The sequence below is a fragment of the Lemur catta genome, chromosome 8 (genome assembly GCF_020740605.2).
Source record: "Lemur catta isolate mLemCat1 chromosome 8, mLemCat1.pri, whole genome shotgun sequence".
Lineage (NCBI taxonomy): Eukaryota > Metazoa > Chordata > Mammalia > Primates > Lemuridae > Lemur > Lemur catta.
The window spans coordinates 59,708,269-60,284,984 of record NC_059135.1 but is presented as its reverse complement, the minus strand read 5'-3'; the positions used below and the strand labels follow the sequence as shown (position 1 = coordinate 60,284,984).

Sequence of the window (576,716 nt, the reverse complement as noted above, 5' to 3'; positions counted from 1 at the left end):
TGACATGGGTGCATCAAACCCTAGAAGGATTGGGTTTATGTTATGGTTTTTAAATATCATCTTAAAGCAGTTTTCTATTATAGCTTAGGCGTACATTTTAGATTTGAACATGATAGAGTTTCTTGAGCTTCCTTTAATACTACCTCAGTGTGATTCCTCTATCCATGCACAAACACTAACTAAGCACTCTGTAGATATATTTCCTGCTCTAGAAAAGTTCTCTTGAACTTTTCAAACCTGCTAACTCACTCTTCTTCCTCAATATTCTTGTTTAATCTTATAAGTACTCATTTCTATTTATTTTATGTTTGGCAAATTTGACCACATTTCCTAATATATTGCAGAGTTTTTGAACACACAGATTTCAACTTCTTTTGTCATGTTATAAAGCTCTCTGCAAATCCAAACCAATGCCTGATATTGGAACTATGATATGAGAATATAGAGAGTCATGGATTAGTCATTACTCCCCAGACAGCTAATTGAGTCAAAAGTGTTTCTAGGCATGATCTGACCTTGTTCCTTAAATTCCTTTTAGCCAATGACTAAGCTCCTATCTGCTACCTCCAGTTCCCACAAAAAAGAAATTTCCTGTCTTCAAACACCAGTTTTATTGTGAGGAATATTTGACTTCAAGGCTTTGTTCAGAGTTGCTCTTCCATGTTGGTTTTACTGCAGTATTACCAAGGATACTGCTCCTCAAATGCTTTTTCTTTTGTATCAGAATTAAAAAGCAAGATGAGGAATCTGTGACTAGATCTAGAATTAGACAAGCATTCATAAGACATAATGCCAGAGTTGGACATAATATTCTGGACCTGGAAAATGAAGGTGAATATTGAAGACTATCTAAGACAAAGATTTCTGATTTAGAATGTTTTAGAATGGTTTCAATTTGTATGTGCTAAGCTAAAGATTTTCATTATACTCAAGTAAAAGAATAGCTTTATTTAATGGGTGATCAGTTTAAAAAACTGTCCTAGATTTATAATTTAAAACCACTGAGAAGCTACTTTAATGAATATCAAACTGTATTAATAAGATGAAACACAGAACATAAAGAATATGATATTACTTCATCTAAAAAAGGGTCAATTAAAAAGACACGAGAGTAGCTGTAATAGGTGGAGAAAGTGACTATGCATAGGTGAGTAGTGATCATCTTTCTTCAGACTTCCCCACAAATAGAATAAAAATAAATTATCTTGAAATATATTGTAACAGTTTCACAATTAAGGAGAACAGCAGACATTTAGCATTATGATGGTTATTAAACAGAGCTAGAAACAGTTTTAAAAGTCTCTAAATAAACGATATAAGTAATATTCCCTAAAGTATTTGAAATATACTACTACCTTGCCTCTATTTCACATTTTATAACTTTGAATGCTCATTGATATATTTGATCATCATAAAATTTTTTGATCAGCACAAAATCCTTGAGAAATGGAAAGGCAAATGGGTCCTGATTTGTCCGAAACAGCCCTAGTTTTAGCCTATTATGAAGGAGAAATAGACATTTTATTTTTTAGCATTCCTCAAAATGCCCCAGGTTAGACTAAATTATACAGATACCATAGGCATAAATCCCCATTTTCCAACTGACTAAATCAAGATGCTTAGCTGGAATTATAAAAGTAATAAATAATAGAATTGATATTGAATAGGAAGCCTCTGATTCTTCAACGTTAAAGGAATGTTCTTCCAAGTAACAGGACTAGATAATCTTTAGGGTATATTTTAATCATTAAAGAGAAAGGTTTTTTCCTAACAAAATGACTACTAATTGGCAACCAAGTTTCAAGACTTCTAGATTTTTCCAAACATTTACTACAAGAAAAATTTACTCATACATGGAGTCAGTTAGTTGTAGTTTATTGGAAATGAAAATAGAAATAGAAATAGAAGATGTGGCAGATTAAAGATGACCAAAATATCTGTGAGTCTTTTCCCATGAAGAGTTGGCTCTGTTATCACTGATCTTGAATCTTAGTGGACTCTGTCACTGGTCTGATTAATACAATATATTGGAAGTACACCCAAGTCAGTTTTCAGTCCAAGGCCTTAGAAGACCTCATCTTGAACTCCTTGTCTCTTGGAACACATTTTGGAAGCTTTGGACTGCTGCTATATAGAGTCCATCTAGTCTGAGACTTCCATGCTAAAAAGGTCAGATATAGGTGCTGTGTTCAAAAATTCCATGAGTTAAGCCATCCAATCACTCCTGCTTAGGCACCAGACGAGTGTGTAAACCCATTTTGAACTTCCATACCATCCATCCACTAGTTGAATCCTACCAAACGATATCATTCAACATCATATAAAACAGAAGAATGGGTTAGCTAAGACATGCCCAAATAAATTACTGACTTACAAAATCATGATAGGTTATAAACCATTTCTTGCTTTAAATTTCTAAGTTCTAGAGTAATTTATTACATATCAACAGATAACTGGGACAGAATTTGGTACCTGGAAGTGTAGTGCCATGATAACAAAAAATATAAACCTTATAGCTTCAGCTGGTACTGGGTGGTGGGCAGAAGCCAGAAGGAACTGCTGGTGAAAACTTGAATGGCCTCAGGAAGACTATTAGGGCTTCAAGGACAATAAGAAAAATGTTATTGGAGGCCATTGGAAGCCAATGAAAAGGGAAGCTGAGTTACATACAGACAGAATAGTTAGCAAAACAGTTGCCTGTAGCAATATGAAAAATAAGAAAGCAACCTAAAGATCTCAGAAATCTTGCTAAGAAATTTGCAGGCACAAATTCTTCTGGTTACCTATGGCAAAAGGAAAGATGGGAGAAACAAACTAAAGAAGAAATCCTTCAGTTTTCTAGCATGATGTATAGGAAATACTAAGAGTTCAGGACAGTCTTTCCAAGCCTACAAAAACTGCTGAAAGTAACAATTAGCCTTGGAGAAAAGAAAAAAATTCAGGTCCCTCTTAGTAAAGCAAACTCTGAGGGTAAAGATGAAGTAAAGAATGAAAGTGGAAAACCTTTTTTTAAGACCTCAGAGAGATGTAAGGTGTTGTGTCATGTTCCCTTTCAGCTAGGAAAAACGACTTCTAAGGATAGAAAACCTTCTTAGGCAAACTCTGTAGACTTTCTTTTTTAAAATGTTCGGCTTCAGAGAATCTTGAGGGCATTGTGTTAGTCTCACAGAGTGCCCTAGTTAGAGAAGAACCTATTTTGAAGATATTTTTGGGTGTGCTTCTATCTAATGAAATGCATTGTAAATTGATATACATGAATTCTACGAAGCTTTGAAAAGAATTCTATTGGTTGAAAAAGATATGATATTACAGAATAAAAAAGGCATTTGTGTCCTTAATTGTCTGCAAGCAAAAAAAGAAATCAGAGAAAACTATTAAGCTACTAACATAGGCTATAACTTATAGAAAGGAAAGACGAGTTCAATGTCAGAATGGAAAACCCAAAGGAAGAAACCAATAGGCACAGAGAATCATTTCCATGGAATAGTACTGAGCTCTAATTTTTACAAATGGCAACATATATTTGACCAGATTTCAAAATTGCTATGGACCAGAGATTGCCATATGCCTTCTGTTTTTTTTCCTTGTGGAACAGGATAGTCTATTGCTGTTATCCTATGCTTACCTCACCGTTGTATATTGTATGTGGAAAACAAATAACTGATGTCTTGGTCTCAGGTTAATATCAAAACAAACTATACAAGAAAGAGCCTAATATACACCTGAACTTTATTTAGAGGAATGAGATCTTGGACTTTGTGATAATGCTGTAATAGGATAAGAGTTTGTGGGATTTGGAGGAAGTCAGTATATTTTCCATGTGGAAGAAATATAAACAATTTATGGCTCAAGGCAAATCTATGGTACAAAGGAAACCACAATTAATTAAAGATGGCTTTGAAGATATTCTTTGAAATTTCTCTCATTGAGAGTAGGCCTTTTATTTATCTCTTTGAATTAAGTGGGCTCTACTATAGCTTTAACCTAAAGAATTCAACAGAAATGATATCAGGCATATATCAACTCACTAAACATCTTCAATCCGAAAAAGAACTTCTACAAAAAGCAGAGAGAATCCTCATATCTATTGGTGAAATACTAGATACCTTCCCTCTCAGATTTGGAACAAGGCAGTGATGTCCTATCTTACCACTCCTATTCGACATCATACTGAAAATTCTAACTAGTACAATAAGATAAGGAAAAAAAAAGGTATACAGATTTGAAAGAAGAAATGAAATGGTGACATGACTTCTATATAGAAACCCCAATAAACCTTCAAAAAAAACTTGGATCTAATAAATAAGTATACCAAGTTCTCAGGATATAAGGACAATACACTGAGCAATTACTTTCTTATATACCAAGAATGAACAATTGGAACTATAAATTATAAAACAATACAGTTTATTTTATTACTCTTTTTAAGAGATGGGGTCTTGTTCTGTGTTCTAGGCTGGAGTACAGCAGTACAATCATAGCTCACTGCAGCCTTGAGCACCTGGGCTCACATGATCCTCCTACTTCAGCCTCCCAAGTAGCTGGGGCTACAGGTGCACACCACCACAGCCAGGTAAAAATTTTGTATTATTTTTTGTAGAGATGGGGTCACACTTGTTGCCAAGGCTTGTCTTGAACTCTGTCTTCAAGTGATCCTCCTGCCTCTGCCTTCCAAATTGCTAGGATTATAGATATGAACCATGCCCAGCCAACAATACCATGTATTATAGCACCAAAAAGTCAATACTTAGGCACAAATTTTAAAACTGTAACAGGATTTGTATGTAGAAACTACAAAATGCTGATGAAATAAATCAAAAGATGTCAAAAAAGTGGAAAAAATATTCCATATTCAAGGGCTAGAAGACAATATTGTTAAGATGTCAACTCTTCCAAACTTGATCTATAGGTTCATCGAAATCTCCATCAAAATCTCAGCAAGATATTTTGTAGATATCAACAAACTGATTTTAAATTTTATATGTAAATACAAAAGACCTAGAATAGCCAATAAAATGCTTCAGAAGTAAAAAAAAGACTGACACTAATTTCAATATTTACCGTAAAGCTAAAATAATCAATACAGTGTGATATTGGCAAAATTATAAACATATGGAGTAACGTAACAGAATATAGGACCTAGAAATAGATCATCACAAATACAGTCAACTTATTTTTTATAAAGGCTCAAAGGCAATTCAATGAGGAAAAGATAGACTTTTCAACAAATAGTACTGAAAAAATTAGACATTCATATGCATATAAAATAAATTTAGACACAGATCTTGCATCTTACACTAAAGTTAGCTCAAAATGGACTTTAAACCTAAATGTAGAATGAAAAACTAACAACCAACCAAAAGTATCAAAAATCCACAGGAAGAAAGCATGTGAGAAAATTTATTGTGTGACCTTCCTTCAGTTCGGTGATGAGTTTATAGATATAATGATAAAATTATAATACATGAAAGAAAAATATTGATAAATTAGACTTAATTAAATTCAAATTTCTGCTCTGCAAAGACACTGTTAAGAGAGGAAAAAAAGACAAGCCATAGACTGGGAAAAATATTTGTAAAACATATATCTGATAAGGGAATTGTATCCAAAATAGTCAAAGAACTCTTAAAACTCAACAATTTGAAAACAAACAGCCCAATTAAAAGTGAGCAAGATATTTGACAGATACTTGCCAAAGGAGATACATAGATGGCAAAGAAGCATAGAATAGATGCTCAACAAGATTTGTATTTAGGAAAATGCAAATTAAAACAACCATCAGATACCACTGCACATTTAGTAGAATAACTAAAATCCAACAATTTGAAAATACCAATTGCTGATTATGATACAGACCTACAGGAACTTCTATTTATTGTTGGTGGGAATGCAAAGTGGCACAACCACTTTGGAAAACAGTTCAAGTTTCTGACAAGCTAAACATAGTCTTATCACTTGATTCAGAAATTGCTCTCCTAGGTATTTACCTGACTAATGTGAAAACTTAGGTCCATACAAAAATATGCACATAAACATTTATAGCAAGTTTATTAAAAACCACCAACTGGAAGCAACCAAGACGATCTTCAATAGGGGAATAGATAAGCAATTTTGGTACATCCATACAAGTGAATACTATTGCTATGGTCTGAATGTTTGTGTCACCCTAAAATTCATATGTTGAAATCCTAACCCTTATGTGATAGTGTTAGGAGGTAGGGCCTTTGGGAAATGATTAGGTCATGAGGGTGGAGTCCTTATGAATGGGACTGGTGCCTTTAAAAAGAGGCCCAAGAGAGCTCCCTGCTCTTTTCACCATTGAGGTTGCAGTGAAAATAGGTCATCTAGGAAACAGGCACTCATAAGACATTGAATCTGCTGGTGCTTTGATCTTGAAATTTCCAGCCTCCCAAACTGTAAGAAATACATTTCTGTTGTTTTTAAGTCACCCATTCTATGACACTTTGTTATAGCAGCCCTAACAGACCAAGAAAATTATCCAGTGATGAAAAGGAATGAGCTCTCAAGTCATTCAAAGACATGGATGAATCTTAAATGTATGTTGCTAACGTAAATTAAAAATAAAATCCTAAGCCTCTGCCAACTGAACGGATCCCCTCTTGGCCAAGGGGACCCCAGAAAAACCTTAAAACTGAGTTCCCAGCAATAAAAGGAGAGGAGATGAGACATGTCTTGTTAGAATCCCTCTCTTTTGGAGTTTAGACACAACAATTGACTGGCATTGATGTTAAAACAGAGACCGTAAGACTGACAAAACAGACTCTTTGTGACAATAAGATACTAAATTATTAATAGGACCTAAAGCCATGTAAGGCAAAGTTTAAGTCACACCTGCAGGCCATCAATTTGCTTAACACATCACTTTGAGTCACTATTGTGACTTGCTCTCTCTTTAAAAGACCTCCTTATCTTAATTCAAGCATTTTAGACAAAGCTTTATTTTTTTAACCAATTATAAATCAAAGAATCTTTGAATCCACCTATAACCTATAAGCCCCCACTTGGAGAAGTCCCACCTTTTCATGCTAAACCAATATACACCTTTCATGTACTGATTTATGATTTTACCTGCAATTCCTGTCTCCCAAAATGTATAAAACCAAATTGTAACTCTGCCACCTGGTGAGCATTTTCTCCGGACCTCTTGATACTATGTTCCCTTTGCCATGAGTTACTCATATCTGGCTCAGAATCAACTCTTTTGAACTATTTTTCAGAGTTTGATTTTTTCCATAAGCACTGAGTGAAAGAAGCCAGATTGAAAAAGCTATATACTATATGATTTCAACTATATAACATCTGGTAAAGACAAAACTGTAAGGTAGAAAACTGATCCACTGATCAACTAGGGGTTAGGGAGAGAGGGTTTAAATAGGTGAAGCTCTGGGGATTTTTTAGGGTAGTGAACCTATTCTGCATGATACTGTATTGGTGGATACATGACACGATGTAATTGTCAAAACCAATAGAACTTTATGGCACATAGAGTGAAGCTTAACATATGCAATTTTTTTTAAAAAATAAAAGGTCACAGGGCTCCAGGATGGAATGCAGAATGTGACAAAACAATCTAATTGAATTGCACATGTATGAAACAAACTCACTGAAGGGGATAAGGGACAAAAGTTTTGACCTCAGTAACTTTAGAAATGAGTGGAATCTCTAAGACCAATGGCAGAAGGAACTGTGCATAAGCACTATACATTAGTTGACAAAGCTATTTCCCTATGGGTACAGGTTAACAATTCTAAAACCAGTATATATTTATACAGAAATTGAACACAAAAGTAAATGGATGGCAGACAATGGTAACCAGTTTTCTCATTGTTGGAATGGGAGATTACAGATAGCAAGGGGAGGGGGCTAGGATGAATTGTATGGAAATGAATTAGAGTTGAAGACATCAGTATATGAACTCATGTTTAGTTTAACAAAGATACAGATGGTTACATATGAAGATATTTATAAACATGTGTATACACATATGTATCTCCCTGCTCTATGAGTGAGAGGTCCTGGAAGCAATAATGCTACTACAGCAATAAACACGCTTAGCACCCATGTGTTGATTTCAATATGATTCTCTACTAAGGAACCTGGGCTCCTTAATGAAATGGCTAATTTTAGGACTGGGAAGTAAATATCCAAGAGGAGTCTGGGATATCCTGTAGCAAAAGAAAGTAAGGAAGTGCTCAAAACAAATAAACAAGAGGATCCCACAATAATGAGTTATGTCAAAAGGTACAGAAGCCAAATGAAAGATTTCCCAATGGCCACACAGTTGGAACGATTTGAGCAACAAAAATAAACAGTATTTGATTATTAATCAAAGTATAAAACAAATATCCATGAGTCCATATTGATATAAATAAATAATTTTACACGTAAGTAATTGAGGGAGAACATCCTATACAGAAAAATTCCAAATCATTTATGTAAACACGTTGCTTTTAAGGAGGTAGAGCATAACTTATGCCAGGAAATCAAGGTTAACATAAATAGTAGTAAAGTCATATTATATCACAGTATGTACTCTTGATAAACATAAAGATACATACAGTATGTGCAATATCCTATAGCCTGGATGTGAAGAAAATGGTACTTTACCTCTCAGTTTTCCTACTAAAAACACATTTCTTCAATCTAATCATGAGAAAAACATCAGACAAATCTCAGTCAAGACATATTCTACAAAACACCTGATGAGTACTCCTCAAAACTGTCAAGGTCATTGAAAAAAGGAAAGTCTGAGAAACTTGTCATTTATAGCCAAGAGGAATCTAAGGAGATATGACTACTAAACGTTATGTGGTTTCCTGCATGGAATCTTGTAACAGGAAAACAAAAAAAGACACTAAGGGAAAACTTAACAAATCCGAATAAAATATGTACTTTTTTTAATAACAAGTTATCAATGTTATTTCATTAATTGTGGCAATATTGTCAGATATTAATAATGGGAAAACTGAGTGTGGAGTATATAAGAACTCTCTGTACTATCTTCTCAATAATTCTGTAAATCTAAAACTACTTTAAAATAAAAATTTTATTTTAAAAAAGAGCAAATTGAGAACTTAAAGTATGCAAATTTAAGTTAACGTAGACTATAGAGCTATATTAATCAAGACAGTATGGTACCGGAATTAAGATAAACACATAGAACAAGAGAATAAAATAGTCTAGAAATATACTCACACTAATATAGTTGATTGATTTTTCAGCAAAGGTGATAAGGTAATTCAATGAGAAGAGAGTCTTTCAACAAATGGTGATAGAAAAATTGAATATCCATATGCACAAAATGAACCTTGACCCTCACCTCACACCCTGCACAAAAGTTAACTTAAAAATGGATCAGAGACCTAAACATTCAAACTCAAACATTATTAAAATCCTGAGATATAATACAGAAAAAATATTTTAACTGTATATAGAAAAGTAGATTGATATTAGTATTCATAAATACCTTCATGTAGAGAGAGATTTAGAAAGAAATCAAATGTTTCAAAGTGTTAGCAATTGAATTAATATGAAGGGTATATAGGTGGTTCCTTTCACTATTCTTGAAACTTTCTGTAGGTCTGAAAGTTTTAAAAATTAAACTTGGGGAGAGAAGATAATAATAGAGTCAGATAGAAACAGAAAATGGGCAACAATGCATTATAAGACTGCTTCAAATGCCTTAAAATAATTAGTCCATATTAAATACTCTACCTATGCCAATGAATGTTTTTAAAATAAAACAAAAGGTGGCAAATAGTGGCAAAAACATAAGAGATTAGAGTAAAATGAAGAAAATAAGAATTCATTGTATTTTGCAATGTGAAGGTCATTTATGACTTAAATGAAAGTAGTATCAATGGAGTTGTGGGAGTGGAAATCAGATTTAAGTAGTGTGAGGTGTAAATAAGCATTGAAGAAATAAAAACAGCCTTGTAATAAACTCTTTTGAGAAAATAGAGGGAACAGCTTCCTCTTTAATAGGACAGAAATAGGAGGAAGAGGTGCAGAAGTAGAGTTTTAGATTGTGGAGGGAAAATGACAGATTTTGCATTTATTGGTTTCTATTTTTTCAGTGAATAACGAAGTTAAGGTCTTCATCTGAAATTTAGTCTGGGAAAATTGAGAGACTTGAAAAGTTGGAAAGTTAGCTTCTTAGAGCATCATAGTAGGATTTCTGTGCTATTGTGGAGGTCCATTTAAGAATGAATTTGTATTCATACAATATTCATGGCTATACATAGATTATTGTTAATTAGGTGACAGCACTGCATTCTTTGCATTTATCCAAGAGAAATTAAAACTATGTTCACTCAAAAAAACCGTACAGAAATCATTACAGCAGCTTTATTCCTAATTACTAAAACTTGGAAACAATTCAAATGTCCTTCAACTGATCATTGGGTGAGATACATCTATATGATGGAACACTACTTAACAACAAAGAGAAAGAAACACACTACTGATACATGCAGCAACATGGAATCTCAAATGCATTATGTTAAGTGGAAGAAACCAGATTCAAAAGGATGCATAAGGTATGATTCCATTTATGTGATCTTCTGGAAAAGGCAAATCTATAGGGTACAGAAAATAAGACCAGTAGTTGCCTAGGGGGAGAGGGACTACAAAGGGGTACAGGGAGATTTCTTATGTTGACAGAATTGTTCTATATCTTGACTGTGGTGGTGGTTACATGACTCTAGGTGTTTGTCAAACCTCATAAAGCTATACACTAAAAAGGAAGAATTTTAATGTACATAAATGTAAAAAAAAAATTAGTTGACAGATAAGTGTGGAGGCTTGGAATTCTGACTTTGAGGTAAACATTTACTTTCTGAAGCATGATGAAATTGGTCTTGATGGTCTCTCAAAGTAGATATTCCCAAATGGTCTGCCAAGAATAAGTTACAGGTGTACCAGGGATGCTGATCTCTTTTAGTTCCAAAAGCAGCTGGGCAACCCTGGTTCCCAAAGTTCCTGAACTAGGCGTTTCACCTGAAGGCAGCCTCAACTGTTACCCCATTAGGCCGTACACATATTATTATTGTCTATGTTTGCCATGACATGAGGAAATATGGGAGCATTGTCTTAGCAGGAGATGGGCCCCTCTTAGAAGGAGCTAGGGCTCTAGTTACGACTACTTCTCTCAGCCACACGAGAGCTGCTAAGAGAGTAGTATCTCAGGGATTAGAAGTGCTTCCTGCTGCAGGCTACTTATGGAAAGCTGGTCCGGGTAGCAGAAGAAAGCAAAACTGCTACTACAGACTATGTATAAAATAACATGAGAAAAGCTACATGGAACATAAAGACTGCAGTCAAGTCTGTGGTTAAAGAAAATTAATAATCCTAATCCTAAAATACTCTTGTTATTTAATAAGGAAGAATAAAATTCGATAAATTTAGCACTTTATTCAAGTTGGGGTGGGAGGTTGGGAAACAAAATAAATTTATTTTTAAAAATAAATGAATGAAAGTAATAAAGGCAGAAAGTAATACATTTTTAAAAAGAAAACTTGATATTGAAGATCCTGTAAACACACATAAATATGCAAATATAAAAAATATTCCAAAGAAAAAATCAGAAAATAAATTAATTATGGTTATAGCGATAAGTAAATACATAAAATTTTCAATAAAAAGAATGGGCTTTTAAGAAGGTAAAAAAAAATTATTGAAATCAATCCAGAACTAGAAAACCTGAATAAACCAGTAACCCTTAAAGAAATGAGAAAAGGTATCAAAAATTAAACTTAATTTTCCCATGCTATATAAATTTTCCAAGAATATAAAAACATTCTATCAGGGTTATCTAGTGATAAATGATAATTTTCTTTCTCTTTTCTGTATTTCCCAAATATTATGGTCAATATGCATTGGTTTTGTAATCAGAAACAAAACACTAAATTTTACTTTTAAAACAAATAGTCACAACCAAGCTTCTGTTACAATTATTAATTATTTTTGCATGTGGACTTTGCAATCCTGCCACCTCAGTAAACTAAAACAAAAACCCAAGTTTTAAGTAATTATCTTCATTCTTCCAAAAAATTTTGCATCTTCTCAGTGAATATATTTGACAATCTGTTAAAGGAAGTATACTTGCTTGGGAGTAGGGAACTAGCTTAAGAACATTTTAAATTAATCAAGTTTCCAGAGGCCTGAATGATCATATGTGAACATGAACCACAGGAATTGTCAAATGAATCTATTCAAAGAACTTGCCTCCAAGTTCTCCCTCATCACTTAACTGTTCTATGAAAAGAAAAAATGTCAGATGACTTGAAGTGTTGAAATATAAACTCCTTCTGAAATCTAAGTTTTATTTTTGTCAGATTTAAATAGTTCCCAAGTTTCTGACAAAGTAATGGGAAATTTATTTTTTCTCTAAATATAATGAAAGTGTGAAGGAAAGATACTGCTACATTTGCCCTATTTACGTTGACAGACAGGCCTCTAGTTGTCATCAATGGAGGACATGGGAAAAACATGACAGAAAAAATACTCTTGTGAGGGGCTGTACAGTGATTGCTAAGGAACAATGAGGGAGATGAGAAGTCACTTTCTTAAAGAAAAAAAAAAGCCATGAAGAAAAATACAATAGCATGACAAGAAAATGCTGGAATCACCTAAAAGCATCCTCATGTTTTTATTTCCTTTCTTCTCTATTAAAAATTTTAAAACTGAAGGATAGGTCTCAAAATTACCTAAGACAACAAACACATTCAATTAAAGGTGGACTCTAAAGATGGGTTAAGGTATTGAAATAGTGAAAATGAGAACCACAGCAAAGTAAGTGAGGAAATAATACCAAGAGAACTCCTTACATCATTAGAAATACAAAGAAAGGGAGAAACACCTACTAAAAGAATGAAGTTTCAGGTGCATGTGGGACTTCAGCACGTATATGCCACTCACAGACTAAGTACTCACCATATCCTCTTTATATAAACTAAGTTCCTTTCCTATGATGGAAAAGTGTGCCATGGAGAAGAGGATCAACTCATGGCTTCCCACTTTTCAGACAGCTCTGGAGTTCCTGAGAGTTAGGGTAGGGATTTGGGGAATTAGTAAAAGAAAAAATATCTAAGCTTATTCCCTGATATCATGATGAGTAAACTGACATGGATTAATAGTTATGGAATTTGATTTTTATCATATATTATGTTAAATTATGTGCCCCATATGCATTGCTTTAAAAACATTAAAAGGAAAATATGTTAGAATACCATGGAGAAAACAAAAACAACAGAATAGCCAGCCATTACACATAGGAGGAACCATTTAAAAATGGGTTTGGTCACCAATTTTCAAATAATTCCTGTATTGGATGGGATTTAGCCATAGCCTACGTCAGGATGATGGTAAGATAAGCAGATGTGTGTTATAACCACTGTGACAAAAATATGAGAAATAGAAGGCAAAGAAGTATCAAATACTGAATATAGGCAGGATTCTAATTTTTAAATCAGGGAAGATATGGGTTTATTCACTCACCAAATATTTATTCAGCACATAATACATATTGCTTCCTATGATAGATGTGGCAAAAAAAAAAAAAAAGAAAGAAAGAAGGAGTTTATTCCATAATGGATTTGACAGACTATGCCAGTAAGGACCATGGGAGAGGGAAGAAATAAGAAAATTCACTAGGGTTACAAATAAAATATTAGAATTTCTCATAGTACTTTTATCCTAGAAATAAGTAAGATATGAAGCTATACTAATATTTAATATACAAATTGGCAAGGACGTCCTCATTGAGCCCAAATGTGAGACCGTCAAATGTGCCGTGTGGTTTATCGAAGCATCCTAACGGAACAGTGGGAGTTCAATAAGACAGGTGGCCTTTGCTCGTATTTGAACTATTGTAATTTAAGCGCACCAGTTAAGTAGATTTACAGATTACATTGTCTAGTTTTAATGAAATTCACCCTCACAAAATGAACAAGAAATTTTAAAAGACTCCTGCACAGAAGCCACAGATCAAAGGCAATTCTATTAACACACATACAATTGAACAATTAGAAAATGGCAGTACTATTCTTCCTTGGGCTAATTTCTCATCAGACACTTATGAGTTAAAAGCCAATGATAGTCTCATCAGATCTAATACAGTCATGTCACTTTCACTAGGATATTAAATATATAAACAGTAATAATATTGACTAAAATATAATTATTAAAATCTAATGAGAAATAAGGTTTTTACACTGAAAAAATAATTTTGCATTCAAATCTCTTTATTGTTTTCCAATTTATACAATTGCCCAAGTTTTATAATACATCTAACTTATGTGTATTTGATTATATTTATATATCATATTTTATATTATATTTTAATAGAAGTACATATTTTATATATAATTACATATATATTGGGATGCCAATTCCTAAAAATATGTTAATGTAAGGGATGCACCATCAAAAACATTTGGAAACCATTGATCTGGAGGACATGAATTCTCTGAGTAACAGTTCTATGAGTGTAATCTCAAGAATCAGGAACATGCTGAAAGATATTTTATGAACATTTGTAAAGAAATGTAAATATAATTTTTTTAATGTAGTGATCATTAAAAACCAAAATGGCTTTTTAAAAAATAAGGCACACACTGGACTTCATTTTTCTTTCATTAATAAACGATGTAGTTCTGACATTAAGAGAATGGAGTAAATACTACTATCTTGACTTGAGTAAAGTACTTAGAAAAAAATCAAGATGTGAATAAAATAGTAAATTTAGATGACACACTCTAGGAAGAGTAGCTAGTATGATAAATAACCAGAACAATCTTTCCAGCTCACTTCTTTTAGTACCACAAGTTCAAAGTCCTTTGGTCACTCTGAGAATGAGTCTTACAATCCATCGATACTCCCACCCTTCACTGACCCCCGCACCCTGATGCCTTCAATACCCTCTTTAGCCAGTTTAGATTCCATGGTTCACTCATTACAGTCATTCTTTTCCATAAGCCCTTAGCTCCCTTGCCTCTCCTTGGCTTTCTTTATTAAACTTCTACCCTCTACATCTAAATCTACGCTTGAATCTAAACATGACTGCAACTAAACTAGTCACAAGCATGCTATCTAGTATCACTTTAAATTCATGAACAAGTAACCCTTAATACCACCAAGTATTATATTTCCCTGGTCTGTTCACACCCTCACTGTCCTAAACAATTGTTTCACATATTTGTGTCTTTTCAAAACATCAACGCTTTCTCTTCCATTCTCACTATGTCCTAATGATCTTACATCCAAGCACTGTGATTGAACCTGTAGCAGCCAACCACCTGCATCTATGCCCATAAACCCTACCTCTCCTTCTCTTAACATGGAGAATGGCCCAGGTTCCTAGCTGTGACCTATAAGGAATTATGAAGGGTCTGAGATTTTACTTAACTTTCAACCTAAAAAGTTAGCTTACCATGGTTTCATGGATAATACCAAAAGCCATGAGAGGCCTGAGTTGTACACAAAGGACAATTTTTAACTCATAGAAATTGCAGTAGCTAGAGTATGGTCATCTTGTGATGGTAAATTTCATGTGTCAACTTGGCCAGGCCACAAAGTGTCCAGATATTGGGTCAAACGTTATTCCTCAGTGTATCTGTGAGGATGTTTCTGAAGGAGATTAACATTGGAATCTGTAGACTGCAGAAAAAAAGCAGATTGCCCTCCCCATTGTAGGTAAGACTTATTTAGTCCATTGAAAGCCTGTGTATGAGGAGAATAAAAAGCTGATTAAGAAAGAAATCTCTCTCCCTCTGCCTTTGAACTGAGACATCGGTCTTCTCCTGCCTTTGGACTAGAACTATGCCATTAGCTCTCCTGAATCTCTAGGTTGGCAACTGCAGAGCCTGGACATCTTAGCCTCCATAATTCTGTAAGCCAATGCCTTATAATAAATCTCTTTATATATCATCTATAACATAACATTATATATACATACATATATATGAGGGGTGTCCAGAGAGCATCCAGCCATTGTTAATACAACCAGAACAGTTACATGGCTGGATACTTTCCGGACAGCCCTTGTGTAAACTCCTAGATTCTATTAGACAGATGGATAATTTTTTTAGAATTACCCTCAATTTATTTAAGACAGAAAAGCTCAATTTTATTTTTTCTTAAATCAAGCAAAAACATATACTTCAGGTTTTTGAAATTGTAATTTTTAAATGTATTACTCAGCCAAAAAGCCAGACTATAATACTTTTAGAATAAGTGTTCAGTATGTGAATTGCAGTACCACAATCATTTATTATTTTTCATTAAATCTTCCTCATTGCCCTTCATCTCCAGAAAGATAACATTATATACGAATTTCCATCTGTCAAGAGACCTGTCCTCCTCTGATTTTAAAGGATTTTGACATAATCTAAAATCATTCAAATTCCAGAAAGCACATTTAGTTTATTGGCTAAATTTTTTGGCCTTTTTATTATGCAAAAGTACAATTCCTTGTTTCTTTTCATATAAAATAGATCAAGCTACTTCTGTGTATCAGTCACTATTAGCAAGAAATGCACAAAAATGTGCCATAACTATAAGTTGCCAGCACAATAAGTATCCTCTGAGGAGCCACTTTTGAAGTCCAGAAACCTGCAGATACTGAGAAAATGTTCCTTAAAAGTACATGATTTATGATTTCAAATTCCACTGGCTATGTTTGTGATAAAACCATATATTAATCTACTAAGATACTTGCATCACACTGATAATATATTTTCTTTGTTAATGTCACAGTAGAAATAAAGATGGTGACAGTGAAAATAAAGATTTTGAAACTGATATCTATACATATTATTATTCAGTTAATCAAAATCTCCCAAGATATATAGACAATTATTTGAGGAAATTAGTATAGGAAATTTGACTTAGCCTCAATAATTTTGTATTATTGAGATACATGGAAATGAACTAGAAAACATATTTTACTGCAAGATATCAATATATATTTTATAAATAATATATACATATAATTCTCATAATCAGTAAAAGCTGTGTACTGTCAAGGACACACACATGATGTTCCTCAGCTTTCCCTTGTTTGTTTTGAGGGAAAAAGAAAACTCTTTAGAAAGCAGATAGCAATTTCCAAGAAAATAAAAATGGTAACCTATTGTTAGACATCTTAATCTTTGTTATGTTAGCCCTTGGCCTCTGAAAGACAGATGAAGAAAGAAATGAATGTACATCAAAAAGTTTCCTCATAACAGATAACTTCCTACTAAAATGTTCAATGGTTGCCATAAACACTTAATCACTTTCCTAAATGGAATCAACTATCCATGGGACCAGTCAGGTTGAAGCACATTGCAGATATTGTCAAGACAATACTAAACCCACCAGACAAAGGCTTCATATCCTGAACCTGAAGGAGCCAGCTCTACAACAGATCCACTGCTGGCCAGTACCTACATGGCTAGATTTGCTTTAATGATACAAATTACCAAATATTCTAGAGCACCTCCAAAGATTATTTCAAAGAAATCTTGCCACGATCCATCCATTCTATGAAGTTACAGCTTCATATTCAGAATCATGTCCAATCCATAGGCCTGTGTTAGACATTTTAGAGGCCCTGCACATCCACAAGAGACGGAGGGAAGAAAAAAGAGACAGAGGTGGGAAGGAAATGGCTGACAAGAATCTTCCAACACTTCTGTGTGCCTGTCTAGAACAATCATATACATGAGCAGGAATCTTGTATTCCTAAGCTGAAATGTAATTAACAAACTAGAGAGCATGATCATGTAAGTAAGGTCTTCATATGGAAAATGCAACTTAGGAAAGTGTCCTTCCTGTAAGCTTATGTGTATGTATGTGTATGTACACAAAATAGTAAATATACATATATAATATTTAAATATGTACGTATATTAAAATATCAAGTTTAGAAAACATACATACCACAAGTCTTTCAAAACCTTATGAGAAATTCAATGTGCTTGCCTATTTAAAAAGTAATTGTGTTCAAAATTTTTTGAGCTTAAAAACCTTCTTCCCAAAATTTTCACTGACCACAGAACATGAGTAAACCATGTACACAATACAAATTATATGGAAGTAGGTATATGGCAATATCATATAATTCACAAAAACATAATGTACATACCTTTCAATTCCTCAGGTAACCACAGAAAAGGAATCTAGATTACCAAAGTGATATTTTTATGTTGTTTGTGTCTCAATAATGATTAAGGAAAGTAGGAAAGACATGACTCATTCCTTGGATGTTTAAATCCACCAAAACATTCTATTCTCATGATGCATTGTGGCACAAGTGAGGCTATATCCTTAGCTTCTTACATGTTTTGCTAATTTCCATAGGTTCTTTTCTTTCTGTTTTTTTCTGACACTTCCTTTGCACTTGCTCCCTCTCCCACTCCCTCTCCCTCGCCCTCCTTCTCCCTTTCCCTCTCTTCTAATTAGGCCACTTCTTTCTTCCTATCCTTCTTGCTCTAAATATACTTGCTAAGTCTATCGCTGCTATTGCCTCTTTTCCACGTTATCTTTTTTTAGGCACAATGCCAGTGCCATTTTTCTTGTGATTTGTGAAAGTCTTTCTTTCCTCTGTCCCTGCCCAGGCCTCCTACCCCCTGCCTAAGCTTTTCCTTTTTCCTCTATTATCTAGTATGCTCTCTGTTATATTTCTAGCCCTTAAAGTTCACAGGGCTTGTGAGAAAAGAAAACTACAGCTGTGGTGAAACAACAGAGGTTTGTCCAAAAACTACCCTTGGTTATTTGGATCTAGTTTACCATGTTGATTCAAAATTATAGCTTAATTGCATGAGTCTTGAAAAAACCTGCAAAAATCAAGCAAAATCCCTAGAGGAAGCAATTGTTGTAATCTGTTTGCTCTCAAGTTTTAGGGCCCTCCAATTTGCCCCCAAGTCTGCATCTAGGTGATGAAATAAAATATATTCATTTTTTCCGCGTTTACAGGGGAATTGGAACAAAAAAGCTTCTCATCACCCAATTACAATCAACTCTCAATAGTGATACAACACAGAATACATGTCATCTTAAACTGTAGGTGATAAGTGTAAGAAAAATACATTTAATGTGGACGGGATATTTGCAGTCTTACCCAGAACACTGGGAAAGGTGATTAAGTATCTGGTGCCTTAACTCTTAATGACATTTAGAGAATCTCATGGGCTGAAGAAATTCCCAGAGGAGGATTCTGTAATATAACAGCCAGTTTGAGTTTCTCACCTGAATCACTTGTTTGCTTAAATATGCAATGATTTTGAAGTCATTCGTCATACCAGTATTGTTATGTGTTTTGTTTTTCTATAACATCTTTTTATGTTTATTTTTATGGCTTGTTTAATTGCCTAAAAGCTTTCCCCTATTCTATAGGCACAAGATGCAAGGTGAATTTGCCTGAGTACTAATCAGCATTTTTATTTTCATTTCACAGGTAAATACTTTTTTTACATGCTTTTAAGAAAGAATAAACATATTTAAAATAGGGAAATTGATCATTATAGACATAATTGGATCCCTCGCCTTTCTTTTTTTACGCTACATGCATCTGCAGTAGTCTACTGAGCTGCTGACCTGCAGAGAAACAGTAAACATTAAAAAAATTCTATATTTGCAAATTCAAAACTACCAAAAATGATAGTACTGGGAATAGCAAATTAAGTTCTCTGTAAGTTACCGACAGAAGTAAACAGTACAAGGATAGTTAATGGAACTGAACTTCTAAGCAAAACCTTTCACAAAAGCATACCTGAATTAGTCTTATGGGAAAGAAGGAAAGTAGAAAATACATCAATTCTATATAGATCATTAGGAAATTAAAGATGAACAGAATAGACAAAAAATAGGGGAAAAAAGCAAAACCAGGGGTGGTGCTATATATAGTTAACACTGAAGTATAACCATGAATACAGCATACATAGAAATTCATACTCTAAGAATCTTTTAAAGAGAAATACTGCTGTGATAAGAGAAAAGAGAGCATTAACACTGACAAGCTTTTGAGCAGTGATATTTTGCCCTATGAAGTTCTGTGAAAATTGCACTGTACCAGTAATATTTAATTGTAGCATAAAAATTAAACACCATTTACTTGATATAAAATAGGGATAGTATGTAAATTAAGTAAGTTTCAATTCATGTCTTCTTACTCACATCTGTTGGCAGTTTAAATAGTTTTAGTGTCATTAATTGTTATAAAAGTGCAAGATTTGCTGTATGCTTGCCACTTAGGACCAAAGGCACAAAAGTCTAATTGAACTAAGTAATTAGTAATTTGTCATTTCCTATTGTCAGCAATTACTTTCCATTAGAAATCCTCACTGAAAATTCTAATTTGAAGTGAGGTTTGCATTTTATTGCTGTCCATCCAAATTAGTTTAAAATTGACAGCTACATTTTCATTTAAAAATTTAAAGATATTAAATATGCTTGAAGAAACTGGAGCATGCCCAGCTCCACGTAAGTACATGGGCTGCGAATGCACACACACACACACACACACACGAGCACACGCATGCAAAAGAAAAGACAGCTAACACCGAAGGAGGTGCCTTTTATTTCCCCAAAAGGGAGTTGCTGTGCAAATATCACATCGTCGTTGTGTCTATAAAATTCCAGGTTTCTGATTTTTACATTTTCACACAGACCCCTACAGTGGTCCTCTCACCTGCACGCAGATGGACAAGGAAACAGCACACTTAGACTTCTTTATGGGGTTCCAAGCTCCCTCTGGGATATGGCTGTTGGATGGTTTTTCATTTGTTATTTCTCCATGCTCCACTAGCCAATCAACACTTTCCTTTCCCCAAGTTCTGATCATTGTGTTAAGCTAAAGGGGAACTTACATCAGCCCTCGAAAATAAAACTAAGAAGGTGATTTATAATTAGCATGGATCCACTGATCTACTTTAAAATAAGGGCAACTAGGTAAGTCTAGCTTATACTTAGTTTCCTTTGTAAAAATCGGAGCACCACATGTTTTCCTAACTAGATATTCTTTCTCTTTTAAAACTTAGCAAGTCTGTTTGCCTTAAAGAATAGCTAGGTTTCTTTAACAAATAAACTAGCTTTCCAACTGTCAAAATTAAAAATAGAGAAATGACCTTCCCATATTTATATTTTTCTCTCTATCTCATTGTTAAAATCCTAAAACTATACAACAATTCTTTAGCTAAAAGGCTTGAGGTAGTGTATGTGTACACAAAAGCCCAGTGTCTTAGATGAGACTAACAAAAGTTGCTTGGGGAAAGGCTTGTTCATATACTTACTAGGATAAAGCTGGAAATGTCCATAAAGAACAGATTTGATTCATTAACCTAGAGTGAGAATTACATTAAAGGGCTAAAGACAGTGAAATTTCACAATTACATGTCCAATAATTCAATAACTAATACGGGTGGTGTTGAATGCATCTCTATATTAATTTAAATGATATGGTTTACTGATTTCTTTTTTCCTGAGTTATCTAACTGCTAACATTGTCTGCAACACTGGAAATGGTAATGAATTTCTCTTATTTTTTAAAATAACATTCTAATCATTACTCTAAATTCATATACTTTCACAGAACAAATTTTCTACGGTTACCCCTTTGGTAACTAACTAGATATATCACACATCTGTAACACCTAAGTGAACATTAATTAGTGCTAATTTATAATCAAATTTTAATGGAGAAGCAAATTATGCTTTCTTGAACATCAAAAGTCTTTATCACAACCATTATGATGAAGAATGCCAGAACGTCCTAATTATTTCTGCTTATAAATAACATTTTCTGCAAACCTTCAAAATTCACAGACTCTGGAAAACAAAAAAATAAAATACTAGTTTCATTATAATTTGGTTTTAACTTTAACTAATCCAGTTCATTTCATCAAATCTTATTCTCTCTTTTCTTCACTATAATATAAAAAAGATCACCTGAAAATTCAAGACCAAATTTTTCCATTGAGTATATTGTTTGAGATCTATTGAAATAGATATAAGAATTTTATTACACTGGTGTAATATTTTGCTACATAAATCCAGGATTATCCATAATATCTGTTTTATGTGAACCAAAAATTATTTAAATTGTATAATAGTTCCCTCCTTACATGTGTCATATTTCAGTAGATTCACAGAGTTCTAAAGTAACATGCTTCACAGAAGAAAAATAGGTAACAGACACTTACAAATTCTTATTTGGCTCATTGTAAAATTGTGTATAATTGCCAATAAGGCACTGAAGAGAAGAGAGAATTAAATTAAAAATTCAATAAACACTGATCAATATGCTTGTAAATACCAAGTCTATAAAATGATCTTCCCTTTAAATGTAGTTATACCACAGGTACATGTTCTGTATCTTGGAATTTGGCTGATCATTTTTAAATCTAGTTAAATTTGTTTCTAATAAAAACACGTAAGAAATCTAGGAAGACTGCCAGAGAGGATTTTTTTTTATTAAAAAAAAAAAAAAAGAGAGAAAGAAAGAAAACAGCAGCCTGAATTCTCAAGCTATCACTGTCTCCTGGTTTAGCATTAGCTCACAATCAGCTGAATAAAGAAGTCATCTCTGTCTAAGATGTAAATAAATCACAAGCCTCAGTTACTTTACCACTAGCTGTTTGTCATTCAGGAAAATAATGGTTAATCAATGTCTAATCAATGAAGATGTGTAACATATTAGTTTGCAGTCCTTCATCATCCTATTTTCTTCAATTGCCTGGGGGTTTGTGTTCAGTACTTACAGAATCGATTACAATTGAGAATGATCATTCAGCTCATGTTGAGAGCTGTCAGCTGGGCTTTCCATGAGGCAGCTTTACTCTTGTGTTTAATATGAGATGCTAATATTTAGCTGCATCTGACAAACTAGGTTCCACGGCGGAACATTTTATGAGAAGTGCTTAAGTAACTAATTGTATCACTACATGTCACTTGATGAAACTAAACTTTTCCTGACTTCACAATAATCATAAGCATTACTGGCTTGCTGTGGAAAATTAAAGGAAAATAGCTGCCTGCTTGAGTCTGACCATGCCTGCAGGGAAGGTCTAAGAAAGGCAACTACCAATAACGTCTTTATAGATAACCACGGGATGGGGGGGCGATGATTCTACGATTTTCATGTAAAACAACATTTATGAGGATGGTGTATCCTCATGTGCAAGCATCTGTGAATGCCCACAATGTCTCACAAACACCAGGAGAAAAGTTGGACCCATACCCTCTTGACACATTTCCTTTTAGAAACAATCTTCTGTGACTACACGTTTAAATTCCAAAGAAAATGTTAATCGCCTGACATATCTGTTTTCTTTGTCATTTATTAAAATGTATACATCCTGAAGAAAGAATGGGAAAATACTTAAAAGGGTAGGAGAGGAATAGAATCTTGATTTCAACAACAAATAATTGTTAAGTTATGGAGCTCTTTGCTTTAATTACTGTTTTTGTGATTTGTTTTGTTTTGCAAGTTGTGCTGATGACAGTCACAGAGCCCAGTGTTAAAAACTAATAACGATATAGTGTTTTACTCGAAACATTTTTGGATCTTGATAGTATTGATTTAAAGAACAAGTTTAGCTGTTTCATTGTTAGTACCAGTTCCAAGAGCGCCCTCTAGTGTCCACAGTTTTGAAGCACTTGTGGAAAGCGGAAAAGTCATTTGTACGCAATTCAAGCCCATTGACACTTGCTTTAATAGGCCAATATTAAGAAACTTTAAAAAGTATATCTATCATCACAAGTGACCTAAATGTGCTCTTAAACTTAAAAATGTTTTAATATCACTCTATGATCAAACATACTGTATAAATGTAAAATGATCTAAGATTTTTTTTAAGTTATAATAGTGCATTAACTTCATTAAAGTATTGCTTCAGTGATACATTGTCAAATTTTATGGATATTTCAGGATATATGTTAATTATTTAAATTGCTGGGATAACTGATAAAACCTTAACTAAAACACCTTAAAGAGAAAGGTTTTTTCATGCTCACTGCCATAATGTACAATGAAATACTGAATTTACATTGTTTCCAGTAACAGTAGGAAGAAAAAAAACTTTATCTCTGAATCCAAATTTTTTGAATCTAGCTTGTTTTAATAAATAATCAATTGTAAAAGTGAGAAAAAAAGGAGCTCATAAAATAATTAAATGATCACTTTTGTTTTCTCTTAGTGTTAACTCCATTTCACAAACAAATCCCATCATAGTGTTGGGTCCATTGGATTAAAATGGGGCTGCTTAAAAAATGAAAGGACAGCTGTAAAACACTATTGATTTACCTTTTGAAATAGAATTTTATGGTCAGAAATAGCATAAAATGCTTGATGGTGTTTTCGTTTTTTAATACCCAAATTTGTTACGGAGAAACAGTTCATACATTTACATTCTGAGGTGGTTCAGCAAACTTTACTAGATTATTTCCTATATATCTTTCTAGTGACAATTAGAATATTTCAAAACAAAAAAGCGAACATTTATGCAATGCCTCCTATGTAGCAGACTCCAGGCTGGGTATTAACATATGTGTTATCTCACACAGAATCAGATCAAGCTCTGTAAATAAACTTGGTCAACATTTTCTAGAAGTTACTCTTTTTTTTTTTAATCACTTGCATTACTCAGAATATGGGAAACCCTGTTAGCTGGCTCTCTCATAAGCTGGGCTCACATATCTGTGCAAATATTTATAGTCTTCTTAAATTACCTTTCACCATCGGCGGTTCCTAAATCAAGCACATACACTATAAAAGGCGAACTAACAAAGAAGTATGTAAAAGATCTTCGTCTACCTCTGCACGGCTACCGGGGGAGGTGAGCTAGCCCCACGAATGTCTATACTTTGATACCAGAGCTGTGATAATGATGAAAAGTTAATGGATTTCTATCTCTATCAACCTGATGATCATAGACCTTGTTATTTTTATTATTTTTAAGAAGGGGATTGGTGCTGCATGAATATGAAGGCATATATTCACAGAATTTCTTAGATTTGTAGGTACAGGGGCTACAAAGCCTTCTCTCCCTTCTGAGGTAGATAAATTGAGTTCCATGCAGTTTACTATGTAGGGGTCTTTCAAATGAGACCACGAAATCTCAAACCCTTCCTCTCCTGTGTGGACATTAAAGATCCCATAGCAGTTTTCATAAGAGTAGGGGCTTGTCACCATGCCACTGGTCAAATTCCTAGGACTTACCTTAAAAGTCTAGGAGCCAGCTTCTCTCCACAGGACATTTAGTGTATTACATACCCTGAAAACTTCAGTATATTTACTCGATTTATTTAAAATGTTCTCTTAATGGTTCTGAAATATCTTTTTTTTTTTTCTAAGCAAAAAGGAACCAAAGGTCTCTTTAGGTGAAGTTACAGAAATGTTTGTTACATGAAATGAAACTCCCTTCCAAAATATTTGATTAGTCCCTTTTGAACACAAATGCCTACAGTATTAATTTTATTTAAAAAACAAAAACAACCAATATATAATAAAAAAATCTTATAATCCATGATCCATGCTTTCTGATACAGGTAATGTAAAATAAATGATATAATCTACAAAACAATGACAAATGAAAGACTTGGAAAAGGTTATGGTTTGACAAGGTAACATTTTTGAAATCTAGACACCAATCAAATTGATGTAACTATTGGTGATGCAACACTCTCTGACACTAAAGTCTTTACCACTGTCTAAAACATATAGAAGAGCCTATTGTGATTGCTTAACGTCAGCTTTTGTTCATAAGCTCTTTCATAAAACTGAAACCAGGAAAATGATTTAAAGCAGTTCAATTTGTCTATTTACCTTAATCTTTAACTATTCCCATATGTCTGGCTACATGATGTATGACTCTTTATAAACCAATTTTTCAAAGATATACACGACAGAAAAAAGTCAGGCTCCTAACCTTTTATGCGCTGAACTTTTATAGAGCTCTAGAAAACAAAATGCTTTTAGATTTCAGAAAAGGAGGGAAAAAAGACAGAAAGGTAATCTTCTTTTTCTCTCTTCGTAGTAATTATTTGCATCAGTGAAAGTAGAGCACACATTCATTTCTAAATATGTGAAAAGTCCTCCCAGAGGTCCCACCCACACACATCAACAGTAAAGGTCTTTGTTTAAAAAAAAAGAATTACTTAAAAAATGAAGATCCATAAATTAAGATCATTAAACTTGTATAGGTTCTACAGTTGAGGTAGGAATATTGTGCTAGGTATAATACCTCTCAGCAAGGGCCTGTATAAAAGAAGAAATGCAGATTAGGGATTCCTCAGTATAAGGGGCCTGAATCATGATCATAATGGAACTCCTTTTCTTAGAAAAAAACAGTAATTGGATAATTTAGTTGGTATTGAAATAGAATGTTTTGATTATATTAACAATATCACAAAATTATTAAATTAATTTTTAATTAATAGACATGTCTTTATAAAGATAAAAATAAAGAAAAATTAGAGCATTTTTTCCAACCAATATTTACTGGACACCTATTGTGTGCTTGGAGCTTGATAAACAACTATGAACAGGACAAATTCACAGCCCTGTCCTCTTGGAGCCTATTTAGTTTTAAACTGGAAAACCACCTGCAGGACAATTACCATCAGGTTATGATTATGAGCCAATGTAGAAGTGAAATTTTTCTGGTACTTTTAGTCCTTAAACCCCCACTTCAGCTCAGTCTTTATGCAAACTGTGTTCGGTAGCCTGTGTTATTTTCAAGGTATACTATAATTTCCCAGCTGGTTTGCCCAAATTAGAATATGTAGTCTTCTCTCATAAAAAGGCACAAAACATGAGAATTCTTGTGATGCATATAGAATGCAGAACACACAGAGAGAGAGAGCATTTGTTATACATCTATGTGCCTAGCCCAATTCCAGGCACTTTGCATATGTTACATACAGACGTCTTCATCGTATGTAAGCATTAACATTTTTACCACAAACTTCTACATCTTTCATAAGCAGATGAAGATCAGCTAAATCATTTGAGAGAATAGCATAGTCTTTATCTTAAAATAGAAGAAAATCAAATAGAAACACCAATGAATTATTAAAATTAACCCTTACTTCAGTGTGTAGATTAGTTAACTCATGTTATACCACCATTTCTCCATTTGTAACAAGATAAACAGCACTTTATGCAGATTTTGTGAAAAGGCCTTAATGAACTATTCTATTAATTATTAAGCCATCAGATTTAATGCAACCTCCCAAAGAAGTAGCTTATATACTGAAAAAAGGTAAACCTGTCAACCAATGTGGACAAAATTAATATTCAAATTAGTATCATCAACAAACACTGTTGAAATCTAATGTATAAAAAATTGCGTGACAAAAATCAACAGGATACTGTCTAAAGCTTATCAGAGAATTTTTTTCTCAGCAACATTATAGGATGATTCCATGGTTTGTCCATGTCATTTGACCAAATAACCATACATCCCAAACTAAGATTTTAGTACTACCTTCTAAAGTGCATGGAATTTACGTTTCATTTATTCATTTACTATCATCCATGTGAAACACTAACAGTATATCTTTATACATATTATGTATACACAGATATTATATACTTACATATATTTACCACAATACATTTAAGTATACTTGCAGTTCTTAAAATGTAAATGTAGCTATCGTTATAACTTTGAAAATGAGAAACGCGAAATTTACAAAATAGGTGCTACGATTTACCTGATGTGATATTTCAATGTATATAATTTATTAAAGCTCTGCAAAGGAACTCTGTAAGTGTATAAGGATCATAAGAAATGTTCATATTCCCAAGTTAAGTATAGTCCAATGTATGTTTTTTTTTCTATTAGTAGTGATTCTCATTTCTGATGTTATTACAACTTCAGACGAACAAAGTTGTCATCTTAAAGCAATTTGGAATAACTACACAAATGAAAGCACCTAATAATTAGAGAATGTAAAATTGTATTGTGTTTTAACAAAAATATGCTGGTAATTCTCAGATTGTAGGAAAAAGCTAACACATTTGTGTGACATTTGGTAAATGGTGCTAATCTGTTTACTTAGAATCTTACCACTTACCTTGTTCTTAATCCACTGATAAAATAAAGAAGAAAATAATGTAATAGAAATCAGACAGACATCACAAGATGTTTATTTATATGTGACTATTGTTTGATAATCAAGAGATTTTAGAATGGTGAAATACATATACATTTAACTATACTTACACAGACAGAAATATTGGTATGTAACTTTAAATTTTTTGTAATTATTTTAAAACTTTAAAATATTTTATGAATTTATTTTTAAAGTAAAATAAAATAATCTTAGCTATTTTAACCTAAAATACAAATGATTAGATTTTGCCATTTAACTCATCTGAACTAATGCATTTAAAATTATTTCACCAAAAAAAACTGTTTAAAATAGATTTTTTTAAAAATTCCTGGCTTTTTTTTAATGGCTCTTTTTAAAACTTCAAGTACACTTGAGAAACTGACTGTGGATCATGTATACAATGTAGGGTCAATGCTGTATTGAATTTCCAGACCATTTTCAGACTACCTTCTGGCAATGGAAGCATTTTGACCACTGACACTCCCTATGGGTATATCTGACTATCCTGGTACAATGCACCATTCCCCATTATTGAATCTACAACAAACTGCTGTAGGTTATTCATTGATTGAGTGTTTAAGTATATTCTTTAGGAGCAAATAGAGAACTAATCTGTAAACAATCACATAAAATAAAAAAATCAGCAGTATTCCTGCTTCAAAGATGCTTCGAGCTATAGCACTTAATTGTGTGCATTCTTTGATTATATTGTGTCACATTCAATAAAGATGTATAGGAATTCTATTTCTTTATATCACTGTAGATTCTTCTCAGAACTTCATTGCACTGTGCGAGAAAATTAAGAAAGCACCTGCCTAACCAACCACACTAAGTTAAAGCACATCTACTTCCTTTTTATGTTATTTTTTTTTCTTGGCCTAGATTAATCACAAAATTCACCAGAATGTTTATTTAACCAATAAGGATACAGATAAAGATTCTATATTTTCCAATACATGTAAAACTAAATATCAGGTAAACTATTTCAGCCTGAAGACAAACATGTCTGTAGGCACATGAGTGTGCATTCATCTAACTAGACTGTATTTTAAGAATAAGCTTAAGGACTCCTTGCCCAGTCGTCTTCAACAATGCAGAGACTGAGAGTGAGTGTGGTGGCATGTGCGAGAGAGCAGACAGCCCTGCATCCCTGCACAGGGTCCCTCTGTCAGTGTGTATTTAGGACAGCTTTCTAACATGAAATCGGCTCAGCTGCAGTGTCGATTTCAGGGGGTTCTGAGAGAGACAGAGGGAGAATACTTCAACTCCTTAAAATGCATTTGCTATTCCTGTTTTCTGAAAGCCTGAATGTATTTTCTGATTTCACAAAGAAATGACTTTTTTGAGGATATGTCTGCCATACCAAACTGATTTCTTTTGGTTTGAATTAGCTTGGTAGGTTTTGAATATTTTAACAAATAAACATTTAGAAATGTTTAAGAACAGAGAAAGGTTATTTAAAAGATAAGTGCTTTCAAAAAATATAGAAAAATATGCATATAATACCCAGTTTTAAAAAAAAGAAAGTAGGAAGAAAATGAGGTGGAAATATTTTTATAATCATATATCATATAAAGTTTCATTATGTTCTTTTGTAAGGTATATTTTTGGTTGGCTTGGTCTTATTTGTTCTGTTCTATTCTGTCATCAGCAAAGCTCTCATTGAAGCCACCATCTGCATAACAGAGGAAAGAGAAACTCAAAGTATTAATATCAACAGACATTTTTAAAAATCACAGTTTTGTCTAAATTCTCTTTCTGAAATGCAACTGCAGCACTGCTTTGATATTGATGTTTTTTATTTATTTGACCATTTTCACTTTAATGGCAGCATAGAAGGCATGTGGAAGAAGCTATCACTGTTGCCTTACTAATGTAAGAGTTCAGTAAAACCTAGAGTTTACTCCAACTAATGAAATGCTTGAGTATTTTGAGGAATTACTAAATGTGAAAGTAGTTTATATCTAATAGAACATTTCAGTAATATTGCTTTTCAGGTGGAAAATAACCAGGGAATAGAAAACAATTTTAAAATGCAAGCAAACAAACAACCAAAAAAGAAAATGTCATGGTCAATGTCACATTATTACTCACCTCTCTGATCAAGTTTATAGAGTTCCTCAAGTGTAACAATTAACGATCCAGGTCAGTTAATCTACGTGATTATGCTGCAGGGACCTGAACGTGTAAAAGAATGTTGGTTCATTCACAAAGGACTGGCACTATGGAACAAGAACATAGAAATGGAAGTCAGTTGCTTATAAAATAGTGAAAAAAAAATACACTTATGGTGTGGGAGGTTAAGAAAAATGATTGCATACTTCTAGCTAGAGATGTTCTCTGTAACTTATGAGCAATTTTAAAGGGCTTTTTTTCTAAAAAGTGGGGAGTAAATACAGTGCAAATATTTTTTATAATTTCTTTTACAATATCATGTAAAATTTTATTTTATTCTTTAGTAAATTATACTTTTGGTTGGTTAAGTTTTGCAATGATACTGACAACACTTTCCAACTTGAGTTTAAGCTATAACTTTCACATATAATACTTTTATTTTAAGGAACTTATTATTTCATGTTTTATCTTCTTAAAATGCATATATTTAAGCAAGATACTCAGAAAGGCACTGGGGAACTCTCCAATAATTTTTAATGGAATCATTTTGATTCTTCCAAAGAAATGTCTCTCTTCAATTTAAGAAAGACTCTCGCACTGCTAAAGGTTAACACATAAGGAAATACCCATATCAAACAAAATTTTAAAAATTCAAGCCACCAATGAATCCCAACATTGTCCTGCTGGCATTTTTTGTTAACATTGTACTTATACACTTATCTCATTGGCGTATTATCTTATTTGTATATATAGAGTCCTTCTTAAACTATAAAGTTTTTAAAGAATTAAGTCGTATTTCATTTAGAATCTAATCTAGATAGAAGCATATAGCAAATGTGCAACCACTATTTATGGAAGGAGAAAATGGAAGGAAAGAAAGCAAAGGAATAAAGGAAGGATGGACAAACCTGAATATGGGAGCTAAATAGCAGGAAAAACCAAAAGAAAAGTAATAGTATAAAATATACAGCAATATTAAGTTAAACAGCCCTTGTTATCAGACATGGAACAGCATTAATCTCTCGGTAATACAGATGTAAATATGATTGCTGAGCTGATGATTTATCCATTATTAAGAATTTCAACATGGGGTTTTTTGTTCTATAAACTCACCTTACTTCATTATAATTCCCCAAGGACACATTTTATGAAGGTAAGTTTATGTTTTTGTTTTAAATCAAGAGATTGCATTTCACTTGTCTCTACCTAGTTTCTGAATCACATTGTCATGACTCAGATTTCCTCCATGACAGATTCATAAGAACACCCAAGCGTGTTCTTATTGTAGGGACCAAAGCCCTTGGCCCACTAATGGCTCAATGAAACGTCACTGACATGAAGCAGATTGATTAGTAAGAGAGAAGGCATACAAATTTATTGAACGTGTATACACGAGAGCCTTCATAATGAAGACCCAAAGATACAGGGGAAATTGTCCACTTTTATGTTTATGTTCAACAAAGTATGAACAGCTGTATAGAAATATGGTGGACAAAAAGGATATGATCTAATGCTAATAGACTGAGTAGGCAAACCCAGTGAGACCTGTCTGTCTAGATTCTTCTTGGCTTCTCTGAGCATGCATTCCTTCCTTCTGGTTGTGGGGCAAGAACCTCTCTGGTATGGGGGTCTTATGACCCCCAGTCAAATAAGGTAGGTCAGATAATATTTTTTTATGGCCAGTTCTTACACAGAATAATTTTAGGTTACAATTACAGCTGACTTTTGGGAAACGGGGTTCTGGCTTTTATGACCTGCCTTCGGGAAAAGGGATTCTAGTTTCTACGGCTAACCTCAGGGGAGAATGGGACTGCGAGACAAGAGGACAGGAAAAGGTTAGAGGAAAACTTTTGTTTCTGAGTTTACTTCTGAGGCCTTCATTTGGGGGGTACTGTTTTCTGATTGCCAACATTATGAACCATAAACAAATGATCCCCTGGGAAAGCCCTGGACAACAGCAGCAGCCAGCAGCACACCTGGGCTCAGAGTTCTGCCACATGGGAAGACTCTACTAGCAAAAGTCTTTAACTCACTTCAAGTCTAACAGAGAGAGTTGCAAACATTAGTTTCTGCTAACAGAGGCCACAACACAAGAACAATCTTCACATATGTACACTATGGAAAGGATTACTCCGTGGTTGCTTCAATGAATACAGTCTTTTTTGTGCAGTCACTTATAAACTGCAAAGAAAGGCAGAGTCTTCCTAAAGTACTTTTGAAATTTAAAAATTCTTAAATTTAATTTAGTCAAAAATTGAATTTCTATGGGCTACACATTTCTGGTAATAAGCAATACGTTTTCTTCTCAAAGCTCATATGGATTTTAATTCTGCCAACCACAGGATGTGGTTTACATTATGGCCAAGAGTAGCTATTTTTCATTTGGCATAGGGTCTGAATGCATTGCCTAAACTTGCATGATGTATCTCTCCTGAGCTTTAAAAGTTAATAAAAATAAATTCCAGTATCCTGTTATATAGCCAATCTATCTTTACAGTAGACAATAAGGATACTACAATTACAGAAAATAAATTAAAGGCTTGCAAAACAATTTTGGGATAATCTTACAAACTCAGAGAGAAAAAAGAACAGATACCTAACATGCTTAATTCTGTGAAAACAAGAGCAGAGTTTAATTGTGTGTCTGAGATGAGAGGAGGGATATATTTAATTTCTTTTGAGTCTGCCTAGTTTTAGTAATTTTTAGATGGATTGGATAATGTATAATATAAAATCATTTATTAAACTCTATTGTTTATGTAGGTCAATTATATCTGTCTTGAGAACTGGGCGTGCTTTTTCTTTCTCACTTTCAGGGCCACATATACGCAATATATCTTGCTGAATTTGTTGAATTTATTTGAATTGAAGGAGATGTGTAGCTTTTATCTAGTTCACAGATCATGACAATGCAAGCTAAAAACAATGAACAAGATTTTGAGAATTTGTTCGTGAAAGAGAGAGATTGAAAGGAAATGATTAGCTAGATAAGCTTTAAGCTTAGCTGAGAGAACATCACTAAAAGATTTCATGAAGGTTTATTTGGTATTGACGTATACGTGTATTTCCCTCTCAGCTGGAATGACTCCAAAAGGGTTGTCATGGTTGGTCGAGTAAATAATACATGCTTTAAAAACAATTATAAATCTGTATTCACCTGATGGACTTTGTATTCATTCCAGTCAATTGGGCATATAATACTCGTTTAAAAAATAAGTACATATAATGCATTAAAAACTGCTTAAACGCCCATTTAACCGGAGGGGCCAAAACAGCTCTAAAATGGAGCATGTGATTAACACTAATGGAAGTTATGCATATGTAATGAAAGGAGAACCCCAAACCCTTTTAAAGAGGGCTATGACAGGAGAATGACAGCTGGGAAACACTGCGATTTAAGGCTTCTATTGCTTTCTAAAGCAGTCTCTGCCCTCATAGCAACCAATAACTCCCAGAGTGGTGAGTCTTGGGGTCCAAGGCAATAAATGTACTGATATTTAAGATAAAACAATGCTAAGGGGAATGGCAGTAACAGCCCTATGATAAATAATGCAGCTCTATAATTGGATTGCCTCTCTGTACTTAAACAGCTATTCACTGATGATGGCTCTCGTCCCACTCAAAGGTCTTACCCAAGATTCCTTCTTTATAATGTCAAACACAAGAAAACCTATATTTTAAGTTCTTAATGAGCATAAATTAGAAATAATCTCACAACATTTTAGATTCACAATATTTTCTTTTTAAAGAGGACGAAGGGCATAGTCAACAGTTGGCAGAAAAACAGATCGGATTCTGACTTATTTCTCTTTTGGTCAGTCTCAAGAGAGTATTTCCCAACTGGCCACATAGGTGATGAGATTTGGGAAGAAAATAAAAGTCCACCAGTCGACCAAATTGCTTCTCCATTAGCCTGAGAAAAAAGTTCAAAATTATCAATAGAGGTGCTTTGTAACGGGGGTTAGTTAGGATGACAGAAACTCCCTGTTGAAATGCAAACACATTACCTGGACATAATGTGTATTAATTCATGAGTACTCCCCAGCCCATAAATTAACTTCCCAGATAAACTATTCATGACCTAGGGAAGCAGAATGGTTCTGTACAACGATGGTGTGAGAGCAAAGGTACAAGGAATGTATAGTGTAGTCAAGGTAACACAAAAGAGAAGGCTGTGAGCAGTCAATGGGCAGAATGAAAGCATGAGGCTGGCTCAAGGAGCCCTGAAAACTGACCTCAATATCTTTATTCGTTACTTTGCTGACCACTTTCAAAGTAATATTATGCTCCTAACTACTAGAATTCCACCCTGGTCTCAGTTTCTTTTCCATTTCCAGTATTAATTGCAGTAGTTTGAATGTTGCTACAATGTATCTTGAGGGTAGGGACTATTATGTATGTAGTATCTAGGTATTATTATTAGTATCAAGAAGAGTATCTAAAATGTAGGACATGCTTAATAAATATCTGTTGAATTAATTACTTGTATGAATAAATGAGTAAATATAGTAAAGCTGTGCAGAAGTACAGGATCAGAAATTAATTTCAAAGTCAAAGGATGAGCTGCTTTCACCTGTAAATAGATACTTTGAATAAGTAAAAACTTTCATAAAGAAAAAGGGAAGTACAGGGTAGGGAGGTAAACAAGCTAGCAGCAAGAGAATAGGAAAGACCAAAAACAAACAAACAAAAAACCTTGTAAATGTCTTAGAGTGCCATTAACAGAACACACAAATGAAGGTCCATAAATCAGTTAGAGACCCTTGAGTCTAGATCTAGTCTCTGCAAAGACTGGTGTATTATGTTTACTAGTTTTGTATTCCCATGAGATAAATGCTGCCTTCCTAACTGCCAGGTGTAGCCTTACAATAAACCCCTATGACCTGACCCTGGCAAGCTCAAGGTCCCAATCCACAGCGAATCACAAAATATTGGGTCCCATGCAGAGGGCTGAGGATTTCCTTTCAAACTCTGTGCCTACTGTTTCACCTTGTACAGTGCAGCTCTGAAGAGTCCCACCACTTCTGCCTCTTTATAGTCACCTAAATCTAATCCCAGCAATGTGAATTGGCAGTGGGTTTAGAAAGTTGATTCCACTTCCCATCCTCCTCTATCCTTCCTACATCATGCACCAAATCTCTCTTCTGCCAGTGAGAAAATAAAGCTCCCGAAGAAAAGGAAACAAACCAACACTAGGGCAGTGGATGATGAGGGGGAATACAGTAACCTAAACTAAGGATCCTGCCAAAAAGTCTTAGTACACAGGTATTATCTCATGTAGTCCTCACCACCTCCCTATGACATTATCCTCATATTTGACATGTGGAAACTGAAGTAACCTGATAGAATAAGTAACTTTCCCAGGAAGAATGTATTGAGCACCTGCCATGCACTAGAAGCCCAAGGTTCAACTGACATGGCCCTTGCCCTCATGAAGCATATAGAGTGGTGGAGACAAAAAATGAGCATGAAATTAAATTAAATATGCTATACAAGCATCTAAGAGAGCTTCTAACTCAGACCTGGAGAATTAGAGAAAGTATTGTCTACATTAAGATGTCAAAATGAATTGGATCTAGCCAAGCAAAAAGGTAGTGAAGAGTCCATATAGAAGAAACAATATATACAAAAGACCAGAAATAAGAGGAGCAAAATCCCAAAGGTAGGAAGTTGCAAAAAAACATTAGAGACCGGTTCGTGCAGGACCTTGTAGATCACAGCAAGGAATTTAGACCTTATCTTCGCGACCATGGAAAACCATTAAAGGGTGTTAACAAGGTTGAAATATTATCAGATTTGTGTTTGGGGAAGATTTCCCAGACTACAGTGTGAAATAAATAAATTTGAAGGAAAGAAAGGAAAATAATTTAGGATGAATTAAATGACTTCTCAAGACATGAGTATTTTTGTCTGACAAAAATGCCAATTTCATATGGTTCAGCTAAATAGCTACATAGCTGTTATTTTCACTAAAGCAATGGTAAGGAGAACAGAAGGATGTAGAAGGTTTCCATGCTTTCTGCAGCCATCTATAAGAAGACACAGCACCTAAAGATTGATATGGCTAAGGGAGGGAAAAGGAGGCACAAAGGATGACCCTCCCCAAAAGTTTCTAAATAGAGCAACTGGGTAGAAACTATTTCCACTATTTATTTGGAAAGGGGGTGAAAGAAAGAATCAGGAGGAGAACATGAAGAAACAGACCCGTTGGAGGAGGGTACTTATTCCAAGAACTCTCCCTTCCAAGAGTAGAGAAAATGCCTTAAGATGAAAATTCTGATTCAACAAAATAAAAATGAGTTTAAAATGGATGATATTGTTTACACATCTAGCAACTCTTATATTTATAAATAAAACTCTTAAGCTAAATTGTCGATTGCCCTCCTTCCGTAAAATAGGCGTCCCTTTCAACTCATGAAAAATAGGCTTTTATTTTTGCATAGATTCACAATTGGACCTTGTCTAGGTTGCCAAAGCCTAAGAAGTAGCTTCAAGACTATAGATTAACCTTTATAGGGTGTACTTGACATGAATTTTTAAGAGACATAGTGTCTTCAAATAAATGATCCCAACACAGATTTAAGATTCAATCAGCATTAATGGTGGTATTAGAAATGATAACTTCAATTATAAGCATAATGCATTTTCCTTTGGGAGATTAATTTATGTAGAGTAGGTACTTGGAATTTGCCCTGGTACAGCCATACTTCAAACCTGCTTGTGACCAAGAAAAGGCATTTGTGCTGGTTTGATTTTAAATAATAGGAAATGTTTTAAACAATTAATGTTATGTAACTCATTTTCCAGAAAGTTATTTTTTCTAATCAGCTGAGAAAGGGAGTATAGGCTGATATTAAAGCAACTAAGATGTGGACTTAATCAAAGAAATCTACAATTTGGTCCTCGTGAATTTTATATTCTTTCAATCTACAGTTTTAAAAGAAATAGCTATAAGAATAATGTCCTGCATAAGAATAAAATAAGCAATTTATATCACTATTCTTTTTCCTCATTTCACTTTTTGAAAGAAAAACATTCTTTAAGGAGATATATGACTAAAACTATAAAGTAATGTTTAAGGATATCAACAGCTATTTTTAAAATAAGGAACATGGAGTTCTGAAAATGAAAGCAAAAGTATCTATAACATCAAAATTATCTAAACTGAAAACTCAGAAGAAAAATTTTCTTCTCTAGGTCATTTAGAAAAAAATATGGTTAAAAGAAATGTCCCTGGGGACCTGGTCAAGGTAGAGTAGAAAAATATGCATTTCTTGAAGTATACTATAAAAGTATAGTATAATATAAAGTATATTGTAAAATAGATATTATATATGGAAATTATATCCATATATAATTAATATCCATATATAATATCTATAAAACATTAAATTAACATAATTAAAAGCTATTTTAAAACATTAAAGCCCTAGAGTGTTAATAATTATAAGTAACATTTATTAATACTAACAATTTTTATATGCCATGCAAAATATATCAGATGCATTAGGTACTTTGATGTAGGTACAATTATCAGTTCCATCTTACAGATGAATAAACATAGCGTGGGGTTTGGCAAAGCCAGACCTTGATCCCCATTGGCACACCTCTAAAGCATGAATTTAACTCCAGCGTGCTATATACTGCCCCTCCAGGAAAGTGTAGAGTGACCACATGTCATTATATTTATTTTAGTGTGCTTTTCCATTGGCAATATTTAATTAAAGGAGGAGGAGTTAGCACTCAGAGGTGAAAATGAAGAGGAGGGATATCAGGTTCACTCAGGCTTGATCGCTGGGTTTATACGAACTGCATCATTTATCCATTCAGTTTTTCATCTGCAAAATGAGAATTAGACTGGATTAAATAAGGGGACCATACTAAGTGGCATTTCTGATGTTGTCATTGGTCATCATATAATTTTAAGCATTTAAGTAAAAAGCTCTTTATAAAAACTTACTATAAAATAGTTCAATATAATATTCATTAATTTATCCAACATATACTTGTTATATTTTCAAAACGCCTTGGGAGGTACTTTGAGAAAAATAAAAGTTAAATACAGTCTATATGTTCTATGATACCACAAGCTACCTGGAAATATACAAAACATACTCAATCAGTGCTCAGCAATATACAAACTAGTACAACAGAAAGTAGTAAAAGATATTCACATAAGCAATGAGGGGCTATAGAATAAAAGCATAATTAACACTCACAGGTGTGGCTAGAAAAGAGGGTTGGAATGACAGGTTTTAATCCAAAACATGAAGAAAGTGATGAAAATGGATATCCAAAGACAAAAGGTAGGGAAGCATGAAAATTTATATTTGGGCTAATAAAGGTGTAGAGGAAAGAAGAGCTGGAAAGGTGAGGAAGACAAATTGACAGATGGCCTTAAAGATCATACAGAACAGATTTCAATTAAATAAAGACAACTTTGTTTTGATTTGGTTCTTCAAATTGCTTTTAAATTTGGAAAATAAAAATTCTAATTTAATATACCATTTGCCCAAAGTGCTTGCCTAAAGTATCTGTCAAATCAATGTTTTATAACTTATTCTATGAGTTTTATTCTAAACAAATTAAATGAGAGAACCACATATTTCCAATGCAAGTTGAAAGCTGGTTCTTCTTAGCCCAAAGCTTTCTTTAAAAATATATGCATATATGTGTACATATGTATAAATGTATCTTTAGATTTTTAGAACTTAAAATATACATTTTCCTGTACCTCTCTTTAATGTTGTCTTAATGGCAGTTGTCTTTTGTTTCAATTTCATCTCCCTTGTGTAACTTTTAATGCTTTCTGCAAAATCCAACAATTCAATCTGGAGCCAAAGAAATTAAACCTTGATGACTCTTAAAGAGTTTAAGATTAGTGCCAGAAGAAATTACCTTGGTTAGTAATGCCTATTCTTATTAGTATCCTGAAGTTTGCTTTTGCTGAAAAAGTGGTGGGAGTTTGATGTGAAGCTAGGACTCAGTGGATCATGTTGTGCAGTTTGTTTTTTGATCACTGAATTCATGAAGCTAGAATTGCATTTTGAATGACTATATTATTGTACATACTGTTGAATAATAGCAAAAAAGATAGGACATTAATGTGCATGATAAAGAGAAATGAATAACATCCTTCCCAGTCAGATTATGTCAACAAAACAAGTGAATATTCTATGGTTCAGAAACAATATAAGCAAATTTTTAATGGAAGCCCACATGTAACTGTCATGAATGTTTTTCTAAATAAGGATATTGTGGGCAACATCAAGACATCTATTACATTGGGGAACTTGTAATTGTTCTCCCAGAATATGCTATGAACACTGCAGTGTTTAATCAATTAATCATGCAGTTACTGTTCTGCAAACCCTGTACCAGGTGAGCTGTGGGTGTATCTTCATAGTGCACATGAACTGAGAATGAGAACACAAAAAATTGTCTTTTTTTTTTTTTTTAAACCTGCTTTCTCTTGTTCAACGCAAAAGGCAACAGGGCCAGTTGAAAGTCTGAATTAAAAATATTCACACGTGGACTAACAGAGTGATTGGCATCCCCTAGTATCTGCCTTATTTAATATCTAATAAAGATACTGCTCACATTTTTATCATGGGTAAAAATATCTAATATCTATTGAGCAATTATTATATGTCAGATACTATGCTGAGTGCTTTACCTAGAACCTCAATATTCCTTCCATAACACTACTGAACTGGTTCTCAACTGGGACCATTTTGCCCTCAGGGGACATTTGGCAATGTCTGGAGTCATCAGAACATGGGGGGAGTGTTTGTGCTACTGGCATCTAAGAAGTAGAGGCCAGCAATGCTGCTAAACATCCTTCAATGTTCAGGACAGCCCCTACAATCAAGAATTATCCAACCTAACATGTCAATAGTGTGGAGGTTGAAAACCCGTGCCCTATTTTATCTTCATTTAACAGATGAGAAAAATGAGACTTAAAGAGGTTAAGGTCACTGAGCTGATACATAGTCGAGCTGGGACTCAAACTCACCACTGTCTGACTACTAAAGCCCACAGGCTCTCCATCACATCACACTCTTGCTGCACCTCATTGCAAAATCAGTTGTCTCGCAGCACACAATTTTATAATGTGGCAAACCTTGTGCTTTCAATTAGAGGTCCTCTGTTTTGGTGTAAGGAGGGCTGCTCTCTATCCCCTTGATCCTCACAAGTTATTCAGAATTCTTAGTAATCTGAGGGCCTACAGCTAGAGCTTTCCTAATTGTTTCTCCTAACTTTCTATGATGCTAACCCTGAGCCTTCTGGAAAAGTCACCTGATTGTCTCTCCATTCCTCCACTGGGTGTTAGGTTAGGCCTCCCTAAGATTGCCCCCTCTTTCTTTTCCCTGCTTCTCAGCAAGCAGCAGAGGATTCCCTGGAGCCGCCTCCTGCTGACTTTTCCGTCTTTTCTGAGGAGTAGAATCCTGCCTTCAGGGATGCCAGGGATGACTTTCCCACCCCCAGCAAACAACTCAAACACCACTGCGGAAGTAAGGAGGATTTGGAACTGCCCGTTCCCTCCAACTGTCTGTGGACTATCCGATATTCTATAGGGAAGCCACTAAAAGTTGACTCTCTCCTACTCTGAAGTAGTAAAGATTCCTTGGGGAGAGGATCCACTGCCTGACCTCCAAACCAAATAGCTGAAGACCCAATGTATGCTGCTCAATTACCTGCATGTACCCCAGGGACCAATCTAAAATAGCCCAACCAAAGCCAGCAGTCAGCATGGCTATATTCTCATGCCCCCAAAATAACCATTCTGCTAAACCACAGCATCAGGAATTATAATTTGTCTCTAAATAAAATTCTTGAAATAAAAGAAACAATAATTCCTATTGCCTGCCCTTTTAAGGGACAAGATTTGTTTCTGTAGAAAATGGGATAGGGAAGAACATACAAGAATGCACTAAGGTATCAGTCAAGTAGAACCAAGCCCATCAATAAGGATTCTGTTCCACAGCATTTACAGATTTTATTGCCAGTAGGATTTTTGGCTCTTGACACCTTCCTATGTGATTCAGAGGTGACGGGTCTTTTTGCCCCAATTAAAACATACTACTCTCACACAGATTCTAGTTACATAACTAACAGTAGATTGGTAGAACACGGACTAGTAATCATAACCAGGTAATTGAAACTCACATCAGAATCTAGACTTTAACAAATAGTTTCTTCTTAAACTTCCTCATTAAGTAATCTCTCAGATGTGCCCACAAAAATCAAAATTACCCAGTGTCGACTACATTTCCCTTATCTCCACCGTACCAGCTACTCCCTGGTGATGGTTCTGATAATGATTAAATTCCAAGTAGCAGAATACAGGGGAAACAGGAACTCTACAATATCCAGAAAGTTGAAATTTCCTGTGAATAAGTGCAAATGAGCTGCATCCTAATTACTCATGCCATGAAATCTCTCTTACTGACTCCTACCTTCATCTGTGCTCCTTTACCAAATTCTTCCAGGCTTGGCACAGTTTCTGATTCAATCCCTTCTGAGGGAAGCCGGGGAAGGCGCGTTGGAAAGGTCAGCACAGTTCAGAAACACAGGCATACTCCTTATTAGAAAAACAATCAAAGATGATAAAATAATAAGAACGTCATCTCTGGCCATGTTGCTTACAGCACTTGAAACGGTCAAGTTCTTTGCACCCCACAGACTCAGTGGCAGTCAGTGCTGAGTGTAGTACTACTGGTTAGACTCAAAGTGGCCTTCCCATCGTCTGAAAGCACATCAAAGGCCTTAGAAATAAATCACAGTTCTTTTCTACTCTTTGAGCTTCGAACACTGCAGAAATGGAATCAGCTGCTTTTAATGGAGATTTAGGCTAATTTGATTCTAAATCATTCACTGTTTTCTGGCCACCCTTGTCCAACATCCCACCTGAACACATGCACACGTGCACTTTTTATTCCACGTATTTCCAAATATTGAAGCGGGATGAAAGTGAGCAGGCTAAGCCAGGCCGGAGCGAGGGCAGCTGAAGCTGTCACGGAGCTCTCTCCCCCTGACACGTCAGTCTGCCAAATTGCCACAGCCAACTAGCAATCATTTGTCTTTTCCCTCATCTCCTCAGAGCAGAAGCTGATGTTCAGGGTGGTTTTAGAATATGGACAGGGGGTCTCCACAGCCAGGAAAAGACATCTGAGGCCTGCCCCTCCCTCCCCCAAACCCTGCTCAGCGGTTGCGACTCCTCGAAGGCTTGGACGCAGGTCTCCAGAGGTGAAAGGAGCGAGGATTAGCCCACTGTGCTGCCTTGCCCACAGCATAGTATAATATTAATTAGTCACCTTCCTTATTATTCAGTCAAAATATGCCAGACTGAAATAAATTACATTCTTAGCACATATTTCACACCCCTGGATCAAGTCTTGCAAGGTTTTTCTTTTATTATTTATAAGATCATGTGCTGTCTTCCTGTGGAAAATGAGATGGTCCGCATGAGGAAAAAGGTAAAAGAAATGCAGAGAAATGAAACAATCAGATATTCCCTAATGATATTTAAAAATAGAAAATTTGCTACTGTTACATACAGCATGTTCCATCTTTTGAGATTTAATGGCTCTCTTGTGGTTTAATGGAGAATTACTTTCAGTAATTGATTATTAAAATTTAAAATTGCTAACCATCTTCATTATTAGATGAGCGAACATGTTATCCTTGTAATTAAAAAAGCCTGAGCCTCACTTTCATCCTGTTGACAGAGCGGGCAGACTGTCTCCACATTCAGACTTGATGGTTTCAGGCTTCTTGTTTGACAAAAATAGCCAGCCAGTCATTTGATGATGAAAATGCAGAACATCCACAGAGACTGAGCAGAAAATATAATGAACAAAAAATAAAATAATAAAAAGCCCTACAAGCTAATTAAAGTTTTCAGTCCCGACTCATTAAATGCTATGCATCACTTATGTGATATTTCAATGTGCTGTGCTCAGGTAACACAAGGCGCTGTGAGCTTTTTCCTCAGCCTCACTCAACGTGCCCTCAGAAAGCAGCACAATCCGTCCTCCTCCACCTGCGACAGAGCTTTCCCTTTGACATTTCACCTCGGATGTTTGCCATTACAAATTGTTGGTTTCAGCAACATACTACACAAAGTGGGCACTGGAAAAATCTAATGTGATTCCTTGTTCTTGCGAATGTGTATAGAATGTCTCTAGGTTCTTGCATGGAGAGCTCCAAGGCTTAAGCCCACCCCCCCCACCCCGCCCCCATTCCCGGCTGAGTCAAAACAGTGAGACCTCAATCCCTTAGGAAGTCCACATCCTGAGAAACAAAGCTTTATCCGTCAGTTACCCACACACTGGGGGGGCGGGATTTGTCTGTATGGGATCTTGGATTTGAAAGTTTTCATCGTATTAGAAGTTTTCATCTTGTGAAGGCAGCACTCGGTGATTTCCAAAAGGAAATTTTGTAACTGTCAATGAAAAGAGCCTATCAAAAGGGACATTTTTCACAACTCAAGTATTAGACAGATGTCAGCTTTCGGGAAAAGAAAATCCAGCAGACTTGAGAAGCACAAATATGAGTGAAGCAAAGATTCTTGTACCTAGAGGTTTATTCTGAAAATCAAGGAAGCCATCTATCAGCAGTCCCATAAAGTCTCACTTGTTTAGCTCATAAAATCCCTGCTCAAATGTCAATTTTAAAAATTGACTAATCAATGACTTGCCAATATTTTCCTGAGATCCAGACCCTCAAGGATGTCCGCTCTGAGTCAGCCCAGCCAACCTTGACTTTTCCTTAATGCAAATCAGCACCCTACCCTTTGTCCATGTACAAAGACTATGCTATCACTGGGCAGTATTTAGATTGTACTGTAAAGCTGTTCTCATGCATTTGTCCTTGAGTTTGTCTTCCCAATTAGATTATATGACTCTCAATAGTAAGAGCAATTCCTTTCATTTCTTTTATGATTTTCACTTACCTACGGCCTCTTACCTGATGTCATGCTCAACAGACATCAGGCCTGCCACTGTAATATTTGCTCACTGGGTTAGATATGGAGGTTTGACAAGGAGCTGAACTCTTCTATTTTAATTAAATATAACCTTGAATTTAGGTGATATATAAATTACCTTGAATTCAGGACCTGTGCAGACTAGATCACCCTTTCTCAATCATGGAACAGTTTTTTCAATTCCCTCAAGAATGGTACGTAACTATTTCCATTCTATATGGATAAGAGATAAGTAAATGTGTTACATACAGTGAGCATTAGGGTTTAATTCTCTGAATTTCTTGAGAAAGGCTGGTCTAGATTATTCTTTCAAATTACTGTCATCGAAGTCACAAAGTCAGTAACAAATAAGAAAATGCCTTTCCTCCTCCATGGTCTTTCTGGCTTGGTTGATGTGACAACCTTCATCTTGGAATACAAAGTGTCAACCCATTTTTAAGGCCACCTCACATGGCACCCCAACACCCATAATCACTTTCCTATACCCAGATATCATGGCACATTATCTGTTCCAGTGAATCACATTTCCACCCTCTATCAGATACTACTATTAAATTCTATGTGTGCTAAAAGCATAATTCACATGTGAACATTTTTTTACCTCTCCCAGACCTAGTAGAGTGCTTTTAATGTATAAGAGATTTAAGTGCATATTAAGTAAATTAATGAATATATAAATGAAATAAATAGAATGGCTTAGTCCTGGATTTGTTTCCATTTCTCAATTTTCTTTCTTAAATTTACATATTAATGAAAATAATTACTCAATACAGGCATACCGACTAAGAGTGTAAAAAACATTTCTTTGTCAAATGGCCATCAAAAATACATCTGAAAACAAATTCTTGATCTTCCCATCTCAGTCGATGGCCATTTCGTAGTTTCAATTTCTCAGGCCATAACCTCTGAGTAATTCCTATATTTTTCTCTTTCTCTCATATTCCTTATCCAATTCATCAACAATTTATGTCAGCTCCTCTGTCAAAATAGATCCAGACCATTTGTCACCACCTCTGCCATTACCACTTTGTTCTAAGATACCATCATCCATCCCCTGGATTATCCTAGTTGTTTCTTAACCACACTCCTCATTTATTGCCAGAAATGTCCTGTTACAGCATCACTTTGAAGTTATTCTTTTGTCCAAATCTTCCAATGATTCCCCATTTCGTTACAGTGGCCTACAAACTCCTACAAAATCTGCCTATTCCTTCTCATCTTTGACATCATCCTCTGCTACTTTTTCCCTCTTTTACTGACACCAGGCATACAGGCCTCTTGCCTATTCCTCCATCCAGGCACTCTGCTCCCTCAAGAAATGTCTCCAGGCTTTTACACTTGCTCTTCCCCCAGCCTTGCTGCTCTTCCCCAACATAGATGGGGATAGACACTTGCCTCCTCAATTTTATTCAGATTACTCTTAAAATTTTGCCTTATTATTAAGACCTTCAGAGATGTATAAGTTTGTTCTACAACTAGTTTAATGTCTCAAGACAGTTTTAAAATGGAGAAATTAGGAAAATTGTAAGCTGTTGACCATATCAGAGGAAAATCCAAACATCCACATAGCTGGGGCGCATTGTACAGAAACATCATTTGGAAATGCTCTGCCTTCCTACGTGACTGCTGAAAATGCATTTCCCACTGTAGTTTCTTTCTGTCCCATCTTTTTCAACATCTACATAGGATGAAAATTAATGCCTAAGAAGGGCTCTCAGAAAGTTATTGGCAACCAATGTAAATGGTTTATATCACTCCAAATTAGCTTCTGTATTGATTCAATTGATCCTATTTTTCTCCACAGAACAAGGCTCATGAGGTAAGGTGGGAAGGAAGAGGGGAAAATTTAAAAGAAAGAAAAACAGCTTTCATTTACCACTTCTTTGTGGTCAGATCAATCAGGCTGAAAAAAAAAAAATTCATCGAGCAGTAAAAGATTTCCCCCTAACCTTTAGGTTTTATTTATGTTCTTATTTTTTACTGGTCGTTCTCATACATTATAATGCCTGGTAGCAACATAGCTGATTATAGCCTGTTGGCATAAAAACAATTTCTAAAAAATATTTTAATTTTCCCAAATTCTGACAACCTAACATATTATGGGGGCTGAACCAAAACTAATTTTTGTGGGTGAAGCAAAGACTTCATAGAAGGAACTTTCCCTGATAAGAGATTTCATATATTTAAAAAAAATTCAAAAATCTCTGAAAATTGCAGCTGGATGTAATATAGCCTGATTCACCTTCTCATTTTACAGATGAGGACTCAAAGACCCAGGGAGATTAAATGATTTGCCCAAGGCACTTGGATTGTTACCAGCAGAGCTGGGGATAAAATTCAAGCTCCTTGGCTCCCAATTCACTGTTCCTTATGATTTGCTGTGTTATGTGCCCTGTTCATGACTGTGTTATTTAACTGCTCACAGTGAAAATCCAACTAACATCAGCCCTACTCCCTGGGAAGTTGGAATCCAAAACATGAAACCAAATGGATAACAGGAAAATACTCATAGTCATGATTATGATGAAATACATCTTCCACTTTCCAACTGACAATCCTTAAGGTATTTTACTACCAACTCATTTTACCTTCAAAAGGATGCTTTAAAAACTATACAATAGAAAACATTGCATAAATATTAATAGATAACATTTAAATAATCCAGTGGGCTCTCTGGGGGATGATCAGGAGAACAGTCACCATGGATTCTTACATGTAGGAATAAGGTGGTGCTCTCACTGCCTATGCTGGATTCCACTAAATTGTTGTGATAGATCAACCTTCACATGAGTATATATGTGTTTACACATATATAGGTAATTTTATATATATACGTACACACACATATATTTATATATAACTTCTCTTCTTTGTTCTTGTATTCATATTTGGAATCCACTAATGTTCTCTACTATATTCCATGTGTCAGCACAGACGAAAGCCATCTCAGGGCTCTGGAAATGGCAGAGAGTGAATAATTAAGATCAGGCATCAAGACATTGACATGTCATTCACTGATAACACGGAGGGACAGGATGCCAATAGTGCTCTCTAAATATGCCACCAAGGGAGGGATTCCTAGATCCTTAATAAAATTGGCCCCCATACATAATGGATACTACCGGTTGGTACCTGCTTTCCCCCCGTGTAGCTTATGTCAAAATTATGAAGGGAGAAAAGAATAAAAGGACATTGTGCATTTGCTTATGGAGTAGACAACTGTCTATTTTGTGAAATTTGAACAGACTCAGGCAGGGCCTCTAACCAAAAGTATATTTCTCAATACCTGTCACACTGCCTGAAATCCCGCCATTATTGACTCAGTCCTTTGTGTCTTGACTCTTTTTAGGCCTTCACCCATTAAAATGAATATGCTCTTAGAAGAGACACAATCTTCTCACAAATCAGGCCCTTAGTTAAGGGGACTCAGGAAAAATCAGGGATAAGGAGAGTGATAATAGAGGGGTGCATTTAAAATAATATAAACAAATGTATTTCCATACATGGAAAATTTGCCTACGACCATCATATATATCAGAATGTTGAGTGGAACTTTTCTGGTTGCCTCTGAATGGGCACCAGGGTCTGCGGTTGAAAGTAAGAGACCAAAAAAAAGCCTAAATTTGAGAGAGAATCACCCGTAATTGTGGCCAGGCAGCATATTCTAGGACTTCAGAAGTTTGGCATCCTTGACAACTAAATGGAGCCTGACTTTTGGAAGGCGGCCCAGAGCAAATCCTTTCTAGAACACTGAAGCTAGTTTACCCTTGCTGGTTAAGGGTAGGTTCCGGGTTTTCTTCCCTATCTGAGTCCCTGTCTGAAATCCTGCATATCCACCAACAAGTTTTAAGAGCCAATTGTACAATTATATACACCCCTAATTTTTTTCTCATAAAAGTTAAATGTTATGAAAGGCTCACTGTCCTGTCTCTATCTGTCCCATTATCTTTAATGCTCAGATTCCTAAAATTTATTAGGTCTAACTAATGTGAGAGCTTAGATGATGGTTAAATCATTTAGTGTGAGATTAAGAGCATAAGGTGGAAAAAGAAGCACTGTGAAAAAACTCTCTGAGGAGGACGTGACAGCAAAGGGATCACGAGAACCGCTGCGACCCGCAGCCGTCCCACACTACCACACCAACGCCACGTGCCTCCCGAGGCCACGGTCTAGGGGGTTTGTGCAAGAGGACTGCAGAAGACAGGGGACACCAGCAGCCTACTGTTCACACCATGACAGAGCCAAGAATGAATTACCCTACAGTTCATTGCATCTGTTCATTTGACCCCTCCTATGTGGGGAGGGAAAAGTTGCTCCACACCTTCCACAGGAAACTCTATCTACAATTGGATAAAGGCTTGGCTTGGGTTTGAGAACTCAACAGTACTGCAGAGAAAGAGGGAAAAGGTAGTGAAAATACAAAATACGATGAAGCCTGATATATGCTCTTTCTGGCCAGACCTCCTCAGTCATACCAAACTGGGATGCATCCCAGGAAGTAGCAGCTCATTTGGAAAAAAGATGTTCTGGGACCCCCTAGGGGACAAGCGCTGACACCAGGGACAGATTCTACAAACCTTACAGGCAGAGTGAGGAAAGGCTCTATTCACTCACTGGAATTTCCTGGCACGTCCATAAATGTCAATAAACACTAGTCCAAGGGGCGTATTATGTTCCAATATATTTTGATATAAAAGTTGTAACCAGAAGAGTCTTGAAATAAAAGTACGGGAGGGAAACGTGTGAGTCTGTTGAAGAAGGCTAAGCCTTTCTCAAAGGCAGCGTATGACTGCAGAGGGTGGGGGGGCCTCCAGTCCCCCGAAGCCAATTGAATAATCTGTTTCATTGACACAATTATTGAATCATTGATTAGTGTGCTGAGTGGTCTGTATCGGTTGTCTTTATTACAGGTGAATTGTAGCCATTGCCAGCTGTTTCTGTGGCAAGTTCTTCAGCTGCAGAAAAGCTGGCGCTGTGCCCGGATGCAGCCTGGGAGCCCCACTGCTTCAAAGTGCTTTTTCTTTCCCCCAGTGAGTGCTTCTCCCTGTCATTACATGGTTTCCCTGTGCTCTCTTCATTACAACAATAGAATCCATAAAACCAAACGCAGAAACAAAGGGATAACTTATTGGCAACTAATGAAACACAGAAAGATTGTTCAAGTGGTGTAAATGCGAAAGGGCTTTGAACCAGTTTAAACAATCTCCTTGTATTCCATCGCCCCATTGTTAACACAGGCATGAAGGCCAGTGTCTCAGCTCCATAAAAATTACACCATCTTTGCCTTAAAGGTCTGCTCTCTTGTTGCTTCAACCTCTCGAATTCTTTTTGGAGAGCTGGTTTGTTTTCTGTCCACTTGTTCAAATTCCACCCATCAGTCAAGGCTGGCTCATCTTCCAGGTTTTCTAAGAAATTTCCTTTAAATACTGCAGACTCTACTGAGCTTTCCTTTCTTTTCATTTCTCCAATAATTTAGAAGAAATGAAAATTTAGCCAGCAGGAGCCAGGCCAAGGAAAGGCAATTTAGAGAATTCATGCCACATCAAAAATGGACCAAGGCACTTCCCTCAGATCCCAGAGGTGCTCTGAGAAACTTTCTCAATCAACACTCCAATCATAGCTCCATCGATGACTCAGCATTGGCAGAGGAGAAGCAGCATGTTTGCTATCTCTGGTGCTGAGGGAATGGGACAGGTCTTGATGTCAGATCAACCAGTATTCAAACTCCAGCTCAAAAGCTTATTAGTTGTGTCACCACAGTGTTTGCTTTTGCTTTTTTAATCCCCTGACACTCAGAGTTTTAATCTACAGAGCAAGAATGATGCCACCTTCCTCACAGTGTAAGATTTGTCCTGTTCCTGGTACACAGTAAGCACCTAATATATAAACATTTCTTATCCCTGGGGCCCATACTAAGGACACTTACTGTCATGCACTCCCTACCAGGTCTTATTTTCCAAGTAGATTGTAAGTTTCTTGAGGAGCGGGCTACAGAAGTTTCTCTATGCTAAGGATAAAACAACATACATATAATGTAAAGTTTTTAACCTTTTTCCTGAAACAATTGGTACAGACTAAAAGAAACTTAGTTGATTTTATGGATGAAAATAAAGGATTAATGAGCTGACACTTTCAGGTAGTTGATTCCAGCAATATGATCATTCTCTATAGATGATATGTTATAAAAAGTTATAGAATAAAACTTCACCCATTTGTGGCCCAGATATATTATAGCATCAGTAATCTCAGAGAATTGTGATCCATTCTTTTAATGTCTCTATAGAGTCTACTCAAGTCTGGAGATGAATGGCCTGATTTGAACAGGTACAGCTTTGACAAATGGCAAGTGAGAACCACAACTACCATATTAGCTTGATGTGTTCGTGCCAAATTACATTTGAGAACCATTTTGAAAGAAGATTAGAGTTAGCACAAATATCAGGTTATTCTCCTTGAGAGAAGAACTAACTGACCATGAATATAAAATTGCACCTCTAACCAGGGCCAGAGGGACTTTTCAAAGCCTTCATGCTCCCCACCACCCTCTCAATGTGCCACTAAATGTGCAGGTCAGTATATGTGGTCCAAAATATAGTAGAGATCAATTTCTTCAATTCAAACATCTTCACTTCATCTCTCTTTTGAAATCAAGCTTGTGATACTAATAAAATTTCAAATTTTCCAAGTTAGGTTTCCTTTGTTTCCTTTCTACATATAGAAAATGCAAAATCTCCAGTCGTAAGAAATAGATTAAGTAATCATAGAATCATAGAATTCTATGCTGGAAGGGACCTTAGAGATCATCTAGTCCAACCCCCTCATTTTAAGAGACGAGGAGGCTGATGTCAGCGGAGGATTATAGCCTCAGGGGTACACCAGAGTTCATTAGCTCATCTTAGAAAGGACCTGTTTTGTTGTTAGAATAAATGATTAAGTGATTCCAATTTCATGCCATCTCCTTTATTCAGAAAGTTTACCATTCACCTTCTCCTCTTGTCCACGTAACCATGACAATAGTGGGGAATAATATAGCTATCAGTATATAAAAGCTCATTAGCATCAATAAAGAGCTCGCCAATCAGCTTGGACCTATTAAAGGGCTGATAACTACCTTCCCTGCCTTCCAGTTAGCAACACACACACTCTCCTGACTCCTCCCTGAGGCTGGCACTTTCCTCTTCTGAAGCTATGTATGTCCCTCACAGTTTGACAGCTGGGATTTACAAGTGGAATCCTACCTGAGAAAGCCCTGCTCTCAAGCAGGCTCAACTGGATCTTGCCCTGGGATTTCTGGCCTGCCTTTGCTTTCAAGAACCCCTGATACCATGTCCAAAGCACAAGTGAACATTTTTCCCTCTGTGTATATGGCAAAGAACAGAGAAAATTACGTATAATTTAGAATTGGACACATTCACTAGAAGGAATCTTTTAGAGAGAATTTAGTGTTTATTTGGGGTTCCTTTGAGTTTTCCACTGCCACTCCCACCCCACCAGAAACAATTTGATGATTTAGCTAATTTCTATAGGTTTATATGCAATAGAAAACAGTTTCTCAAGGTATTTCTATTAAATCTTCATCCCCCACCTCCCCCTGAAAAATCACAAAACAATTAAAACTGAAAACTGGGAAACAGAATTGGCAAAAGGTAAAGAGACCAATCGGCTTTAGATTCATTTTGAATCATTGGCTAAATTCATATTGTCTAAATTTCACTAAGAGAAAATTCAACAGAGTTTCCCAGAGGAGCTACATGAAATGAGGGGGAGAATGATGAAATAACACTCAATAAACTGCCTCGAGACTTTCAAGTTTTCAAAATATATCATGACCCTAAACATAGACAAATAGAATAATGGAGCAGGATGGAGAGCAGTCCAGAAATAGACCCACACATATATGATCAACTGATTTCTGACAAAGATGCAAAGGCAATTCAATGCAGAAAGGACACTGTTTTCAGCAAGTGGCACTGGGGCAACTAAATATCCATATTTTAAAAAATGAACATTGATTCATGCTTTTCACCATATAAAAAATTTTACTCAAAATGGATCATAGATCCAAATGTAAAACCTAAATTTACAAAACTTCTCAAAGGAAACATAGAAGAAAATTTTGTAATCTTGAGTTAGGAAAAGATCGGTAAAAGATAAAATTTATAAATTGAACTTCACCAAAATTAACAACTTCTTTTTAAAAGAAGCAATGAACAGATTGAAAACACAGCCACCAAAAGGGAGAAAATATTTGCAAATCATATTTCTGATAAAGGATTTGTATCCAAAGTGTATAAATAATACTCAAAATTCAATAATAAGAAAACAAAGAATTCCAATTAAAAAGGAGAGCAAAATATTTGAATGACCATTTTACTAAAGAGGATATAAGGATGAGAAAGAAGCACATGATAGTCACTAGGGAAATTAAAAATAAAATCACAATGAGATACTACTATATCACTCTTAAAATTGCTGAAATTAAAAAGACCAACCACACCCGGTGTTGGTAAGGATGTGGAGCAACCGGAACTCTCAAACACTGATGGAGAGAATGTAAAGTGGCATAATCACTTTAGAAAACAATTTATCAATTACTTAAAAAGTTAAACATATACTTACCATATGATCTAGTCATTCCACTCCTGGGTTTTTCTCCAAAAGAAATGAAAACATATGTCCAAAAAAAGACTCCTATTTGAATGCCCATAGCAAATTTATTTGTAACAGCCTCAAACTGAAAACAATCTGAATGCACATTGACAGGTGAATGAATAAATAAGTAGTGGTATATCTATACAATGAACTACTTCTCATCAAGGAAAATGAATAAATTATTGATACATGCAACAAAATGGATGCTGCTCAGGTAGAAATGATACCTTACTCAGGTCAAAACCTTTACCCTCAAAATAATTATGCTGAGTGAAAGAAGTCAGAGCAAACTGACAACAACAAAAAGAACACCTACTGTGTGATTCCATTTATATATAATTCTAAAAAATGGCAAACTAATCTCTAGTGACAGAAGGCAGATCAGTAGCTGTCTTGGGATGGGGAAGGAGCGGTGAGGGTAGAGGGTAGAAAAGAAAAGGGAGGGGTAACAAAATAGCTAAGGAAACATTTGGGGGTGATGGATACATTTATTATTTTGATGGTGTTGAAAGGTTTATGAGTGTCAAATATATATCAAAACTTATCCAATTTTATAGTTATTAAAAAAGAGAGAAGAAATAAAAATAACTATAACATTTACTCATTTATTGATATGATTGATTCCCTTTGATGATTAGAGAGTGCCACTTTTGAGGATGTGGGTCAAAGAGAAACAAAGTATGAGGGAAGCCTGAGTGAAGAGTATATAGCAAAGGGGTCATACAATATTGCCAGTTCAGGTGTCTGATGTCCCTTATTTCAGCTTAATTTGGGAATCATTTTCTAAAGTACAGCTGCTGAAAGCAGCACTTTTTAAAATTGTTTGTTTCTTTAATTTATCCTCACCACTTCAGGCATTACCTTTCCCTGAGCGTTTACTTTGTGCCTAGCATTTTACCAGGCATTTTATGTGCATTTTCTCATTTACTCCTCCCAGCAAGTGTTATTATACCCATTTTACAGATGATAAAAACTAAGGCTTAAAGACATTAAATAATATGCACAAAATCATACAATTAGTAAGTGTCAGGCAGAACCAAGACTCACAAACAGCTCTGACTGCAAAACCCCATGCCCTAAAATGTAAAGTTCTTGCTGTTTATTCAGAAAACAGGAGCAATATATATTACATGTGAAAATAACAGCAAATTTTTTTAACTTCATGAATCTCTATTCCCTGAAGGGGCTGCCCTGTTCAGGTACGTGATCACTCCTTCATGCATTTCAACAAAAGGCATTCCTACTCCAAAGTCTTTAGCAAGGTTTACTCTTTGGGGTATGGGTACCCTGGGAAAAGCTTGCTTCTCCCTAATAATCAAATGTAAAGACCTATGAAATCATGGATGAAAATAAGTAGAGATAAGTAAATATGGATAAGATGGAGCCATGGGATATAGAGCCACTATCACATGCCATGTATAGCTGTTCAATCTGCTCATTGTACAAAGGCAAGGGACTAAAGGACCAAGTGGGTTTTGTATCCTGACTCCATTTACCACCCCTGGGCTTGTACCCTCTCCCAGAGCTTTACCAACAGAGAAAAGGACACTTAAAAAAAACATACACATAAAGTTCCAATGCAAGCTAGGGGTGGCCTTGGTGAGCAGATTTCCTTTGTTTGTCTTTTGTTCTTTTACTATCTTCCAAACTCATGGCATTACATTACCACTCTGAGTTCTGCCTTATTCATGTTAAATAATCTGCTAAATAATGTGTCCTAGAAGGCACAGTCTGAACCAAGGTAGCTCACATAAAAAAGAAAAAAATAATGGCATAAATGATAAATGAAATAAAGATTTTTGAAGAAATTTTATGGTATTTAATTAATCTACCAGTTTTACTAAGTTGCTTTCAAGTGAAATGGCTCTTTACCAGCGCCTTTTGAAAAGGTTAGAAGTGAATTCCCTGAGCTACAATCATTAGCATATAGATGTCTCTAAGTGTTAATTTCTGTTTTCACTGAATGAATGTAATTTAAAATGAGGCCCTTTCAAATCAGTTAACTTCGGCCATTTGAGAAAGATAAGAAAAATGGACTCAAGCATGAACCCCCAGCAGAACCTGCTTCTTCGGGATAAGTGCTACATGGCACAGCCACGCACTACTTTGGGAAATTACAGATCTGTTCTGAAAGAGAAAGAGGGTTTGAGGTGAGCAGGTTAAAAGGACCCCAAACATTTGCTTTCGATTTAGCTAATCATGAAAAGGAAATTGAAAATGAATGAAGAAATCAATTTTGAAAAGTATGGCAGTTCTGTCCCTGCAGAGAAAGCCAAGAATATTGTTGATGAAATCCAGCAGTACCAACTTTCTATTTGTGCACAGTGCTTGGCACATAGAGGTGACTCAATACCTCTGTAATACCTTTGTTGAGTTGTATCTAATAGTGATCACAAGGATCGTTAAGATTTTACCCCTACTCCCTTTATAACCTGTCTTAGTCTGTTTGTGCTGCTTTAATAAAATACTTGAGACTGGGTAATCTATAAAGAACAAAAATTTATTTCTTATGGTTCTGGAGGCTGGGAAGTCCAAGATCAAGACACCAATAGGTTCAGTGTTTACTGAAGGTGCTTTCCCTGTAGATGGTGCCATCAATGTGTCCTCACCTGGCGAAAGGGTGGGAAAGGGCAAAAGGGAAGGAATGCTGTGTCCTCACATAGCAGAAGAGTGGAGGAGCAAAAAAGGGCCTTGGCAAGTCCCTCCAGCTCTTTTATAAGGTACTAATCCATTCATGAACCTCACAACTTAATCACTTCCAAAATGACCCCACTTCTTAATACCACCATAAGGGGGGCTAAAGTTTCAACACGTGAATCTGGGGGATACATTCAGACCATAGCACAACCCCTTCTCTTTTCCTTTAAAATAACCCCCTTTAAAAACACAAATCAGATCCTGTCAATCCTATGCTTACAATACTTCAACAATTTCTTCCTGCTCTTTCTTAGGATGAAACTGAAACTCCTAAGCTTAGCCATAGGTCCTATGCGGTCTGCCTCTTTGGCCTCTCACTCCCATCCCCCCAGGAATGGGAGCTCAGCTACACAGGCTTCCCTCTGTCTTGCACACACAGCTCTGCCCTGCCTCAGCCATTAATTTGCTCCTCCCTAAATGGGAGGCTCTTCCTCCAGCTCTTCCACAGGCAGCTCATACTCAGCCCTCAAGCCTCCAATCAGACGTCACCTTTCTTAGGAAAGCCTCTCCTCATCAGCCCACCTAAAGTGCCCCCCACCATGCCAGTGGTTCTGTATCTCACCACTCTCTTTCTATCATAATACTTATCAAAATCTGCCATTATCATTCTTATTTAACATCTGTCTTTCTTATGAATGTAAAGGCATTGGGAGAGCAGAGAACTCATCTCTCTTGTTCACAGCAATATCCTTGGTGCCTAGCACAATGGGCAAAGTACCCGATCCTTTGTAGATCGAAAAATATTTTCTGACCTAATCAATGGGTGAATGGCAAGCACATGGATATGTCAGCCCCATTCTAGATTTTTGTAATGGCATATAGTCCTAAGGATACATAAAGTCCATTGTTTATATGGAATAGATTAAATTAGATGGAGTATAAAATCATTACCTTCAAAATGCTAGTTTAAAAAGCCAAGTAGTATCTGTGTTCCCCCACAGCATAACAAATAGTAGCACAATAGCACTTAGTGCACAGTGCTGACCTGTCTACCACCCTCATACTGTACTTACCTGCAATACCCTAAATTGCAAGATGTATCAGGAAATTGCATCTTGTTCAACTTTGTATCCCCCAGAGTCCTTTGCACATAACAAATACACGTTAAATATTTAATTAGTCCGCCTCATGAGAATTCAGACACACTGTCATTTGAAGTCCTTCTCAAAATTGGCTTCTCACTCACTATTCTGCCATAAGAAAGAGAAACAGACAGAGCCATTAATTGATGGACACTCATAAACATAACAAACCATTCTATTGTCTTGGGGTTCTAATCCATGTGACTGATTTATTTCCTAGTTTTCTTAGAGAGTAGAGTAGTACTATCAACGCATTTATTCACTCATTCTTCATTCAACAAATGCTATTGAACATCTACCTACACCCTGTGTTCTAGGCAGTAAGCCAAGTGTTGGCTATATAGTGATAAACAAGACAGATTAGGGTCCCTCTGAGAGCTCACAGCCTACTAGAGAAGAAATACCATAAACAAACTAACAAAAACCCACAATTTAAATCGCAAAGTGTTTTAATAACAACCTGAGTAGAGCTAATGACAAAGAATAGGATATACAGGGGTGAGGTGGCCAGGAAATGAGATGAGATGATGTTTAAAAAGGAGACCTTAAGGATGAGAAGGAACAATTCATGCAGGAATCTGAGGGAAGTGTTCTATGTAGAGGGAACAGCATGTGTGGCACCCTGCGCTGGGAAGACTCCGGGTGCACAGAGAGACGTTAAGAGGCCCCTGGGTCCGGGAGCTTGCTTAGAAAGGAAGGGAACAGACAGCAATGCAAAGGGAAACAGAGCCTGGTCATAGAGAATCTTCTAGGTTGTAGTAATAACTTTCCATTGCATTCACAGTGCAACGGAAATCCACTGAAGGGATTTAAACAAAGGCATTGACAGGCTGTATTCTCATTTTAAAAAATTATTCTGGCCTGATATGTGGAGAATGGATTGGTGATGGGGCTTTACAAGTGTCTCTCACATGCTGACATTTTGTTGTGCATGGCAAAATTTTCTTTAACTGAGGAGACTTCCTCCAATGTGCTCAGAAAACTCCGCCAAGGTGCCTCAATTACCTGTGTATCTGATCACACTGCCATGCTCATCCTACTCACTTATCTGGGTATCTGATCACACCACCAAGCTCATCATACCTTCTGAGTGCTCGGGGCCATTGATGCTGGGGATACCGGTGACTCCCTGGTCTTTTGACACTGGATCTACAATGGATTTCCGAGTAAAGGGCTTCATTCTTTTGAGAGGAGGTCATTTCTTTTTTGCTTGGTTGCTTCACGTTTATTTGTTTGTCTACATGGGTTCCAATTTTATAACTGTTAGATCATATTTTTAAAGGCAGAAACTTCAGACACTGTGATGTTCCCTCCCACTGTAGCCCTCAGCCAGCTCTCGCAATCACTACCAACAAAGGTGACGTGGGGATCGCACTTCTGTACACACAGACACACACACATACACACAAGGGCAATGGATGAAGGAAACCAGGAGTTTTGTTGTTTTGCTTTCCTTTTTTCAAGGGCAAAACTAGAATAAAACCTTGAAGGTCATGCGGCAACTCGATGGCTGAGATCACCACTCGACAATAGCTCCTTCCATCTGCTCGAGAAGCTATTTAAAGGACTCAGTTCTCTCAATGTCCATCCTTTCTTCAGTTCAGAAAATTCCAGTGCATAAAAAACATATTCATTCCCTGTGCCCTAAATAATATACTAGGTAGCCTGAATTGATGTGTCAACTAAGATGACAAATGTATTACTAAGGGGGACCCTAAGCTGCAAGATAACATAGCTAAAGGAGGAAAGGAATACTTCTCTGTACTGGAGGTTAAGTTTCAGAGTTTATAAACAAATGTGTCACTAGTTGGTAAATTCAAAATACAATCTGGTTAATCTGTACCCTTCATAGCCCAATTTATGCAGTAAATATGCATCTACCAATATGCATCTAATACAATGGTACTAAACTTAAAGGATAAAGATAATAATTATTATAAGAGCTGATTTACATTGAGCAATTGCATTTTTACGCACATAAATCTTCTAATATAACATTACAATGAAGCAACAATTACAACCCCCATTTTACAAATGAGAAAAGCTGAGCTCAAATAGGTTAAGCAATTTGCTGAGGTCTCATTTTGAATAAGTGACAGACCCAGGATTCAAATCTAGGTCTGTTCAATCCCAGGGCCAAACTCTTAATCCTATGTAATGCTGCTTATTGTCTTAAAGATGTTTACAGTAGGAGAAATAATACTGAAACCTATTAATATTCACCATGAATACATGAAGGTGCTATGTATAGTGGTCTCAGAGAAGAGTGAGGGCTCAAAAAAGAGACTCCTTGGGTAGAAGAGTTGCAAGAACAAGTCAAGTTTGAGCTGAATCCTTTGCTGCCCGTATAACAGAGATGTTAAAATAGCCTTCCCGGAGATATACTGTCTCTAGGTTTTAACCTAATCTGGCTTTGTCTTCTTGAACAAATTATTTAATATTTCAGTGTTTCAATTTCCTCATCAATCAAATGGGGATGATAATAATATGTACTTCATCAGATCATTATGAAGATTGAATGAGTTAAGTCACGTCGAGTACTTTAGAACAGTGCTTAACATATAGTAAGCATGCAATAAATGTCACAAATTCTTACTTTTAGCAAAGAAAATGTAGGAGGTTATCAGGGTGGATCAGGTAGTGGGGGAAATGGCATTCTAAGCTGATGGAACATTTACAAAAGCCTATAAGCAAGAGAGTGTGACCAAATCAAAGAATTTTGAGACATTGTGTAGGTTGGAGTTTTAGGGTTTCCATGTGTAGAGGAAGGAGGTATCATTACGTGACAGGAGACAGAGGTAGCACATTGAAATTAAAATGATCTTGTATGTGATCTTTGAATTAGAGAAGCATTTGTACTTGGTGTTCTCATCAATAAAATGGCAGAATTTGACAAGAGACAATATAACCCCTTGTATTATAGCTCTAATAATTACCAAAGTCTACAATTCCTATCTTCTCTATTATAAAGTTCTTGTGCAATTTATTCTTGGATATTTTTAACCTAACTGGCAACTTGGCATTCTTATTACAGAATCCTTAGTTGAGGTAAATAGCTGACTTATTAATACATTAATGTTATCAAGTTTTTAATAGTGATCATATCTCTGTAAATGGACAATATTGAAATTTTGGTGATTTTTGTATTTTGGTCACATAGCTGGTAATTAAACTTTTTCTCACTGAAATATTATCAATCTTGTCATGGCATCTTTTCTCTTTTAAACAAGTCTACGAAAAAAATATGTGTTCTTCAGAAATAATAATAAAGAGAAACACGAGGGAACATAAAATACTAACATTAGTTAATGCTTAATAGTAATGTTTATCTAACAAATATGTGCAATGTGCTTGACATTTCCCCTGATATCAATGCATTTTATTTAGTTGTTTTTTTTCCACTTATGGCAGCACAAATGAATTTAAATAGTAAATTTGCTTTATACCAAAAATGTTCACATTCATCATAAAGTCACATACATCTTGTTTTAATACCTTGATGACACATTTATTAGAGATTGAATCAGCACCCCATATCCACCCCAAAGGCCTGCTATTAGGGAAATTGTTTGTTTCCAGCCAGTCTGGTCACTGCAAAAATAGGAATTGCCATTGTGCTATAGATACCACATTATGTTATTTATAAAGTGCTGCAGTGGAACACAGTAATGCCATTCATCAGTATCTAATCAGCAATGAAGTTGGCAGAGGGAAGTCGGGTATACAAGAATGCGTTGGCACAGACCATTTAAACCGGCAGATTCTAGAGCTTGAACTTGGCGATAGTTTTTGAAACTAATTTATTTGTTATTTGCGGGAAAGGGTTACCACTTTGAAACACATTTGAAAAGTTTCCAATTTCAGGACGTTGAAAAGTCAAAAATGCAACTAGCATTCATGTGTGATTTCCTCCCAGCAGCCCCCTTTCCCCATCCACATACCTGATAAGATGTCATTTCATTCTGTGCCATGGTTACGTTTTTTTGCTCATTCCCTATTTCTGTTTTTAAAATTGAATCCTCTCCAAATTCTTTTCCATTTTTAAACACCACCTGCTCTTCTTTCTAAAGTACCTCCAACACAGGTTCACATTTCTTGAGAGTCCCATCAGATTTGGAAGTGATGCATACATGCTATTTGTTGCTTAGCATTAATGGCTAGAGTATGTATATGTTCTTTATTCAACTATATTAGTATTATGTAGACAAGTCAAAATGCCATAGGCATCTATAAATTCATTGAAATTTCAGTCCAAAGCACAATAGGATTTTTCATACACCTTGACAAACTGATTCGTAACTCCATATAGGATAACAAAGCTCTAAGAGTAGCCAGACATGTTTTTAAAAAGAACAAGGAACAAAGAGATCTTGCTCCACTAGCGATGAAGATTTTTATATAAAGCCATAGTAATCAATACAATGTGGTTATAGAATAGAAAAAGACAAACTGATCAATGTAACTGAATAAGAATCCCAGAAACAGAACTATATATATAGTGAACTTGTTAAATTACAAAAGAAGCATTAAAAACATGTTATCAACAAACTATTAAAAAATGGTATTGGGACATTAGTTTCCCATAATAATCAATAACAATAAAAATAAAATTGAACTCAAACAATATACACATATATAAGTCCAAGAAGATTAAAACTTACATATAAGAAACAAAAATACACAATGTCTGTGGTCTTAGAATATCAAACAATTAGGAGTCATAAAAGAATGGATGAGTTAATTTGGCCAGATCAAATTTAAAACCTCTCTGTACTAACTAAATGATAAAGTATAAGGACAATCCACCTACTGGGAGAAAACATTTGAAACATATATCACAAGGAATTAGAATCAAAAAATATTTTAAACTCCTACGTGTGATACAAAAACAACCAAACAGTAAAATGAGCAAAGGATTTGAAAAAATACCAGAAGAGGAAACTTGAATTTCCAATTAACACTATCCCATAAAAGGAAATTCATATACATTAGTGTTATTAAAATACTATTTTATTCCAATCCAACTGGCCAAAAAATGTATATATATAAGTCTGTAACACTTAAGTGTTGATGAGGATTTAGGTAATTCTCATACACTGCTAATAGGGGTATACAGTGTTAGGATCAATCACAAAAGCATTATGGCAGTACCTTATAATATAGAAAATGTATAAAATCTACAATCCATGAATTCAACTCCTAGGTAGATAGTCTAACCACAACAAAAACAAAACAACATAAACAAAACTCTCATAAGATACAACTTAGAATATTTTTGCAGAATAATTTGTAATAGCAAAAACCTAATAAAAATGCAAATAAATATCATAAAGGAAATGCATAAACTTTGATATAATCTTCAAAAGCAGCAAAACTTAAATACAAACACACATAGCTAGATAGAATAATAGAACAATAGGTAGATAACATGAATAGATCTCAAAAATACATTTAGTTTGTTTTCTTTTAAAAAGCAAGTCTTAGAACAACATTTACAGGGTGATAGCGTTGCATGATTTTTTTCAAACACACAGAAAACAATATATATCATTTATAGATAGTTACATACATAGTAGAAGTATAAAAACTACACGTGAAATTTGTGAATGTGGTTACCTTTGAGGAGGAAAAGAAAAAGAAGGCCATAATGATATACTTCTTTAAAAAACAACATGAAATAAATATGACAAAATGCTATCTTATTAATTTTCAAAAGTGTATAAAATGTCCACCATGGAAAATAAAACTGAGGGAAGGAAGTATGCAGTATTTCTGCTTCTTACACACTCAAGGAGTTAACCTCATATTTTATTTCTCACTTGTTTTATCTTCCTGAACTAGAGCTATGGTTATTTTTCACATTAACACTTGAATAAATTTTACTTTAAAAAACTTAAAATATCTGCCCTTTAAGAAACAACTGACTTCCGAGCTTACACAGACAAAATCTAATGGGCAGAGTTTAGGTGTTCAGGAAGTGCTAGCATTTTATTAGAAACACAGACAGAAATAAGGAAGGGCTCTCTTCTGAACTACCTTCTCCTACTCGTCAGCCATACAGCTATGATATTCCACCAGCAATTATTTCCATGGGTAACAGTATTGTTACTTCTAATCACCCTTGTCGCTGTCTTCTCATTGCCTTCTTTCCTACCACCAAAGAGTAGCTGTATCTATTAATATTTTCATATACATGAGATTTTTAAAACACCTTTCTAATCAAATGGGACAGCCAGCTAAGATGTAGACAGTTTTGACAGGAAGAGTAGGAGTGGGAAATACCCTGTGTCAGGGCATTTATTAATTAGGTTAGACTAGGTTTTGCTTTGTGGAGAAGAACCCTAAAACAATCCAAACATCCAATTAGTTTAACATAAAACTGTTTCTTTCTCACTCATGATATATGTACAAAGCAGACTGGTGGAGGGCTCTTTTTCGTCCAGGAACCCAGGTGAGAGAGGCTTCACTATCCTATAGCTGTACCATCTAGAAGATGTAACCTTCTCAGTATCTCTGTCAGATCAAGAGCAAGTAGAAAAAGGCACACAGAGTTTTCGCCATACTTTCTCTTTTGGCCAGAAGTTCCAGGGCTCACTCACCCCAGGGATCTGTCTTCCATGTGCCTGGCAGGGGAGGAAATTGACTGTTGGTGACCACTAGTAATATCTACCAAGGTGTAGACCTGGAGTGCAGCAGGGTGGCTAGAGAGGACACCCAGAGAAGACAGCAAGCGTAAGGCTGATAAGAGGATTGACAGGTACAGAAGGAGCAAACACCAAAGCTCTGCCTAGAAGAACCCCTTAATAGATTAATATATTTGATCGACATACAGAAATTGGAGGAAAAAAATAACTTCAGTCAAATGCTTTTAGTGTAGAACGTCAGTGTAATATGTACAAGATATCCTGAATCAGAAATACTGACCATGCATTTTGAGGGCTTTTTTTCCCCACGCAATTCAAGCCAGATATCTTTTATGTTGCTGTTGACTATAATTGGCAAAGATCTTCTAGGTCTTCTGTACTTGAATATGTTTATGAGAAAACACAAAAATCAAAAAAGGAAACTTCATTCTCATGCTTTCACTTCTTTTTATTGGATCCAGTAAAAGAAAATAAAAACTCGTTGAAGTCCCAGAAACACTTTGTACAGACTTTTAAAAAAATCTTTTAAGAGGATTATATTGTTTACCTTCAATGATACCAGGGTTTGTGCAATTATATCTAAAATTAATCTCATTAGGATGAGTCTCTTACCAAATTCATTTGTTATGACTATAGCTTCCATAATATATTTGATTCTCTTCTGGCTTAGCTAAATTGTAATCATCTAGGCTGGCAGTTCTCTATGTGAAGTCGCATTTAGGTATTCTTAAATCCAATGCAATTTAATGCCAAAATGTATCCATGTTCTGTAACAAGACATACTAAACAAATCTAACAGAGCTTGTCTGCTTCTTTTATCTTTTGTAAAAAACTATTGGTAGTTGCAAAATAACATAATCTGTCCTGAAGCATAATATCTAATTATTGACTCATAATTTTATTAAGTTCAGTGCAACAACTATAATGAGTTTGTGTTCAATTCTGCATTCAGAGTCAAGCTCTAGGGATTAAGTAATCTTCTTATATTCCTATTTGTACCTAAAATCCAAAAGCACTATATCAATTTGATATGATGTAAAACCTCAAGAAAAGTGCTGTGGTCAGCTAAATCTATAGTTTTAATTTTGAAAGTAGACATAATTTGGTAAACTTCAGTAGGAATTTTTTTTTTTTTTTTTGCCTTACAGTTCACTTAGACCTACTGCATTCATTTTCAGGCATATCTCTGACAGCAAACTCAGAAATTTCCCCCCTCCCCTTTTCTCTTTTTTAATAAAGAAAGAAAACAGAGTCAGGAAGGAATCTTTTCCCTAGAACATGAGCAACAGGGCCTTTTAAAGGATCTTCATTATTTTATGTGGTAAATGTTCACAGCTCTCAAATTTATCGGTACAGCTGTCAACATGTATATTCAGTTTGATAATATTCCAGCTTAACGAGGCCTCTTGGAATTATTTATTATTAAATTTCATTACTTTCTGCAAATATGCATGCTGATGAAGCCCACCCTTTCAGGCTCTACCACATTCAGACCAATCACAGTGTGATGAGATGGTGAAATTTAAGCCAACTTGCTTTCCATGGGACCTGTCTTGTCAAATCTTTCAATATGATTTAATGAAATGTCTGTTGATGTAACAATGGTAAGTGGAAAAACTCATTTATAAAATCAACTAACCATACCTGAAGTACATTTGCACTCTTTGACATGACAAGAATTTCTTAACATTTTGGACCGCCTTTGTGTGGAAAGAATTGCCACGTGTGGTATTTGTGAAATATTCTGCCCATTGTACTCTGCAATGAACATGGCACATCATTCATGGAAAACATTGCTCCCAAGACTCAGATATCTATTAAAATACCCTGAAAACTATCAAGCGGTATAGAAATATAATACCTTATTATTTTGTGGATAATTTTAGTAAGAATAAAATGTCCACATTCTTCATGATTTTGCAAGGTAATAAGAGCATGTAATATAAATATGCTATCAATATGGCCAGATGAAGAAATCTATAGATTAACTTCATGCATAGAATGGAAAAGGCCTGATAATGGAATATATATACACAAATGTACATGTGTATATACATATGTGCACACACATGTATTCAACATGGAATATGAAAGTGCTAAAATTTTCTGAACTCAGAAAGAAAGAAAAGTGTGGAAATAAGGTAAAGGGTATAGGTCCACTAAATCAAAATCTTCATGGGCAAGTTACGGGATAAGAACATCTTGTTTTGAAAATAAAGGCAGCCAAAAGCAGGTTAATTTGCCCATTCTGGGTGCTCCCATTCTACCTGTGAGTTCTATCACTGCACTAACCGTATTTTTCTACTTGTCTGTTAATGGGTTTGTCTTCCTCATTTTTTATGAGTTCTTTGAAGACAAGTACTTTATCTTTTTTAAGTTTCATTTCCTTAGCACCTAGAATACTTCCTAAACCATAACAGGAGATAAATATATGTTAGATAGATGAATTGGAGGCAAATTCATCTATTCAACTATGGCCAAAAAACAACTTTGGAAATTTCCTTATATGCAAACTTGTTTAACATTACTTTCATATTCCTCAAAAAAAAAAAAAAAAAACAAAAACAAAAAAACCACACACACACAAACACACACGCACAAAAAAAAAGAATAGTGGTAAAGATGAAGAGAAAAAATAGCATTCTTTCTTTCTGCTATGGTTTTGTTGGAAGTGTATCTATTATTCAAATCAGCATATATTTGAATGCCTATCTTTCTAGGTAGCATAGAGAGGGTAGACAGAAACATAAGAAATACAGTCCCTACACAAGAGGACCTTATAGTCTGTTTCAAACACATGCTAATTTGACAAAACCCACTTCAACATATCCTCAGAAATGTAAAATTTTGAGAGCACTGTTTGCCATGTGAATCTAATTTTTTTCTCTTGGAAGGTTTTATGGAAAAGATATATTTTAAGATATGCTTTGAAGAACAGTAAGATTGTGAATAAGTGAAAGTGGCCTGGGGTTAGAAAAACGTCTACTTTTAGGAGAGTAGATATGAAAAGGGGGGCATGAGAGCCTTCACAAACAAAGGTCGTCATCAGCAATAGGAGAAGCCAGATAGGTTTTGGAGACAACAGGCTCATGTTTAAAACAAGTTAGAAGGTAAAGCACTGAAAGATTGTGATAAGGATGGAAATGATAATCAATGAATGGATTTGAAAGGTGATTATATCGTAGTGGTCATTTATACTTTTGACCAAAATTTATTGAATGATTATTATGTTCACAAAGAAAAAGGGGAAAGGAAAGGATCTTAAAAATAATATTTTGTTCCAGGTACCGGGCATTGTGCTTTTCACATATTATATCAATCCTTATGACAATTCACTTTGTAAAAGGAAACTGAAGTACAGAGAAGTTATTTGTCCCCAAGTCACAGAGCTGGTAAGTGGGCTTGAATGCCCAGTCTTTCTCTTCCTAAAACATAGGATCTTTTCAGTTCCCCCTCTCCAAAACCATAGTGTTTCTCATGGTTTCAACTGAAACATCCAGTGAATCTATATTTTTAAAATGATAGATAAATATATAAATATCTATAGGTATCACCATTAAATAATTGAAAAACAGCACGCGTAAGCAACTGCAAAATGAAGTAGCTTTATCAAAATCTTAGAAACAAACAAACCCTAAAATATGAAGGAATAGAAAACAAGTTATGCCACCAACATATTTATTCTACAAATCCAGAACCATAGTTTCCTAATCATTTAACCTATTTTAAATTATTTCACAATTGCCATTTTATTCATCCACAATGTTTGCCCACAGATATAATTGTGTCAGGCTGAGTTTGGGAACGCGCTAGAGCACAGAGTTAATGATAAACCAGCAAAAACTGTAGTTAAGAAAGCAGTCTTCAGAAAAATTTCTCCAACAGAAGTAGGATTGAGAGTCAGCCTACAACATGTGGTATGTAGGGCCTAGTATGAGAAGAATTGGTCAGTCTCAGAGTCAAGTCCAGACTCTTGAACTGGCCTCGAGACTATTATTTATATTTACCGTGGTTTCTCCATCTCCAGATTAAGATTGAAATGATCTTCTTCAGTTTCCTGTCTTCTATGACAATGCTTCAAAACTTAACCCATAAACATTAAGGTACTACATGACTCTGACCCATAGTCTCCAAAGTGTAAGTAACTAGATTCAGTCCTAGTAACTAGATGCAGTCTTCGAAGAGCACCAGAAGAGGCTTGACAGATACTTCCAGGAGCATACTTTGACCTCGATGGCACTCACATTGAGGCAAATATTGCCAGCCCTTGGTCAATGTACTGCCTGTGGAGTATATTCAGTGCCATGCCTGGGCCTTAGAAAGCATGGCAGCAGCATTATCTACTGAAAAGAGCCCTTTTAAAAGATATCTTGGGTGTTTGAGTGAGACATCCCATGATTTGAATGCAAAATTCAGCACTTTACTTCTCTGTTTTCTGTTATATCAGAATAGCACAACTTCCCTTATAGAATTTTTTTTCAACAATTAAATGAGGTAAACTGTGCAAAGAGCCTATGGTAGTGTCTGACATTTAGTAGAGCCCCAGAACAATAGTTATTTCTGGTATCATTTGATTTGCACAGCAAAGAAAACAGAAGCATAAAGACTTTAAATGTCTTTTCTGCTATCACACAGTGTAAAGAGCTGGACTCCAGACTCATGTTCCTAGCAGAGAAGAATCCATGATCTTGAGAAAAGAGCATTTTAAAATTTTGAATTTGGGGATCAGAGTTGCTTAGGGCAATTTCATAATTTTATAATTAACTAAAAATAGCTTTATTGTAAGCCAAGGGATCTCAACAGAAGTCCCAATTTGATCTGAAAATCTATGCTTCACTGCTTATACTTCACAACAAACCTTCAAATTGCAAAATTCACTGAAGTAATTAAAATTTTTAATTGGAGCAAAATGTATATAATTCGCAAAATGTATTTAATTAGCCCTTGGACCACTCACTGGTCCAACATGTAATTTCCAAAACAACCGTAGAATTCTATAACGTGGAATTTGCTAAAAAGGAACCATAGTTTTAAAACAAAGCAGCTGTAACTATCTCATAGGGTAAATGTTTCCTAATCGAACGATAATCTTACTTCTTGGCATTTAACCTGATTCCTTTTAATGTCTCACTTCTTCCTTAAATGTTTTAAAGCTTGTTTTTTATTAATTATACAAATCATTAGTATTAAAAGGCAATATAATAGTTTCAAGAAGTAGCTTCACAGACTATCTGCATATTTAATCAATTGCCTCTAAATTTTTAATCATTTGAGTCCAGGTTCTTGTCTTGAAGCTTAACTTGATAACAAACCTACCAACTGGTAGAACTAATTGGTACAGAGTCAGTCAATAATTTATAAGGAAAGGAAAAAAATATTGGATGTTACGAAGGTATAAGACTACCAGCCCGTTATTCCTGAGATGTAACAGCAAAAACAATGCTTGATTCTACAAATCAATGGCGCACTGGTGACATCCACTGGCCGACCCTTAGCATTGTTCTGACTCTAGATTTTTAGTGCAAGACTTGTAAAAAAGAATCAGTAGGTTTTATATATTTATGCCTTTCCTTAATATTAAATTTAGTTGCATTAACCTATATGCCCATTACATTTAGTTCATCATGTGTCCAACATTTAAAACTTTGAAATTAACTAATATATAAGAATCATTTTGTGTATTCAGAGTTAGAATGGGTCCGATAAGGCTCCTCACCATTGTGAGTTTTAGAGAAAACAAAGTGAAATATAGTGAGAAAAGAAAGCATCTTCATGGGCTATATGATCAGAAAAAATTAATATTTTCATTTTATACTAATTGGAATTTGGTGAACTGCCCTGCTACTATAATTTTGAAAAAAGTGAAGCATTTGGAAAAGACTAGTACTAGGCAGGAATACTTAGGTGCACTAAGACAGTGGTTCTCAAAGTTTAGTATGCATCACAATCATCTGGAATGCTTACTACAAATGCAGATTTCTGGGCCCCTTTGCAGAGAGTTACACCAGGATCTTTGAGAGCAGTTTTTGATGCATTTGGCTCACAAACCACACTTTGAGGAACCCTGCACTAAGATGGAATCTTTTATCTCTTATCCAATCTTGGAATTTCATACCAAATACAGAACACATACTGTTTTGGACTGCTCATTGGAGGCAACATGGGGAAGAGGTTCAACTTTATCAGTGGGATAAATTCTTCAGGAATAATGTCTTTTGTATCATCCCACTCCCCAAAATAACATCACATCAATCAAATCTTATTTATAAAAAGAAAAACATTTCCCCACATCTTCCAAGCAGTGCATATAAGGCAGGAATAATTAATGACTGTTTATAAATAAAAGTCAGATGCCCAGAAAAAAATGGTATTAACTGGATGAAGAATAACTAACGGTAAATGTTCAAAGACAATGCATAATTTATTCTCACTACACATATTGATGCATTAGCAATATTGTATTATTTGCAAGTGGTAAAACTACAGGTGATTTTTTTTTGCTAATGTTACTTAATGTTTCTGCAATGAAGATGTGCTATTTATGTAATTTTTAAAGTTTGAATAAACATACCCTACAAGTTCTGGGGAAAGTGTGGTTGTGCAGAGAGCACTCAGTGGTGCATTCAGCAGTCTTGCTAATATTTAACCAATTGTCATCATTGTCATTACCATTATCATCATCATCCTATCTAAATCCTACAACTAAGCTTTCAATCAACCAGAAGCTTCATGGATGATTTGAGTTGCTACACAAAGAGTTTGGGTATTTACTTGGAAGCTAAAATTTAATAACTTCAAGTTAATAATTGTGACATGGAGTAAAGGACAATTTTGAAAAGCACCAAGAAGGCAAGAGACACAAGGGCAAGAAAGCACAAAGGATAAGCTATTTTCTGAGAAACCAAGGAAACAGTGTCACAGGGTTGCGGTTATAAAATGGTAAGAGCAGGAGAGATAGCACCTAGAACTTGGGGAGGAGGGAACTATTATTTTCCATTTCCTAGAGGGACTGAAAATTAACCAGGTAGTTTACAATTACAAGTAAGTTATTTCCTTTTGCTATAGTGAAATGTTACAATATTTCACTGTCTGGCAACAAGAAAGTAATATCCTTTCAGAAAATATGCTCAGTCTTCAGACTCCCAAGGACCGGTGTTGGATTCATGTACGTCTAGAATAATGCCATTGGAAGAAGACTGGGGAGTTTGATGCTGAAGCCACTTTGTGATCTTTACCAGTCCTTCAGAATGAAAAGCTGGGAGCTAGCCTAGCCTCAGAAGATAAAAACAGATCTCTTTTATTGAAAATTCTCTAGTCCCTTTGAGTTACAAAGATCACAGCCTAGGGAGAAAGCCTAAATTTAGACTTCTCTTCTTTCCTTAAGGAATGGGCAGACATCTGCCAAGATGCGTGTTCATTGTCCATTGAGAATTAATGGGAAATAATTAATCCCTGTGTTTTGACAGAAGTAACATGCTCAGATTAGATAGACAAGACACCCAATAATCCAAATGCGTAATTCACTAGAAAAGAATAACAGTTCACGATAAGAAATGACAAACAAATGAAGTCAAATGTAGGAAAGTAGTGAGTATAAAATGACTTAAATAATTCTTCCGTCTGTCTTTTTTAAATCTCAGATGTCTCTTTTTTAAATATCAGATGTCTCTTTTTTCCCTAAAATAAAAAGAGATTTATTTTTTCCTGATTATAAAAAGTATACCCATTCATAAAAAGCTATATAGAAAAAAGATAAAGAAAAATATAAACTCACTTTAACTCCCCACTAATGTTATATTATAGGGAGAGAAAAGTCAACTACTTTTATCATTTTGTGAATATACTGCTAGCATGTGTGTGTACACACAGAGATATACTTTTTCTCAAAAATTATAGAAATTTTTCCATATCTGTGTATACAGATATAATATCATCCATGATGATTATGACCAATACCCTATTGATAAGTATTATTTTTTCTAATTTTTCACTGCTATCAATGATGCTGCACAAAACATCGATTCTTGCCCATTTTCAACCTATTATCCACAAAGCTTCAAAGTGAACCCGTCCAAATATAAATCCTGTGTTATCTTTTTTTGTTTCTTTGTGTAAAAGCCATTGGTGGCTCTCCACTACCCTTAGAATAAAACCCAAACTCCTTTCCATGTCCTAAAAGGGCCTGCATGGTTTGAATGTCATCATATTTTCACTATCGCCTGTACCACTGCCTCTGTACTCACCAGGCCCAATCATTCTAGTCTTCCTTGTGTTCCTCAAATACATTCTGTAACTTTTTACCTTGTGGCCTTTGCACATGCTTTTCCCACTGCTTAGAAAACTCTTCACCCTCATGGCTCAGAGATGGCTAGATTCTTTTAAGTGTGTCTCCTCTTAAATGGCACCTCTCTAGAGAGGTCTTCTCTGGACATCTTGTCTAATATACATTACCCATTCTCTTATTTTTGTTAGTACTTCCTTACAAGTAATTTTTAACTATTTTAAAATTTGTTTTCCTGGTTATGGTCTATATCCTTTACCAGAATATCAGGCCCATAAGATCAATGATTGTATCTTGCATGTACATTAATTTTCTCATAAACATAGTGGGCACTAGCAAAATATTTGCTAGATGAATGAATAAGAGAACAAATGGACAAATGAATTAAGGAATACATCTTCATGCACTATGGGACTACTTTTTTTCTTAGAATAAATTTTTAGAAATAGAAATTTCTACTTCTGGCTAGTGGAGAATTCACATTATCTATTTTATGTAAATATTGCCTCACTGTTCTACCCAAAGCATGTTGCACTTGAAATTCTAATCAATAACATTGTGGGAATGTATAATTTTCCCCCTACATCATTGACAATACTTAGTACCAATCTATTACGCAAAATAGCTGATCAAAATTTAAATTTTAGTTGCTGAATACTAATAAGGCTGAACATCTTTTTATATTTTTACTGGCTATAATTATTTGTTTTAAAATTACCAGTTCATTTCTTTGCTTTTTTTTTTTTACTGCAATGCATATCTTGCTTACTGATCTGTAAGGCATTTGCATAAAAAAATTGTTAATTTTATTTCTTGTTAATAATGGTTATAAATATTTCATTGAATTTTTCTTTTGTCATTAAGCCATATTCTGATGGTATTCTTTTTTGTATACATTTTAATTTTGTATATTTCAATGCTTATCTTATTTCTAGCTTTAATATCATGATTAAATGAGATGACAATTTTGCAAAAATATGCACCCATAATTTTCCTGATTCTTTGTAACTTTATATTCTATGGTTATGTTTTTGAACTATGGCATAAAGAGTAGGGAGCTATGAAATGCTAGTTGTCCCATCAAAACTTAAAAATCAAATGTTTCCTTATTGATTTCTAATTCCATGCAAGTTCTTGGTTCTTTTTCTGGTTTCTCCTTTTTTTTTCCATTTTAAAGAGATATGAGTTTACTCAATGATGCTTGAATGCAACAAAGTTCACCTTTATAGCAATCCAAGGCACGGTCCCAGACAGTGAAAGCTGAGACTTAATCTTCCACTTTGGCAATCAGCACCACTTGATCTTTTCACTAAAACTGATGTCAAATGGGTCTTCTGCCATTATGTCACCCTTAGTGCTGTGAGCAGTCTACTTCTGACTACAAATTCTGCCACAGAAGGCCTTGTCTCTGCCCTCAAATCTAAAATGCTTAGAATCTAGTCTTCTGGGCATCTTCCAATCATCTGCTCAACCACAGAGCTGTGTACAAGAGGGACACAGATTTCGGATCTGTAAGAAGAGCTCCAAACAACCATCCATGTCTCAATTTCAGCTGAATTATATTTCTCTCTACTTTGGTTAGTCCATTTCCATTTCTTGCCGCGTAGTAATACCTTTTCTCCTCTTTGGATGACCTAGCCTTCAATACCCTTCAATTATCCTAAATGACAAGACTTTGCACCTCTTCTGAGGTTGGTAGGAGACAAATGTGTAAAGGGAGCTCAGATATTTACAGTCACAATGTTGGTCTCTGCTTCCTGAAGTCAGGAAAAGAAGGAAGGTTTTTCTTCTCTGGAGAGTCCTCAGCCATAACAACAAAAATAAGTCCAGTCACTTAATTAAACAGTGATCACATCAGTCTCTCTACTTAAAGTCGTTTTAATCACTCTTATTTCATAATGCTTGTAATATCTATTGTAGTAACTCCCCCATCATTTTCTAAGTGTTCTTGGCTATTCTTGCATGTCTATTCTTCTAGACAAAGGTGGAACCATTACATCAAGGGGAAAAAAATCCACTAGAAATTTAATATGGGTTGTATTGAATTTATAGGTTTGGTGAGTATTGGGACTCCAGAAATTTTTAAAAGAATTGGAGAGATACAGTGCCATTGGCCCAAGAAAACATAATGAGAATTCTCAAATGGTTTCTACCAAATACAATGTGAAAGCAATTTTAAATGAATTTTATTTAGTTAAATATAAATTTCCAATAAAGGAAAATAAAGTAAAGAGGGAGAAGAACCAAAATCATCATCATCATGATTAGGTAAATGACTACAGGGTACAGTCATTCCCCTAATCTGTGGTGGGTATGTATCCCAGTGGATACCTGAAACTAGGGAGAGTACCTAACCCTACATACACTATGTTTTATCCTATACATACTTACCTATGATAAAGTTTAATTTATAAATTATGCACAGTAAGAGATTAACAATGATAAATAATTAATAAAATAGAACAGTTATAACAATATACTGTACTAAAGTTATGTGAATGTGGTCTTTCTCTCTCAAAATATCTTATTGTATTATATTCACCCTTCTTCTTGTGATAATGTAAGATGATAAAATGCCTATTTGATGAGATGAAGTGAAGTGAATCACATAGGCACTGTGATATAAATGAAAAATTCCAGAAATCAATAATTCCTGTTTTAAATTGCACACTGTTCTGAGTAGCATGATGAAACCCTGTGCCATCCTGCTCCAACCCACCTAGGACATGAATCACCCCATTTTCCAGCTTCTCCACACTGTACATGTGCTACCCACTCATTAGTTACTTAATAGCTGTCTAAGTTATCAGATCAACTGTCATGGAATCTCAGTGTTAGTGTTCAAGTAGCTCTCACTTTATTTAATAATGGCCACAAAGTGTAAGATTGTGATGTAATATTTTTGGACCACGGTTGGCCATGAGTAACTGAAATGAAAGAAAGAAAAATCATCAATAACAGGGGACTACTATATATTTGAATTCTGATTCCAATTCTAATACACAGCATGGTTATATATTTATTCCTTTTTGTTAAGCTTCCAATCCACATTTCCAAAAGCCTAGAGTCATTTCCTCATTTATTGATTTATTTAATAAATCTTTAGTAAGCACTTAATATCAACTTTAGGCACCTTACTAAATTCTGAGGCTACAACTGTGAACTAGATACTCTGTCCTTGACAGGAGCTTACACTTAGTAGGGAATACAAAAATTAGCAAATAATTCAATAGAATGTGATGAGTTCTCTTCTTCACAGAAAAGCTGAAAGAATATATTGTAGGACAAGCCAATCTATTCTGTAGTCAAGGAAATCATCTCAAAGAAAGTAGTGCGTTACATGAGCTTTAAAAGGGGAAAAGAGTTAACAGAATTAATAAGAATGGTAGAGGAATATGTTTGAGATAAAAGGAACAGTATGTGCTAAGGCCCAAAGTTAAAGAGAATTCCAGGAAATAGACTGGCTGGAAAATAGAATTCACAGGAGAGTGGCTAAAGATGATGCTGGAAATACAAAGGCCAAAACATGAAAACCTCATAGAAGTGTCAGGAAGAATAGACTTTATCTAAAGGCAATGGGAAGCCATTGAAGTTTTTAGGTAGGCGAGTACCATGATCAAATGAGTATTTGGAGAGATCACCCTGTCTTAGAGTGGAGAGGGAAGGTAGGTGTGCAGAAAGACCAGAGCAAGAAAGACCATCGAAGAGTCTTCTGTAGTAGTTTAGGAAAGAAAGTGACCCAGATTTGTGCAATGGCAATGGAGATGGAGAGCAGTACACAGATATAACAATGATTTTTACAGAACATGGTGTTATTTGAAAGGTGATAGTCTCTTGATACCTTCTAAGTTTCTGTTTGGGAAATTGAATGGTACTACTGTGCTTGCTGAAGCTCTTACTGAAGGTTTTAAAGGGAAGATAAAGAGATCTGTGAAAATATGGAGTTTGATGTAACTAAAAGATGTACAAATGAAGATTTTGAAAGATAGCTGAATACATGGGTCTGAAGTTCAGGAAGGAGGTGCAGGTTTAAAAGCCACTTAGTAGGTGAAGCCATGAGATAAAGGAAAGAATCTATAGGGATGGAGCAAATTAAGAAGAGAATGGAACTAAGCCTAGGACCTAGGTACGCATAGCAACATTTAATGGATGAGTTGAGGAAGTTAAATCTTTAAAGACCAAGAAGAGGTACCTAGAAGGATAAGAGGAATATAAACATTTTGACATGGAAATCAAGGAAATAGAGTAGTTCAAGGAGGGAGTGATTAACAGCGGAAAGGTCTGAAGTTTCTTTACATGTAGCCTCATAGTTTAAGTGAGGTTGAGGAGCCGGCAGAGATTTTAAGTAGTGGAAAGTGAAGAAATGGTGATGTGCAAAAAGATAGATTATGAATGAGAATGCCAGGGAGTGAGGTGGAGTTTTTACTAAGGCAACCAAGGGCTGATTTTTTTAATGAGTGATTATTATAAAAAGTACAACTTATATGTCAGCTGAGGGCAGTCTACTTTTGGGTTTTGTAAAACAAAATTATATCCACTTGGAAAGCCAACAATGTCCAATTCAAAATTTCTGACACATGGTCCTGTGGTTTGGATTTCCTACATCTGCTGAGCTTTTGGTTGCTTGTGTTCCACCTTGACATGCCACCTCAACCTTGATGTAGAGCATAGCCCTTTCCCTGCACTTTCTGGGACACCACTCCTACAAGTCATTTGTATGTGTGGGGAATTCATTTCAGGTTTGGGAATATGGAGAGTGGTTAGATTGTAGAAAATATCATTTTAAAATGTGTGCTCAGTATCCAAGTTCTTAAGAGTCTTTTTGCCACCAGGCCTCTTTACTTCTCAATGGCCATCTTTCTCCTCAGGTCTCAGCCTTCTGCTTCCTTATTAGACCCTTGTTTATTCTCCAATTGCCTCCTTCTTCACTTCTGTGCCTTAATTCTTAACTTTCTGTACAAAATAAAGTTCTCTGTATTTAACTATTTTCTTTAGCATCAAGCCTTCAGAATTCACCTCCCTATATAAAAGTGTTCTGAATAGAGATCATTCTTCCTCTAAGAATATTGATAATCAGTTAAAATCATCAATTTTTAACCACCATAAATATCAATGCTTCTATCCTCTGTGCCTCTAAATACTAATCATTTTCGACTCTTCCCTTTCCTTATCCCTCATCCCTCTCATCCAATTGCTTATATCACTGATTATTCACTCTCCACAAAATCCCTTTGTCATACTCATGGTTCTAGAACAGGCTCTCCTGATTATTGCTAAGACTATTGCAATAGCTCTTGGCTGAGTCATCCTCCTTTGGTTCCTTTCTCCATCCTTATTCATCTTACTCACAGTTGCTCTTGCAACTCCAAACATCACCAGGCTACTTCTACCCTTTAGATAGAAGTAGAATGAATTTCTAATGTGCAGGGCAGAGATAAAAAGATGAATACAGCACATCCACAATCTCAACCAGGTGAAAATTTAATGGGGTAAAATATCGAAGTACCTGGCTATGCTGTCCCTTAACTAAAATATAACTGCTTTGCCTAGCATTGAAGCTCTCCCTAATGCAGCAAGAGCTTGCTTCTCTGGTCCTATTTGCCATGACTTTATGTTATAATGCTCTGTACAATCCACTTGCAATGAAGCTCTCATTTGCTGAAAAACTCTTAAATTCAATCTATGCCCTTTCCATGCTGCCTGGCATTGCCCCTCTCCCTTGATGACACTGTACAGTCCTTTCTCCAAGGCTTTGTAAATTGAACTCCAGGAACATATCTTATTCCTTCCAACTTTCAGCAAATGTAACCATTGTCTCTTTCCCATCGTACATACAGTATAACACTTACCCAGCCTGCCTTCTACGATAGATACTTGTATACCTATACCCTATTATTCAATTTTGCATCTCTAAAAGTACCTTTTGCCTAATGGGCACTCAATACATCCTGGAGTGGACTTAACAAGCACACAAGACAAGAACATCATTTTCAGCTCCTAATCACATTGCTAACAATAAAAGGGCTTCTGAGATGAGCACGATCCACTGAGTGTATAATCAGCCAGAGAAGAAACACATTCACTCAGCAAAAGTATATTAATTTCTTGGAGATGCACTAATCACCTGGAAGTAGTTTTTTTCACCTTCCCATACCCACCTATGCATTATCCCATGTCCCACACTGTCCAATCAGGGACTCTGAAGCAGGTTTCCAATCATCTCTGTTTCCCATCCTATCAATCACTGCAATTTGGGGGAAGGAGACTAGATCAATGTGAGATTCCCAAATCACACATTATCTTTTTAATCAGCAGGTGAACAAAAAGCATGAGAGTCTGTGTGATCTGGCACAGGTGGGCACAGTATACTTGTCCACACAGTCCCTACAGTTGTACTGGGCAGCACTCCGTCCATGACTACTCCCATAAAAGCATCCTTATGGAAGGACTGGAACAGGGGCAGAGGCAAATATGTAATGTACAGTATATCATTTCTGGCAGGAAGAACAAGAGATAGCAACTCAAAAGCACTTGGTGGAAAGGGCAATGTTCCTGGGAGGTGGAGGACCTAAATGAACAATCTCTAATGTAATACAAATACATATCTTAAAGTCCGGTAAAGTGACACTTCCAAACTTGTTCTTTTTGCTTAAGGTTGCTTTGGCTATTTGGGCTCTTTTCTGGTTCCAAATGAAGCATAGAATTATTTTTTCTAGATCTACAAAAAATGATGTTGGTGTTTTGATGGGGATTGCATTGAATCTGTAAATCACTTTAGGTAGGATGGACATTTTAACAATGTTGATTTTTCCTTGATTAAATATATTCCTAGGTATTTTATTTTCTTTGTAGCTATTGTGAAAGGTATTGAGTCTTTGATTTGATTCTCAGCTTGACTATTGTTGGTGTATAGGAATGCCACGGATCTGTGTACATTGATTTTGTAGCCTGAGACTTTGCTGAATTTAGTTATCAATTTACACACACACACACATAGACAGTGGCAAGACCCTTTTTTAGAAATAATCAAAAAAACAAAATAATGATTTCCCTCTGTCAACCTTTCCTCAATAATTTTTCTTGATTCATGCTTTAAGATCAAACTAGGCATTACATAAAAAATCTGCACCCCAGAATAATAAATTTAAATTATGAATGAAGTTAGAGACACAAATAACAAAGACAAACACAAATTGGTCAATTTATGAGACCTTAGTGCTTATTTTTCCTTGACTTTTTTTATTATTTCAGAATATTACGGGATAACAAATACTTTGGTTACATATATTGCCTTTGCACCATCCGAGTCAGAGCTACAAGCCTGCCTAACACCCAGACAGCACACACTGTACCCCTTGGGTGTGAATTTATCCATCCCCTGTTCCCCTCTCCCACCTGCCTGACACCTGATGAATGTTACTTTCGTATGTGCACGTAAGTGTCGATCAATTAGTACCAATTTAATGGTGAGTATATGTAGTGCTTGTTTTTCCATTCTTGTGATACTTCACTTAGAAGGATGGGCTCCAGCTCTATCCAGGATAATACAAGAAGTGCTAGATCACCAGTGTTTTTTGTGGCTGCATAGTACTTGATGGTATACATACACCACATTTTATTAATCCACTCCTGTATTGATGGGTGCTTGGATTGTTTCCACATCTTTGCAATTGTGAATTGTCCTGCTATGAACATTTGAGTACAGATGCTTCTGCACAGTCAAGGAAACTATCAGTAGAATGAAGAGACAACCTACAAAATGGGAGAAAATATTCACATGCTACATATCCAATAAAGGGCTGATTAACTAGAATCTATATAGAACTCAGGAAAACCAGCAAGAAAAAATTAAACAACACCATTAGAAAGTAGAGAAAGGACATGAACAGAAACTTTTCAAAAGAAGACAGACTAATGGCCAACAAACATATGAAAAAATGCTCAACATCTCTAATCATCAGGGAAATGCAAATCAAAACGACAATGAGATATCACTTAACTCCAGTGGCTTTTATCAAAAAGTCCCAAAACAACAAATGTTGGCATGGATGTGGAGAGACAGGAACACTCATACACTGCTGATGGGACTGCAAACTAGTACAACCTCTGCAGAAAGTAGTATGGAGAGACTTCAGAGAACTCCCATTTGATCCAGCAATTCCTACTACTGGGTATTTACCCAAAGGAAAAAAGGACATTCTATAAAAAAGAGAGTTTAGTATTTAAAATACTACATTTTTGATATTGTCTGTTTGAACTAGGTACAAAATGAGAAAATATATTCCAATTCAAAATGCAAAATCTTTTCATAAATGAGAAATAGTTAGGGCCATTCTAAAAGGTTGAAAGGGGCAAGTGTCCCCCAGTGACCCCCGCTGCTCCACTTAAGAAGTCCATGTGTCCTCCAAGCCTTAGTGGCATTTTAGAACATCAGATTAATGCTCTAAGTTTCAGTGTTTTAGGAATTAGGTTTTCACTGGTGAAAAGTAAATTGCATATTTTAAAATTCAGCAAATAATTCTTTTTCAGTGATAATTTATTTTATTAGTATTCCATGAATGTTTTCATACACTGTTACCAAAAAAATACAGCTTTTATTTAAAACTAAAATACGCATTTTTGAAATACTGTATTAAAAAAAAATCTAACTTTCCCACAATCTTGTCATAAAGGTCAATTAGAGAAGATGAACAATGTTTTGTATTATTTTAATGTTTATTTGATGTTTTGTTTCTCTTATTTTAAAAAAAAAAATGTCATTCCCACAAAAAGTGGAAACGACAGAATCACGGAATCCAAAAAAGAAAAATTCCCAGATGGTCTCAGAGAGGTGATAAGGGAGGTTAACGTCTCTCAAATTTTCAAAATCTTTGGCACTCATACTGATATTACCATGGTAAGAAACTAAAAAGGGGTAGGCAAAGAGAAGAATAAGTATTTACCTGTTAGGATCCTTATAGATTTTGGATCTTTGCTTTCATTTATTCTGATTTGGTTAAAGATCTATTAGTGAAAAAAATCTAACGAGTGTACTGAAAGTTAAAGCATGGTGCTAATGTGAAATATTAAGGTGACAATGTCATAGATTATATGCCATGAGAAGATGTGTGCAAACTACACAAATTTCTTCTATATTTTGATCATTTTTTAAAACATTAATAGTTCTAGCCAATCATTAAATGAATGAAAAAAATGCAATGAATATGCCACCGAGTATAATACCAGTATAAATTTTATAGTATAATTAATAATTCAGTAACATAATAAAAGTTATCCAGAAAAAATTCAACATATTTCAAAATACTTTAAAGATGCTACCTCAAAGTATGATTTCACTTTAAGGTTATAATAAAACCAGAAAATACATAATTCAAAATAATTTTAGTTTTAGTAACAAGTGTGGGTAGTTTTCTTAAATTAATAACTCAAGTTTTTATATTTCTTAATATTAAAAAAGTATAATTGAAATTTAGTCTACAAGTAATTCATTCTGAATCCCCTACATTTTTTTCATATTTTGTGTTTGAAAATTCTAATGCTGCTATATAGTAAATAAGGACAGACAGATGTTTAAACTATGCACATTAGAAGAAAATACAGTAATGTAAAATCACACGAACACACCGTCATTTTTTTCTAAGGTTTAATTTTAACTAATGAATTTTAAATGATGAACATAATGTCAATCCAAGTCTTTGCTTATTTGCCAAGCACAAACTATTTTTTGTAACTTAAAGGTGAAATACATTCTTTTCATCGTGGTAACACTTTTACCCTTATGTATGCTCTTTCTTTTCTTTTTTTTTTTTTTCTTGAGTCCTTTGTCTTCAATAGTTTAACAAGTCACTTCTGGTTTGGCTAAAGAGCAATCTTAGCACAATAATGTTTCAACTTGCAAGGAAGAACACCCTTATTAAGCTGATAGAACTCCACCAGCTGGATTAGATCAGTAAATCTTGTGTGGCCGTCATCCAGTGTATGGAACATTGCACCGTCATCTTCAATCTGTAGAAGGAAAAGCAACAAACTAGGAGAGGGAAAATTACCCAGAAGCATAATCATATTCCATTGTAAACTGTCTCCACATGCCAGAATTGACAAGTTTATAAAACTAAAAGACAATCAAAGGAACATTATAGCATGTCCATTTCTTCTTCATAACAGCACTTGTATTTAAAAGAAACATCATCTGATCCTTAGGTAAGCAGCGTGGCTCTACTTTTTCTACTTCTAATTCTCCCAATGTTTTCTTAGTTAGAGTACTACGACTATTTTGAATCAATGAACAGTCAGAAATCTACAACATCTAGTGTAAAAGTAAACAGAAGATTTTAATGTTCCCACTTATAGAAATTAATTTCCATTTCTAAATGTTGTCCACTTAGCCTCAAAAATGAATATTCACATAATTCGTATCAGTAAGTGGATTCCGAAACAGAAAAAAATTATGCTAATGAAATATCAGTTGTCTTTTCTCTTTTTTTTGTCAGTGAAGTCTTCTGGAATTAAACAATTCACACTTGCTGCTGGGGACACTGCTCACATAATCAAAGAACTAGAGAGGGTACTTTATATGGCCTTTGGATAACTCTTAAAAAATGCAGTTCAAAAGGCAGCTCTAGCAATTTAAAGATCTTACGGAATACCTTCCTGAAAGTAGACTGAATTTCTATTCTATACTACTTGGTTCCAATATACACATCACATACACGCACGCATGCACACACACAAACACACAGCAACAGAAGCAACAGAAATCCCAGGGCAAATTGTGCCACCCAAAAACAGAATCACAAAAAATTTTTAAATGTGTGCAGAATAGTTTAAGTGTTCACCAGTTCCACAGCACCTGTGTTTCTACCCACAAGCATTACAAACAAAACCAAAAAAACTAAAAAAGTGTTTTTGAGACAAGAGAAGAGAAAGGACTTTAAAATAATGGTTTTTAAAGAACTGTTGTTAGAGCTCAGGAGAAAGAACCTTTAGTGGCTTTTTAACAATAGGTGGCATGGGGTCTTTACAATATTACTAAATCATATTTCATGGAAAAAGGAAAATTTAATTTTTACAATTCCTGTATTTCTTCTATTAATTCAGGCTCACAAAACCATTTCTGCCAAACTTAACTCTAGTCAAAGCACAAGCTCCCAAATTATATTTAATAAAAGGACCAAAAGAAAACCAAAGTTTCCAAAAGCTTATGCATTAAGATCATTTCTAATATACAAATATGAAATCACAAATTACTTACTGGTATAATTTGAAAGTGCTTTATTTTTTGTCCATGACTCATTGACAGTACGAAAGTTTTGGGGTTACTCTGACTATCCCGAACCAAGAAAACTCTAAAGAGAGAGAAGGAATTTCAATATGTTTCTACATTTACTCATGGATTTCATAGAACTATAGTGTGTAACAAATCCAGGAAGCGTTTTCATAAATGTTGTCGCTGGGGGCTCCTTCACTGTGCATGGAATCGGTGAGATTATCCAACTTGGTAAACAATATGGTATAATATGATCTTATACTATAAAACTGTCATCAGTGCTAATGTAATTTTTTTTTTTTTTTTTTGAGACAGAATCTCACTCTGTGGCCCAGGCTAGAGTGCAGTAACATGATCATAGCTCACTGCAACCTTGAAGTCCTGAGCTGAAGTGATCCTCCTAATTCAACCTTTCAAGTAGATAGGACTACAAGTGCACACCACCACACCCAGCTAATTTTTTATTTTTTTTCTTTAGAGACGAGGTCTCATTATGTTGTCCAGGCTGGTTTCAAACTCCTGGCCTTAGACAATCCTCCCACCTCAGCCTCCCAAAGTGCTGTGATTATAGGCGTGAACCACTGTGCCCAGCCCCAATTTTAATAGGAGAAAATGCAGCTCATTTGTCAGATTGTTTGCTCACAATAACCAATATACTGTTATGTTGGCAGCAACAATTAGTGCTATGTCCTTTTTCCACTGGGAAATTGGGTATTCACATGTAACTGTTTTGCACAAAGAACAGAGCATTAGCATACTGTTATTTTACCTTCTGGGTCATGTTAGGCCCTGAATAGAGATAATAATTTAGAATGAAATCACTTTTTTACCCCTTTGCTACAGTGGATCCCCTTTCTTTTGATTCTGGTTTCTACTGTTACACACACAACAGCAAGTAAGAAATAAATATATTCTAAGAAATCAATCTTCAAGTCATTTATTAAATGTTTAAGCAATATGTTTTAAGTAAAAGAAACAACCAAGCAACATGTACTTTAATCTTGAAGAATGTAGCAGAAAAGCCTCTATAATGTCAGGCTAGAAAAACAAGACATGGCCTAATGGCTTGAGAGAAAAATGCTGCCAGGCATGAATTTTTATTTACCGGCAATGCAGTGCAAAACCAGTTTTGTGTTAATTGTTGCCAAACACACTGTGTACATGGTCCCCACTGGCAAATCCAATACTAGTCTCACTGTGCCTGGCCAAAGAGGCAGCCAAATGAAAGGTTCCACAGATGTCTGACAAGATTATCCATTTCATTTGTGTTGCGTGAGATACTGACATTACATCACTGGGAGATGGGACAAAAGGGCGTTTCACTGGTAAATCAAGCTCCAATTCTCTCCTCATCCCCAAAGAGATCACCACTACCACCTAGTGGGCCGCTTGGCACCATCACATCTTTCCAAAGGAATACCAAAAAAAATTAAAAGTAAAGATATTATCATTCTTTACACAATTATTCAAGTTACAAAAACTGGGCTCAGAAAGAAAGGAAATTACAATCCTCCAAAACATTTTAATAATTTTTTTGGTGATTTATTTCTTTTCTTGGTCTCATCAGATTGTAATTCTGCTGATTACTCAAATTTATATCCAAAAAGACTGTGTTCCATGCAGAGAAGCATATTAAAATCTTCTCTTATTTACAGGCTGGTGAAATGCTGACTCGCTACTAATAATCTTCCATGTGAAGGTGCGTTTTTATCCAAATGTCAGCATTAAATCACCTCAAAACCTTGTCATCATCTTGGCCAACTACTGAAGATAAAGGATCCCATCACCATTTGTTTCCATTGATACTGGTTTCATTTCTCTTCCAATCCTCAATACAAACTCCCTCATTTGTATTGTGTTTGGGAAGGGAATTTAGCCAGTATCATAAAAAGTATCTGAAACACTAATTTGAGAAAAGGAAAATTCTTCAGGTTATAAATCTTTCATAATACATTTTATATTTCTCTCTTTTCATAGGTTTATATTACTTAAAGCTGTTAAAATTTAGAAAAGAAACCAACAGGGATATAAGCAGACAGGAAAAGAAAATAAAACAAGTGTTCAAAATATGTAAGAAACAGCTTTAGATAATGTCATGATATAAACCATACTTTGGAATCATATTGATCATATGTTCAAATAAAAATATTGACACCCAAAAACAAGTTCAGTCTCCCCCATCTGAGATGCTAGAATTGACACAGAATGGGTAATATTAGTGGTCACTGGTTAAGAACAAAGCATCCTACTCTGTTATAGGTTCATTTATGCACACCCAGCACATGCTGCATACCAGGTATCCTACGGATATTGTCAGAATATGATGTCAACCACCTTTATGAAACAAAGTCACTTCTCTTTCATGATAATCCCAAATCAAAAACTCATTGTCTGTGTTAAATAAATAATTATTACTTATAGGAGAAATCCAAATCCCTGCTACTCAAAATTAAAAATATCAAGCTTACCCATCCACAGGTCCTTGCTGACTAATTAATCGCTGGGCCTCATCTCTAGAAATCTTGTGGTGAAACCACGGCTGAGCCTGGTGGATAGCTAAAGACACAAAATGGATTGAAAACAAAGCTTTCTTTGAAATGATCACAGTTTCATTACATGAATTTCCACCATATCCACCCAGTGATTACATCTAAAGACACATCTCTCCATCCAGTCAGTGACAATGACTACGAATACACATACCCATGTTTGCAGCAGAGCTCTGTGAAGAAGCAGTGGGGCTTCCATGTGTGCCCAGGCGCAAGCATCCTTTTTTCTGAGCAAGGAAGGGGGAAACAAATCTCACCTTTTGGAGTGAAACAAACTCAGATCATAAATATTTTGAAGCAAGTAAAGCTATTTATACCCTCCAAGCAAGTCCTTCTTCAACTGCAACTGAAAGGGCTTCAGTGGGATTTTCTATAACTCTGCCTTTCTGGCCTGAGAAGTCCATTGCTACCAGGGAATTCTCTGATATACTTCTCTGGGGGGAAAAAAAAAACCCACATTTGAGCCATGAAAATATCTTTGAAAGTTACCAAGTTATCTTTCAGTGATTTGCTGGCAATACATTTCCATTCCAGAAGGGGTTCCAGAAGTGGCTAGCAGGAAATTAAAAAGTTAAAATATATATTCAAGATAAAATGGTGCTATAAAATATTTTGGTTAAATAAGTTACACAGTTATTCCTTAAGGTAACTAAATTAAGAGCTGAGTAAAGAGATTAAAATCTGTCAAAGTAAGCATGCCTTTCTTCTAAAACAACCCTCTTCATATTCCTTCGTATGATAAAATGGGAAAACTATTTAGAAAGGAATAACCCTTCCTGTGGTTAAAAAGATCCATTACTTCTGAATTCATCTCTCTATTAAGCTTTGAGATTCATCAATCATCAATTAAATGCCAAATCCACCTACCTATGAAGCAGCTGTTTTGTAAAATTAAAGATATACAAAAGCTGTAAGATTGACATACAACATCACTTTAGAAATAATACTCATGTTTTATAATGGAACAAACTAGAATATGCATTTTGAAAGTTTATCACATCAACTTTCCTCTCATTTAGAAACTAAAATTTAGTGAAATAATAAGTCAGGAAATTTCATAACATTAAAATTTCCATGATTTAATACATGAACACTTTCATCTTGTGAGACTACCCATGGCCGCATGAGGGGTACAAAACTAAGCCTGAATGATGAAAGAACCCAGACAAAAAGAACACACCATTAAACATAATTTAAACAAGTAATGAAGTAATTGTTTTTGGAAATTCTTATATTCATACTGTCTGAGGTGAAAGTAAAATATCCAAAACCTAGATCTTATTTTTCATTTTTTGTTTGGGGCTCTACTTTAAAACCATCTTTTAAAAAGTATGTCATCCCATAACAAGTCATGAATTCTAAAAAAAGAGACAACTGTCAAAATCTCTAGTCAAGAGGATCACTTGGTTTACACAGTATAAACAAGGAATTAAAACTCTCCAAAAGAAAAAAAATTCAAAAAAAGACCCACGTGAAAAATATTTAACAGTTCTTCTCCACTAATTAATAGAAAAGCAAAATCAAACATGGAGTTATAATGGTAGATCATGAGCCAATCTACATCAGATGTAGATTTTCTGTGGCTTAAAACCATTTTTTTCTGTATAGTATTTTTTTCCAGTATACTTAGGGTGTACAAGTGCACTTTTGTTAGGTGAATATATTGTATAACAGTGAGGTCTGAGCTTTTAGTGTACCCATCACCCAAATAGTGAACACTGTACCCAAGAGTCATTTTTATATCTCCGTATATGGATTCAGCCCTGGCTAGCCTAGTTAACAGACAATAGTCAAATGAGGGCTTCAGACAAAATCTTATCTACACAAAAAAATTTTAGGGCTCCTTTATGACTGCATCACACATCCATCCCACTTTATTAGCATTTATTTTCTCTTCAAACCATGCGATAGAGGCCCCAATCTTATTATGGTTCATCTTTATTTCTAGAGATCCGGCATGCAATCTTTCATTTGTTACAGAAGCCTTTATAACTGACAGCTGCTCTTTCCAGACAGATGCTGTCTCTGTAATCTCTATTTGCTGTCACACCTTAGTTGCCCTTTTCACCCCGTGATCTTCTGTGCCGGGCTGTGGACCAGTCGGATATACTTTTGCTTTGCTGACATTAATGAAAAGCGTCCACCTGCCCAAACCACAGAGTAACTAGCCTCAATCGTAATAGCTTTATCCTTATAATATCTCTCCCCTCACAGGCCAAGATGGGTTCTGTAATCTCAAGTTCCTGGTAACATAAAAATACCGTTAGGAAAGAAAAATAAACATAATCAGGTTTTCTTCCCCCTTTAGTAAGGCAGGCCAGACTATAAAACAAGACCCCATGTTCCGTAATTACTTGACATACGTAAGGAGACCACCATATAAATAAGGAACTTTTTCATTTGCTACCTTAACTACACTAAGGGAAAACAGGAATATACAGCAAATGTTTTCTACTGAATGGCAGGTGGTGGATGAAAAATTAATAGTTTCCCTTCAGTGGACAAAGAAACAGAAGTAACGCATAGTCTGACAAACTCAAAAGGTCATTTTCAGCTCAATTTCTTTCACATAGGACAGCAATGTCGATAACATTCAGAATCAGTTGTATTTCTCAAATATTTGCCCCCTTTTCTAGCTCTTTCTTCTCAGGAGATGAGAAGGCCCTAAGAAAAGGGGCCAATGATTTTAGTGGCATGGCTTGCTTTCTAAGAAAGAAGAGGCCCTAATATACCCTGGATTATCCAAGCCACACTTTGAGATGGGACCTACTCACTTAGTGAGGTTTGCATATAAAATACTTTGCAGGTAGTTTAGCTAGGTGACAACCAGTAGCCACATACTCTCTGTCATTCCATTTGAAGGATCTAGATGAACTTGCAGTGCAGTCATTTAGCAAGAGGGCACAGGACATTAGATATGTAACGGATTCTAGGCACTGTGCAACCATCACTGTTATTTTATACTGCAGGACACCAGTGACTTGACCAAGGTCACACAGATGGCTTATGGCCACACAGATGGCTTAGAAGCAGTAACAGATATGTCCTGTCTAGGGTTCTTTTATGTAGCACACAGTGGGAGGTACGGGGAAGAAACTGCAGTTTAGGATGCCCATTCCAGGGTCAAAAGTGAAGAATAAAAAGGACTTGAGTAGACTCTACCTTCCCCAAATCCCCCAGCCCCTCACTCCAGCCAGGGCCATATTAACAGATGCTCCTTTAAATGAATGCTTTGTTTGTCCTAAAAAGGACCAAATATTTAGCTTCCTGAAATGTCTGTTGCTGATTCTCATTTCAAAGGCCAACACGGGTGGCTGTCATGTGCTACAAATAGCCATGACGTTTACTACGGTAAGAAAACTTTTTTTTCACCTTTTCCTTCTCAAAATGTGTACCTGGAAAAGTTAAGAAAAGAACATTGTTTCTTTAAAAATGTAACCAAAATATATTAACTTTTCTGTGTCACTCACAGAAAACAGCCCCTGGATGAAAAGCAACAAGGCCAGGGAGGGGCACCTATTAGGTCACTGATTCTTCCTTAACAATCTAGAACAGCACGATTCTGTAGAGATGCCAAAGTCAACATGAGGACCTCCCAAAACTTCTAAGTTTCCTTCACAGAAATTAAGAATAGTGGAGCTATAATTCTCACATGCGACTCTGTCTGATCACGACAACTGCCACACAGGACAGGTCTTTACCACACACTTCCTTACCTGAACCTCTTCCCCCTACAAGCCCTGTTCCCAACAGTTTCTCTCAGGGACTGTCTCTTCCTATACCTGGTGTTGATTGAGCAGTAAAGCCACACTAACCAAACTGTCATACGCATCTTGATCAACAGCAGGCTCACTTTCAATGGAAAAAGGCAAGAATAATAACATACTTATATGCTAACGACAGGTGACAAGAACAGGAAGTACTTTGTTTATAACAATTTTTCCCTATGATTAAGAGGACACTAAACAATAATTGCCTCCAAATACCTGACTGCTATTAACATGCTCATCCCAATAACTCTGGACTCCAAAAGAAATTTGGAGGGATTTAGGAAAGGATTAAGATAATAAAATTCATTATTCCTTTTATATACATGTGGATTGAAAGATAAGTGTAAGCCGACAAATGGTAAAAATATTCACCTTAAGTGATTGCTTTTATAAAAATTCATTGCATTCCTTAGTTTCTTATTTTAGGGCTTAAGAGTAATATGAGACAAAGGTGAAAAGTTATTCTTCCATAACTTAAAGCAACATAACTACAAAATTGAAGTTCTTTTTCTATATAGTCTATCAGGCTTCCTAATCAACATTATTTCATGCCTCATTCCTAGAACTGAGCATTTCATCTGCTACGTTACATGGGGGGTAAATGCACCTTCCTTGGTCACAGCCATGAAGAGCATATTTTTAACCTAAGTGGAAAGAAACATAGGTTTCAAAAATGCACATTAACTGATTTTTAACACAGGTGCATACATCTGAATTCCTAATATACTCAATATTAAGGAGAACAGTGAAAATAGCAGAACATAAACTTTAAGTTCAGAAATAAGTTTCTTGTGTTAACGCACAGGAAATTAAAATGAGATCCTAAAGAAGGGAAAAGATGTGTCTGTGTATGTCTGCAAATAAATATCCAAGTTACAATTAGTATAAACTGCGGAGCAGTGCTAGAATTAATGTAATGCATGACCTATATTTTGACTTGCAGTTTTTGGGTTTCCTGGAAAGCAGTTTGATTTTTACAAACCTGGAACTTAAAAAAAGAGTTACCGTTAGAAAGTCAGAATGCAAGAAAGCTCACATGTGTATACTGCAGCTTTTAAAATTCCAAATCATTAGCATCTTTATGCTAGACTATGACAATCACAGAATCAGTATTAAAATAAATAAATAAACCCATAACCAAAACCAGTAATTAAAACATAATCTATAATCCAAGGAAAATGTTCTGTAAATTATCAAGATCTAATCCTCAAATGTCATAATGACACAGAATGACTCATAAAATTCTTTCAAATATCTCAACATTTTCTTTAACATATAACATTATGTATTTTAACTGAATACTTCATATACACTACTGTGATTTTATCACATAGGGTGCAAACAAATAAAATCCAAGAATTAAAAATGTAATGTAACAATACATTAGAATGGTGCCAAAGATTTATTTGACTTGACCAACAGGAAATAATGTAAATGTATGGTAACATATTTGTAATATAATATAATATAATAATAAATTAACATAATGTAAATAGAAAATAAAATGCAGGTTAAAAAATTTGATCCTTACCATGGGTGATATACTCTGAGAACTGCAGCCACTTCTACCTTGATACGGATGCATATAATTCTGGTACAGCTGCATTCCATACTGCAAAATATATAAATAAAAACACGTTTCCACCACTTTTACTACACTGATAATTTATGAAAATCAACACTTTCGTTAATTAGACAATAACAATATAAAAAAGAAGTATAAGTTTTCTTTAAAACAAACAAGTAAAGCAAACTAAACTCAGACTTGGGGGGATGGGGGGGTATTGGCAATATATATAACCTGAACTTTTTTGTACCCCCATAATGAGCTGAAATAAAAAAAAATTTTTTTTTGAAAGATAAACTTTTAGTGCCGTGCAGTATTACATTTAAAAAGTCAAAGGATTTTTTTTTTGACCCACAATTTCAGGTCTAGCTCACCAGTATAAAGTTCTGGAGCTGACATTTCTACTCACTATTCTTAGCACCACACTGTACCACAACCATTTGGAGTGGTACACTGTCTCAAGACAAGAAAGCTCCCTTGGGAAGGTGGCTGGGCTTTCTGGTACAAAGATTCTGAAAACCTCCCACACATCCTAAGCAACACTGTGTAAAATTCATTGTAACTCTCTGATAACTGACTGATGAAGTACATTGTCTCTTTGGTAAATCCATAAACATGACCCTATATTGAAGATTCCTGACAATGTATCATACTTGTATCAATACTCTCATGTTTAAATTTTGCTTCAAATTCAGGGAAACCAGAGTAGTGGGAATCAAGCTGATTTCCAACAAAGGGTTTCAAAATACAATGTAAACAGAAGGTAAGAACTGCAGTGTCCTCACTTTCAGGATACAGAATCATACAGATTGGGCTGGCAGGTCATAATTGGAAACTCGGTCTGGGTTATAATTGAATTATTAGTTTGAGAAACATTAGGAATGCCAACTGCCATGATCCAATGTGTCTAAGATGTGTCCCCATCTGAAGCTGCCCACCTTCAGTTTATGCCAGATAAAAAAAAAAAGAAAGAAAAGAAAGAAAGAAAGCAAAGAAAGAAAGCGAGCAAGAAAGAAAGAAAGAAGAGAAAGAAAGCAAGCAATGGTATAAACAGCTTTTCTTTCTTTTTTCTTTTTTGCTACACTCTATAATTCTCTGCATTTCATGGAGTAATAATGAACTTAAAAGTTAGATCCTATATAAAAAAGATGAAATAGACACCATGGAATCAACTCTTACCTGTAGGATAAATTCCATTTAAACATTCCAACAGAGCTGTTTCTCTACTAAAGACTATTTCCTTAAAAGCAATTCCAGCAAAATGGATGTATTTGGTAATTAGGCAAAAAAATCAGAGGGGGTCTAGGAGAGTCACTGTTTTTAAGATTTTGCTTTTAACATGAATATAAACCCACAGTCATTTAAAATTCTCTGTGTTGACTTCTTTATCCAATTATTTTCCAACTTCTAAAAATTATTTTTTAATTTAAGGTTTGACTGACATTAATGGTGCTTAATGAAATTTATTTAAAATCAACTCTAAGCCTACTCGAAAAAGAAGGCAGAGGAGCTTAATTCCTGGTCAAGTTCATTTTGGAGAATATATAATAATCTCAAACCAACACTTTCACAAGGAACATGCTGCTTCGCCACCTTTTATTTATCTGCATTGAAAAGCCTGCTAACTACTGTTTTCTTCAAAGATATATTGTCCCTGATACGGGCAGTGTTTAGGTAGTTGCCTCTGTGCTGCTGGAGGTCTTTAGCAGGCATTTAACTCTGGCAGAGGGGCAGGGTGTGGGTCACCTTAACATTGCCCTAGCCTATGGAAGGGCAGATAAGGAACCAAAAAATATTAGAGAAGACCTAGCAGAGTTACAGTTGAAGGCAAGGGAGAGAGACAGCAGGTAACTAGAACACTATACATGAGCAAATCTCCCGTTTTCTAAATCTCATATTTTCTACAATTCTATATGTAACTAGAATTTCTCCAAAGAGAATAAGGGTATACTCATATAATCTATATAAAGAGTTTATATGTATATATGAAAAAGAAAAGGAAATAAGAATAAAATAAGCAGTCAAATTTTTGGTGGGAGGCTCTATCTAATAAGCAATATGTCACGAAAACAAGAGGGCACTTCCAGTCCAGTCAACATAATACCTCCCTGGTCATTACTAAGTACAGTGATAAACTCTGGAAATAATACAATAGACAACCAAAGGAGGCAAACAAAAGAGTGTTAGAGACATTTCTATAATAATACCAAGGAGGCCAGCTGTACCAGCCAAGGGGATCAAAGAGCCCCACTGACAACAAGTTGCCAAGGGAAGCCCACACACTCCTCTAATTACTAACAGAACATCACAAATGTAGCTGTGTTGTGAGACCTGGCCAAGCCCTGGCTTCCTGTGATCTGGATACTTGAAAGCGTAAAACAGATCACATTACTTTTCTGTTTAGTTTTCTCATTGCCTCCAGGATAAAGGTATTCACTGACACCTCCCTCCCTCTAGTCTCATTGGAAAAAGCTCTGCCATTATTGAAATGAACAGGGAACATGGTTGCAATGGAGAGAATAATGGTCCCCCAAAGATGTTCACATCGTAATCTCCTGGAGGCAGTGAGTATGTTAGGCTACATGGCAAAAGGGAATTAAGGTTGCTCATCAGCTGACTGTCAGGCGGAGTGAGGCTCCCGGATTATCCAGGTGGGCCCAATGTAATCACAAGGGGTTTCATCAGTGGGAGGGGGAGACAGAACCAACAGAACTGGGGACATAGTGATGTGAGAAGGACTAGGTGTGACATTGGTGGCTTTGAAGATGGAGAAATGGCCCCCAGACATGAAGTCTGGGCTGCCTCTAAAGGCTGAAAAGAACAAGAGCAATGGATTCTCCTCCAGGGCCTCTAGGAGGGAACACAGCCCGGCTGACACCTGGATTTTAACCCAATAAGACTCGTTTCAGGCTTCTGAACTAAAGAAATGTAGGATAATAAATCTGTATTGTTCTAAGCCACTACATTGGTGGTAGTTTGTTACAGCAGCCATAGAAAACTAACAGAATGGAGCATCTTTGAACTGGGAATCAGTGACTTGGAAGAGGCTTTGAGAACACTAAGATGAGAAAACAAAGTGAGAAGGGAACAATCTTCCAGAAACTAAGCACACTGGAAATGAATTAAAGAAAGCTTCTAGTGTATTTCATTGATTCTTAGACATGCATTTCAAAATTTAACATTCATAAATTTGACTACATCCTATAATCTATAACATGTATATTCACTGTGGACCAATTGACTCGTCATTGCCTGAAACTCTCGGTGGGATCAAGAAACCACTATCATCAAACTTGCAGAAGGGATGTCAGTGGCTAGAAAGACAGCCCCACAGACCACAGCAGAGCGCTCATCTGAGAAGTTCTACCTCCCCAAAGCTGTTGATAGCACAGAACAGATACCCTGCGGAGAATACACATATCCACAACTCTGACATGAAAATGATTCAGAAAAGCCAGACTTACAATAGAATATTGATAAGTTTTAAAAACATCTCAACTTATTTATTCTACATATATATATATATATATATATATATATATATATATATATATGAGAGTTCCAATTTCTCCATATCCTTGTTAACATTTATTTTCCTTTTTTTTTTTTTTTTGTTAATTATAGTCATCCTAGTGGATACGAAGTGGTACTGGAAGACAATTTTTAAAAATGGTAGGATGTAAAATGGTTCAGCCACTGTGGAAAACATTTTGGTAATTCCTCAAAAAGTTAAACACAGAAAAATACCCTATGATCAGTGATTCCATCCCTACATATATACTCCCCAAATTGAAAACTTGTATTTAAATATATGCACATGTGTTCACAGTGGTACTATTCACATGAGTCAAAAGAGAGAAACAAGCTAAATGTCCATCAATGGATAAATGGATAAACAAATTGTTTATCAAACATACTGTACATGCAATGGAATATTATACAGCCATAAAAAGGATGGGAAGGCTGATACAAGCTACAATGTGGGTGAACCACAAAACATCATGCTAAGTAAAAGTCAGGTATAAAAAGTCACATATTGTATGGTTCCATTTATATAAAATATTCAGAATAAGTAAATCCATAGAGAAAGAATGTAGATTGGTGGTTGCCTTGACCTGAAAGTTTAAGGGGTATAGAAATTCCTTTTGAGATGATGAAAATGTTTCAGAATTAGATGGAGGTGGTGGTTGTACAATATTTTGAATGCACTAAATACCACTAAATTGTTCACATTAAAAGTAGTTTGGTTAATTTTTATTTTGTGAATTTGACCTTGATTTTAAAAATTGTAGGAATATAAAATAAAGCTTTCTTCTAAACCTGGTATGATAACAATTCTGTGATTATTCTGTGATTATTCTGCCCTTGTTTACCCTGAGCTCTCTCTTAAAATGAATGGTAGTAAAGGTTAACAGATCACAGAAGAGGTAAAAATGTCAATGACAGAAGAAAAATAGTGGACCTGGAAAATACACAAACTACACATCAGTTAAAAAGTTTACTGCATCCCTTTATTCAGGCTAAATGAAATGGAGGAGCCCAAAGACTTCACAAGGCCCCAGTTGTTTTGATTTTCATTTCTAAATATATCAAAAAGATAGTTTTAGTACATATATTGTTAATAATCTGAATCTTCCTATAATACATGGACCATATATATAATACACATAATCTACATATTGTCAAATTATATTAGTGCCCAGGCATTAATTATTAATATAAAGAGTATCTTGGGAAATATTAAAGCTCCCATTTTAAACCAAAAATTTAACAGCAATGATAAATTATCTATTTGGTTGATTTTTGCAGCAATTATACTGACTAAAGTGAACAGGCACATTCTTTGGATTGTATCTGTTCAACAACAACAAAAAAATTTGTAATTTCTTTCCCCAGTTGTGCCTAACAAAGCAGTTATCTTCAAAAAGGAATGGTTGAGAATTCTTGTAATTATAAATTTAAAGTTGTATTAGATTTACTGGCATATAGGTTTCAAAAATAAATATGTGTTTTTTATACATTCTGGAAGAAATCAGTTCTACCTATGTCTTTTGTACATGCACCTACCTTTAGAATATTCTTACGTGTCTCAAAATGCTCACCAATAAATTATGCTTATGGAAGTTATAATTTCTACTTAGCACAGAAGTAGATGTTTTAAAAATATATTCATAGTAAAATTTATACAATAATTTGAGTCATATTTATCAAACTAGAAAGCAATTTACAAAACCCTTAAATGGAACACAAAACAGGTATTCAGGTAGGCACATTTTAAAATACACTTTACATTAACTTGCTGGCAACATTTTCAAAAGGCAAACTAAGTCATGTATAGGATTCATTTCATTTGGATATATTGGCTATGTAGGTAATACTTTTACAAAAAAAAAAATCAGAACGTTTCTAGAAATGGAATACTTACTCTACACACTAAAGATAAATGTATTAGGTTATTCCATTCTGCAAATGTTTATCTTTTAGATTTAAAAAAAAATACACACATTTGGTGGTGGTGATTTTTCTCCTTTCTCATATAGCCACAAAGATTCCTAGTGAGTCTTCACAGTTTGAAATACAGATATTTTCAAACTTTTATGGTACTCACAGCATTTAATAGAAATTCATGCCTCCAGTGAGATTACCTTAAGCAATCTAATCGCGGTCACCCAGCACGTCCTACTCTGCTCTTCTTCCGCACAGAGCATTTTCAGGTCTCGGGGCCCTCCCGCTTTGTTAGGCTAGAAGGCCACAGCACATTGTTTATCGTTAATGCATATCTTGAAGGTAACACCTGTTGAAATAAAAGTCACTAAAATTCTCCTATATATAAGAGAAAGCTGTCTCTTTTTAAAAGAAGTTAAAAGAAACTCAGGCTTACCTAAAAGACTGAGGCTTGCTTTATTCATCTAGCAAAATATTAAGCCTGTACCTTAAAGCAGAATCCATAGTTAGTCGGTGCTCCATGTTTTTTTTTGCCTGCCAGTGACACATAAATATCACTATTGCCAAATTCGCTGAAAAACTGCAAATGCCGTGGTTCCTGAAAACAACATACGTGTGAGTGTCAAAATGGATACGTGTTTTTGCACTCTTTTTCTATTACCATTATATCATTTATACCTTAGGCAAAAAAATTATTAGAAACAGAATTCCAGTAGGATGTTACAAAAATTACAGGAAAGAAAAAATAACTCACTATATCCTTAAATAACCAGGAACTGGATATAATTTTAGTTAATTTGGGAAATGGCAGTTTGTTTATAATTTAACTTCCAATAATATAAATATATAAATTCCTATTTTAAACTTCCTATTCTCTTTAACCACTATTTCAAGGAATCTGAGAGAGAGAAACGGTAGCAAAGAAAGGCTTTGGGAAATGTTTTCCTCATCCACATCTCAAATAATGATAGTTCGACAAAGGGAGGAAGGTTAGTTCGAACTTCTGTAGCAGTTACAGAAGGAAAAGGAGAAAGAGAAGATGATTTCTGCTTCATTTAGACACAGTATCATCCCTCACATTTTATGTACTGCAGAACACACCACAGGAAGTACCAAGATAGGCTGCAGGACTCTCTGGCTTTACAAAAAGAAGGAAGCCTGTACAGATAAGTTCAAGGGAAATTAGTTGACAGTGGAATGTTTCTGATTTTCAAGGCAAAGTGGAAACACGAACAGCTATTTCTTCTCTGGGAAATCCATGAGATTTCAAGCTGGTCATGGGAAATCACTGGGTCATATTATTCTGTGATAGGTTAATAACTTGGAGAAGTGCTTAATTCTGAGGTTGAAGGTATAATCAAAACTGACCAAAATACGTTTGTTCTCTGAAACCTTACTATTAGTAGTGTGGTCTCAGATCAGCAACATCTGCATCACCCAGGAGCTTGTTAGAAATGCAAAATCTCAGGGCCCACCCCAGAGCTACTGAATCAGTAACTGCATTTTAACAAGATCCCAGGTGATTTATATGCACTAAAATTTGGGAAGCAGTGCTCTAAAAAACAAAAACAAACAAACAAAAGCAACCCACAGAACATTCAGCAAAATGAGCAACTCTATTCAAATCCAAGATAATTTCATTGTCATTTACCAGTAAGCTATTCCATCTCTGATGACAGACAGAGCAAGAGTTTCTCTATATGTCATTGTTTTTAAGCATTTTAATCTCATAAATAACTGTGGTTTCTAACTCCACTGGAGGATAAGGCAGAAAAGAAAAGTTTAAAAAAACAAACAAACAAAAAACCCAATCTTGGACAAGGGAAGAGGAAGGAGAAAGGTACTCTTATTGCCATGGCTTTTAAAACCATATTTCTTGATAGAAACTAATTTGCTAGTCAAAATGTCTGATTTCTATGATGATGGAATAAAACCCTCCCTGTCCACTGATGCTGTAGAAGTCCATATAGCTGAGTCATTCAAATGTGAGTACCAGGCAGCTCAAGAAACACTGGAAGGCAATAAAAAATATGAAGAATTTTTTCTCTTGATTGATTTTTGTTCCACTACTACAGCCATATCAGGCTTACGGCACTGTGAGACTACAGGGCTGAGTTGGCACAGTTAGTAAAATCTAAACATGCACGTGTGTATAGAAGAGGAAGATGGAGAGAAAGGTACTTAGAGGTTTCTCTGTAAATATAATTCCTAGCCACATTTCCAAGGCTTGCAGCAGTGGTTAACTAACTCCCCTACAGCCTTTACATCTTTATATCTTTAGAAAGTAAAATCAATCAAGACCTCCTCAGAGAAGAGGACAGGAAATAGCTTCCTTATCAGGTAGAAATACCATATTAGACATTAGATCATCTACATAATTTGTATCAAGGTCATAATCATTGACAATATCTAAATTTTTTCTTGGAAGGGGAATCTTAAAATCATTTTCATGTATACACTATGGATCATGAGCTCCTTAGGCACAGGCTAGAGAACAGGAATATTATGTATTCATGAATAGCAAAGTCAGACTCTATGTGGAGGAGAACTGAGGTCTGGCCTGAGAAAAGAGGTCTGATGCTTACAATTTTGCCTGGCCCAGGGGAAGGCCATTGCAAGGATGAGAGCACTGATCCAGTCCAAGAGAGAAGGGCTGTTTTGTTACATAATGTGGGAGGGGGAGGAGGTGAAGGATGAAGTAAAAATATAATGGGCAGTGGATTTTAATGAGAAACGTGTTTAAAACGTAAGAATTTGGAAGTGAAAGAGACATTATCATATCTTCCAGTGAAGAATCACTAGAATGAGATAAACATGATTTATTAGGTTTAGAAGCCATTTTTCTCTGATGTTAAAAGTAAAAAGATGTTCCAGTAAGCATTTGATTAAAAAACACTTCGTATGTTAGTTATTTCATACATTAGGAACACTAGCAGAAGAGCAACCTCATTAAAATGGTTCAGAACAAGTCTGAAACCTTAATGGCAAAAATGAATTAATATTCATTGTAACACTACTTATAACAAAAAAATTTGAAAACTGGTTTAAATGTTGAAAAAAGATTAGTTAAAACCATGTGCATGACAGATTACTAGTAGCCAAATAGTATACACTCAAAAATAAAAAGAACTCCATAAGGGGTTGCATTTCTAAATTAGTAGAGCCCCATTCCATGAAGCGTTACACTGCAAGAAAATACACACATATAAGCAACAAAGAAAAACTGTATGTGAGGGAAAGGAGGAAGCTATACAAGAATAGTTGGGGAAAATACGGGAAAGGGTCAAGTATGACTCCTTTGCAGCTCCATATCTCCTGCCAGGATCATTAGCCAAATATCTGGTCTCCATCATTAGCTGTGTTCTGGGCATTTCCATTTGGCTGCTTCATCCTCAATACAACATATCTAGAACTAAGATCATTATTTGGCTTCCAAGAGAATAACCTTCCAGCAAACCTCTTATTTTTGTTTATTTTGTATACCATTTGCTACACATTTTCTTTTATCTTTCTCTAAGAACATTTTTTTTTCAGAATATTACAGGGGTACAAACACTTTGGTTACATATATTGCCTTTGCACTGCCCAAGTCAGAGCTACAAGCCTGCCCATCCCCCAGAAAGTGTGCACTGCACCCATTAGGTGTGAATTTACCCATCCCCTCCTCCCCTCCCACCTGCCCGACACCCTATGAATGTTACTTCCATATGTGCACATAAGTGTTGATCAATTAGTACTAATTTAATGGTGAGTACATGTGGTGCTTGTTTTTCCACTCTTGCGATAGTAAGAACATTTTTAATTGCTCCCTCTTCTCTCATATCAGTCACCAAAATCTGGCCGTAAGCCATTTAATCTTGCAGCCATTCTTTTCTTCTGTCCTCCACTGCTCATCCTAGGTTAGACCCCATCACCTCTACCTGGATTACTGAAATGATCATCTAATTAGCACCTGTGCCTATAATCAGTTTTTCTCCCTCCGTGCCTCCCTCTCTTTCTCTCCTTCTCTCTTTGTGTCTCCCTCTCTCTCACTATTCTCTCTCTGCCTCCCTTGCTCTCTTCCCTTCAATCTCTTTTTCTTTCTCTCCTTTGCATTCCAAGCCCCCTATGGCCCCTATGGCCACACTAATCTTCTTAAGACACTCTTTTGATCATTTCACTCCCTTGTTCAAAAATTTTCAGTGGCTTTCTGTTGTAGGTTGAATGGTAGCTCTCCAAAAGATATGCACATGCACTAACCCCTGGAAACTTCAAATGTAACCTTCTTCAGAAAAAGGGTCACTGCAGATATAATTAAGGATCTCAAGATGAGATCATCCTAGATTTTCCAGGTGAGCCTTAAATCCATTGACAAGTGTCCTTATAAGAGACACACAGAGAGAAAGAGGAAAAGGCCAGGTGAAGACAAAGGCAGAGATTTGTTAGTCAAGCCAAGGGACATCTGGAGCCATGACTAATCAAGACAGAAAATCCTACGGAAAATTTTAAAAATAAAATAATGAGAATGGAAAGGAAATAGTCAAATAAATAATGGATGAGCATTTCTAGTATAAAAGAAAAACATGAGTTTGCAGATTGAATATGTGTGCTGAGAATCAAACAAGATTTAGCAGACTATATTTCAACACACCTAGAAATATGGCAGGGAAACTACTGCATACCAATGATTATAAGAATATTTGAAAAATAGCTAGAGAGATATGACAGTTACCCATAATGAAACAACAGCATTATCACTGATCATAGATGCATGAAAATAGAATAACAATAACCTCCCATAAAAACTCACTAAAGTATTTTTACTTTAAAGATATCAATGCATTGCATAAAATGTCAACACTTTTAAACCACAGATTATACGGCATAACGGACATAGACTAGACATAGAGAAACAAAGACTACACAGTGCTGAGCATTGTGGAATACACAGTGTATTCCAAGTGATTATGGACGTGCATATGGACTTCAGCACGTACTGTAGACCTAGGGAACTGTGTGCATAAGTATACATACAAAGTGTGCAGATAAACACATCCATCCATCCCTGATCAAAACATCATAACTTCCTCTAGGAATTTATAATCTAAGTAAGGAGACAAAATAACACACACACACACACAGACACACACACACACACAAAGCCTAAAGAACAATAAAGGATTCAGCTGAGTGTTACTAACTGTTCTGTTGATGTTGATCAACAAGGGGGCAAGATCAGTCATATGACCTGGGATAAAAAGAAAAGGCGTAAACTATGTTGGGCCTCAAAATCTGCAGCCCAGGATGAAGAAAAAGAAGTAAATTCTTGGTGGGGAAAAATGAGCAATATATGTGGTACTGAAATAAGAGCATGTAGATTCCATCAAAGATGTATGTTAAAACTAGTGTGCAGTAAAGCTGAATAGTGTTTAAACAGACTATGGCAAATGTTTGGGATCCAAAAAAAAAAGACCAACACTTGACATCGAGTAATAAAGAAATAATACAACAAAGCAAAGCATGTTTTAACTTACAGCTAATGTATCATACATAACACATCATTGATACTTCAATTTACCTTTGATGTCCCTTTAGTAGAAAAATATAAACCAGATCTTCTTAGAAGGAAGTAAATTTTTTTCCAAGACTTTTTTCCCTGTTCTTTTGCATGTAAGAAGCCATGAATTTCAGGATATGTGCTTGAACTCAGAAACATCTGGAAGAAATAGGTACTCTCATACCATTATCGAATCAATGATATTGTAGCTTTATACTAATCATGTTAAGATTTCAAACATAAAGACATAAAATCAAACAGCATCAATACCATTTATATACCATTACAGAAATCACAATATATATACACAACAGGAAATAAATCAGAGTCTTTCAAAAACTTGAGACAGGTTAAAAATGAAAATATGTTCACAAAATATATATTCTAAGTGATCAGCACTTAACCAAATACCAAAATTATAATATAAGCCATTAGCTTGTCATCTATAGAGTTAAGTCCGGACATACTTTCATCCTTTTCCATGGGTTCCCTGAGGATACAGGTTTACTATCAACTTCCTTATGGTGTAAGACCACAATCCTCACTTCAGTTGTGAAGTAGGAAGCTGAGCCAAGTTCACCTCCTTGATGAGGGTAAAGCAAACAATCCCTTCTTTGTCGTCTGTGCCTCTCAGTTGTGGGTGAATATGGCAGGTCATGTTTTCCAAAGAGAACCGCAACAAAATCTTCCATCCCACATGCTCCTCTGCAACGTGATCTTGCCACCGAAACATGAAGAGGTGGAGTCTGTTTCTCCACCTCTTTGAATCTGGGCAAGCCTCTCGCTGCTTTGAACCATAGAATACGGTGGAAGTGACACTCTGCCAGTTCTAGGTGTAGTCCTTAACTAGCCTGGCACCTTCTGCCACTTGACTCTTGGAAGCCAGTTGTCAAGTAAGAAATGTGACTACCCTGAGACCAGCATAGGTGAGAAGCCCAGTGCAACTGGAAAAGCCCTAGAGGATGACACACTACGTGGAGACAGAGAGAAAGAGGCTCCAAGGAGTATCAAGGCACATGTAGCAGTGGAAACGCCATCTTAGAAGGAGATCCTTAGTGCCCAGCCACTGAGCCAGTGTGCCTCAGAGATGACCCACCCAGCTAAACCCTTCTCAAATTCCTGCCCCACAAAATTGTTGGAAAAATATGAGTGTCCATTTTAAGCCACGAAGGTATGGAACAGTTTGTTACACAGTAATAACTGAGACAGTGGGATGTGTTGGCCAAGAAAATGAGAATGAAAAGGAATAGGTCTCTCTCCCTGAGTGGTTGTGCTCAGCGCCCTTAATACAACAGTGGAAATGCATTAGTGTACCATTAAAAGAAGAAACCAGAAATCTTTATGAACAAACAAATGCAAAAGGGAAAACTGAAAGTAAGAGAAATTATTAATTAAAACAACATAACATTTTAAAAGGCTACGAAGGCTGAGAGTAGATATTTATGTTTTTTAAAATAGATTACGAAAAACTTCTTAATTTAATGAGCCACAGATAATAATTAATTGACATGCAAAACAGGCAAGTAGGTTTTTTAGTTTGAGTGCTTTCCAAGTTATTAAACCAAACCAATTAAATTTTAAAAAGGGAGTCACAGAGGTCACACTAGAAAAGGAAGAAACCTTTTAAAAAGTGGAAACATTGCCTCAGTGGAGAGAAGAGGTCAGGAGCACATGCAGGACTATCTGATGCCGGAGCCTATGATTTTTCTTGTTTTTATAATTTTACATTAAAGCAATATAACTATGTTACAGGAGGACTCGTGAGAGGAGGCAGAAGAAAAACTCCATCCCCCACTGTGTTGTATTATGGTGGCGAAGCATCCAGACGGCTGAGATCTGGGAGTCCTGGGGTACAGCTGCTGCCGCCACTTACCCCAAGATTCTGACGGGGTGTCTCTGTGAAAACCCGGCAGCATAGAAGCAGCTTTTTAAAAAGTCTCTTGGGACTAATAATCATACTTCCAAAACATTATGAAGCACACAAATGAAATACAACCTATTAAAAAGCCCACAGAAAATAACTCTGTGATAGATATACCTACCTAACATATATTAATATAAGGTCACAGCTATATGGGAATTATTAAAAGTCGTCTTCATTAAAGATCGGAGAATACGGAGAGGGTTTGGGATGCCTGGGGCTTAGGGCAATCCACCATCTTTATAAAGACATTGCTCTACATTAACCTGTGAAAAACAACTGCAGAGCTTTTCATATAGAATCTATTACTCTATCAAAAATTAAATAAAATAACTAAAACTGTTCACTTATTGTAATGACAATGTCTTAGAAAATGACCATCTCAGGGTACTGACCATGTGGAAAAAATGAGCCCACTAGACATAAAACTAAGGAGATTTTTAATTAGATAAGTAATACTCCTAATACAGTTAAGAATATTTCACAATTCTGTGCAAGGATTTCTACCACAGCTATTACAAATGTTAGTGTATGAAATAGACACATTCTATGTTTTTTCTTCTTTCATTTAATTGCTAAATATTTTATTGCGAGTAGGATTAAGGGTGTTTATTATGAAAGCTAATACCGAATATCTGTTGGTAAAATAGAAGCATTTTACTGGGAATTTTGATTTTTTCAAAAGACTAATCTTTTCACACATCACGGAGCAAAACTCTGCAAGTTTCTTTCAAGATACACATTTTTAAATGTTTAAAATCCTTTGACAATTGGCCAAAACTGAAAAAAAGAATATTGTTAGGGGGTTTTGTTGATTTAGGGCCCACTCTTTACCTGGGTTTTTTTTTCTTTTTAGTTTGACCTCCAGCAAAAAATAATCATCCAAGGCATAACATTTCAAAATCTGGGTATGCATAAAAAAAGACCTCAAAGTTTCCTTTTATTATGCTATTACTTATGTATTTTAATGAAAATATATTTTACCTGCAAAATCTGTGTAGGGGATATTTCACCATTTGTTTCAGTTGCAAAAGATACCATATGCTCTGGAAAAAAATACTGACAAGAAGATACAGGTTAAATTATTCCAAAACCCACGCTAGAAAAGATTCAGTCATGACCAATAAAGTAATCTAAAACAAAAGCTCCTTAAACCAGCATGTCTAAAATTCACCCAAAGTGCTTTTGAAAATGCTAGTCCATAGACTCTGCCCTCAGGCATCTTAATGAGAATGTCTGGATCTGGGTCTAAAGATTAGCAAACATCTCCAGATGATGCTGATGCAGTGAGATCCATGTATCTAGAGTTATAAATTACTGCCCTCGAGTTGACAATTTGCCCCCACATCTCTTCCCTGAGTCCTGCAACCATGCTCCCAGGTACTAAAACACTACGGACAAAGTATAGGCTCACAGAAGTAAAGAGGTTAGGGTATGACCAAGGTCAAAGCCCACAACAAAGAGGAGCCAGAATTTAAAGTGGGCTGAGGAGCTAAAAGTCCAGTCCTTTCCACCTATTATTTTTGCGTTTTTTTTTTTTTTAAGAGATAAGGTCTTGCTCTGTCACCCAGGTTGGAGTACAATGTGCCTGATCATAGCTCACTACAACCTCAAACTCCTGGGCTCAAGCGATCCTCCCACTTAAGCCTCCTGCATAGCTAGGATTACAGGTGTATGCCACCATGCCTGGCCAATTATTTTCTTTTAGTAGAGACGGGGTCTCGCTATGTTGCCCAGACTGGTCTTGAACTCCTCACCTCAGCCTCCCAAAGCGTCAGGATTTCAGGCATGAGCCACTGTGCCTGGCCCCAGCTACTGTTTTTCCAAGTTTTTTAATCATAAAATTCACCCAGGGCAGTTGTTTAAAATAGGAATTCCTAGGCTGCATTCCTGGAGTTTCTAATTCAGTAGTCTGGGCAGGTCCTGGATCCTGTGTTTTTAATAACCACTCTCCCCTAGGTAAATTTTGTGATCAGACAAGTTTGGGAAAATATATTCTACTATATTTCCTCTGGGGCGAGTTTTTCAACAGCAGTTCTACTAACATTTTGGTCTAATAATTCTGTGTTGGAGGGAACTGTCTTGTGCATTGTAGGATGCTTAGCATCATTCTAGCCTCTACTCACTAGTAGCTTTCCTGCACCCCCCAGTTGTGACAACCAAAAATGTCTCCAGACATCATCAAATCACCCCCCAGTTGAGAAGCACTGCTCTAGGTCTACAAAACGAATGTCCAGCCTTGTTTAAATAAAAAATAAGTAAAACCAAAAACGAGTACTAAACAATATTTCTTACATATAACTTTTAAATTCTTGCTTTTAATAAAGATTCACAGCAAGAAAACACTTTCCCTTCACATTCTGATTCTATTTAATTTTTATTAGAACTCTTATTTTCTTTGTCAAAGATCAGCCCATTATGTTTCTATTAATAGGTTAAAATAAAAAGAGAATGTAAGAGGTCTTTCAGGGTTTGAAAATATTCTATAATAGTGTGTATCATATATTTTTCATAAAGGATCATTTCGATCCAATTATCCAAAACTTAGTGTAAAAATATGCTACAGCTGCAGAGACAAAAACAATTCAAAATAATGAGCCCAGAGGCGATTCTGACTTCTCTGCGTCCCTAGTCTTCATTAGAATGTGACATACATTTATTTTCTTTTAAAGAGAACTATAATGAAAGTAGTATTTACTAGATAATGCACTGGTCTTTAGCCTGTTTCTACTTAGCTCAGAAATTACTGCACTGAAAACAAAATAATTTGGAACAGCAAGAATCATGTCAATCTTAAATTTCTGGCTAAGCTCCAACACTCCCAATAGTCATCACTCTGTTTTTACTTTAGAAAGTCTCTTATTTAAATTTCCTAAATCTTGTGAAAAGTATTCAACCATAATATATTGAAATCTGCTTGAGGATCTATAAAAATTCATTTCCCAATCAAATGTGTAATTGTTTTTTTTTTTTCCTAAAAGACAAAAAAAGCAGCAATGGTTCCCCAAAACTAGGTTTCTTAGTACTTTTAAATTAAATAACCAAAATTCACCTCAATTCAGAGTTTCCCAATATGGCCAAAAATTATTATTTCAACCATGTATCTGAACTTCTGTGTATGATGTTGACTAATCACTGTTAGAATAAGAAATGTGAGTATAATTGTAAAGCACCAGAATCTTGACCTACAATTTACCAAATAGGACTGTACTTTATTTCTAGTGACTCTCTTCTTCACATAAAATTTAACTGATTCATTTATTTTCCATAACTATTAATGGAGATTTCACTTACCATCGGGTTTTTAAAGAATTCATATTTGGCATAATTTTTTCTAAAATATAGCTTATTTTCTTCTTCCATTCCCCAGTTAGATAGCACTTCAATCAAGAGTTCGTGATCTTCTATTATTCTTTCTGTAAAGAAGGTTTCAGTGAGTATGTCGACAGATAACTTAATAGACAGACAAATATATATACACACAGGCACATACATACCCATATAAACATACAAAATATATTATGTATCTTTATTAAACAAAGCAAATTTCAACTTAATTATGAAATAGCTGATTGATAAAAAATTTCTCATCAATGTTGAATTAGTAATGTTAATTTTTATACCAAAGCAGACTGTCATCTGAAAAGAAAAATTACATAAAATATCACAATACACTTTTGGCTAAATTTCCTTTTATTGCTATGTAAATTGTAATATAAGTTTGATAACAAATCTACATTAAGTATATGGGAGCTATTCTTTTTCTCCAACTCATCATGGTGCCAAAATTAAAATATTTGTTTCAAGGTTGAACAATTCACCTCATTAAGAGATGAAGAATTCTGACAGGTTCAATGTGCATTTAAGACACATAATCTGGATAGCTGAGAAAAAATACATGCTTTAAAAGGAAAATTTTAATGCAAGTAGATACAGTGTTTTTTAAGAAACCCAATTCCTTGTGGCACTTCATGCTTTCAAAACTAATACGAAAGAAAATATATTTTGTATTAATAATGAAGATAATTAGGTATGGTGGGAAGGCACTTAGTAAAAAAGGCATTTAAATGAAGTAAGCAATGGCAACTTTAAAGAGGTGAACATAGCATGCACAATTCCTATTTTAATAAGAAACTTTGATGATGTTCATTGCAGTACTATTCATAATAGTCCCAAACTCGAAACTACCCAAATGCCTACTGACATGAGAATGAATAAATTGTATGAAAGCACACAGTGAAATATATACTATAACAACCCACTACAGTATGGATAAATTTCACAAACACAGTATTAAATAAAAGAAGTGAGACACAGATACTAATAGTACATATTACATGATTCTATTTACATAAGGTTCCAAACAGGGAAAATTAATCTATGGTGCTAGAAATCAGGGTAATGGAGATACTGAGTAAATGGGGGCAGGAAGGGAATCACTGGGGTGAGTGCAATATTCTATTACTTGATCTTGGCATTGGTTACTCAGATGCATATAATAAAATATCCGAGAATTCATCCAGTTGTCCACATATGGTTTGTACACTTTTCTTAATGTAAGTCATACTTCAATTAAAGGCTGAGGGGAAAAAAAGGAACTGCGAAATTACCAAGGCAAAACAGGAAATGGAGAATAACCAAATAAGGAATATAAAAGTTCTCTGCTTTTTTTACTGTTTCTAGGACCTTTTGAAAAGTATCTGTGTCTCAGAAATTCAACGCTTGGTAGTGATCTGTGACCTACAACACCCGAACCCTTGAAAGTAATGTCATACTTAAATAGAAGCTTATTCATCTGAAAGGAAGTTCTCCTAAGAGTGCTCAATGAATATGGATGAGTTTGAGCTAAGTGTGTATCAACACTCAGGGTTCTATGCCTAATGATAGCTCCTTTTCAGTCTCATTGACTGGCTCCCCTACCTCCTGCTCCCTCCTATGACTCAGCCCTTGGTTCAACTCTTTGCTTTCTCCCTCTCCAAATGAATTCACTCTCCCCTCTTCAACCATCACATCTGTCAGGTTCTTTGAAGTGCAATCTCTGGCTACAGATGCTCTCACTCATGCTCCCATCCTAACTGCACTAGACTCTCCACCTGAAACACAATTCATCTAAAACCAAAGTCAGTATAGCAGTTCCTCACAATATTAAATGCAGAATTACTACCTGACCAGCAACTCCACTTCTGGCTATCTACCCAAAAGAAGTAAAAGCAGGAGCTTGAACAGATATTTGTACACCAATGCTCATAGCAGCAGCATCCATAATAGCCGAAAGGCAAAAACAAGATGTCCGTCAATGGATGAACAGATGAACAAATGTGGTTGATGCAGTACACACAATGGAATATTCAGCTTTAAAAAAGAATGAAATTCTGACACATGCTACAACATGGTGAACTTTGAGGATATTATGCTAAGCAAAATAAGATAGACACATAGGACAAATACTGTATGATTCCACTCATACAAGGTACCTAAAATAGGCAAATTCATAGACAGAAAGTAGAATGGTGGTTGCCAAGGGCTGGCAGGAGAGGGAAATGAGGAGTTATTGTTTAATGGGTACAGTTTCAGTCCAGGAAGCTACAAATGTTCTAGAGATAGACAGTGGGTCATGCTGGCTATACAACAATGTGAATACAAATACTGCCACTGAACTGAAATATATACAAAAAGGATAAAATGGTAAGTTTTATGTTATGTACATTTTCCAAAAAACTTAAAACTAAAACAAAGTCATCTTCCATTTTCCCTCTCAACCACCTTTTTCTTCCTAAATTCTCCTATCTCCATTACCATCAATGTCATTTTTACCACGTTCTTTCAAAGAAATGTAGAATTAAAACTCACTTGGCATCTTTCCCTACCTCCACTCCAATATCCTCTACTCCTGACAGCCCCGGTTAGCAGGTATTCTTCCCCGAGTGTCTCATACATCCAGCACCATCCAGGTCCCATTGTTACCGACTCAATTTAGACCTTCACCTTTTCCTGTACAGCCTCTTAACTAATCTCCAAACCTCTACTTTCTCATTCTTCCCATTCAGCCTGGACACTGATAGCAAATCTCCTAAAACATGAGTATGAATGTGAACCCTGCTCAAAAAGCTTGTCTACTTCTGCTTGTTGAGATAATATCATATAGTCTGGCATTCAACAAATATTTACTGAAGATCTACACTGTGTCAAGCACTCATCTTAAGGCTGGGAATTTTATAGTGGACAAGACAGTAAAAACTAACTGCCTTCATGGAGGTTTCATTCTAATGGAAAGACAAAGACAATAAATAAAATATAAATCTTTTTTAAAAGGTGGTGACAAACCCTATAGAGGTTTGTTAGAACGTGATGAGGACATAGGAGAAAGGAATCCATCTCTAACAGTTTGTCAGGAAGGCCTCATTGAGAAGGCAACATTTGAACAAAGACCCAAAGGAGAAGAGGATATGACCTCATGACCCAAGCAGCTATTTAGAGGAAGAGCAAGAACAAGGCCCATGAGGCAGAACAAGGTTGTTATGTTTGAAACACAGCAAGGAGGTTAACTTGTCTAAAGCTGAATGAGCAAGAGGGGCACACCAAGAGAAGAGGTTAAACAAGTGACAGTGACAAGATGGGGGTGAGGGGTGGCTGGAGAAAGCCTTGCCATCCATAGTAAGTATTTGGCTTTTCCTCTGAGCTAGATGAGAAGTCATTTTAAACAAAGTAATAACATGAACTAACAAGTTTTAATGGGATACACTCACTGTTGAGTAGGAAACTGACTTTTCAAAAGAACACAAAGAACATTTGGTAGGCTATTTCAACTAACCCAGGAGAAATGATGTGGCTTGGATAAGCATGGTAGCAGTTGATGTGGTTAAAAAAAAAAAAACAGGCAGAATCTACATCTATTTTAAAGGTAGGGCCAACAGGATGTGCTGGCAAATTAGATATGCAGTGAAAAAGAAAGTACTCAAAGGAGGACAACAAGGATCTCAGCCCAAGCACTTGAAGGGACAGTGTCACCATTGATGAGCTAGGAAGACTGTAAGAGAAGCAAGTTGGGGGCACATCCAGTGATCACTGAGATATCGAGTGGGAATGTGCATCCTTAACAATCTTCTGCCCTTACTTCTGTCTACTTCTCACACAAACCCAGCTGGCATTTTCAAGATTATGACACACAGGTACACGTTATCAAACATACTATGTGCTAAACACTGTATCTATATTCTTTGCAACTGCAGTGGGAGAAAATTGCAAGGTATTAATCAAGAAGCTTGCTTGCTTTGCCAATCTGTGTTTCTTTGTACCCATTACCTTTCTCTACCATTAAAGAGACAGCGTATGTTCTGCTTTCATGATATACTACACAGATAGAAAAAATGACAGAGGCATTTTCTTGGTTTTTGAGCTTCAAAGTAGACTTTATCAATCTTTAACGAATATGACTGCTTAAGGAGAAGCATGCCTAGCCAATCTTCCATCGACTCATCTAGGCACCCACCCTCTGCCCTCCAGAAAAGGAGGCAGAGTTGAGGGGTTAGTGGCAAAAACTGGTGGAGTGGAGACTGCCAGAGAGTTAAATTGTAACTGGGCAGTGTGGGTGCCAAGTGACCCCATATCCTGCCCCCTTTCTGAACCAGAACCCTTGTGGTAAGACCCCCTGATAAGTTTAATGATGGTGGGTAGCCAAAACCACAGCATAGCCTTAGGAAACCTTGAACCTCAAGTAGAGGTCCTATATCTAGCATGAGAAAGAAGCAATAGCTGAACATAATGTCAAGTCCATAGCATCCCAGTATGGGGCAGAAGCACTGTAGTACCTAGTTCCCAAGAAAGAACATGGAAGGGCTAACAGAAGACCATAAATTTAAGGGGCTTTATGATAATAGGCAATAAGCTTGAAGGAAGCAAGTTTCCAAAAAAGAAAGAGACAGTTGGATAAGAGACAAATATCCCTCTTGGGACTTAAATGCTCCACCAGAGTGCTGGAGGAGTGACAGTAGGTCCTACCCTTCAACTGAGAACATTTTAAACCTGTATTCGACTCACTGTTACAACCTGAATTGGTTATTTACCCCAAAAAGATGAAGAACAATCCAGGGAACAAGCATATAATATAAAAATAAACTGAGTCTCCTGCAGTTAAGATGGCAGGAGACTCAGAGTCAGAAACTAACTCAAGTTACAGAAAAAAAGGAAGTTACACCTCTGCATGTCTCAATCCTTGAGCTGTTTCATTATTGTATTTGATTCTTATAATTCCTGTAGTAGGCTGAATAATGGCCCTAAAGATATCAGGTCCTAATCCCTGGAACCTACAAATGTTACCTTATATGGCAAAGCCTTTGCAGACATCATTAAATTAAAACTATTGAGATAGGGAGACTATTCTGGATTAACCAGGTGAGCTCTAAATCTAATCACAAGCACCTTTTTAAGAGACAGGCAGAAGATTTGACAGAGACAGAAGAAAAGCAATGTGATCAGGAAAGCAGAGATTCAGGTGGAGCCACCACAAGCCAAGGAATGCTAACAGCTGCCAGAAGCTGGACGGGGCAAGGAGCAGACTCCCCCTCGGGCTCCCAGAAGGAACATGACCCTCTAGAACTGTGAAAGAACCCACTTCTGTTATTTATGCCACCAAGTTTGTGGTAATTTATTACAGCAGCCTTAGGAAATTACTCTAATAATCTAATGAGCAAGTTATATTTCCATTTTACAGATAGAAACTGAGGTTCAGAAGAGCCAATCTGCCCAGGTTGAATGGCAGCCACGGGTCAAGTCCACACTCTTTCCCCTGCATGGGGCTGCCTCAGCCTTCACGGAAGTTCCCACCCAAGGGGCACTCCCTGCCACCTCTGCTCGGTCTATTTATATCCTGCTCATCCTTTCTGTATCAGCTAAAATTGCTCTCTCATGTTCCTGCAGTTCTCAGGTTTCAGCTGCCTCAATTTCTTTTATTTTGAAATATGTTCAATACATATTTGCTAATTAACTAAAAATAAATAACCACATTTTTGAGCGTAAGGGAAGAGATAGTAATGGGTAAGATTTCAGATTACATCAATGTTAACCTTCCATAAAAGTAACAAATCACTTGAATTTGGATTTTGGCAAAAAAGGAAATTAAACAAAAAACAGTTGAAAAATCAAGTGACATTAGAACAGCTATAACAAATGTGTCACTAAAGAATTAGTGTCATATGTATGATTACCAAGAAGTGGGATCTAGTGAGGGGTTTTGTTGACTACATGCAAATAAAAGCCAGAATCCCAATCTAGAATAAAAAAATAACAGATAAAATATTTGCAGAAAATGTGACAGAACCATAATACCGAATGTTTTATTAATGCGATTACTGGCACAAGGAAAATATTCTGGTAATCTTAAGGAAAAAAGTCTTCAAAAAAGCCATCATAAACTAAAGAGTATGTGAGAAAGTCAAAGATATATTTTCTATTCCTTCAAAAAAGAGTTCTAGTTCTGTTCTATTGAAAATTCAGATAACATATTGAGAAAGCAAATGAAAGTCCAGAGGATTGAACACAGCTGCATTTTGTTTTTTACCTTATATATTGGCCTGGTAATGAGAGATAAAATTCACTTATTATAGAATCTAATGTTTTTAAATTATATTACATATCCTTTTAAAATTTATACATCACCATCCCAATTAGGATGCCTTGCCACAAACCTTCCCCCAACCAGTCTCATTATGTTAAAGAATTAAGGCTACAATAATCCAAATAACCCTGGGAGGCATAATTGATTATCAGTTAATCACATCTTACGGAAAACTAGTATTTCTTTTTTTAATACAGGTAACTAATAAAATATACACTCTAATAGACAGAAAGTTCACCATGAAGATACAAGATGTCTAGATGCATTACTTTGAAAGGAAAAGAAAAATGCTGGCCAGGCACGGTGGCTCACACCTGTAATCCTAGCACTCTGGAGGCCAAGGTAGGAGGATCACTTGAGGTCAGGAGTTCAAGACCAGCCTGAGCAAGAGCAAGACCCCGTCTCTACTAAAAATAAAAAGAAATTAGCCAGAAAAGAAAAATGCTGAAAGGGGAGGTGAAAAGTTGCTAAAGACCGACTTTCTTTTGCCTAGGCCCAACCACAAAACATTATTACCAAGACCTAAGAAAAGGGAAACAAAACAAAACAGTAGACTGGATGGCCTCCAATAAACTTCCTGTTGACTCTTCTCAGACCAAGCAAATTTTAACCAACTAAGTAATCCTACTAAGTAATTTATAATATATTTTAAAATACCAAAAGAGGCAAATCAATACAAATTAGGGCTCTTAACTGCAATGTTCAAAACCCAGAAAGAACTCAGATACTTTTTGAGTTACCATTTAAGAAATGACCCCAGGTAGCTTTCACATGATGAATTAATTCATCATTATTATTTCAAAGACCATATTTTTAAAACTTCATAAAATCCATCTAAAATACTATATTAAAATATATTGTTAAAAGTTCAGAGATGTAAGTCTATTTTAAAAAAACTTCCTGAGGTTATTTTTCAGGCATTGAAAAGGGAATTACAATTGTCAAATACCACTCTTATGTAGGTAGAAAAATAAGAGGGAAGCCCTCTTCAATTATTTCAAAATAGAAACCAAGAAGAGGAAAAAGAAAAGCTTCAAAAAGAGGTATAAAAGCTTTTTAAAAACAAAACAAAAACCTCATATTGCTTTAAGTTTTATTTTTATTTCTGACAGATCAGTGAGGTCTTATGGTAAATAGAAATACCACCAAATAATAATAACTATGTGTAATCCTGTTTTCTAATTTTCAGAAACTTTTTCTTTAAAAAAAAGAAGAAGAAGAAAGAAAGAAGTTTCTTCTGAAACTGTTGATTTAACTTCAAAGTCTTTCAAAAAACCACAATCCTCCAAGAATGGAAAGTGCTCACCTGTGACCTTTTGCCTGGATTTCTTCGCTGCATCTACTGAAAGTACAGCATGGAGCTCAGATAGAAACCTGAGTCTCTACTCTTCTCATCACTTGATAAGAGAAGAAACAAAAGTGGCTTTTACCTCTAATTCTCCCAGAAAACAATTCTTTGTATACCTTTGTTACAGGAAACTCCAGGAGACAAATGGTCCTTGTACTTCTCTGTGCTGGGTAGAAACTACATACTTTTTGTCAATCTTATTTTCAGATAAAAATGAACAGCCTCTGACCAAGCAAAACAAAAACTGGAGAAGTGAAGAATAAAACAGAGTTCAATTTCTAAAAGGTCCCTTAACCTAAGAATACTACTTAATACCAGCAGGATCCCCCAGAAAATTGCCATCGCCTGATTCAACTCCCCAAGTGCTATAATAGGAAAAGTGTGACACTCCAGCTTGACGGCCATAAAGGACTCGTCACAGTTCATTCTTCAACAAATCGAAATCATTTTCAATTAACTCAGATCCAACAATTGCAACTTATGTTCACAGAGAGCCTTATTTTTTCCCAAAATGCTTGCATATATATTATCTCAGGCTGACTGAATAAATATCTGAAGAGCTTAGAAACAGCTTCCATAAATTAGAAGTTACCCAATGTATCCTTTCAGGACTCTGAGTAAATTTCCATCTGGGCATGGCATATGACTTTGCTGGCTATTTTCCAAGCCTCTTTTTTCTATTTACTTTGTAATCCATCCTTTGAATTATTTGATATAAATACCTTGCAGTTTAATACAACTTTGTTCAAAGACATTTGTTTGTTTTAGACCGTGGGTTACATCGATGTATGTGTACATAAAGTCCCGGCTTTTATGGATTTACTGTCCAATTTTAATATTAATAATATGATCACTATTAAGATAGTTGTAGAAAATTTTATGGCAGCAAAGAAGATGGGTACTTTGCCCAACTTGGGGCTTTAGGAAGATGTCTGAGCTAAGTCTTTAAAAATCTCTAAAAGTTTTAAAAATTGTGTTTGTTTTTTTCTGATTACTAAAATGATATATTTCCATTAGAGAAAATTTTACAAACACAGACAGGTGACAATCACAATCTATCTTTAAACCTTTCAGTACCTTCCCTTCTTGCCTTTTTCTTTGGGTCTACGTAAGTGTATGTAAATATATTTTTCATAAAAATAGGAGACATTGTACATATTTATACACTGCTTTATTCAATCATCATCGTAATCTTACATTTGCCCACATGAGTCTTCAGAGGAAGAACAAAAACATGATCAAAAGCTGCATAACATTACATCCTATGGATATACCATAATTTATAACATTCTCCTATTATAAGATTAGGTTTTACTTTTCTAGTTAATTGATATTGTAAATAATCTGCTTTGAACAGCTTTATATCCAAATCTTGTCCATACTGCTTGCATCCCACACACGCATACAGCATGACCTGTAGGAGCATCATCTCCCGGGACACAATTCATCACTAACACTCCCAGTTCCTCCTGCACCTCTCTGTTATTTTCAGGATTTGTCATTTCCTAAGGGAGGTACAGGAACAGGTAGTGCCAGCAAGTATCCTGATCATCTCAGGGGACAGCTGCAGAGCAGCAGCGGTAGTCAGGCATGCGGAAGAGGCAGATGTGTCTCTCCACTTGCACTCAAATGGAAAGGCTGACTCTACTTCACAATGCGGAGCGTGGGGTGCCTCCAACTGATTTTCTCTCTCCATTCTCCCTGGATTGTGGCACTAAGCTGTCAGTCATCTTGGACAGCTGAGAGTTTTCATTTTTACTTTGTTTTCATAGGTATTTTTAAGAAAGGGCTAGGGGTTATACTTTCCTGCCATTTTTAACTAAAATAACTATAACATGGAAGGTGCATAGCAGTGAGCAGGTAAAGACAGGCAGGAAAGGGCTTCCTGAAAACCTTAACGGCACAAGTAAGGAAACTAAGTAGAAACTGTGGTGTACTCAAGAATCTGCAGACGGTTCTCTAATGCATAAACTACGAGGAAGGAGGGGTGAGACACAAGGCTGCATATGAGGCGTAGACAGGTCACCAGATGCCATAAGCCCCACGAAGGACCCTGGACCCAAATACAAGGAGAATCAGGTCTGCACTGAGATGGACCTTGGTAAGGCCAAAGGCAAGAGGAGCAGCTGTGAGGCTAACATAATACCTGAGGACAGAGATGACGGGACCTGAACTTACGTAGCCGAGGCTGTGAGAATACGTAGAAGGAAAAATCAGCTACTCCAGAGGCAGATTTTGTTACAGGCACTTCCCACTCCTAGTTAGTTAAATATTTCCCATTTCTGGCCTGTGTGTACCACCAGGACACCAAGTCTTCTCAAAGCTCAGGAGGTCAGAGCACTTGATTCTCCGTAGAGAAGGAAACACAGTGCCACGTGTCCCGAAGGCCTCACCGTCACCTCTGCCAGTGATGAGGGTGGTCACAACTCTGATGGCTCGGACTAATAGGCTGTACACGGTGCAGAAAGCACAACTACATACCAGCTCCAGACAACAAGAAAAACACTTGTACCTCCTTTGTTGTTGTTGTTGTTTTAAAAAAAAAAAAGGAAAAGTAGCGAAGGAGCAGCTTCAAAGCAGGCAGTTGTGAACACCCCTTCACTGCCACTGTGCATTGCTTCTGTCTTAAAGAGATCGTGTCTAGCTGCACACATAAAAATGGTTTCATTAAAAGCCTCCAGCCATTCATTTTGCTTATTAAAGCCACTCCACAGTGATATTCACAATGGAAATCTCAGCTGTTCCTAGCAATGATACTAAAACACATTTGATTCCTCTTCCCAAAGCATCTATAGGTATGAACTTGAGGTATTGTGTTAATGGCCACTGCTTCATAGCATGGCTTCAGTCAGGAATCAAAATGGGAGCGACACAAACATGGATCCCATTAAGTTCCTGAGGACTCGAAGCTGAAGTTCCCAGCCGCGTACTCTCTTCTTAAACTGATCATAAAAGCAGAGGACTCCATCTGGGGAGCTATACTGACATCCAGTGGCTATGAAGGAAAGCACACCGGTTACGAAACCCGGTTTACTACACCATGAAAAGAAGAAATATTTGTTGATAGGCTGACATTTTAAATTCAATGTCTATCAAACGGTGTGTACAACTAGAACCATATCATAATATGATCCCAAATCAGGCAATTCAGAGATTCATAACAAAATCAGGATATTTAGCTGCCTTCAATGATTTCCTCTGCCTATTAAAATTCTCAACAGCATATATTAATAATTACAGGCAAAGGATATGAAATATTGACATTGTATTCAAAGTTCCAAACATAATATTACCATTCATGGTTCTATACAAATTTCAAGAACAAGTAACTTCCAACATGATCCTCTTGTTCAGCCAAAATAAATATCTGTCTCAGCTATAAAAGTGAACCAGGTTGGCTCAGTACAATCTTAGTAATTTCAATATTACCTGGGTAAGGAAAGTTCATCTGAAAATGTTCTTGGGTTCAAAACTTAAATTGTAGCATGCCTGAGAGACAGATGCAAAGTGTGACAGAGACAAACCAACCACAGAATCCCAGAAACATTTACTTGAACCATCAGGGTGAGAAGAAACCAGATTGCTTCAGTGGAAAATGCATAGACTTTCAAATCTGACAGAATTTAGATCTGTGCAATGTTTGACACTGGATGAGGTATTTCATCACTGAGTCTGCGTATTTCTGCATGTAAAATGGATATTATAATACTTATCATATGAACATTAATAGAAACTATCACATATACATGCATTCATATTAAAAAGTACTAATAAGATTGAAGTTTCCTCTGCCACAGAAAATGTCACTCTGAAAATGGACTTTGGGTTCCACGAACCTATCACATTTTGAATGTCAAGTATTCCCCCTTCTGACTTCAGTAACTGGCGATGTGGTTTCATGGACCAGAAGCAACAATAGTAGCAGATCTATCAACAACAGAATGTCTCTGAAAACGTCCTAAATGTGCCTTGGTCATTAAAGTGGATTAAAGTGAGGAAAACTCTCAACTCTCATCTATCCTTTAAGTCAAACTGTTCTTGCCTCAAAGGCCTTGGAATCCCACAAACATTAAATCTGATAAATACGCAGCACACTACATGTGACAAGACACAAGGCAGCTAGGCACAACTAGCCAAAATGAGAGCTTGGCAAGGATCATTCCAGGGAGCCACAGGTAGTTTGATGTAAAATCAAAATAAGTTATTTGGCCTTCAAAAGGTCAAAACTTGAACTCTTGGTCTCTTTAGTAGTATACTTTTAAACCATATCTTCCTGCTCTTGAACTCAAAAACCTCCCATTGCTTTTTCTCTCACTCTGTAAACGCCAAGCCCACTCCCTGGCCAATGAGAACCTATATGATCTGGCCCTGGGCAGCTCTGTGTCTGCTACCGTTCCCTTCCACCTTACTGACTCCACCCTCTGGGCTGTGTCCTGAACACAAACGTATGGCCACATCAGGGCCTTTCCACTAGCTGTTCCCTCTGTCCAGAAAAATCTTCCATTTAGCTGCATGACCTGCTGGCTGTGTGCTTCAGGTCCCTACTCAAACCCACCCAATCAGGAACGCCTTCCCTGATGCCTCTCTTTAAAGCACACCTGCCATCTGCTGCCAGATTTTGCTGTCTTTCCGCATTCCTTCCCTCCCCAGGGCCTATGAGATAACCAATATTAGTCCTTTGTTTCTTCTCTTTCTCTCCCCACTGCAATGCAAACTCACAAGGGCAACGCATTTTGTCTGCTTTGTTCATACTGTATCCCCAGGATCTACCCCAGAGAATAGGCCTGGTACAAAATTGTCAATAAATATTTGCTAAACTGTTTGGGGAAGGCAGGAGGAGTTCCTACTACTTGTGAAATCTATAAAGTGAAAAGTAAAAAACTAAAAACACTCAAGATGTATTCTTAAGTGCACAAAAGGAAGAAAAAAGAAAGTAGTCTACAAAAGTTGATACATAGATTATGTTAAAATGGAGAAACTGATTAGAGAATTTTTAAAATGCCAACAGAAGTTCAGTGGTGTGAAATTATGAATAATTTTGTTTACTTAACACATTTATTTCTTATTTATTTATAATGAGCTGAATTACTTTTGTGTTTAAAAATATTTTTAAAAATAATAGACACCACTCTTTTCTTTTAGATTTCTGTTCACTGAAAATTCATCATTTTGGGCAAAAAGAGGTCAAGAATGTCTCCTGAACAATATGCAGAACTGACTAGCTGGTCACCAAAGTTTTGGCAAATGGTTTGTCTTTTGGTTCTTTGTATAAATAGCACTCACAAAAGATTTACAGGTAAAGGTGTCAGTGGTCCATTCTATTGACAAAGGGCATCTACAGCTGCGTATCATGTTTGAGAAGGAAAAAAACCCACTCTAGTTCCTTTCATTCATTTTAATATGTAAATGGGAAAAATGTTACTTAATACCACTATTAAATTAAACAGTTATTGTAAGAGTATTTACAAGCTATGTATAAAACAATACAAAACAAACACAAAAAACATTTTAAAGACATATCTGCTTACATTTGATGCTGAGGAAGACCATAGCACCTCAATAGTAGTTATTGTCCTGTTATATCGTTAAAGAACTGGAAGCTGTTAAATCTAATACATATTAGTATTTGGGTACAGTTAATGTTTTCAATTATTCTGTTTAAATATATAATCTCAGCAAAAAAACAAAAAGAAAAAGAATACAATAAAGCTCTGGAACTAAAATTCTTTCTCATAAGCTTTGGTCTAATGCACGGTTGATGAAGCCATGAAAATATGTTCACATCTTTGATTTTATTTCAGCAGTTTCCAGAAAACACAATAATGGAGAAATACACTTATTTTATATTTGAGGCCTGAAAGTTTAAATTTATTATGTAGATCAAATTAATTCTCAATGTTCCATTTTAAGCTTTTACATTAAAGACTTGTATTAATATATTTTATTCCTTAATATAAATAATTTGTAGTGTTCTCAGTGAAAACTGCTACTTGATTTACAGAGTAGATTTTTATTACTGAACTTCAAAGCTATTTGTTGGAGATATTAATAAATTGTAGTAACCATTACAAAAAATATTTTTAAAGCCTCTCCCAAAAGAAAAATTTAAGAGCATAAAATACTGTTATGATATATTATGCTAATTAAGAGCTATATTTCTACCAGCTTAAGTAAATGAGATATTTTGTAATATGGCAGATAATCTACTGAGAATTAACACCATACTTCTGGGAGATTATCACAAGTACAAGTTAAATTAGTCACAAATGGCAGTGAAGAAAATATATGATGAGCTTTTTCTGCCCTAGAAGGTGAGATAGCAAGTTGTACTGGCAAGTCTCATGTACCTTCAGAATCAGGCTTTCTTGGCAGGTTTATAATGATCTATGCTGAGCTGTCAAGATCAGCTGGCACTATTGTAGCTCATCACTTCTTAACTGGGAGATGGTCAGGTTCAGAATCCCTATGGAAATTGCAGAACAACTCCAGCTTCTTTTCCACAGGCTTCTTTCTGTCCCCTTCCTGAGGTTTAGACATGTCCTAGGACAGTAGTCATCAAATTGGAAGTACCAACACCTTCTACACAGTTCAGGGAATGCAGGTGGTGTTAAGCAAAACCACTTTCCAGAATCTTTTAAAAATGAATCTTCTTAAGAACACATCTTGTCTGACAACATCATTTTTTAACTCCCTTTCATAAGAGAAAGGCAAACCTCTCATTCAAACAGAACCTGACTTTGGCACATAGCTCTCAAATGCACCAAATAAAGGGACAATTTTATATATCAGCAGGTATGCCAGAAAGTGAATGACTCTAATGACTATATATAAAAGTCTCACAATTCTTTAAACCTATTAAAGGGACTAATTAAACTATCACTGAAAAATTATTGTAAATGATTTTGATGATTTATTACTAAAGATTTTTTTAACATATAATACAAAAAAATTTGTGGCAGGTTAAATATTTATAGCCCCTAACAGATAATCACATCTTAATTCCTAGAACTTGTGAATGTCATTATGTGGCAAAAGGGCAAAAAAAGACTTTGCAGATGTGATTTAACTAAGGATATTGAAATGAGATTATCCTGGATTATCTGAGTGTGCCCTAAACGTTACTCTTCTTGTAAGAAAGAGGAAGACTTGACACATACAAGAGAAGAAAGCAGTGTGACTACAGAGGCAGAGATGAGGTGATGCAGCCACAAGCCAAGGAATGCTGGCAAGCCACCAGAGCTGGAAGAGGCAAGGAACATATTCTCCCCTTGAGCTTCCAAAGGAAGTGTATTCCTGCTGACATCTTAATTTCAATACTGATTTCAGACTTAAGCCACCAAGTTTGTGGTTGTCATAGCAACCACAGGACTCTTACACAGAGCTCAAAGAATCAAATGGCATTGCCATAACAAACTCCTTCCTTTCTCACCTACTTATACGTAAACATGATTTTTAATATCAAATCTATAAAAGTAAGAAAGCAGGGAACAAAATTGTTGCCAAATCCTGTCTTACTCTAGCAGAAAAGTGAATTTTTTATAACTTATTAAAATAATTTTTTTAAAAACCCCCACAGTTTATAATACAAAGATGCATTTCCGATTAAAAAATTTTTTAAAGGTTACTCTTCATGTTTATGTCTTTAAAATGAAGGAGTTACTTATTTCTTCAAGAAAAATGTAGGTTATACACTCCCATAAAGATAACCACCACTATGGATACTTGCACTTGTCTTCGCTCTAATCAACTCAAAATGCAGTCTGAACAATTTTGCATTGTGCTACTAAAGATTATTAAGAAATTTATCTTTCCATCAATTTGAACTCTATGTTTCAGTTCCAAAATTCCCATGGAATATTATTTAAACAAAGAGAGGTGGTAAATTTACAATACTTTAATTCTTGTTTCCATTTTGTGCTGCTTTCTTTGTCTCTCGACCATCAACCAAAAATAGAAAGAGTTAAAAGGACAATTCATAATTCCTTTCTATTTTTATACATCTGAAGAAAATCTTTGCCATATGATCTCTACTATAACAAACAGAAAAGCAATGATGTGAGACAACACTTTCATACCCTTACCTACACCTGTGTGAGGCAGGTGCTCAAAAAGGGTCCAGCTGTGGTCATCAATGTAATGGTTCTTCAGGATCAACAGCTGACAAACATCTCGGGCCGTTATGTCACTGGGTACATCTAAAGCCCTGCTGGTCTCATCTTCACTATATACTTTAATGACCTGTGTACGTAGAAACAAAAAAAAGAGCTAAAATAGTCTTGTTTTTGTTTTTTTATAAGTTTTATTGTACATAAAGTAAACAACATGATGTCAGGAGATATCTATAGGCAGTAAAATAGTTAATATAATGATGCAAATTAATATATCTGTCATGTCACATAGTTACACATGTTTTTTGTGCAGCGAGAGCAGCTAAAATCTACTCATTTAGCAAAAATCCCAAGTATAATACAGTATTATTAACCATAATCCTCATGTTGAACATTAGATCTCCAGACTTGTTCATCCTACATATCTGCTATTTTGTATCCTTTGATTTGCATCTCCCCATTGCCCTCCACTTCCACCCCTATCTCTGGTAACCACGGTTTTATTCTCTATCTCTGTATATTTGACTTTTTTTTTAACTTCCACATATAAGTGAGATCATGCAATATTTTTCTTTCTGTGTCTGGCTTATTTCACTTACCATAACGTCCATGTTGTGGCAAATGACAAGATCTCCTTTTTTAAGGCTGAATACTATTCCATTATATATGTATATAATTTAAATATACAATGTACACTTATACACACACATACACACAATGTACATATATCACAATTTCTTTAACCATTCACCCATCAATGGAATGGGACATCTAGGTTGTTTCCACATTTGGGCTATTGTAAATAATGGTGGGAGGAGTGCAGATGTCTCTATGACATACTGATTTCAATTCCTTTAGGAATCCCCAAAAGAGGAATTGTGGGTCATATGGTAGTTCTATTTTTAATTTCTTTAGGAAATTCCATACTGTTTTCCAGAATGCTACACCAATCTACATTCCCACCAACAGGGGAGAAAGGTTCCCTTTTCTCTATATCCTCACCAATATTTATCTCATTTTTTTGTTGATAGTCATCTTAATGGGTGTGAAGTGATATCTCATAGTGGTTCTGATTTGCATCTCCCTGATGATTAGAGATGTTTAAGTACCTTTTCATACACCTGTTGGCCATTTTTATGTATTCTTTGGGAAAATGTCTATTCGGAGCCTTTATCCATTTTTAATTGGGTTATTTGTTTTTCTGCTATTGAGTTGTATGAGTTCTTTATAGATTTTGAATACTAACCCTTATAATTATATATGGTTTGCAAATATTTTTTGCAATCCATAGGTAGCCTTTTCATTGAAATGTTCTATTAAAAATATCACTCTAATAAGTCAACAAACTTATTGGTTGAATTGGTTATAAATTCCCTATATAGTGTTTCACACATTGAATTTTATTATATATTGAATGAATGTTACCTAATCAAGACATGTTTACATGTCAAAGTCACTTTGTCCAACAACTTCCACTCTATTCTCATCAGTGTCTAAAAGCTATTCAGTAACTATTTAATATCATTTCCCACCACTCTGATCTATGAAAAGCTATGTATTTCTTATTCATAATTTAAATTTTATATTCCCTATTTAAATCCCCTAAATAATTCAAGTAACATGAGTAATTTATTCCCAGATATACTCAAGTAGTAAACCTAGGGAATAGAATTAGACTTTATGAAGATATTTCTCCTTTTCAGGTACGGAAATGTGGGTGAAAACTAGCTAAATGTTCAAGAAATCCTTTTTCTTTTCTCTCTTGCAATTAGTTGGGGCTATTGGATTGAGTTTTAGTCAATGGAATGCAAGCACAGCGAATGTTGCACTTCCAAGCCCATAAAAAACTCCCACATATTGTCTTCCATTCTCTTTTGCCACCCTTCCACTGAATGGAATGGCTACCAGGCCCTGGAGGAAAGAAAAACCATAGGACAGGCCGGGCATGGTGGCTCACGCCTGTAATCCTAGCACTCTGGGAGGCAGAGGCAGGTGGATTGCTCGAGGTCAGGAGTTCGAGACCAGCCTGAGCAAGAGCGAGACCCTGTCTCTAGTAAAAATAGAAAGAAATTATCTGGCCAACTAAAATATATATAGAAAAAATTAGCCGGGCATGGTGGTGCATGCCTGTAGTCCCAGCTACTCAGGAGGCTGAGGCAGTAGGATCGCTTAAGCCCAGGAGTTTGAGGTTGCTGTGAGCTAGGCTGATGCCATGGCACTCACTCTAGCCAGGGCAACAAAGCGACACATTGTCTCAAAAACAAACAAACAAACAAACAAAAAGAAACCACAGGACAGAATAAGCCTTTGTCCCTAAGTGACCACACAGAAGATGCCTAACTAAGAATACCCATATGGGACTCTGACATGAGCAAGAAATAAACTTCTATTGTGTTAATTCACTGTGAATTAGGACTTATCTATTAGAGCAGCTAATGTTACCCTAAATTATACATAATTAGAGTTTCATATAAAACATTCTCCTCAACATTTACCAAGCTGTGCTCTGTGCTAGAATTTCCATTATTAATTGTTACATTAGATATTAATTAAATTAATTACAGGATAAATACCTACGACAATAGTAGAGTAAGATCAACAAACACATCCACAAAAGTGGAAAATGACTAGAAAATTAAAAGAATATATCCATTCTGTCCTATCTTTTTTAAAGTTACACTTACTGACAGTGCAATGAAACAGTTGCCCTCTTACAATGACAGAGGTGATATAAAGTGGTAAAACTATTTTGTACATCTATTGGATGGCTTTGGCTACCAGGCACCTACCATCTACTCTCCTCTTTGGACAGTATTCTGATTTCCTTTTAGAGCACCATCATCTCCCTCACCAGCAGCCTTTGTTCCCTGGCAGCTCCATGCTCAGCTCAGTGATAATGTGTTGGAGCTGCTGGAACTGGCTTCCAAGAGCTGACTATTAAACATGCAGGAGCTGTGCAAGCCAGGCAGCTTAAAATCAGCCATGGAAACCGGTAAATGCTACAAATAAGGTCTTTTTTAAATTTTTATTTTTAGAGTCTGGTTATCAGTGCACCAACTGCCTCAGATCTAAGGTGGAAGATGTTGTCTAGATTGACCCATCAGCCTAGAATCCCCCAGACAACGGTGATTGTTTCACAGATGGGCACGTGACCTAATCAGAGCCAGTCAGAACCAATCTATATTATCTGTTCACATAACCATGGAATGGGCTGTCTTTTCTACTGAACCTACACCCGTGAAGATATAAGCTGGAGCTGCTACTGTTCACAAAGAGAGCAACTGAGGGCAAACGGGGCCCATGTGGAGTAAGCCATGCTGCAATGGACTGAATGTTTGTGCCCTCCAAAATTAATGTGTTGAAACCCTTATCCCAAAATGATGATATCTGAAGGTGGGGCCTTTGGGGGGTAATTAGGTCATGGGGGTAAACCCCTCATGAATGGGATTAGTGTTCTATGGCACAGATCACTCTGTGATTCTATCCAAATAAGACAAGCACTTACAAACCACTCTTCATTAGTTGCATGATTGGTTCCCTCTACCTAGAAGATGCTTCAATGCTCCACCCACAACAACATGCTTTCTTTGGCAAATTTCTATTTATGTTTGCCCAGTTCCAATGCAACCACTCCAGAAAGTCTTCTCTGACAGCCCAAGGCTTTGTAATATGCCTCCTTTATGTGCTCTTATTTTGTTATTTTCTATTTGCATGTCTTTCTCCACAACAATGCTAGCAAGCTCTTTCAAGGAAAATCTTTGTTTATTCCCATTTATCACCATTTACCATTGTATCACAGGCACCCATCCCAGGGTGATGCATGACTTAATAAAAATCTGAGGAGTAAAGGAACTCTGAACCAACTGCAAAACCTGTCACAGTGTTTTATACATAGTAGGCACTCAAAACCTATTTGAAAATTTAATTTAAAAATATTTTCTGCCATGAAAATATTTATGCTCAGGAAATTAAAATTCTTCTCAATGAGGAACAGACATACAATTTTTCATCACAAAAATTCCTAGGTAAAAACTGATTCAATACGGCAATTCTGAGTTTTTAAGTCATCGAGAAAGGTCATAAAAACACATCGTCAAAATCAGATGCATTGTCTCTAAATTTTCACTTCATTTATTTTTTGGTTAACACATGTAGTTCATGTATTAATCAAAGATACCCAGATCTATCTGGAGTCTCAGTGTTTCTAATGTTTGCCTCTAGGTAGGCTATTATTCTTAAGGATGTGTCTTCAGTATTTGTATCTGTGGTGGAATTCTGAGGGATGTTGCTCTGGTTATAGCTGACTGGACCAATCACTGGTGGGCATTCCTGCTGAAAGCAATGTGAAGATGACCACTCCTGAGAGGACCAGAGGATCTGACTCTGGAACTGCTCCTTCATGCAGAGCAATGATGAGTCACCATTTCAGTTCCCTGCTACACATTCCACACCAGGAAAGGGGGAGTTGAGGGAGATTGAAGAATGACCTGGTGGCTGCTGAAAAGGTTCTCTGCACCTCCTAACTACCCCTATGTGTTTTCTTACAGTAAACTCTCATCACCTGGGGTAACAGAAGCGTGCCTCTTATTTTGCATGCTCTCTTATTTCACAGAAGCTAAGAAAGTGAAAAACTAGAGACATTCTAAAGCCTAAGCCAAATTCAAAAAGAGGGCAAGAATAGAGCAAGAGGTAAAGCTGGGGAAAATAAAAATGACAACTACACAATCAGGAAATGCCACTATTTTTTCAGAATGTGTCACAGGCAAATTTAGAAATAAGTTGCCAAGAATTGAAGCACACAAATTTAGAGGATCTAGGATGACTTAAATTTCTGCAATAGATGCATGTATTCATTTTTAAAATGAATAACACCTGCTGAGAGCAAAACTTAATGTTTTTGTTTGAAATCCATTTCAAGGCCTTATTTTTTTAAATCCTATTTAATGCTGACACTTGTCCAAAACACACATTCATCTATGAATGATAAAATTATGTTTAGGTTGATATTCCACAGCAGTAAATCCCTGTCATCTCATCTCATATCTATTCAGTAATTATGAATGTTCCTTATACTACCAATGGCATGCCCTTGTTTAAAAGTTTTATTTTATTTCCCCTTAAAATATGTGAGAAAGAAAAGGACAATAGAAGCCTTAACTCTCTAGTGGAGTTGAACACACCTCCTGCCAAAAGTATTACTACACTAAAACTTCCTATTTAAGAAAAAAGTCAATTCATCACAAATACTACATGACTGGTATGGGTTAAACTAAGTTAATGACTTTTGTGATCAAGTAAAAACCAAAGAGCAGAGCTGTTCTTAAGAACCATTAGAGCAAAATATTGGTATCCTGCTGTTTCCTCTACTACTGAGAGATAAAAAAAAAAAAAGTTGAAGTTCATATAATCATGTTATTTAATAAAGGGCTATTATGCATTTTCAGTTCAGTACACCCAAATTCCCATCTTGCTTTATAAAGTGAAAAAACAGGGTGAGTAGAATATTATTCACATTGCTTTACCTACAAGATTATTTGAAATTGTACACCAAAAGGAAGAAATCCTGCCTGGACCCTAAAGAAGAATACAAACAAACTTTGTGTCATCAATGGATTGAAAGTTAACTAGCAAGAGAAACACGGCACTGCTAAGGTCTACGTGTAACATCCCACTGGCACAAACATAGCGCCCATGGAAGGCCAAAATAGTACATACCAGCTGAGTTGGAAAGTTGGAAAGCCCTTCTGTGTCACTGTAATCCTCACAATCAGAACAACCTTGGCCTTTGGAGCAGCTTACAGCTTCAAAAACTGCTCTAGGAGCATATGGCATCTAGCAATGAAAATTTATAATAATACATGGTCACAGTAGCCCTTGAAGGGACATGCTGGAATGTGGGTGGAGCACATCTCTGTTTTGGCTGGCATGGTATCAAGGCACGTTTATACACATTATACATCAACTCCTCCCCTAGACTGCTCTCCATAAAAACTAAGTGGAGGAAAGAGATTAAAAAATTAACATAAGCCATTTTTAAAGCAGTAGACAAAACAATGTTAAAAATACAAGAAGAAATGGGTACCTTTTAGGAAAAAGCTTGAAGCCCCAGCCTCTAGACTAAAAGAGACAAAATACTTAAAATGTTATACAGCAAGTACTATTTCTAAAATAAATGAATAAATACACAAACAAAATAAAGAGAATTTGAAAGTCAATTTAATATGTATCACTTTGCCCCCAAAGTACACTTAGTGTTTCTCTGCAACAATCACCTGAAATTCTGATTCTACGAACACATTATTTGGAAAGCCCTAAAAAAAACTGGCCAAAGGCTAAGAAGTCAGCCATTCTCCTCCTCCCTTTGACTCCAAGCAATGGGATGGCATGGAGTAGCCAGTTCCTTTTTCAGTCTGGATTTACTCTATTTGAAATGAAATCAGGGTTGTTGACTGGTCATTTGACAATGGTCACTTTACACCTTCCATGATTAGAAAGTAATTAATCACACCATAGGTTTGCCCCACTTTTCCTTTAATTTTCAGAGGAGAGAGGAAAGAAGAGGGATTGTCATTCAGCAGGCAAAAAAAAAGAGCATGGATTAAGCATATATAAATGAGTAGAAATCCATAGGATAAAGTGAGAGAAAATTAAAAAAAAAAAAAAAAAGAAAAGAAAGAAAGAGAAAAAGTGAAAAAAAAAATGGGGCCCTGGTTATTCACGGTTACCTTCTGCATCTAAGTTTCTATTTTAGGAAAATTTTAATTTAATTTTCAAACTAATTGAAAACTACCCATTTGACAAGGGATTAATAAACAGAATTTATAAGGAGCTCAAACAACTCAATAGGAAAACATCAAATAATCTGATTTAAAAACAGGCAAAAGATCTGAGTAAACATTTCTCAAAAGAAGAGACATACAAATGACCAACAGGTATATGAAAAAATGCCCAACATCACTAGTCATCAGAGAAATGCAAGTCAAAACCACAATAGGACATCATCTCACCCCAGTTAAAAGGGTTTTTCTACAAAAGACAGGCAATAATAGATATTGATGAGGATGTGGAGAAAACGGAAACCTCATATACTGTTGGTAAGAATGTAAATTATTACAGCCACTATGAAGAACAGTATGGAAGTTCCTCAAAAAACTAAAAATAGAACTACTATATGATCCAGCGATCCCACCACTGAGCATGTAACCAAAAGAAAGGATATCAGCATATCAAATAGATATCTGCACTCCCATGTTTACTGCAGCCCTATTCACAATAACCAAGATATGGAATCAATGTTAGTGTCCATCAACAGATTAATGGATTCAGAAAATGTAACACAGTGGAATATTATTCAGCTATAAAAAAGAATAAAATCCTGTCATTAATGACAACATGTATGAAACTGGAAGACATTATGTTAAATGAAATAAGCAAGGTGCAGAAAGACAAATTTTGCATGCTCTCACTCATCTACGGGAGCTAAAAGCTTAAAAAATTGAATGTACAGAGATAGAGAGTAGAATGATGGTTACCAGAGGGTGGGAAGGATAACAGGGAGAAGAGGACAAAGTGGTTAATGAGTGCAAAAATACATTTAGATAGAATGAATAAGATCTAGTATTCAGTAGCACAACAGGGTGACTATAGTTAACAATAATTATTATATATTTTAAAATAAATAGTGGATTTGAAATGTTCCTAACACAAAGATGTGATAAATACTTGAAGTGATGGATACCCCAGTTACCTTGATTTGATCATTAAACATTGTATGCCTATATCAAAACATCACATGTAGCCCATAACTATCATGTATCCATAATAATTAAAAATAAAATATTTTTAAATAAACTAAATGAATCCTAATTAATATTTAGTTTTTAAAAATTTAGATACCATATTTATTTTTAAATACTATATTTAAATAGGATCTTACTATGATGAAAAGCATATAATTTTTTTAAAATATATAAATTCATTAATATATATCTATTAATTATACATGTCATTAATATATAGTTAAAAGAAAATAAAAATTAAGAAACAAGGCCCACAGCAGTCTGCTCTGAACTATGTCTCAAAGTGGAGTTATTTCTATAGTGCTTTAAAAGTTTATCATTCAACTGCAGTAAAATTACAAAGCATCTTCTAATGTTTCAAGATTTTTTTATTTATTATTTTTAATAGATAGGCAATGTATCTAAATCATGTGAAATAACTTTTATACCAAGGTCAGAGTAGCCCTGGACTTTTACATTCTTCTAAATAAGGAACGCAGTGCCCTAAGATAACAGGAGACAGTCCTAGATATTTTGAATTAAGCAACTCAGTGTGTTCCCTTGAAGGGAATGGGAAGCAATATGGTCATTATCACTTATTCTAAGTTTCTAACAGTGTTTTAAATTCTTTCAAAAGACCCTAACAGCTCAAGAATACCTACTACTTTCTTATTGCCGTCCTGTATTATTTTGCTAGCTCTCAAATATTTACTAAAAGCAGTACAGTAGATAGTTTAGAGATACCGGGCAGCAAGAAAAGTCTTCAATTCTCTCCATCAAGAGAGATATTCAACAACACATTTTACATGAGCATGAACAGTACATGTTTAATTAGTTGTAAGATAACTCAAAACATATTGTCATCAATATCAGAATTACAAGAACTGATTGACACAAACAGGTCCATTCCTTATATTACCTGTGCCTCCTTTCAACTTTACTCTCCACAATCTTTTCCTGACTCTAACCACATTTTTTTCTCAGTTTCTTGAAAGAGCCTTGCTCCTTCCCAACACAGGGCCTTTGCACACACTGCTACTCCTCCTTCAAACACCTTCTACTTCTTCTCCTCCCTGAGATCTCAGATAAACCATTATTTGTGTGGGGAAGCTCCCAGTTTAGGCCCAGGCCCTTTGCTGAATATATGCATGTGTGCAACTATATACTTACTACCCACCGCCCTCCACTACCCAGAACACCGCATGCCACCAGGGACTACCACAGTGTTTGCTTCCTCCCACATCCCCAGCACAGTGGGGGGGCACACAGTGACAGCCAAAACTATCCTTTCAGTGATGAATGAAACCATCATGAATAACCCTGTGTGAGACAGTATTCGAGGTTCCCAAATACTAGTGCTGAAACCCCATGGAGTTTGAAAAGCACTAGGAGAGAAAGGACACACATGGACCAAAGAGAAAACACAGGCAAGTTTTCATAAAATCTGTGAAGTGAACAAAGGTGGATTAGGTGACTTCTGTGGCCCATTTCATGTCTGGGATCCCGTGAGAATTAGAAAAGAAGGTAGGAAAACATCTGGGTGGGACAAATATTATGACCAAAAATACCAGGGAAGAAAGTGAAAAATAGTCAGGAAACAGTAAACAGATAGGTCACTTTGCTGAGATCAGAAGGACTAAGTTGTAAGGACAGGTGAGGAAACACAGTGCCAGGTGGCCTGTGGAAGGGTCACCTTTGCCCAGGACTGCTGAACACTGATTTCCATCAGGGCAAACTACCAAGGAGACCACCACGACAGGCAATACTTTTTAAGATAAACAAATGACAGGGTACCTTTTCAAAAACGTTGTCAATATATTATAGAAATCCTAAAGAATTACCTTTTAATAATTAAAAAATGACAGTTTAACATGAGGATTACAAAATGCTAAGAGAATAAGGATAAATAGCCACATGTTGACTTATTCATTTAGGAAAGGGTTCAGCTACAAGTAACAGAAGATCTGCCCCACAATGGGTTAACCAGATTGAGGTTTATTACTTTCCCCCATTTCAAACCAGGGGTTTGGTGAGGCAGTTCCACTGAGTCCCCACTGACCAGTGCTCTTTCTCTGCTTCCACAATCTTTTGAGTCGTGGCTCTTATCCTTAAGGTCACAAGATGAATCATCCCCACGCCACCTCTGTAAAAACTCTGCCCTGGGATAGATTTGTATGTGATTACATTTCTACCGGAAAACTACAGGGCATGCCTGGATAGAGATGAACAGATTCGGAATTAGAGGACCTGTGTTAGCGGGGACCCATAGAGAGCTTCCAGAAGTTCTGGATATGCATTCAAAAAGCAAGGATGAAGTTTTATGTTATATTAGTTTCCCATCCAGCATGAGGCTAAAGAGGGTCTAATGTGGCCTCACTACTAGAAATGCCCTCAACTGGGCATGAAAAGGGAGTTAGCATTGTCACACCAGACAGCCTAGGGCAGTGATACTGCAGAACCAACCCATATCTAGGCTTCCAACACAGACAAGAAAGACAGCCTGCAGGCCCGAGGAGGCTCCACCGGGAACATCTCCTTAAAGCCCCTCTATTCAGCTTTATTCTCCTACTCTGTTCTTTACCCTTTCTGCTCTCCTTGTGTCAAGAAGCTAAGAGCCATGGGACTGTTCCTTCCTTGGGCTTCCTTTCTTCCTGCAGTGTAGAAAGAAAGACCCTAACTAAAGTGAGGGTTCAATTTTACAAAGGGAGAAAATGGAAGCCCTTTTGGTTTGCTCTATCATGTGGCAGAAAAAGGGTAAAAGAAACTGCTCCAATTTCATTATTAAAGAAGGCAAGCATTAAAAACTAAGTTTAAAAATATCCTAATCTCTCTCTCTCTCTCTCTCTCTCTCTCTCTCTCTCTCTCTCTCTCACACACACACACACACACACACACACACACACAAAGTTATTTTAAAGACTAAATCCAATATGAATAATAAAGAGAGGGTCAAATCACAAATTCCACACTAATGTTTCCAATGACTTTATCAAAGCAGTGTTCTCTGAAGCTTCAGCGTTCTTAAAACTCATGCAACTCCTGCTAAGATGCCAGCGCTAATTCATCTTTGAAATGAAAAAACCTTCACAAGTGCTAATGCTTACTCATATTTAAAGCAGAAAACCACTGGCCATGCTTATTTTGGACACGATGTTATACCAGTATCTCCTTTCAGTCTTTAAGCAATAGTTTGTTCCCAGAATAGCCATAAGACATGTCTAAGTGAAAAAGTTAAAAACTGGCTCACAAAGTGAGAAAAATGAATAAGTTGGGAGGGGTGGAAGAAGTGTTTAAAAGAGAAAAAGGGAAAACATGAGGGAAGGAAAGATACATTTATCAGAGTCCAAGACACACCAGACTTATCACAACTATGTAGAGCCGTCTGGCATTACTTGAAGCACTTTCAGAAACTTCCTTATTTCACCAATTTTTAAAAGCACACTTTTTCACATTTAACTTCTCAAAAATTTGTATGTAACTTACCATCAATAGTATATTATAGCTTAATTGTAAGTATACCAAATAATGATGCTTCTTGTAATTTAGAGTGCTATACAATCAATGAAACATACTATTTAATATGTTCAATCTTTCTGGGACATTGGGGGTATTCTTTTACAAACTTATAATGGCATATAAAACATTACTTTCTAGATCCTAACATTCCCATGCTGTGACAACATTAGGAACAATTGATTTATAACCATTTTGTAATTTTACTTTTCCTTCATCTTTCTAAATATTTATTTTATATCAGTTTAAAACATGTATAGTATGTAGTCCTATAAAAGAAATAGAATCAATACTATTAGAATCATAAAATACTAAAGGTTAGAAGTGTTCTTGAAGAACATCCACTGAAATCCTCCCATTTTACAAATGAAGACACTGAGGCTGGGATCTGCGTTGCTCAGGGACTTCCGGCTGGTCACTGGCCAAGCCAGCTATGAACCTGTCTCTGTTTCTTACCTGATGCTGTGTTCTTTCTTCTCTGCTCATCCAACTTTTCTACATGACATTTGGATAAAAGTACTAGATAACTAAACACTAGAACATAAATATATGTATATGTCCCAAGGCACCTAGCTTTTTGAATGTCAAAAAAAGCTGTTTCCTTTTTTCACTTTTCTCAGCATCTTGCCAGAAAAATTGTAAATACTGAAATAGCCAGCAGAGGGAGTCTTCATTTATCAGTTGGTGCAAATAGAGAAAGAAAATACCACGTTTTGAAAACTACAACCTTAACATTGTTGACCCTATGGAGTTTCTGCTAGATACAAGCTTGTAACAAAGTTTTAACTTATTTTTTAAAATTCTTAACTATTTGAATTTTTAAAATAATGATTTCTACATCTTAAACTTCAATAAGAAGGATTTTGTTTTGGTATGTATGTATATAGACACATACATACACACACACACACACATACACACACATACACACACACATCACCTCATGAGGAATCTTTCTTGGGACTCAAGCTCAAAGTTCTCTCTGGGATTTAGCATAGTGATGTCAAAATTTTTCTTCATATCTTGATAGAACTACCTAACCTAATTTAACTTCTGAAACTATAAAATAATATTACTGATATTTTCCCAAACACAACTGAATGAATGTATATGCTCAAATATGCATGTCTGATTAGGAGGCTTAATCACTTTCTGACAGTGCTGTTCTTGCCAAAACAAATTCTGAATTCCTCTTTTAGAACTGTCTTAAGAGCAAGCATTTTTAATATCCTACAGGGATGGAAAATCTTTATCCTTTCTGGGGTTAGTATTTGAAATTACCAAAAGTCTTGCTTCCTTTTTCTGCCAAAAAGAGATTCTTATTTTCACGATTGGGCTTAGGGTACTGGGGCATGGCCAGGAGAGCCAGCCCTACAGAGTGCCCCAAGCAGGAGTCTGAGACTGTTCATTAGCCCAGCTATTTTTAATCAGCCTTCCCTGCCAAACGTGGACCAGGCATCATAGTGTATGAAATAATATGAGGCCCAATGCCTGTTCTCACGGAGGTTCAGTCCAGGTGCTCATGGAGGATGGGGGACTCTGGGGTCCGCTCTGTGATCAGATCCTAGACCACCAGCTCACTATCAGTTACATGTTTTAGATTCCTCATACTGTAAAATGGGTAAAATGCTGGCAAACTGATAGCACTCAATTAATGTTAAGGAATGTTATTATAAATTTTTGAAAGCAACATAAGGCATTTGTAAGTAAGTTCCCAGAGACCCCTACAGTCCTATGTAGATCTAAGAAACTGACCTGTTGGTTTAGTCACTATGTCTTACAGGCAAGACTGAGCACACAGCAAGGAAAAATAACTAGGAAGGCAAAAGGCAGATAGGCAGAAAAGGTAAGATTTGTCCCAGGAGTAGATAATGGGTGAGGGTACAAAGCAGTGCAGCTGCACTGTGGGGACGGGCTCCGTGGCGCGTGAGCCCCGGCGATTCTGAGAAGCAGCCGCGCGCCGGGTGGAAGAGGCCTGCATCTCAGCCTCGCCTGTCATTTATGCGTGGGTGCTTTGGGAAAGACGCTTGCCTTCTCCAAGCCTACTTTCCTCATCCAGAAATGGGTTTGGCCACCCATCTTGCAGAGTTCTTCTGAAGATTAAAGAGAATTATAATCAGTGCTGAACACACCATAGCTGTCTGTGCGGAGGGCAGTGAGTACACCAAACTGCCCACAGCAGCAAGTCAGAGATGCATAAGGGTAAAAAACAGGCCTGACTGGATGGTTTTTCACCCCAAAAGATAAAATTCAGCAAAAATAAAGCAAAAGCAACAGAGAAACAAGTGTTAAGAAGGAAGTGTCAATATCGGTCAGTATCTAAAGAGCTCAATCTTGTTTTCACAAAAATTGTGTTTATCCAACTAATGGTAAGTACATGCCAACTCTGTGCCTTCTCTGTACTGGGCATTGGGTCCAGCAATAATCAGAAGTGACAAGTCCCTGCCATCATCTAGCTAACATTCTGGTAATACCTCTTGTCTACTGAAACAAAGTCTTAATGCTAGGTCCTCTTTTATCTCTTTCAAATACACAACCCAGAAGTCTGCACCTAACACTACCTAGGATATTGAAAGGAGGAGTCATTAACCACCTATCTTATTGTATTTAAATCTACGTTCCCAGATTTTTAAAAAATCATCAGCATATAATAATTGAATCAATTCTTTAAAATTCAAATTAGAGTCCTTCTAAAATTACAGAAAGGGGCTGGGCACAGTGGCTCACACCTGTAATCCTAGTACTTTGGGAGGCTGAGGCAGGAGGATCATTTGAGGCCAGGAGTTCAAGACCAGCCCGGGCAACATAGAGAGACCTCATCTCTACAAAACAACAAAAAAAATTGTAGTCTCAGCTACTCAGGAGGGTGAGCCAGGAAGATCACTTGAGCCCAGGACTTTGAGGTTGCAGTGAGCTATACTTGTGCCACTTCTCTCAGCCCCCGCAAGAGAGTGAAACTCTGTCTCAGAATAAAATAAAGTTACAGAAGGGGAGCAGTGGGAACAAGGTGTATCATCTTTCTCCTCCTGTACAGATTATATGACAGAAAACCACTTTTTGTTTGACTCATTTGCTATAAGGAAATTTTTAGATAACCACTTTATTAGGATAGGGTACAGAAAATTCAAATTCTTAGTAAAAGGGAGATTTTAAACTGTTTATGGACTAGTAAACATGCCATTTCACAGGTAGGGAAAAAAAAGGAATTCATATTTACTGGGTTTTACTATGTGTCAAGTACTTCTAAATATTTATCCTGTTAAATCCTCATAACTACTCTGTGAGAGAGCATCATTATCACCAAGACAGAGAAACTGATTCTCAGAAAGGTTTAAAAGAATGCACCCAAAGTCACACCACTGCTTAATGACAGAGCTGACCTCAAACTAAGGGATTCCTGGCTCTAAAACACACAAATAATCTCTACCATATCACATTTCCTAAAAACATACTTCTCAGGAAAGGAAGCATTTTGTGAAAATACAGAACCTATTCACTTGTATGACACTCTTCCTCATTGACTGTGCAACTAGGTTACCCTGTATAAAAATGAAAAAGGCAGAATACACATCAAGGTTTAGCAAGAATGAGAACTCTGGGTAAAAAGCAGTAACAATACCTACTAACACTTCCCCATCACCTTCCATGCAAGTCCACCGTCCTAACTCAGGCCACCATCAGCAGACTTCCATTACTCACTCTCTCACCAAGGAAATCTGCTCTCTCCCCACATACCACATCTACTATCCCCTCACAAGTAATAGAATAACTTTGCTCAAAAAGCATAACCATATTCCATATCTGGCATCACAATCATAAAAATCCAAGAAACAAATATTCACTGAATGCCTAATTCATTTGAGGCACTTATGGAGAATGCCAGTTGCCCACCAACAGCCACCCTTCCCCTCTTCCTTCATGATGAATCCTGATTCTGGTGAGAAGGGAAGTATGCTGAGCTCGAGGCCTGCATTTCCTGACTTCTCTTGTATCCAGAGTTGGCCACATTTCAGTTAGCCAGCAAGATGCAAGCAGAAGCTCCTAGTTATTCCAGAATGGCATGTTAACGTGGGATAAAACTAGCCAGCCTGCCCTTGGTCCTTCCCATTCTCTAAGCCAAGATTGTGAACAGGAAGATTAGATATTTATACTTACTTTCCATACAAGGAAAAAGATCCACACTAGTACAGATAGAATAAAAAACAAGGAGTTTGGTTGTCTGAGGACATTGTAGGGCTGCTATGTTAGCTTTGGACTGATCCTTCTTTCAAAGTAAAAGAAAAATAAATCTCTTCCCTCTTTAAACCACTATCCTTTGAGTTTTCTGGTTACATGAAATTAAATTCTGCCTATAACTAACAAAGCACTTTATCAAAAGATCTGTTCCCTTAAAACATTAACATCTAGTTGTTGGCTGGGCGCAGTGGCTCATGCCTGAAATACCAGCACTCTTGGAGGCCGAGGCAGGAGGATCACTTGAGCCCAGGAGTTTGAGGTTGCAACGAGCTATGATGACATCACTGCGCTCTACCCAAGGCAACAGAGCAAGACTGTCTCAAAAAAAAAAAAAAATTTAGTTGTAAGACCAAAAATAGACAAATTTTGAAAACCAAATGGTACAAGATATACAAAAATTTTAAAAAGATATAAAGAGAAGATTAAAAGCCATATTTGAAAAACCAAGAAGCATATTAGCTTTGAATAGCTAATAAGACTGAAATATTATAAAAGGTAATAATAAAATGGATGTCACAGGGCTGTAGTTAAGGAATTGATAAATGAGTAACAAAGGCATATCCACAGATACTTAATCGAGACACTGTGAAGATAAATGTGAAAAGAAAGGGTCTTAGAAGGCTTCTAGGATGAGAACACACAGAGCCTGAGCTGAGCCTTGGACAATCGACAGCATTTGGGAAAGCAAACATGAGCTCAGGGTTGTCTGTAGGCCACAGAACACAAAGATACAAACCTTAGATGCTGTGGGAAGCACGAAGAGGAAAACTGCCGGAGCAGGGCATTCAGGTGCAAGCCGAGAGGCAGCAGGCCCTGAAGCATAGTGAGTGCTGATAAGTTTGGATTGATTTTGTACATGTTTAAATGTTTCTGGGGAAAATAGTGATATGTTGATATGAGACTAAGTTAATTTCAAGAATACATATGCGATATGTATTCTTTCCTCCACAAAATTGTTTTTAGAAAATCAGAGCAATGATTCTAATTGTACTGAGTAGAGAGGGTTATAACATAAAATATTCTCTTACACGTATGGAGAATTAGATCTTCACATAAATGGCATTGCTCCATATTATACTTATGAATTTATAATTTCCGAAAGGATTTGAATCTTAAGAAAAATATATCATAAACATAGAGAGACCCCCCTTTTCTCTCAGATTTCAGAAGACACTTCAGGATCTTTTGTGCTTATGAAAACCTCTTGCAGTTATAGTATAGGTAAAGAATGAAAAACTGCTTGCAAACAAAATTTAAAAACAATGTTAATCTGAGGGAGGGATGAAACATGCCTACCCACAGAATCAGGACAAGAACATTTGGCCTTCTGATCTTGCAGCCTTCTATAAAAGAATATGAACTTTATATTGTACTTAATTTATACTTTACAGTGATTGAATCTTTTGTTAACTCTCTGGGACCTTAAAATGTTTTCTCGATGTAATGTGACAATCCAGAGTTCCAGGTATAAAGTGTCTTTCCATCTCACTCCCTCACACACATGCGCAGCTGCCTACAACTGCTTTCGCTCCTGAATAAAATGTTTTCTGCACTAGCGCATTTGGGAGTTGGTAGAGGTGCAGAGGAAGATGAAACAATTTGCCTAGGCTAATTCCGGACTTGAAGCTGAATCGCAACTATACACACCAAAAGGCAATTTCATTACCATATGAATTTCAGGAGGTAACACATATCCAGGAGAAACATACTGGAAGTCACAAGATCTAGATTCTATTTCTAGCTTTGCCATTGACCTTCTGGGTGACCTTGCATAAGTCACTCAACACCCAAGAGACTCAGTCTTCTCATTTGGAAAAAAAAAAAAAAGGCATGACCTAGTGTTTATCTGAGGAAAATGCTGTGAAGTAAAAGATTCCTTCAGAATGTTTACTAAGGATGTGATCATTTCTGAGGGTTATGATGAAACCGTCTTTGCTGGAACCTTGATTCACTAAAATCAGGGAAATGAGATCCTAATAGAATGAGAGGAAGTCAAAAATTTATTTTCCATTTACTTGATAGAGAAGCTACCAAAATATTAATACCTTGTTTCTCAAAGATCAACGTGTACTTGCTCTGCTACAAAATAGAGCTACACCACATTAAGGACCATGTTTAAAACTCAAGTTCCTAATCATTCCTAAGAGGGTCTTATAGCCATTTGTATTATACACACTAGCTGATAAGAAAATTACCCCCTAGTGCTATTGAGCATTTTCACAAATGTTCTCGGCCTTTCAAGTGATTAGGATTCCAGTTGGTAAATTATCTTGCAAGAGACACTCATTCAGGATGAGCAAACTTTATGCCAAATCTGTGGAAAAAGCACCTACCTTCTTGGGAAAATGAGAAGTTGCCCCCAATATACTCTGAGAAATGCTTGTACTGATTTAAAAGATTGTTTTAAATTATGGCATATGCAGAAAATAAGTTAATTTCAAGTGTGGAATAATTTCCTATCTTGAAAGAAAAAAATTAGCCATGGTATGGCAAGAGCAGATGGATGTTTTTCAGTCAGAAAATACTCAATTCTTAAAAGATATGAAGATTTTCAAAACAATCCAATAGACAAATGGGTCTTTTGGGGCTTAAAATGTCAGAAGAAAGAAACAGCATAAGTACTTTCAGCAAATAGTGATGTGCTAAATTATACAAATTTTTAATATGTGTACTCACTGAAAAGGAATAACCATGGATTTGGGTTTAGGGAATTTTGACTTACATAATTATTATCATAGGAACCTAATAAGAGGCTTATTATTAAAAAAATCAAGAGAAATCACAGTGATGTGCCCATTGGCAGCTCAGATCTAACATCAATAATAATCACAGCTTTTCAGAGTAATCTTGTTTTGCTACTTAACAGTCAGTGCTAGAAGTTATTTTCTAGCCAAGTTTTACTCATAACCAATCTCCCCTAGATTAACTGCTCAAAGTCCTTGAAAATGATAGCAACCTTTCCTAATGTTGTACACTCTGTCTAAAAAAATAAGAAATGGTTTAAATATTTTACTGTTACCATGAAAATATAAAATATATTATTTGATTCACAGAATTATAGATACAAATAAGATGAAAGAGATCATTTACTGAAAACTCTTCAGCTATTATTGCGTAGGTGATGAAATAAAGATTCCGAGAGTTTTAGTGATTTGTCCAAGGTCACACAGCCAGTAAACAGAAAGTCCAGATGGTACGCTTTCCGTCATACCAACATGTCATCAAAAACAACCCGCTTGACAAAAGTTTATTCGTCAATCTAAACTGCAATATTAACTGGATAAAGAACTCAAACATGAGAACACAGATTTGATATCTTAATATATCTTTTCACATCTCCAGTGAGTCAGAGAGCCCATGTTATTATTAATGCAATGCTAAGTCCAATTCAAAATATTCAAGCTCAAAGCAAAATATTTTTAATTAAATTTGCTTAAGATGAGAGAAAGGCCTCAGGAAAGATAAAGAACACACATTAGCAAAATTACCATATAGCTATTCCAATGCCAAGTGAAATGCCCCTAGTAAACAAACGGTCACCGGATAAGAAAATAAACTGAAACCTAAAAGCTAAACACAATAAAGAGAGAGACATTCGTTTAAAAATTAAACACCTCAATTGTTAGATTTGTCATGTTTCAAATAAATTAAAACATGAACTTTGACTTAATGGAATACACTGTTAGTTAACAGTTAACTATTAAAAGTTGACTACGGAAATAAACATTAGTTCCTGATGTCACCAAAATCATTTGGAAAGCACATTGTCAAAAACCTGGTTTAGTGCTGTCCTTCCCAGTGCAACCCGTTTGGCTCTTTCAGGAGTTCCACATGATGTTCCCATTTGGTGTATTTACAAGGTAAGTTTAGCACGGCTACTTTACATGGTGTATATATCACCTTATAAGATGAATGCTGCAAGTATAAAATGTGAAAATAATCTTTACAAAAAACTATTTTTGTAAAAAATAAAATATTTTCATACACAGGATTCACTGCATTAATAATTAACAGAAAGCACTTTCAGAGGGGAATTTAATGGAAAGTTTTTCTTAAGCAAATAGCCAGAAACTCAATAGAAATGGGTAGAAACTTGAGGATAATAAACAGGTGCCACATGTTTAAACAGTAAAACAATTATATAGTCCATTCAACAATGAATAGATGGATATATTATGAATTATCGTGCAACAAAGAAACTGTTCCTTAGTAAACAAATATAAAAACATAATAGGTAGCAGATTTCCTATTCAACTAAAGGCAGAGACCTGAAGTTACAGTAGAAGGAAAAAAAAAAAAGAAAAAGCTTTAATATATTCTCTAAATCACAATGACCTGAAATCAAGACCAAACTGCTTTTACATGGAGGTTTTTTACCATAGCGATGTTCTAGCGCAGCATTTTTTTTTTCCTAGTTTGGTTCCAATAATATGTCCTTTAATTACCTGTAGCCTGAATGAATTATAGTCTCTCTCAAGGATATGTAAATAAAGCTTCTAACATATTAATAAACACACAGTAACAGGAAAAAAAGCAGCAAGAAAAATTAAAGAAAAAAAGGGAAAAGAAGTCACATACCCTTTTCTGTAGAACTATTGGCGTTATTGCAGGCAGAGTGACTCTTCTTGCACTCAAACTCATGCCTGCTCTTCTTAGTATGATCCTCTCTCGTAGATCATGGACAAAACGAAAGAAATCTTTTACACTTACTCCTTGGGAATCTCAGGGCTCAGTGCAAAGAAAAAGGGAGGAAAAATAATAAATGTCACCCTGCTTATGTGATTCCAATCTACCCAAAGCCAATTAAGGATGGCTGTGGGACAGGGCAAAGCAGCAACCAATCAAAGGCCAGAAAACCCTGCCTTTGTCCTTGGAAACACATTCTGATACTTTTGTTTATGATATTTAAAGAACCAGATTAACAGGCATCTAGTTCACTTAACTTTTTTTTCCAAAACAGTGCAATTCAATGCCATCTTTGTTGACTAGGCAGTTATGTCTTTACTAAAGCATTTCAACATATGGCAGATAAGAAACTGTTTATATTGGTCTTTTTTAAAGCATATAAATATGTAAATGAACTAAATTTACTTATGCTATTTATAAAATTGATGAATTGGTCAAATGCAACATATTATATAAAATAACAAAAAATAATCTTGACATTTGAATTGGTACAAAGTGTTAACTTATGTTATAATAAAAGATTTTTAATACACATTGATATATTTCATCTCCTAAACAGCTAAAATTTTTAAATTTTTAAATTATGGACCTTCCAGCTAACTTTGAGGTCACACACTGTTAAATACTACCTGTTAAATATTGTCTTAACAATCACCCTAAATAATAATTTTAATTATAAAGGGGGCATTAAACTACAAAAGCAAAACACTTATGCTTTTAAAAAGCACAGATCTGTATAATTTAGCATATTTACATTCAATTAAAAGCATTTAAAAAATAGCCACTGCTCAAAGCTATCTCAAAATTTTAACAACCATTTTACATTTTTTTCTTACAATAACTAAAATTTGATTCTAATATTTTGGGGGGTTGGAGGAGGTTTACATTGATCATAATATTGAAAATATTGATCGCTAACAAGAAAATTTTTCAATAAAGTCTAAATAAAAGAAACACTCAAAAACAACAAAAAGTATTGCAAAGTTAAAACTCAAATCTGAGTTTCTACAATTGTAAAATCCCTTCTGGACTGACACCTGGACAAGCTTTACTGAACCTACTCAGTGCTTCCAACCGTGACCCACTAAAATGACCCACTGCCTTCTGCAGGAGAAGAATCCTTCATAATTTCTAGATTACAACGTGATTGTTGCAGTAACAAGGCAAAATAGAAGATTCTCGGCAATCCAGACACAAACTTTCCATTTCATTATCTAGACTGCTACTAGGCAGGGTTCACTTTACTTCTTTACACGAGTGTGTTTTATATGCATGGGTGAGCTCATATTCCTCAAAAGAAAGAGAGACACCACAACTCCAAGGTTCCCTACTTTGAATTTCAAAACCAACAACCTCTCAGAATGGTAGTTGGTGGAGGAGGGTAGTACACTTAATATGAAATGTCACAGGCAGATCTATTTTGGGGGCATTAATTTGATCTTTATCCCATTAGCTTAAAAGCTACCAAAAAAACTATTAATACAGGGGTGGGGGTGGTTACCATTTGTGAAGTAAAATATTCTGGTCTAACCTTGAGCCACATTTTGGCAAGCCAACAGTAACAAAGCCCACGATAACGATACAATTTCAAGAATATGATCCATAATATTTGGCTTTTTCAGTCTTCTTTTGTCAATTTAGTCTTTGAAGATTACAAAGTGTTATCTCTTTGGTCTCAAAACTCTTATTGGGGTTTCACCATAATCAAAGCAATTCATTTCACTAAATTATTAAGTAACATATTCAATATTTGCCAAGCACTGTGTTAGGCAGTAGGAACACACTATTGAATAAGATAAGGTCACTATCTCATGGTAGAATAGAGAAACTTGTTTTTAAATTAAAATATCACACTCAGTAGTGGGCTGAGACTAATAGTGATTAAATGCCAAGTATCAAGGGTACACGAAGGTAGAAGAAACTACACATTATTGGTGAGATCATGGCAGGCTTCAAGGAGGAAATGACATTTGCTTTGAAAAGTGATTAGGAGAAAAAAATAAGCAGAGCTTGAAAATTGATGTGGGTATAGAGTGAAGGTCTCAGAGTTGACCCCAAGGTTTGAAGTCGAAGTCATTGGGAATCCAGAAATGCTGTTTTGTATCACACTACAGAGCCTGTTAAACACTAAAATGAGCCTTGAAGTCAAAACAGTGTCCGGGTCCTGTATTTATTATAGTGCAATATACCTTCCCTCTAACGGCTTAGAAACAATTAATAGACTATAGCAAACAATAATTTATGATATATTTTAAAATAACTAAGAGAGTGAAATTGGAATGTTCCTAACACAAAAAAAGTGATCAATGTTTGAAGTGATAGATATCCCAATTACCCTGATTTGATCACTACACTTTGTCTGCCTGTATCACTGCATCACATGTACCCCATAAATATGTAACTATTATGTACCCATAATAATTAAAACTTTAAAAAATTTTTAAAAACACTTAATAGACAACTAACTGCTTAAGTATGATAGGTCATCTCTCTGGAACACTGGAACACTGAAGTTCCTAAATTTTCAGTGAAAACTATGAAGAATAAAATTTGGCATTTATCCTACCAAAAAGGCAACTGTCTTTGAAAAATGAAACTTACATATACTTTTCATAGTCAAAAGACTGAAAGACTAATTAGATAGTATGCATACTCAAGACAGGTGGAGTCTCATTTCAGTAATCCCTTGCAGGTGTTCATATTGACTGTGCTTTATCCTACTTTCTAGTTATTTTAGACACTGGCTCAAAATGTAACTTTACCCTATCTTTTTTATCATTGTCAGTTAGAAATGACTTTGCAACTCACTAACTTTGCTTCATCTGCAAAATGGGGATAAAAACCTATGGCCAACTCTCTTTCAGAATTGCTGTGAGGATCAAAGAAATCAAGTTTGTATAAGGCCTGGAAGAGTCCAAGGCAGGTCCTGAAAAAACACTCCTTAAATTCTTGCTGCAGAGAATTTCTTTTAGCTCCAAAAATTAAATTTTGACATAAAAAGCATTTTCTTAATAAAACAGGGTCAATAGTGACATATTATGGAATAGCACTGTACAGTATTTATATTTTTGCTCAATATTTTGGTAGAACAAGAGTAAATTTTATCACTCAAAATATATGCATGTCAACATTTCAATTAAGAATAATAAAAATAACTATTATCATGATTATTAATAATATTTATGTGAGCACCGAATATGTGCCAGGCACTGGGCTAGTTTTCATTTAACCCTCACAACTCTATGGGGTAGGTACTAGTTATTCAATAGATGAGGCAATTAAGGCCAGAAGAGCAGACAGCTAAGAAATGGTTCTCAGATTTTAGCACATATTGAAAAAGAACTTGCCCAAGTTCACAAAGTCCATAGCCAAGAAGCCAGAGAGGAAACTGCATCTGGCCCTCTCCAAGGCACTTCACTATTCCAGTCTACAATATGTGCTCCCACACTGTACTACATAATTTGATGTAACATTATCAGAAAATGTCCATCTTCATACAGCCCTTGTTTCTGATGTACCTAAGCATTTGTTTGTCTTATTAATCTGGTTAACAAATATGTACTGAAGGCTCTACTATGTATAAAGTACTATGCTATTTGCTATAGGGACTTCAAAGTTAATCAACTCCTGATCCCTGTTTAGCTTTATACAGAAAAAAAAGTGAGAGATCAGATATAAGGTAGAAGAATGCTTCTTGATTACCAAGTCATACAAATACTTTTTTATCCAACCAATCTCCTGCACGACACAACTTGCTATGGCCTTTCATCGACCCTTGGACATGCTACTGTGCTACCCATTTGGGGTAACTCATTGACTATCCAGGTTTATTACCTCTCTCAAAGACTCAGATCAAAACTCATTCCACCAGGAAGTCATCCTTCCAACGAAATTATATTCTTAATTTGTAGATTTTTAAGACTTAAACTTTTTCATCTCTCATGTCTTGCCCTATACTTACAATGCATTGCTTTGATAATTTATAAATCCTTTTGCAGGCGCTAGTTTTTCTGCCTAGCAAAAATATAATCCTTAAGGGTAGAAGCCAGACTCTTATTTCCTCTGCTTCTCCCAGAATATTTAGCAGAGTGCTCTCTCTACACAGTAGGCATTATGTTTACGTACAATGTGGAAGGACTAGTCACTCCAGTTACATAGTTACATAGTGGACAAGCCTTCTTTCTCATCTTAACAATTGTTAGCCTTATGATTTATTCTGAACAAAAGCACACAGTCTTCTTTACGGGAACATTTAGATATTCTTCCACTATCTGACATAGTTCTAAGTGTAGTCTTGAGAAAACCAGTTTCAGAAAAAAATCTCAAAATAGATTGTTATAGTCATTAATATATAGTCAAGATATTTAGATATAAACTCAGAACCACTAGTTTTACAAGATCATCTTATTCTACAAAGAACCTGCACTTCCCTAAATAGGTAACATTGTGTCAGTCTTCACACTTGATGAGCTTGGTCTGATCCACCACTATCCTATTTTTCCCTCCACTCCAACAGACATTCCCTTCCATCAAGAATGTCTAAGACTTCTCATCAACTTAAACTCTAATAGAATGTTTCCTCTTTCAAAGAAATTACCAAATGATTTATAAGCTCTAGTGGTAACAAACATTACCAATCATCAGTTCATTCAAGTATTTAAAAATGCCCATCTATCCAATACCTGAAATTGTTTTCTAGGCACATTATCCCTACCTACTAAGGAACTACTGTGTAGAGGAGGGCAGATGGGCACTTAAAAAATACAACAGTGCATTAAATTCTGGAACTGACTATACATTAATTGCTGTAACTATAAAAGAGAAAGAGCTTAACTTCACCATGAGATATCAGGCAAATCTCCTAAAGGACAAAGGATTCAGAAATGAAGGTAATTCCAGGTTAAAATCAAGCAAAAAAACAATCCTATAAACAAAGACGAGTTCTACAAAAACACAGAGGGAGGGGCCAGACAAGAACGGTCATTGTACATCATGCTGAGGAGTTTAACTCTCATCCTCAAGGGTGGAGATATTTGATAAGATATGAATTTCATTTCAGTGTGGAAGATGAACAACGTTGTTTCTAGGAATGCTGAATAGAAGCAAGAAGAACCATTAGAAACACAAAAAGAGTCTAAGTGAAGTATGAAAATTACCAGTTTAGGAAAAAGGCAAAATTTCAGAGATGTCAGGGAGGTAAAAACAGCAGGATCAATCAAGTGGCCAAATATATGTAAAAGTCCTCAAATTTTTTCCTATGTATGAGCTTACAACATAAATTGTAATTCATGAAGGTATAAGCCAGAACAATATAGAGGTCTTAACTGTACAATGGTCAAATTTCATATACTTTATGGGTGTTCCTAAAAAAATATAATAGTCTGAAATTTTAGAGGGATTAGACAAAAAACAGAGAAAATACGTGCTTACCTTTCTTCATGCTTCAAAAAACCCAACATGACAAGAAGAAAAAGACAAAGGAAGAGGAGAAGAAAAAGAAGAAAAAATAATTTCCTTGCTAAGAAAGAATATATCTCTTCTTTTTTTACTGGACTGGAATAAGAAAAGTACTTGCAGTAGACCGTAAATTAAAAGAATTTCTAGAAGCTAGAAAGTCATTGAGATCAGGTTAATAAAAATACATGAAATTACAGCCAGAACTTTTATACAAGAGAAACGATGATGAGGCCAGATTCAGAAGAACTGCATGAGAGACAGAAAACTGCATGAGAAAGAGGAAAGCAGAGAGGTGGAAGGTGGTAAGTTCTCCAATCCTTTCCTGTCCCTAGGATAAAAGTCCTTGAACCACACTCTCAAAATACTCATAGTATGCCTTATATAAAAACACAATAAGAGTAATGCAGAAGCTAAGGCAACCCAGAACCTCCAAAAGAAACCCTGTCTTCACCCTTCCCCCCCAAAAGACCTAAATAAGTAGTCTCACACTGGTAAAATAATAGACAATAAAAGAAGAAACATCAGCTTGAAGAGTGCAAGAGATTTAATTGCTAGATGCTGGATTCTATAGTGAAGTCGCAGTTAAAGTAAATAGATAACAGAAATATAAAAAGCAACTGAAGTGAGAAGAAAAATGGTTTTACATTTAAGAAGCATTAGACAAAAACCGAAAAATCTAAAGCCAAGTAAAGGAGATCTATAAACATGTAACTGGAATCCTCACAGAAGAAAACCAAAACAACAGAAAGGAATAAATAAATAAAATAAAATATAAGGAAAACTTTTGTAATAAAAGACTTACTGAAAGTCACATAACTCCCTAGAGAAACAGTCAACACTTAGACACTTCCTAGTAAAGTTACTGGAACCCTGCGGACAGCAAGGCAAAAACATTCTAGTAGCTTGTAGGGGAGAATCAGTATGTTGTTGAATTTCCCCACAGCAAGATTCGACAACAGGATTCAGTGGACACCACTGTCTTCTAGTTACTCCACTCGATAGAATAATGTGCATGAAATTCTTGAAGAAAGAAAATATGAATGAGATTTTTAAATCCAGCCAAACTTCTTAATTATAAGACAATGTTCAAAATTTTGAACATATAGAAACATATAAAATTTTGATGAATTTACTGGAAGATAAACTGCAGTCATCTAAGAGATGGCAGGAAAAACCAGAATGAAAGAACTGGAATAAACACCAAAACTAATTGTGGTACCAAATTCCAATCAAGTATATGATTATGTTGCTACAATAAAATATAAGTAATATAAGCCATGACAATATAGAAATAATAAAACTTTTTTCAAGAAGACAAAAGTTGAAATAGGAAGAACATGGTATGTATTAATAGAATATTATATATAAGCTGACTGCCTTGGTAACTAAGATCAAAAGATATTTAAAACTGATAAATCACAGGAGAATTTTAAGAAATTTATTTTATAATGCTAAAATTATCTGGTGAAAAAAGGGGATGAAAAGGAAAATAGTTTTATTATTGCTTCTAAGAAAGGAATAATATAGAAAACTTTCAAAGAAATAAGAGGATCAAGTGTTTTCCTACAGTTACACTTAATAACGATAATGGAAAGATAAACTTTTCTAATAAAAAGAAAGCAAACACAAATGTAAGAAAATACAAAACACCTTCCGAATTTTTTTCAAAATCTGTAACTGGAAAACAAAACAAAAGTACTAACACCAAATTTTTACGTTATCAGCAATGTTGCAGAGTTAAATTCACATATTGAAAGGAAACAAACTTTCAGCTGAATCATAAAGCAGACTTCACTCTAGTCTATGGGAAAGAGAACCCCTTATAACCAAGTGTTTCACAAAGTTTCAAAACAAAAGAATAGACAAAGGTATGCAGGGCAAATTAAAAAGGAAGGACAGAAGAAGGGAGGGAGACAGGCAGGAAGTGGTCATGGTTATTTTTAATGTATCTGTTTTCACTTTTACAATTTTTATAATTCACTTACTATTGGTGGGAAAATTAAACTCTAAAAAGCTATAACATTACTCAAGTTAAAGGGCAAGAACTTATAAAAGTAGAGTGCCATGAGCTCTGACTGCTCAAATATCGACAATGTCTTCTTCAGAATTCTTACTGTATTCATTCTTTACTCGTGTGCAGTTATCTCCAGCATTGGCATTTAATGTGTTCTGTGCTATAGTACCTAATTCTTTAAGGCATATTGTATCTAGGAAATATGCATTACTTATACAATCAGCAAATACTAAATTGTCTATGAGGTCATCTCATGTAACTCAGTACCCAGAAATACTTTATAAACTTCTCCAGTCAAATGGCACTTCCCATGCCTTGAAAACCCCCAGTGAGAGAAAGGTAATAACCACCCTCTATTGGATATGTTTGTATCGCTGTATCCCCTGGGCTCCTGACACACAGCAGGCTCTCCCATTGGCCAAATGCAGGCGTGCTCTAGCTGTTAGGATGGTACTTTCTTCTAAGGATCTACCTGCCCTTCCCTCAAAAAGTGACACAAACTCTATTTTAAAGAGGGAATAGGAAATACATTACATTTCCCCTACCAGACATACAAACCAAGCATATTTTGCACATTTTCTACCCTCTTTCTTTCCAATTACATTAGGAAATGTACCCTTATTTCCCTCTCCCTCCACCTGTGCTTGGTCTTTGTAGGAGGTTGAATAATCTCCCCTACCCTCCATGTCCTAATCCCTTAGAAGCTGTGAATATTTTATCTTACATGATAAAAGGGATTTTGCAGATGTGATTAAATTAAGGGTGCTGGTAAGGGAGGAATATCCTTATCCAGGTGGTCCCGATGTAATCACATGGGTCCTTAAAAGAGGGAGGAGGATGAGGGTAAGAGTCAGGGAAGGCAATGTGCCCATTGATACAGAGACAGAGAGGAAAAAGCAAAGTGGGATAAAGCGATTCAGGACCACGGGCCAAAGAATGCAGGCAAGAGCCAAGGATGCTGGAAAAGAAAAGAAAATGGATCTCCTCCCCATCCAAAGCCACCAGAAACAGTGAAGCCCTGCTGACACATCAATTTTAGCCCAGTGAACCGATTTCAAATTTCCATAAGATATAATAAATATGTGTTGTTTTATGCCACTAAGTTTGTTGCAATTTTTTACAGAAGGCATAGGAAACTAATACATCCCCCTTTCCTTTACAGCTTCTTAAAAGCTCTATTTTATGGTCTCTTCTCTTCCTTGCATGTTTTACCTTTTCTCTACCAGATTCCTCTCACTGGCTTTTAAACATTCTCAAGCCCCTCAATTTAAAAACAAAAGATATTAAAATTTCCCTCCAGCTACAATATCTCCATTTCCTTTCTTTTATCAACAAATTCCTCAATTTAAGACCTCTACTGTAAACTCAACCCTTTGACCAATGATCTCCTTAAAGCTAAGTAAAATGAGCGTTTTTCAAAATCTTCACTCTGTTTCCCCTTCAGCAACATGTTAACATGCTTGGCTAGCCTCTCTGTTGGCTCTCTTTTGTCCAGCTTATTCAGAACCAAGATTTTAATTACCACTTGATAGGCAGAAGCTCACAAATTTTTATCTCCTGCCCAAATATCTCTGTGAAGCAATAGATTCATATATTTATTTGGCTATTAGATATCCCCATTTGGATGGTTCAGAAGCAACTCAGACTCAAAAAGTCCAAAGCAAACTCATGGTGTCACCATTTGCCACCCAAACCTAGTCCTTTTCCAATGTTTCTAGCTCAGTCAACGGCACCACATCCACCTAGCTGCATAAGCCAGAAATCCAGGAGTCAATTTTGACATGTCCCACTGTCCGGGTCCCATATCCATATCCATTCTATCACCAAGTCCTGCTAATTTTACTTCCTAAGTATAATATCTCCTACATCAATCCATTTATTTTCATCTCTTATAGTTCATTCTAGGAATGAAGTGGAACCTTCAGATCTCCATAATCACACACCTCTCCTGCCCTCCATGCTGCCATTGAAATAGCTAAGAGGAGAAAAAAAACTTTGTGTGGTGGTAGAAAGATTTCCCTCCTTACAGTTTCACCATGATGTCTGTCTTGAGTTCCTCAAGACAATCTTTTTTTACGTTCCCCCGTTTATGTCAATCACCACAAGCCCAGGACTCCCAGGTCATCCATCCTCAGGCCCAGACTCTCTGCCTAAGAACAGTCCACCACATTTTCTTACTTCATCTCCACACTTCCTCAACTACTGAAATCCTTTTACTATGACTCTGAATCTCACAGTTAATTGTGAACAAAATCCCACAAAATCCAACCTCTTCTCTCAACTTTCCCTTCATTCTAACTTAACTTTATCACTGAAGATTGCTGTTTCTCCTATGGCCCTCTTAACATTATGGCTATAATCTCTCCCACACTTCTCATGGTCCTGGGCCCAGAGGTGGGCAGAGTTCCCTCTTGTTCCTCACTGCTATTTTATGACAGATCTCCCTCCCTCCTCCTTAAATTTGCCTAGTTTTTAATATTATGTCATTAAACTATACCACCCACTATTCTTCCTTGTAGCAGTCATCTTCAGTCATCTGAACTATTCTCATGAATGGATTGAGGTAATCCATCCAATCAGAGAACAGAGTGAATATTCTCAGGAGAAAGACGTCTTAATCTAGAACTTCCTCAACTTTTCATACACAATGTCCATCATTTGATTAAAAAAATCAACTGGTAAGCAAAGAAACAGGGGGAGGCAGGACATAGGAAAAAAATTCACAAAAGAGCTTAAATGTATGAAAATGAAAGAAATGGATATTCTAAAAATGAAAATTATAATAATGAAATGAAAAACTCAAAATATGGGCTTAATAGAAAACTGGATATAGTCAAAAAGAAGATTAGTGAACTGGAATACCTCAGTGAAAACATTCAAACTTATATAAGAAGAGCAAAGAGAAAGGATAAAAGAGCACAAGATATATATAATAAGGCAAGGAGAAAAGATCATAAGGGCAAAAGAGAAAGAATTAGGGAAAAAAAAAGTATTTTAAAAACTTTATTCATATGGCCAAGACACTCCAAAACTGAGGAAAGTGATCAAGTCAAAGAATTAAGAAGCACTATGCATTGTCAAGCAGACAAATATAAAGAAAATCATAACTAAGCTCAACTAAAGGCAAGGAGAAAATCTCAGAAGCAGTCTTGGGGTGGGGAGGAATTTCTTCCAAAATCCAGTAGGATGACTAATGGCTGATTTCTTAAAACAGAAATGACAGAAGTATGAAGACAATGAAAAAAACATCTATAAAATGCTATTAGAAAATAATGCCAACCTAGAAGTTTATGCCCCATGAAAATACCCTTCAAAATAAAGGCAAAATAATGTCCCCTGCTCCAGGACCACCAGGTTGCCTAAAGAGGGGAAAAGTGGCCCAAGTCAAAAGAATAGTAAAATTGTGTACAACCAAAGCTAATAGAGCAAAATAATTACATAATTTAAAAATATTTGATTAGTCCAGAAAAGGACAAGAAAAGAAAAATAAGGAGAATGAAACAGGTGGGACAAATAATAAAAGGATATATAATAAACCATTTGAAATTATAAAATCTTATGCTTATTCTTACATCAAAATAGTAATCATTTCTTCACTGATTTTCCAATTATAAACATTCTGGATAAGTTCAATGAAATGGAATTTTTCTTATTTGGGGGAGTTTTCTTTACTAATATTGTGATTTTAGGCTTAAAGCTTAATTTGTTACAGAACTTAAACATGCAAAAGCTTCATCAAAGAAATGAAACCACAGAATATCATGTCTCTGAGTTATACTGAGAGATGCTAAAGTTAGATGACCTGTATTTGAATCCCAGCTCTAACACTTAATGACAGTGTGATCTTGAGCTTAACTTCTCAACACCTCAGTGTCCTTATAGTAATAACATATATGGAAAACATATATGTTATATGCATGTATATATACGCACACACACATATTAGCTGCTAGTATCATTATTATTGTTGGTGTTAATATTGTTAGTATTAAGTCAGAAGACTTGAGTTTTGGTCCCACGTCCTCCACTAACTCTCAGGGTTTCTTTTCTTATCTGCAAAATGAGATCTTTATATAAAATTTAAGTATTTTTCCATTTACAGGGGAAAAATCATTAATGTAAACTTGAAAAGATACCCATTTCCTGAAAGAAATAACAATATTTGTATATTTATCAGGAAGAAGACTAGGAATAAGTCTCTACAGTTTAAAAGTCCTTTTCAAGAGGCTTAAGTACTGTTCTCCTAAATACCATCATCGTTGCAAATATGCAAAGGAATATGTTGACTTGCCACAAATCAGTGTCATCCTGCTGAGTGAAGACACAAAACTACAGCTGATCCTCTCCCAAATAGTATGAATCATATATAACAAACCTCCATACAATGTCTTGTGCTACTCTGCTTTACATCCATCAAGAAACTGCTAGCATCTTTATGAAAGTTAACATGCTTCCTTACAAGGAATGCTGCAACTTAAACATTGGATAGCTCAAGATCTTCAATTTCACCAGTGGAAAAGCAGAAGAGAGAATGCATTTTGAAATGGAACCTAAAAGTCAGCAGATTTATTACTGTCAATTCCAAGCCATAAGTCTTTTTATTTTCAAACAATTTCCAAAGGCAAAACAAGCTAAATGGTATAAGAAATTTCATTAAAATTAAAATATTTTCAGTCACAAGCAGCATTATGTTTGATTTTCAATTTTCTTTATATAAACTCTTGACGGGAAAAGGACTGAAAGCTGAGTAACTATTTCCCAAATATCTGACAGTATTCCTGTGTCATTAGCAAGTGTTTCTAGCTGTTGTAAAAATCAATACTTGAAATTTGCTAAGAGAGTACATCTTAAGGGTTGCCATAAGGGTTACTATAGTGTCTTACCATACCAACAAAATGGTTACTATGTAATGGGATTAACTTGATTGTGGTAATCATGTCACAATGTATACATATATCGAAACATCAAGTTTTATACCTTAAATACATACAATTTCTATTTGTCCATTATACTTCAGTAAAACTGGAAAAAGTAGGTAAATATCAATAAGTGATCATATAGATAATATAAAACCTTTCAAGTCAACATAGTCAACGAAGCACAATTTTGGTCACCAGTGAGCTCCATTAAAAAACAAGAACAAAACAAAAGAACTTCAAAATTTACCTTGCTCCATGTAAAACATTATAATGCAGCATGACTGCAATGCATCCGTTCACTTATTCATTCAACCATATTTATGGAGCACAGATTACAAGTAAGGCATAGTTAAACCCATATAGATCACAGAGGATTATGACATAGATCCTGCCTAAAGTCACTTGTGTGACTGCACAAATCATGTATTTTGGGGTATACAGAAAAATAGAACCTGGAGTTGCAGAGGCTGGAGAAGCCTTTGTAAATGAAGAAGCCATGGAGCTGGACCTTAAAAGAGAAGAATTTCATGGGTACAAGTGGGAAACAGGGAGAATTCCAGTCAAGGGAATAGCATGGGATAGACCTGAGAAGCACAGAGTAACATATTTGGATTAGAATGAAGAAATATATAGAGAATAGTGGGATACAAGATTGGTAAGTTTCACTGCAGCCAATCTTTTGGACAACTTGAAAATTATGCTAAGGCATCTGACATTGATTTTGAAGGCAATGCGAATCCAATGAAAAATTTTCAGTGTCACGTGACCAAAACTGTTCTGGGAAGAGTAATCTGGCAGCCATTCATCAGATGAACCCAGATGGAAATACTGTAGATACCAGTTTTCTTTTCCCTGATATTTAACATTGCATCTCCTACGTCTACATACACTTTGACTCCTTTCTATATGCTGACCTCTATATTTTCCATAAAACACAGTCTACAGTATCCAAAGAAGCTTTCAGATACCAGCTAGTGCTACCTTGAGGAAGACCAGAGTCATGCTCAATAACCTTCATGCTAAAAACAGCCTAGACATGACTTTAAGAGCCAAAAGTCTATATTTAGATTCAAGTGCTTTGATCAAAATGATAACCTTAGAGAAGCAAGCCATCTGAAGGAGAAAGAATAATTACCATATTGGGTACAGGCCTCCTGGGGATTATAATTTCCACTTTATAATAATGCAACTGATGATCAAAGATGTTAGAGGTTAACTTGCTCAAAACCACAAAGCTGACATAATGCTTGGCAAAATTTGGACCCAGAAGGGGAAAACAGAAGAGGGAAAATAATGAAACACAAAATGTTCTCTTAGCTAAATAAAAGACTGTAGGCATGAAATTAAATGAGCCTACCAGATACAGAGCAGGAAAGTTATATTTTAAAGATAATTTCTAACATAGTTTAGTGAAATGTCATAATCCCAAGAATAACAGCAAAACTGTAAAGCTTCCAGAGAAAAGAATAAAGACCACTAAACAAATCAAAACAAAAAGTTTACTTAACAAATAAACAGAAATCAAATGGACAACAGCTTTTTTATCTCCAAACCTTGATGCCAGAGGACAATGCATTAATACAGCCAAAGTTCTGTGACTAAAATTATTTTGAACTTAGAATTCTACACCCAGCCAAATTATTAAACAAAAGTGAGGATCCAGTGAAGACATCCTTTAATATAGAGCCCTTCAATAATGAACACCCTTTCTGTCTCAGGCCCTGTGCTGAGCATTCATTATCTCCAGTGGATTACTCTGTCCAAGTCGCTTTCTCTGCATGAGACCATTGTCTTTTAGCTAAAAAAAAAAAAAAAAAAAAAATGAATTTATGGAACACTGTATTCCCCAAACATGCTTAAATGCAATGTCTCTATAGTTTTTTTAATATAGGAGTTGTTTTCAATATAAGAATTAACACAGCTGGGTGCGGTGGCTCACGCCTGTAATCCTAGCACTCTAGGAGGCCAAGGCGGGAGTATCGCTCGAGGTCAGGAGTTTGAGACCAGCCTGAGCAAGAGCGAGACCCTGTCTCTACTAAAAATAGAAAGAAATTAGCCAAACAACTAAAAATATATAGAAAAAATTAGCCGGGCATGGTGGCACATGCCTGTAGTCCTAGCTACTCGGGAGACTGAGGCGGAAGGATTGCTCGAGCCCAGGAGTCTGAGGTTGCTGTGAGCTAGGCTGATGCCACGGCACTCTAGCCCAGGCAACAGAGTGAGCCTCTGTCTCAAAAAAAAAGAATTAACACAATAGTAACACATTGCTTATATGACAACTTTCATAGTACAGACTGACAAATCACATTACTGCCAATAAAGGAAGGGAAGGGAAGGAGGGATTCAGGCAGTCAATTAATTTAATCTCCAATAAAGAATTCAAGGCAAAGATTTTTCATTCATTTTTATTTTTCCCAATTCTTACCAATCAGAAACTGACATTTAAGATTATCCTCTAAATAAGTTTTTTTATTCTAGGTATCAGGGAAGAAAACTGCACTGGATATAAAACTTTTCTCACAGAGTAAAAACACTGCATGAGAGAGGAGGTGAAATGGAATCACTGCAACACCAGAAGGATCTTTTCAAAGGTGGTGTTTGTCATGGTAACTTCTGAAATTAACATGCAGTTCTACAGAGAACCCTGCATTCCTTTGGGACTTCCCAACTCATCCCCATCTTTCACATTATAACCAATGATGGTTACCAGAATATTTCTTAAGCCAAAGGAGATGGTAAAATCCTCACCAATTGTTAACAGATAAAATCTGTTTCCAGTCTTCTACAACTCTCCATAGGTAAAAGGATTTAAACCTTGAGACATCTCTTTTAAATATTAAGCCACATAGAAAAAACATTTGTATTATTTAAATGATTCATTTAATGGTTTTATAAAGATAAGAAAACTAACAACAATGCCCAGCAAGGCGTGGGCAAGAAATGCAGAAATGTTGCCAAGGTACCTCATCTTAACAGCAGCATCCTTATGTTCTCTCATTAGACTCTCCTGAGCAGATTGAGCAAAACTACTGAATTAAACAAGGGCCAGAGAATTCCTCTACTCAAATCAATAGACCATCTGCTCTGCTATGGTGTTTCTGCCACTGGTCACAGCAGAAACATCAAGAAAACAAATGTGGACATCATTACAGAGTTATACGTAGGGGGATAGAGAAAAATATTCTTAACTGTAATCATAGGAGAATATGCATTTTTTTTACCTTAAGTTCAAATATTTATGATGTGTGACTATGTGAAAATGACAACAATTTAACAAATATAACAGAACACATAGATGCAGCAAATGAGTGAAATCCTTCAAAAGTAACTGTCTCAAAAGTTATTTGGATAGATCTCACCATGTGGAGCTTCAATCTAAATTGTTTAAAATAAGCCCATATTTTTATTTTTAGCCACCTTCATCCATTTGACAGTTTATTAACAAAGGAGAGACCATTATTTCCTGGCAGAAGTAGGGAGGAGTTGCAAGCTATTTTAAGTAACGTGGTTCTAAAATCAATGCAATAGTTTTAAATACTCAGCTAGCTGTAGGGAAGGCTATTTTGAGAAAAAGATGCGATCTGCTTAAACCTTCAAGATACCTGTATTACAATTCACAATTCAGATAAATCATTCCAAAAACTTCTTTTGAATAACATTCGTTTAATGGTAGTTATGGTTATAAACCTAGCATATTAGTTGTAAGTCAAAATTGATGAGGCAGAATTATACTTTTTGTATGTTGAATATACACATCACAGTACTTAGAGGTCTCTCCTATAGTTAATGTGTACATTTACAGACATTTTATAGGAGTTAACATACAAGATTAATATTCAATTGCTACTTATAGAGACATATCAATGGTTATTATATTTTTGCTTTTAGGAAACCGTCCTGCTAGAACACATTTAGTTCCAATTACAACCATACTACTATATCCTTTGAAAAGTTACTATCCTAGCTAAAATGTTCCACTTTGCAGTTCCACAGAAGATGTCACAAGAAAAGTTTTTGACAACCTATATCCTCTGTCTTAATCTATTTGTGTTGCTATAAAGGAATACCTAAGACTGGATAATTTATAAAGAAAAAAGGCTTATTTGGCTCACAATTCTGCTGGATGGAAGATTGGGCATCTGGTGAAAGCCTCAGGATGCTGCCACTCGTGGCAGCAGGCAAACAGGAATGAGCATGTGCAGAGATCACAAGGCGAGAGGGGAAGCAAGAGAGAGAAGAGAGTAGAGCCAGGCTCTCTTTAAACTACCAGCTCAAACAAACAGAGAGCAAACTCACTCACCCCCCAACCAGCGAGAGTATTAATCTCTTCATGAGGGCTCCACCCATGACCCAAACACCTCCCATTAGGCCCCACTTCCAACACTGGGGATCAAATTTCAATATGAGGTTTGGAGTGGTCAACTATCCAAATTATAGCATTTCACCCCTGGCTCCCCAAAACTCATGTTCTTCTCATATTGCAAAATACAATCATCCCTTCCCAACAGTCCCAAGTCTTCACTCATTCCAGCATCATCTCAAAAGTCCAAAGTCTTATCTGACACTCAAGGCAAATTCCTTACAGCTGTGAGCCTATAAAATCAAAAACAACTTATTTATTTGCAAGATACAATGGTGGAACAGACATTGGGTAAACACTCCCATTCCAAAAGGGGGAGATGCAGCCTCCATGGCTCTTACATCCTGGGTGCCTGCAGGCTTATTATTGCTTGGACACCACCAAGGCTTATCACTTGCCCCCGTGAGCACAGTGCCCTGAGCAATATCTGGGGCCCTTTGAGGCCTGGCTGGAGCTGGAATAGCGGGGCTGTGAAGAGCAGCATCTCCAGGCAGTGCAAGGCAGCAGTGCCCCTGGCCTGTTCCCCTATACCACTTCTTGAACACTTTGCTGCTTAGAAACTTCTTCCACCAGATACCTAGTTTATCACTCTTAAGTTCAGCCTTCCACAGACCCCTAGGGCATGCACATAATGCAACTGGGTTCTTTACTATGGTGTAAAAAGGGTGACTTTTACTCCAGGCTTTCTTCAGAAGCAGATATTGGTGCCTGCAGAACTGTAAGCCACAGATCAACATTCAATTTATGCTTTATAGCACATAGCACCCTGACATTGGATAAACCCTACAAGGCTAAACATGTCTCTTCCACACTATTATTTTATCGAAACCGATGGCTGAAACTACTTTGATAGCACTTTGTAGAAGTAGGTTCACCTTTTTAAAATTTCACAAACAAGACACAATCGTGTTCTTCATTATATGAACAGAAAATATTAACTCCATTATTTTGATATTAAAGTGCTCTAAATATACAACTGTCCTGGTCCCACTATTTTCAGCCATATTTGCAAAGTTCCCACTTGATTTAGTTTGAAAATACCAAATCACATGTGCAATAACATGCCAATGTTGGCTTTAATCCTGTATCAATTATGCAGTTTGTTTACACAGCAAAGTTATTTGGCCTAATGAATGTCTATCAGCCCTATGAAATTACTTTCAGCCATAATATTAAGCTGATTGGAGATAATGCACAGAAATTTCTGTGTATTTAACTGAGAGTTCCTCTCAAACCCAGCAGTCAATCAGATAAATTGGCAGTTAAAAATACTCTTCCATATCAGTCTTCTGTGTAGAACATAAAGACTTTCTAAGACTTGGAATGGGGAAAGAGCACAGAAGAAGAATACACTAGCATTTGCTTCCATTGTTGTCGTACCACAGAAGTACCTTCCACTGTAGTTCATTAAGTAAAGGGTTTTCACGAAAACTTTACATTGAAAGTGTCTATTGAGTAACCTAAGTCTTCAAAGCCAAAAAGAAAAAAATCACCATTCTCCTCCCATCACCCCAACCAATAACACCTCATGCAAAGCCTCAGACCCAGGGTGCCTAAATAGTACTTATACTCTTCAGTAAGAGAGGTCAAGGGAGGCAGCTATTCTACTCAGGTCCAATTGCGTCCTGCAACACCATCTTGTTATCTTACCAATTCTCAGAGGACAAATCTAAGGAGACATGATCTTCTCCAGTCCCCAGGATTGTTGGTCTGGAGGCCCCTCATTTGCAAAGGCCTCATGGCAGTTTACTTCCCTATCCTTATTCTTCCTTCACTAATCCTCAGGAACTATTTTCTGAGCCCACTATTTTCTTCAAAGCAGTATCTATTGTTCTGGGAGGCTGAGCAGACACACTTGGTAATCTTGACCCAGAGCCTGCTTCATAGGCTACAGATCTTTGGGACCCAACCCTGAACAAGCCAGCTGTGACTTGGAGGCCCTGCCTCTTGGGTACCACCAGGCTGGGCTCCAAGCATGTGGCTAGCATCAGCCACTAGCCACACAATGTTCACACAGCCTTCCGCTTCCCAGTTTGGCATTGATGTGCATGCAACCTACTCATGATCTGGAAAACTAAAGGAAGAAGAGGACCTTCACTTAATGACACTGGAGAAAGACTCAGCTCTTTGCTTACTTTGTATGTGCTTCATGTGCAGTAAAGCACTATATTATACACATGATATTTTCTCAATGTGGAAATACTCCTCAGTTTATGAAAATTGGTCTACATACCCACCTCCATTTTTCTTATTTCCTTTTAGCATTGCCTTGCCTCCCTTAGTGCATCTCAACACTGCCTCCATGGCTTTACATATTGGACATGCTCTTCCCCTAATCTTTTTCAATTCCCCATGATAAGCCTTTTGTTTAATAAATGTGACTGCAAGTGTATAAGAATTAAATTATAAATTAATACAAATCACTATACGTCATACAGTGGTCTGTACTTTTTAAAGTGATTTTGTGTAAGGATATCAAGAAACTGTTAAGGCAAAAGGCAAAGTAAATAGAGTAAGCCTATAATAAATATATACCTGTAGTTATTAATATCTACATAAATAAATACATGGAGATGTATAAAAGACATTAATGAAAGTAAATCCTTGTAAGGATCAAGGGTGGTGTTGTGAGTTGATGGACACAGGAATGGGAGCAAGATTTTTTAATGAATAATCTCAATATATTTTTAATGCTGTGAACTGTATGTGTATTTACCTATTAAAAATAAAATTAAAAATAAAATAAATAAATGATGAATGTGTTTTCATTGGATTTAAAGTTTCAAAATGGCAGACTGAAATTTTGAATGAACTGGAATTCTTCACAACCCTACATAAATAAAAGATAATTTTAAAATGCCTTCAAAAGTATACATGATTAGAATTCTATACTGAGCAAAACTATTGCTGACTTGTAAGCTTAATACAAAGACAATTTTCAGACTGGTAAAGACTCAAAAAAATTACTCCTCTTTCCTCCAGCATAGTACACCACCATGAAAAGAGGAAAAGAAAGAAATCATGAGACCCAGGACACAGGGAATCCAATACAGGAGAAAGACAAAAGGAATTCCCAAAATAAAAGCAAAGCAAATCCCAAGGTGAGAGCAGCACTGTGGTAGTCCTGCAGAGCAACCTCTCTAGACAGAGCAGAACAGAAGCGGAAGAATGGAAAGTTCCAGGAGGGATGTCTAGGGGTGGGAAAGGAACTAATACACAACCTGCACAGTTGGGCACTTAGCAGGCTCTGTGAAGAGTCTTTTACCAGTTTCTTGGGAGAGGAAAATAGATTTGGTTACAGGATCAAAGAAAACAAAGCAAATGAAACAACAAGGCAGTTATTAACCTCAGGAAAAACAGAATGTTTTTACAATAAAAGAAATATAACCATGATCCATTATGTAGCAGTAAGTGATATTTACATAGTCATATCAAGGGAACTACCAAAAAATTGTGAGGCGACCATATTGTCAGGAAGGGAGAAGGAGAGAAGAGGCTGCCAAAGAACTAAAAATCTTCAACTTCAGTCAGTAGATAAATATCTAAAATATCTTCGTTTATAATCTCTCTAATAAAAAAGAATCTATCCTGTGCTGACTCACAAGACAGAAGGAGATCTATATTGATTAAAACACTCTGTTAAATAACAGTAAAATAGGGCTAACTCCTTTGGCAGTATTTGCCCCAGGGGTAGTAGACAAAAGAGGCTTTCTTTCATTTTTATAAGACTTATTTCTGGACTTTTTAAGTATGTATTATTTTGATACAAAATAATTTCATGTGTCCAAATGACTATTTTTTATTTAATCTTCCTTATATCATGTAAGCTAAATGGAAAGGGTATCATCTATATATTACTCATGAAAAACCATGTAACATGTCTGCTGACTTACCCAAAACCTACCCAGCTAACGAACATCAGAGGTGTGTGCAGAGCTAATTTTCTTGCTTCTTCTTCCAGGATGCTTTCCCCTGTATTATTTCTTGTAAACTATACAGGTTGTATGTAATTATTTACTTGGGGACTTTTAAATAATGCTCATTATGTACCACAGGTGCACAGAGAACTTCAGACTCATCCATAATTTGACAGTCTCCAGGGTGTTTATTGAAGTAGCTATGGTTAAGGGTAGAAAGAAGCATTCAATTTCTTCCCAAGTGATTCTACAGCTATACATTTTCTACCATATGTATCTTGTACATGTTTTAACTTACCAAGTATTTTCCTTTAAGCTTCTATAACAAAAGAAAATTGACAAAAAGTAAAAACAGAGTTTAGAGAAAAAGGATGAGAAGTGCACCTCTACTGTTCATCAATGTCTGACTTTACAGTAAACACCAAAATCAGTTCCTGCCAGGCCTCAGCTAAAGGTTCTTCATGAAAATGGTTTTACCCATCAAATCAGACAGTATCAGACCCATTAATGAGTCCATGTCTATTTCATTCACCAGAGCCCAGCTCAGTGTCTATGTATAAAGGGAACAAAAGAGATATTTATTAGAAAAATCAGTGAAAGAATAGGTCAAGCCCAGAGGTTACAATAACTTGAGAGCATGCAAGGGATTCTGTAATACATCAATGTTTGTGTAGTCAAATGGACATTAAGAATTTTCAGTTTGGTAAGCCAACTCATTCTTTTATCCAGTAAACTTTTTCAATCCTACTGATTTAAAGGGTTCTGTGCTAAGAACGAGCAAGACATAATCCTTATTCTCAACAGCCTAACGGTCTACTGGTTGAAAGGAGCAGATATAAAAACCATAAGGATGCAGATGCTTAGACACTATGAAAACAAATGCAATGGGTACAGTGCGATCTAAGAATGGGATCCGTTTTGCTTGAGGATATTAGGACATGCTCTTTAGGAAAGGTAACAATCCATTCTGAGATAGCAAGCTAAGCCTGAAGGGCAAAGTAAGATGTGGAGTAAGACGGGACAGCAGGTAAGGGGAAGGCTGTCAGGAGTCACATCACAGAGAGCCTTTTAAGCATCAGAAAAGAGCTTAGACTCCATGCAATAGGCAATGGGGAGCTATTCAAGAATTAACATGGACAAATGTCATGTTCAGATTTAGGTTTTAAAAGACTACTTTGGCAACAATACAGAAAAAGAAGAGAAAGGGGCCAAGCGTGGTGGCTGTAATCCTAGTACTCTGGGAGGCCGAGGCGGGAGCATTGCCTGAGCTCAGGAGTTTGAGACCAGCCTGAGCAAGAGCAAGACCCCTGTTGTATCTACTAAAAATAGAAAAAAAAGCCAGGTGTGGTGGTATGCACCTGTAGTCCCAGCTACTTGAGAGGCTGAGGCAAGAGGATCGCTTAATCCCAAGAGTTTGAAGTTACTGTGAGCTAAGCTGACACTATGGCACTCTAGCCCACATGACAGAGTGAGACTCTGTCTCAAAAAAAAAAAAAAAAAAAAGAGAAAGGTATGATCTGGGAGACTAGTTGATGGCACTTAGAGACTATTGCAATAGTGCAGAAGTAGGATCATGAGTCTAATTAAAATATGCTCAGTGGAAAATATAAACAAGGGTTGCACTCTGTATTTGTACCCAAATATGAACTTCAATTTATAATATACTGTAGGTATTCCAATCAATGCACAATTATAAATTAGTTGTTCCCAAATGTAAGTGATTAAACAGTGTTAGAAGGAACATAACAAGTTATTTTCTAGAAAATATACAACAGAAATGAGTCAAGTTTCAACAAAGCAAAAAGAGTTGTTTCATCTTTTGAAATATCAAGTTCCTAAAATATTTGTGCCCCAGTGAAAATCAGAACAATCTTGAAACTTAACATAGAAAAAAAGTAACTAATACCCCTCAGGTCATTAAAATGCCAACTTTCTCAAGAAAAGAGACCTAAAAGCCAAAATCCTTAACAAAAAGTTTACTTACATATTATTCCATGTTTCTCTTAAAATTACTACTTAGGATTCTCATATAGCTGTATTTTCCTTCTCGATGACTTGAGGAATTATTTAAAGTACATTTGGTCTAACAAGATAAAAATAGCAAATAGTTCAGAATGGCTAGAGCAAAAAACTGATAAATACACAAAGATAACATTTTGTGGAATAATATGTTCTTCAACTTGGAATTTCTTGGATTCTTATTTTTACACTTCAAATCAGGCTCAAGGAAACATAAAACTCAAACATTACCTTGAACTTTTTCAGCACAATTTTTGTCTTATCCTTGGGGAAAGCTGAAACTGTCACAGTGCACATTATTTTGTTTGAGTAAAGAACTGTAGTTCATTTATTATCAAAAAACCAACTAAAAAATTAGTGATCCCTAGATCTAGTTTTTAATCTTTGAAATAACCTACAAAACCTTTATTTATTTAATCTGACACTAAGGAATGGAAGTATTTAATGTCAGAATTCCCCTTATCACTAGTACTTGACCATATCAACCTATGGCATTGCACTGTTTGATGGTATCCTAACAAGAGAATCAAGCAGTACCAGCAGAACAGAAGTGAAAGTGAAAAATGAAGGTGAAAGAGAAAATCAAAGGCAAAATTTGACTTTCCAGCCTTATATACACCTGCTACCTACAATATACAGGCTAGAAACACCATCAGTGTGCAAGGATTTACAGGATGTTTAAGTAATTTTCAGTGCATTTTATTTACCCTTTTTCACAGCATAGATATATAGTCATAGAGAGGAGTTATAGCTATGCTCTTTAATTTTTGTTTATTTACATAATAAATATTCTAAGCCTTTCAAAATTATGTGATAGGGATTTTAAAGAAAAATTAGATGTAATCTCACCTTTCAAGGGTTTATAATCTAGTAGAAATACTCATAATTTGTCTTGCTTATATAAGCAGGAAAGATACAGAGCAACACCACTCACCTTCCCTAAATCTAAAAATAAACTGAGGAATTTAATTAACTATACTAGCTAACAATTCCCAAGGTGTAGAAGAAATTGGGTTGATTTTCAACAGAAACAAGGCAATGAGTGGAGGCAAAAGGAAAGGAAAGAAGGCAGGGAGAGAGGGAGGAAGGGACAGTGGGGAGGGAGGAAGGAAAGGAGAGAAGGAGGGAGGAAAGGAGGAGAAAAGGGGAGAAAGAGGGAAAAAGGAGAAAGAGGGAAAAGGGAGAAAGAGAAGGAGTGAGAGAGAGCAAGAAGGATGAGGAGGAGAAGGAGGGGGAGGAGACAAAAGAAGAGAAGAGAAAAACAAAGGAAAAGAAAGAGAAGAAAGAAAAAGAAAAGAAAAGAAAAACACTATCTTACTTTTAGAAATAGGAACATAAAGAAAAATGGAAAGACTTCATCCTGTTCTCTAGTGAGTTTAAAAATTGATACCTGGAGAGAGGAAGCTACTGAGGAGGATAGAAAGACAAGTAAACCAGTTTCTGGGATACTTAGAATACGGAGGTGAGGTTCCCCTGAGGGGAAGCTCCAGGACTTGATTCGGACTAAGAAATTTAGCCAATGAGAAGTCCTGAACCATGCGTACTCCCTTGCCTTCCCTCATCACCAAGTAGAGCACACTCTCCCACTGCATGGAGCCCCCAGAACCCTCTCTCCCCTCATCCTAAGGCCTAAGAAGACATCGACCACTAGCTGGTGCTAAGAACAAGGTACAGCGCTCTCTCTCCCATTGCTCAACAGATAGGAAGTTCCCCTGCCAAAGCCAAATGAAGGGAGAGGTTGGACTACTGAGTTCACAGGTACCAAGCTGGAATTCGGAAAGCATTTCCCTATAGAAAACTGATAAATATGATGATTATGTCAAGTACTATACTTTAGGTATATTATGTGTTAATTTGAATTTTGAGTATCATTGCTTCTATGGAAAAATGCATTCTGAGTTTCCAAATTTACCAAGAAATTTTTGGAATACAAATTGCATAAATGTTGTGATTGCCTATATACGATATAAGCATACATTTGTGTGCACGATTATTTTTCTAGTATCATTTACTATACTTGAGTGGAAACATACAATTATATTGGAATGTAACTTTTTATAATACTAGTTACATAGTACAAAACGGTTGGGCTAGGTATTCCTGGAACAGATTCTGTTTAGAGGTCCTTTTTGAGATTGTAAATGTTCTTTCTGTTATGGTAGTAGTTCTTTAGGTATTTCTAGGCTCTACCTATATGTATTTGTAGTTTACTAGTTGTAAACTGCAAAATTCAGTGATCTTATAGAGTGTGCTAGAGGCATGGGCAACAAAGTCAGATAAGAATTCTGACTGTGACCCTAACTATTTGGATGACCTTGAACATGTCACTTCACCTCTGTGGAATACAGTTTTCCATAAAAAAGGAAGTGGTTAAATAAGATGTTGCCACCATGTATGTTTCTCTCAAGAACTTAGCTTGTGTTACAGCTCTTCTGTTGCTGTATAACAAACTGCTCCAATACACACTGACTTAAAACAAGCCTTTTATTATATCTCACGATCTTGTGAAATAGGAGGACAGGGCTTATCTAGGCAATTCTTCTGTTCTACCTGTTGTCAGTGAAGGTCACCAGGCATGCAGCTGGAGGATGGGCTGGTCTGGACGATCCAAGATTGCTTCACTTTCATGTCTAAATCTTGGCAGGGATGGCTAAAAAGCTGGGCTCACCTGGGACTATTAATCAGAGACCCTACACATGGCTTCTCTAGCATGGTGTTCTCAATATAGTCAGACAGGGATCAGATAAGGCAGCTCAGGGTTCCCAAACAGAGTATTTGAAGACACAGGAAATGGAAGCTGCCAGTCTCTCAAAGCTTTGGACCAGAAACAGTCACACTGTTACTGCCACTGTATTCTATTGGTCAAATAATCAGAGCCCTCCAATCCAAGAGGATGAGACATAAGTTTCACCTCTCAATGGGAGGTGTAGCAAAGAATTCACAGCTCTCTTTATTCTACCATAACCTGTATCTAGGAATTAATACCAGTAGTGACACTCATTACACTGTCCAATGTTTCACAGTAGAAATTGAAAAGATAAAAAAGAATAAGGAACAGTCCCTACCTTCAAAAACTTGACAGTTTGACAAAAAGAATGACAAAGGATGTGCTCCTTCTCTGCTTAACCTAGCTCAAGTCGATTTATTCTATTGTAACTAATAGAGAATTAATTGATAAAAGCATATATGGAAAAATACTACACAAAAAAGAACACCAAGTTATAAACAAAGTATTTGCATATGCACTAAAGTCTAGAAGGAAAGAGGGAAAACAGCATAATATGGTCTGAATGATATGTATCTTCAATTTTAGGCAAAACACCACAAAATTTGATTTAATAAATAATCTGTAGGAGATATCTCTCACTTATAGTTTTATAATCAACTAGCCCTTTACCATATCAGCATCTTAATTCTTACAACAACAAAAAGCAAAAACCAATCTAGAAGGGATGCTAGCTGCTAGCTAGATCCCTTGTTTATAACATAATGTGAAAACATGAAAAAACCAGAATGATTTAAATACGATGTTTAAAATATTAACTTATAAGAACTTCTCACAGTCCTTTCATAAATGGATCATTTGTTCCAAAAAATGATACTTCTTTAATAGTCTAAATAAAATTAATTAACAATGCAATCTAGCATAATTCATGCTACAAAAATCAGGTCACAGGTTCCTTTGGTCATTTAAAGCATGCAGCCTCTCCTGTGTGTATTTGGAGCTATCCACAGACAAACACATTAAACAGCGCCCCCCTGTGTGATCTACTTCAGCAACCACTTTAGCAGCCATAGAGAAATGACAATTTCCATTGCCACTGAGGTTCTTTATTAAACAATAAATACACTATCATTTTAAAGGCAATGAAATTTAAAATTCAAGCAAAAGCTAATAACCTTTGAGATATGAGGTAAACAGATTTAGACAAGTGTTACCTTTTAGAGAACAATATTATAGAACTTCAAGTATATACAGAGCATGTGTGGATATATGAGTAATATCTCCTCCTGTAACAATGGCAAACTGACCAATCCTTTCTTCATTTCTGTAGGAGAAATGTTGTTCTTCCAAACTCTGATTCAATCAGTTTATAACAGGTTTTCTTCAAAAGTGACCTCCAAATAAGCTGTATCAGAATTATAAGAATCTCCTGGCAGGTGCTTGTTAAAAGCTCTAATTCCTCAGCCTATGGAAACAGATTGTCCAGGGATGAGATCCAGGAATTTGCATTTATATCCAATACTCTATTGGATATGTCCACTGAGGTTTGAGAGTTGCCACCCTAAAGCATTACATATATTAATAAAATAACTTTTTTAAGATTGAAGGACAATTGTATTGAAAAATAAAGAATTGCTCATTTCTTTTAAAAGTAGAATTTAATTCAATCTTTAAACACTTAAATCATTTTTTGATTCTATGCTTTAAAAACTAGTATTGTCTGCACTGATATTTATAGCTTCACATTTATTATAATGATGAGTATTTGACTTGCTAATGGTGACCACATAGTGGCAGGACCAGTCCACTGCCAAATCTCCACTGTCTCTCCAAGTGTCCTGGGTTCTGTCCAATGGAAAAAAAAGGTTGAGAAAATACATTCCTCTCCACTTCATTTATTTTGTCCAGTTGTTCTCTAGGCCACAGGGCAGGATTTTTTTTACTGACTTAAATCTCAATTAAATCCCAGACAAGGATCTGTCAATGAAAATTAATTTAACACCCCAGAGTATAGCTAAGCTCTTTCAGTTGAAATACATCAGGATCTTAGAATGATCCAATTTCCCTAGTAGTTTCTGAAAATCATTTAAGATCCTACAAATTAAAAAATAATACTAAAGATTTCTGACATTTCCTGAAACAATAATAAAAAAGTATTTTTCATATTTCTTGAAGGCAGTATACCAATGCCATAGGAAAAACATTATGAGGTAGAGGGAGATCAGAATATATTAAAAGTGGTTTAAAAGATGACTCTTTTTATTATTATCACAAACCATGTTTCACTATATAAACATCTGCAATATTGAAAGCAGAGAGAAGGTATTTTGTGTGTAGTTTTTACATAGAATTCTACCTATCCATTTTGTATCAGTTATTCCAGGCTGGGATTAAAATATGAAAATCTGGGTTCAGTTCTAGCTCTGTCAGGCATTATCTGCAAAATTTAATCCTTGATCTTTGACCCTATTTTTTTCCATCTGCAAAACTGGGATAAACTAAGTATTCAACTTACTACATTCAGGTGTTAGAAGGGTAAAGATGACAATATACTTGAATGTACATTGAAAACTGTGTCATCACTAATATAAAGGCATGCATAGCACCCATATTAACCAGTGAAAGAGAAAAGAAGTCACACTGCTTTACAGGGGCAAGACCCTTACCATTCAGGATACAGTCTCAAGAGTTTTGAAGAACTGTTTTTCTCAAAGAAGTAAAAAGCATTTTTATATTTAACTTCTATATAATTACTATAATTTTATATATCTAGAAATAAACTAATGATGTCCAAGCTGATGTTGAGTGAGACTTTGGATAAATCTAAAACTGGTTCTGTTCAATCAGGCACATTGGTTATACCGTGTAAGAGGGATGTCTCAGCAATGCCTACCTCTAGAATCCCACTCTGCAATATTATCTAAAGTATGGGCCTGGTCTATTTATTTTAAAAAACCATTTTCTGTTTGCTTTCAAAATGTTTTTTAAAATTAAAAAAGAGGAAGGAAGGGAAGACCATTAGGAGTCTGCAAACAGCATAATTTGGGGCGGTCTGAATTCATATGCTACCTCTGCCACTTCCTATCTGTGTAATTTTAATCAAATAATATAACCTTTCTTTTCATTATTGAATGAAGACACTAATATATCATCCTTACCTGTGTACACATGATGAAAAGCTGAGAGAGACAATTACTATAAAGAAAGAATAAAATTCAATAATACCTTGACACACCAGAATAAGGGGTCAAAAATAAAGATAAAAAATTAGGCAGAAAAATTTGCAATTAAATTTTTTTCTAACAATTATATACAACCTTGGCTTACACAAGCTAAATGAGCTCATTATCATTGAAAATGCTCAAGAGAAGACTATATGGATAATCATCTATCAGAAATTTTAGAAACAAATCCTCCTGTGGGCGAGAGTGTTATCTGAACCTTCTGTTCATTCAGCAAGCATTTACAGAGACTTAGTATGTACCATGCACCCATAAACAATTGATGCCCAAGACAGACAAGGTTCCTGCTATGCCCAGAGAGACTCCTGGATGGTGGAACACTGAGAAGTAAACAAAGTGATAATTCAATGTAATTTACCTGGTAGATTACCACTAAGCAGGGCAGCTAATGCACATGTCATAGGGGTAGAGAAGACTGTCTCAGCTAAGTCTTCAAAGAAACATATTTGAAGCTAGCTATTTAAAGATTAAGAAGACAAGACACAGAAGATCAAACATTTGTCTCCTGTAAAGACTTGATTCCTACTGGGTCAGGTAAGATAAAGAATGACATAGCAGAAAACTAAAAGAATTTCAGTGTAGCCAAAGCACAGAGTATAAGAAGCAAAGAGTTAGAGACAGGATTAGAGAGGGTGGTCCAGCTATAGATTAACATTACCTCAAGGGCCCTATTAAAATCAGCATTTTAAGAGTGATGGGGTATCCATGGAATGGTTTTAGGAAAAAACTGACATAACCAGATTTATCATTTAAAACTATTACTTCCACCTATAAAAATGGGAATTTAATATGATAAAAAAATGTTAAAAAGCTCTGGGAAAGGAAGAGGTGATTACTTTAATAAATGGTGCTACATTTGAAAAAAATATACATTTGAAAAAAAATTAGATTCCTATCATATATAAAAATACATTGTGCCATGTCAAAGACTCAAGTATGAGAAGTGAAACTTTAAAATGACTAGATGAAAATATATTCAAGACAGAGAGGGAAAATAATTCTTAAATAAGACACACCAAAGTACAAAACTAGATTTAACTAAATTAAAACAAAAATATTCTGAATCATAAGTGACACTGTCGACAAAGTTAAAGGAAATGTTTACAATTGCAAAAAGATTGCTATCAATACCATATAAAGGATTCTTACAAATCATTTTTAAAATACAAACAATGCAATAGAAAAATATAGATAATTCACAAATAAGAAATACGAATGGCCAAAAGAAAATGAAAAGATGTTCAACTTTACATATAATCAAAGTAATGCAAATTAACACAGTAATTAAATTTCTTTGCACTCACCACATTGGCAAAAACTTTAAATTCTGAAAATACCAGCTGTTGATGAGAAAGTGTGGAAATGGAGACATATAGTGCTGGTGGGCACAACCACTTTGGAAAGCAATTTGGCAAAATCTAGTAAAACTGAACATGCACCTACTCTACAGCCAAGCAAGTCCACTTCTGCATACATCAAGAGAGAAACCCTTGCACACAGGCATGAGAATGTACACTACTACAGTGTGTTTCGTAATGATGGAAGTTGAGAAGACTCTTAATTTTCTTCCATGGGGAAACAATAAATTATGATATATGCATACAATGAAATAAAATTAAACTAGATCTACATTAATATGGATTGATCAAAAATGTCAAATGAAAACAGCAAGTTGCAGAGACATATATACAATATATTTTTACATAAATCATCAGAACATGCTATATGTCGCAAAGGCATAAAAATGTGGAAGAAAAGGATACTCGCCAACCTTAGAACAGTAGCGACAATGTATAAACAATCTCTTAATTCTAAAAAGGAAAAAATAGTTACTTTTCTACATGATTAGAATTATTTCAAAGTGAGAAGAATAGTATAACATGGTATAACATAGATGAACTTCAAAAACAGGCTAAGGGAAAGAAATCAGACACAAAACATCACATACTGTATGATTCCATTTTTATGAAATATCCAGAATAAGTAAATCCATAGAGACAGAATGCAGATTTGTGGTTGCCAGGGGTTGGGAGGGAGGGAAGATGGGGAGTAACTATTTAATGGGTGCAGGGTTTCCTTTTGGGGTAATGAAAATGTTTTGAAACTAGACAAACGTGATGGTGGCACAACATTGTGAATATACTAAATGCAGTGAATTATATACTGGAAAATGGCTAATTTTATGTTTTATGCATTTTATCTCCTTAATTAAAAAATTCTAAAGCATATTACACTTCTAGGAATAGAAGATGACTAAAAATAGAGTAATCAGTGAGGGGAGTCTCAAAGTAATTATGAAAGAGAAGATTTGGCATGAACTATAGCAGAGAGATTATGAAAAGTGGATAAATCCAAGGGTTGTTTTTCCAAAAGGACTTGGTAACCAATTGGATGAGGACAGAGAAATAGAGAGGAGCCAAATATGTACCAAGATTTCTGATTATCCAGTATGGGTAGAGTGTATTCCATTCTCAATGAAGGGAAACACAGGAGAAGGAGCAAGTTTAAAAGAAAAAGTATTAATTTCATTCACAATCTGCTGAGTGTGAGATGTCTATGGGCTTTGTAAGTGAATCTATCCAACAGGTAGCCCAGGATAAAGATCTAGTCTAGACTTACATTTTTATTGCAATTGAGGCCATGGAAGTAGTTGGGATCACCCCTGCAGTAAAATGAAAACCAAATGAAAACAAAAAGTTCTAGGTCAAAACCCTAAGGAATATCAACACTCAAATCCTACAAGAGAGACTTATAAGACATAGAAGTCAAGAAAGTGTTTCAAGAAGGAAAGAGTTGTCAAAAATGTCCAAAACTGCTGAGATATCAAAATAAGAACCGAGAAGCAGGTCTTCAGAAATAAGGTGGTCTTCAGAGACTTTAGTGAAAGCAATGTCTTGCCATGCTGCAGGAAAGCAGAGTAGGAAAAAAAACAAACAAACAATGGTTCCAATGTTTAAAACCCAACAGTAGTGATACAGGTACCAACAAAATCAGAAAAGCTCTAGAAAGAACAAACTTTGGCTAGAAAACAGAGAGATGATAACCAACCCTCCTGGGGGTTACAAAGAGCCACTTCCCAAGGAACTGAAAACTACACTAGTACTTCTCAAATGTTTCCACCAGAAATAGTGAAAATGCAAAATAAAGTAATTGCACAGCCCTTGCCATCTCAGGATAGGCAATAAGGTATTTAATTTGTTCTAGAAAATTCATGGAAATTATGCATTCTACTCATAATAAATACAGGAGTGTTTATTTTAATATAAAATGTTTTCTCCATATTTTCAATTAAAATTAATGTTCCAAAAAGGTGTTCCATGTTTATCATGCAACTTCCCATATGGCCCTCCCACAGTCTTCACACACCCATATGCAAACACACAGCATATACTCTCACTTTCAGAAATATGGAGGAGGTTCTTCATTCCACTGGAGTGACCACCCCTGGAAATCTCTTTGGAAAGCATTTGCCAGAGCTCAAGAGCCATAAACTGCTACACAACCTGAAAATATTTCTTCCTTTCATTTTTCTTAAAACTACATCCTTCAACTTTCAAAGTATGTCTCAGATATCATGGAACTTGGTGGCTAAATCCGTGTTAAAGAGACTTTAATTATGCCTCCTCTTTATCTTTCTTGACCAAAGAGTCAAAATTTATTAAAGACTCTATACATGGAGGTTGACCCAATACCTTCAAATATTCAGTCATTTTTCTCTGAACCTCTCCCATATCTTTCCCAAGGTGCAGACATGGTTTTGTAAAGGGGCCCTTATGCCTCTGGGACAAAGGCAGGTTCAGCCTAAATGAGGTCATTAAAACAAAACATCAAGTTCCCAGTGCCCTAAGATTCTAAGCCAATGACCTACAGAGTGTTCCAGCTGATCTTAATTTCCTTGGCACAGCACAGTAAGAGTACTGTAATATAATGCAAAATAGCTCTAAAGAGAAACTAGATACTGGCCAGAGTCTTGCCAATACACAGTTAAATAATACCAAAGTAGCCCTTTCATCTGAATACTGTGCTTCACATGCATATGTCACCCTTCCCGAGAATGAAAGTAATCTTCCACTGTGAATGTGGGTTGGTTGAAAAGCTTTTACTGGACTCAGCCCCATAAAGTATGCGTGCTTTTTAACTGGCATACGTGTGCTAGTGAGACTGAAAATGCTTACAAGGGGACCAAAGAGACAAAGAACAGAACTCATTCTGAGCAAGGGTAATCCAAATTTAGAATGTGCTTATAGTGGTAAATCAATACTCAAACATTTATCTGGACCAGGCTCTCTTCTAACATCTAACAATATCAGACACGTCCCAGAAAATAAACTAAATTTCACTTTTCACCAGGCTCTCTTCTAACATCTAACAATATCAGACACGTCCCAGAAAATAAACTAAATTTCACTTTTCAAAGTTTCTTTACAAAGTCGTTATCATTTATATTAAAATATCAGTATGTTCCCAAATTTTCTCTCCTTCCTTCCCTTAGTAACAACCACTTCTCTGGTCCTTCTTCATTCACTTACTTATTCATTTATTCTTTCATTCAGCAAAAATTTGCTGAGGGCCTGTGAAGTGCCAGGCATTGTTTCACCTGCTGAGATTGATTAAACAAAACTTACCAGTTACACAAAGTTCCTGCCTTCACAGAGCTTATGTTCTACTGGGAAAAGGTAGAGAACAAACACATACATATGCAAATATATAACATGTCAGATAATAAGTTCTAGGGAGGAAAATTAAGCTCAGTAAGGAAGAAGAGGAAGGGTAGAAGTGGTGGAGGGCAATGTCAGTCTTTGCAATCCATCAAGCTAAAATCATCTTAAGTGACCCATCAATGGGTAAATCAACTAGGACCTCCTATAATATAACTAAAAACAATGAATTGGAAACTATCAGACTTGAAAAAGATTTGATACCTAATCAAGTTCATTCATTTTCTCAATTTCTGGATAATTTATCAACAAAGCTTTACCATTAATAATCTGTTATTCTTCCACTTAAATGCACTTTGTTCCAACTAATGCACCCAGAAAAACTGGGGGAAACATGTTAATTGTATCATATCTTGGCCAATCCAACACATTCATAAGGTATTTGCATGATTTCTTTCCAATGTTTTCTCATAAAAGGCTTTTGTCTTATAATGTGTTTTAATATATTTTCATCAAAAGTTTAAGACTTCACATTTAGTTTATTCAATTTAAGGAAAATGTCAACAATATAATTGGAAAGGTTAGTCCTCACTCTCAAATCAATCAACCAAATCAGACTTATAATTTATCACATAAAGTCCAACTTTACTTCTCAATTCAAATAGAGGTATCAATATACATTCTGGGGGGAAAAATAGTTTTTAAAACACTGAAAAATAAATTATGGATTATATCTTATAAGAGAAATAGCTGAAAGCAGCCAAAATTAAAGTAATATAGAACTAAGAGTTCTGAGGAGTATGATGATGTGCTAGGAAGTACACAGAATTCCTTTGGTAATTGTGTGAGTGTACATTTCCACCACTGGGTTTCAGCTGTTGGATGTAATTAAATAAAAACCAAGTATAAAATTAGAAATAGAACCATTAAATATAGTACTCATCATGATAAAAATTTCTTATGTTTTTTAATGAATGCAAATGGTACACACTAAAACAAATTAGTCCAGCAGCTAGTATATCATTTTATAGGAAGTAGAAAATATTAAAATATTTTATGATAAAATAGGATTGGAATTGACTGGAATTGGAATAGTCATAATATGATTTGCTAAAATACATTTAACCACAATATTGAATAACACACACAAAATTTGAAATAAATCATGTACAAGTTTTACCCTCGAGTTTTGCCCAATTTATCTTGAAAGCTTTGGTAGGCCCAGAAAAGATTCCTGTTAACATTTATAAGAAGCAGTCACTAGCTGTAGTAGATGCTGTGGCAAACCACCCAAACCTACCTCCTTCAAGGCTGAAGCACTCCATTGTCCCAGCTGTTAAGAGTATCAGCCACTAGGACCTGTGACTAACGCTCCCTGACGGCCATTGCACTATGTTGAAGGGAGCCGCCATGCCCAAAATCAGGCAATTCTTAGGCAGCCCAGCCCCTCTGCCCTAATTCTGAACAATTGTGCAGAGCCATCCCAACTCCAGAGTTCCTATGGGATTGGTTGAGGCCTTTGCTGTGGCTGCATTGCAGCTCAACTTCTCCCTGTGTCCTTTCCTACAGGTATTGTTTCTAAGAGCTCCTCCCAGGAAACTCCCTGCAGGAAAACCTAAGCTCCAAGTCGGCTTCCCAGGGAACCTCACCTGCAGCACTATCATATCACGTTTGTAGATGCATTTTCTTTCATCTACAGATGCATCCTATAAATACTTATTAAGAATAGTGGAAAATACATTTAGATACGTCACAAAAGGCCATTTTCAGCATTCAGTATTTCTCACTGATGCACTCTTTGCTTTGTTCTTAGGAAGCTGTCCCTCAAGGGTTGCATATTCTCTGACAATGGTCAGGACATGGAAGAACTAAAGTCAAAAATTGAAAAATAAAAAGTGAAAATTGTCATTACTCCTATCACACCATCATATATCTGAATTCAGAACATTTCAACACTAGCCAAAAATTCTCCTTTCTAACCATTATTCACCCTTAATGGTAATAGGTTTACAGCATAAAAAGACAGGAACCCTTTCTGATTTGCAGTGCTTTGATTAATCATTAAGAGAAGCTTTCCCTGTGTGTGATGCCCTGGAGGTTTACGTCCCCCAGGGTAATGCACCAGAAGTTTACTGTGATCACAGGTGGACTCTCAGGAAGGTAAGTTTTAGGAAAAAGTACATACAGAAAATGAGGATCTGAAAACTGATTCTCTTAAATCCATGAGTTTGTACATCCCTTGGAAAGTCTTCATGCATATTTAAGGGGCATATGTCTCCCCATTTCTACATTATGAGCACTGGCCTAAATAATTCACCAATGACATTAATATCTAATAATTAAAACATTTACTAGCATCTACCGTTTGCACTGAGACTCATATTATAAACCCAACTGATATTTCCACTTATTTTTTTCTAAGTGTACGGAGCTTGTGAACAGACAGTAAGTTGGAAGAAAGCTAGCAGTCCACTGAGCACTCTTCACTTACAATTACACAAAATTGGCATAAAATCAGAAATGTCTCCATTAATTTAATTACACATGATCAAAATTTCCTATGTGTTAAATGAGAGTAAAATATAAATAGTGCTAAAATCCAATTAATTCAGGAGCCTAGCACATATTTTTATTTTTGTAAATAGAATCTGTTAATAGAATTGGAAATATTCTTAAAAATGCAATGAGGAAGAGGAAGATGATTGATCATGATTAGAATAAATACAATATAAAACTTGATAAAATTGGTTTTAACTACTTATCTTCAATAATCCATGTACTCATTCTTTCAGTGAAAGAACCCAAGAACAATAACAAAGACAAGATAATTCATTTAAAGAGAAAAACAATAAATAATTACACCAAGTAGATAAATGAGACAATTAAGATTATGGCAAGTACGGCCAAGGAAATAAACTGGGAAATGTCATGGGGAAAAAATAAAAATAAAAAAGCAGGTTGTTTTAGGTAGGCTGGCCAAAAAAGGCCTCCATAACGAGATGATCTTATGCTGAGACCTGAAGAATACAAAGGAGTCAGCTGTGTCAAGAGCCAGGGAAAGAGACTCCAGGCACAGAAAACAGTCAAGGCAAAGGCTTTGACATAGAAAAAGAGTTTGCCAAGTTCACAGGACTGTGGCTGGAGTATAATGAACAAAGGGTAGAATGCAGATGAGGTTTAAGAGATAGGCAGAGACCAAACCACGCAGAGTCCTGTAGGCCAAAGTAAGAAATTTAGATTTTATTCTAAGCTATCAAGATTTTTTTGGCTGGGCACAGTGGCTCACGCCTGTAATCCTAGCACTCTGGGAGGCCGAGGCGGGAGGATAGCTTTAGGTCAGGAGTTCAAGGCCAGCCTGAGCAAGAGTGAGACCCCATCTCTACTAAAAATAGAAAGAAAAATTAGCCAGCCAATCAAAAATAGAAAAAATTAGCTGGGCATGGCGGTATATGCCTGTAGTCCCAGCTACTTGGGAGACTGAGACAGGAGGATCCCTTGAGCCAAGGAGTTTGAGGTTGCTGTGAGCTAGGCTGATGCCATGGCACTTTAGCCCAGGCAACAGAGCAAACCTCTGTCTCAAAAAGAAAAAAAAAAAATTTTCAACCAGGAAATGCCATGGTGTGATCTACATTTCTAAGAGTTCCCTGTAACAAGTGTATGGAGAATGGACCAAGACAGACTAACATAGAAGCAAGGAAGCCATTTATGGGGCTCCTGTAGGTGAGAAGATAGTGGTTTAAATTAGGATGGTAGCAGTGGAGATGGAGAGATATGTATAGACTCAGGTCTATTTTGATGAAAGATGTAGCAGTACCTAACAAGACAAGAAAGTGGTCTCCTTGTTTTTTGGCTTGAGCAACCAAATGGCTGATTTCAGGGTGGAGCAAGAAGAATTTAGAGAAGGACTTAGAGGCTATGACCACCTCATACCCCTTAAGCCAAGCAGAGCCAAAGATATATTGGAACTTGGCTAGCCTGAAATGTTCACATCTAATCTCATAGCATTATTTCTAAGTTTAAATACTTGGTTCCGTACTTCAGTTTTACCACTCAACCTGGCCCCTCCCATATGTGATACCTTTTGTGATTCTCTTCCTAATATTTGAACTTTGATGTAGAATTTCTAGTTTAACCAGACACTCCTCCCCTCATCATCCCTGTGAAGATGATTCCTGTGCTTCTTGCCCTGTGGTACCCAAACATGCTATCAGAAGAGGTGTGATGATGTGGGAAGATCTGAACAGAGGTGGAGAGGGGGCTTCTAAGGTCAGTGGAACCAAAGAAACCTCCCATGACTCCTATATCTACTGCATGCAGGAGTCATTACTGCTTTAAGAGCCATCAGAATCACTTGCTCTAGGAGAAGAGTAAAATTGTAGAGCTCTAAGGCCCCAACAGTGTGGGCAAGGGGCTGATATCACATCACTCATCAGCAGCAGGACCATATTAAAAGTTAGGTTTGCTCATTCCCAGTCTAATATCTTCCAATCACATCATACTGACTCACAACTTTCCATAGAAGCAATATTAAAAATGGTGCACAGGATGTTGTAAGTGTACTATTCTTCAGAGCTCTTAGGGGTTTAAAAACTGACTGGCCTGACAACCTAACCACCACATGCAATATTACATCTATGGAAAAATGTACATGAATACACAGCCAATTTATAATGATCTTTTGGAATAAAAGCATTTGTAAACTAATTAAGAATATTGAACATCCTGTTTGTGTTTATTTTCTCTGTGGCTTTGAAAAATATTAAATAAGCAGGCCAAAAGGAAAGACAATAAGTAAAGGATGCTCTCCCACTTCTCCCATTTCTCTTCTAAATTAATTATGAACCCTTTCCTTCTATTCCCTTGCCGTGACAAAGGCTTGTGGCCACTTTTCCGGGTCTCCCTTGAGCTGTCCTCTATCTGGAATGCCAAAAGGATAATTCCCAAGTCTGCTTATCCCTACTCAAATACATACATAAGTGTATATTTTTACAAGACAATTCATTACTATTCCATATAAGCTGACATTGTTCAAAGCAACATCCATAAGACTGCAGAAATTTTTTTTATATTAATTAAGATCTACATTTATGCTGAACCATGGATGACTCCAATTTTCCTTCTCTTAATAGAATATAATACATGCTCCTAGAGAAAAACAAACCTGAATTTGAGCTTTTGATAAAGTAAAAAAATAAAACGCAAATTATAGACAAAGGATGGATTACAGATGTATCCTGAGAATTAACCAAAAATTAGAGGCAATCTTCAAACTGGAAATAAAAACTTAACAAACAGGAGATCTGCTGGGGGCCAGTACCGGCAGCCTGTTAGGGACCGGGCTGCAGAGCTCTGCCGCCTTAGGAAGTGGAGTGGGGGGCACACAGCAGGAGGTGAGCAGTGGGTTAACTAGCAAATCTTCATCTGCATTTACAGCCGCTCCCCATCACTCGCATCAGTACCTGAGCTCCGCTCCGCCACCCCACCCCGATCTGTGGAAATTGTCTTCCATGAAACCAGTCCCTGGTGCCAAAAAGGTTGGGGACCGTTATGCTAAAGGATTTAAGTTTTAAAATAGAAAGAGACAACTGTCTTCTGCTACAAAGGAGGACAACCAGCATGAAGTGAGGAGGATCCTGAGTTGTATCTCCTGTCATCAAAGGCTAAGGGACCTCACTAAGATGTAAGCTCAGGACAACAGGCCAGGAAGCTGACCATCCCTGAAAGGTGGCATCAACTGAAACCACTGCCCAATAAATATGCATCATGTAAATTAAGTGAATTGAGGCAAAGAAACTGAACCCTATGAACCAAATAGGCTATGTCATGTAAACCAGTTGATGGATCACCATATATCATACATATATGATAAGAATTAGTTTTTGTGCCCTGTTTGAGATCTTTTTTCCCCTAGAACACTAGCTGTCCATTGTCCTTGCCTCCATATGTCATGTCTACTGAACCCGTACCTCCTTCTCACAGAATCTGTTCCCACACCCCTGCTGAGCAAGTGGTGGTCCAGGTCCCTCTGCCCCCTTGCCCACAGCTGATTGAATAAGAGCTGGACATACTGGCCTAATATCTCTCTCCAGATACAGACTCCAGTCAGTTACTAAGTAATCAGCCACTCAAAGGGGGAAAACTTGGGGGTGTCTATTCAAGGCCATAGATGCTACATAAAATCAGAGCAAGCAAGACTGTAGAGAAATGTCAGAAAATGGAGTCGATTTACAAAGAGAAGCAGAAACTGTGTGGTGTGCTTGTGGGAGAACAAAAGTGAGAAAACAGAGAAAATGTTTATCTTGATTTTTGCTGACTTTCCAGTCACCAGTTCCAATCTCTCATGAGACCAGTGACCTGTTGGCCTTCAGCTACTATAACATAACCTTTTAGGCTGGTTCATTTGAGGCTCTGTGTCCTCCAAACAATCAATACCTGGCGAAAATACCAGCTAAAGTTTATTTGTAATATTCCCACCTTTTCTCAACTAAATGGACCTGTCCCCAATTTTGAAAGGCCCAATTGCTCCAGTCTGAAAGTGGCAGAGAATAAGAGTTGCACTGATTTTGTATACACGTCAAAGAGAAAAAAATATTAAAAGTCAAAGTCCTATTTCCTTCCCCAGGATATTATTATTCAATGGGTCTTGCATGAGGTCCAAGTATCTATGCTTTTAACAAGCATCCCTGCTGATTCTGAGACAGGTAGTTTAGTGAGCACACTTGGAGAAGCCTGGCTCTAAAGCCTGCTTCAGCACTGCCACAAAGATCTGTACACTTTCAAATTCTTCTAAAAAAAAAGTGATATTCATCAAGTGTCAGCATACAAAAGTAGCAAACTGCTGTTGGAAAGATAGATTTGTCTGAAACCCTAATAAGAGCAAGTACTGTTTCTATTATTCTTTCTGCATATATATTTGTGTTTTGTTTCACACTAAATGGGATTCTGTAAAATAGCTCCGAGGGCCTAAATACAATTTATGATGTTGTTTCCATCTCAAAATGAATTCAGTCTCCAAAGACCTAATTTGTGGACTTTTGAAACATAACCAGTTTGTAATTTGAGGATTTCATGTGCCATTCCAACTGAGAAAATTTGATTATGAATGGTTTTAGATGATACCAAGAAATTATTATAATTTTTGTTAGGGAATAATGGCATTTCAGTTATAAAAGAAAATGCATTTTTCAGAGATGCATATAAAACTAGGACAGGATGTCTAAGACTTACTTCAAAATACTTCAGCAAAGAAAGCAAAACTTTTTTAAAAAGGAATAGATGAGGCAAAATATTGATAATTGCTGAGTCTGGAAAAAGAGAATATGTAGGTAGAGTTTCTTTTCTTCTACTTTTTGTGTATAATAAAAAAATGAGTATATGAGAGTTAAGTTAATGTAGCAGCAACACAAGATTCCTACAGGACCTCACGTACAAGTTTGTGATGTCCAAATTGGGATAATTACTGACATCACAAAGGAATGATACAAGAGACCCTTTAATTTGGGAAGAGATCTATATATCCTTTGAAAGTCCCTGACACACTAGACAAAAAAGAAATCAAAGGCAGAGCATATGGAAAACTTCTTAATTATTTGAGAGATACTGTTATTTTTCTGAGATATACAGAAAAGGCCTAATTCAATACATAATAGACTAGAAACAGTGTGGTAAGGGACACAGCACAGTGAGACATGATATTCTTTTTGATCTCCCTATATTTAAAATGTGAAAGCACAGGCAAATCATTTCCAGTTTTTGTTTTAGAACTTAAAATGCAGGTGACAGACCCAATTCCTGGTGTTCTCATGAAATAGTGTCCTGTAGACTGTAAACGACACACAAAAGCTGGTTATTAATAATACTAGTATTTAATAAATCATGTTTGATGATATAACCAAACATTTGATGGGTTTTTCATACCAATTTTAGGGAGATGATGGAGAAGAAAGAGAAAAAAACACAAAGAGTTGTAGTTCAGAAAGGGAAAACAAAGGGGAAGTCTAGGTCTTTAGATGAATATTAACAAATGACATTTTTCACCCCTGTTCTTCTTGTGTTATGGGCAGATTTGTAACTAACAACGCTGATATACATTTATCATTTGTACTACACTTACGGTCCTTGCTTTCTTTGGAAATTGCGACTTCCTTAAAAAATGACTGCGAAAGCCTCAAAAAGTCCAGATTTCAGGTCCTGGCTGTGCCACTCTCAGCCACATAGCACTTCTTAAACTCAATTTACGTATCTGTAAACAAAGAGCATTAGACTACACGCAAAAATCCCTCTCAATTCAAACTTTCCATGACACAGTTTTTCATAGGTTGCTTTTTTTTTAAAATCTGTAAAACCTTCAGAGGCTTTATTCTGAATTAGTTGTATTACATAGTCCTGGGAAGTAACCAGAGCTACCACACAAGCTGTGTCCAAGCCCAAAAATCAGCTAGGGGGCGACATACATGAGAAAGAACTGACTGCTGCAAGAGCTAAAAATCTCTTTTCCCTTTTTTCAAAAAAGAGGTGTTTAGGGTTCTTTGCTAACAGATGATTTCCTGGTAAATTTCAATCAGAAATTAGAAAAAAAGAGATTAACTTTATAATTTAAGTCACTTTCAATATAAATAACTTTTCTGGACCATACATATAAAGGAAGGCATGCTTTAAATATGTTTTATTGGTAAACACAAAGAAATATGCCTAGGAAGTATAGCTGGCTAGCATTATAAAAAGAAGGAAAAGGAATAAAGAATATGGATTCTCTCTCACTCTAGCTCTCATTTTAAAATAATAATATTGAAAGCCTACAGTATTGTATACTTTGGGACATCTTTGCAAAAAGAGATAAAGTATATCCTATTTGTGGCTTCAATGCACTTTACCACTCATGCATTATGTAGGCATCTCAAATTGTAAAAAAAATATTCATGACTTGTAAAATGATTTTTGATTGTGGTTTTGAAAAGCCAGATGAAATTTTAACATTTGTAGTCTGGATTCTCTCAAACTCTCTGGTCACTTACTTGTAAATAACAAATACAATTCTTCACTTTTTCTATGGGGAGAAAAGAATTGCTAAAATGACTGGAATGGTTAAACAAAACAAATGAGAGAGAATATAAAGAAAAGAGACATCTTCTCCTCCAATGTTTCAATCATAAATAACATACAGTAGAACCTATCACATACAGTCATTTACATCCTCTCAACTGAAAGTTAGAGATAAATTGGGCCAGAAATACCATTGTGGAAAAGGTAATGTGTGTCACAAAGATACTGAGCTTTAATTACTGACATAGAGTCTTCTATTCTCAAAACTGCCCTCATTCCAAAGAACTAAGAGTATACAAAGAAATAAAAACAAAAGGATCAGTTCTAAATGCAAAGTCTAGGTGGAGGAAAAAAGAAACATAAGAGAAAGTAAAAAGGAGCCTCCCTCTTCCCCAACTTTGGGACACCCTTGTGCTCATAGAGACCTCAACCCTTGGGCCAAGGAAGAGTTCAGCAAGAAGGGCACTTCCAAGTTGGGGACACCCCTCTGGGATTGGTCCTCAGAAGTCAGGTCAGGACTCTCTGCTCATGAAACAGCACAGCTGTCTATGTGAGTACAGTGCTCTTGAAGAAGGTCATTGTGGATATGACACAGGGCCAGAGCAGGAAACGTATTGGAGTTAATAATATATCATCTTTTTTCCATTTTCCAATTTGCTAAAGCTGATCTAAATAAATGTTGTCATTCCCTAAGATGTCTTACTCTAGTCTGATGACTATCCACACTAGGGCCCATCCCGTCCTGACCCTGACACCTTACCCGCTCTCTTTCTCTTTTTTCCCACTGCATTAACATAAGCATACTAACATCTATTCTGGCTTTCTATTCAAAACACACCCTGCCGCATCAACAAATCTCTCAGGCACAGGCACTCCACTGGTGTCCACTCACAACTTTAATGTGAAAGTCAGCCCAGACCTTTCTCCCTCTACTTCTCTTCCCCTGTTCAACCTCCACCCCCTAACACAATCCCAAATTTGGTAAACACCACTAGGACAGAATTTTTGTCTTATTACCTAGGATAGTGTGAGAAACAGCAGGCCCTTTATAATTCGGGAAATTACGTAGTAAATTTTCTCCCAGATAACTGTGTCATCATCGATTTCCTTCTCCCACTCTAGCTCATAGGGACAATCCAGAATCAATTTATTACACCACTATAGCACATAGTCTATTCCAATCTTCTATCCTAACCCAAAAGACAAGCCCTCAAAGGGCTTGGACGTTTCAGTAGGGCTCCTTGTTCCTTGGGATCTGACTTTAAACCTTACCCTGATAATAAAGCTCTCAAGAGAGTCTCCCCTTTGTCCATCTCCCCAGTCAAAGTGACAGTCCCGTTCATTTAAGGGCTTGCCTCCCCCTTCAGAGATGCCAATTTAGAACACAGCTCTGCTCCCGGAATATTTACTCCCACTTTTCCAATCCTTATCCAAAAACGCATGTACTAATTAGACTTCAAACCCCTCTCCCACCAAAAAAAAGTATGTATACCAGACTTCCATCAAAATATATTTCCTACTGTTTCTGTTATTGCTGTACGTTATCAAGAATTCATCTACTTCCTAGGGTATTTATTCTATTCCTAAAAGTATAAACACACATCATTGAACTCATCAGAGGTAATAAAGGTGCAGGAAAAGGAAAGAGAACAATAGATGGGAAAAATAACCAACTGTCCTCTCCTCCCTGTTCATTATCCCTCTCCTCACAGTAAGTATCTGGCTATTTAAATATATTGCTTCTACCGTTGTAGAACAAGGTGCATTTTGTCTAGTGAAGCTTCTCTTTGTTTAGCATGTTCAAAATTGGGAGGAAGTATGTGACAAGAGATGAATTATTCTAGGATGCACTAATTTTTTTTTCTCAAAATGTATAATCATGATGTATCTTCTCTCAGTTGCTTGGTCCTTAAAATCTAATTTGCTTAAGTAAGTCCCAAACTAGAAACTCAAAAAAAAAAATCATAAAAATAAAGTCCATCTTCTAATCATCACTTACAAGTCATTTGCAGCCACAGCCTCCAAACTGAGAAATTCACTGAAATCAAAAAGACATGAGGAGTCCTAAACCCCAATTAGCTTTTGCCACACAGTCACTATATCACTTTCCTTTAGTAAATGAGGTTGGCTTCAGTTGAAAATGTGAAAGATTAAAGAAGGTATTAAAGGAACCAATCAATCCCCTTCTCACCCCACTACCACTACCCCCGCCCATAATTCCTGACTTAAAATTGATACTCTATCATCACATATAACTCTCCCACCTACCTAGTGAATGATAATAGCTTCCAGGCACTGTACTTTATATATATTCTCTTTTTCAACCCATCCCAAGACCCTAAGAGGTAAGTTTTAACATTCCCACTATACAGCTGTGAAAAATGAGCCCCTAATAATGCCAAAGGACTATGTCAGTCAATAGAGTTATTTAACAGAGGCCATGTTAATTTTTACCTAATACTGTAAGTTACTGAAAATCTTAAGGACTGTATGGGTTTAGAACTCCTAAGATACTTGAATTAAAAAATTTAGAAATGCATACCTGTTTTTTCCTTGAATTTGCTTTGGGAAACAGGCCTGCTGACAACACAGATGTAAATGGAGAACAGCATAGCTCAGGAAAAGGGTTTGGAATAGATGGCATTTCCAGAACATCAAGATCTTTCTTTTTTCTCCTACATCAAGAGAACATAGGATGTAATTTACATAAAACAGAATGCAAAATATAATTGCTGTCAAGATTAAAAAGTGTGCTAAGGACAACAGGTACCACTCTATGACAACATTAATGTTATATAAAGTCTACAGGTAAGGTCTGTGATGTACTTTCTGTGGGTCAAAATAAAATATTAATTGATACAAATAAATCTCCTATAATATGCCTACTTTTTTTTGTCTTTAAAAAAAAATCACAGGCATGGAAATTCCAACACTTTTGATAATTTTCCTGAAGCAGGAATATGGACTATATAATTACTAATACAAAAAATCATCCTGAGGAGTTAGACATTGTTATGCATTTATTAACTTGATAAGGTGTCTAAGTTACATTTAGTGAATTCATTCCTATGATATTTTACTAATCACTTTTGAAAGTTATGATTTATTAATTATAGCTGTGGTTCACCTCACTTCAACTTTCATTCACAATGTTGCCCACACACAGTCTGTTGATTTTTCAAATGCTTATAGATGCTAAACAGCAAGGCAGTGTTTTTGAGGAGGTAAGTTAATAGAACTTGCTAGTATAAATGTACTCCAGTCCACTGGAGGGTAATTTTAACTTCACTGAAGTTGAAGCACTTTGATAATCAGAGGGAAAAAAGTACCATTTAAATGTATGAATATAAAGGACTACAGATTTTTCTAGTACTGTTGTAGCCTTTTTCCGTTCCTAAAGTATGTGCAACTCTAAAGGCACTTAGTGCTGAATGCTGTGGAGATTGGGAAACCGTTTAAAGCCTCTATTCTTTCCTGCTGAACAGCAAGACCGCTCAAATGTCAATCCAAGCTTTGCTTCTCCAGGGTCATGGTAAGACTCTATGTGGGAGGTGAATTCGTTCATGCTACGATTTTTTAAATATATAAAATTAAATGGATTGTTTACTTTTTTAAAAAATGCAGCGACACGCAGAAGGAGCAGGAGGTGGTCAACCTGGAGGTCGGCCTGATAGTTCACAGCGCCGGGCAGAGGCGAGGGAGACCGAGAGCTCTCAATGAAACGGTGATGCTATTTATAAGGCGCGGCGAGATCGCAATGTCCTGCTGACCCCGTAGGAGCCAGCTCCAAGGGACTCGTCTTCAGAGACTTTCACAAACTTGGCCCGGCGCTGGGCACATGGCTCACCCCCTAGGACCGCCCCCTCACCCCGTCGCCGGCTGCCAACCCAGGACACTGCTCCGCGCCCTCCGAGGGCTGCCTACCTGTCTGCGGCGACGCCGCGCGGCCCGTCCGGAGGGGGCGGCAGCGCCCGCGCGCGCAGCCAGCGGGCCGGCGCCAGGTCGTGGGCGTCGCCCGTCCCCTGGGCAGCGCCACACACCTGGGCGGCCAGCGGCGAGTCCCGGGCAGCCGCTCTGCCCGCGGCGCTCTGCCCATCTTGCAGGGAAGTGGTCATTGTCGCCGGCTGGGGGGCTCGGGCGTCCTGGGAGCCCCGGCGCGTGGGGAGAAGGGGGTCGGGTGGCGGGAGGCTGGGTGCCGGCTGGGCAGCCCGTGCGCTCTGCAGGTGCGGCGGCCTCGCAGCCTGCGCTCGGGGACCCGGCGGCTCAGACGCTCGGCCGCGCGGCGTGCGAGGCGCGGGGGAGGGGAGGGGGCGGAGGAGGAGGGTGGGGAGAGGGGAGGAGCGGCCGGGGGGGAGCGGCGGGGAGGGGAGGGCGCGCGCGTGGCCCGGGGCGCTCGGGGGCGCTGGCGGCCGTCCGGGGCCGTCCGCGCCGGGGCCTCGGCCACCGCCTCTCTGCACCCGGCCTCGCTGTCTCCCAGGTGGGCGCCAGGGCGCTGGGCTGAACCCAGGGTCAGGGCGGGCCCGGGAGGCGGGGACCGGCTGATCCGGTGGGCCCGCTGGGCTTGCCTGTTGGACTGCAGACGGGACGGGGCTCCAGGCAGCGCTGACCCTCAGACCCTTCCATTCTTCCTCCTGTGCTGTCTGAGATCACCTAAGCTGTCGCCGGGCCGCCATGACAGTCCCCACCGTGCCAGGAGGCCGGGGGGCCGTGGGGCTGGGCTTGCCCGTCCTTCCCCTCGTGCCTCCTCTTCCATCCACTGCGCAGCCAACGATGGGGGTGCAGCCAGGGAGTAGGAGTACAATTGTTCGAGAAAACTACTAAGATTTTGATAATCCTCAGTAAAGCATGAGTAACCCTGAAGGTGTCTGGAATTCGAAAGATTATTAATTTTATTTTAATGAGAACAGCTTTCATCTAATGAATCCCCACTTTGCCTTGTCCTCTTCCATCCTCACAACAGCTCCATAAATTATATGTTTACCTCATTTTACACATAAGGAAATTGGGGCTCGAAGCCGTCGAGTACCTTGCACAACACAGCACTAGTAACTGGTTCAGTCAAGATTCCAAGCCAGAAGCCTCCTTCTCAAAAACCCAGACTGTTGGAAACAGTAATTACATTATTCCCACCTTCTGAGATGCAGCAGCCCTACTCTGAAATTCTGGGAGATACTCTGTTTCTGCTGTGCTCCTAAGTGTCCCCATCCCCGTGCACAGTTGAGGATTTCCAAATGCTTTACACACTCTTTGTTCTTTGACCAAATTAGGTAACATCTGTCCCTGGCATCTGCTTCACCAGGTTTTCTTAATCTCCACAACCTCTGCCCAGGGAAAAGTAAACAATGCCTCCCAAAGAAACCTGCAACCCCCTCCCCAATCTCTGTGGGCCCTCCCCCACCATGGGACCAACCACTGGAGACACCCAGGGGTCGCTAACTCCCATCCTGAGAGGAAACCTGGGGTACTCCATAAAGGCATATAATCGTTGAGTCAAAGAGTTTATAGACTCCAAGTTCTTTATTTTCCTAATGTCAAAATTAAGGCCCAGAAAAGGTCTGAAGTAACCTGGGTCACACCATGGGTGTGGTCTCTGAGATGCTTTATACAATGCAACGGCCAAGCCAGGACAAAAGGGTAGTTCTCTTAGGAATAAATTAATAATACTAATCACGGTGATGGCTAACATTTATTGACACTGTGTGCCAGGCAAAGCCCTCATATCCAGCTCCCTGATATGGTCTGGAGTCCGTGCATGGGGTTTAAATAAGTTTAATGTAAAAGCACACAGATACATTGAGGTCATTCCAGCAAAATAAAAATGAGGTATGTATCTGCAGATAACTTGAACTAAAGAAGCATACACTCTAATCATCATCATTATCATCATCATCCCAATTTTATACAAAATTCGTTTGCAGGCAGCCATTTCTCCTTTCTAAGAATGTTAAAGTTTGAGCATTCTAACAGCTTGGTTAACCAGTGGCTGCAGTTTGCATCCTCCCCACTCCCAACAGCTCTCTCTCATACACACGCACATACAGCAGGCTTTCTAGTTTTTTATTGGAGAAAGGGATAGGTGGAAACTGCATATGTCTTTGGAATCACTCGAAATACTATCTCTCGATAGTGTATCCGGCTCCACTTCCCAACATAATTGCCACAATTTATTAACCTTAAGGAAGAGTATTCCTTCCTTGTTTGGAAAGAGATCTCGATTGTGTCCCACCTCTCTAGACATCCTCCTATTTAATGAAAATCCAGGGAGGGTCCATTTGCAGGCTTTATGCTCTTCCTCTAACCCCCATGGGAAGAAATTATAATCCTGCAGTTACCAGAGGCAAAAAGAAAAAGAACAGGTCTCCAAGAATGAGAACCTAAATAGTTTTGTAGATTGGCATTAAATATGGAATTTACTCCCAGTAATACCTTAAGGATCCGTACCAAGAATTAGAAGGATTAGCTCATTCACATTTTTGAAACACGCCAATAAAAGAATGACTTTTTGTATCCAAGAAGTTTACAAGAAATGATTCTAAATAAAGACAGTATAAAAGTTACAGAATACTGTCAGACCTACTGCAGCCTAAGAAAATAGAGACATATTTCTATAAAAGGGAAGTTTAAAAGGGAGATTTTTTCCTCCCGGTAACTGACAAAGATTTCTGAAACAATAAAGCAGATATGTTGGTACCAAAGAGTGACACCAGTCCCCAGGGTGGCTGTCCTTCCTTTGGACTGGAGCCTGTAAAATTGCAGACAGAGCAGCTCATCTCCTGGCCCCTCCCCCATGGTGGGCCTTGTCTGCTCTTTTGCACTTCCCTTTCCTGTCTCTCCTCAGGAATCTCAGCCTTTTCCCTCAAGGAAAATGTGATCTCCTTGCATTCCTCTCTCCCTGTGCTCATCAAATCAAAATTTTCAGCTGTTAATATTGGGAAAGATAAAACACATACTGAAAAGAAGTTCACAAACAAAAATGTAAGATGACTTATCCCAGTGAAAATACTGATGCTAGGTCATGAAATGGATTATTGTCAACCCGTCTGGAAGCTCTACTCTTGCCCCTCCCTCCAATCCACATTTTCATAGTAATCAAATTCTTCTTTTTATAGTTCAACCACTGAAGTGTCCATTCCTAAATATAATAGATTAGGTTTTCTGGGTTTGATCTTTATATAAATTGAATCATACAACAGTCTGATGGTGTGCTTGACTTGGTTCCCTTAACACTATGTTTGTAATACTTTTCCATGCTTTTTCAAGTAGCTGTAGTCCTTTCATTCTTCTATCACATACAAATACCACAATTTATTTATTCATTCTACTACAGATAGATACCTAGGCTGTTTCCAGCTTTGACTATTATTAATAGTAGAATGTACATTTGGTATATTTTCCTTGATGCACGTGTGCATGCATTTCTGGAAGGTATGTATGTAAGAGTAGCACTGTGATGTCATGGTATATGTATGTATGTTCTGCTTTAGTAAATACTGCCAGTTTCCCAAATTTATTGTACCAATTTTCACAACCACCACCAAAGCATAAGCATCCCCAATGCTTCACATCCATGACAATTAGTATATTTTTAGAATTTTCACAGTAGACATCCTGGTGAGTGCATAAGCAGTATCTCACTGTGGAATTTAACTTTTCTTTATGACTAATGAGGTTGAGCACTTTTTCTTGTTATTATTTACCATTTGGACATCCTCTTTTGATAAGTGCCAATTCAAATCTCTCCCCATTCTTATGATGGGTTGCCTTTTTCTTACTCATTTGTAGGAGTTTTTATATTCTGGTTACTATATTTTTCTTGGTTGTAAATTTTCTAAGTATCTTCCCCCATTCTGGGTCTTACAGTTTAGATCTTTTACTGGTATCTTAAGATAATCAGAAGTTCTTAAGTATAATATAGCCAAAGGTATCCATCTTTTTTATGATTATATTTTTAATATCCTGCTTAGAAAATTTTCACTATATATTGCAGAAACTTATTGTTTTGCCTTTCACATTTAAATATGTACTCCATCCAAGATTGATTTTTTTTTCTTATGGAGTGAAGTAGAGGATGTTTCATTTTTTTAGATATAAATAGGTAGTGTCACAGCATCATTCATACTAAGTATCATCCTTTACAACTTTTCAGTGCCTCATTTGTCATTATTCAATTGTCCATCTACGCATAGGTCTGTTCTGGGCTTTCTCTTTTATTCCATTGGTTTATTTACTAATATTATGCCAATATCACATTTCCCTAATTACTATGATTTATAACAAGTCTTAATATTTGATGGAGCAAAGCTTTTCATTCTGTTTTTCTTCTTCAAGTTTGTGATTCTTCAAGATCATCAATAGCACAGATCCTAGTCTTAGTTCTGATCTCAAATAGACATTCAATATGGTAGTCTCATATCTTTATCATAGATAGATACCCTTCATCAGATAAGGGAGAGGTGTTCCCTCATTTTCCTTGTTTACCAAGAATTTTTATCACAAATGGATATTGAATATTATTGAACCATTTTTCTGCCTCTACTGAGTTGACTCTATGGTTTTTTCTCTGTCATTCTTTTAAAGAATCATGTTGATTTTTTAGAATGGTAAACTAAACTTACATTCATGGGGTAAACCCAACTCATTTTTTTTTTATATATTTTTGGTAAGATTGCTGATATTTTGCTCATAAATTTTTGCACCTACGTTCATGAATGAGATTGGCCTTTAATTTTCCTTTCTCATAATATTCTTATGATTGTTGCCCTCTTAGAGCAGCCGGCAGTGCATCAGTCTCATATAATTATGAGATACTGGTATAGGGTAATGATGGCCTCATTAGAAATGGAGAGTGTTCCCTCTTTTTCTTTCCTTGAAGAGTTTATATAACATTGGTGTTGTTTCTTACTTAGTAGTTGATAAAATTTGCTTGTAGAGCCATCAGGCCCTTTAGTTGTCTTTGTGGAAATGTTTTTAATAAATTACTAAATATCTAATAGTTATAGGAGTATTCTGAATACTTATTTTTCCTATTGTCAATTTTGACAAGTAGTAGTTTCTAGAAATTTATCTCTTTCATCTAAATTTTAAATGTTTTAGCAGAAAATTATTAATGTTTTCCTCTTAACTTTTTATTATATGAAGAATTTATTGTGCTGCCCCATTCCTTATTCCTGACATTGGATACTTGTGCCTTCTCTATTTCTCAATTACATTCACCAGATTTTATCAGTATTTTAAGCTTTTCAAGAATGACCTCGTTTTCCATTTGTGGTCTGTTTTGTTCATTTTTTTTTTCTCTCTCCCTTTTTTTTTTTTTCCATTTCCTAAATTTTTGACATTGATGCTAACAGCTCATTGATGTTTATCTTTTCTTATTTTCTAATATATTCATTTAAAGGCATACATTCCCTTCCAGATATGACTTTAATTGTATCCTTCAATTTTTACTACATTGTTTTTTCATTATTATTCAGTTCAAAGTATTTTATATTTTCCATTGTGACAGAGAATGTTCTAGCTGTCATTTTTTGTTTTGTTCTTTTTGAATATATAATTTAATTACCCTGTTATCACAGAATGTATGCTATATAATTTCAGTCCTTTGAAACTTGTTGAAACTTGCTTTATGGACCAAAATATGGTCAATTTTTGTAATATTCTGTGTATGCTGGAAAACAAAGGGTTTTCTGCAGTTGTTTGATTTATCGTTGCACATGTAGGTCAGTTAGGTCAAATGTGTTAACTACGTTGTTTAAATTCTCCGTATTCTTACTGATTTTTTATTTGTTATATCATTTCCTGAGAAATGTTATATTGAAATTTTTAACTATGATTATGGATTTATTATTTTTCCTCTCTCTCTCTGTCTCTCTCTCTGTCTCTCTCTCTCTCTATATATATATATGTATATATATATATATATATATATATTTTTTTTTTTTTTTTTGAGACAGGCTCTCCCTCTGTCATCCAGGCTGGAGTACAGTGGTGCGATCATAGCTCACTGCAGCCTTGAACTCCTGGTCTCAAGCAATCTTCCTGCCTCAGTCTCCCGAAGTGCTGGGATGAACCACCACACCTGGCCTATATGTTCTATTTTTGCTTTATATATTTTGAGGCTATATCCTTAGGACTAAATATTAGCATATTATTATATAAATTTAGAAGTACTAGGTCTTCTCCTTGGTAAATTGAAGCATGTAACATTTCAAAGTTTCCTACTTTATCTCTAATAACTTTTTTGCCATGAAGTCTTTGCCTGACATTAGAACAATTTGGCTGATTTTTTTTTTTTTTTTTTTGGAGACAGAGTCTCACTCTGTTGCCCGGGCTAGAGTGAGTGCCATGGCATCAACCTAGCTCACAGCAACCTCAAACTCCAAACTCCTGGGCTTAAGCGATCCTACTGCCTCAGCCGCCCGAGTAGCTGGGACTACAGGCATGCGCCACCATGCCTGGATAATTTTTTCTATATATATTTTAGTTGACCAGATAATTTCTTTCTATTTTTAGTAGAGATGGGGTCTTGCTCTTGCTCAGGCTGATCTCGAACTCCTGACCTCGAGCGATCCACCCGCCTCGGCCTCCCAGAGTGCTAGGATTACAGGCGTGAGCCACCGTGCCCGGCCTAATTCACCATTTAAAATGTGCAATTCAATGCTTGTGTAACCAACATCACAATCAATTTGAGAACATTGTCATCAAACCAAAATGAAACCCATACCCATTAGCAATCACTCTCCATTTCACCCCAAACTATCCAGCCTTAGGTAACCACTAATCTGTTTCCTGTCTCTATAGATTTGCTTGTTCTGGACATTTAATATAAAAGGAATCATGTAATATGTGGTTTTTTATGACTGGCTTCTTTAACTTTGCAAAAGTTTGTAAGTCCATACATGTTGTAGCATATATCAGGACTTCATTATATTTTTAGTGCAGAATAATGTTCTAGTATATGAACATACATTTTGCTTACACATTCATCAGTTGATGGACATTTGGATTGTTTGCACTTTTTGAGTATTGTGAATAGTGCCACAATGAACATTTGTGTATAAATTTGTGTGTGGACATATGTTTTCATTTCTCTTTGGAATTGCTGGGTCATGTGATATCTCTATATTTAATCAGTTGAGGAACTGCCAGAATGTTTTTCAAAGTGTCTGCACCACTTTAATTTTCCATTAGCAATACATGAGGGTTCCAATTTTTCCAAGTCCTGACTAACACTTGTTACTGTCTGTCTTTCTGATTATAACCATTCGAGTGGATGCCAAGTTGTATATCATTATGGCTTTGATTTGCATTTCCTAGATGGCTAATGATGTTGAGCATTTTTTCATGTGCCTGTTGGCCATTTTTATATCTTCTTTGGAGAAATGTCTATTCAGATCCTTTGCCCATTTTTAAACTGAGTCATTTGTCTTTTTATTATTGATTTTAATTGTTCTCTACATATTCTAATATAAGATCTTACCATATTTACGGTTTGCAAATATTTTCTTTCATTTGGGGAGTGGTCTTTTCACTTTCTTGATATCTTTGAATCACAAAACCTTTTAATTTTGATAAAGTACAATAATATTTTTCTTTTGACACTTGGGATTTTGTTGTCATATCTAAGAAGGCTTTTCCTAAAACACCATCACAAAGATTTACTGCTATACTTTCTTCTAAGAGTTTTATAGTTTTAGCCCTTACATTTACATTATGATAAACTTTGAGTTAATATTTGTGTATAATGTGAGGAAAGAGTCCAAATTTTTCTTTTGCATGTGTATATCCAGTTGTCCCAGAATTATTTATTGAAAACACTATTTTTTTTCCATTGAATTCCCTTGGCACCCTTGTCAGAAATCAGTTGACTATAAATATGAGGACTTATTTCTGGCTCTCAATCCTGGTTCATCAATCTGTCTATTCTTATGCCATACCACACTATTTTTATTATTGTAGCTTTGTAGTAAGTTTTAAAATTTTGAAATCAGGAATCGTGAGCCCTCGAACTTTATTTTTCTATTTTAGGATTATTTAAGCCATTCTGGGTCCCTTGAATTTTGTAATGAATTTTCAGATTAGCTTGTCAGTTAATTCAAAGAGCTGGGATTTTAGTAGTGATTACATTGAATCTGTGGTTCTATTTAGGGAGTTTTGTCCTCTTAACAATATTAAATCTTCCAATCCATGAACATGGAATATCTTTCCATTTACTTATGTCTTCTTTAGTTTCTTTCAACAATGTTTTGTAATTTTCAGATTATAAATGTTGTGCTTCTTTTCTTAAATTTATTCCTAAGTATTTTGTTCTTTTTGATGTTGTTGTAAATGGAATTATTTTCTTAATTTCATTTTCAGATTGTTCATTCCTAGTTTTTATAGAAATAAAATTTATTTTATTTTATAGAAATAAAATTGATCTTGTGTCCTGCCTTACTCATTGATTCATTTTAATAGTTTGTTTTAATTTTGTTGCTTTATAGAGGATTCCTTAGGATTTTCTATGTATAAGATTATATCGTCTGCAAACAGAGACAATTTTCATTCTTCATTTCACTCTTGATGCTCTTCCTTTCTTTCTTTCTTCTTTCTTTTTCTAATTGCCCTGGCTATAATCTCTGGTACAATGTTGAATGCGGTGTTGAATGGGATTGTCAAAAACTGATATTCTTGTCTTTTTTCTGATTTTATGGAGAAACTATTCAATCTTTCAGCATAAATATTATGTTCACCATTTGGTTTGACATAAATGCCCTTTGTCAAGTTGAAAAAGTTCACTTCTATTCCTAGTTTCTTGAGTGTTTTCATTATGAAGAAGTGTTAGATTTTGTCAAAAAATTTTTTGCTAACTTTTATATTTAAAGGAAGTTTTTTTGGCTATGGAATTACTGGTTGGCACTACTTTCTATCAACACTTGGAATATATTCTTTCATTGCTCTGGCTCCATTGTTCATATTGAGAAATCAAATGTGAGCCCAATTTGTTTTGAAAGTAATTTGCCCTCCCCAAGGTTTCTTTTTCTTGGTTTTCAGCACCTTTACTGCTCCTTACCTAGGTTAGGATTTATTTTTATTTATTCTTCTTGACATTTATAAGTGCTCTGGAATCTGTGACATTTTTTTTTTTTGGTTTACGAATGTTTTTACCCATTATCTTCTAAAATAGTGCTTCTTCTCCTTCCTCTCTCTTCTTTTTGAGATTCCAATTATACATACTTTAGACCTTATCATGTGCTCTTCTTGTCCTTTATTTTTTCTCATGTAGTACTAACTTTTATATTTCCCATGCTGTATTCTAGGTATTTTTCCTGACATATCTTTCTTCAGGTGAGTCCGAGATGTTAATAAACTCATCCATTGGTGCACAATTCTTGGTTATTCTATTTTTAGTGTCTGAGTATCCACTGAAATTCTCAATTTTGTCTCTTATCTCCTTGAAAAATAATATGGTGTTATTTAGGATATATGTCTCATAACTCCAATATATGAAGCACCTGTGGGTCACTTTCTATTGTCTGCCATTTCTGCTAGATTTTATTCATATCATATTGTCTCTTTGGACACCTAGTTATTAATTTTTATTGCTTGCCTGACAATGATTTGCAAAATAATTTTTAGAAATAATTGGAGGCCTAGGATGATGCTAGCTTCCTATAAGGAAGGGTTATATTTTCTTCCATCTGCTTCCCAGAAGCACTAGCAGTCTAGAGTTACCTCATCTGGAGATAACTCAAAGCTCTAGGTCCTCTAAAGACTTCCTTCCTGTTCACTGTTAATCCTAGAGTACATCCTTTGGTGACCTAACCCAAATCAAGAGGTGTTAACCAGGACTCCTTCCTCCTGCCCTCAGAGCCCCTACAAGGTTTTAAAAATGATTGCTCACCCTTCAGCCATCCCCTAAAATTAATAAATGCTCCAGAGTGTGCATTTTCATCAAATCTTATTCTATATATTATTCCTTTAAAACAAGATTTCTTTTGCACCTTAGCTTATGGCTAGCTATTCTAGCAAAGCAATTTTTAATTGTGGAAAAGGCTTAAGCATATTCTGACTTACTTAGGGACCATACAGTTTTTCAGTTGCTTTCAGAAGATTAAGTCCACAAAGTATAGGGGAATAATGGTGACAATTTTAGTTCCTCTAAGATAGGAGGGTAGTGTTGTGGCCAACTGGTGAAGGCCCTATTTTATAGGAGCACAATCTATTGGAGATCGCATTATCTTCTGTTAAGTGTCCCTCTCCTATAAATGACCATTTCAAATCTTTGAGCCTAATTAAAAATGAATCTTCTAGGAGAAATATTTTAGTTGACAGGCAAAGCTACCTACACTTCATATGAATTTATTCATTTATCTCCTAACACAACCTTCAGATGCTCAACTTGATTCATGTAAAAATGTCAAAATCCTTATAAATTCCCATAATGTCCCAATTAAGTCCCTTAATTCTTGCTAATACCAATTTTTCAACAAGTTTGTATTATTCCTGCCTGTGCTGCTATTGCTTTGTTTGACAAAGAAATTTGGGGCTCTAAAACTGTGAGTCTGACACTTTTTTGAGTACATTCAGTAGAATATCATTTATTTTAAAGCAGAAAAGTAAACCACAACAGTACCCCAGGGAGTGTGCTTTATTCTCCAGCCCTGGGAGCACAACTTTTAGTGAGTGCCTCTCAGCGCACCTGTGCGTGCTTGCCTTTATTAGATCAAACTGTTCATGCTTTTAGATCTCTGAACTTTGGATGGCTCCTAGTGATCCTGCCACCACCTTTTAATATGAAAGTGTAAAGTATAGATATTTCATATCTCAACTTTTATTACATTCAGTGGCTGAGTGTAATTCCCTTCTCATTGACTCTGTTTTTGAAATATGAACAAATTAGGTATCTCTTATTTTAAACAGCAATGCTAGCAAATCCAAGGACTAGCCTTTGAAGGAACGTCTTAAAGAAGCATCAGGATTAGATTTTAAAAAGACAAAATGAAGCAAAAGCAAAAAAAAGATTGGGATGTTGGGATAGTGGCAAGATAAAATGAAAATGAAAGTTCCCTAAGGAACATTCTACTGGAATTGAAAAATCTCAGGTAACAATTTTTAAACTAGCAATGCACCATAGTGTTAGACTTAAGGAAATAGAACAGTATACCTAAAAATGTTAATATATTCCTCCTTTCCCTACAGATTCTCTTTTGGCTTCATTTTCTAAGGAATTTGGATTTTCTGAGGAAATCAGAATATACCCGCAAAGATCAAATATTTATATAAGAAAGCTCAGTGTCACTATTGTACCCCATTTACAGCAAATACACAGATCCTTAAATCCTGCATTCTGTGGATGAATAATACCTTGGCTTTAGTTTATTTTCCTTTCCTTATTCTCAGCATTGACCTTGATTTCCTTCTGTATATTTTTATTGTTTCTGTTATTTTTATTGTTATCCTGCTGTATGTGTGCAAGCCACCTCAAATCCTTTTTGGAATGAACCTAGCTAGCGATGGATATATGGACATATAATAATAAAAGTTAACAGCTTATAATGATTAGTAAATATTGTACAGTTTTTGAGATGCTAAATGGCCTGCAGAATGAATGTGGACAAAACCAGGGAAAAACTGTATTTGTAAGGCTATTTTCACTCTATATTTTCCTTCCTACTCACGCCCAACCAATATATCTTAGGGATTTCTCTTTTATTGGACACTTAAATATCAAAGGGATAGAAGGAAGATAGATATAAAATTTCAACCTCTCTTCTGATGCCAACCTAGTACTATTTAAGTCTCATGCTATCTAAGGCCTTCATTTCACATATCCTCTTCCAACCCCCAAATATCTCTCTCATAAGGGAGATGGGTCATTCATTTCTTTCTTATGTGTTAATTCAGAGTATATTTTCTATAGGGCATGGTGTTCTAATAGAAAGCCTTGTCTCAGACTACAAGAAATTTAGATTATACATTAACAAACACATAACTTTATAGGAGGACAATCCACAACTTAAAACAGGTATGGAAATAATGGCACTTCTTTTGGCTTAACACTGAAATCTAGTCTTTGACTCTGAGCTGCTACTTTGCCTAATGGCAGATACTCGGTGGAGTTCATTCTCTCTCATCCAGAGACTTCTCTTTGCCACGTGAGGATTCATAAGTCGTGTTCAAAATTTAGTTCAGAGTTCTTTCTCTTCCTCTCAGCAATACTCTCAGCCTCACCGTGGAATAACACTTTGTGCAGAGATCTGTAAGAAAAATTTCCATTCCATCCCTACCTTTAAGATACACAGGAATATTTGGGAACCCCTTCTGCAAATTCTTCAGGAAATAGAGGAAAACAGGAGAGGGGGGTCATTCCAGGGCCTCTCTTGGGCTTAATATTCTAGATGTCATCTCTCTATAAACATGTATTAATAAGGAAAATCTATTTTTCTGTTTTCAAAATTGACCCATCTGGATGTCATAGCACAAATTCATCAAATAGAATCTTTTCCCCTTTTCATTCTAATTTCATATGGATACCTGGTTAGACCAATGCTGAGGGGTCAATTTGTTTGACAGTTACATTTTCATTATAAATAAAAAATTATGATTCTGGTTGCAAATATTAGTCTCAAAGGTTTTGTGTACACGAGTCGTATACATTAACTCAATTTATTCTAGGTCAAGTTTCTGAGTCTTCAAAGTAGAGGATGAGACTCTGGGCTGAGGTAATGGAGCTCTTAGCTTCAGGAAAGCAGGGACTGTGTTTACCTTGCTCATTACCCTCTATGTTAAATTGCTTGATCCACAGTAGACTTTTGATGTATTTGAATGAGTGAAAATTCTACTTTCTCAGGCTCCTTGGGAGCCACCTTCTTGTCTCTCTCCTGGTGATATCAATCACACCACACAGGGTTTCTTTTGAACTTCTTGACAAGCTGTATTTACACCCATTTTATAGATGAGAAAACCAAGATTTACAGTAGTTAACAAACTTTCCTATTATCACAAAGCTAACAGAATGACTTTGGAACCCAGCTGTATAGAATTCCAAAGTCCAGGCCCTTTCCATTACATCATGGTAACCATCGGAATAGAGATCATAGATAGCTACAGCCATGGGATAAAACTTTTTTTAAAAAATATAATTTGCATAGTATTTCACCCTAGAGGCAGGATACACAATATCAGCAAAATGCAAAGGGGCAAGATATTCCATGCTATGTTTGGGAAATACTACGTAATAAAGTTCAGTTTTAGTGTATACGTTATGTTATAGGATGATGGGTGAGGAACCTAGAAAAGTTTGACAGATCTTTAAATTCTTGAATGCTAGATGGAGCAATTTAAACATCCTTTTATGCATAATCAGAAGCAAACAAAGGTTTTTAAGGAACATACAAAACATGATTAAAGCCATGCTTTAGAATGATGATTTAAGTTGACATGTTCCTCAGCTGGAAGTAAGAGATTAGTTAAGAAGTTATTAAAAATAGCTCATGTGATATAGTGAGGATGGGACAGCAAGGAAGGAGAAGGAGAATTCAAAGAAGCTTCGAGACAAGGTAGGAGAATGGAGCATTAACAGAATGGAGGGCTTAAACTGAAGATGTAGGAAGATCATGCTTTTGGTTCTGCATTGCTTATAGTATATCTGAAAGTAGATGAGCAGAAGAAAGTTGGAATGTCAGCTTGTAGTTTGAAAAGTCTCAGCTAGAATCACCTATTAGGAATTCTTCTGCAGAGAAGCAGGAATTGAAATCACAGAGTAAATGAGATTATCAGAGGCAAGAGTATAAAAAGTAAAGACTTGAACAAACCTCAGGCAGGAACATTCAGGGGGCAGAAGGAGGAAGAAGAAGCCTCAAAGTAGACAGTGAAGGCGTGGTCAGAGAGGTAGGTAGTTATTACTTCCCTCAAGGGGTTATTTCTGCTAGTTTCAAGACTGAGAAGTACTGTCTTAGCTTAATGATAGAAGATGATGAAAATAGCTAGGAGGAACTAAGTCAGTAAATATGGATTAGGCCAAGGCAAATTTGATGAGCTGAATAGAATTTTTTTGTGACCATTGGCTTTTAAAACCTTTCCTACAAAGGTTTGAAATATTTGTAAAATGCTACTTCAAACCTGTTTTATTTTTCCAGGCCTCCCTCATACCCTTTTTGAGTAAAAGTAGGTTGGCAAAGCCTAGGCAATATTCATGGACAGTGGATTTCTAGTAAATTATTACTATAAAACATTTAGGAATATACTTCTAAGCCAAGTTTCAGACTTGCTTCAAATGTGAATTGAATTACTAGCAGTTGGAGTTATAATGACTTTGAATTGAATATAAAGTCAATTGATTGTATGACCTTATCTCAACTATTAATGTACTCTTTTACTTTTCTGATACTTTGTCTCTGAAATACTAATCCCTCTTTTCCCTCTGGTTTCCAATTTTTAATATGGTAGATAGTGTCATTTTACTTTTTAAAAATTCCAATTTAACATAAAGAATATTTGCTTCTCCATCTTTTTATAGTGCTAAAGACACAGAAATACTCTTCTATCTTTTGATATTTTTGGTTGATAAGCACACAGCATATTTCTTTTTTGTTTCAGTATGTGATACATTTATTAAAAAATACAAAAAATAAGTGAAAAATAATTTCACTGCTGAAAATCAAAACTTGCTTGCCTAGTCTTAATGAGTTCATATAATTTCATAGCTTTCTGAATATTTTCTCCTAATCTAGGTTTGTTTATTCTGAATAATAACAGAGGCTTTGTAAAACTGCTTTTTAATTGCAGATATTTTCAACTAACTTCTATTATTGTCAATTGATATGAGAAACCCTCAAAATAATCTGCCTAAATATATAGATGATTTAGAAAGTATCTATAATCTCTCTGTTTATTTGTTGTTGTTATCATTTAAGAACATTTTGGTTAACAAAAATAAGAAAAGGAATCAATGTCATAATAGCTATGACATAGGAGACAACAACTAGAATAAAAAGTTAAAAAGAAAAAAAAGATGGGAAACACCAATGGTAATTTAACAGAGTGGTCTCCAAAATGAAAGAATTTCTTACAGTTCAAGATGAAAATATCATGCCTCCTATTTGTAATTATTTCTTGCCTAAAAAATAGAAAAGAAATTAAGCTTATATCAACACTGACACCCTCACTCTCTATGTGTATTAGGAAGCTCGTGTCACACCAAGTGTATGTATAATGTATACTGAGAGCATATTATGAGAGCCAAGGCTCTTTGAGAATTACTCCATAAGTCCTAAGTTCCCTTTTACTGTTTTGTTGTGCATTTCAGTTTCCCTGTCCCATTAAGTACATTTAAAAATTTATCATTTTCATTATTGTAACCTTTAAATATTTTGTAAAGAGGAAGATAATGACTACAAAATAGTTTTATTCTACTGGTTATCTTGCCAAAGTACTTGAAGTGGTTGTTGAAATAGAAAATGAGTTATACACTTATCTGTTGGTTGTTTAGTAAAGAAAAAAATAAATTAAAAAAAAATACAAGTTATACATTTTTCTTTTGCTAATTAGATAAGTGCTCCAAATGTGCTGGCTGTTGCTGCAGTGACAGGTAGGTCTCCAGAGATTGCTACCTTATAGATATGGTTTTGTTTTTTTTTAAAAAAAAGACACATTTTAATCCATATCATCAGGATAAAGCTGTTGTTTTATCAATAAATGATTCGCTATTTTTTGAGAGAAACACAAAATTCATTTTGAAAATAAATCTTTAGAAACGTTTCCATTGTTATGTGATTTTGCTCCATTTTAGCAGCAGATATAAATATGTCACCTGTAAACATTCTCATAACTGGTCCTGAATTTTAAAAAATTTAAAAACTTAAGCCAGGCGTAGTGGCATACACCTGTAGTCCCAGCTGAGGGACCCTCCTGGAGGCTGAGGCAAGAAGATTCCTTGAGCTCAGCATTTCAAGTTCAGCGTGGGCAACATTGTGAGACTAAGTCTCTAACAATAGACAAATACAAAGCCAAAACAACAACAAAAAACTTGGTAACATTTTTTACCTGTGTAAAAATGTTCTAAATGAAGATTTCCAGTGGATCTTGAGCTCATTGCTAAAAATATAGAAATGCAACAGCTTCTCATTAGGTGTGAAAAACAAGTGATTGGTATCCAAGAAATTGATGAATTTCAAAAAAACATTTGCATAATTGTTAGATAGAATTGAAAAATTTGTATCATGATTTACTAAGTACTACCCTTAATGTACTCTTTCCATGAGAATATACAGATTTTTGTATCTGTAGTATCATTTTCAGCTATGACAGCGTTTAAATCAAGTTTAAGAAGCTGAACCTTTAAACTCTCAGATCACAAAATATTAAAGTAAGATTTTCATAGAAATTCAGCATTATATTGTTTTCACTAAAAAAATTAGTAATTTTATTAAGCACAAAGATTTTATATATCATTAATAACTTAATACTATTTAAACATACTTTTCACCTTTAATCTAGTTTAAAATTTTCTGTTTATATATATTTTATAAGTACACATGTATCTATGAGATACACAGAAGTTTTTCTCTATAAGGAATTTATTATTCAAAGAGTTTAGAGTCTACTCGTTTAATAAACTAGAATGAACAAAATAAAATGTGTATCTGGGGGGGTAATAATTGTGTTGAAGAGTACACAGTACCTTAGTATCTGTTATCATATAAGCACCAACAAGGGTAGCATTCCGACTTTCCCAGGCCCTAGCCACTTTTTCTTTTGTAGGACCCCTTCCTCCATAAAAATATTTAAAATTATATTTATGACTACATTAGTATAAAGATGAATATATTAATATTACTTGTTTTCTTCAACCTAAATGCTCTTTCTTTTTTCTTATTTTAAAAGAAATTAAAACATTTTTATGCACCACTAAAAGTATTGTGGGCCCTAGGCACCCGGCCCACTGGGCCACATGGATAAATTGGCCTGGGCACCAACATCATAAGAGATTCCATAAAGTTTGTAAAAGTCACATCACTTTATCCATCCTGATGTTTAGGTTTCAGTTTCATAACTAGTACACTATTTGTTGCCAAATAGTCACATATGAGGAGGACCAGCACTTTATAAGGAACAGCTAATGAGTCACAGAGTATGTGTTTTCTCCAAATAATTCCTCAGAGGCGTTAAGCCTTCCAGTTTAGAAGATGATGGATTCCTCAAAACAGCTGCCAGGACCAGAAAAGGGAGAAAACATCCATCCGAAGCTACCAAACAGGAACAGATGAACAGCAGAGGCAGAATGTGCACAGGTACTACCAGAAACAATAAAACAGGAAGGGAGCGGTCCACTCTTTCATGAGATTAAAGCCCAAACTCCTTGCCATGGCCTACATGTCTGGCCCCATACGATTCTTGCCTGTGTCCTCCCCTCCGCCACTACTTCTTTGTCATGCTGCCCTTCCTACCTTTCCCCCAACACAAACATGCTAAGCTCACTCCATTAAAAGGCAAAAGGCCCGTGCAGGGACACTCTTTCCCCACATTGGGAAAAGCTGTCTCCTCTCTGTCACTTAAGCCTCTGCTCACATGTCACCTATCCAGAGAGCCTTTGCTCAACAACCCTTCCCTTGCCACCCTGGTACCTCATCCTATTTTATTTTCTTCATAGCATTTACAGCTTCCTAAAGCTATCTTGATTATTTTTTTCATGTGTTTCTTATCTATAACATCTCCCCAAATAGAATATGCGATCCATGGGCACAGAGAGCAAGTCTGTCTGGGTCACCTGTAGCTCCTCCGTGCCTAGAACAGCTCCTGGCATTCAAGTACTGATCAAATGAATCAGCTGAGCTCAACTGAACAGCTCCCTCCAGCTCCCTTTCTTCACTACTTCCACCCAAGCAGCCGGGTTCATGGCCCTGACTCTACCATGTGACCGTTTCTTTTTAAGAACATCAAATCTAATTCAACACTCATTTTAACATAATATATCCCAAAATAACAATCTTGAAAGGATACAATATATTATTGTACAGCTAAGCAGCTGAGAAAAACCTACCCAACATCTTAAATCTTTTTACTTACTGGTACTAATGCATTTCACATGAGTATGTATCACAACATTAATAACTAAAACTTCATTGTTACATAAAAGTTTTTTGTGCTGCATGGATAACTTGGGTGACAGTTTGGGTGAAATGACATAAAATGTGCATTTTATCCAGAGATCACGTATCTGTTTCTCAAAAGTGGACATAATAGCAGAGCATGCAGTGCTTAATATTTAAAATATGAACAGTACCATTCATAGGGCCTTTTTCTCCAGCCACATGCAGCTATTTCCAAGCAGGAAAGTTTTTGAAGTGCCCCACTGCATACTTTCATTCTCTGTGGGGCGGTTGTGGTATGTGGTAAGCCTAATGTTAAATGGTCACTAATTGGTAAAACTCAGCCTAAAAAAAAAAAAAAACCCATGGAAGATGATTTTCAAGTCCCCCACTCCCACCCCTCGCTGCTTCCAGAGACTGATTTACTTCAGTTTTTAGCCCTTTTGCTAAACCCACTTCAATGTTCCACTCTCCCTGTTAACACTCCATTACCCATCCATCCCCACCCACGCTCACAAACCAATCAACCAAGAAGAATGTATTAATATTTACTGGTGGTGCGTTCAGCACTATGCCAGAGCTTTGGGGATGAGGAGGTGAAGTGTAAAAAAAAAATTATTCCTATTCTTGGAGAGCTTATAGTCCATAAAAGAGTAACATTATTAAGCATAAAAAACATTTTGAATCCTAGAGGACAAAAGGCAACTAGAGCTTTTTCTCCAAGCAAATCCAGAGCTTTTTCTCCAAGTAATAAAAAAGGGTATTTCAGGCACATGATACAGGCATAAAGAAAGAATGAATATGGATTGTTTGTGGACTTTGAGGAGATGATTAAAATGGAGTCTATGTTGGGGAAAAGTGGGAAATGAGGTTGGTTAGCAAATGAGAACATATCAAGACCTCGAATGCTAGGCAAAAGCATTTAGATTTGTTTGAGCATAAAACTTGGAATTATATTTACTCTCATCTTTCTCCCCATGTCCCAATTTGTAGAGAAAATCAAAGACTTCTATTTGTTGAATGATTCCTTCCTAGAAGTCTTATATTTGTAGCAATGACAGTCAAAACACATTGAAGGTATGTTAAGAATAGTGGCTGAAACCTCAAGCTGAGATTTTTAGCATTTATATATATATTTTTATTTTTTCATAATGTCCTGCTGCTATTTTTAAACTTAAATTATTTGGTTTGGAGAAATGAGAGAAATCTCTAATGAGAGGTAACTTTTTTCTGACCATGGATTTTTTATTTCAGCTCATCTTAGGACATAGTTATCATCTCAGAGATCATAGCAGTTTTTGCTTTGTCTTGGGATCTGGAATACGAATATTGTAAGCAGCTGCATAAAACACAGTCTAAATTTTATTTTTTAACTTCAAGCTGCCGTCCCCAACCCCGCGGCGGCGCCCAGTCCCGGGTCTGTTAGGAAAACAGGGCAGCGCATCAAGGCCTGCGCTCCGCCTTCCCCCCAACCCCGCCCCATCCATGGGAAAATAGTCTTCCACGAAACCGGTCCCTGGTGCCGAAAAGGTCGCGGACTGCTGATTTAAGGGTTATTTGTAAATGATTATCTTAGGAATGAAGAAAATTGACATTTGTGGAGAATGTATTATGGATCAGTGTATTAGTTAAGATAGACTAAGATAAGTTACTGTCAAAAATTTACTCTCAGATCCGAGTGGCTAAACAAAACAAAGGTTTATTTTCATTGTGGGTTGGCAGAGGTCCTATTCCACATCATTGCTGGGGGATCCCCGCTGACACAAGTATCATAGTCTGTAGCTCTACCATCTAGGACACATGGTCTCCTTAGTCCCTGCAAGGGGAAAAGAACATGAAAAATCACACACTGGCTCTTACGTGCTTTGACACATTGGCCAGAACTGGTAACGTGCTCCACATAACTGCTAGTGGAAGTCTGGGCAATGTGGTCTTCCACAATCCTAGCACTCTGGGAGGCCGAGGCGGGAGGATCGTTTGAGCTCAAAAAGTTTGAGACCAGCCTGAGCAAGAGCGAGACCCTGTCTCTACTAAAAAAATAGAAAGAAATTAGCTGGACAACTAAAAATATATATAGAAAAATTAGCTGGGCATGGTGGCGCATGCCTGCAGTTGCAGCTACTTGGGAGGCTGAGGCAGAAGGATTGCTTTAGCCCAGGACTTTGAGGTTGCTGTGAGCTGATGCCACGGCACTCTAGACGGGGCAACAGAGTGAGACTCCGTCTCAAAAAAAATAATAATAATAATTTGTTTGTGTTTTTCAATTAGGGCCTCTGCCTTACCTTTGAAATAAACATGTTCACTAATCCCGGTTTACTGAACTATAATCCAGGTCCTACTGAATTTTTTCTCTCTTTTTCTCTCTTGAAGCCTTCCTCTGTGTTTCATTGGTTTTTTGCAATGACATGTTTTGACTCCTTTCTTATTTTCTTTTGTGCATCTCCTATAGGTATTTTCTATGTAATTACCATGGGAATTACATAAAATATCTTATAGTTCTAATAATTTATTTTAAATTGAGGACAACTTGACTTCAATCACATACAAAAATTCTACTCCTTCACATCCCCCGATTTTATGTTATTGATGTCATAAATTACATCTTTTTATATCTTGTAGCCATTAATATGATTTTATAGTTATTTTTATGCTTTTATCTTGTATATTCTGTATCTGAATTAAAAATGATTTATGTACAATTGTTACAGTATTATAGGATTCTATATGTGGCTATTTACCTTTATCAGAGAGCTTTAAATTTTCATACACTTTTGTCTTGCTGTCTAGTGTCCTTTCATTTCAACTTGGACTCCCTTTAGCAATTCTTATAAGGCATGTATAATGATGATGAACTCCCTCAGCTTTTGTTCATCCAAGAAGATCTTTATTTCTTATTCATTTTTCAAGGAGAGTTTTGCCTGATATAGTATTCTTGATTGACTTTTTTTTTTTTTTTTGGCCAGTACTTTGAGCATATCATCCCACTTCATTCTGTCCTGTAATATTTCTGCTGAGAAAACCACTTATAATCTTATGGGAGCTCCTTTGTATGTGATAAGTTGCTTTTCTCTTGCTGCTTTTAAGATTCTCTCTTTGTCTCTGACTTTTGACAGTTTATAATGTGTCTCAGTGCAGGCCTTTTTGGATTCATGAATGTTAAAGTCCCTTAGCTTCTTAAATTTAGATGTTCATGTCCTTCCTCAGATTTGAGAAGTTATCAGCCATTATTTCTTCAAATAAGCCCTCTGCCCCATTCCTTCTCCCTTCTCCTTCTGGGACTTTCATAATGGAGATATTCATCTGCTTTATGGTGCCTGGTAAGTCCATTAGGCTTTCACTTTTCTTCAGTCTTTTCTTGTTATTTTTCCTCTTACTCAATAATTTCAAATGATTTGTTTTTGAGTTCATTGGTCCTTTCTCCTCTTTGATCAAATCTGCTGTTCATTCCTGCTAGTGAATTTTTCAATTCAGTTATTTTATGCCTCTGCTCCTGAATTTCTGTTTGCTTCTTTTTTTTTATAGTTTCTACCTCTGTGATGATGCTCTCATTCTGTTCATCATCATTTTCCTGATTTTGTTTGGTTATCTGTCTTCTCTACTAACACATTGAGCTTCTTTAAGATGATTATTTGGAATTATTTCTCAGCTAATTCACAGATATCTGTTGCTTTAGGGTTGGTTTTTGAAATTTTATTTTATTCCTTTTATTTAGCCATGTTTCCTTGATTCTTCATTTGCCTTAATCTTTGTTGTGATTTTTGCATGTGAAACCACAGCCGCTTCTTTCGATCTTTATGGACCGGTTTTCTACAGGAGAAGAATTACACCAATTAGCCTGGATAGAGATTTTGGTGGCCTCACAAACCTTTCATGGGGATGTATCTTCTCTGGATTAGTGCAGGTAATATCTCAGTGAGAGTAGTTTGCCAGTTTCTTTTTCACAACTTGTAATCTCTTGCCCTCTCTGGTGTCTGTCTGCAGTAATGAAGGTTCTCTGGCACTGCCACAATCTACTGGGCTCTCTTTTGTTCTCAGAGGTCCTCAGGAATCCAAAGTATGCTGGTTCCCTGTCAACGCTCCAAGTTAGGAGAGACAGAAATCAGGTCCTTGGGAAACTCCCCCCAAACCTAGAATGCTGGACATTCTCATCTTTTCTTCCTCCAAAAGGAGAAGCTGCACATTGGGCTTTTGCTCCAGATTACTACACCAGCTTGGGGAAAGAATCAGTTTTTCTCTTCTAGTTCAATGAGCCTGTTCTTGGCTTTACGGTGGCCTGTGGTACTTCAACTTTCTAACTGATTTCTAGCATTTGCATAAAGGTTCCTTTGGATGGTATATTGTTTTTAAGTCAGTGTTTCTGTAGGAGATCAAGGTCAGGGCATTTTCTTCTCTCACCTTGCTAACATTACTCCTAATAATATTAAAAGTCATATCAGTCAACTTTAAGGAATACACAAGGAGAATTTACAAATGAGAAAGAAAAATTCCTGAAGGGACTCATGAAATGATGCTAAAATGTTAATTCTTTCTCAACATTTTAAAAAATTTATTACTAAATGAAATTAGCAACTCTATGCAGCATTCAAGGATAATAGTCTTACTAATAGGTCATCAATTATTGTTTTAATTAAAACAATAGATCCTTAGAATGGCCATAAAGATCTGTCCCTTAGTCATTAAATTTTACATGTTCAAACTCATTTCATCTTCATTTTTACCAGCCTCCCAACCAAATCCAAAACTGTTTCTCCTGCTACATCCCTTATCTTGAATAAAAACAACACTGTTCTCCAATCACCCAAGCTACAAACATTATCCTCCTTTACCCTCAGACACATTCAATCAGGGATTTTGTCCTGTCATTTTTTACCTCAAAAATATATTGGGAGAAATATATTTTCTTTTTTTCATCCTCGCTGTCTTTCCCCACTTCACTAGGTCCTCTCCAATACCTCTTCTACAAAACTCAGCTATGAATAATCAGATGAACACAATTAAAGTAATTCAGGCCTTCATCATCTCCCAAGTAGACTCTTGTAATTCCTGGAAATTAGTCTCTGCCACATGACTCCCCCAGTGTGTGTTCATTTTTCCACACCCATACCATGGCCATTCACACTTCTGTTTCCGATATAAAATATTTCCTTTACTCAAATGCACTTAATATCTCCCTTTCACCTTCTGTTACTCACCCTTTAACCCCCTCTCATTTCATCTGTGGAGCCTTCCTGGTTGAGTTAGTTACTTTTCTTCCCATGTTCCTATAGCATCTCTCCATTTATATCAGCGCACTTGCCCCTTAGACTCTGGTCCATTGATCAGCAGTATCTCAGCCTGGGAGCTTGTGAGAAATGCAGAATCCCAGCTTCAGTCCAGGCCTACTGAATCACAATGTGCATTTTAAAAAAGTCCCCCAAGTCATTCCTATGCACATAAAAATTTGAAAAGGGCTGCTATTGACCACATTATTGGAGATTTGGATGTCTTTTACAGTAAACTCCAAATTCCTGTAGATAAGAACCACTTATTTCATTTTTGAATCCCCTAACACAGTGCCAGTTTATGCCAAGCACTAAATGTATATTAAATGATGAAAGAGAAAATGGAAACAGGTGGTTCAGTGGTCACCTATGTACGAGTGACAAAGACAAGATTCCAAGGACATCTGTGGGTTCACAGCTTTTTCTACCACCATGTTACGCCACTTACAAAATGTCTTTCTTTTCCATTTCTAAATTTCAGAGATGTTGTGTGACACATTTGTAGTCACAAGACTATTTTAAGTAGGAAAGAGGACTCTAGAAGACTTGTTTTTCTCTTGACACTTAGTTGAAGATCTTTTCATTGTGTCATTTGGCTTCTATCTGTCAGAAGAACAAATGGGAAATACATTAATTGAACTTCTGTCCTCGCTATTCAAGTTTCAAAGAGCATCTGCCATGATGGATAAAAATATATTTGTATTTCACAGTGTGCCTCAATTCAGTAGGTACTGGATTATATTTCAGAAAGCTGGGATTAGTGAACATGTTTATTTCAAAGGTAAGGCAGAGGCCCTAATTGAAAAACAAAAACAAATTTTTTTTTTTTTTTTTTTTGAGACAGAGTCTCATTCTGTTGCCCAGGAGTTTGAGGTTGCTGTGAGCTAGGCTGACACCACAGCACTCTAGTCCAGGCAACAGAATGAGATTCTGTCTCAAAAAAAAAAAAAAAAAAAGAATCTTATGGACAAGCCAGGCATGGTGGCTCACACCTGTAATTCTAGCACTCTGGGAGGCCGAGGCGGGTGGATTGCTTGAGCTCAGGTGTTCGAGACCAGCCTGAGCAAGAGCGAGACCCCGTCTCTACTAAAAATAGAAAGAAATTATATGGACAGCTAAAATATATATAGAGAAAAATTAGCCAGGCATGGTGGTACATGCCTATAGTCCCAGCTACTTGGGAGGCTGAGGCAGAAGGATCACTTGAACCCAGGAGTTTGAGGTTGATGTGAGCTAGGCTGATACCACAGCACTGTAGCCCGGGCAACAGAGTGAGACTCTGTCTCAAAAAAAAAAAAAAATACATCTTCAGTCTTTCAAATGAACATTTTGGCTTGTGATTATCTTTCAAATTTTTTTAGAGCAATTTTTGTGAAGCCATGGATAAATCAAAAATTCATGTTATTTTGAATATGAGTTCCATCATGGAACCAGTGCAGCACAGACAGCTTGAAGTATCAACAAAGTGTTTGGGAAGGATGTAGCTAATGAACGCACAGTACATGTGTACTATGTGCCAGGTACACAGTTTAAGAAGTTCTGTTCTGGTGATTTTAATTTTGCAAATGAGCCAAGTGGGCAACCTGAGACCAAGGTGGATAATGATGAGCCGAAAGCTGTAGTGGAAGCAAATCCATCTCAACCTATGTGTGAATTAGCAGCAAGGTTTGGCATTACTTTTCCAATATTGGACCATTTGGAAAAAATGGGCAAGGTAAAGTAGCTGAATAGATGGGTTCTGTATGAATTAAATGAGTGTCAGAAGAGAAATCATCCTGAAGCTTGCCTTTCTTTGCTGTCATGACATAAAGGCGAACCATTTCTACACCGTATTGTTACATGTGATGAAAAATGGATTCTTTTTGACAATCACAAGTGTTCAGCACAATGGTTGGATAAAGATGAAGTGCCAAAACACAGTCCCAAATTGAATATTCATCAAAAAATGCTAATGGTGTCTGTTTGGTGGTCCAGCACTGGTATTATCCACTCCAGCTTCATGAATCCTGGTCAATTGATTACAGCGGATGTCTCCTGCAACCAATTGGACAAAATGATAAGGATGCCTGTGATTAAGCAGCTGAGATTGATCAATAGAGACAGGCCAATCCTCTTGCAAGACAAAGTTTGACCACATGTTGCACAAACAAAGCTGCTCAAACTACAGAAGCTGGACTTGGAAACTCTCTGTTGTCCACCGTATTCACCAGACCTTGAACCAACTGACTACCACTTCTTCCAGGCTTTGGACCACTTCTTGTAAGGAAAAATATTCAATTCTCAACAAGCTATGGAAACTCATTTTGCGATTTCATTGCCACTGACTCTCTAGGCTTCTTTGTAGCCGACATAAACAAGCTGCGGTTGAGATGCAAAACTGTGTTGATAGTTTGGGAGCACACTTTGATTAACTGTACTGCTTTTTGTTTGAGATATAATAAACTACACTTTTTATTTGAAATTGGACATTTTATATTTAATGACTTAATAAAGAGGCCCCAGAGAGACCTTAATCTCCAGCCACAAGGCATTACCTATGAACTAGAAAGTGGGCCTTTATCAGGCAGTGAATCTGCCGGCACCTTGATCTTGGACTTCCCAGCCTCAAAAACTATGAGAAATAAATTTCTGTTGTTTGTTAGCCACCCAGTTTACAGTATTAATATTTTTTTATGGCAGCCTGAATGGACTGAGACTGTACTAAAGGGCCTCTAGCAAGAAAAGGGAACTTGCCCAAGTTTGGAGAACAGAAATCCTTTGCAAAGAAGATGACAATGAATGAGTAGGATTTAATCTGGCAAATATGTGGGGTGGGATGCTCCCAATATAAGAAGAGAGCTGCATGTGCAAAGCCCTAACCAAGGAGAAAGCATGAAAGGTTCAAAATCACTACAAGTAGTTCAGTAAGGGTGGAGCAGAGCTTTGCTGGTGCCAGGGAGAGAATGGTATGGAGAGTGACGAAGGTGAAAGCCTGACAGGAAAGCAGAAGCAAGATCATGAAGAGTGCCGAATGCTTTACAACGGAATTTGCATGTCATCTGAAACAACGAGAGTAATATATAACACATTTTTTAGTGGTTACTCTGAGCTCTGCACTGTTCTAAACTTATCTCACTCAGCCTTCACAACCAGGGTACTGTTGCTACTCTCAATTTTATGGATAATAAAACTGACTGTGAGCGCCATCATAAATGAAACGAAGATTTGGGCTTGGTTTGGTTTTGGCTGCCAAAAGATAGGTCCAGGGATGTTCCCTATAAGCATTTCCCTGGGGAAACTTCATAGCAGATACATTGTGAAAGGGAAAGCCAGCCAGTTCTGGAGTGCCATCCCCTTTTCCTCCAAGATTACTTGTCAATTTTCCCAAAGGGAAGAGTAAAGATTCTATGTTGACTTAAAAAAGCTAGATCATCCTCAGAGGTGACATCTAGGCCACTGAAGGAATGACTCAGATGAGGCAAATTAAACAGAAAGTTCCCAAATTTTTTTGGAACGTACTCTTCCATGAAAGGATTTCTGTATCAAGATCTATCCCATACCTTCTTGGGAAGGATGTTGCCTGCCTTTCTAGTCTATAGGCTGTCTCTAGACAATCAAGCTGTGCTGGAGATCAGAAAGCAAAATGAGACTATGTAAAAAAATTTCCAAATTCTCCTCACCCAATGGAAAATTAGATGCCTGATCACTATAGTTAACCAATTTTGTTCAATAATCTTTAATTATTCCTGTTTACATACACACATAAAACAATCCATTGGAACTTCAAAAAAGTTAGCCAACTTGGTTCCTTAGGAGTTTCATCAAACTAGTGCGGTGGGGACTGCCAAGTCCTAGGCATATGGCTCCACCATGTGGATGAGTCTCTGCAAATAACATTGACAATAATTTTTTAAAAAGTAGGAGGAAAAAAATAAAAAAAGTAGTAGAAGGAAGTCAAAGTTACAATGAATATCAGACATCACAGTTCAAACCCTTACTTTATAAATGAGAAGAGAACTAAAGAAGTTAAGTGATTTACCCAAAGTCAAGCAACACCAAAGCTACAACCTTGGGGATCATTTTATTAAAGTGGTTGCTTGAACTAATTAAATCTTATTGTTAATTCACTCATTCAATCATTTTAATTATTAAATAATCAGATTAAGCATGTTCAATAGGTATTTTCTTTACTTTTGTCTACGTCCCTTTTGTATTTGGGAGGAATTCTGTTGTATAGCTGTGGTTAGGCAAAGCCCCATTTCCCTGTAGGGAAATGGAAAGAATATTCATCCCTTTTTCTCACCCCAAGAATGAAGATACAGGTACGTCACTCAGGTTTGGCCAACAGGATGCTCTATGCAAGAATGTTGGATTTGTAGGAAGTGTCAGAACCAAGGGTATGTAGGCATTGTTCTCGAGGCAAGAGAGCAGTTAAGTTGAGCAGTCATTGTAGTGGTAGGTGTTCATGCCAGCAGCAGCAGCAATCCAGTGGTGGCATTGCTAGTGGCAATGTCCTATCAGGCTGTTCCTGAGATAAGAGTTTAGATACATTTTCTCTTCCCAGTCTCTAGTCAGGCCCATATCCTGGGCTTGGTTCTTTAGCCCTTCTATGGTCTATCTGAGCCAACCTATTTCTTCCAATGTAATTCTTTTCTGGCTAGTAGAACCAGAATCGGTTTTTCCTGTGCAACCAAGACCCTAATGTAAACAGAAATTGTTATAAGTCGTGAGTTGCAGCTCAGAACCTCAATGAAATGGGCAGGATCTAGGGTTCTTATCTGACCTTGTTGAGGTAGAAGGAATTTAAAATCCTAATAATGCTATGGATAGAATTTAGATCTGCCTGATCCTAGCATGCAGAAATGAAACAGCTAATTATGTTATTTCCTGTGGTTACCTAGAATGAAATCCTACTATTCTGTGGTTGTCATGCTGTGTGGTTGCCAAGAGAGACCACACGTAGGTGCTCCAGTCACCAGTCCTAGTCTTTGAGTCATCCCAGCCTAGGTATCAGATATGTGAATGGACAAGGTTTCAGATGGTTCCAGCCCACAATTACCGAGTCATCCCCAGGCTTCAGGACTTCCTACCTGAGGTCACAGATATCAGAGAGCAAAAACAAGCCATACCCACTCTGTACCACCTGAATTCCTTACCTGTAGAATCCATGGTTATAATTAAATGGTTGTTTTTAAGGCACTAAGCTCTGGGTTATTTTTTTATGCAGCAAAGTTAACCAGAACAGGAACCTACACCAATTCGCTGAGGATGCACTGGTTAGATGGCCAGGCATTTGAAAGGAGGGCAATTGGAGGACTGTGGAGGAAGTTTTGTGGAAAGGGCATGTTAAAGGACTGTGACCTCTTGGAATGAGCCCAGAATGTGAATATATTTCTTAGAAGTTCTATATTCACCACAAGGCCTCTACTGAGAATAAGGTAACCCACTCAGTAGACATATAGGTCAACCTTTTTCCTCAGCAATGCCAGTGGATTCATGAACCATTCTGTCATCATGGGAGGAATGAAGATTTTTCATGGTTTCAATGACGTGGAGTTCTTATCAACGGCAATATGACTATAACCTTGATGAATGCTCCATTTTCTAGTAATAATAACCCATCATAAGCTCCCAATAAGCATTACACCTAGAGGGACAAAAGAACTATTTGGTGTCAGGTTATTTAGCCTGGGTAACTACCGTCTTTGGGGATGGGAAGTGGGGAGCAGCAATTTTTTCTTACTGCAATAGATATTTATTCTGGATTTTTTTCTTTTTCTGATCATTTTTCTCTGGCATTACACTTTCTGCAGATTAATTGGCTACCTTATGCGAGGCCATGGTATTTCACATAAAATTGTTTCAGTTAAAAGGAACTAGTTTTCTAGAGAAACAAGGCAATGGGCTAATGTTCAAAGGATTCATTGATTTTGTTATGTGCTCCATTACTTATAACAAAGTAGTCATTGAAGACCCAGATGAGCTTTATCCAAAGGTCAGCAACTTGGGAGTTTGTGGTACTGCCTTGTCGAATAGGATTTCTGTTCTGAACAAATGACCACTTGGGGTTCTTTTCCCCCTCAGCTAGAATACACAGTACTGGAATTTTAGAACTGGAAATTGGCATGGAGGCTCTTGAGATTACACTGACTGACTCACTTGCCGATTGTATGTTTTCTGTCCTTTTGATTCTGGACTCTAATAGAATAGCACCAAGAGAAGAGGAATTCACTCACCAGGGGACATCATAATATTCCATCGAATTGGAAGCTAAGGCTACACCTGATAAATTTGGGTTCTTCATGCCTTATATAAGCAGGCAAGAAAAAAAAAAAGATTGTTACTGTCATTAATGTGTTATTGTTTGGTTTTTCCCCTTACAGGAAAGTAGAGTTACTGCTACACTTGAGGATAGGAAGAAAATGTCAAGAAATATATTGCAACCCAATGCAGACAAGGCCACCAGGAGCTCAGATCACCTGTCCTTCCAGATAAAGAATCCTGACCCACTGAGATTCAAACTGAAGGCAAAGGAAAGTGTAATAGAGGTGGGGAGTCATAAAATTCCCTTTAGGCCTCAGCTGAAGAACAAGCACAGTAGTACAGTACATATATTTCCTTTTTGCTGTATTGCATTACATTGCCTTGTTGCTGCTATTGTTTATTTGCTTGCAACCAAGAACTGATTGATATAGTTTCCTGATTGGTTGTTGATTGACTCATTTTTCTGGAAAATGATACAAAAAAGCAAAAGCCCAATTTTAAATTTATATCGTATTGGAATTACATAAATTTGCATCTACTTTTACTAAATTATATTATTTAAAGCAATCATAGCTCTTGAAAACAGTATTTTATTTCAAGTAAGTGGGCATATAAAAAATTTCAAAATAGTTTATTTGACTGAAACATTTCATCAAGTAGTGATTTAAGTCTTAGAGAAATTCTCATTTCTTGGATTTTATGGTTGTAGAGACTGTATCTAGGAAGTTATTGATTTTTAGATAGCATTTTTATGATTAAAAATATTTATTTCTCAGCTTCCCACATCTTTCCTGTGCCAATCATAAGAATGACATTTCAACTAGTTTCTACCATGAAATTGAACTCTTTTAAAAATAGTCTTGATAATAAAGTAATCGAGTCTGGAAGTAGAATATTGCTACTTTAGAATATCAAATTAAGTAGCTTATTATTGGGGAAAAGAGTGTCAAATTTTAATTTAAGCATTTATCATTATTGGAGAGACTATAGCTAAACCTGATATCTAATACGTTAATATATAAATATTTTGAGTTTAAAAAATGATAACCAGCTCTGGGATGGAAATAAGCATTCTATAAATGTTAGAATTATTTGCCACAGGACAGGAAAATAAATTCCTGAAAGATATGAGCTTTGGATCATACAAAGAAGAAAATATAATGATTTGGGCTTGGAGTCTTTCAAAATAAATTGGTAGTTATGTAAGAATATTACTTCAGTTTTTATAGAGTAATTTAGCACAGAAAAATGTTCAATTAAGAGTCTGAAATTATTTACCACAGACATTTTAAGCATATCCAAACATTTCCACATAAATTAAACATGTTGTAATTGAATGTTACATTAAGCAATGAACCACTGTTGATTCATGTGGAAATCACAGAAGTTTCTCTGATTACTATCCTTTCACTGTGTATTAATGTAGATGTCATAGGTATTTTCATGAGGGTCACAGTGTAAATTAACTTCAATGTACCATTCTAAAGATTGAAATAGAGTTTTCAAAATGTCATCATCTATTTATGCAGATTCAGACATTATTTAGAATTTAATTTAAAAATAAGTACTATAGTATTAGGATTTTTCAAGTAAAACCATGTATTTAACTCAAGTCCTATTTGGCTCTTTGTCAACACCTGAGTTACTGTCTGTTAAGAAGCCATGTTTTTTTTGTATTATTTGTTTTCTATTTTAGCATAAAAATAATTAAGGCAATAGGCTATTTCATAATTTTGATCTTTTGAGCTTTCTAATCATCACACAAATTATTTAGCCCTTATTTTTGAAAATTTATATCCATATATATGCACCAAAAGCAGCAATGTAAGGCAGATTACTCAGGTTTTTTTCTTTTAAACATAGAAAGATTCAAATTTTTTAAAGAAGTATTTTTAAATGAGGTAAAGGAAGAATAAGAATGGAAAAGTTAGATGGAGCCAGGAGTCGGGTTAACATCTAAAAAACATACACTTGCTAGTGATGAGCTGCAAATTTGGCTCCGAGCTCTCCGGCAGCCAGATATTCCTTAAATAGCTTAGGGCTGTCTTCTCACAGAAGCCAAAAACTAGTCTGAATGACCTTGAGGCTACTCAGCCTTGCAGAGTAAAGTATAAGAAGATTACAAGTAGACCATGCTTTACACAATAGATTCATTACTGAGAAACTGTGTGGAAATGGAAAATTCGCACATGGAATCATGTTATAAATGCACTAATGGAAGGATCAAAAATTGGCTCCTTTTAAAGAAAACCTACAAGTGACTCCTTGTGTAACACAGAACTAATAAACATATGTCTCTTATGCACTTGGAATTTTTAATATTAGGTTTTCAGAGGAGTCAGCATATAATTTATAGGACCATCCATCCCTCTCAGTATCATGGTAGGAGAAATATTAAATGTGTGCACTGAAGCTTTCAGGGCATGGTTTTAGTGTATGCTTAAAAACCTCTAACTTCTGTTTTGTTTTGGTTTATCATGTTTTATTGCCTTTGTTTAATTTTCTGAGGCCATAGGGTAACCTGCACATTTAAATTTCTTTGTTCAATGCACAAATATTTGAAAATGTAAATACACATATCTGTATCTGTAATCAAACATATTCTTAACATTCACCAGTTATGGTCTACCATGGTAAACTCTAAATCTTGAACCATGAATCACTTAAAATGTCTTGATTTTTAAAAAATCCTTTTTGCTTTTACTAAAATATGTAATCTTTCATGATTCTTGAAATAAAACCAATCGGATTTATTAGAGATTTTATACCTAGAAGAGGCCTTAGAGATAAAGTAACAGTTTCCCATTTTGGAGGGGAAGACCCTAGGATGCAGACAGAGTAAGGTTTTTCTTCTTGTTGTATACCATTGAGTATTGTTAAATGAAGGCCAAAATATTTGTATATTATTCTATGACACCGCTCAAGTGGTCATTTATGATGGTTAAATTAGGCCTTAGAAGTGCACTAACATGTTACCTGTGAAAACAGGAATCCTCTCATGGTATTACAATCCCATTTGGAGAAACATAAGTTTCTTTACTAATATCTGGTGTTTTCAGATGTTAAAAGGCAAAGTCAAAGAATAGAGTCAAAGTAGAGTCCTTGCCTATATTCAAGACTTCATGACAAAATGAAAAGTCCAATTTATTCTTATATTTATTAAGTTGAAAAGTGCTTTAGGGGAATGATCTACTTTTGAAAGAAAATATTTCCATATGAATATCTTAAAAAAATAAGTGACCAGCAACACAAAATGAGGGTATAGTCACTGGAGACAAAGTCAGTGGATACCTAGCTAGTTTACTTTGCCGTGACTGAAAAATATAAATATTATTCAACTGTAACACTAAACTATATAAACTGCATGCCAAAACTTTTAATAGCAGGTGAAAAACAACCGTTAGTTTCTCTAAAAGGTTTCCATTTATCCTAAATACATCTAAACAAATTTAAAGCATTTCCTCTGTTCACAACAGAGAACTTGAATACAAGACAGAAATAATTATTATAGAAGATGTTCTTAGTGACACAAAGCTATGGTCATTTAGCTTTTTGGACAAATCATTTAATCAAATAAAGTGCTATTTAAGAGCTGACACTGAATTAATCTTTAATTATGTCCAGTACTAAAAATGAAAACATAGCTAGTTAGCCAAGATAACTTTAAAAGAGACACAAGATGAAAGTAAAAGGTACAGGAAAATCAACCATGAATAACAAATAGAACCTCAAGGCAGAGTGGCCATATCAAGATGGCAGGCAAAGAAAAAAAGATGAATAACTACTAACCAGGGAACCTGAAAGCCACATTGATGACGAGGGAATGTGATCCAGAACAGGAAAGAGGAAAACAGCAACTTCAGTGTCTACTGTATTTAAAAAAAAAAAAAAACAACAACAAAAGACATGGTTTAATCTAATATTCGAAGCAAAATCTTACTGTAAATTGAAAACTCTGCTCCAGAAGTTGATGTTAAATCTCTTCTCACTAGGGTGGTTACTTCAGATGTAAGCCCTAAACATACCAGCTCTCCTTGAAGGCAAATGGCAAATCCTATAGTTTTTGATGTGTTAGGCAGTTAATTTTGGTCACTAAAGGTGGGAAAAAGAAGATTTACTTGCTCTTCTAATGACCAAACACTCTCTTCATCCATTTATTTATTTATCAACTCTTGCATTTCTCAAACAACATTGAAAGAAATTTAAGAAAAAAAATTACATAGTCCATATTGTAACACCGTTGCTTCTGTCATACAGTGCTACCTTCTGTAAATGGGAATATTGCAATAAAGCAAGCCACATGAATGTTTCATTTCCTAGAGCATATAAAATGTATATTTACACTGTACTGTAGTCTATTAAGTGTGCAATAGCATTTGTCTAAAAAAATGTACATGCCTTAATTAAAAAATACTGTATTGCTAAAAGATGCCAGTGATCATCTGAACTTTCATTGAGTCCTAATCTTTTTGCTGGTGGAGGGTCTTCCCTCTATGTTTGGTGGCTGCTGACTGATCAGGGTAGTGGTTGCTGAAGGTTGGGATGGCTGTGGCAATTTCTTAAGGCAACAATAAAGTTTGCCCATTGACTGACTCTTTCTTTCACAAAAGATTTTTTTCTATAGCATGTGATGCTATTTGATAGCATTTTACCTATTGTAGAACTTCTTTCAAAACTGTAGTCAATCCTCTCAAATCCTGCTGCTGCTTTATCAATTGTTTATATAATATTCTAAATCCTTTGTTGTTATTTTAACAATGTTCACAGCATCTTCACCAAAGATAGATTCCATCTTAAGAAACTTTCTTTGCTCATCCATAAGAAGCAACTCCTCATCCATTAAAGTTTGATCATGAGATTGCAGCAGTTCAGTCACATCTTTAGTCTTCACCTCTAATTCTTGTTCTCTTGCTATTTCCACCACATCTGCAATGATTTCCTCCACTGAAGTCTTGAACCCCTCAAAGTCATCCATGAGGGTTGGATTCAACTTCTTCCAAACTCTTGTTTATGTTGATATTTTGACCTCCTCCTATGAATCATGAACGTTCTTAATGGTAGAATGATGAATCCTCTCCAGAAGGCTTTCAATTTACTTTTCCCAGATTTATCAGAGGAGTTATGATATATGGCAGCTACAGCCCTACAAAATGTATTTCTTAAATAATAAAACTTGTGAAAATTACTCCATGATCCATGGGACGCAGAATGGATGTTGTGTTACCAGGCATGAAAACATTAATCTTCTTGTACATCTTGATCAGAGAGCTCTTTGGTGACTGGATACATTTTCCATGAGCCATAATATTTTAAAAAGAAATTTTTTTTTGAGCAATAGATCTCTATGCTATAAACAGATGTGCTGTCATCTAGGCTTTATTGCTCCATAGAGCACAGGCAGAGTAGATGTAATATAATTCTTAAGGACCCTAAGATTTTTGGAATGGTAAATGAGCATTGGCTTCAACTTAAAGTCACCAATGCATTAGTCCCTAACAAGAGAGTCAGCCTGACGTTGAAGCAGGCATTGACTTCTCCTCTCTAGCTATGAAAGTCCTGGATGGCATCTTCTTCCAAGAGAAGGATGTTTTGCCTACATTGAGAATCTGTTGTTTAGTGTAGCCACCTTCATCAGTTATCCTAACTAGATCTTCTGGACAATTTGCTCCTTCCTCTACATCAGCAGTTGCTATTTCACCTTGCACCTTTATGTTATGGAGACAGCTTCTTTCCTTAAACCCATGAACCAACTTCTACTAGCATCAAACTTTTCTTCTATAGCTTACTCACCTTTCTCAGCCTTCATAGAATTGAAGAGAGTGAGGGCCTTGCTCTGGATTAGGCTTTGGCTTAAGGGAATGTTGTGGCTGGTTTGAGCTTCTATCCAGATGACTAGAACATTCTCCACATCAGCAATAAGGCTGCTGTGCTTTCTTATCATTCGTGCGTTGGCTGGAGTAGCACTTTTAATTTCCTTCAAGACTATTCCTTTGCATTCACAACTTGGCTCCCTGGCACAAGAGTCCTAGTTTACGACCTAGCTCAGCTTTCAACTTGTCTTCCTCACTAAGCTTAATTATTTCTAGATTTTGATTTACAGTGAGATTTATATGACTCTTCCTTTCACTTAAACACTTAGAAGCCATTTCAGGGTTATTGGGCCTGATTGTTGAGTCTCAGGGAATAAGGAGGCCTGAGTAGAGGGAGAGAGATAGGAGAATGGCTGATGCTGGAGCAGTCAGAACACACACATTTCTCAGTTAAGATTGTTATCTAATGTGATTGCCTTTCATGGTGCCTCAAAACAATTGCAGTAGTAAGTAACATCAATGATCACTAATCACAAATTATCATAACAAATGGAATAATAATGAAAAAGTTCGAAATGTGAGAATTACCAAAGTGTGACAGAGACACAAAGTGAGCACAAGCTGTTGGAACAATGGTGCCCATAGCCTTGCTCGATGCAGCGTTGTCACTAACCCATTTGTAAAAAATGCAGTGTCTGTGAAGTGCAATAAAGCAAAGCACGATAAAACGTGGTATGCCTGTATAGAGATTATTTGGTCCTCTGTCTTTTAGCTTTTTATTTTCTATGTTACTATATAGGTCATGTTTATAATTACGTGAGGGAGCAAAACATTCCATGGATGTTTATCTATTTGTCTATTGTTGAATAATCTGTTTGTTCTTTAGGTTTCATTTACAAGTAACACTGCATTTTCATTCTCTCTACATACATATATATATTTTCTTTTTAATTATGGCCTTATGATAAATCCCCAGGAATGGAAGAGCTGCATCAAATGGTATGAATGTTTACAGTACACTTTGTAAGGAGAGTCAAATTGTTTTCTAAAAGGAATGTACCAATTTATACTTTCCTCAGCAATATTTGAACATAGCAGTTTCCCCAAAAGTTGACAGCAATTATGCTTTATCATTTGTCCACCCTTGTGTTTTTGGATGCTTTTGTTCTCCGTTTTCCTCGCTATCCAAAAGGGAGGAGTGGATGAACTCAGAGAGCATGGAACTTTTAACTTATTCAACTTGGAATGACTGAAGAATCTTGTTGTTTTAATGCAATAGCCTTTGTTAAAGTCACTCAATGAAATATTAAGCAGGAATAAATAAGGAGAAACATGAATGCCACATAGTGACATAAAAAACACATTCTGATCACTTCATGGCCTTTTGGCTAAGCTCAAGTGTGAAAACACATTCCAGAATTCAATTCAAAGGAAAAGGGAGACTTATAGGGTTTGGCTTGCCCATTTATGTTTCCAAACCAACGCCATGTGAGAGACAACTGTGTATGCTCAGCCTTGTCTTATGCCAAAGACTTTCTTGCAACACAGTCTGCTTTCAAGAGTAATACAAATCTATTTTTCCAAGAACACTGCTTGCTGCCCAACCACTTCTAGCTACCCACAAAGTTCAGAAGAAATGGACTGAATGTGAGGCCCTGTAACTTTGCTGGATGGGCATAAAAGGCCAACTGGGAACATTGCAAAACATTCTTTCTGAAAGTGTAGGCATCTATCTAATTCTCTTCTTGGTATTTATCTTGTCCTTTTCTAATTAATTGTAAATCATACGCTTTTTAGAATGTTTGACTTTTATTGTAATATTTACAAATATACCAACTAAATGTTAAGCTCTTTTATCTATTTACAAAAATGGACTCCGGACGACCTAGATGGATTGCATTCAAATACTAGTTTTAACCTGCCTTTGACTCAGTTTACTCATCTGTAAAATGGGAATGATAATGACAAGTGCCTCATAGGTCTGTTTTAAGAATCAAATGAGTTATGATATCATAGTATCTGGGATCACATAATAAAGCATTAAACAAATTGTCTGTTTTTTTATTGTTATGTGAGAAATCTGACTTTCTGTACTGCACAGGCTCCAAAAGCCCAGGTTAAAACAGTTTTCTAGTGAGCTTCATTTCCTCTCCTTGAATTATCATTTTTCCATTGAAAATATAACATAGATAATAAAGATCGTAATAACAGTAGCTGACATTATCGAAAGCTTATTGTGTCCCACACACAGCTTTGAGTGTCTTATATGCATTACCTAATTAATCTTCACGATAGTTTTATGAAATTAGTACCAGTTTTCAGATGCAGTGGTAGATGCTTAGAGAAACTAAATGACTTGCCGAAGACCAACTAGAAGGCGACAGAACTTGAACTTGAAAGTGGTCCTGCCTGTCAGAACATGTGCATAAAAGGAGAGAAATTGTACCTAAGTATTATCGGTGGTTGTCTCTGGATCATAAAAATTAGGAATGATGTTTCTAAAAATCTCTACGTTTATCTCTTTTATGTACAAGAACATATTTCTCTGACAATAAGAAGTTACTTAAACCTCTTCCTAATAGTAAAGATAATATTAATATTTCTGGTTAACAATGAACAATAATTACTCTTATTGCTCACTGCTGGGAACTGAAAAGTTGTCTGTCTTTGAATCAGTCTCCTTATCCTTTGCACAAAGCAGTTCTGTTATGGCTTTCTAAAAATGAATATAGTGTTTTTTTAGAACCGGAATTCCATCTACTTTTTCTTCACAAGAATGTAACAAGTACAGATTTTTTTAAAATTCAAGTTAAAATTCAACATCAGTTTCAAGTTAGGATGAGAAGGGCTCCTTACTCTTGCCCCTTATGTCCCTAAGGAAAATCCCCCCGTGAGTTTGCATGGTGATCCGCGACAGGAAAGAGGGGCCACATGGAAGCAGAAATCCAGCCTAGTTACAGTCTCAGAGGAGCCAGGTTTGTTCCCCACTCAATTACTCAGAACTTATAGGGAATGGAGAAGAGGAAAGAAAGGCAGTGGGTGACAGATCAGATTCATGGTCGAATAAAAATTATGCTAGTGCCTGCTAGATTCTCAATGTTTTCACCAGTATTATCCCACTTCATCCTCCATGACCAGTGTGGAATAAGTATTATTAGTCCCACCTTGCAGGTGAGGACAAGGATCAAGTAGTGTTCTGGAACCCATACTCACGATAAGCAGTAGACAGGGGATTGGTACTCTGCTCTTCAAATCTCCTACTCTTTTCTCCATATAATGCTGCCAACACCTTTATCATTCCCAATCCCTAGGAGTAAAGGGCAGGCAGTAATCTATTATTAGAAGCATTATATCCATAAATTGGAATACTGTAACAAAGAAAGAATTAGTAAATAAAGAAATATGGTCTATTTGCACACCAGTTCTGTACTTCCTTTGCTTTTTTCTGTAAGAATCTATTCTTTGATTACATGTGGTCCTTGCTACAAAATGTAAGGCAAAATTCATTTAGTGACTCGTGATAAATAGATCTTATTTGTAAAATCAAATAGTTGGATTCATAATACTACTGTAACTAGAACCACAATCCACAACAGACTTGCTAATTACTCTGTCCTCTGAGATCTCTGGAGAGGTGACGATAACCAGTTCTGTGACCTATCTCTCAGGCTCTCGTCATCTTTGACATTTCTGTCAATTTATTATTTTATAAATCTGTCAACATGGAGATTAAACAGAGGAGAGCGTAGACTTATATTGCTTTCGGAACTTTATGAGGATAAGGACATTTAGACAATGGAATAGGTTACTGAAGCACGTTATGAAGATTTTTTTTTTTTTTTTTTCCAAGAGGCTGAGCTGTCATTTGCCTGGAATGGTTCAGGACAGTTCTGCCTGGAGGCAGGACTATGGACTCATTAACCTCCTAGCCCTGCAACTCTGTCAATCTCAATTCTCACCACGGTTTCAATCAGATACATCTGCCTCTAGTTGCATTCTGGTTGGTTTAGCGTGGCTGTGTGCTCATGCAATTTTCTGAATTGCAGGGGGAAAAAGCATCTTCAATATGTGTGTCCACAGCAGTGCACGAGGCAGTGTGCATGGCGGATCTTTCCTTACTGAAAGGCTCAGCCTAAAATGTATTGACAGATGAGTGCACTGGTATATAGAAAAGTGCCATGTGCCAAATATAGATGATTCTTATTATTTCTCTTTGCATATAGATGAACACACAGCTGCGGGGGCGCTCTCAGGAGGCCCAGGAGTTGACTTAGTCCAAAGGAATGACTGTGCTATTTCTGCACTTTCCCTCACATTATTTCTCAAGCCTTGAGGGAATTTAAATGTGACTTACTTGGCAATGACAAGTTTCTGTCCCCTCAGTGCCTCCTGAATGAGATCATTTACACAAATCACTTCACCATAGCTCATTCAGTTTCTTCATAGAGAAACAGTGTCACTTAAAGAGAATCTAGATTTAAAGAAAGAACAGGGCTCCCCCCCCTCCACCTTAAAAATGGCTAGTTTAAAAAAATGTCACTATTAAATTCACAGTAATGGTGTGATGATTCGTTACAATATATGTTTTCTGGAGGAGATAAGGGAATCGTAAAAGAACCTCATTATTACAGATAAAGGACTTGAGGCTCTGAGAAATGAAGTGACTTGGATGAGGTCTCCTGGTAAATCGATAGGATCACCAGGACTAAAACCCAGGTCTCCGGTGGCCTGGGCCAGACTGCAACTCCCTCACTGTGTCACTGGAACCTCTGTGCACTCCTGAATGAAACTAGTCCTAGCAAAAGCAAAAAAAAAAAAAAAAATAGTCTCCTCAATTAAATGTTACTGAACTTTTATCATGAAATACATTTTTGAAACAAACATATTTATAAGTACACATAATTAATATCTGTTATTCTTTATTATTCTTGTAAGAATTTTATTGTTAATGAAATAGTGAAACTTGTCTGTTCCCTTGTGGAAATCTATTAAAATGGAAAGAAGTAATAATCAAACCAAGCTTAAAATACACAATGAATACAAATTCAGAGAATGTGGCCAGAGCTATTCACCTCTACAGAAAGAATAAAGGCCTGAGGGAGACGGGAGATTGGTTAGAAGCACAGTACTTTACTCCATGGGCACTCAGTGACTGTTTTTAAAATCAATTAATGAACTCACTTAATAGGAATTTCTAAGTTTGTAAGCCACATTTACAAGTATTATGGAAGGGTTCTGTGCTTTCTAATGGATTTGTGTATATTTATGGCAGAATATGTTTCAATGGAAATCAAAACAACTTTGAGCAAATTAAAATCTAACCAAAAAAATTTTTTTATATTTCTTTAGAACTTGAGGGGATGTTACAACAATTATATTAAGATTAAAGCTTGGCCATTATATAAATAGGGACTACCACAATTTTCTTCTAACATTTGCAAGGAGGTAGGATTGTTATTTCTAATGAGAGTATAGAAGAAAAATTCAAATGACCTATTTCTCATTTAGCCAAGCTAAAAAAAAGTGATTTACCATCTCACTTATGCATTCTTTCCACAAATACTTATTGCATACCTAATATGACAGGCAATATAGAAAAATGAGGATTCTCATGTAAAAATGCCCAGGTTCATAATTCTGGTTTTCTGTTTACTGGATACATCATCTTGGGTCATTTATTTCTCAGCTTCTTCATTTGTAAGATGGAGGTATTAAGAATAACTATTGTTATTATACATCCAATAATTAAATAGTTAACATCTAAATGCTAAATAATTATCATTTGGAAGAGCATATTGTAAGGTCAAAATCTTCTGTTGTTATTATGATATGTTATGGTTGAAGGATAAACAAGATAATATGGTCTCTACCCTCACAAAAAAAATGGAATAAAAAACTTTTCAACTGCAATCATGTTAAGTGCAAAGGGAAAGTATAGTATGACTAATACAACACAGATATAACATGTCTCTAAATGTTCATGTGTAAATTTCTTCTGCTATTGCAACCAAGGGAAGCCATGTTGTGCATTGCTATTCCACATCCTGGTGACTGAGTTTTAACATCTTTGATATTTCTATGGTAAATCATACCTTTGCAAGTGAATAACAAGTGAAATTTCATATCAGAAAACTTGTGATGGGTAGGCATCCTCGGAAAAATTTATTTTTCTGTTTTTCTTTGCATTTCTTCATGACCACTTAAAGTTTCAAGGAAGCAATCCTAATTTCGTTTTGCTACATCCTTAAGGCACAACTCTCTGTGATGCTCCAGAGACCTGCGTCCTGATAAAGACAAGCACTTCTGGGAAGAAATGAAAAGACCAACTGCCAGTGTTTGTTGAGGATGAGCTCAGTTGCTCCTCACATTACGCAACAGATGGCATTGACAGACTGATGGTTAGGCAGGAGGAAACCTGCGTCCCTGCCACCCACCGCCATTGTCTCATTCCTCAACACTGCATCATAATTACATATTCATTTCCTTTCTCCTTCTGATCCCACTTCTAAGACTTTTAGAAGTGAGCTGATTTGGACAATCTGCAACAATATTAACCAGATATCACTAAACACGTGGCATTTTTGCCCCAACTCAGATACCAAAGGTATTTGAGGCACAGATTTCAAATTTATATTTAAATGAATGTAGGCTTATTCCGCAGAGAGCTCATCTAGACAAGGATTTTAAAAAGAAAAGAAAGCTGTCAAAGAATCTTTAAGAAATCAGGCACATTTCTCTGATTTTTTTTCTTAAAAAAATAAAACACAAAATGATTTTAGGATTCCCCAAATCAAGACTGGACAAAAAAGTGAGCCAAAAGTCCCAGCGTTACTAAAAATGATTTACTTTATCTTTGGCACTTGTATTAAATGTCTTCTCTTATTTTTAGACAAGACTTTTGAGGTCTCTTCTAAAATACAGGGGCAATCAAAATATTTTATTGCTTTTTTTACCCCTTGCAAAAACATGGATGTTCTTTTTGATAGGTGAATAGAAAACTTGAAATTCACCCTTTAAATTGGAAGATACAGATCATAGAAGCACCGGCCGCCTGCTGCCAGGCAAGGTGCAGTCCAGGACTGCTGTGGTTGTATAGTGAACTGTTAAAGCATTTCCACAGTGTGGTACTTGAGTGCACTAAAAATAGGTAATGCTGAACTATACTGCAGTTGAAGGACAAGATAAAAATAGGAAATAAACTTGAAAAATAATTGTATAGAGTAGTAGGATTAACAACTCAACCCACAGGACTAAATTCACTAATAAGGTTTGTTATTTTGATTGAATGCAGGAAAGAGAATACCATTTAAATATTTAAGATAAATGTTGGTTATAGGTGTGTTTTCTGAATTTAAGAATGATTGATACTCAAGCCATGACAATTTACACTATAATTTGGAATAGACATTCTTTAACCATTTTTAGCTGGGATATCCCTTTCTATCTTTTAAAGGTGTTCCTTCCACTATAAACACATACTCATACACAAAACAACTTGGATAATATCTATCAGCTATAATATACATAATTGATTTTGCAGATATAGCTAAAATCCAACCTTTATTTGGAGTGTCACAGCTTTGGTTTTGTATCCAATTCCCAGGAATGGAGGCATTCTGTATCATTTAGTGTAAATTTAGCCACTATAGGGACCACATCAAACAGTTTACCATATCATATAGAGACCATATCAAACAGTTTACCAGTTTACCAGTTAGAGACCATATCAAACAGTTTATTGTCCTTAAAAGACAATATTTAAAATGCTGGTTTCAATAATTCTAGGATGGAAAAATCTGTCCCAGATTATTAACTTTTGGCCTCATTTTCCAGTCCTTTCTAGATTTTGCCTTCTGATTTCTACCTGAAATGCTATTAATTCCTAAATCTGCTTCTCTTTCCTTCCCTTTCTCTTCCAACAACACTACCATGAGTCTAGGGCCAGAACCCCATCAGTTCACACTTGAATTTTGTTTGTTTGTTTTTTTCTTTTTTTTCTTTCAGCAGCAGTGGTGAGAACACACTTGAATCTTGGCAAAGCATCCTTAACTTCCAAATTTCTGCTTTTGTCCAGTTCTGGCAGATTAATTTCAATTTATCATTATGTCACCTTTCTGTTCAACACCTCAGAGGATTAATTAGAGAAATTCTAGACTCTCTAAACCTGCTTCTCATTTCTAACAGTAATAAATTATGCATTTATTTTTATTTGACCAATTTATTACATAATATATAATAACCACTATGCAATTCATAACACAGAATAATAAAACATCACTAATAACTTGCCTGTGAACTTCTTGCCTATCCTAATCCCATCCCCATCTCCCTCTCAGACATAACAGAGATAACAACTCTCCTAAATATGGTAGTTATCATGCCTCACTTTTTAAAACTTGTAGCACATATATGTATATATAAATAATAATTTAATTTTATAAAAATATTATATTTTCCTTCTGCAGCTTGTTTCAACATTTTTTCTTTGACATTTACTTACTAAGATTTCTCTATGTTGTTGCATGTGGCTATAGTTTTTACTTTTATGTAAGGATATGTTGAGAAAAAAATACCAAAATATCCAAATATCCATTTATATGTCAACTAGCATTTGGGTTTTTTCCTTTTTTTTTTTTTTTTTGCTATTTCCAAAAGTGTACTGCAAACATTTTTAAACATGTCTCCTGGAAAATTTACCTGCTTTTGTTTTTCTTGGGTATATGCCTAAGAGTGAAATTGTTGAGTTTTAGGTTGTACCGACAATGGTACTGGCAGAAACAAGATCAAGTTGTGTAACTGAGAAAAGCTTAATAAAAGAACTACTACAGGACAATGAAACATGCTAGGACTAGCACGGGTAGGGAGCCTTATCCATCCGTAGCCCTGAAGAGGCAAGATGAGGGAGTGATTACTGAATCTCTAGGGGGTAGCTGCAGTTGCAGGGGAGGATTACCCAACAGAGCTCTAGCTTTCAGTAGAACTCGCTAACAGCCTGGCAGGGAGGGAGCTGATCTCACTAAGAACCTTGACCTGACTTGCTACCCTTCTCTCAAATGTCTTGCCACAGTCTTTCATTGGCTGCACCTAATCAGAAGCTAGAATGCAAGGAAACCACTGATGACCAGCTTCCAAGAACACAGAGCAGGGTAGAGAGAAGGTTGGGAACAAGACCCAGAGAGGTAAATATATGCAAATATTAAATATTACACAATTTTATCTTGTTTTCCTTAACTGTTTATACCAACTGATACTCACACCAGTAGTGGATAAGAGATTATATCCTGCTCAACTCTTAATATTATCAGACTTCCACATTTTTGTCAATAGATTCAAATGGTATCTCCTTGTGGTCTTGATTTGTATTCCCTCAATTAACTGATAATGCTGAGCTAGTCTTCATGTTTACTAGCCAGATACCTTACCATAAAATTCTCAGTAATACATTGTGGAAGTTAACTATCCTAAAATTTATATAGAAGGGCAAAGAGCCAAGAATAGCCAAGAAATTTCTGAAGGAGAAGAAAAAGGAGCAACTTTCTTTCAAGATATAAAGGCTTATTATAAAGCTACCATAATTAAGACAGTAGTATAATATTGGTGTGGGTATACACATCTTGACCAATGGAACAGAAAAAAGATCCCCAAACAGACATGAATTCAGGGATCATCAAAAATGGTAATGATAATATGTTATGTTACTGAGGAAAGGCATGATTATTTAACTAACAGAGCTAAAAAATTGACTATATAGGGGGCAAAAAGAAAAATGGATTGCTATCTCATGCCATGGAAAAAATCAACTTCAGAAAAATTCAAACCTTTTATTTAAGAAACAAAACATTAAAACTTTCAGAATGAAATACCAATGAGTACTCCTTTCTGACCTCTGTGGAGGGAAGAATTTCTTAAATACGATACAAAAAGTCTTAACCATAAAAGAAAATATTGATGTATCCAATTAGTTTAATAAGAATTTTTCCTTTAAAGACAATTTAAAGACTAGGAAACAACAAGCTACAAATATGAAGGAGATATCTGCAATTCATGTAACTAACAATGGGCTAGTAGCAAATATATATAAAGAATTCCCCCCCCAAAAAGGACAAATCACCTAGCAGAAAAAGGAAAACTTACATTTCCAGCATACTTTTCTTTTATGACCCTATTTCATGAACCATCAAGAATCTATTAACTCTTCGAGGACTAGAATTGTTTCTTAGTTATGTTTCCTTATCACCCAGCACAGTGGCTGGTGGAAAGAAAATGGTCAACACATGTTTATCAGACGAACAAACTCGCCACTCCAGAATAATGTGCACTTTGTTAACAATACTCACCATATGCATACCATCCTCAAAGTCTTTGCTTACATTTTCAACTTAAACATCTTTCCTCTTATATTCACATTAGTAATTCCTATCCATCCATTTTTGGAAGTACAGATCACCAGTCCCTTCACATCATAAAGACTTCATGGCCTCTAACATTTACCAGATGTTTCTTTGGGACATCTCATGCACTAATTGAATTGTGTTACTCCATACTTACTATATCTGTGTCTCCCCTCCCTGACTTTGATTCTAAACTTCTTGAGGAAAGGACCATATTCTTCTAAAAAGTTGGGTGACTAGCAAAATTCTAGGAGTTGTTCAATTAATATTATTAGATTATTAAATATGAAATATCCAATTTCAAATCAAAAGTATAGTTTGTTATATCCCAAACAAGAAGCAGTACAATTAATCAAAGTATGCGCTTAAACTATCAACACAGTTTTGCCATCTTAACAGTAGCTTGTTTATGCCAGCAGCAAAGAAGCCTGGAAAGCCAGTGGCAATGAAATTGTGAAAGACATTTTCCACAGATTGTTGAGAATTGAATATTTTTCCTTGCCAGAAGTGGTCCAAAGCCTGGAAGAAGTGGTAGTCAGTTGGTGCAAGGTCTGGTGAATACAGTGGATGACAGAGAGTTTCCAAGTCCAGCTTCTGTAGTTTGAGCAGTGTTGTTTGTGTAACATACGGTCGAGTGTTTTCTTGAAAGAGGATTAGCCTGTCTCCATTGACCAATCTCAGCTGCTTATCACAAGCATCCTCATCATTTTGTCCAATTGGTTGCAGCAGACATCCACTGTAATCGATTGAACAGGTTTCATGGAGCTGGAGTGAATAATACCAGCACTGGACCACCAAACAGATGCCATTAGCTTTTTTTGATGAATATTCATTTGGTTTGGGACTATGTGTTGTCACTTCATCTTTATCCAACTATTGTGCTGAACACTTGCAATTGTCAAAAAGAATCCATTTTTCATCACATGTAAACATACGGTGTAGAAATGGTTCGCCTTTATGTCATGACAGCAAAGAAAGGCAAACTTCAGGACGATTTCTCTTCTGATGCTCGTTTAATTTATGCGGAACCCATCTATCCAGCTTCTTTACCTTGCCAATTTGTTTCAAATGGTCCAATATTTTTGGAATAGTAACATCAAACCTTTCAGCTAATTCACACGTAGGTTGAGATGGATTCACTTCCACTACAGCTCTCAGCTCATCATTATCCTCCTTGGTCTCAGGTCACCCATGTGGCTCATTTTCAAGATTAAAATCACCAGAAGGGAACTTCTCAAACCATCAATGTACTGTGCACTCATCAGCTACTTCCTTCCCAAACACTTCATTGATATTTCTGTCTGCACTGCATTGCTTCCACGATGGAATTCATATTTGAAAATATCATGAATTTTTGACTTACCCATGGTTTCACAAAAATTGCTGCAAAAGAAAATTTGAAAGCTAATCACAAGCCAAACTATATGTTTGAAAGAATGAGGATGTACCTTCCCAATAAAAACAAAACAAGAAGTGTTACGGTGAAATGTCAGTGATATCAACTGTCAAACTTAGTACTTAAGGAAATCAGACATTGCATACTTAATAACCTAATATTTATAATATTAAGGATATGGCACAATACCGTGTACAAATTACCAGCCATCTATCAAATCATGTTTCAAAATGGCAGAATAACAAGTCTCATCTCAGAGAAATCTTGGTCACCTCATTATGATTTTTCCGAGGTTCAGGCAATTGAGATAAGGTTACAAAGGTCAGGAATGTGATCTGTAAGAGGTACTCATTGCTAAGGAAAAGAAAACTGTTTGAAGATTGTTCAAGTACACACTTATGACTGGAATAAGGCAGCAGAGTATAGTGGGCATGAGTGGTGCTGTTTTCAACCCTGGCATCACCCCAGGGGAGTTGCTTAACTGCTCTGAACTTCATATGTAAAATGGGGTGATAAAACCCACCTCAAAGGTCACCTGGCAGAGTAAAGGATGCATAGGTGGTGCTTAACAAATTTTAGCTTCATTACTTCTGCCCTCCCTCTTACTTGGAGTGTATGGGGTTTTTTTGTTGTTGTTAAGACTGAACCATAACACCCTTCAATAAACTTTTTAACAGTGAGATGCTTTTGCCAAGTTGCTACTTGCCTCACATCATCTACCCTGACTTGACTAACATTCTTAACGTGTGGAAAGGGAACAAATGGCTACAAGTGAAATCTCTCTCTACCCACATGTGAATAGTGCTGTTGCTCACTATAATGAGTGTCTCAATAATTTACTGACTTTATTATAATTTCGAACATGCAGAAAAGTTAAAAATCATGTACAGTTATAACCCATCTAGATTTAACAACTGTTATAATTGTCACGATAATAATTCTGAGGCTAATGAGGACATTAGCAGGATTTCTTAAGTATTAAGATGTTATTTTCTGATGGCTTGAAGTTATCCAAAATCCACCCACAGAAGTCATCCGAAGGATTTCTTCACTATGAACTCTTCAGTGAACTTTTCCCCATTCATAACATGAGGGTCTCTCTGAGGATGAAATATTATATCAAGGAGCACAAAAGATGAGGCCACCTCTTGGTTTCTTGACTTACGTGGCCTGGGCCTGCTCTCCTTTTTCTTTTCCTCACAAAACAGATGCTTCCAGATTTTCAATGACATAGTAGTGTTGCCAGATTTAGCAAATAAAAATATAGGATGCTCAGTTAAACTTGAATTTCAGATAAACAATTTTTAAAATATAAGTATGCCCCAAATATCACATGGGACATATTTATTCTTAAAAAGTAATTCATCATTTACCTGAAATTCAAATTTAACTGGAAACCCTTATTTTATCTCACAATGCTATGAAATAGACAAGCCCGAAGAGTTTCCGAGTGGGCTGTAGATGACTTTGATATTTGGGCTCTCATACTTCCAGGTCTAAAGACAACATGAGAAAGAGAAAGGGAGAGAAAATACTTGTGCACCACAACTAAGAAAAGAATATTATTTAGAATTACTTTTAACTGGTTGGGAGCTAGACAGAGTCTGAGATATATTTGTGTTGGATTTAGTAAATAGAGTATATTGCACCTATAGCCACATTAATGCTCTATGACAACCAACCACAAAACCTTGGAGGTACGAATTTACTGCTCACACATCTTAAGTCGAGAGTCTGGTGACTGAATGATGTAGGCTGGCCTCATTTGGGGGCTCTGCTGCCTGCATCTCTCATCCTTTCCTTAGGACTATTCAGCTAGCCCAGAGCTGTCTTTCTCACAGCAACATTTTTTAAGTACCACAAAAGCAAGCAGAAACATGCAAACTTTCGAGGCCTGGTCTCAGAATTGGCACAGTGTCCTTTTTCACATCATTCTATTCACAGAACCTGCTTCTACAGGTGGGGATGTGGGCTCTGTCTCTTTAGTGAGAGGAGCTGCAAAGTCACACCGCAGAAGATGTGGCTGCAAGACAGGGAAAGAATCGGGGCCATCACTATACTCTACCACAAAGGGTGGGGAGGACAGTTCTATACAAATTACCAGAATGTTCCACAATTCTTCTCAAAATACCTGTCAAAAAAGTTCTTTTGAGTGAGCACATGGTGGCATTTTTTTCTTGCCATAAACAAAATATATCTATATGAGGAGCCTGAAGCGTTAAGGATGAAAATTTGAAGGAAAGTGGTAACATTTAAGAGAAAAGGGAGACCAAGTGAAGATCCAGAACAAGTAGGTTACCATTCTGGTGTCCCTTGAAATCAAGTATTTTCTTCACTGTCATTTGCTAAGTTTATTCATTGGAAGAGCAAACTAGAAATCAGAAGTGGGATTGTGAGACTTGTCTGGTTGTGTGACTTTTGTAAAGTAGCAATCTCTTTGTGCATTTTGTTTCACATGTGGATCAAATAACAAAAATCCTGTTGTAAATGCTAAAGTATCAAATAAATATGAGCTATTTTTACATCAAAAGTCATCTCAGAGAAACCACTCTGACCCTGGAAATCTTCACTGTGACCCCATAATTGCAAGTTCTCTTTTCTTTCAAGGCGTTTATCAAAATCAATAAATAGCAAAAACTATGAGTTTGATTCTTAGCTCTTGTGTACTTATTTTCTCTACTGTAGTGGGTAGAAAGTAAACGGGCATTAGACAAATAATTCCATTCACTGGAACTCTTTCAGTTTCAAGTATGTCTAAGCAACTTTAGGTCTCAGGGAAAAGGTCTCATTTCAAGGACTTGGATAAGGCGGCAGAATGTGGACTCTGCTGCCATGCCTGGTGGCGAAGGCCAGATCTGGCAGTACATGAAGAGGTGAAATGGGAGGGAGGGTCCCTCCTCAGAAGAAGGAGGAGTATATTAGATAAATAAAATCTGTTCACCAATAGTAGCATTAAAAATAGGTAACTCTTAAAAATGAATTTTATGTGCCACTTAAAACTCATTTAATCCTTACAACCACCCCCATGAGGTATTACTAATTCATGTTTTATTCCTATTAATTTTTTCAGAGGAGAAAATGAGAAACAGAGAAAATAGTAATTTGCCCAAGATTCCATGACTTACAGGAGTGGCAGACTTGTGATTTGAACCCAAGTGTCTGGACTCTAGCCAACACTGTGTACACAGCAAGAAGCAAATAAAAAGAGACCAGCTAACTAACTGAAATATGATAGGCCTATATGTGCAAAAAGCAAAGCTCTTCCAGAACATTGCTGGTGTAAAAGGCAAGTTACTAAATAGCACTAGAGTGCGACTCTTTTTATGTTTAGGGGAAAATTCCCACAAAAATGCAAAAATATAAAACCCCAAAGCAAACCTGTAGATGTGTGTTGGATATAAATACATCTATACAGGGAATCATATCACAATACTAACAGTGGTTATCTCTGGAGAGGGGAGTGGAACGCTGGAGACAAAAAAGAGGGTATTTCATAATCTATATATATGAAATCTGAATTTTAAAATACTAAAAGAAATAATCTGAGTGGGAAAAAAGAAAAGCGAAATGCCTAAATGCCAAAAATTAAATATGAAAATCAACATTGGTTCTAGATCATTCCTGTATCTTACTTTTGCTGTTATTTGAGAATACGATGGGCAAAAACTACTTGCCACAAATTTCTTTTCCCATTTGAGAGGGTAGTATGTTTTCCTAAAATGTTGTGGATAGGGCGACTTTTCATGTATTAATGGCTCATATACAGGCCCCCTCTAAGTCCTATGTGACCCTTAAATATAAACTATTTCAAGCATACTAGAACCAAGTATAACGAGCTCTTATTTTCAAAAGGCAGCTTATAAAACACTATAAACATAATTGATGTCTCCTGTAAATCTCCTCAATCCAATCTTTCGTGGTTCCCACAGGTAACCACCAGCAAATGTATTTTTTCTACATGTAACTAGCCATAATTTATAGTATCATTTTGTATACTTTATATAACTGGTCTCATAAAAAACTTTGTTCTACAACTTGCTATTCTCACTTATTTTTGAGATGTACGCATGCTGACATACATAACCCTAACTTGTTCATGTTGACTGTTGTAAAGAAGTCTATCACATATGTATTACCAGTATCGAGCAGTGGTTAGGACCCCTTTCTGCCGTTATACACAAGGTGGCATAACATTTTTACTGGTGTCTCCTTATGCATGTGCGCAAATTCTTTCAGGTGACACAGTAAAGGGAACTTTAATATCACTAGATATTGCAAAATTGATGGTTGTGCCAGTATACTTTCCCACTGTTTGATGTTCTTGACAAAACTTGCTATTTTGAAACTGACATTTTTTGCTGATTTGAGGTGGTACCTTCCTGTGTTTTTAACTCATACTTCCCTGATTAGTGAAGAATATTTTTTCCAGGTTAGTTGGCCTTTTGGATTTCACACTTTCAGTGTGCTCATATTTCTATTGAGTAGTATTTTTATGAGTTATAGGAATTTTTATATTTTCATAAATTAAACCTTTCATATATATTGAAAATATTTTTTGGCTTACCTTTTAGCTTTTATAGTACTTAATGTACGTACGTTTCAAATTTTAATGTATTTAAATGTATCAAATATGACTCTGTCTTTGTGTCTTAAATAACTTTTCATATGCTGAGGTCTGAAAATATTGAATATATTCTTCTAAGTTTTAAAATGGTACTTTTAAAAAATAATCTTTAATACCAATAAAATATATTTAAGGTTTGAAGTAGGAAGCCAAATTTATTTTTTTCCAAGCGGATAATCAATTGTATAAACACAACTTTTCAAAAATTCACTCCTTTTCTACTGGCTTATAATGATATAACTTAAGTGTCTATACATGAGGATCTCTCCAACTCTGATTCAAGGAAAATGGCAGCACCATTTAGCATTTAAGATGCCCTTACCAAGTATCAGGAACTGTACAAAGCATTTCACATGCTTAGACCATGGATTTTGGAGTCAGAATGTCAGGGCTTAAATGTCCACTAGGGAGCCCTGATAAATGGTAGGCCTTACTATTATTTGTTTGTTCACTGGCTGATAGAAATGTGTGTATCAGGTGAGGTACAAACATATCCTGGTTGACACAAACTACATTTTTTAAAAAAGCACCCGAAATATACAACTTGCTTTTATTTAACAGGAAAAAAAAAATCAACACATTTTCCAAAGAGGCAGATATCCCAGTAGCTTTAATAGAAACAAATGTAGTATCAGCTTGTTTGAACAAAGCTTTTTGAATAAGTGAACAATTAAATTCTTATCATAGGGACAGAACCCCAACAAGCCCTAGATCCCAGAGTAGTTATAAGCCAACAAATTAGGCATTGTTTTGCTTAACAGCTTTAGCTTTCACGTAAATATATATTATTTAGAATATTAGCATCTGAACTACATAATGACTATTTTATCATTTACTTGAATTAAAACCAGGATTTCTGACTTCCAAATAGTCTTTAAAGTTTTCCAATATGGACACAAACTAACCCCTATTCCTCTCTACATATCAAATGTGAAATAACTGTCACAATATATCAACATTTTCACAGATTTTTAAGGCTTCTGGCACATAAAATGTGTAATATCTGTGTGACAATGTCATAATTATATACAGAAAATATTTAAAATTATCCTTGTGCAATTTAAATTCTAAAGATTAAAAAACCAAGTGTTCCGTGTTAATAAAATATTAAAATACTATGAGCTTCCTATAAGTTTGACACTGATTTATAATTACATAAAGAATACACAGCTTTTTCACACTAAGTGATTCATTATGGAAAATAATTTTTGAACTGAATATACTTATTTGATATCACTAGTTTTCTAACTCCTTTCAGCACAAAACAGACTTTATTTAACTTATAAATGTTTCCAATTAAACTAACACTGAAGCAGCAAATGTCAGATCTATGTTTGCCTAGCTATTTATGTGTCATACAAATATATGTCTATGCATCTTAATTTATACTTTTATCTAAGTCACCGTTGTAGAGAATGTGTCAGTAAGTGAAGTCAGTAAAAAGTGATTATTTCTCATCTGAAAAAAAAGTCATTTACACTTTGTTTTAAAGTTCTAAAGCAGCATATTTAGCTCTTAAGGCAAAAAAAAAAAAAAAAGAAAAAATTATTATAAATTATAAATTCTGATAATTCCTCTGGCATTAAAAGCCATAGCACAAATTCTTACACTTTAACAGAAAATATATTAGTGCACATCTGAATATACATTTGCCAGCATTTTCCATTAGTATGAAGTTGGTCTGTGAAGTGGAAATGGTGAAGCGTGCAGTACAGCAGGGCAACATTCAACTGCCATCCTGGGCATCAGGGGACATGGAATGGCTGAGTCTTGACCTTCCATTCACAGATACTGTATTTGATGGCACAGTAACCTAAGGGAAAGAAATATACTTTGCACCCATCAATTTAAAATGGTACAACTGTCTAATTATCAGTTTCCAACAATTACCACATTTTAAGTTCTTCTTAATTGTAAATGCATTTAGTATTTATTACTTAATAAGTTATAAATAATCAATAATAAATATTCACTCTACTATAAAATGAAAAAATGAGACAGTTGTTATTTCCACAACAAACAAGTTAAATAATCCATTAACACATTTTAGTCTTTACAAAATTACCACATCAACACAAAGGACAAAAGCACAAACTGACTGCAAGGCAAGATGTTAAAGAGCATTTTCAGCTAGATTAATTTTGGCTCCCTGAAAGTGCCTTAGAGAATGTAGAAAAATAAAGTGAATTCCACAAAGTAATGAATTTTACAATTTTTGCATTGATGGTATATATTAACTTGAAGTTTCCCTCCCAGTGACCCCTTATTGACAAAACAAAACAAATAAACTCTGGTTTTTAAAATGCTTTCATATGAAGGGCTTAAAAAAAAAAAAATCAAATCTATGACTGTTGTGCCAAAATAATTGCAGAATGAAAAAGTTTTTTTTCCCTTCAGTAAATCAACTCCTAAGTTTCAAATTCTATGGCAAAGTCTTCAATTTGCAAACTGTGAGTGAATGGAAACACTAAAATAAGAATTTCCTAAATATTAATAGCTTAAAAGTCTAGCTTTAGAACATAAAGGAAAATCATCTATATCCTGAATAGTAAATATGTATATTTTCAAATATTAAATAAAAAATATAATGAAGATATTTTAAGTTTATCTCTAGATTATAATTTCACTAATTTAGATTCACAATTAAACACTATCTCACAAGAAGAGAACTCAAGTACAAATGGCCACAGATTCTGCCTATCAACAGAATAAATTAGTGAAAAGGAAAATGAAATTGGCAAATGTAGCTTGGATTTAGTTTCCTTGTGCTTTGTGTCTTGCTTTTACTAAATGGTCATCTAAACTAACGAGTTTTCTTGTCTATCTTATGAATCCAGGATAGAGTAAAGTGGCTGACACTACAACCTGACATAAAATGGCTAAGAAGAGGAAGTGCCACCAGCAGAAGGGAAAACTCATCTACACCCTGTTCAGTATTCATTTCTTTCCAAATATAGCCAACAAGTGACAGGTAATGACTTTTCATTGTGTAATCATGGTCCGAAATTCTCTGTGTATAGAAGAATTACTACTGTAATTCTTGCCAAAACTGTAGTCCTCATAATTCTTTGTGAAGTGAAAGAGAAAATTTGTTTTAGGCATTTAAGAAACATACTGATGTTTAAACTCTAAATATCTAATCTATAATTAAAGGCACTCATTGTAGCACCATATATAGAATGTCCACCAATAAGGAGCAAATAAGCTATGTTATATTTATATCATCAAATACTATGTACCCTTAAAAGAATAGTATGGATATATGTAATCAGATGAAAAGTTTCAAAGAGTATATGTTTATGAATGATTTGTAGAAAATTCCATTTTTGTAAATTAAATGTTTATAAACTGCAAAAGTGGTCTAGAAGGTTACACAGCAATCTATCAAGAGCAGTTACTTTTGGAGAAAAACGGCATTTCCTTGGATATTTAAAAACTTGTTTACTAAACTTTTAAACATGAGAAGACATCACTAGAATACTATTCTATAAATTATGAGGGCAAAATTCTTATCTATTTTAATGTCACTTTATACCCACTTTACATCAACATTTATTTTAGTAGCCTGGCACACTGTAGTGCTCAATGAATATTTCTTTAATAGGATATAACTTTTTACAAACATTTATAAAAGTATTGCTTAAATTTTTTGAATAAGGAACATATTACACTATAACATATACTTTAAAAGAATAACATTTAAGAACTTTCTGATGTGAATATCTACTAGTTGATTGTCTACCCTTGAAGTTTAAAGAATTTTTAGAAATTTCATATAGCTTTCTTATTTCAATAAGGAACATAACTATGAAATGTCCTATCATTTATTTTTACTTTAAAAACATAGGAAAATAGCTGCCAACCTGAAACTCTTTGGTTGTTCAAATTCAAACCAAGGAAATGTGAGTAAAAAGCAGACCAATTAAATAAACAAAAAAGCCAACAGGATTCTGGGTGACACATCCAGTTTTTCCCTTTCCCTCCAGGCTTCTATTGAGCCAAAGATAAATTTTAATTCTGAGAAAACAAGTAATATACAGTGCTAAATATCATTCATTAGTTTTTTTCAGATCTTGTTTTTACAAACCTATGTTTTATTTATAATAGTATAATAACTTTATTTTTAGTAATATAGGCACCATGGAGTACTTAAAGCAGCCAAAGTAGTTTTGTGTCAACATAGGCCAATGATAATGGATTAATCAAGTCTTATTCTCTATAATTTGCTGTTTCATATATAAATCTTAATGTCAAACAATTTATAAAACAGTGAGCTAGATTTATTAAAGCTTTATAAGACAAGACTAATTTCCGTGACTACATGGGGGTTGAGTGGAAGTAAGGTATGGAAAAAACCCTTCAGAATCTTGAAAAAAAACATGGCATGTTCAGGACTACATTTACATTAGAACAATCAGCGAGATAATTGTTCTAATGTGAACCAACCATTATAATGAAGGTTAATTGCTCGGGTATGAACCAGAGCCATAAGGCAAGTTGGTACCTGGAGTTAAATTGAACATTTGGGTGCCAAGATACAGGCAAATATAGTGCCAACTTTCTGATGAACAATCTAAACCTAATGTCAAAATCACTGGAGATTTTATTTGGCAGTGTAATTGTTGTTTTATAGAAAAAGAGTCAGAATTTAAAAGAAACTGGAGAAATCTTCAGTACAGGACAGAAATGTGGGACTTAAGATCACAAGAAATTAAGAGCCTGTTTGTTATCATTTTTGCCACTTTTTCCAATTTTATGGAATAGAATGCATGTGTGAAAAGTAAATTGAACATAAATATTCAGCCCAGTGAAAGTAAACAAACATGCATATAACCCACCACCCAGGTCAAGAGAAAGAATACCTTCAGTCCCCTACTAATCTGGTCTTTATTTAGAATTTATATATTTTCTTCATCATAGATTTTTGCATTAATTTCGATATTTTAAATATATTACATTAAATAACATTTATCTTGATTACTTAGTTTTTTGATTCCCCTTTAAATTGTGTGCCTGTCCTATCTCAATAGGCTCTCAACAACCCTGTTTCTTCCCTTCTGAAGGTAACCACTATCATGATTTTTATAATTACTTTCTTGTTTTTAAAAATAACTGCCATCTATGCATGCATCACTAAATAGTTTTGTATGCTGTCAAACTTTACACATTTGCATTTTTGTGTGTTTCTGTTCACATTATATTTCTCTGTGTTTTGTACATTTTATTGTGATAAGATAATCCATTCTTTGCATACACTACTATTTAGTCTACTAATTAGATATTAAAGTTATATTTACTTGGAGTTATTACAAATAATATCCCATGAAAATTCTTACATGGACTATCTTATCACAATAAAATGGACAAAACACAATTTTTAGGATATGTAACTAGATGTAAAAATCTTGGTCATGAAGTGTGGATACAGTAAACTTTATTAGAGCCCATGTCCATTTTCAGTGAAATGAAATGGATTATGTATGGAATTTTCATTAAAAAAATTTAGGAGGTGACACTACATAGACTTAGAGCTTTCAATAACCTCCTACTGAAAGAGATAAAATTTTAGACTCAATAGAACCTAAAGTAATGAGTTTTAAACAGGATACAATTACAGGGTCATCATTTAGGGCCTGCTTTCTCTGTTGATTCATACCCAGCTCATTCTGGAAGCAATGAACATTTTCTATGTAAAAGGACTGCCAAGTCAGGGCCCATAACACATCAAGTATATGGCTGCTGGCCCGTACAACTCTGTTGGCCTAAAAGAAATTTTCAATTTAATGCACAGTTTTCTACAATTAGTTCACTGAAATTGATTAATATCTTCATTAAGTACAAAGGCATTGCAATCAGTTCCTGTGCAGTTACTTGGTTCCCCCCGTGGTCCTGATACACCAATGTAACCTCAGACCCAGTCTGTGAATGCATAGACGGCACAGGCTTCATTTCATTCATTTTTGTATTCCCAGTATCTAGTATGATGTTTGGTATTTGTCTGCTTAAAAAATGCTGGTCAGATTTATTGAACTGAGAAACCAGTAGTGAGTGGTTTGAAACTCATCCTTAATTTATTAATACAAGATCAGAAATAGGAAAATTTTCATAAGTGAGAATGTGCAATTTATTAACATGGGAATGTATCACCCCCCAAAAATATAAATTTGCCATGACCTGTGAAATACCAATTTCAATATTCAAAGCTAATCCAAATTTTTATGCAGGCTGGCTCCTAAATGCAGACTTTACAAATAATCTACAAAATTCAAACTTAATCCCCTAAATTATTCCTTCCTGTTTCCTCTACTTTGACAGCACCCAGTATTTTGCCTTGTCACTGTGTTTGCCCAGATGGGAGTGCCCAGTCCTCTGGGAGGGAATGGCTGACATTCATGGCTCCACACAAACACACACAAAAAAACTAGCTCAAGCACTCAAAGTCCAGCCAATGTTGATGTGGTTTGAAAGGCCTGGAAAGCCTTTCGCCATTTTTTTCTATCTTTATAGGATTCCTGTTCCTTTGCAGATTTAATTTCTGTTAATACAATGTGTTTTTTGCTCAACAAGTCTCTTACTCTTCTCTAAACATCTTCTAAAATGGTCAGAGAAAGAATTCACAAAATTAACTGCCCAGGCAGTCGGTGGTACAAGAAGTACTTTTCTTGTCTTGGATGTTGGGTGCTTCCAACCAGGAGGACCAAGGGGAGAAGAGGACAGAGGTTTAGGGAGATGACTGCCTTTAGGGGGTCTAAAGTGATGATGCCTTGCTCAAAGCTTCAGCACATCCTCTGTCAGTGGGTGAAGGGGACAACGGAGTAAATTTGCCTGTAAAGAATTCCCTGTGACACTTGTTCAGTGTTTGCCCTGCAAAGAAATATACCTCCTCTCCTGATGCTCTCCTACACGCCTTAGTGAGGAGATGCTAGACAAGTAGGGCAGGACATTACTAAGACTTGAATTTCTGCATTAGTCTCATCTAAATTCTCTAGATTTTCTTTTCTGTTTGTTTAACTTATAAAACTCTCCCCCAAACCCCATGTATGGTAGTAACTTCTTTAATCACTGCAGAAGCTATGACTGAAAACTTGCAGGTTCCTATCACCTAATCCACACCTTATCTGGAATAGGGAAGTATTTTCAAAAGAATCTTTCTTACTGTGTTAACATAATTTCTCAAAACACGAGTCCAGAGCACTTTCTCTATATATTTATGTAAGAATGAACAAAACCCATTTTCTACACCTGGCCCACATTGTGGAAAATAGACTCGACATATTTTTAAGTATGTGTGAGACTCTGGACTCTTTCAGCTTATACTTCAAAAATGACCCCTGACATAAAAGAGTAACTTTTGGATTCCCATTTAGATTTAAATGCTAGAAAAAAAATTTTCCCTAAGTATTAGTTTGACAATGTTGAAAATAAACCCAATGTCACCATCTGATAAAAAAAACTTACCCTTTTCAATTTGGCAGCAGCCTCTCCAGAACGGATTGCAGTCAGCAAACTCTGTCGGATCTGTTCTGGGTCAGAGCTTTGGAATGTTAAAGAACTTTGTCTCTTAAGGGTGAAGGATGGGCAGTCAGTTGGAGTCGGCATTTGGGAATTCTGTTCATTACATGCAGAGTTATTATCCTACAAAAATAAATGCAAAACATTTATATGAATACCAAGAGAAGAATAGGCCATTTTTGCCCAAAAAAAAAAAAAAAAAAATTCATCATCTTTAAGCATCACCATTTGCCATACTGGTGCTTTAAACACAGATCTATTACCTCATCCACTAAATTATCTCTAATTAAGTTGGAAGATGAAGGCATTCTCTTCTCTTCTCTTGAACTCAGAGGCTAAGGAAGAAAAGTGGTACCTCTCTTTGTTTCATAAGTACAGTGGTAATTTTACTGTGCTTGAGTCAAAAAATGCTGGTTTTGCCAATATATGGAGTTGGCTAGAAGCAGCAAATTGATAAAACAATTTTCACAAACTAACAAAATAACCCATGTGATGGTTCCAACATATTAGGCTGCGAAACCATTATTTTTAAATGTACAAAACAGTCAAATACTCGCAATTTCATCTTGGTCAAATCTAATATATCTTCTAACATAGGAATACTAATTACTATGCTACACTTAATAGCGTACTTTGTGTTTCTGGAAGTCACAGGGATTAAGTACTGACCACGTTTTATTTCTTCCATGAGACTAAAAATAAAAATTAGGAACTTCCAAACTGAAGAATCAAAAATTTAATTAAACTCTTAGGAAGGACTATTTAGTAAATGATTTAACTGGTGTATGTTATCAAGTAATCTTTAGAAATGTCTTTTTCACACTGCCAAATAAATATCTTTACAAAAAAAGAGCTAAACAGGGCTCAGGCAATGACATAAAAAGTATTATCTAAATCAAGCTCCTGTTGTTTAGGAATGGTATTCCATTCCAAGAAAAAACACAGGCTTTTTTTTCCCAAGAATTAATCTCTGTATTATACATTTCGTCCTGATGCTATATCAAAGTAATAGACATGAATGTAAAATATATGAAGAAATATTCTTCAAGATAAATATTGCTTTAGAATTATGGAAAAATCTTTACTTGGCAATATGGTTAATGTTCTCTTACTCTAGGAATGTTTGAAAAAGTAGTATTAAATACTTTTGGAACTGTCACATAAGTATGAAAGCATTCTTTAAACACTATCAGAGTAAAAGTACACAAAGTATTTCTTAAAAATTGCACGAGGATTATCATGATTCATGTTGTGAATTTCATCCTCTCCTTTGACTGTATTATCTGAACCTAGCAAAATACAGCATTCAGTTGACCAAACACTAAGTTACATAGTGGTTAGATGATATTTTGGTCAGCATACATATTATAATTGGAAAAGTTGACATTGAATTGACAAAAAGGGGAACTAAGAAAATTACATTTTATTTTTATTTATTTATTTTTTAGATAGTCTCACTCTGTTGCCAGGGCTAGAGTGCTGTGGCATCAGCCTAGCTCACAGCAACCTCAAACTTCTGGGCTCAAGCAATCCTCCTGCCTCAGCCTCCCAAGTAGCTGGTACTATAGGCATGCGCCACCACACCTGGCTAATTTTTTCTATTTTTAGTAGACACAGGGTCTCACTCTTGCTCAGGCTGATCTCAAACTCTTGACCTCAAACAACCCTCCCACCTTGGCCTCCCAGAGTGCTCAGATTACAAGTGTGAGCCACTGTGCCCAGCCAAGAAAATTACATTTTAAAACTCTTTCAATTTAATTTATTTATATATAAAAATGTGTGATAAACTGAGGTTGAATGTGTATGATGGAAAATGCATAACTGAGAGACACTCAATTATTTTATCTAGTCTCTTACACAATTTATGTTTCTACATAATTAAAACTATTTATTTTGCTATTATATAGTACTGTAAAATTGGTGAAGAAAATAAAGTAAGCCAGAGCATTCAGAAAAGTTGAAAACAAATTAAGATAAAACACAGGAAAACAGTTAGAACCATAAACTAGTACATCATACAAATATATCAGCAAAGAAATATTAAAACATTTGCTAATGGCACAATATATAACGACCTTATAGTAACACCCAAACAAGTTATATGTATTATAATAATTCTCAGAGTAAATAATCAGATTCTATGCATTGCCACTCTTTTCCCTATAATAGCTTGATAATAAGATTAATAGGGATTCAGAGTTGAGTAGCACACAAACACACCGACATGCTCGTTAACCCCTGTTTTTACCATGTTGTTAAATCTGAATCCTTATTTTCAAAAAGGTAACATTTACCTTATCAATCACACCGGGCTGTGGAATGTCCACAAACTCGTTTACCCCATGAGTCTTCCCTTCCTCGGTGGTGGCTGGAGGTTGGGCAGATGCACCATCACTGGATGATTCGGTACGTGCTTTACTGAAAGACTGTGACCTTTTCACTACAGCAAGGGCAAATGGCGAAGGAGCGGAGCTCGAGTATGGGCGTGGGGCACCAAAAGCCTTCAAAGTCTTCAGATTTAGTGCTGCTACCTGACTAGAGAGAAGAGTCGCAGGTTTGGGAGCTGTGGGAGGAGGAGAGGTTTCAGCAGGCTTCTGATTGATGATGTCATCATCAGTTTTTTTAACCTGGGGTTGTGGAACAGAGTGAGTTGTTTCACTTAAGGGAGAAAGAGTCTGCTCTGAAGGAGGCAGAGTATCCCTTTCTGCCTCTTTATTTGTTAGTTCTTTTGGTGCAGGATTAGGGGCAGCAGGAAGAGTTTTGGCAGCTGCAGATGTCACATAGTGACCTGATGCTCTCTTCTGCATCTGCAGGAAAAAAGAACTTGGTTTGGCCTGGGGATTTGAAACACGAGATTTAAATTTTGACTCCAAAATATTGTTTATATCTTCCAAATTTGGCACAAAAGGAGCTGTGCCAGCGTGTCTTGTCACTTTGGCAGTAGGTATCAGAAGATTAACTGTGGCATCGTCAGGTGAGCTCACAGCACTGTGTACCTGATGCTCAGTTCTCAAGTTCGGTTTAGGTTTAAGGTCCGGTGGTGGCTCCTTTGGACCTTCAGAAATAACACGATCTTCTGTTTGGATGGCAGTTTCTTTCACATTCTCTTGAGTGTGCTTTCCTAAAGTATGTATCTCCTGATCATTTTTATACCCTATGGTTTCTGATTCACAGTCCTTCAATATTTCCAAGGATTTGGGAGGCACTATTTTATAAGTAGTCATTCCAATTTTGGGTATATACTCTCTTGTAATTTCATTTGAAGGTTTTGGTTTGGGATTGTAGTCCTGTCTGTAAAATGGATAATTCTTTAGGTAAGAAACAGCTGAATGTTTGTCAATCCCATCTACAGGAGGCAAAAGATCTTCATTACCACATGCACAAATTGGATCTTTTATGGTGGATTGGTCTTCTGAATGTATAATTAGGGTACCCTGACTCCTGAATTCCCTTGAGGTATCCACAGAATCTTGTGATACTGAGGATGAGTGTTGAGTTGACTTGTTAATATTTGAAGTTTGTACACTTTCATCAACTTTGAGATCAGACAAATTATGATCTTGTTGATTCCTGTAAAAACTGTTATGGGAAGGGGTTGTCTGAATTGCTGCATCTTGCATTTTTGTCTTCTCTGCACTGGGCTGATTCAGTTTTTGATCTGGTATTGATGAAGCTGCTACGTGGTTTTCCTTATGACTTATAATGGCATCAGTTTCACATGCCGGAGAGTTTGACAGTCTGTCAACTTCCCTGTCCACGTTGTTACTTTTGGTAACACCGGCTACACTGATTTCTGTCTTCCTCACTCCATTTTTCACATTATCTTCTGTATTCTTTGGAAAGACAGTTATTTCACTTTGAACTATTGAGAGAAAAAATATCAAGTTAAGTGTAGGAAAAAAAGTAGAAAACCTCAAGTTTTCAATAACAACCTCCCCCAATCTGAAATAGGTTGAATTCTACAGATAATTTTCAACTAACTATACAAAGGTAGGTAGAGGCATACAACATGCTAATTAACCCCTCTGAGCCTTAGTTTGCCCAGATATAAATAGGTGAAAATATTTGTTTTATATTATATATGCCATTTATATAGCATGCTCATTAGGATAGAGTACTGACCAGAGTAAGCGCTCTATAGAAGCTATGTTTCTTCTTAGAAGTGAAAACTTGGTATTTTCATTGTTAAAAATGACAAAGGAAAGAAATTGAGAAAAAAAAAATCACCCTATTTTTTTTCCATTTTGACTCTTTTATAGCCCTAACATATTTATATTTCATTAAATATAACATTAAAAGGGAAAAAAAATCCCAGCAAAGGTTGTCAGTTTTCATTAAGGCATATAACAGAAAACATTACCTTTAAGATTTGAAGTAAAAACAATTTAAGTTGATTGTTTTGTTAATTAAGTGTCCTTGCTAAAGACTTTAAGAGAACTCTATTTTTAGTCATAACATGAGTGATTTCAATTACATAAAAACAGTCATGTTGGTTTAGATTTTTCTCTGTGGGAAAAAGGTATCCTTGTTCTAGAGTCACAGTCAAAGTAGAGAAAGCAACCTCGCTCTCTCCTGTACTACTTTTCTTCTTGATTCTAATTCAGACCTCCTGAAAATGAAAATCCCTTGCCAGTATCTAGGTTAACAAAGCAACAGCTTCTAGTCAACAACATGTTGGCAAAGCACTGGCATGAGGCATATGGAAGGAAACACAGGCTTATGAGCCTGCACCACGTGCCTCATACTGAACTAATCATTTATGTGCTGTGCTCCTCTATTCAAATGTCCTGAAGAATCATGCCTCCTGCATGACCACTACCCTTATCTTCAAAACCTTAGTGACCTTTTCAGATATGGTAGTAGTTTGCACAACACAAGAGAAATGTGGACCTAGGGTGTCAAATCATGAAAGGATGTCAAGTATTTCTCTGTAGTTTTATCATCAACCACAATTGCCTGTAAGAAGATAAGATCAATGCACTGCCTAAAATGTAATGAACTATGTAATATAGTTCCTCTGTTAAAAAAAAAAAAAAGACATGCATGCATACCAAAAAAAAAATCATGTTGTCAGGGAAATTTGTATATGAACAATTGTTTAAAATACCTTCACACTTTCAAACTCTGCCTAATTGTACACATTTTTGGTCATAGCAGTTAATATTCTATATTATGTTGTAAGATTCATTAAATATAAAATTTAAAAATGGAATTCATTTTTATTCTTTCCTGATTATCAGAATATGTATCATCTACTTCAGTGACTTCTTTTGTCAATGAGCAATAATTATTGACTTTTGTGATTTATAAAATTAAGGACACTTCTGATTAGCAATCATAGAAGTAGTACACTCTGCCTCTTAATTTACTTGGTTCATAAGTACTTTTTAATATTTATATGAAAAGCACTACTCTGAACCCTGTTATGAGCATAAAATAATTTAATTAATGGTCCCTGGCAGCAGAAAATGAGCCTAAATGTATTTTCTTCTCTCTTGCTTATTTCTCATTTTTCACTGAATATAGGTATTTCCCAGTTTATACAATAGAAACACTTCCCAAAAGAAAGCATATCAATGCAAAAATATATTTTAAAATAAATCCCCTATAATGAACCCTAATTTATTGGTTTTAAAACTCTACGTTTCTTTCTTTTGAATTTTTGGTGGGTTACACCTACTTTACCATTGTCTAACTCTGAATGTCTCATCAACATTTCACAATTATTCCAAATGACTATCAGGAATGGACACTTAGAATCCATCCTCATACATATCTGACAATGATACATATCTGACAGGCATCTGTGAAACGTGAGGCCATTTTTCAAGGATGGCCAGTAGAGGGAGAAGGTAGCTTTTGTATTATCCCACCCCCCTACTCAAAACTGACACATCAGCCACCTTATGAAAGGATGATATAGGTTAAGTGTAAGTGATTTAGATTTAGTGATTTAGATAAGGATAGGCAAAAAAGAAAACAGAATAAAACTAATTTAAGAATAATAGGAATTATTTATTTTAAAAAACACCTACAGTTGACAAAGGTCATCGTAATTCCTGTACAGATCAAAATATTACATAAGTGTACTTGTGACTCTAACCTGATGTCAAAATCTTAGAGAAAAATGACTCAATTTCACTATTATTTTAATGAGAAGGGAGCAGCTTTTAAATCATGATTTCTCTATAGGAAATCAATAAATCATGATTTCTGTGATGCTACTGCCATAATAGTATATGCTGTGAAAAACTGAATCAAGAGGAAAAGGATGGGGAAATTACTTTTAGATCTTCTCAGTATGGTATCTCACAGTGGTATTGAATGTGTGGGAAAATGAATCAGAGGCATACACAGTCAAGTTAACACACACATATCATACATCTAAAATTATATATATATAACATTGGAATTATCCATGTCTTATCCAAATATGAATATTATATTCCTATGTTTTCTAGGAATCTTAACCTAGTATTTTATATTAACATAGTACATTGGACTATAGGAATTCATAAACCATTTGCTTCTTATCCCCTTAAAATACCACTGTGTATTCCTTGAATTTTCTATTTGTATAGAATTGTTTTTCTGAAATTCCATCCTAGGTAAATATTTTAAGAGTATCTCAGTATTCTTCTAGGTGCTATGAGGAATTTAAAAAAGCATTAAAATTTCTCTGATCCAAGACTGTCCAATTCAGTTGAGGAGTCAGGAATACAGAATTACATGGCTTCTAATAATGGAGTAAAAAAAATAAATGAAATGTTAGGATTTGAATAGAAACTGAATAGGTAAAGCAGATGGAAAATTGTTTTCCATGCAAAGACAACATGAATATAGGTCTAATGGTACAACTGAACAAATTATATCATGAGATATATGGACTAGGGAGTTAGATAGAAAAAAGAAATAGACCACAAATAGATAAATAGAGGATATATCTTTAAGATCCAAAATCTAAATTAGATAATCTCTAAGATACAGTAAAAACAAAAGTACACAAGGTAGAGCACACTTTAGAGCAATACTGACTGAGTTTAAATCCTAGGTCCAACAGTTACTAGTTGTGGGACCTCAGCCGAATTACTTAATATTTCTCCAGTGCAATCCTCTGTAAATGGGAACTAAAAATAATAGTACCCATAATACCCATAAATGAGATAGGTATTAAGTGAAATCAACATATGAGATTAAATGACTTAATACATATGAAGTACTAAGAATCGCCCATGTCACATAATACTGTTATGAACGTGTTGGCTAGTAGTGTTTATATAACTCACCATTCTCTTGGTTTGGGCCCAAAGACTTCGAGCTTCTTATACTATCAACTACCAACTCTTCATTGCTTGTATCACATATTGTGCTGTGTGGTCCTCTGAAAGATGTGATATTGTATATTATATGTTGATACTATTCAAACACACACGCACACACACACAAAGAAATCAGGCAATAATTTCCAAAGACAGATGGACTAAAATAATCATCTTCTTCTGCCAAATACAAAATACAACTGAGAGAAATGATGCTATGAAACATTAGCTTTCATATGGTGGTCCAATTACAAAGAAAAATATAAGAAGCCTCGTAAAATGGACACCTTCCCAAAAGTGTCTTTATTTTGTTATTACCAGTTATTTGTCTTTTAAAGAAAAAGGAAATAAATGAAACATTTTAGCTTTACATCTGGCAAGATCAACTGTATAAATCAGAATGTGGATGGCTCTCACTGATTTTGTGGTGATAGAATAATTTGGAGACAATCCCATGCAAATTATAGTAAACCTCTGATGAAGATGGTTTATTTTGCTTGGTTGATTTCATCTTTATTCATGGTGTTACATTTCAAACATAATATACGTGGACTAGACTATAGCTTTCCATTCCCACTGTCAAGTGCAAAGTTGATCACATCATAAAGTTGACTGCAAAATAATACTTGTGATTTAACATCACACTTTAATATACAGAATTGTTTTCATATACCGTGGAAATCCTTCAGGAGTATTTGGTGAAAACTGAAAATTAAATTTAGGTCACATAGGTAATAGGCAAAACACACACACAAACTTTGAGTCATACAAATTAACTATGTTATGGTTTATCTGTACAGGGACAAAACTGTCGAATTTGATTTTCTTTGAACATAATTATGTGAAATTAGATACTTTATTAACAAACATTTTTATCATGATGGTAAAAGGGATGGAGTATAAACCAAAAGGCCGACTGTATTTGTCTTTAAAATATCAGATCTATATTTCAGAGGACTAGCATTAATTACACAAACCGCCACCAACACCTCTGGCACACACACTACTTACTGTCCATCTGTGCTTCTAGTTGTGTGTTTTTCTTCCTTGGAGTTTTGTGAGGACTTTCCATTCTCATTGCCAAGGGCTGAGTCAGGATCATTTTTCAATGCATTTATTTTATCAGTAGATACAAAAGGAATATCTTGTGACTTCAGAGAAATATTTTCAGCCTCATCTTTAGGCACTTCACTCAGTTCTTCCTTTTCATCTATCTCCTCAAGGCTATAGTCAGAGTTTATTCTAGCTACAAAGAAATGCAGATATAATCCTAAATATTAATTTGCCTCATTCATCATATGCAATCTTGGCAAGGAAAAATTTTTAAAATAATAATTAGCTGGACTTTTTAAAATAAACTTTCAAAAGACATTTTGTAAGCCAACAACATTTTACTTGTGAAGTTATTAAAGCTTAAAATTTCACTAAGATTTTCTGAATACCTGACAGATTTTTCCTAGGGATCATCAAAATAGGAAAAATTGCCTGACAAACACTATTTGTTAAAAGAGAATAGTATTAAATTAAATCTATGAAATTTGTATTACATTAAATCTATTCTAGTGCACTACTTTCTCTTCTTACTCATTCAAAAAAATGCTGTGTCAAACACTATTGTAGTTGCTGCCAGGGTTGTGGGTTTTTTTGGTTTTTTTTTTCATCTTTTAAAATGATGTACAATTTACATTCAGTATAATTCAGCATTTTTGGAACATAGTTCTTGAGTTTTGACAGACATATATAGTTTTGTAACCACCACCACAATCAAGATATAGAAGAATTCCATCAACCACCTAAATTCCTCCATGCTTCTTGGCAATCAATCCCTGCCACTAACCCTAGCCTCTGGCAACCATTATCTCTACAGCTGTGCCTTTGCAAGAATGTCCTATGAGTGAAATCATACACCCTCTAGCCATTTGAGTCTAGCTTCTTCATTTAACATAACACATTCAAGATTAAGTCATGCTGTTGCAGGGATCAGTTATTCACTCCTTTTTATGGCTAGGTTAGTAGTATTTCAATACATGGAAAAACCAGTTTGTTTACCCATTCCCTCAGTTTAGGGACATTTGTGTTGTTTCCAAATTTTGGCAATTATGAATAAAAACTCTATGATAACTCACGGGCAGGCCTTTTTGTGTGCAAGGGCTTTCTTTTGCTTGAGAAAATACCTGGGAGTCGGACTATTGGGTCATATAGAAAATGAATGTTTAAATTTTATTAAAAAAACAAAAACTTCCAAACTGTTTTCCAAAGTGGCCATATAATTTTGCATTCCCACAAGCAATGTGTGATAGTATACTAATTTTAAACAACTGTTTTGAGGTGATAAAGCACTCTTTCTGGGTCAATGAAAAATTGGGTAAAATTTTGATCAAATTCAAGTATTACCTAAATATAAAGCTTTGTCATTTTACAACAATTCCAATAATTTTAAAATAAAAATATTAAAAATACTACTATATAAAATAAGGCATGTATAGATAAGAAAGTAGTAGTTCAATAAATATATATAAATATTCTTTTATATATTATATATAGTTATGAATCAAAAATAATAAAGATCAGTTTCCCCCAAAAAGCAGAAAACCAAATAGAAGAGAAGCTGAAATTCTTCAGAACCTCTGATTTTATTAATGTCACACTGTATCCTAGTCATCTATATGGCTGGGGAAAATAGCAAACTCCAAACCTGAATAAAATTTCAAGTGAAAAGGCTAAACTCCTATTTCTTTATGAAACATTTGTACATAAGGGTTCAAATCAATACTTGATGACATCTTAATCTGCATGACACAAAGCACCAGCCAAGAAAGTCAACCACCTACGTGTCAGTGATGCTGCTGCTGCCTCAGGTGTTCCAGGGCACTCGGAGAAAGAGGTTTCCTCCATCAGCTCGGGGGCAGTGCACTCTTCATGACTGAGGAGCCCAGGACCAAGGGAGGCTTCTGTGGCAAAGAAGTAGAATCTGTGGAAATGGCACTTAAACAACAGAGTTAAGGCCAGAAGGGAGCAACAAGCACTTTGGAAGAAAATCAGACTTGTTAGCTCACAATTATCCATGCATTAAACAAGAGGAAGTAATATGGAAAAAAAGAAGGGAAACAGATATCAAGCAAAGTTTGAACAGTATGCACACCTTCTACTAATACTTCAGAATCTTCTAATTTCACTACACAGTTGTAGTTGTTAACATTATTCAGTAAATTTCCTCTGTGGAACAAAATGGTGTCATTGATATCCTTTGTAAAAGCTGAGAAAACTCATTACTAGTTATCTAACAGTAATATTCTAAGTCTCAGAGGAGGGAAGAATTCTTACACATACATGTTAAAATTCCAAATCCCTAAATATCACTTGAAGATGAAAGATTCAAAGAGCGTTTTGAGTGCTCCTAAATATTTCCTGTATTTGTGAATATTAATTATCAAAATTAGGTAGAGTTATATTGAGCAATTTTCATACTTATCAAGTTATCCCATGTGAAAGTACTAGCATAATCATATTCTATTTTGGTATGATATTATTAGTGTATCACATTCATTTATATCTCACATTAACTCTAAAGATTAAGAAATTTTTTACTTATAACAGCTTCTAAATAGCTTGAAAATATTGGCAACAGTATTAGCTTGCATTATTTTATTTTTGCTGGAATTTCATTTGTTTGGGGAGAATCCATAATGAGAGCCAGATACTACAATAGAAAATATTTTCATGGTAACAAATTTTTGTCATTAAGAGTAGGATAGTTCGCATGCTGAATTCATACCTGGAATAGTTGCATAAAGAAATTGTGCTTGCACCTTCATGTAAGTTTTCTCCTGCATACACCAAGATACATTCCTAACTATAATGTGTCATTACTCTTGGGAAGGAGGTTAATAAATGTTAACCTGACATTGCATAGGGAAAAACAGGAGACCAAATAAGGAAGTACTCAAGGTATAATTCCAGAACTGAAATTTTGACCTCTGCCAGTTTCATACTCTAATCCTGGTAGGGAGGGAGGAGAGAATTCATTTCATGGTATAAAATTTGGGAAATGAGGCCAAAGAATTTGTATTTCCTTTGTATTCAGAGCATTACAAGTAGATTCATTTCTCAATTGTCAGGAAGGTTCATTTTCAGTAATAACAGAGTGTGGAGTAAAGGTGTCATACCTGGGCTGGATAGCCCCTCAGGAGAGTTGGCTTCTGAAACACTGTCTGGAGGAATTCCATCTACTGACTGTAAGACTGAAAAAAAAGAAGCAACACAATATAAAGTCACACTGACAAATGAAGCAATTCCTTAACAGTTTAACTTATTTTTATATAGTTCAGAAGGAAATGAGCCCTAATCTTGCTAGAAGCCATTTTATACAATACTATCCAGCTGTGAAACAACTTAAATCCACATGGATTCCCTTTCCTACATGTAGTCAATCCGAAATGGCAGGATCTTTCTGAATAAATTCATGAATTATACCATGCTTATTTTAGGGTAATGGACCCGTACAGTTTTGTCATTTTGTTATGCTGCAGATTTTTAAAAGGCAGCTACCTGAGACTAAGGAATTATCTTTAAAGCCTAGGTATTATTATCATCACAAAATTAAAGACAGAACTTATAACCTATATCATTTCTACTGTCTGTATTAAACAAAAACACAACACAAATTTATTAACGGGAAAAGTAGCATTACCAGTCCCTTGGCTGTCTTTATCACTTTGATGCAGGGGTAATTTGGAGGGTGGGGAAGGTGCTTTCCGCTTTGTCCTTCTCAAAGACGAATTTCCTCCAGATGAGCCCCTGAGCTGCAGTGAGCCTGTTCTCACTATGCCTGCTCCACAGGGACTCTACGGAAAACAAAGTGACCAAACACAATCCTGTATTTAGAAATTAATAGCAAACTTGAGGAAGACACTGAACTTTATGTCAAACACATCATATACCAACATGGAACATCATAGTCCTTCACATTTACGGAGCATCTGCCACATGCACAAGTTGGGCTATGGGATGGACATTTAAAGAAAAATAATACAGCCCCTCTCAAGAAACAGGCTAGGATGGGAGACTGACATGCAAACAAACCAGCAGTAATGTAGAGGACTCATAAGTAATACAGTTAAAAACTAATTTGTTAAGAAAAATCTGGAGAAATTATTGGATATAATGTATGGGATGAAAAAGGGAAGATTATTTGCACATTAACAGCTGGCTTGATTAATCTATCTCTTTTCAGCACCAGCGTATCAGTGAAAAACATTGCAAAAATCTATATGTCTACCCGAGGCAAGGTCCTTTGAGGTCACCGACCACAAACAGCTACTGCTCACACTCATAGCACGTGACTGTCAGCAGATCCTAAGACAATCCTGCCTCGGCAGGCTGGATGGTGCCTCCTGGCCAATTGTCACGTCATCTTTGCTCTTTCTCTTTACAACAAAACGAATTAAAACTGTTGTTCAGTTTGTGTCTCCAATTTCTTTTTTCCACTTGAACCCTTCCAATTAGATTTTTCTCAGTCCTTGATCCATTAACTATTCCTATCCACGTCACCAATGACTTTGACCATAAATAAATCAGTGGTCCCTTCTCAGAACTCATGTATTTGACCTGTTAGCAACATTAAACACAGTTGTCCACCCTCCTAAAATGCTTTTTCTTCCATGGTACCACATTCCTTACTCTCCACAGATCAGTCCTCTCCGGCTACTGTTTTCTGTGTCCGCTCCTTTTTGTCTCTTGATAAATATTGCCCTGGCTCAGTCCTTAGACATATTCTATTATATTTACTATCTCTGCTCATCTCTTGGTGATCTCATCTATCCTCTTATTTTTAAAGTATTATTTATATGCTGATGAATTCCAAACTTATATCTCTATCCTGGATCTCTGTTCTGATCTCTCCTTAATGTCTAAGGCCACTTCAATTTAGCATGTCTAAAACTGAGATCCTGACAATCCCTCTTTACCACTCTCTCCAAAATCCTGTTCTTCTCACGGTCATCCCTGTCTCAGGAAAGAGCCGGTCACCTTTCCACATGCCCCCATCTTTTCTCTCACACCCCACAATGAGTCCACCCTTTTACGTTCTCCCTTAAAAGACATCCAGCAACCAGCTTGACTGCTACTCCACAGTTTGAATCATCATCAAGAAGCTTCTAATTGGACTCTCTGCTTCCACATTGCTACCCTTTGATTCTTTTTCAACATAGCAGCAAAGGGATCCTGTTAAAATGTAAGTCAAATTAGGTCACATTGGTTAAACCCCACTAATGGTTCCCTTTATAAGGTCATCGATTCCTGGCCCCTACAGCTCTCTGACCACCACCTTTGAGTATGGAGTGGCTCACTCTGCACCAGCCACACTGGCCTTTTTGTTGCTCCTCAAAAGTAGCAGGAGAGCTCCCACCTCAGGGCAGTTGTCCTTTTGCTGCTCCCTGTGCCTGGAATGTTCCTTCTTTTGATAACTCAATGTCTTACTCCCTGATTTTCTTCAGGTCATTTCTCAAATGCCACCTTTTTGATGAACTTGTCCCTGACTACCAACACTTCCTATCTGGCCTCCTAGCTTTATTTTTTATGATCAGCATTTAACAGCTATCAAACATAGTATGTAGTTGACTTATTTGCCTTGCTTCTTGTCTGCTTCCACTAGGGGTGACTATAAGGGCAGGGATGTTTTTCCCTTAGTATTTTGCTCACTGCTGTATCTCCAGAACAATGTCTGGCTCCCAGAAGTTTCTCAATACATACTCACTGAGTGAATGAAAAAACAATGGATGATATACTACACTTATATATACTGATAATAGTGGGGGTGGGAGTCCTATTGGAACCAGCCACAGTAATGATTAACCTGAACACTGAACAGTGGCTGGGCGGGGTGGCTCACGCCTGTAATCCTAGCACTCTGGAAGGCTGAGGCGGGAGTATTACTTGAGCTCAGGAGTTCGAGACCAGCCTGACCAAGAGCGAGACCCCGTCTCTACTAAAAATAGAAAGAAATTAGCCAAACAACTAAAAATAGAAAAAAGTAGCCAGGCCTGGTGGCGCATGCCTGTAGTCCCCCGCTACCCAAGAGGCTGAGGCAGGAGGACTGCTTGAGCCCAGGAGTTTGAGGCTGCTGTGAGCTAGGCTGACGCCATGGCACTCTAGCCCAGGCAACAGAGTGAGACTCTGTCTCCAAAAGAAAAAAAAAAAAAAAACTGAACAGTGCCCAGTGTTCAGGAACCTGTGCTTAGTCCACTGCATAAACATTCATTGTGTGTCTAAAAATCTCCACCTTTAAGTCAACCCAGGTCGCTTCATCATACCTTAAAGGACTTTAATAAAAGTTAAATATTTAACACTAGGTTGTCAGATCTTAGCAATGAATACAGGAATGTGTACTATGGTATATAAATTTGAAATATTTCATAAGCAAATTTAATGTGAAGGATTAAAGAACTATTTATAACTGTCTTCAGCTTTTACCAACAGAATACATTTCCTTTGGTCAAATTATGACATTTTAAAAAACAGGTTAATATTAAATTATTTTTAAATCTAAAAAGTTTACAAAATGAGACACAGCAGAAAGGTTTCTACTTACTAAGGGAAACTGCTTTGGTTAATCATTAGAGATAGTCAATTATGTACTTTAGTTAGAGTCACTGATAAATCTGCCTGCCATTAATGAAAACCGCACCTCTAACAGGAATGTACATCACCAAATTTTATGGTCTGTGAAAAGGGAAATACTGTAAGGAGAAACAGAATGCACTAATGAAAGTGGCAAGGTCAGGTTAAAAACCATGCCAAATAGCTAATCCCCTAGAATTCACACCCAGATCAGAATTCACTGATTCAAAATGGAACTAAATTTAGCTGAAGAAAATAGAATTAACTGGCATTCAATAGATTTACTGAGTACTAGCTCTGTAGCAGTTATTAGATCACTTAATCATAGTTGAATTATAAGATATGGGTCATTGAAATAAGTGTATCCTGGATAAGAATTAAATGAAAAAATACAAATAGAAAAATTTAAAAATTGAATTAAGAGACAGAAACAATACAGCCTAATTCCAATGATGGTTAAATGTTTCTAATAGAAGGTTTTGGGTTATTCCTATTTTTTTTTTTAACAGACTCACTTAAAACATAGGTTTTGAGTTATTTCTAATATCATTTTCACATATTAGAAGGCTGGGGTTAGTGGAGAGAATGTAAGCAATCCCTTGAAATTGTCTTAAAATCCTTTTTCTTCCCTGCATTTCCCCCATCATGAAATCACATTTTTTTCCTTTAAGGGACAGACTCACATCATACTTCTCCAACCTGGACATTCCCAGTTAGTACTATGAAATAGTATAAAATACCTTAGAACTGACATTAGGTTTACCTTAATTTACTATGAATTATGTTCCAATGACTGAACTTTCCAGATATCTGAGGGTCAAATTTTAACTCTTAAGTCTTGATGGAAGACTTTTAAAATAATTTTACAGCTTAAACAAATGTCAATATTATACTACAATGAATGTAATATAGATGTATAAGATGATATATTGAATTTGCAAAATAGGCAAAGGTATCAAGTATCAAGGTCAATTTTTTATCACAATAAAATCAGTTTTATGGTTGAGTTGATCAAAAAATTAGCACACTCTCATATGAAATACAAACAATACACATATTGATGAAGAAAAAAATAAAAATCACTGTAAATCCCAACAAATATAGGTTATCTCATAGAAGTTTTGGTGTCCACCATTAACACGTGTATCTTTTACACCTATATATACAGATGCTTGTGCACACACACATACACACACACACATGCTTTGGCTTATTTTGGATAAAAGCACACAAGTCAATGTCTTTGTTATGATGGTTTTTTGAAAAATAAAATGCTATCTCTTGGTGGAATGGGACAAGTTTATTTCTGATATCCTGAATCTCCTCTTTTGGGTGGCACATCCTCCCCACTCTTGAAAATCTAGGGCTTATACATTCTATTTTCTTATTCACTATATAAACTTGCTTTAAGATTCTTCATTGACAGCATGGATAGCACTGATAGCAATCTATACTTTCATTTCATTGACTCTGAAACATTGAGATAGCATATAACCAAGTCTTATCAATGGTAACCCTTTGCTTATAACATTTTTTAAAAGCCCAAAGATGGGGGCCTAGCTCAGAAGTAATCTTGAATGAGAAAAAGACAGGACGAACTAGGAGAAAGCATAGCCCATGATCAAGTTTAAAAGACAGGGAACAGTGGTAGCCATGATTCTCTGTGATCATAGTGTGGATAGAGAGAGAGGTTTCTAGGGACAGGGTAGGAGAATACAAAACATCTACAGGTTAACTGAGTCTAGGACCTCTACCAGAGGGAAGCTGCAATCAAGGGGACAAACTGGGGCTAATCTGTTTCTCCAGAAAAGGAGTCAAGGCTATAAGGCAGGCATTATCCAAGTGACCCCATAAGCTTATCACTGTAACTCCAGGAAAGAGACCCGCTTTTCTCTCTTCCCTGGCTGCTGTTAACACAGAGAAAAGCCAGTGTCCCCATGAGGTCAGAAACATCAAAGAGGTAGAGAGGCTAAGTAAACCTCATACTATGTGGACTGGTAAAGGAAGCCTCCTAACACTGACTATTTTCAATGCTGTTTTATTAACTCAGTATGCTATTTCAGAGAGGTACATTTTGTATACTAATAGATAAGGAAGAGAAATCCACATTAAATCCACAAATGACCTACTGTTCTTTGAATAATAGTTTTCTTTAAAGTTTAACAACTTTATAATGAGCATAGCTTTTTACTTTTAGGTCAGAGGTAAAACTGGCAGAAACCTAAAAAGTAATGGCTCAAAGGATTTTTGTGAGGATTAAATGAATAATGTTCTTAGAACCTTGTCCGGGACACTAATAAGCATTTACCATTGCTTTTGTTATTATGAGTATGACTCTGAAAATCTGATGAAAACTACAATGACAAAGTATGTATTATATCTTCGAATGCCTTATAAAGGGAAGCAGATTAAGTATTATACTGTGCTAATACATTCCTCTACTGAATGAAACCAGTCATATTTTTGGAAGTACAGACAGCTGTATTCCATATATCAAACTCCAAATGCCATGGTAACCACTGTTCCTAAGCAATTGTAGAAATATGTGTGTGGTCCACTTTCTGTATAATAAATGTAAGAGGAAAGTGGAGGGGAAAATAAAATGTTACGTGATAACCTGGATAAAAGTCTAAAAAGAGGTATATTTCTTAAAGATTACAAATGCATATTACAACAGAGAAGTACAACCTTAATTTTAATCCTACATGTTTTACACAAAGTAAAATAAGAATACATACCTATACATTTCATAAAATAAGAATATATAGCTGTACATTTCATAAATATATGGTAATATATCATCTTATCTGCTTGTATACCATGATATATATTAAAAGACAAAATTGAGTAAAAGGTGAATAATGTAAAATATTTTTTAAAAATGAAGTCAGTTATTTAAAAAACTAATACTCTGGGTATTAAATTTCACTTGCATAATACTAGATGGCAAAAAGTTTCAATTTCTCAATATCTGAGTGTTTGCAGAATGCAAAATGAGGCCAAAACAAATGTCCAACAAAGATCATTTCTTACTGTGTTTCCAGCCACAACTCAATATCCCAAAGAAAATGATGTACCATGCTTGGAGCCAGGAGAAAAGCCGCTCATTGTTGTATATACATAATTCCAAGCAGCAAAGCCACACCAAATGTGCCAAATGAAAAATTCTCCAAAAGATTCTGTGAATTCTATAAGTCAAGATTACCTACAACTTCTTTTCAACTCTTCTTCTACTTCTTCAAATGTAAAATAGGCTTAAGACACTAATTTGTCAATAACATCAGGACATCCTTTGGCCATTGGCTTTGTTAAATATGTTCTTCCTAGACACACACTTGATCAGCGAATATGGTGCAGAAACTAGATTTCTAAACTTACTTTATCCCAGAATCCTAAGTAGCTTTCAATTTAGGCCAATGTCATTGTATTTCTGACTTCCTGTTTTACAAATGAAAATCTTATTGTAAATAACTATGCACATTTTATACAGCAATACATGTAATATGGCTCATGTAACTAACAGCATGAGCTATTATATATCTTGTTCTACAAGTGGTATTTCAAATCCTTAGGCAGAATCATATTCACGAAATGCTCAAAAAGTACCAATAAAAACTGCCAGAAAATTTCTAACAGGAAATTTTTCTTTTCCAAAAGAACATTTTCATAGATGACAACATATTCACCATTATAGGGAAAATGGCATGAGCCTTAAAATCATGTGAAAGAGAGTAGTACAGAGAAATTTAGGGACACAAAAAGAGCACTGCAGTAGTGATAGTGAAATATGTTTTCTTTATAATTTGTTTTTTAAATTGAGAAAATAATTTTAGATACAGAAATATTCCAAGAAAGGTTAGGTTAAATTATTTTACTAACTTGGATCTTTATTGAATCCTCTTTGGAAATTGTACAATCAGTGGTCAAAATTAGCTCAGAAAATCAACAGCCTTTTATGTGAATATTTTCAGTATAAGGTCCAAAATCACTATCCAAATACCTTAATTTGCCAGTATTGAGAAATGTCTTAGAGGAATGAGGCAAATAACTAAATGTAGACAGCCAAGAAGTATAAAATAGATTTGGTTGACAAAGTTCTTTCCAAGCTACAGATAGATTGCCTTATCACTAAACTTTGACTAAAGCTAGCATAGTATCAGTGCCTACTTAAAAGAACACCAAAATAAAATAAAATCTCAAAATGAATAAAACTGCTAATTATAAATCAGTTTGCCATGCATTATGATTTTCTGTCTCTTTACCCACATGAAATAAGCATTTTCTATTTCTAATATAATGTAACTATTTCTAGTATTTTCTTTCTGGTTTATTAAAGGATGCTTTGGGGGAAGAAATGGAAAAATCAGAATGCTGTACTTCTGTTAAACAGCGCACCCTTGTGGTTTATTTTGCATTCCAAGCAAAAATCATAGGATAAAAGTGCATCCAAAATTTCTTTATACTTAGAATTGATTTGGTCATATATTTCTTTCTTCCAGTTATGTCTTTCCCAATACGATGGTACTTACAATCACTAAAGGTAAGGTCTTTTTAAAATTTCAAATTCAAAACTAAATTGTTAAAACAGATATATTTATAGTAATAATGGCTATCTTTGATTTTAAATTTTAAATAAGTAATAAGTAAAATTCACCCATAAATTTACGTATTTTGCTGAATTTCCTGAATATCTGCATCTGGCTTTATAAACAATTTCAATTCAAAAGTCAATTATATTTCTATGCATTATGTAATATATACTATGTTTTACTTGTTGATCCTCAAGTTTTCAATATAACCTTACCAAAATTCTGGCTTTTCTGTAAAAGCTTAAGAAAAATATCTAAAATCATGCGGTTTGATAACTAAAAAAATAAATATAAGCAATCTTTAAGTTATCCAAGTACTTCTGAAAATTAACCAGATATACAAATGAAATACAAAAATTTTGTGATAAAAGTATGACAGAGATTCTTATTATATATACTGTCTGTATCTGGCAATGTGAAAGCCAGGTGACTACTGAAAGAACCGATAATAGTTACTTATCAATTCTCTTGAACACCTACTACATTACAGAATTTTGCTGGAAAATATAATACGTTTCCTATGGGTGAGGAGATGAAAAACGTAAAATTTAATAATGCTACAAGCTTTAAACAACAATAATATAACCCTAATGTTTATCTTTAGAGGATGAGGCAAGGAAATGTCATATCCACCAATGTAATTTATGCAACCGTTGAAAAGGGGAAGCCTTTTACATACTGGTAAGGATATCCAAATTAAGTCATTCAGTACCAAAAAGTGAAGTATAATAGTACATGTAGCATATGACCAACCACCTGGCAAAAAATATGTAGCGTGAATACTGGCTTAAACATGCATACATTATCTCTGGAAAGACACACAGGAAACTTAATAGTGTTTGCCTCTGGGCAAGGAAGAAGCATTTTCACTATATTCTCCTTTTTATCTTTAGAATTATATATCATGTAATATGCTACCTATACATTTATATAAATCAAAACAAAAAAGCACAAGAGAGACAAATTCAGAGAAAGTAAAGATTATCCTGTGCCGGAATCTTTAGAGAATTCTCCATGAAGCAGGTAAAAGAATGAGAATCATTTGAACGTGTAAATAGGAATGAAGAAGATGGAGGTGGGCTCATTCCATTTTGAAAAGACAGGAAGCAGGATTTTGCATGAACCATAATGAGTCAAATCTTCTGGTTATAGTTAGAAGTATCCTAAAAATGATGACGAATTAACTTTTAAAAGTAAAATTGTGATCAGTTTGTAGAGTATCTTGAAGGTCCAGAAAAATCACAGCCAGCTATCCAAAGTTTCTGAACTGGGAATTGATAATTAAGAAATATGACAGCTTGCCACATTAAGAGTATTTTGAACACAAGTTAAGCACTGGTTCTCTGCTTACTCTCTGCCCTGGATTTCTTTAGGAATAACTTCAGCATAAGGAACAGAAGACATTATGAAGAGAGACTGAATAAAGGATTGGTCTCTAATTAGAAGTGGAAACAAAAAAAGAAAAAACATCAAAGATGATCTTTAGCTTTTTAGTCTGGGAGAGAAAAAAAGAGTTTGGTTTTAAATATGCTGATGTCTAGTAGTGATGAATCAATAAGCAATTCAAACTGCAACTGGAAGAATATTAGGATTGGAATTACAAAGTTGATATATTAGTGTCCTAGGGCTGTCCACAATGACTGGGTGGCTTAAAACAACAGAAATTTATTCTTCCACAGTTCTGAAGGCCAGAAGTCTGAATCAAGGTGTTGGCAGGGCCATGCTCCTTCTGAAAGTATTGGGCAGGGGAATCCTCCTTTATCTCTTCCAGCTTCTGCTGGCTCTTGGCATTCCTTGGCTATGGCATAGGGTCGATCTCAGACTTCATCTTCACATGACTGTCTCCTCTTCCTATAAGGACACCAGTCATTGGATTTGAACCCAACTTAGATCCAAGATGATCTCATCATCTCATCTCTAGATTCTTAACTTGAACAAATCTACAAAAACTATTTCTAAATAAGGTCACAATCACAGGTATTGGGGGGTTAGGACTAGGACATATCTTTTGGAGTATCAGGACACCATTCAAACCACTACAGCTGAGAACCATCAGCCCACAAACTCAAAAAATAATAGATGACTTCTCTGAAAAAGTGCAGTAAATATAGGCTAAGACCAAGGATTCAGTACCTTCAAGTTTAGAAAATGGGTAAAAGAAGTAGTGGGAAGAAAAAAAAAAAAAAGAAGGGGATTGAGATACAAAAGCAGTATCAAGACCAAGGAAGAGAGAAAACTCAAGATCAAGGGGTGATTAATCACATCAAATATGGCTAAGATGTTAAGGAAATAAGTGCTGAGATGCCTAGGAAGGTATGAATTCACATATATGCACATGCACATAAACATACACATGAACAGACCCACAGTTTAATCATTAAGAATTTTTGTAATGAATAAATAAAAAATGCTTCTTAAGCTTCTCTAGGGAAAAACAAATAATTCTGGATCCTACTGAACAATACATCAAAGAACTAACCAGATGTCCAGATCAAAAGAAAAAATAATTAGAAAATTGTATAAAGATGTGCAGTTTGCCAAAGGCAACATACTCTTAAAAAAAGATTACTTAACACAGGGGCACTGACTGGTCATGGAGCAGAGGGTGAGAAATCAAAAGAAATAGCTTTGGTGAGGTCACTGGTAGCACAGACCAGAATTTTAAGAAACAGACTATTAGAAAGACAACATAGACCTCTTGGGGATCTAAGCACAAAGGAAGTTTACTGGAAAAGATTGGATTGGCATAAAGACTTGTAAGCAGAGGCTAAGATTAATTTCTATATTAAAAAAAGATAGACTTTGGTAGCTACTTGAGAGTATAATAATTTACACTCTTATGATGTAGTTTTATGGTAATTAAAAATATAAAACAATCCTGGAAATGCCACTTTTTACTATGAAGAAATGTGAAGGGGCAACAAGCACAAAATGAAGTCTTAGGGGCTCTGACTTAGTCCCTGCTTAACTTGCTTAGTTTCAATCTATTTCTTGCTCATGCCACAGTCCAACATTCTGAACAGGGTTCTTTTGCCTCACTAAACTAATGCTCTCCCCTACACAGTTTAAGACTGAACTTAAGAATCACCTCTTCTGTGAAGCTTCAGCCAACTACCAAGCAGTTACTCTGGAAAACTTTGTCAGTAAGTGATTTTATCACTTAAAAAAAATAATTATACTCCTGATTGATAAGATGAAATTTTATACCACAAACATTTGACATGAATCTTAATAAAAAGAAGACAGCTTAATAGATGATTTTCCAAATAACTACTGAGGTTAAGTATTTTAAAAAGTCATTTCTATATAGCATTTGAGTCGCTACTTACTTTCTAAAGATGCATGATTGTTCATAAATTATATTTAAAAACTAAGGTTAAATTTTTTTTTAAAGTTTAAGAAGCACAGAAATGCTTATTAGGTACTTGGGAAGAGTTAATTTACTTGAGCATTGAATTTACTAAGCTTCTAAGGTGAGGGAAATCCTTCAACTAGATACAAGAACACTTTTATCAGTTTCTCAAATATCTCAAAATAAAATTTGCTCTCAAAGTTACTTAGAACATTCTGCCTGGTTACAAGTAACAAGATATATGGTCACATGTTCAATTATATTTACCTAAAAATTCATTTATATTTCACATAAATAAAGTAAGGAATATATACATTGTTTAGTCCCAAGAAGTAGTTTGCAAATGGATCTCCACAAAATGGCTTACTTGGAAAAAATTTGGGATTAAAGGTGAGTAATAATAAGAAATTTTGATGAAAAGGTACACCTAGAATAGTGCTTTGAAGATAGGAGTAAAGTTAACTGTAATATATTCTATTAAAAAAAGGCTAATTTTCTTTTCTCACTATAGAGTATACAGGGACCAAGTAGAAACCAGGATTTCCCCTGGAGAATCTCAGAGTCAGGTCAAGAAGATACATGTAGTTAGAAACCCATGAACACAACACAAAGATTGTGTTGCTGGGTTTTTTTTTCAATTATTCAAAAATAAGCACTAAATTTTCACTTCTACTATATGCATCAAGCAAGAACCCCTGGTTGGGTCTTAGCAAACCAAAATGTTAGGTTTAAGGATAATTTTTACTTGCTTGAATATGAAAAATATTTAAAATTGACATTTATTGTTTACTGCATCGCAGAACTGTACATATATAGAGGACCTATTCCCAGTACCAATCTTATTAGTAGCCATTCATCTTATCACATATTAGTAACTGTAACTAATTACTCACTGTTACTAGGACGACTTCTTAGCAGCCTATGTGGAAAAGACAAATGAGGTAAGAGCAAAAATAGATGGTCTCCTGCCTCATCCAGAAAATACCATCAGAGAGAATGAAGAAGACCGAGTATTTGGGAGCACAATAGGGTGACTATAGTTAACAATAATTTATCGTGTCTTTTAAAATAACTAAAAAAGTGGAATTGGAATGTTCTTAACACACAAGAATGATAAATGCTTGAGGTGATGGATATCCCAAATACCCTGACTTGATCATCATGCATTGTGTGCCTGTATCGGAACATCGCAGGTACCCCATAAATATATACAACTATTATGCATCCATAATAACTAAAAATGAAATAAAATTTAAATGACAAGAACAAAAGGAAGGAAACTACGCACCTTCTCTGTTTCATCCACACTCATGGATTTCACTACACAGGAAGCTGGCCTTTCCTGGATGTGTGCAAGGTCCTGGGGTACACTCTGAGACGCTGGCATTGGAGGCAACGGAGCCCGCCTCTTCTTGGGTGCATCCGACGGCAGAGTGTTTGAGACATATGGTTTAGAAACGGTATTGGACCTCGTAAAAGTCGGGCGGTGCTTGTTTATTAGAGGGGTTGCAGGGGCACTTGCAGTCTAATAAAGAATTAAAGGCAAGATCTATATGTAATTTTAAGATAAAAAGCACTTATAATTTAAACCGAAAAGATTTGAAGAATCTTATAAAATGTCACATGCTTACTTGCTCCCGCTTTTTCTTACTGCGTTGAAAAAAGCTGAAAAACCCTTTATTGTCTTTCTCCTTCATAATGTCTAGGTTTGGAGATATTTGGCAGGACTCTAAAACAGAAGAAAGCATCTCACTTTTATATCTGGAGTTGAATGTTCATGTCCAAGATTTTCTTCTCTTACTTTCCGTTTTAAAACTTATCTAATGATAAAAGCTCCTAATTATAGTCTATGAACCAGGCACTCTGCTATGTACCTTATGTCCTATTAAATTCTTAAAGCAACAAGAAAATATGCTTCCTATTTCACAGCAGAGGAAACTGAAGCTTAAAGAAACTAAGATCAGGGCCAATAATGAGGAAGTGACAGAGGTAGGACATATACTCAATTCTTTGTGAGTCAGAGTCTGTATTCTACACATAATAACCAACATTTCACAAGTAGAAAGTACACTTCAAATTAAATGAGATATGACATTGCTATCATACAGTTTGTCCCTTTGTTGACAATTGTCTGATAGCTAAACTACCATGAAATATTTTATTCTCCAAAACACATCATTGCAATTACTTAGTACTTTGTTAAATGTTTCATAATTGGTGGGTTTCATAATCTGGTGGGTCTCAATTGGGGGCAATTTTGCCTTCTAAGGGATATTTGATAATTTCTGTGGATAATTTTGGTTGTCACAACTGGGAATGGGCTTGGGAGAATGTGCTACTGCATTTATTGGGTAGAGGGCAATGATGACATTAAACACAGTGAAATATACAAGGTAGTCCCCAACAATAAAGAATTATCTGATCTCAAATGTTAACAGAGCAAAAATTAAGAAACCCTACTTTAACTAGAAAGTCAAATGTCAAACCTCAAGGTTGTGTACATAATATTTCTTTAAAATTTTTCTGAAAGGTATTTCTTGGTATTAATTAAAAGTGCCTGCAAACAATGACAAATCCAGTAGCACTGAGACACCCTGGCCCACACTGTCTCTAAATTCCATTTCCCATTAAAAGGAACCATGATTGCTTGAGAATGGTTAATCCTTTGTTGATATCAAGCAACATATACAATATGAGCTTGGATATCTACTCACACCAGAAAGCTAGCTATCAAAGTCTACCAGGGTTCTGTTAAAAGGACTCAGGAATCTGAGATGGTTTCTACTGGCAAAAATCAGGACAATTTTGGCATCAAAAGTAACTGACTAATTGAAACATATCACATTTGCTCAGTTCTATGCATTCATAATGTTACTACAAAAATTCACCCTTATTGTCAACCTTTGTGTAATGCTAGAGAACAGTTAGTCCATTATTTTAAAAACGGATGAAGGAGAAGAATCAAACTTTTATCCTGCCTTTTCTGAATTTTACCTTCACAGTCAAATGGCTGACATGGGAAAGTTTGTTTTTTTAGAAATATCTGAGCTAATAATTAATGAAATGTTTGCAACAGACTATCACCATTTCTCAACTCCCAACTAAGATGCAGGCAATGATTATCAGAGAAATACCGTGTCATCAGGTGTTTGCTAATAGAAGTACACAATACCACCTATGAAGTATTCTTGTCAAAAGTTTCTCACCAAAATCTTATCAGATTTCTAGATCTAACAATCAATTTATAGGAAATCAAGGGGACAAAGAAACATGAAGTGACATAATAGGGTGTAATCAGCAAAATTTTGAATGCAGGAAACTCTGTAAGACAAATGACCTGGTTTCTTCAACTGAGGAATAGCAAATTACAAAAAAAAAAATTAATTTATAATGACAAGAAGTAGGAATCTGTGAAATTCAAACAAAATTTCTTATATAAGAAACATATGGATTTTATGGTAAATCCATATAATTTCAATGACATGTGAAACAAAGTACTGTGTACTGAAACTTGTGAGATGTATTCAGCAAAAGCAGAACTTAGGGGTAAATGTACAGTCTTAGATAGTTTATTTAAACTAAATGTTTACAGTTAAAGTGAAATAAATTATGACACAGCAGGGGCTAAGCCAGTTAACATCAATAAACATATTAATGCAATATGCCTCAATAACATATTAAAGGCAAATTGTATTTTACCAATTAAAACTTTTAAATCTGATGATTCAAATATTAAATAAGCAGCATGCATTCTGCACAATGAGCTTGACAATGCTAACAATATTAATGAACATGTGGATAATGCTTTAAACATTTTTTCACATGCCTAATTTATTCCTTAGAACAACCATGTGAGGGAGGTATCATAAGTTATCACTCTGAGCCCTTTTTTCTCACTGGAGGATGTCAGCATTGACCCTGCCAGATGTAAGAAATGAGAGCAGTGGTATTACGCCATTACACATCTGGGGAACTAAGTAACCAGAGAGTTTGAATAACTTGCACAAAGACAGGCATTAAATGGCAGAACTAAAACTAGTATCCATTTAAAGATGATTTATAATATCTGTAATTTTTTTTCTAGAAATGCCATTTTCTTTTTTTTTTTATTTTAAGATAGAATTCACCAAGTGTAGATATACAATTAAATTTAGTTACAACAGTAGATGGAAAATTCACATGGTCACACAATACAATAAAAATAACCAGAATGTTTCATATAGTTATTTTGGATAGAGCGATTTCCAGGCACCTGTTCATCCTTCATACTAGTTATCCTGTAAGTCTTCACTTAAAGCTCTAAGCCAGGGATCACAGCAAGTCAAACACTAAGACAAGCCAAGGCTTGAGCTTACTTAGAAAAGCAACTCCAAGACTGTAGTTTCCTGTTTCTAGAAGAGGGGCTAAGGGAAGTTGCATGCAAAGTTCTAAGCCTTCCGGTAATATCAGACAAAATAAGGAGGTGAGGGCATTTACAGTATTTTGATTGACCTTGTAGATCCTGACACTGTAAAGGAGCTTTGTTAACTTTACTCTTCCAATCTCTTAAGGTTCTGCCACAACATTTAATACCCCAATAAACCACATACTTCTATGGCTAGAAGGAATATCAGAAGTGTATACATCTGATACCCTCAAAATGAGGCCTAAAAGATTATGAAATTTTCTTATGGTTACATATGTAGAGAACAGCATAGTTAGGAGCAAAAGTCAAGTAAAGTAACAAAATGTTGATGCTGTAAAGAAACACAGAGACCACTTTTTCCAATTATTATAGAAGTGGAAGGTTGAGATCCATACAGATAAAGCTATTTCCTCTCACAGCTTGCTAAATTAGCTTAATAGCTAACATAGTGTCAGAATTTCAAAATGTCTGTCTTCTCATTCTTAGGCAGTATACACTTTAAGATCATAAGAATTTTCAGCACCTTTGATTAGGCTAGTAGTCTTCGTAATAGGCACAAGCAAAAAATAATCACACTATTACTTATGTGGGCTTAATTCTTCGAATTGAGAGGATTAGTGTGCTTTGGGAAAACTGTGGTAAAGACAGAAAATTCCAATAACACATAATGTATACAGTTTAAGGTTCTCTCTCTCTCTTTTTTTTTTTTTTTTAGTATGGTGGTAATTATTGCAGTAATCAATTATTTGAGCCTATCTTTAATAGGAGAAAAAAAGACTTCTAGGGTTTATTACTATGGAAAAATTTTAATAAAGTTTTTCTCTATGAAAGTAATGCATGACTATTATAAAATTCTGTAATACAAAGAAAAGAAATATGAAAAAAGTAACCTACCATAACCCTACCATCCAAAGGTAACCACTATTAAAATTTTTATCTATTTCCTTTTAGAAATTTCACGTAAAAGTATATTTTACTTATTGTATTAAACACATTCATATCATTTAAAAGTTAATTTTAGCACAAGCATTTTCCATATTACAAAATATTCACAATTTAATGGTTGCAAAATTTCATATGATGAATATATTATTATTATTTGAATTATGTTCAGTGGAAATAACCAAGATTCTTCTATCATACCATCAAACTATTAGTATTTATACCCAACAAAGATCCTAGCAAAATCATTTTTTTCTTGTGTGAGAGTAAAGAATATGTTTTCTCACACTATTAGAATTATATCATTTTTAAACATTTATTGAAATGAAATTATTATAATTAAATTCAGAAATCAAGGGGGAGGGGGACCTATACTTATTTTTTTAGAAATAAAAACCAAAGATTTTCTAAGTTAAAATCTTTTATAGAATGTACACGTTAGTAATGTTAAGAAAACAGGTAAAATTAGAAGCTTATTTTCAATTTACCCAATTTCATGTTATAATTTGTTTCTACTGATTCACATATCTTACCTTGTAAAGATGACTTACTGAAGGCAGTAACAGAAGTGGCTACAGAAGGAGGGGGTATAAAAGAGGGTAAATTGACTGTAAAGATGATGTTTATTTAAGTATAAAACCTGAGTTGAAAAAGTAGTCTATAGAGTACATAAAGCCACGACCTTAGGATAAAGTTTGTTCTCTATGCATAGAGTATGTAAATAATTGCCTCCTTCACTAAACTTTTATTTCTCCTAGATTTATGGTGAATAAATATGTCTGCATTTGGCTATCAGACATCATACATATTGACATACATATGATCTCCAAATTTTAATATATTACATAACTTCAATAGATTAAAACTGGAAACTATTTCAAAAATTTTTGAAATTCGATTGATTTGTTTTATGAGCCAGCTTATTTTGAATGCTCACCTTAGAAAAAAAATTGGCAAGAAATTTCCAAATTTGAATTAAGATTCACATAAAACCATAGTGAGTCTATAGTAGTTCACACTTGATTAGAACAATGAATTTACATGTAAAATTTTATTTTCTGTTTAAGTCTCAAATCCACAAAGAATTGAGTTAAATTCTAGCAAAAAAAAATTCATAGGTAGATAGAAAAATATAAAATGTGGATGACAGCTGGAAAGATAAGTTTTTCATTCCAATTTCAATAACCGAAATCAAGTTAAATTTTATTTTTAAATTTTATATTTGACTTGATTTATACTTATTTACATTTAGTTTTTTCTTTTTATTCCTGATGCCATGAAATTAAATCTATAGGATCCATTAACTTGCCATTATGAACTTGAGAATACCTAAATATAAACATGATGCATACACATACACACATATATGTATCCTATTAAATGAATAAAACAAAGTAAAACAAAAGCCTTATTTACCTCTGCTGACATCCACGGCATATAATTCTCTTAGTCCCAGGTCATTAAGAGATTTTGTTAAGTCCAGGGGCTCCTGAGATTGATAATCTTTTAACAACAGTGTATGTAATGGATCAAACTCACATTTGCTACATATAATAGGAATAAGTTCTTGAAGTGATGCATGTGGACTAACTCTCACTATGGTCTTCTGTGTTTTCTTAAAATTGATCACTACTCTCACAGTTTTCTGAAACATAGAATAAAGCCATAATTATATCATAATTTATTTATTGAAACAAACTTTATACAATAGTGTCTAGAATGAGATAATCTACAGTTACATATTCATACAATAAACAGTACTTATCTATTTTGTTGTAAAATTTCCTTGTTGATTAACGTTATTTTCTAAATCCAAAGTGAAATCCTAGAAATAATCGTTAGCTTGTTTATTAAGTCTGGATTAAAGTCACAATCCCTGTATAGTAAAATATTAAATAGATTTATACCTAAAAAGGAACAAAATAGCCTCATATCTAGTACTACTGATATTTTTACTTTGTTCCTTAAAATACTTACATTAAAATTAGCAAATATATATAATAATGCAAAATTATGTACATTTTATCCTATCCTTTGAGGAATATTTATCTTTCGAATGATTTGCCTTTTGTCTCAATGAAGAAAGGGTATTTCAGTTAAATTATGGGCATTTTGCTCTGTATTGGAAACATGATAAATGAGATAACCCATATAAAGAGCTTAGCACAGCGTCTGGCACATAGTCAATTATCGATAAATAAACTCACTATTGTGATTAGCTTTTGTTGTTGTTACTATTACTACTTTGGCTAATTTTAATATTTTAGGAGATACTAAAATCTCCCTTATTTAGATATCTAATGCTAATAATTGAAAATTATTGGAAAGAGTTTAAGCATCTCATTATTTTGATGTTATTGAATTAAATTCTATACATAAATGGAACTTAGCAACATGTGACCCTACTAAGTGAAATATATAGTTTGCAGAACTTCAAAGACATTTATTCATAAAACTAAAACCCCATGCATAATCCTACAGCATAACTTCTTCTATCTAGATAAATATGGATATGTAATAGATAATACATACCTAGACAGAAAGCAGCCCAATATCCTACTTAATACTTCATATTCAATTGCATAGTGTAGAAAGCAAACACTTTTATATCATTAAAAAGATTTGCCAACTTTTTTATAAAAAGCTTCATAACGATATGAAGAAAATACAAAACTGTATGTATTCAATTCTTATGTAAATGAACTATCAATTTGATATACAAACTTTTATAATTTATGCAGTGAAAAATGGTTGATGCTCATAATGAAGAGTATTTCTTGAAATCCATAAACACTTATCCCATTACTTATAGCAACAGAACAATTTTATAGATAAGAACTGATATTAGAATCACTGTGGTTAAAAATTTTTGCCTAAAATTTATACATTAAAGAAAACAATTATTGTGCAGCAAAAATTAAATTAGATGTAAGTTACAACTGCTGCTTACCAAGTATAGAAAAGCCAAAAAATTATTTTAATAAATTCTTAGATGAATTTTCATTAAGATGCTAAAACCTTCCTTTAAATATAAAATACTTTTTTAAAAAGTAGCTTAAAATACAGATCATTCATAATTGTCAGATTCTTATACAGTCATATTGGTCACTTTAGAGCATTTAAAATCCAAAGTATTCCCCAAATTCTAGTTAATCCAAGGAGCAATAACCAATTGAATCCTAAACAAAGTGGCCTAGGAAACCATGATAGCCATGTTCACATCAAATTTGAAAAGTCTATTTTTATTTCATTTATAAAAAGCTACCAATAATGACTGAAAAATCAATTTAATGTTGTAGTTACAGGACATAAAAATCTATAATGGAATTCTTACCTCTGGTATGATAGGTGTAGGTTTCTTCTTATCCAAAATTTTTGGCTTTAAAATTACCTTCTCTACCTCCAACATTCCTATTGGTGTATTTGGCTTAAATTTAATGTGGTTCTTTTCAGCTGACAGCAGATCAATTGTGTGACTTGATGGATTTAAGTGATATTGTGCACAGAGGAATATCAACAAGTCCATCATAGGTTTACTGTAAAACAAAAGTAATGTTGATCATAAAGGTCCATGAAACAATTTAACTGTTAAAGTTATTGTTTTGAGGTTTCTTTTTTAGAATGCTGTTGTCTTCAATTGAAAAAGCAAGGCTACAAAATAGTATTTGCGAAAGCAGCTTAAAAATCTAACTACAGTACAATGCACACTACCTGGATGATGGGCACACTTATGACATTGACTCAAACTGTACAAAAGCAATAGATGTAACCAGAATGTTTATACCCCCGTAATATTCTGAATAAAATAAAATACAAAGATAAAAATTTTTTAAAAAATCTAACTAAAAACTATTTAAGCAGACAAAAAATGTAATAGTTAAAAAGACCTGGGTAGTATTCAAGAGAGCTTTGGATCCTAGTGTTGGTCCAACAATTACCTATATGTTTTTATTTGCCATGCTGTTTTCACATTACAAATTTCAAGAGGAGGAATTCTTTCCCTACCTAGGAGCAGTCATTTAGTTTAGCAGATGCTCCTCTGCAATATTATTTAGAATACAGTACTGGCAGTCTTTAGCTTATGGATTGGTTATATTCCCACAAAATCCTAAAGCCCACAAAATCTTAAAGAGTACAGATTTCTTAAATCAAAGATTATTTGATATTTTCTAGGTACTGGAATCACAGTACAAGCATTATGGTGGTGTACCTGTTCTCACAGACCCAATCAATACTCTATTAGATAGATCAAGTGTCAGCAAACTACAGCCTGCAGATCAAAGTTGGCCCACAGACTGTTTTTGTAAATAAAGTTTTATTGGAACATAGCCATGTCCATTTGTTTATACAATCTGTCTCAGGCTGCTTTTGTGTTACAATGGCAGACTGAAGTAATTGCGACTGAGACTGTACGGCACACAAAGCCTATCCTTAAAATACATTCCATATGTCTTTATTAGATGCTTACACAGTAATATTTAGGAGTTTTACACCCTTCTCTTGAGCTACATACTACGCCCACATATAAATTTACCTATAATCATCCACATTTTGGCTTTAGACAGTACATTTTAAATTTCACCCAGACTGACATAATGGTCTTATGGAAGTTTATTTTTTGGTAATATAGTACTCTAGAAGAGCAATTTGATGCCACATACCAACTTTGAGATTTGCAAATGGTACTTACTTTTGATAGTAAATAAAGTTAAGAAGGATTAGGTAATGTCTAGCTAAATAAAATATAATTATAAATGCAGTTAAGCTGGAAGAAAAGAGAACTTACATTGCCAACCAAATGGATAGCTGTCTGCTGTTTTCTATGAGTAAATGATATGTGAAGATTATATTTCTATTTCTCTCTATATATAAATGTCAAGTAATAAATATAAAAACACTAAAGCTTATACTTCAAACATCTTTTACTGCTGAAATGTATAGTTTTTTAGAATCTGCTAGAAGTATACAATAAGACAAAAATACTAAAGTTTTGTTTTTTAATCCCCATTTTTGTGCCACTATTTTTTCATTTTTTTATGTACAAACATTTAAGAGAAAAGATATTTTCCATTTTTAAAGGTAAGAACAATTTAATACTCTATATAGCCTTTAGGTATGCCTTTTTGGTATATCTGTGATACATTAATTTTCTAATTTAATAAACGGGATGAATAATTGATCAAGAATATGAACATAATGGCCTATTCCCTCAGTCATTTTGGTTATCTTATAAACCTTATAAACTGTACCAGATTTTATGGCAAAATGATTGCATGCTAACTAGAGTTGATTATATCATGACTTTAGAACTCAACACAGCCTAAATGTTTTCTAATAAAAATGTCTCTTTGAAAGCTAACTGAAAACCAGGGAACTTCTTTATGACTTTATTCTCTAATTCTGTAACTTCAGGTTTGATTCTTTATTTAAGAATTACAAAAGCCAATTTGGTCTTAAAAAATATTCCTATTCCCAAACAGATAATTGTAATAGACCACAGAATTCTGCAATAGACACAAATACAGATGAGAATTTAATACTGCATGATAGTGGTATTTCAAATTTCTGGGGAAAGAATTTTCAATAAATAGTATTGGAAAAACTAATGCAAAAGAAAAGTTGTATACCTAACCTGATTCCTTACAGTAAATTAAGCTCCACGTGGACCAGATATATAAACATGAGGATATAACTCTGAGGAGAAAAACAAAGGAAAAAAAAAGCTAAAAAAGAAATCCATCTTTATGTGGTTTATGTTCTAGAGTAATATGATCAATAGAACTTTCTGCAATGATAGAAAAATGTTCTATACCTGTGCTGTCCAATATAGTGGCCATTGAACTAATGGACTAAAAAACTGAATTTTTAATTTCATTTAACTGGAATTTAAATAGACACATGTAGTGAGTGGCTACCATCCTGGACAGAGTAATTCTAGCACGTCGGTTCTCAAAGTGTGAGGCATGGACCAGCAGTATCAGCATCTGCTGGGAACTTGTCAGAAATGTCAATTCTAAAGCCCCGAACCATTGAATCAGAAACTCTGAGGGTGAGGAACAGCAATCTGGGCTTCAACAGGCACTCCAGCCCATTCTGATGAATGCTCTAGTTTGTGAAACCCTGATCTAGAGAGAAGAGAATAAAGAAACAAGTAAAATATATAGAATATCAGATAGTGATAAATACTATGATAAAAAATAAGTACATAGGGAATGTCCTAATTGAAAAATGACTATAGAATAGAGACCTGAAGGCAATGAGATATCTGGGGAAAGAGCATATTAGGCAGAGTAAAAGTACAAAGGCCCTGAGGCAGGAGCATGCCCTACCTGTTTGAGGAAAAAACAAACTAGTCCACTACTATGAAAATAGTAGGCATGAAAACAGAGTAATAGTCTTGTAGTGCCTCAAAGGACTTTCAAAAGAAAGAGATTTTACTGAGATATTATTAGAAAGCTACTCAAGAGTTCTAAGGAATGTTGTGATCTACTTTACATTTTTAAAGGATTACATTCTGACTACTGTATTCAAAATAGCCTGGGGGACCAGTTACAGGTCTGTTGCAAAAATGTATGTGGGAGATGCTGGTGGCTCAGACTAATCAGTTCCAGATACATTCTATATGGAGCTGATAAGATTAAAGCCAACTCAGGAAAAAGACACAAGAGACAGAAAGGGGAACTAGCCAGTGAAAAGGGGCCAGGATTCCATGGACATTACAACTGTGGCAGGATTGCTCTAAGGACCCAACAGGAGGGCCAAAATGCAAATTTAAATGACTTGTTATGAGATGTGTTTATCAACCTCTCTCTGGTGACTGAAGACCCTCACTAAGGTCCTGGTAGCTTTGGGAGGAGTCAAATCAAGAAAAGAAAAGAAATTTCAAAACATAGAAACCGAAAAATAAGAACCCAGAGCTGGTAAGCTATAGCCAGAGCCAGAAGTAGCCCAAGCACATAAAACTCTTGGGAAAATATTACAAAGGGGATTGAACTTTCCACAGAAAGTAGAATAGGGGTTCTGGCCCCTCTTTTCTAGATCTGTAGGAGCACAGTGACCTCAAGATGTTATCTGTGTTTCACTTATACCTAGACGTGAACTTCTCTGTAACAGGACCACGTTTTAGTAATCTTAATTCCCAGGTCCTCACATACAATGTCATGCATATAGTGAGGTCAATGTTATTGAATGAGGAATTCTGCTTTAATGCCAATGAGCTCAAACACACAGCAGACAGCATACAACAATATACAACTAAGATCTCTGTATGGTACCTGACACCTGAGAAAGCATAACTGTTTAAAGGAGATTCATATGCTTTAAGGAAAAAAAAAAAATTTTCTGAAAGCTGTGTTGGTTTTTTTTTAATTAACAAATTTGTTGTATCTAAAGGCATGCCATCTTTACACAAAGGTGGGACATATGTACAGAAATAGGACTTTTTCCAAAAATAACCTCAGATCAGTTTGAATACTTTAAGTATTTAATTGAAGCCTCAGCATTAAAACACAGAAGAGATGACCCTGACCAGCAGATTCTGAGGGTGGAAATTACTGTCTAGCTCCACCATAGAGCAGCTATAATGCTTTAAAAACAAGATATTAAGTTTTAAGCAGGTCTTGCATCCAAAGGGTTGTCGCTGGGATTGACTACACACAAAGTACTCCCACGGAAAGTGAAATCACCTGTTGCATGTAATTGTTTAGCATTATCCACCTGGATGCCAAACTACTACTGCCAAAGACAACAGTTTTGGTTTGGGATAATCATTCCCGAGCTGATGTACCTGACAGGAGTTGGCTAACAGTGTGACCACAGGATCACCACAGAAAACATACCTGTCTTCCTATTTCCTAAGGCAGGACCACAGGTGAGCAATCCACCTGAAACCTGAGGCAAATTATTAACAGCCGAAAAGGACTGGGTGAACTTGATCACCACTTCCTGATTTAAATGAGAATTAGCCTCTTCTCTGTATTACCACATCACTTTGAATTTTGTATATTTTGAATTTAGTATATTACTTAACAGAGTCTGCTTTGCATTAATATTATAGATTTTTTTCTCTTGTAATATAAAATAATTTCCCGGAGAGCAGAATTTTTTTAAGACTTTTTAGAAACTCTTCTTTGAAAGGTATAAATCCCTGAGAGTTCCCACTTCTTTTCAGAAGTAATTCCTTGTATTAATTTCATATCTATTATCTAATTTAAATCCTCAACCAACACAAAAGCCTCTTGTACTTTATGAAAAAAAAAATTGAAGTTAGAGAGGTTACATGACCAGCTTATGTAGAGCACATACAGAATTTGGGGAGCAGTCAGTATCAAGAATCTCCTGACTCTTCCATGGAAGAGCTGGGAAGAAATTAAAAAAAGAATCTCCTGACTCCCCAGTCTAGCGTTCCTTCAGCTACATTTTAGCATCATGATACCTGACATACTGCCAATCAGGATGGGGCACATGGTTTGGAACAGGCTCTCTGCTACAGGTTTACTTCATATATTGATGACGTCATTAAACCATCCCTAAATCCTCTGGTGGCCTTTTCTGCGTTCATGATATAGTAGGTACAATCTTGCCCTCGTTTTTACTACCTGCTAAGTAAGACTATATTTCTTATGTTTTAAAGATTCAATTGGGTATCAAAAATGATGATCACTAAAGAGTTTTCAGGTGAGCAAGGTGCCAAAAACTGTGTTGATGAACTTCCAAACCATGCAACTGTTTAAACAGTCAATTACCAATAGTAGGGCTATGTAATTTATCATCCAATCTGGGACACCTGGGAGTGAAAGGGGTGCTATTAGTAATGACTCTGGGATAATAGGTGCTAACAGGGACTGTTCTAGGAAAATGCAGATACAAGGTGATAAGGGCTTAGTATGAATAGATGGATTTCAAGCATCTGATAAAGGGTTGAACTCTAAGAATCTTCCTTAGTATGATTCTTTAAATCTGCCATACTATCTAACAAAGTATTTTACACATTTTCAATAAATTCTCAACACTGAGTCGAGTTGAATTGTTTCTCTCAGTACCTTATATAATAAATGCACACTGACAACCCAATTAGACTTACTAATCATAGTATGGAAACTTTAGGACATTCTCTGCTGTTACTGATGCTTACCCATCTTATATTAACCCACTTACTTCAGTAATGAGTTCAGGAATGAAGCAATGCTTTCTAACTATGTGTATGCTGAAGAAATGAAGTACATCAGGTACAAGAAACAAACCTAATCTCAAAGTTGAGAATGCTTATTGAATTATGCTACAAGAAACATTTCGAAGAACGTAACACACAGAATTAAGACTTGAAGATAATAGATCAGATCATTACTAAACTGATAAAAATTCTTATATACTAAAAACTACTAAAAGTAAAAGAAAAAATTTTTTTTTAGAAAGTTGCCACTTTAAACTGAGCTCTATCTGGTCATTTAACTTGGATGTTATATTCAAATCTAATTATGATTATCTTCATAAAAACTGTGATTTAAAAATATAGCTACCATTCAATCAGAGAACCAAATTAAGGACTCAATACCTTTCAAAATAGCAACAAAGAAAATAAAATATCTAGGAATATATTTAACTAAAGAGGTAAAGGACCTCTATAAAGAGAACTATGAAACGCTAAGGAAGGAAATTGCAGAACATGTAAATAAGTGGAAATCCATACCATGCTCATGGATTGGAAGAATTAACATCGTTAAAATGTCTATACTGCCCAAAGTAATCTATAGATTCAATGCAATTCCCATTAAAATACCAACATCATTTTTCACAGATTTAGAAAAATTATACACTTTGTATGGAATCAGAGAAGACCCCGGATAGCAAAAGCAATCTTAAGCAATAAAAGCAAAATGGGAGGTATTGATTTGCCAGACTTCAAACTATACTACAAAGCTGTGGTTCTAAAAACTGCTTGGTATTGGCACAAGGGCAGGGACACAGACCAGTGGAACAGAACAGAAAACCCAAATATAAAACCATCCTCATATAACCATCTAATCTTTGACAAAATAGACAAAAACATACTCTGGGGACAAGAGTCCCTATTCAATAAATGGTGCTGGGAAAACTGGATAGCCACATGTAGAAGACTGAAACAGGACCCACAGATTTCACCTCTCACAAAAATCAAATCACAGTGGATAACAGATTTAAACCTTAAATGGGAAACAATTAGAATTCTAGAAGAAAATGTAGGAAAGACTCTTACAGACATTGGTCTAGGCAAACAATTTATGAAGAAAACCCCTAAGGCAATCGCAGCAAAAACAAAAATAAACGACTGGGACCTGATTAAATTAAAAAGCTTCTGCACAGCCAAAGAAACAGTCATGAAAATAAACAGACAGCCTACAGAATGGGAAAAAATTTTCGCATACTACACATCAGATAAAAGACTGATAACAAGAATCTATTTAGAACTCAGGAAAATCAGCAAGAAAAAATCAAACAATCCTATCAAAAAATGGGCAAAGGACATGAATAGAAATTTTTCAAAAGAAGACATAAGAATGGCCAAAAAACGTATCAAAAAATGCTCAACATCCCTAATCATCAGGGAAATGCAAATCAAAACCACAATGAGATACCACTTAACTCCGGTGAGAATGGCCTTTATCAAAAAATCCCAAAACAACACATGTTGGCGTGGATGCGGAGAGACAGGAACACTCATACACTGCTGGTGGGAATGCAAACTAGTGCAACCCCTATGGAAAGCAATATGGAGATACCTTCAACAGATTCAAGTAGACCTACCATTTGATCCAGCAATCCCATTATTGGGCATATACCCAGAAGAACAAAAGTCATTCTTTAACAAAGACACCTGTACCCGAATGTTCATAGCAGCACAATTTACAATCGCAAAGATGTGGAAACAACCCAAGTGCCCATCGATCCACGAATGGATTAGTAAACTGTGGTATATGTATACCATGGAGTACTACTCAGCTATAAGAAATAACGATGATACGACATCTCTTTGGTTCTCCTGGAGAGAGCTGGAACCCATTATACTAAGTGAAGTATCCAAAGAATGGAAAAACAAGCATCACATGTACTCACCAGAAAACTGGTTTCCCTGATCATCACCTAAATGTACATCAGGGAAGGATACCAATCGGATATCAGACTGGGATGGGGGGTGGGGGGAGGGGGTGAGTGTATGCCTACATGATGAGTGCGTTGCACACCCTCTGGGGAATGGTCATGCTTGAAGGTGCAGACCCGGGGAGGTGGGGGGGGGGGGAGGGGATGGAGGTATGACTACATGATGAGTGCCAGGCGCACTGTCTGGAGAATGAGAACAGACGCGCTTGGGACTCTGACTTGGGGGGATGGGTGGGACATGGAAAATGTATATAACCTAAACTTATGTACCCCCATGATGAGCTGAAATAAAAAGGAAAAAAAAAAAATAAATAAAAAAAAAAAAAAAATTAAAAAAAAAAAAAAAAAAAAGAAAGTTGCCACTTTAAACTGAGCTCTATCTGGTCATTTAACTTGGATGTTATATTCAAATCTAATTATGATTACCTTCATAAAAACTGTGATTTAAAAATATAGCTACTAAACAAACATACACATTCCTTATAAAAACAAAACTATTACAAATATATCTCAGTATAATTGGGGCAATTTGAATATGGACAAAGGATAAGATAAAATTTTATTGACATGATAGTTGGAAATAACTAACAAAAACATTACAAGACAGCAGGTACAGTATAATGCCATATTGGTGTAAAAAAGAATAGCGTGTATATAGGGATATGTGTACATATATGTATGTGTATGTGAATAGAAGGTTAAATACCACAATGTTAAAAGTTGTAAACTGCCTGCTTAATAATGACATGTTTTAAATTTTTTCGCTTATCTGTATTTTTCAACTTGCTAATATGTCCAATTATTGCATTTGTAATCAGAAAAAATTTAAAATTAAAAAGGGTCATTGTTACAAAATGTAATTGCCAGGAAAGCAAAGGCAAGAGCATTCCTGAACTCCCAGGAACAACGTTCAGAGAACATTTCTGAGTACCCCGTCACCCTTTTCCCAACCAGGAGAGCAGTTAGCCACCAGAGGCTGTAGGGGACGGAGGGCAGTACCAGAGCCTAGAGTACAGGATTTTCTAGTCCCACAATTAAACACTCAAGCAGTACTGTTGCACTTAAATACTTTAACAGTTAAAGTTCCAACTTTTGTTTTAAGCAGCTACACCCGAATAGGATTTAAACCAAAATTTAAGCTTTCTTGTAGAATTAAACATAATTTGTGTCATGCTATAGATTTTTAGCAGCGTTTTTTAGAAATTAAATAGCCTATTATGCATTTATTTACCACACATTCATCATCAATCGACACCTTCCAATAAATGTAAATATGTGAACTTCAGAAAGTCTTCTGAGATTTATACTATTGTGTTATTGTCTTATTTTTTTTTTTTTTTAACAAAAATGACCCCCTATGATCCAGCTTTATCTTGTCATTTTTCATAGTCTACTTTTTCCAATAGGTGGTGCTGTACTCCATGTAAAATGTTTCTGAATTTCATAGCTGACCTACCCTACGCCAATCAAAACCATGGGCTTACTCTCAATTCTGCTATAAACTGGTGCTACCAGACAGGCAAATCAGACCACAAATGACGTGCAACATGTCTCTGGGTCATTTTACAGGAAAAGCCCAGAGAGGTGAGATAACTTGCTTGAGATCACACAGCAAGTTTAGAACAAACTATAACTTCTAATTGAGACTTCTAGCTTCAAGTTCTGTGCCGCCTTTGTATTTTCATTCACGGCATCCTCAGATTTGCTCAAATTAAAACAAATTCCTATTTATGATAAGGACATAAAAGAAATATCCTCTTCTGTTATAGTGATTATTGCTTCCTCCCTCTTATAGGAGAGAAAAGTGTGGTAGTATAGCCATAAACCATTCTCCCAATTCACTAACAACGATTAATGTTAATCTTTTATCAAGTTTCCCAAATTGAACATTGTGCTTTAAAAGTATATTCCAGAGAAAAGAGGAGAAAAGAACTAAAACTTATTCAGTGAGGAATAATTACCTACTGAACAGACACCTGACTCTAAGATAAGGACCTAGAATGATACACGAATGTACCCACATAGTTCCTTACTTTATGTAGTTGTATATTACAGTTTAGGCTATAAAAGCTCATTTTCATTAAAAATTAACTTTTCCCAAATACTAGCAGGGACCGTCACTTATGCTGTTGCAAAGTATGGCAGCTTATTCTGTAACAGCAGTATCCTTTAAGGCTCATTTTATTAGGGCAAAGAGCTGCTTTGTCTGAAATGAAAAAGGCAGTTTAGCTAGTATATAAATTACACACACACATTGTGCGCATCCCTTATCTGAAATGCTTGGGGCCAGAAGAGTTTTAGATTTTGGAGTTTTTTGGATTTTGGAATATCTGCACTATATCAGTTGAACAACCCTAATCCAGAAATCAAAAATCTGAAAATCTCCAGTAAGTATTTCCTTTGAGCATCACGTTGGCACTCAAAAAGTTTTAGATTTTGGATACTCAATCTATAGATGTATATATGTGTGTGCATATATACATTCATACTCACCTATACTATACTGTATGTTATATATACCTGGAGAAAATATCTTTACTTAAAAGATTTTGGAAAAACAAGTAGGGCCCATTCCAAATGCCTCTTCAAAGCAAACCATTTAAGTTGCTACCTCTATCTACATATATTCATTTTGATAAAACTTATTAAGTGCCTACCTACATTGCACGTAATTGTGCTAATAAGCACTATGAAGAAAAGTAGTGATGTACTCATGGCTTTTATGGTTTGTTCAAGAAAATACAATAGGCCAGACGCGGTGGTTCATGCCTGTAATCCTAGCACTCTGGGAGGCTGAGGCAGGAGGGTTGCTTGAGATCAAGAGTTAGAGACCAGCCTGAGCAAGAGTGAGACCCTGTCTCTACTAAAAATAGAAAAAATTAGCCAGGCGTGGTGGCATGAGCCTGTAGTCCCAGGTAGTTAGGAGGCTGAGGCAGGAGGATGGCTAGAGCCCAGGAGTTTGAAGTTGCTGTGAGACAGGTTGACACCACAGCACTCTAGCCTGGGTGACAGAGGGAGACTCTGTCACACCAAAAAAAAAAAAAGAAGAAAAGAAAGAAAATACAACCTACATATAAATTACAGCACAGGACAATATATAATAACCATGGTATAAAGTGGAAGAGTTCAGAAGCCAGAGGTAACAGCTGATTCCAGGGAGATCAGGGAGCCTTTATATAAAAGATATCAATTGAGCTATATAATAAGGGTGGTAAGTTATGAGGGGGTTGAGGGGAATGTTTATAAAGGTACGGAGGTGAAGGAAGTAGAATATCTATAGAAGTCATGTAGTGAAACTTAAGATATACAGAAGACAGTAGTGACAGAAATGCCTACTTAATTTCTGTGGAGAAGAAAATAGGTGTCCCAATCTCCAGGCTTGGAAATTTGGATGTCCTTAATTTGCTATTAAATTGCTGTCCCTGCAGTCTTTTCTCAAAGGTAGTGGCACAAATGGAGAGGTATTTTAACAAGGTTAATCTGAGGGGGCAAGGTAAATGGAGAGAGCCCAAGATTAAGAAAAGCAGTTCCCAATAAAAAAATGGATGAAGCCAATATGTGCCAGGCACTGACAGTATTTCATTTAATCTTAGCAATATGTGATACCTTATTTAATTGCAATGATTCAGCTATAATACATTTTCATAGATAATAAAACTGTAGCAATTCAACAACAGCTGGGGACCAGAAACAAAAAGTTGATTGAAGGAAAATTACTCAGGTTTAGGGACCTGGGAAGTAAACATGCTGGAAGGTCAGGAGGGTGAGAAAAATCTAGGGTCCTTGTAAGCAAAATGTAGGAGAAATGACTAATGCAGAATCCGTCATTTAGGTATGAAGAAAAATTAGAGGTGAAGAAAATTTACACATGAAGAAAAATGCAGCAACCTAAAGAGCAGTCATAAATTAGACTTAATAAGGAAGATGAAGAACAAATTCAATTAAGAAAGAAAAAGTGGGTAACCTAGATGTTTAAAAGGTCTTGTTCGAAGAAAGAACCCTAAAATCTGAGAAATGGAACAGTTTTGAGTGATGAGATCCCACAATTCCCTGGTAGACAGAGGAAACTGACTATGGATCTAGGTTTCCAAAGTTAAAGAAACAGAAGACGAGTTAACTCAGGGCGGCACATGGAAAAGTCTAAAATAATTATGATGGGTGACAGGATATAGGCAAACCATGATTCTGATATTGAAGTAATTAGGTATAAAAATAAAATCTAAAGAACCCAGAGGCTGACTGATGGGAAATAGAGAAGACAGAAATATCAAGAGATGACTGGTACATCTGAGAAGAAATTTTGAGGAATATTTGTGATGAAATCAGTGTCAACCATGAAAAACTAACAAAAATGCTGACTCTTTTTGTTTTTTTTAACTGACTTTAAATTCAGGGAAAATAAGAAGAATTGCCTTCACTACCCCCAGCCACATCCATTACCATTTTAAAACAACGATAATGATATTATTTCAGGAACTGCAGATAATGCTTGTCTCTAACTTTCAAGATGCCTTCCTCACCCATGAGAGGCAAACTGCAGGTGCAGGTAGGAGCCTACCACAGACAGCTATAGGTTTCTCAATCTCATAAACAAGGTTCAATGTGTGCTCTCTAAACGATTTTCAGTAAATAAATGGCAAAAGGCAGCTTACTCAAATTCAATGAGAATTTAATGCATAGTATGTATTATTTGCTAGAGATGAACTATTTTATTTTCATCTTTCAATAATTTGTAAAATTACATGATTTTGATGATAAATCTTAAAATTAAGGTTATCTTGAATAAATTTATCTAGATAAAAACAGATTATAAGAATGCAATACACAATATATTGCTTAGTTATTCTTTTGTTTTCCTTACACACACACACACCCACCCCTAAGGGTCAGAACAGCTTAAATTTCTAAAACAGGACTCCTGATAACAAATGGGCAGTTGAAGGTGAAAGGTGGAACAAGACCCAGTAAGTATACAGTTCATGTAACTTTCCACTTCAGAATGAATGGAAAATTACACTTGGCTTTGTTCCATTTTGGCTTTGCTCCATTTTCCAATTTTAATGAAGGTATTTAAAAATATCAGTCTCCTAAAGCATATCTTTCCTTCTTGCTGGATTAAAGTTTGATTTTACTCTCCCACCCTGGCTGGTAAAAATTAAAAAAAAAAAAAAAAAAGTTTGATTTTACATTTCTATTTAACTTATCCACATTTTTAATCAAGTAAATAGTTCAACAAAGTAAAATATTCTGTCAATTTTATAGAGTTACCTGTTTTGATAAATAAGAAAGTATTCTATTTTAAGAGTAGTTAGTAACTTCTGCAAAATCAAATTCAAAGAAGCAGCTTAAACTGGGAAGAACAATTTGGGGAGGAAGGTAAAGGATTTTCTTGCCGGTAACTGGCTTGCTTTGTAAACTTAGCTCACAAAATCAATACAACTGATGACCATTCTTCTGGGAAGTTTATTTTTTAAAACTTATTAAAGGCCAGGCGTGGTGGGTCGTGCCTGTAATCCTAGCACTCTGGGAGGCCAAAGCAGGACGGTCGCTTGAGGCTTGGAGTTTGAGATCAGCCTGAGCAAGAGGGAGACCCCGGCTCTACAAAGAATAGAAAAATTAGCCAGGCGTGGTGGTTCACGCCTATAGTCCCAGCTACTCAGAAGCCTAAGGCAGGAGAATTGCTTGTACCCAGGCGTTTGAGGTTGCAAAAGAGCTATGATGATGCCACTGCACTCCAGTTCTGCAACAGAGTGAGACGCTGTCTCAAAAAAACAAAAAAACCTAACAAGACGTGAAATCATTCCAAATTTCAAGAATCACTCAGTTAGGTTTGTGGAATTCATAGTGTTGATATTAATCCATTAGTAGAAAAATTTTAACACTTTTTAAGCATTTTTTTTTTAAATAGGTAACTGAACTGAGTGATGAATAAAGTATTTTGTCAAAGAAAAATATCAGCAGATATACTACAGAGGGTTTCAATGGTGGAATAAGAAAGGGAAGTGCTGGTATTTCATTTCCTCCAGCGTACCTGCCATGAACAGTAGTAGATTTGATAATATCCCCAGGTAGAACCACTGAGAGTTCAATGTCTTTGTCTATCATGTTTTCTTTCTGTTCCATGATGAAAGCAGCAGATTCTACAGAATCAGCAACTGAAGAGACATCAACATATTTGCTCTCAGCTGGAGGAAGTGGTGCCTTGGCTTTTGGTTTTCTCCTAAAATAAAAACAAAACACAAAAAATAAGGTACATATTTTTTAAAAGTAACTTTCTAATATGATCTAATTCATAAAATCCCAAATGTATATGCAGCTGTTTTTCACATCTAGAAAAAATGCACCAAAATATTAACTGTTAGTGTTGGATGGTAGAATTAAGGGAATTTTTTTTTTCTTTTTCCAATCAGCATTTTGTTTTGAGTATTCTGCCTACTTGGTAATACAAAGAAATATGGTAAGGAAATTTTATATTTGCCTCCATTAAGTTCAATTAATATCTCTTCACTGTACCAAATCAAGAGGATAATTTGTTTTCTTTGATAAATTATAAAAATAATATCTCAGGATGGAGTTCAATACCTCACTCTCACACTTCATAATGGCACTTACCTTTGGGGCTTTCAATCTATTTGTTTCCAATTTAATATGTTCTGCCTCTGTATCCAGATAAAGCCTACCTATCCTTCAAAGTCTAGCTAAATTCACCCTCTCGCCTCACATCCCCACTCCACCCCACCATACAGAATTTCTTCCTTCTTTGAATTGACACAGCACATTGAACAGATTCCATAAACGCAACATTTTTTCTATATTTTCCCTGGGTACCAGTTTCATCTTTCTTCCTACTTTTATAAATCCTTGCAAGAAAAAACCATACTATATAGATGTATTTCCCACTTCACCTAGCAATGAACAATGGAGTGTGTGTAGCAACCAAAGAGATCTTTTAAAAATACAAGTCAGATCACTACACCCTTTCTCACATCCTCCAATGGTTTCTTATGTCACCCAGAACAAGAGCTAGATTCCTGTACAGATTCTCCTCTACTTACAATGGGATTACATCCCAGTAAATCCATCTTAAATCGAAAATAATGTAAGTAAAAAACTGCATTTAATATCCTAATAAACTCATTGTAGAGTAAAAAAATCATAAATCAAACCATTGTAAATCCAGATGTTCCTCGATTTACGAAGGGGTTGCAATCCTGTTAAGCCCACGGTGAAGTTGGAAAATTGTAAATGAACGATCGTAAATCGGGGAGAGTCTATAATCTGTCCTCCCTTTATATATATAGCTTCTCCACTCCCCTCTCTTCCACTTTCTCCTTGGGCTCAAACACTCCAGTCCTAGGACTCTTGCCTTTTCCTTGAACACACCTAGAATACAAGACCCTCTACAGAGTGCTCCTGATGTTAAACTAACACCTCTCCTTCTCTGCTTTACTTTTTGACATGGGGTTCATCAGCAACATACTTATGTCTCCCCCTCCCTTATAGGGTAAGTAATTCCACAAGAGCAGGGACTTGTCTCCACCACCATGCTCACTTGTTTACAAATGCACAGACTCTCTGGAACAATGCCTGCCCCATAGGAGGCATTCATATTTACTTAAAAAATAAATTCAGTGAATACTCTGCATAAAAGATGAGCTGCCTAAGCATATAATTAGGAAGGAGAAAAGTTCTTACCACCAAAAAATAAAATGAGTTTTTATATCTGGATTATCTACGGATTTTTAAAATATTAGTTACATTTTATTCTTAAAAAGTTGAATATTGAAAAATACACACTGGATTTATTAGTAAGGGGTAACTGAGAACCTTAGTAAAAACGTTTCATCACGAAGGCCAAAAGAGAAGGCAAACTGCCACTGGCAGGGAAGTAAAGCAGTAGGAGCAATTTGTGCACAGTGGACTTGGCTTTCGGGAAGAGTGCCTGTGAAGAAAGGTACGGCCGGCACCTTCTGCCAAGCTGACCTCCCCAGGTGCCACTCGCCTCATTCTAGGTACCTTCCCATCTCCATGTGCTGCCCTCCCCATCCTCTCCATCTTTATATACTGTATTATCTGTTATCCTCAAGGTCCAGATTGAGTTGCAATTCTGGGGAAGTCTTCCCTGTCTGCTGCACACTGCAATGAAGAACTCCTGTGACTCATAATTTTGATGTTTGTGTATGTGTGACTGTCTTCCCAAGGTAGTTTGAGTCTGGGATGAAAACTCAGCTCTAATTACTAAAGATAAGCCTATTTAGAAAAAAAAACAAAAAGGAAAGCAGAACAAAGCACTAGCTGAAAAATTATTTACATATAACTTCAATGTTCTCCATCATTGCTTCAATTAATCAAGTATTTGTCACCTTTCTTCCTGAAAAATGGAAAGCACGAGTGAATGAGACCAAGATCCTTCCACAGTGAACTAGCAATCCAATAGGAAAGATGCAATGTATAATTAAATAACAAATACAAAGCAAAAAAGAAGGGTCATAAAACAAATGGGTAACTTTGAAAAGTTAGGACAATGAGAGCCACTTGAGACCAGCCGAGTGGGGCAGGGAAGCGGGGATCAAGGCATGCTCCAAATAGAAGAGACAAGGTTCTTGAAGGACTCAGTTCTGGAAAGAAGAGCAGAATTTAGATAAGCAGAGCTGTAGGATCACTCCTATGTTGGCTCCCAGTTGTGATCCATTCATGTTAGATTTAGTAATGTATGTTTACTACACAGTCTACTCGTCACAAGAATACCAGGAGGAGGCCCGGATTTGGCCTGAATCCTAAGTAGCTTTAAGACTTTGTTAACTTTTTTCACCTTTCATTCATCAGCAAAATTTTAAAAATATCTCTTACCTACACATGACTCTCTTAATGTTTATAAGTTTTGGTTAGATGCTTTGAAGCAGCAACAAAATTAAGTTAAATGTCACCCAGAGTCAAAGGTATAATCAAAGGTTATGTCATAATCTAAACATAGGAAATTCGGGTAATGCCAAAGGGGGGGAAAGAAAAAGAAAAGAAAAAGAAACAAGTGACATCAACATTCAATAAAAAGTGTAACTTACTGCTTAAGAATATTAGTTTTTGTTAACATTTTAAAATCACAGTCACTGCCACTGAAGTCTCCTAATCCCCTTTTAAACAGGAATCCAGGAATTGCAGTTTAAACAGATATTCACATAAGCTCCTCTTTGTCGTCGGCCTCATTTAACTATCAGTGTCCACTCCTTAGAAGCTGCTACCCTTAACAGTAAACAACAGCAAATTTTACACAAGGGTGGGTGGAAGGGAGGTTATAACAAAAAGATAGGAGACAGAAAACTTCCTCAGGTCAGGGCAAAAATTCATTAATCAAGCCTTAAAAATAACAAGCTATAGTAAGTTATTACTTACATAAATTGATTTATTAAAATAATCTCAATATTATACTCAATTTTCATAATGAAAATTAAAGTATAAAAAAGTATTTAATAACTTTTTTGAAAATATCAGGACTTCATTTTAACACAGAATTCAACGGGCAACCTACTATTACTACTGACTGGTCTTTTTATCATTTTGATTGATAAGGCACTTCAATATTGTATGTTCACTGTAATCATTATTCCATTACTGTCAGTATTAATATTCATTAAATAGAAAGGGAATAAAAGAGAAACTCAGCAAAACAACAGAATTCTAATCAAATACCACTTGTTGGTTTGAAAGAAAAAAGCTTTAAAATGTTATATGAGATATACCTATAGCCTCGAACTCCTGGCCTCAAGCGATCCTCCCATCTCAGCTCCCCAAAGCACTAGGATTATAGGAGTGAGTCGCCACCGGACCAAGATATACTTACATCCCTAATGTGTTAGTCAAGTTCAATGATATCTTAATCAGTTTGCTATATTTAACGTATTTATATGGTATTCTTACAGATTCAGAGAAATACTATCCAAAAATTTAGCTTCAATATTAAAGACAAAAATATAAAAATAGAATTGTAAGTTTTAAAACAATAGGCTATTCTAGTGGATAGGGGTTTCATAAAACAAAACACAACAGGCTTTGTTATTATTACAGTCTAAGGGCCAAAAAGAATTTACCAGCAAGCCACTTTCAATATAGAAGGCTTTCAAAAGTAAGATTCATCGTGGTGTTAATGAGGCAGTCCTTTTCAGTAACTGGCAATGTTGTGATGGCTCCTAAACTATACATCCAATTATAAAGTAGAAACCCATTTCTCAACACAATTGCTCAGTTTATCTGGGTTTACTAAAACAAAAGATTTTGTTAAATATAATTTGTTCAGAAGTAGGATTGACATTGTGCTATATGCTTGAGGGAATCCAATTAAAAACAACAAAAGCTCCCTTTTTTTGATGAGCCTAATTCCAAATCAAAATGGTTATGTCAAAGTGGCTTTAAAAGATAAGGATAATGAAAATAGACAAGGAGAGACACAAGACATTATATGACTCTTGACTGAGAAGACAACCTTGAAGAGAGAAATGTGGGGTCCAAACTGAATGGACAATTATGTCTCATTTTGGTCACGGTGACCATATTTCACAGGTGCCCAAGCCCTCTGTTTGGGATTCTCTTCCCTTGGCTTCTTTGACCACACAATCTGTTGTTTTCTTCCTTCTTCACTGAGACTTCTCAGTCTCCACACAACCTTCATTTCCTCTGCCTGATTTCTAAATGTTGGAGCACTCCAGGGCCTCCATTTTCTGCCCTTTTCTCTTGTCCTTCTACAACCGCCAAACCCAGGTGATTTCATCAAACCTCATGGCTTTCAAGGCCATCTACGTGTTGATGGCTTTCAAATTCACATCTCCACCCCTGACCTGTTTATTGAGCTCTGATTTATATGCCCAATAATCTCCAGCTCATCTCCATTTCAGATCACTATGTCCCATAGATGTCTCAAACTTTATATAACCAAAATTCTTGATTCTCCTCTCCACCCTCACTCCCCATTGTCACCCAAACCTCCACCATTATGCCTCATCTCTACAAATGGCACCAGTGACTACCCAGTTTACTCAAGCAAAAAACCTAGGCATATCTTGGTTCCTCTCTGTCCTTTATCTTCTACTTCCCAAGCTATTATAAGTCCCATCATCTCTTAACTCTAAAACACATCCTGAACCTGGGTACTTTTCAACCAGCTCCTGTGTCACCACCCTGGTAATTAAGCCATCATCTCTTGCCTGAACTGCTCGACAGCCGACAGCCTCCTCCCTGGTCTTTCCTGTTTCTCTTCTTGTCCCTTAAAATCCTTTCTCTTCTGCAATAGAGTGATCTCTTAAACATGTAAAGCAGATCACAAAACATCTCTGATACTCCACTGGTCTTCCAGTGCATTGATAAAACCCAAAATTCTTTTCCTAGGCTTACAAGGCCCCAGATGAGCTAGGCTGATGGTTCTCCAAGTGTGGCTTCACAGCAGCAGCAGCACCTGGAACTTTCTCAGAAATGCAAATTCTAAGGCCTCAGGGACGTACATAATCATAAATGCTGGGGGAAGGGCCATGCAATGCACATTTGACAATGCTCCAAGTGATTGTGATATATGCTGAACTCAGAACCACTGAGCTAGCCTCTGCCAACCTCTGAGCTTCCCTCTTATTCCTAGTTGCAATTCCACATAGTAATTCACGCTGGCATTCTTTCCTTTCCTCAAATCGACCCAGTCTCTTCACATCTGAGGGCTTTGCACAGATTTTCTCTCTGCCCCAAATGCTTTTGCCATGGAACCTCAAATTGCCTGCTCCTTGAGCTCATTTAGAATCCAGATAAAACATTTTCTCTTCAAAGAGGTATTATTCTGTAACCACTCAAAAGTGCCAATGTCCATCTCTACCCATCTTGGCCCACCCTTCACATAACCCTGTTTTGTCCTCATCATATCTATTACTATGAGAAATCACCTTGTTCACTTATTTATTTACTTGTTATTATTTGACCTTAGAATGAAAATTCCTGGAGAGCTAGGACCTGGCCTGTCTCATTCTCTGCAAGCATCTAAAACTTTAACTGGCAGAGATGGGGTGCTCTAATTGAGGAAGGAAGGGCGGGCATGTTATATTAATGTTCCCTGTGTTCAAAGGAGAGGAAAAACTTGGTGGGTTGCTGAGAGTCAACCTATTCTATTAATATAACACATTGTGACCAGCCAGAGGTGTAAGAGGTCATTCGAGGCCCAAAGAGATCTACGTAGGTAAAAGTACTTAATGCTCAGAAAGTTTCTAAATCCTCAGTCTATTTAAGGAAAAAGGGAGGGGTTTGGGATTTAATTGGGACTGATAGAATTCTAGAGTGGAAAGAAACCTCCTTCATTTTGCCCAGAATAATGCCTGAGGCCACATAACCTATCTGTGGGTCAGAACTCAAAGGTCCTGACTGTAGCTTTCCTTGATCAATGAGGATTCACGATTAATATCAGGAAAGAATAAACTAATTTTGTTTTACCTTTTCAAGAATGGAACTCATCTTTCCATTACATTTAGCATAATGTACCAAATAAAGAGGCAGTGGGTATTCTTCACCACAAGGCAAGCACTTAACAAACACTAGCATCTTCAGGTCACAATAGTAAGTTTCAATAAGGACATAAGGAAAAATAATTTTTATCCAATATTATCAATAAGAGCTAACCCTTGAGTGTTGACTACTCTGTTAGAAATTGTCCTGTTTTTACATGTACTAACGCAAATCCTCACATCATATAAGGTAAATGCTGCCGTCTCCACATTCCACATGAGGGGGATGTGCAGAGGTTAAGGAACTTGCCTAAGGACACTTCGCTAGTGAGTGGTGGAGCTGAGATTTAAACCCAAGCTGTCAGATTCTAATGCCAGCGCTCTTTACTGCTATACTACACATCACCCCTTGGGAGCTGACACATTCATACAAAATAAACAAAAAGTGAATGGGCAAAAGCCAAGCAGCAGAGAAGAAAAACTATTCCTAAGAGAATACATAGGGCTAAGCCCTGTGCAGGTGCTTTCTTGTCCACATTTAATCTCATGAGGCATTTGTCATTGCCACTTAAATGGGTTTACAGAGGTTAAGAAATTTGCCCCAAAGCACACAGAACATGGTGCGATCACAAATGAAAACCCACCAAATCCCAATGACCTTAATAAGGGCCACCTAAGTAAGCCCTTTATTCAAATAGGAATGCAAATACCAGATGTGCACCTACTCCAGCCACACCAATAGAGGCTACTACTTCCCTGGATAAGGTTGGGGAAACAATGTACCGGGAATCAAAAGGCCTGGGAGTGTCCTAAATTGCTACTTGTGTTACCGTTAAGTAAATCACTTAATATCTCTAGTCCTCCATTTCCTCATTTTCAAAATGCAGTATTGGACTAGCTGATCCCAGTTCCCTTCACCTCTAACATAGAAAGATTTGTGCACAACAGTTTTGCTCAGGGACTGCAAATGGAGACAAGATATTAGGACTGGGGTCAGGGCACAGTGGCTGAGCTAATTTACAAGTAACATTTAGATGAAAGTGTCACATGGTCAGGACACCCTTGCCCCTCCTGGGGAGCTCTTCCTATCCTGAGAACACCTCTGGTCGTGGTCAGGAAAGGGTCTCCTCTGAGACTCACAGGAAAGGAAAGCCTGGAAAACGGGTTCCATTTCCAAGTGCTTTTCTCTCTCTTGGCATCTACACTAGGAAAAAATGATGAACAGAGTGAACCCAAAGGAAAATTTTGAAAATCTCTGGTTTCAGTCTCCCACACTCAATTCTTTTATGTTTCAGCACCTGAAATACCACAAGCCATTCATCACTACAGGTTTTTCGCCCCTGTGGCACCTCCACGCAAGTCTGACCAACAATCCAAAGACATTAATTATACCCCATGTTTCCGGCATCTTAAATCTCTTTCTTTCTCTCCAGGACATACATGCACAAAAGCACAGATTTCTATTATCTTAATTTCTACTTCCCTCCTCCTTCCAAGTGCCATTTTATTTTCCTTTTTTTGCTGCCAAATTTCTAGAACTCTGCTGTCCAACATGGTAGCCATGTGGCTGTTGAACACTTGAAACATGACTAGTGTGACTGAGGAACTAGATTTTTAGTTTATTTAGTCTTAATTTACATTTAAAAACTAATACTTAATTCAGTTATTGGAGAATGTTTAAGTACATTTGAAACAACTTGAGTATGGGAATCTATTTTTTAACTATAAATGTTGTGACATCTAAATATAGATCAAGTATTTCTAATGAAAATATAGCATCTCAATTGAGATGTATGATAAGTATAAAATACACACTATATTTCATAAACTTGATACAAAATATTAAATTCTATTAGTAATGTTTGTATACTGATTACATATTGAAATACTATTTTTGATATACTGAGTTAAATGAAGTATATTACTATGGCAGGGAGCCTCTAAGATAGCTCTCTATGACTGACCCCGCCTCCTCGTGGAAACTCCTTTTGAGCAAGGACTGGATTTAGTGACTCACTTCCAGTGACTAGAATGCAGCAACAGTGATGGGATGTCACTTCTGAGTTAGGTTACCACAAAAGACTGTGGTGTTTGTTTGAGGCACTCTGTCTTGCTCTGAGAGAAGCCAGGGGTCCTATGGAGAGGCCCATGTGGCAACTGATGTCTTTGGTCAACAGCTAGAAGAATGAACTTGGAAGCAGATCCCATTCTGGTGGAGACTTGAGCCCCAGCCTACAGCCTGATTGCAGCCTCTGCACCCAACTAGCAAGCTAGAGAATGATAGTTCTACATAAACCCTATGCCTCAGTTTCACACCTTAGGTGATGTGAAAGACTTGCTGTGCTCTACGTGCTGCTTCTGGCATGACCTACATTAAGAGGACACTTTCTTTGCAATCTACCAGTGAAAATCCTCTCTCTTTAGATACCTCAACCCTTCAAGAATCTTTCTTGTTTTATACATAGAAGTCATTCTACTTTAAATTCTTTTAGTATCTTGTTTATATTTATAGGACATACGTAGATCCTTTTGTTCAATAAATAGCTAGGATGATCTAACACACTCATCACACAGTGTAAAGTAAAGCATATCCATAAACAAGACACAGGTCTTCCATTCTAGCATTTATAGAGTGACAAAAAGAGGAAAGGTAGCTGCCACATGACTAATACAATGCAGTAATAAAGTACCCAAGGCTACCTTGTGTCTTATAGCATAGTTTCCAAGGCACATCACCTTATCTGCCAGAAAAAAAAAATTTTTAAGGCAAAACCAATTAACATAATTTTTGGTATTTTTGATTAGTACATTACTTTTTGCAGAGTATGCTCAATTCTTAAAGAATGAATGAACTGAAATACAGTTTCATTAGGTTGATTCATTTTTTTGTTATATTGCACCTCTTTCAAATCTTCCCTTTTTACTACTTTCAGGAACATAGCAATTATGTAAAATGGGGCACAGGAACACAAAAGAATGTCTTTGTATCACTAGGCCTTTGAGGATAAGGTTAGTATGAGTAGATAAAGCTTTTGTGGTAATTTAGTTGTCATATACCCAGAAAGACATAACCTGTTCTATATTCTAATTCATGCAATAAATGGGTCATGTAGATAATGACAGGATTCTTTAAACTTAATTTAGGTCTCAACTCAAAAGCTGGTATTTCTTAAATCAAATTAGATATTTCAGTGGCTTTTAAATGCCCTGTCTTTTTAAGTCATGTAAACAAATAGACAGTATTTATTATTCTGCTGTACTTTTCATGTATACATAAAAAAAAAAAAATCACTAGGCAGTGCAAAGGTAGTTTCCAAATACACTTTAGAAGTTTTTCTCACTCATGCTTAATTATAATTTCATATCTCTATTATACATATGGCCAGTTTTTGTTCATTTTACCCTAAACATATTCGATACATATACATGTATGCATATACGAGCATGTGGGTATCTATACATATGTACACACACACATATACACAAATATATACACATATATACACAGAGAGAGAGAGTGAGCTAGTGAGCACCATAATTAGCACTTATTTTTCTTTGGCTTTAACCTAGACGTATATTCCAAATTAACTTGCCAAGAATCTTTTCATGAAGAAATTCTTAGTCTATTTTAAGCAGATATGTATTTCAATAGAAAAAATATCTTAAAAATAATTCCCATGAGGAAAAGTTTAATATTCATTATGGTAGGCAGCCAATGAGATGCTAAATAACATAATCCTCTCTTTCCACTCCCCCTCTACTCATCACCAGGTAATTTCTGGGGTAATTTCTTCAACATCTAGTGCTATCCTAATAACATTCTCAATACCAAAACCTGGGTTTCTAGTTTTCATTTTGTTTACATATCTGGAATAGCTTAAAAACTGCACAATATATCACCTTTTATGAAAGTTGATAGGCTAATGGTTTATTCCTGAGCATTTCTAAGTCAATAAACTCTTCTTCTAATATCTATGTCTATCTATATTTTTTAAATAAGTACTTAATAAATGTATAATTTGGCTTTCACTTTTTTTTTTTTTTTTTGGTGGGAGCACATCGGTGGCATTGCAGGGGGAAAACAAAAATATCTAGCTCACTAAATGTATACATTATAATTTTCCAGTGATAACATTAAGACATTAAAGAAAGGCACAGGGTAATAGAAAAAAGATATGCATTTACAATTAAAAAGGAAAAAATCTACATATTCATCACCAAAAGCTATTGATAGACCTCAAGATTTTAAGTCAGAGATCTCGGTTTGTGCCTGGGTCTGCAATAATTAGTTATCAGGTTATTTCATCTCACTGGAACTTCAATTGCAAAACTGGATAACATATCCTGCCTCACAGGATTGCTGATTAGGTTCTCAAACTTGGCTGCACAATGGATTCACCTGAGACATTTAAGAAAATGCTGAGGCCTAGGTCCTACTCTCAGAAACTGTGGTTTAATTGGCTTGTGGGAATTTTTTCAAATCTCCCCAAGTGATTCTAAAGTACGGTTAAGTTTGAGAACAGTATGCTGGAACAAGGTCTAGCATAATGCCTGATACATAGTAAACATTCAATTAAAGTTAAGGATATACCCTCATCGGAACTCTGTAAACTCTGATATACTGCCCGAAGGTTGCTACCTAGGTCAAACAAGTTCATGTAAATGCAAGAAGGTCTCAGAATCAATAACAAATCTGAAAAGTGGTCCAAAATTTTAGTAGTAATGCTTCTAAATTTAAAATTTAAATCCCTATTATATTTTTGCTCCCTTTTATCAAAGAAGGAAATTCCATATGAGAGAAAAAAATATTTCCCTTTATAGTTTTTACTGAGATATAATTTATATACAAAAAATGCACAAATATAAGTGAATACAATTTTACATATACGCACACATACCTCTCTCTCTCAAGAAACTACCACACAGATCAAGATATAGAACAGGGAGATGTATCTAGAAATTAAAATTAAATTTCTCATATCTCTCCCATAATTGTTGCCACAATTTCAGTTTGTCTCGGAGTTTTCAAATATCTTATATGAGATGTTTATTTTTTACATAGGTAAAGTCAAACATCAATGAGAGGAAAAATGAGGAAAACCTCCAGTAGAAACAAACATATCAAAGGAGTAGGTATAAAATATAAATAAATGAGCAAGTTGAAAAAACAGACTTAAAAAGATTATTTAAAATGAGTCACAAGACAGTCAACATTTACTGGGCACCCACTGTGTGTTCAGTGCTACATAAAGAAACAGTGTAAATTAAAGAAATGCCATATGAGGTCCTCAGATACCAATAACTTAAAAATGAAATGAGTCTATTTAAAAAAGGCAAAGATATCCTAAGTGGACCCTACCAAAAAGTCCACATTAACTGAATGCTTGTCTAGTTGCAGGAACTGGGCCAAGTATCTTACATATGTAATCCCCTAACAAATACTATGCTTTTTTGAATAGTACCCTAAAGTAATTCATAAACATTTATAGAAATTACCAAATAATTTTTCTCAATAACAAACCGAAACCTTGAAACCACATCCCAATGCTCACTTGTGACTCCATTCATTCTGTGCACAGATTTCTGCCTGTAACTAACAAGTGTCAGTAGCAACTGGGATCAACATCATCTACTGAAAGCTTCCTTTTTGCACTTTATGTTTATTGCCTTGCAGGCACTGTATATGGGAGAGTCACCGTGGTTTAAAAAAATGAGTCCTAAAAAGATAACAAAAATGTGATTGGCACTACAATTTAAAAACTTATAAATGATTAACAAAAACATTGGGAGAGAGAACTATGCAAAACTTGGACCTCTTTCTTCTTTGGCACACAAAATTAAGTACAAAAGCTCTTATAAATATATATTTCTACTTTTTCAAAAAAGGTTGAGCTGGCCAGGCTCGGTGGCTCATGCCTGTAATGATAGTACTCTGGTAGGCAAAGCCAGGAGGACCGCTTGAGCTCAGGAGTTCAAGATTAGCCTGAGCAAGAGCAAGACCCCATCTCTACTAAAAAGAGAAAAATTAGCTGGGCATCACGGCACTCACCTGTAGTCCCAGCTACTCAGGAGGCTGAGACAAGAGGATCACTTAAGTCTAGGAGTTTGAGGTTGCAGTAAGCTATGATGATGCCACTGCACTCTACCCAGGGTGACAGAATGAGACTCTGTCTCAAAAAATAAACAAACAAAAAAAAGGTTGAATTATTCATAAAAATTCAAAGAAAAGGTTACTGATTACGACAAAAAATTAGCCATAGATTGTTTTATCTCATATTCTCTGAAGCAATAACATAATGAATGTAAAGAAAGAAACTTTCACTCTCAAGTTACAAAGTTTTTAGTTGAAAAATGTTTTTCAATTTTCAAAAGCATGCTAGGTAATGAACTGAAAAAACATTAAATGTGGGAATTATTAAAATATATGTACATGTGCATATCACATAGTGGGAATGCATATGTCAGCCAAACAAACACACTAGATCAGCCAACCAAAGAATGAAAGCAACAATTGCTGTCAAGTCACAATCATCTACTCTCAAATGTAAACTTTGGTAAATATTAAACATCATTGAGTCATTAGTCTGTGCTAAAGTTTTAAATCTGTGTTGGTAAATGGTATGTGTTGGGGTAAACCACACTCAAGCATAACGTTCACTGTGTACTGATAAAGTAAAAACTTCTTGAAATGAATTTTCCAAAATAATTTTCCTAGCTATAGGTTTTGAGGATACACATATATTAAATCTTTTATGGATTGTGCCTTTGGTGTCATATCTAAGAAACTTTTGCCTAACCCTTGGTCCCAAAGATTTTTTTCTCTTATGTTTTCATCTATATATTTTATAAGTTTGTTTTACATTTATATCAATTTTATGTTGATTTTTGTATAAGGTGCTACTTTAGATTTTAGTGTTTCTAAACTCTATTGGAGACACTATGTTCAAGTCTAGCTAGAAGAACCACTTGAACGTAGTGTTTAATATGTATGTATCTCAAAAAATTGGACTTCATCAAAAATTAAAAACTTTTGTTCCATCAAAGACCTTGCCAAGAGGATGAAAAGACAAGCCACAGACTAGGAGAAAATATTTGCAAGTCACATACCCAACAAAAAGACTTAATCTAAAATATACAGTGAACCCTCTAAACTCAACATTCAGGAAAAAGTAATCAAATTATAAAATGGAAAAAAGTTTGAACACCTTACCAAAGAGGATATATGAATGGCAAATAGGCACACAAAAATATGTTCAACATCATTATTCATTAGGAAAATGCAAATTAAAGCTGTGATGAGATACCACTGCACACTTACATTTTGAAATATTGGTGATTTCAACTGCAGAGAGGAATGTGGAGAAACCAGCTCTCTCATATGTGGCTTGTAAAAGGTGAATGCAAATTAGTGAATGCCACTCTGGAAAATAGTTTGGCAGTGTCATATCAAGCTAAACATATACATACCATATGACTTAGCCATCTACTCCTAGGTATTTACACAAGAGAAACAAAAACTTATGTTCTCACAAAATCTGTACATCAATGTTTATGGCAGTTTTCTTCATAAAGACCCCAAACTGGAAACAACCCAAATGTGCTCTAATGGGAGAATGAATAAAAAACTGTGATGCAACCATACAATAGAACACTACTCAGCAATAAAATGCAAAAGTCTTCATACACTTAACTTGGATGGATGTCAAGGACATTAGGCTGATTGAAAAACACTAGTCTCAAAGGGTTACATACTGTATGGTTCTATTTATATAGAGTCTCAAAGCACCAAACTTAAGGTCACAGAAAACAGATCAATGGCTGCCAGAGCTGGAGGCACGGTGAGATTATTAAGGGGTAACATGAGGGAGTTTCTCTCTGGTGGTAGAAAGGTTCTGTATTCTGATTATGGTGTGGTTACACAAACCTATGCATCTGACAAAATTTCACAGGACTACAAAATAAAAAAAAAACATACATACAGTGATAATAAACAATGCATGTAAAAGCTGGTGAAATCTGCATATGGTCTGTACCTGAGTTAATAGTATTAGTATCAATGTCACCTCACTGGCTTTAACAATGTACTATGGTTATATATTATTATTGGGGAGAATATGCAAAGGGCACAGAGAAACTCTCTGCACTATGTTTGCAAGTTCTTCTGAAGCAAACTATCGAAAAGTAAAAAGTTACTGGAAAAATACATCTAAGGCAGTAATTCTGAAAATTTGATGGACATTCATCCCCTATGGAACTTGTTTATAATACAAGTTTGCTTGGGTAGCCCTGCTTTGTACATATTTAAATAGAATCTGTATATGGGGCCCAGGCGATGATCCAGCACATTATAGTTTGAGAACCACAGGACTAAAATAAAGGCAAAGGTATTAGAAAGAAAAAAACTAATGATCCCCATCAATAACTTATGCTCTATTTAATGGCTAATTACTAAAGTCCTACCCACACAGAACCTCATTCATAGACTATGTAACTGAGCCAAGAGGCTCTCATTTATAGATAAAGCGGGAGGCATGCAAATGACATTATTCATCTATTAAAAAAATGCAAGTACTGTTATTCATAACACAAACCTGACATATCAATACAGAAGTGAAAATTTTGACATAAGAAAAAAACCCATGCTATTAAAAGAACAGTGTGTAGGAAAACATATCTTCAATAAGACATAAGGGTCACATATTTAAATGTCCATTAAAGGTCCTTCCTTATGCTTTTATATAAAATTACTGTTGGCAAATCACAGACACATACATAAGAAGCATCAAGGTGTTTGATTTAAAAGCTTCTTTTTTTAGATATAACTCATTAAAAGATCAAACTAAACATTATCCTATATACAACATAGTAAGAGTTAAAACCCAGGAAGTCTCTGCCAAATCTTCATTCAATTATTCCTAAGAGGCTGTCCACAGGAATGAGTAAGGGTGATGATACATTTTCAAACTCCAGACCTACAGTTTTCACATTTACATTAGGGATTTCTATGCCAAGCACCTACTAGGCCCCTTTCCACCTTTTCCCAGGAAGGAACAAATCATAGTTTTTCTACTATCTCCCAGCCATCTTATTACTGAAAGAAATCAAGTCTTAGAACATCACTTCCAAAAGGCTATTAATTTCTAACTTAAGCAGTTGCTACAGGCTTTTAAATGCTAGCTCACTTGCTCTCAGCTCTGTGAAAAATTAAATCCATATTGATGAAAAATTATGGTCATTTTCTGATTGTGCTCAAGTACTTCAGCTGATTAATACTGGCTTCAAGTGAATCCTTAATTATAGGCTTAATCCTTCCTTATAGGGCTATTTAACCTGACAATGCTCCTTGGCCACAGGTGATAATACCAAATACTGAGCCAGTAAAAAGTGAGCATTACTGAGTAAAATAAAAGCCACTGAGCACGTGTATTTGAAAGAGGACAAGTTTATGACAACTCAAAAAGTACTTTCCACGTAAGGTTGGTCAGTAATGGCAACTCCTATACCACAGATGAAACACAACAATCAGGGTACAGTGTTCTGAACTGACCAGGAGGGGCAGTGGCAACCAGGAAAGAGTGTTGTAGTACAAGACAGTACACTTCAGTTCTAGTATTGAGATAGGGGGCTGGGCATGGTGGCTCATGTCTATAGTCCTAGCTCTCTGGGAGGCTGAGGTGGGAGGATCGCTCAAGGTCAGGAGCTCGAGACCAGCCTGAGCAAGAGCAAGACCCTCCGTTCTCCACTAAAAATAGAAAGAAATTAGCTGGACAATTACAAATATATACAAAAAATTAGCCGCGCACATGCCTGTAGTCCCAGCTACTCAGGAGGCTGAGGCAGAAGGATTGCTTGAGCCCAGGAGTTTGAGGTTGCTGTGAGCTAGGCTGACGCCATGGAACTCTAGCCCAGGCAATAGAGTGAGACTCTGTCTCCAAAAAAAAAGAGATGGGAACTAGCAAACCCTGTTTGATAAGTGTCTTAAGCCCCTAACCAAGGTCTCTGATGAAACAACAGATGGCATAGAAACCAGTTAAAACCAGTTGAAACCCAGATGGGCATGAAAAACCACCTCAGGTTACCCTCACTGCTCATTATACCCTGCTTATAATGTATTAGCATAATACCAAAAGAAACTCCCACTAGCCCCATGACCGTTTACAAATGCCATGGCAACTCCTAGAAGTTACTCCACACTGCTTAAAAGACAAGGAACCCTCAATTCAAGGTACTTCCCACCCCCTTTCCAGAAATCTTATGAATAATCCTCCCTCTACTTAACATAAAATTAAATAGAAGGTATAAGATAAGACTCTAGAAACTCACAAGGGGCTACTGTCTGTGGGTGAGCCCACCTACTGACTTGGGAGTTCTATGACATAATTGACAACAGGCTGAAGATAAAAATCAAAAATGGGACAAGTACCAGGCACAGCATAGTGAGAAGGTTGAGACAGGTTTAGAAAGAATGAGTTTCTAATTGTACATCACCATATATATGGTTTATGGGGCTTTATGGGGCAATAACAGCATTTGTCTTTGTATGAATTACTATCCACTTTCCTTTAACAATGTTAAATAATGATAGGAAGGTATCTAAACACACCACTTAAAGTGATAGCAATACAACTTCAAAATTCCACATAAATGTCACCCAAATTTAATTTTAAAGATTAATGCATAATTATTTCAAACATGGAAATGAAATATAATTATACTCTTAATATTAAATGTACAATGAGTTTGTGTTAAACAATTCTATTACTCACCTTAGTTTTTTTCCTTATTCCATATGGTTCAGTAATTTGCTTTCTAAAGAACATATGCTTAATGGGAGTGAACAAGACACCCCAGAGGTACATTCTCTTCTTCCTTATTAATGACATCATTAAGTTTGCCTATTTATAGTCTGGACCATCTGACCTCATGGCCTACATGAATTAAGTGGATTTGTTTAGTTGTTAATCCTTACAGTGCGTGCTTAGCAGCAATTAACCAGTGACAGTAACTGGATCACTATCTTTAAAATAAAACAAGGTGAGACTGCAGTTTGTGCTGTTTTATGTGAACCTTAAATATGATCAAATGAGTGTGCAAAATTTGAAAAATATAAATCTCATGTATTTCTATGGGAAATTTGAATTACGTAAGTCATATTCCTACAAGGTATTTAGAAACATAGCCCTTGTTAAAAAAATACAACCAAATAATTCTACTAATTATTTTCAAGTTTTAGATATATTTTATAATGGCAAACATTTATAATCTGAACATTTGAAATCTCTCCTAGGTACAAAGGATTATTATATTATTTCACTTTTCATTCTATAAGTTTTTATAATCTTATCACTTCTCAGAGACTTCTTTAGATACTAATCAGCTATAAGAAATACTTTATACCACAAGACAATGTTAGCTCACTTTTTTTTAAGTCTCCAAACATTCACTACTAACCATTTGGAGTTTCAATTAAAGGGAGCATTTGGACTATTCACAGATATTCTGCACAAAAATTTTAGCATACATAAAAGGACTCATTTTCATATTTCATCTAATATTACATAACATCCACCATCTATTTAAGGGATGGAACTAATGTAGTCCTTACAAAGAGAATGAAATTTTAGCACACACATTGTACAAAAAGTACAGTGCTATAAGCAAGGAGATGAGTCAGGTTGTACTCTTCAGTTTAGCAAAGTCATATGTAATCCTGTACCAGTTAAGTCAGAATTTCTAGAAGCAACCTTCTTATTCAGGGGTCATGCTGACAGAGTTAATATTAAACTCAAGGTTTGCTCTTAGAGTCATGTGCTAAGGGTTTATTTGTTTTTTAACTTAATTCAGGTAAATTTAGCGAAGTGCAACTTTTACTTTCTACCTGGAGGGTTGTTAATAACATGGGGGAAAGAGGGCCAACCTAGAGATGGAAATGCTTGATTCTAGTTTGAATTTTTCTGTCAAGTAACTTAACACCTCTAAATCTCAGTTTAGTTATTTACTGATGTTGAACAAAGAAAATATCCAAAGTCTGCTTTATAAGGTTCTTGTGAGTATTAAAAAAGACAGCGATTATTCCTTGTAAAATTTAAAGCCCTGGAAAAGTGCAATTTTTCACATTGTTTACTGAAATGTTTATCATAATTTGAAAGGAACTTCACCATGTCTTAACTCTTGAAAGTGTTTCAAATAAGAATGCAATGAACAGCAGTAATTAATTTTATATACACAAAGTTTAATGGATTGTTACATGTAAAATAATTTTTCTTCCCCAATAAATATAAATTACATAATTGCATATACATTTAATATGTCAAGGAAAATAATTATGTAATTTACTCTCCAAAGCATCAGTTCACAAAACCCATAAGTTCTTTATGGGTTTTGTGAACTGATGCTTTGGAGAGTAAATTACATAATTTACTAACTCCTCACTGAGACATTTGAATGAGCAGGAAAAAAAGAGTCCTCAGACATATTGAAGTGTTTAAGAGTAATAATAGTTCAAAAGAAAATATTAGACACTTCTAAAATACTAGAAAATGTTAAATTATTTTACAAGTTTTACAAATCATATATATTAATACTTACAACTCTTCCAGAAAGCCTCTATGAAGCAGCACCGTTCCTTTGGCTATTTACTTTTAGAGAATGCTAAACCAACTGTCCTGTTCTATTACTAACACTCTACTGTTTATCATGTGTGTGTAAGCGCCAGGCACTTCTTACCTCTGGCAAACATGTAAAAGAAGGAATTCACTGGTCTTACAAAATCATTCCGGGAATGATCATGTAACATTTTCACAGGCCATTTTTCTAGAATGTGTTTTATACAGTGATTTTACAAAGCAGCTCCTTATCAAATAATTTAAAAACTAGAGAATTCAATGTTTTTTTCTCCTTTATAAAGTTATAAATGCTTGAAAATTCTCAACATATACAAAATATTTTTTTAATTTTTAAGCAACATCTCATTAGATCATTTAATTAATCATTTGATTTTAATATTAAGCACATCTGTGTAATATTAAAGAAAAACCTTAAAATTATTTGTAGGATGACAGTCTGATGAAAGCTGAGCATATGAAAATAAAACTCAGAGAAAAGAGTAGGCATTTAATTTTGTAAAAAGAAAAAGGAAACAGGTAGATTTCCTGGCAAATGCCCTAAGATTTCTCCTAATCAGTCCAGAGCAAACACCATTTTCTACCATGGTAACCTCAACGCAGCCAATGAAGCCAGTACTTGAGCTTCATGGCTTCACCTCTATTGTACAGGCCCAGATGTGAATAGGGTGGAATCTGAAAGGCTAGATTTTATAGTCAGTCCTTTTATAAATGAAAATGCATCTTTGCAACAATTCAGATTTTTCCAGGATGTTCAAAATCAAATGTAAACTATTCAAATAGGAGCAACAGAAACTTCAATGCAAAATTATATGTTCCATTGTTTCCACATGTGCAATATTGACTGCTACAGTTATAGCCTAAAATAAAACAAGAACTTCTACTGGCACTTCCTTTCCAGTCTTAATGAGACTTGATTGTCTTTTTATACAGCTCTAGTTATTTGTACCTACATCTCTCTCCATAACAAAACCTCTTTAAGAAGAAGTTCATAAGAATAAGTCTAGAGATCTAATATACAGCATGAGGACTACAGTTAACAAAAGTGCACTGTATACTTGAAATTTGCTAAGAGAATAGACTTCAAGTGTTCTTACCATTAAAAAAAAAAGTTAATTATGTGAGGAAGTATGTTAATTTGCTTGAGTGTAATAGTCATTTCATTATGTATAACATCATGTTGTATACCTTATATATAAAATAAATTTTTTTTAAAAAAAGATGATCATAGTTTCTATTTCTGCTTTTCTCCTTTCTTACTTCATATCCTCCCATGAGTCCACCCCAGCTGGTTGCCACCCCCAACCCTGCAAAGGCAGTCTTATATCTTCATTATCACCAATAAGCCTCATGTTGCTCTAGATATTGAAGAACAGGACTCTTCTCTGTTCTTATCTTATATTGACTTCTTCACAGCACTCTAAACATTTGATATTGCCAATCTTGAAATCTTTGCCCAGAACCAGACTCCTACATTAATACATTCTCGTACGCTTGAGACAGTCCCAATTTGTCTCTGTTGTCCCTTCGGTAGTTTAATATTTAGTGCCCTAATGCTCTCTCCCCTTTTACTGCCAAAGGTACCCCAGGTTGCATACTCAATTATATCGGGTCACCCTACTTAGGATGTGACTACCCATTTTTTATATCTCCTCTTGGCTGCTTCATTAGGCATCTCAAACTTGATAACACCGAAAGTAAACTCTTCCCCTCTTCTCCCTTAGTCTTTCCTATGTCAATAATAGCTCCATAAAAGACAAAAATCTAAGAATTTACCTTGATTCATTCAGTCCTCTCTTTCCCTCACTTCACACATTCAATCCAAAATAGATGCCAAATCCATGCACTTCATCTCCACTACAACCACCCCAGTCTAATTCAACACACCATCCCCTCCCCCCGCACCACCCTAACAGTCTCCCTGCCTCTGCTCTCACGCTTCAATCCAGTCTCTTCCACAAAGCTTCCATGGTCACCATTTTAAAATGTAAACTGTCAGTTCATTCCCTGCTTTAAATCCTCCAAAGCTTCCCCATGGCTCTCAGAATAAATACCAAACTCCTCATCCTGGTGAATGAAGCCCAACAAGATTGGAGCACTATCTTGTCCTCACGTCCCTTCTCTTGGCCCACTGTGCTCTAGCAAAACTGGCTTTTTTTTCTGGTCTCTTATCCATAAGCTCTCCCAGTCTTCCAGGCTTTGCCTTTGCTGTTCCTTGGACCGGGAATGCTTTTCCTCATGAGCTTTCCCTGTCACTCAGATCTCAGTTGAAATGTTACCTTCTGAAAGACTCTCAGGGATCTTGCCTAAGGTATCACACCAGTTGCTATCCCATCACCCTATTTTAATTCTCTTCAAAGCATGTCTCACTGTTCTTTTTCTTTTTAAAATTTATTTTGTTTGTATGGCTGTCCCTGCAAAACTCTGCTCCGATTGGAATCTAAATTCTGAGAAAAGATAATTTGTCAGTCTTTTCCTGATGCCTGTAATAGGACTGGCACTTCACAAGCAATCAACAAGTCTTTGTCAAAATAAATGAATTGGTTATAAGAAATATATATTTTTGTTAATTGTATGACTTAAATGCTTATACCACTTAATCATGGTTAAGTGTCTCTGGAAAAGCCTGACGATTAATTTATATATAAAAGGGGCAATACTGTTAACCCTTAAAAACACATAGGAAATTAATAATTATGTTACATGTTTAATTTTTAAGAATTTATTGTTCTGGAATACAGAACAGTAGGTAAAGTACAGAAAAGTAGCAAAGGTAGTAGGACAGTGCTCATATATACTTTACCCAGTTTTTCCTAATGTAAACATCTTACATAACAATGTACCTTTGTCAAAACTAGTAAATTAAAATTGGTACATTATTAACTAAACTTCAGACTATATTTGGATTTCATCAGTTTGTCCACTAATGTCCTTTATATGTTCCATGACGTAATCCAAAATACCACATGACATTTAGTACAAATTTAATTTTGAACTGTAACTTGAATTTTTTAGTTTTAAAATATCTTTTTGATTCTACTTCTGGCATATAAAAATTTTACTACTGGTTTTAACAACTTAATTAAAAAGAAATGATCTGCCCAGTATAAAAGAAATAATATGGCAGGAAAAAGAAAAAGTTACTAAAGCGTGAATTATTATGCATACACATATAGGCATTATTAAAGAAAGATCACTATGGTATAACTCAAGATCGTTTTTAAGTTTTCTTTGCATGGCTTCCTAAGGAAGGTGTACCAGCTTCCTCCTGAAACATTTTGTACATGCACCTGGGGATTCTGGGCAAGCTCAAGAAGGGGGGATATAGGAATGCTGCTATATACCTGAATTTAGGTACCAGCAATTAGGTACTCACAATGCACTCTTGGAAAAATATGAACATACTCTTCCCTCTATCTAAACCAAGATGGATATTATTCATGAATAATGAGCTTAATATAGGCTTGAGTTGCTAAAACAACTTTTAAAGAGTATAAAACAACTTCCTTAACATAGGGGTCACTGAGGCACTGCAACAGAAATGAAATGAGTCAAGCTTAAAAGATACACTAAAGAGTACTTGTAGATAAGCAGAGAGGAGGCCAATGACAGTAGACGCTTTTCACATCCAGGTAATCCATACTCTGGGAAAAAAGAACTAAGTTTTTCAGTTTTTCCAAAAGAAATAAGACTTCTGGATCTTTATGTAACATTTTCTAAATTTTCAATGTTGCCCAATAATTCACCCTGCTAAACAAACACTGCATTGTGTGGCCTTGGAAGATCAGCACTGAAAACTTTAAGCCGATGACTGGATCCCACCACTGTTGTCATCTGCTCCTATGCACAGTGGCCAAGAGTTGCCAATAACAACCACAAAAATATAATTCTGATGCTTCTGATAGGATGCCTGTAACAAGAATAGCCACAGATACATGAGAAGAGCCCCTTCAGCTCCTGCAACAGGGGCCACATAGCCTAGGGCCTCCCTTCAGGGAAAACTTATCCAACATTAATTGAGCTCTTACTACATAGGAGATTGCTAGTCACTGAAGGAACAAAATAGCAGCTCACAGGATGGGGAAAGGTATCCACTTCACTCTTGGGCTGTCAGATATGGTTATACCTGGGAGAAATAGCAAATGCAAGGGGACACAAGAGGTCTTAATGTTCCAATGATAGGAGCTTTCCAAGGAAGGCCACGTAGGCCACGCTGAGGAATTTGGAGTCAGTAAAACAGGGCAGTAATATATTTGCATATGGAAATATTATGATGAAAATGAAAAGGATTGTTAAAGCCATAAGGGACTGGGGACAAGTAGACCAATTAAACTATCAATAATCCGGTAAAAAATGCCAAGACCTGGTAGCACTGGGAAGAGAGAGCAAGGAATGGGTTGAAGAGACATTTAAATGCTATCACAAGATATAGTGACAAAATTGTGGGTTAGCAAAAGAGGAGGGGGAAAACCAGGAGAAATCCCAGTGTATGACTATGATAATTCAGTGAATGATGAGACCACTAACGAGGATAGAAATTATAAAAGGAGGAGATTTCATAGGAAATGAATTCATTCTGGACTTCTGAATATGAAAGTCATACTGAAAACATGGTCTCAAAACTGCACATTCTTCAATTGAGGTGAATTACTATTAGTTTTTTCTATTCAAATTACTTTCCTATCCCTAAGTAGAGAAATTAGGTCTTTCATTACAGTCTATGTGGAAAAGTGATCAAAACTTGTAACTCCATTATCCCAGATCAGAGATTTTCTAACAAGAGAGGAAAAACAGTGCAAATCATGACCAAGTCACCATTTTTGCCTGAGAAACCTTTTCTCAGAACTATCCTTTCTGCTCATAACCTGAAGGAATCACAGTTATCTCAGCCTTCTCTTTTCCTGACAGGATAAGCCAAGAAGGTTCCCTGCTCCCTTCAGCCTTAACAACAATATTAAAGAGTGATTACCAACACTGGTAAAGTCTTATCCCTCAGAGAATTCCACACAGGACAGGAGATAAAGTGTTCCCCACCCCCCCTCCTTTTTAATGAGCTGCCCCCACCTTGGCCCACCCATGCCACTTCCCCAGCAAGGAGCCCATTTCTGCAAGAGGCTGCCCAGCCTCCCAAGGACACTCAGGCCCAGGCAGGGCAGTCTCTTGAGAGCAGGAGCATTCTCTGAGTCACTCTACCAAAAAGGCCCCTTCAGCTCCTGTAACAGAGAGCACACAAGCCTAGTGCCCCCATTCAGGTCTTTCTTTGCCAGCCTCTGTCCCAATAATTCAGTCTAGAAGGAAAGAGAAGAGTTAAGGGGATAGAGCTCCACAAGTTTAGATGCAAAATTAAAGGAAGGGAAAGAAATATGCAAATATGAAATGTGGGTTAGGCCTCAATCTGTGGGAAACTCCTCCGATTGCACTTAGGGTTAAGATGAGGCCTAATGAGAAAAAGGTTTGCCTCATGAATATTTTTTAGTATTTTAAAAAAAAGTGACATGTGTGGCAGTCTAGCAAGATGGAACTGACTACCTGGGGCTTGATTCCTGGCATGGCCATTGGTGGTTATGTGACCTAGAGCAAATTACTTAACTTCACTCTATCTTAGATCCTCATCTGTAAAATGGGTAGTAATAATACCTACTCAGGGGACTACTGCAAAATTTATTAAGTTCATATTAAGTCCTCAGCATAGTTCCCCCAGCACAGAAATAGCTAACACTAATTGAATGTTCTAATACTCCAAAAGAGAACATAAGCAGGACTTTATAGTAAACATTTTTTAAAATGAAATTCCATGCAATTCCTCCCTTTAAAAAACAATTTAAGTTTGCAAAAGTTATCAGTCAACTCAAAGATATATGTTCATTTCTTTTTTAAGGCTTCTGAGTCAGTCATGTGGGAAAGTTTTGAGATTTTTCACGAGGGCTTTTTTCAAGACCAACTTTTTTAGTGTGGAAAATAATGAATAATTAAACATAAATTGATTAATTGATCTAATTAGTATTTTCCTTGGCTCACAGGATATTGGGTCATGAGTTCTATGAAGACACAGATATTATCACCACAAAGTACGAATAAGAGGTACAGTACTCCTACTTATGCACAAACCACTCCACTTTGTATTTTCAGCTTTGTGCCTTATTTAGAAACCAAATGATGTTTGCCCTGGGCGGTGCTGCCAGTGTATCTGCTGGGCTCGGTGGAAATATAAAGGGCAGGGAAACCAACAGAGTGAAGATGCTGTGTTTTCACGGAGACATGCTGTCGCCTTGTGAGGTCTCTGGGCAAGGAGTAAATATAATTCTCTAGTCAATAATTGCTCTTCCACTAAGTCAAACTTTAGAACAGACACCCTCTAAGAATACCTTGCCTGTGATGTGCATATTTTCCCCTGGGCGTTTCCTTAATCATAGGAGAACTGTAAATACACACACACATCCCTCCAGAATTTTACTAGCAGTGAGTAATGTGTTTTCCTCTGTAATATCCTGAATTTCATAATCTTGCATTCTAATTGTAAAAGTACTTTTTTACTACTTTAAAATCAAAAGCACAAAAATATCAACACATTTTACATAGAACGTAATGAATACCACGTAAAAACATTTATCTTCTTTACACTGATTTAAGTTATTAGACTTTTTCTTAGTCAAAAAGGATTTTTCAGGTACCTCATATCCACATGCAAAACAGCACAATAACGGCCTGTGCCCAAGAAAAAAAGTATGTGAATAGTTACAGATAGAGGTTGGAACAGTTTTGCAAAATCAAAAGTTGCTACAAATAAAATTGCTACTAACAAATTGTAGAGGCACTGGGCTAACATTTAACTTTCAGGTAAAGAATGCTCTGAGGTCATCATCATCCCAGCAGCAGCTAACATTCCGTGCATTTACCCCACGGGCCAGGCACTTTATGAAGTGTTTCTCGGTCACTCTTCTTTCTCACAAGCCCACAAACAGGCACTCTGCTTATTTGCAGGATACTTAAGGATAAGTTAAGGATAAGAACTATCTAGAGAATCAGTCAAGGCCCTAGTACACCTGGGAGGCAGGATTTGGACCTAAGCAGTCAGCCTCTGGAAGCTACACTCTTACCCACTAAACTCAAATTTAATTCCAAATGTGCTCCAAATTAAAACATACACCCGGACTTTGTGTCAAAGGCCTTATCTATAAAATGCTCAAAACAAACAAAAAAAAGCATAAGGAAACCACATTCACAGAGAAAAATCAATAAAGTAGATTTTGTACCTATCTCAACAGAATAACAAGGTTCTCAAACCTCACTACTGCTTTTTAGAGAAATTATACTTCTCGAATAACATTATGAATTATGAATATTTACTTTTTAAAATTGAACAAAATTGTGCATTTTTATGATTTTTTTTAGCCTCCGAGAAGACTATCCAGTAGAAAAAAGAAAACTTTTATCTTTGTAATTTAAGACATTTTTCATTTATATACTTCTCATTCCCTTATTAAGTTGCCTTTTACTTTTATGTTTTGCAATTTTAGATTTCCACAGATTACAAAAGTGTGAAAAATACTGATGGCTAACTTGCTTCTTGTGGTTAATTCTCAGTATTACAAAAGGTTTTTTTTTAAAAGCCTGACCTTTATTCTATCACTACTTCTTTTTAATTTTGTGAGTTTCATTTGCTCCTTTAATAAAATTAACTAATGTTTTAATATTACATAAAAATTTCTAAAGTAGAACCATTCATTCCTAAAATAACCCTCTATGTTGCGGAATTCTATTTTTAAGAAATATTCACCTGTCTAGAAAAGTAATCTAACAAACTGAATAGAAAATAGACATATTGAGCAATAAAGTTTAACTTTATAAACTGAACAATAAAGTTCAAACCAGTTTATTTCCATTATTTTCCAAGCTATGACATCAAATTATTCACATTAAAAAAAACAAACAGAAAGCAGACCAGTAGTTGCCAGGGCGCGGGAAGGAAGGAATGTGGAGGGACTGATTAATGGATATGGGTTTCCTCTAGGGACGATGAAAATGTTCTGGGACTGAATAGTGGTGATGGTTGCACAACACTGTACGTGCACTAAATGCTACTGTGTCATACACATTAAAATGGTCAAAATGGTAAATTTTATGTTGTGTACTTTACAATTTTAATAAGAACAGCCAGCTATTTTAAGACCATTGTCAATATAACAAGTAGATTTTTGGTCAAAGATTTATAATTTATAATAGCAATTAGAATATAAAATAACATTATATTAATGTATCACTTATTAAATAATGTTTGACAAAACTTTAATATTCAAAATATTAAGAAAATCCAGTGCAAGTACCATTTCGTCTCCTAAAAAATTAGAACTTCCAAGATACATTTAAAATGGTTATATATAAAATATATTAATAATGTTCAGTAGGTTGCCTAACTTTCCAATATTTTTTATAATTTTATTGTGTAAAAGGAAGATTATGCCTTCACTATGTGATTATGATGACTACATATTTTGGGATTTCCACAGCAATAATCCAAGAATTAATGCCAAAATCGCATGGGTCTTTTAGAAAGGTAGGATGCATGCCTGTTGAGATGTGGGCTGTGGCCCTGACAAAAGTGGCCCAGGGAATCAGTGCTGTCTGGAGCACATGCCCTAACCGGGCTGGCCAGAACCAAACATTAAAAATTCCTCTTCCATCCCAGACACTGAATCACACCCAAAATTTAGCATAACAGCTTCAGACATTTTTTTATTGTAAGCAGGAGGTATGAATGAAGTTAAAACCATCAAACACTTCTGATGAGAGTGGGAATGGTCACACTCTTTCTAGAGGTGCTGAACTAGGCCATGAGAAGGAGGTGGCAAGACTTGAGTCCAGCAGGAGAAGCAGCAGGTCCAAGTGGACCACCATCATCTTCTCAGGCTTCCTTTCTCTCTTTACCTCCTGGTAAATTTCTCTCATTTCACAGTGTTCATAGCACTTAGCTCTAAGTTCATTCACATTAATTTTATAAACTGAATAAAATGCTAAGTTTTCATTTATGCATGTTTTATATTCTCAAATAGACTAAGATTCTCTAAGAGAGTAATATTACCAGTGTGCAGCACACAGAAGTCGCTTAATAAATACCTGCTTCGTACTTAATCCTAGATCATCTTATTCTTCTCTTTTTGTGTCTGCATTTTTATCTAAATTTTAAGTTCAGTTCCTTCAGGAATAATTCATAGTTATTTCTTTAGTCCTTCAAGTTCCTTACACACTGCAAAAACATACAGAAAGTGCTGGATCCATATACATAATTATTTTGTATGGCTGCTTCCATAAATCCTATAGTGACATGAGCGTGTACCAACTCATTGTCCAGAGCACTATGTTCTCTCTGCAAGGGCCAGTTCTAATGTTAATTCCTCTAAGAAGACATCCCTAGTCTCTTCCCTTTTTTCCATTTGCATACTTTGCTTCCCTGTCTTCTGTTCACTAAGCACTTAGAGGAGGCCATTCATGGGTAATCAGAGTACAAGAACTCTATTTGATACTTACTCATGCATTTATCTATTGCCCTTCTTATATTGTTGATTCCCTTAGGGAAGAAAATTTATTTCTACTTTTGGATTCCATTGGTACTAGGGTCAATAAATGATTTTTTAAATGATGAATATGCACATAAAGTAAATGCTATGGCTTGACTGTATCCCCCCAAAATTCATATATTGGAAACAAACCCCAATGCAACAGTGTTGGGAGGGTCGGGCCTAATGGGAGGTGTGCAGGTCATGAGGGTGATACCCTCATAAATTTATGCCATTATAAAAAGGACTTGAGGCTGCAAGTTTGCTCTCTTGCCCTTTCACCTTCTGCCATGTGAGGACACAGCAAGAAGGCCCTTGCCCCATAGGAATGGCTTGATCTTGGACTTCTCAGCTCCCAGAACTGTGAGAAACTAAATTCTTTATAAATTACCTAGTTTGTGGAATTCTCTTATAGCAGCATAAATAACTAAGACAGAAGGGTACTCTGGACATTCTCAAAAAACGTCTACATAACCCCATAAATGAATAGTGGTCAAAAATTTAAAGAGTTGCATTTTGTTTGGTTTTGGTTTTCTTACAAGAAAAACAATAGGCACAACCCTTCATGATGAGCCAGGGGACAGTGGCATAACTTTCAGTAGGGGTTAATTCAGAAAGTTTCATCCAACATTTTCATATGAGCTAGGAGGTCAAAAAATGAGAGACAATGTAACTATGTAGTTGCTATGGCAACATAAATAAACCTTGTACAGATATTCCAGTCATCATCTAACTATTCTTTCTGCTTGCTGGGGGTTTTCAGTGGTGTTTGAGTCCAAAAAAGGAAAAAAAAAAAAAAAGACTTCTGAGGCTTATTGTCAAGGAAGAAAATAGGAAGCTGATTCAGGGATATATAAGTGATGTCTCCTTTGACACACAAGGAATGGCTAGAGGAAATCCTCCCCACAAAAAGGGGATTTTTCTCCCTACCGGACAGGTACAAAACAGGCAGCTGAAGGTTACTAAGGAATTGAAATGAAGCACTGATATTAAAAAAAGATAGTAAGTCTAATTTTTAAGATGAACATAATGTCTTAATTTACAGTTTTTCTAAGTACAAAAATAATTCTAGTTAACAAAGTTGACTTTACTACATAGAAAAATGAATTAAGAACATTTTTATACATAGATTAACCAAAACTCCACAAATCTAGAGGGTTTTTTCCTATACTATATTTGGAGTTCCTTTTGGCTGCTCATATTTCCACAAAGTATTTTTATACACAGAAAGGACAAGGCACTTTACCAGATAGCACTGCAAACTAAAATATGCAGTCTTGCCACAAATATACACAGAACAACAAGGCATCTAAAAAGGCATGCCAAATATGACAGAGTATATGACCAGGCAGAGGGATGGAGACACACATCCTGGAGGAGGTGAGGGCTGACACAGTCTTACAGGAAGTGGGCTTTAGATGCTGAGACGGACTGAGAGATATTCCTAGAAAACTGGATGTATGAGCAGAGGCAAGTGAAAAAGGGCACGGTTTGGAGAACAGCAAGCTCAATTTCATGGGCGGTCAAAGAGGAGGAACTCAAGCAACAGTCAGTGATAACACTGAAAAAATAAACGAATAAATAAAACAAAGTCTGGAATAATACCACAGAGAGCCTAAATGTAGTTTCCACTTGCAATTCTGTCCCCATCAGGCCCCAGATCCATAATCACTGCCCAGAGTGGCTTACATATCACTTTCCCATTCTTTCTTACCAATCCCTACCCACACGTCTTTCTAATGATTTCCATTGTACTTTCTGGAACTGCTATACAACTCTCAAAAAGCATGGTACACCATTTTTAACGTTGTCTATAAAGACTCCCTCTATTTCCTTGCCTTAATATACCTTTCTTTTTCCTTGATCATGCCGTCTCCACCATGTACATCTCAAACGGAATCTGTCCATTCTCCCCTTGCTTCTGCAGGTCAGGGAAATGGAGCAAATTCGCCATTTCCCTGAATGCCTTCTGTAACCTCTCTGCTAACGTATGACTCTAGTTCATTAACAACCACTCACTCCTCCTCCTCCTCCAAGCATCTTGGCATCCAGGTATATTGCCACTTCATCCATGTTAAATCACTTATATCCAGGTTGCCTTCTATAAACATTAAGGAATTTGACAGTTTGCTCATATTGAACGTATCCTTCCTTACTGCTGTAATTGCTGTCAATTTCAATGCTCGCATTGACGGTCCATTCAATACCCTACCTCGTTCACTGGCTTCTTCACCCCTGTACTCCACTACCATGAGGACCTTGTCATTGCCTGAAACATCTCCACATCGAAAGTATCAAACCTATCAAATGTAATGATAATATACCTTATCAAATATAAGTTCTGTATATCTAATGGATAGCATGGTGACTGTAGTCAATACTGTAGGCAATACTTGAAATTTGCTAAGAGAGTAGATCTTAAATGTTCTCATCACACACACACACACACACAAATTGCTAACTAGGTGTGATGATGGATATGTTAATTAACTTGATAGTGGTAATCATTTCACAATGTAAACATATATCAAAACATGTTATCGATCTTAAATATATATATACATTTTTGTCAATTATACCTCAATAAGGCTGAAGGAAAAAAAAATCAAGCTTTAATACTCGTCCTCTGAATACAACTTCTTATACCTTTTCCACTCCTGCATCCCCGGCATGTGCCCTTGAGCCCTGAAATAAATCCGCTAGCTTCATTTACATGCCATCCACTACTATTTGGTGAATCACCAGAGCTATTCTTTCACTTACATCCTCGATTACTTTTCATTCTTGATCTTCCAGCTTATATGGCTCATAAAACCCCAACATATAATTACTATAATAATACCTTTCCTAATCCCATAGAAGGTTTCTGAAGAAAGTAGAGGCTTCTGCAAAAGTGTTCCATTATTGATTTCATACTGTCTTCCGAGTTGGTTTCCTAAATTTCTATAACCAAACCTGAAATAAACTATTAGAATTTGAGGCTAGGCCAGGTGCCTCACACCTGTAATCCTAGCACTTTGGGAGGCCAAGACAGGAGGATTGCTCGAGGTCAGGAGTTAGACTAGCCTCAGCAACAGTGAGACCCCGTCTCTGCAAAAAAAAAATAAAAAACTTAGCTGGGCATGGTGGTGCACACCTGTAGTCCCAACTACCTGGGAAGCTAAAGCAGGAGGATTGCTTGAGCCCAGGAGTTTGAGGTTGAAGTGAGCTGCAGTGAGCTATCATGATGCCACTGCAGTATAGCCAGGGTAACAGAGCAAGACTTTGTCTCAAAAAACAAAAACAAAACAAACAAACAAAAAAACCTATTAAAACTTAAAAATGTGAGAAGCCCTTTATATTAAATAAAAATATCAGCCACTGTAACAGACATTTGTCTGTTGCTTCCCTGGCATCTATTTCATATTTCTTGTACAGTTTAGCAGTCCTGGTGACTAGATGGAATTGATTCCCATAACCTACCCACATAGGTTAAATCTAGTAGCAAGATCTTACAACCTTACTACTGTGATTGCCAGTAACACAAGCTAAACCAACTAGAGGCTGGCATTACTCTGGTCACAGCAATTGCTTTGGCTATTGGCTTAAAGCTGGTCCAGAGAGAGCCCAGAAATCTTGTTTGACAATCAGAGGAAGAGAGATTTTCTTCTCTAAGAAAGACTGATGTGCACATGTGATATCTGAAACTGCTACATCCATTGTGCTACTATATATCAGAAGCCCTGGGTTAAAACCCAACTTTTCATCTTTTGTTAAATCTAGAAAGTGGTGAAAAAAACAGCTTCCATAGAGGTTAAAAATTACATGACAAAGGCCCACTTTCTCCCTCCAGAAATAACCATCAGCTGAAGATGACTCTGGAATTTAGACAGAACACAGAAATAAATGCATGAAAAGCCAGATAACTAGAAAAAAAAAGTTCCAGAGATGTACAAGGTTGAACAAAAGGTTTAGTAGGAAAAGTAGGAAGATAAGAATGTATAAACTGAGTGAAATTCCTGAATTTATTTCAGAGGCACAGTAATCCTAGTTAGAGATTACCATTATAGGTTACCATTATAGGGTAATCCCAATAAGGGAGATGGTTTGCAGGATTAGAGGTTTAAAAAAAAAAAACAAAAAAAAAAAACTACTCATTAAGCTGGGCATGGTGAGGTGACACATGCCTGTAGTGCCAGCTACTCAAGAGGATGGCTTGAGTAAGGCCAGGAGTTCGAGTATAGCTTGGGCAACATAGCAAGATCTCATCTTAAAATAAGCAAACAAACAAAAAAAAAATACGTTAAGATAGGGCATTAGTCATATACCTCCATTTTAATAGAGATCATAACAACAGAGGTTAGAGGGACTGAGATAAAACTGGTAGAGGATGGGGGACTTAGGGGGAAAATGACCAGGGTGGTAGATGACAGCTAAGAAAGCGGTCAAGAGTGCTTGGCCAGATGGTATCAACCTCCAAGATAGTCAGAAGTTTTGCTTGTACATATCCTGTCTCACAAGGCTTATAGAACATGAAGCAAAAACATGGCATGAGAAGAGCCAGTATTACCTCAGTGTTAAGTAGAATGAATATTTTCTAAATGAAATACAATGTTCTTAAAGAACAAGAATAACATGGCAAGGTAGAGGGAAGTGTGCAGTTGAAGTTATGCTTGGCATACAGTAACAGATCAGAGGGTACAGTTGAATACTTAACTAATGCATTAATTCTCAAAAGTCTATATGTTTAGCATTGGTATTATTTCTATCATATTTAGAACAGGTGAGAATATAAGATTTAATGACTACTTAATTCTCTACCTGGAAACCTATAATCAGCAAGCCTATTTCTCATATCAAAATCTAGATTGTAATTACAGATATTCTCCATGCAATTATCCCTTTTATAGGACATTTTCAAAATGAAGTAATAATTGAGTACAACTGGGTAATTCTCAGCTGACACTATGGCTTACTTTTCTGCCCTTAAGTTGATGGATGTTTTACACATATTGAGCAGATTACATAACTGTGAACACGTCCAAAACAGCCAGCTGGATTTCCTAGCTACCATTTGGTTTTTTTCTCCCTACACTCAAATGCATTGAGAAGAAACAGATGAAGGAGAAAAAAATACAAATACAGTGGGTCCTTAAACAATGTTGTTTCATTCAATATCATTTTGTTATAATATCGATGAGAAAAGAAATCAATTCCTGGCTCGAGCCACTGTCTCTGTGGAGTTTGCATTCTCTTCATGTCTGCATGGGTTTTCTCTAGGGACTCTGGCTTCCTCCCACATCCCAGAGATGTTCATGTTTAGTTCATTGGTGTGTTTACATGGTCCCAGTCTGAGTGACTGTGGGTGTGTGAGTTTGCCTGCAATGGAATGGCGTCCTGTCTAGGATTGGTTCCTGTCTTGCGCCTTGAGCTTCCAGGAGAGCCTCCTGCCACCTGAGGCCCTGAACTGGAATAAGTGGGTAAACAATTATCTCACTTGTTTTTATTAGTCTTTCCTAAATGTATGTATAGCTCACATGTATTTCAGTGTTCAATATTAGGAGCAATTTGGTGTTTATTTAGAAGTTTGGTGATTTTTTTTTTGTGACCAGAAATATGCTATAGGAACTTAACTCTTGTTTATTTCAATTAGCCTATAGAAAACCTTGTTTTGTTAACATCATTTTGCTTGAAGTCACAGCTTCTATGAATCTATTGGCGAAGTTAAGCAAAGACTTACTGTATAAAGAAAAAACTTGAAAGACAAATATTCTTTGAAATTGAATAGCAACAAAAGGCCTCCTTATTCAATTGTTTCCCTTAAGTTATCCACTGGTATCCAATACTTGCCCACTAAATAGAAAAGCTTTTAAGAAGATAAGAAAGAAAATGGAAAGACTATACGAGGAACTCCAGAAAAGAAAACATGGTTTACATAATACGTCATTGATTATTGAGGGAAAAATGCTCTAGAGAACTCTTCACCTCTCTCCAGAAGCCAATTAAACTTTTGAGAGTTTTAGGCACCTGACCTAAAAACAATGCCAAAAGACACAACTCCGGCTTAGAAATAACTTCCTTCCTTTGCGCACTTCTGCAAACTTAAAATATCTTATAATGTGTTCTCCAAAGGACAACTCCCAACAGAAAGTGCCAGTAAAACCTATATCTAAGTTACTTTCCACTCAGAAAAATTATATATATGAATATATACATATAACTATGTATTCTATACACAAACTTGATTTTCTGCAGCCTATCTTTGAAAAAGTACTCTACGGAGTACTCTCCTCCCCTAGATACAACAGAACACTCTCCTAGTGTTATTTCTCTGAACTGTTTTTTACTGGTATTATGGGATTGAAAGCTAGAGCTTAGCTCTAACACCCTTGCTCCCTTCTCTTACTATAATATGCAATTTCTCAATTTTTTTAAATTTAACTGCACATATTAACCAAATGTTTATTTTAAAAGTATTTATTCACTTGACTTTCTCAAGTCTCCCTGTATATCTATTCACACAGAACACTGAAACGTTGGAAAATTGTCCACATGAAGCATGACCAGAAAGACCAAAGGTGACATTTTAATGAGGGCCAGGGGTGACAGAAGTCAGGAAATTTGGCCACAGAAACAAAGCAATGTCTCATCCCATTGCTATTTTTTTTTAATTTCAGAATATTATGGGGGTACAAATATTTTCTCCACTTCTATTCAACACAGTGCGGGAAGTCCTTGCCAGAGCAATCAGAAAAGAGAGGAGAATTAAGGGTGTCCAAATGGGGGCAGAAGAGGTCAAATTCTCACTCTTTGCTGATAATATAATATTATATCTGGAAAATCCCAAGGATTCAACCAAGACACTTGTGGAAGTGATAAATGAATTCAGTAATGTCTCAGGATACAAAACTAATGCACACAAATCAGTGGCATTCATATACACCAGTAATAGTCAAGCCGAAAATCAAATCGAAGACGCAACACCTTTCACAATAGCATCAAAGAAAATTAAATATTTAGGAAGATATATATATATTTTAACGGCATGGTGGGTAACCTCCATACCAACTTCCATCCTGTGTGCCTGCCTGAATGACAGAGGCCAAAACCCTACACACTTCTCTTCCCAGGCTGCCTTACACATAGGGGTCTGCTAATTAGATATGCAGGCATGACATCGAAGGAGAAAGTGGGTTAAGCAGAGTCATTGGGTTTTACTGCTGTATTAACAATCCATTGTCTAGTCACTAATTTCATGGGTGTAAAAAAGCAAAGCATGGGACACTCATTTTTTTGCTGAGATAAATCCAACATGCATGAGGTGGCTTCTGAGCCACCACTTGTGGTGATTCCTGGGTCACAGCTATGCTCTAGGGGCAGCTTCTTCACCTTCCTGATGGTACAAGAGGCAGCAGTGCCTCTGGCAGGCCAGATAACAGTTATCACCAGACTTGAAGGCCCAGGTCTCGTCCTTCTGCTCTAAGCTTCCAACCTTCTTATAAGCATCAGATTCCCTGCATGATTGTCTATTTAAAACAGCGAGTTTTCTATATAAATACATATAAAACAGCCTGCTTTTCTCTTATTTTTGGAAACCAAAAACTGACTGATAATACACCTTTATGTTACAATATCAAAGCAGTTAAGTGCTCAATTATTTTAATTTTTTTAACCCACAGCCTCTTTGGATAAACACAAAAGAGATGCTGCTTTAAGTAAGGAGAAGATACACTTCCGGAACCAATCCTCATTGGCTCCTGAAAAAAACAAAGAGCTTTGGCCTTCACATAATTAGAAATGGCCTGCTTTTCAAAGTAGGACCATGATAAACAAAAAACCTAAGTTCCAGAGACTTAAGGCCAAATTTTGACTCCATTACTCACTATGCAACCTTGAGCAAATTATTTAACCTCCAAGCCTCAATTTCTTCAACTTTCAAATTGAGTAGTACCAATCAAATAGTGTTTATATTAAATTACATATGTAAAGTGCCTTAAGCATTATAATGTCATGAGGGGAAAAAAACATCATTTTTCCCTCTTCAAGTCACTTAAAAGTTTTGTGGCTCAATAAAACTTCTAGCATTATTTAAATATTTGTAATATCAATTGTTACTTCCAGTTTGTATCTAGAGAGAACACTTTTGAGCACATACCCTTCTCCCCAACCCCCAGACACTGCCCCTCAAACACGCCCATCCTAAAATCAATATGTAGGATGGTTAAGTGACCTATTCTGCTCCACCCTAGGATTAATTCCATCCCTTGGCCCACTATATCCTGGAATCTCTCCTTGGAGTGAACATTCCACTGGAAGACACACCCTACAGTTCCCACCCATAAACATTCCTACCCCAAAACTCCATTCAACTTCCAATCAGGGATCACTACCCAGCCTGGGAAAGAAAGAACCACAAGCTTATCTTCTGCTTCTTAACTTTCAAAAAACAGTCCTGAGATAATCAGCCCCTAGAATTCTACTGAGAGACAGAAACTCTTATATTTACCCTTATGGGCCAGACCTCCTCAATAGAATATGATTCAGACCTTTGAAATACCCAATTCATTCCTTGAGGGGGATGACTTCTATACTATTTACATTGTAAAAATAAATGGGAACCTTTTATTTTTAGCTGGAACAAAACTCTGCTACACGACATTAGTTTATAAACTTTTTTTTAAAGGAAGGTTTTAACACTTTTTTTTTTTTAAGTCAGTCAAATTTAGCAGTGGGTGGTTGTATACAAGTTCTGATAACCCACTACCACTGAACCAGCCTGTTTAAAAAAAATTTTTTTTTAAAAGAGGGGAATTCATACCATCTTAGATTTGCTGCACTACCAAAACCAAATCTTTTATATATTTGTTAAAGAACTAAATTTATCAAAACTTAATTTGAAGTATTTTTACATCATTTTGACATACATTTTATTTTGCTGAAAAATACTAGAGGAAAACAAATGAGAGATTATCATGATAATGTTTTGCTCTAACTTATCTAATGTTTAGATCCTTATTGCTATCTTCAAAAAGCCAAATGATTGAAATCACCAGTGAACTGAAAGCGTGTTCTACTTTGAGAAACTTTTGTTATAGCTTCCATGTTAAGTTCTATGTGAAATTCCTTTTAACACATCTACATGGGACAAGGAATAAAATGTGAAGAAAAAGTCATCTTTGTTTGTCATAGAATAAGAAAGACATTAGTATGAGGAACCATTCAAGAATTCAAAACCAAGCATAAGTGCCTATTTTACAGCAGGCTGATGAGACCATAAGTATATTCCTTTGTAAACTGTTATGAAGTATAGAAATCATGAGGGTCATTTATTAGAAAAACAATTTTTAATTACAGATTAGAGGCATGTGTTTTAAAATTCATATTATGGAAAGTTTTGCCAGATGGTTAAAATAGTTTTTACATAAATTCTTTAATTATTTAATCATAATTAAGACACCCCCTCACCCCCAAATCACATAGTTTTCTACTTACAAGCAGAAGATCAGACATACTTAGAAAAGGCAGGATAAAGTTGACGGCAGAGCTCTCTTTGTTGAAAGAATTGTCCAAACCTCAAAACCGAAGGGGTGGAAGTTGAGCAGTGGCTGTCTCATGTGTATCCTGGTGGTAGATAGCACCTACTCTTACAGCATTACTGGAAGGCTGAAATTATGCATACCATAGTTGTAAAATAAAACCACATTTGTCTAAATGCTACGTATACATTGTAAAAAGAATATCCTTGAGTTTGGGAGCTATCTTATACCTGGGGAAGGTCCTCGTAAACATTTTCAGAAATATACCACTAAAAGTTCATTTTGGGTTACAGCAGGGGGTGAGGTGGTAGAATGGAGCGAAGAGGGTAGGGAAGAAAAAAGTCAGGTGAGAGAAAATGCAGACACACCCCTGAAGAATTATACAAGACCATATTTAGATTTCTGACATGTCGGTGACCCTTTACTAGGCACAGTGATGGCCCAGCAAATTCTACTATTTGGCAAATTCCTCTGTTCAGTCAGGTGCACGGTCCAGAACAATGCGGGACAGGGAAGGGGAAGGGAAAGAACAGGACTGATTGGGGCTCAGTACATAGGCAGCATGAGTACTTGAACTCCCCAGGAATCACAAGGCAATTTCATCCACCCCACATAAAGGCTGATGGCTCAAAGACATATACTCCCTTGCCCTGGGATGTCTAGTGTTTTCCTATTAGCACCATTTATGCATAAGAGCAAAAGACATTGTTAAATTCACAAATCCTCTCCCCTCCCAACAAGTACTAGTGTTTAAGACTTAGTATTGCTAAGAGAAGCAAAGAACATGAAGTTTAAAAACTTCTAAATCAATGCCAACAGCAGGAGCCAATAAAAACAAAAGTGAATTGTGAGAAACACTTATCACAAGGGCCAGTCTTCAATAAGCCCACTTCCTTCGAGGGCTCTTCTCATCTTCGTCTCTAGGGAAAGTTGCTTCCACAGATCAAGTAATCAAATATGCTTATTTTGAAAGCGAAACTACCCTAAATGTCTCTTTTAAAGTTACTGCTTTATAATAACGTTCTAATAGGAGATCCTTTAGAATTATTCTTTAAAAAAAAAACACAACACAGTATTTTGAAGCACCTCACATAGCTAAAAGGATATAAACTAAAAATTGTTTGACAGAAGAGGAATATTATACATATATATTAGGAGAGTAGGAGAAAGAAAAGATGTTACATGGCAAAATAATATTTTTACTTTTGATAAAACATGCAGTTTCCTCAAATTTTAGTAAATTAAAATTAAATGTCAATTTAAAATATTTTTCATGGCATTACTACTAATCCTTTCCATTTATTCATTATATTTTATTAAACTTACCATTGTGAATATCTTCTAAATCTTTCTTACTCCCCCAGTAGCTAGACTGACCAATTAATTAACTTCCCAGTTAAATTAATTCTCTCCAGCTACATCTTCACCACAGCCTCTTAGGGGCTTTAAATTGTTGTCTTAAAAAAAAATCATACAGAACATATATCTACAATATCTAAGATATTTTACTATTTTCTTAGGACCCTACATTAAGAAGCCTAAAATAATACATGACTAGTCTTAGAGAAAGCCCTGATAAGGAGAGTGTACTGACAACCTTAAAATGTATTACTATATTTTCTTTAAAAATAGAGTTATTTAAAAGTTACACTTAAAACCAACTTTTAAAAGAAGTGTGTAAGTTTTCATCAGGCTGAGAAATTATGATTCGTCAATATGTAATAACAACACAAGAAACAAAAGTTTGTCAGACTTAGAAAGCAGCACTGACATTGTGGTCTGAAGAGTGTGCCACAGGAATGGTGGCCCCTCTGGACACCGTGCCCTCTAAAGGAACATTCTGTGGCTCACATGACACCACCTACAACAGTGATCCCCAGCCTTTTTGGCACCAGGGACTGCTTTCATGGAAGACAGTTTTTCTACAGACCAGGTTGGGTGTGGGAGATGGTTTCGGGATGATTCAAGCACATTACATTTATTGTGCAGTCAAACCTCTCTGCTAATGATAATCTGTATTTGCAGCCACTGCCCAGCACTAGCATCACCACCTCAGCTCCACCTCAGATCATCCGGCATTAGATTCTCATAATGAGCACGCAACCTAGGATCCCTCGCATGCGCAGTTTATAGTAGGGTTCGTGCTCCTTTGAGAATCTAATGCTTCACTGATCTGACAGGAGGCGGAGCTTATGAAGTGATGCTAGTGATGAGGAGCAGCTATAAATACAGAAGAAACTTCACTCACCTGCCACTTACCTCCTGCTGTGCAGCCTGGTTCCTAACAGGCCATGGACCAGTATCAGTCTGTGGCCCAGGGTTTGGGGACTGCAGACCTACAATATGTTCTAGTAGAAAACTATTTAACTTGAATCTATCTGTGTTGCCTAGATCCAATTTTGCCATAAACAGTATTTAAGAACAAGCTAACACCATCACAAAGAAGCAACCAGAAAAATCCAGAAGGTGCAATATTTTGTAGGGCAACTGGCTTGGTCTCTTCAAAAAGAGTCATGGCAGACATTACTTGAAGTTTCTAGGACATAACCAGATGCAAAACAAAGTCTCAGATTAGATTCTAATTAGGACAACATACCTGTAAATGTTTTGGGGACAACTGAGTCAATGTGAGGATGGGCTTAAGAAAGGTGAAAATGAATCAACATGGAAAGGTGAAGGGCATTAACAGAAGAATTCAGTTGATAAACCAGCATGACCTAAACAGCATTTTTGTTTTGATAAAAACAAATGCTTCTATACATTGAGGTATAAATGGGAATAATCTCTGGATAAGAGAATAAGGATTTACTTTACTTATGCTTATTAATATCTTCTAACTTTCTACAACGGATGTTGCTTATAATAAAGTATTATTAGTATAAATTTATTATAATTAATAGAAACCTGAATTTGTTCAGGCAACCAATCTATTATAAAATTTTATGGTACATGATAACAAATGGAGCTGTTGGCCTTCCAAAAAAAAGGGAAAGGGGTTTAGTGTTAATAAAATTGTCTGATGGAAAAAAATTAACTGAAACCATTTCACATTTGGTATTGCCCATAAAACTTTTAAAAGTCAATGCTATTCGCAAGGATAGAAGGAAAATGAGGCATTACTCATAGGAACTTTGTTGATGTCACCAGTTACAGGTAAAATGTCAATGTAACTGAAAGTCCTCTCACATGCAGGCATTACCAAGCCAGGGAATGTTGGGCTTCCCTGATGGCTCAAATCTGCCAGGTAAGGTGGGAGAAGGGATAATAAGAGGTAAGGGAGAGGGAAAGATAGAGCTGCAGTCTTCTTCCCTTATACTACAACCCAAAATACCACTTGAAAACCATCAATAACTTGGAACCAGCCGCTTTAAATATAAACAGCTTCCAGCAGATTTAAGGGATGTTATGATCAAAGTTCAGTAAATCTTTCATCCATATGATTTAAATTCTCACAAGTTTTACAAATCAGAAGATAAAGTTGCATGCAATGCAAAATGAGTATCAAGTTCACATTTTACATAGTTTCCAAAATCAATATGCTAGCAAAACCCCTAGCTTTTTTAAAAGAAGCTGTGTGCGTTATCAATATAGTGCCTCTTAGTTCCAAATGTAACCTTCAATGTACAACCTGTGATAAACTAAATTTCTTTGAGTATTTCTCCTTTAAACTGGCATGATACTAAGCTTTCTTATAGAGGGCACTGGAGGGACACTGAAGTGGAAGGGGCTTCCTGGAATTTCTAGCCTGGTCTGGGTAGGGCTGTGGCCGGAGGTGTGGTTATGAAGACGTGGCAGAGCCTACACCAGCCATGGCACAAAACACAGGCCCTCTGTGACCTTGCAGCCTCTGGATGGAAATACCCTTTTTGCCTTACTCTTGACATAGAAACCAAAGCCCTCCCACAAGCTGGATGCTCTAAAGGCCTCCTGCCTGTGCTGGTGTCCTGATTCCCATGGCAAGGCTCCTTAAGGCCTGCAGACAGCTGCCTGTGGCCTGGAAGTTCATGTGCCAAGCAGTGGTTCCTTCTACACAGAGGTTCCCTTCATAGCTTCACCACCCACACCGCCTCATCCCCACCATCCAGTGTGCTGGGGAGGACTTCTGTCCCTCCACTGCTCAGACTCCCACAGCACATGCAGGCCACCAGTTGCTGACGGCCTGCTCCCCACCTGCACTCCAGAAGGTTGCCTACTTGTGCAACAACTTTAAACCAGCTTCAGCCTGGCTAAATCAGCAAGCTTTTCCAGTGGGCTAAACCACACCTCCTCCAAGGTCTGAACCCCTTTACAAGTCTGTCCTTCCTCGGTTACTTGGCCTCATCCCTAGAATACCATATAATGTTTCCTTAGATATTATAGTTACTCTTTAATCACAGTTAATAATTCTTTATATTGAGCTTCCCATTTAACCTACTGTATGGTTTCTCTCTCGTTATTGAACCCATATTCCTACAGATGCCAAATAATATGGTGAGTTTTTTCAGGCATATGTAGTGAGTAATCCACATAAACATCACTTGGCTTATTACTACTTATTCTGCCACTTCTCTTACAAGTCTGATGTCTTCACAAACTTACCCTATGGACTAGAACATCCAAATAAACCCGCTATGGGTCTCTAATGATACTACCACGTTACACGGATGAGCTGGGGCTTAAAACATTTGTGTCACTCTGACATAGTGTTCATATACATCAAAAGAAATGTTAAAGGTAGATGAAAAGAGAGCCTCCTAAACCACAGGTGAAAGGCTACTGCCCTGCCAAAACCTTAGCCTAAACACATTACTTGGTGTCTCAGCTTTAAGGACATGTAAGCAAACCTGGGTACTCTGGCCAAAAACTAGGTACTATATTAAATAATCATTTTCCTTGTTTCTCATCAAGGTTGAACACTAGCAAGTGATTTTGCAGAAAGCTCTGAGCTATTAAACTACCTACTCTTTTGCTCTAACTACTGTACAATGAAAGTATTATTCCTAATAATTATGCAACCATATGCCAAGCAGTTTTGGGTCCCTTTACAAACATTCTTGTTGAATTCACCAAACAAGCCTATGAATTAAGTAGGTAAATCAACTGTACCTAAGAGAAGACAGAAGAAACTTAGAGTTATTAAGCAACATATCTACCATTTTTTAGATACAAACTCAGATCTTTCTGACCTTAAAAAGTCTGTGTTCTTTCATTTTATCATGGTCATATATTCACCAGCTAGTTTTTTCAAGAAGTTCTGATTATGTATTTTTGGACTACTGTACATTTTTCTTCCAAGAAAAGAGGAGATACAGGGGATATACAGCACTTGTTACCCACTTTTGAAAAAGCAGGTTGAGTACCTTCTTACTCTATCACAAACACAAAATCTTTTGCTTTCTCTTCCCCCACAAGAATATGTAATAGCAGATACAAATATTACTAAATATTTCCAGTTTCAAGGGAAACCAGATTGGAGCTGAAACTATCTCTACATTACTATGTTGGGGTAATGATTAAAACTTACATTGAAAGGATCAATTATTATGGGAGATTGGGTCAGAAATCCATGGTTGTACTGGCTTGTGATTGACATACCTAAAACAAACCTGAAACACAAAAGTGGCCAACAAATTTAAAAGAAAATACATTTGCCCCAATTTCAACACAAAAACTTTCAGTTCTCTCACTGCAGAATTTGTGACTAGATAAATCAGCAGTTTTTAAAGCAAGGCATTTAGAAAACAATCTGAGACTCTTATGTAAACTAAGGGAGTTTATTCTTTCTTTACAATATCTGCCTTTACATCTCATTGTTTATTATATAAAATTTTTAAATTGTGTAACATCACATTCTCACACACAAAAAAATTTGTTTCTTAAATATCAATCCTGCACTCCTCTCTGCAGTTTGCCAAGGCTGCCAGCAGAAGCAGTCTTAAATAGCTCAAACTTAGTTATTCAGATACAACACCATGACTTAAGAAAAAAAATTTTCACAAACATTACTCTGATATCACATACTCAATTACAACTACTCAAGCCAAAAATGTTATATTTTTTCCCTAATAAATACTTTAAGACTACAAATAAGAGCTGGGTATTCAGGGCTGGGAAAAGAATTGTACTGTAATTTTCCTGACAGAGAAAATAGATAAGGGAAGAATGCTGCAAGATATCCATGCACAGGTGGACTGCCTGCTAATAGTAAACCAAATTTTAAATGTTTTAAAAATTATTCAGTTTCAGTCACAGTGAAAGAGATTGGTCTCAGTTCCTGTTTCAGGTAAGAAGGGTAAGCACATTCTACTTTCTATCCCCAACAGAATGCAGCTGTAAAACCCAGAAAGAATACATGAAGCAACAATTTGAGGAATCTGAAAAGTAAATTGAAGCACCTAAGCTGGAGTAGCTAACTTAACCAATTTTTCCTTCCAGTATACCCTAGCCTGAACTCAAGGTACCCCAAAACTCAGAAACAGGCAAAGGATGACAGAACCCTCCAGTTCAGGGTCAAGAAAAGGAAAAGGGTCTCCTAATACACAGAAAGATGATACCCTTTTTCTTAAGTAAAAACTAAAAGTATTTCCATATAATAGCAATGAACAATTTAAAAATATAAAAAAAATGAAATACTTGATTACAACTCCATCAATATGTATAGAGGATCTGTATTCTGAAACCTATATAACATGGGTGGAAGAAATCAAAGACAACCTAACTAAATGGAGAGGCATATCAAGCTCAAGGATTGGAAGACCCAAGACAGTAAAAGATCCTTTTCAAATTGATCCATACATTTGACACAATTCTAGTCAAAACCCTAGAAGGATTGTTGTAGAAACAGACAAGGTGATACTAAAACATGTAGTAAGACAAAGGAGCTAGAATAAAAATTCTGAAAAAGAACAGCAAGCTGGAGAACTGATACCACTTGATGTCAATCAAAACTCACTGTAAAGCTGCAATAATCAAGACAGTGTGGTACTGACAAACGGATAGATTGATGGAGCAAAATAGAGAGTGTAGAAATGAAGCCACACAAATATGGACAACTAATTTTTGACAAAGGTTCAAAGGCAATTCATTAGAAAATAGTATTTTCAACAAATGATATTAGAATTGGACATCTGTAGGCTAAAAAATGAATCTAGACCTAAGCTTTATATCTATAACAAAAATTACCTCAAAATTAATAACGCATCTAAATACAAAATGAACATCTAAAACTTTTTTAAAAATAGAAAATTTTCATGATGTGGGTTTAGGCAACATGTTCTTAAACAAGACACTAAAGCATAATACATTAAAAATGTTGATAAACTGGATTTTACCAAAATTAAAAACTTTTGCTCTTTAAATACACAATTAAGAGAATAAAAAGACAAGCCAAAGTCTAGGAGAAAATATTTGCAAATCATATATCAGACAAAAAACTTGTATTCAGAGTATATAAAGAACTCTGGTATTCATCAGTAAGAAAACAATCCAATTTAAAAATCAGCCAAGGACTTAAACAGTTCTTTAAAGGAGGGTATACATATGGCAAATAAGCACACTTTTCAGCAACAAGTGCCATTAGGGGAATGTAGATTAAGAACAAAATGAGATACCACGACACATGAGAATGGCTAACATAAATATCAACAATACAGTGTTGGTGAGCATACAGAGCAAATAAAACTCTTAGGCACTGTTCATGGAATGCAAGATGGTAAAAACACTCTAGAAAATGGTCTGAAAGTTTTTTATTAAATATATGCTTACCATGACTCAACAATCTCTCCTCTGGGTAGTACACAAAAGAAATGAAAACCCAGTGTTCACACAAAAACCTGTACTTGAATATTCTATTCATAATGACCCCAAACTAGAAGCAAATTAAATGGTATTTAATGAGTGAATGGAAAAACAAACCATAGTACATCCATACCATGGAATACTACACTAAACTATAAAAAGAACCACTGATACACAAAATTTAGATAAATCTCAAAGGCACTATGCTGAGTAAAAGAAAATCTCAAAAGGTTACATACTGTATTATTTCATTTTTAAGACATTCTTAAAAAGTCAAACTACAGTAACAGAGAACAGATCAGTGGTCACCAAGTGTTACTGATGGGGGAGGGTCTGATTATAAATGAAAAACAGGAATTTTTCTGGAGGGATGAACTGTTCTGTGTCCTGATGATGGTGGAATTCTCATGGATCTGTGCATGGGTTAAAATTCCTAGAACTGTACACCCAATAAAAATCAACTTTACTGCATGTTAATTTAACCAAAAAATATTAATAGCATTTTCGGTTAACCAAATTACCACATAATTTTCCTATTTGTTTCTGCTTTCATTCCATTTTAAAGTAAAAATATCCATGACAGGAGAAGGGAACTGCACAAGTAAATAAACTATTTCTATTATCTGTGAATATGTTATATATTTCTAGCAGAATGACAGTATCCAGAAGCTGAAAGATTGGGCTATAGCATAAATTTCTACAGACAAATCTAGTTATTTGAATCATGTCTTATTTCTTGAGTATTCAAAAGAAAAAAAAAGAACACAATAGTAATGTATGTTCTGATTCTTTGTAGCTATATTTGAAGTAAATACGAAATTTCATTTTAGCTTAGAACCTGGAAATAGAGTTTAGCAACCAAATCAAAATTTAAGCCAAAAAATTTGTAAAATAGTTAACATTTTTATATTCATTATATACAGTCAACTCTCAAACTAAATAGCAGATTAACATCCATAAAGGAATGCTAATAACAAAAAAGTATATTTGTGGGGAAATTAAAATTGTTACAAAACTGCAAAAAAATGTACAAGACTTCTATTTTTGTAAACCTCACCACATTTAGCACAATACCTGCCATATGGTAAGCACCCACCATAATTTCACAAGGTATCCATCTGATAATAGCTTTAAATGGAAACATCCAACATGAGGTCTATAGATCAAACGTGCTTCTATATAATGTAGGATAAGATTTAACAATTCACGCATGTAAATGTGCATGTCCACCTGCCAGTAATAAATTTCAGGGCAAGAGATGAGCAATATATGGAAAAACTTAGTTTACTTGGCCCCGCACAGCAGGAAAAAGCAATGGGTGGAGGAGAGAGGGTTTTTACTGAAGTCAAGAGAAGGTTGTGTGCCCAATGTCCATTGACTCATATGCCAGACAACGTTGACTATGAGCTTTCCAAATAAGTTCCATTGGATGATGTGACAGAGGAAGTTAGAATATAAATATATTCAGAGATTTAGGCTATTGGACATCTGTAACAAATTAAAGAAGAATTCTGAGAGTCTTTAATACTAAAGGTTTTTATTCTTTGCAATATCCTAGTATTTTGATATATAACTATTTTTGAAAGTCTGTACAATTCCCAGAGAAATATCCAATTAGATTTACAAGTTAGGAGTAACATTTTAAAATAAAACTCACATTTAAAAGAGGGAAGAATGAAGGAAGGGGAGGGAGGAAAGGAGGGAGGCAAACTGAAAAATGAATAATTAAAAGAAGACATGAATAGAAGTTGTCAAAAACCCAATATATCAGGTAACATAATACCAGTGTTAAATGGTCCTTCTCTTTCTGAAGAACAGAAATGGCCATTTCAAAGATTACAATATAGATTTTTAATTCAGTTTTTATGACAAATATTTCCTTAAATACAAGAAAACAAATTTCCACTATCTAAAGCCTTAGCAATCTCATGGACTGTAAACTTAGTCAAAGAACCAAAATTTTTTGCAAGAATTTAGAAACTAACTTTTACTTTAACGATTTTAAGCTTACGTTATTGCATATTTCTCTATCAATGTATTATTAGTAATAATATGTGATATATTTTAAAAGTGTTAAAAACAATCATAAAAGCTTTAAGAAACAAAGTTTGGCAAACAGACCTAGCATTACTTACAATCTTTCATCTAACATATTTTGGGATAAATGCGCTTATGTTATCTCTTTTGTCAATTATTAATAGCATTGTAACATAATGTTAATTATTCCTTATTCTGTATCACTTTCCTTCTTAAAATGGTTTTTGGGGTTTTTTTATTCAATATATTAAGGAGTTACAAATGTTTCTGTCACATAAATAGCTTTTATAATGCTGGGATTATAGGTGTGAGCCACTGCACCAGGCCATTTTTTACTTTTTAACAATAGCCATTCTGACAGGGGTAAGGCGGTATCTCATTGTGATTTTAATTTGCATTTCCCTGATGATTAGAGACATTGAACATTTTTTCATGTTTGTGGGTCATCTACCTTCTTTTGAAAAATATCTCTTCATGCCTTTTGCGCACTAATTTTAATGAGGTAGTTTTTTTCTTGCTTATTTGAGTTCCTTGTATTATGGATATTAGCTTTTTTTATCAGATGTATAGTTTGCAAGTATTTTCTTCCATTTTAATTTAATCAAGTCCCATTTATTTGTAATTGCCTTTGGGATCTCAGTCATAAATTCATTGCCTAGATTGATGTCTAGAAGAGTTTTCCTTACATTTTCTTCTAGAATATTTATGGTTTCATGCTTGACATTTAAGTCTTTTACCCATCTTCAATTAATTTTTCTAAATGGTGAGAGATGAGAGTTGGGGTCTGGTTTGATTTTTCTACACGTGGCTATCAAATTTTCCCAGCACCACTTATTGAATAGGACCTTCCTTTCCCCAGCATATGTTATAATATCTGCTTTGTCAAAGATCAGTTGGTTGTAGGTAGATGGTTTGATATCTGGGTGCCCTGTTCTGTTCCATTGGTCTTTGTCTCCATTTTTGTACCAATACCATGCTGTTTTGATTACTATAGCCTTGTATTTAATAGTATAATTTGAAGTCTGGTAATGTGATGCCTCCAGATTTGTTCTTTTTGCTTGAGATTGTTTTGGCTATTTGCACTATTTTTTTGGTTCCAAATGAAGCATAATTTTTTCTAGATCTGTGAAATATGACATTGGTATTTTGATGGGGATTGTTTTGAATCTGTACATCACTTTGGGCAGTATGGACATATTAATGATGTTGACTCTATCAATCCATGAGCATCATATTTTTCTCCATTTGTGTCATCTACAATTTCTTTCCTCAGTGTTTTATAATCCTCCTTGTACAAATGGTTCACCTCCTTAGTTAAGTACATTCCTAAGTATTTCTTTGTACCTATTGTGAATGGTATTGAGTCTTTAATTTGACTCTCAGCTTGACTATTATTAGTATATAGAAGTGCTACTGATTTGTGTACATTGACTTTGTAACTTGAGACTGCTGAATTTATTTATAAATTCCAGGAGACTTTTGGTGAAGTCTCCGAGATTCTCTAGATATAAGAGCACAATGCCAGTGAAAATGAATAGTTTGACCTCCTTTTTCCTGATTTGGATTCTCTTTCTTTTTCTCTTGCCTGATTTCTCTAGCTAGGACTTCCGGTACTATGTTGAACAGAAGTGGTGACAGTGGGCACCCTTGTCTTGTTTCAGTTCTTAGTGAGAATGCTTTCAAGTTTTCCCCATTCAGTATGATAATGACTGTGTGGTTTGTCATATATGGCTTTTATAATTTTGAGATGTGTTCCTTCTATGCCTAGTTTGTTGAGGGTTTTTATCAAAACACGGTGCTAGATTTTGTGGAATGCTTTTTATGCATCTATTGAGATGATCATATGATCTCTGTTTTTGCTTCTATGTAGTGAATCACGTTTATTGATTTACATATGTTGAGCCATCCTTGTATCCCTGGGATGAAGCCCACTTGGCTATGGTGAATTATCTTTCTAATGTGCTATTGAATTCAGTTTGCTATAATAGTATTTTGTTGAGGATTTTTGCATCAATATTCATAAAGGATACTGGCCTACAGTTTTCTTTTTTTATGTGTCCTTTCCTGGCTTTGGTATCAAAGTGATACTGGCTCCATAGAATGAGTAAGGGAGGATTCCCTCCTTCTCAATGTTATGGAATAATTTCTGTAGCATGGGGACCAGCTCTCCTTTGTAGGTCTGGTGTAATTGGTTGTGAATCCATCTGGTCCATGGTTGCTTTTTTTTTCCTTTGGGAGATTTTTATTACTGCTTTGATCTTACTACTTGTTATGGGTCTGTTCAGGAGTTCTAGTTCTTCTTGACTGAGTCTTGGGAGGTTGCATGTTTCCAGGAATTTGCCCATTTCCTGTACATTTTCTAGTTTATGTGCATAGATATTTTTGTAGTATTCACAGATGATATTTTATATTTCTGTGGTATCAGTTGTAATATCTCCTTTTTCATTTCTGATTGAGCTTGGATCCTTTCTCTTCTACTCCTGGTTAATCTAGCATGAGGTCTATCCATTTTGTTTATCTGTTCAAAGAACCAACTTTTTGTTCCCTTGATCCTTTGTATTGTTTTCTGGTTTCTGTTTCATTTAGTACTACTCTGAGCTTTGTTATTTCTTTTCTTCTGCTGGATTTGGGCTTGGTTTGCTCTTCTTTTTCTAGTTCCTTGAGATGTGACATTAGGCTGTTAATTTGTGATTTGTCTTTTTGATGCAAGCATTTAAGGCTGTGAATTTTCCCCTTAGGAATGCTTTTGCTAAATCCCATAGATTTAGATAGCTTGTATCCCCTCTTATCATTTAGTTCTAGGAATCTTTTGATTTCCATCTTATCATTGACCCAACAATTGTTCAGCAGCAGGTTATTTAATTTCCATGACTTTGTGTAGACTGGAGTGTTTCTCTAGGAATTGATTTCTAGTTTTATTCTATGGTGGTCTGAGAAGATACACAGTATGCTTTCAATTTTTGTAATTTGTTGAGACATGTTTTCTGGCCTAAGATATGATCAATCTTGGAAAATGTTCTATGTGCTGATTAGAAAAATGTACATCCAGTAGTTTTGGGTAGAATATTCTGTAAATGTCTGTTAGTTCTATTTGTTCTAGAGCCCTATTTACATCCAGTGTTCATTTGCTACTTCAATGATTTGTCCAGCTCTGTCAGTGGAGTGTTGAAGTCCCCAACAGTTAAGATGCTACTATTTATCTTGTTTAGATCTAGTAGAATTTGCTTTATGAAACTGGGAGCTCCTATGTTAGATACATATATATTCAGGACATTATGTCTTCTTGTTGACTTGCTCCCTTTACCATTATATAATGACTATTTTTGTCTTTCTTTACCATTGTTGATTTAAAGTCAATTTTATCTGATATGAGAACTGCTATACCTGCTCTCTTTTGGTTTCTATTTGTGTGGAATTTTTTTTTCCATCCCTTCACATCTTCAGTCTGTGTGAGTCTTTGTGGATTAGACGTGTTTCCTGGAGACAGCAGATACTTGGGTTGTGTTTTTTTTATCCATTCAGCCAGCCTATGTCTTTTGAGTAAAGCATTCACCCATTGAGTGACAGCATTGATATGTGGGATGCTGTTCTGCTCATCATATTGGTTAGCACCTCATTCGTTTTCCTTCTTGCGCTATTGTTTTATACAAGCTGTGAGCATTAGCTGTTTTAATAGATGTGTGCACATTAACTTTTATACCCAGATAACTTTCTAAACCTTTTCATTGGTTTTAAGTGTTTTCCCTTGATTCTCTCCGGTATTTTTCAGTAGCTTACTTACCAAAAAAAAAAAAGCGGGGGGGGGGGGGGGGGGGAGGAAAAGGAAAAAAGATACTCCAAAGATACTCCTTTGTAATGTGTGTTGCTATTTCTTACCCTAATAGCAGAACTAGAACTTTTGATCATGTTATATAGTAATGATGATGGCATTTTCAACTTACACCTGATTTCAATGATAAAACTGCTAATATTTCATCATTCACTATAATGTTTCCTGGGACCAATATATTGTTTAATCACTTACTCAATATCCCTGTTTCTAGGTATCTAAATTTTTAATCTTCCATCATCTTTTGAGGAGAGGTATGCATCTTTTGAGAAGAGCCATTTAGTGGCAGAAGGACCATACTTTGCTTTGTCTCCCTAGAGGACAGAATTACATATATTAATAACTACATGTCTATAACTATAGACCAGAAGTTATGAGGACACACACACTTCAGTTTCATAAAGAGTAATGTTGTCACTGTCTGAACTGTCCTATTATACCATATGGTCTTTCCCAATGTTTATTTCAAGGTTTTTGCCATACTAATGTATTTTTATTTATATATTTTAATTAACTTCTTTAAGCAGTAACATATCAAACCCATGAATTGATCAATATTACTGTCTTCTAACATATTAGAATTTAAATGGCCATGAAAAGGAAAGAATTATATCCTCTCCAGTGTAGTTTATTATAATATTGAAAAATACTGATAGACAAAGAAATTTTCCAGGCAGGAGCCCTCTCTTTTTGGCCTTTTTTCCTCAAATACTATCACAGTGGCTCATCTTGAGTGGGTTGTCCAATTCATCTTGTGAACATTCACCAAACACCTGTTCATGGACCTAAATTGCCTCAGAAGATTGTAAGCTCCTTGCCTTGGGGTCATTTCAGCATGAATGAGATAAGCATTTGATAAAACGGGAAGAAACAGCAGAGTAGATGATCTCAGAAAAGCCTAGGGTAAGTCTTTTAATTTGTAAGAGGAAATAACAGTGACTTCCCAGGGATGGATTGTGACTATACACCACCACAAAACTCAGTTTGACACCTAACTGGTTCTGCCACTTACAAACTATGTAAACTTGTGCATGATTTTCCCTTGACTAATTAATGACATGTGAATGGTATTCTTGAATTCTTACAGTAATCCTACTTAGCCACAGAGTAATTTTATTTCAAATTTTTACCACTAATCAGAGAGAATGCTTTTCATTTCATGCAATTTCATTGTAAAATGTTAGTAGAAATATGCTTACTATGTAAAATAAACTCAAAGCTCCTAGCTTCTTCTATGCTCTACAAAGCTATAAAGAATGTGTGATATATTCCTTAGGAGACTGTATAAGCTTGCCTCTATGACTGACCCCCAAACTTTTTGAGGGTAACACTTTGACAATTTTTTTCACAATTTTTCCCTATAACTGATTCAATTTTTTAAGATATTTTTTTCTAAAAAGTCATCCATTTCAACTGGAATTTCTAACTTATTACCACAAGTTATATTTAGTATTCTTGTAACTTAAGAACTCTTGGAATCTATTATTTTTGTTCTCTTTTCCATTAAATTTTTGAGGTCTACTTTCCGTTCCCCCCAAAAAATGACATTTTTCAATTCTGTATTTGTTAAATCATTAATTCCTACTTATACATGTATTTATTTCCTCTTCCTTTCCTTGTATTTGTTTTAGCATGAGCTGAATTTCTTAGTTCATGTTCTCTCATTTTCTACTTTAACAATGAAAATATAGTATATACACTTATTAATTTGCTTCTGAGTATAGTCTATTTCATAATATTTGTATTGTTTTCTTTATAGTTTATAACTTATTTTGATTTCTTCTTTGCTACTCTAAGCACTTAGGAGAATTTAATTATTATTTCCAAGTGGTTGAGATTTTGTTTGAACTTTATTTTAAATAATGTCTTTGGGTCAAAGAACATCTCTGTACAGTTCATATTTGTGGAAATGAAAAAAGTTCTCCTTATTGCCTGGCCTATAACTAGTATTAAAACCTTCTTAAATAGACAAAGCACATTTTACCTTAGTTTGATGCCTTATAATCTCTCTTAATTTATTAAATATTATTTTTAATACTATGTCCTTACTGGATTATACAACAGCTTAGGGACTTCCTGATATGAACAGGCCCTCATGGTAGGTTTATGGAGGTTTTCAGTCTAGTTCTAATAGATTTTTCTGTCTCCTCTCCTTCTTTCAATTATCACTGCTTGTTAATGTTTCACAGTTGTAGCAGTCTAGCTCCACTATTCTAAATCACTATTTCTACCATTTGCCTTTAGTTTTGAAACCAAATAGCTACATGTTAGGATTAAATGTTAAATAAAATTGATAGGGCTTGAACAAAAAATCTGTTAGTGCCCTTTAAGAAAAAATGCTTGAACTTTGTAATATCTCCTTTAGCTACTTTGACATTATTCATTTACTTCCTTTTCAGTTCAGTTTTCCAGGACGCAGTATTTAACTTGGTTTTAAAAGTACTTAAGTGCATTAAAAAAATAAAAATACCATAGTATTGCTTTTTAAAAAATTTTAAGTAAATAACACAAAAGCCCACAGTATTTTATAATCTTTTCTATATCCTGCATTTTAAAAAGACTATCTCTAAGTAAAGTGAAGTTGTTTCAACCAGAAATAGCTGGTTTGTTGCCCCACACACATATTCTTAAAAAGAACAATGTTTCTTTTTATAGCCAAACAATGCAGTACTTTCTACAACATTCATTAAATAGTCTCAATGCACATCAGAGAGCAACACTAGACCAACACTTGGAATTCGTTAACCATCAAACTGTCATCCTAAAACAAAATACCGATACATGAAGTAGCTGAAATATTCCCATTCTTGTGTACAACAGCATTTTATTGACTTAGAAGATAATTTTTTTTCTTATCTCACCTGCCACTTCAGAGAAGATATTCTATCATTTAAATTAGATATGAATAAAATTTATACTTGATGAATTTTTTTTAAAAGAATTTACCTTGAGCAAGGTAAAATCCTCAAACCATATGCTTCCTTTTCACACAGCCTCAAGGACTCACCCGATTCCTCTGCCCAACATGTGCAACAGAAAGAAAAGGGAAAGAAAGGGCTAGAAGAAATAGGCAACTACTGGAAAGACATTCCTCCACTGTACCCTTCTTTGCAAAAAGTAAAATTTCTGATTATGAACAAAGCAATTATTGAAAACCCATTATGGACAAAACAATGTAAGCACTGTGCATTTCTAAAAAATGAATAAATCTTACTCTTAAGAAATGTACAATTCTGTGAAAAAACAAGCTTGCAAACAAAATAAAAATAGAAAACAGAAGGCAATAAGGCTCTGACAGAGTTAGAGTCAAAGTACCATGAAAGAAAAAGGGAAGAGGAAATACATATGGCTTGAGGATCTGTGAAAGCTTCAAGGAGAATGTGGAATTTGGAACTGGGCCTTGAAAAACGTGTGGATTCCTCTGGGCAGTGAGTTGGGCCAGAATTCCACATGAATTTGCAGAGGCAAAGAGGTGTGAAACTCCTCAGCACTCAAGAGAAGCTGGACCTTCAAGTCTGAAAAGAATGTACCCGGAAAGAGACTGTGGGAGACTGTGGGAGACAAGGCCAGAAAGGAAAGTTAGGACCAGGCATCCATGCATTGTTAATGCCTAACACTGGCCTTTATTGCACAGGTGGCAAAGACTTTTTGGGAAGGGGAGTGGAGCTTGATATGAATTAACTCATGGTTTGGAAATATCCTTGTGTGTAGTAAGTCTTAAAATAAAAGAAAATAAAAAAAAGATGATGACCTAGCACAACAGAGCTAAAAATACTGTTTCTCAAAAAAAAAAAAAAAAGATAGGACAAATATTAAACACAAAAATAGTCTGTCAGTCAATCATAATCTCTGCAGAACTTGCACAACTGGGCCCAGTTTCACTTGAAACCACACCTGCCCCTGCCAAGCCCAGATGTTCTACTCACACTGGATGACCACGTTTTCCAACATTCATGCCTCCATTTAGAGTGCCTCTCTTCCTTTCCTGTCTTGGCAACTCCCACTATATGCTTCACCTCCACTTGAAGACCCCTGGTGCCTTCAGGCAGAATTAATCACTGAATGAGTTCCTGCAGCATTTTCTACATACCTCTCCCAGGGTAGGATCTACCTGTCTGTCAAGATCAATACAAGAGTTTCCTCCTCCAGGAAGCCTCAGGACTTCCACAACCATCCATGTGTTCCTTCAATACTGGCCCTGCCATAGGTCATCACATCACTTGGCTATTTTTACCTATCAATTATGAACTACTCACAAGCCTCATCTAAACCTTATTCATCATTTTATGCCCACGACTTAGCCCAGTTTCTGGCATAAAGTAATTCACCAATATGTTGACTAAATTAATCAACATTTTTCCAGTTTCCCAATAACTGGTAAGGTTTTATGTACTTATTTACTTTTTATATAAATCTTTACCATATGAATTAAGATATCAATCCTTATTTCACTTGCATACTCTAGTCATTTATAATGACAGATTTTTCAAAACTAGAGAACTATGACAGAAGTGTTTTATTTCACTCAATATAACAGTGGAGCTCTAATAATTTAACCCTACACATATCCTTAACATGGAATTCTTGATTTTTCATTATAGTAAGCTGTTGTGTGTCTGCTCACTTAAAAGGTGCAAACTCTGAACAAGACTGAAAGTATTTATTCTCACCATCCCCTACCAGGAATTTTTATGCTCTTCTTAGCATCACCAATTATCTAGAACCCATCAAAACCTGCAACACCCCTTACTTTCTAGACTTTTCTCTCCACTCCCCAGGCATCATCACTCTAACACTCATTATACACTACTTGAGCTCTTATTAGAAAGCAATGTGATAACAAGAGCTACTAAGTGTCTATACCCTTTGGTTACAACAGATTATTCCTGTAATGGCCCATATGACAGATAAGGATACAGAGACTTAAAGATATAAAAATAACTTACCCAAAATTACACTGCTATAAAGGAGTAAAGGGGGATTTTAACTTACTCCAAAGCCTATGCTCTATCCACTACACCAGTTGTTCTTGACTTTTCCCATGATCAGAATCACCCGGAGGGCTTATTAAGATAGATGGCTGGAATCTACCCTCAGACCTTCTGATGAAGTAGATCTGGAGTGGGTCTGAGAACCCGCATTTGTCTCAGGTTCCCAGTTGATACTGAGACTGCTTGATCAGGGACTACACTTTAAGAACCACTTCACAATAACATAATGATAAACTTATATAGTTAAGACATCTGCTTAATTCAGTAGCCCTCAAAATGATTTTTTCTTAACAGAGGTCACCCGTGAAGGAATACCTTCCTAATGGAAAAATTTGGTGTTCTGTGACAGAGAGGGGAAACATAGAGGGAGAAAATAGTGCTGTGTACATGTTCCTGATTGGAAAAATTCAATACAACAGAAATACGAACTCCCTAAAATGTATATGAAAATTGAAGGCAACTAAGCAATTTTCATTCCCAATTCTAAATGCTACTTAGACAAATAATGCCTGAGAACAGCCAAGAGTATGTTGCAAAAGAATGTTGACCATATGATCATTAAAACGTACTATCAGATCATTAAAACATACTATAGACACACCTCAAGTAAAATATTTTGATAGAAAAGGAGGGGGAAAAAGTCAATGGAGCTGAATGGAAAGCCCGGTAATAATCACATGAATAAAAATAAATTTAAAATATTATTAAGTTGTTATTTTGAATCAGTAGGAAAAGATCAATGTTCAATAGATAATGTTGAGGTAATTTATTTTTAAATTCAGGAACTACCTCATGTGAAAAAATATACTTCAGTTTGTTTCTGTCAAATACTTATCATAAATTTAAGGGAATATTTTAAAGACTTATAAAGTGTGGGCATTTCGCTCCCAAGACAAAGGAAAATAAGTAGACTTGTTTCTAAAATAATAATGAAGCTAGAAGTCTAAAAATGCTTCCATAAACAAAGCTGCATGATAAAACTGGGTAAATATCTAGAACACAGGACATAAAGCATCAATAAGTTTTATATATTAAGAGCTTTTACAGAATCAATGAGAGAAATGAACAAACATAAAAGATAAAGCATATGAAATTTGTAAGAGAAAAACAAATGAAAAATATTTTTAAAATTTCTCAAAGATTATCAATATTTCGAGAGTTTCTCAAACACCTACGAAACACAGATTTAAAAATAATCAGATACTTCCCCTGATCAGATTGGAAACTATCAAGTTTTGACAATGTAGAAAGTGATTGTTTTTAATCAAACTGAAAAATGGAAAAATTCGATGAAGGCTCAGTGATGTCAGGGAATGTGTCAAACACAGAGTGAATTTGAAGTAGACAAGGAAAAAACTGTTGAGAAACTTGATATGGTTCTACTGTTTATAATCCTGAAGCCAGGTTTTCACTGACTTTCATTTACAGTGTGTCCTTGACTTAAAAGCTGGAAGACTTCTTAAAGGTTTTTTGTTTTCTTGAGGGCGGAAGGAACAGCTAGTTTTGTCACTAGATGTTTTTTTAACTTCATAAACTCAAATTTTTCTCTATTCAGAAAAGTTTATTGTAATGAGCAAAATGCTATCATTTTCACAAAATATACAAGTACTATGAGGAAGCTTAATGACACTTGACAAATATTTAAAATTACTTAGTTCTCTGAAATCACAAATTAGTAATGTATGAAAAGCATTCATACTGTTCAAATAACAGCTAGTTTCAGTAAGAATACCTGCATTTATCACAAAACATACCAGTTCAAAATGTGAACACACTCTAGTGGGCTATCCTCTTGCAACCGTGACTTTGAGGTTCTCACCAATTTTCAGTAGTTTACGAGCAGTGGTAACCCAGTTAGGATGACTTACATCAGAAAAAGTACAGCTGTCTGCTTTATGATTAAAATCATAATCTGCCTTGCTTCTGAATTGACAATTTTTAATTAAATGAGTATACATGTGGAAATGAATCTGACCCGACATGAAGATGGCACCACAAAGCTCAATGAGAAAGAACAACCTTCTTACAATGTCATCCCACTCTCTATACCCAAGGGAATGTGCTGTCAAGAGAACCTCATCAAAAAATTAGAAAGCAAATGCATAACCTATTCAAACTGAATCACTATTTCAAGACTTATCAGTAATAAGTAGTTCTCACCTGACATATTATTTGTAATGTAAAGGGACTATCTCTCGTTTACAGATGTAGAAATTATGTGACTGCTGTAAGACCATGTAGTGAGTAGTTTCCAATCTGTGTACAAGGGATGGAACTCGAGTCATGGATACGGGAGGCACAAAATAAAATCTATCTTTTTACACAAGGGGACTGTCTTGTAGGCTCAGAGGTAAGGTCTTTTCATTAGGAACCATTGCCAACAATCAACTCCAGAGAAAGAACATGTTTGGTTAGCTATTTTCTTTCCTAGAAGAAAAGGGAATAAAGTTTCATAATATGCACATTGTGTGCTTACTATCGCTACATCTTACCAAGTAGAGTCTTTTCTAATGATTCTTAAGGTCCAGAAAACCTGCTTACAGAGAATTAAATTCCATGAATTAATGAATTACAAAACAACGTAATTTATATTTGGGAAACAATGATCCTAAACCAAGTATCAACTACTAACTTACTAAACATAAACAGAGTAGGCAGCTTAAACCAATCTTGTGAACTTTTCATATGACTGATGTTCAAAAACTTTAGTAATTTAGCTACATTTAATTGTTAAATGAAAATCATGGTCAATGAGTTTTATTACTTTGCCAATGTTTCATGGCTTTGCATATAAATTCCCATTAATACCCATAAACCTATGGGATAGGTGGGTTATCCTCATTTTCTGGTGGAAGAAAACAAAAACACAGATGCAAAGAGGTTAATTTGTCCAAAGTCTCATAACTGTTCAATGGCTACACCACAATTCAACGACAGATCTCCCTAAAATGCCACATCAATGTCCCTTAGACTATTCCCAGTATGTTCTGATTGTCCCTTCACATAAATAAGCCAAAAATTTAGGGCAACAAAGCTGACTACTAGAGTCTGGCCAAATGGAGAATAACCTCCACTGTTGCCTGATGTCAAACCGGCAGCCCTGCCCCTCTGCCTGCTTGAGCTGGGGGCCCTGGGATCCTCAGGCAGGGAAGGAATAGGCCAAAGCCAACCATCTCTTGAAGCCAAAACAATGATCCTCATGCCCCCTGGGTTTTTGGATATTCCCTTTAGGAATTTTCCCTTTAGCATCTCACTCACCCTTGCGATCCACTGCCCCTGATGACGGTAGTATTCTCCAGTCTTGCCATTAATTATCTCAGGCTGAGCAAGGCAGTTTTGGTACATGGTTCTGACCAAGAGAAGTCAATGCTAACTTCCCAGAGTCCAGTGAGAACTAATCTCAGGGAAAACTTTCATGGGGGCAGGAGGGAGGCAGATGAACATTTACATGTTCTTTGTTCACATAAACTTTCTGAAAAAGTTCATTAAGCTATCTTAAGAACCAGACATAATTTATTTCATCCAAGGCACAAAAAAAAAAAAAAAAAAAAAAAGGTACTTGGGTACTTGAAACTGCATAGTAATTGGCATTTCAGAGATTTGGATTTTCCTTATTGTAAAACAGAGAGAGTATTGTTTACACTGCCTTGGAGATTGTTCAAAGATGTATTTTTAATACTACTGAAACATGTTTTCATTCCAGGCAAAGTGATTTTATTCCATCAGTATAATTTCCACGTACTGTATAGTAATATTTTCAACACAATTGGCTGCTAATGCTCAGCCCAGTATATGACACAGTTGACTCTCAATAAGTATTTAATTAAAAAATATATATATATCAATGAACTGTTGATTCAAATAGGAAGATTTCTTGTTCTTTTTGTTACAATGGGTTACTGTTAAATATTAATTAGCTTCAAATCCAATCCTCTCCAACTAACCTAAGTTTAAGTGCCCCTCTCAAATACATTCCTGCCCACAGGCCCAGCTTCTTCATCCTTTGAAGGAAACTGAGAACTCTCAAATCTCTTACCTTCCTTTACCAGACTCCTCGTATATCCAAGCTTCTACAGCACAGCCCGGGGACCACACAGGCTGCATTTGAACAGATGCACACCTCCGAACCAAGCAGGTAATTGCACAAACAGACACTGCCCTTCCCAACTCATTCTAACAGCTGACAACTCCTATTTCCCCCTAAGAATGTCCCTTCTTACGCATGGCTCTTCCCTGATGACAAATCACAGAGTCATCCCACACAGATTTCTTGGAAGCTTGTAATGGCTTTTGCAGTCTCTAGCTGTGTAACAAACCATGGGGCTGGTTTCCTCACTGCTGCAGGCTTTGTAGTCTTTCAGTTCTGGAATCACTTCATTCAAACCTAAAACTCATACCCTTTTCACATTTCATTGGAAACAGCCCAAATGCTCAACAGGTGAAACACTAAAAATAATTCAAACACACACACACAAACACACACATGGTTTGCTATGCAACTATATTAAAACTTTTTTAAAAGAGTTTTAAATAATTGAAACAACCTACAATATAATCCTGTTGAAAATGAATATAAAAATAGTATATGTACTTAAATATCTAAATGTTTATTAAAAAGTCTAGAAGGATGTAATCTATCCACAGCATTACTACATCTGAAAGAACACTTATTTCAAGATATAAATCAGTTTCTTCTGATAAATAAATTGAAAATATGTTACTCATTAAATTTCCATTTCGGAAGCCTTTTATGCATATTCACATACTAAAATCTCTAGGAAAACCTTTAGAGAAGAAAACAGTTTAACTTTATTTAACCTTCACTTTCCCACAGTTATTTGACTACGGAAGTTGTTTTTACAGAAAACATGTTAACTTGTATCTTAATAACAAACCTTGGGAAATGCTAAAATGTACAGCGGTTGCATTATTTTCTATATGGCATAATTATTGTTTTCTTTACATATTCCTATTGATTTCAAATATTGTGTGATAAGTATGTTAATTTTGTAATCAGAAAAAACAAAATAAAAAACAGCAAGAAAAAGTGTTTAATCCCACATAAGATCACTCCTACTGTTATTAATCACATCGACTTTGTCACCTTTGGCAGTTCTTGGAGGCAGAATGCAAAGTGGTTGAGCAAACAGATTTAAAATGACATCTGGGTTCCAGTCTCAGATCTGCCACTGCCTGGCCATATGACCCTAGACAAGTTATACTTCAAGCCTCAGTTTTCTTTTACATACAATCTGGATAACAACTACATCTACTGATGCAAGTTGCATGTGACCATTAAATGAAGTGGCACATCACGCATTTAGCACAGTGACAGATAAATCATCATTCAGTAAGTGCTTATTACTTGTATAACCAGAGCCATGCAAGCCACAAAGCCACAGTTCTTAAATTACTGTGACCCTGATCCTTTTAATAGTGGAAATGTGAACGAATTTACAAATATTCATCCAATCTCTGAAGCAATTAAGGCTCCATATTATTGTACATACTATCTTGTGAAACACATTTATTTAAAGGTAAGTTTAAGAAGCACCTTATTCCTTAAGAAACTTCCCAAGTGTAGAATTTATGCATGGGTATAATTCATTCTATCTGAAAATTTTCATTATATTTACTTAGAAAAAATAGCTCTTAACCGTGAAGTTTTGATTGTGTCTTTATTCTTTGACCTCAAAACTTACCTGCAAGAAGATGAAAAATATTCCTATATTACAACAAAAAGTGAATCCAGAAAAAATAAATATCAATAAATAAACCTACCTAAGGTATTTACTTTATTAAAGGCTTTTAGTCAAGGGTGTCCAAGTTTAATTTTCAGACTACACCATCATGCCACCACCAGAGCTGAAAGAGTTACAGCTTTACACACCCTAAGACAAATGCTGCCCACTCTTATCCCTGGTATTAAATGATGCAGTCACAGTCATCCTGAAAGATGGAGGAGTCAGAAGAGATTCCTCTAAAGTCAGCTTCTAGACCGATAGCTTTACAATATTTGTGGTAAACTATAATACCTCAATTTCTTATTTACAGGAGGTAGAAGATCTGATTTTAATCTATGTGTAGAAAAAGTTCTCTTCAACATATGATGACCTATGATTAGAATGGTGTCTCAAGTTCCCACTCCCTCTTTTGAATAATGATATTGTATATGACTTTACAATAGAAAATTTTCAGCCACTGCATATCAGTAGTAACAAAATCAAAGAAATGCAGTTAGAGTTACTTTCATCTTACATAGGAGAAATATTAAAAGGTAAGGCAATTCCCACAATGATGAAGTAGGGAAACAATCAGAATTACAATCCCTTGGTAGCATATTCCTAATCTCAGAGAGGGCATTTTTCTCCACTAAAAGGGAATGTGATTTTCATTAAGATTAGTACACATTTTGTATTCAGCATGCCAAGAACAAGTTCCTTGCATCTGGCACAGGGACTTATGAACCTTCTAGCCAAACCCATCCTCCACTTCCTGGGAGAGGCAAAAGAGAACAGGGCATGTCCTGTCCCTTTTGGGTTTCAAATTAATACAATAACAATTATATTAGGATGTTTTCTGACAATAGAGATAGTACTTAAGATTTAGCAAACATAAGCCAAATGCCTAATAGATACTGGTGTTATTTCCACACTTTCATTCTGCATTATTATCCTCTTCCACCATGGAGGAAACTGCGGCTCAGGAAAGGAAAACAAAGTGCCTAAACCAGCAAGTGGTAAAGAGATTGAGATCCAGGTCTTCTGTCTCTAAGCCCACTCTACAACAGCTGCTTGCCAAGTGCTATCTGACTTCTGGCTGGACCAGTTTTATTTGAAACCAAAACCAATGCTATTAAATGCCAGGGAGCCAAGTACACTAGTTCATTGCATCAGACAGCTGTCAGGCAGCCTGCAGAGTTAAATGGAGAGCATTAGGCTTACTTAAAATGCTTTATGGAATAATGGATCATGTTAAATTATCATTTAAGGTTTTTTAATGATGAATTCTGGCTTAGAATTTCATCTTATTTTGGGGCAAGGTAAAATGCCAATTTGTTGCTAACAAACATTCTTAGGAAAAAAAAGTAGACAAACTTGTTTTCCACTATAGTATTTGCAATTCTGTAACCATTTTGAAGTGTAACACCCAAAAACACTGGGACAAAGGAACGTTCACACTGATTTTTCTTTCCTATGTGCCTATTTGACAATTCAATTTCTTACATTCATGATACCTCTAAATTTTCACCTCTTCTTTCAAGAGCTAGAAGAAAACACCTGTAACTTGGTCTTATTCTTCAGCCCATTACTGTTCACATCAAAAGACTAATGTCCTCTACTAACAGAAGTCCTGAATCAAAGTAGCAAGGCTATTGACAATTTAGATTTCGGGGTATAAACACAAATGAGTAAGAGTTCTTATGCACTAATCAATCACACAATTAATGACTAATTATTTCGCTCTCAAAACCTATAACCTGTTCTATAAATCAAATGCAACTCTGCTATCATTATTCAAATAGGAATATTTAGGCTGTAAATAATACAGCCCTATGTCCTGTTAAATAACCCTAACTGTGACAGCCAAAGTTTTAGTTTTCTCTAGATATAAAATGGAAACATTACTCAATTTTCACTTAATGAAATGCATATTTTTTTCATATATACCACAGCAAAGACTAATGTTAAAAAAGAATCTCAAACTGATAATGGAATTTTATAATAGAGACCTAAGAAATTCAAAGGAGTAAATTTAATGATGTGGCATTTAATGGTGCCTTAGCAACAATTCATTGGTTAATGGCTATAAAAATGAATATTAAATACTCAGTTCAATACTTTGCATAACTGAGCTTCTACCACTCCAATGGACCAGGCCTGTCTCCATCTCCAACACTGACCTCTTGCTTGAGTTCACACAAATTCAAATAATACCCACCTAATAACTGATCATTATATGTCTAGGTATATTCAGGAAATTAAATTAAGCCCTGCAATTTAGACAAAAGAAGTAATCAAGAATCTGGCCTTTCCCTTTTAGGATTTCAAAATAGATTGTAAACTGCATAAAGGATGCTAAAATGATCAATTAATAGCAAAGGGTGAGAGGGGAGAAAAACAAACCTAAATATCCATCGATAGGGGACTAGTTATATAAATTATGGTTCATCACTACAAAGATATAATGCACAGCTAGAAAAAGAAATAAAGTCCTTTCTGTAATGAAATGGAGTAACTAATGGAGCTCCAGTTAGCATGTGGTACTTATATGAAATGGAGTAACTACTAAGATAAAGTTAAAAAGATATAAAAGCAGCAACAATTGTGTATAAACGGGGAATTTTGCATCTGCTTAGAAAAAAGAAAAAAAAGGAGGGGGAAACAATATACAAACACACATTCATTTACTCATAAGTATAAAAAAAACTTACTACCCATACAGTAGCCACATGAGGCTCCTCAGCACTTGAGATGTTGCTAGTGTGGGGAAGAAACCAATATTTTAATTAACTTACATTTCAAATCTGACTCACTGTAAAATATTTTTCTGTTAAAAACAACTTAATTGTTTTAGAAGACTTAGAATCACGTTAACCAGGGCGTCATGTAATTTATTATTTAAACTAATGTTTTTAATATGGCTCCTAGAAAATTTAAAAATTTCATTTGTGGCTCACATCATATTTCCATGGGACAGTGCTATTATAGAGTACCCTACCAGGATTCAAAAGAACTGGTAACACTGCTTGCCTCTGGGGAGAAAACCTGAGTGACAAGAACCAACGCACTGGAAAGAGATGTCTCACTGTTTTGTCATTTTTCCCTTTTGATTTTTGAGCCATTGAATATACTGCCTATTAGAAAAATAATGAATAAATAAATAACGTGACTCCATAAATACCACTGTAAAGAATTGTATTTGGCATAACTATCAATTTTGGATAAAATCTTTCCTCCCAAAATCATATATGGTACTTCTAGAGGTGTTATATATAGTCTTTGGCAGAAAACACTTCCTAATAACCTAAGATCATGGAAGTGTTCCACAAATAGTACAAGAGTTACAAAGTAAGCATAAGAGATCAAAGTGCTCACGCCTCAAACTGCTTGCTTAGTCGCAGCACAGTCTAGCATTAGCCCAGCTGCCTTTTCTTCCACCATCAGAAACTGTTCTGTCTTTCATTTTTCCATTCACTGAATATATTTTGCTTATTTTCTGGTTCCATTCTTCATCTACATCTCCAAATGAAAATTTAATTATCCTCAAATTTCCATTTAGCAAAGCATGCTAACCAAAGGAGGAAAAAACCCAAGAAAATTCTCCTCTTCACAACCCTATGAAACTTTTTTCCACGAAGCAGAAGTGTAAAAATAATAAGCAGATCACAAAGGGCTCAAGGATAGAGAGGAAATAAGTATTATATACACAACTAAAATATGCTTTATGGATTTAAATATAAAATGAAAATTCAGATTGTATATGAACAGGGTATTACCCAAAACCTCCCATTTTATTTTGAAAATAAACACTTAAAAATTTTGTTTGAGACAGCCAATTTCAGAGCTTTAAATATACATATTAATGAAAACTACTTCTCATAAGCAATGTTAAATTTAAGAAGCTGGTTGGTTCTCTATGCTTAAGGAAGAAAAATGCCTCCCTTTCTCAACTCCTAAGTGCTCTCCTCCTTTCTCTTTCTCTCTCTCTACTTTTATAAGAATGTTTGACATAGGTCCACACTGGTGTGTATCATTCTGAGGAAAGAGTCCCAGAGCCACAGAAATAACTTCTGCAAAGCTATCCACAATGGCTCCACTTGAGTGGCTCCCATTCCACTCAGTTGGAATGGGTTCCTCAGTTTATAAAAGTAGTAGTAAAAGATGTTGAGGATGGAATTAAATTGTTTTTGCTGTACTACTTGCTTCCTGCCTCCTAAACTGTGAAAGCTTTTAGCACGGTATATCATTTCTTGGTGCCCCCATGGCTAATGGCTATTCCTTTATTTTTTAAATTTTTTTTAGAGGTTGGCCCTCCCTGCAGAAGAGAATTGGCCCCTCACAAAGGAGAACCAGTGATTCCTTTGATACCATTGGGTATTTGGGGTACCTTTATGTTCAAACCATTCTAACTAATATCCATGGGATTCCAGAAACCTGGTCCCTACCTTGCCTAAGCTTTACAATAATAAAAGGAAACTGTGAATGATCCAAACTCATGACATTGAATTCTCCATTGCTGCCAAATTTAACTTTTGATGTACTTAATATCTGGGGGAATATAAAAAAGAATGGATTTGGGTTACCGAAACTTATAGCAAATACTCATTCTACACCTTCATAGTTCTCCCAGCATCTCTTAACCTAACCTGTACACATTCAACATTCTCAGATGTTCTGCTTATTGCAGGCCTTTCAGAACATGGATCACTTTCAACAGATTCTTAACCATCTTTGAAGCTTTTGTTCCACACTTTTATTTGCACTGCACTCATCACATCGTCCCCAAATCATCCAAATAGTTTCCTCCGAGGAATGTTCAAGTTTAACGCAAAATTTGATACAGATGCCTTGCTCTACTGGCTCAATCATTTTGAATGCAATGGCCACACAATACACACACTCAACAGTGTCTAGCACCCCACTGACTATTAACAGTACAATGAAGCCGTCATTGTGCACGCATGCGCATTGCAGTCTACTCGCCTTGGCTGCCAGGCTACATTAATGTGGCACAAACCAGTCTGGTTATATCAACAATGGCTGGATACTTTCTGGACATTATTAAATTTAATATATTAAATTAAATTTTGAATTGATTAGAAACTCTAAAACTTCCCTAAATAAATTCAAAGCTATTCTACCTATAACCACAGAACTGAAGTCGTTTGGAAACGTATTCCTAGATTTCACAAGGTCACTGGCACAAACTTTAGCACTGCATTTGCTTAGCACCATCTAAATTTCCTATATATTTCCACATATATATAGGATCACAAACAGAAGGTATTATTCTTAAATACTGTTCCTTTCAAACCAGATTGTATTTCAAAAATGATGCCTGGTAAACTGGAGTAAACTAGAAGTTAGAATAGGTTCTAGATATAAAATTTGTCTCAATTAAAATGTGAGGGGGGGAAGTGAGTATATTTTCCCCTTCAGAACACTGGTGTTAAATATTTTTCAATCAAAGTCCCATATCATTCTAGAGAGGAAAAAAGTTCATAGGTAATAAACTAATCACAATAAAACTTGCCCTCTTTTGGAGAAAAAACTAAAGATAAAAGACTGGTAGCACAAGATCACAACATAGAACTTAAAAATTCACTTATTTTCACCTGTTGATGTTCTCTGCCACTTTCAGCTTCCTCTCCTGAGGCATGGCAAAAATGATTTTTTGCTTTAAATTAAACATCTTTAGCTACTCTCTGGAAATGGGGAACACCACACCTTATGTAGGAGCAAGAGGCAGAAAGAACCCACTCCTACAGTCTGGTAGGACACTTTGCTCAGGAGTTTTGCCACCAAAAATAACTGAATCATGGATACCTGAGAATAATGGCAGCTACTACAGACCAAGAAATACAGATGCCATCCTACAAGACAATGACCCCCTCTCTCTGTCAATTCTATTAAAGCAGTGATACAGCAAGTGATACCAAGCTTTAAAGGAAAAGAGAGAAACAAAGGGTTGCTTTTCTGACATTTCCACTTTGCATATAACTTACTTCCATGTTAGTGCACAGGTGAAAATAAATTCAATGACTCCTATAATTATCTTGACCACTATTGATTCAATTGGCCTAGAAACTATGGCACATCCATCAGGCCTGGGAATGGTAGCCTAGTAGTCATTTTCACATTTAGCAGCTCAGTTTCCTGTTTTTCCAGCACATCTGAACCAATATACAATTGTAGCAGCTGTTAAAACTTTGGCTTCTGCCACCACTACTCCCCTTGGACTCATCTAATACTTCCTCACTTCCATTTTTCCAGAAGTAATAGCATGAGTGCGTGTGCATTAAAGGCAGATTAGAGAGATGAAAGTCCTCAAAGACTGGTGATAAATGTCTCACCCAGGTTTAAGCATCTTAACTCTATTTCCTTACAAATATATCTTGTGAGTATATAAGCTGTGATACTAGACTATAAAATGAAATGGTATATTTAATTTTAAATTTACCAGAATGCCTACCAATTACTTGGTCTTAACCCCTCAAATTAATCATACTGTAAAACTATGTACTTTTTCCCACAATTATTATCATTTTAAAGACATATTCTGATGCCGTTGGCATTCAGTCCTATTTAAACCCAATGTATACATTATACAAAAAAATCAGAATCATTATTTTATAAATAAAACCAACCATATTTTAAAACCAAACTATTATAACTCAGGTTCTTATTCAACCACATTTCAAATGCTTGCATCTGAAATATGTATTTCTTTGGCTTTATAAATATATACACTTCAACTATTTTCAAAAATCAAACCTTCCCAAATATGGCATTTTTAAACCATTAAATATGTCCACAGGAATTTTCTACAAGTCTGAGGTAATTACAAAGGAAAACTTCTGTCCTATTAACCTATAATTTTTTTGAAAAGTAATTGTTTATATTATTCCTAAAGCTCTGATTTCAACTGGGGAATCCAGTGGAGAACAAGGGTAACTGGAGGAAATGACAGTGAGGGATTCAGGCGGTAATCCCTGCTCACCCAGCACCTCCGTGCTCATGTCCTCACAGCCACAGACTGGAAAGCCTGAAGGAGGCTACATTTTTTCCCAGAGTAAAAGGAACTTAACCCAATTCTGTAGGGTCGCGTGCTTTTCTCCCACCCCATACCTGAGGGCCTGCCTCTGAGATATGTCCTTGAGCAGATATGACTGTGGAAAAGCAGGTATACTCCCAACACAGGGCACCACAAGTATTAGGGACCCAAATATTAATAGCTTAATGTATTGCCTATGAAATTTGGCCATGTCAATCTTTGTAAAGCTTTAACTATTTTTTTTTTTTCTTAAGACAGAGTCTTGGCTCCATTGCCCCAGGTAGAGTGCACTGGCACCATCAGAGCTCACAACAACCTCCAACTCCTGAGCTCACGCAATTCTTCAGCCTCAGCTTCCTTAGCAGCTGGGAGCATGTGCTACGACACTGGCTAATTTTTCTATTTTGAGTAGAGACGGGGTCTTGCTGTTGCTCAGGCTGGTCTCGAACTCCTGAGCAATCATTCCTTCCACCTGGACTCTCAGAGAGCTAGGATTACAGGTGTGAGCCACCACACCCAGCCAAACTTTTTAAAATGTAATAAAAGCTACAAATAGAACTAAATTTTCAATTTTCTGAGTTGCATTTAACAGACTGTTTCTCCTACCTTTACATTCTTTGCTGCCTTAATACTGAGATGGCCATACCAATTAAAGCACTTTCTTTGTCAAATACGCCAAAATTCAACTTCACAGATTTCTTATGTCTAAAGTGAATAGTTTCAAAATATTTAACTTTGTAAAACAGCATATGTGAACTTAAACTGTATGGAAAAAAAAATAATTCAAGCTCACTCTAGCATTTTTCTAAAGACTAGCTAGTCTTGAAGAGTCTTTTCCAGGGAATTCGTTCCTCTCATATGAAGTTTGTAAGCAAAACTGAAGACATTTGGCCCTTTATAAATAGTCATGGGAAACTTCTTTCTCCCATACTTTTAGTTTGTTTTTACTGTAACAGATGGGAAAAAAATGTAGCAAAGCAAAGTCATTAAAAAAAAGTCTCATAACAACTATCATACTAATGTTAGGACACTAAAGGCTTGAGGATATGAAAGATCTTTAACAACAACAATAAAAACACCTGCTGGAAATTATAAAGACAGTTTGACTTTGAAAGTAGGTTTAGACTCACAAAACTAGATAGGAACTCCTTCCACCTTTGGTCCATTTCCTCCTGGGCACATTTGTGTCTAAACATATTATCAGTCATTTTTCATGAAAGTTTCTCCAGCCCAGAAGTCTAGACTTCTCCTTAAAATATCTTATGTTAAAAGTCTGAAATATTTGCCAAGGGAACAAGCCTAGTCTTCACTTGAAAAAGAAATCAATCAATAGTCACCATTCTGCAAAATCCTTTATTACAAGATGTATTTTACTTCATGCAAACAGAATATAAATCATTTTGTTCCAACTGACATTTAAATTCAATACTCAGCAGTCCCTCATACTAAATAAATTTTCAATTAAATAATCACTGCTTCATTTACTGATTTCATAAATTAGGCTGGGGGGGGGCATCAACAAATTTTTTTCTGTGCAGAGCCAGAGGAAAAATATTTTTAGCTTTACAGACCATATGGTCTTTATCTGGACTACTCAACTATAATGTGAAAGCAGCTGTGGACAGTATGCAAATAAGTGTGGTTACTTGCCCATAAAACTCTTTAGAAACACAGGTGGAGGATAAAAGATTAATATCCAGAATATAGAGAGAACTAAAACTCAACCAAAAAAACAAAACAAACACAAAGCACATTCAAAAATGGGCAAAGGACTTGAACAGACATTTCACCAAAAAAGACATATGAATAGCCAATGAAAAGATGCTCAAAATCACCTATTAGGGGAAATACAAATCAAACCCACAGGGAGATATCACACCACACCCATTAGGATGGCTACTACAGAGGAAAGGGGATTACACTAGAAAATAACACTTAGTGAAAAGAAATTGGAAACTTGTGTACTGTTGGTGCGAATGCAAAATGGTACGATCACTGTGGAAAACAGTATGGCAGTTCCTCAGAATACTAAAAATAAATTACTATATGATTCTTCAATTCTACTTCTAACTGTACACTCAAAAGAATTGAAAGCAGGGTCTTCAAGAGGTATTTGTACACCCATGTTCATAGCCACACTGCTCACAATAAAACTAAAATGTGGAAGCAACTGAAATAGCCATTGATGGATGAATGGATAAATAAATGGATAAATAAAATGTGGTCAACATATACAATAGAATACTTTGCCTTTCTGAAGATTTAAGTGCTAATAGTACTTTTTAAATTTTTGCTACTTTTTGAGGAAGTATATTAACTTCATTTACAATAGAACAGAGGATCAGCTATAAAAAGAAACGAAGTACTGATACATGCATGTTGCAACATGTTTGAACCTTGAGGATATCATGCTATGTGAAATATGCCAGTCAAAAAAAGACAGACTGTATGATTTCACTTATAAGAGGTACCTCAAGGCCAGGTGTAGTGGCTCACACCTGTAATCCTAGCACTCTGGGAGGCAGAGGCAGGAGGATTAATAGAGGTCAGGAGTTCGAGACCAGCCTCAGCAAGAGTGAGACCCTCTCTCTACTAAAAATAGAAAGAAATTAGCTGGACAACTAAAAATAGAAAAATTAGCCAGGCATGGTGGCACATGCCTGTAGTCCTAGCTATTCGGGAGGCTGAGGCAGGAAGATTGGTTGAGCCCAGGAGTTTGAGGTTGCTGTGAGCTAGGCTGATGCATTGGCACTCTAACCTGGGCAACAGAGCAAGACTCTGTTTCAAAAAAAAAAAAAAAAAAAAAAAGAGGTACCTCAAGTAGTCAAAATCATAGAGACAAAGTAGAATGGTGGTGGTTGCCAGAGGCTGAAGAGAGGGAGAAAGGGAAGTTATTGTTTAGTGGGTATAGAGTTTCAGTTATCCTAGGTTAAAGGAGTCATAAATATGAATGGTGTTGCTGGCTGAAGATGAATGTGCTTAATATCACTGAACTGTATGCTTAAAAATGGTTACAATGGTAAATTTTGTTATGCATATTTTATCACCATAAAAAAAGAATTGGAGAAAAGTGGGGATGAGGGGGGGACAGGTAAAGTGCCATTTTGACCCTCAGGACATAGTTTGCTGACCCATGAGTTAGGCTATTGCATTTTAAGTTCTAAGCACCACCATAATTTTTTAAGCAAACATCAAAGTATCATTTCTACACTAACATATTCCTTTTTTTCCTGCAGTTATAGGTAATTTCTTTAGTAAAGCTCTTACGATTAGAAGCCAATTTTCCAGTGCCCTGAAAAATGTGTTTTATATAAAATAAGAGCTCATAAGTTTTTGACTAATTAAATGAAAGCAGTTGTCTTAACACAAAGCTTGCCATTTATTATATAAATACACCTGGCATTTCAGTAAAAATGTTACATCATAATACTGTTATTCAATAACCTCTAAAGCATTTAGAAGAAATCAGACTTCGAAGGAGAAGTCTAGCGTTTTTTAATAAAACACTTTATTTTTCTTATTTGGTAATCAAAAATCCTACTTTTGAAATTTTGCTATAATTGCTGCCCAATAGCTAAACTAAGTAGACTTTGTCATATGACACAAAAAGGCTGTCAGTTTACTAAGAGGTAAATTGTCCCAAACACATAAAAATGTTAAATCTAATTTTGAAGATATAACCCAAATACTGAGCCTCCTTTTAAATGATAGACATTGTAGTTTTTTAAAACCATAATATAAACATGATTTTAAAAAGAATCAAGGCGATGCATCTATAATTCCACTTTCAATAAAAATCTTCAGCTATTCAGTATAATCCACCGTAGTAAACATCCTAGGTGGCACAGGCCTAGTGATGAAGAACACAGGTTTGGGATAAGAGCTTGTTTCTAATACTCTTCCATTGCTTACAGTTGTGTGTCCTTGAGTGTGTTAATTAGGCTCTCTGAGCCTCAGTTCCATTAATTGTAAAATGAAATTAATATACTTCCTCAAAAAGTAGCAAAAATATTAAAAATACTGTAAACCACTTAAATGAAATCTTCAGAGGGGCAAAATAACTCTGAAAGTTTCAATCTTTAGTCCCCTACAATTGATTAACAGCAACGTCCATTTTATTTCTGGCATTATCTCCGTCTCAGCTGTTTATATATACTTAATGATTCTCAGATCTGGTTGCACATTAGAATGGCCCTGAGCAGCATTTTAAAACTAGCCATGCCCTTGTCCCAGCCCAAGCCAATTAAAATCACAATAGGTAAGGGTGTGAAAGCATGCCTATTAAAGAACCCCAGGTAACTCTCCTCCTGAAACCTCAGCTAAGTCATTCACCTTCAAAGTATTCAGTAAGTGTTTGCTAACAAGAACTCAGTTTATACAGTCAGTAAAACTTTAGAACCAATAGTGCACCCAAACAAAAGCTTAAGAAAGCAGCTGCTAAATCATACCTTAATTTTTACTACATCTCCAATTAACTCCATAGTGTCAAAGCTGCAAATATAAAGTGAGCTTTCCTCTCCTGTCCATTCCTGAAATTTTTTTCAGACTTAAAACATTAAGATCCCTCAGAACAAGGACAATTAAGCTTTTGACATTTAAATTTCAGAGTCAAAAAAAAAAAGGCATGTGTCTACATATTAAAAAACGGATCTAAAGCAGGGCATGGTGGCACGGGCCTGTAGTCCCAGCTACTGAGACAGGAGGATCACCTGAGACCAAGAGTTCAAGGCCAGCCAGGACAACATAGCAAGACCCCACCCCATCTCGTAAGAAAAGGGGGGGATATAATCTAGAAATCTAGAATGTTAAGGGATTAAGGCATTGCATTGGAGGCCAAGATGAAAGACTCAAGGATGACTTCGCCAGCACTTGATACTAAGGCAGCCACAATTGGATACTGTTGCCTCCACTGAGATGTAGAAACTGCCACCTATCCCAAGTAATTTACAATATTGTATGTTGCTAAAAGCCAGTTAAATGTGTGAAGACACTGAAAATCTTTTAAAACCTTGCAATAATACAATTATTATTTACAGTATTTAGACAAGCAGCAGCTCAAGAGCCATAAAACAATTACTTTTCCTAAAGTAATCAGTCATTCCCTGAATATGCTAATTTATCTTAGAAATAATGCACGTGGGGAGGAGGATATCAACCACATTTTACCTGAAATGTATATTAAAAAAAGTATTGAGTTAATGATTAAACATAAAATATTTGTTAAAATGTAGATTATTACAAAGTGGTCAAAAAAAGATTAAAAGTAATTAACATAATGAACTAAGCAACTAAAGCCCTGGGTTCTTTTTCTGGTTTTGCTACTAATTTGCTGTAGGACTTCAACAAAGTCACTCAAGTGTCTACAGGCTTCAGATTCTCACTTGTAAAATATGGAGAATGAGACTTGTTACAATGTTAAAATGACTTGTTACAACAATGTAAAACTAGGAAAATTACAGAGGAATTCTTTCAAACAGTAATATCCAAAAATAAGAACTAAACTGGGCCTCATTGAGCTATTAGAGTAACTGGGCTATTAGAGTAATGAGTAATGGTATAATTAGTCAGCTTTACAGTAAAAAATTTACTTCCAAAACCTAACAATTATTTTAAGATTGTTCCCTGACACCTCCCAAATACTCTTATCTCAGTTATTTTCTCCCAGAATTTAAACCTTTTTAATGTTCTGGGTTTTTGAGAAAGAACAAAAGCAATACTGAATACTATTCAACAAATACTGCATAACAGGCACTTGGACTATGCCAAAGGACAAGATAGACAAGTGGAAGAAGAGATGAAGTATAGAAGTAATTTTTTACGTTTATATTTTTCAGGTAGTAATAACTTCTCTGAATAGAATAACATAAGGTAAAATGATACAGTGGTGGTGTTATTTTAGGTAAGATGTTGAAGCATCTTTCCAGATAGGCCTCCTTAAATTTGGAGAGGGGAGGGCAAAAGTCCTTAAAAAGTATTTGAGAAATTAGATAAAGCATTTTTGCACATTCTCTTCGAGCAAAGAACTTACCAGTTAAACCTTTAAATACTCAAAAAGTAAAATCTAAAGTCTCTTACTATAGTCTTCTTGTCACTAAAAATATCTTTCCATTTCTTCATCACAGAACCATCTGACCCTCACTTCAAATCATTTGATTTCTGAACACCCATGGGTGTATTTTGGGTATGTGGGCATATTGACTTGTATTTTTTTTCCCAAATAGTACCCTAATCTATTTCCAAATTCAATTTAATTCTATCTTTTGTGGTACCTGAATACACTTCAGTATTCTGAAAACCATCCCACCATCAAGGTCTCTGCACAGACCTTGATTTTTTATGCTACATATCTTTCTACAAACGTATTTCTTTACTCATACCACCTAATGTGAGAACATATGGAAGGATATATGAAAATATCTAAACAATGAAAAACCTGGGGAAAGAAGAGGAACAAGCCAACAGCAGTGGGGCTATTTTCAGGGGACAGAAAGCTAATTGGAGCAAAATGAAAGAATTCATACACTACATGTTTCCTCTACGTAAGCATTATACTAAATATCTTTGAGATTAGTCATGTTGCTTTGAGACTTTTCCATGTTTCCTCTAGACAACTGCCAATGTTCGCATAGTCTCTGATGAATAAACATGCTGTGACTTGCTTCTAAGGAAACGCCTGTCATGTTCCAGGGAAAAATGACTTCTCCACTCTTAAATCAGAAAAACTGTACAACTCTCATTCATTACTTACAACGATTTTTCCTTAACATTTCTATTTCTGAAATATTCGTATTTTCGTTAGGGCATTTCTGCATTCCGATTAGCTAAGAAAGAAAAGGAACTGAGTTGGGGGAACACTTGTAAGAAAAAGTTATACTACATCAAACTACATCTGAGGAGCTTCCCACTTCAGAAGCTCATCTAGCACCCAAGTTATTCCTGCACTACTTATCAAGACCAAGGTTATTTTCAGATTCTCCTCATCTCTTGCAGAAATACCTGTTCTCGTTACTGTTTACCCAAAAGCTTAGCAGGGTGGTTATTAGCATATCTGGCAGGAAGACATGCTTCATTTAATATTAACTGACCATGTGACAGCCCCTTCCCCTCCAATGTCTCCTCAAACACGTGAGGATAAAAAGAACAGTTGTTTGCAATCTGACTTTGCGCTTGGTTTTGGCACCAGCAATTGGTCACAGGCACACACACCCCCAATCAGGGGCGCGCACCCCGCCCGCTCCCGGAACTGTCATGAGTGTTGACAGCTGGCACACACTTCTGTCGCCCTCCACCCGCTTGCAGAAAGCCCCTTCCTCCGAGTCACCTTGACGTAGCTCACCTGCCTAGGCCTCGGTTCTTGGCCAAGGAAACTTTTTTCCTCCCTTCCCAGGAGCTCACTTACAGGTACCGTCCACTGCTCCTCCAGAGCCCCAACAAGGGGCCCTTTGTTAGAAATATTGCTCCCGGACTCCTCACCCAATTCCTGGCATTCGGCTGGCCTTCGGCGACCCAGGGCAGCCCCAGTGGGAAAGCAATCAAAAACTCCCCCACCCCTCGCTCCCGGCGGCCTCCGAGAGCGCCGGGAGGAAGCAGCCTCCCGGGCCGCGTGCGGGACGGCCAGTGAGTCAGGTTGCCGGCAGGGCAGCGAGCTGCCAGCCAGGTAAACCGGCCGCGGCCCTGCTGCCCTCGCCCTCCCCGGGGGGCGGCGGCGCGGCGCTCTGGGCTTACCCTGCCGGGGCGTCCTGCGGGAGCGGGGCTCGGCCGTCCATCGCCCTGAGGGGCGCCGCGCGGGCTGCAGGTCTGAGGCGGCGCGTCACTGCTGGGGTGGGGGAGGCCGGCGGGTCAGGGCGGGACGCGCGCCTTCCCGGGGCCGGCCGCGCGTCAAGAGCCCGCCCGAGCCTCCCAGCCCGAGCCTCCCAGCCCGCCTCCCGGGTGCGCGTCCACCTGCGGGCCCCGGCTCCCAGCCCGCGGGCGCCGCCGTCGCCGCAGGTCCTCGCGGGGGCCCGCAGCCGCGGCGGCGGGAGGCGGCGCTGCAGCCCCCGCCCCGTGGGGTTACTGGGTAGCCATTTGGCGCCGCTCGGGGAGGGCGCGGAGCTGCCCGGGCTGGGAGAGGAGGCGGCGCGGGGCCAGGCGCACGGGCATCGCCGCCACGCCGGCAGCACGCTCCCGGGCTCCTCCGGCCGAGATTGCACAAACAAAACGCCCCGGGGAAACTTCTCCCGAAGAAAAGTTGGGAAGGCTAATCTCTCTTTTCCCACCCAGGGCTCCTACTCTCTTTTCAAAAGGAGACAGTGGCTCGCCTGTTCTCTTGCGGCTTCCTCTCCTACTCTTCCCTGCCCGGGCCCGCGCGCCCCGCGGCTCGGCGCTCAGGCCAGGGCTCGAGCGGGGGAGAAAGCGGCAGCCTCTCCGCGGCTCTGCCCGGCGCGGGCCCGGCCGAGTCGGCGCCTCCCCTGCCCCGCGGGCGGGGAGCCGGGCGCTGCGGGCCCCTCCTCAAGCCTGCTCGCACTCACCCTGCCCCATTTCCCTGCCCAGAGCCCGGGGGCTCGCCGCCGCCTCCGCCGCACGGCCGTCCGCAAGTGGGCACGAACGCGGCGGCATCGGAGCGAGCGAGGCAGCGAGCCGGGGAGGGGAACGGGGCGGGGGCGGGCGGGCAGCGAGTCGGAATTTCCTTCCCCCGGGGCTTCGGGGCTCTGGGGTCCGGCTGGGGAAGCCGCCGGGAAGGAAGCTCCCAAGCGAAGTGTTCCCATTCCCACCGCTAGGGCGTCGTTTCGGGAAGGCGGGCGCGCCCGAGCGGGACAGGTGGGGGGGGGTACCTGCCCTGCGAGAACCCCAGGGAACGACCGGCGGCTGCGGCGGAAGTGAGGAGAGAAACTCGCAGAACGGGGCCTGCGGCTTGTCCACCCTGCAATCTGACCTTCGACGCCTTGCGTGGTTTTCTCAAATTTGTGTTTTTAACTTGACCTCTACGATAGCTGTTCTGTTAAGAGCGCACCTGTGTCACTGTGATCTCTCTGATGGCAGGTATAAGCTTGCCCTGTCTTCAGAGGAATAGTTCTTTCTTTTTAAGCCTGTAACAGCTGTGACATGAGGACTGGACAATATCATGTCTGATGACAATCTAAGAATTGAATGATAGGTTTTATTCACCTCTTGAAAGTTTTACTGGAGTAAAGGGATCGCGTAGACACAGCTGTGTGCTTGTTTGTACGTTTTAGTTCCCACCCCACGTGCATGCTGTTTAGATGATTCCTTACACCTGAGGAACAGGTATATTTGCATATCTCGTGCATAGTCTCTCACGCTCCAGTTGTTTTAAGTGCAAGTCATTTTGATGGGTCAAAAAGCGTACATGCAGAAAATTATGTGAAATTAAGGAATTAAAACTACAATTTAAAAATAATATTTGGTGACTGTGTGCGGTGGCTCAGGCCTTTAATCCTAGCACTCTCAGAGGCTGAGCTGGGAGGACTGCTTGAGACCAGCAATTTGAGACCAGCCTGACCAATATAGTGAGACCTCTTCTCTATAAAAAATAGAAAAATTAGCTCTGGTGGTGGCACACGCCTGTAGTCCCAGCTACTCTGAAGACTGAGGCAGGAGAATCACTGGAGCTCAGGAGTTTGAAGTTGCAGTGAACTGTGATGACCCCACCGCATTCTAGCCCAGGCAACGGAGCTAGACACTATCTCGAAAAAAAGAAAAAAAATGGGAAAGAACTGATGGAGAGATCTTACATGGAGCAGCATCCTGAAGGGACCTCTGCTGTAGTACTAATGTCAAGTAACAAGATCTGTGTTAGCCACTTCACCATGACAGAATAACACTTGGTAGGTAATAAAATTACATTGATATTCAGAAACAATGTTTGGCTAATTCTCCTTTAGCTATTTATCCACTGTAGCTACCAAAAAGATTGCTGAACTAAATGCCTAGTAATATGTCATTTGTCTGTTATGTTTAGGCATTAAGTATTTATTCTTTTTGCAACACATAATATAGTCCTTTCAGTGCATCTTCACATATGAAAAGAAAAAAAATGGCTTATTTGTATTACAATATTGGAACCATATCAGAAAGAGCTGCTTTTAGATGTTTTAACTAATATTAATCAAAGCAATTTATTTAAATGTCTCTGGATTTGAATCTTCAAACAATAACTCAAGTTAAACAATTTCATGAATCATTTATGCCTCTAAATGACTAGTTTTTACAGTTGCTTGCACAATGATGCAAATGTTGAGTAACAGTGAAACTAAAAGTCTATAACTTTCAATCACAAGATCAAGATTAAAACTAATTAGTTTCAACCTTAATTTATGACATACTAGTAATATTATGGACCCCATTAGGCTAATCTTAAGCATAAAAAATTTTCATAACATTTCATAACTGCTGAAGGCATTTTCAGTGCTCACCAATGTTTCCTGTCCTGGTCCTAGGCATAGGGGAGAATTATATGCTCCACCTCACTGGAATTAGGCATGACCATGTGACTTTGGTAAGTGAATTGTAAGCAGACATGAAATGTTTTATTTCCTGGTGGAATCACTTAAGCCAATGTTTGCGTCCCAGTGTTCTTTTCCCTTGCTGCTGCAATAATGAAAGCATGTATTAAAATGGAGGTAGCACAATATTGAAGGACTCTGGAATGCTAAAACCATTACCCTGAGCACAGCTGCCCTGGGGAGTCCCAGGACCCACAACAGAATCTGCATAAGCAAGAAATAAGATTATGTTGATCCATACCACTGAGATATTGGAGTGGTTGTTGCCCAGCATTACTTAGCTTGCCTTAGGTATAGTCATGTTTGACAACTTTCAGAACCAAGACTAGACTTGATGTTCTTCTGTTGTTATACTCAACTATCCTCACTGTAGTCTGCTTGTTACAGAGTTCATTAACAAAATAAGAATCACAGTTGCTATAAATCTTTTCAGGTAATGATAGAAAGCTGCTTTTCAGTCTTTCCCTTTAGTTATGCAGAACTGTTTCAAACTTGTCCAAGTTTCCAAGATTTTGCTCAATTTCCCTGTTTGGAAATCTCCCCTTTCCCCCTGCCATCCAATTATTTTTAATGCATATGCTCAGGTATTATCCCCTCAGGAAGATTTGTGACTGCTAGGTAGAAGTAGCTTTTCCCTTTCTTGAGCACCCCCTGTGCAGTGGGGCAAGGCCCCAAGACACTTTGTTTCAGTTATTCATTTATACAGTAGCAGAGTTAGAGGAGTTTGTGCTTAAAGGACAATGTCTTATCCTTCGAAAGCGTAGCCCGGACCACAGAAAGCTCTCCTCTGTGGACTGAATAAAGGAATAAAGGAAACCCTAAGGACTTTACACCTCAGGAGAATCCTGAGAGGAACTTGAGTCAGGGAAAGACTTTTCAACTCAAAGGGGCTGACAGACGATTCTAAATGGAACAGATGGAAGATGAGTTTGTCCTACTAGGGAGAGAAGACTTATTCTCCACATGGTCACCTGATGGCGTTGGTGCCAAAATCAACAGGTAGAAGAAGGCCCATATATCTGTATATCTCTTTGAATAATAATCTAGATTTCAGATTCCTGTTGGAGAGTAATAAAAGGAAAAGAGGTTTACATATTTACAAGCTTAATAAATATGTATATGTTCATGTAAAAAGAAGCAGACAAAGGCTAGTTAAAGTGGGCCATGCAAAAATTGTTGGAAAAATAGAATTGGGGTTTGTCTAAATACATTTATAAACTATTTGGAACAATAAAAAAATGTTAAATGTTTATTTAAAGTATGTATTTATTCAACTATAAGTGCCGCTGATAAGATTTATTTAAAACTGAAAAATCACACTTCATTGGTAATTAATATTTCTCTACGAATTCCACCTTTGCACATTACAACCTAAAGGAAGTGCTTATTTTATGTCTTCCTAGATAGTGTGTATGTGTGTAGCTTTATGTAGCAAGATCAGAGTTTTGCATTTCAATTTTAATGAAAGTCTTCAGACTTTGTGTTTCAAAGAAGCTACCTAATTGCAGGCAAACATTTTTTTAAGGTCTTCATGTATAAGAGTTAATTGATGAAAACAGGGAGCTGAAAGTCAGTATTATGGCTTTATTCACAACTAGTTTGTTATAATGTCATCTTTATATAGTGCTTTCATAATTTAGAGAGTACTCCTACATGTGCTAAAACATAGAAAGTGGTGTCAGAATTCAGTGTTCCCAAAATAAATGCTCAATAAGAGAGATTTATCCCAAAGTAGAAAAAATCTTTTCCTTTGGCTGCCAGAAATTCTGGGCCAGATTTTATACTTAATCATGACTATCTTAATCTTTATCATTGATATATCTGCTTTTCCCTGCCTTCTTATTCCAATTTAAAATCTTATTTTAATGCCTTTTTTCAAACTGCCCAACAATTGTTTAATAGGTAAGAATAAATTTAATAGCTATGTTTGTTGAAATATAGTTTAACACAGAAATAACTACTTATGAAAAATTATCTTGATTTTGTTTCATTGGAAAACTTGTTTCCTCTTTGCATTCAAGACAGAAATATGCAAAGGAAAATATAAAAAATCATTAACAGCTTTTAAATGATTGAATGTTTAAAATAATGTTGAATGATGCAATCATAATAAAAAATCAGTTTTGTCCATTGAAATTACTTCAAGAACAATGGTTAATTAAAAAATTTAAAGCCAAATATAATGACTAAAGGCTGCATTGTTTATGTAGTTTTTGATATCCATGGTAATCATAGCCATTCTTACTCTCATGAGATCTATTATATAATATGTGAAATAAATGACATACTCAAATGAAGTGGTGATACAGCTATTCACATTATCAAGTGTTTAATGTGTGCCCTTCTTTAAGAATTGATCATAAGTATTTTCTGAAGGGTTAATGAGTGTGGAAGATATTTTTTATACAGTTATTTTTATGTTATTTTAACAGAAGAAAGTCATTTGGCTAATACATTCCTAAAATATAAGTAAATTCCTATCTTTCCTCTATGAAGTTTAATATCTACTTATATCAAAGTTTGAAGAAAAATAAGAACAATAGTATTTTTAAAGGAAAAATGTAAATATCACTTTTCATGGTCCTCTGGAATTAAAAATGTATTATACTTTTTCTCTTTTGGGGGGTCATTTACAACTAAGCATTTTAGAAATTTAAAGTACCAAAATAGATGTGCTTTATTGTCAATTTCAATGAGTTTTTAACTAATCAAATTTTACATTTTGAAACATGGAAAATCACTGTACACTTTCTTAGAATTTCCAAGATTATATATATTCATGAATTAAGTTTTATTTCAATAAAAGGAGCATTTATTCAATACCTGCTATACCAAGCATTGCAGCAGGGAAACAAAGCTCACAAAGATATTACCTCTGCCCTTAAGGGGCTCACAGACCACTGTGCTTATCAGTACTATTTTTGTGGCTCTCAGTCAAGTTAAAAGCTAAAGAAAATTGGCTAATAATTAGTGTAGGGTTCTCTATCTCTCCTCCAAAAGATAAACATTTTTTGCAATCAGTATCAAAAGAAAAAATGCCTACGATCAGTATGCTATGTCTCTTAAAAATGGTGCTATACTTCAATATTATCATATGCAGTTTTAGGCAAAGATTCTTTATCAACATGCACACATTCCAGAGTAGAGGTGAGGCCTGGAGAAACATGCATAGGCATGCAGACATGTAAAATATTTGGTACTATGGGTATGCAGAGGGCAGAGTTTTCAGTGCCCATTCACATTTCAAGCTCAGATTCTGATATATCAACACCAAAATCTACTTACATTCTCATTCCCTCTTTAGGATGTCCTTTTGTCAAAATGAATTTCTGTTTCTGGATTCTATAATTCTGTTGGCAATAATTTTCTTACTCATTGGAAGTGAATAAACCCTTTTATCACATTAAGGTGTCAGTTTTGTTAAAAATATCCTTGTGATTTAAAATTTAAACACCATTCAAATGTGGTTGTTTCTTCTCTTTTCTAAAAAAAAAAAAAACACAGGCTTAGGACAAAAAAATTAAATCAAATTTTATCAACTTAATTGACAAAATTAACCAAATCTTGGTGTTTAGGATTTTAACATTGCTTATTAAATTCTAACTATAACTGGAGCTGTATTTCTCCCTTTATAAGCTTAAAGAGCTTTGAAAGTCTTAACTGCTTGTCAGCATCCATGTATCTCAAAATGTACAACTTTGAGCCAGGTGGCCACTGATTTGTCTTTCCATGCATAAAGCCTAACAAGTCTCAGCATATTTTATCCTGGCAGGGCTCCCCACCCCCTCCTTTGCCTTTTCTCCTGGGAGGCTGAGCATGTGTGTGGTTAACTAAGTACCACAGTGGTTAAGAGCTCAGGCTGTGGAGCCAGACAGATTTGGGTTCACATCCCTGGATTTGACTGTTACTATCTGGGTTCCAGTAAGAAAGTTACCGTTCCTGGCAAAGAGTTAAGTGTTCAGTGGGGTAGAATAAGTGTCCAGTCAGGGAGATAGAGGCCTTTCTTATTAAACAAATGTTACAAATGGAAGCCAGCTGTGTCTTCGTTCAGGCTTCATCTGTAGAGCAGAAATCTTCCTGCTCCAAGTTGAGAGCTCTACCTTCTTGCTCTTTGATGACCTTGGGAAAGCCACTCAAGTGTGGGATCTTCAATTTCCTTATCTCTATAATGAATCTGTAAATTCTATCATCTCTAAGTTCTTTTTCTCACTATGTTGAACAATCAAGTGCATTGTGTTAGTTTTTACTGAATTCATATATATGAACTATTAGTAACAAGATGTCATATTTGCCCTTTACAAAGCACTTTTACTTAGTCCATTTTGAGCCCTTTAAGAGCTTGGAGAGACAGACAATCACATCCTTATTTTACGGTTTTGGAAATTGAAGCAAATGACTTGCCCAAAGCTTTAATACTAGTAAAGTAGCAAAACTAGGATCAAAAGTTATTTCTTCTGGTTTTTACTTTTTATTTTGCAGTAACATTACAGTTACCTTGCTACAATCATAGCACATAAAAAAAGTTATCCCATGGCAAATAAATATTATTGTGTAAGCAACATGTTAAATATCTTTTCCTATCTCTGAATTCTAGGTCAGCTTTAAATGTACTGTCTTCCTGAACCTGCCTTGTCCCAAAGGACCCACTTCAGTATGGGGAGGCTTTAAGGTTTTGGATGTGTCCAGTTTCATATAAGGCAGAGGTCCCCAACCTATGGTGAGTTGTATAATTATTTTATTATATATTGCAATGTAATAATAATAGAAATAAAGTGCACAATAAATGTAATGCGCTTGAATCATCCTGAAACCATTCCTTCAACCCCGGGTCCACGGAAAAATTGTCTTCCATTAAAACAGTCCCTGGTGCCAAAAAGGTTGAGGACCACTAATTTAAGGAATATGAAGATCAAGGAAGCAAAACAGAGGAGAAAAATTCTGGGATGATCAGAAAATCAGATGCATTCTGAAGTGATCAGTTAGGGCCCTAAGAGCTACCCTTGACCATATTATGAACAAAGGGTAGTTATAAAATGTGAATTCTTGTTATTAACAACCTATAATCTACTGTGGGACCACAGAACCACCCAAGACTCTCTGAAAACTGAGAATGGGTTAAGTTGAATCAGATCCCTCTGTACTCTTAACAACGTCCACCCCATGAGAGATTTGCAGTGGAAGTAATTATGTTGCATATTTCCCTTTATTAACAAGAAAAGAAAATCTATCTAGGAATATCAAAAACAGACAAACAAGGAAAATAACTCACAAATTGTTTATTTGAATTACTGATAGTATGATGAAAAGACTTTACTGCCAAAAGTCCACCTAGTATGTTGAAACTACTGTTTCTAGCACATATAAAATTTTTAAATTTTTAAAAACATTAATTATTGGCTATTTTAGCTATTTTACCCTGGTGACTATGATAGAAGTGGACAAATGTGATAGAAAGGCAGAAAAGGATGGCATTATAAACTTACTGCATATATGTAAGCGTGTGAACTTTGGGTCTTTTTGTTAAGCTCATCTAGTCAGTGGAAAAAATAATACTTATTTTACCTATTTTATAGGGTGGTTGAGAAAATTTAATGAGATAACATAGTTAACAGACTTAGCAGAATGTCTAACACATAGAGTGCACTCAGGAACTCTGGCATGTGGATCTAAGTCTGTAATTCACAAGGTACTAGAAAGAGCTATGCCGATCACTGTTGACTGAAATATTCATATTTGTCCCCTGGGCTTATAGTATTTATCAGCTATCACAAGACAAGTAGATAGCAAGATAAGGATACTTGAGTAAGGAGTTATTTCTGTTTGGTGTGTTTTTATATGATTGCATACTTATAGGAACTACTGTGTATATTTCAGGGATAGTAATATGTATTTTCTAGATCTGTATAATTTTCTGTTATAGTAAATGCATGAGTTTGATCAGCAAAGAACAAATATTTTCATACAGAGATCTGGGAATGTACTAAGTAAATAAATGATTATTTTTTAAAATGAAAACATGAAAATGGGATTCAGATATTTTTTCTGAGGGTGTTAAAGGAAACCATGTCAGTTTTAATGTCTGAATTCCCTGACTATATAGGGACTATTTATGATGATCAGTGACCTTTAATTTGGAACAGTGCTAAAATGTCATTTTACATCTGGCAAATGTAAGGCTCCTTTCTTCTCTATATATTTTGAGTTGGGTTAAGTATCACCTCATCACTTCAGGCGTGATTCTTATGCATATTATAAATTTTACAATCTGTCAATACCATAGAACAAGCTGAGCTATGGCTAACACTATTTCAACATCTAAGAGCTTTCTTCCAATTCTTTCTAAAATATTTCACTTTTTTTTTAAACAATGTTAGAAAAAGTTGAGAATGTAAGAAGATGGTGGAACATGCTAATGGTGTATTTTGGAATACAATCTTTCCATTTGTTAGTTCTGTGCTTCAATTGACAGATTATAGAAGTCTAGCAAAAAACAATAAAGGATCTAAATTATTTCCGCATTAACATGTCTTTTAAATTTCAAAATTAAGTCAGTTTGGTGAAGCTAGGCATTCTGTAATCATGGTTTCATTAGTGGGAGAGATTTTATTAAGAATGCAAAGTATAACACATGGTACCTTCCAGTAAGCTGTAAAGAGAAAGTCTCTTATCAGTGTTATAGTAATAATACATGTGGTACTTGTTACATTTACTTGTAAGGTGCTAAAGAGCTCTATATATTTTAAACATGTAATTAATTCTTGCTCCATGCTTATAAGATGAGGATGCATAATTATTCTTATTTTAAAGATGAACAAAATTCAGCTCAAATTTATTATATTATTGGCCCAAGGACACACACATTAGTGGAAGAGTAGTACTTAAGTCTCCACATTTTTAGTAAAGAACACAGTACACTAGGTACTTGATACCCAGAACTGTTTTTAAATTACTAAAGGAATATAATATTTTCCAGTTGTTTTTATAATACATTAATGTTATTCTAATTAATGATTAATGAATATATTAGAATCACTATAAAAACAATAAAATAGAGTAGAAATGGGTAGAAAGTTCTTCAAACTTTTCAATCATGAAATTTGATTAATCATGCCAGGATGACATTTCCCAAAAGTACTATTTTACGAGAAAAGTAAAATATACTGATAATTTAAAGACTGAGACTTGAAAATAAATCTTAAAGTCAACTATATAGTTTGAAAGTCTTTAAGAAAGTTTCAATAGATAAATCAGTTTTTAAAGAACATATCAAAATGCTGTTCAATTTTGTCATATTATTTGTCTTAATAAGTAGGTAGCACATTTAGACAAACAATATTAATCTTAACTGAAGTTTACTAAAATATCTTTATTGTAAAACGCTCATAGGAGACCATATTAAGTACCTAGGGCTTTTTGGAGATTTTGGTTACTAACTGTAGTAACCAAATTGAGAAGCTGTTGTTTTGGTGGAAGTGAATAGGGTTTGGTAACTATTTTTAGGTTCTTAGAATATGTTGTGTTATTAATTGCTATAACATGTAACAGTATTAAGGCCTTTAGTATTTACTATTTATTTACTCACATTTATTTATACTTACTACTTATTTACAGTTACTATTTAGGTATTTAATAAAAATGTATACATATAAAATTAATATTCAGACCTAAACAAAACATATTATTTGGTATTTGATAAGTGCCGGCTATGATAACTTATACCAATAAGTAATGCCAAGATTAAAATATAATCTTGACAAATATCTAGAAGGGTCACTATTCTAAACCCCATTTTGAATCTCAGATAAATAATGTGTCATACCCAAATTCCCAGGATAAGGTACAGAAACAATAATTCAATATAAATTCAAAATGTTTTGATTTATCATTGGCCATTAATTACATTAAGAGATTCTTGCTTAAAGCAGTAGTTAAAAGAAGCATATAGATGAGGCCATAATTATGAAGTGTAATAATTCTGTGAAATTTCTCAGATTTGATCTTTATCAATGGCAGAGGATTTTATACCTGGCTGAACACCAGAGTCATTTGGTATACATGTTAAAAATATTAATTCCTAATCATCACATACTCTCTAGCCCTGCCCCTCCAGGCCAAAATATGAGCTAAGCCTTAGTCAAAAAACTTTTTTATTGCTCTTCATTTGTCTCTACTGAAAACAGAAATTGGAGACTATACCAGATGATTGTGAGATTCCTGTCTGTAGGTAGAACTTCTTAAGGATGTCGGTATCCCAAGTGCTTAACACAGAGTTAAATGTGCATAAGGTCCATCATATGTTTATTAAAGTGACAATGTAAAAATAAGGATAAAACAAGTTTCCTGCCTTCAAGTAGATTGCTCCCTTTCATGAGTGTGTTGAGACATATATACATGATATGAGAGCAGTACACAAATATATTCTTAAGTGCTCAAGAAGTTCTGAGAAAAAAAATCTGTGGAAGTCTTTGTTAAGGAGAGAGACCTGGATAGATGTAAATTTAGAGAGATAAAACACAAATAAAAAAAACCACTGCTTACTATGGAAACAGCATGAACTAATGTGTAGTAGTTGAATGAGCTCTCAGTTTGAGAGATTACAAGATACCCAGTCTCAAGGGGCATTTGTTGTTAGAAAATTGAATGAAATATTGTCAGAGCTCCAGGAGTATCTTGAATTCAAGGGTGTGATATGTAGTAAATATATCATGTGAAAGGTCAACTTCACGTCATAGGTGATAATTTTTAAAATGTATAAGTGAGTGGGGTATTCAGGATACAGCGTTGAGAGTTTCATATATACCCAAGAGAGGGAAAAGGGAAATTGCTATCTTCCCAAAGCAGACTGTTGAGAGAAAGTGAAACAATGCTGTCCTTTTTGCTTGTATACACTAATGTTTACCAATGGTTAAAGTTCAGAATTATGTAATTTCTAGTGAATCTTCGCTGTTATATATTTCTTGGTTGAAATTAAAAATAAAGTACTCTTCAATGTGCCTTAAAATAGAAATTGATTTGCTGTGTAACATTTTTGAATCTCACAGTCTTTGGGTCTACAATTTTATCTCAGCACCTCTTCCAGTTATAACATTTCCTGTTTTACCTCTGTTCTCTGGACAGCCATGGACTGCTACCTATGCAAACTACTCTGAAAATGAGTCTCAGAAGGCACAAATTCACATGTGCTTTACCACAGGATCACAGGATATTAGAAACTAGCCATGTAAACTCTGCAAAGAATTTCTTTCTAGAAATTGTAATGAGCTTGAGGCTAAGACAGGCAGTAGCATGCATATATTAGTTCCAGACTCAAGTTATTTATACAGTTATAATTCCTAGGGGGAAAATTGGGCGGGGCGGGGGAAGACGGGGAAGCAAATCCATTTTCATAAAAGGCTTATTTCTTAGATATCACTGCTTTATCATATTTGAAAACCTGGGAAAATAATTAAAAATTTCCACTTAGAATTTTTCATTTAGTTCAACTAATTTTGCAAGCTCCAACTCCTTTAAAGAACCTAGACTTGTCCTCCTTGACTGGCTCTCTGCTGGCAGATCATGGCTGCACTCAGAGAACTCCAATCCAGGCGAAACTCTGGTTCAGCAATTGAAAGAGGAGCATGTAGGGACAGAAAGCTGTGATGCAACCATGAATAGTGCAAATGCATAATGAATTGTAATAGATAATGCCAGCCAGCCCTGGGGAGGGCAAGATTCAAAGGAGAATATTTAAATCTAAGTTGCCTTCTTTGCAATTCACTTTTTAAGCAGTCTTTAAGATTTCTTCAAACAATCCCAAGTCATCTCTGTCTTTGGTAAAGAAGCCAATAAAACAATAACAATAACTATCATATATTTAAGACTAACTAGGTTCTGGGCACTGTATTAAGTACTTTATGGATATTGTCTCATTTAATAGTTACAAAACCACAGTATGTCTAACATTATTACCTTAATTTGACTGATGAAAAAATTTGCAATCACCATTTCAAAAAGCACTTCAGAATATTATAATACAATAAGGATGAGCCACTAGTATCTTTTGCACAAGTATGAGGTGGGGTAGCACAACACTATGATAGATTCTTATTAGAAAATGTTACTGATTTTCTATACAAGTAGTAATAGCCAAATCAGAGCAGTTCGCATTCAAGAAAAGAAGGCCACGGCCCAGTATAGACAAATAAAGGACTGATCCTTTGCTACTTTTCATTTCTGTCTCAACGTCATTCCAAGTATATTTTCATAAAATATGCATGATTGCCTTTGTATAAGACATTTAAATAAAGGAAGCATTGGCCAGACAAAATGGAAAGGAATGACATTTATCCTTTTCCAACTTTTTATTAACTGTGTAATTAAACATTTATTGCATAATTCTGGGCTTAGTATCATCAGATGAGTTCTATAGTTGTTCAGTTTTTTACTGGACAAACCTTCATTTTTATGCTGGGGTAAATTTAAAGGTTGTCCAAAGAAAAATTTCAAAGTGGTGTCTATTTGCATATATTTATTACCAAAATTATTAATCTTTGTAGGACAGAGGCCTAGTCCTTTTCAACTATCCATAAGGTTGGAGTTTGTTGGACTTCTGTTACCAAGATTTGTCTCAAATTCCATCCACTTCTCTCAATACTGGCCTCATATAATTATAGGAAATTATTTTATTTTGTAGCTATACTTAAAGATTTCTTCCCAACACAAATAAAAAAATGTAGATACCTTTTTGCTCCTTTAAGTATTTTTTCCTATTAAGAAAATGTGTAATATCAATCATTCTTCTCATTTAAAAAACATTCATTAAAAAATGAATGTACAACCATTTTATATACATATAAGAGAGGCACTTCCTTCTCTGAAAGAGATGATGATAACTATGTAGTACTGTAGCACATGAGTATTTATGTACTTGAGAGAGCAAAGTTGTGTCAATATTACTTTATACTTACTGTTTTACCCTTAATAAATAAGCAACATCAAGGATTCATGATAAAATTAAAAATAAAGTCAAGTCAGTGATAAATTCAGGTAGCTATTTCTGATTCTCAAGTTTAATATCTTATTTCTGCCAACTTGAACATTTTCCTCCCAAAAGATTTTTGCTGTATGCAATGTACATGTGAAAATGAATCATAGTCACGCCACCACTGATCTGTACCTGCCAATTTATGATTACTGGTATTTAACATAATTATGAATAATCATGATTCAGAATGTGAAAATCACTCAGGAAGAGCAGGCCAGTTCTGATACGCATTATGTATAATCAAGACAACTAATCTTTTGTTTGCCTACTGGTTATGTAAATGTTTACTCCATAAATGACTGTAATGCAACCAAAGCCTAACCCTGCTACAACCTGAGCTGTAGTTTGGAATAATAATCTCCCCCATAATAATTATTTATGTTGTTTAGTTATTAACTTCTTGCAGGAATGAAACTGGAATTGAATTCAACCAAAACCAGGTGCCTAGTCCATACATATTTATATATAGGATATATATGGCATATATGCATAACTATGACTTTTAGATCCTTTACCCTGGTTTAAGCGCAGTTATTTATTTTATCTTGTAACCACAGCAACAACAGCAAGACGAGGTGACTTGCAGTTTAGATAACTTCTCTTCTATCTCAGGACCAGTTGACCATGTAATTTTGCTATGGTGTATAGAAGATACAATAATCAAAAAATCAATGAAACAAAAACAGCCACTGGCACTGGGAAATTGTCTCTCAGACCAGATGGCTTAAAGCTCCTCATATGTCTCAGCTTTTTTTTAATGCTAATATTGCAATTTATATAAACATAGGTATAAAGTAAGCCTAACAGCAGTAGGAGTTAGTGACTCTCTCATAACCTTAAGGCTCCCTGAAGTCTCTGTTCCTTCTCTATGATCCCAGCTCAGGCCCTTGGTGCAGTAGAAGTAATCATATTCTAGAACACAGAACAGATAATTCAACTCTGTACCCTCAGAAGTCACTCCTTTCCACATTTCCCTCTCTTTGCTCTCCCTCCGTTAGCCCCAAACCAATCTCCTCCTGCCATGGGGCAGGGAGGTAGAGCTGGGCGAGGCCTGAAATTTATTCTCTTTTAGGCTGTAAGGGAGTCAGTATATGCTCAGTGCAATTTATGCAATTTTTCAATGTAGATTTGATTTACATATTTTCTCTTTTTATGGCGTTATGCAATGGTCTTTGATGATTTTCTTTCCAGTTATTTTCCTCTTATTTTTATCCCCTTGCTTCAGGGCTTGCAATCATAGGTTAGGTCTGAAAGATTTATAGTTCTTGAGTGTGCAAGATACAAATGATATGCTGGTCAAAGTTTAGAATCTTATTTAAAAAGTGAACTTTTTACCTGATTATCACATATCCCCTTAAATAGCATGGTGTGATTTAGAACAGGTGATTTCTTCATGCCTATAGTCCTAGCACTCTGGGAGACCAAGGCAGATGGATCCTTTGACCTCAGGAGTTCGAGACCAGCCTGAGCAAGAGTGAGACCCATCTCTACTAAAAAAAAAAATAGAAAGAAATTAGCTGGACAACTAAAAATATATATAGAAAAAATTAGCTGGAAATGGTGGGGCATACCTGTAGTCCCAGCTACTTGGGAGGCTGAGGCAGAAGGATTGCTTGAGCCCAGGAGTCTGAGGTTACTGTGAGCTAGGCTGATGCCATGGCACTCTAGCCTGGGCAACACAGTGAGACTCTGTCTCAAAAAAAAAAAAAAAAAAAGAACAGGTGACTTCTCTTTGTGCTTGTGCTCTTAGTTGCCACATGTTTCAAAATTACAAAGAGCAGGTACAGTCACAACAAAAATTTCCTATCTTGCTTCTAATATTTTTGGACACAGGAAGACTATAGGGTGAGTAGGCTGGAAAAAGCAGATTCCTTTTTAAAACTTAGCAACGGCCATTGGTCAGTGGCCATCATTTTTGGTGTTGGATGTTTTTCCTTTTCCTTCTCTTAAGCATGCCATTCTTCATTTGTATCCTGTGCTTAGTATTTATCACACCATACTTGACGCCATAGTTGTATGTGGGCAGAGGCTGTGTTTTAATTCACTTTGTGCAATTTATATGAATTGCAAATAAAAAGTTACATTTCTGTAATTTTTATGAATCAAATTAAATCTTTCCCAACTTTCTGCAGCCAACATTGAGAGAAATCTACCACCAGTCAGTTGTTGGCTTATCCTTGTGCATCTCCCAGCAGTTGCAGCAGAACACATGGACTATCTGAGCCCCTCTCTCAGTTTAGGGGCCAAAGAGCTTAGGCCACTCACCCACTTCAACTCAAATTCTCAGCATCCATTCCCTCCCCTTTGTTGAACAACACTATTTAATTATCTATGGGCATAACCTACCAGAGCAAAATAACAGCATCTCCTCCCTACATACTTCAGGAAGATCATACCTGGGAGCCAAAGAGCCTAGAAATCTTCCTTATAAGAGAGAGAAGGTGAAAATAAATATATGTTCTTTTTGCTGATGAGCCCTTGTCAGATAAAAATGTAAATTAATGTGTTAATTTACCCTGCTATATTTTATATTTACCACCTCTACCAGTGCTTGGCAGGCAAAGAATTACTTCTAAATTAATGAAAATATCTTTGCTGACTTCATTTTTCCCATTGATGAGTTCAATCCTAATACTTCAGTATTTTTCAGTTTCATATGCTTTAGATGCTTTTCAGGAAGCTCATCCACTTTCATAGCTTCACTAACATCTGTTTTTAATAACTCCAAAATCTACACCAATATTTGTACTAATTTTATATCTCCATCTACAATAATACCTCTTTTGGATATTCAAATTGTGAAAGTTCACAAGTTGAAATCTGAGTTCGTAACTATTTTTCTACTTCATCCAGTGCCAATAAATCATTGTCTTTTGAATACCTTAGACCTCCAGCTTTTGAAACTAATGTTTCCATTTCTCCTTTGAATCTCTTATCAATTTTTCTGATTCTTTCCTATCCTCAGTCATACTTCAAGCTTTCAGTTCTTAAATTTATTAATGTTTAGTTCACATCACCTTACATATGACACCATTGAACAAATAGTTAAAACTAATATTTAGCCAGCATTTATTATTGTATTAATAGTAGTGGGTCATGCATCACCAACATTTTTTTAAAATTAATTTTAGCAAAAAATATTGCCAGCTTCTTCACCTTGAGACAGGAAATGACTTTACAATCATTGCAGTGGTCAGAAAAGACATTTTAGCAGCTTCATTCCCTGACTATAAAACAGATCAAAAAATATTTTTTGATCGCAACTTCACTAAAAGGATCACTATGTCTCCTATAAGACAATATAATAATATTACCTTGGAAAGCATCTCTACATGGTTCCTATAGTAGCATAATGAAGTTCTAAGGATGTATTTTACACCTATATCCTTGTTTGGTGGACATCTCCCTGGCTCAAATGAAAGCTCCATAAAGGTAGAGGCTCTAAATGCTTTTCACATTTCTCTATCTCCAGCACTTTGAACAATGCCTGGCGGGAGCATGGTATCAATAAGTATCTGTTAAATGAATGAATGAATGTGAATGAATGTGATTTTCTAATGTATATAATTTAACTATTTGAGACATGTTGCTACATATTTAGTCAAATAGTTTCATTTTCATACAATCTATAACCTCATTCATGTTTTTAGAGAAAAAAATCAAGTGTATAGTATCCCTCACAAATATTTTTGCCCTGCTTTAAAAAGAAAATGTGGGGGGAAAAGTGTGTTCCCAGGGGTTAGAAACTTCTAAACATCTGTAACAGCAATACTATATTTGGCATACACTAATACACCAATGTATCTTCATGCTTAGTCATCTCCAGATCCTGCTAATGCGGCAGCTTGCATTTTGAGCACATGCCTGAGATCCCCAGATCATAGTTTCCTCCACTGAGCCGCCTACCCTTAAGGCTAAGCTAGCAGGCTAAGTGTTCCTTGAAGAAAGAGGCTGTGACTAAATAAATGGAAGTGTTTGCCAGAGAGGGAGAGGAAGAAGAAATAGAATGTTTTCTTTTCTTTCTTTCTTTTTTTTTTTTGAGACAGAGTCTCACTCTGTCACCTGGGCTAAGAGTGCTGTGGCATCAGCCTAGCTCACAGCAACCTCAAACTCTTGGGCTCAAGCAATCCTCCTGCCTCAGCCTCCCAAGTAGCTGGGACTACAGGCTTATGCCACCATGCCTGGCTAATTTTTTCTATTTTTAATAGAGATGGGAGGGTCTCACTCTTGCTCAGGCTGGTCTTAAACTCCTGACATCAAGAGATCCTCCCTCCTCGGCCTCCCACAGTGCTAGGATTACAGGCGTGTGCCATCACACCTGGCCAGGAAATAGAATGTTGATCTCCCCCAGCCTAGGAGAGTGGATAAAGAAAACTGATAGAGGCAGAGGGAGAAGGTCGTATGTGTGTGTGTCCTCTTCTCCCCTCTTCAAAGGTGAAAATTCCAGAGAGGGGAAACGTGTTAGAAACACTCAGAGAAGTATAAGATAGCCTGAGAACACTCAATCATGTGGCCTGAATCTTTAGGCCTGTAGTAGGAGGCAGCTTGGTGACATACAAATGTCAGGCAGTGACGTGGCCTTGATGAGATAGTGAGCTCAGCACAGTGTCCCTACTTTCATACAGTCTCCTTGGTCAGAAGCTCCCAGATGGTGAGTGAGCCAGAAGGCTGATAAAGGCTGTCCTGGAGTCATGATAAAGAGCTCTAGTACGTGATGTACACTAAGCATCTAGTTGTGTCCTGGTGGTAACAAGTATCGTACAGGGATCAACCCAGCCCAGCAGGATCCAGCACACGTGTGGATCTCTGGCACCATTAACCCTTTCTTCCATGAGTTCACATAAGCCCCTGTCTGCCTGGAGGCCACATTGTAGATATAGAAATCTGAGAAACTGAACATGCCCCTGAAAGAGACTGAATCATTTAAAAGTGATACATGGATCAGTAAGATTACCTCACTGCGCCCCCTGGCAAGTCACCCACAGGGTGGGGGTTCATGAGGATTAGAATGATTCAGCTGTCCTTCCATTAAGCTCATAGAGGCATCAAACAGAATGTGCTTATTCTTGACGGGACAGAAAAGGGGATGATCAACTACTGCTTGCTCTAGTCTGGGGAGAGAGAAAAGAGTGAGAAAGTTGGTACCCAGTCCTCTGCTTCTATGCAACTGTTTCCATCCTCACTCTACTTTTTTCTCTGTCATCTTCCAGCTCATCTTGTTGTCTGTGAACTTGACAGGATTTGGCTGGTTGTAAAATGGGATAGGTTTGGCTAAGATTCTAGGAGTGGCTTGCTTTGATGTCTTTGGTTGTTAACTTTTTTTAAATTAAGAAACACCCTAGCAGCTGCCTGTTTCTTACCAAAAAACCAAACCACAAAACCAGAATGCCATTTTTCAGTTGTATGAATCACTCCTTTTCTCTTTTTATTCTAAACTTCTTCTAAATCTAGTTATGGTTCTCTTATATTGCTTCTCCCTCCTTTTTTTTTCTTTTCTTTTTTTCTTTCTAAATATGGCACTTATAAGAACTTGCCTGATTTAAAAAGAGGGAGATGTATTACATTTAGTACTAATTAACCAGACAGAAAAAAAAAATCACTAAAGAAATAGATGATCTGTATGGCACTATAAACCACTGTGACCTAATTGACATTTGTAGAACAGTATAGCCAACAAATGCAGAATGCACATCTTCAAGTGCACAGGATATAATCGCCAGCATAGCCCACAGGCTGAGCTATGACACAAACCTCAACATATTTAAAAGATTTGAAATCACAGAATATATTCCCTAACCACACTGGAATAAAACTAGAAATTAGTAATAGTAAGATATTTAGAGAAAGGCTTAAACATGTGGAAATTAAACAACACACTTCTAAATAGTCGATGGATGAAAAAGAAATCACAAGAGAAATTTAAAAATATTTCAATCCTTACCTTAGTAAAAATACATCATATGAAAAATTGATGACTATCAATAAAACAGTGCTTAACAGGAAATCGGCACTGTTACCAACTGTTCCGTAATGCAGGGTGATTGATTTTAATCAGATTGTTAAAGGTTAGCTACCTACTCTTTCTAATTTAGAGAAAAGTATCCATGGAAATGTAGGTAAATCTTGAGAATGCATGTAATATCCCTGCAAAGAGTGAACTTTTATGTAAGCTCTAGGATTAAATGTACTGTAGTAATATTTTGGGATAAATTTTCTTCACTGTTTAAGTATCTCTCCTAGGTCAGTGAAAAAAAAATGTGACACCATACCTAGATATTTGTTTTTTGTGAGCATTTAATGTAATATATAAACAAAGTCAAATATACAAAATAAAAATGAAAAATCTTATCTATTTACGCAGCACCTAGTATATTGTTATTGTTTGGTACTATCATCCCCGTAGAGCTAGTACTATTTACATACCAAATCCATAGCACAGATTGAAACACTATGGAAGTACTGTTGTCCCTCAGTATCCACAGGGGATTGGTCCCAGGAGCCTCATGGATACCAAAATCCAGTCTCTTATATAAAATTGTTTAGTATTTGCATATAACCTATGCATGTCCTCCTGTGTATTTTAAATCATCTCTAGATTACTTCTACTACCTAATACAATGTAAATGATGTATAAATAGTTGTTATATTGTATTTATTATTTGTATTATTTTGTTGTTGTTGTTATATTGTTATGTGTGTGGTTGGTTGAATCCATGGTTGTGGAATTGTAGATAGGGAGGGGCGACTATATTATGCAGAGACATAAAATGGGAATTCATTGGTTTAGACACTGTTGAATAGAGGAAGAAACGGATTTTTCTGTTTGACAATTCATAAACATTGATAGTTTTTGTGAATATACAGAGGCTTTTCAGGGCTTTTGGGGGGCTGCCTAGAGTATTGCTCTTTATACTTTCTGAAATTTGACTTCACGGATTTTTAGTGGATAAATATCACTTATTAAGAAAAGAGGAGATTTGAACAAGTGCAGAGTGCTTTTTATGCTGTTTTATTAGCCAAATTATAACTAGAATGTTATAATTTATTATAACATTTTTAAACATTTATTATTGATATTGTTCCTCTCCTATAAGTCCCTATCAACTCCTACCTCCTCCTTTAGGCAGGCTTCCTTAAAATCCACACTCCATCCCCAAACAGATGAGCTCTTACCTTCCTATTAGCTGCATAGTCTCTCAGTCCATTCTGTCTTGTACTGTCTTTATTTGTACTTCTCTTATTCCTTTTCAATATATTCCTAGATGTCAAGCACTCAAAGTGCCTATCACAGTGATTTGTACATATTTAGTGCTAACAATATTTGAGAATGAATGACAAACAATATAATAATAGCAATTACTAATGTGAAAAGAAAAACTTTAGACAAGTTAAATTTAACAGAGTTTAATTGAGCAAAGAATGATTTGCAGTTACAAAACCAGCAGCCCTCAGAGCCACAAGAGGTTCAGAGCACTCCACTCCGCAAGGTAGGCAGGCAGCATTTCTGGACAGAAAAGAGAAATGAGGTACAGAAACAGCTTGATTGGTTACAATGCAGTGTTTGCCTTATTTGCACAGGGTCTGATCAGTTGGCAGCCTGTGATTGGCTGAAGCTCAGCTGCTGTCACTGGCTGAGACTCAGCTGTTCAAAAAATATAGGTACTCCTTAATTGAATTTTCAATTTGTTTATGTACTATGTTAGGTTGCAGTTCCCTACATAGGGGCTTAAGAGACAGAGACAGAGATAGCCTCAGGCAAAATTTAGTTTAATTTAACATTAACATTTACTGTCCTTTCCCTGTAAGAAAAGTGCCCAAGAATGGGATGACTGACTTACCACAATTTACTCTTCTCAAATCTAAGGAGAGGTTGAGTTTTGTGGCTGCAATGTTCCATGAAAACATCTCCTGTCCTTATGACTGCTAGATGCTAGCTTGAGAAGCAAGCACTCTTAGAATGCTTAGAGTTTGCCTAATATTTGGTATAGTGGAGGGCTCAACAAGCTAAGAATGATTTTTATATTAATATTTTCAAATGGCTAAAAAATAGCAAAGAAAAAATAATACTGTGTGATGTGTGGAAATTATACGAAATTAAAATTTTTGTGTCCGTACAGAAAGGTTTTGTCCAACACACCCACACTCATTTGTTTGTATATTGCCTATGGCTGATTTCATGCTACAAGAGAATCAAGTAGTTGCTGCAGTGAAAACTGGAGGGCTCGCAAGGCCTAAAATATTCACTATCTGGCCCTTTACAAGAAAAGTTTGCTAGTTTCTGGTAGAGTGAATTATCATGTCATTATGCCATATCAAATTTTCTCTCTTAACATGTATATTGTGTAAAACTGATAAAAATTTCATAGGCACAATAGTTTAGAATATACATTTCTGGGGAAAGACAATACAAGAAACAAATCCAATGTCACATATTCTTTTACTAGATCATAGATTCTTGCTTGCATCACTTTGTTTCGCAATCTCTACCTTGACAGTGAATTCTGGGTTTAAGAACCAACCTAACATGCACAATATAACAGCAGTATATGTAATAAAAACATAGGGTATAAAGCTGTAGGTGGGTTTGTGTAATTTTACCAGCACTGTTTAAATAATAATGTATTGTTGAATGTACTACTGAGAGTTATTAATTGCATCATATTCATAACAAAGATGACAGCTTCTTGGTGCTACCTCTTACCTTGCAGCTCTCAATAAACATGAAGATTTTAAATATTTTTAAATGATGTTTAAAAATAATATAACAGTATTTGTTCTACTCTGATGTATGGTGTTTTTTGCTCTGCGGATGATGTGGAGGGATAAATACAATTACGAATTAAAAATGAGAGACACAGACAAGAAATGAAGAGAAGAAAGAATAACAAAATAGGAGTTTCAGGTGGGCAACACCTCTTTCTCTTAATAAAAAAGCTATTCCAGAACACAAATTGTTGTGACCTGGTTGGTTTTTCAAAAGAAGACAATGATTCGGTATAACTGTAACAGCAAGAACTCAAAGAAAAAATAAATGGAGTGTAGCTAAATCTTTAACTGGTTTGTTTCTCTTAAACTTTTGTTGGAGTAGCAGAAGTGAGGCTGGATCAGGGAAGCTGCGAAGTGAGAAAGAGGTTAATATTCAAACCCAGCAGCATCCTCTTTGTTGTTTGAGAGGCTTGAAGACAATATGGAACATGTAAGAGTTTCCCACGCTAATGTTTTAATGACTCCAACTGGTCTGAAAAATGTCATTTATGGATAAGGAGTGTTGAGTATGAAATTATGAGGTAGTAATTTATTTGTAACACAGTATTTGTATGCATAAATTGTACATGTGCATGTGTGTTAGGGGTTGAATTGGTGGCCAGAGAAAATGATACTATCTGTAAAACCAAACAACCCAGAGTCCAGAGAACATTGTGGTGAGGCCCCACGGACAAATGAGTAGAAGAGGACTCTCATCTTTTATGGCAGGCCCAATGCCTGACAACAATAATCTCTCAGGAATTAATTTCTAAAATAATAGGATTAAAAGTTTGAATAATACTCCAAATTGAATCATCTTCACAGACTGCTTTCATCCCAAATATTTTTGAGGAATATCCTTTCCATCCACTCACTTAATTATGAGCCCAAAACAGCAACAACAATAACACTCTAACCTATTTTATCATCTAGGCAACTCCAAATATTACTTTCTTTCTTGTTCCTATCCCCCGCCCCTTTTTTTTAATGTTCTGGGCAGAGGTGAAGAAAAGGAGATATAATAAAATTCTTTCTGAAAGCTACCAACATTTGTTAAAAAATTTAAAAATATCTTCTAAAACAAAACACAAAACCCCATCAATTTACTAATAAATCCTAGTTCTCCCAGGTCACAAGTTAAAAGAGAAAGCTTAGATTTCTAAAACACATGCCAAAGTAAATATGCCTTTTCATTAAGTCTGAAATCTTAAAAATGGCCCACCCTGTTTTTTTCTCTCAATGACTCTTTCTTTCCCTAGACTTTCCACCCTTGGGTATAAATGGTTATATTATTGTTGAAAACTCATATTTTGCTGCCTCATGTCTATCTTTACTAATGCATTAGCTCTAGTCCCTCAAATTGTTGCTCATATTTTTCTTGGAGTTCTTGGGATTAGAGGTGTAACTGTTCAATCTGAGCTCATGAATAGTCTTCTTATTCTAGTTCTCTCTCCCATAACTTCTTGTTGCCCTCAAAGTACTTGAGGGCAAGAGCTCTCCACTACTACTGCTGCAGGGCCCCACCATAGGCACACACCTCTTTGGATCACAGAAGTTGATCACTCGTGTTATCAAAGCTGTGAATTCTCAAGATGCCGGGAAGATGCCCATTCCTGGAGTCTTTAATACCCTGAGGTCAAGCTATGTGCTACACCAAATGGGCTACAGTGCCTCTTTCAATCCCTGTGTTTCTCAAACACCTTCAGCTTCTGTTCAGAATTCCTCCCACCTTAGGACTCACAGAGGTCAACTGTGACCTGCCTAATTACTTCTTTTTTTTTTTTTTTTTTTTTTTTTGAGGCAGAGTCTTACTCTGTTGCCCAGGCTAGAGTGCCGTGGCATCAGCCTTGCTCACAGCAACTTCAGACTCCTGGGGTCAGGCAATCCTCCTGCCTCAGCCTCCCGAGTAGCTGGGACTACAGGCATGCGCCACCATGCCCAGCTAATTTTTCTATATATATTTTTAGCTGTCCGTATAATTTCTTTCTATGTTTAGTAGGGACAGGGTCTCGCTCTTGCTCAGGCTGGTCTCGAACTCCTGAGCTCAAACGATCCGCCCGCCTCGGCCTCCCAGAGTTCAGGATTACAGGCGTGAGCCACCGTGCCTGGCTTAATTACTTCTTTAGACATGTCTGGTTATCCCTGAGTTCCATCTTGGAGTCAGATAGGTACCCTATACTACCCTAAAAAAAAAAAAAAAAAAAAAAAAAAAAATCTTTAAATCCTGATTTTTAAAATGCTCTTTCTGCCCTGTGAAACCCAATATTATTCTTATCAATTTGATCCCTCTCTAACCTTATGGTCGGATTTCTCATCTTGAGCTCTAAGAGTCTAAGAAACTCTATGTTGGCATCATCTGACAAAAGCTGAAGTTCAGCTTAAGTATGAACTTTTGATAAAAAATTGTCAATTTTGTCTCAAAGAAACATCTAATTAAGTTTTAACATTTGGGTTATTTGAAGACACAGGAACTCTTAACATTCTTAAGAAAAATTATTCAAACCTTGGAAATGAAGCAAAAAGGATTACATATCCTTTCACTATCTTACTGGGGCTTTGCCTAACAGGTCCTCTTAAAGGTAATTTAACTCTGTAGGAGAATGTCCCTTCATTTGATATACTGTTTACTATTGATTAGAACCAGGGCTGCCATGTTACATGTTAACTTGTGGGGTTTTGTTGGGTAGAGATGCAAAGGATTTGTCTAGTAGAAAAGATAGTTCTAAGATTATTGTTTGATTGCCCTGTAGGACATTAACTCATTTTAGTCTAACCTAGCAATCTTATTCTAACATTCTTTCTTTATTGTCTCCTCTTGTGCTCTTGAAATCACATTAATCATCTTGCTAGTCTCATTAATGAGTTACATAAAATTGTAATACCAGTTTATTCTACAGTCATATGAAACCCATGTTTGGTTATATTTTGAAAATTATACTTTGACAATTTTGGAAATTGTCACACTGAGTTGCCCAAAGGGACTCACTGGTCTGGACCATTTATACAATATTGCACTTAAATGAAGCTCCTAAACTGTTTAAGCCCAGGCATTTCTTTCCTTGGCTCCTGAGTAAATCCCAAGCAGCACTAGAACTTTACTTTTGCTAATTCTGTTTCTGTTTTTTTTTGTTTGTTTATTTACTTTGTTTTCTAATTCTGTGCTTTTGTTTTTGTTTTTCATTCTTGGCAAATATGTCAGTCTATCCATGCCTTTTCTTATTCACGGTTTGGGCCATTTACCTTTCCAAAGACAGATGCAGAAATGATTGGATATCAAATCATGAGGCTATTTTCAATGAGCTGAGAAAGCATCCTGTGTGTCTGTATATGGTTTGTGCACAGCCAATAAGTTATTGCCCATTGGTGGCTGCAATACTTGAGAATCTCATTATGGTCTGATCATCTCTGTCAAGTGGATGATGGTGATGTTTTCTATCAGATAAGAGATGATGAAAAATTCTTTTTAAGACTTTTTGTTTCTTATCAGCTTGTCTGTTCGTAAGCTCAAATCAATCATAAACTGTTTCATTTCTTCTGGAAAAGAGAACAGTCCTTTGAGGTCAGGGCTAATGAGATGCTTTGTTTGTGTGTTTATTTTGACCTGCAGCAGAAATTGCAGAACTGGAATTGCGAGCTTTCTGTGTATGTATAGTAGTGAAAAGACTTTACCTCTCATTGACTGAGTGTAGAATATTTTCATGGCTCTGAAAGGTATTAAAATATTTGTTACAATGTCTCTTAAAATAGTAGAATTCTGTTTTTAATTGTTAAAGGTAAGCACTTAAATAAATCTAAAATTCCCAGGAAATAAAGAAACTAAAGTTCTGAAACTTTAAGGAAACTAAATTCTGAAGGAAAAAAAGTACTTCTCACAGAAACTGGCAAATCAGAAGTTTTTCTATATAAAAATCAAATAATCAAGGTGAATATATGAACAAATTAGACTGGTTTAAAATTTTTAGTTTTAAAAACTATTAATATATCTTTCACCTGTGTGAAGTATAATATTAGCATACCATTTATTTATGTTTGTTTATTTAAGATTTGGGTTTGTTTTCTCATGAAGAGACTAGTTAATGTAGATGTCCTAAATGTCTTGTACTGTTTATTAATTAGATAAGCTAACATATTTCTACATAATTTAAGAAAAAATTTAAGAAATTTCCATATAAGAAAAAAATCATGTATTTGACTAAATTGAATTATTATTCTGACAAACTTTAAAAAAAAGTAATTACTTTTTGTAATGTATCAGTTTAAACATAATTTCCAAGATCCTTAGTTAACTTTAAGATCTAGAATTAATATTAAATCAAATTAATTAATAGATGTTATTTAGATACTTGGATAATTTCTGAGTAACATAGAATACTGAAACATTGGCCAGTAATTTTTGTTCATTAAAGGGGAACTGTTTGGGGGTCATGTTAATAGGCTTATTAATTTCTGTCACTTTAAGAAAGTACGAAAGAATGTGTGGAGGAAGTCATATTATATTTGTGATTTTGATGATCTGCTAAAATACTTGAGTAAGACAGATATTTCTCAATTACCTATCTCTTAGGTATCTGTGAAATGGAAATTGGTTACTTTGATTAAGGCTGTAATTAACATTCTTGACTGAAACTGTACTAGGAGCAATTGTAGCAGAGAACTATGATTGGGAATCAAGATAATGGAGCATGTTTTAGCTGATAAAAGGAGAGGGAATGTAGTATTATCCTGAGGTAAAATGTCTGGTTGTTCCAAAGTATAAAAGAAGATACTGAAAAATAAATGTGAATAGATATAGACAATTGTAGAAGGTTTGTACAAAGTGAAGTTTGGTTGCTTTAGTTTGCAATTACCTACAAACGGTAAGTCTGAAAAGATAATGTGTTAAATTTTTGGCAGATTTGCTCAGTTTTGATGGATTTATGCATAAGATACTTTTTAAAATAGAAGCTTGGAAATGAGTTGCTACCAAATACTACATTTTTGCAAAACTATAATAGAATTTGGTTTACTCCCTCTTAAAATTGCAAATAAGTCCTAGAGAGTCCTGTCTGCTCTTAACAAGTTTACTAAACAGTTAACCTTAAAACAGGAATTATATCCAGGTGGGCCTAATCTAATCATGAGGTCTTTGAAAGCAAGAAAGTTTTCTCCAGCTGGTAGCTGCAGGGAAAATCAGGGATAGTTGAAGCATGAGAAGGAGTTGGCTCACTGTTCTTGTTTAAAGGAGAAGGGGAGGGGGCTAGTTTGAGGTTGCTGTGATGCCAGGACACCTCTAGTCTTGGTGACTGAGACTGTCCCAAAAAAAAAAAAAAACAAACTGTAAATGCCATCACTACTTGGCAGGCCAGACACCTTGTTGTATTTTTTTTTCCCCATTAATAATGTATGTGGAGACACACCTTGTTGTATTTTAAGGACTTTTTTTTTTTTTTTTTTTTTTTTGAGACAGAGTCTTACTCTGTTGCCCAGGCTAGAATGCTGTGGCGTCAGCCTAGCTCACAGCAGTCTCAAACACCTGGGCTCAAGCCATCCTCCTGCCTCAGCCTCCCAAGTAGCTGGGACTACAGGCATGCACCACCATGCATGGCTAATTTTTTCTATATATATTTTTAGCTGTCCAGATACTTTCTTTCTATTTTTAGTAGAGACGGAGGTCTCGCTTTTGCTCAGGCTGGTCTTAAACTCCTGAGCTCAAACGATCCACCCGCCTCGGCCTCCCAGAGTGCTAGGATTACAGGTGTGAGCCACCTCGCCCGGCCGTATTTGAAGGACTTTGAGGAGAGAAGAATATACCCAAATTTATAGATATGACAGGTGAACTTTGTTGAGATGAATTTCTTGGGTTTGGTTTCTTAGCCTCAGACTAAAGCAGCCAACAAGAGCAATTTTTAAAAATCTGGAATAATAAATGCTATTAAAAATGCAATTTGAATTTTTTTTTTTTTTTTTTTGAGACAGAGTCTCACTCCTTTGCCCAGGTTGGAGTGCAGTGGCATCAGCCTAGCTCACAGCAACCTCAAATTTCTGGGCTCAAGGGATCCTCCTGCCTCAGCTTTCCAAGTAGCTGGGACTACAGGAGCGTGCCAGCACACTTGATTAATTTTTTTCTGTTTTTAGTAGAGATGGGGGTCTCACTCTTGCTCAGGCTGGTCTTGAACTCCTAAGCTCAAGCGATCTTTCTATCTCCATCTCACAGAGTACTAGGATTACAAGCGTGAGCCATCATACCCAGCCAATTTGAGATTATGAAATTTTCACATAAGTTAATTTTCTGGCTTGAGTAGTTGTTCAACACTATATGGCTCTATATGTGCTGACCTTGGCAAGGAGATTAATTAACACCTTGTGCTACACTCACACATCAAGATAAAATGAGACCAGTCTTATTTTGTTTTCGAGAATAATCTTTGAGGATATGTTGCTGTTGTTAGTATTTTTGTGAGCTTAAAGTGAATTGGAAAATATTTTATGCCCACTGAAAAAAACAAGTTTTTGATATCTGAAATGGCAGGTTTTGATATTTCTGCTCTTGGAATCAGGTTTAGCATCCTGTTTCCCTCATTAATGAGCTAAGTAAAGCTTTGACACGTTTATTCTATGTTTGTATTAGTCATGTTTTCAGTTTTTTGAAAATGATACATTATGAAAAAATATGAAATTCAGTATAGGTTTCACATCTAACTTTTATAATTTTATTTTGATTAGTAATTATTAACTTTGAGATTTTATTCCAACATTGTTTAACTTTTCTTTTTAAACCATTAATTTTTAAAATCTTAAAGGAAATGCTCTTGATTACCTTGCTCCTGGTCTTAAAAATTTCTGAAATGTTAAATGAGGGGAAAAGATATTTCTCTAAATCAACCAGTTAATTATTACTGTGTTTGAACATAAAAATCACCAGATCTGTTTCTTGACCATTTATTATTTCCTTGTCTTAAACTTGCAACAGTATTTTCCAATTAGTGAATTCATTGCTAACTCTGATATCTGCTTCACTTTTAGTCATTTTTACATTAAAGAAACTTTAGTGAGAATGCTTTTGGAGTGTGATGTACTATTTAGGAGCAACTGTAATTGGGTAAGTGACAACTGTAATTGGTAAGTCAGGAAAACGAGTAAATATCAATGACTACGTGTAGAATGTGGTCAGTAGGAGCAATAGGCAGAAAGTAGTATTAGCAGTGAGAAGAAATTTTTCTTAAAAAATATTTTTCATGTGGCAAATTAACCATTTTTAGTAAACTGCACATAAAAAATGAAATGTGTATTTCATTTTACCTTTGTATTTTAGAATGTCTTTAATGTAATTTGATGTATATACACATTAAAACCAGTTACAGTATTTTAAATGCTTGAATACCTACACTAAATTATATTTTTCAAGTGATATTTCAATTATTCTTGCTTGTCTTATTGTGTAGAGGGCTTTTACAAGATGGATTGAATAGCTGGTCTTGGTTAGTCAATAGGTCTTCATGACCATCAATTTTCCCTAGTGAGTCTTATACTCCAATCTATAATTTAAATAATTGCTATGCCATTAGCCTAATCACTTAGCCAGGAAACTCCTTAATCAGTTACTGACAAACAAAAACAACAACAGGATGTGACTCCTTTTTATTTCAAAAGTAATAATTAGATTCACCAAAGGATGGATTCAATTCCTTTATTACATGATCAATGTGAAAACTGAGATGCTGTTACAGATTACATTGAACTAGTCTTTCCCAGATAAACATAGACTTAAAGGAACAAACTAACATTAAATTAATGCAAGATTTTTGTTTTCATTCAGTACTGTTATGTTTATTGAGGGATATCCTGATTCATTCTTTTTACCTGAAGTCACATGACAATATATTTGGTTAGTGTTCCATTTGGAAATGCTTTAGGGTGTCAGTTCCTGCTTTGAATATTGGTTGACTGAATGATTAATATGGAGAAAGTCTGGTCTGAATTTCCTTGGAACCATGGAAAAAGAAAGTAGACTTTGTATATATCTTTTTTCTACATATATATTTTCATATTTAATATACTGCTGATTATGCGGAAAGCAAACACTTCCATCATTAGAAAAGCTTATTTTTTCTGTCTGTCTACAAATCTTTTCTGGATTAGTAGACTCTAAGATCCTGGACATGGTGGAAATTCTATTCCTATGTGATGGTAGGAACAATGGTTAGTGTGAAGTAGCCATTAGAAATTGGATAGTTTGGTTAGTTTGGTTAATTCAGAACTGTTGAAGGAGGTAAAGGATGATGTATATGCTATAGTTGTAGGGTAGAAACTTCACTCATTATTGTATAGATGTGCAAAGAATGTGTGGATTTTATTTATCTATAACTATTAATAATAAAAATTTCTTTTTCTTTTTTTTTTTTGTCTTTCTTCTTAGTAAGTGGTATAACATTTTCTTGAGCTCTCAGTTCACTCAGTGGGGGTAACTGGGGTAGGTATAAAAACTTCAATTTGCCAGCTCAAGGTATATCAACTTTTAAAGTTTAGACAATTTCTTTCTAGTTAAAACAATCTAGTCAAACATTTAGTCAATTTAACATTCATCTCTTTATTAGGACTCTTTGTCCTGCACCTGCCTTCTTTGTGAGAGGGCATCTGGGTGGAAAGTTTAAGACTCACTGGCGAGGTGAGTACCTCATCCTGGTCTCTGTGCTGCTCTGGCTCATAGATTTACAACTGTTGACAGCCATTGTGGTCAGTCTGGTTTGGTCCTCGAATGTTTGCTGGTGTTTATGAATAAAATCTATGGCTAGGATATTGTGGTCTGTATGTCTTAAGTCAGAACCTAATTGTTTTTCCCTAACTACATCCTGTCTTGATCCTGGCTGGCACTACAGATCCCACATTTGTCCTGGTTGTGTCTTCCCCTGCTCCCAGGTCTGGGTGCCCACCTGGAAATCCTTGGCTATAGGAAAACTTTGACCTCCCCATTGTAACCACATGGGTGAGCATCCAACTCATCTTTGAAATACTAGTAGTGCCTTCTTGAAATGGACAAGAATTTCTGGATCACTTTCATGCTATGTGCAGGCCTTAGGGAGCAATGAATCCTGCCTGAGGAATAACTGTTTAGCCACTTCCTCCACTGCCTCCCCACTGTTAAAATCCTCCTCTCCCATCCTCATCAGTGTGAGGCTTGTCTCATGGCAGCCTAGTCTCTGGGTGCCAAGTGGGAGATAGGCTAACAGTTTTCAGTTTGGACTCTCCCCTCAACCTAAATAATATTGCACCCTCCCATACTTTTAACCCTGAGGGTTGTGGGCAGAACATAACGTACATTTGAAGGGCTCTTTTCTCTTCCTCTTTTCCTTCCCACCATCACCTCTCCTGGAAGGGAAAGGCTTTCTCCTTATTTCTTTCTGAAAAAGCTTGCTGAGTCAGATCACGGGTTTCTTCTTCCCTGTGGTCTGCAATAAAAGCCCTGCCATCCAATTTGCTTGACATTTTTCTTAATATGTCTTAATGGGAGGTAAAGAAATTTGGAAAAAGTTTTGTTTCAAAACAAATTTTGATATTGAAGACTACTGACTACATTTGGTTGTTAAAAGCTGAATGTTTTCATTTCTGTGGATCTCTGCTGTAATCATCTCAACTATCTTGGAGGCAAATGGACGCCTCTGAAACCATTTGTTTATTCTTTCATTCAGCAAAACTTACTGAGCATGTTGTATGTGCTCAGTACAGTTTCAGAGGCTTGTGGGCTAGTGGCAGAGGCAAACAATAAACCAGAGAGGCAAGGAGTGTGTTTCAAAGTGATAAATGCCAAGGAGAAGAATGAAGGAGGGAAGAGCAATCGGAAGTGTTGGGGGGAATTGTGTTATTCTTGGGGGGAAGGCCTCACTGAGAATGTGACTTTTGAGAAAAATCTTAAGGACTTGAAGGAGTTAGTCATCTAGTATCTGGGGGATGATCATTTCAGGCAGAGGAAAATAGCAAGTTCAAAGGTTTACGTGCAGGAAGTATGTCTGCTTAGAACAAGAAAGGAGCAAAAGATGAGTTCAAATAGGTAACAAGGAATGCTCTTCACAAAGTGTCCCATGAGATAGAGCACCTAGTCAATCAGTGGTGGCTGACTTATTGCACCCATTAATTATTTCTGTCATGGTTTTTCTTTTACTCCATAGTCTCTAACTCCTGTCCCCAGAGATCTTACTCCTAAATTAACCATTTTCATTTAATTAAGACTTTGTTGCAAATCCTGCTTTATGGAGAGTCCAAGCGAATAATTTTTTTTCTATCTTCTACCACTTCGTTGACACAAAGGTAGCTGAACTATCCTAAGCATCCAGAATATTGTCTGGCACATGACAGACTCTCAATAAACGTGTTGAATTGAATTGAAAGTAATCTGGTTCTCTATCTAATTCAAAGTTAAGGGTTAGGAATTTTGAACTTCAACACCAAAGTACAGCTATCAAAATGGTATATTGCCTCAGAGGTCATTGAACTAGACCATAGGGAGTTCAAAATGTATGGCAAAAGAGAGTTAGGGTTAAAGGACCTGTGTTCAGGAGGCAGACTAGTTGGGTTGTGTGTCACTCGCTAGATGTGTAAATTTGGACAGTTCCTTAAACACTCTGCGCTACAATTTCCTCAGCTCTAAAATGGGAATAATAATACTCTGTAATTCAAAGAGTTGTTGTGAGGATTGAATGAGTTCATATATATGGTATATATAGCATGTAGTTAAGTACAATATATCCACCACAGCATCAAATTAAAATAAGTGGATATTGACAGATTTTAAAGAAATCTAATTAAAGTTTTCTCTCCACCTGCTTATATTTTAATTATTTTTAGTTACAACTAGTATTTACTCTAATAAACAGTTAAACAATATATAACTACATAAAGTTCCATGATCTATTCCTTTGCCACAGCCCAGCCAAAATTCCATTTTATGCCAGTATAAGTTCACTTGTTTGTTAATAATGTCAGCCTAATTTATAAATGATTTAACCAACCCCATGATAAAAATTAAAATTTCTTCATATATTAGCTTATCCTTGGGGCTCAATGCAAGATGCTGACAACATTAACTTATTTTGCTATTGTTAAGCTAGTGGACAAAACATCAAACTAAGTCTCAGAATCCTGCACTTTGATCATTTGTGAAGTTGGGATCGCCAAGCCTGTCCTGTCATGTCTGGGGGAGAATTCAATGTCATAATGTTCATGAAGGGACCTCGTACAGGCTCTGGCATGTAGCCAAAAATCAACAGCACCAAATGAAATCAGTGCTAATTGGAATCACACTAATTAGAATACCATCCATATCCCACACTTGTCTCTGAGTTTGGTGCTGTGACTTTCTTCAGAAGAACTCAAACACAAAGTTTTAGCTTTACAAATGTCTTATTAGTACTTGGCAAATGGAACTCACTTTCATGAAAATAAATGTTCCAGAGATGGGTGTTAGACATTGAAAGCTTTTCATCAGCCATAAGAACACTAGTTACAGAGTTATTTCAGCTGCATTTCAATTTGTAATTTAATTTAGTAGGTCATAATGAGAACTACTAAAAGCAACCTAATCCGAGTTCTTTGAATTCTTTTAACTTGGCATTAGGTTCTGAGCAAATGCCAGGTTTATTAAGCAAGCTGCTTGGAAGGCATGATATCTTGATTCAGATATTAACCTGTGTTTTACAAACTTTAAACTTATAAGACATGCTAAGTGTGACTTCTAAGTTAATAAAGATAAGGTAATGAATGGAACACTAGACTTAGTGTTAAAAAATTAATCTCTAATTGGATGACCTTGACTTAACCCTTACTTTTTAAGTCTATAAAATATGTAGTTATGGATATGTGGAAGAAGATTATAACAGATATATCCTTCATTGGTATTTATGGCCATGAACTCTACAAGGAAAGTCCTAAATACATTCAAGATATTATTATTTCAGCAGTTGGGAACCTCAGAGTGAGGATCGAAGACTAACAGAATACTTCATGAATTTGAAGGAGGAAAGAAAACTGGTTAGTTTTCTTTCAAACAGCTGCCAACCTGAGGATGTACCATAAAGTCCTTTGCTATTATAAGGGCATAAATGGGTATCAGTATATACCCACCTTAGCACTCTTACTGCTTCTAAGTTGTGTCCTAAGCTCATGGGATCTTGTAAACTCACAGGTAATAAAATTCAAAGAGATGAGAAAAACATGATTTCCATTCATTCAGCCTTCTAATATGAATTTATTTACAGACACTTTGACCCTGAAACTAGTCCTAATCACATATTACAGGTGAGATAATTCAGTATAATAAAATTGTTCTTTTTTTTCATCAATGCTAATTAAGTACCTTAGAGCAAGTACCAAATTAAATACTGTAATAAATCCCTCTGACTTCATTTAGGGGAGAAATGATTACCTGTAAGGTCAACCAAAATACTGGAAGAAAATATAACATTTTAAAATGGAGCTTCTGAGGCTTAAAATGAACTAACATTTTGCTGAAATATTTTACTTCAAATAATACTGCATAATTACTGAAAAGAACTGTATCTGCAAAAAACCTTTCACTAAAATCATTTTAAGAATAATTCTTCAAAAATTCTAGAATCTAATTTTTCCTTTCTGCCACCTTGAAAATACATTTAGATAATTTGAGGCTATATAAAATGCCAAAATCCGAATGACCAAAAATCCCAGAAATGGAGATAAAAGAACTCAATTCTAAACTGTTTGGGATTATCATTTTTCAAAGGTGTTTCCTGCCCAGTTTTATATGTCTGGTGCTGAAAATGATAAGCAAACAACTTTATCAATAGGCCGCTTATGTTCCTTACTCTGTTCTTCTCAAAGTGACAAAGGGCCTTGATCCCAGGGGTGATTCCCCAGTCTCCTTCAGTGTTGGGTTTCCATTGTGACCGTTAACTGCTGAAACTGAGCCCAGACCCATTGGTCACAGGATCTGAACATTGCAAGAGACACCAAGAGGTAAATTAACTCATCCCTCTGTCTCTAGGAAGGGTAAACTGTGCCCAAATATTTCCAGCTGAATAACTTTGCATCCAAATCAGAGCAGAAGCACTAAGGAGTGGGAATTTCCTTCAGAAACCCTTTTGCATACTTTTGAATCATTCCTATGCTAATGCAGTTGCAAGAGCTAATAAATGTCTTAAAGTGTACGTGGGTGGTGCCTCCCATGCAGCCAGATTAGTACACACCTAGGATTAGGCATCTAGGTGTTACAGGTTTGTTAATTTCCCTGAGAAAGTTCCTTTTATGGATTGAGCAATGCCATAAAATGTAGTCATTTTTATACATTTTATTTCACATTAATAAACATTTATATTCTCAGTATTTTTCCATCTCTCCCCTCCTTTCAACTTTCCTCTCCATTCTTTCCTTTCACTTCTTTTTATGAGGTCTTTTCTCTCCTTGGCCTGTTCTCTATCCTCCACCCTAAGAAATACCACCACTAAATTCAAAGTTTAGCTCACTACCTTGGCACCATCTTTTCCCTGACCTTTTATATTCTATTGGATGCCAAATTTTGTAATTAATTCTGAAAAAGTGACTCCTGAGTCAGTCTCTCTTTTCAATTCTGTTGCTACGATTGTACTTCAGCCTTTTATTGTTTTACTTGGATCTAAGTTAGCCCCCTACTCCTCTCCTAGCTTTGGTTTCTGTCCAGCTCCCAAGTGTATCTCATGCACTGCTGCCAGAGTGGCTGTGCAGTAAAGCACAGCTTGGACTTTGTCCTGCATGGAAACCTTCAGTGCTTCCCCACTATCTGCCGAATGGCATCCCAGCTCCTGGACGTGGCTCTCTACCTCCTCTGCCAACACACACCTTATCCCCCAATTCCAACCTAACCTTCTAGCTTTACCATCTATTTTTTTCTCTTTCATATGGTTGATGGTCTTGTCAAACTATACAAAATTTCCTCAACACACACTATATTTTCTGATGTATGTTTTCCTAATTGTCTTTGGAATATTATTCCCTTCATCTAAAACTTTATTCTTTTATTAGTTACCTATTGAAATCCAACTCCTTCAATTCATAATCAACCAACCAGCTAACCAACCAAACAAGGAAACATTAATCATGGCAGCTATACTTTATTATGAATTCCTAATATGTTGGGACTACACTAAACATCCTAAGTTCATAATCGCTCATCCTCACCCAAATACCCACTGGGAAGACATTATTATCACCATTCCACAGGTGAACAAACTGACATTTGGGAATGTTAGTGATTTTTTACCTTAGGCTGCACAGCTAATAAGTGGTATGTGGCACATCCTGATAGTTATTATACCAACTCTTTTTTTCATTTTTCTCTATCACAGAACCCTGATTTGTTTTTCTTGGGGTGGGAGTTAAAAGTGTGACCAGCTATAATAAAATATCATTAAAATGGAAATAAAAGGCTCACGCCTGTAATCCTAGCACTCTGGGAGGCTGAGGGGGGAGGATTGCTTGAGCTCAGGAGTTTGACACCAGCCTAAGCAAGACCGAGACCCCATCTCTACTAAAAATAGAAAGAAACTAGCTGGACAACTAAAAATATATAAAAAAAATTAGCCAGGCATGGTGGCGCATGCCTGTAGTCCCAGCTACTTGGGAGACTGAGGCAGGAGAATTGCTTGAGCCTAAGAGTTTGAGGTTGCTGTGAGCTAGGCTGATGCCACGGCACTCACTCTAGCCTTGGCAACAGAGCGAGACTCTGTCTCAAAAAAAATAAATAAAAGAAAGCAAAAAAAGTATATATCCAGCCTCCCTTATGGCAAGGAGCCTTGTGACATAGTTTTAGCCAAAGAGACTTAGATGGCACTCTGCGGGGGATTCAGGCAATATTTTGCTGTCGTACTATTGGTGCTGCCCCTTTCACCTTCTCTCTTCCTTCCTTCCATTCTTAAGGAAGCTGGGCCCAGATGCCTGGTGAAGCAGAAACCATCCAGAGACTATTAGGTTGAGAGACAAACACTAAGGAAGGTAGAGCAAAAAGATTAAGAGAGCCTGAGATGTCCATGGTGCTGGGAGCTGCTGCACTCTCATCATTTCGGAAATTCTTGTTTGGTGAAAAGGCCATAAATCTCAACTTGGTTTACCTAGACCTACACCTGAACACAGTTCCCACCTGGCACATAGTGGAAATGGCTTGCATACTTAGGCCTGTGTCTCCCGATGCTTCTTTTGACTACAGCATCAATGCTTCTTCATGAAGCAAATTCAACCTTACCTGAATGCCCACCTCAGAAATACATTTGTCTTTCATCTGCATGTCTGTATAATTCTGGGCTACTTCTTAAGGCCCTTATGATTTCTTATGTTCATTTGAAATTTTTAGTGTAGATTGTAAATTCCTTAGGAATATAGTCGATAGCTTATTTCCTTCCACATTCATAAAAGACATCGAATGAATGTTCACTGTGTTGAACTAAAATCCATAAAATTCACTGTATAGTTTTCTATTATCTCAGTGTTCAGTGAATTATTTTTAATGCTCTTTAAATTTGATGTAGATATAAATGTAACCTAAACCACAATGATTCGAGTTTTCATAGTCTCTTCTAGAAGCCAGCTCCCTCAGCTCTTTGGGAGAGTGTCTTGGTTTATTGCTGCAGGGGTACTTAGAAACAAAGCTCTTTGTGCTCTGCTTCATTTTTTTCTCATCCCCTCCTGCCCCCCGGCCCCCAGCTGCTCCTGCTGCAGCTGAGACTGTCATTCTGCAGGTGGCTATTCCACACGCCAGAGAGGACACACTTCTCTCACTACCTCTTCATTCCAGACTGAAGCACAGATATTTTTCTAATTATTCATTGCACAATGGAGACCAGATTATATCTTTACAGAAAACAATAAAAGACTAGAGAATGATGCAATAGAAAGTAAACACACAGAGCATTTACAACTATTTCAGGCCCCGACCCACTGGCTTCCAGCTTTTTCTTTATTGGCTTTTCCATGACCAGGACAGTTCACCTTCACCACAAGACTTTGCAGGACTTGGTAAGCCAGTGGGTTCAAACAGATTACGGGCTCCAGAGAAACACCAGTTATTTTTTTCCTCACCCCATTATAAACCCTCCTTCTCTTGGGCTTCATATCCTCGTTTCCCATGACTGACAGTGGAAATATGAATTTATTTTAGGGAAAGCCCAAGCCTTACTCACCCATAGTGAGCCTGTGTCCCTGACTGGTCTACCAAAAATAACTCAAATTTTGCTATATGAATGCAAACCTAGTTACTGTCTGAGTATAGTGGATACATTACATTTTGAGTATTTTATGTTGGCTTCCAATCATTGATGAATTTTCTTAACAGTATTATAATGTTGCTATTTTCAATTTTGTCAATTGCTGGTGACACAGATATTGTCACTAGTTATCACAAATAATGGAAATTTAAAAATATGGTGATAAAGTCTAAATTTCAATAATTGGTTTAAAGAGCTAGGAAGTGAGCATAGATAAATTTTTAAGGTATTTTGTGGAGAAGGAAAGGAGTCAGTATCAGGACTGGAGCAGGATATTGATGCGGTTTTAGGGATCAGGTTTATGATAAATAAAGAAATGTGAAGGCTGGGTGCGGTGACTTGTGCCTGTAGTCCTACCTACTCAGGAGGCTGAGGCAGGAGAATTGCTTGAGCCCAGGAGTGTGAGGTTGCTGTGAGCTATGATGATGCCACTACATTCCAGCCCTGGCAACAGAGTGAGACCCTGTCTCAATAAAAAAAAAAAAAGAAAAAGAAAAGAAACATGAAGAAAAAAGAGAAAGAGAAGGAGGAAAAGGAAGAGCATGGGATGAAAGAGAGAAAAGTGAAGAGGAGAAAGAGAAGGGGAGAAGATAGACATAAAAAGAGAAAGAAAGACCTTTCTAGTGGAGATTATTTGACATCCAGTTGATCCCTGAGCAATGCGGGGGTAAAGGGTGCTGACCTCCCATTCAGTTGAAAATCAGTGTTTAAATAACTTTTGACTCCCCCCAAAACTTAACTACTAATAGCCTACTGTTGACTGGAAGCTTTATCAATAATATAAACAGTGAATGAACACATATTTTGTATGTTATATGTTTATATATTATACTCTTACAATAAAGTAACCTAGCGTAAAGAAAACATTATTAAGAAAATGATAAGAAAGAGAAAATATACTTACTATTCATTAAGTAGAAGTAGATCATCATAAGGGTTTTCATCCTCACCTTCTTCACAAAGAGTAGGCTGAGGAGGAGGAAGAAGAGGAGGAGTTGGTCTTTCTGTCTCAGGAGTGGCAGAGGCATAAGAAAATTTGCATATAAATGGACCTGCACAGTTCAAGCTCATGTTGTTCAAGGGTCAATTATAATTTATTTTTGACAGAACTTAAAGTCACGTGAAAAACATCCTGATATTCCCATACACAGTGTACAAATTGCTCTATGCTCATGGGTAGGAAGAGAGCTCAAGATACATCTTTGAAAAGAAATTATTTAAGAATTAAGGTAGAAAGCATTTAAAATCAAATATTTTTTCAGACATATGAGAAATGTTATTAAACCAGGTTCTTTCACACATTATTAATATTCTATACTGTAGGCCTGTACATAGTCTTTCTGTTTGTCTGTTGGTTTGTGGATTTTGTGACACTTTTTGATGATTTATCATCATCATCATTATTATTATTATTACTTATTTATTAATTTTGAGACAGAGTCTCATTCTGTCTGGATAGAGTGCAGTGGCATCATCGTAGCTCAACCTGAAACTCCTGGGCTCAGGCTACCCTCCCACCTCAGCCTCCCAGAGTGCTAGGATTACATGTGTGAGTCACCACACCCAGCCTTGATGCTTTGTTATTAATCTCAAACTGAGATGGCCTTTTATAACATATTCTGATTTTAAACAACTTACAATAGAAATTTGTAAAATATACTGTTAATTTAAAGCTTTTTAAAAAATGGGACTCTCCAAATGTGCTCCACAGGAGTGAGGCTGATGCAACTGGAAGAAGCAGAACTATTTGGCCTTGGAATTTGGTCACGAAGAAGAAAGCAGCCAACTCTCCCTTAACAACAGGGGAGTGAGTTTGCTTCGCTTTTCTTCAGTACAAAAGGCGGGGCTGTCTGTAGTCTTTGTAAAACTTAGCATAGTTCTTTCCTTTGAGGACAAGACCATCATTTGATCCCTTCCTGGAATCCTGAGGTGACAGAATAAATACTGACTAACAAGAAAGCAAGTAATAAAGACAAATTGAGGAATGCATTTTAATGATGATTTTTATAGATGAATTCATCGTGATTGTTGGTTGACATAGAGACTGTTTTTGTTGACTAAATGATAGGCATGATAAACTCTAAATCCTTTCAAATTCTAGAATATTTTATATTTTTTTGAGGTAAGTTATTTCAAAGTGGGTGATTCTTGAATATTCAGTTTATGTATTTTGAGGTAGAATGTATCAATTACCCTGAAGAGTATAATTGTTTTCTAAAATTTAGTCAGTCACATGAGTAACATTTTGGTTTTGTCACAGGCAGAGTACAAGCAGTGCTCTGTGCTCCTGGATAAGAGACAGCACAAGAGATGTGTCTCTGAAGAGAAATTATTTAGGAATTAAGGTGGAATGATAAAGTTGGATGCCACCATGTATCTCAGAGAAATACATCAATTTTGCCCCTGAGAGAAACCATCTTCTCTCTCTGCCACTCTCCCTCTGTCTTTTTTTGTTCCATGCTAGGAGAATGCCCCAAATTACAAACCCTACCTGTTCCTCTTTAGTAACTGTCTCTGTCTCTGTTAGTAAGAAAGGGGATCAGCCGGGCATGGTGGCGCATGCCTGTAGTCCCAGCTACTCGGGAGGCTGAGGCAGTAGGATCGCTTAAGCCCAGGAGTTTGAGGTTGCTGTGAGCTAGGCTGACGCCAAGGCACTCACTCTAGCCCGGGCAACAAAGTGAGACTCTGTCTCAAAAAAAAAAAAAAAAAAGTAAGAAAGGGGATCAAATGACTCTTGATTAATAGATCCTCCTTCCCCTTTCCCACCTCTCTCAAGCTCTGCTATCATAGAATTAATGTTAAATTGGTGTTTATATGGCTTTAAATGGTTCAAGTCTAACAATGTGAAATTTAGTTTACTTGTAAATACTGCATCTTCCCTCAGCCCCAACACTACTGTGAAGTACGCAAGTACATATAGGACAGGTATATTAATAAATAGTAGAAAAATCTTATTTTTTGACACTTCTCTTTTTTTAATAAGTAGCTATTACCTTTATAAATAAAAGTTTAAGCATTATTTAATATTATTTTGAAATCTCACGCTAGATAAAGCACTCAAAACAGATTTCCTGACTCCGTGTGTTTCTGTAATTCTGTGGATGGTGGGCTCTGATCTTTGCCAATGTGTTCCACTTGATCAAATCTACAAATATTATCAACAATACTAATATAACTCTACAAATATCATTAACATCCAGCCAGGAAAATGGCAACCATCTTCAATCTTTCAAAGAGAGGGAATTAAATATGGGGAACTGATCACTCAGGTGACAGAAAACAGAGAAGCTAAATAGGGGACAACCTAGACATTATATATCAGGAACCCAGAGATCATACATCAGGAAGCTCTAATTCTCCTTGGATTGGAAGGATATCAGATGAATGAGTGGTTACCAGAAACCAGAAACTGGACTCAAGTGGGAACTAGGACCATGATGGGGGTGGCCTCATGATTTGGGGGGACAAGTGGTTTGGGTAGGGGGTTGCTGCCTAGCAGGAGCTGGAGCCATGGAGGGGACATAGGCACCACCAGAGATCCCTCAGGACATAAGGAGGGAGGTGAAGAAATACTGTAACTTCTCCCTATAAGGAAAAAAATTCTGCTTGTGTCCTTTAAAGACTCCTTTCATATCTTAACTCTGTGGGCAGAAATCAGCCATAAGCTAAACTGAATTATGTTGAATAGAGACATTTATAGTGCTGCAAGACCAAAGTCAGTAAGTAGAAGGACTGGCTCATCACCATAGTATTTACTGGAGAGGTAAAACAAGGATGTCTTCTTATCCATCTGTTTAAGTTATACCATAATGATTTAATGTAAATCATGAAGGACATTTATTTGTGCCCTCCCATCTGTCACCCTGTAATGCAGAAAATAGAAAGTTAATACAAATAGTTCATATTTATTTATACATATGTACAAAACTCTATTGTAAGAGCTTTACATATATTAATGCTTTTAATTCTCAAAACAACCTCTTGTACTACTATCAGCCCATTTTATGGAAGAGAAAGTTGAGGCACAGAAAGGTTAGCTAATAGGCACACTGTTGTATACAGATGACATAGTTGTATTTTGGCGTACTAGAAGTGGCCTTAGCAACCACCTTTGGTCTGTAACTATTGCCACAAAGAAGGTCGTCAGATAAACTCTTCTAAAATGAAACATTGTTTCTTATAGACACAATCTACTTGCCAGCACACTAAACTAAGGCACCATCTTGTTTTCCCTATGCCAGCGGACTCTGACTCATCTCCTCACTCCCATTGTTGTCCTCTTCAATCTATATTCCTCAGAGCAGCCAGAATAACTTTTTAATAACACAGTTCTTCTTCTCAAAGTCCTTTGATGATTTCCCATTTTTAGTTAGTAACATATTATAATGCTTAAAAATACCGCACAGTGGGTTTTCAGTGGGCAGGCATAGCCCGGTGTGTTTTGAGTGCTGTTGGTTTCCTGATGTGGCTGGGTAGCCATTTGCTTACCTCCCCATCTCCTCCTGGAGGGACATTGTCTTTACCTCTCTTATACTTAGGCCATGGGCAAGCTCTGTAAATAATTCAGATAAGTCAACCTGAAATTATCCTACACGTGCTTATGAGAACAGCATTGATCCATAGGCAGCAGAGAGCTCCAGAAAGTCTGCAGGCTTGTATGTTACACTCAACTCACCCCTGGAGGCCCCCTGAGGGTTTGCGAGTCTGCTGGAGCTCCTGGCAGAGTGACAGCCATTTTGTAACGTCTGTCAATGGTGCTGTTTCTTTTGGCCTTTCCTGGGTACATTTGGTGGGCGGCCAGGACAGCAAAGGGCATTCCCTCAGACTGGAGTGTGAAGAGGCAGCTGGGGTGAATCTCTAAGTAGTTGAGAGGGGTATAGGGCAAAGGAAACTGGCCAAGGACACATTGGAGCTAAATTTCACAACTTACTTGCTTATATTTGAACAAACAGCAAAAGCTAAAAGGCCTCAACATGCTGGGAGAAATGCCTGGTCCCTGGGGTACGCTACATTTTATCCCTGTGGCAATGAGTCACGCCACCAGGATTTCAACCTAACGGCTGTACTCAACTAGCAAAAATATCTTAGGGGGTTCATATGTGTGATTAATACATAAAGGACAGTGTGAAAAGCCTGGCACTGTCTTTGGCCCATCTAGTTGCACTCATATTTCTGAGAAATCAAAGAAAGATTAATTGGTAGAAAAATGTAAGGAGTATTTACCAGCTGTTAAATAAAGAGCATAATAAATAAAAAGCATAATAAATAAAGAGCATAACATTTCTTCCTAGACTAGGTTTACCCTATCAAAATTACTAGAGTAACTCAAGAAGTTTTTGCTTTTTAATTGCTTCATGAAGTTGACAAAGGTGGGCTGTGCATGAAGACCACAATATTATAAGTTTTCATATTTTAATCTAAATAATTTTCCATAATTCTTTCCAAGACTTCACTGAATACAAACTATATTTGAGTCCTATGGGTTCTGTAAAAGAACTTTGGAACCTCTTTCATCGCTTCAGACTTTATGCAGCCAAAATAATTACTGAAGACATTTCAGCTTGCCTTTTTTTCAATTCAGAGGTCATTCATACTGATTCTTCTTGCTTTGTGAGCTATTAAAATGTTAACTTGCACTTCGAATAGCTTATTAATTTACGTGTGTATTTAACTATGTATTTTTTATTTGAACCAATTAAAAATACCTCTTAGGTAAAGAAAAAACTCATTTGTTTTATTGCACCTTTCATTGCAAGACATCACAATCTAGTACCACATGAATATTTTTCCTTCTTAAATCATTGCCTGGAAAGTAAGTGTGTCTAACTTTTTCCATAAAGCTGAAGTTACAGAGGTCAAATTTTGTAGATGATACAAAATCCTTTCCTCCATGAATAATCACAAGCTCATGCAGTTGGAAAGATCTTTGAGCAGTGACGAAGTTCAGCCTGAATCCAGATGGGTCCACCACATACTGACAGTTATTCTATTGTTCAGACCCCCCCAAGCAGACTATTCAGAGTCTCTTGCCATGTTAGCCTGTCTCACATCTCATGTTAAATCATCCTTTTTTTTTCTATAAAGCTTATCTGATGTCTTTTATGTTGCTGAAAATTATGGCCATTCTTGATATGGTTTTGCTCTTAGAAGACAAAGAACAGCTGGTCAAAAGAAATGCTATGACAGTGATTACCAAATGAGAAGTAAGCGGGAGCTGAGATTTGGTGATATTTTGCTATTTTAGATGTTTTAATGTTTTTTAAGTGTTAATATACAGATGTCACATATTTATTTGAAAAAATTTAAGGGTAGAATAATCGTGGAACACTCTTTGACAAATGACCGAAATTTTTATGTCCACAGTAAGTTCATTTTTTATCTAGTGTTGATCTGTGAACACAACCATTTTCCCAGTAGAAGTCTTCTATTTCTTAAATTAGCTCCCTAAATCTCTGTGTTCTTTCCAGTGGGTTAAAACAAGTCTTCCTTTGAAGTATGAGGTGTCTGAAAATGAAGTCAAATGTGCTAAAGAGTCTGTAAAGTACCTTCTAGACTAAAGGCTCTCCTTAGAACTGTGATATTGTAAGTGGTGACTAAATACATAAAATGTTAGCTAGGTCAATGACAATAAATGCAAATCTCAAAGACAAATCACTGATGTATTGATGTTTGCATGTAAGGAGGGCAAATGTTAAATTCTTTTATCTTCTGTTTCATGTTAGTCTGCTTATGTAAATAGATGTTCTTGTTTGCTTAGGAGTTTTTACATGTGACTAAGAATTTTGAATTTCTACATGTAATATAAGAACCAAAAAACCTGCCACATATCCTGTTAATATTTACTGTGAAATATCTTGCTTAACCAGTTAATGAACACAAAGCTGAATAAAAGCTTTTAAAAAATTTTTACAATGTTTTTAACCATAAAATACCATTCATTTAGCAAATACAAATTGTGCTTCAGTTTTAGACAATTACTAGGTGGAGGAAACATAGTTCGTGATTTTTCAATATAATCATCCAGAATCCAGAATATTTTCTTTATCAGCTAATACAGAAGACATGTTAAAAAAAATCTATAAAAATTATATGAACGTACATATTTTAGGATGTTTTACTGTTTAAACATTTCTATTAGCTCTGATTTGTATTATCTATATTGTATTTAAAAGTTATCATTACAAAAATAGTATATATTCATGATAATAATCTTAAAAATACAGACAAATAGGAAAAAAAGAATAGCTCCACAAATATAATATTTTGGTATATTTCCTTCCAGGTTTTAATAGACAGTCCAAAAAATGTTTATAATGTATTACATTCATATTTGAGGAAAATTAGTAAAAATAAAATTAAGGTGAATTTTCACATAAAAAATATGCCCTTTAATATGATTTTGATGTATCTGAAAATATGTGCTTATAACATAAAAAAACTTTAAGGGTATAATATGTGAAAAAATTCAAAATATGAAATGTCATATATGTAGTTATATTTAAATGTTATGTAATAAACTTGGAAACCTGTTAGAGGTTGCCTTACAAACCAAAGCCAATTGTTTAAAATGGCTTCTGGAACTGATCATATATCTGATCTATATAGTATAAAGGAGAATAATCCAGAATATTTGGGAGCAAAAATAGAGGTCAATAGATTGTATTTAGGCTACTATATGGATAAGTGAAATCCTTTCTTTTTCTTGAAATTTTTACTAAAAAATACACACATGTAAACCTCGATTCTTTGAAAATGTGAAAATTGAACACAAGTTTTTAAAAAAGCTATCACCAAAGAAAATAATACAATATAAAAAATTACCAAGGGATAATTTTTTCTCTAGATTTATTTGTTTGGAATGGAGGTACAAACGTCCTCCTCCGCAATTTTGGTAAATCTAGAATAATCAGCTTTGCAGATTTCAGAGATTGACTGTAATTAAATGTTGGCATTTTGACAGCATGGACTCTCAGGCTGAGTTACCCAGAAGCTGACCCTGAGATAAGAATTCGTGTGTTAATATTCGTGATTTATTCAGGAAGTGCTCTTAGGGAGTCAGGGAGTTGGAACTGAGAAGGTAGAAGAAGACAAGCAAGAGACATTTCAGGCAGATTCTCAGCCTCACACTGACACCACAAGGAATGTATGTTACATGTCAGTTTTGTCCCCATTTGAGGCAAAGTCTGGGCTGTCAAACTCCCACACGAGTCAGTACTTGACTGTGGGCTTTCCCAGGAATATCGTGCCTCTCAGGCATTTTCTGGTCCTCTATACAGGAGAGTCAGGCAGAAGGGGCTCCGGCAGATCCAGGTCAGTCTCTGAAGAGGGGACTCTGAGGGGATCAGAGTGGACAGCAAGAATGTTCCCACACATGGCTGTAACAAATCTGCACTTAAGTTTGGAAATGTGATTCTCCATATTTTGCTGGGCCAAAGGGTGTATGGTAAGGGTTCAACTTTCAGGCAGAGTTTACAAGTCCAAGAGTGCATTTAGAACTTGGGCATTTTCAAAGACTGGATTTGGAATGTAGGCTGGTGGTGGGGAATCCTCAGGTGTATGTGATCAGAAGCATAAAGAAGAGGACACTACAAGTTCAGTAAAATTTTGAAGCACAAGGAAGGAGAAGGGAAAAATGAAATAAGTAAGAAAAATATACTCATTCTGGGAGGATGCTTAGCTCAGGTAAACTGTGTGCTGCCTAGGCTCCAGAGGAAAGTTGGTCGGAAAACTCTCAGCTCAGATTTGGAGCTACTAGAATAGTTCTCATTTGAGTGCAGTGAACTTGACTTGGGGCCCTGGCTAGAAAGGACACTAGGTCTCAAAAGGCCTAGGAAATCTGTGCAAGTGAAACTCAGAGGAGGCCTGGGATTGTGGTAGGCCTAGCGAGAAAGGACAGGGACCCTAGGGTCAAGGCCAAAGGAGGGGCCAGCTGTCTCCAAGGGAAATAAAAGTGAAGCTGTCCAAGAACAGACAGTTTAAGACTTTAAACTTGTGCCAAGTTTATTGAAGAATTTGACTGTGTACTTGCAAATTACCTCAACACTATAAACTTTGTATTCTGAAATTTTCTCTTACTGTAACAGAGATTCAGAGCCTTTTCAAATCTTTCAGTCCGTGATTCTGAGATCCTAAATGAGTTCTGTATGTTAATGTATCTTAAAGATATTGTGTTGTGAAAAGCACCAGGGTTGGGTGCTTCTGGGAAAAAAATGAAAAAAAAAAAAAAAAGAAAAGACACTGATTCTCCCTGTGTGATCTTGAGGAAGAGCTTTCTTGCCATTGTGATTACACAGAAACTTGTCCAAAGTGTCAGAGGGAACCCATCAAGGAGAGACTTCTGTTAGTGCCTTGCATTTGGGTGCCTCATTTGAACATTATGTCTTTTACTCAAATTTGTATGTTGGCAAACTGTGTTTACCAAAAAAAAAAAAAACCCAAAAAACCCAGCAGATAGTAAGTCTTCAAAATGGCTAGATAATAAATCTTGCTTTGTCTGTATTCTAGAAAACTCCATTTTTAATACTAAAAAATAAATAATAGAAAGCTAAGAAAGAATGTTTGTTGATGGTATTTTCACTTCTGTTTCATTTTCTTAAGACTATTTTTTAGATCAATTTTAGGGTCATAGCAAAATTAAGAGGAAGGTAAAGAGATTTCCCATATATCCCCCTGACCCCACACATGCATAAGCCTCCCCCATTTTCAACAATCCCCACCACAGTGGTATATTTCTTACAAGTGATAAACTCATACTGACGTATCACAATCACCCACAGACCATAGTTTACGTTAGGGTTCACTGTTGATGTTGTACGTTCTGCAGGTTTGGACAAATGAATAATGACTTGTTTCCATCATTACAATATCACACGTTGTAGTTTCACTGTCCCAAGAGTCCTCTGAGCTCCACCTATCATCACTCCCCCTCCACTAACCCTTGGCAACCACTGATCTTTTTAGTGTCTCCATAGTTTTGCCTTTTCCAGAATGTCATATGGTGGAAATCATACAATATGTAGCCTTTTCAGATTGGCTTTTTTCACTTAATAGTATGCCTTTAAGATTCCTCCATGTTTTTTCATGGCTTGATAGCTCATTTCTTTTTAGAACTGAATAATATTTCATTGTATGGATGTTCTACAGTTTATTAATCCATTCACCTACTGAATGACTTCTTGGTTGCTTCCAAGCTTTGGCAATTATGAATAAAGCAATTAAAAACATCTGTGTGCAGGTTTTGTGTAGACATAACTTTTCAACTCTTTTGGGTAAGTACAATACCAAGAAGTGCAATTGCTGAATCATATGCTAAGAGTATATTTAGTTTTATAAGAAACCACCAAACTGTCTTCCAACGTGACTGTACCATTTTGCTTTCCCACAAGCAATGAGCGTTCCTATTGCTCCCCATCCATGCCAGCTGTCAGTGTTCCAAATTTTGACCATTCTAACAATTGTGTAGTGATATCTATCTCATTGTTGTTTTAATTTGCATTTCTCTGATGACATATGATGTGAAACATCTTTTCATGTGCTTACTTGTCATCTGTATATTTTCTTTCGTGAGGTATCAAGGTGTTTGGCCCATTTTTAAATTAGGTTGTTTGTTTTCTTCTGTTGAGTTTTTAGAGTTCTTTGTACTCTGTTTTTAAAATACATTTGTATTTCATTTTTGTACCCAGGAAAATAAGTATTATTTGAGTTCCAAGAGCTGCAGCCATCCTTTTATACTATACTATTTTTTATTAAATTGGGTGCAGGGGTTGGTTCAAGGAGAACATTTCTTTCACAATGACCAGAAGATTATGAGCTCACACATTTTTTTAATGCTTTAGAAAAGGTCTATGTAATATCTTTCCTGTAGGCCTGGAAGATTGTGATTAGACTCAATCTCTCTTCTCCCCTTCAAAAATGTTTTGTACTTTTAAAAAAAAAAATTGTTGTGGAAAACTTTAAACATATACAAAAGGAAAGAGAGTAGATTAATAATAAACCTCTGTGTCCCTGTCACCCAGTTCCAACAATTATTACCGTATGGAAAATCTGGTTTAGTTTATACCCTTATCTATTTCCCTTTTTAACTGCTGGATCATTTGGAAGCAAATCTCACACATCATTTCATCCATAAATAGTTTACTAGGTACGTATTAAAGATGAGGTCCTTCACAACACATAACCACAATACCACTTTCACACATAAAAATTTTAAATAATACTTAATGTCATCAAATATTCAATCAGTATTTAAATTTTCCCCTTGTCCCTCTCCCTCCCCCAACTTGTTTGCTTTGATCGGGATCTAAGTGAGATTCATACATTGTGATTGGTCCACATGTCTTTTGAGTCTCTCAGTCTATAGGTTCTCTTCCACTTCCTCTCTTTCCTCTCTCTCTCTCTCTCTCACACAAATTGGAAGTTAGATTTAGAGGCTTGATAATTCAGGTTTAGGTTTTTTTTTTTCTTTTTTAAAAATATTACTACGTAGATGGAGTTGCAGTTCTCCATGGGTGATAAACAATGTTAGGTTTTCTCTTTTTGTGATAGTAGCAGCTATTGGTGATCAATGCTTCAAATTATTAATACATTAGAGAGTCATGATGGTGATATTTTAATTCTATCATTCTCTTTTCATTTATTATCTGGAGTATTTTAATAAAGAGAAACTTCTCCCCAACAATTCTTTGTACATCTTGTAGAAGAAAGACTACAGAAATGCTTAATTTTCCCCCTTTTTATCAGTTTTCAAATAATGCATTGGCTCCCTCCAATCTTCCAAAGATGATGAATGAGTTTTGTTTTGTTTTTTTAAACACATACAGGATGTATTTTATACCACTGCTATTATCGTTCTGATTGTTTCTTTCATTGTGCTATCTTTGACTAAAGGAAGCAAACTCCTTCAAGTTAACTTACAAATCCTTTTGATAGTTTAGCTTTTTGTTTTCTGTCATCAAATGAGGATCCATTCTTAACTTGTACCTTTTCTGTCTTACTTCTGCAATGAATCTTTTTTCCAGGAAGCCCCATTTCTTTCAGTGGGAAAGGTATTTGCAGACCACAGTCTTGACATTGCTGTGTTCAATGTGTTATACATTGATCATTTTTTTCTATGCCATTGCAGTGGACAGGAGCTGGAAATATGTTTTTAATTATTTTGGAGATAAGATATTTGTTGAATCAATACAGATATTTCCAATTCAATTTTAGGACTACAGGCATTTTATAAAATTTATTCATGTTATATCTACATCTCCTTTACCCCATGACCAAGATCTTTTTTTTTTTTTTGAGACAGATTCTCACTTTGCTGCCTGGGCTAGAGTGCCATGGCATCAGTCTAGCTCACAGCAACCTCAAACTCCTGGGCTCAAGCAATCCTCCTGCCTCAGCCTCCTGGGTAGCTGGGACTCCAGGCATGCACCACCATGCCCAGCTAATTTTTTTGATATATTTTTTAGTTGTCCAGCTAATTTCTTTCTACTTTTAGTAGAGATGGGGTCTCGCTCTTGCTCAGGCTGGCATGACCAAAATCTTAATTATTAAGGACACCATCATAATTACTCAATTGCCTTGAACTGCATTCCCACATTGTAGCCTTGGAATAACCATCACAAGTACCATCAATAAGATTACAGGCCGGGCGCAGTGGCTCACGCCTATAATCCTAACACTCTGGGAGGCTGAGGTGGGCGGATAATTTGAGCTCAGGAGTTCGAGACCAGCCTGAGCAACAGTGAGACCCCATATCTACTAAAAATAGAAAGAAATTATATGGACAGCTAAAAATGTATAGAAAAATTATCCAGGCATGGTGGCACATGCCTGGAGTCCCAGCTACTCGGGAGGCTGAGGCAGTTGGATTGCTTGAACCCAGGAGTTTGAGGTTGCTGTGAGCTAGGCTGACGCCACGGCACTGTAGCCCGGGCAACAGAGTGAGACTCTGTCTCAAAAAAAAAAAAAAAAGAAAAAACTAAACCTCAGTGGGAGAAAATAAGTAAATGAAATACAGTGCATGGAAGTAATTCAAATGATCAATAAAAAGGGAAAAGTGTCATGGAAACCTAGTATATAGTAATTTCTTCCTTTTACAATTGAGGAAAGTGAGGATCAAAAAAATTAAATCACTTGCTTACATAAAAAATGACAAAGTTGAGATTCACCATTCACCCTTGTAACCTTGGACCTCATTCCCTGTCACCCCGAGGACTGAGGAAACCCAGTGACCCTCAGCCTGATACAAATTCTTGTGGCTCCCCCTTTTTTTTCCAGGTTTATTGAGGTTTAATTGACAAATAAAATTTTTATATATTTGAGGTGCAGAGCATGATGTTTTGATATCCATATAACTTATGAAATGATTACCATAATCAAGCTAATTAACATATCCATCATGTTACCAAACTTTCGGTGCTTGTCCTTGGAGCCAAGTGGTGTGAGGAGAAGGAAAGAGAAGTTTATTAATTTGCCAGCAAATGAGGAGGATGGAGACTGTCTGAAAAATGCCATCCTCTGCCTAATAAGCAGAAATACAGACCTTTTGAAGGGGTGCCATTTAGCTTCAGGCAATTGCTGTTCAATTGTAGTCTGTCCCATCTGGGGTGTGGTGGGGAAAGCAATCTCATGACCTCAGCCCAGACCTCCATGACCTCACCTGCCCACCTGGGAGGCCCACCTGGACCTCCAGGACCTCTGCCTGCCCTGCCAGGGCAGGGCTGAGCCATCATCTACTGTAGCACAAAGAACAAAAGACATTACCCTGCCCCTCCCAACCGCTGGCCTGAGGCAGGGTTCCCAATAAAGAGTGGGGGATATTTTAAAGAGACAGAAAATATCTTTTGCTGTTTTTTTCCAGGCCATTCCTTCTGTTACATATTCCCCACTCTCAGTTTTATGTTTCCATATCTATGGGAGGAGGAGCCACTACTCTGTTACATCACTTCATATAGTTACCTTTGTATTTTTTTTTTTTCTGGTGTGGTAAGAACACTTAAGATCTACTCTCTTAGTAAATTTCTGATATATAATATAGTATTAATAAATATGGTCACCAAGGTATACATTACATCTCCAGAAATGATTCATCCTGCATAACTGAAACTTTAGACCCTTTGACCAACATCTCCCCATTTCCCCCATGTGCCCCCTCCCAGCCTCTGGCAACCACCACCAATCTCCTCTCAATTTTTATGAGTTTTTGGATTCCACATATAACTGAGATCAAATGCACTATTTGTCTTTCTGTGTCTGCCTTATTTCACTTAGCATAACGTCCTCCAAGTTCATCCATGTTTGCAAAAGACAGGATTTCCTCCTTTTAAACGGAAACACTTTATTGTGGTTCACCCTTATAGTCAAGAGTTCTTGAGGTTAGAATGAGGAATTTTCTCCTTTCCCTAAATACCTGACCCCCACTAAATTTAAATCAAATTATTTGACTCAGTTATTGCTTGGTTCTAAGTAGAGCATACTTCTTTCATTAAACTTTCAATGTTACCAAAGCAATTAGGTGCTCATCATTATTAAATTCAAAATGTATTTTAAGCTGTTCTTCAGTCTGATTGGAAAGCATGTCTTATTGACTATTTTATACTTAACCAATCACTTAATCTAGAAGCAACATAGAGTACTTTTTATGACTTTCATACATTTAGCTATTAAGTTGTCCTCATAAATACGATGTCCAAGCTTTAAACTTAAACATATATTGCATTGATAATATCCTCCAGTGTCCACCCCTAATTTGTTTGATGACAGTTATGACCATAAACTCAAAGCACATTCCCAGGCTGAGAACTTTCTGACTTATTCATTAGGGCTTTTTACGTAACAAACTAGAAATCAACAGGATGTCTTTAAAGTTTTCTTCATTTGTAGCATTGTTTCTACCATAGTTAAAAAGAAATTGTCAGTGTGACCTAAAGAAAAGATGTGGCTGGTGTGTTTCAATTTTAGGCAATGATGGGGAAAAAATGTTTTTGACTGCACGATTGTAGGTAGAACAGACAGAAATGGGCTTAAGTGTTATAGCCAGGAATTGATGATTTACAATCCTTTTCCTCCCCAAGTCTCAGAAAAGTTATCACACATTGTCATCAGTAACAGAAGCCCTAGTGTGGCCATACTAGCCTCTCCAGGAGGTGACTGCTTATTAACTGTTTCCTAGCTGATTCGGAATAAGCCTTCCTCCCAAGGGACAAGGCCCACTTTATGCCAGTGCTTCTCAAACTTGAACGTGCACATAAGCAATCTGTGGCTCTTGTTAAAAGGCGGGTTCTGGCTCAATAGGTTTGAGGTCTGAGATTCTGCATTTTTAAACAGCTGCAATGCTGCTGGTCCACAGACCACACTTTCCTGGTGAAGGAGCTCAGGAAATTTCACCCCAGAATATGACTCCTTGGTATAAAGAGTATTTTGAAGTAAAGGCCCTTCAAGATAAAAAGGCATTGGAAGAGGCTTTCCCTTTATCTGCATAAACTGGACTGATCCATCAAAAAGAACAATTGACTTCCTTTCGCCTCCCTGTTGTCTCAATATATTGTAGGAAAGAAAATCAAGAATGCAACCAGACCCGGCCCAAATCATTTTAAACATAATACCAGTCTCTCAGGTTAATTTACAAGTCAATCTATGTTCCCTAATTCATTCTCCCAAGTATCTATTCATCCTCCTTAGCAAACATTTATTGCCCATCAACAGAATTAACCTATACTCATCTCCCCCTCTCTCCTCTAAAAGGTGTGTCTAAAAATATCTGGATTCCATTGAGATACTGGGTAATCACTCTGTGATTCTCCCCATCCACATGATAAATAAACCTCTTCCTCTTGTTAATCTGCCTTAATTGCGAGTTGAACTTTCTGCTAAGGGGTGGGGGTGGGCCACCGGGGGAGGAGTGTGACAGGGGGATGGGGTGGGGGAGAGGAAGTTTCCCCTTACCCCATACGAGGCAAAGTAGTATGGCCACCTCCCAGTTCTTAATCACCAATAGATGCTGTACATTTGTGCACCCAATTATGGGTTTGATGCATTTGCCTTTATCTTCTCTGTGGTTATGTTCTCTTCTGCCTTTAGGGAATTTCCTCCAATCAAAAGGGACAATTACAGAATTTATGGATCTATTTGCCACAATTATTAAACAGTTGTTTATTATTCCCTGAAAATGATCTTTCCCTTAAGTAGGAAAGCAGAAATGAAGACAAGAAGGAAGAGAACGAGAGCCGGTCTTGCATGCTGGTCAGCAGTGGCAGCAATAATGCCTGTGCATGGGCCCAATGGTAGAATAAGAGTGAAGTTATTGAGGGGTTCCTCTAGTTCTGTGTGAACTCTCATCCTTCCTTGGGTCCTAAACCCCAGAAATATGGTGCTTCTTGGTGCTGGTTTGTATCTGCTTTATTGTCTCTCCAGATTTTCCTCCCTTCCCTTTTTCCTGGGGGGGGCGGGGTTTGAAGACAGAGTCTTGCTCTGGGCTAGAGTGCAGTGGCGTCATCACAGCTCACTGCAACCTCAAACTCTTGGGCTCCAGTGATCCTCCTGCCTCAGCCTCCCAAGTAGCTGGGACTACAGGCATGCACCATCATGCCCAGCTAATCTTTCTATTTTTTTGTAAAGACAGGATCTCACTCTTGCTCAAGCTGGTCTCTATCTTCTGGCCTCAAGCAAGCTTCCCTCAAGCAATCCTGCTGCCTCGGCCTCCCAAAGTGCTAGGATTACAGGTGTGAACCACTGTACTAGGGCACTCTGCCTTCCCTTTCTTAACCCCCTTTCAAAGTGATCTGTCCTAGTCTAATCCATACATTTTCTTGAACACTTATTTTGCACAAGGTGGCCTAAACACTTGAAAGGAATGAATGGCCACTGTTTTTAAGCTACTTGTATCTATCTGTCAATCTATCTATTGAGAGAGAAACATGCAAAAGTAAATAACAAAGGCATTCCATAACAGCTGTATTTTATTTCAACAGAAAACACAAGGCAGTAACTGGAAGCTCAACTTGATGACCTTAAAGATCATCAAGTTCAATTCTTATCCAGAACATTGTGGTCAATTGTTCGTCAAACCTCTTTAAGTTGTTATAGGCACACAGGGTTCACTAAGTCCCACAGTAGCCCATGATAACATTGGTCTGTTCAGTTGTTAGAAAGTTCTTATTTATATGGAATACTTTTCTTCTATTAATTGTCAGATATATACTCAAGAGGTTACAGAAGAAGAGTTATCATCTGCAGAAGACTGCTGGGGAGACCTCTAGGAATGTAACAGAGTAGTCTCCCCTCCTCCTACAGACATGGAAGGGAAATATTGACAGTGAGGAATATGTAACAGAAGGAATGGCCTAAAAAAAAAGGCAAAAATATTTTTTCTCTTTAATACATTCTCCACTCCTTTTTGGGAACTAAAACCTTCACCCCTGCCTCAGGCCAGTGGTTGGGAGGGGCAGGGTAATGTCTTTTGTTCTTTGTGCTATAGGAGATGGCTGAGCCCCACCCTGACTGGCAGGCGAAGTCCTAGAGGTCTGGGTGGGCCTCCCAGGTGGGTGGAGGTCACAGGATTGTCTTAGGTGGAGATGGGACCATCAGAATCATCAACTGTAGTTGAATAGCAATTGTCAGAAGCTGAATGGCCTCCCTTTAAAAGCTCTATATTTCTATTTATTAAAGATGGCATTTCAGACAGGAGTCTCCATCCTCCTCATTTGCTGGCAAATTAATAAATTTCTCTTTCCTTCTCCTGAAACCACTTGTGGTTGTTCTGATATGGCCCCAAGGATGAGTGCCAAGCTTTTAGTAACAGGAGGAGGAGGAGGTATTGGGGCAGAGTCTTAAATTCTGGGGGAATTTAGGGCGGTGGGAGAAGTGGAGGGGCAGGTTCTGGTTCAGTAGGTCTCTTACTTAGAATCACACTTGCTAATTATTAATCTAGATCCTCTAATTTATGCTTTAGTGCTAATGAATGTCTCTATTTTAAATACTGAAGAGCAATCAACAATATGTCAAATACTGTAGTATCATTTCATAGATGATATTTAAGAAAAGGAGTAAACTTCTCAAATGCCCCTCACTCATAAAGCAGATGATTATCCACCCACTGCAGCTGGGCTTGCTCTAATCTAATCCTGAAATGCTAGATTTATCCAGAAGGCAAATAAAGCAGGCAGACACACAGCTGTTCAGAGAACAGTATGGTGTCAGGGTGAAAAATTATGATGGCTGAAGATGAGCTATAGAGGCCTGTGGGAGCACAGCTTTAAGCCACATGGCTTCACTGTGTGGGAACCACAGTGGGAGCTGGTCGCCCCTTGGTTACCCATCAGGATACGACAGCTCCTATTTAAAGCCAGGAACACAAGTTTTAGTTTTATGCAAGGGAGCAGTCTTCTGGGCTTCTCCTTTCATGAAGAACAAAGTGACCAGAAATGTAACCCAAAATATAAATGACATAGTACATACATGTGTTACCAAAAGCTTGGTACTTGTTCTCAAGCCTACATCAGAAGAATGAGAACAAGTGGTTTGAGGAGGAAGGAAAGAAAAATTTTATTACCTTGCCAGCAAAGGAGGAGAATGGAGACTCCTGTCTAAAATGCCATTGTCCCCAATAAGCAGAAATACAGAGCTTTTAAAGGACGGGTTCTCAGCTTTACGCAATTACTGTTCAACTACAGTTGATGATTCTGATCCTCCCATCTCTGCTGAAGACAATCCCCTGACCTCCACCCAGGACCTTTCTTTACCAGGTCTAGGCCCAAGCCATCTCCTTTAGCACAAAAACAAAAGACTTACCCTGCCCCTCCCAACCACTGGCCTAAGGCAGGGATGCAGGTTTTAGTTCTCAAAAAAACAGTGGAGGATGTTTTAAAGAGACAGAAAACATTTTTGCCCTTTTTTTTCAGGCCGTTCCTTCTGCTACACATGTAAGGAAATGGAAAAACATAGGTCTATTGACAGCTTCACTGTGAGTTTTTCTTTGGAAGAGAGGAGCATTTGTGTTGGGAAAAAATGCCAAGGTGTGGGCTAAAGGGTGTGTGTGTGTGGGGGGGGTATCTCCTAGAGGCCTGGAGGTGCTGGGACCACCCTGGGGAGTTCAGAGGGAAATATTCACTTGTTAATTTGGAGAAAGAGATGAAAAATGAGAGGAGTAGAGGAGGAGCTTGGGCAGTGAAGCCTGAAGACTGGCTAGAGGCCATGCTCTGGGATGCAACCCTTCCTTGCAACCACTCTAAACCTTCAAACAGTGCAACAACCATAACACATTTATACACTGAGTGATGTAAGTGGATTTTTATGGAAACTGCTCTAGTGTTAATGAAGTTCTCTATTTTAAATACTGAAGAGCAATCAACAATATGTCAAATACTATAGTATCATTTCATAGATGATATTTGTGAAAAGTAGTAGACTGTCAGAGAAGAGACTGTGTTTTGCATCTAGAGTATTGTGGAGTTTTACAGATACAGAGGGAAAGAACATTGGTTTATGGCAGCAAAGAAAGTGTGAGAAAGAGAGAATTTGCAGAAATTATGAAGTAGGCACTTACAAATGTGGAATGGGGTTTAAGATCAAGTTTAACCAGATCACCTGGGGTGCCAGGGGCTCACAGCTGACATTTAGGTTACCCATATAAAATGATTTGTTGCTAGGAAACTTTCTACCTCCAGCTAACATTTTTTTAATTGCTTAATTTTCTTTTTTAAAATGTCTACTTTGAAAGGTCAGGCTGTCTTCTAGAACAGGGAACATCTCCCACTGTGTTTGTACAATCAAGCAGCCCCTTCTGCAAAGCCCTAGGGATTTCTAAGCCCTATTTTTCTAAATGTTTAAACTTATTTTCCTTCCCTTGTCTATTCTTACAGCTTTTAAAAAAAAACTAAATTCATTTTGAAATGCTTGGAGACATGGAGTACATTAAACCTAAGGTCATATTACTCAATTTCCAGTCTGTCCTACATCTTTCACATAGGGGAACAGTAGTTAAAAGGTGTAGCTTAGAAAAAATTTGTAAAGACTTTATAATAATGCAAAATTATTTAAGAAAAGTCAGAAATCACCCAAAGACTGCCTTTCTGGGATAAAATAATTTCTGTTTTTTCTTAGAAGAAACTTTACCTTTTTCTCTCCCAGAAACTAAGAATAAAGGAACAATGCTGCTCTGTGATGGGACTTGACAATAAAAAGCCTGAATTCCTTTTTCTGGAACTGGCCTTGTTATCCTCCAGCAAAACAAAATTTTACAAGTGACAAATACATAGCTGCTACTGTGCCTTGGAAATAAAAGTTTTCAGTCTTTCAGATTTCAAATTGCAACAAACTGAAATGTTGCCAAAGATATTTTTCTTGTATTGTTGCCTGCTTTTTTCCTGAACCACCTCTTCTTTTTAGTGCTATATCAAATTACTGAGCCATCTGCTGAGGTTAAGCAAGGTAATAATTGTACTTAAACAACAGACACATTTTGGTTTAAAGTTTTGACTCTTTGTTTCTTTCAAAATAATATTCAGTGCAGGGGCTAATATAGGTTTTCCTTCTGGTTTATAATTTAAATAAGTTAAATATATCTAAATTAGAAAAATTCAAGTCATTAAATGTTTATTGAGCATCTTGCACGAGTAAGATATACAAGCATACACTGACAAAAATAAAACTAAATATGACATGGTCTTAGGTCTCCAGGAGCTTATAATTAGGAAAAATACAAGTCAATGTTTATTTAGCAATTGAAACATGTGAAAAGATATGTGCTGACTGGTATGCAGTTGAGTTATTTTAAGAATATTCCAAGTAATTTCTCTGAAGGTTCTATGCAAAACAAGAAACCCAATTTAATTATCTAAGACAGCTTCTTGGATGAATGACCACATCACATTAAAGTGCTACTTTATTGAATGACAATCATTATAGTTAGGAAAATCCAATAAAATCATTTGTATGTCTATTGGTAGAATTAAACATTTTCTCTTTTATACCCTAAATCTCACATCAAATACCTAAGTGTTTATGACATTCCAAGGCACCATGCCATCAGCTATGAAGGATAAAAAGCTTTAAAACACAATATCTGTCCTCCAGGAACTTTTAGTCTTATTGGCCAGACAAGGTTCCCAAATATAACATAACTACAAGAAATACAGAATTCCAAAGGAGGAAGAACTAACTTGCATTAGGGTTATCAGGGCTGGCACATACAAAAGACTAAGGGATTGACAGAATTTTATACTGGTCTGGGGTATTTAGATGAGAGAATGGCAAGAACTCAGGGGCAAAGGCAAAAGGTGCACAGAGCATTTTTAGAGTAAAGAAATACTTTTAGTTATGCTGGAATAAAGTTTCCTTCCTGCTGTCATGGGCAATAAGGCCCAAAGAGTGTGTTGAGGCCATATTATGAAAGCTTTTGTAGGGAGCAAAGGCTCTTCCCACCTAAAGTTTACTGAAAAATCACTGAATTGAGGCAGATAGATTAATAGGAGGAAAAAGATATACATTTATTTAATGTGTATACATGGGAACCCTCAGAATGAAGATTCAACTCTTCAGTGAGGTACAGATGTTTTTAAAGACTGGGGGCTTGGAAGCCGTAAAAGATGCTTTGAGAGGGAGAAAGGAGGAAGCTTGACTAGTTAGCAAAGGTGGGCTTGTTAGGTAGATGAAACCTTACAGTCAGCACCGCTCAGACAGAATAGATGGTAAATGTTTCTTTTTAGATGTTTAAAGGTGTCAGACTCTCAGTTAATCTTTCGTAGATCAGGTAAGGATAGACCTGGCTATATTAATGAAGATTCTCTACAGATGTAAATTCCTCCCTACAAAAGATAGCTTTGCAGTGTTATTTCTCTCTGTGAGACTCGTGTCTGCCGTCTCAAAATATGTCAAAGAAATATATTTTGGAGTAAAATATTTCTGATTTCCTTCACTTTGAATACAGGCTATGGGGTTTGTACTTTATCCTACGAATGAAAGAGTTACATGGAAAGTTTTTGAGTAAGCAATTAATGTCATCAAAGCATCAATTTAATAAGATGATTCTCAAAGTGATGCAGAAATTATCTTGGAGGGAGAAGAGCCTGGAGGCATTGTAACAGAAGTAAGGGTCTGAAAAAGGGCAAAATGTTTTACAAGTTGTCTTGTGAAAACCCCTGACCCTTTTTGAGGAATTAAAACCTGAATTCCTGCCTGAGGCCAGTAATCAGAGGGGCAGAAGAGTGTTTTTTGTTCTTTGTTTTAAACCACAGGAAATGGCTCAAGGGAATTTTCTGCCAAAGGGCATGAAGTCATCCTCTATGGAGATAAGGCTGACTAGGACCATCAACCATAGTTAAACAGCAATATTATGAAGCTGAAAACCCCCTTTAAAAGCTCTATATTTCTGCTTAAAAGGAGGACAGTGGTTCTTTAAGATAAGAGTCTGCCATCCTCCTCATTTGCCAGCAACTTAATAAACTTCTCTTTCCTTTTCCACAAACCACTTGTCCTCATTCTTCATTCAGCCTCAGAAACAAGTACTGAACTTTTGGTAACAGAATTTGGCATCTGGATGAGCCCATTGGTGCCCTGGTGGAAAGGCACTCCACAACTGCTGCTGTGGTTGGAAGAGGTGGGGAGCAGCCCCAGGTCAAGTCATGGTTCTTTGCCAGTAGGAGCAACATCTTTTCAGGGTGAGAGAAAAAGGGACCACTCCAGCAGCTACTGGAGCCTGCTTAGCTCCAGGGAACTCCCATCTCTTCCTCCCCGAATTAGACACAGTTCCATGCAACCTAAACCTCGTTGAGGAAAAGGAAACAGATTTGAGAAGAGTTGTGATGTCTCAGCCATTTTGATAAATTCCTCAGCGTCCACACCAAGATCTGTGATTCTACTCATTTGGGGAAGGTTTTTGAACCTTCCAGCCCTGTGGCAGGGCATTTGTTTATGGCACTGTTTTGTAGTGGAAGTCACGGTTGAGCAGAACTAGGGAACCTGGGGAATTCATCCCCTCTTAGGTTAGGAGAATTTGGTTCTTACTTATGTGGTTCCCATTTGTTTGTAGGCCTTGGCATTTGAGATTGTTTGCACTGGGAATTCCCTCTAGTGTCTAGTTGTCAACTTGTGTTTGTTGTTGTTTGTGAGTTTTGTCTTAACATGGAGGCTCCATTTCTGTTCCATCTAAAAGTCCCTTAGAGAGAACTTTGGCTGATTGGTTAACTTACAACTGTAAGTCTATGTCTAAAAAGAGAGTGGTGTTATTATAATACTGCTTGGCCAATGTATGTGCTGGAATGTGAGGAGAATTGACTGTTGAATGGAACCTTCAATTTTTATACTATCTTATTTTGTCAAAGGTCAGGTAAGTAGGACAAGATTCCATATGTAAGATCTTTCATGCAGTTGTATAATAAAGAGGCTGAAAGGCCTGGGACAAAGTTAATGGTAAGAATAGTCAGGCTGGGCGCAGTGGCTCACGCCTGTAATCCTAGCACTCTGGGAGGCCAAGGAGGGTGGATTGCTCGAGGTCAGGAGTTCGAGACCAGCCTGAGCAAGAGCGAGACCCCATCTCTACTAAAAATAGAAAGAAATTATCTGGCCAACTAAAATATATATAGAAAAAATTAGCCGGGCATGGTGGCGCATGCCTGTAGTCCCAGCTACTCGGGAGGCTGAAGCAGTAGGATTGTTTAAGCCCAGGAGTTTGAGGTTGCTGTGAGCTAGGCTGATGCCATGGCACTCACTCTAGCCAGGGCAACAAAGCGATACTCTGTCTCAAAAAAAAAAAAAAAAAAGAATAGTCAGACACCAGGTGATAAAACTGGGGAGGAATTAACCATGTTGGATCTTTCAGTCCAAACCTCATAGAACATGCTCCCCTGCCGCCAGCTCCACACTCTCTGGGGAAGTTGCCACGGGCTTGGCCATACTTGAGCTCACACTCCTGGGGCCTGACTGACCTGTCCGCCACAGCCCCCAATGCAGTGGTCACAGAGTGCATTAATGAAGGCAGCTTTCCCCCACAGGACCTAAGACTGGCTCGGGAAGTGGTCTCATGCAGAGCCAGGCCTGGAGCAACTTCTGTTGCCTGCAGCTGCTGTCACCATCTTGGCACTATGAGAAGGGCTGGGGAGGGCACCACTAGAATTAATTCTTCAGTCCCATGCCCACTGGGTTATGATTCAGGAGCAAGAATGGTCTCTCCTTCCAAGACCCACCAGGGAACTTAATTTGGCTAGAGGGCACCCATAGCTGGGGCAGGGAAATTTCCATTATGGCAATATCAGATAGGGGCTTGAATACCCAAGGACAGACAGCAGGGTATTATTGGACTTACACAAATTGGGATCCTAATGTGAATGCAGATGGTGTGAGAATAAATCATTACTGAAAGTGTGTTCTGGCATGCCTCCAGACGGGAGTGCCTAGACTGAAGAGTGACATTTAAGCAATGTCCAAGAATTACAACAAAAAGTTAATGAAGATCCTTCTGAATTTTTGGAATGCATCTCTCAGGCATATCAGAAATATACAGATACGGATACAGAGGCCCTTGAAAATTTGTGCATAGTTAATATGACTTCTATAAGACAGAGTGCTTCAGATGTAAGGAGGAAGCTGCAGTGTGTGGAAGGGGCAACTGGCAGGAATCCCTCACAGCTTGTTGATATTGCCTTTAAAGTATGTAACACTAGAGAAGAACAGAGTCCAGGACTCAGATGACAAAGGAGGGGCCCTGGAGCTCCATGCGTCACTGGTGACACCTATCCAAATATCCCCACAGGAGCCCTACGATTGACAGTAAGGACTCTATTAGTGGACTTTTTAATTGACACAGGAGTGCCACCGCTGCCAGGGTGTGTGGGCAGAAGCAGTCCAGGGGCCTCCCTGTGACTGCTGCCCTGGTCCCCTGGCACTAGCCATGCACAGCACTCCACAAGCCAGACAGCAGGTGGAGGCCAGGCAGTGGCAAGGCAGCTTTCAGTGAAGTGGCAGCTGAGGAACTTGTCACTGTGGGCCCAGGAGGCAGGCCTTGGAGAGCCGCCGCCACCTCTCCCACTGCCACTGAATCTGGCAACCCCAACATCCTTGGTGGCCATGCTGGACCTGGGCGAGCAGCAGGAGTGGTGGGAGCTATTCCAGAAATGACAGAAGCTCACCTCCAAGGGTGTCACCAAGCTCCTGCTGGACAGCTTCTGAATACCAGGGCCTGGTGAAACACACAGGAGGCTGCCACTGTGGAGCAGTTCCTTTTGAAGTTTGGGCCTCAGCAGATTTGCACATCTTTGACAGCAACTACATCATTTGCAAGAAGCAGCAAGTTCTATTCCTCTGAGGTCTACCAAAAAGTGAAGAAGGCTGTATGGTCTGCTGGGATCCTGGGATATGCAGAAAACATTTAAATTCCCCATACCAATGAGTATGGATTTGTGCACCATCTATGTGTCATTAATGATATTGTACAAGTGACTATGAAGTCACAGTGGAATGGCAGGACCCTGAGACTAGGATGACCTCACAGCACTACTGGACTGTGTTGCCTCAAGTGTCTAAAAAATCTCTCCTACGCTCTTTAGTGAGAGCTTAGCAAGGAACTTGCGAAACCTGCAATTGGACCAAGGGATTCTGTTATAAAGTATCACCCAAAAGGCATCAATTTGCAAACAGCAGGTTACTTATTTGGGATTCCAAATTAGCAAGAGAACCTGCAGCCTAATGTCAGACTGAGAGCAAGTCAGCTTGAATCTTAAGGTGTCCCAAAATAAAAGGCAGTTGTGTAGGTTTCTAGGAATGGGAGGGTTCTGTTGCATCTGGATCCCAATCTTTGGACTAATAAGCAAGCCCCTGTATGAGGGCCTTAAAGGGCCAGATGTGGAGCCTCTGATCTGGACCACTGACTGTCAAAATTCCTTTGAAAAACTAAAGCAGAATCCTATGACTGCCCCTGCTTTGGGGTTGCCTGACTTGCAGAAAGAATTTAAATTATATGTTCATGAGAAAAGCAAGGAATGAGCCTTGGAGTTTTAGCACAGATGCTGGGAGACATCCCACTGCTAGTGGCGTACTTGTCAAAGCCACTGGACAATATTGCGAGAGGTTGGTCTCCTTGCCTCTGGGCAGTAGCAGCTACTTGTGAGTTGTTATTAAAGACTGTGTCTACTCTCAATCCTGCCATCCTGTTACTAGCCAGAGAGAATGAGCCTTTGCAGCATGACTGTTTAGAGGCTCTGAAGGCTGTCTGTTACAGCCGAAAGGATTTGTCAGATCAGCCAATGCCAGAGCCAGATTGGGATCTTTTTACTGATGGGAGCAGTTTTATGGCCAATGGACAACAAAGGGCTAGATATGCAATGGTCACCAGGTATGGAAGGGATGGCACTGCTGCCTGGTGCTGCAGCCCAGAAAGCTGAGGTGATTACTTTAACCAGAGCTCTTCAGTTAACTGGAGGGAAAAAGTAAACATTTCTAAATACACTTTTATGGTTGTCCATGCTCATGGTGCCGTTTAGAAGGAAAGGGGTTGCTCCTGATGGCAGAAAATAAGAATATTAAGTATGTCACTTAAATAATAGCCCTGTTACAGGCCACGGCTGAGCCCAAGGAGGTGGCCATCATGCACGGTCCTGGTCACCAAAAAAGGCAGACATTTATGTTGCAAAAATCAGGCCACCAGCAGAGCTGCTCAGGAGGCCACTAAAGGTGATCTGTTCCTCCGGGTCTTGATACCTCAGCTAGATCAGTATAAAAAAAAAAAAAAGAGCTAAAGACTAGAGCTTTGACACTTGGAATGGCACAACTAAGTGGAAACAGAATTCTCATAGACTCATTCCTGTACCTGAAGCCTCGGTTCAGCCCCTTTATGAGGCACCTACAGGAATGCAAACATTATGGGTGTGATGCCTTAGTGGATTTGATGGGACCTCATTTAAGAGGACCCTGTTTGCAACAAATTATCCAACCAATAACTCAGAGCTGCCCTTTATGTGCTCAAAACAATCCAAAGACAGAAAAGTGACCTGCTGTACTGGGAACCCAACATGTGGGAACCCACCTTTTGATGATTGGCAAATTGATTTCACTCAGATGCCTAAAACAACTGGAAACTTCAAATACTTGCTTGTATTAGTAGAGACATTTTCAGGCTTGGTAGAGGCTTATCCTACCCAAATGGAGAGAACATCTGAAGTCACCAGAATCCTTCTGAAGGAACTCATTCCAAGGTGTGGGCTCCCTTCCTCCACAGAGTGATAATGGACCCTCCTTTATACTGGAGGTAACTCAGCAAGTAAGGAAAGCCCTGCATCTAGAAGGAAAATTGCATGCATCCTGGAGACCTCATTCTATGGGAAAAAGAGGAAAATTAATCATACTTTAGAGAAAAACTATAGCAAAATTGATGTAGGAAACCCATCTAAAGTGGGATAAGGTGTTGCTGCTTGCCCTCCTTCAGATAAGGGTAGCCCCTAGAGGCAGGCTTAAGTTAAGCCCCTATGGAATAGTTTATGGGAGACCCTTCCTAGCCCTCAGAGGTAAGTATGGTAATAGAACCATAAGTGAAGAAAACAAAGTAAAGCAATATACCAAATACTAACCACTATGCATGAGGGAGGACAACAGTTCTTTAAGACAAGAGTCTGTCGTCCTCCTCATTTGCTGGCAAATTAATAATCTTCTCTCTCCTTTTCCTCAAACTGCTTGTCCTCATTCTTCATTGTGCCTCAGGGACAAGTACTGAACTTTTGGTAACAGCAGGATGATCACATAAGGCTGGTTGGTCTGGGTGTGAGTTGGGAAGGATGGGCATCAGGTGAGTTAGGAATGAAGACCAGAGTAGATCTGTTTTTTGTTTGTTTGTTTTTGTTTGAATGGAGCAATTACATAGTCCTATAAATGAATAATATAATAAAAATGCCAAAGCTAACTATATTGCTAATCTTCATTCTTGAGGAGTAAACATTAATAGAATGATAAAGCATCTTATAAAAGACAGCCACATGAATTCTTTATCTGCATGATGTTCTCAAGAACATTGTTCATAATCTAGTATTACTCACGTTCTCCATGCAATTTTCCAAGTAGGCCCTTCTTTTGAAAGTTTAATCCTTAGAAGACTTGGTGTACTTTTGAGGAACTGTTATATTTTCTCCCTTCTCATGTTGAGAGCTAGGAAGCTCAGACAATTTTCCCTGAATGCCAGCAGGTTCCAATCCAGCCCTCAGCGTAACCACCACAGCTGTGTTTTTAGGTTGTAATCTCTGTTTTCTCCTTTGTTCTTAATTCTCCTTCTCTCTCCATCACCGTTACTCTTCACTAATCTTACTGTTGTGGTTTCTTCTCTTCCCTCTGTAAGTGTCTCTAGATGATTTTTCAATGTGACAAAGGGAACATCCATTTGATATGTGACAATTGCTCTCCCTCCTATGTCTCCAGCCTCAGTTTCTTCCCTGAGCTCCAGCATCATATTACTACACATTGTTTGTATTTTGCCGCACCCTTCAAACGGATGGTCCCACCTAGCACTTTCTTATGTTCAACTTCCAAACTTATTCAAATGTAGTCACTAAACCAACAGCATCAGCATCACCTAAGAACTTTTCAGAAATGCAAATTCTCAGGTCCCACTCCAGAGTACTGAATCAGAAACTCTGGGCATGAGGCCCAGCAATCTAAGTTTTAACAAGCCCTGCAGGTGACTCTGACACAGGCTCAAGTTTAAGAACCATTGCCCTAAAGAATGACTGTGCTCTTTCTCTCCTGGTTTATGTGTCTTTGGTCCACCTGTCATATTTGCTCTATGATCCTGGAAAATTCTTTATACACTTTTGAGAATAAGCATAAATTTTTAAAAGAGCTTATCTGATTGGTATATCTAATTATTTAATATTATCTTGCCACAGTCAGTACAGCATTTATAGGTACCCTATCTCATGGTCACTCTCTGGTCCATGCTTGAGCCACTCTTGGATGACCTGACAACACCTGGTCCAATCAGTAGCCACCTCTACTTAAAAAACAGGCTATTACTCATTTTCTAAGCAGAGGTACAGCAGATAAACCAGAAAGAGGACTGTTCCTGTCCAATAAATGTATCTTTAATTAAGCAGATGTGTGCATGACTTCAGCAGAGGGCTAGCTGGAATTTTCTTAGTTTGATAACCTGGATTCAGTCTCCTTTTAGGAAAGATAAGAGGCAACAATTATTGCCTGGCATCACTGGAAACAGTTCAAACCAAGGCAGTTTACACGTTCTGATTTTTGAAGGTAGTTCAAGTTGGTGTTGAGATTAAAGATTCCATAATAAGTGAAGTGGGCAAGGACCCAATTCCTAAATTACACAAATGCCATCCAGTTTACATCCTTTTTTTTTTTTTTTTTTTGAGACAGAGTCTCACTCTGTTGCCTGGGCTAGAGTGCTGTGGCATCAGCCTAGCTCACAGCAACCTCAAACTCCTGGGCTCAAGCGATCCTCCTGCCTCAGGCTCCTGAGTAGCTGGGACTACAGGCATATGCCACCATGCCTGGCTAATTTTTTCTATATATTTTTAGTTTTCCAGCTAATTTCTTTCTATTTTTAGTAGAGACAGGGTCTCGCTCTTGCTCAGGCTGGTCTCCAACTCCTGAGCTCAAATGATCTGCCTGCCTCGGCCTCCCAGAGTGCTAGGATTACAGGCGTGAGCCTCTGCGCCTGGCCCAGTTTACATCCTTAAAGGAAATGTATTGATAGATGTTTCCATTTATGTATAAAGGTACTATTGCTGCCCACCACCATCTTTTTAAAATTTGAAAGCAATTTATAAATCTAAATGTAGTGACGGTTTCAAAAACTGGTTTAAAATCTTCAAGTTGCTTTGTTAAGAGCAACAAGCAGCAGAGAAGGAAGGAATTTCAGTGGAAATATATTAAATTGAGACAGAACATAGACTAAGTGTTGGGGGTAGTTCTTGCAGTTTTGCATGGTGGCAAAGTAAACATGCAAGTATTTTTGCAAAATAAATGTGAATTCCTAAGATTTCTTCAATTATAATTTGAAAGATGTGGTAATCCATGCAGCTACTAACAGGGTCAAAGGCAGCCTTGATCTATAGCTGATTAACAACAAAAAAATAAACCGATAAAGATTCATCAGGTATTAATCCTGCACTCAGTTCCTACTGGGAGGTTTTCATCTCCTTGAAGAGTCAAGGTTAACACATCTGAAGCAATACCAAAGTACAAGATAAGAGATGGGTAAGTGCTCAATTACGTTATCCTTGACGTGCTTCTCTTTGTACACTCTTGGAAATCTCATCTCTCTCGACTTTATCTCATAAATATGTAGGTCAGTGTTTCTCAGTCTTGAGTAACGATGAACTGCTGCAAAAATTTCTCATGTTCCCTCAGTATGCAATGAAGCATTTTCATTATTATTTTACCTAAATATGCCCATCTAAAAATAGTCACTAACTGCTTAGCCTATGACTCTTAATTATAAAAAACAAATTTACAAGTTAAATACAGAAGAGCTATACATTCAACAGAATGTAAATTAATTTAGTGGCACGGATGATCTTTTACTGAAAAAAATCACCACTCCTATCCTGAGCATGGTTCTGCCAGCAGGTTCCTTTGTGTTCAATGGGCCTTTCTCACTGTGAGTCACGCGATGACTCAGCTCTTACCACTTTATTCAAACTACCGTGAATCTATCCTTCATACACTTCCTGTGGAATTTTTTTTGCCTGTAATTTGTATAAACACATTATATATGTATTAACTCTGCTTGCGATATTTTCTCATTACTTGGCAACAATTAATATACTGTGCTACAGATGGTCAGCCTGGTTGAAATACAAATGAAAAGGTGAGCAATATACTCTTGGGTGATACTTGATATAAGGAAGCTGTCCAGATGGCCCCAAATTTTCGTTTGTTACTTTTTAAAGATTACCATAGATATGAAGACATGAAATCCTCATTAAAAGGCATAAAAAAAATCTTCATTAAAAACCGAGTGCATCTGTGTTGGGCACAGCTGTGTCTCCTGGATGCCCCCTAGGAGGAAGTGTGTGGTGCCCCGGCTATCAGCAGACAGCCTCCAGCTCTCAGTTCCTTTAGAGTTTGCTCAGCTGCAAAGAGCTGCTGAGCCCACGGGCTCATCCTTCCCCAGGTGCTCTCACCCAGTGACTGATGGAGGCAGCAGTGTTAAAACCCGGGTAGTTCCTCCGAACAGGGAGAACTCTGATGGGTCACATATGCACCAGCCTCCCAGTGGGGTTGGCCGAGCTCTGTCAGCCTGCCTGCAGTTCCACTTTCCCTCCCAGTCCTGCTTTCTCCCCTCTCTCCTACTACGACAAACTCCATCGCAGTGTCGGCTTCTAAAGAACCCCATGAACAAGGGCTCCCCAAAATCTCTCTGAAGACCTCCCAGAGGGGTGAGAATGCCCCTTCCGTAGTCCTGATTCTTCTTGCAAGTTTCCAGCCTCAAAGTTCAGCTTCTGATTGTGTATTTCTGACGGTACTTCAAATTCAACAGGTCCAAATCTGATGCATAACTGACCTCTTAGGCATTTGCCTTAGAACGGTGTGTGTGTGAGTTTTCTGCCTTATAAGGGCATTACTGTTTTATTCCCAGAGCATCAATAGTTGGGAGGTAACTTTGATTGCCCACACGCCTTGCTCTGCCCAGCCGGTCTATTATTCTTGCTTCTTCACGTGGGGAGGTCTTTGCTCTTTTCTACAGGGATCTACTTCCCTCTAAACAAGGGATGCTACTGAAATTATAACAGAGAGCTTCTCTTTGCCCTTGGGATAGCTATTCTTTTTAATAGTTTTTGGTTTCCCTTGTCATTATTCCACAGATGTTAAATAAGTTTTTTTTTTCTCCTAAAGGACACATCCACAAAATTGCAACCCACAATCACCTACTTGCTTTGGAGCAAAATATATTGGCTCAAATATTAAATAAAAGAGTAATGCTTTGAGGGGATGACAGCGAATGCTAAAGGCTCTACTTTTCCTTCTTCAATTAGGATTAGGGTAGTGCAGTCATTAGAAGAAAACATTTATTTTGTCCCAGTTTAAGGTAAAATACATTCAATTTTCTTTTCTTACCTTTTATATTGCACTAAAGAGTAAAGAAAAGCAAGTCTTGATAAATGCCAAAATGATAATTTTATAATATAAATAGAGGCTAAAACGTGTAAATGTTATTATGTAGTGTAGAAGACTAAGAAAACATACATTTTCCAAAGCAGTCAACTCATCGAAAGATACTGATATTTAAAATTGAAAGTTGCGTCGTCAGTTGAAAATGAGAATCTGAGATATTTGTGAGGGAGAAATTGTCAGGAAAGCAGTAGAACATTTCCTGGCCGTGGGTGCAGTCTTGAGGATTTATGATAGCCATGACGAATCCAAAAACCATCACCACGGCACCAATGGGAAGCATGACACAGGATATAATCTTATCTGAGTGTGTCCTCGGTTCTTCGGACAGTTTCAGATAACAAGCCGATGGAATGATAAAAATTAGGGGAGCTGCACAGAGCACACCCTGTGTGTTGAAAACAAGAAATAAGATAATGTTATTGGATGGAAGCATTCTTTGGACAGCTTTTTAAAACATTTACAAAATGTATTTTTCATTTTACATGTTAAACGTTTGATAAGGTCAGTTGAATCAAAGGAAAAGAAAAATAATTATAAGAGAGACTTGGAAATAGGTTTTTCCTTTTCCAATGGTATATTTATAAGTGAAAATAATAAAATAGTATAATAGTATATCAGACTTAAGAAAAGATGATCAGAAAATAATATAGAAAAATAAAGCAAATAGACTGACTTCTGGCTAACTCTTGAAATTTCCCATATTTTCAGTTACATCATATTTCCTTCTACTCATTTAAAATTACTGTATATTCACTATGCCCTTCAAACTTGAGTGGCCTATTTGTCATTTGGGTACAATTGTGAAATTTCGGAAAATTGTGTGGACACATACTGTCTTTCCTCTTTACTTGAGCTTGCATGGACGTTGTGCCTGTCTGTGTAAGGAACAAACCTATAACCCTAAGGGCACTGAACATGAAATAACACTTCTAAATCCTCTTTCCAGCAAAACTAAACACATTAATTACCTAGAAAACTGACAGCAGAGATAAATGACTATAACTCATTCACCCTCCCCCACAGCTATGGATAAATCCTACCTAAGGGGGAATGTCAGATGGAAAATGAATGAGTAGAAGAGTTGTCTGTTATAAAAATACCAAGAGTTACTGACTTCAAAGGAAGAGACTTACCCCTTTAATCTAAGTCTCACTAGAAACATGGCAAATGATAAAACTGTTAAAATTTAATGCATTTTAGATAATATATTGTTCTAATTATGTTAAATGTTAATTATATTATATATTAAAAATATAACATATTAATAAAATACATTAAAATTTATGACAAATGTTATTCTCTTAAAACATAAAACATAAGATTTTTAAAAATAAATTTTACCATGTATACTTGAGGTTTACATGATGTCATACATATAGATGGTAAAGTAGTTACTGTATTGAAGCAAATTAACATCTCTGTCATCTCACATAGTTACTTTTTTTGTAATGAGAGCAGCTAAAATCTATTTAACAAAAATCTCAAATACAGTACAATTTTATTAATTATAGTCCTCATTTTGTACATTAGATCTCTAGACTCGTTCATCCTACATATCTACTACTTTGGATGCTTTGACCTGCATCTCTCCATTTCTTCTCTCTGCCCCCCTCCTGTGGTAATCACAGTTTTATTCTCTATCTCTGTATATTTGACCTTTTAAAAAATATATTTCACATATAAGTGAGATTACGCAATATTTTTCTTTCTGTGTCAGGCTTATATCCTTAACATAATGTTCTCCAGGTCTATCCATGTTGTGACAAATGGTAGGATCTCCTTTTTTAAGGCTGAATAATGATATATTATACACACACACCCACACACACAAAAAAAACCCCACATTTTCTTTATCCATTCATCTATTGATGAACCTTTGTTTTTTTCCATATCTTTACTACTGTGAATAATGCTGAAATGAACATCCAAATATCTTTACGAGGTGATGATTTCATCTCCTTTGGGTATATACCCAGAATAGGAATTTCTGGGACATACAGTAGTTGTTTGCCCGTTCATTTGTTTGTTTTTTTAAGGCAAGCATGAAAATGAGGTTTATTGAGAAGAAAAAGATAGGATTATAGGGCAAGAGCAAGACATGGGTTTATAGAGCATCATACATATGCCACAGATGACGACTGGACCCATTGTCACAGCAAAGGGAGAGCAAAAGGAAGGGCAAAAAGGGTAGTAGTTCTAATTTTAATTTCTTTAGGACTCTTCCTCCTGTTTTCCTTAATGGCTGTACCAATCTACCTTCCCACCCTTGTCAACAACTGTTATGTCTTGTTCTTTTGATCACAGCCATCCTAAAGGATGTGAAGTGTTGTCTCCTAGTGATTTTAATTTTCCTGATGATTAATGATGTTGAACACCTTTTCATATATTGTGGTGGCCATTTTCATGTCTTCTTTGGAGAAATGTCTATTCAAGTCCTTTGCAAATTTTTTAATTATTTGTTTTTCTGCTATTGAGTTTAAGAGTTCTTTATAAATTTTGGATATTAATCCCTTATCATTTAAATGGTTTGCAAATATTTTTCCCAGTCTGTGGGTTGCCTTTTCATTTTATTGATTGTTTCCTTTTCTCTGCAGAAGCTTTTTAGTTTGATATAGTCCCATTTATTTATTTTTGCTTTTGTAGTCTGAGCTTTTGGTATCATATCCAAAAAATCATTGCCAGGGCTAATGTCAAGGAGCTTTTCTTCCTATGTTCTCTTCTAGGAGTTTTATTGTTTCAGGTCTTAAATTTAGGTTTTTTATCCATTTTAAGTTGATTTTTGTGTATGGTGTAAGATAAAGGTCTACTTTCATTCTTTTACATGTGGAAATGTGGTTTTCCCAGCACTATTTATTGAAGAGACTATCTTTTCCTCATTGTGTCTTCTTGGTACTCTTAACAAAAATTAGTCGATTGTGTATGTCTGGATTCATTTCTGAGCTCTGTATTATGTTCCATTGGCCTATGTTTCTATTTTTATGCCAATACCATACTGTTTTGATTACTATAGCTTTGTAATATAATTTTAAATCAGGAAGTGGTGATTCCTCCAACTTTGTTTTTCTTTCTCAGTATCGCTTTGGCTATTTGGGTCTTTTGTAGTTCCACATGAATTTTAGGACTGTTTTTTTCTATTTTTGTGAAGAATGTCATTAGAATTTTGATGGGGAGTGGGTTGAAACTGTATATTGCTTTGGGTACTTTGGACATTTTGACAATATTTATTCTTCCAATCCATGTACACAGGATATCCTTCCATTTATTTATGTCTTCCATTTATTTGTATCTTCTTCAATTTCTTTCATCAGTGTTTTATAGTTTTCGGTGTATAAATCTTTTCTCTCCTTGATTAAAATTATTCATAAGTATTTTATTTTAATTGTCTTTGATGTTATCATAAATGGGATTGTTCTCTTGATTTCTTTTTCAGCTAGGTTGCTACTTATGTATAGAAATGCTACTGATTTTTGCATGTTGATTTTGTATCCTTTACTAAGTTAATTTATTAGCTTTAATACTTATTTTGCAGAATCTTTGGAGTTTTCTACATATAGGATCATGTCATCTGTAAATAGAGATAATTTTACTTCTTCCTTTCCAGTTTGGATGTCTTTTACTTCTTTTTCTTGTCTGGTTGCTTTTTCTAGTACTTCCAGTACCATGTTGAATAGATGTGGTGAGAGTGGGTAACCCTGTCTTGTACTGGATCTTAGTGGAAAAACCTGTAGTTTTTCCCCATTGATTATGGTGTTAGCTGTGAGTTTTTCATAAATGGCCTCAACATTATGTTGAGAAATGTTCCCTCTATACCTAAACAGTTAGAGTCTTTGTCAAGAAAGGATGCTGAACTTTGTCAAATGTTTTTTCTGCCTCAAGTGAGACACTCGTGGTTTTTTATCTTCCATTCTGTTAATGTGATGTATTATAAATGTTATACTCTTAAATCATAAGATGCAAGTTTTTTAAACAGTCAATAACAAATGTGAAAAAAATAACAAATGTGATATTACTGGTTTATAAATAAATGTAATTTTTCTATAAATATGTTTTGCTATATATTAAAACTTATGTAAATTTATAAGTATACATAAAAGAAAAAAGAATAGTATAATGAAACCTTATGCAACAATAACCTATGGTTTAAGCTTTTTGACACATTATTTGGTATATTTTCCCCAGGGAAAATCACAGCAAAATAAATTTGAAGTTGAATGATGTAAAATAACAAACCATACTTTAAAAATAGCTTTAAAATAACTATTTTTAATATCATTAGTTAATAAAATTACTGTGTGTTTTATACTAAGCACCATTTACACACTGGAAATATTACAAATATGATTCCAGTAATATAACTATTTTCTATTTTTACAAAAACAAAAAAGTCCAGAGAAATAGAAATTAAGGGTGACATATTATGAAACCAGACTAGCCAGGCAGTATTTAAAAATTTGGGAAAGAATAGTAGGGACCACACCACATGGAAAATATTTCCACAGTAAGATATATAAGAATGAGAAAATAATAAGAGGTACCAAAAGTGCATTGTAATGTAACATATATGGACAATATACTTTTGCCATTTATTGCACCTGAATACAAATGAATATGTACAAAGGTACACAATAAATAAAAGATTAGTTGTCATATGGCTGGAATTAAATGAATTATGAATTCCACAGACTCTATCATGATACTTGGAATTGACAATGCTTTTTAAGTTATGGAAAATACTGTAGAATTCATTCTGTATTTATAACAAAAAAGTATTACCCTTTGATTTCTTTGAAATAAGAATTTATGTAGTCCACTTGCTCAATACTTCTTGGGCGTGGCTCCAGGTAAAAAGTAAAAAATTTAAAAAGATAAATAAAAGAAAAAAAACAATTTATGAAAACAACAAAAAAGTAATTCAAACACAAATATATGTATACTTGTGTGTGTGTGTGTGTGTGTGTGTTTAGTCTCATCTCTGTTAGGACAGACACATGAGGCTAATACATCTGGAACTACAGATAGTGAAAGCGTTATCAGGATGAAAACTGCCCCAGCTGCTGCTAAGAAGCTGTCATCAGTCAGCCTTTTGGTACTCTTTCAAACCTAACTTGCTCGGCAGTGCAAAGCAATGGGTGTTCTGTTTATGTTATAATTCTTAAGAGTTGAGAAAGTAGCAATTAGAGGGAAAACTATATAGTTCATATTTGTACTAGAAGTCCAGTTGAGTATCTTGTTTAGACACCAGTTACTTTCTCGATATTTAAAAGCTCAGTTTTACTAGAGGTTGTTGCTAAAAGTCAAGATCATCAGGAAAATGATAGTGTAATTCCATCTGATATATTCCCTATAAATTAGTCCAGCTTATTTGATCTATTTAATGTAGACTTGTTTGAGGGTACACAACTGGCTTTGGAATAATTTTTGAAATTGCTTGACAGGATGTAAAACCATAACTGCTTATTAAAAAGACAATAAAATATAGTCTCATTTATAAAGGCAGGAAAGCACTATTCATTGATAATAGCACTTTTGATGCCAGGGCATTTTGCAGTTTGTAGTAGAGAAAGAATAGAGCGTGTTGAAGATTTTTACTGGCAATACAGATTGGAAAAGTGACTGAATTCTTCTACTTGAATAGAAATCTCTCAAATGATACAAGGAGGCTGAAAGCTAAATAATAGAGTACTTATACATCTTTTAAATTTCCACTTTGTAATCAGTTTGGAGCCATGAATTTCATTTCTATACTCTAAAGAGAAACTCTCTCAAGCTTAGGAGATCTTTGGCAGCTTGCATTGGGGCTAGCTCACCCTGATGGTTGTATTTCTACATCTGGGTTTTTGCCGGGTGTTTGGCCTGCTTTCTTCCTTCCACTGTAAGCTGCATACAATGCTTGTTGGGCTGGTTATGCTGGCCACAGGTACCAGCTGCTTCATTTTTTTTTTTTTTCAAACACTGCTGCAAGTAGAAACCCATGGGGCCCAATTAATGCAGATGCCTCTTTCTCTAACAGCAACATTATTGTCAAAGTGCCAGATTCTTACTGCTACAAATGGTACTTATATTTGTTTTATTTGCTTCTAAAATGAATTCTTTAAAACTAAGGGTTCATCTGCTTTGGAAAAATATTTCATTATTGTCTACTGTCATGAAAACAAAATAAGAGGCAAGTTCTAAATGGAGTTTTTCTTTTTATTGACTAACTAACATAAACCCAAATCATTTTATCCTACCTTATTTAGTTATACTAAATGACAGTATTTCCCTAACTTTGCAAGATCTCATTCTAATGCACATCTCATCTGTGAAGATCATTGGTCTACTTAGTGATGATTCAGAAGCCACAATAAAAAAGAACTCCTAAAGTACTACAATTATTATCTGAGATAAAAGCTATTAACTAAATTCCTAAAATACTGAAATTATTAACTAACATGAAAGTTATTAACTAAAAATTATTGAGACAAAAAGTTTGAGTTCCATTTTATTTCATTTTATTTCATTTCTTGGTATTTATTTTAACCCATTGTGAAAGTCTATCTATATGTATCATGGATTACTCTTAGGCTTACTTACAGATAAACTCAATGCATAGATTTTTAGCTTAAAAAATGGATAGACAAATGAACATAATTATTTTACATAATTTAAAGCCTTACGTTTAGGAAATGTCAGAGTAGTATAATGATTAAGAATGTGGGCTATAGGGTCCAAATGCCTATGTTCAAACCTTGATTTTTCTACTCATAACTAGTAAAACCTCAGACTATTTAATCACCCTGTGCCTCAGTTTCTTTATCTGTAAAGTTAGTATGTATAAAGGGAGATAATGCATGCCAAGTGCTTGGCACAGGATAAGTACTCAAAACTTGTTAGCTCACATTATCATTATGAATTGGAACACAATATGCTTTAGTTACTTCTAATGTGTTGCATTATCCACATGTGTCAGTTATTGACAAAAATGATGCTTGATTTGGCTCTATTAAGCATAGTAAGTGTCCACATAAAAGGGAGCTGAGTAGAGGCCTCAATATGTTGTTGTGCATACCAGAAGACTTTTATTGATTAGGAAAACATGTATTTTCAGGTGGTCTGACAGAGAATGGAGACCCTAGACTTATTAATTCTTACAAAGTACTTTAAAAGTAGTGCAATTGTCTTGGGTTATTAGATCATAACAGACAACTTAGCACATTTCTTTCATTGTTTTTCCATGAATGTTTAAATTTAAGGATCTAAAATCATGTTTTAAATTTTTAAAATAGTCCACCATAGACAGCTCAGAACTTGACTTTGTAATAGATGCTTACAAAGTATTCTTCTCTGATTGTAATACTAGAATTCTGTCCAAACCACAAAAAGTTTTCAATGTAAGTATAATACAGAATAGTTAATGTGATTGTGTGCTTACAATTTTGTTCTCCATTGTCATGGAGATTAGCAATTAACTTTACAGAAAGTAATGGTTAAATTTACAAAAAATGTATCATTCCTGAAAAATCAGCAGTATGTATGTGCTTGGTTAATTTAAAGGGAATAAAAAATTTGTTAAGCTATCAAGATGTAGTGAATCAGGCAGATGATGAACATTTTTTCTTTCATAACAAACTCCTACAATATTGAAAACAAACAAACTTATGGACTCAAATGAGAACTTTCATAAAACAAGAAAAAAACAGGCCCAGAAATCATTATGTTGATCACCTCCATAGCATAAGTGAAAAATTACTACTGTCAACACCAACACTTTTTGTAACACTTAATTTCCTGGCACTACATTAAAGAACATCTCTTGTGTCCAGGAATGTTTATTTACAGAAAAAGGTCCTGAACTGTGATCCCAAGGGACAATCAACCATACAGTAATTTGAGCACTGTGTTCTTAGCTCTGTGCTAGATACCGTCGAGATTGGGGAAGATGGTTAAATACTCTTGTCTTCAAAGAGCTTACAATTTGGTAGGTAAGGCAATCTTATATGGACAGCTCAAACGGTACATGATATGAAATAATACACAAATCAGTTTAGTGCATTCACTAGCAGTGATCCATTTACACAAATAAAGGTTAGTACATTAAATGATTTCAAATGGTCCTACTGGCCTTTGATTTGTTCAAAGTTCGGAAGAAGTTAAAAGTTACCTTTGACATTTTGTTCACCTCTCCTATGAGCTTTCTTTCCATTGTGGTGGAACAGACAATTCCATAGTCCTCTGAGGTTTTTGGAAAGCTAACTACTTCCCACTTTCCGTTTACAAGAAAATTCCCAATAGTATGTCCCTGACTGAATCTCCTACTGCCTTTATCTGGATGTCAAATCAAAATGGCATCTGGAGGGCATAGTGACTTGGGCACTGACAATAACACCTTTGTGCCTCCCTCAATTCTCAACAAAATGAGTAAATGATGATTTGAGATCACACCTGTAAAAGTCTGCCCTCCTTCTAGTGCATAACTAGGAAATGCTAAGTGGTGAGTGAGTCCGATTAGAAATTCTGTAAGGACTGTATTAACAGAAGGGGAAAATTAAGGGGTAGATCCACTTCCATTCTCGTCTCACCAAATGGCACCATCATCCTAGTTTCACAAAATAGAACCACGGAGGGTTTTTTTGTTTGTTTTTTGGTACTTTGACTACAAAGCCTAGATCTGAATCAAGGAGTCATTCTTTTTCTTTTTTTTTTTTTTTTGAGACGGAGTCTCACTCTTGCCTGGGCTAGAGTGTCATGGCGTCAACTTAGCTCACAGGAACCTCAAACTCCTGGGCTCAAGCAATCCTTCTGCCTCAGCCTCCCAAGTAGCTGGGACTACAGGCATGCGCCACCATGCTCAGCTAATTTTTTCTAATATTTTTAGTTGTCCAGCTAATTTCTTTCTATTTTTAGTAGAGACAGGGGTCTCACTCTTGCTCAGGCTGGTCTCAAACTCCTAACCTCGAGCAATCCTCCCACCTCGGCCTCCCAGAGTGCTAGGACTACAGGAGTGAGCAACCGCACCCAGCCAGGAGTCATTCTTAATGTGTCCCTCTATCCCCTTATTTCCCCAATTGAATCTGTCACCAAATTGGATCAATCTTGTCTTAAAAATGTCTTCCGGGAGCCCATTCACTTCCCTCTGTCTTCTTTATCACCTATTTAGCAGTTGAACCTTTATGTTTATTTGTGAGAAAGCATAGATCCTTTCTGACTTCCTTCTATCGTTAAATTCTATTGTGTGGTACATAGCAATTACTCAGCAAATGTATGATCAATGAATAAATGAGTTAAAAGTTGCACTGGACCTTGAAGTCTTGTAGATTTGTACAGAAATGAAAGGAAAATAATCACAATAGGAAATAAAAAACAGATAAGCAAAGGATAGTATTAAGAATTGATATGGCTTATTCAGCAATGGAGTTTATACTTACTTGGTTAAAAAAAATGGAGGTTTTTAAGTAGGATGCTAATAAAATGAAACAACTTTTTTGCTTCAATGTGATAGTTGAAGCAAATAAAGCCTGGATTAATTTTTAGATGTGATATGATGAGGACTTAGATTTAGGTGGTGGCAGTACAGATTCCAAAATAAAAGTCTGGAGAGAGAAAAAAATATTTAAAGAAGAAGAAATTGGGCCATAGTAAGTGGATGTGCAATATGGATATAACTCTATTCCTTCCATATTTTTCACTAGACATGTTTTTACTCAGCAAAGAAAATTCCAGATTCACTTACTTTATAGTTATTTTTAGTAATATCTATGTGTTATAGTAAATAAGATATGCAAAAGTGCTCTAAAGCAGGGTTTCTCAACCTCAGCACTATTGACATTTTGGATCAGATCGTTCTTTGCTGTGGGGAGCCTGTCCTGTGCTGTGGGATGTTCAGCAGTATCCCTGGCCTCTACCCACTGGGTTCCAGTAGCACTCCTACCCAGTGTGACAACCAAAAATGTCTGCAGACATTGTCAGATGCCCCTTGGGAAAGGAAGAGCAAACCTGCCTCCATTTGAGAACCACTGATTTAGAAATATATAGTCCTATAAAGTACGCAGTATCATCATTACAAGTATTTACTCTTGTATTACAAACACATTTTCATTCCACTTCAGAAAGTGACACTTGTGTTAAGAAAAATACATCTTATGTTAAATATAAACATTATTTTTTAAAGTGAATTTTAGAATGGAGTAAATCTTTAAATGTACTTACATTGAGTTCCAAAACTATTCCAAGGCAGTCAATCAGCAATGACACAAGCATGGCTATAGTAATGATAACCACAGTTATAACCACGTGGAAAACTGATGAAAGATTTCCACCAAAAAACACGTTGGCAATTACCTGCCAAATAAACAGATTATTTTGAAAGGGACTCAGGATTTATTGAGAGTGTTTCATAAAAGCATTTAGGACTGTATAAAATACTACCAATAAGGCAATTAATCAAATCTCAAGTCACTAGGAATGTTCTACTTTTTATCAATAACAGGTATTCTTTGTTGAACCATTAGTGAATTATACTACAGACTCATAGCATGGCATACCAATGTTTGAATATATATATTTCTGAAGTATAAGAGACCTTGGAAATTTACCTTATTCTTCTTCCTTGAGTCCAGCAAGGTTACTATTATTATAAAACAAAGTAGACACTATTTAGATTATTTGAATGGCCTTAAAGGAAGTGTTTACCCCATTTCCTTTAATAATACTGAATGTGTAATATCCTTTACTAACAGGAAATTAATTCTTTATAAACTAAATCGTATTTGTTACAATTTAGGTCCACTTTATATTGCCTTTCCTCAACAAAAATGGAGAAGACTTCATCACTATTTTCTATTAATACTCAGATCAAGAAATCAATGAGCAGTTAACAACTTAATGTATCCCATACTGTGATATGGCTTACAAAGATAAAATGTCTAGGAGATGATTCTTATTCTCAGGAATGAATAACTGGAGATATAAAACCAATCTAAAAAAACAAATAAGAGATCAAAATTTATGACAGGACAAAAAAGATCAAAGAGGATTTAGAACTAAAAGGAGCTTTAGGTATTCAGACCTTTCTCCTTTAGAGTACTCTCCTCCCTGGCACTCCTGAAATGTGCTTGACCTACCTTGCTTTGAGGTGGGGCTTGACACATGAGTAGCACTTGGAGCAGAATTATAGGCTGAGGGAACAGTGTGAAAAAGAGCAAAGAGGTAAGAACACGAAAGATACCTATGGAGGAGAAGGGGGAGGCAGTATGAATAGAGTGGTGGCCCTGTGCAAACGACAGTGAGACATGAGTTGGAAATGGTAGCAGAGGGTCAGATGCTGGCAGATGGTAAAGAAGGCAGCTTCTCCAAGCTTTGCTGCCTAAATATGAAACATTCCCCATAGATCAGATACTGCCATGACTCTGCTAATACATTAAAGGTGATACTAATAACTTTTACTGCTTACAATTTGTAATGTCTTTCCAAATATCATCTTATTTAAAATCCATTCTTATAGATGCCTCTATGATATAATTGTGAGAGTGAAAAATCACTTAATGAGGCGGGCAAGTGAGAGATATTTATTAATAGTAGATAGCCTTTTTGGCACCCTTGTATATGGCTGGCTAATTTACCTACGAATAGAAATGGTTTCCATTACGTTCACGTCAACTGTATATGTGTGTGTGTGTGTAGAAAGAAGACAAAGGGAAAGGCATATACAGCATTCTCTGACAAGTATTTGCTACTGTGGCAGAGATCTTGATTTTATTCTGTCTTCCTGTCACGGCAGCTAGAAAGGAAATTCAAGTTTCAAGTACTAAAGACAGAAGTTGTGCAGGTGAGGTGACTCAGACCGTCCACAGGCAGTTTACCAGAAACCACATGAGAATGTACCATTTGTTCTTGTTGATCTAAGACCAGATTTGAACCTAACGTACTGGGCAGAAAGTATAATACCATTTCCTGCATCTAACAGTAGTTAGAACTGGCTCTTAAATTTTGAAAAAAATCTTCATAAAGTAACCTTAATTCAGTGTACTTCTCCCTTATAGTCAAGATAGAGAACTGGCCTGTGAATTGTACCTTTCTAAGTGAGCAAAAGTGCTAATTGTGAAGGACATGCCCAGTGCTGAACATTTGCCTCTTCCATTTTCCTGAGCAGTTCCTCATCCCCAGCGCTGGCTGAAGGTAAGCACTGGGCTGCCTCAAGAAGCCTGCCAATTCCTTAGTGTATTTAAAGCTCTGTAGACATTTCACTTCACACATTACACCCATTCACATGGTGTGCTGTGTAAACAGCCTCTTCGAATAGATCCTAAGACTAAGCCCTTTTCAGTGTGATTCCTGAAAGAACTGCTGTGAAGGACGATCATGTTGTACTGTGAACTGGGCCAGTGGATTTTTAGCTGACAGCAGAAGGGATTCCTGACAAGCTATGTTATCCAATTGTACACCAAAAGAATTAATTTGCTTGTAGCTAATCTTTCTCCACAAATCCACGTGGTCTGTATAACATGATTTAGAGCTGACTTTTAAATGAAATATATTTAGATATAAATAATATGCTGTAAATTTATATTACTTGTATTATTTTTATTATATAAAAATGTAAATAAATATATTTATGTAAATATATAAATAAAATATATCTGTAAAACTGAAGGCTTAAGTTCAATGTTGGTTCTCCATGTAATATAAGATACTTCAGTTTTCAAGAAACAACAAAATCAATTAAAATCTGATCTATGGTGTCTTTAGTACATGTTGACTTATAGAACATCTCAGCAAAAAGACAGTTTTGTAAAACATGTTCTGAACCTTGATCCTTAGTTACTTTGTGAGAATGCTATTTAAAAAAAAACCCAACAACCTTAGTTTGGTTGTTACTAAAGGCTCACATTCACTGTGGAATGCAGTTGTATAAATATTTGTGCTTATGGTATTATAAACCAAACTAACAAACTTAATTTTCAAATCCAACTTTTGAAAAATTATCTTGTAAACATCTGAATATAAATTCATCTTTAAACTCTGAAAAAGAAAATTTTATAAATGATACCACTTGTTATGTACTTGGGAATTTGCCAAATTGAATTATTTATAAATCTTCCTAAATAAAACGTAATAGAGAGATCACCTGGATAAAGTGTTGAGGAGTTGTACTCACCTCTCTAGTCACAAAACATTCCATCGGATACGTCAACAGGACAGTGACGCCATAACAACACCTCCCAAATGTTACCAGGTTATCACTTCTGCAATAATTTTCAAATAAGTCTCCTAGAAAATAACATAAACTAAGTTTATTTACTAGATACTGTATATTTGAGATAACTAATACATGAAATATTAGATATTTGTTATAGTCATGCATCACCTAAGGGACCCCATAGAAGACAGTGGTCCCCTAAGATTGTAATGCCTATATTTTTACTGTATGTTTTCTATGTTTAGATATATTTAGATACACAAATACTTACCATTGTGTTCCAATTGCCTACACTATTAGCACTGTGACATACTATACAGGTTTGTTACCTATGAGCAATAGGTTATACCGTGTAGTCTAGGTGTGTAGTAGGTTTGTGTAAGTACACTCTATGATGTTCACAAAAGGATGAAATGGCCTAATGATGCATTCCTCAGAATGTGTCCCTGTCATTAAGCAACAAATGATTGTATGTAAGTGAATCTCTGTAAACTTCATTTCCTTTAATTAAAAGAACAACAGATTGCCAGGCCAAATGTAAGTTTTTGCATTCAATAACAATGTAATTATTCATTGATTTTAAACCAGTACGTGTTCTACTTCAAGATAAATCCATCACTAATAGTTTTTTTCCCTTATTCTCATTGTTTGTTTTTGGTAGGTTTACCTCAAATTTGTATCAACTTCTGAAAAATATTTTATCCATTGTCTTCTTACAGCAGAATCAACTCCCTAAATTCTTGTGCATTGGCTTTGTAAACTTGCTTCTGGTCTTTGTTTCTGGTGAATAAATGACTTCATTATTTTTTAAAAAAATGTCTGTTAAAATAAACAAATTTCCTTTTGAAATGCTATTCTTAGATCAAGAACAATCCTGAAAGGAAGAGTAGACCAGTACATCTGGGGAGCTGGATTTCCTGTATATCATGCTATAGGGTTTAATCACAAACTTGGGGCCACTGCAAGAAATTCCAAGCATATATTGTTTTTCATGTCATCTGATGAGCCCAAGTGTAAATGCACTGATTCAAAACTCTGAAAATATGGCTATTTCCCAGAAAGAACATTAAATTTAATTAGTTTCAAACTTAATGATGGATCATATAAACCTTAAAACAATTCTTATCTAGAGACTATATTTTCTTAGCTATCTATGAAGAAATACAGAGATTTAACTGGGCAAAGAACTTATGTCAGCAAAAAGCATTTACCAACGCTGAAACAGAGTATTTGGGCCTGTTTATTTCCTGAATATAATATGCTTACATTTTAAAATTGTGATCACCTTTTTAAAACTAAACCGAATCAAAAATTAGATTAAAGTCACCCACTACTACACTGTTTAAAAAGAAAAAAACAAAGTCATAATACTTCTGTACTTTTTTCCATTAAAATGCTAAATACCCTAAATGACCTCCTTCTTCCCAGGATTTACTTTAAGTGACTTTCCCTTCCCCCCATCAACTGGAACAAATGTACATTACTTTACAATGTCCCTTTCAGGCAGAAGGAGATTAAACCACAAAGCAAAGGTGCCAGAGATCTGCTTCAAGGTTGATTGAAAACATTCCAGCACTCTGAGAAAAAAGGACTGAAGCTCCCTATTCACTAACCTCTGCTAAGAAATGGGCCCTACATCTTTTCAAAAGTCACTGGGAATGTCAAGATGAATCCAGAATTCCCTCTGCCTCACAAGCTGAAATTTGTCTACTGAAAGGGATAAGAAAGGAAACATGCAGTTTGCACAAATAAGACCAGATTTGCCTAAGGAGAAATGTTCTAGAGAAACAATGCCAGCTTATTCCAGCTTAAATCTAAGTGTATTTTAGGGAATTATAGCTAGGGAAAAAACAACAACAACATCAAACACCTGTCAGCTTTGTTATATAAGATTTAATTACATCTGAGCAATTACCACTGATAAAAACATCAAGAAGGTGGAACTAACAAGAAAGATTTATGTCGTACAGAGAAGGCATGTAAAAACCAAGGTCCTGTATGGACTGGAGCCCCTGGGCCATTCATTTTGATAAACAATGTAGCAATAGTGATACACGGTAATGTTTTGGAATACAATTCTTATCAAGACTTTAGAGGTCACTTTATTACTGCACTCTAATGGCACACGCATGTGTTATATTTTTGACTGCATTGGAATTATGTTAATCATTATTTCTGAAGCCATCTTTATTTCCTGAGAAATATCTGCCTACAATCATACTGACTGGTAACCTCTGTTCAAAATAAGGCAGCCATTCTCCCGAGAGCACCCCAGTGTCTTCAGAAAACTAAGCTAAGAGGAGTTGAAGGCTAAGGAACAGCTTTTAGTGAGCTATGCTTGACCAAAATGGGAGCAGTAGAAAGAGAATGGAAAAAATACTGGATTTAGGAGTAGGAAGACTTGTTTTCTCGTTTGTCATCAGCCAGCATGGGCAAGTTGCTTCACCTCTTTGTGTTTTAATCAGGGGTAAAACTAGTTATTCCACTTCCCTTCAAAGGGTTGTTTGAAGGTCAGTGAGATAATAGACCTGCAAGAGCTATGAAGTATATGAATCACAGCATTTAGCCTACTGTCAGACTGCCCTGAATATTACACTACATAGATGATTGAATGTAAGGGCCAAAGGAAGTTGAAGAGATGACTACTTAGTTGTTGGGCCTGGGCAAATACAAGAAAAGAGAAGTAACTTTGGAGAGAGGGAGGGAGGGAAAGGGCTGGTTTTATGGGAAAGATGATGTTTTGTGATTAAGGTAAGAATGGGACAGTTGAATAGAAATGTCCTGCAGGCATCAGGCTGGAGATGAAAAGAAAGGTCTGGGTTAGAACTAAAACAATGAAAGTGTCTGGAGAATTTGTTGAGAGAAAAGCAAGCCACATGCCTGAACCAGTTATCTGGGTGGGGTCGGGTGGGGGTGGAGTGGGGGATTAGAGAGGGCAAAGAGAGAGAGTAAAGAAAGAAAAAAATTATTAACAGTTATAAAGAATAACAATGATAATATGGCAGTGCTTATTCCTCTAAAGGAGGAAAATTTGAGCAAAGAAAGGAAGTTCAGTTTTGTTAAGGGATTCAGAGAGATTCAGGAGAATTGGAACCAAGAAGGTTATTAGTTTTGGAGACTAGGAGGCCACTGGTACCTTTGAAAGTGAAGCTGCAGGGAAGTAGTACGGAGGAAAGCCAGGATTCACGTGCTTGGAAAGGAAAGCATGGAAGGAGAGAGTATGGACTACAGAACTAAGTTTGGCAGCTTATGAAGGAAAAAAATAGGAAACAGGGACAGCAGAAAGTCAGCAGGGTAGAGGAGAGAATGGGTGGAAGAGACTGATCCTTTGAAATAGAACACTGGGCATAATTATAATGAGTAGAACACTGAGTACACTTGTACCAATCCACATGAACACCAAAATATAACATGACTGAATCTCTCATTTTTACCTTGGGTGAAGCCAGTAAATGTCAGGTATCCACATGTAGCAAAGAGTATACAGATAAACATGGAAACCACGATGGATATATGGATGATGCGGGACCACTTAGCTACTGTGGGTTCTTCTAAAGAACTGTAAACTAAGAAGGAGTTATGGTGGCAAATAAATGCTGCAATCCAAAAACAAAACAAAACAGACATTATTAAAGCAAGCACCAAGGTTTTCTTTTTTAGTTCTGAAAATTCAGAGATGTGTGCTACTGTAGATGCCAATGAATGAAAGTTTAAATATATTAATTTATTAATATGTCAGAAAATAATTTTTCTGATAGCTCTGGAAATGAGAAAGTTCATTCACATTTACGCTTACATGATCTCTTCATGTCACTTTTGATATAAACCAGGCCAGTTCAAACTTCTCTCCCATTTTGCTTTTGCTAATGGTTCTTCCCATCTTAAGGAAAATCTAAACATCACCATAATTTTTAGTCCATGGCTTCTTTTGCCATCTGGGACATAATAGTTTTGGACATCTGGCCAATTTATACTATAATACTTTGTGTGCAAGGGTTTGAAGAAGTTCCTAACACTTGCTAGACTTCCAAGTTAAGAAACAAGATGACTATAATGAGTTTTCTGCATAAGAAATAGACTTCTCCAAATTGAATCAAATTTTAGTGATGAGTGAGAAAAGTTTGAGCCTAATTTTATATTGGCATAAACTAGATCATATGCTGCTAATAGGAAGTCTAAAACTTAGGACATCTGCTATCCAGACATAAATATGAAACACATCACTTTTTCATAGAACAAATGACTTCATATTGAGAAAGGGCCTCTGAAACCATGTACTCACCAAAAGACATAACCCCAACAGCCTGAATGGCATTAGGCTTTGCAAATACCCAGGCATCGTCTGTTTTTGGTCTAGAAGAGAAATCAGTTAATTTGATAAATTATTAAACAAATTCAAGCATAGCAGAAAAAAAGAAATGGTGTCACAAATATAAATTGAGTCTCTTTAAGCCAGAAATTAATAAGGAGGCCCTATTTTTTTTTTTTTTTTTTTTTTTTTTTTGAGACAGAGTGTCACTTTGTTGCCCGGGCTAGAGTGAGTGCCGTGGCATCAGCCTAGCTCACAGCAACCTCAGACTCCTGGGCTTAAGCGATCCTACTGCCTCAGCCTCCCTAGTAGCTGGGACTACAGGCATGAGCCACCATGCCCGGCTAATTTTTTTGTATATATATTTTTAGTTGGCCAGATAATTTCTTTCTATTTTTAGTAGAGACGGGGTCTCACTCTTGCTCAGGCTGGTCTCGAACTCCTGACCTCGAGCGATCCACCCGCCTCGGCCTCCCAGAGCTAGGATTACAGGCGTGAGCCACCGCGCCCGGCCAAGGAGGCCCTATTAACCTTATTTAATCATGAGTAAGTTTCCCAGGAACATCAGTGTTATCTCTTAACCCCAGTCCTCTAAATGCATAACAAATAGTTGGGCAGATTCCATTTTTACATATGTAAAATATCCATTAACAATTTTGTGAATTTATTTTTTCATCAATTTAAGAATAAGCATTTGTTGTGCACTCACCAGTTGAGATAGTCATTGAGGAAGATACAAAAATTAATAATGTCCAATTACTACCCTATATTTTCCTCTTACTTATTTTTCCAGGCTCAACCTACCCTAGGGAAATTTAGTCAGCACTACAGTTTATTGAGGGAGGTGGACATGAACTAATATTTACTACTAATTGAGGCTGTACTGATTATGTTCTGGGAACTCTGCTGTGTTATCTCAATTAATTTTCACAACAACATGTAAGTATTATTTCCACCATTAAACACATGAGGAAAGTCAAGCTGTGGATGATGACATAACTTGCCAAGTTTATACACATAATAAATGAAGAAGTTGAGATTTATCTTCTTGGTCTGTTTATTTCTATATCTCTTCCATGCTGAACCATCTGTCCATGGCCTCAAATTCCCACCTGTGGATACACTTCTCAAAGGAATTTTGGAAATATATACACTTTAAATAGCTTGAAGCAGCTTATATGCTAGTGTAATTAAAAAATTAGGTATCAGTTGGGATTGGTCTACCTGGTTAACACACCCTGAGTAATGATGAAGAGTATGCCTAGGTCAGATAGACTGTGGTGTTCTGGCCTCTTCCACTTATTAGCTGTGTGATCTAATGCAAGGAGTTGAACCTCTTTGGGCTTCAATTTCTATATCCATAAAATGGGGATAATAGTTGTATCTAATTTATTGAGTTACTGTGTAGATTAAATGAGATAAAATATGTAAAACTTCTAGAAGAGAATTTATCACACAGTATATGCTCAATAAATGGTCATTAGTTTTATTATCATTGCATATTAATATTATTATTATCTACTCTTATTTAATAAAAGGTAGCAAAAACTCTAAAAGTATGGCCAACTTTCCTGGAAAAGAAAGGCTTGAGTGAGACCCAAAGGAATGTATGAAGAGGGGAACAGGGCAAGAGTTCTAGAAAGAGTATGAAGGCACTGCACTGGGTGTTTTAAATAAAAAGAAGATTCCAAAGATTAAAACTCACCTATTTCATACGTTTGTTATTCATTCTCTATGTAAAGAATACATGACAAATCCTTTTGGTTTTGTCAAAGTTTGTGGGATTTACGCATTATATCATCTTTCCTTCCATATGTGAAATGCGCAGTTATAGACACAAAGAACTTTACAGAAAGGCTAGCCAGCAAGGGAGGCCACAAAGTGTTTCATGACTTGCTCCAATTCCCAGCTTTTGGAGTGGGAGCTGCTGCCACCTGCTGCCTCCACAGTAATCTAACTGCAGTCAGCATTAAAAGAGAGTAGCATACCTGTTAAATTCCAATGTTGGTATGGAAAAATACATATTTTGTACATGATCCTTAGAAAATGATTTAGAATGAGCAGCACTAACAGTTGTAGAAACTTGAAGATTCTCTAACTTTGTAATATGTTTTAAATGATATGCTTTCCCTGTTAAGGTTTTCTCATGTGAAAAATATGCACTTCCCCCCTTCAGTACAGATTGTGATCGTGTCCTCGTTTTTAAATCTTATATTAGTAATGAAAATGTAGGAGTTTGATTTTCATATTTTTCCTTCCATGTAAGTTTTTTCCCCCCTGGTCCATATGGTTCCTTGAGTATATTCCTGGAGTGTGAAACAATACCTAGAGATAATTTTGGATTTTCTCTGTTCATCTTAATGATGATGATTTTATAAGATTGAAAGTGCCAAAAAAAGATGTTACAGATAGGAAAATGCATATGTCCAAATCTAAGGAAAGAGAAGGAAACAGATATTGAGTATGGCTTTCCCGTCATTTATAAAATAGCCTAGGATTGAGTTCCAGAAACAACCAGTTGCACAGGAAAAAAAGAGAGAGAAAGTTCTTTGGTATATTTTGCAAGACTGCTGAGACCTTGATACCAAACCTGGATGAAAAATGGAAGCTATAGACCTTCTGACTCTAAACTATAAATGCTAAAATATAAAATGAAATATTACCAAGTGCTGTCAAGTGCTTTATAGGATTAAAAATCATCTCTAAGAAGGTTTTCCCAATAAATGAAAGGGTATTTTAATAACAAAATATGAATAAATATTAATGTAATCAATATCTATAGCAGATATAACATATCTGTTATATCATTTTATTAGTAGATATTAGTGTAATTTACCATATTAACAGATTAATGAAGAAAAAAGCTAATGACCATTTCAAAATATATAGAAAAGCATACAATTCAGTATTTATTTTAATAAAAATGCTAAGCAAACTAATAATAAAACAGAACTTCCTTAACCTGATAAGTAATGTCTATGAAAACCTATCGAAATGAGATATTTAAAAGTGAAAGTTAGAAATATTACAATTAAAGGATGAAACCAGATAAGACATTCAATATTATTGTTTCCAGAATATATTATTGAAATTCCTAGCTAATTCAATAAAATAAGTAATGACATGTGTAATCATTGGAAAGTGGTAAATTATTTGTACAAAATATAATAATGTATATAGAAAATCCAGAAAAACCTACTCACAAGCTATTGGAATTAGTAAGAGTATTCAGCAAGATTACTAAATACAAGTTCAATGCACAAAAAATCAATTAGGTTGAGGTGCACAAATAACAACCAATTAAAATGTTTTTTTTAAATGGCAGTGACAACAAAAACACTAAATCTTTTAAAAGATGTATATGATCTTAATGTCATGTTATAATTTTATTGAAAGACACAAATGAATGGAGAAATATACCATATACATATACATGAATGGGAAGACTCAATATCATGTAGACATCAATTACCTGCAAATTAATATCTAAATTCAAAGAATAAAATATGACGTTGAAGGAGAAAAGAATTTTAAAAACTGAAATAAACAAAACTATAAAGTTAACTATTATAATAGATAAACAGTAAAAATAATGGAAGATAAATATAAAACATCTGTATATTAAAATAATCCATATACAAAGTTAAAAATATAAAGATAAGCTAAAAACTGGGAGATTGAAATAGGTCATGCATATACAGTTGCTGGTTGGTATGTGGGAGAGATTGGTTCCAGGATGGCCATTAGATACCAAATTCATGGATGTTCAATCTCTGATACAAAAATGGTATATTTGCATGTAACTTAAGCACACCTTCCATATACTTTCAATTATCTCTAGATTACTTATTATACCTAGTACAATGTAAATGCTATGTAAATCATTGTTATACTGTATTTTTTATTTGTATTATTGTCTATTGGATTTTTATTTTTTGTTTATTTTTTTGAATATTTTTGATCCACGGTGGATTGCATCTATGGATGCAGAACCTGTGAATATGGAGTACTAACTGTAATTAAAAAAGGGTATCCAGTACTTATAATAGTCTACCCTTATCAACAGGGGATATCCACAGTCGATGCCTAAGCAATGGGTAGTACCAATCTGATTGCTGTCAATTGAAACATGTCTCTTTTCATGTCTTCCACCCACAAATTTAGTGCCTTTTCCAACTTTAACTAAACAGTTACCACAACTGTGGCCATAACTTTTGCAGTTTGAGGTGCAACAGCAAAACTAGCTCAAATTTCTTTTTCCTTCTTCACAATTTCATGGATGAATGATGAGTGGACACACTAGACAAAGGGTTGATTCAGATGGCCAGGGGTGGGGTGGATTGAGATGGAGCAAGATTTCATCATGCTACTCAGAACAGCATGCAACTTAAAACTTATGAATTGTTAATTTCTGGAATTTTCCACTTAATATTTTTGGACCGTGGTTGACTGTGGGTTGGTTGACTGTGGGCAAATAAAGCTACAGAAAGTGAAACTGCAGATAAGGGGGGAACTACTAATGTATTATACACTCTTGCAAATCAATAAGAAAAATATAATCCAGTGAGCAACGGATAACAACAGTCAACTGAGAGAAAAGGAAATGGGAATGGCTAATAAATATGCAACAGTTGCTCGCCCTCTTTAATAATTAGAGAAATTAAAACGAAATCCACACAAAGGGCACTTCACACCTAATCTAACAACACCCATGTTGATAAATTGCTGGGAAAGAAAACTTGAAATCATTATCAAGGGAAGTGGAAATTGTTAAACACTTTGAAGAAGAATTTGGCAATACCCAGTAAAGCTGAAGGTCGTCAAAGCTTATAAATAAACAAATAGGCTAAAGAAGTGCACATGTGCACAAGGAGAAATGTATAATGTTCACTGCTGCATTGTTTATATTAACCAAACACTGGAAACAACCTCAATGTCCAGCAATAGAATGGATACATAAATCAATAAGTAACATGTGATGCAATCATAAAATTGTGTGCTATAGAGCAATTGAATGTTAAATGTTAAATGTATCAAAATGGAAATATGTGCAATAAAATATTGAAGAAACAACAAGTTATAGAATGGAATGTAACTTTCTTTGCCATAGTAATCATTATGTATCTATATTACAAACATATCGATCAATATTACATATTGTTGTCAATACATAAATTCAAAAGTATAAAAGCATGAAAAGGAATGACTCAAACCAATTTAAGCATAATAGTTACCTCTGCGGAAAGAGAAGTGAATCAACTTTAAATATGATAGCCTATTGCTGGTCAAGATTGGAAGCAAACATAAACAACTATTTCAAAAATATCTAGTCCAATTTCCTGCTTCCTTAACTCTATATAATTATACAGTATTTTCAGCATAAAACCTCTCTGAATATAAACTTAATTTTTAACCTTGAATTTCCATAAATATTTTGTAACTGCAACTAGACTCTTCTTGCTTTCTAGTCACTTATTCAAACTCCAGGGCTCAAGCAATCCTCCTGCCTCAGCCCCCTGAGTAGCTGGGACTGCAGGCATGAGCCACCACACCCAGATAATTTTTGTATTTTTTGTAGGGACAGGAGCTTGCTATTGCCCAGGCAGGTCTCAGACTTCTGGCCTCAAATGATCCTCCCACCTCAGCCTCCCAAAGTGCTGGGATTACAGCCATGAGCCACTATACCTGGTCTCAGGAATTAATTTTTAATTTAATTTAATTTTATCTAATTTGAATTTAAATAGCCACGAGTGGTTAGTAGCTACTGTATTAGACAACACAGATATAGAAGAAGACATATAGGTAATTTTACTTTCAGGAAACACAATAATCTTCTAATGGCCTAAAGGAGTTAAAACAATTACCTAAAGAGGTTAAAATTTTTTTCTGTAGTGTAGTTTATGCCCTAAGTTTCAGTTTACTATTTACCACTTGAACTTTCTGAATGGCAAATAGAAGAATGGAGGAGTTGGTTATAATGGTAAGCAAGAAGTATACTTTTTTAACTTATAAATATTAATATTTGAAAATTTGCAAAAAAAAGCAAAAAGACAACAAACTGAGAGAAACAAATTAAAATTGTCATTATGAATAGAGTCATATGGGAAAAGACATAGTACCTAGTGGTCATATTTAAAAACTATACATATGAATCAAATAAATCAAATTAGATTTTTATTATAAGCTGATTAAATCATGGGATAAATACTTTGTTTTTTAAAAAGTCAAAATAAGCTATCTGTTAACAAGGAATATCTTTCTTATAATCATTCAAATTCAAATATATTAACACAACTTTACAGGACTAATCTACAAGACTATTTTGTACAAAATATGGTGATGTTTCTTCAGAAGAAATGTGAAAATGAGAAATACTATCTAATTTATTTTTGGTTTAGAGTCTTCTGTTGAAGTTTATTTCCCTGAAGAACTGAAACCAACGGTCTTTAATGAGTGTGTGTGTCTAGAGCTAACGGGAGCCGACAGTGCTGAAATGAGCCCACTGGAGTCAACATCATCTCTCCAGTGTTAATGTTACCTGCTGGTAAGTGGAACAGATCTTTACCTCCATTTGACTCCCACCTGCTTCTTTCATTTAATGTGATTATCTGCTGCCTAAAACCCAAACAGTGGCTAATATCATCAATGAAAGATAATTGAACAACAATGAACTTAATTTTCATTGTGATGGACAATTTTTTTCATGACTAAGAAACACTATGGCTGTGGTCCCCAAACACTGGGCCACGGACCAGTACTGGTCCCTGGCCTGTTAGGTGCCAGGCTGCAGGTCCAGGCTTCCCTGTCTATGGAAAAATTGTCTTCCATGAAACTTAGGAAGGGTGGGGAGGGGGCCACACAGCAGGAGGTGAGCTGTGGGTAAGTGAAGCTTCATATATATTTACAGCTGCTTCCCATCACTTACATCACTGCCCGAGCTCCGCCCCATCCCCTCCCCACGCCCCCCCTTACCCGGAGAAAATTGTCTTCCATGAAGCTGGTCCCTGGTGCCTAAAAGGTTGGGGACTGCTGCTATGTGGAATACAGGATGCTATATGGAAGAAAAATATGGGCTTTGGGGTCAGAAAGACTTGGATTTAAATCATAGCTTTATTATTTACCAGCAGGGTGACTGAGCAGATTACTTAGTGATACAAGTCTCAGGTTTCTCTTCTATAGAACAGAGACAATATTTATAATTCTATTTTACTTTTCTTACATACAGTTAAAAGAGAAATTAATTAAAGAGTGTGATACATAGTGGACAATCAATGTTAGATCCCTTTTCCTCTTTCTCTGTTTCCTTATGTTTTCATTAAAGTAACAACACATGTCTTAATCTGGGTGTAAGGACCTGTGAGTACAGGAAGTGCAAGCTCCTTCGTGCTATTACTGTTTTCAAGAAAGAAGGGACCTGGACAAGGCAAGATATCTTATTTAAAATAAATGGATGAGGGCTGCTGGGAAGGTGGTAGAGTAGAAAGCACCAGGAATCTGCTTCCTCTCGTAGACAGGAATTGCACTGGAAGAATCTGTCTGATTTAACTATTTTAGGACTTTGAGTCTATTGAAGGCTTGAAACTTCCAGGGGAAGAACTGGATGGTAAACTGAGGTTAACTTTAGTCAATTTCAGCTCTTAGCACAGTATCAGCTACCACCCTCCCCATCCCATGACAGGCCGCCATACAGACATGTGTTCCAGGAGGAGCTTGCATGCAGCTTCTGGAAGCCAGGGTGAGCAAAAAGCACCTTGTCCTCCAAATATTGGGGATCTGTGCTCAGTTTGCTAAGTGTTTCTGATCAGAGAGGTGCAGACAAAAAGGCAGGCAACCATTGTTGTTGCACCTCCCTTCATTGGTACAAAGTTCCCCTGGGTCCCCCACTTTGGCAGATACCGGCAGTAGGGGTGGAGTGAGAGGGTGGAGGTGCACTGTGGAGCAGGGGAGGATGGAGAGGAGCAAGGCAGCTCCAGACTGCCAGACTGTGGATCTCAGACAGCCCCGCCTCCACAAGCAGACTTGCTGGTTGGGTGGGGCCACTTCAGTTCCTCCATGGTGGCTGGGGGCTGGGAGCAGACCATCATGACCTCTGCCAAAACAGCTACCTTGTCAGGTTTTGTGGGAGCTGAGGGCAAGCTCACCCAACCCAGCCATGTCCAGCCTCACTCCCTCACCTGCCACTGCTGTGATGCAGAATAAGGACTCACCTGAAGTTCCAGGGCCCCCCCCCACCACCTGAGGCATTTGAGTGCTTCTCCTGAGGGACTAGAGCAGGTCACAGGACCCCAAAACAACATTGCAGGTGGTTCCTTCCAGCAAGGGCCACCTACTGACAGGGAGGTCAATTTGGACACCCTTTACAGCATTTACTGACTCAATCCTACAGGGTGTAGTTGATTCTCACTCACAAGCACCAGCTACTGTCTCAGAGAATAAACTGGGCATGCCACTACAACTCACACTGTTTAAGAAGACCACAGGGCTGGGGAAAAAGAAAGGATTTCAAAGACCTCCATCCTCCCTCATCAAACAGAGTCAGGGAATATGCCCACTCACATAGCTCATCACTGCTATAGCCTATAAACAACTAGCAACTGAGAAAACCACCAAACCAAAGATACAACCAAGGCATCCAGCCAGAACCTAAATCACCATCAAAGCACCCACAAGCAAAGCCAAAGGTTCTCACCCAACATATGCTACAAACACACCCATCCAAGTGAGAGGAGGGAAAAAGCCCTATCTAAACAAAAGAAAATCCCAAAATAAGAAACAACAACTGCCTCAGATGAGAAGGAATTGGTGAAAGAAATCTAAGTATGAAGACTCAGAGCAAAAGGTCACCTTCAAAAGGGAACACCAGCTCTCTAGCAATGAAAACCAACCAAAATCAGAATATTGATATGACAGATAAAGAATTCCAAATATGGATTATAAATAAGCTCAACAAAATACAAGATAAAATGGAAAACCAACACAAAGAAACCACAAAAAAATCAGGAAATACATGAAAAATTCACTAAAGAAATCAAATTGTTAAAAAAGAAATCAAATAGAACTTCTAGAAATGAAAAATTCATTCAAGGAAATACAGAACACAGTGGAAAATCTTAAAAACAGACTAGAGCAGGCAGAAGAAAGAATCACTGTTGGTCGGAATGTAAAATGGTATAGCAGCTGTGGAAAACATTATGGAAGTTCCTCCAGAATTAAAAATAGAATTAGTATATGATCAGCAATCCCACTTCTAACTATACACACAAAAGAATTGAAAGTAGGATCTCAAAGAGATATTTGTACACCCATATTCACAGCAGCATTATTCAAAGTAGCTAAAATGTGGAAGCAACCTAAGTGTCCATTGATGAATGGATAAGCAAAATGTGGTATATACATACAACAGAATATTATTCAGCCTTAGAAACAAAGGAATTCTGACACGTGCTGCGATGTGGATCAACCTTGAGAATATTATGTTAAGCAAAATAAACCAGTCACAAAACGGCAAACACTGTAAGATTTCACTCTTACGAGGTGCTTAGAGCAATCAAAATCATAGAGGCAAAAAGTAGAATGGTGGTTGACAGGTTGGGGGAAGGGGAAAATGGGCAGTTACGGTTCAATGGTTATAGAGTTTCTGTTTTACAATATGAAAAGAATTCTGGAGAGAATTGGTGGTGTTGGTTGCATGACATTATGAATGTATTTAATACCACCAAAGTGTACACTTAAAAATAATTAATCTGATATATTTTATGTGATGTGTATTTTGTCACCATAAAAAATGGAAAAAATAAATGAACAGTTAATCTTGATAACAGACATACAGGCAACCAGATGGGTAGCCTATGGTTGATAGTGATGAAGAATGGTTCATTTCCGCTTTGTGTATTCACAGTAAATATTAAGTATTTTATCCCATACATCAATTTTCTGTAAAACTGGGTCTGCCAAATTGGAGCAACTTCCAGTGCATAAAACCACTTAAGGCAATCTTAGGGTATTTGGAGCTACTCACTTCTCTTCAGGGTTTATATTTCTGCCCAACCATCCTTCTCCCCAGCTAAGCAGTAGCTCTGTGTTGATATGATAAATGTTGCTCCAGTGGTATGAGGACTATCAATGGAAGATAATTAAAGATAATTAAATAAAAGAGGGCTGTCATTAAATCTTAAAATACTTCCAAAATGGAAAGAGAGGCAAATTTTCTGATTATTTAATCACTGGATAACATCTGAGACTCATTATTTGAAAGAAGAGAAATAGAAAATTAACCTTTTACATTTTTAAAGCTCCTATCTATATACAGGCATACACAAATTAAGGGTTTTTCTTATAACTTGTTTGTTATACAAATTTCCAATTATAAAAGGGGTTTTATTCTGTTAGTAGTACAAAGATAAAATTCCATCCTTTTGTACTTAACCATAGGGAAAAATTATGAAAGATTATATTTTATCATTGACATAGACAAAATGTTAAGTATATGACATTTAAGTTCATTTCTTGAACACGTAGTACTATCTTCTTGTAGAGAGCCAGAGGCTACCTACTTGATCAGGAAACTTAGAGTTCTACTTTCAAGAATTATTTAGAGGTCTGCATTTTGTTTTTATGAGGAAGTGGCCTCATACATATTATAAAATCTTTTTTTTTTTTTGAGACAGAGTCTCACTCTGTCACCAATGCTAGAGTGCCACGGTGTCAGCCTAGCTCATAGCAACCTCAAACTCCTGGACTCAAGGTATCCTCCTGCCTCAGCCTCCCGAGTAGCTGGGACTACAGGTGCTCGCCACCATACCCGGCTAATTTTTTTTTGTTTATTTCTATTTTTAGTTGGCTGGCTAATCTTTTCTATTTTTAGTAGAGATGGGGTCTCACTCTTGCTCAGGCTGGTCTCCAACTTCTGCCCTCAAGCCGTCCTCCCTCCTTGTCCTCCCTGAGTGCTAGGATTACAAGCATTAGCCACCAAGCCCCTGCCCATATTATAAAATCTTGAAAGGGGTGTGTGTGTGTGTGTGTGTGTGTGTATTTGTGTTTAATATTCTTGAGAAGCAATGAAAAATTAATTTCCTGTGATTTTTACCAAATAAAACTTTTACTGAATGCATAAAGAGGCACAAGTAATCAATTCCCAATTAGGATGCTAAATAAAGAAATAGCCAACAAAAAAAGATGCAATCTTATTTTAGTCATTGCTGTTCACAGATATCTTCTCCCAGAGCTTTCAGCTAGGGGCTAATACAGATGGTACTCGCTGTTCTTTTCTTTCCTAATCTCTTGATAAATTATAGAGTAACAGTGGCTGTAAACTAAGGTAGAGAGGGAACGAGATAATTCAGTAGCTGGAACAATTTTTAGAGAGAATTATCTACCATCCTCCTTCAGTAGACTAAGTCTGCTATCCTTTATGGCATAGTGTAAGCCCCTCGACAGAATGAAATAACTTCCCTAAGGCAGAAAATATATTTTAAATAAAATGCTTGAATTTTTACTTAAATCCGCATGCAAATTAATAATCAAAAGTTAAACTTGGACAGCCAATTAAAACATGGGTAGATGGGCCACATAAGTTTATCTTTTCTCTCTCCTGGGACCTCACTAAAATGCTACTAAAGGAATTTAAAAGGAGGATTAAGTTCATGGGGGAAAGGATAGTGGCAAAAGAGACCTCAGTGGAGAAGACATTTTATGAAAAAGAAAGAGAATGTTCATGTGGTGACTGTTGAGAATGGAAGATGCTGTAACCACGTAGGGGCAAAACCGCTGTGTGTGCGGGACTCAGAGACACCAGCAAGCTACTGAGGGTGCTCCCCGCAAAGGGGAAAGTCAAGAAAAGTGAAAAATCTGGTATTCTGGAGAGAGAGTATCCAATACACGAAAAGAAGTAAAAGGAAATCCTAGGATGATGGTGGAGGAGCAAACTGAGAAATCAACCTGAAATCAATCTCTGGAAAAATAATAAAATTGATAGATTATATTCTTGAGCATTTGGAAAATGAGTAACAAAAATGATCAAATTCAAAAGCTAAACTGGGCATCCAGCTAAAAATGGTTAAAAACAAAACCAAAACCAAGTGGGAACTGCAGGAAAAAAAAAAAAGGAAAAGTGTATAGGAAGAAAAACATAAGTATTTAATATTAAGAATTGTGGTATATCTCCATGTATTATAACACATGAGGGAAGGTAACTTGAGAGAGCAAAATCCTCAACTTCTGTAAGAGAATAGCAGTGAGAATCCAGAAGGAGCAGTTACAAGCCTATTACCTAGAAATAAAGATGTGAATACCAAAAGATAAGGCTTAAAGGGTTGTAACAGGAAAGGATTTGGTACGAGGCTGCTCTGTTGCATCAAAAGCTATTTGTAATATTTGATCTTATAAAAATAAGTGAATGTATTCATTTTGAGAAAAATACATTGAATAAATGCAAATAAAAACAATATCGGAAAGAAGCGGCATCCTTTATCTTGCCCTACAAAGCTTCAAAAAGACCATGGCAACATAATGAAGACTATCGTAAAATTTAGACCATTTTAACAGCAATGATTCAAGCTTTTAAAAATATTTTAATACTAGCAAAAATACGGACTGGCTTATAGCAGTTTGGAGCCTTAGCATAGCAAATACTTTTAAAAGAATGATTATTTCCCTTACCCTGAAAAATCTAAACAGATGCTTACTTAGTTAAATTCTTTTAAGAAACCTTTTGTGTTTTGGAGGGAGGTGGAGAGATTTGGGGGAGTTAAATTCATTTTGCAAAATAGCCTCAGTTAAATACTTGGATTCAGGTAGTTAACAAATAGCAGCTGAGTAGCATAAGGCAAAGGCGTAGGAAGCAAGTCCTATCAAATATGACTTCAGTCTTCACAGACTGATGAAAATGAGCTTTAGGGTGGTTGCTTTTGGCTAAACAGAGGCACTTTCCAATGTACAATCCTGGTAGAGCCTGCACGTTTGTTGTACAAGCCTTATGAATTAACCTCTTTTGCCATACACATCTGGGCGATAAGTGCTCTGGATGGCACAAAACAAAGAATTCATGTTTCCTGTCACACCACAAGCTACTAACGACGGGCAGATTTGACCACTTCCCCTAGCTCCAGCATCATCAGCTGATAGCTCTCTGCCACTTCCTTGCTCCCAGCTCACTTGCATTCTGATTCTATTCTATAGACAACTGTGGTTTACATGAACGTATAAAGCTGCTTTCCAAAATTCTTCTCGGAAATCACTCTAAAGATCAAAATCGATCCATTTTTTTAAAACGCACATTTTTTAAAAAGCTGATTTCTAGTTCAAATTTACATATGCTGATTGTCAAAACATAATTTTGTCAAAATATAATTTTGATTTTTTTTATATGAATCATATAAAAAGCTAGCATAGCTTGGCAAACATCACAAATACATCCTTTTTGCCATCTGGGATATCAACCTCTTTTGCTTCTTAATCTTTCTCCTACCGTTATTTTTTTCACTATTGTCTGCAATTCCTCTGTTAACTCTTTAAAAATTGGTGTTAACTTTGTTTAATTCTTGGTATTAACTGTGTTTAACTCTGTGGGTTTGGATTGAAAGGGTAGAGTATGGGCGAGAGGGGGCAGCATTTCACTTTTTTAATATAATATCATGTGAGTTCATATTAAAAATAAATATAATTTCAGATGTAAGCTCCAGATACTATTTTCAACTGGGGTTCCACTTGAGTTGCGCCATTCTTCACCTTTTACACTGTCCCTGTATAGTCTTTTTTTTTTTTTTTTTTTTTTTGAGACAGAGTCTCGCTCTGTTGCCCGGGCTGGACTGAGTGCCGTGGCGTCAGCCTAGCTCACAGCAACCTCAAACTCCTGGGTTCATGCAATCCTACTGCCTCAGTTTCCTGAATAGCTGGGACTACAGGCATGTGCCACCATGCCCAGCTAATTTTTTCTATATATATTTTTAGCTGTCCATATAATTTCTTTCTATTTTTAGTAGAGACGGGGTCTCGCTCTTGCTCAGGCTGGTCTCGAACTCCTGACCTCGAGTGATCCACCCACCTTGGCATCCCGGAGTGCTAGGATTACAGGCGTGAGCCACCTCGCCCGGCCCCTGTATAGTCTTGTCCACACCAGACTCTCCCTAAACTCTAGACTTGCATTTCCAAAACTATGGATGACTTCTACTCCTTCTCCCCTGACCTCCAAGCGTTACACAAAATCAAGATACCAAAATACTATTAATAAAAACTTCCTGTATTTTTCCCAGATCAACTTCCCCTCCTAATCCTGGTAAATATAACTTAAAAGAAAGTAGGGCCCTTTAGGTCTCCATAGCACCCTGCTCATAATTCTATTAAAGTCCATCGAGGTAATATTTTATGTGTTTATTTGTGAGTCCTCACCCTCAATAAGCTGTAAGAGACCTTCAAAAAGAAGTGTGCTATATTGGTCTTCACAGACTCAGAAGAGGGACTGACCCAGTAAACATTTAATAAATGCTAAATGACTGAACAGACTCCATTTTCTCCCTGTTGGCAGTGAGTTCTGGACCATCTACCCATCTAGCTGTCCAAGCTGGAAACCTTAGCGTCACCCTAGGTAACCTGTGCTCCCATAGTCCCCTCATTCAATCAGTCACTAAGTCCCACTGATTTTACCAGCTTCAATTTACTTGAATTTTCCCTCCTTTTCATTTCTACCAGTCTTGCCCTTATACCATTCCAGTTGCCTTTTGTCTGGATGCTTGATATTGACAGCCTCCTTCCAGGTCTTTATATTCCCACCTGTACTCACCTCTGCTGCAGGAGTCGTCCAATTAAAATGAAGACTTGATCTGAGCACTCTCCTACTTAAGAACTTTCAATGCCCCATCAACTAAAGAACAAATCCAAGTCTCTTACCATTGCACATAAAGTTCTCCTTTCATCTTGGTCTCTGCCAAACTCTCTAGGCTCATTTCCTTTTATATGCTAGCAAAACTTTCAGCTGAGAAACACCAAAACTCTGGTTACTTCCTAAACACAGAAGCTATATAGCTTGCAGTGATGGGGTAGTGGGGCTCAGTGGGTGCTATGGTTTGAATGTTTGTGTTCCCTCTAAAATTTAAGTTGAGACTTAATCCCCAGTGCAACGATATTCAGAGGGGGGGCCTTTAGGAGGTGATCAGGCCATGGGGGCAGATGGGATTAGCACCTTTATCTGTACTTTGCATCATGCAGTGGCTACTCCTCCTGCTCCTGGCATCATTGCCTTGATTTCCTTTGGGATCAACCTTTCCCCCACTCTAAGTCCACGTGCTTTCATTGAGTTGACCCTGCCCTAAGCTCCAAGTGTGGGCCTGTAACCTAAAGATGAGCAACTCAGGCTGGGCACGGTGGCTTGTGCCTATAATCTTAGCACTTTAGAAGGTCGAAGTGGAAGAATTGCTTGAGGCAAGGAGTTCAAAAGCAGCTTGAGTGAGAGTGAGACCCCATCTCTACTAAAAATAGAAAAATTAGCTGGCGGTGATGGTGTAGGCCTGTAGTCCCAGCTACTCAGGAGGCTGAGAGAGGAGGATGGCTTGAGCCCAGGATTTTGAGGTTGCTGTGAGCTATGATGATGCCACTGAACTCTAGCCAGGGAGACAGAGAGATACTCTGTCTCAAAAAAAAAAAAAAAAAAACGACAACAAAAGATGAGCAACTCAACACAGGCCATGATGATAGAGTCTGGGCATGGATCCATATTAGAGCCAATCAGAACTCATTCTGGGAGTGAGGTTAGAGGTACCGTAAAAGAGAAGGCTCTTTGTCTGTTTAAAGACTTAGATTTGAATCCATTTAGGTTGAGACTGTGGATGCCATCTTGTCACAGTCAAGGAGAAAGCCTTCCAGAAACTAGAGCCAAAACAAGAAGCAGAGCCAAGAGATGCAAAAAGAGAAACTATGTCTGGTTTCATTAACTGAACTCCTAAATCCAACCATACCTAATAATAGAGCTAACCTTGAATTTTACAGTTAATAAATTTTCTTTTGCTTTAACCAGTTAAAGTTCTATGGTTGCTGTCATTTGCAACAAAAAGGACAAAAATTTGTATATCATTCAAAAATTCAGTGGCTAATATTTGTCAGAAATAACCATTCCCTTCCTCAAATATTACTCTTCCTCTGTCTTTACCCATTTTTTTCCAATCCTTTCTCTAATCCCCCATACTTCTTCTGTATGTGTAGCATTAAATTGTAAAATTTCAAGGTTAGACTGAATGAGGGTTAAGAAAACTAATGTGTATTGAGATCCTTGGGGAACACTTTTTATATGCATACATGCCTGTTGAAAATGTAGATACACTTTCTGTAATTATGTTTAGAATACCACACTATTGATTACGATGCTGTAAAAGAGATGTCATATGAAGGGAAAATATTGGTGACTTTGGACTGCATATTATCATTTCCATTCTGAATGTAAAAATTGAATATTAATGAGGCATTGAATGAAGGTTTTCACAGCTATAATGCCTCCGATTCCAGTTAGGAAAAAATGAAATAAAAGGGAGAACTGTGTTATTGCATTTTTATACTAGCACACTTTCTGGAAAGCAATTAAATTGCCTTGCCATCTAGTTTTTAGAAAGCGAAAGGTTAGAAAATACAATAAAACTGAACATAATTTCCAAAAAGCAGTGAAAGTCATTGGACGGTGAGATATTTGAAATTATATCAGAAAGCAGAATTTATGGCCCTATGAGTTATGGAAAAGGAAATTGAATTGTGTTTTATTTTTAAAACACAACCACTAAAAAGGTGTTTCCATAGTAACAAGGTCAATACCAGTAGCCATTACAGACCTTCCCCTTTTCTGATAGTGGTTTTAAAAAACCTTTTTCAAATTCCATTTTAAAAGTCCCATGAAAAAACTGCAGCTTTTCTGATCTTTCATCTGAACCAAAAATGAAGAAAACCACACATGGAGTATTGAATCTCTCATGTTTTATGGATTATAAGCCTACGTGGCTGTCATATTTTCAGTGATTAGCCTGATTGTAAATCAGGACAAACAGCAGTTGTTTGCAATAGTATTCAAACAGAAATAAAAGGTGGCACAGTATTAAAAAACATACTTCATTAACATGTAAATATTGAAAGAGTTATGTAAATAATCCCTGTTATTAGAAAAATTTCAAAGGCTCAGATAAAATATTGTATCCCTACTAGAGGAAGGTCAGACAGACATAGGCCACATTTTGTTTACAACAGAAATAAATAGCTCTTTGGCCATAAAACCAGTTCATTGAGTCCCACCAGGAAGTGGAAAGTGGACTCCCCTTCCTCTTTCCTCTGTATCAGGGCACAATGCTCATGTGATAGTCATCTGTATAGCTTTATCTTCTTCACGAAACTGTGAGCCCCTTGAGACCAGAGACATTTTATTTCTCTTTGTAGTCATGATAGTATCTCATATGACATTTTGTATATAAAAAAATACTGAAAAAATAAGTGGAGAATGAATCATGAAAAATGATCACATAACTGTAACTAAAATAACACAAAAAATCTCTGGCTTAATTTTAGAAACAAAGTGTCTACAATGCATTAAAAATGTGTACTTGTGATTTTAATCTCTTTGAACCAAAAGAGTCTAGATCTCTGTTCATAGACTCACCCACTGTTAAATAATGAATCCAATTGCCTGGCCCTAGACCAATTTGGTCAGAATCTCTGCAGGTGGGGACCTGGCATCAATATTTTTTAAAGCTACTCAGACAATTTTAATGTGAAGCCAGTGTTGAAAATCATTGCTTTACACTATTCTCTCATGGTGCAACTAAGGGTTTATTTATTTACGTCTTACTTTAGCTACTTTTTTTCTCAATATTGCCTCATAATGCTATATTTACCGTATCTATAAGACCTTTTATTATAACCTAATGGTTTATTGCCTAGAATCATTTTTTGTAATAAAAAGTTTCAATTAAAATAGTTCAGTCTTATACAATTAAAAATTTTCGTCAAAATTGTTATTTATTGTATTCTGTTCAATACACTCCGTAGCTTTTTGTTGCTGTGAATTCGGCTTTTGAAAACCATAGCTGAATACAGTACCACATAATAGACACTAAATAAATATCAGTAGAATTAAACATATGCTTTTGTGTTTTTATATGTACCTTTCCCCAGGCTTGTAATGCCTTTTACCTTCTTATCTGGAAAAACTCCAATTCATCCTTTAAAATACGCAGATCATATTTTTCTTCCTCCAGGAAGCCCTCACTGATCAGGACAGACCATTAAGCTCTTCTTTGGTACTGCCTCTGCCCCCTTTCATGCTTCTATTTTGCACTTGTCACATTATATTGTCATTTCTTGTCTTCTTTTTTTGTTTTAAAATAAGACCCTTCTCCACACTTGAATGTGAGCAACTCACAGCAGCTGCTACTTTATGCCTTTCTCTGCTCTTTTTCTCTCAGAGCACAGAACAATAGCTGAAAACTGTAAGCACTCAATAAGTATTTATTAAATGAAAGAATAAATGGCCATATTAAAGTGAACCAGGTACATTTCAAAACCACTAATGCTATAGATTAAATTGTATCCCCTCCAAATTCATGGATTGGAGCCCTAACTCTTTTTTTTTTTTCTTTGAGACAGAGTCTCTCACTCTGTTGCCCAGGCTAGAGTGCTGTGGCGTCAGCCTAGCTCACAGCAACCTCAAACTGCTGGGTTCCAGCGATCCTCCTGCCTCAGCCTCCCAAGTAGCTGGGACTGCAGGCATGAGTCATCATGCCTGGCTAATTTTTTCTATTTTTAATAGAGATGGGGTCTTGCTCTTGCTCATGCTGGTCTCCAACTCCCGACCTTGAGCAATCCTCCTGCCTTTGCCTCTCAGAGTGCTAGGATTACAGGCAGGAGCCACCACTCCCAGCCTGAAGCCCTAACTTTTAATGTGATAGTATTTGGAGATGAGGCCTTAGGGTTAGATGAGGGTGAGCCCCTCATATTGGAATTAGCAACCGTATAAGAAGAGATAGCAGAGCTCTTACTGTAGACTACCTTCTACAAGCTAGGGTAATGCCCTCACCAAAGCCTGACCATGGTGGCACCATGGTCCCTAACTTCCACCCTCCAGAACTACAAGAAAATAAATTTCTGTTGTTTAGCCACTCAGTTTATGGTGTTTTCTTATGGCAGCCTGAACTAACCAATACAACTATGAGTCAGGATTAAGTTATTTGAAGAGAAACATTAATATAAACATTACACATAGGCTTTCTCTCATTTAAATCCTTTAAAAAAATAGGGGTTTTGGCCGGGTGCAGTGGCTCATGCCTCTAATCCTAGCACCTTGGGAGGCCGAGGTGATAGGATTCTTTGAGGCCAAGAGTTCTAGACCAGCCTGAGCAAAAGTGAGATCCCATCTCTACAAAAAATAGAAAAAAAATTAGCTGGGTGTGGTGGCGTGCACCTGTAATCCCAGCTACTTGGAGGCTTGAGGCAGGAGGATCGCTTGAGTCCAGGAGCTTGAGGTTGCAGTGAGCTGTGATGATGCCACTGCACTCTAGCCCAAGTGACAAAGCGAGACCCTGTCTCAAAAAAAAAGTTATTTTTTCAAAGAAAAGGCTGTATCAAGTACAGTTAGACTAGATATTTCGTACTTTCTTCCAAAAAACTGGAGGCATTTTTTCTTTTGGTATTTTCCTGGTAAACTGAGAAGCCTATCAGAAGCCAAGTACAGTTGAAAATGAAGGAATTTTGCAGAGGAACAATTAATCAATAGGAAAACATAAATTACATTGGGAACTACATTATCAGTTAGAGCTCTTCACCAGGTTTCCTTTTTGCTTCTACTCACAGATACCATTCATTGAAGACCCAGTATTCCTTCCATTGTGCTAGACATTATGTCTTAAATTAACTTTACTTTGTCTTATTTAGCATAGAGAAAATATTTAAAGTATCGTGGAAACTCTCTGATGTTTTATTTATTTATTCAATAAATAAGTATTTATTGTACATTGTGGAAAGCATAAAACTGTGTAGTTTAGATTATCAGTATACATAGTTTTGGATTTCATGGATGAGTAATATTTTTTAAATAGAGGGAACCAGTACCAATTTGTCAACATTTTATTTGGCCAAATAATATATACATATATATATATATATATTTTTTTGAGACAGAGTCTCACTCTGTTGCCCTGGCTAGAGTGCCGTGGCATCAGCCTAGCTCACAGCAACCTCAAACTCCTGGGTTCAAGTGATCCTCCTGCCTTAGCCTCCCGAGTAGCTGGGACTACAGGCATGTGCTACCATGCCAAGCTCATTTTTTCTGTATATATTTTTAGTTTTCCGTATAATTTCTTTCTATTTTTAGTAGAGATGGGGTCTCGCTCTTGCTCAGGCTGGTCTCGAACTCCTGACCTCGAGCGATCCTTCCGACTCGGCCTCCCAGAGTGCTAGGATTACAGGTGTGAGCCACCACGCCCGGCCTTGGCCAAATATTAAAAGCAAATAAATACCACTATCAGTTATCACCATTAGTTCACAAATGGCAGAGCTTTTTAACACAAAATAATTAAAGAATATAATCTCAGATGAGAATAAAGTGTGGTTTTCAAAGCAGCTATATTTAGTTCAATTAGATTAAAAACACCCACCGCGTCCTTTATTCTTCCCATTTCAGTCTAGACTGGTAAAACTTGTTCCTTTTTCCCACTATTCAAAATCCTTTTTTTATTCTACTTGGGTTGGCCATTAAAATAAATAAAACTGGTTTAATCTCATCAGCCTTGCAGAGTCCTACTGAAAAATGCATGTTTACTTACCTGCATTTTCTCTTATTTGTCAAAAACTAAAGATAAATAACATTTATACCACTTTATATTCCTGCATTAATAGTATGTCATATATAAATATGTATGTGAAGGCTATAAATCAAAGACAAATATAACAACAAAACTTACACGTATGGACCCAATGAAACCATCCTTGTTATTACAATTCCAAGAATCAGAGCTGTCAAAACTGTAGAAATAAGGGAGATCTGCAAAAGAAAATGTAAAGATATTGTCAGTTTAGGATAGTGATTATTTCATTTAAAATATTAGGTCTTTCTCTTTTTTTACTTTGGTAAACTTAATGCATAGGTTTTTCTATCCAATTCTTTACTAGTTTTTTCACTAGATTGGTGTTGATAATCTCAGGCATGTGACTTCTTTTCAGATCATAGTCTTGGTTCTCTCCCCACCCCACCCCAAATAGCTGAGCAAGTATCACATATGACTATTGTTAAAATCTTACAACATGGCTTTAAACATTTTTAGTGGCTTCCTGCATACTATACAATGCTGGTGGCTTTACATTATGAAAGTGAAAATGAAATTATACTTTCTTTATTCTTCAGGCCCTATGTTAGTGTTGACTTGTGCTTTTTTCCCCCTGTCTATAATTACTTCTTCTACTTGTCTTTTTTTTTTTTCTTTTTTACTTTTTACTGAGTGGGTGTGTGGAATACTTGTCTTTATCTTACTTTCTCCCTTCCAACACAACACACATACATCCCCCCTCCTGATATTTTTTTTAGGGAGGTGCCTCTGCTTTTTGCTGTCTGCTCTCTAGCTCTGTTAGTCTATTTTTCCTATGTGCTTTTGCCTTTTGGTCTATGTCTCTAGGTCTGTTTTGCTTTTTTCTCTCTGTTCTGTCATTGTTTCAGTGGGTTAAAATATAGCCTGGTCTGCGTGTGCATGTGTTCCGTGTACTCATTATGTTACGTCTATGTTTCTAGTCTTAATTTTTTAATGACTAAGCACATTTTGGATTTTCTTCCTCTGAATCAGAAAAAAGTAAATAAAAAATTGCTCTCATTTCATGTGATTCTCATTAATCTTGTTTTCTAAGTTATTCATTGTTAATTAGAAAGGTGTTTCTACTATGAATCTGCTGATTTGAGAAACAGAGATTAATTAACATGGCCAAGGTCACATAGCTACAAAGTGGCAGAAAGGGAACTCAAATGCAAGAAGTCTGACTGTAACAGGGCTCCTAACTACTCTGCTTTGCTCATTGGGATATTTATTTAGATATTTCAGAATGACACTTTAAAGGAACTTCTAGGGAAAAAATGTTCAAGTATTACTAAGATGATAGAATATTTATTAGTATCTTTCTTTTCATGAATGCCTTGCTGTCTGCACTAAGAAGATAACATTAATGTCTACATTGAACACATGAAATGAAAAATAGTTTGATCATCTTAGATAACTCACAAAAAGCACCTTTTGGTACAATTTTGTTTATTTCTGGGTGACTATTAGGGACAGAGAATGTGGTGGTCAGAATACTTTGAAATATCGTCTCCACCTTCAGCTCTACCTGGAAGAAGGGACTTAATAACTGAATGCATAACATCAAACATCACAGTGAAAAGTAAAATTCAGTCAACTGCTGGAGTTTTCAAGATAGAATATAAAAATATTATATGAATAACTCTTCTTAAAAAAATTTTTTTTTTGTCAGAATGCTTGGCATCATGTAGACATAGCACCAAAATATTTTGGGAAAAATACAAACATTTCTTGAGAGAGTGCAAATGAGCTTAAGTAGTGAGTTAAATAATTACTTGGGTGCTTTCTTTAGAAAGAATTCAGTATTTCTCTTTAGTAATAAGAGTCATAAATATGGGCCAAATTCTCAAAAATTGATCAATCAACACATTGACGTTTAAATTCAGTGAATGGAAAACAGGCAAATAGACATTGTAATTTACAAATAAAAATATGTTAAGCCATTGAAGAGATTCATCCTTACTTCTTAGTTTAATTTTAAATTGTTTAAACTACCTGCAAAAAAAATTGAACACTTTTCCAATACACGAGACTTGCTTTAAGTATAGTTCTTCATATTTTCTAAATTTGAAGTGTGCTGTCTGCACTAATTGGCTGAAGGGGGCACACTTACAACTTCCACTCAAACTGTACAAAAGCAAATTATGTAACCAAAACGCATGTATCCCCATAAAATTCTGAAATAAAAAAAATTTAAAAAAATGTGCTGACATCAGTTAGGGTATCTACTTTAGAAAAGAAAAAGAAAGAACATATTTAGTTCACACTCATCAAATATTTAACCACCAGTTCCTAAAAACAAGCTAATGATTCAACCACAGTTTACTCTAGCATAATCATAAGGAAACTAAAGATGAGTACTGTAACGAAGAGCTTTGCCAAATATAACAATGCAAGTTACCAGGTGCATTTTTGTGCTTATTTAAAATGTAAAAATTACCTTTCCAAGTTTTGCTATATCTCGGTACAAGGATAAAGGCAGAGTAAAGGTAATCGTGGAAATCATAATTATGAAGTGGCGACCAACAAACAAGTTTTCAGGATCAACTAAAACACAATAAATATTATTAAACTTATATAGGTATAAGTAACACATTAGTGGTACAACTAAATAGCCAAGAATTTAATTATAAAAATTACTTAAACATAAATACTACCTCAACAATAATGATTTTGGTTAACAAACTCTATAAAACTATGTAAAAATAGAAATAAATCACAAAAATGTAAATACAAAATAAGGTTTAACCTATTTTTCAAATGATGTTATAATATTTTACATTAAAATTATTTTAATAGCCTCCTAATCAGTTCCCATGCTTCTGCTTTCTTTGTCCCCTTAGAGTATACTCTTAACCCACAAACTACAGAAATCTTTTTCAAACATAAAAAACATTATGCTATTTCCTGTCCAAAACCTTATGATGCAAAACCCTTCATGTAGAAAGTAAGCTACATGAGGACAGTACATTTTCTAAGGTGTTTTTTTTTAACTTCTGTGTATCAGTAGACTTGAGCAGTAATACCTGAACAAAATTTCAAAACTCAAGGTTTAGATAAAAATATTTAATATATTTCTAATACTTTTGTCAAGAAAGAAGTAAATGGTAGAAGCAACTTTTCAGATAAGGCAGAAGTCACAGGGAAGCTGCTGCAACTGGTATACGCTGCAGATTCTTGGCTATCATAGTGAGCAAATACAAACAGAAAAAATACTTTTATTTTTATTTCTATCCTTAAAATAAATTTCATATACATGTATGTATATACATATATATACATACATGTACATATATATAATCAAATAGAAACATAAATTTTAAACATAAGATGAAACACAAGGATTTATGTCTTTTAAAAGCTGTGCTACAAAAAAACTATTAGAACTGATAAAATAAATTCAGTAAAGTTGCAGGATACAAAATCAACATACAAAAATTAGTAGCATTTTTATGTGCCAACATCAACAAGAAAGTAATCCCATTTATAATAGCTATAAATAAAATAAAATACCTGGGAATAAACTTAACCAAAGAAGTGAAATATCTCTGCAATGAAAATTATAAAACACTGACAATAGAAATTGAAGAGGACACAAAAAAAGAGAAAGATATTCCATGCTCCTGGATTGGAAAACTCAATATTGTTAAAGTATCCCCATACTACTCAAAGCAATCTATAGATCCAGTGTAATTCCCATAAAAATACCAATGACATTCTTCCAGAAATAGAAAAAGTAATCCTAAAATTTATATGGAACCACAAAACACTCAGAATAGCCAAAGCCATCCTGAGCAAAAAGAACAAAACCATAGGGATCACATTGCTTAATCTCAAATTGCACTACAGAGCTATAGTAACCAAAACAGTATGGTGCTGCCATAAAAACAGACACACAGACCAATGGAACAGAATAGAGAATCCAAAAATAAATCCACACATCTATAGTGAACTTATCTTCTACAAAGGTGCTGAGAACACACAGTGGGGAAAGGACAGTCTCTTCAATAAATGATGCTGGGACAACTGGATATCAATATGCAGAAGAATGAAACTAGACTTTTATCTTTCACCATATACAAAAATCAAATCAAAATGGATTAAAGATGTCAATCTGAGATCTGAAACCATGAAACTACTAAAAGAAAACATTGGAGAAACTCTTCAGGACACTAGTCTGGGCAATGATTTCTTGATTAAAACCCCCAAAGCATAGGTAAGCAAAGCAAAACTGGACAAATGGGATCAAATCAAGCTAAAAAGCTTCTTTTTTTTTTTTTTTGAGACAGAGTCTCACTCTGTTGCCCGTGCTAGAGTGCCATGGCATTAGCCTAGCTCACAGCAACCTCAAACTCCTGGGCTCAAGTAATCTTCCTGGCTCAGCCTCCTGAGTAGTTGGGACTACAGGCTTGCGCCACCATGCCCGGCTAATTTTTTCTGTATTTTTCTATATTTTTAGTTGTCCATATAATTTCTTTGTATTTATAGTAGAGACAGGGTCTCACTCTTGTTCAGGCTGGTAAAAAGCTTCCTTCTGCACAGCAAAGGAAACAGCCTAGGAGGGGAAGAGACAACCCACAGAATGGGAGAAAATATTTGTAAGTTATCCATCTGACAAGGGATTAATAGCTAGAATATATCAGGAGCTCCAAAAACTCAATAGGAAAAAAAATCAAATAATCTGATTGAAAAATGGGCAAAGGATAGGAATAGACATTTCTCAAAAGAAGAGACATATAAATGGCCAACAGGTATACGAAAAAATGCTCAACATTACTGGTCATCAGAGAAATACAAATTAAAACTACAGTAAGATATCATCTCACCTCAGTTAAAAAGGCTTTTTTTACTTAAAAGACAGGCAATAACAGATGTTGATAAGAATATGTGTTTCTTGCTATTAATATATGACCTGTCTTTTTAAAAGTATTTCTTTTTTTTTTTTTTTTTTTGAGACAGAGTCTCACTCTGTTGCCCAGGCTATAGTGCCGTGGCATCAGCCTAGCTCACAGCAACCTCAAACTCCTGGGCTCAAGCAATCCTCCTGCCTCAGCCTCCCAAGTAGCTGGGACTACAGTCATCTGCCACCATGCCCAGCTAATTTTTCTAGATATATTTTTAGTTGTCCATATAATTTCTTTCTATTTGTAGTAGAGATGGGGTCTTGCGCTCAGGCTGGTCTTGAACTCCTGAGCTCAAACAATCTACCTGCCTCGGCCTCCCAGAGTGCTAGGATTACAGGCGTGAGCCATGGTGCCTGGCCTACAAGTATTTCTTGATGATTATAAAATCAATAACCAGGAAAGAGGTTTCAAGGGAACCTTTAGTTTCATCTATAATATTTTATTTTTATAAAGAGTATAGATTCAGGCCGGACGCGGTGGCTCACACCTGTAATCCTAGCACTCTGGGAGGCCGAAATGGGAGGATTGCTTGAGATCAGGAATTCGAGACCAGCCTGAGCAAGAGCGAGACCCCCATCTCTACTAAAAAATAGAAAGAAATTAACCGGACAACTAAAAATATAGAAAAATACAGAAAAAATTAGCCGGGCATGGTGGCACATGACTGTAGTCCCAGCTACTCAGGAGGCTGAGCCAGGAAGATTACTTGAGCCCAGGAGTGTGAGGTTGCTGTGAGCTAGGCTGATGCCACGGCACTCTAGCCTGGACAACAGAGTGAGACTCTGTCTCAAAGAAGAAAAAAAAAAAAAGAGTATAGATGCATATATTGTTTGTATAATTAAAATCAATAAAAATTAAATAATCAAAATGTTTTTTCAAGGAAAGTTAATTATGGTCTTTCCAACTGTATAGTAGATACTGTACAGAACAGTGAATTTCCATTAAAGGGTATATGATATATCTTTATGTTTTGATATGAGACTATGCCCTTAAAATATCACTTAAGAGAAAGAAGCACATTATAGAACAAGATGTGTTTCAGATATGAATATCTGAAATTACATGTATTGTTGAAACTCTGAAAGTAAATCTTAAAAAGGAAAGGACAGAAAAAGGAAGGAAGACTGTTGGAGGGATTGTCCCCGCCTGGTTTTCCCAAAAAGAAGAGATTATTAGTATTTTCTATTTTCTCCATTTTGCTTGTCTGTGTTTTCTAATTTTTCCCAATAAGTATGTATTACTTCTCAAATAAGAAAATAAAGTGATAAAAATTTTTTAAATTAGTAATCCTCCTTTGAAAAACCTTGGAAAATAACAAAGGAAGCAACATTCCCATGGATCCCGTAATTAAAAGATAATCATGGGACCATACTCAGTGGCTCATACCTATAATCCCAGGACTCTGGGAAGCTGAGACAGGAGGATCGCTTTAGCTCAGGAGTTAGAGAGCAGCCTTAGCAAGAGCAAGACCCTGTCTCTACTAAAAATAGAAAAAGTTAGCCTGGCATGGTGGTACACGCCTGTAGTCCCAGCTACTCAGGAGGCTGAGGCAGGTGGATCACTTAAGCCCAGGAATTTGAGGTTGCAATGAGCTATGATGATGCCTCTGCACTCTAATCGGGGTGACAGAGCAAGACTCTGTCTCAAAAAAAAAGATAATCACAGTTTATATGTGAATATGTTTATTTATTATTTTTCCTTATATATGCAAATAGAGAATTTACATAATGTAGCTCATATTGTATTATGGTATTATATTCTATGCATTCTCCCTTAGCATTCTATTCACTCACATGATCTCAGTTTGTGCAATCATGATTTGGAGGTTGGGGGCAGGACAGAAGCTACAGGCAGCTCCAGGTAACAATAACAACAGCTAACAGTATTGGGTAAGCCTGCTGTGTGGTAGGCACTGTCTGTATCATCTCTTCTGTTTCATACAACAATTCTATGAGGCCAGTGATATTCTAATTCCTTACTTAAAGATGAGGAGACTGGAACTCAGAGAGGGCAACTAACATTTTCAAGGTCACACAGCTAAGTAGTAGGTGTGTGATTTGGTAGCCAAGTCTCCTGGATCTCAGCTCCCACTAAACCCTGTGAGAGGAATAGTTGCAATTTCCAGTCCTAGGTTTTGTTTCATTTTGTTTTGTATGTCTCTCGAATGAGTGATTCTAGCACTAGGGGGAAAGGTGTTTTTCTCATCAACTATAGTAACAACGATAGAGTTAGGTCTCAATGAAATGGGAATCACATAGCTTGGATAAAAAGTTCTTCAAAGAAAAAAGATTCATGATCTCTGAATTATTCTAATAAGCACGACATGGTGAAAAGCTGAACAAGGAGTAGGGTTGTGGCACATGTTGTAAAGCTCTGCCTGAGAATGTTCATAGCAGCTTTTTTGTAATCACCCCAAATTGGAAACAACACAAATGTCCCTCAGCTGGGTGACAGATGTACTATTGTATATCCATAAAATGGAATGCTTCTCAGAAATATATTTTTTTTAGAAGAAGAGCAGACTACTGATATACCTAAAAAAATAGATGGATCCCAAATGTACCTTTCAAAGTAAAAGAAGCCAGAATTGAAAAAGCTACATGTATGACGACATTTACCTGACATTCCGGAAAAAGCAAAACTATGGGGGCAGAATCTGATCAGTGGTTTCCAGAGGCTGAAGATAAGGGAAGGTTTGACTATAAAGGGAAATGGGGAAAATTGGGGAGAGTGATGGAATTGTTCTGTATTTTGATTGTGGCTGCAGTTATATGACTATATGCATTTGTCAAAACTCACAGAATATACATTTAAAAAGGTTAATTTTACTGTATTAAATTATACCTTAATACAAATAATGTGGAAAACAGCTTACTTAAGAAATGTAGTATACATAGCACATGAAAATATGTTACTACAGAGAGCTGGTGATATAACACATGAGACATTTAAAATATAAAGTATTTTAAGTATATAAATAGTAATAATATTTTTTTGAAACAGCTGAATAAGAACTAAATTATTTATAAAAGTAAATAAAAACTTTAAGATCACAATGGATCATGGGAATTGTGAGATATCTGAAGTAATTCAACTCCTCCACTTTCAAACATTTTATTCATAAATTATTATGAGCCATATTACCTATACATAACTCTATAAAATAAATATATTTAAATCCTCAAAAAAATTTTTGACTTACCGCCTGGGATTCTTTGAAAAACTTTGCTCAAAGTATCTCCAGCTATTATGTTGTAACTTATCATGGCTAAAAACATAATTAAAATAATACAGTCACCAAAAAGCCATTACATGTTTTATCCTGAATACTTTAAAAGTGATTCGTTATTACTTTCAAAATATGGGCATAATCCTACTACTTTCAAATATACATTATGGTTACCAATTTGCACAGCCTTAAAAATAACTAGGCAACAGATTTACAGCAGAGTATCAACTTGTATTACAACAAGGTCTTCACTTTACAAATTGATTCATCCCAGAACACCTTTAAATAGCAAGTTTTGATAGTCATATAAAATGCAATTTATTTTGTTGTTAAAATTCAGTTTCCAAACACTTTTTTAGAAACACGTGTACTACTTAAAGTGAAGAATAATAATAGAAAATTTTGAAGTCACCAAGATATCCCCTTAATTGAAAAGTAAGACTTTTTTGGGAAATACATTCTTAGCTTTTTGTGGAGACATGGAATTAGTGGTTCGAACAATAGCTTCTACAGTACCGACTTAAAAAATGAAGTCAATTTGGCCATTGGTGAATAGTAACATTTTATTTAAGAATTGCTAGGTGGCCAGGTGCAGTGGCTCATGCCTGTAATCTCAGCGTTTTGGAAGGCCAAGGCAGGAGGATCCCTTTAGGCCAGGAGTTCCAGACCAGCCTGGGTGACACAGTAAGACCCTGTCTCTAGAAAAAAATAGAAAAATGAGCTGGACAGGTGGCATGTGCTCCTGTGGTCCTAGCTATTAAGGAGGCTGAGGCAAGCTGTGAGCCCAGTAGTTCAAGGCTGCAGTGAGCCATGATCAGGCCACTGCAGTCTCTCCAACCTGGGGGAGAGAGTAAGACCCTGTCTCAAAAGAAAGAAAAGAAAGAAAGAAAGAAAAGAAAAAGAGAAATTAAGTGCTTGGTGCCATTTTCGCCATTATGGTAAAAACTTTAAATAGCATGTTGACCTAGTACATGGCTTCCACAAATCCTTAGGTTAAAAACATATATATATAAGCCTTAGAAGAAATCTGTTATTTCTTTCATCCACTTTTATTTATTTATTTTTTCATCCCCTTTTAATCCCAGATCATCCTATTTTTTACCAGATAAGGAAAACCAAAACATTAACTCAATGAAAATAACCCTCATTTTATTTAAAAGAAATACTCAGAAAATAAATCAAAAGGATCAGAAAATAAGGAAGAAAATGGTTAAATAAATAAACATCTAATTTGGAAAATATTTCAACTGCTAATATTATTTCATGGCTATTTAATAACTATTAAAACTATTTTATTCAGAAATAACTTATTTATACAAATAATTGCAATATTCATCTTGCAATCATCTTACCTATAAAAGGATACAAAAACTGAAGAACTGAGAGGAGGAGATATCCTGGAAATCCAAAGGTTTTATTGACCAAAGACTGGTAGGTATCTGTTCCAGAGAGTGCCCCTCCTTTTATCAATAAAACAAGGGAAAAATCTGCAGCAAAAATAACAAGCAAATGTCAATTCTATTTAATACAAAGGTTTTTCATGTTTTGACTTAATTACCACTGAGTAAAAGGGAAATTTTAAAGGAATGTTTAATTTAATACTACAGTATCACCATGACAAGCCTTTCTTTTCATACAACGTTACCTTTCATGAAACTGTAACATTTCCAGTTATATATTTTTCAATCAAGATGCAAATGTACTTAAAATACCCATGTAAAGAAATGGACAGAAGAGGAAACACAGGCCAGAGACAAAGTGCCAGTGTTCCATCTTAGTTTCCTGACCTAATCAGTGCAGCAACTGTTATCAGGTTGTCACTCACTTGTCCACAGAATACATTAATAGGTAACCAAATATTTCATAGGTATTTGATGTGTGAAAGCTGTAAGCATTTAGAAAATAATAGATTTAGGAGAATCATAGTATTTGTTTTACAACAAAATAAAATTAATTAACTTTATTTTATAGTTATGCTTAAGAGAGCACTCTAAGAATGTTATTGGTTGAAATTTGCATTTTAGGAATTTCAGTTCCAATTTGGAATTGAAGTTCAAGATAAAGTATGCATAAATTATATAATTAAAAGTTAATCTCTCTCTTTTTTCATTTAACTCAATGTTTTGTTTTGTTTTATTTTGTTTTTTGGAAAGACACTGCAGTTGCATTGGGGGCACAGCTATGTGCAAAGTGTGCTACTTGCTCTTTTTTCTCTCTCTCATGCTTCCAACACAGTGATTTCTTTTTATCCTTTAAGAAATTTGGAAAGGCATTAAAATACAAATCTTTGAAATATAAATTTCACCTTGATTCCCTTCCACATCAGTGAAACTTCTTTCAGCAACTTCATCAATGATCTCCAAGTTGATAAATCCAATTGACACTTTCTTTTTTCTTTGTCTGTTTACCACTCCCATTTTTCTCAACTGTCCTCCCTTGGCCTTTACAACATCACTTTCTCTTGGTTTTCCTCCTTTCTACCTTTTTGGTCATTTACAGTCAATTTTTCACCAGTGTCTTTTACTGTGCTCAAACCCTGGATTCTTGGACTATTTTTTCAGTCTTCCAGATGTCCCACTATGATCTCATTCATGCCTGTGTTTTCAATTTTCATACAGATGTTAGTAACCCCTAAATTTGTGTTTCTAGCTCAGATCCCTTAAAAACTCCAGACTTCTACAACTAGCTGAGTAATAAATATTTCACCGCAGACATTTCACAGGCATCTCAATTTAAAAATGTCCAAATACTAATTTGTGTATTTGACCTGTAATTTGATTCTCCCTCCATATTTGTTCAATCTGTGAATATTATCAAGGAAAACTTGAGAATTGCCCTAGACTTCTATTTATTTCATTACTTTCTATATTCCTTTGGTTACCAAGTCTGTTAACTATTGTACTGTTAAGTATTGCAATGTATTTCCTAATTTCTGATCTCTAACTTGCTTTATTATAGAGCTTTGACCTTGATAATATATTGTCTGGATTACTGCAATAACTCCTAATAGTTATTCCATTCAAAAATCTGGCCTCCCACCAAGACACTTTTGACATCACCTCTTTACCAAGACATTCTGAATATTTCTCCTCCACCAGGTGGATCTGATCATAAATTACCACAAATCAAATCATGTTTTCTGCTTAAAATCCTCCAGGGAGCGATCCACTAAAACCTTTGGATTAAAATAAACTCCTTTTCATGAGGCAGAAAAAATTATTTGTTAGCTGTGTTATCCTGGGTGAGAGAATTGACTTTTCTGAGCTCATATTTAAAGAAAGGCAATACACCATCCTTGAAGAATGGTGTGAAAATTATGGTGTTTAAGTGTCTACCACAATGCCTGGTGTGTTATAGAGGCTAAATGAATGAGAAGTTATGCTGTTTTTACTTATTTTTGACAAGCTGGATGTGGTGGTGGAAAAAGAATGATATTTGGAGTCTGATAATAATGAAAACAACCACAAAATACTAGCAAATATTTTCACAACACTTTTCTGCATGCCATGTCTTTCCCCAAATGCTTTACATATATTAACTTGTTTAATATTCACAATAACCCAAGGTAGGTGCTATTATAATATTATGCCCATTTAATAGATGAGAAAAGTGAGGCACAGAAGGTTGAGCAAATCAATCTCCACAGAGCCAGTAATGGAAAGATCAGGACTCAGGCCCTAGTCGTCTAGCCCCAGAATTCAGGCACTTATTCAAAATCCCAACTCTTCCACCAGTACCTGCAGACTTTGTGTAAGCCATTTTAACCTAGTAAAGTCTCAATTTTCTCCTCCATAAGAAAAACATGAGTACTATCACATGAAGTCAGAAAGATTTAATATCATGGCTGCATTATGCTTAGCACCTAGCTCAGGGAATGGTAATGATTATCATTAGATGAAAGCCTTCATATCTGCCTTTGCAAACCTCTTTAACTTCCCCTTTCTCTATTTGCAAACATCAACCCTACACTTTAGCCAGCCTGAGTCACTTGCTCATTTCCTTTTTGCATTTCCACATTTCCATCTGCTTAGGGTACCCTTCTATTTCTTCTGCTAACACATTCTTTCATAAACACTCAGTGGAGGTGTCTCCTCCTCTCCATAAGATTCCTGCTCCTTTGATGCTGAGTTAAATGCCAGTGTCCCTTTCCTCATGCACATATTTTTATTATGGTAATTTTCACGCAGTATTATAATTATGTGTTTTTTGTCTGCCTGAAACACTATCTTGTAAGCTTCATAAAGGCAGGGATAGTGTTCTTCATTGCTATGTCTGGCACACTGGTGATCAGTATATATTTGTCAAATGAATCAGCGGTCAATATGGAGGCTTGCTAGATGTCTACCTACTTGATTCTAATTTAATGTGATAAGCGGCCTAATAAATAGATTATAAAATATTCTGCAAACACAAAGGACATAGCAATTAATTTGACTTCCTTTGCTTAAAATTGAGAAATGTTTCACAGGAGTTGAATACTGCTTTGGAGGACGCAAAGAATTTCATCAGGTAGAGAAGAAAACGAATATCAAGGAGGAGAAGTATCAACGGGAAGATGGTGTGAAAGCACATTCTACCTGTGGGGAATGGAATAGTCCATAATGGGCAAAGATAAGATCTACACATGACAGGGTGAGGGAGAGGTTAGAGTAATTGGAGATGAGGATAAAAATGCAGACTGTGGCCAAACTATGAATGTAATAATTTTTCTTGTTGTAATTATAGAGTATCAAAATTTTTTTGATTGGAGGAGTTACAGAGATGAGGCCAAGGTTTTATAAAGCTAACTTGTCCCAATATGGAGGACAGATGAGAAAGTAGACAGATGCTAGAGGCAGGAAAAATAAACAGAAACTTATTTGCCAAGGAAGAGAACCAATGACAACTTGTGTCACAGAAAGGAAGCAACCAGTTTCATAGATGCTATGAAAGTTTAATGAAAAACTGTATGGCTGGGATGAGAACACTCAGCATTTAATAAAAGTTCAAAATGTATTGTTTAAAGTTAACAATGTGTTAAGAATTCAGTCCATAATAAATGTAAATGCTTTCATCTGCTTATATAAAATACAGGCTGTAAGTATATTCCCTTAAAAGTATTAGTAACCTCAAATATCAACAACCATAACATTTTGACCTCCCTTTAAACATATTATATGCAAATTTTTAAATAATCCATGAATGAATCAATGTTATTTAACAGGAGAATTTTCTTTTAGGCCATTTTTCTATGCTTGTATTGGTTTTCTTCCTACCTTTTTGGCCATTCATAGTCAATTTTTCACCAGTAAAAAAATTATTTTACTCTGATCAACAAATATAAAAATCTCAAAGCAAATCAAAATTATTTGTTGTAAATATTTATAATCCTTTTTGTTCCCCAAAATCAATACCCTATCCTACATGTAGATTTAGCTCTAAATGAATCAGCCTATACATTTTTTTGCTTTTGTGTGGTTACCCTTTATATATCAAAATTATTTAAGCATTTGGGTCATGCAAGTAAATTAATGAGTCATTTCCACTGATTAGTAAATTTGCACTATGTGACTTTGCAAAGGACTGCTCATAGTCATTGTTATAGGTTTATCTATATGCACTAGTCAAAAAAGTTATTCACGTTATGATTTATTTATGTATAATATTATTTGGCTTTAGTAAACTGTTCATTCTCTTCAAGTTCTGCATTCTCAGATGATACCTATTTTTTAATTTTTTCTATTTATTGGTTTACAATGTGTGTAAATGTTTACAACACACTTAAACAAGCCATGGTGATTACGTCTGGGTGGAAGTTAATGATTTGTCAGTGCTGATTGACTGGGAAACAGGAAATTAAAAGACGACAAGTGTAAATCCTTTGAATGGGATTTTTGGGTAATAAATGCTCTAATAAATAGAATGCAGCTTTTTAAACACCAGTAACTCCTAATAAGCACAAAGTTATGGATCCCATGTTACTAAGTTATGGGTCTTAAGCTCCAAATTAAGAGCTGTGGAAACTAGAAGCAGCTTAGGTCTAGAGGGTGGGGAAGGAAGGCAGGGAGGAAAGGAGTTCAAGGTCTCTGTAGCTTTGAATCTGATATCCATCACATGCTTTACAGTCTCTTCCTCAGCCTGAGGAAAAATAGCAGAGTTATAGGCTGGTCTTGGAAGCCTGAGATTTTATGGGGCGTGGCATCTTGGTCAGGGTCTCCAGAAGCAGAGCAGAGGCAGAGATTCTTAGGCAAGGGATTTATGGACGGAGTGCTCTTGGGAGAAGGGGAGTGAGAGGCTAGGACAGGGGAAACAGCTCAGCAAGTACTGCTGTGGTGGACTCTAGAGCTCCAACCGCACCACACAGTGGTCCCTGGTGAAGGCAAGGAGTTCAGCCTTTGGCTTCCTATCAGTTGGGGACTGGCTGAAGCCCATGGGGAAATGGGGGCTGGGGGGTCATCACCTCACAGGAAGGCAGCTCCCTAGAGGCCCAGGTTGACACTGCAGAGCAGGGTGCAGCTGAGGTGTTTTACACTAGCTGGTGAAGGGCACTGGGCCACCACAGCAGCAACCCTGGCGGCAGGTGTCTATTTATGATGACTGATTCTTTCACAGTGATCCTAAGGCAGAGGAAAGATGTTGTGTTTGTCTTAAACGGAGCTGGTGGGATGACAGGGCAGGCATGAGGACAGCAGGAGGAGGAGATGATTATGAGTTGAAAAGCCCACATTTAGATGAAGGAGTGGCAAAAGGTGGGTATGAATGAACAGGGTCCAAGAAGACAAGGAAGCAGAAGAGAAGATGTGCTGCAGAAACTCTTTATTGCTACATTTAAAGAGAGTGGCAGGCAGGGAGCACAGCCGGGCACGAGAGAGGCAGGTAGGGGTGGTGAACCGGCCACCTGCACAAACACAGCTGAAGAAAGTTGTTCATTCACATGCACCTGCCCATGAAGCCCTGCTGTCTGCACTTTTAGAGCACAGTCCTCTCTTAGCCTTCACCAACTTTTAAAATGACTCCCCCATCTACCACTTTCTGCATGAAGTGAAAAAAGGCACATGAAAAGGATTTAGGCTTTGTAATATATAATGCTCTTCTACTTTTTCTAATCTGTTTAAAGGATTAGTAAGAAAAGTAAATCTCTTCAGACATAAATGCTTAAGTTCTTTAGGATTCTTTGATGCACTTTTTAATTAACTAGGCAAATCTATTGCAGGGTGTGTGTGTGTGTGTGTGTGTGTGTGTAAAGCAGTCATTGCAAAATTTAAGTTGTGGGAATAAGAACTTATATAGTATTTTACCTGAAATATATGAAACCCAGAATAAAAGCAATATTCCCAAAGGAAACCCAGCTTGCTTCATTGAATAAGGCAATCCTGGAAAAACACAAAATGCCCCACCCCTCACATTAATATGACAGCCAGAAATACAGAAGTTTCCCCCCCAATTTCTGCATGTCATAGGTAAATTTACAATGACATATTTGTAAGTTGTGCATAGAACAGTACAAAAATTAAATGTTAGCATATTAGTACTTATTTCAGGATAAAATGTTATTAAGTTAGGGACAGGTCAAGAAAGCAAGTTTATGAGGTGAAGGAATAAGAAAGCAACAAATAAAAAATAGATCCCAGTTCACACAAATAATGCATACTTCAGAGAAAGGGTGACATATGCTCTAGAATGTGTGGAGAGTAATGACTCCAAATCCTTCCTCATGTGCTGGCCAGAAGAGCAGAGGGGATCGTAAGGAGCACAGAGGGTTATGGAATATTCAGAAAGACAGACTCTGAAATCAAAAGGGACAACTGTGCAGGAAAAAGGAGAGAAAAATGAGAAGACAAAAGTATTTCATACAAAGCTCAAGGGAGTATATGAAATTATTTTTTATGATATTGGGGGAATGGACAATTTTAGATTATGGACAATAAAATACTTAAAACAAATGTAGTTAAAATATTTCCACCCAGAATTTTTCTCTGAAAAATTTTGCCTTTAAACCAAACCAAACCAAAACAAGCAAACAAAAAAACCCCACCATGCTGCTGAACATAATTAAGTGGTAATTTTGAATGTTGCTGACATGGATCAGCTTAAAGTGCTCAGAACAGGAATTAGCACTAGAATTCTTGCAAGTAGAGCTGCCCACACCATGGCATGTGGATGCAGAATTTTAGACAAGTCTTTACCTCTGCTTGCTTCTACTGTACCTCAGGTAACTCCATTTTATGTATCATTTGAAAAATAATGTCTATGTATGGAAAAATGTAAAAACCAAGCAGCATATCTGTTTGTGTAGAGAAAATTAACTCAATCCAGATAAATGTTCACTTTTCACAAGATGATGGAGACTAACATGTCAAAACTTTGTAGTAAAATGTTACATTCTCAATCAACATTAAAGTTGGCAGGACTGTGTTTGGTCTTTGCCTTTTCTGAAATGGAATGTTTCTAAATAACAAAAAGAATAATCATCACTGAAAAAAAAAAAACCCTGCTTTTTGTGCTTTAATATAATGCACATTTAATTTTTTTTCCAGAAATTTTCCCTTGCCTCTAATATATTGGTATAATGTGAGCTGTTCAATTCTTTTAATTCAAATTGTTTGGCTATTTTGTTAAAAAATCATATACATTTTCAATGAACTAAATTTATATTATTGACTAAATAATATTTAAAAAATATCATAATAAGTTTGTACTGTAAAATTTAACATTGTATAGTTAGAAAATATTGCATGAATTTTTTTACAAGATGGGTATATTTTCACATTAAACTTTTGCACCTCCAATTTTACAAATATCTTGAGGATTTATACTTCTAGAAGGTCATAAAAAGATGATTCAAATAATGGTGGCCACTTTAGTAAGAGGCAAAGAGTAAATTAAGTAACACTAACAATTGACCACACAGTCTATGAAAAAAGATTTCACATCATCCATATGCTGCTCCACCTTAATCTACTGCACATGGAGGATGCACTCAACTGTGGAAAGTGTATGAAATACAACATCTCCAGCATGAAAGAGATGGATGCTTACTGTTATATTGGGGGAAAGAAGGAAAGCTTTTGTGGAAGAAAATTACCAATTTTCTCATTTAAGATTTTTTCCCTTTAAAATTAATCAATGAACTGTAGCAGCATTATGAGTCTAAATTTCACCTTTTCACTTAAAATTAAAAACAAAATAAAACCCAAGACACTTACCTATTATACCAGATCCTATAATCGAGTTGACAACATTAAAAACAGCAGCAGACTGACAAGTTTTCCTTTTATACTCATGTTCAGAAATGAGGGTTTCTCTGTCATTTAGATCTCTCTATTTTAATAGAGAAAATGTTAATGAAATAATTTCTAGTTCAAAAAATTAGAAAAGTGGCAGGCAAATAGGCAATGCAGGATACTAACACGATATTAGTTATAATAAGTAATGTCAATAGTGATAATAAAATCGTGTTGAGATAATAGTAAAGAATAACAATAATAGCCAGACATTCAACAGAGGTTTGTAAGCAAACTCCATCCAGTTACAGCTGCTCTAATTGCTGCATGGGACCCCAGATTGCAGGATCTGTTAGGGACTCAAAGATGTGATTTTGTGAAATTAAAGAGTTATATTGAAAAGTGCCTACCACGACAAAGGGGAGTCAGATTAAAAGCAAAACTTTTTCTCCCAGAAACTTTCCGTGGTGCTAAATCAAGATTCCGGGTAAAGGCAGCTGACCTGTTGCAAGGTGAATTAACTGGCTTCGGAGCCTGCCCCGGTCGCCCAGTTTACCTGCGGCGGGATGACAAGCTGCCGGCCCTGGTAGCCCATGGCTGCGCGGTGGTCCTGAGCCGGTGGAAGGTTCCGGGCCGGGCGGGCACCCGGCTGTCACCTGGCCAGCTGCCTCCTCGGCCACCACACCCACCCCCGGGGGCCGCGCGAGTCCAGGCAGCCGCAGGCAGCCGGCTCCCCCGCGCCCCTGGGACCCCTGGCGAGCCAGGCGGGCTGCAGCCCCAGTATCTCTGGGCTGTCGCAGCCTGGGGCAGTTTCCCACCGGAGTTTGCCCAGCTGAAGGTACTTTTCCTCCGGATGCCGGATGCCGAGATACTGCAGGAGGTTTCTGGTCTGGGCAGCCCTCTCTCCTCCTACCCCGCCTTTTTGCCCCCTCCTCCGCCCACCCCGGGAACACAAAGAGCTACTCTTCTCCAAAGCTGCGAAGTACAATTTGTTCCACCCACACTGCCCTACCCAGACCCTACAAAGAGTTAGGATGGACGCGTTTTAGCCCGTCCCTGAGTTAGCGCTGCTCTTTGTCTGCCCAGGTAAGAACGCGGCAGCCCCCTTGCTCCCACGGAGCGTCTCTTCTCCTCCTCCCTACACCTCTTCTGTGGCAGCGATGACAGATGAAAATTTAGCACTTTCATTTCAAATGGAAATTGGAGGACTCATAAGAAAACAAACAAACAAACAATCCAAAAACCCAAAAAACTTTCCTAGGGTTTTAATAAACTTGATTCCTGAGCATGCTTTGGTCAAATGCTTCCCGGTAACTTTTTAGAAAAGGAGACTTAGAGAAAAGAAGACAGATTGGTACTGGATTCAGGAAATGAACCTTAGAAACGGGAAGAGGAGTACAAGGGGTTGGAGAAGAGAAGGCACCTGGAGTATCTGAGCTAGAAGGAATCTTAAATGACCATCTATTCACCTCTCTGATATTACAGATGGTGAAACTGAGGCCCAGAGAGTATTCAATCACAAAGAGATAGAATTCATAAGAGTGCAGTTTCAGGGGCAATAAGAGTGGTAATATGGCATTATACTTATCAAATTCAGCCCTCCCTTGGTATCTGCAGAGGTTGGTTCTGGGACCCCTGCGGATACCAAAATCCGCGGATGCTCAAGTTTCTCATGTAAAATGACATATTTGTGTATAACCTACACACATCCTCCCATATACTTTTCATCATCTCTAGAGTATCACCTAATACAATGTAAATGCTATTAAACAGGTGTTACAGTGTATTTTTAAGGAAATAATGAAAAAGAAATAAAGGAAAAAAGTCTGTACATATTCAGTGCATAACCTTCATAGGCCTAGCACCATTTTCAATCCGGGTTTGGTTGATTCTGTAGATGTAGAAGTGGGGATACAGAGGCCAACTGTACCTGATTAAAGAGCTTCTGTTTCATAAACATTTATTTAAAATTATGAAAATTTTTAAAAACTGTGAGAAAACTAAAGGGTTATAAAATAAACTTTATATATGTACGATCCACCATCAAATTGAGAAACATTAACATTTTGTCATATTTTCTTCAAATTGTAAAAATAAATAAATATTTCATGTCACAATAGAAACCCCTTTGTCCTCCTCCTTTTCTTTTTTCTTCCCTTTATCCCTAGAGTCATCCAATTCATGAAGTTAGTGTGTATCTTTTCTACCCATGATTTATATTTTAATTCATTCACTTGTAGCCATAAGCAATGTATAACATTGACTTGTGTGTGTTCAAGATTTACAAAAATGGCTCCATATTTCACATGTTACTTTGCCACTGGCTTTTTTTTTTTTTTTTTTTTTTGGTAAAGATGGGGTCTCACTATGTTGCCTAAACTGGTCTTGACTTCCTGGCCTCAAGCGATCCTCCCACCTCAGCCTCCAAAGTGCTGGGGTTACAGGGGTGAGCTGCCACACCTGGCCACCACTGGCATTTTTGTTTGTTTCAAGGTGTATGATGTTAGATATATGCAGATGCAGTTTATTCATTCTGTCTAACACAGTTCAGTCAGCCATAGCCCTCCTGAAAGATATTAAGGTTGTTTCTCATTTTTACACTCTTCTAGAGCAAATAAGTGACTTTATCTAGAAGTAGAATTGTGAGGTAGCAGGACATGCACATTTCCAACTTCACTAAATATTTCTAAGTCACTCTGCAAATTGATAATATGAATTATACTTCTACCAGCAGAGGTGGAGTCCTGTTTTTCTGCATTATCAGTAACAACAGGACTTACTTTCTTTTTAAAAGTTTTCTTTGTTCTAGGTGGGTTTTAAAATGGCATTATTAAAATGTATGATTATTGTATAAATTTGCATTATCCTAATCTACATTGAGGTGGATGATCCTTTTTACATATTAATTATTTGTATTGTCCTCTTGGTGAATTACATTTTATATCCTTTGACCATTTATTTGGTTGTTAGTCTTTTTTTTATTGATCTGTGAGAGTTATTTATATATTTGGGATGCCAACCCTATGTCAGTTATATATTTTGTACATATCTTCTCCCAGCTTCTCTCTTTTAAAGTCGTGGTATATTTTTTTATCTTGTGAAGTTTAAAATTTTTATATATTCAAAATTAGTAATCCTAATCCTGATGCAAGTACTTTAAAAGAAGGAAAAAGTGTAACCTTATTTCACTAAAAAATAGTATATGCAAAAATACCAAAGAAAATATTTGCAAATTGAATTCAGTGTGTATGAAAAGTTAACAATATTGTGACCAAATTGAGTATGCCCCAAGTATGAAAGGATGTCTTAATTAACAAAAAAGTCTATAAACATAATTTCCAACACTACCAAATTATGAGAAAACCATGTTATTATTTCACTAGATGCAGAAAAAAATACTTGATAATATCGAATTTTTGATTTTAAAAAACTTTGTAAATTAAAAATAGAACACAAATTCCTTAAACTGATAAACTATAGCAAAATATCTTCATTATGGGGAAACTGGATGCATTCTCATTTAATCAGAAATGAAATAAAAATATCAATGATCATGACTTTTATTTAACACGATATTGGAATTCCTAGCCTAAAGCAGTAAAAAATAAAAGAGAAATTAGAGGTCTGAGGATTAGAAAGGTAGGAATAAAACTGTCATTATTTTCAGATGATAAGATTGTTTATATAGAAAAATCCAAAAGAATCTAAGAGAAAAAATTAGAAATAATAAGAGAGTTTAAGGAGCTGAGTAATAGAAGATTAGACTAAAAATATGTTTCTTTACAGCAACAACAAACAACTAGATATTATGATTAAAAAGCATATAATAGTGTCAGAGAATATCAAATACTTAGAAATAACACCAACCAAAGAGAAAGATAAATATAATCTCTTTGGAGAAAATTAAAACAATCAAGAGACATTAAAGAAGTCCTAATAAATGGAGAGATATACTATATTCATGGGTAAGAAAAAATAAATATTCTAAACTTGATCTATTGATTAAATACAATTAGTTTCACCATATAACCTTCCTTTTTTTAATTACAAAAGAAAAATGTTTTTAAAAAGTAGAAACTAAACTAAAAAGTAGAAATTTTTACAAATTGTATTTCTACTCTCAGTAATAACTCTATCTTTAAAATTTTTTCAATAAATTACATGTGTCTGAGTATATACGTGGTTTTTTTTTTTTTTCCTTTTGTGAATGTGGGCTCTGTGGCAGTCTTAAAATATGTCCAAAAATTCTCTGCCACAGCTATCTTCAAGAAGTGGAGCTTAATTCCCTTTCCCTCGTGTGGGCTCAACTTAGTGACTTGCTTCTAGTGAGTAGCATATGGTGGGAGTGATGTGTATACATTCTGATACTAAATCATAAAAGTCATTGTGGATTCTGTCTTGCTGTCTTTCAGATCACTGGCTCTGGGAGAAGCCAGCTGCTACACTGTGAGGAAATTCAAGCTACTAAAGGAGAGACCCACATGGTGAGGAACTGAAGCCTCTTCCCAATGTTATTTGAGTAAGATATATTAAAAGGGGATCTTCTAGTCCCAGTCAAGCCTTCAGATGACTGCAGCCCCTGCCAACATCGTAACTGCAATCTCAAGAAAGACCCTGAGTAAGGACCACTCCACTAAACTGCTCCTAAATCCTTGACCCAGAGAAAAATGTGAGATAATAAATTTTTTTTTATTTAGGCCACTAAGTTTTGAGATTGTTTGTTACATAGTAATACATACTTAATACAGTATCTTTCTATACATATTTTTAATGATCTTTTTTCCTAACTTCAAAAGTATTATTTATTTAATATAATTTCAAAAGTATTATATTCTCCATGAGAAAACTTGAAAAAGAAAGAAACATGCACATAAAATCACTAACAATTCTTTCATGCAGAGGTAAACAAAGTTAACATTTTAGAATGCTACAGTTTAGTCAGATCATACAGTATTTGGTTCGGAGGAGAAGTGCATAATCCCATGCACAAAACAGTTTTATTGAGTATGTTTTAGTCCCAGACAGAGGCTATGGGAGCCAGACTTTCAGAAATACAGAGAGCCTTAATTTGAGCTTTTTATCAAATACACCATTATGTAGGTAATATACTATGCCTTTGTAGGGTTATTAGTTTTCTTCTTTATTTGATTACAGTCCATGATAGGTGACTGCTAAGAGCAACTGTGAAAAATAACCAAAGGCGGCTCTATCTTGACAGAAGTCTGAATTTAGAAAGCTCTTCCTGATGTTCAATCTGACTCCTTTCTGATATTATTATTATTATTATTATTTGAGACAGAGTCTCGCTCTGTTGCCCAGGCTAGAGTGCGGTGGCGTCAGCCTGGCTCACAGCAACCTCAAACTCCTGGACTCAAGTGATCCTTCTGCCTCAGCCTCCTGAATAGCTGGGACTACAGGCATGTGCCACCATGCCCGGCTCATTTTTCTATATATATTTTTAGCTGTCCATATGATTTCTTTCCATTTTTAGTAGAGACAGGATCTCGCTCTTGTTCAGGCTGGTCTTGAACTCCTGAGCTCAAACAATCTGCCCGCCTCGGCCTCCCAGAGTGCTAGGATTACAGGCGTGAGCCACCGCGCCCGGCCTCCTTTCTTATATTATTAAGGATCAAGTTTGGTTTTATTTATTTATTTATTTATTTTTTAAAGGCTGGTCAAGTGAAGCAGTGGGAGTGGAGAAGGAACAAAGGAATCTGTAACTGGTTGTGATCAATTAGTTGTAAACACCACTGCACTTGGACCAACCTTAAGGGTCCAGTTTGGATGAGACTAGAGATAATAACTTTCAATCCACATCCCTGGGAAAGAGTCGTGTTAATCCTTTAGTTTGTATAGCAGATTGGGAGCTCAGGCTCTGGAATCAGAAAAACACCCAAGTCTCAGGGGATCTTGGCAAGTTGCTTAATTTCTTGAGCCGTAATGTGCTTATTCATAAACATGGAAGACTAACAGTGGTACCCGTTCTCATAGCAATAGTTGCAGTAATTAAATGAGATAACCTACTTCTTTTTTTCTTCTTCTTCTTTTTAGTTGACACATAATATTTATGGGGTACAGAGTGATATTTTGATACATGTATCATTACACATTTGTAATGATCAAATCAGGGTAATTAGATGTCCATCACCTCACACATTTATTATTTCTTTGTGTTGGAAGCATTCAAAATCCTCTCCTCTGCTTTTTGAACATATATAATAAATTATTGTTAACTATATCTACCCTACAGTGCTACAGAACACTAGAACTTATTCCTCTTGCCTAGCTGTAATTTTGAAGATGACCTATTTCTATTAGTTTACCAGGGCTGCTGTGTAGTTAAGTGCCATATGCTGGGTGACTTAAAAACAACTGAAATGTATTATCCCACAGTTCTGGAGGCTAGAAGTCCCAAATCAAAGTATCAGCAGCAAACCTATAGGGGAGACTGTTTCCTTGGCTTTTTCTAGCTTCTGGTGGTTTGCCCGCAATTTTTTGTGTTCCTGGGCTTGTAGATGCATTACTCTAACGCTCCATCTTCACATGGTGCTGTCCCTGTGTCTCTTCACATATTCTTCCCTCTACATTTCTGCTTTTATGTCTGAGTCCAAGTTTTCTTTTTTTTTCTTTTTCTTTTTTTTAATAAGGACACCAATCATATTGGATTAGGCCCCACCCTAATGACATCCTATCTTGACTACATCTGCAAAGATGCTATTTCTGTATAAGGTCACATTCTAAGATAGTAGGGGTTAGGACTTTAACATATCTTTTGGGGGTGGACACAATTTAACCCATAACACTATTTTAAGAGGATTTAACTAATTACTTGGGATGTAATAAGCTCTCAATAAATGTTTGTTGCTGCTATACCCAAGCAGAAAAATACTTCATTTGGCCAAAATTGTAAAAGATAGAAGGAATTTCGGTCACTGCAGCAGAAACTGCTATTTGGTTCTGAATATCCATTCTCTCTTCTTCCACCATGAGAGAGTTTCTGATTTTTGTCTTGACTGTGGCCACCTACAAAGGGGACTGAAATTCACATCCTTACTGGTAGCGGGTTGTGGCCGTGCAGCTAAATCTGAGCCAGAGGATGCAGGTGAAATGGGTGTCCTTAATGAGAAGGATAATAATACTTTACGTTTCTTTTGTTCCTTCTCACAGGCTGCAATGCAGAGACATGATGGCTGAGGTTGAAGCTTTATCCTGGGAGCAACCACCTGTTGGAAACTTCATGTTAAAGGTGGCTGAATAACAGGATAGAAGCAGCCTGGGTCCCTGGTGGATACACCAGATCTGGATTGTTCGTGGTGATATGAGAAGGAAATAAACTTTGACCTTCCTTAAACCACTGTCATTTGAGATTTCTGTCATTTACAGATAAATTTAACCTTTATTAATACACCTCTGACTACCAAGACTACAATTGTAATAGTTAAAAAGGATTCATCCAGCCAGGCACAGTGGCTCAGGCCTGTAATCTTAGCACTCTGGGAGGCCGAGGCAGGTGGATGGTTTGAGCTCAGGAGTTCGAGACCAGCCTGAGCAAGAGTGAGACCCTGTCTCTACTAAAAAATAGAAATAAATTATCTGGATAACTAAAAATATATATAGAAAAAATTAACCGGGCATGGTGCCCCATGCCTGTAGTCCCAGCTACTTGGGAGGCTGAGGCAGTAGGATTGCTTGAGCCCAGGAGTTTGAGGTTGCTGTGAGCTAGGCTGACGCCATGGCACTCTAGCCAGGGTGACAGAGCAGCACCCTGTCTCAAAAAAAAAAAAAAAAAAAAGGATTCATCCAATCTAGATATTTCTATTAATATGTAACAGCACCTAAAGAGCTTCCTAACTGAATTCCTTATGGAAATAATATGAGGGTTCATTGTGGTTCATTAAACTCTGTATCAATAGTATACACGATTTACCATTATATGCAAATATAAGAAACTGAAAATCATCAGCTTCTGATGTTTTTAGTTTTGTCTCATTAATTAACTGATAAGAAACCTTGACTAATATAGCCAGGGACATACTCTCTTTGTCACTATGATATGGCTCCTCCTCTGTGTGTCCCATGTAGGTTTTATCCTTATATCCTTAGGTGTCTGGTCAGCACAGCTGTCCAGGTCTTACTTTGGGATCTGCAGAGCACTCTTAGTCTTTGATTGCTAACCTGTGGATTGGCCCAGTAAAATTGCAGCTCTGACTCTGACTTGAGTGTACTGTCAGGGTCTTCCACTTTACTGCTTGTGTTCTTCGCACATGTGATGGAGACTGTAACTTTAAAGTCTGGATGGAAAGAAATTTTTCTACTGGGAATCCAAGCTGAAATTTGATCTTTCTTGTCTTCAGCTCATAATATTTTCTTTGTAAGATCATGAACCATATCCCAGGCTCCAGGAGCTGGAGGTGGGTGTCTCAGCTCAGTCACTCCATGCCCACTATGATGTGAATAATACAACACAAAAGATAAACTGAGATTTATCTTCAAATAGTGCCAACTTTTATCATTCATTAATAAATATGCCCACGACACACCCAAAGTGACAAGGTTGAAATGAAATTTAGTGCTGTGTACCCGTAAGTGTCTTTTAGTCAAGGTAATCCATGAAGGTTACACTAGAATAACTTAGAGCTCATTTACCTATTGTGATCTTTTTTCCTCCTCCTGTTTTAATAAAGTTCCATTTGCAGTATTTCAGCCCTATGTCAGTCAAATTAGACTTGGAGAAAGGATGGGCTGACTAGGAGGACCAGACTCGGCAAGATAGTGCTTTTGACAATGTCAGCTAAAGGACTTGCAAAACTGGAACAGAGAGTGGGGTAGAACCTTGAGAGTAGAAGTATTAGGGACAACTGTGACTTGTGCATTTCCTCCCAGCTACAGCATTGCCTTCTTGTACATGATGTTTGCCAGAAATACTCTTTGTCACAAAGAATGGCAAGTGGGGCTAAAATCAGGAAGTGGGAGCAAAGAATTCTGTGATTAGAGCCAAGATTTCCCAGACTGTAGAAATATGAGGCTGCCACACTTTTCCTAAATCTCCAAATCTGATTTATGTCTCTTTATTTCTGGTCTTCAATAATTTTATTTACTGCTAAAACATAATACTCAATCCTTTAATGCATGTTGTAGGTAAATGTGGTCATACCTGTGGGAATGGTGAGCTTCTTAAGGGAAAGGATCACACTTATGTTGTTGATGAAGATTTTTTTTTTTTCACTGAATCTAGCATAGGGATTCACACAATCACTGCTGCTCATTGAATATGTACCAGATGGGGCTGGGAGCAGTGGCTCATGCCTGTAATCCCAGCAGTTTGGAAGGTCAAGGTGGGAGGATCGTTTGAGGCCAGGAGATCCAGACCAGGCCTCAGCCACACAGTGAGACCCATCTCCACAAAAATAAAGGATAAAATATTTAGCCAAGTGTGGTGGTGTGCTCCTGTAGTCTTAGGTACTTAGGAGGCTGAGGCAGGAGAATCGCTTGAGCCCGGGAGTTGGAGACTGTAGTGAGTCATGATTGTGCCACTGCACTTCAGCCTGGGTGACAGAATAAGACCCTGTCTCTAAAAACAAACAAACAAACAAACAAAAATGTGCCAGATGGAAGAAACAATCTCAAGAGGAATTAGTTAGTAAAAAGCCTTGTTGTTAAGTGACAAGAAGTTTAATGTGAACAGCAATGAGGAGAACATTTAAGTAAAGAAATGATGATGTTCATTTGCCTCTAGAGCCTCTGAGAGACTGAGAAAGGCCTGGCTCATCTCCATTTATTAATGCAACCAGAATATTTTAAAAGATGAATTTTAGAAAAGGGAGACACAAAATTGTAATACATTTATAAATGCCTCCATTTGAAAATTAATGTTTTGCTTTTATTTATTTATTTATTTATTTTTTTGAGACAGTCTCACTCTGTTGCCCAGGCTAGAGTGCTGTGGCGTTAGTCTAGCTCATAGCAACCTCAAACTCCCGGGCTCAAGTGATCCTTCTGCCTCAGCCTCCCGAGTAGCTGGGACTACAGGCATGCGCCACCATGCCCAGCTAATTTTTTCTATATATTTTTAGTTGTCCAACTAATTTCTTTCTATTTTTAGTAGAGACAGGGTCTTGCTCTTGCTCAGGCTGGTCTCGAACTCCTGAGCTCAACCGATCTGCCCGCCTCGGTCTCCCAGAGTGCTAGGATTACAGGCGTGAGCCACCATGCCCAGCCACTGTTTTGCTTTTAAACCCAAAATACAGTGCAATATCATTCTGTTATTCATACAATGACAGGATGTGTTAAAATATAATTATTCATAATGCATAAAAATGGGGTGGTGTTATCATGGGACATGAGTTGAAAACAGCTGATGAATGACATATTTTAATATTAGTGTATCTAAATTTAGTGTATAGATATCTACAGTATCTATGTAGCTGTAGGTACAACTTCATTAATCTGAGGCTCTACAAGCATTGAAGGCTGAAGTCAAATGGCCCCTTCTTAACTGCCTGTGACAGGCACTGTCTACATTAGAAGTGTTTCATAGAAATATATTAAAAAGATGCTAAGGACACCCAAAACACTAACAGGTGAAGGTATAAATTATTCACTCACATTTCATGGGATTATCTACTCATCCTCTATAAGGAGGGGAAAGAATGCATGAGGCTCCATCAGTTCCACTGCAGTCACATACCTGGAAGCTTACAGGCATTGACTAGAAAAACAGTGTAAGATCCATTGCTTAAATTTTTCATTTTTAGATCATTAGTTACCAATAAAGATTTTGTATGTGGCATTCTATAGGTTCTGAAAACAAGGTATGTTGTTTCTATACTTTGGAGCCAACCTTCATTAAAGGATGACTAACTTGACTAGGTAGTATAAATGATGTACCAAATGAGTGAAACAGATGTATTTACTAGAGCAGTTTACAGGAAGCAGTGATCACAAGATGTTGGAGTGGGTAGTCAGGAGTATTTGATGGAAGGCTGGAAACATAAACTTTAGGCCAGCAAAAATGAAATTTAACTTGTAAATATAACATCTTGATCTTGAATATAAAAAAACAGCTACATAGGTACAAGGTGGGAACAAGTGGCTTATCTGCAACTCATTTCAAAAAGCTAGTATATTTAATTAACAAGAAGTTTAAACTGATTCAACAATGTAATAGGACTGAGAAAAAAGCCTAATGCAGTCTCAGGCCAAAGTACTTGCAATAAATTACACAGAACAAGGAACATGATAATCCAGGCCATCTGTGCTGGTCACACCACACATGGACTGTTTTCAGCTCTGAAAGCCACATTTTGGAAAGTTACAGATAAACTGGGACATTTCCAAAGAGGGATCAGAATAATGAGAGGATACCATGTCTCATGATGCTTTCAGTAGCCAGAGAATATGAGATGCAGGGGACTGAGGGCTTACTCAACATAAGCAATGGCTTCATAGCCTAATTACTTAGAGACATACTGGGAAACTCGAGTGGTAAATTGCTACTGGAGAAATTTAAATGTAGGCGTGACCACTAAGCAAGGATGTGGTAGGGGATGATGAAGGCTAGGAAGGGTGCCAGGTGTTCTCCTTTGCTTGCAAGTAACACAAACTTCCTTGAGCTTCTTTAAAAATGGGTAAATTGGTGATTAGAAGAATTTATGTCATGAATCTAGGATTAGAAAACTTGTTAAGATTCGAGGTAGACCTTGACGTTTCTTTTCTCTGTCTATCATGGCCAGCATGATCTTTTTCTCATGGAATCTTAGCTTCTCTCTGTAGGTCTACTCCGTTATTTTCTTGCCACTGACCAGTTAGTCATTCAGTTCTCCTGGGCAAATTCCAGAGAAAGTGAGCCTGACAGGCCTAGCTAATTATCTTCATCTCTGTTGAGCACAGACTTCTGAATCACACCTCCTCCTAGGAGGCTGCAGCTGTTAAAAGATAAACTTAAGCATAATTATAACTTTAAAGAGTTTATTTGAACAGACAGTGATATGAATCTGGCAATGAAAAGCCACAAGCAGGTTTTGCTCCACCGAAGGGGTACCAGGGAAAAACTGTGTAAGGTGCTCTCTGAAGCGAGACAAAGAACATATTTGATTGGTTTAAGGTAGCCTTAAAGTCCCTAGTCAGAAGGTAGTTGGCAGTTTCTAATTGGTAAAGTTTCTAGTTAGAGGTTAATTGATGGTTTCTGATTGGCTAAGCCTGAGTTTTTTTTCCTAGGCTATGACCATGCACTCTGAGTTGGGTTTGGGTTTGCTTAGTAGGAGCTCAGGGCTCTAGAGCTGCCTCAGTTTAATAGCCTCCCAATTAACTGTTTTATTGTAACAAAGTCTAGGGATAAGTCTTTTTAGGCTAATTACCAATCTGCCATCCAGTCAATGGACCAGACTGTTGGGCCAGCTACAGTGGCTTCCCTGCAAAGCAACGGAGAGTGGAAATGGGGAAAACGGCTGGAGCTGAAGGTAGGTCCTGGCAGTGGCCTGCACCATCACTGGCATGAATGGAAACACTAGATAGCTTTAAGGGTCCTCTCCAACTTGTATTTCCTCAGTCCCATGATGCCAGGTAGGATTTGAATTGGATCGCGATCATTGAGAGTAAGATTAGGGGAGGGTATGGCAATTCCTGACACAGGGAATAAGACAGAAACATGTATTTTGGGGGTAAATTAAATAATAAAGAAATAGGGCTGTTTGCAATTAGATAAAGGTGGGCTCTGATTAGTTTTATTATCATTCCTCATTGCTTTTGAGTTTAGAACATTGTCTTTTATTATATCCTTTCCTTCTGTTTGCTGTGGAGGTACCACGGGCCTATTACTAGACAAAAAGTAGTAAAGGTGCTCAATAGTCAAAGATGTAAAATGTTTTTAGGATATAAAGCACTATGAGTGTTTCATGAGTTAAAAATAATATGTCATAATAAGTGGCTTCCTTCTTGCTAGTGGCTGATTTCTCTATATAGAAAGTTATGTGGGAAAATGAAGCGAAAGCAAGAAGGAAATCAGGCATTTTTTTTCCTTGCTTCTTTTGGCCTGTCTTTTCTTTTCTTTCTTTCTTTCTTTTTTTTTTTTTTTCAAAGGCATTTGTTTTTAATTTCAGCTCATTTTGCTTTTTCTCTTCCTTAGCTGTGTTCCTTTCTTACAGTTCTTGCAATCTATTTCTTACTAACATGAGACTCCAAGATGTTTTCTAAAAAATGTCAATGTGGACAAAGTGGCCCCTTGTAGCATAGCTCGTCAGGAAACTCAGCCTGATTTTTAAATGAAGTAAGTTTTAAAATAGTATGGTCGAGAATGATAAGAATATATTTAGATTTGTTATAAATATGACTACCTTCTTCAGCTCAGTGTCCACAAGGACCTGCATTTCCCTAAGGGCTGGAAAAGGAACAACTCAGACAGCAGCCACATTCCCATGACCTTGCTTCACAGGGACCTGACCCCGACGTGGTGGGAAGTACAGGACAGCAAATCTCGTACTGAATCTTTTCATGCGTGGTATTTGGCTGGCCTTAAATGTCACTACTACAATGTCAGAAAAATATGGTAATTAAATATGTAAAACATATCGTATATAAAATGTAAATTACCTAAAGGGAAGAAGCCATGGACTTAAAGATTGGAAATGTGGAATAGTAGCAAAACCCAAAGTAAACTATAAGAAGACAGTGTGCTGTGTGTGTGTTTTAAAATTTGATTGTAAAAATCTGGTAACTTTTTGGGTCAAGTATAGCCTACTGAAAAGCCCGTAAATTTTACCATTGGGTGCTTTTGGGAGAAAAATAAGAGTAATCTAATAAGTTTAATGCACACAAAAATGCACATACACACACTTTAAATGCTAGGAAAGAGTGAAAATAAATCATGTACACTTTTTCCCTTTAACTTAAATAGCTAGTGGCTATCAAGGCACCATAACTCAGATTTAGTTAGAGGCAAAAACAACTACTTTTTTTTCATTTGTACATTCCTGTGCCCTAGAAAGAAGAAATATTTCCCTCTTAGAAATTTCTTTTGAAGTGATTTTCTATTCCACAAGAAACTTTGAAATTATTATTATTCCACTATCCATTTGTGATAGGTTCTTTGTTGGTTCAAATTACCTCTAGTCACTTCTCCAGTGAGCTACCAACTGATATCTGTTTTGTGTGATCTGTCAGCTGATAAGATTCAAGGGAGGCAACTTAACACCTTCAGTGATTTCAGTGATAAAAATATTCACAGTCAGAGAAACGTGGTCTTTAGTAGTTAAAGGATTCAAAATACATATGCAAGATTCCATGATCTGGTCCTTCAAGAAGCAAGAAGTCCAGGTTCTAGGATCAATATTGTGGCGAATCCAGATCTTCTGGATGGTTGCTTGGGCCATACAGTTATCTCTGGAGAGTTGCATTTGGGGTCCAGAGAATGATGCAAACATTTAAAAACTTTTTCATCATGTCACCAGCCAATCCCCACAGAGTCTATCTAAGACAGAAATCTAGGAATTCCCTTTTCTTTCTTTGCTGCCCTGTGTTTTCACCCCTTCCCTCCACCAATTTCCTCAATCATTCTTCCTTCCTCTTTCTTCCCAGAGACTAGATTACATTTTGGGTGGAGCAGCATCGAGTCTTTACTGTTTCCTGTCAGAAGAAATCAGGTCCTTATGATCAGGGACAGTGGAATAAGAAAAGGCTAACTCTTCTTAACACTATTAACTGCTACTTACAGCTTCACATGTGCACAGTTTCTATTTACTCTTCTTAAGATCCATTTCTCACCATTTTAATTTTTCACACGTAGCCCTGCCCACCCACATACTTCCAGGAAAGGAGCACCAGCCCCAGCATCTGCATTTTTACAAAATGGTTCCCTTGCCAGTCAGAACTGATTGCCTGAGGTGGTGGAATCTTTGAGACTTTTGAGGCAATCTGGTTGGAGCCAGAGGAGATGGGTGGGGGTGACTGATGGTGGTAACCTTGTGTGTCTGGAAGTTGCATTGGCATAGCAAACATACTGGAATTAAAACAACTTTATTTTTGTCTCTCACTTCTCTCTTTACAATTTATTCAGTGGGAAAACGTTCTCCTGCTACTGAATGACATTTCCAACAGCCCCCATGATGATTAGGGAACAGATTTGTGGAGTCTCAATGCAGTAATTAAAGCTTTCCAAGGAAGCAAGTGGGAACATGTGGTCTGAGAAGGCAGCAGGAGGGCCTGTTGGCTTTTTGTCCCCTCCTTGAACCCTCTGCCTTCCTCGCTTTTGCCAGACTCAGATTTTGGCAGCTCTGGCATTTGAGAGTCTGGGAAAAGCTTCTCTTTCAAGTTCATACATGACTGGTGTCATTGTAAACAGGCTTTTTAAAGATGAAAGCTTTCGCTTTCTCTTGTGAGTTGATTTCATGGGTTCTCTAACCCCCTCTGACATCACTGGTGGTCTCTCAACTCCATTTCCTCTCATTACCCCAAAGGTTGTTTAATGCTTCAGAAGCTCCTGGAAATCTGGCAGTGCGCATTGTAAGTGTGTGTTCTATGAGTTTTGAAAAGGTATGCATGCCTGTAACCATCTTGTCAACCAGGATATAGACTATTTCCATCACCCAGGAAGTTCCCTTGTGCACACTGCAGTCAATCTTTGTCCACCCCTTAGCCCAGGCAACCACTAGTCTGCTTTCAACCATCATAGGTTAGATTTTCCTGTTACAAATTTTTATGCAAGTGAAATCATATAGTAAAAATACTCATTTGCATCTGGTTCTCATTAATTTAGGATGATGATTTTGGAGGTTCATCTATATCAATTAATGTATCATTAGTTCATTCATTTTCATTGTTGAATAGTATTCCATTAAATTGATATACCACAATTTGCTTATCAGTTTACTTATATATTTGTGTTGGTTTCAATTTTTAGCTATGATAAAGCTGCTGTGAAAATTCATGTTACAAGTCTTTGTGTCTACAACTGTTTTCTCATGGTATAATAATTGGGTAATATGGTAAACGTATAATATGTTTAGCTTTGTAAAGTGCTGCACCATTTTACTCTCCCACCAGCCATGTATGAGTGCTCCAGCTGCTTGACATTTTTCCCAACATTTGTTATTGATAGTTTTAAAATACTAGGTAATCTGGTGCAGGGGTCCCCAACCTATGGTGGGTTGTATAGTCATTTCATTGTACGTTAGTATGTAATAATAATAGAAATAAACTGCACAATAAATGTAATGAGCTTGAATTATCCCCAAACCATCCACACCCCCTACCTGGTCCATGGAAAAATTGTCTTCCATGAAAACAGTCCCTGGTGCCAAAAAGGTTGGGGACTGTTGATCTAGTGGATACATAGTGATATTGTTAGAGCCAGTTCCCATCTGCCCCGGGAACAGAATCAGAAGACTCATCCAGAAGAATTTGCAGTTTTGAAGGTGCCGGGGCGGTGCATTGTCAAGCCTCTGCCTGGAGCTGAGGAATGTCTCTCAGAGGCCTTCCCCTGGGCAAGACACTCGACTCTGCACCTGGTCTCCAGGCACCGGTGGTCGCCACTTGCCCTATCTTAGGGCAGGATCTCGGTGGAACCTCCAAATGTTATGGTCTGAGATGCGAGAAATGACCACCTGAAGACCGAATTGAGCCAAATCAGGAGTCTTTATTAGCTGGCCAGCGACTGCCCTCTGCACCGCCCAAAGGCGGCACAGAGAGCAGCCGTGAGCCTTTGAAACAGAAAGTTTTTATAGTGTAAGTTTGTGGGTGGACAATTACTAAGACAGAGCAAGCACGTGTACAAAAAACCTTGAGTAAGCATGATATCATTTTCTTATCTTTGGTGTAACAGGATCTGGGCAGTTTGGGCTCTGGGCCATATCTTGTTCACGTAAAACATGAGTGTCATAATAGCTTTACGCAAAACGTGGGGGCCGTCACCATTTTACGCAGAACATGGGTGTTGTAGTCACTTAGGAATTTCTGTGTTGGGGGTAGCAAGCAGGAGCAAGCAGGTTTACAGAAGCAGAATGGCAGATTAATGATCTTTCGGCGCAAAACTCAGACTGTAACAATATCTCATTTCATTTTAATTTCAAATTTAATTTCATAGTCACTGAACATCATATCTTCTTCCTTTACAATGTGCCTTTTAAAATATTTTTCCTAGACACAATACTCAGCTTACAGAAGATCCTCAATAAACATTTGTTGAACTTATACAAATTGAATACAGAAGATGCAACTCATCAAAAGTTTTGAGTTAAGTTTAGAATATTTCCTGGCATTTATAAGGTACTGAGCATGTTATCAAGTGAGAGGGGTAAAGGTAGTTGTCAAGAATTTTCTTAAAAAGGAAGGGTACATTCTCATCTGTCTACCAAATATGGCCTCCAGGCAATTTGCTCAAGGTCACATGGAACAAAGATTAGGAACTACATTTTGCCATCTTCAGTTTAATTCTCTTCATATTTAATTCAGGATAAATTTAAAACATTTATTTTTCTACACTATTATTGAATTTACATTTTATTCAAATACTGTTTTGCCAGTTATCTCTTCATGTTATTAAAAACTTTAGATCCATGATAAAAACCTACCTATCATCTAAAATTTATTTCCCTTCATAAAAATGTATTCCAAATTCCAGATACCCGATTAACAAATGAACCTTTAAACAGTGTCTATTTTGGGAAACCTACCTATTAGGTAGCATCTTTGTTTCCTATCTTATTATTTTATAAGCAATTAAGGGTTAAACAATCCAGAGATGAATTGCCTTAAATGAGAAGTTCTGTATGCATTAGCTCCGAGTCCTATAATTGCATTTAGCTGTGACTCAAATGAGTTGTATTTGTGCTGTGTGCATGTAGCTGATAAGCTGGGACAGTCCATTGCTCAAACCAGGGCATCAGTACCATTTAAATGCTTTGTTAAGATCAAGCACCTAGTGAGAAACAATTCAATAAATTCCCTGGTTTCTACACACAGAAGTTCCGATAAAAACTAGCCTGAAGCAAAATTCTATTTAGGCAAGGAAATACAGGAAATAGAACATAATATGGCTTAAATGTCAAAAACAGGAAACTCCTGTAAGCATCATTGATTTGGCCATTTTGATTGATTTTTTTTTTATTACCCAAAAAACCCTTCCCTCATAGCATTCTTTAAAAGAGAAAAAAGGGGAAAATGCCTTGCTTAGCCCTTGAAGCACATTTGAATTATCATTCATTTCTAACACAGTACATGACATCGACAACTTATTTTTAAGTCTAAATTTTTCTTATCCTTAAGTACTCTTTTTGTGTATGCTATTTTTTCATTAAATTACAGTGTATAATGAGAAGTGGACTCACAAACCACCAGATAAAATATATGATAATCAGCTTAGTTTGTAGTCATTGTTCATTATTCCTCCAAGTTTCTTTATTTTGGTGGTTTAATCGTAGTGCTTAGCAACTACCTTAAAGTTTAGAAATAAAAGTAATGTCTGATTTTGGTATCCTTAGTTACAAAAATTGTTGTGGAACAAACTGTAGGCTAGGAAGATAAATGGGTGAGTCTTTAGATATCTTATTTTATATTAGTTGAAGAAAATTTCTTAAAATGTTCTTTTTCTCTCTACGTTTATTAGGCTGAGGACAAAGGGAAGTACTGATTAATTGATTCAGTGGGTACTTGATTTCTGTTAGGCACTTTGCCTACATTATTGTACTGTTGCATTACTGATACTTTTCACAGTGTGAGTTATTTATTGATTGTAATTGAAGAGCCTCATTTATTGTTTATAACATCCGTAAGAGGTAGTTAATACTGTTCCCAATTTAGAAATGTTGAAGATGAAGCTCTTCAGTTTAAGTGGAAACTATCCAAGGTTATACAATATGTGCTTAATTAAGCTGATGAACCCAGATTGGGGCAATTCTGAAGTTCTCGCTCTGTCCAATATCATTGCAAAAATTTACAAAATATCTTATGAAAGGAGATACTTAGCAATTAGGAAATCTACAAGAATTTATGATTTAATATTTATGAAGACCTCTGAAAATCTATTAATATGTAAGTATAATAAATTTTTAATTAGTAATATCCTATGTGTTTTTCAAAAGGAATAATTTTTAAGTATTTACGTAGTTTTTGAATTGTGAAAATTAGGCTGTTGAAATTTATTTGGCTTAAGTTAATACCTTTTATATTTAATTATACTGCAAAGTCAGTGATGTTTTGATATTTTAGATCATCTATCTATATATTAGAAAAATAAAACCATAACATTATATTGAATTTTTTCTTCTAGTTGGTGAAAAAGATTTCATTAATTTATACATTAAAATACATATCATCAAATCATAATCCTTAATTCACAGATATTTGAGTATTTTGGTATACATGCATTATCTTAGTATCTGGTGTGTGAAACATTATGACAAGAACTCAAATAGAAACTTCCTCTAAATATGAACTTTCTCTTTCTTTGAAAGTGTTACTGTGCTTTCTAAGTATTATGAGGTTCTAGAGAAGAGATTTTCACCTTAGGTCGTATCAAATTCATGAGTGGATAAATTCTAGAATATACTTAAAATACTCTGAAAAGTAGGATAGGAAAAAAAATTCTATAATCCTCTTATGGGTTTACTGCAGGGTTTTTATGTGTTAATAAAATAATAATATGCAATTTACTTTAAATCCTTTTTGAAACAAGGCGTGGGCATAAATGACTAATCCAGGTAACATGATATTTTTAACTTTAGGCAAAAGGGTTGACAAGGGTTTGATCCTTCTTTTAGGCCTGATGGGTCTAAAGTAATCTTCTCCAAACATGAAAAAAATTCAAAGCATTTAAAAGACCTGGCTATAATTACACAGTTCATGGTGGCAGCTCTTAGAATAAAGCTCAGCTAATTCATTCTGTAGTCACGTTACCCATTAACTTAGTGTTCTTGGATTCCTTAAGATTAAGGTCTAATGAATAGTTTATCTTCATTTGATGGACAAAGGGGACTAATGCTTTCCACAAAACAGAACTTTTCCCTTTCCTTTCATAATACTGTATTCATGTATTCTCATAGTAAAATTTTCCTCTTCCAGTTGCTCCGAACTAATGAAGGTAAATGAAGAATAATCTATCTAATATTAGCATAACTCTATAAAGACTATGGGAATGTCTTGTTTACAGGAAGCCATTTATAAAATGGTATACATCATGTGATGCCTTTTTTATAAATGATGAACTCAGGAGTTCATTTAAACTGGGAATTTTGTGTCATACGTTTAAGCAATGGAAGTGCTATACAGCAGCCATTCCCCTGGCGTATAATGGGGCAAACTATTGAACCACATGTCTCTCAGAGATATATTATTAAATATGACTAAATTTATCAGTCAGCATAGGCTAGGTAATGCTCTGGTAACAAACCATACCCGAATCTCAGTGCTTATACAACAAATGCCCATTTCTTGCTTATATTAGTCGGTTCATACTTGCTTACGGAACATGGGTAGTCAGGACACCTCTGCTTACGGTGGTCGCTCAGGAGCTCATCTGATGTGGGAGCCACCACCTAGAAAATTGTGAATCACTGTGCTGCAGGCAAAAGTCAGAACTGGGCTGGGTTTGTCAACCACAATTAAATACTCTGGCCCAGAAGTGGCTTGTCACTTCTCCTCAGTACTTATTGGCTAGGACTAGTCACCTAGTCCTAAGTGGCCAGCACGTGCAGTCTCACCATATGGATGCAAGGGGGAAGAACAGGAAGTACCATCAAAGTCAACATGTAAAACTAATTTCTACTTAAACAAGTGTATGTATCATTGCAGCAATGCTGGTCAAAAAGAACTGTTGGATTGAGTAACAGGCTATACAAATTATGTAGATTAGGTACAATTTACTACAAGTAAGCGATGAGATGCATAGTGCTAAATAAAGATGGCATATTTACTGGAACGTATGAGAATTTTGTCTTTTTACATATAAAGGAATGACATCAGGGAAATGGTCATTTCTACTAAAGCAGTTATTTACATGGAATTAATAGGAGTTATGGATACTTTTCAGACAGGCTGGGGCAGAATTATACAGTGGAAGTGTGCACACTGTGATGATTCCAGACTTTATTGGTGACATTTTGAGTACCTTAAAACTTTTCTTTAAATATGCCACTAACAGTTTGAGAATCACTGATTTAAAAAGTGAGTTATGACATGAGGGAAGAGGGTCCATCCTCTAATAAACGGTAAAGGAATAGGAAGTCCTGTTGTCAGGAACTCAGTAGGCAATGTTTCCTAATATAACGATCCTTCTTCAAAATGTTAATAAAGACTTTATTTTTCTCATTTTTATTCCATTTTATTTACTCTCAATTTTTTATTGCTTTCAACACTGTTTAATTTGAGAATGTAATGATATTAGGTACAACTTTTTCTTGAAAAATTACCATGACAAGTGCTAATTTCTTTTTTCTCCAATGTTTTATTCTGAAAAATTTCCAACTTACGGAAAGTTTGAAAGAATGGTACAGTGAATATCCATATACCTTTTCATTAGAGTCACCATTTGTTTCCATATTTTCCTCCCTTTAATCTCTCTCTATATACATAGATTCATATATTCATATATACACATATATATCACTGCTACCTTTCTTGCTAAGTCATTTGAGAGCAAGTTTAGATATGGCACTTTTCCCCTAAATACTTCAGTATGTGTCTTGTAAGTACATGGATATTCTTGTTCATAAGCATAATATAATTATCACATTCAAAATTTAACAACAATAAAATTTACAACTGCAACAACAAGGGGAATTTTTAAATGAGCCTTACCTTAGATGCTGAAATGTATGGCTTATTTAAAAATTTCCTTTGTAGCTACCTATTCTTCCCCCATCCTAATTCAATCAAGAATGAAGCCTTTTATTTAGTTATAGTGGAGACTCATTGTTGCAGGAGCCTAAATGTGCTTCCCTGGCAGGGAATCACCTCAGGCTGCCAGAAGCTTCTCTGCTTGCGGAGTTCACAGATTGCAGAGTTCACAGATTGCAGCAAGCCAAGGATGTGCTCAAAGTGTTGTCCCTGAGCAGCAACTGGTGAGATGATTCTGAAGTCAGATTATTGCCCTGCTCTCTCTCTGTAAGACTGCTCGATATGCACCCTGGCTGGGCCCTGATGTCTCACCTCCCTGTTTCTCCTGGGAACACTTACAAGAAATGCTCAGTGAATTTCCCTTTCAAGTTCTGCTTTTGGGAAAACCAGGCTGAGCTAGTTGTTAACCCTCTTTTCTGTCCTTTAAAGAAGGTTCCCTGATATGTATACGTATGTATGTGTGTGTGTGTACATATATATATATGTGTGTGTGTATATATATATGTGTGTGTGTGTGTGTACATATATATATGTGTGTGTATATATATATATATATATATGTGTGTGTGTGTGTGTATATATATATATATGAAAAACAAAACAAACCCCATTCCTTTTACAGATTGTTCTCAATTTGGGTTTTCCTGATTGTTTTTTCCTGATGGATTTAGACAAAATATTTTTGCATAGGTGATGGTGTGTCTTTCTAATATAGATTTTTGAAATTTTAAATTCTGATATTGCCTTTCTTCTAAGAAATGCCATTAGCTTTTGGCCAGCACTCAAATGAAATAGAAACATCCTTTAAAAATTGAATTTATCCCATTTTATGCAAGTTTTGCATTTCCCCTCTTGAATTCCTCCTAGTTTACTTACCTGTCTACAGAGTAGTAAAATTATATACATAAGAAAAGGAAAAGAAAAAAAACCCTAATGCAACTGAAATTCCCTTAAATTATTCATCTTTGTATTCATCATGATTCACTTACTTTGAGGCTTAATATTATTATATTTTTCTACCTAATCCCATTATATATATTCTCCTGACATAAATCCACAAATATAAATTGTTGAAAACAAACTTAACATTTCAACTAATTAATATTTTATTTCAGTCACAGAAAAATATTTCTAATTTATAAAAAAACAAAAAAACAGTGTTTTACTTGGACTTTTTTAGAAGTTCCTAGCCTACCATGAGATCTGTCCCAGATATAACTTCTCTCAGAAAGCTCTAATGGGATTTTACCTTGCATGGTGTTGTTGAAACAGAAGAATAGCAACAACTGCTGCTGCTCCTTCCTCTTCTTCCTCCTTCCCCTCCTTCTCTTCCTCCTTTTAATTCTCCTCTTTCTCTTCCTTCTTCTTCATTCTTACATATTTGATTTCTTTTCACTCACCCTTAAATTAGCGGTAAGCAACTGGGTGACTAGTGAATTATCTGAGGGTCAGAGCCTCTCTCCTGATCCCTAGTGAGCCTCCTGAAAAAAATCTTCCAATAATTGTATGTTATAGAAAAGCCTCTTTTATTTATTTATTTATCTTTTAGGTTCTTTTCACTTCATGTTAAATGGTACTTTCTTTTCTTCTAAAATTCGACCTGGAGTTTCTTTAGCTACCTTCGGGTGCTACCACATTAATTCAATGCATGTTAAGTTTTTAATGGATTAAGTGAACTAATGTTCAATTTCATGTGATGTAGGAGTTTCATTAAGTCTATTTAAGTTGGGTTCCCACCAAAATAAGCTTTTACACTTGTATTAATATATTATTTTTGCCAAACGCAGGAAATGGGTTTTCAGCTTGCATTCTCTCTTATGTCTACCCTTCCTTCCTCCCTCCCTTCTTTCCTAGCTTTCTTCCTCCATCCTCCCTTCCTCCCATCCTTTTTTCCTTCTTTCCTTCTTCCTCCTTTTCCTCCTTCTTCCTTTCTAACAGCTTTACAGAGGAGCCATAGCAGAAGAAAGCACGTTTCCAACAGACTTGTCTCTTTTGTTTCTAAACCACTACGAACAGCAATATTAGTCATCACTTCCCCAGCTGCCCACCACACTACTTAAATATCCCTCCTTGGGTGTATTTTTTCCTGTGTTTCCTTTTTCACTCCACAGTCATGTCTGTGGGGGAAACACTCCAGGCGACACCTCCCACACATGACCTCATAAATATTTATTAGTTTTTTATTTGTGTCAGTCTGTTCTGGACAGCCTGTACAGTTTTTCATTGCTGACATCCTTGTTTATTATTTCAAATGAAAGTTCAGTGTGATAGTTAAAAGGAACATATCTTTGTCCCTGTTTTGAATGGTAGAAAATTTAAACCACCACAGGCCAATGAGAATGTATATGCTCCCTTTAAAAACATATAAGAGGCGTAGTTTTGGCAGTCTCCTTGGTTTAACTTGCTCAGTAACTCATATTTGACTGGAAATTGTCAAGTCTACCTTAGATCAGTCGATAGGCAATGTTTTCCCTTTCAATTTGCATTAGTTCAATAAATATTTTATTGGGTGTTTCTATGCACCAGGTGCAGTATTGGGTACTGGGGGTGATTATGAAACGGACCCAGCTTCTGTGTGCTTCATCATGGGGCTTCAACAGTCTCGTAACACAGAGCAGAGCCTTATAAAAGCATGCTGTGTGCTGGGAACTAAAAGCTTGCTCTGGGCGTGCATGTGGAACAGGTTAGTCTCTCTGGACCCTGGTTCCTCTCTGTAAAATGAAAGGGTTGAATTAAATGATACCATCTATTTCATTACACTATAAAATCATTTTAGTATGGGGTGTTCTGATCCTAGACCTGTTTGCCCTCAGATCCTTCCTCAGCCCCTCTTCTGCTCTGCTCTGCTCCAGGGCGAGCAGTTGATCCCCCGCAGGCTGACTTTTCCAGGCTCCTGAGGACATCTGGCAGGACTGAGTCAAAGGGAGCCAGGGTTACGTTAATGGCAGGGTGAGGAGTGGGTTTCGGGGTGGCAGGTATGCAGACACCCCCCTCCTCCTTTCAGCCCGGGGTGGCTTCTCCAGGGGCTTTATCTGTCCTGTGACTCTAGCCTCACTGCATCCAGACACCATAGTTCCAGTTTCCATAGGGTGATCTTCTTGGTGCCAGTAATTGCCTGTTTCCCTTTGTCTCTCTAGCCTAAGTATGATAAAGACTTCCTGCTAGGGCCAATCTCCAGGGTTATTTTAGAGCCCCCTGTTTAACTCTCAACCTCTCCATTCTCTGTGGACCCACCACGCTTTCCATTCCTTCTGCTGTGAACACTTGAGCGGTTTCTGTTTTCCTGGTTAGACTACGGCTAATCCACAGTGTTCACTTCTTATTTACTCTACTGAGAAACAAAACTATAAGCACAGATACATGAACTGAGCCGACCCAAACTAGCTCCTATGGTGGACAGAGGCATCAGAAGAAATGTTTGTTTTATGTTTCTTTTAGTCAAACATTGAAGGAGACACAAGACCCTCTTGTTTATTGAGGCTGCCAAATTGAATCTCCTGAAAGTTAAGCCCCGTGTAAACCAAGGTGGGGGAAATCGTAGTGAACTACATGACTCTGTGTGCTTCCTGGTTCTTTGGACAAATGGCTTTATTACAGCTACTGCATCTATCACGTGTCATTTTTTCACCAAGAGTATTAATTAAAAGTAAAATTAATGATAAATGTTTTAGCAACCTAAAGTTTTGGTAAGAGAAAGGTATGAAAAAAAATCTCTCTTTTACTTTTATTTTTTTTTTTAACTTTCAGTATAGTTTTTAATTGTTAAAAGAAAAAATATTTTAAATATTAATAGAAGCACATGTCATGTGAAACCCTGCAGGATTGGATTTTTTTTTTTTTTTTTTGCAATCCTTCTATGTGGGACTTGTCCACAAAATAAAAGTAGTGGTTTTTAAAGAGTTAAGTTGTATATTTATTTTCTTACTTAAGTTATTTATGCAAAAGAAAAAACTCTTTTTTAAAGACTTGACTTAGGCATCATGCTTCCCTTCCATCTCTTTTAGCTCTATTACCCTTAGGTTGCTAAGGTACTTTCTTCTTTTCTAGCAATTTCACCAGAGAGGTCAACAGTCCAAACTAAGGTGGATTTTTTACTTTAAAAAGATAGGTAAACTTTTCTTGTGGAGATACTCTTTAATTTATTCATTAAAAAAGAAGGAGATGGGAGGAAAATCCACTTTATTCTTCCACCCCTCCCCCCTCCACTTTGGGTATGGCTGTAAGAAGGGGAGAAATTCATGGTGATTGGGTGACAGGAAAGATAATAGTGTCATTGCTGATGTAATGAGAGTTCCAAAGAGAGAAACCAGGTGGATATCCACCGAGCATGTCAGTATATGTTTTTCTTGTGACAGGTGGCTTAAAACAGCACAGATTTATTTGCTCACAGTTCTGGAGGCCAGAGTCTGAAATCAATATTACTGGGTAAAATCAAGGCATCAGCAAGACCATCTTCCCTCTCAGGCTCTAGGGGAGCATCTGTTCTTTGCCTTTTCTATCTTCTAGTGGCTGCCAGCATACCTTGGCTTGTGGCCACATCACTTCAATCTCTGCTTCCATGGTCACATTGCCTTTTCCTTTTCTGTGGTGAAATCTCCTTCTCACTCCTGCTTATAAGGACACCTGAGACTGCATTTAGGGCCCATCTGGATAATCCCCAGGATAATGTCCCTATCTCAAAACACTTAATCACATGTGCATAGTTTCTTTGCCATGTAAAGTGACATTTGCGGGTTCCAGGGATCAGAATGGAGACATATTCAGAGGCTTTTATTCAGCCTACTACAGGCAGGCAAAGTGCATAGAAAGGCTGGTGTGGGTTTTATTTGCATGTGGTCTCTAAAGATTTTAATGAGATTGTGACTAAATCAAGGTTAATTGCTATCTTCAGGGTTAAGATCTTACAAGGACTGAAGAATATTGGTTATTACTTAACATGCTGCGCTATACACTGGATGTGGAAAGAATATGTCCTTTGGGATAGATGAGTCAAAATGCTCAAATTTTATTAAAACCAATACAGTCAATTTTAATGTTTCTTGTACAGATGTTACAGAAAAGTGTGTGTTCTCTGTATAATGTAAAGTTTAATCATGCCCATTAAAGATGTTTTATCATTCTTCTTGAAACTGTTTTATCTCCTTGATCTGTTACAGTTGTTAAAATTTTATATAATGTTTTCCTTTCCTTCCTAATAGTTTTTATTTTATGTATCTCCACAGTATATGGATTTTGATTATCACATTTTTATTGTGAATTTTAACTTTTATAGATATGTAATAATCATTTTATCCATTTCATATTTTTTCTATGATACATGATACTTTCATTCTAGTATTTCTACCTTCTTGTTCCTCTAACTTTTTGTATTCTTTTTGACTGGAGAAACTTAAGGAATCCCTTTATTTTCAATGCATTTTTGTCAATTTTTTTATATGTATGGTTCTTATAATTAGCAATGACTTAGATTTTTACCTTTGGATTTAATCTGATTGTATTTGCCTTTTATTGTTACATTTTAAGCCATTTACATTTACTATGCTAAGTCATGGATGGTCTTATTTTGCCCTTTAATTTAATTTTATTTTTAATTTATACTTTGTGGTTTATAGTTTTCTTCTCCCTTATACATTATATGTCATTGAAACTTTTCTTTTTTCCTATTAGTTATTTTTTCCTACATATATATGTAGAATGCACATCTGTCCTGTTTTTGTTTTACAGTGTTTAGCTATTATATACATATAGATACACATTTTATACATATTACATACATGTATAATTATAACATGTACACAGATTAATATGCATATATGTGTAGTTTTCAACCAATAATCAGAATATAAGACTAATAACAATTCTCCCTTATGAGACTCATCACACTCGTACTTTCCCCTTCTTTTCTGCTGCTTAACATGCATTAATTAATTAGTTTATTTAGATCAACTTCTTTGGTATTAAGAATTTCTTTTTTATATTGTGTATTCTCTTTCCAAATAAACATATTTGATAGAAGAGTTATGTAGCATAACTACATTAAAAACTACTAATTATTTAGTAATATTAATTTTAATAGGTACAGTACACATCAATTTTTAATAGTATATCACCTCTTGAAATTTAATAATTATTTTTTTTAGTTTTTGTTTGTTTTTTGAGACAGAGTCTCACTCTGTTGCCCGGACTAGAGTGCCGTGGTGTCAGCCTAGCTCACAGCAACCTCCAACTCCTGGGCTCAAATGATCCTTCTGCCTTAGCCTCCTGAGTAGCTACGCCACCATGCCAGGCTAATTTTTTCTATATATTTTTAGTTGTCCAGCTAATTTCTTTCTATTTTTAGTAGAGATGGGGTCTCGCTCTTGCTCAGGTCGGTCTTGAATTCCCGAGCTCAAACAATCCTCCTACCTCAGCCTCCCAGTGTGCTAGGATTACAGGCATGAGCCACCACGCCCAGCCTTGTTTTTGTTTTAATTTCAAAATATTACGGTGGTACAAATGTTTTTGCTACATGGATACCGTGTATAATGCTTAAGTTGGGGCTTTTAGTGTGCCCATCTCCAGAAAATAAACTTTATTCTTTTAATCAGTTGTGGTATTTTCTAAAGTATCAAGTAATTTTTTTCCCCATGAATGGTAAATGGGTCCTTGCACTTTCTGATTCCTTTTTGCTTTAATAAAAGTTTGGCTGGCTTCAGAATGTTTGACTATAAATCATTTCTCTTCAAAACTCAGTAGACTAGTCTTTTTAGGATAATGATTCTTGGGCCATCTGCTTCAGAATTCATGGAGATAAGGTCCAGGCATCTGCATTTTAAATAAGATTCTGAAGCAATTTCATCCCAACAATTTGCATAGAAATTGCTCTCATCACTACTAAAATTTAGTATTTTTTAAAAAAAGTGTTATGTCAACTTGATTACGTTCCCTTTGTATATTATTTTTAGTTTCTGCCTATAAGATTTTTCAATATCCTTGACAACCATAAATTTCAAAGATATTTGTAGCCATGGGCTACATTATGTTAATTTTGCCTGATTGACTCTTTTTAACTAGAAGCTCAAGTATTTCTTTGGCTCAGCATAAATTTCTCCTAGTCCTTCTAGATTATGACCCTCCCTTCCTCTCTTCCTTCTCTACATGTGTATTGGATCTCTTTGACTTAGTGAACCTACCTTTTTTTTTTTTACTTTTCATTTTGAAATAATTACTGACTCTAGTATATTGCAAAAAATGGAACAGAAAACTCTCCTGTATGCTTCATCCATATTCCTCCAAGGATTATACCTTATATAGCTATAATGTAGTATCAAATCAGGAATTCAGAACAATGTGTATGCATAGTTCTCTGCCATTTTATCACATGTATGGATTCGTGCGATCACCACCACCCACCATGAAGATACAGAACTGTTCCATCTACACAAAAATCTCCTTCCCTTTTAGACACACCCTTCCCCTTAACATCCCTAGCCCCTGGAAACTACGAATCTATTCTCAATCTCTATAATTTTGTCATTTTGAGAATGTTATATAAATTAAATCACTTTTGAGATTGGCTTATTTCACTCATCATAATGCCCTTGAGATCCAAGTTGTTGCAGGTGTCAATGATTCATTCCTTTTTATTGCTGCGTAGTACTCCAAAGTATGGGTTTACCATGGTTTGTTTAGTAGTCTCTTAACTTCTTTATTATCTTCAACTATATATATATATTTTTTTAGTTCTGGAGGAATGTCTCAGATTTATTTTATAAATTATCCCCTGCCTTTTTTTCCCCAAAGAAGTCAATTTGCTGTTCATTGTTCTTATTTGTTTTCTAAGTTTGAAACATACATTTTTTTCCCCTTGTGAAGCTAATCTTAATGAGTTCAGATCTTTCTCTTTAAATAGATTTTGTGACTCTCAAATCTTGGTAATACTATAATTGTAATTAATAGTAAGATGTCAATAATATAAATTATTATTTTTTAAAGTGTTTTCATGTTTCCTGGAGCCAATATAGTAGAGTGGCTTAAAAGCACAAATCTGGACTCAAACTGCTGTGCAAAACTACAAATTTATTAAAGTTGGAGGACCTTTAGATCAGAGCTAGCTGTGATCATATTCGCTGCCGGGTGGATTGAGGAGACTGAGGTTCACTGGACAGAAGAGAGATGGCTACTCAGAAAGTGAGAAAATACAACCACCAGGTGGGCAAGTGGTCATCAGATAGGTTATTGAGAGTTCTGTTGCTTGTCTTTTGTCATCTGAAGATTTAGTAAGCCATTCTTCAATCTGTACCACGTGGAATTAATTTAAACTGTCATCTGCCACTGGAATGATTGCATTTGAAATAAGAACTGAAATATACACTGAGTGAATGTCCTTTAATACATTGTAGTTGAAGTTTGAGTGCTTCATCTCTAAGTACAGAAAATTTGTGTCTTTTCTCTCACGAAAAGACAAAGACAGGATAGTGAATACTGACAAAATGTTCAAAACTAAATTTGCCATTAGGTTACAATTAAAAACCTGTGTAGAATAAACGCATATTGCTACCCATAACAAAGCATGCTTCAGTATATTTTTGCCTTCACTAACCTTGGTAAACAGTAGAGATGGATTGGCCCACACCATCCCCTCTGGGTCTCATTCGGCGCTTATTTTCAAGGTTAAAAATTTTAACTTCTTGTCAGCTAGCAAAGCAGCACCCAGCCTCTACTGCAAAATTCCCTTTCCAGGAATAGAATTTTAATGGAAATACTACAAATATACACTTGTAAGTATTTGTGTTATAGTAACAATTTTCAAATTGTCTCCTATTTAGTCAGTGAAAGAAAACCACAGGTGTTCAACAAAACATCCTATTAATTGTCACCTTTTATTTTATTTTATTTTGAGACAGAGTCTCACTCTGTCACCTGGGCTAGAGTGCCGTGGCGTCACAGCAACCTCAAACTGCTGGGCTCAAGCAATCCTCCTGCCTCAGCCTCCCAAATAGCTGGGACTACAGGCATGCGCCACCATGCCTGGCTAATTTTTTCTATATATTTTTAGCTGTCCAGATAATTTCTTTCTATTTTTTTAGTAGAGACGGGGTCTCGCTCTTGCTCAGGCTGGTCTCGAACTTCTGAGCTCAAACGATCTGCCCGCCTCGGCCTCCCAGAGTGCTAGGATTACAGGTGTGAGCCACTGCGCCCAGCCAATTGTCACCTTATAAAAATACGTTTTCAGAATACATAATCTTAAGTTTCCTTCCTAATAGTCTCACCAGTTATAGTATTGTCTTCCAGTACTTAAAAAATGGGTAATAAATCTTCTACTTAAATGCCAACCTTTCCACATTCACAATTAGTCAAAATTGTCTGTAGGTGTGTATCTTACTTCTGTTGCCATCTCACACTCTTGGATGCTTAAGTCTCTTACCAAGAGATCCTTCACACTCAGGAAGTTGCTAATTAGGATAATAGGGGTAACGAACTTGAGCAAATCAAAGTGTTCTCTTAGAAGATTGGTTCTACTTTCCTAGTAACTTCGGGTGGACTCAACCAACATCCAAGAATATGGTCTGGTCTTCACTTAAAATATAACAGACATTAGATGACTTCATTTTCTGAGACTAGGTACTTGCAAAAAACCTGGGGGAAAACGTTATTTGGTTGGCTAGTTGGCGTAGTAACCTCAAGTATCCACTTTATACAGCAGGGTGAATCTGATTAAAACAAATTGACCTAAATTGAGATTTAAGCCTCAATTTTAAAAGAACATTTTATCTTATTTTTCCTTTCAAAAATTACATAGTTAATCAGCATTATCTTAACGTACATTCATTCAGATGGAGAGATAAAGGATGAGTGACATGGTACCAGAGTCATTTTTTTTCTCTACTTTTTATATTGTGGTAAAAATACACATAACATAAAATTTACCATCTTAACCCTTTTTAAATGTCCTGTTCAGTGGTATTAAGTACATTCACAGTGTTGTGCAACCATCACCACCATCCAACTCCAGAACTTTTCCTTTTGCAAAACTGAAACTCTATGCAGATTCTCCTTAACTTACTATAGGGTTACATCCCAATAAACCTTTCATAAAGTCAAAATATTTTAAGTCGAGCCATCGTAAGTTGGGTCTATCTGTACTCTTTAAAAAATAGCATCCTAGTTCCTCTCTCTCCACGCCCCCTGGAAAGCACCATTCTCTTTTCTGTCCCTATGAGTTTGACTACTCTGGGTAACTTACATAAGTGAAATCATACAGTAACATTTGCTTTTTTTGTGACTGGCTTATTGCACTTAGCATAATGCCCTCAAGATACATCCATGTTGTAGCAGGTATCAGTGTTTCATTCCTTTTTATAGCTGAATACTATGCCATGGTATGGATATACTGCATTTTGTTTATTCATTCATCTGTTGATGGACACTTGGGTTGCTTCCAACTTTTAGCTATTGTGAATAATGCTTCTAGGGCAAAGTCATTTTAAAATACAGGTTAGAGCATTTTTTTCTGACTGAGATATGCTCAAGATAAATTAACCATCACAAGAGAGGAGCATAAAACATAAATATCTAAGAGTAAGCTAGAACCTCAAGTCCTAGTCTGAAATCATAAGTCTACTACTAACCAGTGATTAGTCTTGTGAGGAAAATCAAAAGGAAACTGTTCTAGGCATGGGTAGTTGAGGATGTTAGAAATGTCGGATGTTGAAGATGGTCCGAAGTTTGGCAATTAGAACCGTGTGTGTGTGTGTGTGTGTGTGTGTGTGTGTGTGTGTGTAGGCCACTGTTCATTTTTACTTCTCATCTCCTACCTCTTCCAATACCTGGTGTTCCCCAGGGAAATATAATCCTGGCTGAAAGGCAGGCTTGTCCTCCAGTTGTCACAGAGCACAGCAGCGAGTCCCTTTTTATTTACACTGTGGTGCTGGGAGCTAGAGATACCAAAAAAATTGTCCTGGAGTCTGTCACATTATAACTGAATCAAGTTGTCCATAAAAGGACTCTTCAGAAAATAGCAGTCTAGGTGCACAGCTTAGAGGAATGAGGCTGAGGAGCAGAAAGCTTCAAGCATCCAGCAGCGGAGGGGAACAAGAGGGAGCTTGTTGAGAGAAGTCTGGAGCCAAATATAGATACCTGCTATTGACCTTCACACATTCCCAGCTTGCTCCTTCAAGGACAAACAGGAGTCATGTGGAGTCTGAACCTGATAGGCATCTAATACTGTTACATACTGCCACATCTTCCAACAGACCACAGCACCCTCATTCCCAGCCAGCACTCGCAGAGCACCTGACCCAGAAACAGTGCCTGGACCAGAAACACAAACTCAGGAACCGATTTGGTTCTGTGGTTCCTACACAGGCCATTGTTCACGACATCTGTACCAACCTTCCAGGAAGCATTTGACTTGTAAATTTAGCCCTGTGCTCCACTGAAGAGCATTTCCTGTCGGCAGTGGGGTGAGAAACCTGCTTCAATCTTCCTCTCAGGTTTTCTTCTCCCTTGCTTTTGTGCTTGAGCACCTGTATAATCCTACAAGGGGTATACAGGGGTAGGCATTCCTGATGTCAACAGACTACACTAGTGTGACCAGGCTTGATTTGGAGCCATTCTTGCCTTCCTGACTGTTTTTTTTAAAGCCATGCTCCATGGCCTCTGAGCCAGTGCAATGAGCCTCAGAAGCACTTGTGTTTACACAACAAATAGCATTTTTCCTGTGCTTAAATAAGGGAGCTACTTGGTATCTATTACATATCTATCCATTTGTTCATGATCCTAGTCTTGTTCATTTATCTATTCATTCAAACATTTATTAAACATGCCCCAGGTGCCATGCCCATCTTAGGTGCCACAAATGGACTAAAAATATTATTTGCCAACAAGAGAAAAGACCCATCCAAATGTAGATCAAGTCTTACTGGAATTCAGAGCAGGAAAAGAACACATCTGGCTAGGGGCAGGAAGAGGTAGAACCTGATAAATTTTCTATTGAACAATTAATGTAGATGAGTGTGATTTCTCTAGTAAGTAAAGATTAGATCAGGATTCAACACTACTGGATTTTAAGTCAAATATTGAACTCCTTGGGGGAAAAATCTGCAAATCTATGCAGAGTCATGGTGGTAATTAGAGTATTAGGCCCCATTTTGAAACACTTTGATCTGGTTCTGAATTTTATTTCTTGAAAGATTTACTTATGTCATATCAAGGTGCTCTAGTCCTTTTATTTGCAAACCCATTTAAAATCTAAATATCGCTCTCTGCTTTGGCCTTGGCCGCTTTTGAATAACAGGAAGAAACAATGCTAAGTTTTCATCAGTTTTGCACATAGGCCACTAGAGGGCAGCATTTTACTTCTTTAAAGATTGAATGCTAGGCTCCTACAAAATGCTGAGCTGTGCTTGTAGGGCTTTGTGGTGTGGGAAATCTTCAGAAATCTGCTGTGCAACCCACCATTCTCTGATTGATCTGCAAAGAGGAAAAGAAATTATTCTGTATGACTCTCTTACCAATCTCTGGGCAGAGAACTAAATAATTTGGCCAAGCTGTTAGTCTTCGTGTTTGAGAAGTTAGGACATTTAAAATTTAAATTCATAGTCACAGAGCCACTAGTGAAGATTTGCTTTTTAATGAACTTATTTTTGGTCTATATTTTCACCTTCTGGGGTGGGAGCGCTTCTAAATGCCTCTATTTAAGAATGCTGCATCCAGAAATGAGTACATATCACGAAACCTCTTGGTGATGACACCAATGCAAGCTCCATCTTCCTTCCCCATGATCTGCCTGTGGACCCCACCTACATCAGCTACTTCCTTCTGTCCATCCTACTGCACCTCTCTATTTTCTGTTACTTTTTGTTTTTGTAGCTCTTCCTTTAGTACAGTTCCATGTGTGTTTGCCTTCTCTGTTGATCTCCATTAGTTCGCAAGCTCCTAGAGGATGGGGACCATGTTTAACATTTCTTTTTCATTCCCTGCAGTGTTTTAAGATAAGGCACAGAATAGATGCGCAACAAAAACTTCCTTAATCCGATGAAGCAGGAAGGGATACCACCAAGAGGAGCACAAAGTCAGCTGATGAATTGCCTACAGGGCATCTTTGGGGCACTATAATTGTATCTGTAGACCCCCTATTTCCATTCCTAGAGCCTGTCCTTGACACTCTGTATCACTGTTCCAATTTTCTTGTTTTGTATCTCATTTCATCAGGGTCCAAATCAGGGCACTAATTGTGACTAGCCCCTGAAAGGGACCTGCATGATTTTCTGTAAATTACTAGAGACCATATCTTCTTCTCTACTTCCTTTTCCCTTACAAACAATAATCCTAATAATGGGAATTTCTTGATCAAAATTCCTGTAGAGTCCACAAGAAAGATATTTCAGGTCACATTGTTTCTTAGAAAACTAATCATCCCATAGAGGGAGTCTATGGTGAAGAAAGTAGATATATTATTCTCCTTCCTGACTTTTATACCCTTCTAACATTGTCATTAAACACTACTTTTAATTTGGAACTGTACTTTGATATTCTATACAGTCCTTTTGGTAGAATTATGGAAGATACATTGGATGGCTTATCTTTGGAAAGAGCAAAAGGGAGGTAGAGACTGGTTACAAAAATTTCTCCCTGAGAGCCTAACCAAGGAGAGGAGATCATGGAGAAATATTAAGAAGGCAAAACTCTCGGGACCTAGTAACTAATTGGATATGGAAGGTGAAAGGGAGAGAAGAGACAAGACTTATTAATACTTCTAGATTCTTGAATGGTTTGAGGAAGCATTGTGAGTGCAAGGAATAGAGAAGGAAAAATAGATCCAGGGGAAAAGTGAAAGAGTCTGGGTTTATCCCCGCTGCCTGTGAGTTGTCTGTGAGACACCCAAGCGGAGATGCCAGGGGGCAGTAGGAGGTCAGATGTGGAGTACAGATAGAAGTCTGGGCCAGACATACAGAATTGGGACTCACCAGAGTGTGTGATGGTAGCAACTCCAAGTGGGCATGAGATTTCCCCCATTAAGTGACCAGTTATGAAGCTTCTGGGAAAACCAACATTTATGAAGTGAAAAGAAGAGGATGGAGCCAGGAAAGTAAAGTGTCCAGGATTGTTGCCATGGATGCCAACTATGTGAATAGGAGGTCTGAGCTGGGTGTGGTGGCACATGCCTGTAGTCTCGGTTACCCAGAAGGCTGAGGCAGGAGGGGGTCACTTAAGCCCAGGAGTTCGAAGCTGTAAGGCTCTATGATTGCACCTGTGAATAGCCATTGCATTCCAGCCTGGGCAACATAGTGAGACCCCATCTCTAAGGAAAAAAAAAATAGAAGGTCTGAGAAATTAAGTAAGACTTACACAGCTATAAGGCCAGGTTCCAAAGAGCCACAGGGGGAGAACGTGGCTTGAAGTGAGCTGAAAAATGAACATGGTTTGGGATTCCCCAAGGAGCCTCGCACAGTGCTAAACACGTGACAGATACACAATGAATGCTCTGCTTGTTGAACTGAGCTGCATGAGAGTGATCATAAAACACCATGATGATTCCCAGGTGGAGAGGGGAAGGCTACGGTGCCTGGAAGAGGGCGTAACAGAATGTCTGGGGAATTTTTTCAAACTACACAGGATGCTCACTCATCTAACCCAGACCTCTGTGACCCCATACAGCTGCTTCCCCCAGGTGGGAACCATTCTGTGTAATCAGAGACCATAGCGAGAGGGAATTTTCAAACTGTAAACATTACTGAGGTGGGAAAAACCAAGATGGGAACCACAAAGATACAGCTATATAAAAGGTTAATTGTCTGTATGTTTAGGCATGTTAACTTTTGTGTATAAGCTTGAGGTCTTTTACAATCAGTGTGTTAGTGACAAATAAATAGGTGGAACTTACTTTCAAAATATTTTGTTGTTTCTTAAATTGTGTCATAGTCCACATTTTCATGATTCTGGAGTGCGTGTTCCTTTTAACAAGTGAAACGTTAGCAGAATACAGGAATAACTAATAATATTGCCCTACCTCAGTGCCTCCAGTCTCACCCTCCTGAGGTAATCAACTTAATATGTGCTGTATATCCTTCCATCGTCTTCCTCAGCACACACAAACAAATGTAAACATAAATAAATGTAAGGGGTTATTTTTTGCCTGGAAAAAAGTAAAACAAAATACACATTGTTAAGATGTGTTTCCTTGCTTGTAGACATATGGATGTCTCCAGAGTTTATTTTTTTCACCGTAAATAATACTTCAGTAAACATCACTGTAGAAATACCACTATACATTGATACTTTTGTTTTTTTCTGTCAGACATATTTTAAGAATACAATTTCTGGATCAAAAGTATGTGCAGTTTTAATTTTAATAGATGGTTGCTCATTTACTTCTAAAATGTTTGTAGTAATTTACACTCCCAGCATCAATGTAAATGAGTGTCAATTTCTCTGCATTCTTGCCAGCACTAGGTTAACATTTGTTTTTTATTGCTAATCTGAAGGCTGAAAAATTATGCCATTTTTCTTTAGTTTGAATTTTCTTGGTTCTATTGACATTGAACAGCGAAAAAGAATTCTACTGACATCTTTTCAAATTATTGGTCTATATATCCTCTACTATGAATTAGCAATTCATAGTCTTTATACCTTTGTTCATTTTTAAATTCTTATCAGTTACTACCTGGTCCATTCTCCACCAAGACCATAACCTCTGCATAAATGTACACTTTGGGTACCTTTCCTTATCCATGCAGTTTGATTTCAATAGCATTTCTTTACCTTCTGTATAATTGAAAATTAATTATCCTACAGGTAAGTCCCAGGACTCTTGTCCAGGAAATGCTGCCTCATTTATTTATTTATTTTTTGCCTTGATCAATTACAGCTTCTGGAATCCATTAAGGTTTTTATATCATGAAATTAATTATTTTGTATAATCTAGAAGCAAGGTCTATTCTGGTAATAATTTTTTAACTGTGATTTTAAAACTATTTCCTGGATAGTCTCCATCATTTTTTAAGAAGACTGCAGTGCTTATAACAAATATTTGAGTTTCCATCTCTAATATCATTCTGCAAAGATTTTTGTGAAGCGAAGACATTAACTTAGTCCAAAAAGCAATTTAAAGTCTGAACAATCAGCACAAGGAAAAGTGAGGCATTCCCTGTAGTCTTCGTAATTGCTTTGAACTAATATATCCTGAAGGAATGTTGTACATATATACTTTTGAGAAAAATTTATGAGCAAGGAATGAAGAAAGAGATCGTGCATTTCAACTCATCAGGGAGAAAAGATTGTGTGTCCTATTTTACTCAGATATGTAGTAGAATTAATAACGTAGGAGAATTACAAAGACCAGCAAAGCCCCCCTTAAGACTTTTCATGCACCTATTTTGAGTTTTTAAAACTAGATATATTGGAAATTAAGTTTTCAGAGAGATATATGAAAGCGTATTTTTGTAGAACATGAACATAGAATGAGGAAAAAAAACATAGACATAGGAAGCTTAAGGTGACTGTGGAAGCAATATGTGGCAGAGAAAAGACTAGAAATTTAAACACTGATACTGGAGATCAAAGGAAAAGATTATGTAATTATTGAAACATTACTATAAAAATTATTAGGTTGTGTCTTTCACTGTCTTATGAGGGGCATTATCAAAAAATGCTCAGATACTTCTAAAAACTGATTTTTCTATTACTATTCAGTTTGCAATCAGATATTTAATTTTTCAACATGTCTGTAGAGCAATTTTTTTGTTGTTGAGAATGAATTAGGACATTACTGAGATCAAATAAATATTCTTAGTTTTAACTTTCACATGAAGGTAAAACATTCTGAGAGTAGTGCTGATACATTTGTATTACAGAGAGGGGCTCATGTTTCATCATGAATATAGTTTCTATTTCTAGTTTATTCTTTATATATTCTTTATATTATTTCTATATGATTAACCAAATTGACAACATGGTATTAATGATTGCTAGCTTTTAAAGGACTTGAGTGTTTAAGATGCTTTCGAATTTCTATTATTCCATCATGATATTTATAAAACTCCAAGTATATTCAGTAAGAAATTGTATAAATTATATAAACGAACACCTTTAATTGTACACTAATGAGTTTAGCTTCTTTTGAAGGCTTTCTGTGTTGATCAGGATGTGGAGGCGATTGTACTTTAAAAGAAACACACACACACTCACCAAAAAACCCTACAAACAGGGAAAGGTTGAGGCTTGCTAATATGGAAACCAGATCTAGTTGCTTAAAAAAGAAAAGTATGTAGGAAGAGTCTCTAATTTTCTCTACTATCTTTGGGCTTGGAGAAATGCCCAGGTTAGTGACAAAGGGAACTTTGAGGAAAGACTCTAAATCTACCACATTGTAAGAAAGAAGATGAAAAATCAGATGGATAGCTCCATTAAAAACATAAGCTATGCAGAATCTTCGAGAGTGCAGGAATAATAGCAGGATTTCTATTGATTTCTTTCCAAATTGAAATATTCTGTGATTTAACGTTTAAATTATTTTGAAAATAAGCAGCAAGGCAGCTGTAAGCTATTAACTACAGTCAAACTCATTATGAATATGGTTTTTTTGGCCAAATATCACATACCTCCAGTAACCCTATCTTGAAATCCTACTGTCTTTTCTGATCTTCACTACTTTTCAGAGGCCTTTTTTTTTCTTGCATCCATCCTTTCGTTTTCAGATGCTATTTTATGATGCCTGGGCCTCTGCCTCTGATACTTTTATGTGCACACTAATCCCCTGAGGGTCTTGTTGAAATGGAGATTCTGATTCCATAGGTCTGGGGTGGGGCCTGAGAGCCAGTCTGTGACAAGTTCCCAGGTGATGCCCATACTGTCATTTTGCAGCCCAGACTTTGAGAACTTCAAGGCTTTCTGTTTTGATCAGGATGTGTAGGCGATTGTATTTTAAAAAACACACACTCACCAAAACCCCTACAAATAGCGAAAGGTTGAGGCTGCTAATATGGAAACCAGATCTAATTGTTTAAAAAAGAAAAGTATGTAGGAAGAGTTACTAGGGGTCTCTGGGATACTGCAATCGCTACCTAAATGACTGTATATCGCTAGAATGACCTTTTTTTTTTTTTTTTTTAGCACCATTTCAGTAAAAATCTTCCTTAGCTAGAAAACATTCAGGGATCTATGAGATCTAGTTTAAAGCCAAAATTAAGTCATTTGCTACCCTTCATAACTCTGAAATAACTTTCTAACCTTAGTTTCCACTACTCCCTTTCAGGAATGCTATGTTTTAGTCAAATCGGGCAAATTTCCCTTCTCTGCAGAGGTTCCATTTCTAACCAAGGGGTGGACCTAGCAGGACTGCTGGATCTTCCCCCATCACCTCCCAAATCCACCCCAGAGGAAAAAGGGAAGGAAAATGGAAGAAACTGAGAAACCCCTAAGTGGAGGGAAAGGGAAGAGGGAGCTGTTCGGAACTCCTACGTGAATAGGGTTGGGGGGAGGGGCAGGAGACAGTTCAGCCTGCTGTCAAGGAGAAAATAAAACCTGCTGCCTCCATTCCCTTTGGCACAATTCAGTGCCAGGCCCAATGACGGCAGCAACTCAAACCTGGCTCAGGTATCCCAAGCAGGGAAATCAGGGCAATGTAAATATGTCTAGTGCTTGTGGGAAGCTGTCCTTAGGGCTTCCCAAGTTTAGCCCCCTCCACACCATGGGGTCGGGAAGTGCAAGTGCTTGCCTTTGTGGGGTAAGCAATATATATATATATACATATTTTTTTTTTGAGACAGAGTCTCACTTTGTTGCCCGGGCTAGAGTGAGTGCCATGGCATCAGTCTAACTCACAGCAACCTCAAACTCCTGGGCTCAAGTGATCCTCCTGCCTCAGCCTCCCGAGTAGCTGGGACTACAGGTGACCACCACCATGCCCGGCTAATATTTTTGTTTCTATTTTTAGTTGCCTGGCTAATTTTTCTATTTTTTAGTAGAGACGGGGGTCTCACTCTTGCACAGGCTGGTCTCGAACTTCTGACCTCAAGCAATCCTCCCACTTTGGCCTCCCAGAGGGCTAGGATTACAGGAGTGAGCCACCACGCCTGGCCAAAGGGTGAAGAATAACTGTGGTTGTGCAGTATCATCTTCATAAAGTTTAGTTAGCAATGTTATACTTCTTACTTCATAAAAAATGTTTCACAGTGTTCTTTTTTTTTCTATGTCCTGGAACAATTTAAGCAGAATTAGGATTATCTGTTGTTTCAGGGTTTGGTAGGATTCCCATGTGAAGCTATCAGGGCCTGTTGCCTTTTTAATGAAGTAGTTTTTTTCCATAGTTTTTCTATTTTTCCCACTATAAAATTAATCTATGTAAATTTTATAGTTAAAAATTAATTTACTTAATCATTATATTTAATGGGATCAGTTAAATTTACTGGGAAATTGCTATTTCTTCTCTATTATTGTCATGAACTCATGTAAAACGGTCTCAAAATATTTTAATTCTTTCCTTATTATGCATATTTAGGTAAATATACATTTTATCCCTCAATAAGTTAGCAAGTGATTTCCCTCCACAAAGAACCAGCATTTTAAGTTATTCTATTTTCTTCTAATAATTAATTTTTGCTTTTATTATTACCATATTGCTTTCTTGCTCTTTCTTGTGGCTTATATTGTTTGTTTTTCCTAGGATTTGGAGTGGAGGTTTTAATTCTTTTTCATTCTTTCATTTTTATTGATAAAACTCCGATGACTATACATTTCCCTGTGATCATGGCTTTAATTATATCCTATATATTCTGATATGTGATGTTTTTATCATTATTTTTTAAAGGAATTCTGCAATTTCATTTCTTTTTACCAAAGAATTGTTTAGTAGAGAGTTTTTACATTTTTCAGCAGGAAAAGAATTTTTTTGTGTTTCTTATTAATTTCCATTTATCTTGTGCTCTGATCAGATAATGTGGTTTGAATTATTTCTCTTTATGGAAACTATTGAAGACTTCTATGTGATGTAATATATGGTCAATTTATGTAAATATTCCATATACCTTTGAGAAGAAGATGTGTAAATTATTATTAGTGGTAAAATTTAATATATATTCATAAAACCTACCTTATTCACTATGTGATAAATATTTTATACCCTTGTTTTTTTTTGTTTTTTTTTTTTTTTTTGAGACAGAGTCTTGCTTTTTTGCCCTGGCTAGAGTGCTATGGCATCAGCCTAGCTCACAGCAACCTCAAACTCCTGGGCTTAAGCGATCCTTCTATGTCAGCCTCCCGAGTAGCTGGGATTACAGGCATGCACCACCATGTGTAGCTAATTTTTTTCTGTATATATCTTTTTGGCTGTCCAAATCATTTTTTTCTATTTTTAGTAGAGACGGGGTCTTGCTCTTGCTCAGGCTGGTCTTGAACTCCTGACTTCAAGCGATCCTCCCGCCTCAGCCTCCCAGAGTGCTAGGATTACAGGCGTGAGCCACCCATGCCCGGTCTATACCCTTGTTTTTTGTTCACCTGATTTTCTTGTTCTGGGAATGATACGTTCAAGTCTCATATCATTTTGTTTTTGACCATTTCTTTTGGCATGTATTTCCTGTAGTTTCTGCTTTATAATGGTAGATGGCTGTATTCATGGCTATTTAAGAAATACCATTTTTATTATGAATTATATGACCTTTTTCATTTTAATATGTCTTTCCTTGTCTTGGTTAACATTTTTTGGCCTGATTTATACCTTGTTCAATATAAAGATCAGCCTTTTTATTGTTTATATTTGCTTGATATAGCTTTGTACATCCCTTTATTTTTAGCATTTCTGAATCTTTTTGTTTTGCATGTGTCTACAGTATGTAGCACAGAGTTGGGTTTTATTTGTGAGCCAATCTGAAAATCTTTTTAATAGGTAAATTAAGGCTGGGTGCAGTGGCTCACACCTGTAATCCTAGCACTCTGGGAGGCCGAGGCGGGAGGATCACTTGAGGTCAGGAGTTCGAGACCAGCCTGAGCAAGAGCGAGACCCCTGTCTCTACTAAAAAATAGAAAGAAATGATTTGGACAGCGAAAAATATATATAGAAAAAAATCAGCCAGGCATGGCAGCTTGTGCCTGTAGTCCCAGATACTCAGGAGGCTGAGGCAGGAGGACCACTTGAGCCCAGGAGTTTGAGGTTGCTGTGAGCTAGGCTGATGCCATGGCACTCAAGCCTGGGCAACAGAGCAAGACTCTGTCTCAAAAACAAACAAACAAACAACAAAAAAAAACGGTAAGTTAAGCTCATTTACATATATTGATTTGATTGATATGTTTAGTCTCAATTCTGTCATATTATTTTTTATATTTATTGCATATATTGCTATAGTTACTATGTGTCCCCATGTGTCCTGTTTCTTTGCTTTCTTTGGCAGGGAGAAAGGGCACAGTATTTAATTTGGTATTTAGGAAAGTTTGCATTTTTTTCTAGTGGTTGCTTTTGTACTAATGCCTTTTATATTGCCCTTAGTCCTTTTATTCATTATCTAGGCTTCTACTGTTTGGCTGTACGTTTAAAATGATGTTCTTTTATCACCATATGGCATTCAGTGAGTGTGTTACACTTTTTCCTTTCTTTTTCTTTTATGCTCCCATTTTATAGTTGTATATTTTTAACTTTGTCAGAATATATACTAGTTACATATTATTTTTTCACCTTTTTCTCTACCTTTATTCTAGATATACAGTTATATATATGTGTGCATGTGTGTGTATATATATCATATAATATAATATATTCAGTCCCCAGCATCTGTTATTTTGCTGAAGTTTACCCATTCATATCTGGTGAGCTGAAGCTTCCCCTCCAGTAGATTTCTAAGGAAGGGTTTTCATGAGTACTATATTCCTGGGTTGTTGAATGTTTGAACGTGACTTTCTATGCACAGGGGTGGTTTACTGAGATTCTTGGTTTGAGAACGCCTTATCCTGTAGCATGATAAAGTACAGTTTTTTAAGTAGGTGGCACCATTTGGAGAAGAAAATTGGTGTATCTTCTGCTTCCGATTCTCTTTGGTTTTTTCATTTTCCTCAATTTCTAACACTTCCTTCTACACTCCTCTTACCACTTAAGCCTCCAATGGACCCCTTGCCCCAGGCCATAGCATCCCAAGACTACCCCCTCTGGTGCTGCCACTCTTTTGTCCCTTCCTTTCACTTTTCCAGGAGCCAGTGCTCTGATCCACCAGGCCACACCCCTGTTCTCAGTATTTCTACACTCCAGGTGAAACTTTCTCCTTCTGGGAGTGACATTTTATCTTTTTGGGTTCTGCTGCTCTCTCCTCAGTCTTGCTCTGGCACGGGCCCCTGAGTGGCTCTACAGCTGTGGTTGTTGATTTCCTCCTTACATGTAAATTGAACTTTGTCACATTCCCCTGTCTCCCAGTTACACTGTAACCATGGGTTATAGATGATTTTGTTTGCTCTCTTTTTGGATGAGTGCAGGTCTTTGGAGAATGTGGGCAGAGACTTAAATTTAGGCAGTCACCATCACCCTATGGAACTTGAAGGGCAACAGATATCACTTTCTTATTTCAGTTGTTTGAGCCCATTATGTCCTAAGAACTTTGAGGGCACACTTAAAAGTATCAGGCTTATAGTAAATGATATTTAAGTATCTAAAGGATAAATGAATTAATAGATATTGTAACTCACCTTACTTTAGCAAAAGACATAAAGGAGGAACTATTCCAATATTTAGAATAAAATAATCATAATCATATTTTTCTTACTGAAATTTTTTTAGTTGCTCACTCAGTGTCTCCGTCGTTGACAGTCTACCAGTGATATAATATTATGGAAACAGAATACAGAAATGTTTCATTTATTTGGATACAATCCTGAAAGACAAAGTAAGGTGAGCCCATATCAGGCTAGAAAACAATATGGTATAGATGATTGTCTCCTAATGATGCATAAAGTGAGATAAAGTTTTTAAGTGAAAAAAAGGAATGAACTATGTAACTGTATTTTCTTTGATCAGAAAATTCACATATATTAAACTGTGTACTTCTAGCTACTTGGAAGAATGTCATGTCAGAAAAAAACTTGAAAAATCCATGGAATCTTGCCAATGATTTTGATCAAGGAATGCTGGCAGACTGAAGGAAGCATCTGATAAACTAAACTTTGCCGGATAATCTCGATGTTTATGGTAAATGGTTTTCTTAAATGTAATTGTGTAGCTCTGTGATGACACAAAACCAGAGTAACTCAGAAAAGATGACTCAGTACCACTTTTAGGGGATAGGCCTGGCAGTGGCTCCCATCTTTCTTTAAAGAACTTTCTGTGATGACAAACATGTTCCACATTTGTGCTGTCCAATGCCAACCACTAGCCACCCACGTGTGGAGAATAGATTGAGGAACTAAATTTTAAACTTGCTTATTTTAAATTGTTTATGTTTTGAGTATGTAGCCACATGTGGTTTGTGGCAATTATATTGTATCCTGCAAGTGTACAGAGAGGCATTCATGGGTTCAGGCTTAAAGTTACATAATTTGGGAGAGAGAAAAAGAACAGAAGAATTCGAGTCGAGCAAGAAAGTAGGGATATCTATTTATCTACCTATCCATCTATCATCCATCATCTTTCTATCCAACTACCAGATAAAGGGAGAGAGGGACTGCTTTTCGGTGGGGGAAGACAAAAGGAAATGCTGTTCTCACTCTTGGGTAAGCCCAGGAGGACTATTTGAACAAAAGCGTTGAGGACCTTCAGTTATTGCTTGTGTTATTTTGTATTGACCTCTGACACGCACGTTTATGTTCATCTCTACTATTCCCCCTCATTGTTAATTTCATATTAGTGAAATTCATGCATAGTATATCACTTGGAGAATTGAATATTTTTAATACTAAACTAAGGAACACATACACATGCACACTAAATACACATCCCCCACACTTTTTCCATCTTTACATGTGTCCTGCTGTCAGGCTAAGAGCTATATACAGATTTGTCAACCACTTTTGTGGTTTACTGGTTTGCTGGATTGCTTAGGGCTTAGGCTAGGATTCAGGACCTAGGCTGCCTGGGATTGAATCCTGGATCCTCCAATTATTAGGTCTGTAATTCCTTGATAGATACTTAACCTTTGCATTAGTTTCTCCATGGGGTTATTATGAAGATTAAATGAATTCATCTTTATTAAACATTTTAAAATTTAAAAAATACATTAGATGCTACCTGTATTAATGCCATTTTCTCATTCATCAGAGTGTGTTCAAATGTCTGTCACATGGTGGACATCGAAACCACCGGGTAGCCAGCCAGGTTGGTGCAGGCTTGGAAGGCTTTACATCCGATGGTCTCCATCTCCAGATCTCAAGATGGTTGATAAGCTCTGTTGCTTTCTGTCACCAAGCAAAGAGAGGGAAGAAATATTGAGGCTTTTAGTGAGTTCAGTTTGAATCACAGCAGATAGGAAAAACATGTCTGACTTTGCCATTAAATATCTTCCAATTTAGCAATCCTGAGACATATCTGTTTGCAAAGTGAAGAGGAACCCAGGTTAGGCCGGTGGAATACTCAATATTCTGTTGCTAAGGATCTAAGCCTATTCATGGTATCCTATTTTTAGAGTGCGCAAGAATGAATCAGAGACCTATGATTAATTATTAATGATTGTGAAATAACACTGTTGGATGACAGCAAGTAGAAAGTTTTAGTAACATCTGCTTTCAGCATTACTTTTAACAAATACATAAAAGGAATTTTAAAGTTATATTTTTCCTCTTTGAAACATTGCTTGTTTGAAATAATTTTTTTCTTAAGTGTCTGTGGTTTAGTCCTCTCTTGAAAAGAAAAGACCCTGGCAATGAGAAGCTTTGAAAAGATTAATAATACCTCTTTATTTATTAGCATGCAAACTAAATTCCTAAAATTTGTGAATGTCTGACAGCCTGTCAGATCAAATGAAAATCTTTTTTTTTTCAGTTTGGTTTTTAGTGTCTATGATAACCAATGATATTGATCACTTATGATGTCCAGGCTCTGTTCTTTACACATTAGACAGATGAGAAAACTTGAGAGTAGAAAGGTTCAATGCCTGGTCAAGCTCACATAGGTAGTAAGGGTTGGATTTGCTCTCTACCAATCTGACTCAAGAGACTGTTCTCTTAATATTGAACCCGATTCTGGTTCACATTAAGGACCCATCATACATCATCAAACAAGGACATGGAAAGAGTCTACCTTGCATCCATTTCGTTTTTCTTTAACTTACTATAAACTTATTTGTTTAACAGATACCGAACACACATTATGCCAACAACACACACACTTTACTGAATAAATCTACCTTAGCTAATGGTTTAAATGTATCATCTTATTTAATCCTCACAACAACACCATTTAGTAGCTTAGAGACCTCAAACAACCTGCCAGTGTCTCATAGCAAGTGATGGTGGAGCCAAGTATTGAAGGCAGGAATTCGGACCCTGGTACTGAGGTTCCTCAACACATCACAGGCCGGGGATTGTGTTCAGTGCTGTAGAATATGGAGACTGGATAAATCATAAACCCTTTTTTCAAAGATCTTGGATTTAAGTTTTGCTGATAAGATATGCACAAAATAACTCTGATACATGTGAAGGATTTTCATGCTACTAAATGCAGATAACATGTTGTGGAGTCAGTCAAAGAGAGTACTTACTTCTGACAAAACAAGAGAGACTTACTAGAAAAGAATATTTGCTCTTATTTAAAAAAGAAGGTGACATGTGGAAAAAGAGAGATTTAGGAGATAAAATTCAGATGGTAAAAGCTACCAATAGGAATTCAAAAGAAAAAAAATCACTACAGTTTGGTTATTAGCAGGCTGGTTTCCATTTAAAAAAATGCAGTTAATATAGGAATTTTTTTTCCACAGTTGATTTACACTTTCCTTCATTAATTCAATAAGAATATATTGAGCATCCATTGGATACTGGATATTACTAATGCAGGCACTGCAGATATGGCAATGTTCCAAAAGAGACAAAATATTTCCTGCTGTCTTGGAGCCCAGCGCACAACTTGTCTAATGATAGGGTTACCGACAGGCTCAAAGAAAGGAAGGGGAATAGAATGAGGGTAGGAGGAAGGCAGGTTGCTATTTCAAACAGGGTGATGACGGTAGGTCTCACTGAAGAGGTAACAGTTGAGCAAGAACTCAACTGTGAACTAGGCAAAAGGAAGGGCAAATGTAAAGATTATGTTTTAAAATATTTAGCTTTAAGACCTTCCTACATGAGAGCATGTATCAGCTTTCTTTTACCCACCACCTCTTACTACCCAAGATCCATTCTCCATCCTCCCTTGTTCTCCATGCTCCTTTCTGCCATACGAGGCTGGGCTGTATGGATGACATCAACAGGTGACCTTGCACTGTGGCTTACAGTTAGGTTCAGCTGATGGGGGGCATTGCCATGAGGTCAGAGAGAGGGATGAGAGCGAAGTCTGTGTATTTATTCCCTCCATCTGTCTCCTAATAGTACGAACATAAGGAAATAATCACTAGGCCTGTTTTAGAGAGTAAAAATTTGAAGGAGTAAAAGTTGAAAAGATTTGATCATGGTATAACTGGGATGGTGTGATTAGGCTAAGAATGGAAACTGACTCCAAATACCTAACCCTTTGCTTACTGAAATTAGACCACAGAAAGGTAGTAGCTCTCTTTACAAATCCCCTTCAACACTGATGATGTTTATTGACCCTATATCCAAAAGAATGTGTGCACAGGTGCACACAAACACATACACACACTTGCTTTACTTTTAAGGGGTTAACAAATTCCCTGAAGCCCTTTTGCTGTTAATTTGTGGATTCCATAATAAGACCCCTTGTTTCATGAAAATGAGGGAAATATCACTTCCTATTTTCAGGTGATATTTTAGATGAAATCTCGCAGCAGCATCATTTAACAATGCTTAATTTTATGGTGAAAAAGTAAAATAAATGTCCTCCTCTGTATTTGGAGACTAAGAGAAGCTTTAACAAGGGTCCCATGTCTAGTCATGGAAGTAAGCCATGGACTGTTAGGAAGCATTTTGAGCTATAATCTTTTATTCAAAGACACAATGTGTCTTCAAATAGTGTTTTCTAAGTGTGTATTAGTGAATGATGGTACATAGACTATTTTGAGGCAGATAAAATGCTACTAGCTGTTGCCAGAAATAACTTAAAGAATTACTCTGATATACCAGCCCAATAAAAAGTAAAATGATCGAAATTGTCCCCTTTTCTAGGGTGCCTGAGTTCCTTCCTGCTAGCAACCTCATCTTCTTTGTCTCTGAATTTCTAGGTCTGGGTAGTACCAACTACAACACAGTTTCCCACTTCCTATTGATAGCAGCAAATTATTTCTCTTCAGAAAAAAATAACATCTTATTTATTAAGGATAAATGGTTATGAGCAGCCCATGTTCTTATATTTAATAACCTGTAGAGGAGGTCTTTAATTCAAAATATTGTCAGAATGATGAAAGAATTTTTTCAGATGGACTGAATCCACACTCGTACATGAAACCTTTAGGTATTTTCTATACAGTTAATGTAGACACACACCACACACCACACACACACACACACACACACACACACACACCACTAATTCCTTGCATAAAAATCTTTACCAGTGTTTATAATCCACTAAGTTTGTTTGTAATCTGTTATAGCAGCAATAGAAAACTAATGCATTTACCTTAAAATAAACCATGAAAAGACTATTTGAGCCATTTAAAGAGTAAGACAAATATATTCACATAATTCTGCATTTGCTTCTTTACTATTTTTAGGCTATGTGTAAAGTGACACAGAAGAAAGAGAATAAGACAGTTTGTGGTAAATAATGTAATTGTCTTGTGAACTCACCTCGTTGACCTCTGGTTGCTTCTTCACCTCTCCTCTGACTCTGACCCTCCTGCCTCACTCTTACGTGATTATGTTGGATCCACCAGGATAATTCAGGACAATCACTCCATCAGGATCCTTAAGTTGGTCACATCTGCAAAGTCCCTTTTGCCATGTAAGGTAACATATTCATCAGTTCCTAGAATGAGGTTGTGGCCATCTTTTGGGGCCATTGTTATGCCCACCACCCTATGAGTATAGCGTGTGTTGTGATCTGCCCCCATATGCAGCTAACTCTCAGCTGGGACATAGTTGCCTTGGTTCAAGGGCTTAATTTCTAACCACAGAATTACTAATATGGTCTTTGCTTAAATATTTATTAATGAACAGGATTTAGCTCTTTTAATTTCTTCATTAGTTTATTCACTCATTCAATTAATAAACCGAGCCTTACAAATTTATTTTATTGAAAAGTATTGCTTTTTTCAATAAATTCTATAAAATGTTAGCTGATTATTTTACACAGAAATTGCTACAAGTTGCAGGGGTGAAATAATTGTTACTAGAGTCTTTATTTGCTAAAGATAGGGACATTATTATTATTGTCTTGTGGGAAGATTTACTTTGGGCTTAGAATTTGATCAAAAAGCAAATTTTCTTCCTATTGTGTAATACCGTGGGACTATATATGTCCTATCAAACATCACCTCTCAGCAAGTAGTTGAAGAGTATTATGGTTCCACCACTTCAGGTCCAGTCTTCTAAAGGTGGCAATAGGATTTCCCTAATAAGGACAATATGGCTCAAAGCAAAAATGAAAGCATCACTCAGCAATCTTTAGACTTATACAGCAATGCAAAGAAAAGACTATTAATTCTAAGATCATTACCCTGTGGAGAGTCATCTCTATAATATAAAATGCCTACTCAATCATAATCATTCTTAAAAATAGATTCATAAAATATTATAACTAGAAGAAAAATGAGAGATTATTTAGGCTATTTCCTTTTTTGTACAAATGAAATCCTGAGGCCCAGATAAGAAGTGACTTGCTTAAGGTCAAACAATTAATGAGAGCTAAACTAGGATAGCCTCAACTTAATTCTGACTTTTGAAGAGGGTTCTTTTGAGCACATTTCTATTAGGAAACACACATTGAACATTCCTGTAGAAATGTGCCTGTGAGTTTTTAGCACAATGCTATTACAGAATTGATATCTTAAAGTCCTCTTGTATTGTTTTCTGTTTTTCTTTCTCTATGACTATCACAAAATATTACAAATATTCTTGTGCGTGTGTGTGTGTGTGTGTGTGTGTAGTACAAAAGCTACTGTGCCAATTTCTCTTAGACATATACGAACCTATATAAAAATGGTGACTGTCCTTTGAAGACTTTGGGTAAAGCCATGAGAAATTCAATTCCAACATAAGTCAGTAAATAAAAAGAAAGAAATGGGTGTTGCAGGGCTTTCCTATGTATTAGGAGTCATCAGTGTAACTTATGGAGGAAATAAGAAATGAACTGAACCTTGATGAGTGATTATATGTCATGACATAATTGTCGGCAGCTCAGGGAAGCAAGGATGTATAAGTAAACGAGTTTGCCTAGACAAGAACAGAGGGCAAAGAGATTCAGATGAATACACAGGTGAAGTCCTGCATTTTGGCCTGTTTCCAACTTTTACTATCCAGCACCTCTTCTTCAGCATCCTCCTCTGTTGTCACTGAGCATAGTTAAGGGGAGAAGTAAGGGAACTACTACTGAAGTAGTTCTCGATGATGTTTAATTTGCCAAACTGTGCTGAATGTTGTGGATTAGGAAGAAAGTCCAGACGCAGGGTGACCAGATAGGAGGTGAACAAAACAGTCTAAACACGAAATATCGAGGGCAGTGGCAATGAAGACATTGCAAGGAATCAATAGAAGCCATTACATAGGAGTGCTCTGAACTGCCAATCACTTCTGGGAGACTCCTGTCAAGGGCACCCCTTTCTCCTCTGACAGCAATAGTAGAACTCTTCCTCTTCCAATCCAAGGCTGACGGCTCCTGTGTTTTCAAGGCCTTCCTCTCTCACTTTTTCAACAAACTTACAACTTGTGTCTTTTCTCTATCCTTTATCATGACTTCTTCCCTATGAGTCCCTTCCTTTCAATAGTATCAAATGTCTACCATCTTGAAAACAAAAACTAAACTTTTTGAAAGAAGTACCTAGGCCTGCTGCTTACATTTCTTCAATTATATAAAATCAAACATTTTGCATAATCTGATTTTTAAGTAAATCAACAAGTTACTCCAGTCTTGATTTTACTCCTACTTCCTCCATGCAACCATGCTTGCTTAAGGTCACCATCGCTCTCCAGGTCAGTAAGTCAGAAAATTTTCCATCCTCACTTGCCTGACCTTTGAACAGCTTTCAGCACAGTTTATTACTCATCCCATTTTGAAATATTTATTCTGGTTTCCATAATACCATATACTCCCACTTCCCTCATTCTTGAGTCCCAGTCCTTCTTTTCTTCTTATTCTACTCTGCTTCCCCCAGAAACTGCCCTCTTTCTAATCACTTCAATCACCATCTCTATAGCCTTATGTCCCAAATTTATGTCTCCAGCCAGATCACTTTGCTTGAGTTCTAGACATGCATATCCCTTTGCTTATGCAACAAATCCACTTCAGCATCTTACAGGACTTCAAATGCAACATATTCAAAACTGCGCTCATGAGCTTTTCCTCAAATTTCTTCTTCCCAATTATTTCAATAAACTGAAATCAATCATTGAGTGAAGCTGACTTTGCTATCTGAATATCTTAAAACTTGTCCCCTTACCTTCATTTTTGCTGCTATTACCTTAGTCTAAAAAACTTCCATCTCTCATTTGAGGTATTGCAATTGCTTCCTAATGCTCTGTTAATTAAACAACCTCTCTTCCACCTCTGATCCATTTTCCACATGGCAGCTGGACTATTACCTTGAAAGCCTGTGACCACACCAGTAATTAAGAAAATTTTGATATAATGTGATTCATGATTAGTTGCTACTCTCCATGCTGTTCCCATTCTTGAGTAGAGGTGAGCTAAAGTTTTCATTTTCTGCTGGAGGGGCCCAAAAAAGGAAATGCAAGGCCCATTGAAGAAATTTCAGAAATTCCTATCTTGGGAAACAGAGGAGGAGCACCTACTCCCCCAGTGCTCTTCCAGTCTAATTTCCTTAGATTGTACCAGTACCAGCAAAACAAATGATTCCTGATGTTGCTGCTACAGTCCTGGAAACCCCAGCCTCAGTGCTCAGAATCACCCCTACCAATATTTAACTAGAAGGGACAGTTGCCAAGAGGTGGTTCCAGACTGAAGTTAGGACCCAGACGTGGCCTTGGAGGAATTTGGGCAGCTCTTCTGGACTCCCACATCTCACAGCACACCATCCTGTAGACTCATTCAGGTTACTTCATTAACCCCACTATAACAAAACACTGCATTTAATGGCAGTGAAAAATTTTGACTGCACTTTCTGTATTGTGAAAAAGTTTTATTTTTATTATATTTTATAAACTCAAATCGGAATGTGTCACTTCCCTGGTTAAAACTCTTGCACAGCTTTCTTTGCTGTTAGGATAAATATCCCATCACATGGGCTCTAAGACCCAATTTCAATCTCAAATACCTGTGGGAACAAGCAGCTGGCAAGAATGAATGATCCACCTGTTTATAAAACTATGAAACATTGTGGGGCCTGGGGCATCTGTATCTGTATTCCCTATCAAAGGGCATTCAGATTCAATTAAAAATGAAACAGGACAAACTATAAATGTGCCAAAAGGGGGAAAACCTTTGGCACTCTAGCCACTTCCTCCTCACCTTGCCCTCCTCTTTCTCCCTGCCCATGTTGCAGAAAGTGTCAAGCTCCTTTCTACCTCAGAGTTTAAGAACAGACCATTCCCTCTGCTTGGAATGCTGTCCTCCTTTTTACCTGATTGCCAATTTCTTATCGTACAGACATTAGCTTAAAATCACTTCATCGTGGAAGCCTATCTCCTTTGTACTCTTGCTTTGAATTAGATTCCATTTCTCTATTATAGCACACTTAATTCTCTTAGGCTTTGTTCAAAATTATGATTATTTGTGTAATATATATCTTTTCTTCTGCATTAACCCATCCAATCATTCATTCTATAGATTTTTACCAAGCATCTATTTTTCACCAGAAACCTCCAATGCACTGTAAGCCCATGGCAAGATTCCTAGCATAGATTAATTAGAAAATGAATATAGAGGAAAGGAGAGAAGGGATTAAAAAATAACACTTAAGTGTTAAGCCTGGAAAAATGATGAGACTACCGAAGAATATAGAAAAATCAGGTTTGGGGGCAGGAAGAAATATCCTTTTATTTTGAGAATTGTGGTGAGACATTCAAGGATTAGTATCTTGCAACAACATGGATGGAACTGGAGAACATTACGTTAAGTGAAATAAACCAAGCACAGAAAGACAAATCTCGTATGTTCTCACTCATATGTGGGAGCTAAATATTAAAACAGTTGATCTCATGGAGACAGAGAGTAGAATGATAGTGACCAGAGGCTGGGAAGGGTGGCAGGGTAGTAGAGATGGCTAATGGGTTTGATAGGGAGAATGAACAATATTTGATAGCACAACAAAGTGACTATAGTCAACAATATGTTATGGTATACTTTAAAATAACTAAAAGAGTGGAATCAGAATGTTCTTAACACAAAGAAATGATAAATACTTGAGATGATAGATACCACAGTTATCCTGATTTGATGAGTACACATTGAATGCCTGTATTACATTACATGTGCCCTGCAAATACATACAACTATTATGCACCCATAATAATTCAAAATAAAAAACTTAAAATGAAAAAAAGATTGATGTCTAATATGTAAGAGTAGCTAGGGAGCCATTTGCAAATCATCTACAGAGGCGTGATTTTGAAGCTCGAGACTACTTACAATCTCTAAGGCACAGAATAGAATGAAAAATGAAAGGATTGGATATTTTAAGGATACTCTAGAAAAGTTAGCCCAGAACTGGTATTTTTTTTTTTCACATTTTGTATGGCAAAAAAAAAAAAAAAAAATAGCTTATTTTTAAAGGAAGTAGGTGTATTTAGTTTCAGTAAACAAGTTTAAGTTTAGACGAAATCCCTGATGTGCATCATTCCATTAGCAAAGAATGTTGTAATACTTCTTAGGTGGAAAAAAAATCAGCAAGGTTTAGTTCTTGGCTGAGCAATAATTGTTCTGTAATTGTACAAGTTGGAGCCTTAATTAGCCAATTAAATTTTGCTTCCTCATCCTTCCCATTTCTAAGTCTATATTTTAAGCTCTCTTCTGATGTTGGAAAAACTCTCCTCTCTTTGAAACAAGCCCTGAGAATATTATTCAATAGAAACCCATCTGCAGAGTGATTGAGTCACTACGAATTCAGATTCCTGGAATCTGTGAGAAAGGATTGTGCTGGGCACGTCATCCCTCCCTTTTCTTAGCTCTACGCTGAAGACAGCCAGGTTGTTTTTAACAGGCATTTTCTGTGCTGCTGTACTCGGTCGCCCCACATGAGGGCAGCAGAGAGGCAGGGAAGAAAGCCCTGAACAGCAAATCAGAGGAGCCCGAAGCCCTGATTTTGGGCGTAGCGCTTTCAGAAACACCTCTTCAAACATTAAATCAGATGTTTTATCTTTTAAAACAATCCTAGTCAGTTGATTTGCCGACTCTGCTCCTTTAAAAGAAAAATCAGACCTGCATCTAAGAATAGATAAGCACATATGAATGCAGATTTTTGCAAGAGTTGTATCTGCTGTGCTCAGAATACGTTTCCAAATTTTTCTTTGACAAAAGATTTATTTAGTAGTTACTCTATTACATTGTCCTCTATCCTTAAGAATAATTATTTTAAGGGTAGTCCAAGCCCTGACACCCTGTTTTGATACATAGGGAAGCACATTTGGATTAAATACAGTTTGAATAAAAGATTGGTGCACGAACAATAGTTTCTGTATTATATTTGTGAACTGTCATTGCCTGTATCCTAGGTTGCAATAAAAAAGGTATTGAGTCAGTTTGAATATTGTGAGAACAGTATTGCTATGGACAGAGAGTAACACATCCGCCAGGCTTCAGGCACCCTGTCTTTGTTCTCCGGCCCACAAGGTCTCTCTCCCCACCCCTGTCCCAGCCCGCTCTCCAGCCACGCCCATGCTAAGCTTGCCTCGCTGCTGCACGTGCTTCGGGGCCCGGGGCAGGGGTGCCATCTGCAGGCAGCGTTCTCCACTTCTCGATTTTCTTGGCCTTTCTGTGCCTCTGCTATTCACTCCCATGCTGCCCTACAGGCTCCCGGGGTAACTATGTCTTGTTCCTAATTTTATCTCCAGCATCTAGTACTACGGACTTTGTAGGAGCCCATTAAAAAAAAAAAAAAAAGGCCTAAATACGCAGAATCTTTATCAAGGTGGTGGGGGCGGGGAGGAGGAGGAGCAGAGAACTGTGAAGAGGTTAAAAAAACATCTGCACCTTGCCCATGTTAGAGCAGAGGTAGGAGTTTAACATCTGAGTCCATAGCAAAGATGATGGAGATTGAGGCTTCACAGAAAATATTTGACAGTCTCAGATAAGACCGGAGAGACCCTAGGTCTGCAGCTAGTCAGGTAGTCCGTCACATGACTCAACTCTGGTGAGAGCTGAGGGCTTAAAGAAAATAAAAGCAGGTTTGTGAAAATGCTTTGTGTAGTGCTAAGCGCAGAGCGCTACAGAGCTGTTGAAAAACAAAAGAAGCTTAGACCTTACATTGATCTTAGCAAAAACTCTTCCCTTGTAGCTTTCTGGTGAAGGAGATTCTCTCAAGGGCATCCGTCTGTGCTGGAGGTCATTGCAGTGTGGTGGGGAGAGAGGGGGAGCACTTTCTAGAGAGGACTGGGCTCGCCTTCTTAGCATCTTGTTGCTAGGCAATGGCTCTCTGAAGCTCATCTCCCTCTTTAAGGATGGAGGGAGGCCTTGTTGAGGGAAATGCAGTTTGTATAAATTGGGCCATATGCAAACAGCATTTAACTCTCATCCTCAACTGCTTTTTCCTATAAGGGAGACAAATAATTCCTCCTTAAAATCATGTCACTTAACAACCAGATACTATAACTCCTCTCTCTCTCTCTTTTTTTCTGAAAAGCAATGTACTTCCTTGTAAATCTTAATGATTTATTTTTACCTTTCCACTTATATGCTGTTCCAAATTGATTTAATGAGATTCAGCAGAGCACTGTTTGTGACAGTATTTCCCTACACTGCTGAATTAATTTCCATTTGAAAAATTACCATGGATCTGCAGGTCTGGCCAGCACCATCCCAGACTAGTGCTCTTAGTGCATATTACATAATGGTAAAATATAATGGGCTGTTACTTTGAAGGGCCAGTATTTAAAGACTATAGTTTTCTTTAAACAAAGTGCAGACAGGTTGGAGTATTTGTATGTATCTGAAAAACCTATACAAAGTTTGCTAGACTCTAACGTTTCAAAAATCAATACAGAATAACTATCTTTCTCAGAATTGCAAAATATCCTTTAAATGTACTTTAGACTCTAAGAGCTTTTTGTATTAATATTAACCTTTTAACATTTTAAATTGTTGGGCAGTTTAGAGAGCAAAGTTTGCAATTTGCTTTTATTTTCTCATCTTGTAATAATGTCACAGACTTTTGGAAGCTAGTGACCAAATTAACAAAGCTGTATTGTATGTCTTTTTTTTTTAATTTTAGAAGACTTGAATTTATAAATAATCAGAGAAATTTCAAACTCATTATTATTGAGTTTTAATATGATCTTCTAATTACTAGTGTGTGATTTACGTAGTAGATCCTTGTGTTCGTTACCAAGTTTTTTTGTGGGTTTTTTGTTTTTCACATTTCATCCTGAAGGTCTGACACGATTGTCATCCAACACCAATAAATCTGACTAAAAGTCCACAAACTTTTGGATCTTTGAATGAGTTTGGTGAGGTCAAAAGGGTTTCTTGAACCACTTAACTTTTTAAGTTTTCTTCCTTCCTTCTTTCTTTTGTCACCCAACTTATATTTGGATGGTTTTCATTTGTTGGTTTTCCCCTCTGTTAGATGGCACATTTTGATAGGGACAGAACTCTAACTTGAACCAGCTTAGGCAAAAAGGGAATTTTCCATGGTAAAGCTGAACACCCCAAACCAGGGTCTGGAATGCCACCAGGACCCTTTTTCTTACTCTTTCATATCCGCTTCTCTCATCTTGCTTTATCCTCTTAAACCATCTTTATCTCTACATCTGTACCCAGAACCTCCAGTAGCTTCCTGGATCATATCTTCCTAGTTTAAACAGAAAGGAAAGAGCTACAATATACTCATATTTAGTCCTCTAGGACAGGACTCAGGAAGGTAATCTTGAGTCACATATGTAGTGGAATACCAAATCCTGTGGCCATGAAAGCAGAGAATGAAAGGAATGGCAGTTCCAAATGTTTGCAAGGGCAGAGCACAATGGTGAAATAATAATGGAAGCACCGTTGATTGCAACGGGGAGAGTACTAAGCAAATAAAACTAAGAACGACCACTATCCCATCATTTGACAAGTACTTTAAAAAACAAGATGATTTAGACACTCCCTGCACATAAGGAGCTCACTTTCTAATGAGGACAACAGATAGGACAACAGATTTATAAACTGATACCTTTAATACAGTGTTACTGGTGCAACAATAAAAGTTTGCACACTGTTCTCTGGGACCTTAGAGAAGGGTGAACCAACTTTCCTAGGAATATGGAGATAAGAAGTGAGAGGAAATGTACATAATGGGGTGTTGAGATAGTGTTGCTGAGAACAGTGTTTACAGTGATAATTATGTTTACATTGAATCTTGAATAATAAGTAGGATTATGCAAGGTCAACAAAGGAAGCAGATCATTTAGGCAAATGGAAGAGCAAAGACAAAAAGAACATGGTTTATGAAATGTTAGAGGTTCAATGTAGGTTGTAAAAGGTAAATGCTGGGACTTGCCAGGAGACACCTGCAAAAATAAGCAGGACCAGTATTATGAAGGGCCCCTTGGGCCATGATAAACAGTTTCAATTTATTGTGTATGTTTCAAGTAGTCTTGAGAGATTTTAAGTTGAACACAAAAAAATCTGGTTGGGCATTTTTGTTGGCAAGTAAACATTATTGTGGATCAATATTTGAAATGAAAATGAAAAATACATTAGAGTCTCTGGTGTTACTTGCATTTTATACCTGTCTGGGGATCACCTGCAAGTGGTACCCCCACAGCCCAAACACCTTAAGAATTGTTAGTTTAAAGTAGTGCTCCCAATCTTTTCAAGATGCTGCACACGTAGAAAATAATATTTATATAGCAAACTGAGATAGGCTGAGGAGGATGTTTGTAGCCAGAGGTGACCAGCACAGGAGTCCTGGCTCTTCTAGGTCCCATCTATTTGCCATGAAGGCTGAAGAGATGTAGTCTATCTTCTCAGGCCTACTTGCAGCACACGAGTTGAGAAATTCTGGTTTAGACTCCTGAATTAGAGTGGGGGTGTGGTATCTCTTTCTACAGAATAGCAATCACTTGTTTTTCCAAGGAGTAAAAACAATGTTAAAGTTTTTGATGGCAGTAAATTAAGTCGGTAAATGTTTGACCCCTTAAAGATCTTTTGAGAAATCACATTATATGCTTCTTAACAACCAGGGAAAAACTTCTAAACACACACTTCTAAACAAAAACTTCTTTCACATGGATGAAATTGTATTTTAAAATGTATGTTTTATTATTACTCAGGTATGGTGAGGGCAGTAGATGGGGAGACAACTGCCACTGGAAAGATAGTTTGTAACTCACAGCTCCCAAAGGGAAGGGGCATGTCGTGCAGGGCTGGGCAGGGAAGCCCCAGGGTTTGTCAGGAGGCAGAGGGGGTGAAGGGAAAATGAGGGCACGAGCCTATGTTGCAGTTTCTGTAGGAAAGAACAGGTGAGGCAAGGCGAGCAGGCTTAGGATTGGCTAGTTTGAATAATTTTAGTGGGCTTTGAAGTGTTGAGGTTGTCTCTAGCTGTTGGGTGCCAGCCCTGGGATGATCAGGGTAGAGGGTTAGCGGCCCAGAGAGTGACAGCCCAATAACAGGTGGTTGGGGGACTCTGGGTTGGCTGCATATCCAAGGCGTGTCCCAGCACGTTGTTTGCTATCTCCAGGCACCGCCTCTTCCAGCGTCAGCAAGGCCCACAACGTCAAAGTATCAGAAATGCAGAAAATGAAAAGCCATGATTAGTATAAAATGCACTACTCTTATACTATCTTCAACATTTTAACATGACATAGATAAATTAGTAAATTTGCTAAGTGGAACAAAGACAAAAAATGAAAACTCAGTCACATTTAGATGACAGATGTTGAGACAAAAGTATGAATCAGACCCTGATAAAAAATGTGTTTATAAAGTAATGATAAAAATTCTACAAATCACATAATATCTTCTCTTTTATTGTCTAATGGTGAACATAATCCTGATTTGCTGACAATATGAGCCACTAAAACCCAAAACATTACATGGAATTAATGTGGGTTTTTTTGATATGCTATCAATTGTCTTATGATAAAAGCAATACCTATTTTAAGAAATATTGGAATCTGTAATTCCAAATAGCAGTAGGTAATTCAAAAACACTTTGGACATACTTTATGATTCTGGTGGCAAATCTCTTATCCCCATAATATGCTGCTTAGTTAAGTTTTAAAATTAACTTTCATTTCCTGAGTACCCACCAGCTAGGCAGCAGAGGTAGATAAGCAAAGAACATGTTGAGTCGGTGTGGGAAGCTTGCCTGAAACTTAGAAATGCACAGGAGTCTTTCATTTTATCTCCACAGAGATAATTAGTTCACCATATAAAGAATTTTAAAACATTCTAAAAAAAAAATTAGAAAATGTAAAACTTCATGCAGATCCATCAAAATACATATAATTAAAGTAAACTATGTAAGTAAAACAAATGCATTATACTGGGAATTGTTTTTATATATAGTCTTACCTGTTATAATTCCTAGCTTAACCATGTACCATCATTATTTCCTTGCAGTGATTTTATTTTTCATTTTGTGATTATGTTTCACTTTTCAGATTTTCTAAGTAGTACACACATATGACATACCATCTAGAGACATAGTCAGAAGTGCTGCAAATAGGCCTTTGAACTAACCTCAGATATTTATATTGAATATGCTGCTTAAAATTCATTTATTCAGTCTCCTAGTCTGTTTAATGTGGTCGTATGCATATAAAATTTGTCAGCTTTCTAAAGTGTCGCTAGAAGAATTCAGAATTTATGATGCTCATAATATTTTTACTGGCAATAGATATGCACCAGTAAGTGTATTACAAAAACCATTTGAATTTTCATTCCATTTATTTGTGAGAAAGATTATAGTTCTCCGGACCCCAATTTACTTATGTGCCTTTCTCTGTGCTCTTTTTTGAAAGTCACTAATACATCAATCAATTTAATTAGTAGAAAAGAAAATTAAAGCCTTTATCATAGACTTATGATTTATGCCATGTTCTTGGTTATGGTGCTGGGAACTCAATTAATGGAAACTTCATGTTTGTGAAATGAAAAGTTGGAGAAAATGCTGTCAAGTTTCACCAGAGGCAGCATCCCAGAAGGATGGTATTAGGCAGTAAAGATCTTTAAATAATGTGCCTTGATATGCAGAGTGAGATGTTTCAATATGATTCATAAGAGGAGGAAATTTCATCATCGGATCATTAGGATGACAAGGTTGTAGGTGCAGTTGAATTAGAAAAATATACAATATTTTAGAAGTAGCATTTAGGTTGAACTGTAGAGAATGTCAAGAAAATTACAGTAGTTCATAGCACAACACTTCCAATTATGAGGAACCTTTACGTTGAATTTGTTTTTGAATTCGAATGTATCATATTGTTAATGCAAATGTTTTATTCGTAATGGCAGAGATGGAAATGTCATGTTAGATCATCTCCTGCCAATGCAAAATAGACTCCTGAAGTCTGCATATGATGATTTGTTCATACTGATTTAACATTATTGGGTCAAATTTGATAGTGTTGGGAAAAATACATTTTAATGTAGAAGATAGCTACTGTGATTTGACTGTCCTATTAAAAACATCACTAGAGTCAAATATCATTATGATTTTCAGATAACCCAATTACATATAAGGTGACACAGTAGAGGTGGCAAAACCAAAAGCAGCTCTGCTATGATGTCTGATAAACTGCCTGTACAGCACTCAAAGTGCTTCATGGATCTTTGATGTCATTTAGGTTGATATGTAAATTATCTAGCCCAGCATGTTCAAAGAGTCACTATGCAGCAACACTGAAGATCAAAAGCAATATGAGTTGTTAGTCTATTGAACTTCAAAAATTAATAAAAAATCATGAGGAAAGTTAAATGAAATGTATTTTGTATCCAATACTAGGAACCCTTTAAAAATAGAAGGTGTACAGTCCTGGTTGAACTAAGGACATTCTAGTGGGCGTAAGAGGTCTCTAGCTAGTTTTCACTGCAGCCCCTTGTGACTTCTCAATACCTAGAAAGACACAGATAAAGAGGAATTCTTACAATGCAGTTGCAATATGAAACTGACATTTAACCTCTCGCCAAAATCTGGGAGGAATTTTCAGTAACTGTGAGAATCATGAAAAGAGATTTTAAAGTGCAGGAAATAGACTCCTAGTCTTCTACTGTTTTATTTTGATTTTACCTACTTGAAAGAAATATAAAAACAATTTTATTTTTTTTCTTCAGGTCTCCTTGTCACCCTTTCCCACCAGATACACAAAGTTCAGAGAGACTGAACCAAGAAAAACCTGGGGCAAAACTAAATTGTTGTTTTGGTGTCTCTTCCCCACCCCTCTCCCATCCCCAACAAACACATACCCACTGTAGAGGAGGTTGAAGGATATTAAGCAGAAGGCGGCTGATGGTGTTTATGCTAGTAGTGTCATGTTGCGTCTTGTAAACTGTGGTCTGCACAAGTCAAGTGCTGTATAGGAGATGCCCAGAGCCATTGAATCAGTTTTTCCTGTGACTGATTCTATGACCAGTAGTGTTCCTGACTCCATTGTGAAGAGGATCTGGGAGCCAGCTAGTGGAAGGTAGTAGAAGGTACCACTTCAGTGCAGAGGAACCTCACTAGATTAAAAGCTGCTAGCATAGGACTAAGAATATGTTCATTTACTTGCCATAACACTTTAGATCATAAAGGAAGATTATATCAGAATAAGAGGGCAAAGTTTAATTTTCTCATTTGCTATCACTAAATGTTTGCTATAAATAAATGTTGACAGACTGGATGGGCATGACTTACTCAATGTTAAGGAACTAAAAAGAAAAAAGTCCACCATGGACACTATGAAAGACTTGGGAGCAAAAAAAAGTAATCCTAAGAACTAGATTTTATAAAAATGATTGGCATCTGTGATATGATGCCAAAAAGATATATTTTCTTATTTGTTAGGAGCTGGGATAAAAGGATAAGGGAAAATGTAGATTAGTGGAATAAAAAGGGATTATAAAGAACTAAAAATTGAGTATCTGGATTAAAATTCACATTGAAGACAGTAAAAGATAGATTTGACAATGTGTAATGTGAACAATGAGTATCTCTCTTAGAATGTAGAGAAAGATACAATATAAAAAAAGATGTGCAAGAAGATTGTAGATATGAGATGCCAAAAATGGAAAACCAATCTCAAAATGACACATGCTCTGATGAAGCAACTGGAATGATTGGATCAGAAGCACCAATCAAAGATATAATTGATGAAAAATTTCCTGGGTTGATAATGCTGGTTGAAAGGGTTCTGTATGTTCCAGGCAAAAAATTAATATAAAAAAACCTATAGCTAGGGACATCTTAGCAATTAAAAAAAAAACTGATAGAGTAACACTATATTTCAAAAGCATTGTGGTCATAAAAAGTAGCTTATTTGTAACAGAATAAAAATCATGATGACATCTGATGACTACTCTGCTATAGATAAGCAGAAGATAATGAAACAACTAACTTATAGTAATTTTCTGTAAACTTTGGAGGGGAAAAGTTTGTTTAACCCAAGGATTTTGCATAAAACCAAGGTTTTTTGTCATGGATAAAGGCAGCAAAAAGTACTTTTACATGAGCATATTCTCAGAAAATATATCACCCATGTATTTTGAAAATTAACATGAAAATGAAAAGACAAATCAAAATTTAGAAGTCAAAAGTGATGGTGTCATATAAATATTTAGAGTCTTGCCCATTTATTTTGTGGACTCCAAGTTCAGTAATTCCATAGAATTTGTAAGACTCATTGACATCTAGTTCAGAAAGGCTCTCTTAGCATTACAGGTTCTTAAGCCACTGTCTTGGTTAAGTCCAGTGCTGAAAATTTGTTTCCATGGGGAAAGTTACTTAATCTATGTGTGCATTAGTTTCTTTATATGCAAAATGAGAGGAATAATAGTACCTATTTTATAGAATTATAACAAATAAATCAACACACATTGATATTAGCTATTGTTATTTCCAGATTTAAAAATAACATGTCTTATTATTATACATTGCTACATGTGTAAATTAGGTAATTGAACAAAAATACAACAGAATCTTCTTGTTCATTGTGATGGGAAGAGAGTATAGTACATTGTTTAAGAAACAGACCAGACATAGCATGAATCTCTTCTCTGCCACTTCTTTGTAGCATAAATTTGGACAAGTTACTAAATCTTTCTGAACCTCAAGTTTTTTCATCTGTAAAATGGGAAAAATAATATTTAATGTACAGTTAGGATGACCAGCTGGTCCTGGTTTGCCCAGGACATGTCCAGTTTTTGCATCTGAAAGTCATATGTCTTAAGATTCTCCTCAGTCCCAGACAAACTGGGACCATTGTACACTCTCTTACAAAGTTATTAAGAAGATCTCACAAGTACTTAGCATAGGACCTGAAAACATAAGTGTTCAATAAATATAACCCATTATTTACATTCTTTTCTAAGTAATACATCTTCAAAAGTCAGTATGTATCTTACATTTAACAGCACATCTCAAATTAGACTAATCACATTTCAGATCTCAATAGCCACATATGGCTAGTGGCTACCATGTTGGACAGCACCGTTCTAGACTGATGCTGGAATAAGTTGAAGAAGAGAAAGCACTTCCCCTACATTGTTATTTTCTTTCTGCCAAGAAAATTATGATTATTTTTCCATCTCTCTTATTTCACATATTCACTCAAAATTTCCAAATCTATGCGATGAGTTCTTTTGTGAAGTCAAATATTGTAGTCAGGCAATAAAGTCAAGAGATGCTACTTTACCTCATTTTTGGGATTATCTACACTTTGATCAAAGTTGTATGTATGTAAAGTTTTATTAAATCAGTTTCCTGAGAAAAAGCAGGCCAAATTGCATGGTGATAGGAAAGCCTGTGGTTTATGCCATTTTATTGCTCACTTAAAAAAAAATAGTTCAAACTTAGCCTATATTTAAAAATTTTCCTGGGCTAGAGAGCCACTTTGAATCTCTGATTCCTTTTTTTTTTTTTTCCTGAAAATAATGTTTGCCTAAGAGATTATTAAACACAACATGAAATACAAAACTGTGGTAGCTCAAGTTTAATGCTTCCAGATTTTTATATCAACTGTCTACACCCCAGAAGACTATGAGTAGGTCATAAGAGATATTTGTTTTGTGATTGTAATGGATATCAGAAACTTGTCAAACTTTTTCTTAGCTATTGCTAAATATTAAGATATTCTGCCTTTGATTTGTGGGCTCCACATAGATTGTATAGCCAATAATAACATAATTAAATAATGAAGGCAACTGGGTCTTGTCTTCCTCTATTACTGAGTCCAGGTTAGAAAATGAGAAGAAGATAAGACTTTTTTGCTTTCTTTCTTTCTTTTTTTTATATTATTTATTTCAGCTTATTATGGGGGTACAAAAGTTCAGGTTATATATATTGCCCATGTCCCGCCCATCCCCCCGAGTCAGAACATTCAAGCGTGTCCATTCCCCAGACAGTGCGCATCGCACTCATCATGTAGGTATACACCCATCCCCTCTCCCCACCCCCCATCTCCATAGCCTCCAATTACGCCTACTGAATGAAACCAGAACTAGCTCAAACTAGACTTAGTCTTTTTCCACAAAATATTTCTGGACTTGTTCAGTAAAAACCAATGTTGCACAGTAATCCCAAATCTATTCTCTGATGATTTCTGATTATTTTAGATAAAAGAGAAAAGAGGCAGACCATCTGGCCCAGGGTAGCAAGTTACACCTCAAATGCCAACCCTAATTGATTATTAGCAGCTGTAAGGAAGGCTCTGCTAAGGAGAACTGTGAGATCTGGTGCAATTCTCTGTGAAAATCAACTAAAGATGTTGGCAATGGCTGCAGAAAGTGGGGGCACATATGCCCCCTCTCATTAGCAGCAAGCCTCACAAAGGTGACAGAGGTGCAATCATTATTTCAGCAGGCTGGAGCTGCAGGCATTATTGTGAAAAATCAGGTCATTCGATGCCAAGTCTAGACAAAAATTTTGCTATTGAAACTCTACGAAAAAAGGTAGAACCCTGGTCTATATGCCCACAAGTGCCATTCTTCGGGAAGCAGCTTGCCTGAGCATACTGTAAGTGCCAGTGTATCTGCTTGTGTTATAACTGGTGGGCACTAGCAGGGTGTGGAATGATGACACCAAAAATCCATTTAAAAAAAATCTTTTAAAATACCATAGGTATGTAAAAGACACTATCAAAATATTCTAAAATCAGTTGTATCAGCATTTTAAAGGAAGTAGGTTAAATTTGGATCTTCTTACAAAAAGATAACCTTTGAAATGTATAATTATGGACAATAAGATCTGTAAGTGATTTCATTAATCCAGCCTCATCATTTAACAAATAGGCAAACCATCCAAAGAAGGTGGGTGAAATCCAAGGTCTGAGAGTTGATGTGCACTAGAACTGTGTCAAGAAGTAAGGCCTCCTGGCTCTAACAGGTTACTGAATATTACAGGCCTGCTAGGACCTAGGAGAGGTTATTTATGTCATTTCACTTCCTATGGGTACGACTTTCCTAAAATTATTATACTTTGGATAGGTAGCTTTTTATTGTCTTTAAGGAGCCCTATGACATTCTATTGTTTCTATCACATAAATATAGAAGGGAAATAAATAGCATTCTTTGTCTCTTGCTGGTCTTCTAACTTTCCTTGAAACCCCCTTTTGGGAGGAAATCCATTAACATCTTTCATATATTACCTCATATTTTTTTGATATATAAAGAATTTCAATGCAGTCATATTTTAGGTAAGGAAAATTCATAACTAATAAAAGTTACCTATTTGTAATGTATTGTTTAGCACTTTCTGTATTCTGTTGCATCTGAAAGTCTACTGACTGGATGATTCAGTAGAAAAAAAACCAACATTAATCATAATTATATGTAAAATTTAAGTCAGTTTTGGGAGTGCTTTAAAATGTCTTGATTTTAGCCAAGAGGTAGTATGTTTTTTATTCACTAAACATTTTTGAATACCTACAGTGTGAACTAGGTACAGCGAAGAATTGAACATGAAATGCCCACAAAATACTCATACTTTGGAGGGTATACATGCACAAATACAACTAAAAATAGTATATTTTATATAAATAACATGGACAAAGTTCTATTGAAGTACAGAAAATATAGTCCAGGAAGACCTCATGAATGAGGTGTGTTTGAGGCCCATAGAGAATTCCAAAGGCAGATGAGACATAACAGAGAAAGAGCATAAGCCCAAGCAAGGTGATATGATGTTACATATCATGAATAGCCTGGTATGGCCAAAGTGCAGGGTGCCTGGGATGGTGTGGCAGAGAATGGTCCTAGAAAAGAATGTTGTATACTGGGACTATATCCTTAAGACATGGACAGTCATCAAAGTTTTTTAAACAGGGAAGTTGTATAATAACACTTGTATTTACAAAGATAACACCAGTAACACTATGAAGATAGATTGGAGAAGAGAGATCACAGGCTGCTAGGAACTGAAGTTGGGAGATTTAAGGAACAAAGCATTGCTTAGGGGCCCCATGGTCTCTTATATTTGCTTCACTCTTTCTTGTTATCCTCCTACCGGTTCACTTCCCATCGTACCAATTCCTTAACATAGCTCACAAGATTTGTCATGATCTAGCCTCTGTCTGCCCTTCAAGTCTGGACCAACCCTACTCTTCTCAATCATCCTTCCATCACACTTACATTGCAAACTCCTTGCTGCCTCAGGGACTTTACATATCTAAGGTCTCCAGTCTGAACTGTTCATTTCCTACCCCTCTGCATGGTCAACTATTTTTTAAGTAGCAGCTTAGTGTTACTTCCTTGAGGATTCTTTCCCTACATTTTCTTCCCTCAAAACACTCATGCATACATGCACAAGCATACACCACCCCATTATTTTTATGTTCCATCACAGTCCTCTCCTTTGTTGTGAGTTGACATAAAAGAAAAGCCTAGCCTAGATTTTTAAAATAATTACTCTAACAATTGTTTGCTTCTTGTCACTCTCCTTCACCAGAAAATGTTTTGGATTGTGCTTATGTTGATTATTGCTCTATGTACTCAGAAAAAATTTTTTAAATAAATTAACATGACTACCAGTCCAAGAGCTACATGGCATTTTTGCCCAGCACCAACTAGCTGTAATCTAGAAGAGAGAAGGAAAGAAGAGAAAAGAGAAGTGTTCTGATTGGTTTGGTCACCCATGCAGCATGTATTCTTATCTGAGGATAGAGGTGGCAGGGATACTGGTATGATGTGATGCTCAATTAATGTAAGTTGAGTAAATGAATGAAAGTGTTGGTTATAGTGCCCATATGCATGTACTTCTATAGAAATAATGCCAAACAAAATAGGTGATATGTGAATGTTTATAATGTGAGCCACTGTTCCAAGGTACTTATATGTAAAACTCACTGAGTATTTATAATTATTATTATTATTTATATTTATTATTATTCAAGTATGGTGAGACCAATAGGCAGGAGCTGACTGCCACAGACAAGATAGTTTGTTACTCACAGATCCCCAAAGGAGGGGGCATGGCATACCACGTAGTGCGGCAAGGGAAAGCACCAGGGTCAATTAGGAGGCAGAAGGGGTGAAAGAAAAACACGGGCAGCAGTTTTATTATGGCTTTCATGGAAAGGAATGGGCAAGGCAGGGTAAGCAAGTTGCAGGGGTTAGGATTGGATAGTTTGAATGATTTCAGTGGCCTCTGGGCTATAGAGGTACCTTGTTGTTTGGTACCCAGGCCAGGGGTGACTGGGGGGAGGGAGTAGTATCCCTTGGATTGCAGTAGCCTAATATATCAAAGGAGGTTGGGGGCATGGACTCAGATTGGTTGGTTTGCATATCAAAGACATACTCATAGGCCAGTTGTTTGCTACCTCTAGAATTTAGCTAACCCTGGGAGAGGTATTCCCTCCTCCTCAGGTATGTAAGGCTCAAGATGTCAAAGCATCATCAAATACAGAAAAATTTAAAAACATGATTAATACACAACCTTATGAGGTAGGAAAGTTTGAATAAACTTTCAGTTGAGCATGGAGGCAAGGAGAGGCTAAGGAACTTTCCCAAGGTAACACAACTAGTAAGTGGTCAAACTGGGATTCAAACCAGATAATGTGACCCAGTTCTTAACAGTCATATTATACTTGCCATATACATAGTAAGCAACTATCAAATAAAAAAAAAGTCTACATAATACAAGTACATATAGATCCCAACAAACAACCAATAGATGTATTTAAAGACCATAAGTATAAATGTATTTAATTTAGTCTTGATGAGAGGTGAATGGGTCATTAGGTGAGAGAACTTCTACTTTCTTTTTTATTTTATAAGGAAGACTTTATAGATGATTTTTTTTTTTTGGATGAGAAGAAAGACACCTTCTGGACAATAAATACTATTTACATTTACATCGTTAAACATTCCATTTTATTGTAGTTTTTTACATGAATTCTCCACATTAGACATTGGACATGTATTACAGGGACTGTTTTATTTACCTCAGTATCTCTAGTACCTGTCATGTAACAGGCATTCTACCAAAATGTATGAAATATTGAAGTTCTAGTAGTAGAATAGTTAGATAGGTAGATCATGGCATAATGATAGACAGATACATATGATATGCAGGGTTTTGAAGACAGTGACATGGCCTGGATTGCTCTGAACTTGGTGTGCTAAATACAAATGTCTTCCTTATATAATAGCTCAGAACTGTCAGGGGTGAAATAGACACTTAGGCTGAGACTAGCTCCTGATTATTGCACTTTGGTTATTCAGCAACACCACATACTCCCCAGACCGTTGTTCCCATGGTCTTTATTCACCAGTTACACAGCTGGGAGCTAGTGGTTAGAGTGGCCCAGCTGTGCTGAGGCCAAGCTCAAAGAACTTGGAAAGAGAATGACAAGAGACAGTTAAATATTTAAAGCTAATAAAAGGAGTAAGGATTGGTATTGTAATGAAATGCCATTATACTTTTTTTTTTTTTAGTTAATCAGCACATTTCTGTGTAGCGTTGGTGGTTCATTTTACATCCTTTGATCTGTAGGATGAGATTTGTTTCTCATGGGAGAACACTTCATCAAGCGTACTAGAGTTAATTGCATTTAGCTATTATAGATTGTGAAATAAATGCACATTGAATATTAGACTGTTCATACCACAGTCGTTTTAAGAAACTGAAAAGCAAAAAGGCTTATTCCCACGTTTGTTTAAATTTTAATTGCCTTTTGAAGAAACCCAGAAGCTTGTAGCCAAGATTTGCAGATATGAGAATCTAGGTCATTTTACTAGTGCACAAATTCTGTCTCTAGGACTATACAATAGTGGTTTACAGAAAATGATTTAAATGACCTTTTTTTTCCTGTTTTTTAGCATGTCAATAAAAATATTTCAGAGAATTATTATGCTAGGCAAGAAGATGGATTAGTCCTATTCATCATATTCTGTGGATTATTTCTTTTTGGTGCTGGCTTCTATGCAGGTGGTTTAAAAAGCATGATTCATTAATAATTGCTAGACCTGTTACTTGCAAATGTTGACTTTGGACTCATTTTCTTCCTGCAAAAGGCTACAGCGTCTAGTTTCTGGCTTTATATCAAGCCAATCCAGTTAGATTGCCCACCATTTTTCTTTCAAAAATATCTATGTGACAAAGAAAGAACAAAATGAAAGAAGTTTCTTTTTCTTCCTATGTTAGACGGAATTGGGCATGGCCTGTTATTTCAATTATTTATTTGCTTTTAATATTTCTTCTCATGTTCTTATTTATTCTCATGTGAGTGTCACAACAAAGGCAGGAGGGTGTTGAATTTTCCTGAATCCTCTGTTTACTGGGCAAAATTATTTTTAGCTTGTGGCTAGGCAGAGTTGCACTATTATTTATTATTTTTTTGATTTATTTGAACTTTTATACTTCTTTTCAGAGAGAATTTCAGTAAGCAGCAGGTCACAATATATTGCTAAATACACTTTCAAAGAATTTTCAAAATCTTTCTAATTTATACTAATAATATAATTCAAAAACAATGTATTAAGCACCTACTCTGTGATAGCCATGTGCCAACACTAGAATTATCTATATGAATAACACAAAAGCCTTCCTTCTAAGAAAAGATTGAGTTGTTAATTTTATTTTTAGTGATTGGATTTTATAACTGTAAAATATGAACTCAAAACGTAATGATGGTGCATGTTTGAAAATTTAAGTTAAGATCCACATTCCTAGATATTATATCTGAATGTTCAGGTTTCCCTGATATTCCTCTTTTCAGAAAATAATTAGAAAAATGGTCCGTAAAACTAACTTCGGTATTTCTAGATTTTTTTTCTTCTGGCCACACCTCTTGAGAAGCTTTTCATGGTCCTTGAAGGTGGCCTGACTAGCATAGATAATTTAAGGTAGAAGAGAAAGCATTGAGCTGTATTCTAGGCCCACATGGTAATGATCTTACCTTTTGTAGAACAAAGCTATCTAATGCTAGCTTTGAGCAGTGGCAATGCAATCTTGATATTATTGCTGAAGACTTTTAGCCTCCCACTCATAGAACAATGACAGATAAATTTCAGCCCTTCCTTGACCCTATGCTAAATCCTTTATAAGCGTTGGTACATTTAACCCTCACAACAGCCCTGTGGGGTGTGGAACAGTTTGGGGATTAATATCACCCCTTCTGGAACTAGTTGGTCTGGAGTTGAATCTACCATGACATCCCAAGAATATACCAAATACAACATTTCTTAAATGAAACCTATTGCTCCTGCCCACCAACCTGCCCTTTTACCTATGTTTGCTACCTTAAACATTGGTATTGCCGTCTTTATCCATTCACCAACTGCGAAAGCTGAAAGTTATCTTCAAGTCTCCTTTTTATGCCCTAATTTCTAATCCTATGTATTCAAAATCAGTCCTTTCCTTTCTTCCAATCCCAATGCCATTGCATTCATTGTAGCTCTCAGCATTTTTATGTGGGCCATTTCACTAATCTCTTGTCTTTAGTATTGTCTCACTCCAATATATGACTACAAAACCATCCCACAAATCTAAACATGTCAGACCCAACACTAAATCCTTTGATTTCCCTTTTACCTTCAGGTCAATTATAGGAAAGTATAGGTGAGTACCATCGTATATCAGAAATTAAATTTCATGTGGGGTCATTGATATATCCATAATTTACTAAGATAGACACATAAGCAAAATTATATTGATATACTAAGTGCAACAAAAGGTATGAATAATATATATGGGTAGTATATTGTTTATCAGTGAAGACATTATACTGTGAAGGGTTTTGAGATGCGTCTTTAAAAATTAGTTGGAATTTGTCAAGAAGATGGGGTAAGGGGCTCTTCCAAATACACTCCAGGAAAATACACTAGAATGTACAAATAAAATTTGGACTCCATTCACAGCATTCAGAATCCCTGCTTTTAATGATCTCCCACCTTATTCAATGTAGTCTTCCATACAGACAGAATGAACCAAATTTTCCCAAACATGCTGTATTTTTCATTTTCTCAGTGCTCTGTCTTATATCTTGAATTACTTACCTAACTATTTCTCAACCATTGGAATTTCTAAACCCAGTCCTTTTACTGACCACTCCTCTCTCTCTGGTCCCTATTCCTATGCTGGGTTGCTTGTGTCTTTCCTATATGCATTGATTTTTGTCCTAGGGCTAGTTCTTATGATCTTAAAGTGGCTACTTCAGATCCAGGTATCATGCCCAGACACAAGCAGGTCCTCGAGATGAGCTTCCAGCAATTGTTTTTTACAACCCGACTCTGCCCACTAAAAAAGATAATCAACATCTCTCTCCTGGAAATAGGATATTTTGAACTGTGAGAGGCAGAGGCAGGCCACTCAAAAGGAGGACTATAAACTTCTGTTGAAGAGATCCCTACAATGCTCTGGTTTCTCTGCTTTCTGGAGTTGCTTGTTTAACACAAATATGAGCTACTTCACTGTGCTTCCAATCAATCTCTCTTTTTTACTTGAGCTATTTTAACTTGGTTTCCATTACTTCCAACCAGAAAACTTTTAAATGTGATATTCAAATTACACAAGAAAATCATCCTTTATTCAACCATTAATTCACTAATGTCAGTGAGTGGTATGTAATAGGCCCTCAGAACTTAAATGAATGAATGACAATGCACTATGCACTATGTTGGGTTCAACTCCCAATTATCTGGAAACACTTTATTAAAATTAGTCAACCAAAATCATCAATGAATTAAAATGTATCTTTCACTTGGAACTACAGAATGGTCATACCACAGATGCCATAATATGTTTACTGCAACGTAGACTTGTCATACTCTGTCCAGTCGAATTAGTAGCACCTGAGTAGCGCCTGCTCTCTTGCCATATCTTTCTGGGTGGGCCTTGGACTGCATGGTGAAGGCAAAGAAGAGCTAATGTTGTGGTGGATATAAACGCTCAGAGTAAGGGTGGCAGAATTAGGTTCTGGAGAAAGGACAGAGAAAGATAATTTATCTGGGACCAAAGAGGAATGATTTAATATTCAAAAAACAAAACAAACAAACAAACAAAAGCCCCAGCTAAAATGTGAAATATAGTGAATGGCTTTTAACAGATAGTAAGCTTTTGGACATTTTTGGAAGCAATTTATGATATTGAGTATTCTTAAACTACTACGTTATTTTTACTCTTTGGTTTGATATTTATAAATCAATAAAAACATTCTGAAACATTGTATGTCATTTTAACCAAATACATTTCCATTAAATCTATTTTTATTTTAGCTTTGATTAAGTCTTGTCCATACCTTCCTACACCACCTCTCTCTCGCCTATTCACCAGCAAATCAAGAGCTAACAATTACTTTTGTAGTTTCACATAAACTGTCATTTTAAAAATTGTCAATTTTATTTACATTAAAATTAATATTTTTAATGAGAAAATTTACTCTTTGGGTTTTATTATTTCAGGTGTTACTTCCTTCTTGTTGTAGTTATTTAACATTCCCAGGGGATGAAATTTAATTTTAAGTGTGAGTTCATGCAGCTCAGATAGCCAATATACATACTTTCCTTCTGTAGAACTACAGGTAGAAAATGCCTGGTGTGAGTCAGGTAAAGGACTAGTTCACTAGGATAACATAAATCCATCAGGCTCAATGCCTTTTTCATCAAGAATCTGATGACAGAAAAGGAACCACATTCTTTCTGTACTTTCTGAAATGTTTTATCAGTTCATTAAAAATATTTCTATTCGGGGCTGGAGTTTGCATTTTCAAATAGCCAACAACTTATGACTCTGTTTTCAGTATCTTGCTTTGTGTGTATGTACGGGTGTGTGTGTGTGAGATGAAGCAGGTGTGAGGGAAGGAGGGGCTAATACTTACAATGAGCTCAAATAAATGTTAAGCTTATACACAGTAACATTTTTTCATAATTAGCACACAGTTCTTTTTGAGCACAAATCTAGTGAGTACTTTGTCATAAACCACATTTTTGCATTTATCCAAAAAACGTAGAAAACATTTTTTAAATTAGTATATATAGCTCTTGGCTAAAGCCTTAGGTTCTTTATATAAGTACATATTTGAAACAGAGTTGATGTAGTCTTGAAGTTTTGAGGAACATAAAATATTTAAAGATGTGTCATTCCCTATATTCGTGAAATTGCCACTAGTGAGAATTTTTTTTTTTTTTTTTGAGATGGGGTCTCACTGTGTCACCCAGGCTAGAATGCAGTAGCATAATCATAGCTCACTGTAACCTCGAACTCCTGGGCTTAAGCAATCTTTCCACCTCAGCCTCCTGAGCAGCTAAGACTACAGGCACACACCATCATGCCTGGTTAATTTTTCTTTCCTTAATTTTTTGGTAGAGACAGAGTCTTACTATGTTGCCTGGGCTGATCTTGAACTCCAGGCTTCAAGTAAATAAACAAACTGTGGTACATCCTGGCAATGGAATATTATTCAGTGCTAAAAGATAAATGAACAATCAAGCCATGAAAAGGCATAGAGGAACTCTAAATGCATATGACTAAGTGAAAGAAGCCAAACTGAAAAGGCTACATACTGTGGATTCCAATTTATAGGACATCCTAGAGATGACAAAACTATGATGATAGTATTATAAAAAGATTGGTGGTTGCCAAGAGGCAGGGCGGTAGAAGGCAGGAATAGGCAGAGCAGTGAAACTGTTTGGTACCATATTACGATGGTGGGTACCTGTCATTCTATATTTATCAAAACCCATAAAATGTACAACACCAAGAGTGAACCCTAATGTTAACTGTAAACTCTGGGTGATAATGATTTTCCAATTTAGGTTCATTGATTGCAATAAATATGCCATTCTGGTGGGAGATATTGATAGTGAGGGAAACTATGTGTGGGAGGGCAGGGGGTATATGGGATCTCTCTGTACTTTCTACTCAGTTTTGCTCTGAACCTAAAACTGCTGCAAAAGGAATGTGCTACCTTAAAAAATATATTGTTCTTTTAACTTTTCTGGTAACAACTTGATAGTCTTTATGCAATCAGAAAAAAAAAAAAGATTTGACAGCATTTCCTATAGCCCCTCAGAGAAGGAAGACATAAGCCTAGTAGCTTTTGAATCAGCAGACATGTATGCATTTATATTAATATAATTGCATATGCACTTGAAGTGTTAATTCTATTCCCCTGGATTCACACAGAACTAGATACTGTATGTGTTTGCCATGGCAACACTATCTTGATGAAATGAAGGCTCCTTATCTAAATGAGTCATGCTTCTGGTAGTGACAATATGACTCTCTTCCCAGAGCACTGCAGCAACTGATTCTTGTGCTAGGAAAATAGGGAATGTTCCATGAGTGTGTGGGTTGTAAACAGAACAAAGGGGTTATCTGCCATTCAGACTAAAAATAAATTGCAGAGTTAGCAACAGCGTTCTCATTAAGGCCCTGCTCCAGAAAGCTTCAGATAAAAAATTGTGTTTGAAATTTTCATAAAGAAGAATTCAAGCATAACACAGAATTGCATTGTTTCTAATATCTTTCCCTAATGACTTAAGGTTTTTTTTTCCCTCCTCTTATGCAGCCTGTACTGGTAGACTTATTCTTCCCCGTCATGTAATAATATATTGTAAAAATTTCCTAAGGATATTGTACAGAACATTTGGTGTCTGAACCCAGGGAATTAAATCCACTCTCTAGCCAGGAATTAACAGTGACACTCTTAGCAGACATGCTGTCAACCCAAGTCGGACATTGCTATAAATGTGAAGCAGGGGTTTGTTATTTAGCTTTCTTGCTTAGTCAAAACAGAGCACCATTAAAGATAAAATTTCTGTGTTAACATCTGGTAACAACTTCAAGATCTAACACTCTGTGAGTTTCTGTGTGTAAATATAAATTGTGAGGTCTTTGTGTGTAATTAGTACAAAGAGGTTGTCATTTATAAATAACATTGTTAAATACAACCACAAAAAGCACTGCTATAGGTGTTCCTCTGATATATTGAATATATATATATATTTCAAAACACTCATAATTTCTCTTATAATGCCATCTACAGATGGTTTCTGATAGGCCCATTTCTGATTTTCAGTCTACTTCCTTGCTGCCTGGGCCATATGATCTCCTATCTCACAATCAGTTTGCAAGCAGGCAGTGTTTGTGCATGTAGCATGTGAACCGTTTTAGAGCAGTGGCTCTCAAAATTTTTGATATCAGGACTCTTCTGTACTCTTAAAATTATTGAGAAACCCAATGTATTTCTATTTATACCACTTATATTTCTCACTATTTACTGTATTAGAAATTAAAACTAATAATTTTTTTTTTTCTTTTTGAGACAGAGTCTCACTCTGTTGCCCAGGCTAGAGTGCCGTGGTGTCAGCCTAGCTCACAGCAACCTCAAACTCCTGGGCTTGAGCAATCCTCTTGCCTCAGCTTCCCGAGTAGCTGGGACTACAGGCATGCGCCACCATGGCTGGCTAGTTTTTTCTATGTATATTTTTAGTTGTCCAGATAATTTCTTTCTATTTTTAGTAGAGATGAGGTCTCGTTCTTGCTCAGGCTGGCAAATTTTTAAATATATATATAACAACAATAAAACAATTACATGGTAGCAAACATACTTGTATGTGTGTAAAAAACAACTCTATTTTCCAAAACAAAAGCAATTTAGTAAGAAGAGTGGCACTGTTTTACATTGTTACAAATCTTTAATAGAAGATAGTTGGATTCTTATATCTACTTCTCCATTGAATCTGTGGCAATATGCTGTTTTAGTTGTAGGGCATGAAGAAAATATGCCCTCATATAGATATACTTGTAAAAGGGAGTATTTTAATAGTTTTTCAGATAATTGTAGATGTTGTTCTTCAGTACTACACTAAAACTGGACCAATGTGAGTTTCTCAAAAGTTGCAATGTGAAATCTGAAACCATATGAACAAACATTGCATACTTTGCTACATGTAAAATCTATTGATCTATTTTGCGCTTTGACTGGATCTCAACTTGTATGTGACTTTTTACCATCATGGATTGGTCAACTGGAAAATATTGCTTCACTGATTTATGCAAACCTTCTAAATGTTAATATACTTCATTATGCAATATCAAAAATTATATTTGTTAATATTATTACTGAATTCATCAGAAAAGTTTTTAAGTATTGGGAAGTTGTCAAACCCCTGGCAGCAGATAAAACTTTCCAAAAGTTTTATTTTTTCTTGAGAGTTCAAATTTTACCATTGGCAAAAAATAGTGTCAGTTGTTTTCCTTGAAGTGACAGGCTTGTTTCGTTTTGTTCATTTTCAAAAAAATGCCTGTCAAATACCCAAGTCTGAACAACCAAAGATTGTCAGTTGTTCTTTCAAATAAAAATGGTGCATGAAAAATGCAGCCAGTTTATCTCATAGCTCAATCACCAATTCCTTTTCCTCAGATGGCAGGTATAAAACTGAAGGATTTTTTTTAATGCACACCTAATTTTGTCACATAATTCAAAATGTGCACTGAATGGTTGAGATTTTATAAAATTAACATTTTTTTAGTTCCATCTAGCACATTTTTACTTAAAATGAGGTTTTTAAAAACTTAAGTATGCAGCAGTAAGGATATTATGCTTACTCATATAGCTGGTGTCACTGCCTTGATTCAGGCTAAAGCATCAGCAATTTTACCCACCAATGCTTCTGCACCATCAGTGCAAATGTCAACATAGTGAGAAAGGCAAATAACATCTGAGTGTCATTACGAAAATAGTTTTGACCTTGTAGACTCCCGGGAGAGTTTTCATGGATCCTCAGGGATTTCTGGTCCAAAATTTGAGAACTACGGCTTTATGCATAGTCATCACAGCTATCATCGAAAGGGCAAAGACTTTATCTGCTACTGCTCAAATCCTAGCTCTACCACTCAATAAACAGTGTTCATGTTATTTATTGCTGGTTTCAAATCACCTAAAAAATTAGTGGTTTAAACAAGAATTTATTATTCACTCTTATAATTCTATGAGTTGATTCGGTTCAGAAGGAAGGCTTTTACTTGAATTATTTAATGCCCTTATAGTCAGCAGCTGAAGCCAGAGTCATCTAATGGCTTCCTCACTCTCACATCTGCCTGCTGTGGTAGGACTGGAACAACTGATGTAAGATTGGGAATCTCTTCTCTTGATGTGGCCTTTCCACTTGACTAGCTTGGGCTTTCTCACAACATGGCAGTCTTTGAGTAGTTGGTTTT

The 576,716-nt window shown here is 36.2% G+C and overlaps 3 protein-coding genes and 2 long non-coding RNA genes across 16 annotated transcripts; 2 read left to right on the top strand and 3 right to left on the bottom strand.

Moving 5' to 3' along the window:
• Positions 1–81,114: 81,114 nt before the first annotated feature.
• On the bottom strand, positions 81,115–189,581 carry GRB14 (growth factor receptor bound protein 14). 4 transcript variants are annotated; one of them, XM_045559199.1, is made up of 14 exons: positions 189,194–189,581; positions 187,812–187,944; positions 122,677–122,833; positions 106,929–107,050; positions 104,619–104,693; positions 101,735–101,872; positions 96,665–96,775; positions 96,378–96,473; positions 90,697–90,777; positions 85,713–85,829; positions 85,550–85,622; positions 85,315–85,402; positions 82,832–82,925; positions 81,115–81,585 (listed from the first exon to the last, which is right to left on the bottom strand). In XM_045559199.1, the coding sequence occupies exons 1-14, from the start codon at positions 189,382–189,384 to the stop codon at positions 81,439–81,441; spliced, it is 1,623 nt and encodes a 540-aa protein (XP_045415155.1). In that variant the 5' UTR covers positions 189,385–189,581; the 3' UTR covers positions 81,115–81,438. The 4 variants fall into 4 exon arrangements, with proteins under 4 accessions (XP_045415155.1, XP_045415157.1, XP_045415156.1 ...); XM_045559201.1 differs by lacking the exon at positions 82,832–82,925 and having other exon boundaries at positions 189,194–189,544; XM_045559200.1 differs by lacking the exon at positions 85,713–85,829 and having other exon boundaries at positions 85,550–85,652; positions 189,194–189,544.
• On the top strand, positions 141,988–158,521 carry LOC123643605. The gene is made up of 3 exons (XR_006736845.1): positions 141,988–142,090; positions 157,785–157,897; positions 158,308–158,521. It is a non-coding gene; the product is annotated as an uncharacterized LOC123643605 (long non-coding RNA).
• A 52,013-nt stretch (positions 189,582–241,594) lies between the features above and the next one.
• Positions 241,595–372,128, bottom strand: COBLL1 (cordon-bleu WH2 repeat protein like 1). Of its 6 annotated transcripts, none has more exons than XM_045559385.1 (16): positions 372,010–372,128; positions 371,228–371,318; positions 293,965–294,153; positions 280,132–280,333; positions 278,214–278,442; positions 277,331–277,369; positions 273,082–273,179; positions 272,739–272,975; positions 260,583–260,736; positions 260,059–260,133; positions 258,724–258,843; positions 256,904–257,138; positions 255,860–255,954; positions 250,868–252,435; positions 248,520–248,696; positions 241,595–242,874 (listed from the first exon to the last, which is right to left on the bottom strand). In XM_045559385.1, the coding sequence occupies exons 1-16, from the start codon at positions 372,095–372,097 to the stop codon at positions 242,788–242,790; spliced, it is 3,684 nt and encodes a 1,227-aa protein (XP_045415341.1). In that variant the 5' UTR covers positions 372,098–372,128; the 3' UTR covers positions 241,595–242,787. The 6 variants fall into 6 exon arrangements, with proteins under 6 accessions (XP_045415341.1, XP_045415344.1, XP_045415342.1 ...); XM_045559388.1 differs by lacking the exon at positions 372,010–372,128 and adding an exon at positions 371,771–371,879; XM_045559386.1 differs by lacking the exon at positions 277,331–277,369.
• Positions 370,718–505,049, top strand: LOC123643707. Of its 3 annotated transcripts, none has more exons than XR_006736885.1 (5): positions 370,718–370,903; positions 378,599–378,721; positions 465,992–466,137; positions 502,143–502,214; positions 504,898–505,049. It is a non-coding gene; the product is annotated as an uncharacterized LOC123643707 (long non-coding RNA). The 3 variants fall into 3 exon arrangements; XR_006736884.1 differs by lacking the exon at positions 370,718–370,903 and adding an exon at positions 371,074–371,159; XR_006736887.1 differs by lacking the exon at positions 370,718–370,903 and adding an exon at positions 371,240–371,297.
• SLC38A11 (solute carrier family 38 member 11) lies at positions 442,095–498,566 on the bottom strand. 2 transcript variants are annotated; one of them, XM_045559391.1, is made up of 11 exons: positions 497,713–497,927; positions 495,805–495,879; positions 489,880–490,014; positions 488,501–488,566; positions 482,835–482,941; positions 480,515–480,594; positions 459,567–459,637; positions 458,719–458,880; positions 455,243–455,355; positions 452,296–452,427; positions 442,095–442,495 (listed from the first exon to the last, which is right to left on the bottom strand). In XM_045559391.1, the coding sequence occupies exons 2-11, from the start codon at positions 495,863–495,865 to the stop codon at positions 442,202–442,204; spliced, it is 1,221 nt and encodes a 406-aa protein (XP_045415347.1). In that variant the 5' UTR covers positions 495,866–495,879; positions 497,713–497,927; the 3' UTR covers positions 442,095–442,201. The 2 variants fall into 2 exon arrangements, with proteins under 2 accessions (XP_045415347.1, XP_045415348.1); XM_045559392.1 differs by lacking the exons at positions 495,805–495,879; positions 497,713–497,927 and adding an exon at positions 498,287–498,566.
• Positions 505,050–576,716: the final 71,667 nt, after the last annotated feature.

Bases quoted from the DNA above. Each gene is read 5' to 3' on its own strand.
- GRB14 (XM_045559199.1), bottom strand. From the start codon at position 189,384: ATGACCACTTCCCTGCAAGATGGGCAGAGCGCCGCGGGCAGAGCGGCT. The intron at 90,778-96,377 runs GTAATCTCACTG...TATATTTTGCAG, and splicing joins CCGCGATTAGATTGCTTAAG to TATGGAATGCAGCTGTACCA. The intron at 81,586-82,831 runs GTAAGTAATTTG...TTCCTTCTACAG, and splicing joins AGCACTTTCAAATTATACCA to ATTGAAGATGACGGTGCAAT.
- COBLL1 (XM_045559385.1), bottom strand. From the start codon at position 372,097: ATGCCGCCGCGTTCGTGCCCACTTGCGGACGGCCGTGCGGCGGAGGCG. The intron at 371,319-372,009 runs GTGAGTGCGAGC...CCCCCACCCCAG, and splicing joins GGGCAGGGAAATGGGGCAGG to CAGTGACGCGCCGCCTCAGA. The intron at 294,154-371,227 runs GTAAGCCCAGAG...TTTTTATTTTAG, and splicing joins CCGCAGGACGCCCCGGCAGG to GAGAAAACCAAAAGCCAAGG.
- SLC38A11 (XM_045559391.1), bottom strand. From the start codon at position 495,865: ATGAAGCAAGCTGGGTTTCCTTTGGGAATATTGCTTTTATTCTGGGTT. The intron at 459,638-480,514 runs GTAAGTTTTGTT...TTTCTCTTCTAG, and splicing joins GTTTCATTGGGTCCATACGT to ACCAAAAACAGACGATGCCT. The intron at 458,881-459,566 runs GTGAGTACATGG...TTTGGATTGCAG, and splicing joins TGTTGGGGTTATGTCTTTTG to CATTTATTTGCCACCATAAC.